Source organism: Felis catus, chromosome C1, assembly GCF_018350175.1.
Source record: "Felis catus isolate Fca126 chromosome C1, F.catus_Fca126_mat1.0, whole genome shotgun sequence".
In the NCBI taxonomy this organism is placed as follows: Eukaryota; Metazoa; Chordata; class Mammalia; order Carnivora; family Felidae; genus Felis; species Felis catus.
Window position 1 is genome coordinate 161,079,539 of NC_058375.1, and position 576,716 is coordinate 161,656,254.

At 40.5% G+C, this 576,716-nt stretch overlaps 3 protein-coding genes and 3 long non-coding RNA genes across 46 annotated transcripts in view; 3 read left to right on the top strand and 3 right to left on the bottom strand.

Annotated features, from left to right (window-relative positions):
- Nucleotides 1–44,185: 44,185 nt before the first annotated feature.
- LOC109502732 (cuticle collagen 2-like) lies at nt 44,186–56,480 on the bottom strand. 10 transcript variants are annotated; one of them, XR_006583297.1, is made up of 4 exons: nt 56,233–56,480; nt 55,098–55,186; nt 54,289–54,493; nt 44,186–45,357 (listed from the first exon to the last, which is right to left on the bottom strand). XR_006583297.1 is itself a non-coding variant. In XM_045033956.1 (3 exons), exons 1-2 carry the CDS (start codon nt 55,771–55,773, stop codon nt 55,138–55,140), a joined length of 309 nt encoding a protein of 102 aa, XP_044889891.1. In that variant the 3' UTR covers nt 54,289–54,493; nt 55,098–55,137. The 10 variants fall into 10 exon arrangements, 1 of the variants encoding a protein (XP_044889891.1); XR_002161547.3 differs by lacking the exon at nt 56,233–56,480 and adding an exon at nt 55,437–55,553; XR_002161545.3 differs by lacking the exon at nt 56,233–56,480 and adding an exon at nt 55,375–55,511.
- RAPGEF4 (Rap guanine nucleotide exchange factor 4) lies at nt 55,710–347,002 on the top strand. 12 transcript variants are annotated; one of them, XM_023259461.2, is made up of 31 exons: nt 55,710–55,836; nt 103,963–104,105; nt 107,489–107,577; nt 123,190–123,336; nt 219,068–219,140; nt 223,674–223,693; nt 256,355–256,408; nt 256,716–256,822; nt 260,800–260,921; nt 262,590–262,773; nt 278,721–278,805; nt 280,789–280,849; nt 283,129–283,205; nt 283,643–283,789; nt 285,669–285,784; nt 291,726–291,814; nt 296,464–296,542; nt 310,376–310,526; nt 312,240–312,328; nt 313,293–313,323; nt 313,529–313,607; nt 315,014–315,160; nt 316,902–316,999; nt 322,561–322,686; nt 323,108–323,286; nt 326,168–326,258; nt 330,083–330,133; nt 332,115–332,202; nt 332,611–332,675; nt 342,573–342,627; nt 345,752–347,002. In XM_023259461.2, the coding sequence occupies exons 1-31, from the start codon at nt 55,772–55,774 to the stop codon at nt 345,877–345,879; spliced, it is 3,036 nt and encodes a 1,011-aa protein (XP_023115229.1). In that variant the 5' UTR covers nt 55,710–55,771; the 3' UTR covers nt 345,880–347,002. The 12 variants fall into 12 exon arrangements, 11 of the variants coding, with proteins under 11 accessions (XP_023115229.1, XP_023115230.1, XP_044889889.1 ...); XM_023259462.2 differs by lacking the exon at nt 256,355–256,408; XM_019838268.3 differs by lacking the exons at nt 55,710–55,836; nt 103,963–104,105; nt 223,674–223,693.
- Nucleotides 347,003–366,471: 19,469 nt separating this feature from the next.
- Nucleotides 366,472–560,399, top strand: MAP3K20 (mitogen-activated protein kinase kinase kinase 20). 3 transcript variants are annotated; one of them, XM_006935367.5, is made up of 20 exons: nt 366,472–366,601; nt 379,476–379,668; nt 463,427–463,514; nt 477,733–477,834; nt 482,176–482,241; nt 485,750–485,778; nt 485,901–486,038; nt 493,180–493,266; nt 499,107–499,181; nt 503,967–504,073; nt 512,461–512,596; nt 525,323–525,367; nt 527,185–527,215; nt 527,313–527,452; nt 531,980–532,042; nt 533,019–533,111; nt 548,934–549,050; nt 551,545–551,619; nt 554,468–554,618; nt 558,353–560,399. In XM_006935367.5, the coding sequence occupies exons 2-20, from the start codon at nt 379,510–379,512 to the stop codon at nt 559,051–559,053; spliced, it is 2,403 nt and encodes an 800-aa protein (XP_006935429.1). In that variant the 5' UTR covers nt 366,472–366,601; nt 379,476–379,509; the 3' UTR covers nt 559,054–560,399. The 3 variants fall into 3 exon arrangements, with proteins under 3 accessions (XP_006935429.1, XP_023115231.1, XP_003990921.1); XM_023259463.2 differs by lacking the exon at nt 366,472–366,601 and adding an exon at nt 366,667–366,797; XM_003990872.6 differs by lacking the exon at nt 366,472–366,601 and adding an exon at nt 378,666–379,305.
- Nucleotides 394,089–399,862, top strand: LOC109502735. The gene is made up of 2 exons (XR_002161557.3): nt 394,089–397,220; nt 399,255–399,862. It is a non-coding gene; the product is annotated as an uncharacterized LOC109502735 (long non-coding RNA).
- On the bottom strand, nt 478,475–482,903 carry LOC111561870. The gene is made up of 3 exons (XR_002744840.2): nt 482,848–482,903; nt 480,411–480,598; nt 478,475–479,759 (listed from the first exon to the last, which is right to left on the bottom strand). It is a non-coding gene; the product is annotated as an uncharacterized LOC111561870 (long non-coding RNA).
- LOC102901678 overlaps nt 489,399–576,716 on the bottom strand; it is a 128,494-nt gene continuing 41,176 nt past the window's right edge. The window contains exons 1-12 of one of the 19 annotated variants that reach the window (XR_006583315.1): nt 553,157–554,139; nt 549,369–549,544; nt 544,110–547,384; nt 533,616–535,778; nt 532,983–533,034; nt 527,234–531,460; nt 516,345–526,390; nt 513,688–513,837; nt 512,879–513,014; nt 510,492–510,577; nt 507,431–507,678; nt 489,399–500,610 (exon numbers count right to left, since the gene is read on the bottom strand). This is a non-coding gene — a long non-coding RNA (uncharacterized LOC102901678). Of the gene's footprint in view, nt 500,611–506,376; nt 507,679–510,491; nt 510,578–512,878; nt 513,015–513,687; nt 513,838–516,344; nt 526,391–527,233; nt 531,461–532,982; nt 533,035–533,615; nt 535,779–544,109; nt 547,385–547,543; nt 549,545–553,144; nt 554,141–557,620; nt 558,356–565,672; nt 565,813–576,716 lie in introns of those variants that run through there. The other 18 variants (XR_006583306.1, XR_006583313.1, XR_006583311.1 and 15 more) reach the window with 18 other exon arrangements.

The following is a 576,716-nucleotide window of genomic DNA, read 5'->3' on the forward strand; positions in this document are numbered from 1 at the left end:
GTTGGTACTATTTAGTCTAGGGAATGCTTTACTATTCTTCAGAAACTTTGAAATGGTATCAATCTATGATTTTTGTTTTTTTCCCCATTTTCATCCACTTGTTTAATTTTATATATCTAAGTTCAATTAGTTAATGTAATTTAATTAATTTTAATTAAGTAAATACGTCAGTTCGTATTTTCTTTTTTTAATGTTTATTCATTTTGGGGAGAGAGAGGGAGAGAGAGGGAGAGACAGAGAGACAGAGCATGAGTGGGGGGTTGGGGGAGGTGCAGAGAGAGAAAGAGACACAATCTGAAGCAGGATCCAGGATCCGAGCTGTCAGCACAGAGCCTGACCTGGGGCTCAAAGCCATGAACTGCAAACCATGAGATTATGACCTGAGCTGAAGTTGGAGGCTCAACCAACTGAGCCACCCAGGTGCCCCCATAAGCTGGTATTCTCCATTCTGCTCTGTTCCATTTTCTATTTCTACATCAACAGACTGCATTTATGTTTTTAAAATGTGGTGGGGGAGAAGGCAGATAAAATCAACATTACAGCGAAGATAAGAATTCCATAGTATTGGGTTTATTTTCATAATTGTTAATTGGATAGAAATAGTCATGCAAGGAACTGACTGACAGTCAACCAACATTCCCAAGCTTGGTCCCAAAAAAGAAACACTATGGACTTCTGCCATGGTCAGACATGGTATTTGTATTAAGAAATGAATTCACAAAGAAAATAGCATTGCATAATCATGCATGGATTGCCTGGAATGACGTTATCCATTACTACAAACCAAAAATAAAAATAAACAAATAATAAAACAAAACCAATGCTTAGTTGCCATTTTGCATTTTTGCTCCTACACATTCCTGAAGACAGAACTTCTTGCCTCCTGAAGTCAGTGGGTGGAAAAAGCTCTGAAAATTATTAATTGAACCCAGCAGAAATATTAACGTGCAGATAATATTATTTCTTTAGTAAAATTAATCATATGGGCAAAATCTATATAGTGGGTTTTATCCATAACAACAACAACAAAAAAACTCATGGTATTCTATGTATCATGAAACTAGAAAATACGCACACAAATCTTTTTAATAAATCTTTGAACAACCATCGGATTTTTAGCTGTAACGTGTCTATGAAGCTGTATTTCTCTTTTCAATTACCCATTGTCATTTCAGTTTTCTGTAGTCATTCACTTAGGGATGGAAAAGTCATTATCTGAGGACAAAGGAAATAATTTCAGGTTCCTGAACTCAACTCAAGGGCCTTCATTTCTCTCTTCTTCCCCTCCCCACTTCCACCTCTCCTACCCCAACCCCTCTGCCCCATCCAGAAAAGGACCATCTGAGTGTCTCTCTTTCAGTAGTTTAGGTGGCAATGTGGAGAGAATGGGTCAGTTGGCATCAGGAGAAGAAGTTAGAAGAAATACAGAGAAGGAGCCATGAAAGCCTACAAATAAGTTGAAGTTGGAACTATGTGAAAGACACAAATAGAGGGCGAGGTGGTTGGTGGCAGCAACAAGAGAAGTAGGAGCAGACACGGCTAGACCACATGGGGAACAAGAGTCACCATGTTTCCCACTAGTGAGGGGACCAGAGCCAGCTTCATGAATATGCGACAGTGAACACAGCCCAGCACTTGATTTAATCTTCTGCTGTCTCTGTCTTGAAATTTTTATTAATTTGAGATAGCCGTAATAGGCATGTCTGCCACTCTTCTGGCCCCATTATATATAATGTTCATAGTGTCCTTGGAGCACAGAATCCTATGGAACTGTGATGTGAGTGCAGAGACTCAGAGCAAGTAAAAGGGAAGGCAGTGTGTTTAAGGTGAGTAAGCAGGGCACTTATACCCCCAAAGGGCCACACTTTGCATCAGAACCAGAACCTGTTCTGAAAAGGCAAAGCATGCAATGTGTTTTAAAAAACACAAGTGACTAGGGAACCCTATCATATTCCTTCTTATTCATATTACTTCCCCGTATTTGGTCAACCACTTCCACTGAAAATGAAGGTGTGAAAGGAAAGGAAATCTAGGGCAACCCAGTCATTTGTCTTTGATTCCTTTCCTGCTCATCGGGAAGCTGAAGGTAGAGGGTGTTGGTAGAATGTGCACAAATGAGGAAATAAAATAAAATCAACTGAGTTAGTTTTGTGCAGCATTTTCATTGCTCTGGTAAGAATGCAATACATATGCCCATACAATAGGCATTGTACCATTTTGAGGGTTCCACTATGAGTTAAATACTCTTGTTTTTGTAATTAAAACGGACATCACAGCATATAAAGATGAACAGTAAAAACCATGCTGATAATGTAAAACGTTAACTTTACTTAGAATGATGTTAAATAATTTTTTTTAAATCATAACAAGTTGAGAGAGAGACAGCAAAAGACAGTAAAAAGCTTTATATCTTAGGACTTATAATAGCACTTTTTACCTGCTTTCTGATCTAAAGACTCCACATTTTCAGTTTGCTGCTGCAAATTATGTAGCCAGCTGTGGAGAGGGCCACACAATTATATGGATCGAGGAGCCACCTGTATACTAAACGGCCTGAGTGTCCAGTCCCATAAGGGCTGGCTGATATCTTGCCCTTCTGTGTGTTTCCAGAACTTGATTTTTCTGGATCCCCATGTGTCCTACCTGTGTTTCTGAGATCCTTGTTTCCTTATTTGGACAAGAAGATTTATAATAGACTTCCCTGATCTGAGACAATCAGAGTTCTCTATTATTTGCAATTAAAAGCACACAAAAAGCATAAAATATGGTATGATTTTTAGTTAGTAAATCATATATATTTTCATTCACAAAGTAAGTGATGCTTAAACATGCTGCATTGGAAAGAAATGGCTTTTTGTTAAAAATGATTTAGCTTGAAAACTGTAGGATTAAAACTGTGCACGTGAAATATTTCTGGACCAAAATCTGTGAAAATATCAGCAAAATGAATGAGTCAAATTGGATTAAACTGCATTAACTTTCACATTGGTCTTGTTGACATCAGGGGCTGGTAATACGAATTTAGTTCATAGTGATGGCAATTTCATCAGATTTGTGTCCTGAGGGACTCCAACTTTTATGTGTGTTTTAGGGAAGACCTGTCAGGTGTTATATGATCACTGTGGCTTTGGTCTGTGTAAACAAGGCATGGCCATCAATGCAGGCTGAATCAGTGAGGACATTTGCCTCAGCACAAGCAATAACAGAAGGAGAACAAATGTGCAGGATATGATCAAGGAGGCCTGCAGTGCATGGTGGAAACCAGGGAGCAAACCAGAAAGCTTGAGAAATACTGCAAAATACACAATCTGATAGTGGACAATGGCCCACTACCAGAAAATGTGGTTTATCTTTAAAATTATCCTTTTAGGGGTTTTCCCCCCTTGAAAAGGGGCAGAGAGGTACTTAGTGGAGAATTTAAACATTTTAGTAAAGTTACAGTTGTGGATAGTATCTAACTAGTGTATGGTGTCCAGAAATTGAGTAGCTGGAAAAGATGTCTTAAATTTATTTATAAGTGTCTATTTAGGGTGGATGTGACACCATGTCCCATTTTGGGTCTTGCCTCCCTGTCCTGCAGAGACATCCCAACCTAACTGCCTGAGTAACTCAGCCTGCTCATTGGCAGATGTGGCCAAGAAGGCAAAGAAAGGGCTACAAAGAAGGAATACAGACACAGACTGAAAGGAGAAAAAAACAATACATATGGTTTAAATGATAGACAGTGTTGTTCCAAACCTTAACGATCCTTTAGAAATTAAACAGGTGTCAGGTCTCAGCTTCCCTGTTTGTTGAGGGTGCTTTGCTTAAATGCCATGGGTCTGTGCTTATAGCATGCGGCTTTCTGCTCAAAGCCAATCACATAGGTGCTGGTTTTATACACGGAGAGGTAACTGTTCTTGTTAGAGATTATAATATGCTGAAAATAGAAGCAGCAAGGGTTTAGGTCACATTACAAGGAACAAATCTGGAAGAAAGTTAGAGGTATTTGGGTTATTTAGGCTAATTACGAAAGTCACTATTTTTGGACATTAGTACCATCTCCCGAATGTGCTGATGTCTAGGAAGAATACAGGGCTGAACAGAGCATCCAAGGTTTTGTCTGGAGCAAAAAAAAAAAAAAAAGAAGAAGAAGAAGAAGAAGAAGAAGAAGAAGAAGAAGAAGAAGGATGTTATTATCATTAAGACTTTTGAAATTTACCATTAACTTGAAAAACTCTATGTGATTGCAGCTTTTGCTTTTTTTGGTGTGCAAATAGCTTACATAGTTTATTTTAATCTCCTTTATGGTTACTTGGTATGAAGATGGGCTATCGATTATGTAACTAAGTAGGTGGGAGGAGAGGCAGTGATAGGCGGAAGTCATGCTGTGAATACAGTACATGACTATCTGTAAGAAAACCCTAGAGCAGTGGTTCTCAAAGTGGGGTCCCCAGACAAAGAGCATCAGTGCACCCCTGGAAACTTGTCAGAAATGCAGACTCTATGGGGCGCCTGGGTGGCTCAGTCAGTTGAGCATCCGACTTCGGCTTAGGTCATGATCTCGCAGTCTATGAGTTTGAGCCCCACTTCAAGCTCTGTGCTGACAGCTCAGAGCCTGGAGCCAGCTTTGGATTCTGTGTGTGTGTGTGTGTGTCTCTCTATCCCTCCCTCACTCTCTCTCTCTCTCTCTCTCTCTCTCTCAAAAGTAATAAATAAACATAAAAAAAAAGAAATACAGACTCTAGGGCACCTGGGTGGCTCAGTCGGTTGAGCATCCAACTCCTGATTTCAGCTCAGGTCATGATCTCATGGTTGGAGTATTTTTGCCATGGAGATCAGCAAAGGCTATAAATCAGGCCCTTTTCTTCCCCGAGAGGCATTTTCCAGTATAACACTGATTACATGCAATAAATATTTAAAAGGCTTAGCACTGTACACATCACAAAATAAGATCTAAAATTAAGTTAAATATTTTTAATTGTTTACTGAGTTCTTAATGTGTTTCTACATCTATTTCAGGCTCTGTATAATGTACTACTAGAAGAGGGTGGGCTGTGCACTGAAGGTAAGAGAGGGCAGCTTTGACTGTGTCAGAGGACAGAGCAAGGAGAGCATTTGTCATTGTAGTCACCGAGTGGCAGGTACTACAACCTTCTCCATTCTTTCGGACCCTTTCTTCAGCTTTATTTCCCCTGGCTTTTGCACAATACCTGGCAGAATGGATGGATGTGTATTGGCTATGCAATTGAATAAATCAGTTTGGTCATGCAGTAGTAAACTAATGTGTATGGTTGTTTCTATAACACATTTAAAAAGTGATTGTTAAGGGGTTTAACTGACCAGTTGATTGAATCAGGCTATTGTGGATAAACTTGGCCAAAATACCCAGTATTACCCTTTCCTTTTTCTCTGCACGTGTATCTATGATAATGAAGCAAATAACACCTAATTTTAAAATACAAAATAAAATAGCATAATTGCACAGTGTATACTGGCTCCACTGGATTATTATAATTTGCTGCAGGGTTTGTCATGGATATATAATAATGTACACAATTGATAAATTGAGACATACCAGGAAAGACAACTTCTTATATATGTCTGTCAGAGAGTGATTTTCATTGTACAAAAAGAGTTTAAATTATATGAAAATTTAATTCCCATATATACTACATTTTTGTGGGTTTTTTGTTTTTTTGTTTTTTGTTTTTTTTTTGGTTTTTTTGGCATTGTTTCTTCTGTGAGAAAGACACTGGAACTCCACAGAAAAAGGAAGTGGTTCTGTGTGTCAGAATGTCTGTATCACTGTTTGCAAACAAGAATCCACTTTTTCCTCTCTAATTTGATAGCTTTATAGAAGCACCTAGGCATATGTTTGGTACAATTTGGATGATACCCAAGAAAAATATAGCACTGGATTATGAGAATCTTTATGTAAACACATTCCAGGAAGAAACAAACAAACAAACAAATAACAACAACAAAAAAGTCAGTAGTAGTTGCTTCAAGTAGGATTTAGGCTGGAAGGATGAATTTTGTTTGCCTGTCTGTGATTTTTACCAGCTACAACACAGTATATTTGCAGTACTTCTCCCATTTCAGTGTGCATAAGAATTTCCTGAAGAGGTCATTAAAATGCTGATGCCTAGGCCCCACCCCCAGAGATTCTGCTTCTTTAAGCCTGAGAGGGGCCCAAACACTTTCATTTTTAATAGGCTCCCAGGTGATGCCAAGGCTGCTGGTCTGCAGACCACACTTTGAGTAGCACAGCTAGAGACCAATAAGAAATATACTCCCATGGGGCGCCTGGGTGGCTCAGTCGGTTGAGCATCTGACTTCGGCTCAGGTCATGATCTCACAGCTTGTGAGCTCGAGTCCCGCGTTGGGCTCTGTGCTGACAGCTCGGAGCCTGGACCCTGCTTCAGATTCCGTGCCTCCCTCTTTCTCTGCCCCATTCTGTCTCTGTCTCTCTCAAAAATAAATAAACACTAAAAAAATTTTTTTTAAAAAGAAAAAAGAAACATACTCCCATAATCTATGAAACAGGACAGTGGCTTCCAAACACGGTTAGCTTTAGAATTATCAGTTAATGAATGTTTCACAAAATCCAGATAGAATCCCAACATGAGACCTGCTAAATCAGAATCTTAAGAGGTGGCCCAAACAATATAATGAATCTGAGATAATGTGAAGTTGAGGGGCTCCTGTCTATTTATTCTTGGGAACCCAGTTTGTTCATCAGGACAGATGAGACTTAATGGCTACCACATTTTGAAACACATGCTGAAAAGAGACAAACCATAAAATTTAAGCAAGAAACTGCTCAAGATGGAGGCATGTCAAAAGGACACAGGAGCCATCAATGACCAAAGGAATACTAATTTGATTAATAAGATAAATGACAATATTTCATTATAACCCTTAGAAAAAAGTTAAATATCTATGAATCCATACATACACAAATAAATTATTGAATGAATAAATATGAGATAACTTTAAAGAAGAATCCCAATTAATAAACATAAAAGAGATGAAGGAAAGAGAAAATCATGTTTTCTATGTTGTAGCGTTATACAAACACTACACTAATAATTGTTGCAAAAATTCACTGATGGATGTTAAAATTAGTGGATAAAAATTTGATGAGAAACAAGATGTTTGCATAGTCTCAAAGTATTTCTCCACAAGATATGTATTAGTTTCTAAGGAAATACAGTAACTTTATAGTGGACAAACCCAGTAGACCCCTCCCTAACCAAGTATCAAGATGAATATCACCAGTAATAAGACATCATCATGTACCTCTTGATATGATGCACTGAAGAGGACACAACACTTCCCTAGTATTTGTGCCAAATCTTCCTACTTCAATCTGATTGTCAGAAAATGTCAGACAATTCCAAAATGCGGTCAGTTATTTTATAATAACTTCAAAAGTGTCGAAACCATGAAAGACAAATAAAGACTTAGGAACTGTCACAGACTGGAGAAGGCGAAGAAGAAATGAAAACCACACACAATGTGGGATGCTGGATTGGATCCTGGACCAAAAAAAGAACATTTTGAAAACCTGCTAAAATTCAAGTAACAGTCTATAGTTTAGTACTATAACATAGTACTGTAACAATGTTAACCTCCCGGTTTTGATTATCGTACCATGGTTACATAAGATGTTAACATTAGGGCAAAGTTGGTTAAGGTATATATGGTAATTCTCTGCACTATTATTATAACTTTTTGTCAGTGTAAAATTATCTTGAAATAGAATTTGAAAATTCCAATGGCTCTACCTTGTAAAAAATCCCTGTTCCCTAAGCAACTTTACTGTTTGCCTCACCAATCTATGGATAAACTATAGAACTAGTTTCACTTGGGAGGTGACCTAATAAGCAGAGAAGGCTTTACAAACAAGAGTCCAGTGGCCTTCCAGAGATGAGGGTTTTGTCACTGCACTCAGGCAGCCCCTCCCCATGAGTTGCTAAAAAAAGTGGGAGCCCGAGTCTCTGGGCGGATTTCTTGGACTTTGAACCCTATGTGGAACTTCTGTGGCCCCTGACCCGCACTTTGGGACACCATTGCCACTCAGCCTCAGCCCCACCCTGCCGTGGTAGCAGAAGCCAGCAGATTTCCACAGCCTGGGGCTCTCTGCTTTCAGGAGATAACCTGTCCCCAGTAGTAGCTTTGATATTCTATTTCTTTAGAGAGCATTTTATTAAATGTAAATCTCCTTAGGCAGCCGTGTGCACATTTTCCCCATGTCGATATTTTGTCACACATCCAATCATTCAAAGCCAAGCTGATTCACTTCCACTGGTTTCCTTTTGGTTGCTGCTTGCTATTCTTACTAACAGGAAAAGCTCATTTCACTCCATTATATTTCTCATTTGCACAACCACGCTTATATTTTGTTTTACTTAACTTGTGCTTCACACAAGAAGGTGCAAAGATGCTAATCTGTGTTGCCCTGGTCCTTGTGGGAAGTGGCATGATGGAGAAGGTAGCAGAAGTGGTGGAGACGGATTTCTGGCTGTGACATTCACGGTCTGACCTCACACAGGTCTCTTCATGCTTCTGTCTTCAATGACAAAAAAAAAGGCAAATAATACGTGTAAACTTTCTGAATTATTATGAGAATTACATGAAATAACGTATGTGTAGAATTGAAAATTTGTCTCTCATTTACTACATATCATAAAAACAATCTTATATTTCTTTTTTGCCCAGACGTAAGGAAGAAGGGAACATCTAAAGATAAGGACTCTTGCAGAGTGAAAGCTGTCTCTGGACCCATTGTATTTTATTTGTACAAACGATCTCTCAGTAGCCTTACTTGAGCCAAAAGGGAAACAAACAAAACCGAAAGCCAGGTTTCAATGAGACTAAATTTAATTATGCCCTGTTTTACATTCCGACTGACCAACTTCCTCTTGTTGTCAGTTTGTTTTACTAAGACTGTCTTTAAATTTCTGTTGGGGAACCTTTAACCTCTAACTTGAGAGAATTGCTGAAAATCATTAAACACATCTTTGGTAGGAAATGGTGGCGCTTCTGGGTTTTATGTCTGATTCTTCCCTTAAGTTGTAAATTCTATCACAAAATTAAAATTAGGGGGTGGCTTTTGTTTGCACTTTTTTGTTTGTTTGTGTTCCTTGGATGCTGAAAAGCTATGAGTGGGAAGAAAAAAGCATTGAATCTGTTTTTCTTCCAGCGGCTATAGTGTTTGGAGTAAAGAATTAATTCTAGCTTGTTTTTGACACAAATTCAGCATGAAGCTTGGTTTCTTTATAATACCCAAACACTTTAAACATGGTAGGTATTCAATAAATGAATAAATATTAGTTTTCCTTCTCTGTACCTTCACAGTTTGTGCCTAAACATCGCCTTGTTTTTATGAGAAACTTTATTGTCCACACTAAATCCACTCCAGATCATTTCTATCATTCTCTCTTCGGGGCTTGACATTGTCCTTAGGCAGCTTATTTTAGAAAAGGGCTTTCAGAATTTCTAAGTAATTTTTTAAAAACTAAACCATTTTATTGAAGCTCCATGTGATAGGGGTAGAACCACACATTAAGAAAATACCTAACAAGCCCTCTTCTAGCCCTGCCTAGATGACGTAAAATGCCTACATAATCAATCCGTTTGGAGTAAGTTATTGAAGGCATTTTGTTAAAGAGCAACTCTTTTTCAGGGAAGGGGGTATTTTCAAGCTATCAGCAACCATAAACACTTCAGTAGAATTAGCCAGTTAGATTCTTGGTGAGTCCAATAACTGAGGTTTTCATCCAGCAGGAATGTGGAGGGATGAGACACAGGATGTTGATGTTTTGAAGCTGCATGCAAACTCTGCTTATTATGGAGTTGGGTAATCATTCTGGGCAACTAAAGAAAATAATGGAACCTGAAGGCAGAGGTTCCATGAGTTGGAGAGAGGCCAGAATTGCTTAGTAGTGCTTTAACAGATTGATGGGAATTAAGAGAAGTGATCTGTGATTGATGTGTCAATGTCCTCATCTAATTTGGCTCATAACAGTTGAGTAGATGGCCGTACAGGCTGGTAATAGGTTAGGGCCAAAATGAATGTTGTTTTTCGAGACTAAACTATTAGATCACTAAAGAAAGGTGATGATGATGGGTTGGTGAGAGTGTTGGTTGGTGCAGAAAGAGAATAGGTATACTTTTATTCTGAGTGAAGAATTAATTTCTCAAGTCTGGGTGTAGTTTAAGTAAAAAGAAAAAAAGCTCCAACAAGAAACCCAGTCTTGTGCTTACAAGGTCTAGGTTTGACCCTGGCTCTACTGTTAATTTGTCATGTTGCTAAGGGCAAAGAATATGCTTTACTTTTATATAAGTTTTCCTCAACTCTAGAATAGAGACTGTAATGCCTGCCCCATTTCTCTCATAGGGCTTCTGTAAGTCACAATGAAATAATTAATGTGAAAATGATTTATAAAATGCCATAAAGTTCCACAGTTCTACAGATTCTTATAAATTCTGCATTTATTCCTAACATGCGTTTTTTTCTTTAAATTTTTTAATGTTTATTTATTTTTGAGAGAGAGAGCACGCACTAGGGGAGAGGGACAGAGAGAGAGAAAGACACAAAATCTGAAGCAGGCTCCAGGCTCTGAGGTGTCAGCACAGAGCCTGAAGTGGGGCTCAAGGCCACAAACCATGAGATCACGACCTAAGCCAAAGTTAGATACTTAACTGACTGAGCCACCCAGGCTCCCCAAGTTTTTTCTTTAAAAGCAAAAGCTAAATAAAAACAACACCCATGCAACATAGAATTATCCATGCTAGAAAGCTCCTTACTATGATTCTTTATTTAATTTTTTATAGTTTATTTATTTTGAGAGAGGAGAGTGGGGGAGGGGCAGAAAGAAAAGAAGAGAGAGAAGCCCAAGTAGGTTTCTCACTGTCAGAAGGGAGCTGGTCGTGTGACTCTACCTCAAAAACCAGGAGATCAGACCTGAACTGAAACCAAGAGTCAGATGCTTAACCAACTGAGCCACCCAGGTGCCCCTCTTCTTAAAAAAAAAAAAAAAAAAAAAAAAAAAAAAAAAAAAGATGGACCATGTACCATTAACACCCATTTTATGCATGTTTTTCTTGATATTATATTTAAAGAAATAAGTCCAATAATTTTGATTATTCTAGTTACACATAGTTAAATGGCTTATAAGTGGAATGGTGTTTTATAACTTAAGTAATGGGGAAAGTCTATCTGTACTGAGAAGATGATAAACCAAGAGTTCTGCTATGACTAAAGTAGTGATTTAAAATAAAATCTCTTCATTCTCCTGGAAATACAAATGATATTAGCCTGACTGGTTGCCAGTCAATGAAACAATCTTCGCCAGGGTTGGTTGACATCTGCCTGCAGCCTACAGAGCAACCATCCAATGAAGCCACAATTTCTTATGAGATGAGATTAAGATGAGAGACCAACATTTTAGATACACTAATATCCAAGATTTTGCCCGTAGCTAAGCAGCAAGAGTAGGCCACTTGAGTTCAATTAAATTATGAATTCATTAAATTGTGACGTTTATTTAGTTGGAGAAAAATAATAATCGCAGAACTGAATCACAAGGTTGATGACTCACAGATAACTACTGCCTTGTTGTTCTAGGAAGTACAGGTATAAGTGGCATGTTTGGGAACGAATAAGGATACGACCTTGAAGAGTTTTTTAGGTCTCTTAAACTTTACTTATGCCAAGAAGTGGAGAGACCATCAGCTTAGGGTATTGGGATTTTGCTAATTGCTCTAGCAGCAGTTGGCTTGCGGTTATTATTGATGCTTAGAAGACTAACAACTGTCTAGATTTCAATCAGGCTTGCCATGATTCATCTTTGGGAAGTAATTCAATAGGACATTGCAAGTCCATAAGGCAGAAATGGAGAAAATTCTTCTTGGAATGTCCCTCGATCTTCCCAGAGTCAGTTGTTTTGAATAGGCTCCCGATTTCTGACCATAAGTGAGATGATTTTTGCCTAAAGTTTACTATTTGTATATTCTCTAGAGCAGCTGCATAGACTTTGGCTCTGATCAAAGCATGACCTTATTGGATAACACAATGCATGAGGAAGCAGGAAGCCTAGGGTCAATTCCTGGTTTCACCACTGGTTCCCTGTGCTGTCATTGGTTGCATTTAATATTTTATTGGAAGTCTCTATAGCATGCATTAAACTTTATTTACTAAGAGCTCACAAGGCAGATAGCCCAACACCAGAAACTGTATTAGTATCTGATGGTGTGTAGATTTTAGTATACATACTTAGTGGAGAGCACTACAGAATATAAAACTACCTTCTGGGATAGCTTATATCTACCAATAATAGGAAATCGAGGTAACTGCAAAAATGTAATAATAACCATGTTTTATAGTGTTTGTATTTGCATCTTTACATCTGGGGCCTTGCTGACCCTGAAGGGACTGCCCCTTCCAGGGTTCACTAACTCCTAGAGATAGCAAACAACTCCCCTTTCATAGGCAACCACCCAATGCAGAGCCCTTACCTTCAGTCTTTTTCAGACTCTTACACTCCAGGCCACTATTTCCTTAATCACTGTTGTGCTAATCACTCTAGGGCCAGATATCAGACAACTTGGGACAGCCCTCTATGCCCCAGAACCTGCTGAAATTATTCAAACTAGCCAATCTTTAATACGCTTACCCTTTCTCTTCCATTACGTCTCATAGAAACCCCAATAAAGGCTCTTGCCTGTATTTTTCCCCTGCTTCCTCTGCCTCCTGACCAACCCTGATACTTCCTCATATGGCCCTGCATGGTGTGCTGTGCCTCCTGTTTTTATGTGGGTACAAAAACATGATAGTCTGTATGTCTTACCATACCTGATTAAAACAAATCCTGGGTATACTTTTATAACAATATATTATTAAAAAATGGAGAAATCAAGCTTAAAATATTTATATAGTTCAATATTACATAGTCTGTTTGAAAACTAATTATTCTTCACCTCAAAGTTTATTGATTCAATCCTTCACTCAAAAATCATGATTGAGCACTCCCCATGTGTAAGGAATTCCTGGGGCGCCTGGGTGGCTCAGTCGGTTAAGCGTCCGACTTCGGCTCAGGTCGTGATCTTGCGGTCCGTGGGTTCGAGCCCCGCGTCGGGCTCTGTGCTGACTGCTCAGAGCCTGGAGCCTGTTTCGGATTCTGTGTCTCCCTCTCTCTCTGACCCTCCCCCATTCATGCTCTGTCTCTCTCTCTGTCTCAAAGATAAATAAACGTTAAAAAAAAATTTTTTTTTAAAGGAATTCCTTCAAGGAATGTAAAACCACCTGGTCATAACAGAAACAAAAGAGACAAAGCATTATATATCTCAAGCATTTTTCTATTTTATTTTCAATTTCAATTTGACATTTTTTCTACATTTACCTATTTGGAGCCCTATTTACCTGCTGTAACTTTCTTTCTGCCTTCCTGCCCCGTTTTCCCAAATTAGCACTTCTCAGCTTATCTTCCCCCTCCCCCTAGCAGGTGTGTATCACACCTTGGTGCACCTGCTCCTATACCTGGCATGCTCATGCCACACTCACACACCCCTCACGGGTACATCACAACCCACCTGATACCTGGCTAAGCAAGCTTTGTATTTCACGTAATTAACTATGAATAAATAAGTTAATAAGAAACTTGGCTAGTTACTTGTTTTATGGGCATTTAAGCCTTGCTTATTTGTAACTGATAGGAGGGATTATTGTCAAAGGGAAATACAGAAGAAAAGTTCACAAACTATTGAAGAAAGGTTAACTGTGGGAATGTTTGTTATCTTTTCTGCACTCTTCCAGTGGTGTAAATCTTGAGTCGCTTAACATATAACTGATGCACAAAGAACAGCATATGCAACAGGTGAGTGTGGTCCTTGACACAATGAGCTAGGAAAGTGATCATTTCTGCAGCCCTCCTAAAAAGGAGGAAATGTCTCAATAAATCCAGGTATTGTTCAAGATATTTAACTCTGAAAAGAGACTTGACAGAATAGTACTTTAACTGAGAAAGGGGCTTAAATTTCTTACATAACCAGAAATCTGGGGATAGGCAATCAGGACGGATATAGCTCCTCCAATACTCAGGCTTTTTCTATTTTTCTATTCTATCACTCTTAGCTTTTGGCTTTTACCTCTGTGGTCATAAGATATCTGCTACTACTCCAGACATCATGTATGAGTTCCAGGAAGAAAAAAAGAGGAAAGGGAAAAGGGCAAGAAGGCATTTCCAGCTGAGTCTAACCATTTCTATTGAGGCTCAGACTTCCCTGCAAAATCCACCCTTGTATTTTCTGCTTGTATCTCTTTGACTAAATTGTCACTTGGCCATAGGAGCCTAAAAATTGAATAAAACACACAAACACCCAACAACAACATCAACAAAACAACTATGTACTTACTTCCTCCACTGCAATTCAAGTTTTTGTTAGCAGGGAAGAACGAGAGAAAAATGGAAACTGGTAGGCAACTCCCAGCGTCTGCCACACTTTTTAACAAAAATGTAGTTAATGGACCTCCTGGTAGGTTCAGACAATGGTAGCAGCATCCCACAAGCCTCCTCACATTCCTCCCCAGACAGTACAGATAGCAGAAAGAAAAGGTAAACTTATATGCAAACCACATTTCAGCACAACCTGGAGACAGAAAATGTCCAAATGTCGAAACAACTATGAATTTAAAAAGAATAATCAAATCCCAGAATGCAGCTTCTCACACTCCCACCACAATCTTGTTGCTGTAAGGCTCTTGGGTGAGCAAAAGCAGACCCAGAACTGCAGGGATGGCAAAAGAGGGGAGTAGTAAAGGATCCTAATTTGAAATTATTCTACCACCAGAAAGACTAAGGCCATTCTGAGCCTGGCATCCAGGCATTAGCATAGGTATAAAAAGCTTCATCCTTCATGACAGTCATTTCTGCATCTGTGTGTCTTACCACCACACCTAATTAAAGCAAATCCCTGGTACCTTTCTGTAACAATACATTATTCAAAAAGGAGAAATCAGGGAAGGAACGTTGGAAGTATGGCGATTTAAAGGGACAGGCAGGATTTAAAATGGCACTCTTTGAAACTCAAAACTCTGGGGAAAAGAATAAATATGAAAAAGGAAGGAAAAAATGCCCTTTGTCAAGTAGAAGAGGGAAGAGGGAAAAAAGAAAAGGAGAAAATAAGAAAAAAGGGAAGTCTTTTGTTCCTACAAGATAAAGGAGAAACATAAAAGCAAAGGACACAAACCTTTCTTATTCCATAAAAACACCCCGTCCCCAAAATAGCCAAAGTACCTGGACTTTGCTATACCAGTATGAAATGATGACATTAAATCAAGAATCTCAAAAATACCCCAACTATAATATCAAACGGAAAGTAAAGTCTATACAGAGATACAGTGAAAATAAGGAAATGAAATTTCACACCTATCGACTGTGGCAAATTCTCCTCTGATAAAACAACCAAGAATAAGAAGGAAACTGTAAAGAAGAAAACCGTAAAGAAAACTGTAAGTTCACACATCAAGCAGAATTAAGAATTCTCATACCAGCATTTGAAAATATGAGAAACTGTTTTAAGTCAGAAATGCTAAAAACTAGGGGTGCCTGGGTGGCTCAGTCAGTTAAGTGTCTGGCTGTTGATTTCAGCTCCGGTCATGATCTTGAAGTTTGGAAGGTAGAGCTCCACGTTGGGCTCTGCACCAACAATGTGGACCTTGCTTGGGATTCTCTCTCTCCTCTCTCTGCCCCTCCCCTGCTGGTGTTCTCTCTCTCTTTCACAAAAGAAATTTAAAAAAAACTAAAAATAAAATGGACAAAACAGGAATAAATGAAAAGAGTTGATTGCATACAGGAAAAAAAAATAAAACGGCATAATTATCTCAAAGATAAAGAATAAACTACAAGCTGCCCAAGTGAGAATAGATTCAAACAAAAATTTAATAAAGGGTAAGGAAAGAGGGTGAGAAAACAATGGGGAGAATGAAAATGGCTTGAATAAAGCAGTTCAAAGGGCCAGAGGGAGAGCAGCAGACATAAAAGACAGGCCAAAAGGGAATAATTTTTGTGTTAACAGAGCCCCTGAAGAAGAAAAACAAAACAAAACAATAAAGCAGAGCTAATATTTTAAACTATAATCCAAGGTAAATTTATAGAGTGAAAAAAATACTTACATCTATATGTTCAGAGAGCTCACTGGGTACTAGGAAAAATTAATCCAGAATGACTAAACTCTTAAGACATATGCTAATAAGACTCATTAGACTTCAAAGACAAATAAAATCCTCAAGGTCTCCAGGCAGAAATATCAAATAACTTACAGAGACAAAAGAATTAGACTAGCATCAGATATTTGAAAACCAACATATAAAGCAAGGCAACAGGAGCACCTGAGTGGCTCAGTTGGTTGGGCATTGGACTTTGGCTCAGGCCATGATCTCATGGTCCATGGGTTCCAGCCCCACGTCAGGCTCTATGCTGACAGCTCAGAGCCTGGAGGCTGGTTCGGATTCTGTGTCTGCCTATCTCTCTGCCCCTTCCTCACTCATGTTCTGTCTCTCTCTCAAAAATAAATAAACATTAAATTTTTTAAAGTATTTCTAAAAAAGTATCTATCTATCTATCTATCTATCTATCTATCTATAAATGTATATGTAAGACTCAAACAACTGTGGGGGTAAGGGTAGAGAACAAATATGCAAATTTTACATGTAGTCAGTCACAAAATAGAAATATTGTTTCAAAATGAAAAAGTTATAAAGTAAAATTCATGACTGCTTTAGATCTGATATTAGTGAAAATGAAATTATTTCTTACAGAAGATAGGCAATAGTAATATTTCAGAATGTAATGCTGTGTGGCTCTGGATATGAAAAACCAGAAACACAGAAGCATAGGCAATATGACCAGAAGAACTGCTCTAAAGATGAATCTGATAACAATGACACAGAGTGGAATAGACGCCATAGGAGTTGGCCCTGAATGTAATCTCCTAGAGTGACGCTGGCCACCTAGTGCATGAGTCAGGTTTATCTGCCACATGTTGGTCATTGGAGCCTCATCAGAGCTGGTCCTGGGGCAATGCTGGTCATCCTAAGTACAGTGTATGTCTCAATTTCTCCACCACCTGCTCATGCTCTGTCTCTCTCAAAAATAAATAAACATTAAAAAACAAAAGCTAAACGTTTAAAAAAACAACAACGACAACAAAGCTATACTCAATACAGATAAGCTAAGACTAGTATAATCTAGGACTGATCAAAAGGAACATTTGTACAACATGGAATACCCGCAAAAATAATGGCAATTATGATTGAGAATGTAAAACTCCCTGTCACCACTTCAATGTAAAGGTTCAATGTGGATACATTACTCTCCCTTGGGAAATTGATTTTTAGATGTTCTATGTCATATCTGTACATTTCAGTGATTGAAGTAAGTGCCTTAAGTTTTTTGGCTAGTGAGACACTTATGAGATAGGCAGATGTGGAAATCAGTTTGAGGTTTCTCACTTTGCAACATTTCATCACTGTTAACAACTTCTTTAATGCCCAAAGGACTCCTGTGTGAAGCTCACCATTTGTACTTTGTCTAAACTCCAATCTATAAACTTTTAGACAATTAATATGGCGCCAAATATTCACACACTAGTAAAACAACTTATACATTAAAATTTCATATATTTAACAAACTAAATTTCTGTACGTATATATTGATGCTAAATTTAACATTTTTCATTCAAGTCTAATATATTAAATTTTCTTAAATGTTCTAAACATATTGGAAAATAGAAAAACAAGTAATTGTTACAAAAATTGCAACACTGACCAGCACACTTTGTTACAAAAGTGTTTGCACAGTGTATTTAGATATATTTCTTAACTGTTGTTATTTAATTCTTATTCTTTTTCAGGTTTACCTCTCAAAATCTCTAATGTTATGGAAAAGGTTAATAATCTATGGTTCAGGGCTTGAGATAAAAGACGAGTATGCATGTCAAAGTGACTTACTTGAGTCCATCATCCAATTGGATAAGCTTTTTTAAAAAAATAGTTAGACTTTATCCATTGTCTCAGGAACTACAGATTGCTGAAATTATTGACTTTGATCCATCAGATAAGTTTTAAATTTTTTGTGATCTAATCTATCCCCTCAAGTGGCTCATCTTCATAGTGCAAATGATAAAAAATATACTTTCCCAATCTGTTTGGGTGTCTTTAAAAAAAACTACAGCTTTATATGCATTTTTTTGCAGTTGTTATTCTGAGTATCTTTTCTTTATCATACAACGTAGGAGAAGTCTATTTTGGGACTACTCATTTCGAATCATCCTGAGCTTCCTTAGGTAAATCATTCGCCTTTGGGTAACTTTGTTTTCTTTCTCACCAACCATTGAGGAACTTAAGATTTTTTTCATCTTTATATACAAATATTAGATATAACTATAACAAAATTATGGTTATAAACAGTTGATATTTGAGTTATATGAATATACAGTTGAGAAATAATTGCAATGATAAAGTTCCTGCTCTTTAGGAATTTTCAAACTAAAACAGCTCAAATAGATTGGAATATATCTACGAGACAATTCCTTTGCTTTTTTCAAGCTCACATTTTTAGACCCCCATTGCTTTCCTCAGAGAATTATAATGTTCCACCTATTTGGGGGGACACCATAAAAATAACTTGAATTCATGGCTATAACACCCTTTTTTAGACTACCGTCTACATTATAATATTTGATATAAGGGCTATTCTTGATATAGTGCATACTGATAATGTAATTAAGCCAACCAATCTTGACACAAAGGAATAGTAAGGGGGTATTACCTTCCTCTGTGTCTGTATGTCTTTGGTGAAACATGATTGCAGAAGAAAAAGGTAAAAGTCAATGTTTCTGTCTTAGAAGAAAATTCTATTATCACCCTCAGGATATCCCCAGAAAGGATACAAAGAAAGTGAAGACAAGTAACACAGTAAAAATTTAGATGCATTTAAGAGGAGGAATAAAAAGTTAAGTGTAAACTTTGAGAAATATGGATTCTCAGTGGATGATTATTCCATGAATGAACAAATTAGGGTAACAGAAAGTCAGCAACTTTTTTCTTTTAACATTTCTACAGAAAACCTTTAGGAATAGGATAACCACAATGAGTTGGTTGAGATGGGCGTATTGATTGAAAAAAAAAAAAAGCTTACTGGCTTTTGATAGAGATGAAAATTATTCTTGGACTGCAAGTAGGTCTGCAGACAGGAAGACTAATGTGGCTCCTTCCCAGAACTACTGATTTTATATTCTTTATCTCTGAATCAGCTGAGATTTTCATTCCATCTCCCTTTTCAAGCTGCTTAAAGTTTAAAATTAGCATCATGACATCAGAACAAAATCTCTTGCTAAGTCATAGCCCAGCTTTATGTGTTCAGTGAATTTTTTTAAATCCATGAATCACCAAACAGTTTTGATAGATAACATACCTTCTTTCCTACACTCCTTGCCAAGTAAATTTCATTTTGGTTTAAATGTTCTTGTTACAGTCTAAATTTCAAACATATTTCCACAACTATTAAGGATTTGGAGTTTTAGATCATGACCAAAAAAGACAGAACTCCCTATATTTTTATTTTTGTTTCATTGTGCTAAATTGTGTCATTTTTGGAGAGCGTAGCAAGTAGCATATATACTTCCGTGGGAAGAAACAAATATTTGAGATCTTATTAATTAGGGTACCAATCAATATGTTATGCTTCCCTCCTTCTTCATATATTTTATTTCCTGAGCTCATTCCTCCAGCAGGTTGCAGAGCATATTTGTTGATTCCTTGAATGTATTTATTCTGCCTTTCTCTTTTAGTTGTTTGGGTTTTGAATTCTAAGGAAAAAAATACATTTTTTTTAGAATATGAAGAGAAGTCCCAGGACAACAGCTGTTCAACAGGTTCAGAGAGCAAATGGGTCTGGATTGGAGCAGAAAGAGAGTTAACAAGGGAAAAATCATCTGAAGTATTTGAGCATACGGAAAAATTGTTGCCTACGCATTTCACAGCTTTGTTAAAGCATCTGGGGAAAAATAAAGGTGCACAAGAATTAAATTTTAAAAAGAGGCAATTATTAATGCCAGAAAAAACAAACAAACGAAAAGTTATATGACAAGGAAAACATCACAGTGAAGTATTTGGTTTAGCAGTGAATAATACTTAGCCAAAATAGGATAAATATTGATTATAGGATTTGACCCCAAATTATATAGCTCCATTGGGAGAATGAATTCAAGGAAAATTGGAGGGTATAAGAGGGCTCAACTACCATAATGAAAGTTTATAGATCCTGATCCCGTGTTTTAACAACAAATCATGATGATTCGTGGTAAGTATGGCAGTCACAACTAGTGAAGAAACCATTAGTAATAATTATGCCAAGACAATAGGTATAAACTGGAACTGATAAACAAACCTTGGTATATGGTCACCCTAATTATAGGCATATTATTTTAAATGTAGAGGTAAATGCCAATGAGACAGCTCATTAAGTTGAAAGTGTCTCTAGGGAGGGTGATTGGTGGGGAGAGAGTAGAACAGGAGACTGCTGATTTTTAACATAAGTCTTTTAATACTATTTGATTTAAAACAATGATTATACATTGTATTGATCAACTTAAAAATAAAAATGTAGAGATTTAGTATTGCCTAATTCTTGCTGGTATGAACCAGAATGTTCTTTACTGTAGCAAGGGGCCATATCTGAGCTCTCCTATAATACTTATTTATACTATTCATTTGATGCTGCTCCCTCAAGGAAGGGTGCAACTGGATAGTAAATACTAGGTTCGTTTTGTCTCTGAAATAGGGCCTTGGCACAAAGTAGATGCATATTAAATATTTGTTAATGAATCAAAGAAAGATTTGCTAATATTTTCAAAGGCAGAAGAATCTTCTAGAAGCCAGGTTTATGAGACAATATTTTCAAGTACAGGTGTAATGGCCAGCCAGACTTATCCTGAGTGAGATTCACTAGATGGGGATTCTGTAGGCAACTTGGAAGAGGGAGATCTCTTTACAAAATGTAAACTCTTTAAAAAATTTAACAAAATTTAGAGAGAATTCTGACACTCTTGCGCAGATCCCTTTCGGACAATTGTACCTAAAATGATAATAACTAAACTTTTAGAAATCATAGACTGTAATGCATGCCTTTAGGGACGATGGGTTTTTTGTTTTTGTTTTTGTTTTTTGGTATGTTTTTACTGCCAAATTGATGCCTGTTAATTTGTAACTTTCCCAAATTTTCATACTCAAAGAGTCTCTTCTTTCTTGTTATTTGAACAATAAGTTTAAATCTTGGAGAAAGAGGGACTGAAAACATTTTCTTTCAGGAAGCATTTTCATAACCTAATGTGCTATACTAGGAGGGCTTGGATAGGTGATGAACACCAGAGAGCAAACAATCAGTTCAGAGTTATTTGCAGTAGAAATAGGACCAGTAGGTCATGAAATTCCACCTCATTGTTTCTCAGCATATTTGTCCTCTAAATTGAAATTATTATGGAAAAAATGGGGAGAGAAAGAAAAAAATGGGACTGGAAGCAAAACAGAAACAAGAAAGAAATAAGGGCAGTAACACAGATGAATCTATTGCAAATCAAGTTGAACTCAGCATACCTGACCTGATCTTATTAATCTTTTTAAGGAGAACACAAACACAAAAAATAAAATAATAAAATCACTCTTCTTAATCTGAAACCATGCTTTCTCAATGCTTAAGAAAGTATTTATATCAGGTCTATTCTTTGTAGTATAGTTATTTTGTGACACTTTCCTTGATCCCCAAAGTCTATCTCATACATAACAAATTCCAGCTAATGTTTCTCTTATGCATAGCACCTTTGGTCACAGCCTTTATCACTCATATGTAATTGTTTTCTTGTCAGTATCTTTCACTAAATTGCAAGCTCTGGGAAGATGCCATTCTATTTTGCTCATCATTGAATGCCCTATGCTCAGTGCTTGGCACATAGTGGGTGCTCAATCAATATTTGCTGAATAAATGAATAAATTAATTATGTTATTCTTTTTTTTTTTTTTACTTTATATCTACAGGAGCCACTGTCTCTGAAAACAACATGTGCTCACTGAAGACTTGATTCAGACAATAAATTTGTGAATTTGGCAACCGTCAAAGCTCTCCAGCCAGACAGAACAAGACAGTGAGTATTGTCACAGCTTGTAGGCATTTCTCCCAGCTTAGGGGAGCTTAAGGCAGGTCTCAGGAGCAACTACAGAGGGCCTGGGGCCAATTAGACAAAGAAAAAACCTAGGATTAACTTCAGGCATCAACACTTCACATTCTTTTCAGTGACTGTTAGCTCATTGTCTAAGCTATGAAGCAACTCAGGGGAAATATAAATTACAGCAAGAAAGTGCACTATATCCTTCACCTGGCAACAGGCTTAGTAAATCTGGCTTATTTCTGAGCTGGTATGTGCTGCCTGGATATTGTGATCTCTATTGTTTCAGACTGTAATAACCATGAGGGTTTTTCATTCTCTTTGGTAAGAATTCAGTAGCATCATTTAGATTAGCCACAGTATTTAATTTATTGAGGGAGGAGGTGGTGGTCACAGGAGATAAGAGTCAAAAGAAGGGTAAGTGATGCTCTGAACCAGGGACAATATCCCTATTTATTACATAATGTGCTCCAATCTCAATGAAGGTGACACTTCTGGTCACTAGTAGCCAGCATGTGCATTATTTAATTTTGATTATTTTTGTTGTTGCAATGGGGATAGAATTGTACCAGTCCTATTAGTGTTTCCTTTCCTGATTCCCTTTGTGAGAGTTGGTACACATCTGAGAAGTAGTAGTTCCTAACCACAAGATGGAATTTGAGTTCTTACCACCCATAAGGATTGGGCCTCACTCTTGGCTTCTGTCATTCAACAAATATTTACTGAACACCTATTATGGGGCCAGGTATTATTCTATGTGCTGGGAGAATAACAGTAAATAAAGGAGAGATTGTATTTATCAAGCAAGATAGACAATAAACATTAAATAAGTAAATTGGGTAGAATATTTGAAGGTCATAAGTGATAGAAAATAAAGATCAGGACAAAGGGTACAGGAGTGTCTGTAGGCAGAGTGGGGAGTCACAATTTTAAATGGGGAAGTCAGTGTAGGTCTTATTGGAAGATGGCATTTGAGACTTGAAGGTGGTGAGGGAGTGAGTTCAGAAGGCATTTGGAAGAAGAGATTCTAGCTACACAGAGTCCCTGCAATGGGCACTTGGCTGGCATGTTTGAGAGACAGCAAGGTGTTGTGCTTCAAGAGTAGAGGGTGAGGGAGGAAGGTAGAACAGATGAGGTATGGGGAGTCCCTAAAAGTCCTCTGTGAGCAGAGCAATGATTTATCTGAGTTTTATTCAAAAGTCTGGCTGCTTTGTCAAGAATGATGTCTAAGGGGTATGGCAGAGATGACTGGCAGGTGACCCAAATCCATTCTCCTTCTTCCACAGTGTAGAGTTGTCAGTGAAAGCAGCTGGCCAGCCAGGGACCATATTTCCTACCCCTCTTGGCATGCAGGTGTAGTCATCTGACTAGGAGAGAACAGAGCCACCATTGGCCAGAGAACTGAATGACTATTCTTTGCAGACCTGAACCCAGCCCTTGACTATTGCATAAGAAAGAAATCAAGGTGTTGTTCTGTAAGCCACTGAGACTTCAGGGTCCGTTTGTTATGGAAACCCAACCTACCCTAAGACAAAAGTCAAGGGCAAAACCAGGAAGACCTATTAGGTTTTCTGCAAAGACTAGTCTTTGCACTAGTCTAGGTGAGAGATTATGGTGGCTTGGACCAAGGTGGTAGTAGTAAAGGTAGCACAAAATGAAATCCTACAAATATTTTGAATTTAGAGTCCATAAAATTTATGACAGATTGGATGTGGGGTATAAGAAAAAAAAGGGGAGGCAAGTTTGCTGTTATGGCTTTGGGGCTGATACATTGTAAGGTTGGGAAGACAGCAGATGAAACAGACTTGAGGGGGTAAATTGGAGTTGAATTACGGATGGTTACATTTGAGATGATTTTTAGTCTCCAAGTGAAGATGTTGAATAGATATGTAGATGTGTAAGTTTGAAGTTCAGGGGAGATGTCTGGCCAGGGATACTGATTTGGAGTCATCAGTATGTAGATTTGTGAGGTCACTATGGGAGTGAAGACAGTTACAAGAAGTGTTGAAGGGCTGAATTTTGGACCCCTTCATATTTACAAGGTTGGGCAAATGGGGAGAAATAAGCAAAAGTGACTGAGTAGGAGAAACAGGAGAGTGTGATACGCTGGAAGACACTGACTTATACATTTAAATGTGTAGAGCTCCATGCTAAAGATCAGGACCCACAAGATGTGTCCTTGCCTCTCGGGAGCACGAGAAAGACATGTCAACCAGTGAGACTGTGGCCCATACCTCATATCAACCAGCGGGCCTGGGGCCCAACAGGAAAGGGCTGAGAGGGCAGAGAATGCCCTGGAGGCAACAGTGGTAGGCTGGGAAATTTTTGGATTCTGTTCCCCCAAAGGGAAGAGGGAGATAAAAATACTTTTTGAGCAACAGTGATAATCAGTTCCATGTTTTAAAGAGAACTGGTGGGACAGAGAAGGGTGTATTTTGGAAAAGATGAAAAATTAGTAGGTGTTTCTGAGACTAATAAACTAAGCTGGAGGTGAGTCAATCATCTTGAGTGGCCTTGAGATCAATATCCCAGTGACTTTAATCAAGCTCGGATTAAGAGGTGAACTAAGTGCAATCATCCCCTCCACATCTAGTCCTTCACCTGTGCCCTTGATCTCAGGCAAGTGGCATCATTATCTACTCAGTTGCTCATGTCAGAAATTGTTAATTATTTTTAATACCCCTATCTCCTTGCCCTGTCTCCAACCAATCACCAATTGCTGAAGATTCTGGTCTTCTAAATACTAAGTATCTCTCAGGTTTGCCTGATCCCCTCCATGCACTATGCCACCCTCTCACCTGAAACACTGAAACCATTCCTGACTGGTCTCTTTAAAACAGATAACTCCCACGCTGCCCACTGTTCCTTCTGTTCACTGACCACACTGGAGGCAGTGGGAGGCTTTTAAAAACAAATATTTTGGGGCACCTGGGTGGTTCAGTTGGTTAAGTGTCTGACTCTTGATTTTGGCTCAGGTCATGATCTCATGGTTTGTGAGATCAAGCCCATGTTGGGCTCTGCGTTGATAGCACAGAGCCTGCTTGAGAGTCTCTCTTTCCCTCTCTGTCCACCCTTCCCCCATTCATATGTGCACTCTCTCTCAAAAATAAATAAACATTAAAATAAAATCTTACATCACTTCCCTACTTCTCTTCCTCCTGGGTTAAAATCCTAAGGCTCGACTTGGGCTCTATATGATCTGATTTCTGCCTCCCGCATCAGCTCTGCACAAAAAAAAAAAAAAAAAAAAAAAAAAAAAAAAAAAAAAATTTTGCTGAATAAATGAATGAGTAAATAAATGAATGAATGAAGGCTAAGATACAACCTCACTTTGGGTAAGTTATTTACATATTTTAAGTCCCAGTTTCCTCATTTGTAAAATGAGAACCATAATACTTCCCTCACTGGAATGTTGCTAAGTTAAACAGTAAGATACCATTGCATGATACTTTTGATCATTGTAAATGAACCAACTCAGCACTTAGCACAGAACCTGCTGCATACACCCAATACATACTTGTCATTCATGATAAAACAGTAGTTTGGGGCTGTAATTATCTTGGGTGACTATTTCTATAAAATTACCTACAAAACCCCATACCACCTCATTTGATGCTGAACAGACAGTTATTCACGGCTACTGATAGCATCACACTACTGCTCAAAAACACTTCATTGTCTCCAAAGACTGAAATCAAGTTCAAATTTTCCAGCCTGGCACTCACATTTCCAGTCTCTTCGGGGTATATACTATGCTCCTGAGAAATTAATGTCAAACAAAATTTATTGGATTTCTACAGTATCCCAGATCTGTGTTACGTGGTAGATACTTAAATTTAACCATTGAAGCCTTGTATGATGTAGTTTCAGTAGCAAAATCCAAATTGGTCAAAATATTATTAAAAAAAGAATGTAATTCTTTACACAGTCTCTGAAAGGGTGTTAACAAGAATCATGACCCTGGAAACACGTCCCATTGTCTGTGGCAGTCATGGAGGTACACTGCTCTGATCTCCTTTCAAACATGCCGTGGTGAGCACAGTTGACTGGCAGCCTCTAGCTGCCACAGTTTTGGATTCTGCACCGTGTTCACACTGAGGCCACACTTTTGCTGGGCTGTACTTGGTCAGTAAATGACCAGGAAGGGGTATGAGAACAGTGCACTGATCTTCCTTCCTTTTTCAGGTGTCGGATCTGCATCATGGTCTAAAGGTGCCCCTCTGCCTCCTTCTGTGCTCTCCTCTTTTATTCTTAACAGGTGTTTTCTGCAATAATTCTTTTACATATCTAATTCCATTTTAGCATCTGCTTCTTAGAGAACCCAAACTAACACAGGTAGTACCAAGAGTGGTCCAAAATAATTGGTCAGATGGGGCTTTTAAATCAGGGACCTGTATACCACTGTGTCCTCAAAGGGATAAAATATGTGTTTCTGGGAACAAAGAGCAAAAGAAAAGTAGCCCCACTTACCATCATTCTTAATGACCCACGGTGAGATTATGCACTTTTCATCCCCACAATTCCAGACTCTGCAGGGTTGGAGGTTCTAATTCCCATAGAAGGTGAATGTGCAAGCTATGACTGCTGCCAAAGAACTTTGAACTCTGTTTTCAGGGGCTGCCTAACCACAATAAAAGCCAAAGCCAGTCTCCCTTTCTTGCTCTCAAGCCATTTTCAGTCTTTCTCGGGAGGCTGCCCTGCTTTCTCTGAAAGGACACAACATGTGAGAAATAAACCTATTCATACCCTCTTGGTGCATGTGCCTCATCACTAGTCTGGACACCTGACCCAGTTTTGAGTGAGGGGTCTGTTCCATCTCTGGGGGTGACCACAGCAGAGAGATATGAAGGCAGGAGACAAGGGAGGGCAGAGGGATCTAGCCAGCTACTCTTGGTCCATCCTTAACTCTCTTTATCCTCAATTATAGGAAGTGAATTTTCCAGTCTCCAGAGTTAAAACCCAGAGTAAAAACCGTTCCTGATTCATAGCACTGAGTTAAGAAAATTATATTCTGTACTACCTTTAAGTAAATATCCTTTGTTAACCTAAGGCAATATTCTCAAAGTTGTAAGACTAGAAGAGACCTCTCAAGAATTTAAGAGTTTAGCATCCTGATTTTGTTTTATGACAGAAGCCATTAGGATCCTGTTCCTTCAAGGTACTTAAAAAAAAAAAAAAAGGAATGGAAAGATAGGAAATAAAAGAAATACTCTTTTATTCTGTGTGCTGAGGGTCTACTATTTTTCCAAGCCCTGCTTTTGCTTCATTTAAATACACACAACAATTTCTTCAACAAATGGCTTTTTTTTTGAAAATCCAACATCTACATGCAAAAGAATGAAACTGTACTACTTTCTTACACCATACACAAAATTAAATTCAAAATGGACTAAGGACCTAAGTGTGAGCCTTGAAACCATAAAAATCCTAGAAGAGAGCATAGGCAGTAATGTCTCTGTCATTAGCTGTAACAACATTTTTCTAGATATGTTTCCTGAGGCAAGGGAAACAAAAGCAAAAATAAACTATTGGGACTACATAAAAATAAAAAGCTTTTGCATAGCAAGGGAAACAACCAACAAAAATAAAAGACAACCTACTGAATGGGAGAAGATATTCGCAAATGACATAGGTGATAAAATATATAAATATATAAAGAACTTCTACAACTCGACATCAAAAAACCAAATAATCCAATTAAAAAATGGGCAGAAGACATGAACAGACATTTCTCCAAAAAGACATACAGATGGCCAACACACACATGAAAAGATGCTCAACATCACTCATTGTCAGGGAAATGTAAATCAAAACCACAATGAGGGGCACGTGGGTGGCTCAGTTGGTTAAGTGTGCAACTTCAGCTCAGGTTATGATCTCACTGTTCATGAGTTGGAGCCCCACATCAGGCTCTGTGCTGACAGCTCAGAGCGTGGAGCCTGTTTCAGGCCCTGTGTCTCCCTCTCTCTCTTATCTTAGAGTATTATACACCTTCAAACAAATATAATGTATAAAAAAGAAGAAAGTGGTGACATTTGTATCAATCTACCAAATATTCACAAGTTATATATTGTTTTTTTTTTTTTAAAGTGGGCTTCATGTCCAGCCCAGAGCCCAACGTGGGGCCTGAACTCATGATCTTGAGGTCAAGACCTGAGCTAAGATTAAGAGTCGGATACTCAATCGACTGAGCCACCCAGGCACCCCTCACAAGTTATATATTCTAACTTATTTCTAGACATTTATCACAATTAGTATTTTTCTAAGTTTCTTTACTAAATGAATTTATTTATTAACATAAATCCATTTATCCTATGCTTGAATAATTGGCAAATTATTGTAAAAGATACTTAAGAGATAAATAAAAAGATATTTGCCAATTTGTCCTTGCAATGACATTACCCTGACTAGAGAGGACTTCTTTATATTAATGCTACTCATTTTCTGCCCTAAGGAAATCTAATTCTCTCATTTGTCAACTTTACCTGGGAAAACCCATTGGGCCAAAATCATTTGGCCAACAAATAATTCTGTGGCCAGTTCTCCAAGATCTGTGGTTGGCTCTATCTGTAGAGTGTCAGAGAAAAACCACAGGAAGAAGTAAAGATTAAATACTGCATTTAGTTTTAAATTTGCTGGCAATCTATCCAGGTAGGTTCCTGCCATTATTTTTTTCTTATAAAAATTCAGCTTGAACGAGCCTCTGACATTTCAAGAAGAGTATTTCTTCTGTAGATTTTGATTATATGGAGTACAGCACTCATCATATTAATCAGGATGGATTGAGCAACTGTCCTCCTTATCTTTAGAATGTGCTGAGCACTGATGCTTTAGGTTTCAAACTCAACTCCAAATGTCTGCTGTTTAAAATAGTTTTCTGAGATCATGTGAGATGTTAATTACCCACAACAATTAAGTAGATTCTTCCAAGATTGGGAATTCATTTAAAAACAGTAAGTGTCACCTTAATACTTCAATAAATATAGGTAATCCTTGTCTTGAGGCCACATGGTGGAAGAAACCTCCCCATTTCCAAGCTACTGGCTCCACTCACTAGGAGTTGAACTGCCTGCCTATCATTCATACTGCATGTTGCCATAGATATTATTTTAGCAAAAACTGCACAGTGGAGCCTCACCATCTGCTACTTGCTAATAAAGGGAATTTAAAATATTGTCCAAAGGGACTCACCATGCATGCCACAATGGAATGCTGGAAATTCTATAAAATGATCAGAATGTCAGCATTTGCTCATTCTGAAGTATAGTCCAGGTATGAGATGAATGATCCTATTTTGCCGCAAGGGACTTCCCGTCTACTGTGTAACTTTTATGATAAAGATAAAAGGATCAGGGTGTCATTTAGAGAGCTGGATGAAATTATCTCCTAAAAACAGCCAATTTAATTTTTCATTCTGTTTCTGCGCATCTACACGCAGGTGTGCAGCATCACTTCTCCCCCACTATGTTCTACATTTAGAGCCCCTGATTTCCACGCTTCCCAGATTTCCAATATTTTCCTTCTCCTTCCTCTTCTATCCCCAAAGAATCTAGCTCATCTCATACAAAAATATATAAGATAGGCTTGGGCTAGTTTGTTAGCGTGACTCACTTCACCGAAGTGTGATGAATCCCGGGTAAATTTATTATATAAAAAGAATCATCATCAGCAAGGCCTGCTCCTGCACCCAGACTATGACAGAGCTTCCTACACCTCAGGAAGACAGCCCATCTGGCTTCATTCTCCCTGATTCCATAACACCATTCGTCTGACAATTCCTGTTTTCATATTCTAATGGCTTGAACTTTAGTGAGCATCAGAATCACCTGGAGGGCTGGTTAAAATACAGGTTCCTGGGCTCCTCCCCCAGAATTTGGATTTAGTGGGGTGCGTGGGCCTATGGATTTGCATGGGCAACAAGTTCCTGGGTGATGCTGGTGCTGCTAGTCTGAGGACCACACTTTGAGAAACATTATTTTAGGTAATGGTTCTCAACCCTGACTGCATTTATGGATATCTTAAACATCACACATGACTAAGCTCCTCCGTGACCCAGGAAATCAGAATTTCTTAGGGGTGGGCCCTAAGGGGCTGGACCCTAGGGACTGCTCTTTGTCTTTTTTTTTTTTTTTTTTTAGAAGCTCCCAGGAGATTCTAATATGTGACCAAGGTTAAGAACTGCTGCTGTAGGAGGAGGAGTTGGTGATTAACAGAGATGTAATTTGGGGTGAGATTTAAAAAGAATGTCTTGACTAAAAACTTTCTTTAGAGATTTCATCTTTTTAGTAAGGAATGCATATCTTACTATTTTAGGGACATTAAAGATATTTCAGAAGCTAGGGGCACCTGGCTAGCTCAGTCAGTGGGGCATGCGACTCTTCATCTCGGGATGGTGAGTTCAAGCCCCATGTTGGCGTGGAGCTTAATTAAAAAAAGAATATTTCAAAAGCTATTATGCATTAGAGTATGTCTCATGTCCCTGGAACTTGTGGTATTCAAGAAACAAAAAATTATAGGAGTCATAATAACAGAAATCTTTCATTTCTGGTTGCTGCAATTGGGTCACTAGAAATTTAATTATGGCAATTTCTGTGGCAAGATGAGGGTACCATTTTCTATGAAAGAATAAAAATTTGCAAGATATGAACACAGCAAGAACTTAATAAATGGCATGGAAAACTTACTATCAAAAGAGTAATTATCAGAAGACCTCAACTGAATAAAACCAGAACTTCTCGGCGAATCTTAAGTATAAATAAATGTAGGCTTGGGAACAACACTCAGTTCCCTCAAACACACCATAGAATCTTTCATATTTTTTCTAAGATACCTGATTTCAAATACAGACCCTGTCTGAATTTTAAAAAATTTTGTTTAATGTTTACTTAATTTTGAGAGTGAAACAGAGCAGGAGCTGGGGAAGGGCAGAGAGAGACGGAGACAGAATCCGACGCAGGCTCCAGGCTCTGAGCTGTCAGCACAGAGCATGACGCGGGGCTCGAACTCACAAACCACGAAATCATGACCTGAGCCAAAGTCAGCCGCTTAACCAACTAAGCTACCCAGGCACCCCATAAATTTTTTAATACTCTAATTGTGAAAGTTAAATGCAGTGTACCGGGTTCTCATTCCACAAGGCCATTCAAGTTCTGTTCGAGAAATTCAGGTGACTGTGACCTGTTTGACCTGTTTGCAGGTCAGGTTTGTTTCCCTGCAGCCTGGCATTACACTGGGCATGTAATAGATGTTCCATAAACATTCACCAAATTTAACTGAATATTGTTGCACTATTTCAGAAGAAATAAATGTGCTTTTAAAGAATTTTCCTTTTTAATTTTTATTTGTAACCATGTAATAGATGCACATGGTGTAAAAAGTCATGGCTTATAACAAAAATAGTCACCTGTTCCATTCTCCCTCACCGTCTAATTTCTCCTCCCCAGATACAAGCATTTTCTGGTTTGCCAGCCATTTCTTCTGATGTTTCTATCCATATTTGTGTGTCAAAGTCCCTGCAAAACATTGTCTTGATAGAAAACTGGTAATATATTTTGAGTAAAAAAAATTTTTAAAGCTGTGTTTAATAGAAACTTGTCTGGTAGGTGGCAATTGTCCAAATGAATTTAATCAAATGAGTTCCTTAAGGGCTTGAGTACTTGGGTTGCACAAGGTCAGTTGCAGAGGAGTTAATCAAGGGGTGGTTTAGATAGAGGTTAGCAGGGGGTCTGGGCAGGGATTGGCAGAAATTCATAAATTCTCCATATCCAGGTCATTGGTTTGGTACCTGAGGCAAGACTAGCTATTGAACCAGTGTGTGAGGTATCCTTCCAGAGCACTAGTCCCAAAGAGCTACTGTTAAAGATCTTGAAGATGTTGACATTGAAAGTCTGAAGGATAACATGTTAGAAGCTGACCCAAATTGGGGCGCCTGGGTGGCACAGTCGGTTGAGCGTCCGACTTCAGCCAGGTCGCGATCTCGCGGTCCGCGAGTTCGAGCCCCGCGTCAGGCTCTGGGCTGACGGCTCAGAGCCTGGAGCCTGCTTCCGATTCTGTGCCTCCCTCTCTCTCTGCCCCTCCCCCATTCATGCTGTGCCTCTCTCTGTCTCAAAAATAAATAAAAAAAAAAAGTTAAAAAAAAAATTAAAAAAAAAAAAAAAAAAAAGAAGCTGACCCAAATTTAGAAATTAGGGAAGGCACAGAAAAGATACTTGTTTCCTAAGTTCAACAACAGTTAGGCAAGCACTGTTCAAAGTACTCTTGATAACAAAGAAATAAAACATTTTAACTCAATGCTCCTAATGTTTTAAATCATAATGTACTAAATAGATACTAATTTTACTATTTCCCCATATATCTATAACTAACAGTAAGAGAGTTTTAATGTCTTGACAAAAAATTTTAAAGATCATAGAACAAGCATAATTTTCCCACCACCTATTAAGTTTGCTTTGCAGTTTCAGCTTGCAAGGCCATTTTTATGATGGTGCACTGTGGTGCAAAGCAAGGACTGCCTGTAAATGAAATTGAGAAATCTCTCTTTTCCCTATACCTGCCTGCCCTCTGCTGGAGGTGTCAAAATTAGTGACCTTGTCCAAGGACTCAAACTACACACAGGTGGCTCTCAGTCTTTTATTCAACCCTGCCCTACCCTTCACCCTTGAGGGGTGCAAAGCCTTCCCGTTAGAAGCAAGGATGTTCTAATTGTCAGTTGGATTAGCTATTATACCCACATTGTGGTGAAGACTGATGCCATTAAGCAATCACAACCACATAACTAAACTCTTTTAATTTAATTCTGGGCTTGGAGTATAACCTGATACAAGTCTATTGTTGGAAGAGATGTGCAAAGTTATTTGTTCATCTATTTTTACTTTTACTGCATACCTGAAATTTTTTCCTGTGTTGTAAAGGTAAGCTCAGAGATAATAATCTTTTTAAAAAAATTCTTTTAATGTTTTATTTATTTTTGAGAGAGAGAGACAGAGACAGAGAGCATGAACGGGGGAGGGGCAGAGAAAGAGAGAGAGAGAGAGAATCCAAAACAGGCTCCAGGCTCTTAGCTGTCAGCACAGAGCCCGACATGGGGCTCGAACCTGCATACCACAAGATCGTGACCTGAGCCAAAGGCAAATGCTTAACGGACTGAGCCACCCAGGCACCCCTGGAGATAATTATCTTTAAGCCTAGACTGAATTTTTGACTTATGCCAAATTTCACTTGACATTTTCTTCTCTCCTTCGATTTCTGTAATTGTCCTCATGACAATGTTGAATATTAAAGATACCTTTTGTGACTGAGATTAAGAACTGTATAATCTTTCAGTTTCTTTCCAGACCTTCCAGATCCACTTCCAGACTCTGAGTACCAACATATTGCATTAATCACTTTTATCCCCAATTGTACATACCCCTCCCCTCCAGTTTACCCTCCCACATAAGGTAATACCACTTCTCTGCCTAGCAATTTAGCACAGGCTAGGTCCACAGGAAATGCTGACTACTTTTTTGTTGTTGTTAAATGTGTGAATAAAATAATATATTTCATTTCCTTAATGAAGAAACTATAGTTAGTACCACTTGGTGATGAAAATAGGAATTGTGGTCCAGGCAATTTATGTATCTACAAATTTCTAGAAGGCTGTTAAGAACTGTTGGCTCAAAAGGAGGGGCAGAGATTATAGAAGATTTAAAAATATGAAATTTTAAAATTCTTAATCTGCCTTTCTCATATTTTGTTAAAAGAATACATGTGTGTTTATGTAAAATATCATCATAGTAAGATGGTAAAAGGAAAAGGTTTAAAAGCTATAGTTAGAAGATCCTGTCTTAAAGCTTTGAGATTCTGAATTATCTCTTTTGTTAAAACCCTTGAACAGTGGTTGTTCATCTATTTTCAGATCCTTCTGTAATAAATTCTAGCAAATATAAAAAGAACAAGGTAAGTGAATTTTTTAAATTCCAACCTGTCAGTAGTTCACACGTAACTTAGCATACAATGTGGTTTACTCTCCTGTAGGTTTTTTTCATATAGGAATTCCACTCATATCTCTTACCACAAGGAAAATTATTATCATGCCTATTTTCTGTTTGGCTAAATGAAGACAAATGGAGAAATGAAAAGAAATGCCTGATTTTACAATAGATCTGGGAACAGAATACTGGAACCACTGATTTAGAACAAAAGAATTTTGTTCTTTATATTAAAAGTTAAAAAAATTAATCATCTCAGCATACTTTTCTGCAGTAAAAAATATGTATATGTTGCTATTTAAAATACATGCTTCCTGTATTGATAAAGCTGAGTGTTAAAGTTTTCTCCTGGATTTAAGTTATCATCACAGTTATTAGACACAATTAAACATAATAACATAAATGCACTATTAAATTTAATAATTACTAAGCATAATAAGTAGAGTGTTACTAGAAGTATAACTCTTAATGAGGTGGATCTCTTTTTCCTTTTTAAATTAGTGCATGTATCAATAGATATATACTGCTAGAATGTGACTGGATTCTGTGGAAATTGGTGGCAAAAATAAGTTATTAGGTATTTTTACACACAGTATTTTCAAAAGTTGTATTAATGACTGTTTACAGTAGAATCCACAAAAACATTCTTGTTAAGCTAACATACATCTGATAACCACATCACAGAATAACAATAAACTGGTAGGAAGTTGTTGACCAATAAGAACAAGTAGGAAATGTATCCAAGGAAAAAACAAATATAGATTTTCCTTAATTATCTTCGTGAAATAGTTAATTACAAATTTTCTCTTATGAGTCCTAATGAATATACAAGAAAATATAAAATACTAACTCAGGTGCAATATATGTCTGGAATTCTTGAAAATGTAATATTCATCAGCAGAAATACTTGTGGGAATTTTTATTTCCTCTTTCTTGAAATTATCCAGCTGAGACACAAATCACTCCTTTGATCAAAGTAGCTTCCCTGGAGGCCCTTGTACCCTGGGGATTCCGAAGGAGTCTGCCCTTATTTTATGCAGTAGGGTAAAGGTCACCGGGAATGAGAAGCTGGGAAGGAGACTGGCACAGTGCCTTGATCAAGCACATGTTCTCAGACATATCAGATTTAAGCATGAATAATATAGAATTTGAAGACCCAGAAATTAATCCCCTTTAAACTCACACAGCTCCTATAACAACCACTAATTTGAAGAACACGATGGAGACCTCTCAGACCCACAGTGTATTTTATCTAAACTTTTTAGACAGCCCAGGAACACAAAACCTGGCTGGGCCTTTTTGTGAGAAACCTTCACATAAGCTTGAAGCATTATGTGACAACTGCCTCCCTCACAGAACTACAACCTTTGTGACTGGATACAGTCGGGTAGGACACAGAGAAAACAAAACATGGTGGAAGACTATTCGGTGCTTTTAATACCTTTCCACCTTTGAGTGAAAGTTTATTTCTACAATGAAAAAATGAAAGCTGTTTTACGTGAACTGGCTGGCCAAAAAGTAGTATAATAAAACCCAGAATGTAACGGCAACATCCAGACAAAATCATAATCATCTCAAAAATGTATGTTTTAAGAAGCTTTGAAGGGCTGGACTTCAATGGTTAAATATGTATTCTTTGTATAGTGATCTATAGATGAAATAAATAAAACTATCATGCTATTTTTCTAAGGCATTTAATAAATGTGTATATTACAATCTAGAATATCATAATTATGATTAATAATTTTAAGGTGCCAGGAGACATTTCATTATATTTTAATTTTAGCTTTTATTTTAAAGTTGCCACAAATTTATAAAGCATTTATAATTTTAAAAAATTCAATCCAGTAGCAGAAATGAATAAAATTGAAAACCTGCCCTTGAGATATAGGAAATGCAGATGTGTAGATGGCATGCTCATTAATAAAAAGATGGTGGAACTATGTTAAAAATAGGGCTCTGAGGGGCACCTGGGTGGCTCAGTCGGTTAAGCATCCAACATCAGCTCAGGTCATGATCTTGCAGTTAGTGAGTTCAAGCCCGGAGCTGGGCTCTGTGCTGACAGCTCAGAGCCTGGAGCCTCCTTTGGATTCTGTGTCTCCCTCTCTGTCTCTCTGCCCCTCACCCACTCACACTCTATCTCTCTGTCTCTCAAAGATAAATAAACATTTTTAAACAAAATTTTAAAAAAGAAATAGGGCTTTGATTTTTTTAAATGTTTACTTGGCCCACACATTCACCTTCACTTTTCTCAGCCTATACCGTTTCTGCAGGTGTGGCTAAAATAGACACTCATTAGTAAACTATCTGATTAGGTTGGCTTAATCTTCTAATTTAATAAACGATTTTCTTATTACTGGAATTACTATATGTGTGAGCTCAAAAAGTGTGTTTTTCAGATTTACTCATATACCTGTGATAATGTTAAATGGGCCTTTCTTCACATTCAGCAGCTGAATAAATCTAAAATACAGAGATAAAAATAGACATTGAATGAACTGCGATTCCGAGTCTAGATAACTAAACCAATATTTTCATGTTGCTAAGGAGTTTCTCCTTGGTTGGAATAACACTTTATCAATGTTTTCTGTTCCTCTAAGTCCTATGAAAGAATCCTTTACAACTCAATAAAATTACAACTTGTATTTATTTATAAATGCAGAGATCCCTACCTATGATAGCCAGCCTCCAAGATGGCATCAATAATCCCTACCTCCTGATATTTACAACCTGTGGAGTTCCCTCCTACCTTATACCAGGGTTGGCCAATAGAATATGGCAAAAATGGTGATATGTTATTTCTGAGACTATATTATAAAAGATACTGCTTGAGCTCTCTCTCATCACTTGAACTAGGGGAAGCTCTGTTGTGAGGTGCCTGTGTATTGGTGAATTAATGCTGTATTCCCATGAGTGAGTTTGGAGATGGATCCTCAAGCTCAAGTAGGATCTTGAGATGGCTGCAGCCTGGCTTGACTGCACCCTTGAGCCAGACACCCCTGGTATTTTTTTCAAGCGAGTATACTAGAGGATTGAAAAAAAAATTGTATGGTAGAGTTCCTGTCTCATTTATTGTATTTTTTAATGCAATTGCTTATTATTTTTTTAGTGTAACAGTTTGATGTTTTTTAGTGTACATTTCTAGGAATTTGGACAAAAGCATGAAGTTGTACATTACCACTACACCCAAGGTATAGAATGGGTCCATCATCTAGACAGTTTCTTTTGTAGTCAAGACCTCCATGTACCTCCAGCTCTAGCACCCTCTGATTTGCTTCTGGCTTTATACCTTGGCCTTTTCCAGAATGCCCTATAAATGGAGTCATACGGTATACAGCTCTTCTAGCTTTTCTCCTTTTACTTAGCATAATGCAGTTGAGATTTATCCAACTTGCTGGGTTGTACCAGTGGTTTTTTCTTTTACTGCACAGTAGTATTCTATTGTATGGATATACCACACTTTGTTTATCCATATACCAACTGAAAGATAATGGGCTGTCTCCAGCCTTTGGTAATTATGAATAAAGTCAGTATGAATATTCACATACAGGTTTTTGGGTCAATGTTGCAAGTGTATATTTAACTTTATTTTTAAAAATATTACTTAAGTGGTGTGCCTGGGTGGCTCAGTTGGTTACGCGTCTGACTTCAGCTCAGGTCATGATCTCGCGGTTCTTGAGTTCGAGCCTCACATTGGGCTCTGTGCTGACACCTCAGAGCCTGGAGCCTTCTTTTGATTCTGTGTCTCCCTCTTTCTCTGCCCAACGCCCCTCTGGCACGCACCCCCCCCCCCACACACACACACTCATGCTCTCTCTCTCTCTCTCTCAAAAATAAACATTAAAAAAATAAATTAAAAAATATTATTATATAAATATATAGAACTTGCTTATCTATATAAATATATGTAAGTAATATACAAAGTATTCTAAAGTAGCTGTATCATTTTGTATCATCAGCAATGTATGAGAGTTCCAGTTGCTTTACATCCTGGCCAGCATATGGTATAGTCAGGTCTTTTTAATTTTAAAAATTCTGATAGGTATGTAGTAGCATCTCAGTGGGTTTTAACTTAGTGTCAGATGTAAGAAATATTTATTTATCTCTGTTTCCAGCTTGTTTTGTTTCCTCAATTCCCTTTAGATGTTTTCTTACTGTTTCCATCTTTCCTCTGAAATTCCATATCCATTCATACATATTATCTGCCTTTTCCACTAGAACATTCTGCATATTAACAATAGTTTAAATTACCTGTCTGTTAATTCCAACATCTGAGTCATCTCTGGGTCTAGCTCTGTTGATTGCTTTATCTCACGACAGTAGACTGTTTTTCCTCATCTTCTTATTTGTCTCATCATTTTTGATTGAACACCAGACATTGTATGTAGGATACTAGTGACAGAGGTAAGTGGATTTTTTTTGCCTGGAAATGGACATCCCTTTTCCTCTGCTAGACTCTGTGTGTGGGGTTGAATTATTAGCAGTTGAACTGGGTTTTGCTGCAGTGGTTAGCTTCTGTGGACAACTGGCTTCGAGGTCCTCTAGTAGTAGCTTGTACTTAGGTTAGGGCTTGGGTACCAGAGGACTTTTCTCAATGTTGCTGCTCTACCCTCAGATTTTAGCCTTCCTGTGTACCTGCACCACAAAGGTGACTTTCTCTCCACTCTTGCCTGTCCCCAAGGAGTAGACTGCCATTGCTTATTACTTAGTGTTGCTGGGTGTTAACTCTGTTCCAACCTCAGTCTTCTTGTATTTCTGAGAAGGGTGGGATTTCTAAGTGATTCTGCCTCTCCTTTCCATGGCAGTCAAACTATCTTTGCAGTGAGTCTTTATTTCTGCCCCTCCCCCAGTGGCTTGAGGCATTTTTTCCTTAGAAAAGCATCTAAGTGGGGCTTTGAGACTTCCCCACAGCAACTGGACTCCCCTTCTCCAGCCTGTACCAAAGAGAAATACTCATTCTGGTTCCCTGCCCTGACTCCAATCTTTCTCATGAGCACCGATGGAGGTCTGTGGAGAAAAGCTTGTGAGTAAGTGTGAATTCCTCTTCTGTCTCTGTCTCCCAAAGGTTCCATACTGTCCGTTAGACTAAAGTCAGATTTCTGCAATTTGTAAGGAATTTTAGCTTAATTCTTATGTATTTGTCTGACAATCAACATCTCTTCTGCCTATACTCTGCCAAAGGTGAGCCGGAGTTTGTATCCTATGTTCTTAGGATTCTAGGCTGTCTGGTTGCCCAATGGCTTCAGCTATCTGATGGGTTCAAGAAAAATGATGATTTTGTATTTTATCTGTAGCTTTTGTTATTTCTAGGATGGGAATAATGTTCTTGTTTGTTTTCTATATTGCAGGTAGAAATGGAATTCTTACTCTATGCATCTTAAAGATATCCTAGAGACTAAAATTCCACAAAACTTTCAGTAATGCAGTGTAGGGTTAATAAGTTTCACTATCGTCAATTTCATCTTCACATTTGGCTGAGCCATATGGGCTGGAGATATGAAAAGGCTCAAATATTAAGCCTGTGGCATACTGGTAGGCATGCACCAGTGCTACCACCATTCCTCTGTCCTATAAGAATCCATGGAGTTTCAAGGAAAAGTTCGTCTTTGCAGGCAGAGATGGCTGGCTGACCACCAAACATTTATGCTCCCTTTTATAATATTGTGCCATTGGGAAGAATTTGCCCTATCACGTGCTATACTTTCCTGCCCGACTTAGTTAAGTACAGCCATGTAACTGTGTCTTAGCCAACAGAATATTGCAGAATTGCTGTGAGCTACTTTCAGGCTGACCATTCAAAGCTCCTCCATGCTCTTTCTCCTAGATCAGTTAGATGTAAATGCCCACAGCGATCCGGTGCTTAAGATAGCAGAAGCTCCATCAGCCTGGGTCCCTAATGGTGAATGGAGTGTAGAATGGAGCTCACACACTTCCATCCCCACAATCTGGAATGAATTGAATTATTTAATATCAAGAAATGAACTTCTATTTTGTTTCAGCTATTATATAGATTGAAGTCAATTTGCCACAGCAAATAGCTAACCCTAACTCTCTCTTTTCCTTCCCTTGTCCTATTACCTAATTAACATGCTCTGATTATGAGATTGTTTTTTTTACCCAGGTTTACCAGTTGTCTATAGGTCATTCATAAGAAACACTGTCCTAGGCCCTTGTCATTCATGTGCAGGTAAAGGTGAGAAGCTAAAAGCTAGAAGAGATTTAGAAAATACTCTTATTTCTATTCAGTGTTACAAGGATCTTGTGTGATGTACTGACTCAAAATTATTATCAGTGGTTGCCTATAGTGCTGTGTTGGAAAATTTTCTGAGGCAGTGTCCAGGCTAATAGAAAAGAACACTGTGATTAATTGGCAATAACTGTCATGGGCAAGTGAGGTAAGAGTGATGGCCCAGGTTCAAAAAACTTCGTCATCCCTGGGGCTAAGCCAATGTCTATGGGTGCATTTACTAGGCTGTTCCTAGAAATATAACCCAGATTTTTTAAGTCTCAAGTAAGAGACACTTACTATTCAGGCAACATTGTTGTCATAGCTTTCATTTATACAAATTGTGTGATTTATTGGCAGCTTTGACAGGCAAAGATATGAATGTAATTCAGACTTCCCTCTGTCTAGATTCTGCTTGTTTAGTTCAGAAATCAGGTATTTTCAGGGATCAAAAGTTCTAGTAAGACAGTTTTGAAGGCACACATACTCCCCCCAGCTGAGCAGTGGCTAAGCAAATGGTTTTATTTTCTAGGATTGTGACCACATATCTTTAATTTGATGACCAAGCAACTCCCAGTTTGGTTTTTAGACTGGCCTAAAATACAAGGAAACAAAGAATAGGAAACTTTCCCTGGTTAAGCTGTAAGTGGTTAAAAAGCAAACAGAACTCTATAATTTCTGCTGTGGAAATTAGAGTTTACTTACAGTGGCTCTCAAGTGCTTGGATTTCTTAAGCTAAGTGTTCTTTTTTTTTTTTTAAATTTTTAATGTTTATCTTATTTTTTGAGAGAGAGAGAGACAGACAGAGTGTGAGTGAGGGAAGGGCAGAGAGAGAGGGAGACACAGAATCTGAAGCAGGCTCCAGGCTCTGAGCTGTCAGCACAGAGCCCGATGTGAGGCTTGAACCTACGAACAATGAGATCATGACCTGAGCCGAAGTCGGTCGCTTACCCGACTGAGCCATCCAGGTGCCCCAAGCTACATGTTCTTGGTTCTATTTTCTAGATGACAAAATGATAAAGTTCAGATGCATATATCTGAGTCCAACTAATAGTGCACCCACCAATAATATCAGCTTAATCTGTAAAGAAACACGTTAAAGATTTCCTATGTTCATGGGACATGAAAATACTGGCCACCTGGGAAAGAATAATACTTTTCAACACAAAATAAGATTGATAAGTTAGCCAAGAAATTCAGGTAGTTTCTAATAATGAGGAACCAGTCAGACACATCTAAATTGAAGGATTTTCTCCAAAATAACTGGCCTAGAATCTTCTTAAAATGTCAGTGTCATGAAGGAATTGAAAAAAAAGAAAGAAAAAACACTGGGAAGGGGTTGTTTTAGATCAAAAGAGACTAAAAAGGTATAATACAATGTGTGATCTTTGAATCTTAGATAAAGCTGAATAAAGACATAAGAGAGATTTATTGGAGAAATATGAACATGAACTTTATATTATATAATAGAATTGTATCAATGTTAAGTTTCTTGAGTGTGATAATCATAGAAGGTAGAAGAATGTCCTTTTTCTTAGAAGATATGTGCTGTAGTATTTAAGACCATGGTGTTAAAATGTCTGTCACTTACTCTCAAATGTTCAGAAAACAAAATATGTGTGTGTATTATACATGGAGACATAAAACAGATGTGGTAATAGCCAGTGAATCTAGGTGAAAGATACATAGGCACTTATCATTCTAGTTTTACAACTTTTCTGTAGGTTTGAAAATTTCACATGAAAAGATTGAGGAAAATAAATGAATTGGGAAAAAATTCAGATAATTTATACTTAGCTTTTATCAAATGTAATGTCTGACGGCAATTGGTAACTTTAGACATTTTAACTTATAAAAATATGTAGAAAATTTGGGAAGTAGGGAGATAATTTACCTATTACCCTGTCATTTCTAATACAAATATTATACTTTTCTCTTGCTTCTCAATTTTTTTCTATGTGCATTTATAAATAACATCACATTGCTACAATTTTCATCTGTTTTTCCACCAAATATTATGTCCTAAGAATTTTCTTTTTCTTTTTTTTAAATTGTATTTATTTATTTTGAGAGAGAGAGAGACAGAGTGTGAGCAGGAAAGGGGCAGAGAGCGGGAGACAGAATCCTAAGCAGGCTCCAGGCTCTGAACCCACAAGCCGTGAGTGAGATCATGACATGAGTCAAAGTTGGATGCTCAACTGACTGAACCACCCAGGCACCTCCTAAGTATTTTCTATAATATTACATCTTCAGCAGTCACAACAACCACTTTTAATAATTTCTTGGTATTCTTTTGAGGAAATATGTATTTTCTTCAACAATTCCACAATTTAGTTTTCTAATAAGTAATCTTCAATGAATGTTTTCTCATGTGGCTTTTTCCACATAGTGGATTCTAATATTGGCGTAGGTTTCCACAGGTCAGGTTGCTTGATCTAATGACCGTTTATGGAGGACTATAAACACTCTGCCATGATTTATTCTTTTAAACTCTGAGATAGTGGGAGCTTAATGAAAGTGAGCTATTTTAAACAGTTACACTTCTTTGGGTCTGAATATTTTTAGATTTCTAATGCTCCTTCCTTGCCCCGTCCCTGTCAACTGCTTGCAGGACCCTGGGTCTTTCTTTGCCATCATCTATTCCTTTAGATGAATTCTTTCAAACTGAGATCCTGGGCACCAAGAGGTGGGGGTCTTTAATCTTTTCAACATTTCACTGGCCTAACAGAAATCATACGTTTATTTACAATTAAGCACGTGTGAGCGAGCTTAGAAGTGCAGTCTCTGGCTCTAGTTGAGCCTTGCTATGACTGAAACCCTGGCCAATAGCTCACCTGCAACCTGAGTCTCTGAGCCAGAATCCAACCACCCTGCTCTCAGGTTCCTGATCCTCAGAGATTCTGTGAGACAATAAAGGTTTGTTGCCTTCAGCTGTCAAGGTATAGAGTAATTTGATACATAGCTACAGATTAACTAATACAGAATTTGGAAATGGGATGTGGTCTAAAAAAAACATAAAATGTGGACAGAAGACTTGAATAAACACTTCATAAAAGAAGATGTCTGAATGATTAACGAGCATATGAAAAGGAGCTCATCATTAGACATTGGGAAAATGCATATTAAAACCACAATGAAATATCATTTCATACACACCTGAAAGGCTTAAATCAGACAGATTGACAACTTCAAGTGTTGATGAGGATGTAAAGTAATCGGGACTCTCATACATTGCAGGTGGGAGTATAAAACAGTGCAATCACTTTGAAAAACTAATAAAATTAATATAAACCTACCCCTATTGACCCAGAAAGTACAGTCTTGGGTTTATACCAAAATAAATGATTGCATATGTCCAAAAAGAAAAAAGTACATAAATGTTCTTAGCAGCTTCCTTCAGTATATGCCTAAGCTGCAAATAACCAGGAGAACAGGAAACAAATTGTGATCCAGGCAGTGGAATACTATGCAGCAATACACATAAGTGAAGCTTCTATGCAGCAACTTGGATGAATCTCAAAAGCACCATTTCGAGCAAAAGCAATATATACCATATGATTCCATTTACATCATCTTCAAAATCAGGTAAAACCAATCTGTGGTGATAAAAGTGAGAGTAGTGGTTACCCCAGGATTGATAAGTTGTATTGACTGGAAGATAGGAGGGAATTCTCGGGCATGATAGAAGTGTTCCATATTTTGATCTGGATGGTGGTCACACTGGGCTATACATATGTGTCTTAGCCTATTCGGGTCTCTATGACAAAATACCAGAGATGCATAGCTTGTAAACAATGGAAATTTATTTCTCACAGTTGTGGAGGCTGGAAGTCTGAGGTCAGGGTACCAGCATGGTGATGGCCTTCTTCCAAATGGCAGACTTCCTGTGTCTTCACATGGCAGAAGGAGGCAAGGGAGCTCTTTTGGGTTTCTTTTACAATATATCTGCCCTCGTGACTTAATCACCTCCCAGAGGCCCAACCTCAATACCATCACCTGGGGGGTTAGGTTTCAACACATGCATTTTGGGGGACATATTCAAACCAGAGCAATATGTAAAAAAAATTCACAAAACCATACGCTTAAGATTTGTTCATTTTACTCCTAAGTGTAAATTACATTTCAATAATACATTGTTTAAAAAAATCCAAAGTCCTTTCTATGGTCCATAAGGCCCTAGGGATGGTGTCTTCTTTGGCTCCCTCTTTGACTTCATTTCTTGACACTCTTCCCCTTATTAATTTTCCAAACACACTACCTTTCTTCCTGGTCCTCTAACACATCAAGCATGCTGCCACCTTTGCATTGACTCTTCCCTCTGTCTGTAATCTCTGTCCTCAAATATCACCTTTCATTTTATTCAGGTCTTTGGTTCCAGTCACAGTCACAGCTCTCTGGAGAACAGAGCTCCAGGCACGGACTTAAGCACTGTTAGTGCTCTATTTGGGAGGTAAATCCCACACAGCTGGTCACTCAGTATATTTGTTTCCTAGGGCTGTTGTAACAAAGTACCACAAACAGGGTCACCTAAAACAACAGAAATTTGTTGTCTTGCAGCTCTGGAGGCTAGAAATTCAAAATCAAGATGTTGGTAGGGCCATATGCCCTCTGAAACCTGTAGGGGATCCTTCCTCGTTTCTTCTAGCTTCTGGTGTTTGCTGACAATCCTTGGTGTTCCTTGGCTGGTAGATGCATCATTCCAACCTTGGTCTCTGTCATCACATGGCTGTCTTCTCCCTCTGTGTCTCTGTCTTTTCTTCTTATAAAGACATCAATCATATTGGGTTAGGACCTGCCCTGATGACCTCATCTTAACTCAATTACATCTGCAAAGACCCTCTCTCCAATAAGGTACTGGGTTCAAGACTTCAACATATCTTTTGGGGAACACAATCCAAACTACAGCAGTCAGTAAGCACATAGGCTTGGTCACACAGGTCGACTTCCGACAGGCTGTATGGAGAAATCATATATTGGAACAGTTCATCAGAGGGAAAAAGGGAGAGGACGTTTATCTGCCCAGTATCCTCCAATCTCTTGTCTCCCACTGGTCACAATTCACTCAGGGGGAATTAAATCGTCTGCATTTCTGTATTTCATCCTTTAGCCCCATCGGCAGTTGCTCAGGAGACAAAGCCCTGCAGTTTGGTGTTTCAGCTGTTTGGAGAGGAATGGGGAGAGGAGTCAGACATTCTAGACCTGCGGCTAGTGATCCTCAGGCAGGGAAACCACAGGGGTCTGCACGGAGTCTGCAAGACTTTGCTGTGGCAACCAAAGAGGAGCAAGTGGCTGGGGATGAGACAGGTGGTGTACAGACAGGTCCCACACTCTGCTCAGATGTCACCTTCTCAGGGAGGTCTTTTCTGACTACTTTGTATCAAATAGAAGCCCCTTCTCCATCTCTGTACTACCTTATTTTGTCCTTCATCCATAGCCTGTCCCCACTAGACATATATTTATGTGTTAATTTGCTTATATTTATTTTACCCACTACAATATTCCATGCAAGTAGGACATTTGTCTGTTCTCTTCCCTAAGTGCCTAGCATAGTGCCTGGCACATTTGTAGGAGCTCAGTAAATATTTACTGGCTTGAATGACTAGATGAATTAATGGTGTAAAGAAACGAACCTCCTGTTGGGAGGTAACTGAGTGGGTGGCAGTGGGGTTATCTTAGACACAGACACACCTATCACAAACAGGTCAGGGCCTAGCTTCACCTGAGGGGAAGGCTCCATTTCCAGGGTTTAAACTGTGCAGCTCCCAGAGTTGGTGAGGAGCGGCCAGAATCACAGCTGCAAAGCCTCAGGGCCATCAGGAAGAGGAAAGAGCTGACAGAATTGGAATCTCCCTGTTGTGAACTTGGAGAGCTGAAAGTGTGTGGTCCCCCTTGCCCTGCAGAGTCATGGCAGGTAAAGAATCCTGTCTTTGCCTCTTGACTTCTTCTAAGCCTCCTGAGTTATTTTCTGCCTCTGAAACTGAACTAGTACTTCTAATCCAGAAATGCCAGTAAATGTATCTTCTTTAGTAGCACAGCACTACCATATATTTTTTTTTATGTGAAAATTGGGACACCTAAGCAAAAGAGCTCAACTCATTACTTCATTGTCCAGTCAAAATTTTATGTCTCACTTTAAATGACAATTCTCTGTTTACTTCCTTCAAGTTCTGCATGCTTTGGGTTTAATATAATCAATATGATTTTTAGTCATAAACTCATTTCTGTGCTTATTTTCTCTACGGAATCCACTATATAAAGCAATCTATTTTTGAAATATGTTGGAGCCCACATTGGATTACAGATGAAAAGGAGATGGTAACAAATGTTGGGTGGCTGTAATTCACTTGAAATTGTTTTCATGATAATTTTCCCTATTAGTGTGAAAAATGTGTATAATAACAAAGACAGAGATTTTCTGAGTTGAATAATATACTATGCTCCTCTTGCATAATATCAAAAAGCAACAGTAGCTTGTTATTTCACCAAAATAGATATACTCCACTAGAAAATTGGCCTAAGATTAATGCTGTGACATGGTGACATTTTCCTCACCCCAAACTATTTAACCAAGTTCATTACTGCCTCTCTAACCAACTCAACCTGAACAAGTAGCATATAGTACACTTCCACACACAGAGGGACATTTGTTTAGGTAAGGAAGGTTTTGGCTCTGGTGGTGATGAGGGAGCATGGGGCAAGCTGAGGGCAAAGTACAGGCTAACAGCACGCACCCCCGCTGCCCCAGGTGGGATATGTGTGATATTCCTCAGACACTCCTGGATGCCCAAGAACAAGGGAAAGGAAAGAAAGCAAATGGTTGGCTGACAGAGATCACAGTCATGCAGGACAGGAGTCTCCTATCCATAAGTTTATGGATAACTTAGTAAAGTGCAAGAAAAAGGCAATCTTATCCATAGTCTGATCTCTGGAAACCTATCGACTCTGTTTCCAGGAGCCCTAATATCACCCTCATCAAGATGGAAAGGGGTTTAAGTGCTTGCCATGGTGGCATGGGAAACTAAGGCAAGTGAAAAATTAAATTCCCTTATTGCCAACAGCCCGTTGACGAGTCCTTGAAACAGGCAGAGAGACCTCCCTCTAGGAGTGCAGTTGCCTCAATGGTGACACTTTACTAGGGGCAAAAGGGACTCTTGGCTTAACATTATCCTGGACCCCCACTCCCACCCCAGGATCCTGTAAGTTGACTTTAACATATAAAAATTCCTTTAGAAACTTCCTTTATCTCAACTCCCCCAAGATATATGCTGGCAATCATACTCCAAGCTTATGGCTTCCTGATGTGCATCTGAAGGGTCTCATGACTGAGGTTTTACTAAATGGTAATAAATGGCATTTTCCTAACAGCAGCTAGCCACTCAAGGTCCTGGAAACCTTGTTTCCAAAGTGCCTTAGAGACTTACTCTATCCCTAACCCCCTCCCAACCTGAAGGTATATAATCAGCTACCTGTCACAACCCCAATGCAGCTCTTTCTTCCCATGAGTCCTGGCCCCATGCTTTAATAAAATCACCTTTTTGCACCAAAGATGTCTTCAAGAATTCTTTCTTGGCTGTCAACCCTGAAACCCCCACCATCATCCCAAAACCTCATCAGTGGGGTGTTGAACCTGCTCCTTATTTAGGCCAGAGTGATTTGCCTATCAGTGATTTTCACAGTTCTTGATTACAGAGGAACTGTCCCTTCTCAAAACATGGCCAGGTGGAGCATTCAAACTCTTTCATAACCAATTCCCCTTAGGCAGGGGGTTCATATATGAACTAATGCAAATAACTACCAGTTTTCTTTATAGAGGTCAGTATCTTTCTCTATAATACAATTTTACTTCTGGAGCAAAAGACTTTTCTTCTCTTTTAGGACTTGCTTCCGTAACTAAGTCATACATTTTATCTCTGAGTAATATTTTTTTTGAGAAGGTTCATTTTAACTATGTCTCCTGACTATACAATTTACCTTTCTGCAGAAGACTATTACCACACATAGCCTCTTTTTAGGGACTATAAAAACTGACAACTTAAAATTTTACATTAGTTCATCATGAATCTGGAAATTGGAAGGCAGTCACTAGATAATCCCAAGACTATTTTTCCTTGTTTTTCATAATATTCCAATGTTTACTTTAATTCCAGTGCCCCCAAACTGGATATATCTAAAGTGCAATTAAAACTGCATAGCTAATTCCTCTCTAATTGGCTCTTACATGCCATAATGATACATATACCAAAAACAAACAATTCTACTTTTAAAACTCACAAAGAAGCCTAATATGAGGTTCTAAAAATGGGTCATTGTGACTTTGCCTTATCGATAAAATTTTTATATTATCTTCACCAAATTGTTAGCCACTTTCCTATCCCTGCCTATTGTTTTAAGATTTTAATCCAAATACACTCCCCCAAATTGACAAATCTTCCAAGTTTTAAATCAAGACCATGACGCTTGTTTATTATAACCACAAATTGGGCCTCTCCTGATCAGACAGTTTTAATTATGCATTTCTTCTTTAGAAAGCTTATGAGACCACGTGAGCTACACTCTCCTAATGAGTGTGGTATTCCTGTGGTAGTCCTTACAACTCCCAGGTGAATAGCCTTGCCTGGGAAAGGCAATTGTCTTAGTTGAGTAGGCATTAATGTTGAAGGTATGGAAAAGGAAGTTGGCTTGATTCCGTTTTCACTAGCCTATCACAGATGCTAAATTCAAGTTTCACCTGAGGCACCAAACTAGGATAGATATGAAATCCCCAAGTGAGGTGCCAAGATGCAGGCCTTCAATCAAAATACCAAAGAAGACGAAGATCAGCTCCATGAGTCTAAAACTTCTCATCGCAGGAGGAAATAACAGTGTCCAGGAAGTGGAAACTCAAGGAGGATTTCCTAAGGAGTATTTTCTTGGTGAGAGCAAGGCTCCACTTGGTAGGGAAGGCTCCACTGGGCCACTCAGAGAACAGTTCCCTAAAGTCAAGAGCAAGGGGAATTCATGTCTGACTCCAACCCTGGAATCTACAGATCAGGGGAGAGGATTTGTGGATTTCTTGGCAATGGGGGTAAGTGCTGTTGTTAGGACTAGTCTGTGCTTTCAGAGTTTATCGGGGGTGGGGGGAATAGGCACAAATATTTCTATGGACCAGATGTGAGACACATAGGAGAGAACAATCCCGCAGTCCCTATAAGTCCTGCTCAAGAAGACAGCTGGGTATGGGTAGAGGGTAAATTCGGATGCATACAGAAGGAGGCAGTCTGGAGGGGACCTCAGGGAAGCCAGGTCCGAAGGGGGAGCAGGTAGCGAAAACAGTGGCACTTGCCTACACTGAAGGCCCAGCAGGAAGGCTGACCAAGAATATGTGAAATACCCACGAGAGAAAGAGCTGACCTGATACCTTTGTCAGGCCTGGAAAATGTGATGCCAACTGTCCCAGCCAAGGGAGAACTTTCCTTTCCTCCTCTCCTTTTCTCGCCTCCCTTTCCTAACTCTTTGATTCTAGAAGGGTAAAAACTAGCAGCAGGCATTAAGTACAGGCAGAAAGAGCAAGGAAAAAAGAAGCTGACCATATCTTCTTTCCTAAAGGCTGGAACCAGCCTGTGCCAGCTCTAAATGGGGGAGGAGGAGAGAATTCTCCATGAATAAAGATAGAAGTATTTAGTAATATATTGGTTTGGACACTTTAACAGAAAAACTGTAGTACTTTCTATCATCTATAAGTGACCAAAAAGGGCCTGAGTGGCTCAGTCAGCTAAGCAAAGTTTTCCAAAATGTATCCCAAGGACTCCTAATTCCTAAGGATTTTAATAGGGACTCCATAGGGGCACCTGGGTGGCTCAGTCAGTTAAGCATCAGACTCTTGGTTTTGGCTCAGGTCATGATCTCATGGTTCACGGGTTCGAGCCCATGTTGGGCTCTGTGCTGACAGTGCGGAGCCTGCCTGGGATTCTCTCTGTCCTCCTTTCTCTGCCCCTTTCCACCTCCCCGACTTGTGCGCTCTCACTTGCATGTGCACACAATCTCTCTCAAAATAAACTTGAAAAAAAAAAAAGTGACCAAAAAAGCTATATATCCAGTGGCAGAGTAGAATTACCCTACTGAACAAGTCTAAAGCAGAGAGTAAAAACACTAAAATTGCTTTTATTTATTTTTTTAAAGTTGAGGTACATTTGACATATAATATTATATTAGTTTCAAATGCACAACATAATAATTAGATATTATTATGATCACCATAATAAGTGAAATGATCACCACAATAAGTCTAGTTAACATCTATTACCACATATGGTTACAAAAATTTTTTCTTATAATGAATAAAGTTGCTTTCATAATTTCACCCAGAGGTCCTGCTTCTTCAATAAATTGGTTGTATCACCAGCAAGAGTGATGGATATATTTTTATAACCCACCTTCCAGTGAGGTAGCTAAAACAGGGTGAATCAGATTCTCCCTATACACAAATATGGCGATGTCTAATGAATGTCTAATCTATAATAGAATTCCCAGGACTGGGAAAATGTGAGGCCTTATTGTGCTTCTGTCACTGTGCTATTGATCTCTATATTATAATATGAAGAATGACAGAGCCATGTAAGCATAGAGTGAATGGAGAAAAGATTGTGAGACCAAGTCTAAAATTCAGGAAACTTTAGTGTTTCTCATAGAGGCAGACGCATCCTTTATATCTCACACAGCCAAAATGCATAATTAACAGATGCCAAGGCCCTTTAGTATAACAGATCTCAATTGATTGTCACCAGGTTCCCATGAAATGCAGAGGGCATTTCAGATAATAGATGCTATTTATCTGCATTATACAGAAAGTAATAACTGTAATATAATATAGATAATATTATATAATACAACAATAACAACAACAACAAAACAACAACAACAACAACAATAATGGCTAGCAGTTATTGAGGATGCATTATGTACCTGGAACTTATGCTAAATTTCCTATAACCATCATATTCATGTATAATTCCATTAATGTCTCCACTTTACTGATGATGAAACAAGGTCTTAGGCTAAGTAATTCACTTAAGGTCAAACTGTAGAGGATGGAACTGCAACTTAATCTCAACCGTTTCTTAAATTCCTAACCCTGAACCTCTGCTCAGATGAACAAAATGGAACTTGGACATTAAGTAACTCATTCAAAGTTCTACAATTAGTAGTCACTGGCATTAACGAACTTGGGTCTTGTAACCTATCCTTATCTCATTGGAGATCTTCAATGAAGATCTCAGCTCTCTCATAGAGAAAGAATTCACTAACCTATAGGAAGGAGATTAAACAAATATTTTTTGCCAATGAAAAAACAGGCCTCAAAGGAAGATACTTTAGGTAAATTATATCTATACATTAGAATATTTTGTAGCTCTTAATTTAATGAAGATCATTTTAAACATGTAAAGCACTTTTCCATTCCAAATAGAAAAAGTTACATAAAATACTAATGCTTTCAAATTTGTATGAATGCATGTATCTATATACATATGCAGTTGACCCTTGCATACCTTGGGTTTGAACTGCAGGGGGTCCACTTACATGTGGATTTATTTTGATCAATATGGACAGTACAGTAAATGTACTTTCTCTTCCTTATGATCTTCTCAGTAATATTTTATTTCCTGAAGCTTACTTTATTCTAAGAATATAGTGCACAATACATATACATAACGAGGATTAGGGGACTGATGTTGATAAGGCTTCTGGTCAACAGTAGATTATTAGTAGTAAAGTTTTGGGGGGAGTCAAAATTATATGCAGATTTGACTGCATGGAGGTGGGGATGGTGGGGAGGCAGTGGTGGGAGGCTGAAGGTGTGTGTGGTGTGTATATCAGCGCCCCTAATCCTGAAGCGATTCAAGGGTCAACTGTACACGTAATTGAATGTAAGTAGCTAGTTATATGCATGTTTTTATGGGTGTATATTTGATTGTATCTTTTTCAAATGGGAAATTAAGAATAAAATGCACTAAAGTATTAGAGATAAATTATTATCTCTAGGTGGTGGAATTATGGGTAGCTTTTACTTTTTCTCCTGTACTTTATTTTCCTCCAAAAGATCAATACATGTTCTTTTTTAGTTCTCCTACCAGATGGGTTTATTATTTTATTATTATTATTATTTGCTTTTCCAGTTTTATTTGAGATATAATTTGCATACCATAAAATTATCTCATTAAAAAAAAGTGTTTTTTTTTTACATTCATTTATTTTTGATAGAGAGAGAGAGACAGAGCACAAGTGGGGAAGGCGCAGAGAGAGAAGGAGACACAGGATCCGAAGCAGGCTCCAGGCTCCGAGCTGTCAGCAAAGAGCCCGACCCGGGGCTGTGAGATCATGACCTGAGCTGAAGTCGGACACTTAACCGACTGAGCCACCCAGGTGCCCCAAAATTCGCTCATTTAAATACACCAATGATATTGTTAAATTTACAGAGTTGTGCATTCATCACAACAAGCCAATTTTAGCACATTTCCAACACTCCAAGATTTCTTGGGCCCATTTGCAGTCACTCCCCATTCCCACTCTCCAGACCTAGGCAATCCCTAATCTACTTTCTGTTTCGATAGACTTGCCTTTTCTGCACATTTTATCTAAATGGAATCATACCATATGTGGTCTTTTTAGTCTGGCTTGATTTACATTCTTTTAAAGAAAGAAAAAGAATAAATATTCTCTGGTTCTTTGCCTTTTGCATCAAAACCAAAGAAAATCCCTTACTTTCTTCCTCTTCATAATAGCATAATCATGTTACAACATCTTCTTTACCTCCGTAGTTCTTGACTCAAATCCCTTTTAGACACTAAGAGTAAGTTGTAGAACAGTGAACTTATTCCAGATATTTCAAGGGTCTCTCCTATCCTTGTTTCTCACAAGTTTTCTTATTTCTTTATATTAAAAAAAATATAACTATTTTATTCTTATCACCTGGGCAGTCATTTTTTACTTGCCTTCTACTCTTGATTCTTTTGACCAAACCAGTGACTCCATCTCTGAAGTGCAAGGGCTTTGGAATCAGACCTGGGTCTGGTTCAGGAACCCCCAGTCCTGAGAGGCCAGTAGCTGGGCTCTCAAGAGCAAGTTATCAATCTTTCCTGAGGCTCAGTGTCCTTGTCCTGGTGAGTACATTGGAGTTACTGGTACCTACGACCACAGCTAAATGGGAACATAAGAGGGCTCTGGGTAAGCCAATGATTGCTGGTACTCCTTTGAAAGAATATTTTTTAAATAATTCTTCAACGTGTATTTTGAGGAAAGACAGGGTTTCCATAGAGCGAAACAGATGCCTTGCAGTTCATTAGACCTATGCTCCTTAGAATTCACATTTGACTTCTTGGGCTCTCATTGCCATGTCAAGTAGCTCATCAGGGTTCTTTTAACCCAAACAACACTCTCCCTCAAAGAACTGATAAATATAATTTTCTATGTTTCATTTTCCAAGATTTTTGTCCCTTCTTGTGGAGTAGTGGCCTGGGCAGCTTTCCTTCTGACTTGGCTTCATAGAATGTTTGGAAGATTAAATGGGATAACACTTGTGGGAGATCTCTGCATAGCTTGTGACACCAACGGATATTCAATAAATGGTGACTCTTAGTATTATGGCCAAAAACCATGTCAACTCTGAGATTCTGGTAATGGAACATCAGATGCAGTCATTTTTTCCTCTAGCTCCTTACATTTATTCTTGAGTAAAGGCATTTTGAGAGAGCATTTGGTAACCTTGAAATGTTCTCAAGAGCTCTTTATAAACAAATCTTAATAAATATGAGACCCATTTCCTCCCTCATACCTCTATCAGAAAGAAAAGCAGCAACAGAAATGCCTTTGCTACTCTTTGTATGGCGTAACATTTTAAATAGTACTTACCTAAAACATGATAGAAATGGATGGAGGTCAGCTGGGGACAAGCACCAAGCAGGGAGGTGTTGCTGAGAGAATGGGGTGGCAGGTCTGAAACCAGATCCTGGCTATCGAGCAGAGGGAAAACAGCAAAGTCTTTGGAGGAGTTTTATTAGGATAAAAGCATCCCAGAATGCACCTGCTGTTTCATTCTCCAGTCTCCTTGAACCTCCTTTGAGCAGGGGAGTAAGGGCAGGGCAGGAGAGAAAAAAACCAAAGTGAGGTTAGCAGTGGTATGTCTCTTTTCCCATGATCTGTTCCTAAAGGTACAGCATAAATATCAAAACAGGGTTTGGTAGTAGTCCGAAAGATTTAACTTGTCCCCAAATTCCTAAATAACGATTAGAGCTTAGTTTGATTTTTGGGCTGAACGTAACCAAACAACTTCTAGGCATAACATTTGTTGTGCACTCCTACCAGGGACAGGATGAAGTGACCACCTACCCATTCAGCACTCCAGCCAAGGAAAGGGCCGGCACGTGGGGCCAACCATGCAAGTTTGCCCACTTGCCTTGGGATCTTGGCTCCCAGACCCCAAACCTCAGTTCTGCTTGTGGCTCCACTACTCCCCACTCTTAACTGTGTTTCTTCTCTCCATGCAGGTGATGGAGGCCCAAGCAGGTCCCAGGTTCAAGGCCAGAGACTTTGGCTAGGCATCCCCTCAGTCACCGCTGGTGACCCTTCTGGCCCACTGGCTGCCCGCCCCCCCCCCCCCCCCCCATCCTGCTTCCAACATGCCTTCACTGCTTCTCCATTCCATCCCAGCTCTTCCTCACCCTTCAGGACAAACTGTCCCCTGGACTCCACACTTGGTGACTACCGTGGGTGCTCCGGCCCTAAGCCATGATAACCTTCCTCTTCATCCCTTTTGAAAGGGGAAACGGGAAAGGTGAGCAAGAAACCGCCAGCAAGTTTCGACCACGGCCGAGGAAGACTAATGGGTTTCTAAGGAAACAGGGAGGCAGCAGCCATTTTAGTGGCATTCGCTGTATGAAAAATATATACACTGACATTCACCCCCGCCCCCTCCTCCTCCCCCTCCCCCCTCCCCACCCGTGGCGCCTTCGCTCCGTCCGCGCTTCCGAGGCCCAGGTCTCCCCGAGACGTGCGGCCACCTGTCGCAGGTGGCCGGCCACGCTGGGTCGCCCCGAGCCGCCCTCCCCGCAGCGGGCGGGACCGCGGGACTGCCCACCCCCGGCGCCGCAGTGCAGCTGCGGGCAGACGGCTCGGGCCCTCCCGGTCCCCGCGTCCCGCCCCTCGAGTCCCCTCCCCCGCCGGCCCCCCGCCCCGCAGGCCGCGGGAGCCCGCTGGGAGGGCGGGCCCGTCGCCGGCGCGCTGGTCGCGAGACGGGCCGGGAGGAGCGGGTCGGCGCCGCGGGCTGGGCGGAGGCGGAGGCAGAGCGAGCGCGGGAGGTCGCCGCAGCCGGGGACACCGCGCGCCGCTGCCCAACATGGTCGCTGCGCACGCCGCCCATTCTTCCTCCTCAGCCGAGTGGATCGCCTGCCTGGATAAAAGGTAGCTCGGGTCCCCCCCGCCCCCCAAGCCGGGCTGGGGCTCGGCGGCGCCGCCCCTGCCCCTCACCTGGGCGCAGCGCGGGGGAGGGAGCTGAGAGGGGCCGCGTCCCGGCCGGGGGAGGGGGGCTCACCCAGACCCACCCCCCCCGCCTCCCGTGGGCGCGCGCCACCCGCACGAGATTCTTCCACGTGGTGGAGACAAGGCGGCGCAGTGGGGTGCGGGGGCAGCGCCAGCCGCTCCGGGCCCCCCTCGCCCGGCCCTCCTTCACCTTCTCCTCGCCCCCCCCCCCCACCCCACCCCGCGCGCGCCCACCCGCCGGCCCGCCGCTGCAGGCTGCGCTCGTGGGTGGGGGGCGATTTCCCCTCGGCCTCACGGGACGGCAGGATAGCTCCGTACCTTTCTTCTTGCTGTTCAGACCGTAGGGGTACATGTAATTTAAGTTTTAAGGAGGGGTGAGGGGAAGGGCAGGTGCGGAGTAACATTCCTTTTTTGTCCCCGAAAGCAAAGTGTGAGGGACCCAGCGGAGCTGTCAAGCAAGTGCCTCGTTGAAATTCTCAGCTCCTGCCCCCGCAGTCGCTTGCTCAAGGTCTGTGTTAGGAAGGTCACGCGGGAGACCGCTTTCCCCGGAGTGCCTGCGTCTCGGGGGGGAAAGACCCTGACTCTGAAAAATTAAAATCACAAAGCATCCTTAACTCCTGACGACAGCTCTACAGAAGGAGGGTGTCCCCGTGTAACAACTGCGGACTGGAATTGTTTCCAGGCTCTGACAGCATAATTCTCTGTTTGTCCAGATTGTGGGTTTAGCAGTAAACAGTACGCAGTATGTTAGCAATTATTCTTTATTACCCTGATTAAAAGGTGATGCCTCTGAACTTTTAAGAACTGAGCAGAGAGATCTTGCAGAGTGAACTGCCTCTGAATTTTCGGGTTTGATGCGGCAGGGCAGTGATTCATGTCTTGCAGCTATCTGCATGACATCTCTATTTGCATTTGTGTGAAATATTTTGGGCTCTGCCATATTGAAATTTTTTACAATTAGCAGATTCCTAACCAGATCAAACTTGAAAATCTTAAATGTGACATGCTCTGAATACTTTACTATTACAGGCCTTTGTTGAAAAAAATTAAGTAATTTGAGAAAAGCTAAATGTGGCTCATTTGAAAAATTAATATATCTGAGAAATAATCTTTACTTTCAATTACCACACAGTAGCAAGATTTTTTGGCAGACAGTGCCCTATTTACTCGAAAATGATATGTACTAATATTAGAAGAATTGCTTGCAATAAATAGTAAGAGAATTGAAGTGATGGTTAAATCATACAGAATTATGTAGAGGAACTGAGAGCATATTTAAGTGAAGAGGCTGCTAATGTGATAAGTAATCTAAATTTAATAGTTTAGGAAAGATGAATTATAAAAGAAGAGAAAATCAAGCTCTTGTACTTGACCTATAAATAGTAGTGCTTCCTCACCAGTGAATTTTTTTAGATAATAGATTACATATTTCTATTTTCAGAAATGCGTGGCATGCCTTTTCTGAACAGTCCGCAATTCACTGGAAATCCTTTAGTCAATAAGTACTTATGGCAGAATCATAGAGCAATACTAACACAAGTGGGGTGTATTTGACTCTGTCGTTTCATAATGTGGATCTGCCCAAATGATTTTGCTTAGAATATATTTTTAGAACATAGAGCCACAATCTAATGCCACCACCATTCACAGTATGGGAAAAAACCTACCAAAGGTGGGGGGAAAAAAATAAACCTCCACAAATACTGAGCCTAGCATTCATGGAGTATGGGAGAGTGGATAGATCAATAAATAAGTTAAGGGTTTTAGGCCCAGACTGTCACCAGCTCTGATCTTGGAGATATCACTTTTACTTCCCTGAGTGTCTGAAAAATGAGGATAGAACTGTCTTACCAGGGATTAGTGGATCAAATAACAATAACAAATGGTGAAAGTAGTACTTTGAAAACTGGGAAGTGCCATGTAAATATTTTATTTTGTGGTGTCAAGATAACCTTGCATTTTTCTGTAGTGTTGATGCTAGAATTCCTTTAAAGAACAGATAGGAGTGGCAATCTCATTCTAAGAGGGCCTTGGGGTACTTGTTCTGAAGTTGCATTTTTACTTAGATTGTTAATTTTGTGGGGGAGGAGGAAGATTAAGGGTGCTGATGGAAGTTGGGAAACTGCCCTCAGTATTTCTGAGAAATGCAATCATGATACCTTATTCCAGGTACTGTGGGGCTGTGTGGGAGGGTGGTGAGGGCGGGGGGGGGGGGGGGGGGGGGGGGGGGGGGGGGGGAAGATGAGTTGCCATTGACTTGGGGGATGGGTGGCCAGAATGGGATAGCTACATAAACAACTAACCACAATGCAATGGTAAGTGCTTTAATGGAGATGTATGAAATGCTTTGGGAATGCCAAGGAGACAGTTATCAGCTCTGCTTGGCAGGGATGCTTTCTACAGGTTCTTGCCTGGACCTTGGAGGTTGAGGGAAATTTTATCAGGCAGAGAATTTGGGGAGGGCATGCCAAGTAGAGGGAGCAGTGTGAACAAAGACACACAGGTGTGGCACATACATATGCTAATTTCTTCCCAGCCACAAATTCCTTTTGGAACCAAATCGAGAGCATAGGAATGTGTGCTCTATTTTTCTAAAACTTGCAATCACAGACATTTTTAAACATAAAACACACACAAAAAAGAAGGAATGGTACAATGAACCCCTATGTACTATTTGGGGATATGATGCTGGGGGACCTTTTCCATAGCTGCAAAATGTAGTTTGGGTATATGCATCATGCAAGTGACACCTGTTGTAGAGAGCTAGAAAAAGAGGGACCCAGGGGTTAGAAATAAAAAAGAGGAGCTAAAGGAAAAAGTGCCTGAGTAAAGAAGTACACAAGACAAGTTGAAACAAACAAAACAAGGAAAATAAAGCCTTAGAAGTGTTTTTAGACACACCTAGAAAGTTGTCATAGGCAGACAATGCTATAATAACTTGTATGTGGGGAGGGGGTTGAAAAATATATAGATACATGCATTAAAGAAAAAAATCCAAAGCTTTTAATGTATCAACTGTCCAAGTTCTTGGACTATGGTGGGACCGAGGAGATGAGATTGTACAAATACTAATCTGACAATGAGGAAGACATTTGAACATTTGGATGGATAAAAGCCATTGAAAAAAGTCTCAGCAGACATACCGTTAAGCAAAACAAACTTATTATTTCATTGATCTTACATTATTGATCTTACATTATTTTTCATTGATCTTACATTATTTTTCATTGATCTTACATTATTTCATTGATCTTACAATTTTTTTCTAAGCAGGGAAGGTAATTAGAAATGTATTACATAAAAAAACAAAGAAATGTATTACATACTACCCCCTATTTGGGATTTAGGATATGTACAGTATCTGTGTGTGTTTGTGTGTGTGTGTGTATGTGTGTGTGCATGCATACATGTGCGTGCTCTGTGTGCTGACCATTGTTTAATTTTACTGAAAATATTTTTCCCATAAGAATTTAACTTTGCCACCTATGAACTTAAGACCCATTTATAGGTCATAATTCTTATGGTTGGTAAGGCGGTATTTCAAAGATACCACACGTAACTCACAGATGTATAGTGAATCACTGCCGGTATTCATTGCTATGGAGCAGGGGAAGATCTACCAGCTGTCAGTGCGTCTCCTGAGCTAAGAATGGGTTTTACATTTCTGAATGGTTGGAAATAAACCAAAAAAAGATTACTGTTTTGTGACCCATTAAATTTATATGAAATTCAAATTTCCATGTCCACGAACAAAGTTTTATTGGAACACAGCCACACTCATTTGGTTAACATGTTGTCCACGGCTGCTTTCACGCCACAGTGGCAGATTTGAGTAGCTGCCGTGGAGACTGTGTGACCACAGAGTTTAAAGTATTTACTGTGTGGATCTTTGAAGAAAAAGTTTGCCGTGTCCTGTTACAGATGAAAGAATCTGGCTGATTGACCGAGAAATCACTGGAGATGAGAGAAATTGTCTCCCTCTGGGAAGGAGTTCATAATATTCTGGTTTCTCATTCTTCAGTTAGAAATGTAGCTTGGAGGGACATCCTCAGTTGATGGGCTTATTTGAGGACTGCCGGTGATCACAGGCCAAAGTAGGAAATGAAGTCAACATAGTAAAATCATTGATGTTTCATTTTAAAAACTGCTTCCTATACAGTGTCTATTGCATCTGACTTAATCCCCAAATAGATGTTAACTATTTTGGTGTGATTGAATGAAAGGGGAAGAAATCAAGGAACAAATCTGTTAAAAAACCAAAATGCTTTGAGGCCTGCATGGTGAAAGAGGATGACTCAGAATCAAAGAAGCGGCAGACATGGTCCCACCCCTAAGGAATACTGAAGATCAAAGAAGCACCCAGAGAAAAAGGCTATCACTGGGGAAGGCTGGTGTCGACCCAGACCCAGGCACACCCTAAAGCGGATGACATTACCCTGATGAATTCTCAGGGATTGGGCTGGTTTTGCAATCTCAGATTCCTAATTTGTCAGCACATCAAAAATTAGTACATTTTTTTTCCAGGGACATATACAAAGGTATGAAAATCTCAGGTACTGTAAAAATCAGAGAGACCGTTCATTAATTTGAAAATGAGATCAAAGAGGTGGACACTCACCCCCTGTGGCTGATGTACTCCTTCTGTAGGCAAGCTGTGTGGGAGATCCACTTGTTCCAGAAGCCCATGTTGTACCTTTATAGAGAGAAGCAAAGCTGCCAGGAGATCAGGACGCTTACAACTTCTGGCCAGCTCATTCTCTTCCTAGAGTGACAGAGCCTGGGAATTGAATTATAATCAGAAGACAGTTCTGGGAATCCTTCAGGACAGCTTGGCTGTCACCTCTTCCAGTTAGATGACCATTACGTGTGCTCCCATAGCACACTTTGTCCAACACTGTAATATCGTAAGTCAGACTCCATCACAATTTCCTATTTACTTCACTTATGCATCCCTCGATATCAGTTTCTGTATTTCACTCATCGTTTTATCTTCAGTTTCACTGCAACACCGTGACTGTAGAAGGTGCTTATGGGATGAAGGTGAGATTGCTAAATGCATCCTCCTCCTCAGGGATGGAGTAGACTCTGCAACCTTGCAAGCAAGTCCTTGCACCAGCTTCCTTTGCCTTAGAAAAGGCTTGGGTGGGCACCATGGGCATCTGTCTCTGCCGTAACTTCTGTGTTTTCTTGGCAGATGTGACTACTTTAAAAAAAAATTGACATTGTGTAGCTCTATTCTGATCTATTATTGGAAAAGGTTATTATGGAAAATTTCAAAATATACAAAAAGAAGAGAAAATAGTATGTTTCTCTTATATAGCCCCTTGCCCTTCTGATAATTATCAACACACAGCCAACCTTGTTTTAGTTATACCCCCGTTCATCCCCCAATATCCCCAGAATTATTTTGGTTCAAGTACCAGAACATAGTTTATCTGTAATTCTTTTAGTGTGTATCTAAAAGGTAAGAACTCCTTATGAAGCAAACAATACCATTATCACACATTGAAATATTTGACATTAGTTCCCTAAGATAATCAATATCGTCAGTGTTCAAATTTCCCCATTTATCATGTAACTTTTTCTTTCTTGCAATTTGTTTTTATTAGGATCCATGTAGATTCTGTATAGTTGATAATGTCTCTAAGTCTTTTTTTTTTATCATTATTGTTATTTTAGAGAAGGAAAGAGAGAGTGAGTGGGGGAGAGGGGCAGAGGGGGAGAGAGAGAGAGAGAGAGAGAATCCTAAGCAGGCTTCTGTGCTTGGCATGGAGCCTCATGTGGGGCTCAATCCCACAACCCTGGGCTCATGACCTGAGTTGAAATCAAAAGCTGGATGCTCAACCGACTGAGCCATCCAGGTGCCTCTCTAAGTCTTTCTTAATCTCTGGATTCTCTATCTTCCTTTTTTTTTTTTTAATGTTTATTTTTGAGAGAGAGAAAGAGACAGGACGTGAGTGGGGGAGGGCAGAGAGAGAGGGAGACACAATGAGAAGCAGGCTCCAGGCTCCAAGCTGTCAGCACAGCCTGACGCAGGGCTCCAGCTCCTGGGCCACATGATCATGACCTGAGCCTAAGGCCGTTGCTCAACTGACTGATCCACCCAAGGTGCCCCTCTCTCTATCTGCCTTATAATAAGTTTGAAGAAACATTTTTTGAAGTCTGAATTTTAATCATGCCTTCCATGTTGTCTTCTAATATGTCCCTTTATCCCCTGTATATCCCATAAATTGGTGTTTGGATCTAGAACTTGATTGAATTTAGATACGATTCTCTGGCAACAATACTTCACAGAAGTGTTACCTACTTGCAACACGATTGCTTTTCATGATGTTAGTGATATATCATTTTTTAAAGTTTAATGCTTGCTAACTGTCTTATCTGCAACTTCTTGGAGGACATCTCATTATAGCCCCAAATACATGGGAGCACATGGCATATACATGTGGAGCAATTAGAGGAAAACACAACCCATTATGTAATGAGGGTTAAATTCCGTGGTGCTGATTCTACCTGCCCTAGGATTTTCAGAAAGGAAAGGGACAGCCAGAGCTTGACTCATATTGGAGGCACATGAATGGATGGTGTGCCCATGGAGCAGTGGGCCTGGAGAAGGGTGCCCAGTCCATCACACTCATGGCCCTGCAGCCTGGTCTCCTGAACATAACCTGGGAGCCCAAAAGAGTCTTCAGAGGAGGAGTGATGTTCAGCAAAGCAAATTTTGCTTCCTTGTCTTAGTTTGTATTCCCCCAAATAGACTCTGGCTATTCCAATGAGGGCAGGACTGGCAGATTCCTTTTAGTTCAATTTCCTATTAATTTTCTGTGAATTCTTAACATTTAATAGCCCTTACATAGTAGCTGTCAACCCCCCACCCCCCATCCCGTACCACCTTTCCAACCTAAGGCAGCTAGTTTTCCTTTAGTCAGATTTAAATCCCTCTTCATGCATCTTGAATGGTGGCAGTGAAGAGTGAGTTTTCCCTCCAGTACCTCCAATTCACAGATGAGGGAAAGAGAGAAGGGAAGAGGAGAGACTGCTTGGGGAGTACTGAGAGACTAGGGAAGGAGAAAGAGGATGGAAGTAACTGGGTGGGGAGGATGACAGAGAAGGACCCAGACAAACATGAAAGCAAACAGTCGGACTGGCTGGAGAGGAGGCACCTGGTTACTGTGTTTACTCAGTTGCTTCCATGCACATCTGCTTCCTTCCCCTGTACAAAAAGAGAAACAAAGTGCTGTTATTACCCTCTTTTCTCTTCATACATACTCTTTCCTGGAGTACTTTTCCATGTCCTGTGCTTTAACTATGTAGATTCCTTAAACCCTGTATCTTTGGTTTATCTTCTAGACCAGATACATTTTTGTCTCTCCATTGGATATTCCCACATTAATACCCCATTTATATTTAGGGGCAGACATTGTTTGTCTTCACCTACCTCTGCTATAGGGGTTGGAAAAACAAACTATGTACTTTCCTAACTACCCTAGAGGCTAGGTGACTATGTGACACAGTTCTGGCCAATGGGGCATAGCAGAGTTCTACTAGAGGCTTCTAGGAAAGATTTTGCTTTATCGATAAAAGACACAGGTGTATTTGATACCCCCATTCTTCTTTTTATCTGGAATTATGACCCAAGGCCTTGGCCTTTGGCAACCATATTGTAATCCCAGAAGGAAGGCCAGGAGAAACACACATTCTAGTTCTGACTTTGTTCAGCTACTAAGTTTAGGTTAATCATTCTGATTTTTTTATTTTGTTAGGAAAAAAATCCCTGTTTTCATAAACCACTCTTTGTTAGGTTTCCTATTATTTGCTGTCAAAACTATGCCTAACCAAACAAGTTGATACTCAATTTGTCTCAAATGGTCTTCATCTTCCTTAGCCTTCTACTCCATTGGTTTCTCCTCCTTACTCCTATTTTATTGACACTACTCTAATTCTCAAAACTTTGACCTTTCCTGTGGCCCTTTTTACCTCCAACCAGACGCCACTTCTTCTCTTGGCCTTTATATTCTACTATGTTATTTCAGGGCCTCATCATCTGGATCTGGATCTGGATCCTCTCATTGTTTCTCTCTTCCAATTTGGAACATGTGATATATTCAAATCAGCTTTATTTTAGGGTCAGCCAGATCTGTATTCAAATTCTGTCACTCTCATCTTAGCCATGTGATCTTAGTTAAATTATTAATCTTTCTGAACTTCTGTTTCCAAATCATTAAATTAGATTACGAAGACCAAGTATATGGTATGTTGAGGTTTGTGGGCTAATGCAAGTAGAGCTCCTGGTCCTCTCTAAGTAGAGAGCATAGTATAGGGGTTAAGAGTTTGGGAACCATTCTAGTTTTGATTTTTTTTTTAAGTTTATATATTTATTTTGAGAGAGAGAGAGAGATAGTGCACAGGATGGGACAGAGAGAGAGGGAGAGAGAGAATCCCAAGCAGTCTCCACGCAGAATCTGATGCAGGGCTCACACTCACAAGCCATGAGATCATGACCTGAGCCAAAATCAAGAGTTGGATGCTTAACCAACTGAGCTATCCAGGCACCCCTCTAGTTTTGATTTTATTAGTGGTGTAATGTTAGGCAAGTTATTCAATCTAGCAGTTGTTTTATAGATTCCTCAGGATTTTCTATATAGACAGTCTTGTTATCTGTGAATACTGGAAATTTTACTTATTTTTTCTGATCTTTATGTCTTTTATCATTTACTTTTCTTGCCTTATTGCATTGGCTAGGATTTCCAGGACAAAGTTGAACAGAGGGTTGCGAATGAACTTCCTTGAATCAGGAAATACTCCTTTTTCTTCTATTTTTTTCTTTCCTCTATTTTAAAAAGAGATTATGCAATGTTGATGTTATTTCTTTTAAAATGTTTTATAGATATCATCTGGCCAAGAGTTCTCCTTGTGGGAAGTTTTTGTTTTTTGTTTTTTTTAATTTTTATTTTAGAGACAGAGAGATTGCAAGTGGGGAAGAGGGACAGAGGGGGAGGGAGAGAGAGAGAATCCCAAGCAGGCTCCACACTTAGTGCAGAGCCGAACATGGGGCTTGATCCCACAACCCTGGGATCATGACATGAGCCAAAATCAAGAGTCAGATGCTCAACTGACTGAGCCACCCAGAAACTAGCCCTAGAGAGGGCCAGTCAGAGTTTCTGTTTCATCTTGTATCAGTTTTGATGAGTTGTTTCAAGGAATTTATATGACAATGTCAGATAGCAATAAGAGCAGCAAAGGAAAACAAAGCAGAGGAAACTTAGGTGTAATGTTATTTTACAGAGGGTGGTGAGGTCTTTCTGAAAAAGCATCTGATCCAAGACCTTGAATGAACTGAGAGGCCACCTAGTATGAATTTAAATCAGTGTAATCCACGCTTTACCAAATAGGTGAGTGAGGTATTTTAGTGCCTGTGATAAGGGCACAAGCTGAATAAATATGATACTACTATTTTATTTGGTAATGAGGCCTTATTTTGAGAAAGTGTCTTATATAGTATGTTAGTGTCTATAGTAGTATTTTGGTATTATACAGAAGCAGTATATGCCACAGATAAAGATAATTTCAGAAAATGGTGAAAGGGATAAATTTTCAAATTTTGGTTTATCCTTTAAATATTATTATTTTGGGGTGCGTGGGTGGTGCAGTCGGTTAAGCGTCCGACTTCAGCCAGGTCACGATCTCGCGGTCCGTGAGTTCGAGCCCCGCGTCGGGCTCTGGGCTGATGGCTCAGAGCCTGGAGCCTGTTTCCGTTTCTGTGTCTCCCTCTCTCTCTGTCCCAAAAATAAATAAACGTTGAAAAAAAAATTAAAAAAATAAAAATAAAAAAATATTATTATTTAAAGCTATTTGAAATACTGTCCATTTTAGGTATTTTTTTAAATAATAATTTTTGAGGAAAAAGAAACTACCCCAGGAGAACTGATGAATGTAATATGGATCAGGAAAAATATGATTATTTAAATGAGGTTAAAAGGATATTGGGGGTTCCTGGGTGCCTCAGTTGGGTAAGTGTCCGACTCTTGACTTCTGCTCAGGTCATGATCTCATGGTTCGTGGGATTGAGCCCTGCATTGGGCTCTGCACTGACAGCACGGAGCCTGCTTGGGATTCTCTCTCCCTCCCCCTCTGCCTTTCCCTGGCTTGTGCATGCCCTCTCTTTCTCTTTCTCTAAAAAAAAAAAACAACAAAAAACAAAAAACCTTAAAAAAAGGATATTGTGTATGTGCTTTTGACTGGATGCTGACATTTGACTGATAGGGTATCAACATCCCCATCCTAGTGATAAGAGTTTTGGGTTTCATAGTTAGCCGGTTTAGTTTTATCAGTGATGAATTTGTGTGGTACCTCTGTGGGGTCAGTGCTGTTTAAAACAGGCCTCTCAGATAACTATACCAGAGCAAGAAAATGGTCCTGGGTATTTAGAAATCCCAACAGTTTCTCGTCTTGAGGATTTGTTTGCTATCTTAAACAACTCTTCTGTCATTATTCCACCATCTGCCTTTTGATAATGTTTCTTTATTGAATTCTTATCATATTTTTTTCATCAACTAATTAAGTGATATGGTAATATGTTTGTAAATTTTTTCTTGTCAAAAATTGAAGACAATTTGAAAATAGTCTCTGTGGTGATGCAGTGGACTCATAAATATTCCCTGATGGTATTTAAAGACCTGATTTGTAGAGTTAGAACTATCCAGTCAGTAACCAGGTTTTACATTTTACTTACTGAAAACAATTCAAATACTTAGACCAGGAGTCTCTGTTTAATTATCCAGATCATCAGAGCATAGACAGGAGAGCCCTCTATTGATACAAAAAGGTGCAATTACAGAAAAATAGCAAGGAGATCATATAACAAGGCAGCTATGTGTAGAAGGCAGACTTCTGAAGCATGGCCAGACCTGGATGCCAACTGGTTGAATGGGAGTACAATTTTATTGTGCTTTTTTATATCCTCGTGCTGTAACTGTACATTATCAGCTTGTGAATGCACCTTATCTTTTCCTCAATTGAATTTCACAGTATCTCTGTTGCTTTGCTTCCTACCTTTTCAGTACTTCTTTGGATATTTATCTTAACGGCTTTACAGGTTCATTTTAGAACTCAACATTCAACAAATTATGCATCATCACTTTTAGGGAAAGAGTGTAAGTATTAGGGAGAAGGGAGAGTGAGGAGTAATAAAATAAGACAATAGGATGGAATGATTTTTAAAATGCAGGAAAGTATTTTAATAAGTGGAATAGCATTTGAATCTATTTCTTTTGAATTGACACAAGCAACCTAGGCATAAAGTTGATGTGGTGTGCTCAATTGTACTTATTTCTATGATTACATAGATCTCACGGTTTATAAGTTTGAGCCCCGCATTGGGCTCTGTGCTGACAGCATGGAGCCTGCTTTGGATCCTCTGTCCCCCCTCTCTCTGCCCCTCCCCCATGCTCTGTCTCTCTCAAAAATAAATAAACATTAAAAAAAAAAAAAGAGGGGCGCCTGGGTGGCGCAGTCGGTTAAGCGTCCGACTTCAGCCAGGTCACGATCTCGCAGTCTGTGAGTTCAAGCCCCCCGTCAGGCTCTGGGCTGATGGCTCAGAGCCTGGAACCTGTTTCCGATTCTGTGTCTCCCTCTCTCTCTGCCCCTCCCCTGTTCATGCTCTGTCTCTCTCTGTCCCAAAAATAAATAAATGTTGAAAAAAAAATTAAAAAAAAATCAATAAAAGCCCACTGACATTTAGATGCTAAAACAGGTATGTGAGACAGCAGCATAGCTCCTTGGTGTGACATGTGACATGGTTGCTACTGCCTCCATCTCCTTCTCTTTCCTTGGTTTGTGAGAGCTGTTGCTGGCTTGCAGCTGAGAGCTGACAATACACACATCCCCTGCTTCTTCCTGAGAGTGCTCCCAGTTGGCATGCATTAACGTGTCTTTCTTCTTCCCAGAAGAAATTGACAGGAGCTCATGAAATGTAATGTATTATGATTTATACTATATTTTAATTGGGGTCAAGTCCAAGAATTTCTGCCTTATAATTGTTAATTTACTTTTACAAACCCTGTCACTGGGAATTAAATGGTCATAACATTTTGGTGTGTTTTCCTACAGTATTTTTTCTGAGTATGTTTTTAACTTGTTTGGGCTCACACTTAAGATTTCAGGCCTCTTAAAATGAACATTACAGGATGGTCATTTTCCTAGGTTACTAAAACTCTTTACAAATATAATTTTTATTGGCTGAAATGATATGGATCATACAGCTTAAGTTTTTCCTTGTTTTTGGGCAAGTAAGACATTTAAAAATTGTTGCTGTTTTCAATACTGCTATAACCTTTTACATTAAGTTTTTCCCATGTTTTAGGTTATCCCCTTAGGTTAGAGATACCCAAAGGACTAAATTAGTTAATGTGTGTGAAGAGATTTAAGATTTTTGGTATATATTTTCAAATTGCTTTTCATAAAGACAAGAAGATAGTGGGACACCTGAGTGGCTGAGTTGGTTAAGCGTCCAGCTCTTGATTTTTGGCTCAGGTCGTGATCATGTGCTTTGTGAGACCGAGCCCTGTGTCGGGCTCTATACTGGCAGTGTGGAGCCTGCTTGGGATTCTGTCTCCCTCTCTCTGCCACCTCCCTATTCTCTTTCTCTCAAAATACACAAATAAACTTTTTTTTTTAAAGATAATAAGTACCATTATCCATATTTTACAAATAAGGAAACTGAGTTTGGAAAAATTATATTGTCCAGAGTCACACAGCTGGTAAGTGCCAGGGACCAATATGGGATGAAACCCCATTCTCTTTTGACTATAATGGTGTTTAAGTATGTTCTTTGGCATATTAATAGGTAGTGCAATGAAAAGAAGACTCATGATAAAAATTTTTTTAGCAAGCTATCAAAATGTTCAGTTAAAAATAATTAAGATCTTTTTAAAGGTCCTCACAGCCCTGGACATCACTGCGATGATGATCTGTGGCTGTAAAACACTGGAGGATTGTGTGCTCCAGTCTCTGTTCCTTAGCCCTTTGCTTCCTCACTGCACTCTGTCTTGCCTCCCTGTGCCTGCTTTGAGTGCCTCAAGTGCCCTGGGGTGGCTGGGATGACAGTCTCCTATAACTCTTACCGTTAACACTGCTCTTCCCACCCTGAGTGAGCTTCTGGAGACCATGTGAGGAGCCACTGTCCACCCCCTGGATTTGCCCAGGTAATCCCTAGTGGATTGTTTCTTGTCTTCCTCTCTGTCTAGTCTTTTTGGGTTGACATTTTCCCCCTGAGCTCTGTCTTGTACCTCCCTCAAAGGTTAATGTCTCATAATAGGACAAGTAGGATAGATGTGTTGGCCCACACCTTGAGGCAGACACAGAATGAAAGGGTACTGCCCTATATTTCTCTTCCTTTATCTTGTATCTTTTTCTTTAGAGTCTTACAGTCACAAACTCCCTAACAGTTGCTAAAGTAATTTGAGCTAATGTGTTCAAGAGTTTAACATTTAAAGGTTACCTAGAGATGTCAAAGCTTTAACCTAAAGGAAATTAAGATGAAACTCACACAATGAGAGTATTTGCCTGGTGGTTCTTTTTGAGTCACATTGTCCAGATGTGCACCATCTAATGTAGCCCTAATCCTAGCCGGTCTCCCCAGGATATACCATCTCTTGTGCATTTTGTCTCATTAAAGATTTTCTGTACATGGTTTCTAAACGACAAGAACCTCAAGTTACTCAGAGTGCTGAAAACCTGATGAAATCTTCAAGTTGATGAGGCTGATCTGTTTTAGAACACAAGATTAATTTTTAGATATACAACAATAAACAAATGGCTGAAAGCCAAACAGTATCGTTATCTATAGTGAGTCTTCAGTTATCTAGCATCATAAATTTTATACAGATTTATTTTTATTAAACCTTCAAACTTGATGTAATTTAATAATTCTGGTAGAAATGGTATTTAATGGTACTCACAAGTGACATTTAATATGATTGCTTCTCTAAAGCATACTGAATATAATTTTTCTTTTACTTGGTGATTGAGGCTCAGTGTACTAAATATAAATTGGTATCCTGTGCTATAATGTGATTTTGAAGTATGTGGATGATTTGTTTCAGCACCAAATACCTCTGTGTTGTTTTCTTCCTTTTTTTTTTTTTAAAGCCTGCTTTTGTTTCCTTTGCCTGACTCTTCTTCCCTGATGCCCAGAAGCTGTCACTCCTTGCTTGCTGCCCTGTAGTGTCTGTCCTGTCTCCTTCCCTTGCACAAACATGATATCCTCCTTGTAAGCCTTTGGATTTAGAATCTAGGTTATCAAAGTTTATTGGAGCTGTACGTATAGTACAAGGATACCTACTGTGCCCCTGAGGATTTCTCTTCTGAGCAAAGTGTATACATTTCAGAGTTTTAATATTGTAAGGCCTCCATTTTGGTTATATAAAGCCTTTTAAACTGATTTGCTATATGATCTCACTTCTATGATTTTTTTTCTTAATAACTGAGATTTCTGGATAAATATCTTTTGAATAGTTGAGGCATTACTGTAAAAAGATTAATTCCTTCATTCAGCAAATATTTATTGAATACTTAGAAAACACCTTCTAGGTGCTTAGGATTCTTTAGGTAAGCAAGAGAAGATCCCTGCTCTCTGAGATCTTACATTTTAACAGAGGAAATAGATAAAAAAATAGTAGATATAATAAATAAGTTACATGTTATGTTTGAAAGTAATATGTGTTATGGAAAAAACACAATGAAAATAAATAAGAGATCAAGAGTACTAGTGGGAGTGGTGAAGATTGTAATATTAAGTAGGTTGGTCAGAATATGGTGCATTGGGAAATTGTGACTTAAGCAAAGAGGCGAGGGAGTTAATCAAGCATATGTTTTGGATGAGAATATCCTGGCAATAGGAATAGCCAGTGTAAAGACCCTGGGGTTGGTCATGTGTGGATTGCTCAAGGAACAGTAAGGAGGCTATTGTGGCTAGACTGTAGTGACCAAGGGAAAGATTAGGAAAGGAAGTCTGTAGAGAATGAGGGCAGATCATATAGGGACTTGAGAGCTATTATAAAAGCCTCAGCCTTGGGGCGCCTGGGTGACGCAGTCGGTTAGGCGTCCGACTTCAGCCAGGTCACGATCTCGCGGTCCCTGAGTTCGAGCCCCCCGTCGGGCTCTGGGCTGATGGCTCAGAGCCTGGAGCCTGTTTCCGATTCTGTGTCTCCCTCTCTCTCTGCCCCTCCCCCATTCATGCTCCGTCTCTCTCTGTCCCAAAAATAAATAAACGTTGAAAAAAAAAAAAAAGCCTCAGCCTTTACTCAGAGTGAAATAGGGAGCCACTGAAGGGTTTTGAGCAGAGGAATGATCTAACCTGACTTTCATTTTTACAGGATCACTATGATCACAATGTTAAGAAGATGGTGTGGGGGAGGGGACAATGGTGGTAAAAGGGAGACTATTAGGAAGCTATTGTAATCCAGGAGAGAGGTGATGGTGGTTTGGACCAGAATGACAGCAGTGAAGATGATGAGAAGAAGTAGGAAGCATTTGGGAAGTAGAACCAGTAGGACAGGAAATGAGTGTGGGAATGTGTGAGAAAGAGTAGTCAAGGATACTTTGAAGGTTTTTGGCCTGGGAAGTTGGAAGGATTGTAGAGCCATCTGTTATGATGGAGAAGGCTAGATTTAGGGTATATTTAAAGGGAATGAGGAGTTCAATTTTCAACAATTTGAGTTTGAGATGTCTATTAGACATTCAGCTGGAGATGTTGACTGGAAATTTGATATGTGACTCTGGAGTTTAGAAGAGCAGTCTGAGCTGGAGATATAAATTTGGGAATCATTAGTGCATAGATGATATTTAAAGCCATGAAATTGGGGAACATCAGGAAGTGAGTGTTAAAAGAGGACCAAGGATTAAGCACTACCATCTTCTAACAAGAATTCGTGGGGGGAAGGGAATGACCAGCAAAAGAAGCTGAATAGGAGTGACCAATGAAGTAGGAGGAAAACAACAAAATGTGGAGTATTGGGGAATCTGGCTGGTTCAGTTGGTAGAGCATGCAACCCTTGATCTCAGGGTCATGACTTCAAGCCCCAGTTTGGGTGTAGAGCCTACTTAAAAACAAAAACAAAACAAAAAACAACAACAAAAAAATAAAGAAAACATGTAATATGTCTTGAAAGTCGAGCGAAGATGTTTTCAAATATTTAGATAGTTCATGTCATGTTGACAAACATGAGGAAGAAGAAAGACTATAACTTGGGTTTGCATTTGAAGTTTTGTATCTCACAGAGGACATAGCTAACAGGTCTACTTTTCTACCCTGGTTGACAGTTGGGAGTGTTGCAGACTCTGTGCCAGGTCTCTTGGAATGTTGTTGTGAGGAAGATAGGAGGACTGAAAACAAAAATAAAATAACTCACCCGTAAAGTGCAGGGCAAATGCAAATCCTGTGGCCTAAACTAGAATGAGATCATCTGCCTAAAATGTGGGTAAATGGGAAAGCCCATGTAAAGAAAGATGAAAAATCAAGGTATAGAGGTGCAGAGGACAAGAGGTAGGATAGCTTGAATGCAGTTATGAAAACATAGGGTGTTATTTCTCCCTAACAGATGGAGGAAAGAACAGGGAGTCAACATCACCGTGATAAATACTGAACAGCAAGGAAGCAAACTATCACAGCTGAGGCATGCGGGCTGCTGTGAAACTCAGAAGTGATATTATCAATAAAGCCAGAGTTGGCAAGTATTTAACAAATAAACAACATATGGCTCATTGGTTGCCATGTCCCTGGAAACATCTCCTCTCAGGAGAAAGTGTGCCTCTGTAAATGAGTTTCTAGTTGGTGCACATTGCTTTTGATACATATGGCAGTTGTGAAATTATAACTACCCAGTTTACCTAAGCAAAAATGCTGCTAAAAAGACATCTATACAGTTCTGACTCTGGACAAAGGGACTCAGTTCTTCCTATTTCTTCCATTAAGTACAACTGTAAACCTAGACATTATATATAAAATAAACAGGAAAAGACTCTGAAAGGTGGAGAGAAGAAGGCATACTGGTTTGGGACTTCTCTTTCTGAAGAAGCTGTAGTAGTGAGTTCCTTGAGTTTTCTTTTTGTCTCATATATTCCAGGATCCTGGAGTAGAGACCAATCCAGAAATGCCAAAGGACACGGGTCAAAAAAAAAAAAAAAAAAAATCTTTGACAAAAGTCTGGTTTTTTTTGAGGATAAACAAAGGAGTAGCCTAGCAAGATAGAACAAGTTTCAGATAATCTTTGCCCTACTTTAACCAAACACCACAGAAAACACTGCAGTCTCACTTCCACCTTCATGGGTGAAGACTGAGTGTGGAGCCTAAACTTGGACCCTTGCCTAACTGTAATGAAGCAGCCCTTCCCACCTGGATTTAAAGCAGCATAAAAACGCTTCAGTGAGCAATTATGAACATACTTGAAACAAACGAAAAACAATGTGTAAGCAAAAAAGACCTAGCAAATAAATACAAGAAATAAACAAGAACCAAAAGGATATTTTAGAACTGAAAAACACAACAACTGAAATTAAAATTTCAATGGATGGCTCAACAGTAGAATGGATATGACAGAGGGCAGAGTCAGTGAACCTGAAGATACAGTGATAGAAATTATCCAGTTTGAACAACAGAGAGAAAATAGACTGAAGAAAGAAAACACTCAGGGGCCTGTGAAACTTTTGTTAGATCTTAACAAAAGTTCTAACATTCTTGTCCATTGGTATCTTGGAAGGTGAGGAGAGAGTGGGCTTAAAAAGTACTAGAAGAAACAATTTACCAAAGAAAACTACTAGAAGAAAATTTACCAAATTTTGCAAAAGAAATATGCCTACAGATTCAAGAAGCTGAGTGAATCAGATAAGATAAACCCGAAGAAATCCATGCCAATGTAATCAAACCTCAGAAAATTAAAGACAAATTAAAAATATTTAAAATTCCTGAGAGAAATGATACCTTATTTAGGGGGAAAACCAATGAGAATGGCGATTTCTCATCAGAAATCATGGAACCCAGAATGAAATGGAACAACATTTTTCCAGTATTTAAAGAAAAAGAACTGTCAATCCAAAATTCTGTACCCAGTGAAAATAGCCTTCAGGAATGAAGGGGAAATCAAGACATTCTCAGATAAAAGAAAACTCTCATCAACAGGTCTACTCTCAAAGAATGACTAAAGGAAGCTGAGAAAGGAAGGAATCTTGGCATATTGGGAAGGAAGACAGAACAATGGAAAGAGTAAAAATGTGGAGCATAGGAAACAAAGGAGATTGAATTAAACCTGTATAGCCTACAAAACAAATGATCTTGGAGATCAGTAGATACTAGGATGATAACTCTTTTTTTTAAGTTATTTATTTATTTTTGAGAGAGAGAGAGAGAGAGAGAGAGAGAGAGAGAGAGAGAGAGAGACAGCAGGGGAAGGGTAGAGAGAGAGGGAGAGAGAGAATCCCAAGCGGGCTCTATGCTGACAGCCGACAGCCTGGAGCCTGACGTGGGGCTCCATCTCACGGACTGTGAGATCATGACGTGAGCTGAAATCACGAATCAGATGCTTAACTGACTGAGCCACCCAGGCACCCCTAGGATGATAAAGCTTAATACAAGTTCCCTCCTATTTCCACTGGCTTTGTAAAACACACTGATTTCTTCTATGTGTCAGAACCCCATCTTTTAAAGAAGCTACCCCAAAATGTTCTTGCATTGCCTACTTGGGGTACAAGAATGACATTAAAAGATGTGTGTGTGCAGCCTCTTCTGTTTCCTGTCTTGTATCTAGAAATTCTCCCTCTTTTGTGATCCAGCCACCCCGCATGTAAGCTTACCTACTCAGGTATAGACTACCCTCACCGTGGCTCTGTTGTTTCTCCTGCCAGACTCTGATAAAGGTTGTACTTTCATCACTGAAAACTCTTTATGGAGTCTCAAAAGTGGTTAAAAATAAGTTTTTTGGTCAAGGAGTATCTCTTCCATTCAGCCCTCATTTTCATACTCCCTCTTTAGCTGATAATTATTATCAGTTATTAATGATTTGGGATATTATTTTTTTTAATGTTTATTTTTGAGAGAGAAAGAGAGAGAGAACAAGCAGGGGAGGGATGGAGAAAGAGGGAGACACAGAATCTGAAGCAGGCTCCAGGCTCAGAGCTGTCAGCACAGAGCCTGATGCGGGGCTCAAACCCATGAACTGTGAGATCATGACCTGAGCTGAAGTGGGATGCTTAACTGACTGAGCCACCCAGGTGCCCTGATTTGGGATTTCTAGAACCCCAGAGGCTGAATTTGTCTGTATAGTGAAGCCTTCTGTCTGGGACTAGAGCTCCAGCTGTCCCCCATCAGAGATAGAAGACAGAAGAAGAGATGGCCAGCAATGGACACTCCCAGCTGGTGGATGATAATTACATTCCCCCCTGGCCTCAGGTTCCCCATATATCTTCTTTGCATTTGGACCCTACCACTGTCTAACTCAAGATCAGGGATAGGAATCACATGGTGTAAATTGGGGAGTGGACATCTTTGCATGTGTCTTAGTTGATATGCAGATAGAGAAGGGAGGAGTTGACCAATGATGCAACATTGGCTCTAGACCTGGGAGCTTCTGCCATAAGTGACTGTGGGTTACACAGTGAGGTAACAACATTTCTGTGGGACCATGGAGGCCAGTGTACTGTTATGAGAGTCGAATGGTAAATTCAGCATTGCCTTAGAGTTATTAAAGAAAACAAGGCTTTAACTTATTTTTTGTTTTTTTTTAACCAAGATCTCCAAGATGAGAACATAGCATGATCATGTAGATGGCAAAGTAAACCTTGTTCTAGCTGGAGGAACAGTTGGAATAAGATTAAGTCCTCAAAAAAAAAAAAAAAAAAGGGGGGGGCGCCTGGGTGGCGCAGTCGGTTAAGCGTCCCACTTCAGCCAGGTCACGATCTCGCGGTCCGTGAGTTTGAGCCCCGCATCAGGCTCTGGGCTGATGGCTCGGAGCCTGGAGCCTGTTTCCGATTCTGTGTCTCCCTCTCTCTCTGCCCCTCCCCCGTTCATGCTCTGTCTCTCTCTGTCCCAAAATAAATAAAAAAACGTTGAAAAAAAAATTTAAAAAAAAAAAAAAAAAGATTAAGTCCTCAAATCCCAAAACCTCACTAATGCCTAAAGCCTACCTCAGTAGTGTATACCTTCTTCTGCACCATAATCTCACCATACAAGCCATTTTCTTTCTCTTCCCTCACACAGAAACAAGGAAATAGTTTTTTAAGGCATCCTTTATAAAACCTTTATGCTATGAATATTAATCCATTAACCTTACATCAAGCAATGTGTTATGTGTGACTCTGATGCTGAGGCTCATTCCTGAGAAAAGAACGGAGAATACACCATTATGGAAGTTACCTGGAACACAGACACTGAATGAGTAGTCAGAGGAGCATTTACTATAATGTTCCCATTGCTGTGAAGGACCAGATTAGGCTATGAGAACATACACAAGGTGGTCCTGAGTCTCAGAAATCAGATCAGATTTCCTCGGAGTAGGTGGGGTGAAAGCAGTAAACTCCATTTATGCAGGAATACATAAAATGTGAATTGATTATTTTGACTCAGTGATATATATGGATTAGGAAAAAGACCTGCAAATTTCTATGACTAGATAACACAGGCAGATCTTTTGAAATTTGTTATAAAGAAATTTGTTATAAAGAATTAATGTCGGGGCACCTTGGTAGCTCAGTCGGTTGAGCGTCTGACTGCGGCTCAGGTCACGATCTCAGTTTGTGGGTTTGAGCCCCGTGTTGGGTGCTGTGCTGACAGCTCAGAGCCTGGAGCCTACTTCAGATTCTGTGTCTGCCTCTCTCTCTGCTCCTCCTCTGCTCTCACTCTGTCTCTTTCTCTCTCAAAGATAAATAAACATTAAAATTGAAAAAAAGAATCAATGTTTACTTTTATGTTTTCATGTAATGAAAATATTGTCCAGTTTGTCCTTTTTTAAAACCTTTATATGTTGATGCATGTGCTAAAGTTTGAATGTATACATATTCCTATTTCTTTTTTGGTATTTTTTGGTCATGCTAATAAATTAGTGGAAATACTACTCCACTTGTAAAAACTAACTTCCATTTCATGACCATTACTACTCAAGACTTCCTTGTTCACCAGTAAACACGCTTTGTCTCCTTACATACTTCCTAAACAAAGTAGATAAAATTTTATTTGATGGTTGAATCAACATGGAACCTGGAGAAGTACTATCCCCCAAATCTTATAACTCTGTGGAGATTGGTGAATTCCTTGCCTTTACTTTGTTTGGCTTTCCAACGGAAATTCAGTCAAACAATGGTAGATGAGATGGTGATGAGATAAGATATAGGTGGAAGATCTGATCTCACTTGTCCAATAAAAGGACAGCAGCTAGTCCAGGTCCTGCTAGATACAGCTGGGGTCTTTACATCATATGCCTATGGAGAAGATCTTAATTTAAGATCATCTTAAATTAAGAGCATGGCTGAACTCCAGAAAGTATTGTCCTGCCCCTTTCTCAAGGATGCCATTAGGGAGCTGTACTCTATGATGTGTGGATGCAGCATCTGTCTAAGGTATGTTCCTTTTTGGTCATGGAGACTGACAAAAAGCTCAGTCTGTCCAGAGTGCTTTCAGTTTCATGGAAGAAGCAAATCCATGAACACTTTGCACTGGGCGATTTGGTCAGCGTTATCAGAGTTGGAGCCAGCAATGAGCAAGGGTCTGAGCATTTGCTCTGGAATGGTGAATTTCTATGTAACCATGTATTCACTTGTATAGCTGCTGCAACAAATTGCCACAAAGTGGGTGGTTTAAAACAACAGTATTGCCTCACAATTCTTGAAGTTAATAGTTCAAAATCAAGGAGTCTGCAAGGCTATGCTTCCTCTAAAGGTTCCAGGAGAAGATCCTTTGTTGCTTCCTTCTAGCTTTGGTAGTTGCCAGCAATCCTTGGCATTCCTTGACTTGCACTGCACCCCTCCAGTTTCTGCCTCCATTGTAACACGGCCTTCTTTTCTCTGTGTCTGTTTCTGTGTGCCTTCTCCTTTTCTTACAAGGACATCAGTCATACTGGATTTAGAGTCCACTGTAGTCCAGGCTAACCCTATTTTAACTAATTACATCTGCAAAGACACTATTTCCAAATAGGGTCACATTCTGAGTTCCAGGTGGACTAAATTTTTGAAAGAGAGTATTCAATCTAGTACAGGCAGTGAGAGTAAAACTCAGAAAAGAATTGACCTATTCCATTTGTCCAAACTATTCTGAGGACCTCTGTTTAATATTCTGAAAACCCAACTTGTACTTCACTTGTTCCAGGAGAGAGAGAGAGCCAGGATGGTCTTTTAGTCTCCAGTGCCTTGTCATCTCTTGGATCCAGAGGATACAGATGAACATGGCCCTGGGGAGGCTGGTAGCTGAGATTAAAGTGATTATGCCCATGCTGAGTATGTGCTGCTGGGTGATGAAATCCTACGTGTATGTGAAGTCTTGGTCCAGCCGTGGCAATGACTTCCTCATATTTTGAAATGACACATCTGAGGAGTGTCAGATGTGGGTATGTCTAGCAAAGTCAACCAGAGAACCTGGTGATGTTGATGCCTACTGCTTGTGCACTGGGTTCCCTTGTCTTACATTCTGGCTGCCACTGTGAGCAGGTGGAAGTGGGAGAGATAGCTGAGTGGGCTGTTGGTGTTTTGGGGGGAATCTGCATATTGTTAAGAAACTTTCTGTAATCTTCAGACCTTGGTTTCTGGATTATGAGCATCAGGGGAGGACATCAAGTAGTTGTCACTTCTGAACTCTGTGCATAGCCAGAGTTGCAGAAGGTCAGGGTTTTCCTGGACTGTGATCTGAAGGCCATTTTGTGTTTCAGTGCTATATGTGGATTATTAGAGTTCTTGTACCTTATCATTTCTAATTTTAAAAAGATTTTTTTTTGCAGATTTGTTATAGCTTGTATTTTAGTTCAGTTGGGGAAATGAATTCTCAGTTTTATTTATATGTCTATCAAAAACAGCTTTATTGAGGTAGAAGGTCACACAATAAAGTACACACATCTAAATTATGCAGTTTGGTAAATTTTGGCTTATGTATCACTTGTGAAACGGTTGCCACAATCAAGATAGTGAACATATGCCTCACTCCTAAATTCTCCAGTGCCTCTTAATATCTGCTTTTGTCACAACAGATTAGTTTGCATTTTTTAGAGTTTCATACAAGTAGAATCATTTAATAGTAGTCTTTTGTGGATGGCTATTTTCACTCAGCATAATTGTTTTCAGATTTACTAATGTTGTATGTAGCAACAGTTTATATCTTTTTATTTCTGATTAGTATTCCATTGCATGGGATATACAGAACTGGTTTCTTCAAACATTCGTTGATGGACATTGGAATTATTCCCATTTGGGGGGCTGGTACAAATAAAACGCTGTGAACATTCCTGTGAAAAGTGTAATAGACAAGGAGTCCATAAAGAAATGCAAAAATAAAGTGTGTATACCGAAGGACTCATACTATTCTCATTTTTCAACAGAAGTTGCTCTGGCAAAGGTTACCTGTGAGCTAGTTATTGGTAAATCCAGGTAACCTGGGTAGGTCCTTATGTTACATTACTTCTGTGGTCTTCTGCTCCTGCAGACCCCTCCACCCTCAGCTCCCATCAATTTTTCTTCTAACTCTCCTGTAGCCTATACAAACTCATTCCCTGTCTTCATGCTAGTGCCTATGTGTGGGTTTCCTCATTTTTCTTTCAATAAATCCTTTCTTTCATGTTTCAAACTTCTTGTCGCTGATTGCTGGTTTCTTTTTCTTTTCCCCTGTTGGTGTTTGATATTCATTGATAGCTGACTTTGAGATAAAATTTTAAAAGTTCTCGCACCTTCCATGTCTATGGACCCTTACTTCTAAGGTGTTGAAAAAAAAAAAAAGTTGGCAACATGACCACTGTTATCTTTGTTTTCTGAGAAAGCAGAAAGAAAATAGTGTTCTCTGGGGTTCAATTTTCAGCTTGTTCTTCTTATTAGGTAATTTTCTCTGAACCATTTCGTATTCCTCATGGATTTAACTATGCGTCTGCTGGAACTCCCAGGTTTGAATCTGCAGCCCAGCTCCGCCAACCCTCAGGCTTCCTGATAGTTCTATTGTTATCTGTCCTTAAGATGTATGTTGTTGAAAATTCACAACCAAGTATTGTTTGTCTGTTCATGTGTTTATTTTTAACTCTCAGTTACTCTTCATGTCAATATATGTTTAATCTACACCATTATAACTATTTGGGGGACCTAATTTCTGCTCTGTTTTCATCCAACTGCTTGATAAAAAATCACATTAACCCCTGTCTGTCAGCCAGTTCAGCCATGCCTTTTGAAGATAGGTCAGTTTGGTGTTTGATGGAATTGTCTGTTGGAGCACCTCTTTTCGGTTTGTCTCTCTTTTTCTGCCAAGAACAGATTTGGACATAGCTATGGGGTAGTGTGTTTTACCCACTTTTTTCTCTTGCATGGGTTTTACCTTTCAAGACAATCCTGAAGCCATCCTCGAGGAAAGCTACAAGCAATTTCTGCATTTTCTTGTTTGGTTTTGGTTTGGATTGTTTTGCTTCTAGCCAAGTCTGCTGCCTTTAGCTTCAAAAAATTCTGGCAACTTTCCTTCAAAACATGCATAATTGCATAGTGTTATAAGAGTCATATTTTTACATAGTTATAGGATTTTCCCAGGCAAGATATAAAAAGGTTTGGGCTCATGTGTATCTCCACAAAGACAAAATGTATCTGAAATAGACATATAAACACATCTTCATGCTTTTTAGATCTGCTTTTGTGCGTACCCCCAAATAAGTGTCTGTGGTCTGGGTGTGCCAGCAACTTTACTGTTAGGTTCGTCGTGGAAAGCTTAAAGGGTAACATGAGGTGCCACGGTCCTCAGTGATTCCTGTTGTTTTGACGCATGAATTTTTTATTGACTGGGACAGAATGTATGCGCTGCTTGTGCACAGATGGGTCTAAATCTCTTCCAGGTGAAATCTTGGGAGCTATTTCAGTCAGGGAGCTCAAGGTCATAGAAAGAATGAGTGCACCGCCAGATAGTCATTCATACATGAAATGCATTGCCATTGTAAGATGTAAAGAGGAAAAATACATCCATCATAAAAAGAAACCTCTTAATTTTGATGGGTTTTGTTATAGGGACACTCACTAAAACAGAAAATTGAGCTATTTATAGTCTTCATGTTTGTAAACAAAACATTTGATTTATCACATCTTAAGCAATTCCAGTAGGAAGTTGCACTAGTTTGTGAAAGCCAGTAGATTTTTTGCAGCCAAAAGGGGGAAAATAAAAGCTTCTATGGATTCATCAAGAAATCACACTTCCTGGCACGAACACTCGGGCGGAAGAGTGCCAGCTGTACGCACTGATGACGATAGGATAATCGGTTCTTGCCAAAGACATTGCTCACTGTTTCTGCACTGCAGTGCTGATTCTGGGGATTCCCGTAGAACTCCAAAGTACCAAATGTACAGTGTTTTTACTGCACATAAAAATATTTATGGCCTACTGGTTTTCATGAAGAAACTTGACATTGGCCAAGATGGAAAACCAGAAATCTACTGCCTATTCATGTGTTAAGTTCTTTGAGAAATTCAAAAATCTCAAAAAAAATTTAAATTTTAAATGAATTCTAAAAATCCCAAAAATCTTTCAGTAAAATTGATGCTCCTGATAGAAGCCTCCTCTATCTGGTGGCTGTCCTTGCATTCTCAGGCAATACTGAATACCACAAAGGATGATGAGCGTGCTCCCTGAGAAGCACAAACAGCAGTGGGGAACACAGACTTTGGGTCTCCATTTCCATTTCCTGTGTGTGACACCAAGGCTGTTGTCTTGGGGCACCAATCTATAAGAGGTTCTAAAACATCAACAGAAATAAGAGATGGAGAAAATTGAACTTAACATAGGTTTCCCAGATAAAATGTAAGACACTCAATTAAATTTGAATTTCAGATAAATGACAATTTTAAAATAGAAATGTGTTCTGGTTATTGCAATGGGACATGCCTATACTAAAAATTATGCATCCTGTATCTGAAATGAAAATTTAAGTGGGTGTCCTGTCTTATATTTGCACAATCTGGCAACTCTAGGTTTGCCATTCTCTTAGAACAAAGAATGTGTATTTAGGGATGGCCGATTCACTTTAATGAGGTGCTGAGAGTGGATTAATAAGGTGCTGATGACTAACCACAGATAGTTTAACTCCTTTCTAAAGAAGATGGCACTAGGTAAATGTAGGCTCAGTTTTTGTTGGCATTGTTGGTGGTGTGTGTATGTACAGCTACTTAGTTGGGACGTTTGTTTGCTCACTGAGTAGGATATGCAGATCTGGGCCATGGCTGAGTTGCTGGAGGGAATACAGGAGTAGCTGAGGGCTGCCATTGGCTGGTCTTCCTCCTTTGTCTTCCACTGCTCTGTGCTCAGCCTTTGTACTAGGGTAAACAGTGAATTAATAACCAGAGAATATTTGAAGTGGCCCCAGTTATCAGCCTGCCTGGGGCAATCACACATCTCTGGTGGATCTGATTAAAAATATGGTGGGTAAGAATGCAGTCAATGGACCGGGTTCCAGTTCTGGCTCCTTCCCCTGAGAGATTGGAGGAAAGTTACTCAATACCTTCAAGCTCAGTTTTTCTATCTGCAGCGTAATAATACCTACCTTAAAAGGGTATTGTGAGAATTAAATGACTTAATTTATATAAAGCAAGTACATTGGCTGGCCTCTAATAAGAACACAATATATGACAAGTGCTATTTTTACTGTTATTTCCCAAAACAATGTATGCCAGGTTGTATTGAATTGTTTACTTGAGGTAACCTATCTTTGAATGGACCCACCTTGAGGAGAATATCATGGTGACAAACTGGAGCCACTGGATGAATGCTAAGGTGAAGAATGTTGCCATCTATTGTAAACTCCCCTGGTTGTTTCCTTAGCAATCACGTTAATAGAACCGGTTCTCTAGGCCAGAACTTCCCAACTGAAGTACAGTTGTTAAGCCTGAAGGACTGATTCCCTGAGACTTTGAGGTGAGGGAATCAGGTTCTAAAGCTCAAGTGGCTAGGGAACATGGATCCGTTTATCTCAGCCATTTTCTGTGATTGCCATGACTTTAAAAAATGTTAGAAGGCTATGTTAGGCTGTAATGTAAAACATTCAGTGGTTACAAAATAATACATGTAGTTTAGTATAATTTGTGAAAAATAAAACAGGTTTTAGATTTTAGCTAGCTAGCCTGCTAGATATGTAATAGATTGAAGTTGTTTGAGGAGGTTATAATTGTGGGTGACTTTTTCCATAATATTTTCCCCCAAAGCACCTCTGTAATTAAGAGAGGATAAATAAGTGTTACTTTAAAAACTCTTTTCATTTTAGTGTTATTTTTAAAATGTTAATTTAGATGCACCTGCTAGTAAATAAACTCCTAACAGTGAGGTAAAGTAGACACAGTTGTTATATCATGAACAATAGAGCAGCCATTAGTGAGGGCTAAGTAACAGCTTACACTTAATCTAGGAAGGAAGCTGTCTGTTTTGCAAGGAAAAATGAAAAAAGTTGTCCATCCAGGAGAAAGTAATGACTGTTGACATTTAAACAGCGATATAAAGAGAATTTTTGAGTTCAGAGAATAAAAATCATATTTGATTTTTTTAATGTTTTTTTAAACTTTATTTTGAGAGAGAGAGAGAGAGAGAGAGAGAGAGAGAGAGTGAAGGAGGGGCAGAGAGAGAGAGGGAGAGAGAGAATCCGAAGCAGCCTCAACGCTGTCAGTGCAGAGCCCGACATAGGGCTGGATCTCACAGCTGTGAGATCATAACCTGAGCTGAAATCAAGAGTCAGATACTTAACCAACTGAGCCACCCAGGTGCCCCTCAACATACTTGATTTTCATCAACATAAATAGAGTAAACAATTACTTTAAAATTCATTATAAAATTAATTTAATGAATTAAGCGTTCATTAAATACTGCTATCTTTGTTGAATGAATATGTGAATAACAAAGCACCTACTATGTGCCAGGCCTCTGCTCAGCAACTGGAGTGTCAGATGTGTGGTCCAAATTTGCCCAAAATTGCCCATGGTCGGGGAGAAGAGGCAAGTTTATTTTCTTCCCAAGACCTTTTGTGTTTTTTCCTTATTTGTACTAGTTGTAAACTAGTTGCTTACTTATTTGTACTAGTTATGACAAATTACTAATTTATCATAAGCACCTGCTTCCTGAATTTGCTCAGTCTTCCAGGAAATGTCAATAACCTCTTTTTCATCTGTTTCTTGAATTAAACTCATTTAACTGACTTCCATCTGAATGGCTGGAGTATCCTCCTTCTCATTTAGTAATCTTGTCCCCATGTAGTGCCACTTTTGTGCATTTACATTGCTTTTCAAAGGTCATTTCTATTGGATTTGCATTTTTTTCCCTGTAAAAGTTCATAGGTCTCTGAAAAATTCTTTTATTGTATAAGGTGATGTATTAATGTGAGAAGGGATCAATATTGTAAACAAGTGGTCATGTCACACGGTAACACACCATGATTGTAAACGCATATAGAGAGATTACTATCATAATCAAATAAAACTACAATAAAAATGATCTGACACCTTTCATGATTTACATATTTGTCCTTGGACAGCGGTGTAATTAGGGACAAATGGTTCATATGATGTTCAAGTAAATGACTATAATTTGGATTACTTTTATGCAGTTAAGCCACATTTTTAGTTTTCCTCATTCCATGTACCCTTCCATCATCTTCACACACCCATGACACTTGCAGCTGGGAAAAGACAAAGGTCTGGAATCTTACTCATCAACAGCTGGAGGGCTCTGTCCTGCTTCTCTCCCTGCCCTAGCCCTGAGAGTCCCTGTGTCCTCTTGGTGTGCCTTCTCTGCCATCCCAACCCCAGTGCCTTTGCACTCAGAGCTGCATCCTGCTCTGCCTCCACCATCCTGGAGCAGCAGAATGAGGCAGCAGAAGCTCGTAAGCCAGAAGAATGAGGATTACCTAGTGACATGGGGAAGGAGGTAAACTGACCACATAATCATTGTTGGGTGAGTGAGGAAGGGAGAGGGCTGAAAATTGTGCAGATTGGCTCTGTATCCCTGATACCTAGGAGAGCACCTACAGAGAGCTGGAATGAGAAAGGTTATCTAAGTAAGGTGTGCATATAATTTATTGTCCAAACTAGGATACCTTTGAGAGTGAATGGGGGAGTAGTAATAATTTTGCTGGGACTATAGGTATTGTCTCATGGAAAACTGGATTTAGTGTCACACTATTTCTAAGTGGGCATTGGAGAGAGAAGGAGAAGAGAGTTAAGGTTATTGTCACTCCTGAATGAACATTTACACAAGGAGCCCTAGGACTCTATCCTAATTACTCATTATACTTTTTGTCCCTTCTCTTCCAGTCCATTTCTTGTGAGAAGATGGATTTTCCAAATGATGGCTCTAGTTTTTTCACTGTCCTTAAAATCTCAAGTGGTCCCCCATGGTTAGCAGAATAAAGTCTGTACCCTCACCAGCTGGTATTCCAGCCCTGCCCCCATAGGGTTCCAATCATATTTCTCAGTTTTCCTCTTTGAGAAACCATTGGAACTTCAAACCATTGGAACTACTGGCTACTCTTGCCTGTAATTTCTTACCTCCATGTCTTTGCTTATACTGTATCATCTTGTTGCTTAGAAACTTAACTTCTGTTAAGTTTCTGTTTGTGCTTATACAATTTCTGCCCACTTTCCATGACCCAGCTCAAATTTCAGCTAAAATGCTGTGGGAAGCTGAGAATTAGAAGAAAAACATTCTCTGTGAAGTGTTCTCTACTCACTCTTGTCTAGCTCTGAGCCCCCCTGGAGTTTTTAGATAGACATCTGTGTACCTTTATGTGGACCCACAAGACTGCTTTGATCCTTGCATTATCATTTAGATAGAGGTCTTACATCCCCTTATAGATCAGAAGTCGCTTTAGGGCATAATCAACATACCATTCTTCCTGTAACTCAAAAGCTTTGCACTTGGTCCACACACAGCGGACTTGATCAATGAAAGAGATTAGAGACTGAAATTCAGAATTCTTTATCTCTGCTTGGGTGAAGAAAATCTGTGGGACAAAGGTACTTCCTGTTTTGCTTGCTCAAAGACTTGGGACTGGTGTGGGTGTGAGCATCCACTTTTTGCTGGCCCGGAGGAGGGACTCCCTGTTCCTCACAGGAGGACTAGATGAGATGGACCAGCTTCTGGCATTTAGCAAGGCTGTTATGATCTCTCAAACTAGAGTTATATGTTGGGTGTAGACAGAGAGTCACAATATCCTGTTATTAAATGGACTGTACATGACTGGAACAGGCCGTTTCTGATATTGGCATCAGCCAGGCACTGGCCGTTTGGGAACCCTGTCTCTGGGCATCTTATTGCCTAGGTACTCATAATTGCTGGATGCAATAATTCAAACCTTGGCTGAAATTATATGCAAAGCCAACTTTCTTTTTATTAAGCCAGCATTCTAGGCACCAGCCTATCTGGTTTGGACTATTAATTCTGATCACTTTGAAAACCAAAATGACTAACAGTACAAAGAAAGACTGTCAAAGTGAATATTCATCCCTAACTCATCATAATCTCTGCCATATGTCCTTGGCACAAATCGAGTTGCTGCCTGGGGCATTTCATCCTCTGCAGTGAGGCATGCTGGAAATTTGTGTTGGTGAGGGCTGCGTTGGCCATTTTACACTCTGAAGGGGTACCAGGAGCTGTTTCCAAAAAGAACGAAATTCAAGGCATCTATTTTCTTTGGCATTTGTAATGTTGGAACTATGGAAATAGGTGTCTTGGATTTGGTGGATATGACAAAGGTTTTAGTCTAACAAAAATTTATCAAAAAATCATATTCAGTATTTTCTCTACCAGCCAACTCTAGATTTATTTAATAGCCTACTCACTATTAAAGCCTGAGCACTGTGAAAGAGAAGACAATTTGACTATATCTGTAAGAAATGCATCCTACTATGTGTTAAATAACCTTTATTGTAATAAAACTGTAGCTGATAGGACCCTATACTACATATACTAACATATGCTGGAGCCAACTACACCATATAGAAAAAATTATTCCAACCAAATTCCTGAGTGTATTTTGACTTAGCATTAGATCTGGAAGGCCCAGTCCTATTTTGGTCAAGGTATTTAGGTATTTATTTGGTCAAGGCATTTTGAGTCTAAGCTGCAACGTAATTGTAGGGCATAGCATTATTTATTTGTTGGCTCCCTATATAATTTCTCCAGACTTTTATAAAGATGGACAGAATCAAAGAGGTAATTTAGCCTCATGGCTCCCTTTTGGATATGAGGAAGTCAAAACTAGAGAGGTTAAGCAACTGTTTGAGGTAGTACAGCTTGTTAGTGGTAGTGCTAATGTAACTGACACGGTATCACTTCTACCACGTTCTTTTGGTCACAGAGCCAGCCTAGATTCGTGAGGAGGGGAAGTAAGTCCCAATTCTTGATGGAAATAATGTGAAAGCATTTGTGGCCATCTTTAACACACCATACTTATAAAGTAGTAATTTTGCTTCATAAGGTTTTACAACTCTTGAGGGTACTTACTGCCTTTTACTTGAAAAAATTTCAAGGGCACCTGGGTGGCTCAGTCGGTTGGGCATCCGACTTTGGCTCAGGTCATGATCTTGCAGTCTGTGAGTTTGAGCCCCACGTCAGACTCTGTGCTGACAGCTCAGAGCCTGGAGCCTGATTCAGATTCTGTCTCCATCTCTCTTTGCCCTTCCCCCACTCTCACTGTCTCTCTCTCTCTCTCTCTCTCTCTCTCTCTGTCAAAAATAAAATAAAAACTTAAAATTTTTTTTTTTAATTTCAGCCATTCTTCAAAATTTTTTTCTTTTCTATTTTCTCTTTCTGAAACTTCAATTGCACATAGATTAAACCCTTGATATTATTCTACAGGTCAGTTAATCTCTGTTTATTGTTTTCTATCCTTTTTTCTCTTCATGCTTCAGTTGGGATAATTTCTACTGCTTGCCTTAAGATTCACTGTTTTGTTTTTCTGCAGTACTCAATCTACTCTTAAACCTATCTAGTGAATTTTTTCCTCTTTGTATATTTTGTATTTTTCAGTTTCAAAATTTCCATTTGCTTTTTATTTATAGTATCCATTTCTCTACTGATATTCCCCACCTGTTCACTTATTATGTTAATCTTTTCTTACACATCCATAAACATATTTACAATGGCTGTTTTAAAGTCCTTGTTTGGCATTTCACCATATCTGGGTCATTTCTGGTCTGTTTCTCTTGACATTTTTCTGCTTATGAGTCACTTTTTTGTTTTCATGAATATGTAGTAATTTCTGATGGTATGCTAGAGATTATGAGCTCTGATACTGAAACTCTGGGATTTGTTACTTTCCTTAAAGCCGGTCAGCTTCTGTTTTCATGAATAGTTAATGTACCGACCAATCATTTGCTTTTATTGAAGCTGTTTTTGAGTCTTGTTAGGGTGGTTCTAGGTCTTGGGCTAGAATGGGTTTTTGGGGAGTCTCGGTTGAATGGCCAGGTGATCAGTAAGATCCGTCTACTCTAGCTTGTCACAGCTGCCATGTCTCTCAGCACTGTGTGCCCTTCAGAATCTCCATTCAGCTTCTGTTCCTTAGGAACTGTTGTCTACCCGGCCTCTCCATGAGTGTGGTCCCGCACACTCATTAACTTGCATTTAATGACTCAAGAAGACCCCTATGCTGAATTTTGGAGCTCTTTCTATGAACCTGCTCTTTGGTTCACTTTTCTGCAGATTCCAGACGCTTTAGCATCCCTCAATCCTAACTGCGTGAGGTTTCCATGCTCTTGTCGGGCTATCCTTCTCTGCCTGTGTTCCAGAAAGTGTCCACAGGCAAAACATCAGAGCTGTTGGGTGGATTACCACTTTTATTCCCCTTCTTTCGGGGATCATAGTCATCCTACCTGTTAGCCTAATGTCTTTTTTTTTTTTTTTTTTAATATTTACGGGGCACCTGGGTGGCTCAGTTGATTGAGCGTCCGGCTTCGGAACCATGATCTCATGGTTCGTGGGTTAGAGCCCCACGTTGGGCTCTGTGCTGACAGCTCAGAGACTGAGCCTGCTTCGGATTCTGTGTCTCCCTCTCTCTCTCTGCCCTTCCCCCACTTGCGCTCTGTGTGTGTGTGCGTGTGTGCGTGTGTGTGTGTGTGTGTGTGTGTGTGTGTGTGAGTCTCTCTCTCTCTCTCTCTCTCAAAAATAAATAAACATTAAAAAAAATTATTTAAGTAATCACTGCACCCAATGTGGGGCTTGAAGTCATGGCCCTGAGGTCAAGAGTTGCATGCTCCTCCAACTGAGGCAGCTAGGTGCCCCTAGCTCAATGTCTGAAAGCAGTTGCTTCATGTATTTTGTTAAACTTTTACATTGTTTACTGTGGGAGGGTTAGTCTGGCACCAGTTACTCCATCATAGCAGAGATAGAAGTTCTCTTCTTTTTATACTGAAACAATAGATCTTTTTAATTAGTATAAAACTTCTTATATTTAAAAAAACCCCATAAGTTGCCATTCTACATCATGTTCAATAAACAACCAATGTACCGCATCAAATATAGAGATAATTTTGCTAATGGACTCAAGACACCTATAGGGCTTTCTTTAGCTGTTGGCTTGAAAACTCTTGGTTTTAGGTCAGAATGGTACCTACCTTGACATGCTAAGTTCTTTGTTCTTCCTTTCTTTGGTTCTTTGCTGAAAGTCCTGGAATTCTTCTGTTATCTAGTCTTCCTGAGTTCTAGTTCCTTATGAGAACTGACCATGTAAGCCTCCATAATCTCATCACTGATTTAGAGACCTGTTTTCACCCAGTGTCTGCATACCAGTTTTTCTATTCTTATCTGTTATTTATCAATTAAGGTAAAATTTAGGCCCAACTTCCCCAGATTTAAATATACTTATGTCCATTACAAGTATTGTGGGGCAGAAGAGATTAATTACCACAATAGCAGCGTGAGTATCTCCCAGCAGGAATAATATACTGCCTTGTAGTTGTTGGTGCTGTATTATATATTCTAGTTTAGAACCATTTTGAATTTGGGCCTTGTTTAATGAGTTTCTCTGAGTGCATCTCTTTATAAAATGGTATCTGTTCACTTTGTTTCTGGGATATAGCTTTAGAACTACATTACTTCCATTTCCTATATGGTTTTTACCTTCAGAAAGGCTGAGTAATATCACATTTTTATATATTTAGGTTTCTTTGATTAGTTGTGAAAATTAGCCTGGACTCACATGAGGAAAAATATAAATGGATCCTCCAATAAATCTTGGCGTATACATAAGCTATTACTAGAAATGATTCTTTGTGCATTCTTTCACTGAGAGCACTAGTAGTCTGAGGATTCATTATTACTCTGATTTGGTAAGTAGGGTAGAGAACAGCAAAAATTTTGTTGACAGTTTCGTAGCCAAAAATCAATCTAATTTTCTTTAAAATATTAATAACTTTTTTTTGAAATATTAGTCACGTTTAATAATATACACTCACATGTACAAATCCAACAAGCACAAAAGGGTATTTCTTCTTCAGCCATGTTCATTGCTAGACACTGTTCAAGGTACTGGAGCTTGTACTCCAAACAGAAAAAAAAAAATTCCCTGCCTTCCTAGAGCTTACATTCCAGTGGAGGCAATCACCAAAATAAATAAGTAAATTGTTATGATTAGAAATATTATGTTAGTAAGTGCTAAGTGCTGAGTGCTATAGAAAAGAAAAGAATGTTGGGTGAAAATGGGTTAGGTATTGCTGAGAGGACTGAGCAGGACAGGCAGGGCAGGCCCAGTGAGAGGAGAATATGTACTCAGACTTGTGGTAGGTGAGGGATGAGTCATGCCTGGATTTGGGGAAAGAGCAGCCCTGGCAGAAGAAAAGACACCTGTGTGTCTGGAGAAGCGTGAGTAAGAGGGAAGTAGTTGAAGAGGAGGTTCCAAAGGAAATAGGTGACTGGAGTAGGACACGGGGGCTAGAGTATCCACCATTATAGTACCAGACCCATTTCTATTTTGTTTTATTTATTTTATTTTATTTTATTAGATTTTTTTTTTTAATTTTTAGAGAGAGCAGGTTAGAGGGGCAGTGAGAGAAGCTTAAGCAGGCTCCACACTCAGCATGGAGCCTGACATGGGGCTTGATCCCATGAACCATGAGATCATGACCTGAGTTCAAATCAAAAGAAGCTCTACCAACTGAACCACCCAAGCACCGCACCCCCCCCCCCCCCCCCCCCCCCCGTCAACTTCTCTTTTAAAAAGCCAGAGATTTCCAGCCAGCTGATCCAGTGAGGGGAGGTGTTTTCAAAACTCCCTGCTAAAAATGTGTTCTCCTTCACTGCTTCTCATGGGCGTGATCCTGTGCCTCAGGTGGGTTGGGAAGGGATAAAAGATTGAGAATCACTCTTCTAGGTAAAGTAATGTCCTCCCTGCCTCTCAGTCTCCTGAGTATTCTTCCTTTCTTTTTCCTTCACAAGTCTCCTCTGGTTGCCCAGAAATAGAGCTAAGAAAAGATTATCAGAAGGCTCTGATTGAAGAGATTCCCATTTTCTCTAATCCTCATGACCTAAAGCCCTTAGGGCTCTCCAAATATTTAATGTAGCAGTGGCAGTTTTTTTGAACAGTCATCTCAAATTTGAGTGTAGCACTAGGTACTGTGGAATGATTTTTGAGAGCCCCTGCTTACTCTGGCAAAAATTACATAGAAGAAGAAAAGCTATCAATACAAACTTATCTGGGAAGCATTTTAAAGAAGCATCAGTTACCTGAGTCATGCCAGAAGCCATTTTAAAAGTTTAAGGAGCCAAAAGAAATTATTTTTAGCTTAATACTAGTAGAGAAAATTATTACCTGGGGAAAATTATGAAAACTTGAAGTGCTCTTTGGGGTCCAGGAAGCAATTTGGCTGGGATCCTGTACCTCTGGCTGGGGGTGTGTTGTAGAGAGACTTATGCCCAGCAGTAAGATCCTGTACTGAGTTTAGATACTCATGTACTATCAGAGAAGATTTTTGAAAAGGGCATGTTAAAATTGGGCAAGACTGTACTTTGACTTTATATTTTCATTTTAATTGTAATAAGACAAATTGCAGCACACTGAGCCTGGTCAAAAAGGTTTCTCTCTTCCTCTTCTCACTAACAGCAGGGTTGGCATTATTTAGATATTAGCAGGGCTGTTCCTGCCCTCTGCCTGAATGCAGGCTTTTTCAGCTGTCCAAATAGCCCTGGGGCCCCAGAGCTGGCATCTCTCTCACCGTGGGACAGATGACAGAGTGGTCGTCATTGAAAGGGGGATGGAGGTATTCTGACCCCTCCTGTTGTTCAGCTAGGGCCAAAGTGGTCGTCCAGAGTGACCTGCAGTCAAAACTCTCTTATTTGGGACACTGAGGGGGCAGTTTTCACTTCACTCTTTCATAAAGACATAAAAGCATGCAGGCATGATTTCTAAACAGGGAGGCACGAAGGCCAGGAATTTGCAGACTTCACGTGCTCTGCTCCCTGGTGACAGATGTGCAGGCCATATTTTGGAAGGGTCACACAGGTCTTGGTGTGCCTTGTGACAGTCAGTCTTAGCTGTGAGGATAAAAAGCTGCGGTTGCTCCTGGGTCTCAGGATCCATCAAGGGGATTTTTTTGAGAGTCACCCTGAACACAGGCAGAATTAGGAGCCTGGAGAGAATTTTGGCAATTGAGTTGAGCTATGTGTGAGTGTCTGTGTGTGTTTAAAGAAAAAAAAATATTCATTCACATTTGTTGAAGATGGTAAGTAGACTTTATATAAGACCATTCCAATAGGTATCAGACCACTCAGGATTTTACAGTTGGCAAGAGATTGGGCTCAACTCTGAGTACAGCTTGGGCAAGTGGGCATTGATAGCCAAGGAGCTGGGTGTCAGTGGGTGGAAAATTACTAAGAGGAAACATCAGGCGTAAGAGGGGGTTTGGCTAAAATGACCTGACAGGATTCTTGCTGAAGACAAGGCTGATTAGGTGTCTCCTGGGGGATGTTGGAAGATGAGGAACCCAATCAGATGTCAGATACTGAGGGTGGAAGTTTCTGGTTACATGGACTTAGCAGGGTTCTTGCGAAAACTGCATTTTACGAGGAAGTACACAGATGGGCCTAAGGAAAGGTTCAGAAGTCTGAGTAAATTTCGTCAACGGTCTTTGTAAGTGTGTATATGTGTGTTTGTGAATGTGTATTTGTATATTTGTGTGTGTATGCATCACTGTATGTACCTGTGTGCCTGTGTGGGTATCTGTGCACGTGTGTGATTGTGTGTGTGTTGTCTGTGTGTGTGTTAGATTGGTGGGTAAGAAACTCATAGGGAGAAGAGTCATTCAGCAGGTCTCCAAGGGGAGGAGCTGTAGCAATACACTACATTTTTAGCACTAAAAATGTCTGACCAGACAGTGCTGCGTCTGTAGTTACAAAAAGAGAAATTTGAGAAAGAACTGATTTTAGGAAGAATTTACAATAATGCCTTCATGAAGTCTTTGAAGAACTTTCACCCTTCAATGATATCTTCGTAAGTGATGGCTTCCTAATTCCTATTCCTTGTTTTTCTATTTTAATTGTGCTGCTTACAGTGTTTCACCTTGGTAATTGCTGTCTGTGTACAAATCTTCCTAACTCAATTTTCACTTCCTTGGTGTAAGAGCCATGCCCTGAGTGCCTTCTGCTCCTCCAATACAGGTACTCGGTAAATATTTGCAGGTTGATGAATGCATTTTCAACACCTTCATTCTGAATTTTGTTGACGTTGTTGGTAAAACTTGTAATTAATAACGAGTAAACTCTCAGTATTCTAAGTGGTTAATAATCACATAATTAAAATGATAACATGATAAGTGGTAAACATCTTGAGTTTCAAAGACTTTTGGTATATCCATGTCATCATTGGCATTACAAATACATGTGATTTTAGTATACTAATACTCATCTAACCTCTGTGTCAAATGTTTTTGCTGGTAAAATAGGGTTCAGAATACCTGCTTCATCTAACAGGGCTGTGGTAATCAACATTTTTAAGGCTCTTTGGAAAATTAGTTAGTGTTCAAGTACATAGTGTTTGAGATCTTACTGTTGTAATACTAGAGAGTAAAAGAGGAAAACATACAAGTGTACCTATGTATAAAAGCCTCAAAAGGCACATGAGAATAATAGTACATGTTTTTAAGTACTTTATTCCTTGTTTTCATTAAATACTTCTTTTAAAAGATCTTTGTGGCTAATGATGATGATGAAGATGATGGTGCTAGTCATAATAATAGCTTCTGTAGCCTTTTATAATTTATAAGGCTTACATGAATTATCTTGGATTTAACAGTTGATGAAGGGAGGGGACTAGCTCTTATAACCCTAAGTTACTGTTAACAACAAAATTAGTCAAAACAAATGCAAATTTGTTTTTGTAAAAAACAAATGTAAATGCATTTTAATGCAAATGTATTTGGTTAACATTACACCCAATGTTCTAAAATACATTCACTGATTTTTCAAAAGATACCTGGAAATTAAAAATATATATATATATATACAAGTGAAGTATTTGAAGAAATAGAGCATCTCACAAGATGACAGTACTACTATAGTCTGTTAGTATGCCCAATTCTTGGCTGAGCCTTCTGTTTATGATTGTAGGAAGGCAGCTGGGCAGAGAGCAGTTCTGCCTCCCCCTCCTTCTTTCCCTTCCCTCTTTCCATACTTTGCACCCCCGTGGTCTGACTGTTGGATATTGGAATTGCTGCCCTGAGAGGTCCCCCAGAGCTTCTGCTGATGTTAGCTGAGGGGCTTACTCAGCAGATTGATGAGGGGATGGCCTTCCACATGGCAGGGGGTTTGCAAATATTGATTATCATGCAGCCAAACAACAGAAGTCACTTAAGGGTAGATGTTTTTGCTAATTTTATGGTTATTATACATTTTTCTCACAAATGCCTCTGTGTTAATATTTGTGTTCTGATTAATCCAGAGACTGGTTAATTAGTCCCTAGATAATCCCAAATTGACTGAATTATAAGATTCAAGAGCATATTAAACTTCCCCATTGCATAATGCATGCAGGCAGCACTGGGAATTCAGAACCTTTGTAATCCCTTGTACACCTGACTGTGGAAGTTCCCATGTACTCTCTGTCTCAAAAGTAAATAAAACATTAAAAAAAATTTTTTTAATTCCATAGATTTTTTTAAAATTTTTAATGCTTATTTATTTTTGAGACAGAGATGGAGCACGAGTGGGGGAGGGACAGAGAGAGAGAGGGAGACACAGAATCCTAAGCAGGCTCCAGGCTCTGAGCTGTCAGCACAGAGCCTGACGCGGGGCTCAAACTCCCGAACCGTGAGATCATGACCTGAGCCGAAGTCGGACACCCAACCGACTGAGCCACCCAGGCGCCCCTAATTCCATAGATTTTGATAATTCATAAGTTAGGTGTGATAAAAAGTTAAGTGTTAAAACCACTCCTCTGAGGATCATAAATACATTTTAATAAAATATTTTTTGATGCTGCTAAATAGGCATTATTTACCATTACAATTTATACAGTACTTAAAATAATCATATTTTATCAGAAATATTTTTAGGTTGTGCCTTTTGTACAACTAATTTGGATGGGTTAACGTCTGTCTCATCTTGTTATCTAATTTAGAAAGTTTTTAATGACAGACTGAGATTCATCCTGGAAGAACTGAAGAACCACAGAAGAAAAATACCAAAACCAAGTAGGAAAACAATGATTCACTGGTTTATAAAAGATGAGATCCAAATGGGATTTACCAAATAAATAAATGAATGGCAGTATCTCCAAGAAGACAAAATTTACATGTTTGAAACGTGAAATATTAACATAATCAGATAAGATGGCAAAAAGATACGGAATCAATTGGATTTCATGTGGGGTTTTTTTAATGTTTATTTATTTTTGAGAGAGAGAGAGAGTGTGTGCACACCTGAGCTGGGGAGGGGCAGAGAGAAAGAGAAGGGGGTGGGATCTGAAGTGGGCTCTGTGCTGATAGCAGCAAGCCCAATGTGGGGCTTGAACTCATGAGCCCTGAGATCATGACCGGAGTCGAAGTTGGACTGTTAACCCACTGAGCCACCCAGGTGCCCTGTTATCAATTGGATTTCAGAGAAGAGAGACTTTTTTTTTAATTAGTATTTTTTTTAATTTTATTTTTTAAAATTTACATCCAAATTAGTTAGCATATAGTGCAACAATGATTTCAGGAGTAGATTCCTTAGTGCCCCTTACCCGTTTAGCCCATGCTCCCTCCCACAACCCCTCCAGCAACCCTCAGTTTGTTCTCCATATTTATGAGTCTCTTCTGTTTTGTCCTCCTCCCTTTTTTATATTATTTTTGTTTCCCTTCCCTTATGTTCATCTGTTTTGTCTCTTAAAGTGCTCATATGAGTGAAATCATATGATTTTTGTCTTTCTCTGACTAAGTTCACTTAGCATAATACCCTCCAGTTCCATCCACGTAGCTGCAAATGGCAAGATTTTATTGTTTTTTTTTTATTTTTTTTATTAAAAAAATTTTTTTTTTCAACGTTTATTTATTTTTGGGACAGAGAGAGACAGAGCATGAACGGGGGAGGGGCAGAGAGAGAGGGAGACACAGAATCGGAAATAGGCTCCAGGCTCTGAGCCGTCAACCCAGAGCCCGACGCGGGGCTCGAACTCATGGACCGTGAGATCGTGACCTGGCTGAAGTCGGACGCTTAACCGACTGTGCCACCCAGGCGCCCCAAGATTTTATTGTTTTTGATTGCCGAGTAATACTCCATTGTGTATATATACCACATCTTCTTTATCCATTCATCCATCGATGGGACATTTGGGCTCTTTCCATACTTTGGCTATTGTTGTTAGTGCTGCTATAAACATGGGGGTGCATGTGTCCCTTCGAAACAGCACACCTGTATCCCGTGGATAAATGCCTAGTAGTGCAATTGCTGGGTCGTAGGGTAGTTCTATGTTTAGTTTTTTGAGGAACCTCCATACTGTTTTCCAGAGTGGCTGCACCAGCTTGCATTCCCACCAACAATGCAGAAGAGATCCTCTTTCTCCACATCCTCGCCAACATCTGTTGTTGCCTGAATTGTTAATGTTAGCCATTCTGACAGGTGTAAGGTGGTATCTCCTTGTGGTTTTGATTTGTATTTCCCTGATGATGAGTGATGTTGAGCATTTTTTCATGTGTTGGTTGGCCATCTGGATGTCTTCTTTGGAGAAGTGTCTATTCATGTCTTTTGCCCATTTCTTCACTGGATTATTTGTTTTCTGGGGTGTTGAATTTGATAAGTTCTTTATAGATTTTGGATACTAACCCTTTATCTGATATGTCACTTGCAAATATCTTCTCCCATTCTGTCGTTTGCCTTTTAGTTTTGCTGATTGTTTCCTTCACTGTGCAGAAGCTTTTTATTTTAATGAGGTCCCAGTAGTTCATTTTTGCTTTTGTTTCCCTTGCTTCTGGAGACATGTTGAGTAAGAAGTTGCTGTGGCCAAGATCAAAGAGGTTTTTGCCTGCTTTCTCCTTGAGGATTTTGATGACTTCCTGTCTTACATTGAGGTCTGTCATCCAGTTTGAGTTTCTTTTTGTGTATGGTATAAGAAAGTGGTCCAGATTCATTCTTCTGCATGTTGCTGTCCAGTTTTCCTAGCACCACTTGCTGAAGAGGCTGTCTTTATTCCATTGGATATCTTTTCCTGCTTTGTCAAAGATTAGTTGGCCATACGTTTGTGGGTCCATTTCTGGGTTCTCTCTTCTGTTCCATTGATCTGAGTGTCTGTTCTTGTGCCAGTACCATACTGCCTTGATGGTTACAGCTTTGTAGTATAGCTTGAAGTCTGGGATTGTGATGCCTCCTGCTTTGGTTTTCTTTTTCAAGATTGCTTTGGCTAGTCAGGGTCTTTTCTGGTTCCATACAAATTTTAGGATTATTTGTTCTAGCTCTGTGAAGAATGCTGGTGTTATTTTGATAGGGATTGCATTGAATATGTAGATTGCTTTGGGTCGTATCGACATTTTAACAATATTTGTTCTTCCTATCCAGGAGCATGGAATCTTCTTCCAATTTTTTGTGTCTTCTTCAATTCTTTCACAAGCTTTCTGTAGCTTTCAGCGGATAGATTTTTCACCTCTTTGGTTAGATTTATTCCTAGGTCAGAGAAGAGAGACACTATAAGGAAAAGCTCCATGAAGGAAGTGAACACCAAGCTGGTCATAAGGAAATGAGTCAATGTGAGAAAGTAACTTCCTGTCTGTATTGTTTTTTATTGCTGTGGAACACATTACCACAAACTTAGTGGCTCAGAACAGCATACATTTATTATCTCGCCATTTCCATGGGGCAAGTTCCTGGACATGCTTGTCTGAATCCTCTGCTCAGGGTCTTAAAGGCTGAAATCAAGGTGCTTACTGGGCTGTACTCTTTTCTGGGGCTTAGGGACACCTTTTAAGCTCACATAGTTGTTGGTAGAATTAAGTTCATTGCAGCTGTAGGACTGAGATCCCTGTTTTCTTGCTGGCTGCCAGCCAGGGGTCTCACGTATTCCTCACCATGCCGCCTCTTGCAACATGGCAGTGTCCTTCTTCAAGGCCAGCAGAAGAATCTCCCACTTCCTCCACTTGATTGGAAGTGGATGATTCACTTGATTATGTCAGGCCCACTAGGGGAAAAAAACCTCCCTTTTGATTAACTTGAAGTCAACTGATTAGGAACCCTAATTATATCCGCAAAATCTCTTTATCTCTGTCATAACATAATCATGGGAGTGATAGCTTGACACTTTTGCCATGCTCCTATGGACCAAAAGCAAATTCCAGCTCCTGCCCACACTCAAAGACATTATATGAGGATGTGGGTCATTGGTGGTCGATCTAAGATCCTGCCTATCAGTGTCTTCTTTTGTAAATGATTCTTTCTATTGTTTTTGAACATGTTTTAAAAGTGAGGTTTTTTTTCCTTTTTAAGCGATTTGAAAAATGGTCCTGGGGTGTCACATGCCAGGCTAAGAAAAATAACTTCTCTGAACTTGGAGCTTTCACTTACTTTTACTTGAGGGAGCAGCTGTACACATTTATTAAGGGAATGGAAAGGATCCTGGAGTGAGTTATAATTAGAGAAGCCCACATCATCATTTTGAAATACTGCAAGAGCTTCTGAACTGGTCTCTTACCTGCTGGTCTTTATTCCCTCACATCTGCCTCTACTTGCCAAGGTGATCTTCTGAAGTCCACACCCAACCATGCCACTACTCTTCTTAAAATACTTATGCTGGCTGTTAGATGGAACCCAGCTCTCCAGCCTCCTGGGAGGGGACTGCCATGCTGTTCAGCTTCATGTCCCAACACAAGCTTCACGTGCCTTTCATTCACACAGAACTGAGGCAGTGGCAGGAGGAGTTAAGAGGAGGGGGTGGATTTGAAAGACATTAAGTAGGTAGAATTACCTGCATGTGGGGAGGGTGAGGATGAGGCTGCTCCATCCATGGGAATAAGGAGTGCAGGTGCAGTAGCAGATGTAGGAGAGAAGAAGAGTTAGTTTGAGCTTGCCGTAGAGCCCCACCGTCACACACCAAGGACTTGTGGCAAGCTTCGCTATCTACTGGGTGTTGTGGAATCTATAAAAGAAGTGCCAGGCATGACCTCTACAGAGATGAAAATCCATGTGGCATTAGGAAATTGTGGATTCACAAGAGAAGACGGGCAAAGAAGGATTATCACCAGCAGTAGATTAGAGAGGTGGGATGGTAAAAATGTTAGTTAATAGCTGAATGCAATTTTTTGCATTCCGTGGAGTACCCAGTAAAAGCAATGACAGATAAAACATTGCTTTTCATTGTTTCTGTGGCTTCAGTGTTTATACATGGGGGAAACATTATTAGGACCTCATCTGGGGATGCCTGAAGAAAATATCAGGAAGAGAGGTTTCAAAGTTGTTCTGGTTATCTCAAATTAGCTTTGTCTTTTCGAGTGTCTTTGGTCACCTGGCCTTATACAATCTTGTTACGAATCTTGAAGTTCTTTTGTGCTTGTTTTGGACTGTATGGAAGTACTTACATTTTTCTTCTGCTTTCTATTTCTTCTGGAGAATGTTGGGCCAAAAATGTTTTTAAGCTGTCTGTCTTCCTAATGTGAGACGTGCTCTAGGAAGAATGTATAAAAATGGGGTGCTGCTTTCCTTTTTAATGGAAGATGGATTCTAATCCCCATGTATCTTTTTTCCTGTGTAACTAAGTAGAATCCACCATGTCGATGCCCAGTTAATTTCCAGCTCATCTGGTCCTCGTGATTCTTCCCATGGTCGTTTAAATGCTGTCATTGCTTTAGACCTGCAGGCCAGTGTCAGAATGCTGTGGCAGCAGCCCATGGAGTTCACACGGCTGCTTGCTGTGTCTGGGTGTGACTTCCTACTGGTGCCAACACTGCCTCCTGTGAAGTGCGCCCCGCTGGCATGGCTCCTCACCGAGGGTGCCTCTGCCAGTTGCGGTCGCCCTCAGTGCCTGTGAAACGCGTTCTCAGTGAGCACACAAAGACACTTGTTGAAATTCATTTGTACCCCTTGATTAACTGCTCAAGTTCTAGCCCCTGTTTCAAAGCCCCTTCACTTTGGGAACATACCTTCTGGTAGGGAATTGATAAAGCCCTAACAAATGGCCAATAGGTGGAAGGAGGCTCTTGTTCTGATGGGCCGTATCTTCCCTAATAAAGCCTGCAAACCTTCCACCTCTTTCAGGAACTTGATTATCTCATAAACTGGGCACTAATGTATCAGGATTTCCCCTCCTCCTTTCTGGGAAGCAGAGTCCAAGCCCTTTCACTAGAGGTTAGTTGGAAGGCTAGCCAAAGTTGTGGGCACACTCTTTGAGTTTAATTTTCTTGGGCCTGAAAGTGTGATGGAGGCAGGTGAAGAGCCTCTTAAGTAAGCTTTCATGAGTTTAGGTCTTCCCCTTAGGGACGGTCTTCTGTTCATGTTCTCTAAAAATGATCATCTCTCACGGTGGGATCTGTCTTCCTCCTACAATGTCCCAAGTTCCTTGGAACTCTGGTGCATCCAGTCCTGACTTCTATGTTGGTCTAGGTGCTAATAAGTGATTCTGTGATAACAGTCCCCCAACCCTACATACATACAGACATACACACGTACACACACACCCCAAATCTCAGTAGCTTCACCCAATGGAGGTTTATTTGTCACTTGCACAAAGTCTCCATCTTGTGGCTATAACATCTGAAACACATACTTTCTGTATTAGTTTCCTAGGACTCTCAAACAAAATACCACAAGCTAGGTTGATTAAAAAAAACATTTTTGGTGTTTTGTGTTTGGTGTTTGGTGGTCTCACAGTTTTGGTGACTGGAAGTCCAAAATCAAGTTGTTAGCAGGGCCACGTTCTCCTGATGGCTCTAGAGGAGGACCCTTTCTTGCTTCTTTGTAGTTTCTGGTGGTTGCCAGCAATTCTCGGGGTTCCTTGGCTTGTAGTTGCATTACTTCAATCTCTGCCTCTACCTTCACATGGCCATCTTCCCTGTGTTTCCGTGCCTCAATTCCCTTCTTTTTATAAGAACACCAGTCCTTGGATTATGGCCCACCCTAATCAGTATGACTGATTAAGTTGATTACATCTGCAAAGGCCTTATTTCCAAATAAGGCCACTCTCACAGATATTGGATGTTAGGACTTCGACATATTTTATGGGAGGGACACAATTCAACCTGTAATGCTGTAGAGTTGTGGCTTAGGAAAAGAGAGATGGAAGACATCCTGTGGCTCTTAACAGTCTCATCTCAGAAGTAATAAAGGACAGCTTGTTCACAGTCCACTAGCCACAACATGACTCCAACATAACTGCAAGGGAAAATGGTAAATTCAGGGAAGCACATGGGTATTCAGTGAGAATTACTGGTCTCAGTCACATCCTTGACCAGCTCATTTCTTCTGGTCCCAGAAGTCTCCAGAGCACACATGAGGCTGCATGGTTTCTGTGAAATGTGAAATATCTGTCAAGGAACACCATATGATCCTGCAAAGCATATTGTAAGAATGGACTTTGAAAACTGCTTAAAGGAAAGAAACAGTTTTTATAATACGTAAAGCTCTCCTATTTTTGTTTGTTTTTTTGGTTCATCTTAATCCAGAGAATACAAGATGGTGGTCAGCAAGTTGGATCTAGTCCATAGATGGTGTGTGTGTGTGTGTGTGTGTGTGTGTGTGTGTGTAGTCTACACAATGTTTAAGAAATGTAAACAAAAATCTAGATATCTTTCCTTAAGTAATTGGAAGATATGACAACATCTGGACCCATGTGTCCACAGAAAACCAGTAATAAGGAAAACAGCTAAGTAAGACCTGTTCCTTTTAGCAGTCCCATCTCTGCAGTTCATTCTGATGCCCACCATTCCCTAGAGTATTGCCAACATTGAGGCTTAGTATCAGCTCTTATTTATCTTTGAGCTTTCACCGTTTTTTTCATATAGTAGAGATCTTTTCCCCTTATATTTGGCTCTTTTTACCTATTTGATTTATCTGATTGGCCACTGCCAATCAGACATTTGTGTTTGTGACTTCCAGTTTTAAATAAAACCTGAGCTTTCATGTATCTTATCACATCCTGGTGCTTCTAAAGGATTAAGCAATACCCAGAAGCTTGAACTGTGCTTGAACTCATGACTCAGAGACTGATTCCCGCTTTAGCCATCTGTAAAGGAAAAACTCCTCCCGTGTTTCCTTCACTGTCTCCACTACTATGGTAACCCAACACTTCTGACACCAATGTGTGGGTTTTCCACAGCAAGCAATTCTGAGACACTGGCTGAGTCTCCTACAGTTCAACTCAATTCAATTCAATTGTGACACTATCTACCTGGAGAGAGCATCAGATCCCCCAGGTTATGGGCTCAGCCCACCAGACTGCCCTGTCAGAAACACTTCAGATGCCAATTAAAAGTCCAGGTTGTCACCTGTGCTGGCCAGTCACTGTAAATCAAAGAGGTTCCTACACCCTCTACCTCAGGTTTGATTAATATACTACAGTGGCTCACAGAACTCAGGAAAAAGTTTACTTACTAGTTTGCTGGGTTTTTTGTTTTTTATCTTTTTTTATAAAAAAAATATAATTTAGGAACAGCCAGATGGAAGAGATGCATAAGGCAAGGTGTAGGAAGGAGCATGGAGCTTCCATGATCTTTCCCAGCATGTCACTTTCCCCAAATCTTCACATGTTCACCAACGTGGAAGTTCTCCGAGCCCCATAGTTCAGGGATTTTTATGGAGGCTTCATTATGTAGGCATGGCTGATTAAATCATTGGCCTTTGGTGATTGAACTCAATCTGCAGACTTCTCCCCAGATGTTAGGAGGTGGGCCTGCAAGTTTCAGCCCTCTAATCACATGGTTGGTTCCCTTAGCAACCAGCCTCCATCCTTAGGTTACCTAAGGGTTTTCCAAATGTTACCTTAGTAACATAAATGCAGTTGTAAAGAGAGGGTCTTGTTATAAATAATAAGACAGCCATTTTACCTTTATGCCTCTGAAATATCTCAGGAACAAAGGACAAAAGACCAACTAGCATAACAGAAGATGCCCCTATGGCTCTTATGTAGAAAATCACAAGAGTTTTAGGAGCTATGTATAAGGAACAGTAGGTAGAGACCACTATATTCCTTACTATAAATCAAGAGTATTACACCATCTGTAATAGTTGTGATTTAAGGTGAATAGTTAACAAAAGCCTAGCCTAAGCACAGCCTAACCTGTGATGGGGATAAGTGTATAAATGTTTGCAGTGAAATACTTGTAATTGGGATGGTTGCATAAACTTGAATATAATTAACATAATGCATATTGATTGAAGTAAATCCTTATTGATACAGCTTTTTGTGCCTTTTCTCCCCTTTATAGACCGTTGGAACGATCCAGTGAAGATGTGGATATCATCTTTACAAGGCTGAAAGAAGTTAAGGCTTTTGAGAAATTTCATCCAAATCTTCTTCATCAGATTTGTTTATGTGGTTATTATGAGAATCTGGAAAAAGGAATTACATGTAAGAAATGCGACTTCAGTGGAGTATTTTCATGTATGGTTTGTGCTCATTTGCAGTTATCCTATGGGGCTAGATAACACATGGAGTATTTATGTGCCAAATATTTGAGCTTCAACCAAAGGTATTAGGCTGACATTTCCCTTTGCTTTGTTTATTCATTTCCCTGTAGGCATTTCCTTCACTTTATTCACAGCATGTAAATGGATCTTCCAGGGTAGCTTGGAAGATAGATCTAGAAGGATGTACTGATTCATATATTCAGCTAAATCCTTAGACACTCAAATATAAAAAGTAAAATGATCAGGTAACAGCTGTATTTAAAAAATATTTTTGGGGTGCCTGGGTAGCTCAGTGGTTGGGCCTCTGACTTTGGCTCAGGTCATGATCTCGTGATTCGTGGGTTTGCGCCCCGTGCCAGGCTCTGTGCTGACAGCTAAAAGCTGGGAGCCTGTTTCAGATTCTGTGTCTCCCTCTCTTTCTGCCCCTTCCCAGCTTGTGCTCTCTCTCTCAAAAATAACTGTTTAAAAAAATTTTTTTTGAAAAAGTAAAAAAAAATTTTATCATTAAAAAAGAATGCTTTTTCATCTGTTGGGACACTTTTATGCTGCAGCCACAGAAAACCCCCATCCAACTATCATGAATATCAGTTATTCAAGAGGGAAAATTCAAGGAAGGAAAAATTAATTAGTCATATTCAAGAAGTCTTGAGATAGGAGGGCTTCAGAGTTAATTAAGTGACTCAAAGACATTACTAAGGTCATATGGCTCTCCCATTTTGTTTTTGTTTTTGTGTTTGTTTTTGTTTTGTATATGTTTTGCCATGCATCCTCAGGTGTTGGCTTTTGTTCTCAGACTTGACCTAAATGATTGACAGCTATAGCAGTTAGAGATATTACATGTATTGGGAGGGGAAATTCCCCCCTACCCTTCATGATTCTTTTGGCTGGTCCAGTAAATTGACACAAGACAGATTAACAGGAGAAAAAAAAATTAATTTCGTACATGCAGTGATCTCACAGATATGGGACCTAAGAAGTAACCATAGCAATCTGTTTATATACCTTTTAGATAAAGAAGCACTAAGTTTGTAGAAAACCAATGACAAAGAAACTTAGACTTGGGTACTAATTAGTGAAGAAACTAAGCACGGTTTGTTTATAAAACCTTCTCAGCCCTGAATTCTCTATCTCTGGTGATAAGGATATCTATCTCCTGGTGCAGGAAAGGTACCTTTCACATGGGAGACTTATTTCCTGCTTTCTGGGGGACACAGTAGAGGGTCAGAATGTCCTTGCACTGACTGTTTCTCAATCAGCTTTAATTCAAAATAATCAATATGCCACTTTGGCCTTGAGCCCCATCACATGCCAATACAAAGATATCCTGTTGTGTCTATTTTCCTCTTGTGTCTATTTTCAGAAGTCCCCAGTAGACTTCCTGTTTGCTGGCCAGAATTGCATCATATGCCCACATCTAAACTGATCACTGTCAGAGATAATTGGATCACTGTGATTGGTTTGGACCAATCATGATTACTTCAGTGGAGCTAGGGAAGAAACCCTATGCACAGAGCTCATAGTCCTGTAGAGGAAGGTGGAAACTTGTATAAAATCTGTGTTAACTTAGATAAGAGGAGGGGAGGTATCATTCTGAGTGGGAGACCAATAGGGTCTGTCAGATATTACTGTTGAAAATTTGGAAGACAAGCAAAATAAAAATCATGTACAATCCCCAAACCCAGAGATTGCTATTAACACTTTGTGTGTTTCCTTCAAGATGTCTTCCCACGTGTATCCATGCAAACATAGTCATACTTCTATTTAAAAAGTCATCTATACATATTGTTTTCAAGCCAGTATATCTTTTTCTTATAGATATCGGAAACTTCATTCTTTTGGGGCTGAGACTCTATTTTCTGTTTCTTAAAACCATTTTCAAAATGAATCCTCTGTGATTCATTTTGTAATGTAAAATTGATTGGCAAGTGCGAATGTCTTTGGGGGTCAAAAAGTTCATGACAGGGAAGACCCTAACTCTCAATAAAGTCACTTACAAAGACTGGGAATAGCAGAGTTATTGGAGAGGCCAGCTATAAACCCCTTAATCTCTCCTCTTAAGCTTATTATTGCGCTTGTGTGGGGTGCCATTGTTGTTCTTGTCTTTCTGAAGCATGTCTGGGAGAGTTTAGAGCAGCTTGTCGTCATTATTATAATGGCTTCTAGAAGCTTGCTCTTATGCAGGGAGTGCTAGCCTTGCCAGAACTCAGCTGTCCCACTAAGTTGTCATGTGATTCATTTAGTCACTTGACTTCTGACTCTAATTGCGAAACGAATTTTAAAATATCAGATCATTCAATCTAGTTATTTAGCCAGGATATTTAAAAGGATAGTTGGATTTGTATGAGATTTTTGAACCTGTATTTCAGAATGATTTTCCAAAGTACTGGTCTTAACATGGTATAAGAACTAAGGTTCTATCTAAATATCTAAGTTTTCTTTCTAAGATTACAAAAGTAAAATAAAATTGGGTTCAGAAATTTCTGATGAGACTTATTTCCAAAGAGTAGTTAACTCCTAATGCCTAAAAGCAATGAATTTATAAAGCAAATAAGAAAGTGGACAGTGATGGGACGCCTGGGTGGCTCAGTAGGTTGAGCATCTGACTTTGGCTCAGGTCATGATTTCACAGCTCGTGAGTTCGAGACCCGCGTTGGGCTCCGTGTTGACAGCTCAGAGCCTGAAGCCTCCTTCCGATTCTGTGTCTCCCTCTCTCTCTGTCCTCCCCCTCTCGTGTTCTGTCTCTCTCACTCTCTCAAAAATAAATAAATGTTAAAAAAAATTTAGAAAGTGGACAGTGACAATACTAGTTAAAAATTTTAAAGCAGATTTTATTTTTCTTACTCATTTGTTGGTTAGCTTAAAAGGAGACATTCTATTAAAAACTACTTTTAATGCAAATAGATTTAGGAAATGGGGGTGATAGGATACAATTTTGTTGAATCAAATAACCTTGTTAATATGTACCCCATCCAGAGTAATAATTTTCTAAGAATTGCAATACAATGAAATGTATTTAAGATAAATTACATAGAACATTAATGAATTCTTAAATTCAAAGGATCTTCTAGCATTTAGGGTTATCATCCCTTATTACTTACTCTGTAAATATGAAAGAGTTCCCTTTAATAGAGTTCCACTTCATAGAATAAATAAGATATAGCTTTGTTGATAGATGAGGAAAAGAGAAATACGTCAAGCTTTTCTGAGAACAGATAGAGGAGAGGTGGTAAGCTTTGCTAGATCCAAGTCATGCTTATAATGACCAGTGGTCATATGGTAAAAGCAGCTTATATTGGTATATTTACCTTACTGTCTCTTTTTCAGTATTTCGCCAGGGTGATATTGGAACAAACTGGTATGCTGTCCTGGCAGGGTCTTTGGATGTGAAAGTATCTGAGACCAGCAGTCACCAGGTAAGATACCTTATCTTTTTTTTTTTAAGTAGGATTTATTAGTATTATTTTTAAAGACACATTAGGTCTATATATTTTATGCCATCAAAATTACATTTTCAAACTTTCAAAATGGCCTCTCTCCCATAGGAAGGAGTTCAACAAGTGTTTGTTGAATTCTTTTATTAAGTTACTCAAGAAGCATATATATTGCATGTTTTCCATGGTTTGAGTATGGTGACAGGTATTGGAACACGAAGTGCAAGAACACATTGCCTGCCTTTCAGGAGCTTGCTATCTGTTGGGAAATGCAAACAATTCAATTGCACAGTTATATATTGATGTGTAAGTTGAAATGTGAGCAAAGGGGACAGAGAATCAAGTCTTCCTGGGTGTCTCCTCCTTCCTCCTTCTGGTATCCTAACTTTTCTGTGTCCTAGATGTGATCCCTCATCAGCCCTATAGGTGCCACAGCGATGCAGGAGAAATGTGCTTGATACAGTCTCCCTAAAAATCTTTCACAGTTGCTCTGCCTCATCTTCTCAAATGTGGAAGGGCTAATAATATATATGTATTTTCCTAAAGTGTGCTACTTGCTTACTTGATCTTCATTAGTGACCTTTGAGGAGCTTAGCATCCTAGGAGATAAAATTCATTTTCTCTCTTTTCCTCTCACAATATTTGTGAATATTTAAAATTGAACCCAGACTCTTCTTTCACATCTGCAATGACCCTTGTTCATCCTTATCCTTGGGGCCCAAATGTACAGAACTTTCCTGTTTGGAGTCAGGAACCTTGAATCTCAGAAGTCTAAAGGCCACCTCCAAGCCTCAGTATGAAAATGGCCCAAGTTTTCTACCTGCATATTCAGGATTCATATAAAAACTGATGGAAGAGAATTGGCTAATTATAAAATCAGAAAAAATTATCAAGAAAAATGTATAAATCAGCCAAGGGAATAAATAGCCTACAGCCAAGTATCATGTTTAAGACTCTGTCTCTAAGCCTTTTTCATATGTAACATACTCCAAATGGAGACACATTTATGATGCATTAAATCTGAGATTAAAAATTTTCAGGCATATGTGTGCATATTGGAGTTGGGGGCAGCCAACCATTTAAAAATGGAAAAGTGTCCTAAAGATTGTTGATAAGGTGGGCATTTAGAGTTTGGAATATAGCTGCCGATGTTATTCCCACTGTTATGGATGGGCAGAGTCTCAGGCCAGTGCCCAAGTCCTGCTTAACCCATAGATACTTTTTCTGCGCATCACTACATAGAACTTTCCATTACAAACTGCCTGGGACCTGTGCCTGTCAGCCTTGTTGGTACTGTCCCTCTCCCCTTCTCTCACAGAGCCAGTTATCTCCTGGAGTTCAGATGCCGAGGTGAGAGGTGAGTTTTTTATTCTTGTAAGCTGCCTCACTTTCTCAATGAACTGAGAGAACAACTACATTTCTTGGATATTTGCCATGTGCAGGGCAGTGTTCTAAGCACCTGATAGGTATTTATTTACTCCTTTAATCCTCACAACGACCCTACGGGGTAGGTCATATTACTGTTCTCGTTTAACAGATGAGGCAGTTGAGGCCCTGACTGGTTAAATAACTTGCCCCAAGTAACCTATATAGAAACTGGGGGAACCACACTTCAAACCCAAGAAGTCAGCACCTGAACATAGGCTGTTAGACACTGCTCTGTAATTTTGATTCAAAAGAACTGTGATGAGGGTTTCCTGGGTGGCTGAGTCAGTTAAGGGTCCAACTTTTGATCTCAGCTCGGTTGCTGATTTCAGGGTCGTGAGTTCAAGCCCCACATTGGCCTCTGCTCTAGGTGTAAAGCCTACTGAAAAAATGTGGTGACTCATGCAAGTTCCCTCTTTCTGGTATGTGTCATCTTTTCAGATTTCCTCATGTCTCTTATCTCTGCACACCTTCCACCTGCAGACTGCTGTCCTGGAGGGTATCCTCGGGCTCCTTGCCCAGAGCTGTTCCTGATGTTTACGTTAACCGGGTCTCACTTGTGCGGAGGTGTGGAGGGGACAGGGCCTGTAGAGAATGGTTCTCCTTGCTCCTCCAGGTGGTTTTGAATGAGTGCTGATGGAGAGAGGGGAAGAACTGGAAAGAGATGGTGAGGAAAGAGAGGAAAGGGGACAAAGGTGAGAATTAAGGGGGAGAAAGGTGAGAAGGAAAGGGAAAGAGAAGAAGGAAAAAGGCAGAGCAGATGTACCTAAGGGATGATAAATAACATCAGCATGAATATACTGACACATCAAATGTTCAAAGCTGACATGAGATTTTGATGGTATTAAGATAGTATGGCCAGAAGCTCCTGGAATATTGCCCTGGACCAGTTTTCTCATCATGGGGTTCTAGCAAGAATAGATGAGTAAGACTTTGTTATTAACTGTGGGGTTTTAAAAATCTTAACAGACTTTTAACTTTAGCTGTGGTTTTGATCTCAGACCCAATTTCTAAGCTGGGCTTGGTCTTCTCTTAAGTTGTTAGGAGTTACTAGCTTTATACCGGATCTGGTTTACTGCCTCCTGTGTACTTCACCCCACACTGTCCAACCAGGGTTTTCTGGATTGATTTATATCACTAAGATATACGGAAGAGAAAGCTCATTGATGTCTACATCCTTCACCTCTCCAAAGAGGAGTCTGAGAAACAGAGAGGGCCCAGCCTTCCAGCCAACTCAGACAGTCACCCGCAGGACATGGTTACAGCCACCTGGGAGAAAGAAGCTAAAGAGAATGAGCAAGATGGCTGAACCTCCTCCCATGGCAAATTGCTTGACAGGGAGAAATAAAAAAAGCCACTTCCACCTGTGCTAGCCTTGTAATGGGCCCTGAATCTCTGCCCTCCAGTAATATGACCAAATCAGGGTGATTAGTAAGCCAATCAGAGTAGTTCTCTCTATAAGTCAAAGTTCTCCAGAGAAATAGAACAAGTAAAAGATAGACAGATAGATAGATAGGAATTTATTTTAAGGAACTGGCTTATGTGACTGTGAGGGCTGGTAAGTTTGAAATCCATATGGCAAGCCAGCAGGCTGGCCATCAGGCAAAAGTTGATGCTGCAGTCATCAGTCTGAAAGCTGGAAACCCAGGCAGAATTCCTGTGTGGTAGTCTGGAAACAGAATTCTGTCTTCTTTGCGAGACCTCAAGAGAAACATATTTGCTCTTAAGTCCTTCAATTGATTGGGTGAAACCCACCTGCATTATGGAGGATAATTTGCTTCATTTAAAGTCTACTGATCATAAATGTTAAAGATGTCTAAAAGATATTTTCACAGCAAAATATAGACTAATGTTTGACTAAACAAACTGGTTGTCATATTCAAGTCAACACATAAAATTAACTATCAGCTGCTTCAGTTGGGAGTGAAATGGGGTTGGATAATGGGCCATGGGAGGAGAAACAAGGAAAGACCTACAATTCCTACCCCTTGAGACCAGCAACAACTTTGCTAAGTGCCTTCACTGTGTTATACTTGCTAGGGATTCTGTGTGCATTCACTGACTTCATCTTTTGGCATTCATGTTCTGTTTTACAACTGGGCTTGGAAACAAAGCTCAGCAACATCAGGTGTAACTTTCCCTGGGTCATACAAATGTATGTGGCCAAGTGAAGATTTGAATTCAGGTCTGACATATTCCAAATTTCACGTTCTTCCTGCTGCTCACACAGGAAAAAAGGTGAGCAGGGAAGTAAAAGAAAAAAGGAAAAGTTAAGAGACTAAGATAGTGAAGGAAAAAGAAAGGAGGTAACAGCACAAAAGAGTGAAATCTTTATAAGTGGGTAGGGCAGTTTCTTGCTAGCCTGACCCTCCATTTTCATTCAAGTCTCTTAGTGGCCTTTCTTCTCCTCAGAGGGTCAGAAATCAGAGATGGTGATGATAAATTCCCAAACTTAGAATCTCTAAGTTTCAGACATACCCTCAGTGGGGTGTTAGCTGAGCCAGAATGGCAGGATAAGAGCAGGAATAGATCATGGTAATGGAGCGCCCACTACAGGTAGCTGTGTGAAAAGCACTTTTCAAGCATTTTTTTCATTGGCTATTAAGCTACAGCCCCCTTCCCCACCCCTGTTTAGTGCTATTATTAGTGTCACTTTACAGGTAGACGCTAAATAACTCTCCCAAGGTCACTCATCCATTAGGTATCAGAGCCAGTTCTTTGAGATTCTGAGGCTGAAGTTCTTGACCATTATGGCTGTATAGGTGCCAAGCAGAAGTAATAATGAATGTGGGGAGAAGCTTTTCCCCTGCAGCTCAGGCAACCACCCGCTGATTCCAGCTCAGAGCTCCACACCTCTCATCTCCAAGCCACCTTGCAGATGTTTGCTCCACCTGAGACGTAATATCAGGGAAGACCCACTTCTTACACTCTGCTGGGCTGCCCCTGGGTGTGGGTTCCTCCTTCCACCACCTTTTAGGTCAGTTAAATGAGCATGGTCCATCCCTTCAAAAGGTTTCTAGGCTAGAGGGTGGGGTAGATAACTATGGGTGATAGGGGAGGGAGACTGAGGTACTTTGTCCAAGGTGGAGGTGATAGGGTTAGAGTTTGGGTTGATAGGATGTATGGGGGCTGAGAGAAAGTGGGGATCTGGACTTGGTTAAAGAGGTGGATGGTGATGCCAGTAATTGAAATAAGGGCACATAAGAAAGAAAGCCCTTCACAGATTCTGATACAGTGTTTCTATGTCATATATTTATTAGGCATTATTGATCTGATGGAATTTTTTTTCTGAACAAAATCACCCTTTTATATGGTGATAGGAAGAGATAACTATACATAAATTTGAAGAATACAAATGGCATAAATATTTTATTTGGCTCAGAAATTTATATTACCTTTCTGCCCGTTTTAATATAATACTACTTTTTCTGCCTTTTCATCATTCCCTTATACTTTTTTGCTCACTGGATTAAAAAAGCACAGCTTCTTGCCTTCTGTATGATTGGTTTTGCAGGTTCTTTTTGAATTCTTTGGACTCCAGGTTGAGGGTCACACTTATCTCCCATTAGTGGTATCCTATGAGCATAGTTATAGTAACTCTCATCATTTAGAAACCATTTCACTCCCATTGTTTTGTTTGAGCTGCCCTAGTAAGCAGACCCAACTGTGTTGTAACTTACTCAAGTCCCATGTGAATGAGTGGTCTGTTCAAGATGATACAGTGGTGACCCATAGAGCTGGAAATCCCCATGACTTCCTTACTCAATCCAGTACTCTGCTCTTGTCATTCTTACCTTTGGCCAGCATGTGTGGCCATTTGTGTGGATGTCTGTAAGGGGTCTTCAAAGTGTACTTGCTCCCAAGTGCCTACTGGTGTCCATGGGTGGTGGTAATGTATAGATCCTTCTTTGCCCCCTTGGGTCACTGGTGCCCAAGATTCTGAAGAAAGCTGTTGATTCCACATTTTGGAAAAGTATTAAAACCGCTCCACTCAGTGGTAATGTAAGCTTCAAGCCCTTTGCTGGGAGGAGGGGATAGAGACAAAGAGCCATTGGACTGTGGGGAACAAGGATGGCTTACCTCCCAGTTTTGCTTGGAGTTGGTCCACCTGGTCAGTTTCAAAACCACAAGTCTGCCAGCTGGGGAGGCATGGCTTAGCAGGCAGACTCTTTCTCATCCTGCGGGTCTGCTCCCAACTCAGAGCACATCAGACACTGGTGCACAATCCTACTGAGTGTTGGTTGGAACCAACTTCTCTCTCTCTGACACAGGCCTTTCTGGGAAGAGCCCTAAGCCAACACTGTTCCGCTTCCGTACTTCCATTGCTTTCATTTCTTTTGCTATGGACTTGAAACTGTGTTTGTTCTAAGAATTCTGAGAAATACATAGACTATTCTGTTCTGTTATTTAAAAAAAAATTTTTTTTAACGTTTTTTATTTATTTTTGGGACAGAGAGAGACAGAGCATGAACGGGGGAGGGGCAGAGAGAGAGGGAGACACAGAATCGGAAACAGGCTCCAGGCTCCGAGCCATCAGCCCAGAGCCTGATGCGGGGCTCGAACTCACGGACTGCAAGATCGTGACCTGGCTGAAGTCGGACGCATAACCGACTGCGCCACCCAGGCGCCCCTTCTGTTCTGTTATTTTGATGAACTTGTAGAGACAGCTATCCTTGGAAATACCTTCCTATGCATTATATTGCTTCTACTACTCCATAAACAAAGCTTACTTCCAAAACACTTGTACCCCATGTCCATATGTAATTGTCAAAGGCACACCTACCAGCTTTCTAGGCACTTTTCCTGCCTTGAGCATTCTTTGTGTTACCCCTTGAAACTCAGAGTGCTCAGCAAGGGAACCTGCCCACAGACCACGCCACCAACCCACTGTGTCCTAGCTGGCTCACATGTTCACAAAGATTTCTACTTGGCAGCACAGATCCTATCAAGGATTAATCTTTCCCATTCCCGCCAATACCTGTCCCCACCCTCAGTCTCTTACCTAAGCCTAACCAGGACACAAACGCCCTCAGACATCCACAGTGGAACTCTTGTGCTCAAGAACTTGCCTGTCTTGAGTGCCTATTTAATTACACGGCCTGAAAGTTAGAGAGTTTATGTTCCCACTAGAATGAAAATGCTATCAGTGTACTCTTTTCTTATTAATACTTGAATGGATTTAGAGTGAAAAGTGGGTATTAGAATAAATTATACATAATAAGTAATACACGCAAAAACAGTAAATAGGCAGCCATACTCAACTCTGTGTGTGTGTTTCAGAAAGCACGTATGCACGCGATGGGGAGAGAGAGAGAGAGAGACAAGGTCCTGTTTTTCTCTGCAGATTTTATAAGTGAAGGGCCTTTTTGGCATGGTAAATATTTAAACCCTAGAAATATATAAGGTTTAAAAGTTAATCTTTGCACCAAAAAAGTATATTTTTCCTGTCGCATGAAAGAAGAATTTCTTCTGACTGCTAAGTGACTAGAAGTTCATGCTGCAAAATAGAGAGTAAGATAGTGTATCAATTCATTAAAACTTCTACATCTGTATAACAGATGCTTATTTAAAGTATTTTTACCTAATGCAACACACAGTGGTTATAATCAGACCTCTTTTGAAACCCTCTCTCTGCTACTTCATTGTTGTGTGACCTTAGGCAAGTTAGATTACCTATAAGTTGGGGATTTCTACCTTAAATGAGTCAATGTATACAGACCACTTCGTGGGAAGCTTGGCATAGAGCAGGGGTTCTGGTACTTTTTTCTTACTAATTCCAGAAGCAAAGGTTTGTTGCCTAGAGTGGAGTGCAGCCTGTTGCAATGCCTGCAATGCTCTCATTTTATCACAAGAGGGCAGTGCTAGCATAGAGAAAGCAGGAAATGTACTCGGTATTAGAATGGCAAGCCGTTCACCGATGTTATTCAGCCATTCTCTGGGATCAGAGAACCCTGGCTGCTGTTGGCACTTGCACTTTATTCACCCTCTCATCTGTTTCTGTAACATTCTCTGGCAGTTTTTAGTCCAATTTTGGAAAAACGATCTCTCACTGGTACTTCCCCCAAAGTAAAATGTGCTTTTATTTGCCCTCTTTTTGTCTCTACAGCAAAGATGTTTTTAAGCGTTGAATTTTTGTTTATGAAATTTGAAGGACAGACTTGTTTCTCTATCATGTGGCTCTCTCTATCATTCTCTGTCTTTCTGTCTTAGCCTGTCTGATTCTCTCATTTACTCTCGTTCCACCCCATTATTTTCAGACAGAGAACATTGCTATCATCAGGGAACATTTTCTGAACACATTTAATGAGCCCATGAAACGTGAAAGGTGCCAAGTCCATAGTGGTGGTTTATGATCTCTTATTACTTGTCTGTTCAGGTCATGTTATTTGTTAGGAACCCATCCGGAGTTTATTTAGCATCCTGCGCGAGGCTTCCACACACTGTGTTTAGTTTTGTTGCCATGTAATGCTTTGTTTGGGTGGATGCAGGACTGAGCCACGGTGCAGGACAGATTGGCTTTCTGCTGAAATGAAGCTGGCCTCCCTGATTCAGTTATTGGAATGCTAATGCTAGTCCCTTCTCATGTTCTCATCGAAACTTCCTGCAGCCAGCTTGCCTGATCTCGTTAAGCTGTGTCTAACACTGTGATTCCAGGGAAGTGCTGTAAAAGTAACAAATCTGTCTTTGCTGTCTGTTAGAAAAAAACACATTTGACTTGGAAGTATTTTGCCTTTGTGCTTGGCAATAAATTCTTCAGACAGCACATACAATTTAATGTCTTGACAAATTTTTATTTTTTAAAAAGACTTGCAGCATTCAGTAAATTCCAATACTAAATTCAAGCTCATGAAATAAACCCAGGCACTACCAAACTTAATGGCAAGTATTGGCCATAGTCCTAAAATAAAAATATTGTCAGAATATTTGCTTTGTAAGAATTTACGTTTCAGGGTCTGTGCACTTAAAGGACCAATTTGTTCGCTGATGTTAACCCAACATGTATCCAAAACAATAAATATGCCATGAGACAGTTAACTTTTCTTGAGCTATTAATACAGAGTGATTTAGATATACTTACTAAAAAAATCTGATACCCCTTGAAGTTAAAGGACAGTTTAAGAAAAAAAATCTTGATGTACTGATCAGAGAAAATTCTTATGTCTGTTTGCTGATTGCTAGTTATTTTAAATTTCATCAGGCTGTAACTTGTGTAAGTTGGATTTCTGTGGATGCGTATAGACATTTGCAAAGCACGTGTTTATTACCTCTGATATCAGTGATACACGGCCATTGGCTTTCTTAACACTGTTCCTATTTTCATAGTGTAGCTTTGTTTATAGTGTAACAAACAAATAAAATGCTTCATATGAGAACACCTGCTTTAAGAAAACCTAGCATATCATAATTCAGATGTACAAAGCAGATAAATTAAGGGGTGATTAGTAGCAGCACAAAAGGATTCTTTGATTTTCAGCAGGATTCATCAGAAGGGTTCCTTTGAATGCAAGCTCCCCCAGAGAGCTGAAGTGTTTTGCAGATCATTCAAACCACTTGACATCCAGACTGGGAGACAGAAAAACTTAGAATTTAAGTGTTGAAAAACCATCGTTCATTGAAGATTAACACAAAATGAATGTAGAGGTTCTCTGTTCTTTCAATAATAGAAAAATGTAATTTGCTTTTTAGTAATATGGTTAACCTAAATGTGTATATAAACATGACAAAGTCAGAAATACTATTTTCCATTATTTATGGAGCACCTACTATGTGCTAGGGACCATCCTTGACTCTGTGTGTTGTTTTATTTATATTTAATCCTGCTTGTGCCCATTTCACAAATGAGGATATTAAGCTTCCTGGGATCATTTTACCCAAAGCTGCAAGACCATGATAATTGGCAGAGAACAGTTTTGAATCTAGGTCTACGAGGGCTGTACTTTTGTCACTACACTCCAGGGAAGTTTCCTGCTGAGCTTGGAGTGTTCTGACTCTGGGTGCCGCCACATGCGTGTCCTTTGCCTAATACTCCCTGCCTTCCATCAAGGACGTGTTTGTTAACCTACTTAACACGAACGTTTATGAATGGAGATAACCAGACCCTGCCTATGCCACTGAAATACATACTGTGCCAAGATAATGTTCACGACTTCAGTTGGTGCTTAGCTGGGCAGAGGAGGTGAGCCTGAAAACTGGAGGCCGTCTATGGTGGAGGTAGGAGCTGTCTAGAGGGCATGTTCAGGTATGCCGGGCAGGACATGGAACGTGACTGAACACTGGAGCAGCGCGGCCCCCAGGTTAGTAGAGCGCAGGATGGGGTAGGTCTAACTAATGGTAACATGATGGGCTATAACTTGGTGATGAGCAGGGAGTCAGGAAGTGGGCCCAGTGATGGAAGTGGGCAGCCAGGTGGGCTGACGAACAGGCCTGGCCACAGAAGGATGTTGGAGAAGGATGTTGCCATACATGTGTGTATGGCAAGGATGCTGGTGAGGGCTGTCAGAACTAGACGGCCATTTTGAAAAGAATTAAGATACCAGATAGGTTATTAAGGCAGAGACAGAAAGAGAGGCAGTAACTCCGCTCTCCCACTGAGGTAGGAACTCCGTTGTTAGCAACTGGGGCACAGGATCAGAGTAGGAATAACTAATGATTGCTTACATTTCTCCTAATGAGTTAAGAGGTTGGTGCCCTAGTCTGGGATGGATTTGATCCTCTCAATGAGGGCCAAGTGGACCCCAGTAATGAAAGGAGGGTTAGAGAGGGAGCAGTGCTGTTTTCTATTTTCCTGGAGATTGGGACTTAATATATATAGATAAATGTATGTAAATAAAAATACAGATTGACTGACTGAAGGAAAAAACCTGTGTGGATTTAATTATTCCTTTAATTGATTTTTCTACTGAGCCTTGGCAAGTGGTACTTAACATCTCATATGATCATTGCAGAGGTATATGCAGAGGTGATTAGACTTACTAGTTCTCGTCTGAACTCCTGCTCACTAGCCATGCTCCTGGACAAATTCCTGAACATCTCTAGGCCTGATTTTCCTCAGCCTGTGAAATAGCCGTGATGTTGCAGAATTGTTCTAATACTGCCATCAGTAAGAATACCCACAATTTATTAAACATTTCTTTTCAGTCAGGCTCTGTGTGAAGCAGTTTAAATGCATTATCTCATTTAACTGTTGTGAGGAATAAATAAGGCATCACAGTCAAGATACTGGCTTAGTGCACTCACACACGTGGAGATCCATGTACGTGCTGACGCACTGTAGAATGTGTACCATTAAGGATAAGTTGGTTATTAAGTGTTTTAGAGGATAAGAGAAGGAGTGACCATGTTGACTGATAGGTGAAAGAGAGTTGCATGAGATTGGAGGAAGAAACCAGATGACATGTCAGTGACATGCCACAGGTCACTCCTTTTTTGAGCGCCCATGACCCCTACTTATATACTAGAATTGGCGTCAGAGACCCCATATGCTTTACTAATAACACGAGGAAGTCTTTCCCTGTGTCACCCAGGGGATCTTGCACTTACTGTGTGTCTGCTGCAAAGCAGTAAGTGATAAGCTGGTCTCTGCCCCTTTTGCAGAAGTCCCTTTGGGAATGCCGGTTCAGCCCTGTGCCTCCCCAGAGGTCTCAGTGTAACATAGGACTCACAGCCATGTTTGGCTAACCCACTTGCTTGTTTTGGGTTTCCCTGGAATTCCACCTAGAGCCTAAGATTGAGCTGTAAGTGGTTATTTTTGAAGATGACCCCAGGAAGCCTTGTAAGGAAGTGGAAAAGTGAGACATGGAAGGAGGGAAAGCCAATAAAAGTGTGTTAAGATTTCAACTGAACTCACTCTTCCAGGCAATCCTCCACGAACCGTGTAGAGTTAGGAAGCTCGGGTATTTATCTTCCTCCTCTCATGCCTCTTTGGTGGAGGTTGCCTCTTGCAGGCATCGAGTGCCCAGCACTCTGCCCTCAGGCGGAGCAATGCAGATGCCTGAGAGAGGAAGCCACACGTGTGTATTGCAACTGTCCCGAAAACTACAATGACTTTGGGGGTGGGGTGAGGTGAAGAGTAGGGAGGAGTCCGGCAGGACTCCAGTAGCATCTGCTCAATCTACCTTCCTATGTTGAAGACACTCAGAGTTTTAAAACTATATTTCATATTTGGAAATCCTTAAAGTAAATTGCCATCTTATCAAAATAGAACATTTCTTTGCTTCTGTTAATATCTTATATTCCCTGAGCAGGTGCTGACCAGTGTCTTCAGTCTCTGTGTCGCTATAAATATTTTCTTTCTGCACATTAATCTGAGAATGAGCAGAAAATAAAATAATCTGAATAGTCTCTATTGAACATGTATGGAGACATGAGCAGATCTTTAGAGTATGTGTAAACTTTTTTATTTAAAAAATTTAAATTTATTTTTGAGATGAGGAGGGGCAAAGAGAGAAGGAGACACAGAATCCGAAGCAGACTCCAGGCTCCAAGCTGTCAGTACAGAGCCCGACGCGGGGCTCTCACCCATGAACCTTGAGATCATGACCTGAGCCGAAGTTGGATGCTTAACCAACTGAGCCGAGCCACCCAGGTGCCCCTAGAGTATGTGTAAACTTTAAAGAAATAGTAATATTACATTCAGAAATGGATACTTACAGCCCCAGCCAAAGGCATGCATTCAGCCTATCTGCAGGGGTTCAAGGTTGGAATTCTGACCATAGGGATCTGGTTAGATGTTAGTGTGGACCAAAGTCAGAGGGCTCCCACCTCATTGACTTACATTCATTCAACGTTTCAGTGTGCATATTCAGCAACCTATCTTGGCTCTGTTAAATGAGAGAACATTAGATTGCACATTTCTCTTTTGATAATTCTCTTCTAAGCACATTGCAAGGCCCTGTCTGGGATTCAGAAAATAACATTCATGGACTATAAAGATAGTAATTAATCTTTAGAGTGAAAATGTTTTTCTCAGGACCTACCTCTTCCCAGTGCCCAACCCATACTTCCCAAACCCATTCAGATTTTAGGTACATTTGTCCTAAAAATAGTGAGTCTGCTGAAAGCTACGTTTGAACTTAGAAGTAATTCTCCTTCCAGGCGAGGTTTTCTACTCCTAACTTTAAGATCCTGCCTTGTGTTTGTGACTCCCTGTCTTTAAACTTAAGAAGACCAAAAGAAGACATCCAGATGGCCAACAGGCACATGAAAAGATGCTCAACATCGCTCCTCATCAGGGAAATACAAATCAAAACCACACTCAGATATCACCTCATGCCAGTCAGAGTGGCCAAAAGGAACAAATCAGGAGACTATAGATGCTGGGGAGGATGTGGAGAAACGGGAACCCTCTTGCACTGTTGGTGGGAATGCAAACTGATGCAGCCACTCTGGAAAACAGTGTGGAGGTTCCTCAAAAAGTTAAAAATAGACCTACCCTATGACCCAGCAATAGCATTTCTAGGAATTTACCCAAGGGATACAGGAGTGCTGATGCATAGGGGCACTTGTACCCCAATGTTTATAGCAGCACTCTCAACAATAGCCAAACTGTGGAAAGAGCCTAAATGTCCACCAACTGATGAATGGATAAAGAAATTGTGGTTTATATACACAATGGAGTACTATGTGGCAATGAGAAAGAATGAAATATGGCCTTTTGTAGCAACGTGGATGGAACTGGAGAGTGTGATGCTAAGTGAAATAAGCCATACAGAGAAAGACAGATACCATATGGTTTCACTCTTATGTGGATCCTGAGAAACTTAACAGGAACCTATGGGGGAGGGGAAGGAAAAAAAAAAAAGAGGTTAGAGTGGGAGAGAGCCAAAGCATAAGAGACTCTTAAAAACTGAGAACAAACTGAGGGCTTATGGGGGGTGGGAGGGAGGGGAGGGTGGGTGGTGGGTATTGAGGAGGGCACCTGTTGGGATGAGCACTGGGTGTTGTATGGAAACCAGTTTGACAATAAATTTCATATATTAAAAAAGAAATAAAATAAAATAAACTTAAGAAGACCACATATGAAGGAGGAAATGTGGGAAGGATGGGTTCCATGTTCAGTTCTGGTGGGAGAGTGAGGGACACTGGAAATGGGCCAAGATGATCAAAGGGCCGAGGCTGGGTGCGCCTCCTTGCAGAGGTCTTGACACGTGAGGTCAAGACATGTGTCTTGACACTTGGCACTCAGCAGGGCACTGGCAGCACTAACAGGACTAATGTGGTGAGATGTATAATGCACGGGTAATTGTTAAACTCTCCAGGGGAGAGCCGAGAATACCTTCAATCCTTTGTCCATCACGAGAGGTGTTCACTAGCGAGAAGCCAGGCTCATGTGACTTTCACAGCCTACTCTTTCTTTGTATACCTCTTGGTGACAAACTACATAGCCAGGGATAGGAGGTGAGAGAGGAGAAGACTGTTTATAATCCATAAAAATCTACAACTAGCTCACAAATAACAGATTGTCATAGTTCCTTTGCATTATACTTTGTGGATAACCTTAGATATTTAAGCTACGTGAACAGTGGCAGGAGTAATATTAATGGTTCCATACCTGTCAAGCTTTAAAATAGAATTTTACACTGAAGGTACAAATTAGGCAAAAGAAGCCTTTCCAAAGGGTGCAGATGATAAAGTAGGCCAGTAGGATTCTCAAGGGAACCTGATATTCTAGAGAATTTATGGAAGTCTGTGATTCATCATAATCCCTCTTGTGCTTTTACTAGAGTTTGAAAATTACTCAGAGATACCTAACTTGCTGAATATTGATATTTCGGTTCTGGGGATATTTTTCTGAGTGAATTTGTCTGCAACTGCCTCTCTAGAAAATTTATTAGCAAACTATTCATACATTTCCCCCCAATCTTTCATTCTTTTCTGAGATATTATTGATTTTATTTTCCTAAACACAATTTTATATGGTAATATCTGGGCAGAAGCAATTTGCTATGGTTCAAGGAACTGGATTCTTATGGGCATTTGTCTTAGTAATGTGATTACAGAGTCACTAACTTGATCTTAATAACGTTTGCTTATTATCGTGTCTTAAATGCATGAAAGGCAAACTGTTTTCTAACTCAGAGGATTACCCTTGTGTATCTCCGTTAGTTGATAATGCCCTGCAAAATTAATGTCCAGGTGGCTTTGAGTGGCTATTGCATTATTTGAAACTAGTTAGGATTAAATGCAAATATTATCACCAATGTTGCATGCAGATTGGAAATTACTTTTTTAGTATACCTTAAGAAACTTTTAAATCACTGATTCACAGCAGTTTATAAACCGGCCACACTGCACTTCATCTGATGCTGTTTTTACTCTATTGTGGCTGCAGGAGGCAGCATGATACAAAAGGCTTGGAATCTATAGTCAGATAACCGTGGTTAGAATCTGACTGCCTTACTTATTATTTGTGTGAACTAGGGCCGTGTTAATCAACTACCCTGACCCTCAGTTTCCTCATCTCTTCAAGACAGGCTGACATACAAGCACCCCCATTCTAGTTTCCTATTGAAATATTGTAACTGCAACCTTCTCAGTAAAAATCTCTGTTCGTTTTCAAAAGATTCCCTCCTTTTTTTCTTAAAGCAGATAGTAGTCATATAAAAAGATAATACTGTCCACAAAAAGACTTGAAGAAGGTTACTGCTAGCAGCTTTATTCATAATCTGCCTAAACTAGAACAGTCCAAATGTTCACAAATAGAACAATAGGTAAGCAAATTGTAACATATCCATGCAATGGAGAATTACTCGTCAGTAAAAGGAAAAAAAATTACTGATCCATGAGACAATGTGGATGAATCTTAGAGACATTATGTGGAGCAAAAGAAGCCAGACACCAAAAAGAGCGTATTGTCTGACTCCTTTTACATGAAGTTTTAAAACCAGCAAAACTCCTTTATGGTGATAGAAATCAGAACACTGATTACCTCTGAAGGGAGGGTCTTGATTGGAAAGGGGCATGAAGGAAATTTTGGGGTGATAGGGATGTTCTATGTCTTGATTTTGGTGATGATTACGCAGGTGTATATATTTGTCAAAACTTGATGAACTGTGCAGTTGAATCACGTGCTGTATTGTGTATAAGTTAAACTTAAATTCAAAGAAAAGACAACTCACCCATGTCGGTTAAACGTTTAGTTTTCTCATGACCGATTTTTGGGATTCTCAGGATGCAGTGACCATCTGTACCCTGGGAATTGGGACAGCCTTTGGAGAGTCCATTCTGGACAACACACCCCGCCATGCGACCATCGTTACCAGGGAGAGCAGTGAACTGCTCCGCATCGAGCAGAAGGACTTCAAGGCTCTATGGGAGGTGAGCCCCAAGGCTTCTCTGTCAATTAACGTAGTTGCTAGTTGCGGAAAAGAAAAGGAGCTGCCACGTGGATAATGGCATTACAGTCAAGCCTTAATGTGTTCTGTTCCGAGCTGGTAGATGGAATTTAATTTTCAAAACTTGTTTTTGAAATGAGTGAGTGAAAAAGCCATTTTGACATAAGACATCCCCACCCCCGCCTTTTTTTTTTTTTAATTTAGTGCTTGCTCAATTTTCTGTAGTTTGACATACCTTATAATTATTTCTTGAATGACCATAGACTGTTTTATGTATTTCCTCCTTCCTATTCCACAGATGTATTCTTAACCAGGGAACAAAATACTTTGACATTTTCTTTTGCATTTTAAAAATCATCATTGACATGTTTCCTGGTAAAGTGGAATGAATGGGGTTAACATCTGCTTCATTTAAATGCTTTTAAAAATGATGTGCCCTGCAATAAGGTATGGGAAATGAGGGACATAAAGATGTCTGGTTACTTGCCAACTTCAGAATGCATTGGTGGCACAGCGGTGGATGGATGCGACCGGTGCCGGTGGCTTTTGCATTTACCACTGCTTACCAGCGCCCCTTCGGGTATCGCACTCATTTGCAAGAAGTAGGGGGAATAAATCATCTTATATGTAGTAATGGCAAATGGAGCACTTAGAAAGGCCCAGCTAAACCTTGCATCTTTTACGCTCATTCCTTTTCAGTTCTGCAAGCTTCTGATTTTAACCTGTGGTTGTTCCTTATCTTTGTCTTTGGCTCAGTATGTCCAAGTGTTAACCCATCGAGCTGGCAGGCTTTGCAACTTGTCCCGGTGTGGCTAAGATTTTAAACTTGATCTTAAAAGAATTTTGTGTAATCAAATAGTTTCCTCCAGAGCCAAACAAATGACAGATGCATTAAGGGAGCAAACCTGCAGGTGAATGAGTGATGCTTTGCCTTAAAAGTCCTGCAAAGCCTTGGAAGGCCTTGGTGGTAAAACCTGTTACTTTTATTCTTGGCAGTAGTGAATAAATTGCGGGGTTGCTTGTTTGAAATGTTCCTCTTAGAAAATATTAAAGAGCTCCAACTGCTCTGTAAAGTTCAGAGACAAAAGCTAGTTTTAGGAAGGCAAAGCTGAAGTAGGTTTGCATGAGGTGTGTGTGGAGAGGTTTTCTGTCAATTAAAAGGGACCAAGCTTGAGGCAAATAAGCCTTTTTTTTTTTTGGATCTTTCATTTTTAAAAGGTAAACTGAACAAGTCTTTTCCAAAAAAAGAAAATTTGGAAAACTGGCTTAAGAACAAAAATGATTTCCACCTGTGATGTATGTCATTATAACTGCTTTTGTCTGTTATGACTTTTTCAAGTTGCTCATCGAGGATAGTTTGTGGAAATATTTAAAATTTTATTTTAATTAGGAGCCCTCAGTACTGTGAAGGAAGTTCCTGAGAAGTAGCTACCTGTGAACATTTTCGAAAAACTTATTATTATTAGGAAAATTTTCAAACATACAGAAAACCAGAAAGGATAATACAGTGAACACCTGTACACCCCCACTTAGTTTGGCAGTTGCTGACATGTAGCCATATTTGCTCCATCTTTTTTTTTTTTTTTGCTGAACCACTTTAATGTAAATGACAGACATTATGACATTTCATCATAAATATTCAGCATAATCCTAAGAAAAATAGAATATCCTGCCACATACCCAATAATACCATTATTTCACTTACAGTACTAAAGATAACATCCTAATATCTAATATCCAGTCCGCGGTTCAGGTTTTCCCATAAATACCCATAAATAAATATTCAACACGTATCCTTTATATCTGTTATATTTCAAACCAGGTTCAAATAAAGAACCACGTCTTACATTTGATTGTTGTATCTGAGTCTCTGTCTCTGTCCCTCTCTCTCTCCCCCCACTCCTTCTCTCTCTCTCCCGTTCTCTCTCCCCCCTTCCACCCTCCCTCTCTCCCTTCTTTCCTCTCTCTGTCTCTCTCATCCTTTCCATAGCATTGGCTTGTTAAAAAGGCTGGGTTAGTTTCTCCCAAATTCAATATTTGTTTGATTATTTTCTCATGGTATCTTTTTGTACCCCTGTTCCAGGGTTTTCTATAAAAGGAAGTTAGAGCTAAAAGCTTGATTAGATCAGATCAAACATTTTTGTCCAGAAAGCTTCAAAGGTGATAATAAGTACATCAGGAAGTTCATCATGTCTGGAGGCTTTACTATCGGTGATGCATTAGTGTTATTAGTTTGAGTGTGTCGGTAGACTTCAGTTGAGTACATTTTAGTACTATTTTCCACAGATATTTCCCTTAAAGGAAAATTATTAAATGGGGGTATTGATACTGAGGGTGGTTTTGGCATCCCCAACCTTGCCACATGATTCTGCAGCTCAGTGGATCCAGCCCTTAAAGTGTAACCTCAGTGCAGATTTCTGATGTCCCCTGCCAGTGACTTAATTGAGCTGAAAAGAAAGGACAGAGTTTTTGTCTGACTTCTTATTTTACAGGTGGGGGACTGGAACCTCATAGGGAGTAAGAGATTAGTCGCATACTTCATTTTATTTGCCTGTTCACATAACTAAGTTCAGAGTGCAAATTACATGCTCAATCAGCATTTTAACAGGCTAAAATGGAAATGCAAGAAACTCCATCGTCTACCAATCCATGTTAATCAGAACTTTATTAATGGGCACAATTGTGCATATATATATAGTACATGATAATCCTAAGAAATTGTAAAATTCTAAATTACTTTCTAAATAAAAAAGATTGACTTGTTTATTCTACCATTCGTTTTTTTAAATTTTTTTCAACATTTATTTATTTTTGAGAGATGGAGAGACAGCGCATGAGTGGGGGAGGGGCAGAGAGAGAGGAAGACACAGAATCTGAAGGCTCCAGGCTTTGAGCTGTCAGCACAGAGCCCGATGCAGGACCTAAACTCACAAACTGTGAGATCATGACCTGAGCTGAAGTGGGACGCTTAACCGACTGAGCCACCCAGGTGCCCCTCTACCATTCATTTTTTAACAAATACTCATTGAGTGTCTCCTATCAGATATAGATGCAGCAGCAAACAAGACTGACAGAGCTCCCTCTCTCCAGGAGGACTTCTGTTTTACTTGGAGAACACAGAAAATAAGCTACCAAGTCGTAATAGTATTTCAGAGTATAAAAATCATTATAATTAAGTGTTATTTCTATTTGAATTTGAGGGATCCATTGAGGACACATATGGCACTAATCTGCTAGCAAAATATCTGATATTCAGAATACCTATTCCATGTTTATGTTAGATAATGGAGTTTATAACTCAGCCATCTATCACACTAGTAAATAATACCCATTAGCAAAATTAAAACCCAAACTCATACTGTCAGCTGAAATCTGAGTGAGATCTGCAAGCCAAGCATTAAAAGGAAAGCATTATGTAGGGAAGGATTCAGGTAGGAGCCTCATCGAACTGTAAGGTGGCAGGAAGAAGGCAGCAGAAAGGTAAGCTGGATAATAGTGCCTCTCTTGTTGGCAAGGTAAGTAACTCAGTGTTGGGCTACAGGTTAGGGATAGTAAAAACTAGGTAACCTGAATCATGGGTCTAAGTTTGCATGTTCATCTCATTTGACTAATTACTTTGAAGAATGTCATCCTGGGCCCATTGCATGTCAAGTACCCCCTTGATTAGCTTTGTCTCCTTATCTATGTATGCCCTTGTCACTTAAAGGGGACAAAAGATAAAACCAGGATTCTGAGTTATTTCTTCTCACTCTGAAAGTTACAATCTATAACCACTACCAGGTAGCACAGTCTAAAAGTAGCTCTTTAACAGGCTGAGCAAATAGTCTATTTTAAATCTTACACTTGGGACTTTAATGGCAACACAAAGCTAGGGAATCCTGCTTCCTTTCCTGACCAAAGGCAAGTTTCCTCAGCTCTCTGCAGGAAGAGAACACACTCAGAGACCTACATGTGAGATTTTGAAATCCTATTCAATTTCATCCCGGATACCTCTGCTTTATATTGTCTATTATGTTGTAAGTCAAGCTGGTAACACCTAGAGTATTTAAAAAAGTGATTCCCATAAATGTAGCCAGAGCATTATTCAATAACCAATAAATCAGAAAAAGTATTCCCCAAGATATAACAGAGGTAGCATCTTGATGCTTTTCTTTGCATCCTGCGTCTTTCCTAATGAAAACTATTTTCTTCCCTGTTCTTCCATGTTTCAGTTGCTAATTTATGGTTAGATTTGAGAACATTGGGTTGCTCCGTCTTAAAACTAGGTCATGTTTTCTTAAGTGAATATGGTAAATTTATTCAGAGTTGGTTGATAATGCATCCCTCCTGTCACGCTTCTGTGATATTAAAACTCAATAAAATATGTGAACCACAGTATAAAACATCTCATTTTTCAGCAGTATATAGGTGATGGAGGGAGAGAAGGAAGAGGAGAGGAGATAGTTCTGTTTCTGAATTTCATTCAGAAGGAAAATAATTGAAAAGTCTTGGAATGTCACGTTCAATGCTTGAGACAACCATAAATTTAAACTTTGTGCCACTTGTGGCATTGCGTACCCTCCGTGAAGAAGTTAAATGGCAGAGTAGTTAAGTGTAGACTTGGGAGTTTTAAGCCAGTTATTAATATTTGATCCAAGATTGTGTGACTGCTGGTGGCTCTTGGACTAAATCAAGAACTGATTTACTGTCCAATTCCCTGAATTTCTTTGCAGCACATATAGGATAAGAAGGCTTCCAATGGTTACAAATGACTACAACAAGAGTTTTTGGGTTTTTTTGTTTTTTTGTTTGTTTTGTTTTCTTGTTGACTTTCCATCTAATGGTATATCTGTATGAAGATGCTTTCAGCTTTGTAGCATGTATTGACATCTCTACATAGACTATTCCCAATACATGAAGTTGGATGAGGAGGTGAGTCCGGTGTGTTCAGAGAAGTAGATTCTTGATCAGATTCGTAACAGACACTACTGAGAGGTCCTTGAACTTGTGTGCCACCTCCTGTTTAGCTGTGTTTCAGTTGCATGGACATCATCTGGCCAAAAGCTTTCCTTCACTGTGAGCCATGTTTGAAAATGTTCAACATAACAATATATGTCTATGAATAAGTCATTTGAAATTTAAAGACAGCAATAAAACTACAGAGTCTAAAAATAAAAGCAGTATTTTAAATTTATAGTCTGACCCATGCCACAATAAAATTGATTTCTTGGCTGTAATTGTTACCCAGAAACTTCTTGGCACATTTTGTGAATTTATTCTAACTGAGGGATCCCATGTCACAGAGAACCATTGCTCTGATGTAATGATTGTTATGGGACAGTTTATTCCCCAAATGTGTCTGTGGCCTCAGCAAATATTGTTAAGTAACTGAAAATCCATTTCATGCTTTATGAGATACAAAACTGAATGGTAAAACAAAGAAATAGGTGCATGTTTCTATCTTAGGAAAAGAATAGAATTTGTAAACAGGAATATTTCTAAGAGTAATGAATATTGTCGAAGGAATATTTTACATCTGTCTCTATTCCCTGGTTTTCAGAGTGTATTATTTCTAGATTCTATCAGGTACGTTGGCAGTTGTGGGCCTGAAAAGCTTTTTAGCTATTTCCATTTACTGCCTGTCTTGGACTATGCAGGTAGAAAGAGTCCTTTCCCATTAATAATCTTTCAAGCCACTATGAGAATAGGAATTATTGAAATAACAGCAGCTTAGTCTTTGCTGATGCGCTTTAAAAACCTTATCAGAATAATATACTTCTCAGAGGCATCTGCCCCTGCTTGAATGGACGTGATGTTCCTGTCTGTCTTGGGCTGTCAGAAAAATTAAAGCCAAATACTTAAAACAGAATATCAGAACATAAAAATCTTAGAAGTCCTTTGGATGGTTTTATTACTATGTTTAGCATCCAAACAATTTCTTTTTTCTTTTTTCTTTTTTTTTTTTTTTTAGCATGCAAACAATTTCAAGTTGTTTTGCATGCACTTTAATGGGAGGCTTTCAACATAGGCTGGTATTTCAGGTAAGTATTTAGTGGCCCTGAGCAGTGAGGCAAGACTGCACGACCCATCCTCAGACAGGGATGCCTATCTATTAATGCACAGGAACCCACACCCTCATCTGAGGACTAGCTGGAACCGAGAGCCAAGGGGCCTGATTTCTCCCAAGTCGGGAGTCTGTGCTTACTTTTGGCAACTTTGGAGCTTGTACTGTAGTGTTACTTCCCAGGCCAGAAATTTGCATCAAAGGGCTAAGAAAAATACATCCAAAAATAAACATGAAAGTCAGGATTTCATGCCAGGAACTCCAGCCACACACATCCTGTTGGCTGGTTCTCTTGACTCTCCTCACAGTTGTGATTCTTTTAAACCAAGCGGAAGCCTCCAATGACTTGGACCTTATGTCTGCGCCAGGGTCTTACTCCTCTGTCCTCGAGCTTTTCCATGGAGTGTGGAATGATTCAAATCCAGAAAGGAAGGGAGTGAAGTTACTGGGAGGTAACTACAGTTAAATATATACACATATATATGTATGCAGGAAGTCTTTTCCTATTGCCTTCGGCTGCCTGAGCTTTTCTGGAGAACGACCAGCGCCGGGTTTCTCTCTGTGGACTGACATCCTCTGAACACTAATAGATACAAACAGGGAATTATCGGCCATGAAGGTGTATTTTGTTGTCCAAATAAGGGACAGATATTCACTGGATGTCTGGGAACTTTGAGTGACAGAGAAAGAAGGACATATGCTCTACAAGGTCAGAATGTATCTTTTTTTATTCTTTAGTGGGGAAGTATTGTATGTCACAGTTTGCATTTTGGTTTGAAGAATTATACTCTGAAGCGTCTCTGGCTTTTCTAATTATGTTCCACCAGACCTAAATATGTACAATAGGACTGACATAATTTGATTTCATCTTTATTTGTGATGTGTGTGTGTGTGTGTGTGTGTGTGTGTGTGTGTAGGGGGGAGTGACGGTTCATCTTTTTGATTGTGAAGGATGTGTTTGTTTAGCCTGAGATCTTAAATATGTTTACAGAAGATAAACAAAGACAGTTGTTCAGAACTAGCTAGTTACATTTATCACATTAATATTAAATGTCGTATGTATTTATCTGGTGACATGCTTGAATGGCATATATTAAAAATAAATTTGGGGCAAGGAAACGGATTGAGAGTGATGGTATTTCATCCCCTGGACGCCCAGTAGGTATCTTGCCTGCCGCTCTCAGACTATATGAAGTCCTTAGTGTTTATGGGAACTCTATTACATTATTGATGACTTGAAGTCAGACCAGCTCCGCAAGCTATGATTTCACTGTTTCTCAGAAGATGATCAGGGGGTTGGAACAGATAAAGGCTTGGCTGGCAGGTGCCAGGAATGCCCAGATGCTGCGGGTAGACCTGTTGGCAGGGTGTGCCTGCCGTAAGCAGTGGTCGTCGCTTCTTTACGTCTCTGGGTGTTCATTTCAGGAGTGTGCACAGGATACTGGGATCTTGTACAAGTTGCTGGGAGCAGAGGTTTTCAAATGCCTCCCATGGCCGTGCATTTGCCAGCTTGCCTTTGACCCCTCCCTGCCTCCCACGCCCCGCACTTTTGTCTTGCAGTGGCCCTCATCGCTCCCCTAGCTAACCTACCACACTGCATGCCTCTAAGGAGTTTCTCAACTCCATGTTAATTGATGCCACTTTGAAAATTTCATTTGTAAGAAACTCCCGTCACATTCAACAAACATATGTACTTGGTTCCCACACTGTGGAGGTGTAAAATGTATCACGTCTGTCTGTCTGGCTTACAGTCTAGTGGAGAAGACAGACAAGCACAAACACAAGCCATCCTGATGTAAGACAAACTGGAAAGTACTATAAGAAAGATACAGCATGCTGGAGGACATACGAGGGAAGGGAGGGAGAGATTCATTTCCATCAAGGATATCATTTCATCCGAAGACAAAGAGATCTGGTTCTGAATTCTTATGTGGCTAACAAGGCTGGGTTTCAGCATCCCCAAAGGCTTGGGGTCAGTTCACCAAATTATAACATTTAAGGCAGCTTGTTCCCAAGGGTCTGAGCACGCAGGAGAGGCAGGGCTTCCTCACTTCACTGTCTTGTGCTGTGTTCTGCCTTCTCCTTGTGATTGGCCCTGGCAAGCTTGAATAGGGGTCCGCCTGCCCTCTGAGGGTGTCATGTGTTGTATTTCCAAATGCCTGGCTTTGTGTTTTGTTTGTTGTTCACTCATCATCTGGAGAAATCCGCTCTGAGGTTTAATGGGTCCCCCGGGCAAAGACGGTTCTAGTTGGGAAAACTTTAAGAACTTGAGATTCAGAAAGAACTCGTGGTATGGACTGGGGGATATTGTTAAGCTCTTTAAGTGTAGGAAGCCCTGTGGTCATGGGACTTTTCTGTTCTCATTGGGTCAAATTCCACTCCTGTGTAGTTTCCAGGCTGCCGCGGAGAGGTTAGAGCACAGTCACTGGGACAGGGTGTCTGACACCGAGGAAGGAGCAGCAGGAAATCCTGTCACAACTCAGCCTCTCTGAATTCCTGCAGGCTTGCCGTGGTTGATCTCACTAACCTCAGTGTTTTGAGCTGTCTGGCCCAAACCAATAAATGCAAGACAGACCTCCTAAAGGCTATTGATGTGGTAGAGTGGTCTGGCCTGAAATTCTGATCTATTCCTGGTTTAATCCAGCTCTGCTAGATGACTTTTTGGAAAGCTCTCTAGCTCCTGGGCCACCTAGTTGTATTATAAAGATACCTTGACTTAAATCCTGTCTTGCTGTCAGGAGTGCTCCAAGTTAATCTTGATTGATTGCCTTCTGAATTGGAAAATTTAGTGCCCCCCTCCTCCCTTTTTGGTTTGCAAATTCAAGAAGGCAAAGCCACAAATTGTGTGAATGGAAAATATTAAATTATATCATTTGCAAGGCAAGAACTTTTTGTTATCTTTAATCATTTACAGTTGTAGTTCTTAAAAACTAGGTCCACATTAGAATTACCTGGAAAGCTAGTTAAAACTTCCCATATGTGGGCCCTGTCTAGAACACTGAAACCAGAATCTCTAGAAGAGGGGCCCTGAGTGTCGCTGGCTTCCTCAAGCTCCCCAGATGGGCGTACTGGGCACCCAGGGCTGAGAACCTGTCTTCCAGCAGTGGGCTTTGGTAAGTGGGCACTGTGCCCCTTTGCATCTGGGTCTGCATTTACCTGTCTGGCATTTTTGCTCCGTGCTAAGGCTCTGTGATTGAAAAATATGTTTATTCCTTGTTTGTGTTAAATCTCCTAGTGTAATTTTTCCTTCTCTCATATAGACATTCTACTTCCAAATTGGGGTTTCTGTCAGATTTAAGTAATAATGGCAAACAGTATTTTAGAGACACAGTGAGTGGGATTTTTTATTTAAGGGTTTGTGATTAGAGGTTGCCTGTGTGGTCTGGCTATTGAAAGTGTGAGAATCACATGCAAAATCCACCCCCTTCCTTCAATTCCACCATCCTACAAACACATATTCTCTTATCTGTCAGAGCAGTCTTGTCGTTCCACATCATGTAGCTCCTGGAAAATTCCACCTACCTTTGTAGGAGAATGAGAGTGAAAAAGCCAAGTAATATCATAGCATCATTCTGAAGGGAGTTTTGAGCTCATGGGCCCCTTGAGAATGTTGTGATCCCCGACCCAACCCTGGACTATATACTTTGACAGTCACTTCTCTAAGATAAATCCCCAGAAAAAGAATACTAAGTTGAAAGGTGTGGAAACATTTATGTCTCTTGATAAATATGATCACATTTATTTTCAATAGTTTTTTTTTTTTTTTTTTCCTGCCACCAGGACTATTTGAGCCTTGGCCAGCATGACTGTTATATATTTTCCTCCATTATAATAGGCACTGTTATTGTCATTGTGTTTCTTTGATTACTGCTGGGATGGTTGAGATTTTCTTTACATATTTCTTTCCCGATCATATTTACTCACCCATACATTGGCATTTATTTATCAGTTTATGTGAATGCTTTATTTGATCAAGATACTAATCCTTTGTTGTAATTCCTGCAAATATTTTATCTTGGTCTGCTGACTTTTCATTTTTCATGAACTTAAAGTACATACATTCTAAATCCATTAAGTCCCCAACAAAAAGTTTATTTTATTGTTTAAAAACCTTTTTAGGGGCACGTGGGTGGCTTAGTCAGTTAAGTGTCCAACTCTTGGTTTCACCTCAGGTCATGATCTCCCCCACGCTGACAGCTCAGAGCCTGGAGCCTGCTTTGGATTCTGTGTCTCCCTCTTTCTCTGCCCCTCCCCTGCTTGTGCTCTCTCTCTAAATAAACATTAAAAAAATTGTTTTTAGTTTGGGGCACCTGGTGGCTCAGTCAGTTAAGCGTCCACTTCTTGGTTTCTGCTCAAGTCATGATCTCACGGTTTGTGAAAAATCACATGATATAAGCAATAATGTGTTTTAGTTCTGTCTGCATGAATTGAATGAGTTTTTAAAACTTTTTTTATTGCTTCCCTCTACTGCTTTAAAGCATTTATAAATGCTCTTACAAATTCATATATTGCCACCATTTGTTTCTTATTACCCCTATGTGGACCTTATTTTATAGCACTGTAACAAAATTTTCTTAAGATTTCTTTTCTGGATATTTGTACCATGACCTGTGTCTCTTCCACCACTCTTCTGCTTGCGTTTTTTAAAGATGCCAGTGATTTGATGGTAAAACCCTTTGCCACTTTTCTCCTGTCCCCCCAAACACTGCTCTAAACTTTGGGTCTGAGTGAAAAATGGGTGGGATTGGAATATCTCCTGAAGTCAGTGAAGTGAGTCCTCTTTTTTGAGCATCTGTAACTGTTTTCTCTTCTTCACTGTCCGGAATTGTATCTACCTCTTTAGTAGTTCTGGGGAAACCACAGCTCTTACCAATAAGTGTTAATGAAAATGGCTTTTCAGTTTTAGGCCTTTCTTTTTTTCTTTTTTTTTTTTTCTTTTTTAACGTTTATTTATTTTTGAGACAGAGAGAGACAGAGCATGAACAGGGGAGGGGCAGAGAGAGAGGGAGACACAGAATCTGAAACAGGCTCCAGTCTCTGAGCTGTCAGCACAGAGCCCGACGCGGGGCTCGAACTCACGGCCCGTGAGATCATGACCTGAGCCGAAGTCGGACGCTTAACCGACCAAGCCACCCAGGCGCCCCTAGGCCTTTCTATTTGTTGTGGGTTTTACTTTGTTTGGAGGGCATTTTTGCCCATGTTTCACTTTGTTTAAAATTCATAGAATTTCCTAGTACAGGGGTGCGTGGGTGGCTCAGTAGGTTAAACATCCAACTTTGGCTCAGATCATGATCTCATGGTTCATGAGTTCAAGCCCCACATCGGGCTCTGTGCTGACAGCTTGGAGCCTGGAGCCCACTTTGGATTCTGTGTCTCCCTCTCTCTCTGCCCTTCCCCTGCTGACCCCCTCCCCTCAAAAATAAATAAACATTAAAAAAATTAGAAAAATAAATTTCCTCGTACAAATATACTGAAAAGGAGAAAACATCTCTATAATAACTTGTTTCTAATCCCTATTAAAAAGCACAGCAGAACTTGGAAAGGGGAAATGTAGTAAAATGATCAGATATGGCATTTAATAAGAGATCCACCTACTTAGGAATATATACCACTTTGTGAACAACGCTGTAAAAAGGATTTACTTATCGAAAATTATGAAGTTTCTAAATAGCTTGAAAAATGTTAGTTCTCTGAAAACTACTGTGGTTCACACTGCTTCCATCAACATTTTCTTCCCTTAATTACCAAAGGTTTTATCATACATAGCAGATGGCATATTTAATGAGATGATAATTAATAAAATAAAATTAATAAATTAGAATCATTACATGACTTCCCAATAGTAATAATTGCAAGCACGTGGGTAACAGTCTAAACTATTATGAGTCCTGACATTGTTAAGAAATTTTTAGAGAAGTTTTAACAGAGTTGGCAATTCATCTTCCTGAAATTCTCTTTCTTGCTTTCTGCCTGTGGCTTTATACTTTCTTCTCCCTCACCTTAGCCTCTTCTTCAGACTTCTCTTAGGTCTGAAATGTCAGACTTACCTTTTTTCCCCTCCAACTTTTTATTCAAACTTTTAAACATTCAGAAAAAGTGAAAAAAGACTAGTAGGAAATACCAAGTTTACTTCACTATTTCAGGTTGATTTCCCCCCTTGGTTCTCCCCGTCCCAGCCGGCCTCCTTTTATAATCAATTGTATGTTTATCTCTTTCTCTTCAATTCCATCCCACCAGCACTGTTACCTGCCTTGTCTCTCCTCAGTCTAGCCAGTGTAAGGGAGGCAGCATGGTTTTCAAAGACCAGGGAGTGGAATCAGCCAGATTCTGATGATAGTCTGGCCGTGCCTGTGAGGAGCTCTGTGTCCTCAGGCAAGTTACTGAATTGCCTAAACCTCTTTCCTCATTTGTAAAAGGTGTTAACAGTAATCCTATCACTAAAGGTTTTGAGGAAGAAGTGATATGAGACCGTCAATCCCTTTGCCCCAAGGAAGCACCCGGTAAATGGTGTGGGAGGTAGAGGTGGATGGATACAGATGGAGGAGTTCAGATATACACGTGCCTGCTCAGACCCCTAGTGCTGCGGTCTCTGCTGCCCAGGGACATTGTTTAAACCATCTGTGTTGGCACCCAAAACTTTCTAAGTGTGGCCGTACATCCTTTTCCAGCCGTATTGCCTCTGTTAATTTATACAGATATTCTTATCTACCTAAGTCTTATCAGCACGCACTAGTTGGGCATCCATGAAGTGCCAGGTGCTGTGCTAGGCACTGGGCACACAGACATGAATAGCATGTGACCCTCAAGGAGCTCACGGTCTAATGAAGATAAATATATGAAAATAAATTTTAAAATCTGATGATATGAGTTATAGCAGAGCGGCATGTAGGGGCTGGAAGTGGGGGAAGAGGAGGGTGGCTGCCAGGGAGACTCAGAACCATTTTGAGAGAAAGTCTCCTTGTGTGTCTTGTCATCCTAAGGGTGACAGGAAGGTTACTGACAGCAAGGTGCCCCCAGGCACAAGCAGAGGATGCAAGTGCTACTGGGAACCTGTCCGCTTCCGTGGAACACGGAGGAGGGGTCACCATAACCCTCCCAGTTCCAGGGTGGTCTTGTCTCATCCTCAGGTTCTTTATGGAGAGACGAGCCTGTCAGAGCCACCTAGCCTTTCCTGAGAACGGCACAGGGTTTTCTTCTCCTTCTGTCCCCTCTCCGAGGCCGTCTGCCTGCTCTTCTGGACACCAGCATTGTGCCTGCTTGCTCCCTGGAGCAGAAACGCGTAACAAGCCCAGAAGTGTTAACCCAGAGAACTGAAGGGCAGATCGTCAGTGAAACATCCCTGAGCAGACTCCTGCTCACTCCCGCACCTGCATGTGCCTTCCCCATCTCTGCTGTACTTTCCCTTCTTTCTCCCCCTGTCCCATGATCCAGCCCAGCTGCTGTCTCCCCTAACCTGCCCCCGTCTCCTCCCGATCAGGTGAACAACAGCAGGAAGGAATGACAGCAACCCTTTCACGTAGGTGTTACCTCTTGGCAGTTCGTGTTGTAAACCAGGTCTGTCTGTGAATGAAAAGCCAAGAGGAGGCTGTGTTTCCTCTTGAGGGGATGAGGATCCAGATGATGAAAAAGAAAATGACTTAAGAAAGACAGGTTGAGATCAGATGAAGGGATGGGGATAGGAAGGCTAAACATGGGATTGTTAAGATTCAGGGAAAATGGCGGCCCAGAGCACTGTTGTTCCTCCAAATAGACCAAGAATCCTAGAAGCTGAGAGGTCCTGGGGCTGACAGAGCCCCAAGCAAGAGGCCAAGTGTTGCTTCAAAACTGACTCAGACAGGGGTGCCTGGGTGGTTCAGTCAGTTAGGTGACTGACTCTTGATTTTGGCTCAGGTCATTGATCTCACGATTTGTGGAATTGAGCCCGTGTTGGACTATGTGCTGACAGCATGGAGCCTGCTTGGAATTCTCTTTCTCTCTCTCTGTCCCTCCCCACCTTGTGCTCTCTCTGTCTCTCTCTCTCTCTCTCCAAATAAACAAACAAAAAAAATGACAGAGGAAACTAAGGACTGTTAATAGATACACTCTGGGGATACATTTGTTTCTGCCAGATTTGGAGGCCTACAGATCTTTATCAGTTGGGGTTTTCAGTGGGGGCTCTGCTGATGCTGGTGTAGCCAGGGTTCCTAGTAGCCATTAGGCCTGGGTTCTTGGGTCACAGAAGGCACAGAACATTCCATGTCACTCTTTTTTATCTTGTGTTCCTGTGGGACTTGGCAGAGTCTTCTCTCATCTGATGGAGAAGGAAGGTGAGCCCCTTAGAGCATCCCATTTGTGGTAATCCATGACATGATCTAAGACCAGATCTGATTAAAAATCACTGTGGTCATTTGGATTTTACATTCACATGGTGGGTCTTTGTATTTGAATAATAACTACCAATAAAAGATGAATTTTATCAACCACCAACTAAGTGCCAGAAGTCATTCTTATCTTTTCACGTGTGTTAGTTTTGTAGTCATAAGTTATTACCAGCTTAGTCTCAAGAATATAGTTTAAGTATCCAGAAATCAGTTATGGGAGCTTTTGATATAAAAAGAGACTTTTTTCTTTCTTTCTTTTTTTTTTTTTTTACTTAGGAAGAATTCAGGATTAGACCCAATATTAGCATTTTGCCCTATAGTAATCAGATAACTTACTTAGTTATCCATTTAGTTAACCAATTTATCCATTGGCCAATAGGTTTATATGTAGTGTCAGGAAAGAGGATTGGTCCACAACAGGGGACTCTAATCCAGGTTTCATGAGCTCTGGGTAGTTCACAGATCAGCTATGAGAAACCTGCAAATGTCTGATAATTTTTATTTGTGTGCATTTTCTGAAAAGAGGGTCCAGAGCTTTCATCCTAATCTGAAAGGGCTCTGTTGACCCCCACAAGATTAGGGACCATTTTCTATAGAATTGGGATACAGATCAGACTATATAGCCTATTCTCCCTTTATGTGGGAGAGTAACACTTTATGTGGGAGAACATTTACTCTCGACAAATCTTTACAGAATTTGTGATGTGAGAATGGAGATGATAGAAATAATTTTCATTGTGGCTTTCAGGCTGAGATATTGGTATCCAGAAACTCATCTTGTAGTGAAAAGAAATCATTAGGAAAAATGCCAAGTTCCAGCCTCAAAACAGAAATGCTTTGCAGTAAAGAGGTTCTACCAAAGCCTGTTTTAAAATAAATACTTCTAATTTATGGATCCATCGCTTCTCTAAATAGAGCACATTTGAGTATTTTGTATCCAGTTCCAAAATTATTGAACTTTAATAAGTTTTCATGGAAGTGTGGTTTTGTATTTCTGTTCCATACCTCTCCCCCAAAACCATCCACATGTAATAATGCCCACAATGCTAACTGGATACCTTTAGACAACGGTACTTTTAAAAATTAGCTAGAGCATGGCCCATTATGCAAAGCAATAGCTGTCTTTGTTTTTTATTTAAAGAAATTTAATTCATTGAAACCAGGTAATGCATACACTTGGTAAAAATTCAAAAAGTACAACAGAATATATGTAATGAAAAACATGCCTTTCTCTCACCCCAGCCCTAACCACTAGCTCACTTGCCAGAAGGGAGCTGACTTCTTCCGTAGAATATTTTGTGCAGAATATTCTCTTTGACTGATTATTGGGAATGACTTCCAAATCTTACATTTGACTCTTTTTCTCAACCTCTTGAGAAAAAAAAGAAGTCTTAAAATTTCTAAAAGACATTTTGAATCACAATCTTCACACAGCTTGTCTCTAACATACCTATCAGGGATTTAGGTGACTTTCTCCTTTTCCTTTACTATTTATCTAAATTCCAACAACTTGGATCTCCTGTCAGCATGGTGTGATGTTGTAAATCTGAGAACGTTATTACAAAATGTGACTATGTTTCAGAGAGAAAATTCTAGCCAAGCATGTAGGAGTTTTTGTAATATAATTCATTTTAATTTTTAGTTATTACAAACTAATAAGTTTGTGGAAAATTCAAAGTAATATACATGATTAGTAATATTGAGAGTATAAGAAGTAAATAAAGAAATAACACCTCCTTAAATTTGAATAGAGGTGTTTAATCATCAAAGCTATGGGATATCACATTGATGCCACGCTAATAAATAAAACATGGGAAATTCTTTTGGCATTAATTTTCCAAGAAGTTGTCCCTGTAAATAACTTCCTCATATCTTTTACATTTCCTGAGTTGATGTATATGTACCAATCAAGACAAGCATCCCTTGTGGTGTAGATGACCTTGCATCTATGGCCCTTGAGAGAATAAATATTTAGGTTGATAGTGCAGCTGTCATGAATTGAGTTCATAAAATTGGATTTGTTTTTTTTTTTTTAATCTGACATATTATTCTTGCTTAATTTCATTGTGCTGACTATGGTTTCAGTGCTATAAATCAGGGAGAATGCTTGCCCAGAAAAGAGAGCAGGAATTATAATATGAAATATTGCCTTTATTTAATAAAAATGTTTCTTTTTTGGGTACCTGTCTTCTTATCAGTTTCCTGGATATTATTTTTTAATAACTTAAAAAAAACCCAAATCTATGTTGATTTGATGTAATGGGTAGCATAAAGCTCATAAAACTTAAATGTAAAATTAAAGAGGGTATGGGATATGATAAAAATAAACCTATTTTTTAATGTAAAAAAGCAGGACCTATATATACAAACTCAAACAGTATAGACAAAATTGACAACAAATTGGTGGGGCCTAGCGCAAAATAAAAATGTAACATTCCTTATTTTTCCCACAGGAAGAAAGTGTCACTAGAGGTGCTAAAATAGAAAGCATTTTCCTTTCTCCTGCATTTTCTATCTCAACTCCTTATGTTTCTTATTTGCTATTTAATGTTCAAAGTAAAGAAAAAATATTATTAGCACAAATTTTGTTTTTCTTTCTATGGTGCAATGCCAGTTTTAAATGCAAATATAAGGATATTTAACTTGTATGTGGGATTACCAAATAATTTCTATTTCCTGGCTTGTATGTGCATATGTATTATATTCTTACCAGAACAATAGAAACCATGTACAAAACTAATTCAGCTGTTTTTATTTCAGTTCTTGATGCACACACCTTCTACCCACACCCTCTAGCTTCAGCTGACAGATCACTAAGCAGGACTCAGGAAAAGGAACTGTGGGTTGCCCTAGCTTTCCTTTCCCTCTATGTCATTATTTTCAGTGTAAGTGGTTGGCTCATACAGGGAAGTAACATGAATAAGAAAGGATATGATAGAGTTCCTTTGTCAATACCATTGCACTCTTTCTGTGTTCAAAGGAAGATCTGATTAGAGTAGAAAATGAGGCTTCTGGGGCTGTCAGCACCTGGATTTGCTCATTGGAAGATATAACATGTGTACTGTGTACTTGAGTTGTGTTGAACTCCCATGCCTCACGGGTGGACCGGAATTCTGTTCTCATGAGGCAGAGAATTCTCTTGTGAATGCTATGTGAAAGGGATGTCAGTGAACAGTGGACATGCACATTGTACTATCTCTGCTCACGTACATATTCCACTGTCCCATTGTACTTCAGTTATAAAACACAAGTTCAAAGATAAACACTAAGAATGTCAAGGTGGTGATAGCGGAGAATTACACCAAGGGCTTAGAGTCCTTGAGCATTTGCACAGGTCTCATGCCCATGAAGCCAGCCCCGAGGATAGAAATGCATTAACTGAAAATTATTTTCTTACTTTTCCTTTGCTGCTCACATTCCCAGCTCCGCTCCTGAGAGGAAATTATTTTAATTGCTTCTTTGCTAACATTTCAGATAGATATAGCTATAGATAGGTAGATATGTACATATATAGAATGGTAGATTAAATATGGCCACAAATTTGGCCAAATTCATTTTTCCAACCAAGAGTTGGAGTCTGCTTTCCTCCTCTTGAATCCAGATTAGCCCCGAGATGTGCTTTCACTGAGGAAATGCTATGGGAAGGTCTGTGTTTGACTTTGAGTGTTGGCCTACAGAGACCTTGTGGTTTTATTCTTGCCCATGGGGAGCACTTCCTCCATTATGTGAAGATACTGAGAGGAAGAACCATGTGGTCCATTCCAATCATTTCAGTTCTACCAGTTGAGGGCCCAGAGGAGAGAGTGCCTTCAGTCCCAACCCACTTCCAGCTGGCTGCAGCCATCTGAGTAAGCCCAGGTGATACCAACAGAAGAACTGCTCAGGAAACCCACAGAATCTGAGAAACAATAAATAGTCCTGGTCTTAAACCACTAAGTTTTGGGGTGTTTTGTTATGAACAATAACTATATAATGGTATTTATAGTTAAACATTTAAACTATACACTTCCATAAATGAGATTACATCATTCATATTATCTGTATCTTCCTTTTTTTCCACTTAGTGGGTCTTAGATACCCTTCTGTCTCAGTGCATTCAGGTTAGCCACATTATGCTACAGAGCTTTTCATTGGCCGGATTACCATAATTTATTTAACCTATTCCCCTGTTCACGGACAGTTATGTTGGTGTTTGTTCTTGTAAAAAGTTTTGTAGTGGATATTCTTGTACATATATCTTGATACACTTTTATGGAGTAAGTCCTTACTAATGGTATTATATGGAGGTTATGTGAAATTTACAAGGTGAATATTTTCTATTAAAAAAAATTTTTTTTAATGTTTATTTTTGAGAGAGACACACACACAGAGTGCGAGCAGGGGAGGGGCAGAGACAGAGGGAGACACAGAATCTGAAACAGGCTCCAAGGCCCGAGCAGTCAGCACAGAGCCTGACAGGGGGCTCGAACCCACGAACCGTGAGATCATGACCTGAGCTGAAGTCAGATGGTTAACCGACTGAACCACCTAGGCACCCCAAGTTGAATATTTTCTAATTACACTTCAGAAAGTCAGCACCAGTTTCTACTCCTCCCAACATTGTATATTTTAACATTGTGTAATTTCAAATTTTGAAAATTTCTCCAGGAAAAAAATTGGTATATTATTATTATTTTGTTTACCTAATCATAAATGAGGTTAATAAGCATCTTTAAAAATATTTCCTGGGGTCGCCTGGGTGGCTCAGTTGGTTGAGCATTCGACTTCAGCTCAGGTCATGATCTCATGGTCTGTGAGTTCGAGCCCTGCATTGGGCTCTGTGCTGACGGCTCAGAGCCTGGAGCCTGCTTTGGATTCTGTGTCCCTCTCTCGCTCTGCTCTTCCCTGGCTCATGCTCTGTCTCTCTCTCTCTCTCTCTCTCTCTCTCAAGAATAAATAAAACATTAAAAAAAATATTTCCTGGCAGGTTTTTTTTCCTGTGAGTGGCCACTTTATATCCTTTGTCCAGTAGTCTACTGGGTTGTATGTACAGTTTATAACAATATAAGAGCTCTTTGTAAATTAAAGAAACATGGTCCCTGTTTACCATATGTCTTAAAATGTCTTCCAAGATTTTGCTAAAGGTGCATATTGAGATACCACCTTATGCCAGTCAGAGTGGCTAAAATTAACAACTCAGGAAACAACAGATGCTGGTGAGGAGGTGGAGAAATGGGGACCCTCTTGCATTGTTGGTGGGAATGCAAACTGGTGCAGCTGCTCTGGAAAACAGTATGGAAGTTTCTCAAAAATTAAAAATAGAACTACCCTATGACCCGGCAATAGGACTACTAGGAATTTATCCAAAGGATACAGGAGTGCTGATGCATAGGGGCACAAGTACCCCAATGTTTATAGTAGTGCTTTCAACAATAGCCAAATTATGGAAAGAGCCTAAATGTCCATCAACTGATGAATGGATAAAGAAGATGTGGTTTATATATACAGTGGAATACTATTTGGCAATGAGAAAGAATGAAATCTGGCCATTTTTGCAGCAATGTGGATGGAACCAGAGGGTATTATGCTAAGTGAAATAAGTCAGTCAGGGAAGGACAGATACCATGTTTTCACTCATATGTGGATCTTGAGAAACTTAACAGAAGACCATGGGGGAAGGGGAGGGGGAAAATAGTTACAAACAGAGAAGGAGGGAGGCAAACCATAAGAGACTCTTAAATACAGAGAACTGAGACTCTTAAATACAGAGAACACCCAACTGAGGGGTGGGGGGGCGGGGGAGAGGTAGAAATGGGTGATGGGCATTGAGGAGCGCACTTGTTGGGATGAGCACTGGGTGTTGTGTGTAACAGGAATCTACCCCCAAAACCAAGAGCACACTGTATATACTGTATGTTAGCCAACTTTACAATAAATTATATATATTTTTAAAAAATCCTGAATTTTCACTAAAAAAAAACCATGTATTTTGTGACCAGGCACTTAGGACTAGAGAGACATTTTCTGACTTGCTTCATGATTTTTTTCCTCAAGACATTTCATTCATTAATTTTTTTCGTCTAATCTCTTTCCCTTGAACTATGCCCCAGTTACACATCCCTAAAGACATGTTACCATAAAGCAAAACTTTTTTTTTTTAATTTTTTTTTCAACGTTTATTCATTTTTTTGGGGACAGAGAGAGACAGAGCATGAACGGGGGAGGGGCAGAGAGAGAGGGAGACCCAGAATCGGAAACAGGCTCCAGGCTATGAGCCATCAGCCCAGAGCCCGACGCGGGGCTCGAACTCACGGACCGCGAGATCGTGACCTGGCTGAAGTCGGACGCTCAACCGACTGCACCACCCAGGCGCCCCAAGCAAAACTTTTTAAAAGACATTTTGTTGTCTGTCACTTCTCTTAGAAATTATTTAAATTTATCCACTTAATGTTTTTATCCTTTTCTACTGGGAAGATGCTACTCCAGGAGGTTAATTCTAAATTAGTTAGTTGCTAGGTGTGTATACTACAAAATGCAGTTCCCAGCAATAATTCATCCTTACCTATGTGAGGGAAACTAAAGGGAAGAATGTCTTTTAAAATTATGTCGCATAATTTCTTGGCCAGATCAATGGCTTAGCCATTTCAGTACATGGTCCCTCATTCTTTTTACAGATCAGATACTTCTGGTGGGACTGTCTTACAGGGTTGGAGCTAAAGAACCCTGGATGCAGAGATGAAGTAATTCCATCTTCATGCCTGGATCTAATCATTCCCAAGTACCCAATGCATTGCTCGTCAATGGTTCCAAAAAAAAAAAAATGGGTTATAATCATGAGTGGAAAATGGCAGACACGGCTCCAAAAACTTTGGGGGAGGAGATTGCTAGGAGTGTCTAAGATTGTGTCCATAATAGGAAGAAAGAGGAACTGAACTATTAATTAAAAACTTGTAGAGGCAAGCTAAAATGGTGTTAAAAAAGTGCTAGTAGGGGCGCCTGGGTGGCGCAGTCGGTTAAGCCTCCGACTTCAGCCAGGTCACGATCTTGCGGTCCGTGAGTTCGAGCCCCGCGTCGGGCTCTGGTCTGATGGCTCATAGCCTGGAGCCTGTTTCCGATTCTGGGTCTCCCTCTCTCTCTGCCCCTCCCCCGTTCATGCTCTGTCTCTCTCTGTCCCAAAAAAATAAATAAACGTTGAAAAAAAAAATTAAAAAAAAAAGTGCTAGTAAACAACAGAGCAGAGCTAGTGAGCTCCTCTTCCAGAAAAGCTTGGAAACCTCTTTTAAAACAAGCAATCCCCTTGGAAATAAATAAGGTGTTTATTTGTCAAAAACAAATGAGAAGCTTGTCCAAAGATTGGTTTTTAATAAAGGGAAATATTCTTCCTTTAAACATCAAAATATTTTTGGAACAAATTTTTATAAATTACTTTATATTCTACTTCTCCCATTTTGTCTTAGGTAAAATATTACATTTTCTTTTCCTCCGACATAATGACTGTGTCATCTTTATAAGTTCATGATCTTATTCTGTACTTCTGTTGGCTTGTAGAAGCCCTCAAGGGTTTCTAAGCTGTGTAGTTTTTGCCCCTCCTCTAGATGGCACCACTGTGTTACAGAATTCTTTAGTTTTCCTGTTTTCCCCCTTGCTCCAAATTCCCAGCTTTCACTTTTCATAGCAATCAATATTCTTGTCTATACAAACCCCCCTTTATTGCCTTCCCTGGGTGCTTTTTCTCTGTGAAGTGTTGGGAAACGACACAGCCACCCTTTCACCCTTTTCACCCTTTCACCCTACTCTGAAGCAAGAGTAGATAGACCTTGAAGAAGGGAGCTTTCATGCTTGTAGCAGTGTCATGTGTAAAATAAATGTCACCTTTGGTTTGGTGGCTTAGATGACTTATTTGCAAGTCTTAGTTGTGCAGATTGATTAGGAGATCTGTACAAGGGACCTCTGGATTAGTGATGTGTGGCTGGAGTGATTCAGATCTTTATAAAACATTATTTCTCAATTACTTGTCAAGCTGTAAACATATAGTACAATATGCAAGTTCATTAATATGTAGATGGGGCAATTTCTAGGATGGAAAACACATGGCCTGGCTATCATATAGACTTGCGTCAAAATGAGATTTTACTGCTTCCTGTCTGTATGATATTGAGCAGAGGTTTATACCCTAGTTTTCTCATCTATAAAATGAGATGAGATAAAATATAGCTTACATGGTTGTAGAGTGTCTGAGTGTCTAGCACACAGGTAAATACTGAGTGAAAGAATTTCATTAAATGATAACCATTATAAAATATATATATATACATATATATACATATATATATAACTTGATAGTCACTCAAATATGTTTTATAAATGTAAACATTAGAATACATTCTTATTTTTATGATAAACTCATGTGTTACCCTTAGTGATAAATAAATATGGAATTATAAAACACTAAAACAGAACTCCACACAATTGTATGATAATACACTTTCTTAACCGTTATCCATTTCCATTTCAGAAGCCAAATTCTCAGTGGCCCTGAAAGATTAGAGTCATGAAAGAGCTAAGGCTAACCAGTTTTTCATTCCTCTAAAGTATCCATTTCCAGATTGGAATGTGAGTCCAGGGCAAAAAGAAGATGAGATGAAGCATCGCTTTTCCAGACTCTCCCAATCCTTGATTGAAGGTGATATTTCTGGCCACTCCAGATCTTCTGAATAGAAATGGGAGGTGAGGTAACTCCTGACCCATTGTAATGGAAATACACTCTTCGTGCAATTAAAGATGTCACATGTCAGTGTAGACACAGGCTTATTTTGAAAAATGCAAATTGATCAATAGCAAACATCTTGGCAACAAAAATTTTCATAGTAGCTTCCTTTGGGTGCCCAAACTTTCTCATGTATAGACATGTAGGCTTGGGTAAATATGTGTAAAACGCACCCACTTCTGTCTGCCTACATTTAGTTCTGTGCCAGTGAGTATCCCTTCCAAGAGATATTCCAGAAGAAGCTGAAGAAGGCCTAGGTCTCTGTACTTTGAGGTGGGAGGTTTGGTGCTTTGGAACCACCAGAAGTCATCTGGGCAAGGGGTCAGTGGAATAGCTTCTTCGTTGTAGCTCTTTGTCACGGGGTATCTCAGATATGAGACACTAGTGTGAACTCACAGCCCTTGTCTTCCTTTCTGCCGTTGTGATTAAACATGCTCTGTTTGGGTGTTGCCTGGTAGATGAGAATAATACACTGTCTGAGTAAGAACAGTATTGTCCTGAGGTGTGGTGTCCTTTGGCTTCCTCCCCCAAATGGAGCACTTCCTGCTTTCCAGCTGAAGGATGAGTCATGTGAGGAGACTTGAGGATGTGACACAGGAGATGGGTCAGGCCGTAATTATTTGAATGGTCTGAGTGACAAATCTGCACATATCCCATCCAGGTAAAGCCAGGAAATACAAGAAGGGCTGGAAATAGCTCATGGCTACATGCAGCATCTCCCAAGGCTATAGTCGTTTAGTGCTTTCAGCATCCAAAAGTGCCACATCAAAGTCATAATGCCTACCAGCATTCTCATTGCAAACCTGAACATTCTGATGCTTAGTTCTATTTCTTGTGAATTTTGGCCACTGGAAGCATTTTTTGAGTTAATTCAGAGTGAAAGATTCATGAAGTGTTGGTATGCCTGAGCTAGACCTATGTATGTGCTCTAACAATAACATGTGGCCAAGAGAGCCACTCAAGAACACTCCCTGGGGTGTGTAAGGAAGATGGCTCATACTGTCTATTAGATCATGCTCTTCTAGAACATAAGCATTAGCATTTGTTAGCTGTCAAGAAGCACTTATATATTATTTTGTTTTATCCTAATTGTGACTTGATGAGGTAATAATAATAAACAAAATCAGTGATGCCTAATGCTTACTGTGGGCTTGTCATGATGCTAAGTAGCCATTTGTCTCATCTAATCCACCTAACAGCCCTGGCTAGTACAGATTACTGTCCCATTTTATAAGTAAGAAAACAGAGATTTAACGAACTTGCCCCAGGTTAGATGGCTAATAAAGTAAAGGAGTTAGGATGACCTAAACTAGTCTCATCTGACTCCAGACACCATGATTTGTACCATGCTGTTTCTCTCTCTTACTGTCCTAAGATCAAGAATATCAAAAACAAACCAGCCAACCAACCAAATAAGCAAGCCAATAACCACATAAACGAGCAAAAAGACCCAGTTTCAACCTCCTTTAATGGAACATATGTGAGAAAAATGCTTATGTTCGTTGGAGAGCAGTAGCCCAAATTAGTATAGGGTACTTACTATTCTCCCTGACACTGAGAAGAAAAGGAATCTATAACATTGAATTAAATTCAACAAACATGAAGTGCCTCCTGTGTTGGTTATGCTTCTTATGAGACCCTGAGGTGAAAAATCAAGAGATACATAAGAAAAGAACATCCTCTTATACAAGAAAGCTACTCTTCTTATTATATTCCCTCATGCTATTACATATCATTTCCTACAAGAAGTGGCCTGTTGGAAGGTAATCCCTCTAGTTACCTGAGACACTTATTATTCTGTATAGATCATGATGTGAAAGGACATCCTCCTAAAAAATGTCTTCTCCATTTCAATCTCAGCCCACTTCACAGGGAGAGTCATGTTAATGGTGCATCATGCTAAGATGATCAAATAGTCCAATCTCTAAATGCACTGGGAAGTCTGGGTGAAAGGTAATCCCACCTGTGTTTTCCCTGCAATTTGTTTTTGTTGTGATTGACTTAGAGAAAATGAAGTATGGTATATTATGTGAGTCAGCTTTTGGATGTTTGATTTACGACAAAAACTAAAGAAGAATCCAAAATTAGTTTTGTCTAAGGAACTCTCATGTGTAGTATAAAGTGAATATCTTAAATAAATGTAAGATCTTTCTAAGCATGCTAGTGATGAACGTTTAGTTCTTTTTACCACATAGACATGTGGGTTTTTTTTTTAATTTTTATTTTTATTATAGGAGTGCTCTTTGTCTGGAGATGAATCCAGAGGACTTTGTATATACATTTTTTTTATATGAAATTTATTGACAAATTGGTTTCCATACGACACCCAGTGCTCATCCCAAAAGGTGCCCTCCTCAATACCCATCACCCACCCTCTCCTCCCTCCCACCCCCCATCAACCCTCAGTTTGTTCTCAGTTTTTAACAGTCTCTTATGCTTTGGCTCTCTCCCACTCTAACCTCTTTTTTTTTTTTTTTCCTTCCCCTCCCCCATGGGTTCCTGTTAAGTTTCTCAGGATCCACATAAGAGTGAAACCATATGGTATCTGTCTTTCTCTGTATGGCTTATTTCACTTAGCATCACACTCTCCAGTTCCATCCATGTTGCTACAAAAGGCCATATTTCATTTTTTCTCATTGCCACGTAATATTCCATTGTGTATATAAACCACAATTTCTTTATCCATTCATCAGTTGATGGACATTTAGGCTCTTTCCATAATTTGGCTATTGTTGAGAGTGCTGCTATGAACATTGGGGTACAAGTGCCCCTATGCATCAGTACTCCTGTATCCCTTGGATAAATTCCTAGCAGTGCTATTGCTGGGTCATAGGGTAGGTCTATTTTTAATTTTCTGAGGAACCTCCACACTGCTTTCCAGAGCAGCTGCACCAATTTGCATTCCCACCAACAGTGCAAGAGGGTTCCCGTTTCTCCACATCCTCCCCAGCATCTAGAGTCTCCTGATTTGTTCATTTTGGCCACTCTGACTGGCGTGAGGTGATACCTGAGTGTGGTTTTGATTTGTATTTCCCTGATAAGGAGCGACGCTGAACATCTTTTCATGTGCCTGTTGGCCATCTGGATGTCTTCTTTAGAGAAGTGTCTATTCATGTTTTCTGCCCATTTCTTCACTGGGTTATTTGTTTTTCGGGTGTGGAGTTTGGTGAGCTCTTTATAGATTTTGGATACTAGCCCTTTATCCGATATGTCATTTGCGAATATCTTTTCCCATTCCGTTGGTTGCCTTTTAGTTTTGTTGGTTGTTTCCTTTGCTGTGCAGAAGCTTTTTATCTTCATAAGGTCCCAGTGATTCACTTTTGCTTTTAATTCCCTTGCCTTTGGGGATGTGTCGAGTAAGAGATTGCTACGGCTGAGTGTATATACATTTTTTATACAACTTGAAGATAATGTGCACATCAAATGCTTTTGCTGCGCTAGGCATTTTGTTTACATATGTGAAAATTTATCTAAAGGCCGGAATGGTATGGGATATTCACAATAAAACACCAAACACACAGTCGTGGGAGAGGTCAGGAGGAAGAATTACATGAGCCACATATTTGAAGAAAATCAAACCCCATTTACTGGTACCATATGTTATTCTTTACTAAACTTATTTTTTCTTAAGAGCTACAAATTTTTCCAGTTTCCAAATGTAGGCAATACATAAGATTGTCTCCTAACCCTCCCCCTGATCCCCATATACCAAACAGAGAACAGCCCCCTCCTTCTATAGATCTCCATGTCCCCAACTCCAAATTATCAGTGATAAATTGAGGATCTCCATTTATACTTTTACTTTTCATGAAAGAAATATATTGTGGAAATAATTATGGTGGGTTAGAAGAAATTATTCACTTTCCTTATAAAGTCAGTATTTTCTATCATCTTAAGCTTTAAGGAGAAACTTCCATTTATTCACAGAATATTTACTGAATATTTAGCAGGGGCACATCATCATTCAAATAACATCCAAAAAATATATGTACCTTGGGCCCAAGTATATGTCTAATTGAAGAGATAAGTCACATACATATGAAAGATTGAGGATTAATATAAAAATTAAAAGTACTAACATTAGGGGGGAAATTAATGGTCCACAGAATAATGAAATGATCTATGTCACACCTTCTATCCTGTTAAGTGCTAAATACCTGTTTTCTTTCTCGTACTTTGTCTTGTGTTTCATGTGTAATTCAAAGCTTGTGTAAAATCTTCCTCCATTGAAACTTTGAGCATGAGGTGACTTATGATCAGATAATCCATGGGTCTAAATTACTTCCTGTGTATCTTGCTTTCCATTAAGCATTTGTGTTTACTTGCTTTTTGCTTGTTTATGATTTTATTCCTGTGAGAGCTTGTTCAGAGATTCTGAGCAGGAATGTAGCTATTTACATGTCTTTACAGAACGATTTTTCTTTAGGGAAAAAAACTGTTCTTTTAACCGAGCATGCAAATCTAAAAGACAAAGGAGTAAATGGACATCCACCTACCAGACAGATTAACCAAATCAACCTGGTATCAGTGGAGTACTATGTTTCTACTTGATCTCCTACACAACAGTTATTCTACCCACTTAGCAATGAAGTGTTTGTTCTTTGGTCCTCTATGACTTTCTCTTCATACTTTTACTGTCCACTTTACTTCCTAGCATTATGTGCAGTGTTGGGGTGGATTACTCAGTAATGGTCAAGTCTTAAAGGATTGAGTAGAAAGTCCATAGCCAGTGACTGTCAAATGGTGGGCACTCAATTTATATTTACTGAATAAACAATCGTAAACACTTACATGTTGATTTAACCAAAATTAACATTACAAAGAAAATCCAATGGAAAAACACCAAGTGAAGTAGACTTTTCCTTCTCCTTTCTCAGGGTGTTTCTCAGGGAAACTATCTTGAGATGCCTGGGTATCCCTAGTGTAGCCTCCTTATAGTTGAGAGGTCCACAAGGAGCTCCAAAGAGTTTTAAAGGATTTTCCCCAGGCCATCATGCAAGGCAGTTGGCAGAGTCAGACCAGCCTTGGTATTTCCCCATTGCTGGCCCAGTTCTGCCTGTTTAGCAGAAATCTCTGAACAGGAGTTACAAGAACATGTGATAATTGGATTAACTGGGTTTCCAAAACTATTTTGAGGATCTGTTGAGAGTCACGGACCCTCTCCTTCAAAAAACTGCATACATATAAAACTTTGTATATAATTTCAGGCATGAACTTAATGAATCTCATCCAATGACAACCATCTAGGATTCATGATCCCCATTTCAAGAAGTCCTGGTACAGGTGGCACTTGACAGGAAACACTCTGCCTATTTCTGAGACCTCCTATACTCTAATTACACTTGAGTAATTACAAGACCATACAATGTGGGTAGTTACTACCAGTTCTCAAAATGCCCATTTAGAATTTAATTATTAACGAGGGAACAATTCCGAAAGCAGACATCCAAATCTACACGTTGGCTGAACACACACCCGCACATCCACACCCACTTCTGAACATAAACTATTAATTTAAAAAACATCTACTTTACTCAATATAAAGGCAGTTTAATGACTTGAAATTTTAGATTTCCTATAACTACCTAATCCTCCATTTAAAATTTTGTGGTGTCCCTCTCTTCCTATCATTTTTTATATTAATCACCTGCCATAGTGTGTGTCATTTATTAAGTGCCTCCTGTGTGCATTTTACTCTAGAGGCTAGAAAATTAGTTATGCAGCAAGTATATATAGACCATCTGCTATGTGTAAGACATTCCGAGAGATGATGGGAATGGGTACCCTAGAAGATACAGCATGGTCTTTTTTCTCATGGTCTTGGGTCTTTATTGAGTGCTACTCAAGCTGTAAGCAAGAGAGACAGAGACAAAAATCACTTTTAGATGAGGTTAACAACATGAAGGACGTGGGGGACTATACTGGGCTTTGGAAGGTAGGTGAGATTTGAGAAGGCCAAAAAGAGGGGGACGGTATTTTAGTCTAGTCCAGTTATCTATTGTTACATAACAAACTATCCTAAAGTTAGTCATTGAAAACAACCACACTCTTTTATTTTGCTCACAAATCTGCAGTTTGGATAGGACATGGCAGGGGGTAGGGGTGAGAGAGAACAGCTTATCTCTGTTCCACTTGGGATCATTTGGGGGCAACTCAGAGGACAGCTAGGGGCTGGAATCAGCTGAAGCCTCCCTGCTGGCATGTCTGTTGGTTGATGCTGGTTGTCAGCTGGTCCCAGCTCAAGCTAGTGACCAGAACACTACATGTGGCCTTTGCACATGGCTGCTTAGCTTCCTCCCAGCAACGAGGCTAGGTAACAAGAACCAGTGTCCCAAGAGAAACAGGCAGAAGCTCCTTAAATCTGTAAGTCATCCATTGCCACTTTATTTTGATCATAATTACAGATGCGTTCAGACTGAAGGAGAGAGAACATAGGTCCAACCTTTAACGCATTAAAGTCACATTGTAGAAAGACCATATGGGATAGGAGATAGTGTTATGACCTTTCTGCAAAACACAGTCTGCCACACAGGCCATGGAGTTATAGCAGTGATATTACAGAGGTGGTGAAGTTAAAGGTGCTGGGAAATCAGTTGGAGAATTTGTGGATAGGAGCCTGGGGAAAATGGGTAGGAATCTAAGCCAAAGAATGTGGACTTGGATCTGCTGATATTGGCAAGTCTTTAGAGTTTTCCCTGTAATCATAGTGATAATTAACAAGAACGATCTGGCTGTAGAATGCTCCATAGTATGAGGGGGAGGTTGAAGGTGGCACAGTAGCTGGGCATTTATCACGGTAGTCTAGATATGCTGTGATGAGGCCATGCCTAGGGTGAATATAGGCCAGAAAAAGGAGGTGAGTATGTGAGATGTTGGTTGGGAATACAGGATCCAAAGTAATTGGATAAGAAGAGTAAAGGAAAAGAATAAGGGGTAATGTCACTCTTTAGAGCTAAGTAGAAATGTAGACAGACTCTTATCTAGTCTTAAGGACATGAGGTTATTTATGATCTCTATCCCATTTGTGAATATTCATATTCATATATATCATTGCAGCCATTTTGATTTTGACTTTGTGTTTGATTTTGAGATTGTGGGTTTGAATCCCCATTTATAGAAGAGAAAATTAAGTAATTACCCAAGTGTCCCATACTAGAATCTCTTCTCTGTAAAGACCAATCTGTGAAGGCCTTCTCTGTGACTGCCACTAAATCTTGAAATCTGTGCACATTTAATATTCACAGAAATAGATCTTGCTCTGACACCAGGTGGTTGGTTAGCTTATATCCGAACAGCTGCTAGTACTTTTACCATGAAGTTGTTAAGGCTCTTAAGGCAGGGTTCATGTAGTATTTGTGTTATTTGCCTTAGATATAGAAGAAGCTTGAGGTGAATAGATGGCTCAGTTGGTTAAATGTCTGATTCTTGGTTTTGGCTCAGGTCGTGATACCATGGTTCATGAGTTTGAGGCCCGTGTTGGGTTCTGTGCTATGAGCGTGGAGCTTGCTTGGGATTCTCTCTCTCCCATTCTCTCTGCCCTGCCCTTGCTCGTACTTTCTCTCTCTCTCAAAAATAAATAAATAAACTTAAAAATATATATAAGATCTCTCCCTCTAAATAAATAAATAAGCTTTAAAAGTATATAAAAAAGAAGCTTAATCTTTGAGGTTAAATGCAATTGATATATATATATATATATATATATATATATATATATATATGTATATATATATGGCAAAAACTCTTCTTGTACATACAAGTTAGGCTGTATTTTATGCTTGGTTAGCATACACCACTGAGTAAGTCTGTATGCTCTGTCTTGCCCAGCACCCAGGGAGACTTGGAGCAGGCACAGCCTCCCAAGGGCAGAATGGCTATGATCTCACCCTGTCCTCTCTTGGAAATCTCATCTCAACGACCTAGGTTGGGCTTAGAAGACCTGGGGCAGAAGCTGGGGTTTAGTCTCTAATGCCTGTTGATAGTTTTCAGGTGCCACCTGGGAGAATGGGCCTGGAGAATAAGGACACACTTCCATCTCAGGCTTTTCTACTGTGAAGGCAGTCTCTGCTTTTCATGGAGTGAAAATTACTTCTGGACTTCTCACCTCCTCTCATTTGCCTCCTTCCTGTCCGACACCCCATGGTGAATCAGCTGTATGCTCTCAAGCATGAGATTCAATTACTTTTATTGTTAGGCTTGGCTATGATTGTCTTTAATAGTCAGAAAATTATCCAGCATCTAAAAAGCACAATTAGAAAATTCAGCCACAGTGTGTCCCTGTGAGTTTTGGCTGGCAGCAAAGAAGTAATTCTTCGGAGGAGTTCTTGTAGACATTTGGCATTTAGTACTAGCTCTCTGAATTTTATTTCACAAATGGAAACCTGAGGGTTTTTTTGTTTTCACACTCCATTCAGTAGCATATTTTAGCCAATCTCAAAATGAAAGTATCAGTTTAATGTCATCCTTGAGGTAGAAAATATTTTATAGCTGATAATCCTTACTTTCTATGTACAACACCAGTCAAATATATGAATACTAAACATGTTCAGACTGGTTCTAGGCCTAAATATATTGGCATCCTTGGGAAATTTACTTAATTCATAAGCAACTTGTTTTCTTATTGGGAAGAAGCAAAGAAAGATTGTCTGATAGGAATACTAACTAGTACAAATGATAATGGTGAAAAGAAGTACTCTAGGAATTATTGTAGATGATAGCGACCTAGGGCATTTGCAATAAGGATCACGTGGAAGTGATTCTAGGCCAGGCTGGAGAGGTTTTGGATTATATGGGAACAGGGAGTCTTAGAGCTTTATGGACCTAAAGTATTTTTTTTTTAACGTTTATTTATTTTTGAGACAGAGAGAGACAGAGCGTGAGCAGGGGAGGGGCAGAGAGAGAGGGAGACACAGAATCTGAAACAGGCTGCAGGCTCTGAGCGGTCAGCACAGAGCCCGACGCGGGGCTCGAACTTACAGGCCGTGAGATCATGACCTGAGCCGAAGTCGGACGCTTAACCGATCAAGCCACCCAGGCGCCCCTGGACCTAAAGTATTTTTGACAAACAGCAAGTGTTTCCTAATATGCCATGGCTAAATCTGTGACAGGAGAAGTCATTGCCTCCTACACTTTCGGGGAGCAGGAAGCCATGACAGCAACACTTAATGAATGGCCTTGACAGTTCAGGGAACGTCCCTGCGTGAGTTGTTTTGAATGATGCCAACCGGTTTCAAGTGGGCAGGATTAAAATGCAAACCAAGCCCAGATTTTTTTTTTTTAAATTAATATCTGATGTTTGCCAATCAGAGGAAAGGTGATAGAGTACAGCACACAAATTTCTGAGAGCTGTGTTGTCACCTGGACTAAGACATCCTTCTGTGAGATGGCCAGGGACAGCAGCTGGCCCTTCTGTGGCTACCAGGGAATGGATTTGACAGATGAGAGGAAAATGTGAAAATATTCCTCAGACGTGGCCACAACTTTTGGTAAAGTGCATAAATGTAAAACTTACCGTTTTTGTCATTTTAAGTGTACAATTCAGTGGCGTTAAGTGCATTCAAAATGTTTTGCAAACATTACCACCATTTGATTCCAGAAATTTTTCATCACTTCATAAGGAAACCACATACCCATTCAGCAGTCACTCCCCGTTCCCCTCTCCCTCCAGCCCTGGCAACCATTAAGCAGGCTTTTTAGGAAGGGCCCTGAGGTTGGGAATTAGGAGATGGGAGTCTTTTCAAATCTGGACTTCTGTCTTTGTGTTTTCCAACAACATAGCAGCCTCCTCATAACAGTGTGATGGCAAACCTATAATTTATGACTCCCTTCACAAAACTTTTAAAACAACTTTAGTGAAGTGCATTTATATATCATAAAATTCACCCATTTCAAGAGTGTGATTCAATGGGAACCTGTACAAGGTGGTGTAACTATCACCACAGTCCAGTATTAGAACCGTTTCATCCTCCTGCTTACGTCCCTCATGCTGTTTATAGTTAAACCCATCCCACCCCCAGCCCCGGGCAACCACAGATCTACCTTCTGTCTCTATAAATTTGCCTTTTCTGGACGTTTCATTTCAGTGTGATCATGTGATGTGTGGTCTCCATTTCTGGCTCCTTTCACAGAATATAACATTTCTGGAATTCATCCACAGTGTAGTATATGTCAGTAGTTCTTTTTTTCATTGCAGTATTCCATTGATTGGATGTACCACATTTTACCTATGCACTCACTTGCAAACATTTAAGGGCCCGGCATACTTTCTTTGTGCAATTCCACTACACTGTGCAAACATTTTCGAGGAAGTTTCTTGTCTGCAACTTCTAGAGGGTTATGTTTGGATGTGCTCTAATATGCTCACTCACTAAGGTTCGTCCAACATGAGTCCCAGGAGCAGATCCACATTCTTAGATCATTCATTTATTTAGCAAATATTTGTTGAGTGCTCACGGCATACTGTGCTCTCTGCTAGACACAAAGGATATGTTCTAGCACTCTTGGGATTTCTGCTGTAATGCAGAGATTCTTCGCACCATGCACAGCTCCCCTTCTGGTGGGTTGAAGGAGCAGGCACATTCTATTGGGACTGATACTCAGTCACAGGCAGCTTTCTCTTTGTTTCCTTCCCTGAACTTCTCACTCTTGAAATACTCAATGCTCCTCTGAGATGCTCCCATTTCATCCTGAGTCTCCAGCAAATTCTGTCTGATGTCTCTTCTACCTCTGGAATGTGATAAAACTTGGGGATGGAATGGTCTCATTGTATGCCTTGAATGTGTAAATGAATGATAAATGAATGACTCCCACTGATGAATGAATAAAGGAATGAATGGGCAAATAGAAAAATTAGGGGCACTGACCTCTTCAGATCTTGACTTCTAGACATACTTGTTCCCTCTCTTGTTAGAGTCAGGGGTTGCATGATTCCCTCTCTAGAATGAAGGCAAAAGTACATAAGAGGAAATACAGTAATCTGATGTTCCCTCTGCTCCTTGGAACAGAGGCTTGACATCAACTTCTTATCACTGTCATTGATATTTTAATGGTATCCCTAGGGTCACTCTCCAGGCAGACTATTTAGGGAAACAATATGAAAATGGTCTTGCATGGCTGGGTGACCTGGCCCAGATGCCAAAGGTAGTGACTTACAATGGCTTCTCCAGGCCCCTCCCTGCTCCATTCTGCCACCACCCGGCTCATGATGCTCTTAGCTTCCTCTTTGACTCCTGCCCTGGGTCATCCTGCCTGACCAGAAAGCCAGAAGCAAAGGGGACAGGACACACACTGTGTATTCCTGTGGGACACTGGGCAGAAGGTGGAAGAGGGAAGACCCAGGAGGCTAAACCAGGCAAGGTGCTTCATGTGGAGAAGAAAACAGGTGGTTCTGTGAGGGCTTTACTGCTTGCATTCTGGTGGCTGGGGTGTAATCAGAGCCTCATTAAAACTACTGGGACAAAACATTAAAAGGGGAAGAGACATGGACATGTCTAGTTTCAGAGATTACTTAAGGTTACTTGAAGCTTTAAAAATAGATAATAATATTTTTAAGATTATGTTATTTTATAGGACTAAATACATATGTGTTATCTACTTTAATGAGACCATGTTTTAGCCTTGTCCATCTATGGATAATTCTGGAGATTTTCCTTTATTTCTATGGTCACTGGTTGGGGCCCATTGGTTTGGTCCATCATACAAATGTACTTCATGGATGGTGGACATCATACTCCTGTTGAGGGTCTACTATGGCTTACTATGTCCGTCCACCCCTTACAGAAGGTCTCTTCATCCTTGGATGAGCCATAGCCTGCTGGGTTCCATTTCTTATTGGCAGAGAAATAGTGAGATGCTAGTTGAATAGAAATTACCTTGGGTTTGGGTTGATTCCGTTTTTGCTTAGCATCTTTACCATTTAAAATGTGCTCATTTTGAGGTACCTCAAATACATTTTATCTATTCTAAATTCATATACAGAGATAACTTCTCTCTGAGCCAGCTCCAACAAAAATACAGTGACACCTGGTACTAATCTTGTGAATCAAAAGTCGAGTGTACATTCTTTTCTTTGTTTCCTTCTTGACACTTTGCTTTTAATTTATACTAGATCCTTTCTGTTGAGTTAGTAATTTCATTTTAAGTATAGAAATCAAGTTTAATTAAAGCTTTCTTGCCATTTAAAATAATAATTTGTTTATTTAGCATTCTTAATTACCTTGGGTAAATTGCCTATAGAGGCTCACCTAATTCATTTGTTTGTTCAAATTATTACTGTCATTTGCATATTTTGAAAGACACCACTTTAATGAAACAGTGAGGTGAAGTCAGGGCAGATGATTCCTCTCTGTGGCAAATGCTAAAGTGATGGTCTTTCTGCTTTAGTCTGTTTGTTCAGCTGGAAGGTGTGCATCATCCTACTGAGTTTTCACAAAAGATCAAAGTTTTAAAAAGCTTCAGTATTGGAAAATCATTAGTAATGAAGTGTCTGGGAGGGGTGGCAATATGATGAATTGAACAGCATTCAATTCAATTGAACAGTCCAACCAGGGACTGCCACTTACACAACCTCCTTTAGCTTCTTAGAATGAATGCAAGCATGCCTCTCCTTAACCCCAAGATAGTCTTTGCAGACTTGTGGCTATAGATAACATTTCTAATGCCTTTGAAGAACTTAAAATAATTTGTTGAAAGACTTTGTTATTAGTGGGAAAATGTGATGTTGCACAAAGGCAACAATTTTATTCTGAGGGTATTATAACCATTTATCGGTGTTAATACATAACCACCTGTAAGAGAGGAGTTTAGAGAACTTAAAATGATAAATAAGTGAGAATGATTTCTTATTTGCTTATCAATTATTTTAAGTGTGGGTTTTAGCTCATAATCTTTGGGAGTGCTATTTTGACTGTTCTTTGGGAGCTTTTCTTTTTTTTTTTATTATGGAGGAATGAGGGATTTCTTCATAGTTCTTGACAAGTTTGCAGGATAACTTGGTTGAATCTGTTTCTGATTTATTGATTTTAAGTCAATCCCAAGCCTCCTAAACTTTAGAAACTGATTCATAGTTCCCACTATTAAAAAGAAACCCAATTTGATAGAGCATAATAGAACACATTGCATTAAGTATCTCCAGGTTTCCTATTGCCTATAACGAAAATGTGGAAAACATTCTAACAAGAGCCCTTCATTAGTGTTAGTTATATACTAAAAGCATCTCTGAATGATGTGGCCCCAAGGCATATCTCAAATAGGAAACATTCTCCTTTTTATACTAATGGATTATTTGTAGAGAAAGCGTATATGCATCTTATGAAACACTAGTAATGAAAGTAAATGAATGCCAGAGCCAGTTTTTGATGTTTGCACTCCAATTTAAAGTCTATGATAAAGGCAGGAAGTCTGCTCCTGTCTGAGCCTGGTTGAGCCTGGATCCTTCTCTTCTCTCTTTGTTCATGAAGGCACAGCCCCTTGTCCAGCATTAATAGGGCATGCACTTTTAGACCTTCCCTCTGTTGTAGCAGAAAAGATGCTATCCTGACACTCAAGAATCCTGCCATGATGATGTAGTAACCCTGTGACCTTGGGCAAGTTACTTCCATGGACTCATTTCTTTACCTGGGAAGTGGTTGTCTGTAGATGAATTAGACATTTTAAAAGGTCATTTTAATTAAAGTCTGTGCTTCCAGTGGTAATAGATTGTCTCTGATCTATATTCCTCCCCATGGTCTCCACACATGCAGGGGTGGGAGTTGGGGAAGCTAATTCCTGGAGTCGAGGTACAGTGAGAAGGTATGAATTAGAGAAGAGCAGGCCGGCTCACAGGTACATCAAGCTCACTGCCTTATCATGCTCTCAGTTCTGATGAGCCTCCTGTGACCATACGCTGAATCTTTGATCTGACCTGGGTTTGTAACTCTCCCATTCCCCATTAGGGGTAGAGGGAGGTGGGGGCACTGGGAAGGATCTTAGAGAGGCAGATATCTGGAATATGCTCTTGATGTCTAACATAAAACTCTACCTTTGTTTAAAAAACACAAAAGAATTCATTTTCTCTTGTTTGACTTAGAAAATAAAAGGAAGGACTCTAAACATTGTGACTTTCAAATTTTGATTTTTTTTTGCATTAGTAAGGGATTTTATTTTACCTTTTAAACTACAAAAATATCAATAAATATTAAAAATTCAAACTATAGGGGGGCCTGGGTGGCTCAGTCTGTTGACTGTGCAACTTCAGCTCAGATCACGATCTTGCAACTCTTGAGTTCAGGCCCCATGTCTGTTGGGCTCTGTGCTGACAGCGCAGAGCCTGGAGCCTGCTTTGGATTCTGTGTCTCCCTCTCTCTCTCTCACTCCCCTACTCATGCTCTGTTTCTCTCCTTCAAAAATAAATAAACATTAAACATTTTTTTAAAAAAATTCAAACTATATGCAAAGGATATTAAGCAAAAAATGAAAGTCCTTTTTTTAATTAAAAAATATTTTTTAAATGTTTATTTTATTTTGAGAGAGAGAGAAAGTGGGAGGGGCGGGGGGGGGGGCGGGGAGGAATAGAATACTAAGCAGGCTCCATGCTATCAACAGAGCCCAATGTGGGGCTCTATCCCATAAACTGTGAGATCAGCCTGAGCTGATATAAAAAGTTGGACGCTTAAATGACTGAGTCACCCAGGCACCCCAAAAATGAAAGTCCTTTCTACTCCCATTATCTAGAGCTATCTGCTATTAGCACTTTCATTTGGATATTTCAGACATTTTCCTGTGCACATATCAATGCAATTATCATATATGCATATCTTTTTGCCTTAAAAATTGAATTGTACTGTAACTACAGTTATACCAACTTCTTTTTTTTTTACTTAAACGTCTTTCATAGATACTCTGCTGTGAGAGTACTTACAGATCACAGCAAGATATGTATTCATTAAAAACAACTGGACTTGTTTATGTGACTATGTAGACATAATAAATCATACATAAAAGCAGTAACACTGTAGACAGTGTCAAACTATAACACACTTCATCTTTCTGTTTTTGGAATGTTAGTGAGAATTAGCCATTCTGGTGTTCCTTGCCCTGAACTTTTTCATAATCTGGGCCCCAGAATGAGGGTAACTTTATTCCTTGAAGTAGCTCTCTATTAGCTATTCTGATGAATAAATACTCATCGTCAGTAAGCTAATATGTAACCCTTCCTGATTTTATATTTAGGTATATGTAGTTTTAAATTTTGCTTAATGCTTACATAGTGTGTGTCAGGCACAGTTCTAAACACATTTCAAACTGAAACTCACTTGATTCTTTTAACAACTATATGAGGTAGCTACCATTATCCCATTTTCATTTCTTTGTGGTTTTTCTATCTACACAATTAGGTTATCTGACAAAAGTGGGCGTCTTATTTTTTTCTTTCTAACCTTTATGCCTTTTATTTATCTTTCCTGCCTTGTACTGTTGAGGACCTCCAGCACAGGGTGAATAGAATTGGTGAGAGTGGACATCCTTTCCTTGTTACTGATCTTGGGGAAAAGCATTCAATATGTCACCACTAAATGAGATAACTACAGATTGAGGAGATCCCCCTTCTGTTTTTAGATTGCTGAAAGTTTTGGTCATGAATTGGTATTGAATTTTGTCAGACTCTTTTCTGAGTATATTAACATTCTATATGGTTTTTCTCTTTTATTCTGGTAATAGTATCAATTATAATAATTGGTTTTTAAATGTTAAAACTGTATTACATTCCTGAGATAAACCCTACTTGGTCATGATGTAAAACAGGATGATTATCTTTATATATTACTCGATTTTATTTGCTAATATTTGCTAAGAATTTTTGTGTCTATATTTGTAGACACTGAGCCATAATTTTCTTTTCTTATAGTATCTTTTTCAGATTTGGTATCAGGATTATGCTGGCCTCATACAATGAGTTGGGCAGGGTTCCATCCTGCTCAGTTTTCTCAAAAAAGTTTGTGTAAGATTAACATTCTCTCTTCCTTGAATATGAAACCATTTGTGCTAGAGTTTTCTTTATGTGAAGGATGTTGGTAGTATATTCAATTACTTTAATAAGGATTGAGCTGTTAAGACTTTTAATTTCATTTTGTGTTGCTTTTGGTAAATTCTATTTTTTGAATGTGTCCATTTTATCTAAATTCCCAAGTTCACTGGCACAAAGTTGTTTATCATACTTATTATCCCTCAATATAGTCGGGTCTGTAGAGACATCTTTTTCATTCTTGATACTGGTAGTTTGTATTCCCTCATTTTAGTTTTATTTCAGTCTAGCTAGGAATTTGTCAAATTTGTTGATCTTGCAATGAACCAACTTTCAGTTTTCTTGATTTTCTCTATTGCTTTTCTGTTTTTCTATTTCATTGATTATGCTCTTTTAAAAAACAATTTTCTTTTTTCTATTTCCTTTGGATTTGTTTTTTATTCTACCTTCTCAGAAACCTGGGTCATTGCTTTTATACCTTCATCCTTTTCTTTTTATTTTTTTGTGTGGGTTTTTTTTTTTTTTTTTTTGAGAGAGAGAGAGAGAGAGCAGGGGAGGGACAGAGGAAAGAGGGAGAGGGAGAGAGAGAATCTTAAGCAGGCTTCCTGCCCAGCACAGAGCCTGACATGGAGCCAGACATGGGGCTGGATCTCATGATGGTGAGATCATGACCTGAGCTGAAATCAAGAGTTGGGTGCTTAATTGACTTAGCCACCCAGGAGCCCCTACCTTTATCCTTTTCTACTATAAGCATTTACAGCTATAAATCTCCCTCTAATTACTGAACTATGGCACACGGATTTTGATATATTGTGTGCTCATTATCATTTACTTCAAAATATCTTTGCTGCAATTTCTTCTTTATTTTCTTTTTCAAAAAAATTTTTTTACTGTTTGTTTATTTTTGAGAGAGGGAGAGACAGAGTGTGAGCAAGGGAGGGGCAGAGAGAAGGAAACACAGAATCAGAAGCAGGCTGCAGGCTCCGAGCTGTCTGCACAGAGCCTGAAATGGCACTTGAATCCACAAACCGCAAGATCATGACCTGAGCTGAAGTTGGACGCTTAAACAGACTGAGCCACCCAAGCGCCCCAGACTTCTTTGAAGTTGTTATCAATTTCTAAATATTTGGGGTTTTCTGGATATATTATTGTTACTATTTTTAGTTTAATTTAATTATAGTCAGAAAACATATTTGGTAGAATTTCATTCATTTGAAATTTATTGAGACTTGTTTATAGCACACCAAATTGTCTATCTTGGTGAATGTACCATGTACACTTGAAAAGAATGTGTATTCTGCAGTTGTTGGGTGCAGTGTTGTGTAAATGTCAATTAGGTTAGTGTAGTTGATAGTGATATTCAAGTCTTCCCTGTTCTCATTGTTTTTTGTTTTGTTTTGTTTTTGTCTTGTTCTATTAATTACCAAGAAAACAGTCTTAAAATCTCCAACTACGATTTTGGATTTGTCTATTTATTCACTAATTCTGTCAATTTTGTTTCAAAATGCTCTATTTTTAGGCACATATCCACTTACTATTTTCTTCTTTCAGATGCCTTTTTTATCATTATCAAGTGTCTCTTTTTATGTCCAGTAATACTCTTCACCTTGAAATCTAGTTTATATGATATAAATATAGTCACTCCAGCTTTCTTATGCTTTCTCTTTTTCCATGCATTTATTTTCAGACTATCTGTTCCATGTATTTAAAGGTTACGGAGAACATACTTATGAGTTTTAATTTTTTATGCATTCTAGCAATTTCCATTTTTAATTGGAGTGTCTAGTCTGTTTACATTTAATATAATTGTTTATATGATTGGGTTTAGATTTACAAGTTCTCTATTTTTTTCCTCTTTGTCCCATCTACTTTTTTGTTCCTCTCTCTTCCTTTCCTGACTTACTTTGGATTAACTGAATATCTTTTAGAATTCTGCATTAGTTTGGTTTTTCAGAAAGCAGGTGCCAAGGTGAAGTTACAAGTGCTAGAGATTTACAGGGTGCAATGCCATCAAAAGATAAAGAGGAGAGAGAGCAGGTATCTGACATCTGTGAAAGGAGGGAACAAGAAAGGAGGATAGGGTAGAAAGAACCTTAAACTGCACTGTGATTTTGAGAAAGTTTCTGCCAGCCTGATAGAGGATTTTGATCAAAGATTGCTGATAGATGAATATTGCACTGGGCAGAATCGGCCAAGTGCTCATATCCCTGTCATGTTCAGTTATTGGCTAACTGCAAAGAACATAGCTTTGATTCACTCACGGTGGATCCCTAAGGTGCTGCCATTAGATGCTGTCAGCTAACCACACTCTTCACAACTGTCAAGTTTATTCTAGAAGGGAGATCCAGGTGAGGCAGGTATCTTCATGGCTGCCTCAATTTCCATTTTAATTTTTTTATTGACTTTTTAATTGTATCTCTTTGCATTAATTTTTAGTGGTTGCTCTAGAGAGTACCATATATATTTTTAGCTTTTCACATTCTGCTTAGAGGTAATATTGTACTGCTTCATGTCAAGCACTGGAACATTGCAACAGCATAGTTTCATTTACTGGCTCCTTCATCTTTTGTGCTATATTGTCATCATGCTTATGTTATAAGCCCCACAATATAGTGTTATAATAACACTATAGTTTTTATAATTTATAGAAAATAGTTTTATGTCTTTTAAAGAATTTCAAAGGAGTGTGTGTGTTTGTGTGTGTGTGTTTTACACTTACTCACATATTTACCATTTACCATTTTCAGTGGTCTTCATTCCTTTCTCTTTCTGTAGGTCCAAATAACCTTTTGTAGAATTTATTTTTATCCTGTAGAACTTTCTTCAACATTGCAAATAGTTGAAATCTGCTGGCTATTAAGTCTTTGAGGTTTTGTTTTTCTGAAAGTGTCTTCACTTAACCTTCATTGTCTAAGAATATTTTTGCCAGATATAGAATTCTAGCTTGACTGTTGTTGCTCCTGTTGGCACTACAAAGATGTCATTCTTTTATCTCTGAGCCTACATTATGTTTGATGAAAAATTAGTGTGGTTTTATCCTGTGTATGATATGCCATTTCCCCTGGTTGCTTTCAAGATTTTCTCTTTATCTTTGAATTTTAGCACTTCCAATATGTGCCCTGGCATGGGTTTATATTTTGTTTTATTTTTATTTATCCTGTTTGGAGTTGGCAGAGAGTTTTGAATTTGTAAATTTATGTCTGTTTTTACAAATTTGGATTATTATTTTTTCAGAATTCTTTTCTCGCCTATTCTCTCTTCACCCTTCCTTCTGGGATTTCAATTACACATGTGTTAGACATGCTATTATATCCCCCTGGACCTTGAGGCCTTGTTCATTCTTAAAGTTCTTTTCTCTATTTCTCAAATTGGATAATTTATATTGTTCTATCTTTAAGTTCACTGGTAACTTTTTATTATTTTTTTCTCTAATCTGTTGTTAGGTCATCCAGTAAATTTTCTTTTCAAATTTTTCTTTGGGTTTAGAATTTCCAATTGGTTCTTTTTATAATTTCTCCTTCTCTGCTGAAATTTCTTTTATATCCTTTAGCATAGTTACAGTAACTGCTTTAAAAATCCTTGTCTACTAATTCCAATATCTTCATAATCTGGGAGTACATCTCTGTGGATTCTCTTTTCTTTTGAGAATGGGTTTTCCTGTTTCTTTGCATATCTAGTAATTTTGGAATGTACCTTAGACATTGTGAGTGACATAGAGATTCTAAATTCTGTCATATACCTTTAAAGAGAATTGATTTTCTATTTTAGCAGGCAGTTAATTTAATGGAAGTCAGATTCCAACTTGGTCTTCCCTGTGATGGACATTAGCAGAAATATTTTAGTTCTTGTCATCTTTGCTGGGATACTTGAGGTCTGCTCCACATATGTATAGTATTGGGAGTAGTAAGAGATTTTCTCAGATTTTATGTACTGAATTTGAGGCTTCTCCTCTGTGGTTGTCTTCTCTCTGGGATTTCCTCCCACATTTCATAGTTGCTGTCATCTCTGATTTCTTAGCTACAACATGCCAGAGATCTAGCTACCATGTGGAACTGACTAGGTGTCCCATTACACAAAAAGCTATAAAACATGAGTAATTTATCAAAAGCCATTTTTTCAAGTGTTATCTTCCCCTTTCACTCCTGCCTGCTCTTGGTCACTCTCCAGTGCCTTCAGATAGCTGTGTTTTTTGTTTTTCTTTTTTTTAATTAAAAAAACTTTTTTTCAATGTTTTTATTTATTTTTGGGACAGAGAGAGACAGAGCATGAACGGGGGAGGGGCAGAGAGAGAGGGAGACACAGAATCGGAAACAGGCTCCAGGCTCTGAGCCATCAGCCCAGAGCCTGACGCGGGGCTCGAACTCCCGGACCGCGAGATCGTGACCTGGCTGAAGTCGGACACTTAACCGACTGCGCCACCCAGGCGCCCCCAGATAGCTGTGTTTTTAAAGGTTTTTTTTTTTTTTTTTAGTTTATTTATTTTGAGACAGAGGGTGGGGGGGGGGAGAACATGAGTGGGGAGGTGCAGAGAGAAAAGGAGAGAGAGAATACCAAGCAGACTTTGCCCTGTTAGCACAGAGCCCAGCATGGGGCTTAATCTTGCAAACTGTGAGACCATGACCTGAGCCAAAATCAAGAGTCAGCTGTTTAGCCAACTGAGCCACCCAGGCGCCCCTGTTTTTTAATATGTTAATCCAGAGTTCATGATTGTTATCTGTGAAAAGGTTGGTCTGATAGGAGTTATTTTTATGACCAAAAGCAGAAGTCTGTTATCCCCCTTTATAGATTAATTTAAAGACACTCACACTACATTAAGCTTACGTACATTACCCAAGGTCATACAATTGGTAAGTGGCAGGGCTGTGATTTGAACACAAGTAGTTTGGTTCTAGAGTCTTAGGATTTGGTCCAAGGGTACACTTCAATGATATGAATTTTTAAGACAATGGCAGGAAGAATAGGAAATATTCTTGGACTCATGGAGCCTTCTGGTGTTAAGTCCTTATGCATTAGACCGTTCTCAAGATCTCATTACTCAGTGGATACTTCTCATATCTTTGGGTGTGTACATTATTTCATGTACAAAGCTTACACACAAGTTGTATTAAAGGATTATGTTGTTTTTGGTTAATTGGAAAGTAGATCTTTAGTTATGAGAAATTTCATATTTTCAGGGTTCTGTGATGTACTCCTTGGGCCGCCTTACTTAGAAACTGGTGTAGTTTATCATGTCGTTCTTTTAGTGATTAAAATAAAGAGAACTTTTGAAGGAAAGTAATATCAACAGTAATATAATGAATGTTTAAAAATTATTTATTGATGAAATTCAAAACCACAGTTATGGGATAGTTGACTTTTAAGAAGGTAAGTTTAAGATAGATTTAGCTGATGTGAACCATAGACCTTGGAAGCATAACAGTAAGACCAAACTTGGGGCACCTTGATGGCTTAGTCAGTTAAGCGTCCAACTCTTGGTTTCAGCTCAGATCATGATCTCATGGTTTCATGGGTTCAAGTTCTGCATCAGGTTCTGCACTGGCAGCACAAAGTCTCCTTGGATTCTCTCTCCCTCTCTCTGCCCCTCCCCAACTCATGCTGTCTCTGTCTCTCTCAAAATAAATGAATAAACTTAAAAATAAAAAAAAAAAAAACTTGAGCAGTACTATTCCTTCTTGATTGTTTCCCTTTTTCTCCTCTGGACTAAGTAGTTTCAGTTAACATTCATGAAATGATTCGTTTCATCTTATCCCTGTAGCCCTTGATTTTATCTTCACTTTGCATTTTAGAGCCTGGCTGGCTTCATGTTGATTTCACCATAGTTTGTAAGCTGATTTGTAGTGAAATCTTATTCACGTATGTTACTTTCAAACTAAAGGGAAGGGCCTATGTATTTGATTTTGGAATTCTCTCGGCATCCCACACCAGTGCTCGGATACTGCAGTCAAGCTGATTGGCCAGTAAAGAGCAGGGGTTCAATACTTGATTGATTGATGGTTCTGAATTCCAGCCACTCAGTTCTGGGAAGGTGGGCTTATCTTCTGAGTTTAATAAAACTGAGTCCTTGAAGGCCGTGATAAAGATTTTGGCTTTCATCCTAAGAGTAACGGGAAGCAATGCAGAGTTTTAAGCAGTTGAGCGACAAGCCCAGATTGGAATTTTTAAAATAATTACTCTGGATGTATGTGGAGCAGTTTAATATAACCCAGTTCTAGAGTGTAGAAATTAATGTAAATGATTAAATTTTAACCCAGAGATATAATCTAGAAGAACTAAACCCCAGATAGTCTTCAAGCAGAACCCCCAAGTGTTATTTCTCTCAACCACAATTTTGAAGAATATTGAGAAGCAGAAAGTTTGAGACTGACTTTTTCTTTGGCAGGGGGGTGTGTGGGGGAGAGTCAAGGGCCTAGAATGTGAGTATTTTGCATTTCTGAAAAGAGACTTTATTTTTACAATGAAATATTAAAGCAATATGAATATCAAGGAATTAGGGAATTGAATATCAAAAAGCTACTAAAAATGACAAGTCTATATTTTATGCCTTTATGGAAAATATATGTCATAATTTATTAATTTGAAAAAGCAAAATTAAAAACGTAATATAGTTATGAAAACAATCATGCTTTCTCTTAACAAAAATACACAAAAATAGAGATGAAACTTGTTATACTTTGTTATCCACCAAATCCTGTTGCTTAACAGCTGTTAAAAAGTTATGTTGCTTAAAATGAGAAAACAAACCTAATATTTCAGTAATCATTGGAAATCTGAGTTAAAAGCGTTGAGATGCTGCTAAGAGAGCAAAATTTTCGAGAGATAAAAATGTACTCTGACATGTTTCTTCTTCCCAAACATTTGTGGAGATTGAAAAAATTCCAAATGTGTCTTGAAGAAAGGAATTGACAACTCCTGAATTAAATACAGTGTTTGGCTCCTGCTTCAGACAGTATTTATTGGTAGGTTATAACAAGGTTAATAACAATTTGTTTGCTTGATTCCCCCAAAGTTTTGTAGGATTTTGTATTTCTTGTATATAACTTGCCAAATCATAGCACTCATATTCCTCATTAAAATTAACATTAAATTATGCATATGTAAAACAAACCTGGGTGGAAAAAGAAAGATTTGTCAGTAAAAAAAAGTCAGCAGAAGGTGCCCTAACAGTGGGCAATGAGTGGGGTATCAAGTTACTCTGTTTTTTGTAAACAGTGTCAATTCTGTATTCTGGGCTGAAAAACCTGGCAAATGACAGCTCTCCCTCGTATTTCCTGAGGTCATTTCGTACCATTTTAAAGGATAAATCATAAATAGACCTTTGAACTAAGACAGTCTCGCTGGACCTATCCTTTTGCGACTAACTTCCAGTCTCAATGGGATATTGAAGGGGAGGCTCGATAGAATACACAGTGGAATCCTTGTCCGGGAATGACTGCCTGGCAATTGTTTCATGGAAAACAGGGAGGGGTGGGGGACAACAACCCTGCTCTGTTCACTGGCTCTTTAATTTAGATTACCAATGATAAAGCCGGGGCTACGGCTAAAGAAAGGTAGGATGCATACGCAGAAACATTAGTGCTAATATGCTGCAGAAAGACAAGATAAATCAGCCCAGCTCTCATACATCACTGAGGGAGAAGCTGATTGCAACTTGACCATGTGCCTGAGTAGTCCCATCAGTGAGAAGAGCAGAACATGGATTAAAAAAAACTAGAATGTACCCTTAGGGCTACTGCCGTGCTGGACCTGGGAGAAGTGTCTGGTGTAAGTTTCAGCTTGTTTTATCCACGTATTTACCAGTGTGTTCCCATGCGGGGAGCTTGTTTCTCTTTCTGTGTTTTCATGGAAGCTTCAAGCATGTTTATTTACAGTCGTAGACTTCATTTTCTATGGATATAATATCAACCTAATAAAGTTCTTCATAGAGGACAGTTTAGCCCCGTGTTTATCCAGGAGAGAAATGTGAGAAAGTGATGGTTATCCTTACTGTCCATAGGAAGCCTGTGGGTGAGTTTTGTTTTTTGTTTTGCTTTTTGTTTCGTGGGGAGGTGAGGGTTACAAAGGTGGATTTTAAACTAAAAATTCAGTTCTTTTGCCATTCACTTAAAAAAAAAAATGCAGTGGTAACCCAGCATTTCTTTCCTCCTGTGGTCTTTTGTTTTGAAAAACTGTGTTTGAATATGTAAGCCAGACTGCTTGGAATGCATTATATTTTATGACTGGGATGTTTGTATTGTTTCATATCTGTTATTAGACAAAATAATCATAAAGGGTGTTTTCTATGGACCTTTTTATATTCCAAAATTAAGTACAGATGGCAATTTCCAACAGTTTTAAAAATTTGTCAATTATTTAATTTAGCATCACTTAAGCATCTGCACAGGGAGAAAGCTGAGATGGTACAGAAGCTGAATAAGCATTGATTGCTCGTCTGAATTGCATCTTTAAAGTTTTTGCCTCAAATCTCTGATTTCACAGTTTATTTTTACCAAATTAGATTATCATATTTCATTATCAAGACTGCAAATGGGTGGAACTCTCTCAGATATCCTACATTTCCCGTTAGAACAGCGCGTAAAGCGCCTGCTGATTGTTACTCTGAGGGAAATTCTCATGCCGGCTCCCCGAGAAGATGGCTTAAATAATGCATGGGTAAGAGTGAAGCAAGATGGAATTTATGGCCCGGACACTGAGTTCGGGCTTTTGTTCAGACGAAAGACTACATAAGTGTGAGCGTATTAACATACTCTGAGGCTCCAGGGGAAGGGCGTAACTGAATGAAATTAGTGGCCACATGGTACTGTCCACGTTATTTCAAAACAAGCTTTAAAACAGTCCACCAAGCCTAAAGTGTGGTTTGAGGAGCTGAGGAAGGGGAAACTTGAAGTGTCAGTTGCAAACAGGATTCCCTGACTGAAAATTCCATGGGATAGACATAGGAAGTGAGTGTTCTGTAGGGGGAGGGTGGCCCTAGAGAGAATGGATGAGTGACTGATGAAAAGCAGCATGGTGGTCTTGTTAGGAAGGAATAAACCTTGACCAGACTGCAGCATTCTATATATTATGTCTTCCATCTTGTCCTAATTAGAGGAATATGTCTGCTGAATCCTAATCTCTTTAATTGTTGATAGAGCAGGCATGCGATTTGCTATAAATACACATGAGCATTCATTTCTGAAATAATGGCTGTTGCCAAATATATTAGACCAACAGGAGTGCTGGACTAGGGAAGGCTGTGCTGAATAGTTGAGTTTTGGAGGTAATGGACCAGTTGAGAATCATTGCACAGCTGGGCCAGCAGCTGCACCCAGTGCTCTGTCAAGTTTGGCCTCCAATTTCCTTGAACTTGTCCTTGTTTGCCAAAATGATGAACATAGCAAGAGCTCGTTTCAAATGAGCCTGCTGCAAGCAAAAAAGACCCTTTCCAAGGAGTCTTTGTCAAGGTATGTAGTCAACAGTAGCAGTGGCCAAATGAGGTATTGATTAGGGAATGGGAAGTTTGAATAGTCATAAAAATAAAAACCGAAGGCAAAGTGGTAGAATGAGGTAAGCTGGCAGAAGACCAGAGTACATTAAAAGGCTGTATTGGGTCATCACTGTCCTAACTAAAGGACATATGGAAAAATCCCATAATAATATCTAGCAATAATTATCTTGTAGTTAGGAAAAATAAATAGGCCTGTGGGTTGGAAGGCAGCCCAGTAATCTCAACGCCTTTTTTCCTAACATTGTATTGTTCTGATATTCCTTGGGACTGGGTCAAGAGGAAGTGTCGTAGAGAGCATTTTATATTAAGAAGCAGTGACTAAACAATGCGATTAGTGGCAAGCCAAAATAAGAATAGCAAGGACTTTCCTTCAATTTCTTGGTCCTGGCTTGAGCAAGTATTTATTTAGCATGTACTAATTACCCAGCATGTTCTAGATACATACTCTAACCAAGTAGATTATAAACTTTTTGAGAGCAGACATGTGGATTTATACTTCTTCTGTATAAATCCCATTTCTTGAAAACCATTGTCTTGTTATGGTAATCATTGCAAGTCTGTCTACTTTCTTGACTTTGAAGAGGTTAAATATCAAATCTTTGCTATGCGAAGGCTTTATTTTCCCCTTCCAACAAAGGTGACTCTCCTCTCTTAAGATTTGAGAGCTTGTGACTTGACCACTCACAAGTTAGGTGATTTGTGACAAAATACCCCCCAGGAGAGTCTGTTTCCTCTTGTGTGAAATGAAGAAAGTAACCCTCATCCTGCAGGACTGTGAGAAGGAGACGTGCCTAGTGCACAGGCAGTGCTTTCCTCCTTCATAGAAGATAAGCAGGATAAGTCACCGTACGGACTGAGTGCGTGCTGGCCATGGAGGTGGAGGTAGATGTGGGGAGGGAATGAGGAGGGTAGTGGGAAAGCTGGCTCAGAATCTGGAGCAGAACCTTTGATGAGAATATGACCTGAGGCAGGATGGTGCCAGTGGAAATGCAGAGGAAAGGATGAATCTGAAATATATTTTAAAGGGAAAATTGACAGAATGTGGCAGCTGCTTATATTAAAGTAAAGTGAAGAAGAAGATTATAAAGAGGGAACAACCATGAGGGCTGAGAGCCAAGATTATGGGTTTGTGATAATGGCAGGTTCGGGTGTGTGTGTGTGTGTGTGTGTGTGTGTGTGTGTGTGTGTGTAGTTTGTTCTCCAAACCCCCCAAAGCTGAAACAATACAGTTCTTCAGGGACTTATAAACCAAGAAAACATAAGAAGGGAGAAGAGGAAATTGGAGTGCCTAGTTAACTTATGTAAAAGAAGAGGGAAAAAAATCAATAATAAACCAATAATATAGGACTAACGCTGACAATAGAGTGAGAATTCAAAGGAATTGCCTAAAATGGCAAATCTATGTTTGGAGTTTTTCCCAGACAAGACCCACAATCTGCAAATAATAAGGCTCTTCTGCAATCTTGGAACTTATTTAAGTTTTCCTGAGTTAAAAAAAAAATGCCACTGAAAGGATACAAATAGTGTCAGGATTGGGAAGAAAAAGAGCATGAGGAATGGAAATTCTCAAAATAGCTTGGTTTTGAAGAGGAGATGGAAGCCAAAAGATAGCTGGTTGACCTTTCAGAACTTAACCATTCATTATGACTTGTCAGAAAGTTTGACAACTGTTATTCCTTAAATAATTTATTGTGATTTTTCAGGAAATTGAAGCCAAACCACCAACTGGCAAATAGGTTGTGGTCAAATGCTCATTTGCAAATCCTTTATCAGAACAGTGTTGTAAACATCCTTGGGTTACTTTGCAAAAGTCTACACAACTCATCCTACAGTAGAAATCATGTACATTTGCAATAAAAAATTAATAGCAAAAAGACTTTTATGTTAATAATTAAAACATAAGCAGTAAGAATAAGAATGGAAAATGTTTTGAATGCCGGTACTTGGAGAAGTGCAGCTTAATTACAAGATGGTATGGGATGTGGCTATTTTAAAATTGATGCCACTTTCACTGACTTTAAGAGACTTTGATTTCTTTAATCTTGAAATGTAGGGATTTCCTTGTCCTCCTTGAACTTTACCTTTTTTAAAAAAAATTTTTTTAACGTTTATTTATTTTTGAGACAGAGAGAGACAGAGCATGAACAGGGGAGGGGCAGAGAGAGAGGAAGACACAGAATCTGAAACAGGCTCCAGGCTCTGAGCTGTCAGCACAGAGCCCGACACGGGGCTCGAACTCACGGACCGTGAGATCGTGACCTGAGCCGAAGTTGGACGCTTAACCGACCAAGCCACCCAGGCGCCCCTACTGAACTTTACCTTTAATAATACCTGCCATGACCAGGATTGTTTTCACACATTGAAAAAGGAAAGGGAATATGGATAAGATTAAAAGGGGAAGAAGGAAGGAGGGATACCGAAGGTAACTGGAACAAAAGTTAAAAGAAAGAGGAGAAAGAGCAGGTTTGAAGAAAGAGTGAGAAAGATATTGCATGAAGGGAAGTTGAGGGAGTCCTGGCATTGAAAAGAGGAGTATGTTGCTCTTAAGGAGTAAGAAAATAAAGGAGACCACTGGGCCTAATAGCTTGCTGGATCAGCCACTAGGGGGTGCTTAAGACTCAGACAAGTTGTTTCTTGAGTTGCGATGCCACTCATGTGATGGGTAGACCTGGGGATGGGAACTTTTGGTCCTCTTAAGTTTCCCCTTTTAGCCCCCTCTTGTCATCTTTGCCTTCCCTATTCAGTGTGGATACCGTGGCCTATCATTTCAACCACCCTCTTACCAATATTTTCAGTTCTCTCGTTCATCCATTTAATAAAGATGTGTTGAATAATTCCTGTCTGTCAGGCATTGTAGTATTAGATACTTAGAAATGAATAAAACAGATATATGCCAGTCCTTGGCACCTACCAGGCCAAATAAATACCAACCTTTAATCAAAGCAGTTGTGTTCTTTCTCCAGCCTCCAACCAGATGGCTAAACACTGCTTGAGGAAATCATGTTACTGTCCAGATTGATGCTGTGATCACTTTATGACCTCCAATCTCAGTTGGACCTCACTATAGCCCAGCAATCCTTATATAGTTTTCTAATATATTCCTGACATTCTCTTCCCGACACCTATTTGAAGACTTTTCAACTTTTCTCCAATCTTTGACCAAATCACATCAGTAGATAGCCTTACCTCTTGGCATTCAGGATTTCAACTTCTTGCCACCAAATTTATTACCTGCATAACCCCAATTAAACCAATTGCCTTGCGTACAGTTCAACATGGTGAAAGTCAAATCTGACTCCCCAAAGCCTTGGAAGGCAATGAAAGTCTTTACTGAAAATTTCTTGAGGAGTCAGCCATGAACAAGAGGGGGAACTAATCCCAGAACACATAGCCAGATTTCCTAAAAATTGTTTTTATATGTCTTTCTCCCCAAAGTCTGGCTTCTCATGGCAGCCATCAATTTACAGATGCTCCTGACTTAGGGTGGTTCACCTTAATGATTTTGTGACTTTACAATCACGTGAAAGCAATATGCATTCAGTAGAAACCAAACGTTGAATTTTGACTTTTGATCGTTTCCCAGGCTAGGGATAGGCAGTACCATATTCTGTTGTGATGCTGGGCTCCCAGTTGCCATGTGATCACAAGGGTAAATAACCAATATACTTACACCCATTCTGTGTTTCACTTTCAGTAAAGTAGGCAATAAATTATATGAGATATTCAACACTATATTATAAAACAGGCTTTGTATTAGATGATTTTGCCCAACTGTAAGCTAATGTAAGTGTTCTGAGAACGTTTAAGGTAGGCTAAGCTAAGCTATGATGCTCAGTAGGTTAGATGTATTAAATGCAGTTTCAACTTCCATTGGGTGTATTAACCTGTTGATAACTTACGATAACCCTATCATAAGTTGAGGAAGATATATATACTCTTTTTCTGTCCTCCTTCTCTGCCTCTTCCCCTGCCCCCATGTGAATTCACCTTATCTTACTCCTGTCTGTCTGATCTCATTCCTTCGTAGGTAGAACAAACTAGTCCATCTTGATGTCTGTCATTTTCCTCCCACCCCTTACCTCAGTCAGCACAAGTCATAGTTCAGCAGGGAAATCATTCTGAGTGAGAGGAAGGCATTGCAAATATTGGTGACTTAATACATACATATTTTTTAAATTCTCCATTTGTGTACATCCCTTCCACCTTTCCACAGGTTAAAATAGAAGAGTTTTTTGCCTCCCCTGATTTCTCCACCTGTGTTCTACACCTCATTCACCTCCATCTTTATGGGTTGCTTGCTTTATCCACACTTTATTCTATTTGCTATAACTTTCACCTTTTCATCTCTAGTGGATCCTGTTCATCAGAGTGTACTGGGACTCTACCTGCTCCAATCTTAAAAGAAAAAAAAAAAGATACAATAAAACCTTTATCTTCCCTACATACTCTTTAATCTCCCTAACTTTTTCTCCCCTTTTATAGCTAAACTTCCCAAAGCGATAGCCTACATTTCTTGGGTCCTTCCTTCCCCAAACACTCCTCAACCACTATGGTTTAAATTCTACCTCAGCCACTTCATGAAAGCCCCTCTAGCTAAAGTTGTCCACTGTCTACTTGTTCTGAATGTGAAGGGGATTCTGAGTCCTTAATCTTTCTACAGCACCGTAGAACACCATCTTCTTTGAAATATAGTTTTCTTGTAGCTTCTTGGTGCTCTCCTACATTGCGGTCTCTGTGAGTTTATCTTTCTTTTTACTTTTATTAAAATACAGGTGATATTCAGGGGCACTGTTCTTTTCTGACTTTGGGAGGAATAGGGTGGGAGTTCCATCCATTCCTGAGCCTTCTGTTAATATTTATATGCTATTGACTTCCACGCTTGGGTCACACCAGGCCTCACCTAAGGAAGTAAGATAGGGATTTCTGCTTGGAAATCTCCTCCAAACTCAAGTGGGACTTGACCCCAGAATTGGGCATTCAGGAGAGAGGCCTCTTTCTCTGACCCACCACATTAATTTGCTAATAAATTACTCTCTCTCCCAAGCACTTCCCTCAAAGACACCTCACCATCATTATCTATTCTGTTATATTGATCTCCTTTGGGGCTGAAACACTAACTCTAAAATCTTCTTACATTCTTTCTTACTCTATTATTTATAGATAAACTTGATGGAAATTATCCCTCTAATTAAACCAAAGATTTGGAACTCAAAGCCTTTTTTGTCCCATAACTGGTTATTAAAATAAAAAGTGCTTCACCTTTCTGTGTTTTGAATTAAAAAAAAAATTCTACTTAGCCACTCAGTTGGCTTCTTTGTTTCCTCCAGGTCTTTTTGTGTCCTTGAGGTAATCGAGTGATCCTGGAGCAGTGCAGGGGGTCAGCAGGGCTAGTGGGGCAAGGAGACACAGAACCTTTAATATTTTAACTTACACTGGAAAGCAAAAGGTAAATGAGTCAGTTTTACTTGTGGTCTGAGGAGTCATCCAAGAGAAAAGACTTTTAAGCCTAAACACAAACGTTCACAGAAGTACCCCTTTGCTTATATAAACAGATTCCTCATCATCTGAAACTGTACCTATGTCACTTTAAAACCAGAAATGATGGGAAGAGTCTAATTTTTTTTTTAGCACTGTGGGAGTAAAATAGATTTGCAACTGAGGACATGGCCATGTGCAAGTTGTGGTCAAAAAGAGAACTAAATCTGCTAGCCTTGTTCAGTTTTACCCTGATCAAATGGGCACAGACTAATGTTCATCCAGGCCAGCCTATAAAGGCAAAGGGGTAAATATTTAAGAAATTCTTGTGAACCTTTGAATTCTAACTATATTTTGGGAAGGTTTCATGTGACATGGAAGAAGTCTAGTGGCTTAGGACAGAAAAATAAATATTTACATTGCTTATTTAACATATTTAAAGCTATTTTGTTGAAGAATATAGGATATATGTTAACTGTAATGAGAAAAAGAAAGCGGAACACCTTTCATAAATTCACATCGGGTCGTACCTAAGTTAATCCGAATTTTAACTGTTAATCGATGACCGAGAAACTGGAGAAGGTGGGGCATGCTTCAGTTGTTGGGCTCTTATCATCCAGGCATACAATTGCATTTTGAACAGATTGGAATCAAATGAGCAGGTTATTGGGCCACCTAACAAAACGGGCATCCCAGTAATCAATATCTGAAATAACAAAAACATGAATTAAATGTTTTTTGATCAATATTATTCACACAACTCATATCCTTAATGATAATGCTCAACTGAAAGACAGACCTTTGCTTCAAGGTTCATTTGCAATCCTCAGAGAACTCTAAATTTGTTTTGACATCCCAGTGCTTCTGGAAACTATGAGTCCTGTATTTCATTTTGTGGAATTAGAGTGGACTGCATAATAACGTGCTCTTACATAACACAGACCATCTCTACTTTTTCATTCTAAGTTTTAAAAAGAGAAGTGGGGAGGGGCACGCAGAGTGGGAGGAGCCTTGGAGCGGAGCGAGGAGCTAAGTGTATAATTCTGTCCTGTCAGTGGTGCTCGTACTTTCTTTTACATAGATATGTGTATTTATTTTGAGGGAGAGAAAGAGTGAGCATGAGTGGGGGAGGGGCAGAGAGATAGGGAAAGAGAGAATCAAAAGCAGGCTCTGCACTGTAAGCGCAGAGCCCGACTCGGGACTCGATCCCACAAACCGTAAGATTATGAATTTAGCCAAAATCAATAGTCTGACCCTTAACCGACTGAACCACTCAGGTGTCCCGTGCTCATACCTTGCTTAAAGCATTAATTTGTGCAGAGATCTGAACACTGCAGGCAGCTATTTGTCTGAAGCTGACATTTTTGTTCATTTAGAGGACAGAATTATGGTCCAGCTTCATCATAACTAAGTGAAGTCCTATAGTTTTACCTAATCTAAAAGGAGAATGTAGGAAGGACTTCAAACTCTTTAAAAAGACAACTAAATTCTAAAATTCGGTGTTGGAACAAGTATAAGCTTATATTAAGTCACATTTGGAGCACTGCAGAAGGAAAGACCTGTGGATGTGGTCTTCCCAAAATACTAGCATCAGGGCAAATCTGTCAGCGTCCTCAGCTCATTCTGCAGCAGAGAGGCATGTGGAGCTACAAAGACAGACGACTCGTCTCTCCCTTGCAAAATGAGTCCTACGTTTTTCAGGCCATTCTAGGCCTCTGGGGAGGACGGCAGTTCGTCCAGAGACCCAGACAATGCTGCAATCATCCACGTATGTCATTTTGCCTTAGAACTAATGGTGATCTTCCACAGGAGCTCCTGATGTTTGTTCAGAAATCAGAGCATAGGTGGCTGGAGAACCATTTTGACTACAACAGTTGAGAGCTGGTCCAAAGTTGGAATAAGACAGAGGCTACCTTATACTGCCCCTGATCAACTACCATTCACAGCATAAAATCAAGATTTTATTTTATTTTGTCATTTTTGAGACATGACAAACACTGCATTCCCCAGCTAATAGCATTAGCCAACTAAATTCTTTCAGGAGTGAGAAGAGGTTCTATAATATTTGTTCTTTGAGATGTTCCTCAGTCTTGGAGGGACTGGCATTTTACCCCGTGTCCCTTTAAGCTATCTGTGTGCTTGTTTCCATTCATTCATGGACTCTTATTGTGTACCAGGCATTATTCTAGGCATAATCTGTAGAGCGGTGAGCAAGACAGATTTATGAGAATGGTAAAGTGTTCACCCAAGAAAGCCTCTTCAAAAGGCACTTTTATTAGCACAGGAGCTTAGTATCATCACTTTATATTGTCCATAGCTCATGTGGAAAAGGAAAATTTTCTTTGTCTAAATCATAGGAGGTTTTGAGTCCTTTGTTTTTAAAGTCCCAGGAACACTTCTTCAACTTGAGACTACCCAAGGCCATTTAAGTGACACAACCTAGGTCTCATCTTTGTTACTTATTCTTTAATGTGAATGGCACTTGAAAGGGCTTAAAGTAGCCTACGTGAAGAAGAAGGGCTCTTCAGATAATTTTTTTCTAAAAGCAGAGATATCTACTCTTGACCCAGATGAATGTCCTGACTTCTAAGTTTTTGCACACTTCAGAAAGGCTTGACTTCCTGCTAAATAAAGTGTTTGCCAAAAAATGAAAAATAACACAAGGAAAAACAGCCAGTCAAGGGCCTGGCATCTGGTAGGTGCTTAGTAAGTGTTTATGGTACCAAATCTGAAGCCAACCAAAAACTTACTCGGAAGCCAAAGGTTAAGTTAAAAAACAAAACTGGCTTTCTTCTCCTCTATGAGAATCTCTAGAATGATTCATTTCCTTTTCTGTAAAGTGTGAATACTAATCCTTAGCTCATGGATTTTTAGGGAGCCTAAGTGAGATAAAACGGGAAAGCTCTTCATAAACAATTAAATTCTTTTCAAATAGAAAGTTTATTATGAAAAAAAAAAAACAAGCCTGAAGCCTTGATAAATTCATTTATGTACTGTGTTCTCGTGAATAGCAACAAGTTAAAAAACAAACAACTAATATGTGCTATTTTGACCCTCCCCAATGAAAATATTAGAAATCTTTTTGTTGGAGCACCTGGGTGGCTCATTCGATTCAGCATCTGACTTCAGCTCGGGTCATGATCTCACGGTTCGGTTTGTGAGTTTGAGCCCACATCAGGCTCTCTGCTGTCAGCGTGGAGCCCACTTCAGATCCTTTGTCCCCCTCCCTCTGCCCCAACCCCTATGGAAATCATAGGAAATCAACCCCGCTCATGCGTGTTCTCTCTCTCTCTCCCTCAAAAATAAACATTTAAAAATATATATATATTTTAAAAGTTCTTTCCCTATGGGTAATTTTATACCTGTATATTTTGAGGAAAATAGTAGAAAGCAAAGGAAGGCCAACATCTTGAAAAGAGTTAATGCTAGATTTTGTGTATTGAAAATCACAGAAAATTGGTCTCTGGTATTTAGATATCTTCACCCATGTCACTGTGTGGGGTATATAGGACTAGAGAGTGTGTTCAGAACAACTCGACTCAATCTTCAAGTTGTAAGCCCAGTCACTAAGCCATTTGATCCCTCACTGCATCTGGTGACTTTTACTAAGTTGAGCCATACAAAATTGCTAATATTCAACCACTTTGGGCCTGCAAAAGTGGCAATTGCATATATTCAGCCTAATGTCATTATATTTCTGTTCTTGCATGGGGATTCTTTTGTTTATCTGTTCAGTCTGATATAGACAGCTAGAGGGTAGGGATTATGTCCAATATCTAAATTGAAGCCTGGAAGCCTGAGCTCACACAATATAAAATATGAAAAGAATCCATAAAATATCTTTTCACCTGAGCTGTAGATACTATTTCTGACACCCTTCATGGAGACATTGCAGTGGAAATCATAGGTGTTTAATAGCTGGGGACGCCCTGAAGGTGAACTCCTCGCTCCCAGGGAATGATCAGCTCAAACTAGGAGCCATCCTGGAAACTCTGGTACCCCGGGGGTACTGCACTCCCCTGGAATCACCTCCTCATCTCTTATTCCCACTTCTTTCCCACCTAGCCTCCCTATGCTGTCACGGCTGCTTTTGCCTGAGCTTACCAATTAGAGGGATTGAGGGTATCTGCTGCACTGCTTTTTAAGCCTTTTCTATGGTGTCCCCTAGAATGGCAGCCCAAAGTAGGAATGCATTTTACATCAGGACCCTGTACACTATGCTGTATTACACATGATGTACTTATATCTATATCTTGTATATGTATTACCAAGCCAGTTCCCAATTTTGAGAAGCTGTCCAGAATATCTTTTTTGAAATTAGGGTCCAGTTAAACTTGTGGAGACTTTAAAGCTTCATGGGAGAGGGAAAAAAAATGCCAGCTCAGTCTTTAAGCTTTTTATCCCCCTTAAGCAGCTGTGGCCTGTATCGGTTTATGTCAGGATTTGTTTTCCTATTCCTGTTTTTGAGCAGCCACAACCTTGGAGACGAGCTCTCAGATGGGGCTATGGCTTCAGTTACAAAGTTCTGAACCCCATATAATTAATTCTAGATGGTAATGGCTCATTTCAGTTGCTGTGGAATGTCTTAGAGTGACCAGGAATATCACCAGCATTCTGCTTTTATACGCATGGATATAGCCGGTGAGGTTATTTATCTTTTGCCTGTTTTTTATTCCTAAAATGATTTTATGATTTTATCCTATCTATAAGTTGATATTTAAGTCTATAAAAATCCTGTGTAAAGCCATCACACTGAATGTCTATTAAGGATTATGCTATTTGGATGAGCAGCTTGGGAATATTTAGGTTTTGATCAAAACCTTTGAAATGTTTTCAAAAGAGCTGTAGCACCTTTTGTTCAATTTAAAAATTTGGTATAAAACTTGTATATTTATTTCTATTAGAATAAGAAAAATAAACGCCACTTGCCAGCCTTGGGATTCAGATAACTTACCTAAATGTGGCTTGGCCAATGGCCCACTGCTTTTAATTCATAAAAAGCCACATATATTTTCTTTTTAAAAAATTTTTTAATGTGTATTTATTTTAGAGAGAGAGCACGAGTGGGGGAGGGACAGAGAGAGAGAGAGAGAGAGAGAGAGAGAGAGAGAAAATCCGAAGCAGGCTCCAAGCTCTGAGCTGTCAGCACAGAGTCTGACACAGGGCTCGAACTCACAAGCGGTGAGATCATGACCTGAGCTGAAGTCTGACACTTAACCGACTGAGCCACCCAGGCGCCCCTCACATATATCTTCTAAGGCGAAAAAAAGAGACAGTTACTTCTCCCTATAAGGTTCCATCATTATCAAACCAGGCTGTATCATATCTGAAACTCTGCTAATTTGCAGGAATTAGAGACATCAATAAGACTTTTCTTATTCGAGTTTCAGAATGTCGCTCAAAAGGGAAACTTATGAATTCACTCGCCTTCCATTTTTCCTGATTTTTGAGGTGTGGAGGCTCTCAGCAGAGTGTTTTGATGGGTATTGGCATGCCGTCTGCCGGAGAGAGAGCTGACTCAAGTGAAATGTGGCAATCACAGGACATTGCTTTTCAAGAACTTGGAGAAATGCCTCCCAGAGTCCAGGGTTAGATGGAGTGTTGTGGAGGGTGAGGCACAAAATCTAGATGATTTATCTCAGCTTCTGACCCATTTTATATCCTTGAGTAAATCACTTAACCCTTCTGTGCCTAGGCTTTCAGTTGTAAAATGGAAATAAGGTCCCCATTTCCTAGACCTCATTTGAAGGGATATTATACATTCTGACAAAAAGAGGAAACAAATTGCTCTTGGCACTGAAGGAAATTCCACAGGGGAGTTGCAACTTTTTTTTGAGATGGTAGCATTATGGAGATAAGCAAATGATCATCCAAGGCAAATATATATTAAAACGAGGGTAAGTCCTTCGGATCCAAAAAACATTTCTTGTGAAGGTAGTATATTCCAGGCACTTTCCCATTTACTCTTCCATGGTTCTTTAATCCTCCCAGTCAGGAAGGCCGGGCGGCAGTTGGTTAGGGTCCTGTTACTGGTTTTATAAATAAAGAAACTGAAGCTTAGAGAAGTTAATCAGCCTGTTTGAGCCATACAACAGGAGAGAAGCAGAGCCCAGGAGCAAGCCTTCTGGTGCTGGGTCCCATATCCTTCTCATGACACACCACCTACCTTTGAGGTGACATGAAAAGATGTGAGAACTAAAATCACATAAATCTAAAATCCAATTTCTGAGACACCTGGGTAATTCAAATACCTGTATTTAGTTTCTAAATTGTAACTTAGTTTCTACAGTCCTTCTCTCCTGGAATCAACTATACCTCTCTAATGTATAGATTATCACCTTGTTTCAGCTTTATTGTTTCTACCAAGTATATGTTAACTGTTAAATGGTTTTTACTGGTACTTTTAGTCCCAGTTAACACAACTCTTCAGAGGCATATATGGGCAAAGCTAGGATTCTTTCTGAAAATATATGACTGACTGGCTTCTGGTGAGCAATCGCAGCAGCATTGTTATGCCTGTCTTTACAATTTACAACTTTTAGGTTAAGGAACTTTTTAAGCCATCTGGATGGTCTGCTAGTTGCCAAGCCCTGGTTGTGTATTTCTTATAGTATAGGATTTAATACTCATGGGGGTTCTGTTGCAGTCATACTGTCCTGCACAAAAAAAGTAAAAGCTGTTGTGTCACCAAACATGCCCTCTCTTTGCCTTGAGTTAGAGATTATGTTTTCGAAATCTTGTCCGAGAGGCTGAACAGCTGAGCAAATTCTTGCTTTTCTTTCCAGCTTCCCAAGCAGCAGCGGTGTTGCCAACCCCACCTCACTTAGGCTCTCGTTGTCTATGAACAGTTCAGGCTGACTGGAACACGTTTATTGAATGCCCATTCCTTGGGTGCATTAGTCAAATGCAATTGATTGTTATAATACACCACCAGCTCGGGGAAGGTAATGGGGCTCTTTAATTGGAGATGCTACTTTAGAGGACAGAGTGTAAATCATTGAATACAAAGTCCAATGATTTTTTCCACAGTGACTACAACGTGTCCATGATTGTCCTCAATATAGTCAGACAAAAGAGGAATGGCTGATATTCACGACTAGGCATTGGGAGACTCCTAAGAACTCTAAGATTCGTCCTATTTTCATCTTGTCTTGAAATATTCTCATGTGTCCTACTGAAACCTTGGTTCAGAGGGATGCTACTGTGTGTATGCATACATGTACATTTAAGATGACAATTAAAATTTAAAAGAATTTGTTAAAGAATACTCTGGAAGCCAAGACATCTCAACTGTCTTCCATTCGTTACAAATACGGTCCTGGGACCGTATTTTTTAGAAAATATCAGAGTGGCTCCAGGTCTTTCCTCCTTAGCCCTTCAGCTGCTACCTTTTCTTTCCTAATTCAACAGTCACACAGCTGAAGATATGTACAAGAGCGAGGATATAAATCTTCATTTATAAAGATTTCCTTGCTGCCATTGAGTTTAAAGAGAAGAGTTTAAAGTCCAGTCCAAGACCCAGATGACAAGCCACTCCCTACTCCAGACAAACCTTCCTCTTCCAGGCTTTCTTTATACCTTGTCAGGCTATGACACCAATTAGACCCAGCCCTCTTGCACACTTTGGTGTGCCTCTCAGAGTAAAGACCTCTCCCTCTGCCCTTGCTGCCTGCATCCTGGAATACACCTAGCCAAGGGCTGGTCTGAATCTCTTTCTTTGTGACTGTTCTTAAGACCCTGGGGAGCATTAGGTATGAAGGACCTTCTGTCTTGGGAGAGCAGTGACTCTACTAACTGTTGTGAAGATAGTGCTGTTTAATTCCAAACATATTAAAAACCTGCAGTGTGAATAGATCCTCATTATTTTTTGTTCTCTTGCTCTAAGAAGATCCCTAAGAATAGAGGCAAATAGACTGAGAAACCTTGTCTGTGACCCCTCCGTGACTCAGCCAGCATTGCAAATTGGCTGTGGGAGTTGGGCTTTGAATTTGTTAAAACAAATTACTGAAGTTGGTGCTCTTTGCATTAGAATCTGCACTTGGCAATGAATCAATTCCACACCCACCTTGTGTGAAAAAACAAAGCATAAGGTTAGAGAGGCAGGGACACATAACTAGAGATGGAGAGGTGACGCTCGGGCTCTGATCCCACAATCATTTTTGTCTAGGTTCTTCCCTCCCAGTTTCCCTCAGTCATTTTCTTTTCTCTTTGTCCTGCTTGTGCCCAAAGTGAGGATGAATGGTTGCTGATGGGCCCATTCACATTCTCATCTTTTCCTTACATCAAGACATTCTAGTGTCCGTGTGAGGTTGGATCCAGAAGGATTCTGTGTGTGGCAGCTGCGGGACACCTATTTCTACTTCATCCATTTCCAAGAAGGACCAAAACCGCAGCTGGGGCACATAGCGACTTTCCATCTTTTAACTTTTTTTTTACAATGAGAATGTATTATTTGTGAAGTTCATTAAATATATATATAAATATAGGAAAGTTGCAGCTAAGTTTTCTGGGAAGAGCACACTGAATTGCTTCCCAAAGAGAGTGTTCAGGAAACCAAAGGTGGGCGTAATGGAAGTTTTTCTTTTTTTGTTTTGGTAGTGGTTGGTCTATTTTTATGATGGATCAGGAGAGAGGTTTTTTTCCATACTTTTCGGGAAACATACCTGCTCAGCCTGCAGATGAGCCAGGCATTGTACATAGCTGGCCAGGGCGGCCACCTACCTGCAGATTGAATAGAGTGGGGGAATCTCATGCCCATTTGCTGACTGGAACCAGAGAGTCCATCATTAAAGATGGGTGAACATAACATGTTACTCAGGTGCTACTGTCCACACCCCTTCCCTGCTGCCTCCAGAGCTTTGGTGGACTTAGAGCTCAGGGTAGCTTAGGGAGGTGCAGAGGTCAGGGCTATTCTTAGTTTTCATGAGAGCCTGTGCACTATAAAGAGTGCTTCTCTAGGCTACCAGCCACCAGACATGGCATCGCATCTTCCTTGACCTGAGAGTGACCGCCCATAAATGCACATTGTATGGTAGTTAATTGTTTCTATGTCCGTCTTCCTTTTATCTGTTAGTTCATTCGGGGCGGGAGTCGTGTTTTGTCCATCTCTATTTCTAGCACCCAATACAGCTCCTGACAGTTGATGCTCAAGAAATGACTGTTGTATGAATGATGTAAGGTCTGAACTTCAAACAATTGATTTATAAATGCGCTTTTGAGAACTGGGGTTTTCCTATGGTTGGATATTAGGGAAAGGCCTAGAAACGCAACCGTTAAAAACGGGTACGGCTAAATCCAGTGTTTTGACTTTGGAACAAACAGCCTATGTTCAAATCCTGGCACTTCTACTCACTAGCTGATGACTTGAGCAAGTTCCTTAACCTCCCTCTTCCTCAGTTTCCTCATTTGTAACCTACAGATACCAAAATTATCTACCTCCTGGTCTGGTGGTTAGGATTCAGTGAGACAATTAATGCAAAGCTTTAACAGCAGGACACACAGACAAGTTCATTTCATTGTTCATTCTTAGCCGTTGTTATTATTCAGAACCTTTAAGATGGGAATCATTCTAGTTGGTCAAGTTTTCTGAAAACCCTTTATATACCATAGTGTTTCTTATTTAACTAATTTAGAGATATAGCTTTTAAAAATGGCTTCTACTTCCCAAAACAGTATAATGAACATCCTAATCTTTAACTCCGGAACGTTATCATAAGCAATCATTATTATCCCGTGCCTAACGCAGGAATAAGTGCCCCAGCTTGTAGGTACGTGTATGGTTGGCAGGCTTTTCTGCTCTGCTTTTTGAGTTCTTCTGTCTGACCTTCCTCAATGGTCAGCTCTCAACGGCCTACTTTTAGTACCTTCTCTCACCGTTAGAATTTTCTTTTCTAATATGCTGTACTCTGGGGAATCAAAGCATATTTTAATTATATATAAATAAGAGTGACTTGATGAGGCTCTTAATGAGCTCTCTCATGACAAAAGTGAGTGATTTTTGCAGTTTCCAAATCGGTTATCTCCTATTTGTCATCAATATTCCGTATATTTATGACAGATGAAGTCTTGCCAGACACGAAAAAGTTATTGTTCTATTTTCTGTCCTACAGTTTTAACTGGAATTCAACATAATGCCCTTGGGCTGGGGCTCTTAGCACTTCCTCTAAACAGAAGGAAGCAGCCTGTGCTCCCGGGTGCAAGTCCTAGATCAGCACTTGATTTCTTTTCTAACAAGGACAATAAGACAGAATCTCCCTTGTCAGTAGGGCTTAAATGAGATAGTACTTTCTCTTATGTTAACATATACTTGGTTACTGCAAAATGCGAAAATTGTATTATTAGCATTAGTGGTAGTCCAACATGTTTGCAGGGTTTTTTATGTATTTCCATGGATCTGCATGGAGAGAGAATACTATGCATGCCTTATCGGAGAAATTCATCAGTGGCCTTTAAATGAAGTACCTTCATTTAAAACATTTTATGAAACCATTGTGAAGCTCCTGTCTGGTGGATGATGGAGGAAGGTGGGGGAATGGGTAATGAAAATGCCACCCTGTGGTGTTCAGTAAGCTGAGACGAGCCGGAGAAATCCCTTTTTCTCATGGATTTTGCCCGTAAGCTCTTTTGTACATACAGATGGGAAAGTGTTAAAATACGTATGTGGTGTGTTCATAGATTTTAATAAGGAGCCGTTGATAAGTAGATCTGGTAATTTTTTGTAAACTTATATTAAATTTCTCAAATTAAATTTATTAAGTTTATTTCTGGGCTAATCTTCTGTCCCGGTGTGCACAGTATGAAGTGCTTTGAGATTATTTAACTAATGTTCTTTTTCTCAATTTTGAATTTATTTTGCTATCTCTCTCTGTCTCATATTCATTTCCTAATCTCTTTAAACCTCTGTGGGTATCCACCTGGAATGAATTCCTCTTTGGAGTCCCATGTTCTCTGTGGGTAGCTAACCCCATGGTTGCCTTCAGAATGGGCCCAGTTTTGCCTTTATTATTCAGTTAATGGGCCCCACTTACGGCATGTTTTACTCTGTTGCTTAACAGAGTGCAGGAACTTTAGAGAGATGACTAGGACAAAAATTCATGTTATCTGAAAGACAAGGAGACCTAATTTAAGCCACAAAGAATTTCAAAAAGTACCTTGTGAAGCTACCGGAGGAGGAGAAGGGTGGAGGCCATGTGTTATGAGAGAAGCATATGGAATTCAGAATCTCAAGACCTGCATTTATACGTTGGTCCTGCAGTTCTTAACTGTGTGAGTCACTTCATCTCAGAGACTCTGTTTCTCCATCGACAAATGTGAGGATAGGATAATATCTGTTATATCTATATTCTAAAGCTGAATAAAGTTTAAGTGAGATGCAGCACCACTGTTAGGAAGCCAGACGCTAGATCCAGGAATTCTGAAGGGCTGTCTTCTTGGAGCATTAGGGCCATTTTCCTACATTCAGTTGCTTCAGGTCAAATTATTGTGCTTCCTCATGTTACATCATTAAATTTTAAACTTGCCTTTTGATTGTCCACTGATTTGGAAGGATGGAGAGGGGCAGGGAAGCAGATGACCTAGCACATGGGGAGACATCAGGACTAGGTTTGTTTTAAAGCAGTGAGTTTTATCTGTAAAAAGAAGCTACCCCAACCTCAAGGACCCTGAGGCCACGCCTGTTCTGCTAAAAGGTAAAAAACATTCAAATCAGAGATGGAGGAAGACTGTGAAAAGAAAGATCAGCTCCTTGGTCAGACATACATCAGAAGAAGGAAAATAGGGCCTGTCATTAAGAAGAAGTCTGCTGGGTAAATACCTGGTGAAGTTTTTACCCAGATGTTTTCACTCTCCTAGAAGATGTCTTTAGAAAAGGTGGGTTTGGTTAGAAGCCTGCTGCAGTTAGCGGTATCTAAGGGAGGACTTCAGCCACAGAATCAATGCTCACGTGGTTGTTAGGACCAGAGAAAGCCCAACCCAAATCTAACTTCAGGCAGCATGAAAATGAGATGCAAAATATGGTATGGAAGAAGGCCAGAGTGTCCAGTCCTTCCTTAACTTGTATTGAGGTGAGTGAAAAGAACAAGCCATGTGTAAGAGTCAGTTTTGAGTAGAGGAGGGGAGTGATATATACAGTCAGCAAAATAATTGGACGCGTGGTGTTGGGACAACAGCTGGTACCAGACCAATTTTTGTCTTCATCGATCAGGCTTCTTCTAGCAACTAAACTGCCACCACAGCAATTTTGTTACAACAGTGACCTGTGATCACAGTGTTTAAATTCTACTCTACCCATGTAACTCCACCCCAGGACCAGGGAGCCAGCAGTGAGCTGTTAAAATGTATAAAGCCGTTCCTTGCTGGGAGGCCACTACGATAACAGTGTCTCCAAGTTGGAAGCCACGAAAATGGTTTGAAATATTTTACCTTCAGATACAAGACCTTAATCTCACGTTGACCTTGGACTGTAATTTGGATAACTAGCACTTGTATTCCCCATTTGCAGCAGGGAGGCAGATTGGTTAGAAAACCTGTGTTTGCAGTCAGTAGATAGTGTTCATGCATTGGAATTCCTGTCTTGGATTCATGTTTGTAATGTCAATGCTGAGTTTGCCCAGAAGACAGGCTTTTTCTTGAAGGAACTCATCCAAGATCCCTCTGGCTTCCTCATGCCACTGGGTCAGGCCGCACTTTCTTTTTCAAGCTTTACCTAGCTGCAGATCCAAAATCAATTCCCTCTTACATAAAAACTCTACATTTGCATTTGAGCTTTCCCTGTTCCATTCCTACCTTACTCTGGGAGCATTTTTAGAAAATATGGCAGCAGTGGTGTTCAGTGGGTCCACACCTAAAGGCCCCGAAAGAATTTGCAAGGGATCACGGCCCATTCGGAATGGTCAGTGCCTTTGCTGTTCCATTTGTTAAATATTTTGAATATGGTCCCCATGATGTGCCATCAGTTTTATCCGCTAAAATACACATGCAACATACATCAGCTTAGCAGGCTTCAGTTTTTGATAAAAACTGAGAAATTTATTTAGGAAATGTTGATGGAATTTGAAAATCATTTGCATTTTTCTTGCTTTACCTACTTTCTAGTGAAACTGAGCAGTAATTTGTAGCAAACCCTGTTGTTGCCCAATTCCATATACTTTGGCCTATTTCTGAATTCATCTGCAGCAGCAGTGGACATCTGCCCTTGGGCGTCTTCCTACCTCGAGCATCTGTGTCTCTCTGCTTTTGTCTGTTGAGGGATCATCATAGCCAACAAACTAACCAAAAATTATCAAGGATTTGATGCCTCTGGGGTAGCATTCAACAGATAAGGGGTGAGGGTTGGTGGATAAATGCCCCAGCTTCCTCATCCCTCCCCAAGACCTTGTTGAGGTTTGTTCTACTCACTTCTTCAGTGGGTCCCCAGTGAGACGGAACCCCAGTTCCCCGCAGCAGTAATCCACTCATTAATATGCCCATTATTCCCATTATTGGCTTTTCTCTCTTCCCTGCCTCACTTTCCCCACTTTCTTACATGTGCTTCCTGAGATCACCCCCCGAATACACTCTCTGAACCCAAGACCTTGTCTCAGGGTCTGTCTCAGTGGAAGCCAATGTAAGATACAATTTTTTCGTGGCATACCAGTCCTGGTTTCCAGCCTCTTGCCACCAGCACCTCTAAATCTGTTAGAAATGCAAATCGATCAAGTTCTGCCTGAGTTCCAAACCTTAAATGGTTTTCTCTTGCCTCAGAATAGAATCTAAGGTAGCTGTTGCAGCTTAGCGCCCTTGAGTGGCCTGGCTGCTTCTTCACTCCAGCTACATCTGAGATGTATGATGTGAAGTGTTTTCCAGATGCTTCTACGGGGGGCTACTCTTCGTTTCTCATCTCTACCTCTGTCCCCCCAACCCCGACCTCATCTCTGCTTCCTTGCACTGCTGTTCCTCTGTCTGGGCTGTTCTTTCCCACTGTCTTATTTACCCACTCCTTCACATCCTCAGCTTCACAGGAACCTTCTTGGACCTTTCCAGCCTAGTCCAGTCTCTCCAACATGTGTTCTAGACTGTGCTTCTCCTTCAAGAGCTTTGCATATTTGCAATGATGTGACTTATTTTCAATGATGTATTTAATGTCTTTCTTTCTCTAGGCTAGGGATCTGCAACCAATTTTGGAACACAGCCACACCCATTTGTTTTCCTGTTACGTATGGGTGCTTTGGGGCTACAATCAGAAAGTTGAACATTTGCAGCAGAGACCCTACTGATCAGCAACATTCTCAAGTATTTGCCATGTAGACCTTTGCAAAAATGTTTACCAATGCCTCCTCCAGGCTATGAACTCTGAGAGTGAAGTCTCTTGCTCACTTTTGTGACCTGGCACTCGACACAGTCCCTGACATGAACCAGCCATAAATAATTTTTTTTTTTTTTTTTTACTATGTGACTTGAAATAAAGTTTCTATGAATGTTGCCTTTTTTCCTTCCTTACTGTTTCCCCCTTCTTTTGTTAATTCTGCTTGTGCATGCGGCAATGCTACTCATAGCAGGTGAAACATTTCCAGACCTACAGATGATTATGTAGTACAACCTTGTAGCCCTTTATCAGACAGAAGTCAGATTCCTGTCTCCATTGTGATGTCTACTAGTTTTATAGGCAATGCTTTTTACTAAAGAGGTAAAGATATTATTTCCCTTTTCTTTCTTTCTTTCTTTCTTTCTTCTTTCTTTCTTTCTTTCTTTCTTTCTTTCTTTCTTTCTTTCTTTCTTCTTTCTTTCTTCTTTCTTTCTTTCTTTCTTTCTTTCTTTCTTTCTTTCTTGCCAGGTGTTTCAGACCAAGTGGGGCATGATGTATACTATATAAAGTGTTTTCCAGATGCTTACTTGGTTGAAAAGAATCCCACTCCTAAGTTTTCTTGGGAAAGCATGCTCTAGCTAGATTTAATTTTAGAATATCAGTGTATAATGAAGTAAAGAAATACCATAGCTTTTATTTTAATGATACTGGGTGCAAAAACGTACATGTTCCATGCTGCTGTTATCATTTTTCACATACAAATGTTATCATCTCACCCTTTTCTTAAAAAAATAAAAGGTAGTATTTCCCCCAAGCATCTCTGTGATGCCTAGAGAGACTTCTTGAATCTGGTTTATGAACTTTCCTTTATAATCTTATCTCCTGATGTTCTAGGATAGAGGATGTAAAACCAAGGCCTGTAGGCCACATTGAGACTGCTGCTTGTTTTTGTAAATAAAGTTCTGTTGGAACACATCTGCACTCATTTACTCACATATTATCTATGGCTGCTTTTAGGTATAATGGCAGAAGTGAGTGGTTGTGACTGAAACTGTATGGCTTGTAAAGCCTCCTGTATTTACTTGCTGCCCCTTCACAGAAGAAAATTTGCTGTTCCTTGCTTTAGGAAACTCCTTATGCAGACCATGACCATCTGCTCTCACCATTTCCTGTGCTTGTCAAACTTTGTTGTGTCTCTGAGCCTTTGCACAGACTGTGCCCTCTGTCTGGAAAAGCAGCCTCCTTTTTCCTGCTTAGAAAACTCATGCAAGCTATCAATTCCCTGCTTGGTTTTCATCTCCTTCGTAAAACTTCTGTATTCCCCCAAATGCATTTTTTTCTTTTCTGAGTTCCCATAGCACTTTGTACAGATGTGTATCAGGAGTACTTATCATTGCTATTTGTATCATAATTTCTAGTTTTTTCTTTATCTCCTACTAGAGTATAAGCTGTAGAGGATCAGGTTCTGTATCTTTATTCAGTGTATCCCCAGGTGCTTAGCAACAAATAGATACTGAGAAGTGGCTGATTAATATCAGAAGGTTGCCTGCTATTAACCAGTGCACAGGAAAGGTATGGTGTTAATCAGAGACACACAGAACAGTCGGAGGAATTAAAGAATTTTTAACTTTAAAGTGTTTAAGAATTGTTTTGGGGAGTGCCTTAGTTGGTTAAATGTCCGACTTTGGCTCAGGTCATGATCTCATAGTCCATGGGTTTGAGCCCTGAACTGACAGCTCAAAGTCTGGAGCCTGCTTCAAATTCTGTGTCTCCCTCTCTTGCTCTCTGCCCCTCCCCCACTCGTTCTCTCTCTCTCTCTCTCTCTCTCTCTCTCTCTCAAAAATAAATAAACATTAAAAAAAAAAAGAACTGTTTTTTTCTACTTTTCCCCTTCCTGCCCTTACAGATGGGAAAAAAAAAAAAAGGAAGGGACTTGCCCAAGCTGACTGAGCAGCACCACCTCACAGAGACCCTATGGGGGGGTTGACTAGACAGTGTGTTAATTGAGAGTTAACTGCTTAGTGAAATCATTAGTACTTATTTCCATGGTGAAGGAAGCAGGGAATTTGTTGGTGGGCAGGAAGTAGATCGGAGACTTTTAGTATTAGCTCCATCTTTCATTTGCAGACAAATAAGTTGATTTTCTACCTCCCTCAGTTTTTACCTTTGGTAAATAAGGGTGATTCTGATTTCCTGATATTGTTTCTACCTTTATATGTAAGTGTTGAAAACTTGTTCTGAACCCACCATGGCCTTTGCAATAGCAGCTTTATGACCTGGCTTGCTATGACCAACTTAATATTTTTCTTCTCTTCTATGAAAGGTCGAATTCAAAATGGAAAGCAGCCTTTTTAAAGAGTTTCCCTCATGTGTCTGAGTAATGGTGATTTCATGTTGCTAGAGCCAGTTAACTGCTGGATGCTTCATACTCTCCAAGTGCCTAATGGGGGGAATTTGATCTGGCGAAGAGCCCAGTCGTCCATCTTCCTGAGGCTGGAAACCACTTATGGGGTGATAAGGATGAACTTTAATTGACTTCCTAGGCACCCCTTCCTTGAGGGAAAGAAGAGGAGAAAAGGAAAGGAAAGAGTGCGTGCTGACAAACAATTTCTGAGATTGATAGTTTGGACCTAATTTTAAATACCAGTAAAATCATATTTGTCATGTCAAAGATGTATTTGAATGAAAACTCACAAACTAAAATCTGTTTTTTAATATTTATAAAGTTGTAAGAGTTGTGGCACTGATTTTTTTTCCTTGAAGAGATCACATGGCACTGTCCACTTTTAAGTTAATGGGCTTTTAACATCTTTGGGGGCATGTTTCATAACGAAAGAAATCCATTTTTTGCTGGATTTCCATTGTTAAGGTTTTGGCAATAATACTTATGCATGGTAATAATGTCAGTAAAGAGGTCTTGTTTGCTTACAAACAGATTTCAATTGTTGAGAGACCAAATTATATCCTGTTGCTATAAACATGGGCAGTATTTGGTCTCTATTCATCAAGCTACTTTGTAATTAGGATTGCATCCAAATAACAAGTGCCTCTTCTCCCATGGAGGTCATTTCAACTTGCAATTTTCACTGATGGAACAAGGTTTCGTAAGAGGACATGTCTATGCACAAGCATGAGTTTTAATCAAATCTATATGTATACATATATTCAGGCTAACCAGTGCATCTGTGATTATGTCTAGCTTATTACTTTTTAGTGTCAGTCAGCAATAAAAATTTTTAAATATGGATTGACATTTTGTAAAATTCAGGTCAAAGCCAATATTTAAACTTCTAGATAATAAATGGATTCTCTTAGCAGATTTTGTGAAGGAAAACCTACTATAGCTTGCAAAACTGTTTAAGGTTGTTTGTATATATCTGGAGCTCTATCCACCAGGTTTTTGGAGAATGACCCAGGGAACATTGAGTATTTTTCTGTAGCCCTAAAAGAAAGAAGAAGGTATGCATTAATATTTTACAGCTGTCAAGCTAAAAAGCCACTAGGGCCAGCTCCTGCAGGATCGAGAGCAAGGCTTGAACAACCATCACAGCGGTAAACAGTGAACAGAGGTCATGGAAGGAAGGAACTGAAAGTAATTTAGAGGGTTTTTATTTTGGCAGCTGAGGTTCTGACGCCAAATCCCTGATTTTGTCCTAGGAAAGCTGGTGGTGACATTTGTAGTGGCTCTATTTAAGGAGAGGAAGTTTGATGACTGATACGAGCCAAGGCTCAGAGTCAAGAATTGGATGACTGGCGACAGCCATTTCCACAGTTGTCCTTGGGGACCACTGGGAGACCTTTTTGTTGCTTCTTCTGCCCTCTCTTAGGAAAGTCGATTTCTAGTCAGGCTGCACTATGGGAGACTCTCCACGCATTTTCTTCATAGTGAAGTTAGGCTTTGTATAAGTGAATCTTACGTTGAAGCATGGTCAGTGGTTATTTTTTGAGGTATGATTTCCTCACTTCTGCGAATAAGGAAACCAGGGAGGGGGTTTAGAATATCATGCATTTAGGACTTCATCCATGAGATTTCCTATTTTCAGGGCTAATCTACCCCACCTGTCAGTTCACTGGATGCATGTGACAAGGCACATGGAAATCTGAAATTCCGAGCATCTTCAAACCGAAAGAGACCACTTCACATGAATTAGTGAGAAGCAGGGAGTGAGTGCTTTGGGAATACCTCTGCAAATACTTTTCTTGTTCGGCTTTAGCCTGCAAGGGAACAATCTTATTTCACATTTCCTATTCTTTTACTCAGGACCGGATACATAATTTGTCTGGCGTGAAATGAAAATATGGGGCCTTTGTTTAAAACTTATGAAGAGTTCCAAGATGATAGCAGAGCATTAAACTAAGCACAGGGCTCTTCTGGGGCTCAGGGTGGCTGTGTGGGTCACACATCCCTGAAGCCAGACTAGATTTATATCTTTTCTTATCTTTCTTATTTGAGATCTTACCTGCACTTTCAAAACATTGCCCTATGACATCTGATAGATACTGTATTTCAGGCACGTGTCTCTTGGTGTTTTCTGATTTCACTCAGTCTCTTGATGTATATTTTGTGTCCCTTTCCTTCCTATTCCTTCTCCTCCTCTTTTTCCCTCTATTAATTTTTAAAAATTGACTTTATTTTTTAGGGCAGTTTTTGCTTCACAGAAAAATTGAGGGGAAAGTTCAGAGATGTCTCATATGCCCTCTGCCCCAACACATGCACAGCATTCCCCTTCCCCCCCCACCCCCGCCCCGTTATCAACATTCCCCTCCGTGGTGGTAACATTTGTTGCCACTGATGAACCCCCACTGACCCATCATCCCCCAGAGTCCCTAGTTTATATCAGAGTTCACTCTTGCTGTTGTGCGTCCCATGAACTTGGACAAATGTATTCACCATTATGGTGTCATACAGAATATTTTCACAGCCCTAAACATCCTCTCTGCTCCTCCATAAAAGACCTTTCTTTAGAAGCTAGCCTTGATTTCTGATTTTATGTCCCTTTTCCTCATCTCACTGCCATGACATCTGTGTATCTCAAAATTCTGGGCCAGTATGAAGCTAAAAGGCGCATGTTGGAAAAGTGAGACTGATTGCAAGAAACAAAGGGCCAAATTTATTGACAGTTGTTCTGCGTGGTGGGAGCAGAGCAGATGGGGTGCATCCATGGAGGGTGCACGTGCATAGAGGAGGGGTGGGGCGGGTGCGTGACGTCATCTCTACCGAGTAAAGAACAGTGTAGTACAGAAGTTCAGGTAAAAAATAACAAAAACTCTGCAGTTCGTCTCTCCTTTTTCCCATCGGCATAGAAAATTCCAGTGATAATGAATACAAGAAGCTTTATCAAATATACTTGGAGAAAGCTAAGTAGTAGAAGTTTGCTGTCATTTGTAGTAGACTCCCCCACCATGGAAGGTGGATAGGAATTCCTCCTAATCAATTATCAGAGCCCCAGAGAGGAGAGGGGAAGAAGCCATCTGTAAATGCTTGAACTTATTCAGATCAGCAAGTCCCTTCTCTCCTCTTTGCTGTTGCCTTCACTTGTTTTTATAAAATGACCACCAAGACCAATTTACATGGTGAAAAGAAATCATAGCACGTGAGAAAAGATGTATGGCAATTCTCAACCCTTTGTTTGTCCTGTGAATGGTGGGGGATGGAAGGGAAGGTAGAGGGTGGGAATCAGGGCTGGTTGGGAGCCTGAATGAGATGTATAAATCTCAGATAGCAATGTCACCTGGTCCCCTGGGAACTCTATCCCCAAGGTCTAGCTAGGACATCCACATCATCCCATGAAGCACTTTCTTTTTATGGATTAATGGATTGTGTTTTGGAATCAAGTTATTTATTTAGCTGCATAGTCCTGGAAAAGATGATGCAAGACCTTATTTAGTTCCTTTATACTTAAATGTGTGCCTGGCCTACCTTCCATTTCAGCTGCAGCTGGGATGGATAGCTCCTGCGCAGTCAACACCCCACCTAAACTGTTCCCTGCCTTGGCGCCTCAGGACTTTCCCCTAAACCACAAGAGCTTGCACAACCTAAACTCAGGATAGTTGGAAAGTTTGGAGGGGGGTAGTTAGTGCTCGGGAGGTACTCCTCAAATAATGGGGAATGAGAGTCTGTAGATAAATCCCCAGACTCCTGTGCTTTGGAGACAGAAATCTGGGATGCGTTCTACAAGGGTCCCCAGTAAGAAAACCAGCTCAGTAACACAGCCTTTCTGGTCTTAACCTTCCTTCCTTGCCTCGGTTTTCCTGCCCTTCACTCTTGCTTCCTGGATTCACCTCCCAAATAAGCTACATACAAGTCCCAGTTTCAAGCTCTCTTTAGAGGAATGCAAATTAAAAGATGCCCGTAAAACGAATAGGACACAGTGTTGGCCAGGCTAGCATGCATTTATGCCAGCCTTCTGTGTGTTGTGGTTCAGCTGTGGCATTCTTGCATGTACAGGTCTTCAAACTTTGAACCTATAAATGAAAGAGAAAAACAGAAAATTAAAAATACCTTTATATTGAAAAATGCCCCATATATTGATAGCAACTCATTACATATTCATCTGTGCAGTCAACTTTATCAAGGTCCCACTCTTGGTCAGGCACCATGGGACAGGCTGGGGCTAGAAAGAGAAGTAAGGTGTGGTTCCTGTCAAATAGGAGTGTATGGTCTACCAGAGAGAGATGATGCTAGAAATCTGCACAGGGTATTATGAGAGCATGATGGGAGCAGTCAGTTGTTCATCCATGGTTAGGAGTTGTGAAGAATGAGCATGACCAGACAGGGGGAAGCTGAGCAAAGACACACTTGCCTAGAGGTGCAAGTCTCTCAGTCCTGGGGGGAGAACTGCAGGGGTTAGGGCACAGTCTGAGGTTCACTTAGAACCAAGAGATGAAAGCATCCACCTGATGTCCTGTGGGAAAGACAACGGAAGTTGGGGAGGGCTCAGGAGCATTCCTGAGCCATCATGAAACAGTAGTACTTTGCAAAGCACCTCCCCAGATTGCTTGCTGCTTCTAACCATGGCAGTGGAGCACAAGGCTTTGTGACTCAGGATTCCAAGCTCTTTTTCTTTCTTCTTAATGTAATGACAACTTTATTTCTATTTTTTCAAAATGAGTTTCTTGATTTAGTTAGGTCCTCAGGGGCACAGGGTATTAGCCACTGTCCTGTTCTATATGATGCAGTTGGTCAGGGCAACCTTAACTTTCTTTGCCTTCTTCGGAAGAAAGGGCTCCAGGATTGCCTGAAAGGCTTGAAGCAACGTGAAGCCAAAGCACCTTTACTGAGACTGGAGTCCTTTCAGGCACGGTTGCTAAATCCCGTCAGCGTGCTTTTCACTTCCAAATGCACCTCCAGTGTCAGCCCCCACTCATTGAAACATTGACATTTACAATGCTACAGTCTGATCTTTCAGGTCCAAGCCAACAGGAGATTCCACCCAGATCCTTGGTAAAGATGCTATTTGAGAATCCCTGCTTTACTTCATTATTACAAATACCTCTTTCACATTCTTGAATTTAAAGATACGAGAAATCAGAGAAAATGTTTCTGCCCCCAAAGATGCATGGTGGGCTGGACCTGTCACAGTTGTCAGTTCTACGTAATTTCCAGCGTAATCAATCCATAGCCTCACCCATACACAGCTGCACCACCTTTTTTTTTTTTTCACTTTGTCCTCTGTTTCCAGGAATCTGCTCACTGTGTATTTGGTGTGGAGTAGTCTGTAGAGAACATTAGAGTCTGAAGCATTCCTATACAGATTTGTATAAAGACCTAAGTTCATTTACAACTTTATCCTGGATGGTTTCATGTAAAAATAGTCACCTCACAGTGGTACGTGTCTAGCCCGCGATTCCGGGTTCTTCGCACTTTGCAATATTGCTTTCTTGTAATGACTTCCAAATTTTAAGCTCCCTTTTATTGCAAGGCTTACAGTACACTATCAGAGCTAAGCCTTATAAAAGTTCCAATTCTAATTCTTACACTTTTCCTTCTTTCTCTTTTTATTCCAGGGAAAAGGGTTTAGTGGGAGAGAGTAAAAAAGTTACTTCATTAAAAAAAAAAAAGTTTATTTTGGAAGCACATATAAGTGACTCTGTCCGGACAAATAGGAAAAACATGATACATTCATTTCAATCTGAATAGGAATTTAGTCTTCCACGAGCTGTTAAGACTGGCTGCAAGAATGAGGATTTAATGAGAAGAGAAAACTCATCTGTGACTTTGTGATGAGCAGGTGCTGAAATCTGTCATTGCTTTGAGGGGGCATTTCAGAGAAATCCAGAATAATGGTATCAGTGTCTTGCCATCTGTTTTCTTCTTCCACTTTGTACCAAACTTTTAAAACACATTCACTCTTGGGGCGGCTGGATGGCTCAGTCAGTTCGAGCTCTTGATTTCGGCTCAGGTCGTTATCCCATGGTTGTGAGATCAAGCCCTATGTTGGACTCCATGCTCAGCATGGAGCCTGCTTGGGATTCTCTCTCTCCCTCTCCCTCTGCCCTTCTTCCCCGCTTTCACTCTCATTCTGTCTCTCTCAATTAAAAAAACATTTTTTTTTTAAACACTCATTCTTACACAGGCATCTGCACACACTATTTTGGCCTTTGAAGTGGGCAATGAATATTGCATAACAATTATCATAATATTGGACTTGAACTTTCTGCGTGTTCATTGGCTGATTGGTGCTTCGTACATTGAGTAGTCTTCAAAGAATCCCAAACAGAAGAACTGTGTTTTGAATTTTCTCTAAAGAGCTCCCTATAGCTTCTGGTATGTGAGGGAAGGTGGGAGAGAAGAATGATTTGTTGCTACTTTCTGGGTCTGTTTTAAATGCTCTCTGGTAGCATCCCTGCAGCCCTTTGTGTTCATGTTTTCTATTCTTTGTTTTTAATCTTTCTGAGACAATAGCTGGATTCTGCTTTTAGTGATTATTCTTGATTCCCGTCCTGTTATGAGCCATTCTGGTGGTGTGTGGTGTTTGGGGCCGTTGTTCTTTTTTTGTTGGTTTTTGTTGTTGTTGTTGTTGTTGTTGTTGTTGTTGTTGTTGTTGTTGTTTTAGGCATGTGGCATGCTACTTTTCCATAGTATTTAATTAAAAGTTTGGCTTTTTGGAACTTGCCATTGGCAAACTGCTAGACAACTGAGCTAGTGGGTATTTGCAAGGAGTCTAAGATCCTGTTTGATCCTTGCAGTCTCCCTGTCCAAGGAGTGCTTTCTACCAACTCTGCTTTTGGGGAGAGTTCACGGTGCACCCTTCACTTGAGATAAACTGCATGTGTTGATTTGTAACTCACATGAACAGGCCAAAAAAGACATATTTCCTGAGTTTTTGTTCACAATTTTATGTGATTTTAATTATTACTAAAATGGTTTAATTTTAAACACAGCAGATCTACTTCTAACTTGGTTCTCTGAGATTGCCAATTTTGAATTTTATCCTGACATAATTTGTCCCAGAATTTATATGCTTGGGTCACCAAGGGCATTCAGAGATGATTATCTTATTTTTGTATATGGAAGGAAATGGTTGGGGAGAGGAGGAATAAAAATAACACTCCCCCCCCCTCCACAAAAAAGAAAAACAAAACCAACAAGAATTTCCTTTAAAGTCATTCAGAATGATTGGCTTGTCCAGATAATGAATTTATATGATATGCTATGTATTTATGACAGTTTAAAAAAATTAATCCACTTTGGTCAAATTTCTCACATTTCCCATTGCCATGGTATTCTCTTCTATCAGATTTATTTTAGAAAATTATAGTGAAAATAGAGCCTTTTCTGGGAAATAACTCAGCACTGAGAAAGACACACCATTAAGACATTTTCTGAGAAATCAAAGTTTTAAACTTCTTTTTTAAATCCTCCATTTTTATGCCAGATTGTGTGAACTGCTGAACTTCATACAGAACTTAACGAACAGTAAGTAAGAGAACAGAATCTAAGGAAGCTGTCAAGATTTATTAACCTTCTTCTTGAGGTCTTTGATTCAAAATGTCCTCATTGAGATAGCACAGAATGAAATTACCCAGTGAATGAAGCATTTTAGGATTTGTGAGAAAAGTTGTCTTAATCAGTTTTTAATTTTTTTTTAAGATAACGTATTTTCAGGATAAATCGTTATGGAACACTGAATTATAATCTACAAATTAGAATATAATTGTGCAATTTGTGTTTAATTCTCTTGTTCACATTTTATATTAGGCTTATTTCTTTGCAGTCTTACAGTATTGTGAGTTTTTTGTAAACAGCTATTTAAAGGCATTCACATCATCAAAATAATATTTATAGATATTCAAAAAATGATTAATCTCAGGATTGTGGCAAAGCAGAAAACCTTACCACATGGGTTTGCCACCCTCCCCCAACAAAAAATTCAAGTTCTGGTTAAGTTCCCTGAATGAGCGTAGTGAAAATTAGTTTCCTTTGGAAAGATCATACAATTGAAAGACTAATTTAAATTAGGAGGGCACACCGGGCTTGGCAGAGGGCATTGTGAGAAAGCAAAGCGTAATTTTCTCCCAAACAAAGACAAGCTTGTTGGAGAGCATGCTTTATTGCCTGGAAATTCTATATATATGCAAAGTTGCTCATCAATTCACTGTTGGGTTTTATGTGCTCGGTTTCTCCTTTTGTTTGGAAAAATCAAATGCTGAAGAAAGTAGGCGTAACTCTGCATGCTATAGGCACAGAGAAGCCTACGCACACCAGTTCTCCTGGTGTTCCATGCTCCTGTGTGGGGAGCTGCCTGCGGGAGGGATGGTCAGAGTTGGCTTCATGCAGGTAAAATCAGGGTGTATGCTTCAGCAGAGCGTACCCAGAAGTTCCAGAAAATGACTTTTCCGCATCTTTTTTCTGATCCCTCCTTCTGGCAGCCAGGTGGATATATTCAGTAGGTTAGGTGCACATCCTGAAGTCCACATGGTGTTTTCTCTTTTTTAAACAGCTTTATTGAGACATAATTCACATACCATACAATTTGCCCACTTAAAGTGTACAACTCAATAGCTTTTAGCAGGTTGTGTAACCACCACCACAATCAATTTTAGAACATTTTTATCACCCCAAAAAGACAAACCACACCCCGGTTAGTGGTCTCTTGAGAACCAGATTGGGATACATTAATTCAGCCAAACAAAGGTGAACACTCATTTCAATGGGAGGCTTTTAAATGAGAGTTATCTTTGGAATTTCCTTCTTCGCTGCATGTCTTAGCTTCCTGGCGTAGCAACTACATTCAATGCTTATAAATAGCGTGTGTACAGAACTTTGCAGTGTGCAAAGTGTCGTGTGTCATACTTCAGGTGAGAGGCTTGACTGGCAGCATGACAAGACTGAGGGTGAGAGGCCCCCAGGTGGCTGACCTCAGGGAGAGGAGCTGTGTTATTTGGCAAAATTAGAGGGCCAGGCCTACAGGCTGGAACCAGGACATCTGAACAACCTGCACATAAGCGTGTCGGGTCTGGTCTGGGAAAGTAGATGCAAGCTGAGAAGAGGGATGTGGGTCCCAGGAGGATTCCAATCCAGGAGTTGTGGGTTTGAGGGCCAAGCATCAAGGTGGAAGATCCTCAAAGCAGGAGGCAAAGAACTGAAAGGGAGGTGGAGATCATGGTAAACATCAAGATGGGGATTAGGTCCGCTCCTGAGGAAGGAGGAGCTGGCATGGACACAGGAGAGCCAGGAAGAAGTGTCATGGAGCTGCCGAATCCTGCACCCTGTGAACGCATCCTGCTGGCCAGCGCTGGTATCACCCAGACCAGCACCCCTTTGCTCTATTGGAATAGTGCTGGTTCTTCCTTTCTTCTCTGCAACATCTCTCCCACCCCCTTCCCTTCCTCGGGCCTGCCTCACTCTGTGGGCCCATTTAGACAGTCTCTGGTCAAGACTCAAATCCTTCCCTTTGGCCAGCTCCTTCCTTACACCCACAGATGAGATGAGGGGTTGGGGGGTGGGTGGAGAAGGGTTAGACAAGATCCGCCTGGGAGCTGGGGTCCAGATTTAGAGTCACTCACCTGGCTGCTTCCCTCCTGGGCTGTCCCCATGTCTGTCCTTAATGGTGTCGTTTTCAGCTTGACACTTTCACTGAAGGAAGGAGAATCCTTTTTGTCTGGATTAGCTGCATACCGTCCAGGAAAGCAGTTGGCAATATTGCCTTCCCCTGTGAGGCTGCTAAAAAAAATTTTAATAAGGTACTCCTCTACTCCCTCAAGTTTTCTCTTCTCAACATTGTTCTACCTCTCTGATGCAATATGCTATAATTTCCCCCCGAAGTTTAAACACAAAGTTTAAACAAAGTTTAATCACTATATTCAATAGATGTGATACTTAAGCTATAGATGTATTGATTTGGAGGAAAAGGTAATATTATTTTTAAAACATCAGGAATTTTATTTAAACCTGCAATAAAATCAAGACTATCTCTGTGTGTTACAAATATTGGAAAGCACACATTTGTGTTTTATGGTTTGGGTTTTCATAATCATTGTACACTTGTATCATCTTGTTTAGATTTTTGTGTTGACTGATAGAAAGGTTGTTTCTTTCCTTCTAGCACCATAGAGATCATTTATAGCAAAGTCCAATGTAGGCATATTCTGACTGCAGAATTGACATTTGAAGTTGAGTTTCTAGATTGCAGAAAATTCTGTTTTGGTGTGTGATCAAAGGTTAATCTGAATGGAGCAGTTAGACTGTTCAGCTCTGTTAACATTGGAGATGGGACATCCAGTGTCCTTGGTCCTCATGGAAGCCAGAATGCACTTCCCAGAAAACCTGGTTACAAAAGCTGTAAGGGCAGTGGCCAACAATCACAATGACTACTAAAAGGGCTTAGAAAATTCCAGTTTGATAGAGGATGGCATTGAGACCCAAGGGATCCTCTGGTCTGGTGAGTGGGGCCTGGGGAAAGTTTTGCCAACAGTGAGAGTGAAAAATATTTGTCACAGCAGGCAGTATTTCAGGCCAGAATTAGCAGTGGAAAGGACAAGAGGTAGCCCTTAGGGAAGACAGGCAGACAAGGGCAAGGCAGGCTGTGGACTGCATTGAGGGCCAGCAAAATACAAACAAACAAACATATACTCATTGAGGAGTAAAGGCCAAAGCCCAGGTATGGGGGCCATGTGAGGTGGGATTAGGGGAAGGCTGTGGCTTTGTAGCTCTGGGGTGCTGTCCTTCACCCTCTTGCACCCCTCTCCCCACATGCCAGGTACGTGGACACATGACGCCCAGGGGCAGCGCTGGCCCTTCCCAGCCAGTGGGGACAGAGTTTCCGCTCTGATAAGGACTAGCTGCAGAAGCAGAGGTTGTTGGACCTATGAAGTGCAGGCAGAGCCTGTGAGTTGGGGAAGGCAGATGTTGACAGGATAAACGCATTAAGAGTAATCCTTTTGGGGCACCTGGGTGGCTCAGTCAGTTAAGCATCTGACTTCAGCTCAGGTCATGATCTCGCGGTTCGTGACTTCAAACCCCGCGTCGGCCTCTGTGCTGACAGCTCAGAGCCTGGAGCCTGCTTGGGATTCTGTGTTTCTGTCTTTCTCTGCCCCTTCCCCCCACCAAAAGTAAATAAACACTAAAAAAAGAGAGGAATCCTTTCAAGTTTCAACTCCCAACCCCTTTTCATTTTTTGGTAACTTATAATTTTGATGTAATTTCAAGTATACCCAGAAAAGTTGGAAGGGTGATATAAAGAACTCTCCTAGACTCGACTGCACTTCTGACTCTTGTTTTGGCTTGCTCTTTCTCCCTCTCTCTCTCTCTTTTTTTTTTTTTTTTGAATCATTTGTAAGTTGAGAAGTTGTACTCCTTTACCCCTAAATACTAAATATTTCAGGGCATGTGTCTTTAGAACAAGAACAATTTCTTCTATAACCACAACACAGTTATCAAAAGCTGTAAATCTGTTTCCTTTTAACAGTAATACTCAAACACCATCTTAATAGTTTACAATTTCTGTTCTATTCTTCTTAAGCTGACAGAGACTGAAATTAAATTTCTTTTTTCTTCTGACAGCGTTAGGGGAGAGAACACACGCATTTTTTTCTTCAGCTGTATGGGAAGCCTTTGCCAAGGTTACAGATACATAGTTGGCACTCAGTGGAGTTACAACATAATGACACCAATTAGATAAAGCCATCGGAGAGATCAAAGAAATTTTCTGAGTGATATGCTTGCATATTTGTTTGCTTGGAATTAAATTTTTACAGTGCTCTCTCATTTTCATGAATATAGCTGAAATCTCCACTTGATAACACCCTTATATATGATCTTTATCTTTTTGCTTTACATTCAGGGAAGGTATTTTGATTCAGTATATTTTCCAGATTTCCCCCAGTTGGGTTAAATGGAGAAGTGGGCAAAAAAAAAAAATGAGGTGTCTAACAAAAAAGCAATGGGGAAATGTGTTCTGATAGCAAAAGCCACCCAAAATACATTAATAGAGAAAGAGAGAAAGAAAAAGGATAAAACATCACATACCATATGATCTCATTTGTTTAAAACCAATTGATAGGAAGATAGATAGATACATGTATTGATAGATATTGGTGTGTGTGGAAACATTCTGGAAGTTACAGAAGAAGTGAGTGTCAGCAGTGATTAGCTTGACAGTGGGACTGGGTAAGTCATTAGTAGGGGGAGGGTAAGGAAGGGAGAGGATTATTTTTTTCATTTTATACACCTTGTAGTTCAGTTTTTTATCATGTGTTCTTATTTTATAGAAGTAAAATTTATTTTTGTGAATTTGTATAAAGGGAGGGAGGGTAGGATGTAAGGAGAGACAGGAAGGGAAAAAGAGAGAGAGAAGAGTAGTTAGAACAAAGCCAAAAGGCAAACTTATTAAAAACTGATAGGCCTTAGCAAGTAGCAGCAATAGGCAGAATTACGAAAAAAAATGTTGGATATGTAAAATGAATCATTTTCTACCTTCAGCTATTTATATATAGCTGCCAGTTTTTCCAGCAAGATTTATGCATGGGTCTCTTAAAACTACATTTTCACTAATGAGTGTGTTTTGGCACTAATTCTGGTGGAGCAGACGGGTCACTCTGTCCCCCTGTACTTCCTTTTAACTTACAAAATCGATCATTATCATAGATTTTGATGAGTTAAGTTTAGGTTTTGTTTTTATCAGCATCAACATGCTCCCACTGTCCCTTCTCTGAAAGCAAGAAGCTGATTCATAAAGAGCAAACAAACATCACAGAGATATTTGACCACGTACGTCATACAATTCTAAGTGGCTTCTTTCATCATATCTTCCAGTCATTAGATCTGTTTTTGTAGATCTCCATGCATTAGACAGTTTTTTCCTCCAAGCCTTAGTTTTTTTAAATGGAAATGCACCCCTTAAGCAGAATCAGTGTGAGGAAAAAATCATGATGTAGAGGGAATAGGAACCAATATTTATTGTGTGCCCGGGCTGTGCAGAACTTCACACGGGTTGTCTCATTCAGTCCTTCCATCAACCGTGAGGGGTATATGGTAATATGTCTGGTTTATTATTGAGGAACCGAACCTCAGAGCAGAAATTCTGTCAGTAATTCATTCACTCAACAAATATTCGCTGAAAGCCTGCTATGTCGCAGGCCCTGTGCTCAGTTCTAAGTATGCAATGAGAGAGAACATAGATGTGGTCCCTGCCCTCCTGGTCTGTAGTGGAACAGAGGAGAATGGCATTAAGCCAGCACACATACAGTACATAACCTCACTTTACTTGGGCACACCGGTAAAAGACATGATGGCAAAGACATGATGCCAGGAGAGGAGTCACAAGAGACTAACATAAACTGGGGGCTCAGGGAAGGCCATTCTGAAGAGACCATGGGTCAGCACAGGTGAGCAGATGTTGGCAGGGTCAGTGGCGGGAAGCAGGAGATATAGGAGGCCTGAGGGGAAAGCTCAGTGTGCTAGAGCATCTGAAAGGAGCCAGTATGGCTGGGGAAGAGTGTGGGAGCTGAGACTGGAGGGGAGGCGGGGGCTGGCTTGTGTCAGCTCACAAGTCTGTTAGCATCAGCGGAGGTTTGCAGAACTGGGACGAAGCCCCACATTTGCCTGAATCTTAAAGCTTGTGTCCCCCCACCTCTTTCAGCCCTGCCCACTCCCATACCCCCTCAGACATATGGCATTATACTGTTCTCTTTCACCCTATTTTCCAGAATGGCTAAAGCACTGCCTCCATTATTGACACCTCCTAGTATTCCTACTAGGAGATGTGGGGCCTCATCTGTTAGGTGAGGATAGAGAGGGGACTATAGAAAGTGTGGGGCCTGGGTGAGGCCCCCGAGTTCACACTCTGTAGGAGAAACAGAGTTCAGATTATCTAAAGTAGAGAATTGATAGAAACCAGGAACCACTCAAAGGATTCAAGGCATATAATATTGCATGATGATTAGAAGCTTCCACAACCACACGCCTATATGACCGTGATTCCCAGATGTGTTCAGTAGGGATATATTGGATTTGGATTGATAAGGATGCTGTAAGGTTGTTTATGGCAGCTTGAAGCAGAAATAATAGAAATGATGATAATGAAGGGGGATGAAGAAAGTAAGTGCAAACAATGTGCAAAAGGGCGGAAGTGCTGTAGGAGTTGGGTCTGAATCAATGTAGACAGTCTCCAAAAGTCGAGAGTGGTTGAAGCTGAGAAGTACCCAACTCCAGGCTATCGAGTTCCATCAGGGTACAAAACAGATAAAAGTCACTGTCCTTGTATAGTTTCCCTTCTAGTGATCAATGTGCCTGCATATGGCAAAAGCGGGTACTAAACGCCCACTAGAGGTTATAGGGTAGGACTGAAGTTGAGGAGATAGGATAGGTGAGTTATGTATGGATGCTTCTAGAAAAACTTGCTCAGAATAGAACCAAAGAAATTCTTAGTTCCTGGGCTCCAGTGGTTTCAGATTTTGAGAGATGAAGCCAGAAACTTAAACGTCTCTAACATGGGAAGTTCAGATACCTACTTGGGGCAGAAAGTCTTCCTGCCTCCTCTTCTTAGTCCATTTGGGCTGCTATTACAAAACCGGTGTGGCTTGTAAACAACAGAAATTTATTTCTCACAGTCCTGGAAGCTGGAAGTCTGAGGTCAAAGTGCCACATGGCACTTCTCATTGTGACCTCCATTGGCAGCAGGGATGGGGGAGTCTGTGGGGCCTCAGAAGAGCATTGACCCCATTTGTGAGGGCTCCACCCTTATGACTTAAGAACCCCCACAAAGTCCCCACCATCACGTTAGGTGTTAGGATTTCAACTTAGGAATTTGGGCGGCGGGGGGATACATCCAGACCACAGCACCCATTGAATTACTATTTACTATCTCCCTCTTGCTCTGTCTACTCCCCTATGTGTGGTATATTGTAGACCCAGAAAGCAAAAGCAAAATGTTGGTAGTTTGCTCTAATGGGATGACAGTCATAGGCTGTTACTGTGAAATGATCCTTTATTTTAGGTTTTTAAATGATCAGTGCATCCTAATGCTGTATGATCAACATTTAAGCACTTTCTTGGAATTTGCATGTTTCCATGATATATGTATTACTGATAGTCTTGTTAGTTTCATAAGTGCTGGGCTTGATTGTTCTAATTCAGAGTAACTGTATTAATATCCACCACCCTTAAAGAGTCATATGCTTAAATAAAATGTCAACCAACTGTTTTTTCTATAAACAAGGAGGCAGAGGCTATTTTTTCAACATGCATAGTCACACTTATACATTAGATGGAGTAGGTACAGCCTTAGTGAAAAGAGAGCTATGAGAATGGACTGTGCAATAATAGCTCCACAGCAGAGTATTTTATGATTCATTTAAGTAGCACTGACCTACTGTGTGTGTGTCTTGCTTTCAATTTGTGTTTCCCTAAGAGAAACTCACGGCTAATTTAATTACTCAAATATGCAGAGCATGCACTAACTTAAATTATAATCATTCCAGTGAGCCCCCAGAAATCCCCAAGCTTTTTAGTCATATTAAAAGTAGAGATGTGTTGAGACACCTGAGGGACTCAGTTGGTTAAGCATCTGGCTTCGGCTTACGTCATGATCTCATGGTTCATGGGTTCGAGTCCCACATCAGGTTCTGTGCTGACAGCCCAGAGCCTAGAGCCTGCTTCGGATTCTGTGTCTCCCTCTCTCTCTGCCCCTCCCCTGCTCTCACTCTGTCTCTCTCTCATAAATAAACATTAAAAAAAAGATTTGGGTGGCTCAGTCGGTTAAGCGTCCAGCTTCGGCTCAGGTCATGAACCACAGTTCATGGGTTTGAGCCCCGCGTTGGGCTCTGTATTGACAGCTCAGAACCTGGAGCCTGCTTCATATTCTGTCTCTGTCTCTCTCTCTCTGCCCCTCCCCTGCTTGTGCACTCCCTCTCTCTCTCTCAAATATAAATAAACATTTAAAAAAAATTTTTTTAAATATTTGGAAAAAACAAAGTATAGATGTGTTGAATGTGCTTGAATAAGAAATCTGAGCCTTTAAGGTCATTGACTGTAGGTAGTTGGAGATTGCCTTACCCCTAGGAATGAAGTACCTTTACCCCCTACTTCACATCTCCTTCTCTTACTTCTCCTCCACTTTCAGGTCTGTCTCTCCCTTAAGGGCCCAATGCCTTCCTTGTTTTCCCATGAAAAACATTCTCCAGGCAGCAGCCAAAATGATCATTTAGAGACACGTATCTGTTCTTGTCATTTCTCTACTTAAACTACTCTGTGTGGTATGAGGGTGCTGTTCAGAATCCTCACTGTGACCTGAAAGGCCTTACCTGTTCAGTCCCTGCACTGCTCAGCCTCACCGCCTTCCCCTCTCCCCAGACCCCTGTCCTGACTCTCTGTCCCACCTGGCCTGGTCTCTTAATATCACACCTGTTCCTCCTCTACCTGGAGGGCTGTTGTTCTCCATGCCCCCTGCCCCTTACCCCCAACCCTCCTCAGCCTCAGATTCTGTGTCTGTGTCCTGACTCTGTAATCTGAATTTGCCCCACCCCCTACCATGCGCCAGTGGGAGAGAGAATTTCAAACAGGTGCGTTTTTTTTTTAATTTTTTTTAATGCTTATTTATTTTTGACAGAGAGAGAGAGAGAGAGATAGAGCATGAGTGGGAGAGGGGCAGAGAGAGGGAGACACAGAATCGGAAAGCACAGATTCGGAGACCCCGACGCGGGGCTCAAACCCACAGACCGCGAGATCATGACCTGGGCCAAAGTCGGACACTCAACCAACTGAGCCATCCAGGTGCCCCCAAACAGGTGCACTTTGAGTGAGACTTTATTTGCTTGTCTGCAGGGTCATCTTGCTTGGGCTTTAGCCTAGCACTCTAAATGACTCAGGGTTGGAAATTTTCTCTATTAGGACTATCGTTGTGATTATCACACTCCAAACTACTGCTCTTGGCAGGTTAGTCGTGAATTAAAAATGGCCAGGAGTTGGCAAGCAGAATTTTGCTTCCATTTAGAAATATCTATCTTAGGACCAAAGGATATAATTAAATATCATTGAAGACATGGTGATGGAAGTTATTTGAGTCCTATTATGCGAATGCTATAGAAATCGAGAAACAGGGAAACAAAATCACTTGGCATAAGAGGTAAACTCAGTCCAGCCAGTGATCTGCTGTGGGAGAAGCAATAACAGCTTTAAGAGGGTAAACATAAAAATTCTGCTTGAAGGTTTCCATTTACAACTGCTTTGCTTTTCCCCTTCTTTCCTGTTCTTCCTATGTTTGAGAATTCTCTAGCTCTCTGAGATTTTAGAGCAATGTGCCATGGCCAGTTTCACATCACATATTGCACACAATACAGAAGTCATGAAAAATTCTTACCAAGAAACCAAAAACAGGGGGCCTAAACGTTAGATCCCTATTGTAAGCTCCTTTCCCAAATACTCCTAATGCTTTCAGAGAAAGTACAGGTAATTTGTTTGTCATTACATTTTACAAACTCGGCTTTACTGGGTTGGCAGAACCCAGTGCAGATGTAATGAGTGGGATGTTATGACAGGATATATAGCCTCAGACCCCCAGAGTGGCCCTCTTCTATTCTGCCCCAATCTTGGCCCCCTCCACACACACCTCTACCATGAGCTCGTATTAGTGCTTTCCTGTTCAGAACACATCCCCTCTCCCCCAGGTGTTCACAGCAATGCCTATCAGTCGTCCTTATGACTTCCTGTTTTTAATGCTTTTCTAGCACTGATACCCCAGCCTAAGGATGCCACTTGTGCTCTCCCTGCAACCTGATGATCTCCTAGGCAGAGGGGCGGGGGGACAGAGGGACTGTTACTGGGAAAGGATGTGCCCAGCACCTCGGCCTAGCTGCTTCTGGCCAGGCAGGAGTATAGTAACAGTTCTGTACCCCCTGGCCCCCCCGTGGGGGCTCCTGCTAGCAGCCTGGGTAGGTCGCGGCAGCAGGCAGCAGCTTGCAGACCCTCAGACAAGGCCTCACAGTGTGTCAGGAAGACCTTCACCTCCAGGGTTGGGAATCATACTCCACTAGGACCCCATTTTCTCTTGTCACAGTGGGTCCAGCTAGGGTTCAAGCTGCCAGCCTTTCTTTATTCTCTGTTAGTCCTGCTTTGTAAACTGAGACATGGCTCTGTTATGCCTCCTCCCCCAGCAGATGCCACTCCACTTTTGTATTCTGGCTCCTGGACTACAGCTGGCTCATACAGAGCCTTTGTGCAAACTAGAAAAAAAAGTTGCCCTAGCTCTGGATGGGAGCAGCACCGGCCTGGGACTCAAGGCGTACAGAGCAGAGCTGGGTTTACCCCCTGACCCCCTTCCACCGGGTGGTTCTACCTGCTTTCCAGTCAGCTTTCTTCAGTGAGGGGGCCATGAGTTGGCTGAGAGACAAACCAGAGTTTAACCTGAGACTGTCATCTTTTGTGTCTTCTTCAAAATATTAGTGTAGCTTGGTGCGCCTGGGTGGCTCAGTTGGTTGAGCATCTGACTCTTGATTTCAGCTTAGGTCCTGATCTCAGTGTTGTGGGATCTAGCCCCACGTTGGGCTCCACACTGAGCATGGAGCCTGCTTGGGATTCTCTCTGTCTCCCTCTGCCCCTCTTCCCACCTCGTGCTTTCTCTCTCTTTCAAATAAAAAATTTTAAAAATACATATTCATGTAGCCTTTAGCACATCTCCACCTGGATTTAGACACAGGCATCTGACCTCACAAGCCCCAGGATGCCATACCCCTCACACTGCCTTCCCTCTTCCCTCTGTTCTCAGCCGCAGACACTGATGTGACTTCATAAACTGGCCAGTTGTAAGTTACAGATTAATTTTTTAAAAATATACTGAGAACAAACTGAGGGTTGATGGGGGTGGGGGAAAGGGGAAAATGGGTGATGGGCATTGAGGAGGGCACCTGTTGGGATGAGCACTGGGTGTTTTATGGAAACCAATTTGACAATAAATTATATTTATATAAAAAAATAAAACACACAAAAATAAAAAATACTCTTTGACTATAAAACAGTTCTGATGGCTAAAAAGCTTTACTTATTTTTGTGACATTATTTTTGGGCTTACTGTCTTGTGCCCTTTCTTTCTTCTTGGACAGTTTTACCATGTGGGTATAAAAATAGGCAGTATACTATAAAATTATTTAAGAAAGTCTATTATTTAAATTCCTATTTCTCCACAGCCCTATTTAACAGACCGGTCAATAGATGTATTATAGGTCTTTACATTATGTATATCCACATCCTCAGTAATGTGAAATTGTCATGAAGAGAATGTTCTTTGCTAAAGCTGAACGGTATCTGCTTGGGAAGCATATCAAATATAGTGTGATTATCTTGATTAATCCTTGGTTGCATTGTTGTTGTTGTTGTTGTTGTTGCTGTTGCTGTTAGCAGCAGCAGCAAGTATATTAAGTGCCTAATATGCGCTGGGCACTTTTATAGATTTTATTTCATACTCTCCCAATGGTCCTGAAAGATGAGACTCTTCACCCAGGCAACTGAAGTAACCAACTTCCTCAAGTTCACACAGGTAGCATGTGGTAGGATCGGAATTAAGACCTGGTTCTTGTACGATTCCGATGTCTGCGTGCTTTTCATAACATCAGAGGTTCTTGGTTTTTTCCACTGAAGTTCTCCAAATGCAGAGGAAATCAATACATACTGCCTGGGGTCTAGACCCTTTGTAGCTAGAAGTAGCCAGCAGCAAGCTCAAAATTTCTTTGAAGTCTCATGCTTTAATCTTTAAAATTTATGCAAATTTAGCTTTCTACTCCATAATATAAAAGTATAAAAGTAATCCTTTAAACTACTTGACATAGAATAAAATGTAAGCTCCAGGAAGAGCTTCTGTTAACCCCTCTCGCACCCCCTTTTGCCCTGCTGTGTTCCATTCCAGGGATCTGTACACCTTTTGAGACGGTCCACAATGCTCTGTGGTGCATCTCTGTTAAATTCTCAGTACCAATTTTGTTGATAAACCTTTCAGGTACAGAGCAACCTGTCACTCGGCCAATTCTCAACCATAGGAGTCTTTCTAACAGAGGGTAGAATCCTTAATACCTCGTAGACAAATCCTAAATTGGTCTTTGTTGATTCTTTATAGAGATCTTTGAGTGACATCTCTGGCTGGAAGTTCAGGGATTAGTCTTGTGATTTGTAAACTTTTATTTTTTAGAAGCGAAAGTCATCTTTCAGATGAAATTGCTTTTCGAACTCTAATTTATAAAACAATTACAAGGGAAGACACTCTAGTTGCCATAGGGGCTGAGGTTTTGTTTGCATGGTACCCTTGCCTGAGGGTCCTCCAACCCACCAGAGTTCTTCCCAAGGAACCCTTGATCTAATTTAGAGCACCCACTTTATGGACGATATTGAAGTCAGAGAGCTCAGAAGACTTGTCAGATTGACCCAGATGACTAGTGACAAAGCCAGGAGCAGATCCTAAGAACGAGTCCTACCGAATTCTTCTAAGACCCTGGAAGACCCTTGTGGTTCTCTTGTCATGTGAATAACTGATTTCCTAACTGCCCTCAGAGTTCCTGCAGGGCTAGGGAGTGGGAACTGTTAAACAATCCTCCAGCTAGGGCCCTTACACAGTGAGGATCTGTGTCTGTGGCAGTTAAAGGTATAGCTCTTTCCCAGGTGCATGTGGTGATTTTAAAATGATTGAGTGATGGTGGAAGCCTAAAAAAATGAAATAAAATAAAATAAAATAAAATAAAATAAAATAAAATAAAATAAAATAAAATAAAATGATTGAGTGAGGGCATTTCAATTATTGATGTGTTAGAATGTGTTGGGGTCCAGGGAAAGGTTTTGCAGGGAGAGGTCAACTGGGGCCCCAGGAGGACATTGTCAAGGGACTGAACTGGGCCACTGCACACCCCCAGCAGCCAGGGTGTGGGAGGCATGTGGGAGTGACGTTGGGTAAACACCATAAACACCATGTTCCAGAGGTGCTGGGTCACCTCTGGAGAGCTGCTGACTCAGGTTAAAGTTCACCTTGTGCTGACTTTCATATGGGAGTCTTGGTGAATTCCCTTCAGTTTCAGTCTGTTACTCAGAAAGCGTGGCATGGCTTCAAACGTCTATGAAGAGACCAACCACCCCACAATCTAGGTTTACTAATCCATTCATCTCTCGTTTTTCAGTTCATCACTTGAGCACCAATAAGTGCGATAAAAGGTAGCCCATTTCCGCACCCTGGGGAATCCTCCATTTCCCCACTCTGAAAGATTTTATAGTCAAAGTGAATTATTCCCAGCTCCACATGTTTAAGAGAGAAGGGCTGTCTGCTCATTCCACTGCCATCGTTATCCCTTTCTGTATGCCACTGCAAGCCAGCGCCGCCAGTCTGGCCCCAGGCAGACAACCACAGTGGGTGATGAACAGGGAAAACTAAGTCCCTCTCCCATGTGACCTTCAGCCACCTAGATCTCTTTCCCAGAGGCAGTCGTTCATACTACTTTCTTGTGTATGTGTCCAGAGATAGGCTATGTATTTACAAATCCTTATAAATATTCACATATGCACATATTTATCCTCACAAAATGATAGCGTACAGTGCTGTGGAGATCATTTTTTTTTTAATGTTTATTTTTTGAGAGGGAGAGAGACAGAGCGTGAGCAAGGGAAAAGCAGCAAGAGAGGGAGACACAGAATCCAAAGCAGGATCCAGGCTCTGAGCTGTTGGCACAGAGCCCGACGCGGGGCCCGAACTCACAAACTGTGAAATCATGACCTGAGCTGAAGTCAGACGCTTAACCGACTGAGCCCCCCGTGCACCCCTGGAGACTATTCTATATCAGCAGGTAGTGCTGCTTCATTCATGGCTGCATAATATTCCAACATCATCTATTCATCAGGAAATAACCCATCTTTACTTATCAGGAAGTAGCCCAGGTGCCATCTACTTGTGGACATCTGAGTTATTTTCTCTTTGAGGCTGTTATTTTGTCTGCTATTACCAACAGATATGCCTGTCTGCCTATGTATTCAGGTATTTCAGGAGGTCCTATTTCTGCCCTCTAAGGGAGGGTCTTTCCTCAAAGGAAATACAGATTTTTAAATGTGATGGATGCTTCCAAACTGCCTTCCTCTGAGGTTGCATCATTTTACATTCCCGTAAGCAATGTCTGAGATCACCAATTGTACGTTAGTAAATTTTTTGAAGCTTTGCCAAGTCTGACAAGTAAAAAAGGACATGGCACTCTATAGTTTTAATGTGCCTTTCTGTCGTGAATGAGGTTCAGCATCTTTTCAGACGACAGGTTCTTTTGTAGACTGTTTTTTAAGTGGTGCTTGGAAGATGACATGCTGCTGGAAGACCAAGCTGTATGCAGATTATATGTAAATCATTTAGGAGTCCCAATTTTCTGACACAGGTTTTATTTCCGTGAGCTGTTTTTATCCTGATTGGTATAGAGTGCTCTGCACTGTGCTACACAAGAAATCAATTTCCCTGATTATGCAGATGTTTTCTAAAAAGTGTCCCATCAATTTTGAAAGGCTGGCTTCTTATGTGTAGGTATTAATATTTCAACCCTGTTTTTGCAATCTCCACTATGCCAAAAGTTGTTCTGCTAAGACCGATGTTGTCTTATTAAAGTACTTTATAAATTCAATTCAGCAATGGCATTTATGAAACATAAATTTGAACATCAAATGGATATTATGGAAATGTTACATTTCTTAGTTGTGATAGTGACATTGTAGTTTTGTTTGTATCTGAAATATTTATGGATCAAATGATATGATATCTGGGATTTGCTTCAAAATAATTCTGGAAAGGGTGGGTGGATAGGAGTGTAGAGGAAACAACATTGGTCATGAGTTAATAATTATTGAGGCTACATGTTAGGTATGTGTTATTCTGTTTTTATATATGTTTGAAATTCTCCATAAAATTTCTAAAATTCGACAGATAAGTGTTTAGTTCATATTAGGCGTAAGCCATGGTGCTCTGTGTTGCAGGAGATAAGACACTTCATAAGTGCAAAGGGCCCATCTGCTTATTTTCTGCAGGAAGCCCAGTGCCTGGGACATTGTCTGCATATAGTAGGTGTTTAATGCATGCATATCCTGAAAACTAGCCCACCTTCTGCTCTCCAGAGGGTTGCTCTATTTTCTGTTACCAGGAGCAACAGCCATAATGATGTGCCCCATGAACGAACAAGCAACAGACCAAGTGCTATGAAAGAAGGCAAAGGCCTGTTCACTTAGGGGTCAGGGGATGCTTCCGTGGAGCTCATGGGAACTGGCATAGAGGTGCCTGGGACAAAGAACATCCGCTGCATCCGAAACAACATTTATAAGCAAAGCAGATTGCTCCTTTAACTTAACATGGATTATTTCTTTTAAGAGCCTGGTAGGGAGTTGCTAACAATAAGAAGAACTCAAAAGGCTGTGGGGGGGGGGGGGGGTCACAAAACCTTCTTAGAACATATACCAGTCCCCATCTGCTCTCTGTGAGCCTGTTTTGTTCGGAGTCCAGCATAATATCATGCCCAGAAATGTGTTTAATCAGTGCTCTCTCAGGAGGAAGAAGAGTGGATGGTGTCATAAGAAAGAAGAGAATCAGAGCTGAGAAGCTATCAAAGGAAATGTCAGGAATTCAGGGTGATAGATTAGTCCTGTGGGTATGTTTGAGTGATTAGTTAACTCAGAGGCAGGGAAAATCGTGATTTTTAATGTTTGCATGCAGGTGTTAGTATAGTTGCTTCAGAGTGAGAAGAAAAAAGGATTAAAAAAAAGAAAAAAAGCCAGTCACATCTTGACTAGAAGAAGGCTCTTTTGAGAAATCATCAATGTTGCATTACAAACACCATTCACATCTACCAAATGGGCCAGATGGTTGCTCAAACACTGCATGTCGCCAGCTGCCCATTGCTACAGATGAAGGCTTTTCTGCTGACGTCTGTGTAACCCACAAACACATTATAGAGTGTTGATTCTTTTGATGCCATTTAACACTTATGTGTCATCATAATTATAAACCATAAATATACATGACACCATGCAATAAATAAAATTGCCTGGCTTTCATTCTGAGAGGGGAGGAGGCTGTATTTATTACCTGAGAAGACAGGATGTCTAATGTCTATTTTCCATTCTTTGTAAATGTCATCCCTCTCTCAGTGGATGGTCTAAAAGGCTTTCTGCTCACCAAGCCTTATTCCTTCAAAACAGCACAGACTCTGGGGGCTCATCGATGTCACTGAGCCCCAGGTTTTAAGGCATGCCTGGCCCAAAAGCGAGGGGATTCAATTCAGAGGAATCCAAATAGTCCTAAATGAAGTCAAACCATTCTATTTGACAACATACCGAAAGTTCTGTAGGGGTCACGCAACGGGCAGGTGTACAGAGTAAAAGAAGCAGGTAAATGGAAGCGAATCAGCTTCTTTCAAAACTGACGTTTTCCAGAGATGCGTTTCTTTTTACTTTGAAAGAAAGCTGATTCAGTACCATTCACCTATTAAGAAGGCAGCACAATTATTTGTATCTGCCTCTATAAAAACCAAGTGTCTGTGCCTTCCACAAAAACCCAAGCATGTGTTTGCTGGAGTGAGAAGCAGGGCAAGAGGTGGAGGGAGGGTAGAAGCCCATGCAGTTGGGTTAGTCAGTAACGAGTACTTAAATGAACTGGCTGGGATGGTACCCCTGCCTGGGCGGGGGCAGGGGGCACTTTCTGTCTCATCCAGGAAGACCTCTTATAACACAGCATCTTTATTTTAGACCACGGATCCCAGACAGCACGTTTCATGGCTCTATAAATACTCGAGTCAGATGCTTCCTGACACCCAACATTTCTGCTTTTTATTGTGTAAATAAATGAATGCCCCACGTGAGTCAATATCTGTGCATTGACTTGACAATTTTGTCTTTCAGAAATATCGACAGTACATGGCAGGACTGCTGGCTCCTCCTTATGGTGTTATGGAAACGGGCTCTAACAATGACAGTAAGTGAAAAATGTGAACATTTTGCCTCTAAGAGTCCGTTGTGTGTTATGCGTTTTTATGTGACAAAAAATATGTCCTACACCAGCGTGACAGAGTAAGTCATCAGACTCTTGTGTGGCTAAACAGACTTGCCAGCCTACACTTGAGTCATTTTTAAAAACTGTTAATATAGTATTATTTTGTGGTCTGACCTGCTAGAAGGAGGTGTGCTTTGGTACCAGATGGAACTTCATACTTCAAACGCTTTCCCAAAATCTCTTCATTTTATGGTGAATTCTAGTGTTTCTGTGCTCTTTGTAAAACGGGATTTATGAATTGTGTTTGTCTCAGCCACATCTAGACACCTGAGAGCCCCACCTCTTTTTGTTTTGATGCTCTTGGTCAAGGAGAGAAACAGCGTGAGTCATTATTTATTCTTTGTAAATCACGGCCTCTTTAAATTCCAGGCCTTTGATGCGACCAGTCTCTGGCTGATCACAAAAAGCAGGAAGTTTTTCTCTGTGGTACTTTCTTCTCATGAGTGTCCACTAGACTCAAAGAAGTCCTGAGTCTGTCTGTTCCCGCGTGTCGGGAGCACGTCTTGAGCGCTTGTTACTGGCCCTGGGAGTTGCTCGTTGCCGAGTCCCCTTATTCGAACAGCCCTTGAACCTGTACGGGTGGCAAGGTGGCCAGGGCTGAGGTTTTTGGAGCTGTAGTACTTCAACAGCTAGACAGCGAGATGAACCAGTCAGAGCCTCCACACCACGGTCTTCTTTGTTGTTGTTGTTGTTGTTGTTGTTGTTGTTGTTGTTGTTGAAGTAGGCTTCACACACCCAGTGCAGAGCCCAACGTGGGGCTTGAACTTAAGACCCTGAAATCAAGACCTGAGCTGGGATTAAAAGCCGGACACTTGACTGACTGAGTGGCCCAGGCGCCCCCCACACCAGGGTCTTCTCAGCGACAGTCACCCTTCAAATCCTCTCTGTAGCTCCTCCAGTCCCCACTGACTGCCAGCCTTGTCACTCTCAAGATGATCCCCCTCCCCGCTTGACCAAGATCGTAAGGGAACTTACTCACACTCGTCGCCCTCCATGTCATAGTTCCTGTGTAGCCTCTGCCCTGTCTCTGTTTCTCTTTTGTCCTTGGGGTGGGGAGCGAGCAGGAAGACAAGGTCTCTCTTTCCTTTCCTTTCCTCCCCTGTGCTCGATTTTTCTTTCCTGGCTGAGGTAAGGATGACTGGCTCATGAGGAGTCCTCCAGTTGAAATCCTAGCTGTGCTGTCTCCCATCTGTGTGACCTCAGGCAAGGCACTTAACCTCTCTATGCCTCGGTTTCCTCACAAGATTGCTGGGAGGATTAAAGGAAGCAAAACACATCAGGTGTTTAGCGGGTGCCAGGCATAGAGTAAGCACCCAAGTGATGTGAGCTATTGTTTCCTCACCCCCAGTCACTCTTCAGCCCCTAGATTCTGGCTTCTGCCCCACACCTCTGGACTCAATCCATCTAAAATCTCCAGTGACCAGCCAACACCAGACTCCATCGTTAACATTCCCCATCGCTCTGACTTTGAGTAAGACTTTCCCTGTTCAGATTCCATTCTCCCTCGGTCCCCAGGCTCCACCACATCATCCTGGTTTTCTGGTATCTTGCTGGCCACTTGGCATCTTGTCTCTTTCACAGGTACTTCTTCCTCTCAGCTAGAAGTTTGGGTCCCACCCAAGAGTCCACCCTTGACTGTTTTTCTCTTTTGTTCTCTATACTTTCCCCATCACCATCCTTTCTTACAGTGGATAGACACTTCCCGAGCCAATACCTCTGCTTGATTGTTTCTGCTGGTTCCCTTTCCACCTGGATGTTCTGCTGGCCTTTTAATGTCACAGTGTCAGTAACAGAACACATCGCGATTCCCACAAAACCCATCCCTTGTCCTGAAAGCCACATTTCCATTCCCATCTGCCCTGTTCTCCTCCCATCCCAGGCTCTGAACCTCAACCATTTTGGAGTCCTCCCTTCTGTCACCTGTATGCACTGAGGTTAATCACCCATCCTGTCCTTTGCTCCTTCTTTTGCAGGGTTCCTGTTTTTTCCTTTCTGTTCCCTCTGCAGCCACCTGGCCAAGGGCCTCATCATTTTTGATCTGAGGGCAAGAATGACTCAACTGACTCTGAAGCTTCAGTATCTCGCCCTTGGTCTACCCTACACCTGACTTATACCTGACTTCCACAGAACTTTTTAAATTTACTTTTTCTTGTGAAAAATTTCAAACATTTGGAATGATGTAGTTAATATCCGTATCTTCATCACTTTAATATTTTAATACTTAAATATGGGTTTATTCATTGCTATATACACTTTAATATTTTAATATTAATATTTGCCTTATTTCCTTCTAATCACATACACACATTTCACCCCAAATTCTTTGGCAGGTATTTTTGAAAATAAAGACTTTTCCATGCACAACTACAACACCATTATCGCACCTAATAACTGGTATGACTTTCCTTAATAACATCATCTGCTGAGTTCATATTCAGATTTTTCCCACTGAATGTCTTTATAGTTCTTTGCTCAAATTGGACTTCAAGGACCACGCTCTTGTATCTGATTTTTATGTTGTAAGTGTCTTTTCAGTTTGAGCAGACCCTTCCCTCCTTTTTCCTCTGTTCAAAACACTTTTTTAATGTTTGAGAGAGAAAGAGCATTAGTTGGGGAGGAGCAGAGAGGGAGAGAGCGAGACACAGAATCCAAAGCAGGCTCCAGGCTCTGAGCTGTTAGTGCAGAGCCCGACGTGGGCCTCAAACCCACAAACTGTGAGATCATGACCTGAGCTGAAGTCGGATGCTTAACCGACTGAGCCACCCAGGAGCCCCTTGAAACATTTTAATGATTGCCCACCGCTTGCCGCAGAAGGTCAAATTCCAAGATTCCTCATGTCTTAGCCCGACTTTCAAGTTCCTGCATGGCCCCAAATCATTTTTTCAGTATTATTTCTCTACAGATACCCTAATTTCTAGTCACTCAGATAGGGTGATTTGTGCAACTGTGTATCTTATTGAAACTCCTAGAAAGGAAGTTTCTGTTATACCCCTGTATCTCCTCATACAATCAACTCCAGTCTTTTCAAAGGGTTGTTGAACACATGGATGGAATAATGAATGGATGGCTGGGATTCAAAGTTTCAAAGTGCTGACATTAGGCCACCCTTACTCCTTCTGACAGACTTGGGAACTGATGACAAACATGCCCCTTAATACTCTCTCTGTCCCCCTGCTCCTGCCTGGGCTTTGATGTCCTGGTACTATCTCAGTTTGGGGGCTCAAAGTTTAGTTAGGGAGCGTTTCCAGAATGTCTCTTCCACCCTTACCCATTCTGTGTACTTTACTGCTGCCTATTAAATTTTTTTAATTTTGAGAGAGAGAGAGAGTACATGTGCAAGCAGGGGAGAGGAACAGAGCGGGGAGAGAGAGGGAGAGAGAGAAAGAGGGAGAGAGGGAGAGAGAGAATCCTAAGCAGGCTCCATGGTCTCTGCGAAGCCCAATATGGGGCTCGATCCCATGACTCTGGGATCATGACCTGAGCTGAAAGCAAGAGTCAGGTGCTCAACTGACTGAGCCACCCAGGCGCACCTGCTGCTGCCTATTAAAGTGGGCACTCAGTTCTTTTAAAGCCAATTGTGTAAACCCTGTGCACTCCTTTATTAAACATAGAATGTGCTGTTTACTCAGAATTTGGATGTACTGTATTTTTACATCGCAGACCACCTCAGACTGGCCCAGGGGCAAGCCACACATACAAACCACCTGTGGTTCCATCTCCCAATATAAAGCCACTTGGAAGCATTAAGCTCTGCTGGGGCTGTGGACCTTCCAGTCTGGCTACCCTTATCATATGAGCCAGTGTTAACAGCCCCAAAGGAAGTGCAAAGGACCAGGGCCTGCCTGTGGCTCATGAAATGCTTGTAAATGAATGAACAAATGTGTAAATGGATGGATGATTAACTTTTTCACTGAGAAAACTGGGTTACCCCTGGAAACAGACACTGCCATGCTCAGACTTGACTTGGAGGCAGCAGGAATTTGCTTTGCCCCAAATGGAAGTTGTGTTCTGTGGTTTTTATGTAGGACTTGAAGCTAGGTTGAAATCCTTGGAGCATTGTGAGATAGTTTGAAAAGTAAAAATACAGTATGTGCAACCTTGAGAGTTGACATGTCTGTCCCAGATTCCGAGTGTTCTGGTACCTAACACAGAGGAATTAGTTGTTTGTATAGTATCAATGAATCAGAGATGGATTTTTACCTGTGATTTTTACGAGATTTTGTTGTTTGGCACACAGCCCCGCTCCTGATTCATTGATTTATGTATGTTACAGAGTTTGGTGGGTGCTGCTGTTTTTCTAAGCAGCACGATGTAAGTTTTGACGGAAACACAAATTGGAACCACCAAAATTTTACTTGGTTTGATTCAGCAAAGAATTTCAGTTCCATTTTGCAGATTCGTCTTACAATTCATGCTCTCTCTCTTTCTCTCTCTCTTTCTCTCTCCTTCTTCTAGGGATTCCTGACAAGGAGAACGTGAGTAGCACCCTCTCTGCCTAGCTTCTAAACACTGTCATAAGGTAAAAAAATAATTATAGTAACCCTACCAACAAAGAGAACTCTTCCATCCACATTCAACAGAGCAATAAATATTTTTCTAATCTTACTCTGGCATCTTGGGTGAGTCACTTTGAAATATGAGGGAGGAGAAGGTCGATTGCTCTGACATGGTCATCACATGTCCTTGATATTAACTAGTCTGAAGAAAGGTTATTCTAGGGGCAAACAGTACAATTGCCGAAGTGTTTTTCCTTTTCCCACGATGTAGCCATGGCAGTAGACCAAATCATTACTCGAACAACAAACAGAAAATTAGTTGTTTTTCCTTAGTAGTAATACAAAATATGAAATTCATTGTCAGTTGATTTTTTTAATCGTATTCAAGTACACGAATTCCAATCCTTCTCTTCGGAAGCTGCAAATAAGTAAATGCTCTAATTGTTTAAGATAGACAGGTAAGAGAACAAGTTTAGGACAATCTCTCCAAGAACCAGTACCAGGTGCACATTTCAAGGATGGTAGTGGTGCAATGGCTTTGGCTTTGCGTGTAAATAATAATAATATTAATTATATATTAACTAGAATCTAAATTTATTCAGCAACATGGAAGGGTTAACGATGGAAGTGTGTAGTGATTAACTTGAACCCATGCTTGGTGGCTCTCTTAGATGTATCATTGTGTTCCTTGATTGCTCTACCCAAGTGGCAACATTACGGAATCATTACAGAACCTTTTCTTTTCCTTTCCCTGCTTTTGATCCTGTGTCTGTGGACAAAGATATCATCTTAATTCAATTCAAATTATTTGTATCCCTTTTCTGAGATCTTACTCTAGCTTTCCTCAGGTCTTCTTTTCATAATGTTAGTTTCAAGGGCTGGTTGGGAATTCTGGCCCACTGTTGTACCACCACAGATTTGGGTTCCAGACCCAGCAATGTCACTTAAAATGTCACACCAAAATTTCACTTGGTGTGGTTCAGCAGAGAATTTCAATTCCTAACTGTGGGCCTTACACAAGCTACTTGACTTCTCTAAACATCTTTGCTTCATCTTTATTTATTTTTTTAAGTTTATTATTTATCTTAAGACAGAGAGAGAGTGGGAGAGGGGCAGAAAGAGAGGGAGAGAGAACATCCCAAGGAGGCTCCATGCTGTCAGTGCAGAGCCCAACGCAGGGCTCAAGCTCACAAACCATGAGATCACAACCTAAGCCAAAATCAAGAGTTGGGCACTTACCTGACTGAGCCGACCTGGCACCCCTCTTCACCTCATCCTTAAATGTGGATGTTAGTTGTGACCACCTTAAAGGCCATTATGAATATTGAATGGGATAATCTGTGGAGAGCATAGAGACGAGTCCAATAGAGCTCAGTAAATGTTAAGACTATTACTGTAATTATTATTTTCTCGAGACTTGTATCATTTTCTCAAGATCTTTCCCCACTGAAAAATATCCTATTCTATATGAAGTAACTGTTCTTTTGCCTTTTATGGTTCTCCTTAAAATTCCTTCTGCAATGAGTCTTTCTGTTGATCTTTTGCTATTAAAATATATACATATATTCAAAAATATATATATAACATATATATTATACATAACATATGTATCTTTGTAGGTTGAGCAAAGCTCTAGATAATCAGGTTCATGGAAAGCCAAAGCACGAGCCTTTAGAGTCTAAACTAACAAACTCATCCTGCCACAATTTTGGATACGGATGTCCCAAAGCACTCCAAAACAAGTAATACACAGATCACTAGCCAAGTAAAGAAGATGAAAGAGTCTGGTGCTTCCTCATCAAGGAACCATCAGTGATGTGGAGGCCAGAGACAGAATGGCCAAGCCATAGGAGGTCTAAGATGTTCTAAGCTTCAAAAGGAAGCTCTGTCTCTCTTAGGCCCCTCGTGACCTTTAGGTTGGACCTCCCTGCAGTGGGACAACAGGCACAATGTTCTAAGCAGAGGCGTACCAGCTGTCATCATGTAGCTCACTTCGTGACAAAATAGGAATTTGAAGTTTATAGGAAGTCGGATACATTGAATTGTTCCCAGTATATTGCCCTTGAAGATTTAGGGGCTAGGCTGTCTCCCCAATATCAGTTGTAGTGGATGTTTATTTGTATTTACGTGGGTAATTCATTCTATGTCAAATTCTCTAACAAACAGAAAAGCACCCTTTTTCTCCATCAGCAAATTGAGTGGATGTAATGTCACCATATGCTTTTAAGAAAGCTCTTCAATGCCATCAGTCAAAGTAAGGCAAATGAGATGAAAGACATTCATGAATAGAGTCAAAGCTCTAGAAAGATAAAAAGAAGCTTAAGAGCCTTAAAGTGGTGTTAATTGAAATTTTTCCTTTATAAGAGACAAGTTGTGTTATGATGATTTCTTTTATCCTTTACCTCTGTTAACTACACGTGGGGTGATCTTATATTCCCTTTATGTTTCTAAATAGCAATAACATGCCTGTGGACCCAAATAAAAGCACTTAGACTATTATTGTTTCGGTGTCCAGCAGCTTCTTTGTGGAGAGAATATAGTCTCCTTTTCAGTTCCTACTCTTGATTTCATTAATCATCATGTTTAACTTTAACCAAATACTTAGGCGTCCGTAAGTGGTGTTTTAGCTGCCTCTCAGCTCTATTTTATTTCCAGACACAGTCTCACCTTGCATAAAAAGAACTTTCTTTTCATCAATTGCACTTTCATAGAAACAAATGGGCTGGCAGTTAACTTGCTGGATTGTTTTGTTTACTGCTTACTGTAATTGATAGGGACATCATTTAACTTTAGATGACACAGGGTACTGGAACCTATAAAATAATTAATAAAATATTAGAAAAATGAGGGGCACCTGGGCGGCTCAGTTGATTAAGTGTCTGACTTCAGCTCAGGTCATGATCTCGTGGTTCATGAGTTCAGGCCCTGTGTCCTGCTCTGTGTTGACAGCTCAGAGCCTGGAGCCTGCTTTAGATTCTGTGTCTCCCTCTTTCTCTCTGCCCCCTCCTGCTCATGCTCTGTCTCTCTCTCAAAAATAAATAAACATTTAAAAAAGATTAAAAAGAAAAAGAAAAATGACCCTTTGGCCAATAAAGCAGACTATTTTGATAGGGTTATGATTGTTTGGGGCTGTTGGTTTTATAAATAAATTCTCTTTGATCTGTTTAAGTTGTAATTTTTCCGTCTTCTGTATGTGCCCTGTTGAATGACCATGTTTAACACAGAAGCTAAAACTCACAACTACAAGAAAGCTTTATAGTTGAAAGTTACAGTTGCCCTTTGGAGGAATGTACTTGTCTAAAATTTTCTGCTACTTATGTAGATTTTGTTCCTTATTGTGCTCCATCCTTTTGACAGGCGATTGCTATGGAGTTATGTAATTTTAGAAGTTTTCTTCCTCAAAGTAGAAGGAGCCAGAAAATAGACTCAGGAAGATATCACAAAGTAATCCCATTTCCTTATTTATAAACATCTAGTTTCCAAAAGGATCATCTGAGGTCCCATTTTTTTTTAAGGCAGTTACAGTGTTGACAGTGTGATTAGTGAGGTTCCTACTAAATATGGAAGAGTACTTTCCCAATATAAAACACTAATCAGTTCAATAATTCAGTCAGTTATGGAAACAGCCCAAGTGCCCATCGACTGATGAATGCAAAAAGAAGATGTGGTGTTATATATATACACACTGGAATATTACTCAGCCATTAAACGGAATCTTGCCATTTGCAATATACATGAATCTAAGAGTATAATGCTAAGTGAAATATGTCTGTCAGAAAAAGACAAATACCATACAATTTCACTCATATGTGTACTTTAAGAAACAAAACAAGCAACAAAGGGGTAAAACGAGAGACAGAGAGAGAGAGACAGAGAGACAGAAACCAAGATACAGACTCTTAACTATAGTGAGCAAATTGACAGTTAGCAGAGGGGAGGTGGGTAGGGGGATGGGTGAAATAGGTGATGGGGATTAAGGGGCGCACTTGCTGTGATGACCACTGGGGGTTGTATGGAAGTGTTGAATCACTATAGTGTACGCCTGAAACTAATATTACACTGTATGCTAACTGGAATTTAAATAAAATATTAAAAAAAAACCATGAATCAATTTAGAGCTCAATGGTTTCCTCAGCACTAGAAGAACTGGACGCTACCAATTAGTAACGAGCAAGCTTGGGGGTCTTGTAAAACTATTTGGTAGGTCTTATTTTAAGAAGATGACTGAAATCAGGAGTTTGTCAAACTTTAAAAAATCATGGGTCATTTATATAAAGAATCATTTTTGGCATCTATTATAAAGACATAGGTTTTAAGTGGCAAATAGGGAAGATACAATTTACACAGCTTGAAAATTCTCATTAAGGTGACAACAATAAGAAGAAAATAGCTATTAGGGTCAAAAGGATAGGAACTTCAGGCATTTTGGGGGAATATAATAACATTCATTGCTGCTCTTTTTTAAGGTTAAAGAAAACCAAAATATTTCCCACTTATTAAATAACAACATCTTATTTTACCATTATAGATGGGCTATGATTCTGGGCCAGATGAAGAAAAGGGAAACTGTGTATCCTCATACAAACTTAAAATATAAAAACAACAACAACAACTTAGATAACCCCCTAAAAACCCTATAAAACCTTTCAACTCCAGCTTTAGAACACCTGCTGAATTCAAACCAACATTTTCTGTGAAACCATTTTTAAAGTCCTGCTTTAAAACGTGACTGATACACGTCCAGAGCTTATCAAGACATCTTGGCCAGAGTTCACAGGTTTACTGCCAGCAGCCAGTTCTCTCTGTTCTGGGGTGAGGATGGCTAGCTAGTGCTGTCACCGCCATGCAATGACACATCCGTTAACTGGCCAAAGGCGCGAGGCTCTGCAAAGGAGGGCACACCAACCACACGCAAAGGACAGAAAACCCTAAACCTGCTCATTTTGATTTGAAGGGACAAACCGCTTATCACTCAAGTGAAGATTAGATGTGACAGTGTTGCTGGCTCCGTCCCTCCCGTTGAGCGTAAATATTCATTTCTCTAGCTGGCCTATTGGAACACATAGCTCAGGGAGCCAACACTTACTTTGCCCCGCCTCCTGCAAAAACACCGGTGACTTAATGTCCAAGGTGCCAAGGACAGCATCAGCTCTCGGTCTCTGAAGAAATGTTTGTGTTTGTGTTTGTGAGTTATGCATTTTATGGGGCAGAATGCCCTCGCTGAATCTCTTCCTGCTTTTGTCTCATCTGGTCCTCTGCCCTGTTATAAAAGCTGACGGTGCCTTCTCTGTCTCTAGCTCCTGCAGAGGTATATTGATTGAATTTTTAAGATGATGTATAATTGCCCTTTATCCAGATAGTGAACGGTAAATGTGGGTAACACTCTAAAAACCTGATCCCCCTCTTGCCAGTTAAGCTATGGGTTTGTGACCTCTGAATGTTCTCAGCAATGTTCACAAGACCGGCTTACCGTGAGTTTCCTGGATGAAAGGGCACTTATTGGGGTGCATTGGGGTGGTGGTTCATTCATATAGTTTAGAGTTATTTTTATAATATTATGAACTTGCTGGATATTTCGGTGCTCTCATTTTGGTTTCTCTACGGTGCTTAGATTTCTTTAATGGAATAGAACTTTTTAATGTTGCTGCGATGCTTGTGGTTTCCTAGGGTTGCCACTGAGCTTTACCACATTTCACCCTGCTTGGAGTACATCCCCTCAGGCTTTTGTGTAATCAGAATTTGACTTGGGCAAGATATCACAGAGAACATCCAAGTGTTTAACTGTTTAAAATAGTGATAATACAAGAAACGAGATTCCCCAGTCTCTGAAGCCAACAGCGTCTTCCCTGCTTTCACGTTAAAAAATGGCATGGCCTTGAGATGAGGCCCATATTGGCCGTGGTGCTGAGAATCAGTTCCATTAGCAGCAGGGGCAAGGAACACAATGTCATGTTGATAGTAATATACTATACTGCTGATTTCAAAGTCACGGGAGAGTATATTGCTGTCTCCAGAAATATTTTATCCTGTGCTACAGGCAATTATGTTCATCACCAGTAACTTTGGGCTGCTAGCACGTTATCGCAATTGATGGTGAGAATAAATTAGATGGTATCATTTTTGTTTGATGTATCTGAATTTTTATTGTTCTTGTTTTGAGAAATTGAAACCAAATTATTTGCTAAATATGTCTTATGTTTAGGAGAGAAAAGTCTGTAGTGTTCTCAGATTGGGTAAATTTAATATAGTGATTACATGTCATTTAGGATTTGGATCCTTTTCTAATAACAATTCTGTGTCAAATAGATATTAAAATATTCTGTAGTCATTCTCTTTACCTTTAAGTAAAATTATGTGGAAGATAGATGATTGATAGATGCACATATACACATACGTACATATATAAATACATACATATGTATGTATGTGTATATTTAGCTATTTTCATTCTTTAAAATTTCCAGAAAATGAAATTGTAAAACTACCTTTTCTAATATGATGTCATTGTTCATAATTCTAGTTGCCAGTTTTTATAAATGTTTAAATTCTGTTCACTTCAACTTAGTTTTATTTTTTTATTTTCCCTCAAAGAATGACTCAGAAATACCCACAGAATGTGCCATCTGTTTTCTTGAAAATCTTTAACAAGCATGTAGTGATCAATCCCAAGCCCCATGTGGGGCTATGAAAATAAATAAAGCATGGTCCCCTCCTTCAGGGAGTTAGAGCCAGTGTGAACACATAAGTACATAAGTACAAGTCGTGGGACCTATGGTCGGGAGAGCGTGGCATGAGGACGTGAGCTTAGGAGCTCTTCAGGCTTGAGTTACGGTCACAACTCTGCCACATACTAACTGTGTGAAGGTGCACAGGTCAGTTACTTCTCTGTTTCCATCTACAGTGGAAATAATAGCAGTGTCTTGCCCCAGGAGGCTTCCAGAAGGATTAATGAAATGATTTATTCCAAGTGGTTAGCCAGTGCTGGCGCCCGATATGTACTTTCAGGAGACTCATGGGAGACACATTCTGTGCAGTTCTTGGGGAGAGGGGGAGGGGTTCAGAGCAGGCTTCACAGAAGAAGAAATGCCTGTGTCCACTCTTGATGGAAAGTAGATGTTACTCAGGTGGAAGGGAAAGAATATTCCAGGCCAAGAGCATTGCATAAATAAAGGAACAGAGATCCAGAATTTTCTCTTTTGAGGCTAATTTCATCAGATCTAAAATAAAAACTTTCCATTATTTTAAACACTGTAGTTTGTAGTATCCCTTTCAAAGTCATCAAGACCTGGTTTCCAAGCTCCAGGTATTTCAGGGTCCCAAGCAAACGCACTTTTATCCCTAAAACTTGGTCTATTTTAGAAGTGTGAATGGGGATTCACTTTGAATTTCCCCCTAGTTGTACTTCCCAGTAAAAATGACAGATCTAGATTGCTAATATCTTTGGAACCTATTGTTCACTCTAATCTCCAACTCCTTTTCTTCTGTAATTGCCCAGGCAGTGCTCCCTTATTTCTGTGATTCTCCTTTGTTTCTCCCCAAGCCCCCACCCCTGCCCTCCACACACCCTTCTTTCGAATGAATCACTCTGCAGTGTTGCCTATTGAATTTTGTCCTTTAACTTTTTCATTTGTCAAGGCCACTTTAAATTTTATTCCACTTCTCCTAAGGGCCAGCCACCCCCACCCAATTGGGTATCATTGTCAAATTTAGTAAGAATGCTTTTGAGCATTAATAAGCATGTTAAATCCAGCAGCATTCGGCAAAGGATCTAATCTTGTGGAATTTAATTTGTTTGTGCTAATTTATTTGCATATGTGATAAAATTATCCCATCCAGACATGAAAAAACTACTTAGGAAAACATACCATGGAAATACTGGGTAAAACAAGTGCTAAGTCACTAAATTCATGTCTGTGATGCTTTTCACTCACTTGTAACATGAGGGAAAAGGAGGGTGATAATTTTCTATCCCAGAAGACATGAATATGACTGAATTAATACCTGTTCATTGTTATAGTCTGTGTCCCCAGAAATGCATCAGTTTCTGTCCTTGACGCTTAACAGGGGCGACACGAAACAAGTAAGTTACTCACTTCCCTGAGCTACAGTTTTCTCATCAACAAAATGGCGATCCCTTACCTATCAGAGTAAAAGGATTATTGGGAGATCAAATAAGATAAGGCATGGGAAAATTCCAAAACTCCGTACCGCTCAAATTTAGAACTTATTAAACCTCCCTGGTGCTTAATTCTAAACAAGATCACACCCCTGTCTGTAGCCTCAGCCCCAGGCCATCTCTCCAACCTGGATAGGGGATCACTGAGGTTGGCCAGTGGGTTCGATTTAAGTGGAGATTGGTTCTGGGGAAGCCATATAGAGGTTCTCTTGAATCCTGTTAGGACTCGGTCCAGTTCTCTGTTCTAGGAAGACTGCAGGATGCCAAATGGAAAGTCGTTCATCTTAATGTCCATGTAATTTGGCTCAGCCAGGAGAATGAAAAATTCCCATGTCATACCAAGTGCTCACTCAGTGCTGTAATTTGATAGCCCAGTTCCAAACAAAGTGAGGAAACCACACCCAGAGTTGACTACAAAGATGGACCAGGATAGAATAAGAACAGGAACATGAAGATAAGCTGGAGAAGGGGCCTGGCTTGTTTGGGGGCACAGCAGAACATTATGGATGTTTTCACGGCAGTCTACCCTGGACCTTCTAGTTTTAGGGTATGTGAGATTTTTAAATATATGTTTAACCAATTCTCCTAAAAGTGTCAAAGCATTGCAATGTACAACCGCCTACTAAAAGAATTTGTAGCATAAATGCAAAAATAGCTATGTCATTCAACAAGAAATTCTTTTAAGTGACTGAAACAGGTAATAGTGGGCCTTCCCGCCCCACTCCTTCCTTTATGGTTTCGATTTTCTTTTCTCTTTGGTGTGTGGTTTATTCAGAAAAACACTTGGGCTCCCTCTGGTGGCCATCCCCGTGTTTCTGCATGTCTAATCTTAAAGCTGAAGTTTCAGTTACATGGCACGAAATGCTTGCATGAAAGTGGAAGTGGAAATATTAATAGTAAATGTTATTTTCTTTTGTAAAATACCTACTACTTGGAAACTTTCAAATTAGTCAGAATATCCATCTCATTCATTCCTCTATTTATGTCTTCTAATCTAATATGTTGATATTTGACTTTCCTGAAAGAAGGGGTATCTGGTTTGCAAGTCCATAGAAAGATACTGAGTTCCAATCCTGTAAATCAAACAGATTTTCCCAAGAAGTGATTCTATGAATCAACAAATTTTTATAGAATGTTTACTGTGTATTATACCAGAGTTAGGCATTACGAGAAACAATTTGCTAGTCACCATTTTTAAAAACTGTAAACACACTCTTCTTTAACGATTAGCAATATTATGTTATTTCTTTTCCTCCTTTAAATCATGTTCCTGCTGTATTTCCCCCACAGAATTTATTGTAATGTATTTTTTCCAGAACAAATTACCTTTTAATTATGTCAATACGTTAGTTAACATACAGAGTCAACAGCAAGAACAAAGGCTCAAACATAACAGTGTCTTAAAATAGAAGATAATTTTTCTTCATGTTAACTGTTCAAATGTAACCTGTCCAGAGTTAAATGGCATCTCCATGTTGTGATGCATTTTTATGATTGAAAGTTTCTTCTTGATTGCCCTTTTATACTTTCATGTATCAAAAAGAAGTAAGTAAATTTTAAATTTTTCTTATGACTATAGCTGTCTGTGAAAATTTTTCTTCTGGCCCGAGTTATGACAGTAGTAGTACACAACTGTCAAAGTAAAATAAATATTTTATAGATTTTTATAAGCAATTACTAAATATTAAAGTAAATTATTATTGGAAATGCTTCATTGAATGCCTTGGATGCTTTCTAAAAATGAATTCGTTATATATCTGCAATGGGTTTAACATCAATTCTGTTCTTCTTCTTAGATATTATATGGGTAAGTGCTGTGAAATCTCATTCACACAAACCAGCAGATGAGAAGGAAATAGTTTTAAATAGCAAGGTCATTGAATTCTTTGACTCCTAGGCAGCTAGTGGTACCTCCAGTGGTGCCTCCTGGAGAGAGAGTGACGATGGTGTGCTTGCAGGAGAGGTGTGGGAAGTGTTGCATTCTGGATGGATTTGAAAATAAGAGTGATGGATGAAATGTGAGGTGAGAGAGTAGGAGAGGAGTTAAAGACACCTTCAGGGTTTGGGCCCTGACCACATGGAAGTATGCAGTTGCCAACAACTATAAAAGGGAAAGCTGAGGATTAGGGGAGTTTGGAGACCTGGTTTGAAGGTCACTGTACTAGAAAGCATCCAGGGATATAATTAGGCTTTTGTACTCTCCCTCTGTCCAGCCGATAGTTAATGATAATAAACATCAGAGAGTGAAAATGAGATTAAATGTTGGGTATTTATACTAAGTAGCATATGCCTGGGGCATGAATAAAATTAGAATGTGTCTGAAAAAAATAAAAATAATGAGACAAAAATCAGCAAGGATTTTATTAAGTTCATCCCCCCCCCACATTACATTTTGTAGATTTTAAGATAATTTATGTTTGTAAGTAAACTCTGTATACAACTGCAGATATCACCTTTCAAATTAATAAAAGGTTGATTTATGGAATATATCAAGTACAAATAGTAAATGAATCAAGCTAACAAAGCGTTGCTCAATAGACATCCTCAGGGACCTAATTTAATGAATAGGTAGAGGGATGGTTTTTGTAACTGAGCCCACAAATTATTCCTATATGAATCAGTGATTTTAAATGGCTATGGCCTGCTTGAAACAATTTGCTTTCTTAATTAGCTTATAATCATTCTCTTTTATAGTTTCTTATACTACTAAATGGACTAATAACCCCCTTTTTAAAAATAAATTAATTTTTCCAGCCTAGCCACAAACTTCCAATTAATAAAGTTTGAAGGAAAGAAATAATTCCATAATAGGATGAAAAGTGATCATATTTTATGTAATCCTTTTAAAATCAACTAACATTTATTAAGTGCCTACTACGTGCCATACAGCCACATGCTTTGGCTCTAGAGATGTCAAGTCCAATAAAACTAATTCTTGACTTCAAAGAGCAAACAGCCTAACAGCCTAAACAGCTTAGGAGGGAAGTAGGTAAACAGATAATTATATCAGAATGCTACTGACAGAGATTGGAGTTAAGTGCTAACGTTGTCTGTGCATTGTAAGAACCATGTCACTTGAACGCAAAGGATTTCCAAGAAAATGTTGTATTATTCACCCCCCGACATTCTCCCTCTTCATAAGAATGCAGTTACTAAGTTACTGTATAACGTCAGACTACATAAATTACAGGTGACAGAAATCCATATCAGGCCTCCTCAAAAGCAAACAAGAGGGGAAGTTGAAGACTCACATCCCCAGTCCACAGGAAGAGCAGGTGTGGAGATGGCCCTCTGCTAACAGAAGCCAAAGCCTCTACTTCTTTCTACTTCTCTGCAAGCCTGTAAACATGGCCACCACCAGTCCCTGGTTCTTCCCCAGCAACTACAGTTAGAAAACCTTGGGGAAAGACACTGACTGAGACCTAGTGTGCATAGGGTGGCCCCTTCATTCCAACTCTAAGCCAGTGTGGGTGAGATACCACTGTGGGCTCAGGTCTGAAGATGGGGAGAAAGTCTGTGACCTAATGAAGGGGAACAGGAAATAGTACCTGTTCACTCCTTCTCCTCAGGGAGGCACATTTAGCTGACTGCTAAAAAAATCAGTCCCCTTCCTCTGGTGTACTCAGATAACATCATAATGCAATCAATATCTCATTTAGGGTTAGTCTTCATCTCTTGTTTATGAAGAAATAGGACAGAAGACTTATGAGAATAATGTTGACATCACATTTTGCAATAGCTTTGATTGCAATACGCATTGTGCTTTAGAAATTCCACGCATTCCATTCAGTCAGAATCATAATCTCTTTTTCACTGTCTTAACATGTATGATGTGGAAATTAACAAGATTTGATCTTGTTAAATCTTTTGAGCTACTTAGATGTGGGTTCTGAACCAGTAGATGACATAAGCAATCCTATTTGTCCTAGAATATTACAGGAATTCTTCTTTTTTATCTATTTGATTTTAAGTCTTTAAACCCAATGAGCCAAATTTACATTCAGATGAATCATTGAAGCTTATATTGTGTGCCCAAAAGGAAATGTTTATGCTAAGAGTCTCAAATGAAATCTAGTGAGACAGTGAATTTTTTAAATAATGGTTATCTCTTACGGATCATAAATGTAATAATGCTTATGGTGAATATTTGGAAACATAAAAGTATTTTTAAAAATCTCTCATAGATGCCACCATCCAGAGTTCTGTATGTTTCTGTTTTTAACATATAGAAACAAATACACATATAGAAACAAAATTTAGTTCATACTGCATGTATAGTTTAATATTCTACTTTTTTTCAATCAAGTTTTTTAAAATACTTTTTTATTATTTAATATTGTCTCAGCCATATCTTGTCAAGGCTAGGTTTTTCACACAATCCCCTTCCTGTTTCTGGGATTATTTTTGGTCACTTCGCTGTTGTTCTTCCTTCATTTTTGATGTTCTAAGATTCCCTGTGGTATTATTTCCCTTCTGTCTGAAGAACTTCCTTTAGAAATTCTTGTAGAACAGGTCTGCTGGATATGAATTCTACTGAATTTCCCTTCATCTGAAAATGTCTCTATTTTACCTTAATTCCTAAAGGATATTTTCACTGGACAGAGAATTATGGGTTGGAAGTTTTTCATGTTTCAGCATTGTTTTTATGAACCAATTTGCTACATTATCATTAGCTGAAGACCATTGTTTACAGATCTCCTTTGTTTTTATGTGGTATCCTTTTTCTGTTCCACTATCCCATCCACAATATCACTTTACATTTAGTGACCATGTCTCCTTAGGCTCTTTTTTGGCTACTACAGTTTCGCAGACTTTCCTTGCTTTGATGACTTTGACAGATTTGAGGGATAGTGATCAGGCATTTTAGAGAATGTTCCTCAGTTGTGATTTGTCTGATATATTTTTTCAAGATTAGCCTCAGATTATGGGTTTTGGGGGAAAGACCACAAAGTTATAGTCCACTTTCATCACATCACATTAAGAATACATACTATCGGGGCGCCTGATAGTCGGTTGAGCGTCCGACTTGGTCTCAGGTCATGATCTCACAGATTGTGAGTTCGAGCCCCACGTCAGGCTCTGTGCTGACAGCTCAGAGCCTGGAGCCTGCTTCATATTCTGTGTCTCCCCTTCTCTCTGCCCCTCCCCTGCTCATGCTCTGTCTCTCTCTGTCTCAAAAATAAATAAAAACATTAAAAAAAAAAAAGAATACATACTATCAATATGATTTACCATTGACTGTGATTACCTAGCTAAGGTAGTATTTTCAGATTTTCTCAACCGTAAAGTCACTCTTCCCTCACCCCTTTCCATACTGAACTCTTTGGAAGGTAGTCACTATGCATAGCTCACACTGTAGTATAAGGAGTCAACATTGACATTATGTCAACAATTCAAGCATGCTATGCCAGCCTCTGTTCTCAGCACTGGGGAATAAAACAGAGATGACCTTCCCTCTGGTAAAAAAAAAAAAAAAAAAAAAAAAAATCAGAAAGTAAAGAAGTTATTACAACTAAAAGGAAGTACAAGATGCCCTAAAGAAGCACGGTCTGAAAAAAAAAAAATAATGCTGGTCACGCATGTAATTTAAAATGTTCTAGCAGCCACATTTTCAAAAGTAAAAATAAACAGGTGAAATTAGTTTTAATAATATATTTTGTTTAGCCCAAGGTACTTGAAAGATTCTCTTTTCAACATGTAACCAATGTAAAACATTATTACCAAAATATTTTACACTCCTTTTCTTGTATCTACTCTTCAAACTTAAGCAAGTACTGCACACTCACACCTGAATCCAGACTAGTCACATTTCAAGGGCCCAGTGGTCACATGTGGGAGCAGCTACAAGCTCTGGAAGCACCTAATAGAGGGCCTGGCACATCTTCCTGAGACTGAAGGTGAGGAAGTCAGGAAAAGGGAAGAGAATGCAGGTTAAAGGCAGAGGGAACAGATTGCACAAAACCTCCAGAACGGAAGAGTTTGGTGTTTTTGAGGGACTGGAAAACATTCTGAGCAATTGGAGCAAGGGGGAGAATGGTGGAAATGAGGCTGGAGAGGTAGGCAAGGGGTGAAATTAGGAAGAGGCTTTTAGACAGCATTAAGAAGTCTGGCTTTGTTTCAAGAAGAAAGGGGAACCGTTGAAGGGTTTTAAATAGAAAAGGACGTGATCAAGATGGGCTCTTTTTAAAAATCGCCGTTACTTCACAAGGAAGATGGCCAAGGACATTTTCTGCAGCAGGCAGTATAGGGTAGTGGCTAACCAGAGGGTTCATGTGCCAGAGTTGCCACCTGCCAGCCATATGACCCTGAGTCTCAGTTTCATTATCTGTGAAATGGGAATGATAAGAGTACCTTCTTTAAGGATCGTTGTGAGTATTCAGTTAAGATAAATCACCTGACTGACTTATTTCACCCATAATACTCTCTAGCTTCTTCCATGCGTTGCAATAAGCAAGATTTCCTAAGTCAGTCAGAGAAAGACAAATGCCATATGATTTCACTCATATGTGGGATTTAACAAACTAAACAAATGAGCAAAGGGGGAAAAAAGAGAGAGACCAAGAAACAGACTCTTAACTATAGAGAAAAAACTGAGGGGTACCAGGGGGGACGTGGAAAGGGGGATTGGTAAAAACTTAAAAAACTTACTATTATAGGGGCACCTGGGTGGCTCAGTCGGTTAGGCGGCCGACTTCGGCTCAGGTCATGATCTTGCGGTCCGTGAGTTCGAGCCCTGCATTGGGCTCTGTGCTGACAGCTCAGAGCCTGGAGCCTGCTTCCGATTCTGTGTCTCCCTCTCTCTGACCCTCCCCCATTCGTGCTCTGTCTCTGTCTGTCTCAAAAATAAATAAACGTTAAAAAAAAAAAAGAAAAGAGAAAAAACCTTACTATTATATATTATATGACCTCCCCACCACCACCAAAAGATAATTCATGTGAAACACTTAGCACATAGCACTCAATAAATATTTGTTCTTATTCTCCCCTTAGATTGGAATAGTCTCTTATAGGATGAATCCACAAACCTTCCTTCTTCTCTTCTTTTCTGTATTCCTATTCTGGAAGGCCCTAAGCAGATGAGATAAGAATGGAACCCTATCCCACAACCCCAAACCAGATAAGAAAACCACTTTCATGATCTCCCCTTCACCCCGGTTTATGATTACATTTATATCCTGAGACCAGTTTTCATATGAATTATATAGTCTCAGAGTTTTCTCTTCTCTGTATCTTTCTAAAGGTTCCCATGGGCTCCTTATTTAAAAAAAAAAAATTAGGGGCGCCTGGGTGGCGCAGTCGGTTAGGCGTCCGACTTCAGCCAGGTCACGATCTCGCGGTCCGTGAGTTCGAGCCCCGCGTCGGGCTCTGGGCTGATGGCTCAGAGCCTGGAGCCTGTTTCCGATTCTGTGTCTCCCTCTCTCTCTCTGCCCCTCCCCCGTTCATGCTCTGTCTCTCTCTGTCTCAAAAATAAATAAAGGTTAAAAAAAATTTTTTTAAAATTAATGTTTATTTATTTATTTTTGAGAGAGAGAGAGAGAGAGAGAGAGAGAGAGAGAGAGAGAGAGATATCAGGGGAGGGGTGGAAAGAGAAGGAGACAGAATCCCAAGCAGGCTCCACAATGTTGGCACAGAGCCAGATATAGGGCTTGAACCCACGAATTATGAGATCATGACCTGATCTGAAACCAAGCTGGACACTTAACTGACTGAGCCACCCAGGTACCCCTCATGGGCTTCTTCTTTAAAAATATTCTAAGATCACTGAGGTTTAAACTCCTAATGATAGTTAGAAGTCGTTTTCAAAATGGCTAAGTAAGAAAAAGCAATGATATTACCAACTAATAACTAACAGATCAATAATTTATGGTGTTTTCAGGCATACTGAACCACCCAGGGCATTTTACTTACAAAGTTTTGAAATAAGATAATTTAGTACAAAATTAAATCACATGGAGATTGTTTCCCTCACTTCTAGCTAAGACATGTGAACAGCTGAGGCTGTCCCCTCCCTCTGTCCCTCCCTCCTTCCTTCCCTCCTTCCCTCCCTCCCTCCCTCTTTTCTTCCTTCCCTCCCTCCTTCCATCCCTCCTTCCCTCCTTCCCTTCCTTCCTTCCCTCCCTCCTTCCTTCCCTCCTTCCCTCCCTCCCTCCTTTCTTCCTTCCCTCCCTCACTCCTTCCTTCCCTCCCTCCTTCCTTCCTTCCCTCCCTCCTTTCTTCCTTCCTTCCCTCCCTCCTTTCCTCCCTCCCTCCCTCCCGCCCTCCTTCCTTCCTTCCTTCCCTCCCTCCATCCTTCCTTCCTTCCCTCCCTCCTTCCCTTCCTTCCTTCCCTCCCTGCTTCCCTTCCTTCTCTTCCTTTCTTCCCTCCTTCCTTCCTTCCCTCCTTCCCTCCCTCCCTCCTTTCTTCCTTCCCTCCCTCACTCCTTCCTTCCCTCCCTTCTTCCTTCCTTCCCTCCCTCCTTTCTTCCTTCCTTCCCTCCCTCCTTTCTTCCTTCCCTCCCTCCCTCCCTCCCTCCCTCCCTTCTTCCTTCCTTCCTACCCTCCCTCCATCCTTCCTTCCTTCCCTCCCTCCTTCCCTTCCTTCCCTCCTTCCCTTCCTTCTCTTCCTTTCTTCCCTCCTTTCTTCCTTCCCTCCCTCCCTCCTTCCCTCCCTCCCTCTCTCCTTCCTTCCTTCCTTCCTTCCTTTCTCCCTCCATCCTTCCTTCCTTCCCTCCCTCTTTCCCTTCCTTCCTTCCCTCCTTCCCTTCCTTCCTTCCTTCCTTCCTTCCCTTCCTTCCTTCCATCCCTCCCTCCTTCCTGCCTTCCTTCCCTCCCTCTCTCCCTCTTTTCTTCTTTCCTTCCTTCCTTCCTTCCTTCCTTCCTTCCTTCCTTCCTTCCTTCCAGTAATGGAGTCCTCTCTTACTGTCTTGGGTGGATGCCCAGAGCAGGTCTGTGTTCCCCTTACAGCCAGTCATGACTACCTTCCCACATTAGGCGGTTCTGTTTCATAGCTGCAAAATAACCCTTCCAGAATCTGGAGCCTCATGTACTGGCGGCAGATGGGAATGAGACACTTGGTGTTTTCTCTAGAAACAGCCTGTAAATCAGCAAATCTTTTAATCATTAACCCCAGTCTGGCTGAAAGCTTTAATCAAGGGGCTTCAATAGCTTTGCTGTATATGCACGGGAACATTTCACCTTCCAAGAGACCCTGTGAAAATAAGTCCACAGAGGGAGCTGTAATCCTCATCTTACTTAAAAAGGAAAAAAAAAATCATGTCCACAGTTTAAGTTTCTAGTCAATAAAAGAACAATAACATTTGATTCCTTCTCATTGTACTCGCAGATGTTTCAAGTATTTCTAAAGCCTTTCAAATTACTTTGAATAAAAAGCTGCCGACCCTGAGGTAGAAATGCCAGGTTTCTAAAGTATGATTAAGGCTCCATAAGCTTATTATTTCTCCAGTAATAGTAAGGCTTTAAAATTTGGGTTTCTTCTTCTTCTATATACTCCAGAAAATTAGAAAAATACAGAAAGGGAGAGGAAGAAAACTATGAGTGTAATCAAATTTTATTTCATAGATCACGTTTCATATATCACTCTACTTATTTCTTTGGCCTTTTAAGATACACAGTTTGCGTATCTCATGACACCAGCATCTGCACTAGTGCAACTTGATGATTAAAAGAGAAAAAGAAATGGGGCGCCTGGGTGGCGCAGTCGGTTGAGCCTCCGACTTCGGCTCAGGTCATGATCTCGCGGTCCGTGAGTTCGAGCCCCGCGTCAGGCTCTGGGCTGGTGGCTCAGAGCCTGGAGCCTGTTTCCGATTCTGTGTCTCCCTCTCTCTCTGCCCCTCCCCCGTTCATGCTCTGTCTCTCTCTGTCCCAAAAATAAATAAACGTTGAAAAAAAAATTAAAAAAAAAAAAAGAGAAAAAGAAAGAAGACTGTGTTTAGGGGCCCTGGTGTAGAAACCAGCTGTGAAATGAACTGGCATCTTAAGGTAATATATATGCTGTCCTGCCTTGTTTTCATACTTTGTATGATACGCTCTCTCGGACTTTGATATTTTTTGTTTTGATGAGCTTTGTAAAGGCTCAAAAGGTTTCTTGAAAACATTAATAGGTTTTTGCTATTCCAGGAATTTTATATAACGTAAATCAAATGCTACTATCGGGTTCCCGAGCCCGTACAGGTTATCGAAATCATTTGTGTGTTCCTGTCCTGTATGGGTACTAAAATTGTGCTTATTATTATAGCTTTAACCTACTGGGTTGCCTGAGACAGAAAACGAAGTCTTTTAAAATTTCCAATCAATACAGACAAATACACCTACATGCAGGAGATTGTATAAAAGTCCATTTAGTGGATGATTTTCAATTCATGGACAAAGAAGTCTGTTTTTTCATGGTAATTATTTTACCTTTCCCAATTGGGAGTTACTATGCTATTAAAATAATGGCTTCGGGCATTTTGCAAAGCATGCATTTAAAAGCTAGGAAAACGTATTTGTGTTTTCCTGTTGGAAAGTTTTATCTTAATTAATTTGTTCCACATTAATATTTATTAGTTTTAATACAGAAACCAATGGCTAGATTCATTTCTCTAGGACAATCTGCTTTCTAGAACTTCCTTGATCTAAAGGAAATACAAGGTCAACTCGAAACTAATGTTTCTCTCTTCCAACCTGAAACACCTTACTTTAGATTTGAACTGAGGAGAAATGTTACTCCCAGGAAGGAAGAAGCAAAAAGAAAATAGTCCATAAATTGGTTGCTAACAGCCAATAAACTTAATCTTTACATATCCAACCCTGAAGAGCAAAACTGGAACTTGAGAAATGAAAAGAGGAAAAATTCTTTCCATTCTTTTCATACCACTGCCAGGGGAAAGCTCCAGAGATTTCTCCATGTATTAAATAAATATTTAATGAATAATCTCTATGAACAAAGCACCACAGGGATTCCAAGATAACAAGGACACAATTTTTTTTGTTATTTATTTATTTATTAACATTTTTTTACAGAGAGAGGACATGCAGGCACACAAGTGCTAAGGGGAGGGACAGAGAGAGAGAGAATCCCAAGCAGGCTCTGTGTCCAGCACAGAGCCCGAGCCCAGCGCAGGGCTCGATCTCAAGACCCTGAGACCATGACCTCAGCTGAAATCAAGAGTTAGAGGCTTAACCAACTGACCCATGCAGGCACACCACAATTTTTTAGTTTAAGGAGCTCGTGCTGTACTTGGAGAAATAGATATGTGCATAACCGTGGCACAAGCCGTGAGATATTTGTAGTCATGGAGACTGAAGAAATGCAGAAGGGCCCAAAGGTCAACTCAGGACACAGTTGATGTCTATAGAAAATATATTCCATAGATTCCCTAAAAATCAAGAAATTTAGGAATACTTACACCTGATTCCTAATCTCCCCAGATGGCCATTTAAATTGTTTCACCTAACAGCATTGATTATGAAACTTCAAAGCACAGAGAATGAGAAAAATCACCTGCAGTGGGCTGATATTTTTTAAGTGGTTTCTGTGCCGTCCCCAATTGTATCAGAGTGTGTCTCTAATTAGGCCGATCTCATTTTTAAACATTTTGTAATCCAAATCTAGCATTATAACCAAACAGCATAATTTACCAGAATAATCCCCTTTGGATTCCTATGAGTCACATTAGCATAGTACAGAGGACATTCTCAAATATCCATTGAATAAACTGATATTTACACAGTTTTACTCAGAATTATAGAACATGGTGGTTCGTTACGTTATATGTCATTATATGTGTGTTAACTATGTTACATAATTTTAAGGGTTAATTTATACTAAATGGGTTTGTAAGAATTTTTGTTTGAAAATACTTCCAAATTTTTAAGAGATAGGAAGTTTGGCTTTTTTTCAGGATAGGTAAGATAGATGCAATTTTGATTATATATTATATAAATAGTTTTTACAAGTTTGGCACCACAGTTAAAACACAACTGTGTGACCCAAACTCTGCCAGTCTTTGCAGAATCCATTTCTTTGGGTGAGGGTAGCAGGGGGAAAGGCTGGGTTTTAGGGTGAGCAGCGACAGAGTTTCTGGGATCCATCCTGTACACTTGGTGAGTCTCAGTGATGCCCCATGGCAGAGGCCATGAGGCTGGGCCAAGGGAAACTGCAGTGTGGTTTGGGCCTTGGTCCTGGCTGGGTCATCACTCAGCCTGTCTCTGTAGCTTTTCCAGAGAGTCTCTGAATGTTTTACTGTCCATTAATACATTCCTTCTCTGCCTCATCCACCTACAATAAGGACAGAGACTGAGATACATAGCAAATTCTGAAACTACTTTATGCCATTGATATTTAGATTCATATTGTGAACACTCCTTCATTTTCGAATACTAATTACATAAATATTGAATGCGATTACTTTTCCCCTTAATCCCTGAGGAGGAGAGTATAAGAATTATTCTGGGTTACACCTATGCTTGGAAACCTTATTAAGTGTTTATGTAATGAATTTGGTTGAGATGAATTATTTGTAATTTAGAAGTTTTAAAGTGTGTTATTTGTGAATGTTAAGTATATATTAGTCAAATACTCCTAAAGGCCAAATACATTTCCTTTAATAAATTTTAAGCATTTAATTTTCCTGTAAGGTCCTTGAGTATTTAAAAAAATAAATAAAAATGGTTTGGAAGTTATTCCTTTAACTAGAAAACATACTGATTTATTTGGGTCATATAAATGTTGTTAGGGTGATGACCTTATAGTCGCATCAACTAAACCCAATGTTTAGGAAACACTCACACTTTAGTAAGGGATTATGACATTATGGATTCAAAGGGTGCTGCTGGTAGTCCTCTAATTCCTGGATGCTCAAAGTGTGGATCACAGAGCAGTGATCCACAAAATGAAGATCATTTTGCAGAAATGGACAATTTCAGGTCTCGCCCCAGACCAGTAGAATTAAAATCTATATTTTAGTGAGACCCTCATGTGATTCATACAGATATTAAAATTTGGGCAGCACTGATTTTTTTCCTCATGTTATCAGACACAAAACCCAGCCCATTAAAAAGCCAAAAGCTGGGGGGAAACGGCATAACTTAATAGTCCTATCAGGAAGTTTCTACTCAATTGCAAGTCATTGAACCCGCTTCTTTACAGCACAGTGGCAAAGGAAACAGTGAGTTTCTTCTCACCACTCCGTCGTATACCTGAACACATAAGGTCCCCTTTACCAACTCCTCGCAAACCCCTCAACTGAACATAAACTGCCCATTGCCAACTCTCACAGAGTTTCCTCTTCACTCACCTACAAACAAAACCTGCTAGAAAGAATGAATCAATGAAGAAATTCTTCCATTCACTCAGTAAAAATTTGCTGAGTAGCTGCCAAGAGCCGGGGGTAGAACAGTGAGTAAAACCAAGTTCTTGTCCTTATGGAGCTAACATTACCATGGAGAATTCAGTTCAGAAACAAGTCTATAAAATGCCAAGTACAATAAGCACTATAGGAAGAGGGACAGAGAGTGCCAGATGTGGGGCAGGGATGCATGTGTACTGCTGTAGGATGGGCAGAGTATGACAAGATGGCCCGGGCTCATCTTAGACATTCCTTGCCCCTGGAATCAGCCATTTCTCCCAGGAAGCCTTGATTTCAAAACTCAAGATGTTCATTGCTATTGGTGTGGTCATTGATTTGATGCCTAACATCAATCTCTCTTCCGCAGTGAGAATTCCGGGTTTTCAAGGACACAGGGATGATAGATTTAGATATCTCATAATTTCTTGTGTGCTTTATGCTTCATCACGCATACAGTAAATTCAGGGTTAACAATGCTACATGTCTGTCAATAAATGATTGTCAAATAAGTTATCTATCATATCTGTACAATGGCATTCCCAAAAGTGCATGTAGAAACACCAGAAAAAGGATGAGGTAGCACTTTATGTTCTGATTTGAAATGATCTCTAAGATACATTAAAAAAGCAAGGTTAGGTCAACGTATATTCCTCTTGTGTGGGAGAGGAGTAGGGGACAGAATATATATTTATATTGGCTTGTATATGTCAATTCATTTAGCATCTTCAGCACGAGATACTTTTCCAAAATGTGTGATGAACACTATTCTCTTGCCTTTGGATTGTACCCAGCAAGAGCCTGACCCCCTGGCTTCAGGGAAAGTAGAACTTCAAACATAGCGTTTCTATATTCATTCTATTTTAAACTATTAAATAAATGTTAACTTCCGTATGTACCATGCCCAGATTTAAATTTGAAGTTATAAAAGGAAATGTGAGGGTGTTCTAGTTCTTTGATTAAGAAGCACTAATCCTACAAAAGTTTTGAAAATTGAACACTGTCTCTAAGTCTTACATTCACTTTCTATTTCCCAAAAGTGCTCAACAAACTATTCCCAAATTTGGAATAGGCAGATTCGCAGTGCTTAATTCTGGCTCTGTGGACAGAATTCTTGTAATGGAAGAGAGGGCAAGTGATGAATATGAGGCTGAAATTTGTAGAAAGAGAAAGAAAAGGATATTTAATAATCCATAAGTTTATATTTGCATGAAAATCATAGTTGTGAGGGTTAAACATGTCACAATAGACAGTGACTGCTGTGGAATATTACAGTTGGCTTATTTTGCATCTCTTAGCCCCTATTCCTGAAATAAAGATTTACTAGTAATATGTTGCTATTATCATTATATGAATATCTGAGCCTAATCAGGCCAATTCATAAGGGAAAAAAAATGAACGAGTTTCTGTCTGACCTCAAATAGAACAATTCCAACTGATAAAAATGGGTGCCTCTCCAGAAAGTTAGCATCTTATTTTTGCGTCTAAATATCTGGCTTAGGGGTATCTAATAGACATTTAGACACACCTCCTGGAAAGCAAACACTCAAAAGATCCTATATGTGAAAAGAAAGATTAGTAGCTAATTGAGGTTCTCTCCCACAACTAGAAGAAATCAGAAGCAATCTTTATTGTAGATTAGGGCTTGACAGAATCTTTCTAAAAACATGTCATCTTGCCGCATTGCATTAGAATATGCTGGAGAGAAGTTTGAACCATTTGCTAGCACCTGCTAGAGAAGCAGGCTTCCCACACCAGAAGCTTCTGGGCAACCTTTTCCTGTAGGCACTTCTTTGTTCCAGTTTCATGGACTCACCACACAGCCTTCAGTACACTTTAAGTCTCTTCTGATCTATAAGCCTGACCAAACAGACTACAACCTACGGCTAAAAACTACAGACTTCAGTTCCCACAACTTAAAAGCCACTTTCTAAAAATATGAACTTGTATATTGATTTGGTTGGATTGAGGAGTCTCAACTCAGTGACATGAAATAATCCCCTCTCTCCAATAATCACTTTTAACCACATTGAGTTGAATACTTTCTTTCTCACTGATACATGGCAACCATAAAAATACCTCAGTCTTAATCCATAAATGTTTTTGTTTCTTTGGTCCCTAAAGATATATTTCAGTTATTATGGATTAGTCATGTCCATTTTTTATATTAAGAGCTTATATTTTAGGGCAGTTTAAGGTTCATGGAAAAATTGAGGGGAAGGCACAGAGATTTCCCATATACCCTCTGCCTCTACACATGCATAGCCTCCCCCAAAATCAACATCCCCCCTCAGAGGGGTGCATTTGTTACAATGGATGAACCTGCGTTGATACATCATAATCACCCAAAGTCCCTAGCATATATTATGGTTCCCTCTTGATATTGTACATTCTGTGGGTTTGAACCCATAGCTATGTATATATGTATAATGACATATACTCATCGTTATGGTATCATACAAAGTATTTTCACTGATCCTTTTTTTTTGTAAGTAATCTCTGTGCCCAGTGTGGGGCTTGTACTCCCAACCTCAAGTTTAAGAGCTGTGTGCTCTAACAGCCAAGCACCCCTGATCTTTTTAACATGGCCTCCATAATTTTGCCTTTCCAGAATGTCATATAGTTGGAATTATATATCATATAACTTTTTCTTAGTTCACTTTCTGTGTATGTGGACATAAGCTTTCAATTTCTTTGGGTAATCACCAAGGAGCATGATTGCTAGATCACATGGTAAGACTATGTTTAGTTTTGTAAGAAAATGCCAAACTTTCAAAGTGGCTACACCATTTTGCATTCCCACCAGCAGTGAATGAGAGTTCCTGTTGCTCCATGTCCTTGCTGGCATTTGGTGTTGTCAATGTTTTGGATTTTGTCCATTCTAATAGGTATATAGTGGTATCTCATTGTTTTTATTTGCATTTCCCTGATGACATAAGATAGGGAACATCTTTTCTTATGCCTATTTGCTATCTGTGTATCTTCTTTAGTGAGGTTTCTGTTAGTCTTTGGTACATTTTTAAATCAGGTTGTTTATTTTCTTATGGCTCAGTTTTAAGAGTTATTTGTCCATTTTGGATAATAGTCCTTTATCAGACATGTCTTTTGCAAATATTTTCTCCCAGTCTGTGGCTTGTTTTCTCATTCTTAACATTGTCAGAAGTCTTTAATTTTAATGAAATCCTGCTTATTAATTATTTCTTTCATTGATTGTGCCTTTGGTGTTGTGTTCTAAAAAGTCATCACTGTACCCAAGGTCACCTAGGTTTTCTCCGGGGTTGTCTTCTGCGAGGTTTACAGTTTTGCACTTTACATTTAGAGTGGGTGATCCATTTTGAGTTAATTTTTGTGTAGGGTTAAAGGTCTGTATCCACATTTTTTTTTTTTTTTGCACGTGGTTGTCCAGTTGTTCCAGCACGGTTTGTGGAAAAGACTGTCTTTGCTCCTTTGTATTGCCCTTACTCCTTTGTCAAAGATCAATTGACTATATTTATTTGGATCTATTTCTGAGCTAACTATTCTATTCCATTGACCTATTTGTCTATTGCTTACCAATACCACACTGTGTTGATTACTGTAGCTTCATAGTAAGTCTTGTGAAATCAGACAGTGTGAGTCCTCCAGCTTTGTTCCTCTTCTTCAATATTGTGTTGGCTATGCTGAGTCTTCTGCCTTCCCACGTAAACTTTAAGATCAGTTTGTCAATATATTCCACATAATAACTTACTGGATTCATTTCTAAAACCTCCAGCTTTTGCTGATGTCTAGTGTCTGAAGAAACATGGCTGGTGGGTTGAGAGGTATGATCTGCCTTCTCCCACATCCACCCCTTTCTGCTCTACCTTCTCTGTTGCTGGTCAGTGGAGGAAAAAGGAAGGAAGACGTTCCTTTCTTGAGTTTCTATCTCTCTGTTTACATTATCCAATCCACTATTTCATATTATCTGCTTTCTTATTAGTATTATTAGTGGAATACAATTCCATTGTTAATGTATTAATCATAGTTAATTTAAATTTTCTGCTTGACAGTTCTAAAACCCGTGTCTTACTTGAGTCTGATTCTGATGCTTACTTTGTCTCTTCAGACTCTGTTTTTTCCTTGCTTTTAGTATGCCTTTTAATTTTTGGTTGAAAGCCAGATATGATATACTGAGTAATAGGAGCTAAGATAAATAGGTCGTTAGTGTGACTTTTGTGTTAATCAGCCTGGGAGTTGGGCATTGTTTAGTGTTTGTTGTAGCTATAGATGCCAAAGTCTTCAAATTCCTCTAGTGCCCTGTTTTTGTCTCTGTTGTGTTTGGGCTTCCCTAAGAACTCCTCCTTAGATAGAGTCTGCATGTTGCAACTCTTTTGGCTGTGATTCACTGCTTTTATACTGGTATGGTAGGGGCTTATAGGGGAAGGGGAATGTCCTGTAATCTTATCATTAAGGCTCAGGCATTTAGTGGGTCTGTGCCCCTGCATTGTGACCTTCCCAGCAGTTTCTTAGCTTCTTTTTCCTCCTTGGGTGAAAGAGAAAGACTAGAGGGGGCTACAATTAGAGAAATGCCCTTCCCCCATGTAAGGTAAGGTTCTAGTAAAGTCTTCTCCCTGGACAGTAGACCTTTGGTGTGAAGAATGCTCTGGGTGTATTTCACAATACACTCTCTTCCCTTCTCCTGCCAGAGCCACTAGGAGATCTTTTTTGGCTCCTCACCAAGAGGACCTGGTCAGGTTCCAGGAGGTAAAACCCACAAAAGTGTAGGGGCCCACCTAAGACTGCCCCCGCCCCCAGGAGTTTCTCACTCTCAAGTCACTTCAGCAATTCATCAGAATTACCACTGTTAAAACATACACTGAGGAATATGAAAAGGTTTTTTTGACCAAAAATTGATTTGAATCTGGCATCCCCAAACTGGAAGTGGTCAGGAGCACTCCACTGACAGGATTTCAGGGAGATACTTTTATACTCAAAAGATGGAAGCCAAGTAAAGAAATTACTGACTTGCTATGGCTTCAAACCTAGTTGGCCATTTGTGATTGTACAGGCTTAGATTTTAGTTTCCTTAATTAAGCAGGCTGCCATGATGTTAGAGACACAACAGCCTAAAGCTTTCTCATTTAATTAACTGCACACCATTTAAGGGCACCTACCAGTCTGTGGCCTCTGTTCCAGGTGGGCAGATCCCAGGTGTGACCCCAGGTTCCCTTGTCTCTCCCAATTCTGGGGTGGTGGTTTGCCCTGTAATCTCAGTCCTCTGATGGGCCCCAGAAAAGTCATTATTTTCACTTTGTTTGGCTCTTTCTTGTTGTATGGACAGCAGTAGTAACTTTTAATCTTTCTACATGTGGAAGCTGAAACTGGGAATCTATAACCCAATTTTGAACTAAGAACTTTAAGAAAGAAAAAAAAGGCCTACCCAAGAAACCAAAAAGGTCTATAGATGATTTATTTTTCCATTATTTAACAAGTGGAAAACTTAGGTAGTCATTTCAGAGTGGTGAAATCTGTTTATAAGTCTGACTTAGGCCTTTAATTTCATACCGTTAACCAAAGAGTGCTGACACAAATGACAATTCTCATGAGACATGTATTTCTAAGGCCTTAGTTGTATTATTTCAAAATGCCAAGGAATGTAACTCCTAAAAGTATAGCATTTCCATTAAAAAATAGAATATGATTTTCCCCGCTTTCTAGCGATTTCCTCACTTCAAATTGGAAAGGGGAAATTTGAAGTCTAGAATGTCGTCGCTTTTGTTTGTTGACTCCTATTGTCTCCCTCATTGTTTAACCCCCAGAAGTTTTGCCTTCCCATCAGGATCAAGAGCTCATGCAGACCGGGTACTTTATCAGGCTTCTGCTTTAGCGTAGCACGTTGTTCTGCACACAACACAACTTTAGTAAATACTTGCATTACACTGGATGTAGACTTACAAGACTTTTTCTTGCACTGAGTTGCCAGAGTTCTGCCATGAGCTTTGGGTCCCAATCTAGCTTGTTATTCTTATCTCTTGGCTTAAAATGTTGTGCCTTGCAAAAGGCTTCTGTGAGCAAACACTCGAGTCAAATGAATTACCCCCTTTCAAAAGGGCCTGAATATGGTTTTTCATAAGACCTATTACCGTGCCTTATACCTCATTATAACCTACTGGGGAGTTATTGTGCATTTTGTAATAGAGGCTAAATTCCTATTTTTCATCACCTGATTAGTATTTCTGAATTGGCTCCGGTGCCAAAAGGAATATTTTCCCTCACTGTTTCTCCTTTTCAGTAGTAATATAAATATAATAAAAAGCAGTAGAATGCATCCCCTCTCCAGAAACAAACAAAAACCAATTACGGTCAATCCTGAGGGAAGTCTTTGGTGGAGAAAGCCAAGAAAAGCCGAGAGAAAGCTGAATACCTCTGCCTTTATCTGTTCTCTCTGCCTAGCGTTTTAGGATCATATTTTCACAGACCAATTTGGATTCTTTCATGCCCACGTGGGGAAGAAGAATTTTTATCCTCAGCACATGATTGATGTGCTGAAATGTATGCAGTTTAATCAGGGAGGGGTCTGTTCCTTTTTGGGCTTATTTGTGATGTGTGTTTTCTGGCTATAGGACAAAACATTGGGCAGCCCTAGGAAACACACCAAAGAGGCATTAATGAAGCCTCACCCTGCTAGCTCACTGTCCACCTTCCTTGCCCGTGGTGCAACAGGAAGAATGCCCGGGAGGACGTGGAATCGTGAAAGGGTGACAGGACTGGCATGTGGCAGCCCTGTCCCCACTCTGTGGCCACTGCCACCACCCTGCTGTGCAGGTCCTGGGTCTGCTTGTCCTTAAAGTAGTTCTTGCCCTTCCTGCACTCAGCTGTGTATCACAAGGAGACCAACTTCTGCAGAGAGTATTTCCCAGGCTCCTCTGGCCACAGCTCTGCTTTTAGGACTGGTTTTCTTACTTGGATCATCTCACTAATACCACCATGCTACCTTTTTCTCTCTTCTGTGTAACTTAATCATTTATAAGTGAAATTCTTTTCCTTACTTCTCTGGCCCCTGGTTGGAGGGAGATTGAAAGCAAGAGGGTTCTTGCCTCCCTCTTGGCCCTGGGAGGGTGGGCAGCATCCCTAGCAGCACCTCTACAGCTAGGACCTGGGCCCCCCCACCCCGGGGTTCCAGCTTCTGCCAGGATGCCCAATTCAGTCTCCCGTCCCTCTGTCCCCCACTGGAGGGCTTCCTGCTCTGCTGACATCTGGATTTGGCATCTCTGTTACCCATTTGCCTTGCAGGTCCTCCACCATCCAGAAAGCCAGTTCCCAGCATTAAATTACCCCTGCGAGAAGTATTGAGTGGCTTCATTATCCTGCTTACCCTTTGACTGCTACCCATGTCCTTGGTATATTGTCTTAGCCCTGGTGGGACAGCTCCTCCTCAATACCAAATGTTCTATCGTAACAAACATGCTTTTTAAAAAGTAAATTCAGACCAAGCATGATGCATCAGTGCTAATGTGTCATCTCAGTGGGTCACAGTGAATACTTATTGCTAAAGATTCTTAAGGTCAAGTCTGATACCTGAGAACTTAGAAGGACTTAGATGCACTTTTCTCAATGGACTTGAAGTAAGCAGAACATTAACTCATCCATAGGGTGAGCAAAAATGTCTCTCAAAGAAAAATGCAGGTGGTATGGGGTTGTTGTATCTGCAGCATAGATACTGGAGTGGGATAGACCCGGATTCAACCCCCAGCTCTTCCAGGTATTAGCTGAATGAACTCAGTCCCTATATTTCTCTGGCTCTAGTTCTCGATAAAAAATGAGATAACAGATATAAAGGTGCATGTGTAGACAGCGTGTATAAAAAGCCTGACACAGGAAATGCTTAGTCTTGCCCTTAGGGCTGCTTTTCTTGTTTTAATTCTCACCAATATTATTATCCTCCTTTTTTTCCTCCCCCATTTAATCTAATCATTTGTGAAATGACATTCCTTTCCTCATTTCTCTAAGGCACAGCTAAGGTGAAATTCCTAAAAGGAGCTTTACTTTGAAAGCTAAGGGAACCCAAAAAGGAGATAAGCAGATGCAAAAGCAATAAAGCCACACTCATGATGGAGGGGTCTCTGAGCAGGCATTGGACAATGATTTTGTTTCTCAGGGACCCGGTCTGCCTGTCACAGATGCCCTCTGTCTCACCACCTATGGCTGCTAGACACCACTGTAGTTCTTACAACATGGATTCTTGCCTAACTGGATATAGTTTCCCTTTCAAAGACAAATTTTTATTCCCCCAAAATAAAACTTTCCCTGCTTTCACCCTGCATGTGTTCCTTGGAGGTTTTATTTAAATAAAAAGACTGTCCCCTTCTCAAAGCATCCATTCATCGCATTACCCCTAAACCTAAAATCTTTGAGCCAAGGAAGGTTCTGAGAACGCTGCCTTTCAACAGATTAAATAGCCTCTTGGTCCTGGAACTGGTACCAGGATTATGAGGCTGAATGGCAATGTTGCCTACATTTTACCTCTTCAGAAGTTACAAATCAAAGGAACAATTCTGGTTGAAGCCTGATGGTTCCTTTGCTTTCGTAATACTTTCAAAGGAATCAAAAAGTGAACTATCCAGATTAACTGACCTAGGGACCATTTTTAGCATTTTGTTCAAATATAGCCATCTCTGTAGAAACAAATGAAAAGATTCACTCTTCAAATAATGTTTCATTGCACCATCAAAGAATAAATACTCATCAGTAGTCCTCAAGCATGGGCATCTTCTTGACCTCTAGCCCAGCCAGCCTCTCAAATACTACTGCAAAGGAAAGTCAACTTTTTCCTAGGGAAGAAAAGATCGCCTCAGAAGCTAATCTCACATCCATCTACTCTAGGCCACGTATGCCTGTACCTCTTCTAAGACAGGAACAAGAAATGGGTTTCTATTATCTTCAAGAATAACCAGAAGCTTCTACAATTTGCATATACAACCAGGCATAGTCCTGGACATATAAACCAACCCATGCAATGTAAAGAGGTGGGACGCATGACTGCTGGGAACTCACAACTCGGAAATAATCAGCATGTTTTAACTGCACACATTTCCAGAGCCCTGATGCATGCTGGTCTGGTGCTTTTGAACATTTTTTCAGGTGACTTGGGATCACACAGCTCTGTCTTCTTTGAGGAAGTAGTACAAACACAGGGCACGGTAGCTCTCCCATCTAGAGGTCTGCCCTAAGGGAATGTGGGCTATTTCCGGGCAAAGTCAGTCTCTGTTTAAAGCTCCTGTTGAATTGGACCACGCTGACGTTCCTTGGTCTAGATTCTTTGCTGGTTGTAAACATTATGCTGCTTAAATACTATAATATTGCTTGACACCTGTGCTCTAGTGATTTCAAGAGGAACAAAAAAGTCTCCTTGATGCCAGGGAGGTGATGAAAATGTTTAAGTAAGTCAGTGAGATTTCATTCATTCTAAGTAAATCTGCATCTCACCTATGCCTTTCTTAAAGCTTTCCATTCTGTCCCTCGTTTCCTTAATTCTATGATAATATCCAAAGCAACTCATCTGAAATTTATTGTTGATAAAAAGGAAGGTATATGTTTATACATGCATATTTGTATTTAGGTACATAAAGTATTTTAAATTAATATTGACTTTTATTTCCTCCATTGGTTGTATTTTTTAAATTAGGACTAGAGGGAAAATCTACCGATTCATTTTCAGTGTAATGGCTTCAGTTTGCAAAAAGTAGAGTTTTCATTATAAAGTATAATAATGTCCGTATTAGTTTTTTGCTTTTTGTTTTTTTACTGCTATAACAAATTAACCACAGGGTTAGTGGCTTAAAACAACACAAATTAATAATTTTACAATGCTGTAGGTTAGAAGTCTGAAATGGGTCTCACTGGGCTAACAATGAAGGTGTTGGCAGCCAAGTCCTTCTGGAGGTTCTAGGGGAAGAGCCATATATTGCTTCGCCTTTTCCATCTTCTAGAAGCTGCCTTCCATCCTTGGCTCTTGGTCTCTTCCATCAGCAGAGCCAGCAAAATCAGGCCAAGTCCAACTCACACTGCTGTCTCTCTAGTTCTAATGCTTTGCCCTCCCTCTTCCATCTTTTAAGAGCTCATATGATCACACTGGGCCCACCAGGAAACACCAGGATAATCTCCCTATTTTGAGCCTTAACTTAACCACATCTACAGAATCCCTTTTGCCACATAATCTACTATAGTCACAGGTTCTGGAGATAAGGATATGGACATCTTGGGGGGGGGGGGGAGGCATTGTTTCTGCCTATCACAATCTCATAACTAAACCTATCATCATTTGAAACCTTCTGGAAGTGACATAAATAGCATTGTGTTAATGGTCCTACCACCATCTTTAACTGCACATATCTTTCTCTTCCGTTTGCAAATGCCATTGCCAGACATCACAGAGAACTAGAGGGAAGGGTTTGGAAGGACTAAGGGACCTACCTGTGTAGCTGTGTAGCAAGTCATTTTCCTAGGATCGCAATTCAGCACCTTCATCTGAAGAATGTGGATAATAGTGGCAGCTTAATCTGTATCCTAGAGCTGTTCTTTCAGTCACGGAATCCTGAAAACTGTATACCACTTTGCAAATGACAGAGATGGTGCCCTAGCTGCCCCAGTGGGTCCTCGGAACTTGAGTACATAAAACCACCAAGAAGTATCATTTAGAAATTACAACTTTTTTTCCAAAAATACAAATTGAGGGAAAAGAATCTTAACTACATGACAGAGGATGAAATTGCTCATTTCCATTCTAATTCAGTACTTTATCCCTATCTCCCGAGATAGGTCATTTTAATCTCCATACATGTTTATCTTGTTTTGCTTTTTCTTCTGCTCTGATGTTTGTTATGCTTTGAGTAGATATTGATTCCCTTCTCATTAAGCCTGCAAACATCTAATCATTCCTATCTGTTTGGTTTTTTTCATTTTTAATAATTTATATTTAAATTTTGGCAAATTGAAGGTCTAATTTTGCCCTTTGAATGCATCTGCATTCAAGTTATTCAGGCAGATTTTATCTCTTGTTTTTTTTTTTAATTCTATTTTGAGTTTTATAAAAATGGATGTTTCTTATTATCCCCCAACCCATAATTTTCTTTAGTGTACTTTTTGTTTAATTTTCTTTTGCCTTAACATTTTATTTTTCAGACACCTCTCATTGAACCTCACGTTCCTCTTCGTCCTGCTAACACCATTACCAAGGTAATGGGATGTAGGTGGGTTGATGAACCTTCAGAGCCAACTTCTTAGGTAACCACTGGAGGCGGCCAGTATGTCAGAGCATCACATCAGGAGACCTCGGGTGCATTTTCTAGACATAACGACTATTCAGTGTGTATCAGTTCTCAAATAAAAGGGACATGTCATACAAGTGAACAATGTAAATATGTGAATGTGTTGTATTTTTCAAGCCAGAGTCAGAAAGTGATTTAAGTATTCATCTGGTTTGTTTTCCTTCTATAAATTCTCCCTCTTCCTCTTTCCCTCCTTTCACCTGATTAAAATGTAGGTTCCTTCAGAGAAGATCCTCAGGGCTGGAAAAATTTTACGAAATGCCATTCTCTCTCGAGCACCTCACATGATAAGAGATAGAAAATACCACCTAAAGACATACAGGTATGTGCAATAATTCTAAAGGCTGTGGCCTCCCTCAGATTCATGTTTAGTGACATTGGAACAAACTTGCGTTTTCTTGTTTTCCATCTATGGGTAGCATGTTTTATAATCCTCCAGGTTTTGGAAGATCTACGTTTGTCTTAGATCCCTGCTTAGCTTTAATTATCCTTAATATTCCCAGCAGTTACTCCTAAACTAATTTGCTTGGACATTGGTTTAATTGTGATAAACAAAGAGAAGAAAACTTTTCCATTTCTGTTCGCTAGTGTTTTTTTAGGGGAACTATTAGATTTAGATGAGATTAAACTAACATTTACTTAGCATTTATTTCTGCTTGAAGCCCTCCACCAGGCCATTTTCCCTATGTTATCCTATTTCATCCTCACCACAGCCCTGCTAGGTAGGTGTTAGGCCATTTTTCAGATGATAAAAGTGAGGCTCAGAGAGAGTAAATAGTTTTCCTTGTCCAAGTCACAAGTCTAGTGAGTGGCAGAGCCAGGGCTTAAGCCAACCAACCTTGGTTGATTTCCAAGTTCAGTGATCTTTTCATTCATTCTACCATTCATTCGTTCCACAAATGTATTAAATATCTACTGGGCACCAGATGCTATTGTGTTCTAAGCCCCAAGGATACAGGAGTGAATAAAATATACAATGTTCTTTACGGAGTTTACTTTCTACTGTAGGATTTCATCCTAGTGTGCGTATAGTGAGTATACAACTCTATCACGTCTATAATTATTTAGAATAAGGAGTCATTATAGCTGTCACTAGAGTTAAGGAATTATGTAGTTGAATCTTCTGGGATGACTGAACACTGGTGGGTCAACTGAGGATTCATGTCTGATCTTTTAGCTTTTGATTTTTTTTCACTTCACCATGGGTTTAGGAACTGGAATGGCCTATGCATGGCACACAAGCTTTCACTTTCTCCTTGCACCCGTGGTTTACCCTCATAGCCCTTTTTTAGCAGTCACTCAACTCTCCCATTTAGTCTAGACATGACCTCAGAACCCATCAGACTTGGCGTGAGTCAAAACCCATTTGATTCACATGAACCAAATTCATAAGACACAGTGAAAGCTAGGATACAAATTTTAAAGTTAGCATGAAGGATAAATGTATTTCTATGACTGTCAACTATGATAGAACCTGTAAAATTAGACCTCATTCACCGTATAGGAAACCTTTGAGTACATGTGCCTCAAGATCCGGTCTGTTTCCCAAGGACAGAGATGGCAAAACAGGCAAATTCTTCCTCTTTGGATCACTTTTTCTGCACTCCTTGAAAACAAACACTCTTCCACTTGTGCTTGTCATGAACATGTTTATAAGACTAAAACTGACAGGATATTTGTTACATTAATTGACCTCGTCTTGAAGAGAATTTTGGAAATGAGATGGGATTTGAGAAACACTTTAGTCTTATCAAGGAGACACATTCCATTTCTTAAGACAGACTATTCATCCAGCCCTTTTTTAAAGTTTACTTATTTATTTTGAGAAAGAGAGAGCATGCATGCCCACAAGTAGGGGAGGGGCAGAGAGAGAGACAGAGAGAGACAGAGAGAGACAGAGAGAATATCCCAAGCAGGCTCTGTGCTGACAGCACAATATTCTCTCTCTCTCTCTGTCTCTCTCTTTTCCTCAAAATAAATAAATAAACTTTATTTTTTTTTAATGTTTATTTATTTTTGAGAGAGAAAGACAGACAGAACACGAGTGGGGGAGGGGCAGAGAGAGAGGGAGACACAGAATCAGAAGCAGGCTCCAGGCTCTGAGCTGTCAGCACAGAGCCCGACGCGGGGCTCGAACTCACAGACCATGAGATCATGACCTGAGCCCAAGTCGGATGCTTAGCCGACTGAGCCACCCAGGTACCCCCAAACTTTAAAAAAAAATAACAAAAATCATGTGTTACATATTCCCAGAGAGAGTTAAAGCACTTTAACTCCTCAAGTGAATCTCAAAATCTCATATGGCTAAAGGACCTTTTTCTTTTTAAGTCTTTGTTATTTTTTCCCTTGACTTAAGATGTGACTATGCTTTTCCAAGTGTGGACTTGCATTAGGGAAATTCCGTTAAAATATGTCATCTTTATGACCAAATGGAAACTAGAAGTCAGAAGCCATAAACTCTTTCTTGCTCCATCATACTAACATTTTCAATCCCTGAAATACAGGTGTCGTGTGTATTCCACACCCTATGACACAAATTAATGATCTGTTGGTAATAACCCATGGACTCATTTGGAAGCCAAAGGCATGATTTCTCTTTTCTGCACCCCAGTTTAAGTTCCTTGCACCACATCTTGTACTTTCTAGTTCCATCTCTCTCCTCCTGCCCACCTGCTTATATCATGGCTGCAGTCTCCCCAGACACGGTATCCCCCCAAGTCATCACCATGCTAAGGCCTGCTGTCGATTCTAAAGTGGCTAGAGATCTTTAATGGAGAGGAAACTCAGTGATTCTGTCAGCTGCAAGTGGCACAGCTGTGGGTCTTTGTTCTGTATGCTGACTGCAGGATTCTCATACCCTGAGCAAGGACCCAGGTGCTCTGAGATCATCTCAGAGTTCCTCTTAGTAAAGAGAATCGTTGAATTAAAAGCCACATGGAATTGATTAGTTTATACTTTTATGACACTTTTCCCGTTAATAAATTCTGAAATTAGAAGAGCCATGTTTTGACAGTTCCTGTGTTCAGAATGAATAGTTACTAGGTGCCCCCTTTGCTCATTGAAGCTCTTTTTGTGGGTGTAGACTGTTTTCAGAGTAGCCCTGGAAATCCGACGGCCTCCTCAGTACATCTTGCTTACAAGATGTTCTAGGATTGGACCTGAATCAGGGCATCCCAGGAGCTTAGACAGATTTCAGAGTTCCTAGAACATTAGGGGCCATCTTTTCATCCTCGTTTTTTTATAGATGAGAAAACTGAAAACCAGCGAGTTTAAACGACATGGCCAGACTCACACAGATAATGTCTAGCAGACACAGTGCTGTATCTAATGACTCCTGCCAGGCTAAGCCTCTTCCTAAAGTGGCACAGCACCAGGAAACACCCAGTTTAAACTAGAGAGGAGCTCCTGAGCTCAACCCCCCAGAGATGGTGCCATCCTTAGCCCGGGATGGGAGGCCACCAGTAGCAAAGACCCCAGCTGCTCTGTGACTTCCTGTGTTGGCCCTTGGGATTCATTCCTAGGGCTTCAAGATTCCATTTCCTCCTCTGAACCATCATGCCACAAACACCTGCCCTTCTCCCTCACCCCACTGAAGGTCTCAGTATTTCCTAATTATATGTTTCCTAACGCACGCAGTTCACCCATCCTGACGAACTTACCACAGAGGGGCAACTTAGGGGTGAATGTGTGACTATGCAGAAAGCATGTGGAGCTCCTCAGATGACAAGCTCTGCAGAAGTGCTGATGCTCATTACATAGGACTTTTTTCAGAGAGATTTGCATCGCTAATTGCTTGTTTCTCCCAACACCCCTCTGGGGAAGATCAGTAGTATTACTTGAAAATATAAAGTGCTATATAATTTTGCACTTATACACCGCCTTTCGTGGAGCACCTCCAAGTGCCTCACAAACATTAACTCGTTCCTCACAGGCTCGGGTGAAGGAAGTCAGATGTCACTTTGCCCTCGTTTTACACTGAGATTTTCCGGGACCAGCGAGACAAGAGAGTTCCTGGCCCTGGGCTTAGCTTGCTAGATAACACTCCCCATCTAGTGGCCCTTCGGTACCCCCTGGTGCTGCAGTGTGTAATGCTCTTTCATTGCTTGGAAGGTTCCCTCATGAGCTGAGTGGTTTTGTTGGTTTGTACAAAAGTTTGAGAACCTGAGGCCACGCCATGCCATGCTTTGTTTGCAGTGAGACGTCTTATGGTGGAGGAGCACAAGCGTTTCGGGAAGGCCATCTCCCAGCCTTCCTCCACGAGGGCGTGCCTTCCCATCCTTTGTGTTCCCCTCTCCTTAGGCAATGCTGTGTGGGAACCGAGCTGGTGGACTGGATGCTGCAGCAGACTCCCTGTGTCCACTCCCGAACTCAGGCTGTTGGCATGTGGCAAGTGCTGGTAGAAGACGGCGTTCTCAACCACGGTAAGATGAGCCCCAGGCCCTGGAAAACACTTTCCCTGGGTAAGTTGTTGCTGCACTCCCAAATGGGCCAAAAAGGAATTATGGTCCCTTTAGGGGCCTAGAGAGCCGGCATCTTCATTTAGCAATACGAGTGCGGCGAGCGGATGCTATTGATTGCTATGTTCCGCCATCGTGCCCCCCTAACATGGGAGAGTGTATGAAGGGAAAATGAAATTGCGACCCGAGTGCATCAGTTCCAATTATGTTTATTAGTTTGCATTCACGGTTCATTGGTAGTGTGATTATACTCTGAGCATAGCAATCCTGATGCAGGGGCAGAATGAAGAGCAACGCGATGTGCGGCGGGGCTGGTGGCAGGCAAAGGAAGTAATGAATTCAGAAGCTGCCTTTTAACAATGGCGTTATCTGGGAGAGCCAATTTGTATCCACACGGGATGACCATATTTAAAATCAGGAATGTGCTCGACTGTTGCAGCCCCTGACCCCCGCAGGGGCTATCGTGGGGCAGGGTAGCTGTTCAGGACTGGAGTGTGACTGTGGTTGATCTGCTCATGCCATTTGCTTTAACGACCACTTTTCCAAACTGACAAACCATTAAAATCGTTCATTTAATTTACCAAGGCCTGAGAATCTAATGATGGCTTCACCTGTGTTTCTCAGACTTTAATGTGCATTCAAGCCATCTGGGACTCTTGTTAAAATGCAGATTCTGACTCAGCAGGTTTGGGATGGATCCTGAGGGTCTGCGTCTCTAAGACATAGAAATGAGAGATCCTGAGCCAAGTTCACTGACTGTCCTACCAAGATCTAAGTCTTTTTCTTTAAAAGGAACAAGGGGAAAACAAAACTTTTAAAATCAGAACTGGATGGAAATTACCCTAAGTTACTTCTGGGGTTATATGACCTAGAAGCTCGGTCTCGTCAGTTTTGTTCAAACAATTAATTTTATTTTAAACTTTTTTTTATTAAAAAAAAATTTTTTTTTAACGTTTGTTTTTATTTTTGAGACAGAGAGAGACAGAGCATGAACGGGGGAGGGTCAGAGAGAGACGGAGACACAGAATCCGAAACAGACCCCAGGCTCTGAGCTGTCAGCACAGAGACGGATGCGGGGCTCGAACTCACGGACCGTGAGATCATGACCTGAGCCGAAGTCGGATGCTTAACCAACCAAGCCACCTAGGCGCTCCTCTAAACTTTTTTTTAAAGTGCAGACATGTTAACAAACAGTACATATGGAAAGAAAAATACGAATCCTGATCCCTATAGAGTAAGATTGTTTTAAGTCTGTGCTCAAAAACCATTATAGAGCATGATCTGGCAGTTGGTTATTTTCCTGTTTGGGACACATGTCCCACATGCCAGAAGATGTCACCAGGGCAATTTTTGCTGGTCAGAGTGCTCATCTCAGAAAAGCTGGCAGGTTCTCATAAGAACGTGGTGGGGCCAGCCAGTGGCGGGCGGGTCAGAGAGAGCCTGCATGACCGCAGTTGGGAAGTCCTGTCTTCCAGCTGCACGGCCCTGGGCGAGGCGGGGTCAGAGGGCTGAGGAGTCTCACCGCTTTGCTGCCACTTGGCTCTCTTGCCCGACACCAGCCATTTGCTTCTGGTAAACGGGGCTGTGAGGCAGAGGGACAACAGCTGATCCTTGCCTTCATGTTTCACGTAGTGGACCAGGAACACCATTTCCAAGACAAATATTTATTTTATCGATTTCTGGATGACGAGCACGAGGATGCCCCTTTGCCGACTGAGGAGGAGAAGAAGGAGTGTGATGAGGAGCTGCAGGACACCATGCTGCTGCTGTCGCAGATGGGCCCGGACGCCCACATGAGGATGACCCTCCGCAAACCGTGAGTAAGAGCGCAGTGCGCACCCTGTGCCAGTCCCCTGGGGCCACGGGCATGCGGAAGCACGACGCGCACCTGGGCCACAGGGAAGCAGGCTGATTTCCCAGGTCCTGGCCTGCACTCAGGGCCAAAGGGGAGGCTCTGGAGGTGGGACACAGCAGTGTTTGTCTCTTTTCTATTTTACTTTTGAGCCAGATAAATCCATTTCCCTTTTGCATGAGTTAAAACTGTACAGAATTTGGGGCGCCTGGGTGGCTCAGTCGGTTGAGTGTCCGACTTCAGCCAGGTCACGATCTCGCGGTCCATGAGTTCGAGCCCCGCGTCAGGCTCTGGGCTGATGGCTCAGAGCCTGGAGCCTGTTTCTGATTCTGTGTCTCCCTCTCTCTCTGCCCCTCCCCCGTTCATGTGCTGTCTCTCTCTGTCCCAAAAATAAATAAACGTTGAAAAAAAATAAAAAATAAAACTGTACAGAATTTTAGTGGTTGGTTCGGGATGTCAAAACTAAGTCCACATATTAAAAAACCTTTAGGGGGCTCCTGGGTGGCTCAGTTGGTTAAGTGTCCGACTTCAGCTCAGGTCGTGATCCCGCGGTTTGTGGGTGCGAGCCCCGTGTCGGGCTCTGTGCTGACAGCTCAGAGCCTGGAGCCTGTTCTGGATTCTGTCTCCCTCTCTCTCTGCTCCTCCCCCTCTCACACTTTGTCTCTGTCTCTCTCAAAAATAAATAAACATTAAAAAAAAACCTTTGGGCAATGACGAACAGAAATTGCTCTGTTTCCATGCCAGAATGTGACAGCCCCTGTCTTTCTAATGCAATAGGGCGGAGGTCATCAGAACCATAGACATCATGCCTGTGCCTTTGTTCGTTCATTCATTCAACACATCCTTTCACACCATTTTGAACCTTCTGCTCGTTAGCTTAAAGGCACGTTCCTAAGAGAATACCACTGCTGCATTAGTGCTTCAAGACCTCCTCCCACTAGTAAGATGCTCCCTCCCTTCCATTTCAACTGAAACCCACCTCACCTTCAGTAACAACCTATCAGCTAAACTGGAGGATTCTGAAGTGTTTAATCAGATGGATTCAGGAAGAATGTACTGAGCCCCTGTTGTACTTAGAGAACTCTCCCAGTTGCTGTGAGACTTATAAAGAAGCATATGCCACAGTCCCAATCTTGGGGAAATCTTTTTAATAAGGCACGACTTGGCACTTGGTGTTGAGGCCACCGTGCACAGGCTTATGATTTTCTTCTGGGAATGAAACGGCCCTCCACCCTGTGGCCAGTGCCAGCAGCTGTGGATGTCGATTCTGAGTCACAGGCATGGCCAACCTCCATTTATTCATGGGTCTCAACAAGTGCATTAAACTTCACATGTCTTGTATGTCCACGGGGCACTTTGCAAAAGTGCCATGCCCCTTAGGCCAACTTCCTCAATATCTGCCCCTCATGCCAACTTATAGTACTTCTTAGTGCTTCTCTGTTTCCTTTCTTCAACATATTTCACTTGTTGTCATGCGATGTCTCCTTTGTCAGGACTTTCTCTTGGGTCTTAATGTCCACCTCCATGTGTTTCATAGGCCTGCCCTTATCCTAGTTAGCACCACCATGTTTAACTCTAGAACACTGGTTAGGTTCTGGTCCTTTATCCTCAAAACCCTTTCTTCAAACAAAAATTGTATGGGAAAATCCAAACTATCAAACAGAAAAGCCAGAACTTCACTGACCTAATTATGGGTAGTATCCAAGAACCTTGCCCACCTGATTTATGCTCTGTCTGTCCTAAAACATCACAGGGGTGAGTGGCTAAGGGGACACAAGGGAATCATCAGGGCATGGAGAACTCAAATGAACACCGTTCCAAACTGTGCTTTCTTTCATGTGAGTCCACTTCCTCTCTCCCTTCCCCACACACCTATGTCCCATTGTCCATCATTTTTACTTTCTCATCATTTCCTAGATCCATCCCCTTCTTGCTCTTCTTGCCTCTTTCATTCAAGTCAAAGCCATACAGTGGTTCTGAATCAGAAGTGGGACAGAATCAGAATCAGAAGTGGTTCTGAATCAGTGGGGCATTTGCAAGTGTGGGAGGATGTTTTGGTTGCCTCAGTACATGTGGGGGCACACTTCTGCCATTCACTGGGCAGTGGTTAGGACCAAGGGTTGCCAAATACACCCAACAATACCTAGGACCCTACAAAATAAGGAGCTGTCCTGAAAATAATGCTCCTATTGAGAAACATTGCTTTAAACTGAGTTTCTGAAAGGCAAAGACATATCCCATTTCTTTTTTCATTTATTTGTTCACTTCACCAATATTTGATAAACACCTATTTTGTCCTAGATACTATGTTAGTTGCTAAGGCTAAAACATCGAACAAGAGGGTTGCACCTCCTTCCTGGAGCTTTCTGCGTAGTCCAAGAGACAGACCTTAAATAGTTAGGCAAGGAATCATTTTGTCATAGCTGCAGTACATGCTACAAAGGAAAATGTAGTGTACATTAATAGAGTATAATATGGAGAGGGGGGATTTAATCTGGCATAGAAGTTAGAAAAGGCCATATTCCTAGCTCTGTGCATTCCACTAAACAGACCACCAATAAACTTTTGCTGAGTGAATGAATGAACAAATGAATGTCTGCTGGCAGCTAATGTTCCTGCAGCTCTTAGTTGCTTCAAGGGAAGCAGAAATGCCATTTGATTCACAAAGATTTTTGAGCATGTGCCAAGAGGTTTTCTTTAAAAAATAATAATAATAAAATGGTTCCTGCCTTTGGAGAATTTATAATCCAGGAGGTGAGGCACTCCCAAATTAGGATCTGGTGCAACAAACACACTTATTGAGTGCCTATTGTGTGCTAGAAACATTCATGCTGTTGTCTTGATTCACCCTCACAAGACCCTGAGAGCTGGTTTCTTGAGTCACCCTTAGAAAGAGAGCCTGTGCTTGTGCTTTTTTTCTTCCATACAGCACTGAATTGCATGATCCTTGGCAGCCCAAAGATTCTTCAGAGAAAACTATATTCCAAAGGTTGGATTTTTCCAGTCTATCACTAGAACATACAGGTTATACTAGTATTCCAAGACATATCATTTTGAGTTCCCTTGGGATTTTCTTACCTTTCCAGGTTTTATCAAACTACAAAATTGGAATCGAACTGGTAGTTCTTCTGACTCAATACTCTTAGATTTTCTTTCTATTGGAATGACAGCTCCCAAGAGATGAGAAAGTGAAAAAGAAGGAATCTAGTTTTTTTGAGACAGACTTTCAAACCTATGCACATGCACACACACACACACTCACACACACATACACATACACACGCATACACCTTTTTTGGGGTGGAGGGAGTCTGATAATAACCTTTGTAGTGTCTAATTTATTTAAGTGGAAAGAAAATATGCTTAGGTGATCAAGAATTTCCAGTATCACTGCTGTCCTTAAAGAGACCCCCTGAGCACTTTGCTCCTAGAAACCTGAGGGCATGTGTAAAGGTCCTGGAAATGTTGACGCTTTACTGCCCAGACAGCCAAGTCATTAGGAAATGTGGAGGCATGAGATGCATTGGCTCCATGTCGACCAGGGCAGGACCCCCCAATTTTTAAACTCAGCACAGCTGCATTTTATAATAGTCACCACTGCCAGAGAGGCTGCAGAACTCTGATAATTACTGGGAAAGAAATAACACAATATTCTTTGATGAGAAGATTACTTTGAGAATTTGATTGTATAATGAAGATGTTGCTTTGAAAGGTACTTCCCATTGTTCTGAATCTGAGACTCGCTAGCAAAAAAAAAAAAAGTGTCACTTGTTTTGACAGGCTACTTAGAAAAATTCTCTGTTTATTACATTAACTGCAGCATTTTAACTGTCAAACTATGAAAGAATGTTCTGTAGTTTAAAAAACAGAATAGAGCTTCAGGGGAAATTTTTTGGCATACTCTTGTTGCTATTGGTATTGAAAAAAAAACATACATCCCGAATGTGAAATTAGCTTTTTATGTGGTGGCAGGCAGAGTGACTCACAATGCCCATCCTGGTTTCACAGGTGCAGACCTGGATGGCACTGGGGGGCAAGTGCTATAGAACAATGACAGTTGATGGTGCTGTTGTTGCAGCTCACAGAGCCATCAAACCTAAAATGAGCTCTTGGAGCTAATTGTTTTGATTTTGCTTTGTTTATAAGTCTAAAAGCAAGAGGTTACCCAACAGCGAGTAGATACAGTGGAGATCCTTGCCAATAGAAATGTTCCTTCTGCTTACCTTTGAGCAGATATTTTGGATAGGGGGCCATGGGCAAAAAGATGTGGAGTGACCAGATAAGCAGAATGTTATAAACTTGCAGCTAGCTGGATAAAAAGAGACAAAGAAGGTTCTTGCTGTAATGCCTCTCAACCTCTTCTTCCAAGAAAAGTGAGACATGATGTCCCGCTGTTTAGCATAGTCTATCAGAAACCAGCTTAGAAGTGGGAGGGAAATGAAGTAGATGCCATTTGCCAAATCTAGTTCTAGGTAGATCTGCAATTCGGGAATTCCCTTAAAGCCTAGAAGCTTAAGTAGTTCAGAAAGAGATAGGTTAGTTGGCTTGACCAGAAGGAAAAAAAATATATATATATACTTACATATATATATATATTTACATATATATATAATGTATAAATACATATATAAATACACATAAATACATATATATACATAACATATATGTATATATATACATATATATATACATAAATATATATATATATGTTTAATATATAAACATGTAAAATATACATAGCTAAGGGAAAGAGAATCAACAAAAAGAATTCTTGGCAGATTCTGGAATCTTCCCATTAAGCCAGAAACTTGAATTCATTTATTTCATATGATAAACTAATATTTTCTAACATATGCTATGGGGCATAAGTTTAAAAGGAAACAATTCAGATGATCAAATGATAGGAGAAAATACCAGGTGGGAGTGGGGGTGTTAGTTGGCTGCATTAAGATAGCTCCCACCTGCTGTTCCACACATTTGCTCTAGAGGGCATATGAGAGGCTATGTATTTCTTTCTAAATTAGTAGAGCCTCTTTTAATAGGGTCTTATTCTGTCCAAGCTGTTTTTGAGGGTGTGAAATTTGAAATCCTGATAATTATAGGGAAAGTTGCTTCCTCAGGGGAACCCAGATTAGCAAGCCTACAGTCAGTGGTTCCTAGGGTTTTGATTTCTGTTGGGATGGGCTAAGAAATGTTCAAAGTTATGAAATTCATCCTCAAATGCAAATCAGATGAAAAGAGAAATATGAAAAAAAAAAAAAGAAACATGACTTAAAGATCCTAATCTCTATGAAATAAGAAATTCACTGTGAATCTTTTCTTTCACTGCATGACAAAACTTTGCCTTTTTTGTTTTGTTTTGTTTTTTTATTTTTTTGTTTTTGGTTTGTTGTTGTTGTTGTTTTTGTTTGTTTGTTTTTTCTGGAAAGATTGCTGTGCCCTAAATGAAAGCTTATAGAATTTACCAGAAGAAATGATTGCATTAAGAGGTCCATTTCTTAGGTTTGGGTTTATTGCCTCTCCTCTCTAAAGACAATTTACTACTTATCCCTCATGCTTACATGAAGCCAGCCATTGGATCACTGCCATTGAGATTCAGATTTGGGAGAGAAGAAGATGGATACAGCTGCCCATTTACAGTGTAGGGTTCATTATAAGATTTTACTGACTTTTTATTGTTAAAGTCAATATGTTCATTGTAGAAAATTTGGAAACTACTGAAAAGAGTTAAAGAAAAATAAATAACACCTGCAATTACATCTCCCAGAGATAATTGTTAACATTTTGGTGCCTGTCCTTCTTATTATTTTTAAATTCCTAACTTTTTACACTTAGTAATATATTGTGGGGTTTTTTTTCAATATATGAAATTTATTGTCAAATTGGTTTCCATACAACACCCAGTGCTCATCCCAAAAGATGCCCTCTTCAATGCCTATCACCTACCGTCCCCTCCCTCCCACCCCCCATGAACCCTCAGTTTGTTCTCAGTTTTTAAGAGTCTCTTATGCTTTGGCTCTCTCCCACTCTAACCTCTTTTTTTTTTTTTTTTCCTTTCCCTCCCCCATGGGTTCCTGTTAAGTTTCTCAGGATCCACGTAAGAGTGAAAACATATGGTATCTGTCTTTCTCTGTATGGCTTATTTCACTTAGCATCACACTCTCCAGTTCCATCCACATTGCTACAAAGGGCCATATATTGTGGGTTTTTTCTCTTAACCTTAAATGTTCTTCAAGGATGGGATTTTTAAGAGGTGTATAATAGGCTATCCTCTGAATGTCTCTAATACATTCAGTTAGTCCTTGTTGGATGTTTAAATTCATGCTCAAGCCCTTTCATAACAGCAGCAAAAATAATATTTTAGTGTTCTTCTTGCCAGAACAAAGAAAGAAAACAGCCTGACAGGAGTGCAGAGGTGGGATTGGGGCCAGAAAGATGTCAGGAAAGTTCCAGCAGGGAACAATAAGCTGTTTCAGAGTGAATGAATGCCCAGACCAAGAGTGCTAGTAAATGTGGCTGGGGAGGTAGGCCCAGGTCTAATTGAGGGGGGTCAGCTATGCACTCTGTATGCACTGGCTATTATTTTATAGACATTTGGGGCACCATTGAAGAACATTAAAGACAGGTGTGGATGGTCCGCTTTGCAATCGGCAGGTTTCTCTGCTGTCTGTAGAGAATGCTGAGACTAAAGACACAATGCAAGATATTGAGTTCTGTGAGGTTAAAATTAATTATTTTTTGGGAATTTAATGACAGCATTTAAGATACATGCATTTGACCCAAGAAACTGCCAAATAAAGTGAAAGCAAGACTGGGCTCCAGAGCCTTGGATTCTCATCTTACCAAATCACTAATAAGAACCCAACATCTCCAGATGACAAATCTCTTAAACTATAAAGTGAGTTTAGTAATACCGGCTTGCCCTCTCCCAGCTTCACAAGGAGATTGTAAAGGGAAAAACAAATACGATTATATTTAATCACAGCCAACATTTTTTGAGCTTACCTATGCTAGGCACTATGCTCAACAATTATCTCATTCAGTTCTTGCAACAGAACTGTGAGGTAGTTATTAATACCATCCCCATCTTATGGATTAGGAAACAGGCATAGGTTAAATCACCTGCCTGTGTTTATCCCAAAAGTGTTGGACTCAGGATCCGGTGCAGGTCTGTCTGACTCTGGAGTCTGTATTCTTTACTGTGGCCTATCACCTTTCCCAAGCCAAACAGGATTCAAAATGGCCTGCTGGGTTTATTCTTAGAGCATTGGTGAGGAAAGACGTCATGGGTATTTGATTTAAAAATAATAATTACAGGGGCGCCTGGGTGGCTCAGTCGGTTAAGCATCCGACTCTTGATCTTGGCTCAGTCATGATGTCACAGTTTGTGAGTTCGAGCCCCGCATCGGGCTCTGCACTGACCGCGCAGAGACTGCTTCTGATTCTATCTCTCCTTCTTTCTGCCCCTCCCCTGCTTGTGCGTGCTCTCTCTCTCTCTCTCTGTCTCTCTCTGTCAAAATAAATAAATAATCTTAAAAAAATATAATAATTATGACAGACTAATCTCATCTTACTCAATTACAACCTCATGGACCTGAGTGGAGTACAAGCATTGTCATCTACTTAGAAAAATATTCACATCAACCCACTGGCCAGAATTACAAACAAAACTTAATAATTAATGTATGAATCACACTGTATAGTTTACATAGTGACCTTATATACATCATGTCCTTGAACCTCAAAACCACTCTATGGAATGAGTAGGACTTATGTTATTATCCACGATTTACATTTGAAGAAATTGAGTTTAGTAGATGTCAAGTGCTTTCCTTGACATCACATGGAAGTATGTGTGGCTGAACCAGGATCCGAGTCCATGTCTGCTTACTCCAAAGCCAATTTCATTCTGTTTTTTTTTTTTTTAAGGAGAATATTCAGTCTTCTCTATTAGGTTGCAACTTCACCCTCTCTAGTGTGTTTATTAAATAAGAAGTGAAATCCAAAGAAATATAGGTAGTCCATCTGTCCCTGATTAAGAATTAATTTTTGCAAAAAGAAAAAAAAGTAAGAATGAATTTTTGCAAGGAAAAAGTAATAATGCGTATACATAGCACCTCCTCAAAAACTGTTTGCATTTTCTATCTGATTATCTATATGCATCATACACGAAGGCAGGTAGCTATACTCTCTGATGCCATCTAAATTTGTTGTTTTCTCAACTTGCTGCTTAGATGTTTTGCAGGAAAATATTTGTACTTGCACGTTTTAAAAGGCTTAATATTAAACTTCTAGTGTGTCCCCATAGTAACCACTTTTGCTGGAAGTATGGTGGGCATATTCAATTTCTAAACATGAAAAACCTTAAATTACTTTGTCCTAAAAACACTTAGCACTCAGGGGCCTTAATTATGGCTCCTTACCCATGTCCTGATGAGGGTGACTTCATTTCTCACAAATATTCCTAAAGCATCTGCCCTTTACTGCAATGGTGGACAATGTTCGTTTCTAACCTCACAAATAAAGGAAAGAATGTACATAGGGATGTACAGGCTTTGCTATCAGAACTAAAAAATGCCTAATTGCATCTGATAAACCTAAAATGTTCTTTTCTGGGTTAAAGATAAGGCGAAGGGGTGGTGGTGTGGCAGAGAAGTGAGCAGAGAGATCTGGACAGGATGCTGCAAATGTCCAGTCACCAGGTTCCTGGAATGTCTCTAACATGGAAGATGTAACTCTTAAGAAGCAAGGATCCTGGGAGGTAAAGAAAAGAAACACGTTTTGTTGGTTTATTACACAAGAGGGTGGGAAATAAAACCAAACTTCCTTTAAGGGAAGTGGAAAGAGGTGAGCTCTCACAATCTTAAGGGTGTTGGAAGATGACCACGTTTGAGAAATGACTCATAAGCAGGACAGTGAGGTGGGATGAGGTGGAGTGTTGCAAGAAAAATAAAGCATTCCTACCCCCCCCCCTCAGAAAAAAAATAATAAAGCATTTCCTTTATTTTGAAGCATGACCATGGCTTACTAGATATTTATAACATTGACTTTTCTGGGTATTTTTCCCATGCACCAGAGAATAGGTCTACTAGACGACAGGTCTAGAAGAATGGCTTATTTATTCTCTCACCTGCATATTTTACCAGTGGCCATGCCCACGTGCTGCTTGGTGTCTGGACGAATCCCTCATTTTATCCACGTTCCAATAACTGAGGAGCTCAGTCTCTGACCTTGATAAATTCCTTGATAAAACTGTATTTACCAGCAGCTTCCAATATCACCTGAGCCCTCCCATCCTTTAATGTATAAACTGCTTCTCCATCCATCCCCGTTTATTATCTTGTCTGTAACTAGACATTGCTGCCAGAATGCATCCCCTGCAGAAACTAGGCCTTTCCACAGCAGGATCCGACAAATCCACATCAATGTGGCACCACGCAGATTTGTAAAGAAGCAGGGATGCCTAATATCTCTCCCTGTGACATCTGGAGAAGGACAAGTAAAGACCAGGTACATTCACCGGCTGCCACTCAGAGCAGCCAGAGAGTCAATTCACTTCCCCAGCCTCATAGGTTACTCTGTGAAGGTGCATGGGGTTCCCTCCTCCCGCTTGGGGCACAGTGTTCCCTTGACTCTTGAAAGCCAAATTGCCTTCAGTCCTTGGGACCCTTTCATTACTGTTTGAACAGGCTGGGGTCTGATTTGCAGGACCTCTTCTCCATTTTTTCCCTGTCACCCCCGTAAAGACCAAAGCGTGAGAGGTGCTTAATGCCACTGTTTGCCATGAGAAACCCGCTTTTAAAATGTGACTTTGTTCAGTGATTGTGGTGGGGAAGGCTCACTTTTAGTTGTTATCAGGTGCCCTTTGGCGGGGGGGTTGGGGAAAGCTGCAGATCAAGATTGAGTAGAGAGGGGAATCTTCTCTGAGACACTAGATGGCACAGCAGCTCCGAGCTGGCGGCCTTGGGAGAGGCTGGGCTGCCTTTCCGTCATCGCTGCCACAATCCCGAAGATCCACCTGGGATAGGAGAGGGGCTCGGATTGTGATCCACCTTCGTGGGCATAGGCTGGCCGCCCATGCTCCATCTGGCCTCCTCCCTGGGACTTCCCTCAACTTTCAGTCCTAGCAACAAGTCAAGGCCCCCTGAAACGTCAGTGAGTTTGCTTGTGGCAAACCTCTCACAAATGCTTTTATTGCTTTGTTGACTGTGAATATACTCATTTTTTAGAGTAAGTCCCCTCACACCTTGCAGTCCTAGCTTCTCTCACCTCATTAAAACATTGGCTGTAAACAGAACCAAAAAGTTCACTGCTACCTGGGTGGATTGCCAAATAACTGTGGCCTGCCCCGTGATTACATTGACCGCTTTAGACCACAGGATTGTAGCTTTCTTTTCTTTTTTTTCCTTTCATTTTGAATGTTATTTAGGACTCGGAGACTAAACTGTTTTTAAGCTTTGTTCCATCCTGTTTCAAACAGCTGCCATGGGTTTCTCCACAGCACCCAGCAAGTCCCCAGGGAAGTGTTTACTTCTCCGGAGTGGCTTTTGCTGAATGGGGAACCAGGGGGTAGAATAAGCCGCCACATGGATTTCTGTGTAGGTGTGGTCTGCATCCCCATCAGAGCTGCCCCTGAAGGCAGCGGAGGCCATGTTTCCTGGCAGGCTTTGCTTTGTGAGAGGCACGTGGGGGAGCAGGCAAGCTGAAGCCACCCCTCTTCCTCCCACTAGTTGCCAAACTAAGGAGGATTTCCCAGGAATGGGGCCTTTCTGGGTATTTTGCTCCTGGGAGAGCTGCTACTCCTTTTCCTCCTCTGTGTCCGGCAGGAGGGCCCAGGGCTTCTCTCTCAGGCTTCTCCCCAGGCATGTTTTAGAGAGCAGGTCTCAAGGTTTAGCCTGGCAGTAAACTCTGCCACTGCCCACTGCTCACGGTGGGGCCTGGGAAAAGAGGCCACTGACCCGAAAGAAGCAGTCTTTTGATGAACCACTCTGACCCTGTCCTGCCCTTATCTCATCTGCTGTCTTCCTCCTGTGGTGGTTTTCTGTGAATATTGAGCTGTGGCCACTTCCAGTCATTTCTCACACGTTTTATCCCTATCTGTTCTCTGTCACCCAAGAATTCCTAAAACTCTGTCTGCCCATAGTACTATTATGTGGTTTGTGGTGATGGTGATGCTTGTTTGTTTTCAGTGCTGTTTTGGATTTTAAAATACCTTTCCAGGAGTGCCTGGTGGCTCAGTCGGTTGAGCGTCCGACTTTGGCTCAGGTCATGATCTCACAGTTTGTGGGTTCAAGACCTGCATCAGGCTTTGCGCTGCTGGTGCGGAGCCTGCTTGGGATTCTGTCTCCCTCTCTTTCTACCCCCCTCCTGCCCATGCTCTCTCTCATTCTCTCTCAAAAATGAACAAACATTTAAAAATTTTATAAAATACCTTTCCAATCAGATCGTTAGCATGGTAGATAAAAATAAGGCCATAAAAGGGCTGAGCCCCACAGGTGCTACTTGGTCTTGGGTGGTCACCTCTGTCCAAGCTGCCACTGATCTTGATTTAGTTCTACTGAGTGACTTCAGCTGGTCTAACGTGGTAATTTCTTCCTCACAGCTGGATGAATAAAATCTATAATCCTATAGAAAATATGTCTTTTCTATCATTTTATGGGATTTGGAGTAAGAGATGAGGTTCAATATTTTCACCCTATCTCCTTCCTTCATTATTGATGAACTATTTGCCATGACACAGACGTGTGCCATATCAAAAGTGAGTTGTGTCATGGGCACGTCATCTTACTTGACCTTTGATAGGAAGGATGGCAGAGCATAAGCCCCCATTTCCGTTGGGCACAGAACAAGAACTGGTCCATAATACTGCTGCCTTCTCCCTTGGGTAGACCCTCAGTTCAGCATGAATTGTAGGAACGTGTGTCTTCATTCATGTTGAACATCCACCCTGGTGATAATGCCATCCTGCACTTGTGCTCTATTTCCAATATATCAGTACTTTGCGTATATTAACTCCTGTGATCTTTATGACAATCCTATTAATTATTCCCATTTTACAGATGCAGAAACAAGGCATTACACCAATCACATACCTAGGAAGTTCCTGATTTAGATCTCCAGTCCAGTTTCTGCTTCCACTCCAGTGCCCTTTGCACTACCAGATGCTGCTTCTCTTGAGAAGAGCAGACTAGAGTTATGGATATTTAAACAAAGAGCATTCTTCACAGTATGTTGTAATCACCACAGCAGCAGGACCATGTGCCATGGAAGAATAAGGGTTGAACAACCAATTTTAGCTGGGAGAGATGACATCTGAGTTGGGCTTGCAGCAGAAAAAGATATAGCAAAGAAAAGAGCATGTGGAAAGTCTTGGAGACACGAGAAAGCCTAGCATTTTGGAGGGATACAGAGATGTCTGGTATGGCTGGAGCAGAGAGCAGAGCCATGAGGTAAGGTGTGAAGAGAGGGGAGATGAATGTGTCTGGAAGATGTGGGAGATTGAGATCTGGCTTCACAGATCCTTGTGTGATGATGAGGGAGCACTTATAGTGCCTATGGCTTATCTAGGAGGAGATGGAGGTGGCCAGAAAACTCTGGGAGCTCAGGAATGAAGTCTGTTTGGAGATAAAGATTTAGGTGTCAGCATTACATAGATGAAAGGTGGGTTTTTTTGTCTTTTTCCCCAGGGAGAGAAGGTAGAACACACTGAGCACAGAGCTAATGGCAGTAAACAAAAGAATAACAGACCAGAGAAGACACTGGGAAATAATTGGGGGGGGGGGGGGAAGGGGGTGGTAAGTGGCGGGGAGGGGAAGGGGTAAGTGGAGTTCCAGCCAGTGCTCAGTTGTGTGGGGCAGCAGGGCGGTGAAGAGATTTCAGAAATTCTTCAGAGTCACTGTCTTCACTTCTCCTCTCCCACACTCTGATGCAGGTCCTAAGACGACCTAGCGTGGCTCACAGGGCAACCTTGAGCCACTGCGTCAAATTTGCAATATGCTGCATTGAGGACTGAACAGCTCTTCATTATACGTTTTAACTCTTGGATGAAATATAACCATTTTCATTTTTTTTTTTTTTCATCTTAGAGAACATGAACGGGAGAGAGGGGTGGAGGGAGAGAAAGAATCCTAAGACATAGGGCTCGATCCCACAACCCTGGGATCATGACGTGACCCAAAGTCAAGAGTCAGACGCTCAAACAACTGAGCCCAGGAGCCCCTTCATTTTATTTTTTATCAAAGTATAGTTGGCATACACAATCAGTTTTAATATAATAGGATTTATAGATTCTAATGCCATAAGAGTTGATCAGAATGGATTTCACATTGATTTGGATTTCCACAATGAATGGATTTCCAACTTTGAATCTGTCAAGATTTTAGAGATAAATTCTAACCTTTTCTTTTCCCAGCTGAGTCTTCTTCCTCCCCATGGAGGTGAGAATGAGACTTGGCAACTGTTTTCCCTTTTAGCCAAGCTTCTAGGAGGGTCCATGCTATTTGCAGCTGATGTCAAGTAGCAGGAACAGCAGGGCCGCTCCTCATGCTGAAGAGCCATAATCCTATTATGCCTACCTGAGACTTTCACATTAGCTGCCTCTATCGTGGTAGATCAGCTGGGGTGATTCAATTGACTTTTAAATCTCCAAGGGTCCCAGTTTCAAAATCCCCATGTCTAAGTCAAGTAGTAGATTAGGCCTCTTACTAAGAAGGGCTGGCTCCTTTAGAGCCCCCATGGCCATAGTTTTTTCTTTGGTATCTTTGGGTCCCATACTGTCTGAGATCTGCCCTGAAGCACTGGATTGGTGCACAGCTGTGTCCTTCAGTGGTGATCCTTCACAAGAGGTAAAGCTGGCTGGCATCCGCCTGGGTCACGGATTTAGTACGTGTCCCTTTGAATAGTCAGGATTAGGAAACATCCTCTGTTGATGCTACAAGAGAAAGATACCATATTCTTTTGTTCGCATCAAAGCTGCCCTTGAGAAGGTAATGTGCAAGGTATGCATAGAGCTTTCTTCCTCCAGTTAGTCCCACTCGATCAACTCCCTACATGATATATAATATGGCAGCAAAATTATTTAACCCAATCAACTATTTCAGGATATTCACAATTCAGTTTTGATTGCTCAAACTGCTTATCCAATGACTTAGTTTTAGATGTAATTTGCTGGCCCACATGTTATACTTTATCTGTGATAGTATATATACTTTATCTGTTTGTTTACCTTATTTTTAAAAATTTTTTTTTAATGGTCATTTTTGAGAGAGAGAGAGAGACAGAGCGCGAGTGGGGGAGGGATAGAGAGAGAAGGAGACACAGAATCCAAAGCAGGCTTCAGGCTCTGAGCTGTCAGCTGAGAGCCCAATGCAGGGCTCGAACCCACCAACCGTGAGATCATGACCTGAGCTGAAGTCAGACACTTAACTGACTGAGCCACCCAGGTGCCCCTGTTTAAAACTTCTTAAACAAGGGTTTGAGCTTTGAAAATCACTTTGCTATTTTTTTCCCACTTAAATACGCAAACACCTTCACATTCGCTACTTCCTTGGCTCTCGCGTCTCTCTCAGGAAGGTATCGTCCTCAGTTTGCAGATGAGACTGAGACTGATGCCGCATAGTGCTGAGTGGTTGCACTGAGGTTAAAACTTGATCTGCATACTCAAAATCCAGTGCTGTGTTCAGTACTCCAACACACCCAAATTTATCCGACCAAGGAACACTTTTTAAAATGTAATGCAATTAAGGATGAAATACCATCAGTAGCTCATTAAGGTTTAAATGTTTAACATACAGTAACATTGAGTAATGTCATAAATTGTTGGAATTTCAGGACAAAATACAGAAAACAGACTGATGGTTACAGAATAGGTAACATACATGATTGCAACAGTTAGCGGAAAGTAAATGCTGCCTGTCCTTCCACATAGCTCTTTGAGATTTGATCACCCCTTTGTTTGTTTTGAAGTTTCAAAAACACATTAGCCAGGGTTCCTTATATTGCAGGGAGCAATAGAACACCCAAATTACTGATCAATCGTATTGATTATCATTGGTGTGTAATTGAACACTACTAGTGATTCCAGAATAGTCACACACATTAAAGATGGTTAGGAATCCACTCAGTCCTCCCATGCCAAAATGTTCATAACACTTCCATATTCTATCCTCAAAGGCAGGCTGTTGGATACTAGTTTAAAACAATTTATATAAAAAAAATAATTTATAGAAAAAAAACCCATACACTGATTGACATCTCACGAAAGAGCTGTCATCCATGGAACAGATTTGGGGAAATGAGAGTGTGTACCTTCCTTCTTTCCCTTTAGTACTAATCCTAGACACTGCTGTTTGCTTTCTGCTCATCTCATGCCCTCACTTCTTCAGGGATAAGTAAGAAAATGTTGAGTCTACATTAATCCTCTATTTGAGTCCTGTCTAGAAACATATTACATCATCTGAAACAATAGTAACAGCAGCATTATTCTGTTAGGCTAAGACATCACACAGGATCCCAAGGAATTTGGATCAGTCATCCAGCTAATGAAATCAATTGTTCCTAGTTGCGTTAAAAGACAAGTTTTGCAGTTACTGATTCTGATGGTAATGACAAGCAATTTTTTAGAGCAATCATCTACAGAGTGAGAGATAAGTTAGCCAACTACCATGTGAGTGGAGATGTTCCTCCCTCAGATTGGAAGGGAAGAGGACTATGCACATTCTTCCATCAAGGAACACATTCAATTCAAAAATCCCTTTAGGGGTTATAATGGCAGGATCTTTTCTTCGGTCAAAGTCTTTTCACAGAGATTTCTCCTAGGAAATCCCTAAACACATTACTGAATCCATTTCTATATCTCAAGCTTTTGTGATGACTTTTTTTTCTTTGTTTTCTTCTTACTTTTTTCTTTGTAGACCTGGCCAGAGGACCGTGGATGACCTAGAGATTATCTATGAAGAGCTCATTCACATTAAGGCCTTATCCCATCTTTCTACAACAGTAGGTCGTCTCCTTGTTGAGCATGCTCGGGAGGGGGAGGTGTTGAATGCACTGTTAGCAATGAAGGAGTGTATTTTGGCATGGGGCTGGTGGTGAAGGAATGCCTGAATTCTTCATAAATCATGCCTACTCTCTCTCATGAGACATAAAGGAAGTTACACTCAAGAATAGTCCCCAAATGGGATCAAGTGTTACCATGTTGTTAGTAGTTGTTCATGTGCCCTAAACCCTGAAGCAGTATGAGCGAGTGAGTAAGACTGGAAAATGTACTTCATTCTTCAAAACCTGAATCTTGGAATCTGTACACTTTGACAAGAGATCCAGACCTTAAGGGGAACTCTGAGACCCTTCCATGAAATACGGAGGAAGGAGAAAAATCAAGATGGCCTGTCTTGGCCCACAGGGCCGGCTTTGCCCAGGTGTGCTGCCCTATGGAGAAGGAAGCAGAAGGTTCAAGGAAACATTGCCTCAGATATGTTAGGACACAGGAGCAGGGCCCATTAGTGAAAAATGGCCCAATGGCTATGTCTGACTCTGAACTTTTACGTGATGAAGTTATTTAGGAAGGCAGTGGACAGAAATTTGGCTCTGAATAGGGACAGAAATACATCCTCCTATAGAAGAAATATAGGAATGTGTTTTCCAGGTAGCACAAGTCTCCTATATGTTAATAATTCAATAATAATAGTAAATAGAAGTTGTTTCAATATTCACAGATCATATTCTGAGGCCCCTCAGCAATATCTACATACCTGCTTTGCCTCTCATTCCCAGCTTACTTGCTGGCATTATGCTACCACATGCATGGTAGCAATGTCTGTGGTCCTTTCTCTGGGGGCAGAGGTCAGGTCTCTGCCGAGAGCAATGAGGCACTTGCCACAGCTCCAAGCAGAAGGGCTCCAAACCCCTCCCCCTTCAGCTCAGATGGAGCTGCCTTCCCATCCTTCTTCTGCTGCACTACTGTGGGTCCAGAAGCTTGCTCACCTACCTACATAGGGCATTCAGGGGTGCAGTCTAGCCCAGCCACCCTTCCCACATACCACTGCCCTTGTCATCCTCACTCTGTCCGTGGGAGGTGGGGATAGGTCTAGTGCCTGGGCGCCTCAGCTGGGGTGCCCCTGCACCTTGTAGGTATCATGAGCTCATGCTGTAGACAGAAGTGAGGGGAGACTCCTTTTCCCTGCCTGCACTCCAGGTCGCCAGCACGCCCCTGCTGTGACTTGCTCAGCGTGGTGGAATTGAAAGGACTATGGGGAGTCTCCTCTTCTAGCTCACACCCCAGGTACCCAGGCACTGGGGGAAATTCTGAGGTCACTTTGTTCTTAGGGAATTAGAGCCAAGATTTGCAACCATAATTTAGGATTTTAAAACAATTAGCTGTGTAGGAATATAAATCTGCCTGCACATTGAAGTTTCATTTGAATTCTCCAGTGTGTGTGTGGTGATGTAGTATGTGTGATGCAAGGAAGAGCCTCTCATAGCAGCAGGGTCCGATGATATTCTCACCCAAGATGGAAGACTGGCAGAGAAATTAGCTAGTTCATACATGTGAAGCCACGTTTTAAATGGTTTCTGAGGAGACCGTTTTGAATGAATTAGCTTATAAGATAGCTTTTGTCAGAGCCTTACGAACCTAGTGGTAGGGGCACCTGGGTGGCTCAGTCAGTTGAGCGTCCGACTTCAGCTTAGGTCATGATCTCACGGTTGATGAGTTTGAGCCCCGCATCAAGCTGTCAGCCTATCAGTGCAGAGCCTGCTTTGGATCCTCTGTCCCCCTCTCTCTGCCCCTCCCCTGCTTATGCTCTCCCAAAAATAAGTGAATCTAGTGGCAAATTTGGTGAAAGTGGTTCTAGACGAGACTAGCAGCTAGCGAAGTGGGAAATGGCTGTGTGAACAGAAGGGTACATTCAGCGCTGCTCAGAGAACAAGTCCCACCCCACCCCCCAATCTGGCCTTTCCCAATTCTTTCTCTTTTTCTTCTAGGTGAAACGAGAGTTAGCAGGTGTTCTCATTTTTGAGTCTCATGCCAAAGGAGGAACCGTGTGTAAGTGAACGTAATGGGACGTTGTGCCTGGCGAGCTTCTCAAGAGCATATGCCATGGGAACCTGACTGCAAATGCTTTCCTTCTTGGGGGGCCAGGTCAGACCTGGAAGGACATGATGTGGCAGTTCGGTTTCTCGAGCCTCGCGACTCTTCCCAGCATGTGCCTGTTATTATGCCGCCCTAGGGTTTTCTGGTACCAGCTTGGTAGCAGTTGGCAGCCTGAGTCTCCACTGGCTCCCTGCTGACTCAAGGCAGTATTTAAAGAGGGTGGGGGTATGGGGCGCCTGGGTGGCTCAGTCGGTTGAGCGTCCGACTTCAGCTCAGGTCACGATCTCGCGGTGCGGGAGTTCGAGCCCCGCGTCAGGCTCTGGGCTGATGGCCCAGAGCCTGGAGCCTGCTTCCGATTCTGTGTCTCCCTCTCTCTCTGCCCCTCCCCCGTTCATGCTCTGTCTCTCTCTGTCCCCAAAAAAAATAAACATTAAAAAAAATTTTTTTTTTTAAATAAAGAGGGTGGGGTGAAGTCACTGCTCTTCAGGAAGGACCCTACAAGGACCTTTTCACACAGCTTCACTTCAATTTGATTTTCAGAGAACAAGTCTGTCTCTCCAGATCCCCAGTTAGAGTGACAAATCGCCCTGCTTGGTTTTTCTTCTCTCACTTGCTCTACCAGTTCTGAGCCCGAGAGAAACTCTTTGCCCCAAATACCAATGCAGGGCTAATATATTCTTATCTCTTCAGAACCCAACTTGTTTAGTTCTGTGAGGGCATTTGGAAGCAAGACGTTCCAATTTGATATTAGTAAATGCGAACAGAATCGTTTAAGCCATCCTTTTCCTCAAGTTGTACAAAATCCTTCTTGGTAAACATGGCTCCTGGTCTACTCAAGGCAGGAAAGGCCGCTTTCTCTAATCTCCCTTGGAGAGTCAGAAGACACCTGAGCATACTAAGGTTCTCAAAGTTCTGCAATAAAGAAAAACGTCCGTTCCATTTAAACTGACACTTTTTAAATTGAGTCAAACATAAGACGCTTTTTTATTTTTTTTATTTTTTTAAAAAAACCATACATTTTAATGGCAATTTACAAGTCCAGATATTTGCTCATTCTAAATTTTTTTTTTTAACATTTGTTTTTGAGAGACAGAGCACAAGTGGGGGAGGGGCAGAGAGAGAAGGAGACACAGAATCTGAAGCAGGCTCCAGGCTCTGAGCTGTCAGCGCAGAGCCCGATGCGGGGCTCGAACTCACAGACCATGAGATCGTGACCTGAGCCGAAGTCGGACACTTAACCGACTGAGCCACCCAGGCGCCCCATAAGATGCTTTTTTAAATGGACACCTGTTAACTTTTCAAGAGAGGTTCTTTGGAAAATCTTGTTCTTTCTTCAGACTGTGTTAGTCAAAGAAGCAGGAACATGAATCGTAAAAGCAAAAAGTGTCATAAAGATTACATTTCAAAATGTTTTACTTCCAGTCATCAATAGTGGTATTTCTAACATGGATATTAATTTTAGGAAGAATGTTTTCTCTTTACATTTTAATGGTTCACTTTAAGATTTTTGATTTTTATCATCACTGATGACTTAACTTCTCATTTATTTTTTTTCATTCAGACTTACTGATTGTTTTCATTTTATTAGAAATATTTAAGTATTTCCAACAAAAAAATAGAGATTATTACCAGCATCTTTTTTTATCTTCATCAAACACGGACATGATACTATCTTTTCATATTTTCTAAAGAATGAAATTATAGATACAAACGAAGCCCTCTTGTTCCTTCCTTTATCTCATTGTTTTCTTTCCCTCCCCAAGGTAATTCCTACCCTATGTGCAGTGAGTGTTATCACAACTCATTTTTTAGTAACATATAGACACGTATCTATAGACAGTATGTAGTGCTGATTTGCACGTTTTCAAACTTCACACACTAGCGTGAAGATTACTTTTAAAAACTATTTTCAATAGCGTAATAAGTTTTGATGGACTGTGGGGGAAAGTGTATTTATCGCTTTAAGAAATTGATTGCTGGCACGTGGCTCAATAGTAAATCCGTACCTTTTAGAGCCTAGCAAGTAGCGTGGTATCTATGTTCCTTTCGTGTTCTATAGAAAAGGAAATACCATTCCACCTGAATAAGTTAGTATTTGCCAGTGACTGTTTTTTTTCCTTCTGGAGTAAATGTATAATTCTGGGGACTTAAAAATGATGATTTGATAAGCTGTAATTTATATTGATGTGCTTCTATTCTTGTCATAAGTCTTTTCATCTTTTTGTGTCTAGTGTTTAACCAGGGGGAAGAAGGCACCTCCTGGTACATTATTCTAAAAGGATCAGTGAATGTAGTCATTTATGGCAAGGTATATATATCTTTTTCTTTGTGAAACTTTATTATGCTCCATTTACTAGTGTGGCTCTAAGTATGGAAGTGCTACAATTAAACCTGCAACAACATTGTTACTCGGTGTAGAAAAGACATTACAGCATCTCCAGTCACGGATTATCTAAATTATTATACTCATTCGAATTGAACTTTCTGGGGCTCATCTCCTTATAGATGTATCAATTTAAAATAAATACATTAAATGCGTACATTTTAGTTAGGCCATAGCCCATATTACTAAATGAAAGAAAAATAAAACATTATAATCTAATTCTGCAACTCTCCTTTGGCATCCCTGGCGCAGTCCATTTATATATACAGTGTTTTGGGTAAAGGGGGTCTTGTGGCATGAGGTGAGTGGCTGTCTGCTCAGATTCAGGGATCCTGTTCATCTGAATGTTCTGCTCCCTCCAGGGTGTGGTCTGTACCCTGCATGAGGGGGATGACTTTGGCAAGTTAGCACTAGTGAACGATGCCCCAAGAGCTGCTTCTATCGTCTTGCGAGAAGATAATTGCCATTTCTTAAGAGTGGACAAGGAGGATTTCAACCGGATCCTGAGGGTGAGTCCAAGGCAGTGTGGCTGAGAAGTATCCCACTTTTCCTTTCGCCAGACCAGCAAAGATCAGAGTGTGGTATTAACTGAGCGGTACTGTGACTACTGAACGCTCTAGGAACAAAGAGCCTTGGTTCTAAACCTGGTATGTTCAATGTGCTGGTGTGCATTCTGGGATCCAAGGGTGATATTCCAGTAAAGCTGCCAATATGGCACGTGTGCCACACCAAATAATTGGATACACCCATACTGGCCCATGAGAATTAAAAAAAAAAAAAAAAAATCTAGGGACTGCCTTGGCCAAATGCCAAAGTCTGAGCCATTTCTCTTTGGCAATTCTAGGCTTGCCCTTTTGTGTCCTTTCCCACCTCACTCCCCAGGTCTTTCTCCATCCTAGACTTTCTTAGTCTCCCCCTCCTATGTCTTCCCAAATCTGAATCTTTCCTGTATCATCACATCCTCTCCTCACTTATTGAGTGATTACATTTTAGTGGGAATTAACGTCGCCCATGGTTACTCCAATCAAGCATTTCCAAGCGCTCCATGTCAATTTGATTCATACTAAAGGAATTTCAGACTTTAGCGGGTAGGCGAAGAATAACTGGGGTGACGGAGACGTGAAATTGCACTTAAAGTTGGCTCTGCAGATGGGCCTACTCAAAGCTTGTTCAATAAAGTATTTGTGAGAGTGGGTGAGGTTGAGAAGAGATGGTCCCTTGTCTTCCCACACACACAACCCCTAGAAAGACTGTCTGTGGACTATCCTACCCTGAAGTTCTAAATGCAGTTACTGGTACGTTCAGCCTTACTTAAGGATGCTTCGCAGTGTCATTCTCCATTCCTTATGTATGAACACCTATTCTCACAGGGCCTTAAGCCTTTGCCTTTGGGGACAGGATTCTGACAACAAAGTTTGTCTTAGAAATGTGTTCCCTTAATGCAAAAAAGTTAAATTTAAAATTATACCATTGAATAATATAGAAAAAAAAAGTGCCTCACGGAATTTGACTTGTTATCTCTTTTAAAATGGGGACCAAATGATGAAAAAAAGTCTGTCAAGATTTTTAATTTAATTGTTCAAGTGACATTGAAATTTAGAGGTAAACTTTAGTAACTCTTTGAAGTTTACACACATGGAGTTTACACTTAGCCAAAAAAAATTCTTGGAAAGAATCAGGTTAGGATCATTATCATTGATACGGTTTATAAAATTATTCAAAATAACTGAAAAATGTTTTTAACACATTTCAAACTGATTTTTTTAATGTTTATTTATTTTTGAGACAGGGAGGGACAGAGCATGAGCAGGGAAGGGGCAGAGAGAGAGGGAGACACAGAATCCGAAGCAGGCTCCAGGCTCTGAGCTGTCAGCACAGAGCCCAATGTGGGGCTCGAACTCATGAACCGTGAGACGAGGACCTGAGCCAAAGTCAGACGCTTAACCAACTGAGCCACCCAGGTGCCCCCTCGAGCTGATTTTTTTAAAAAAACAAACAGAATCTTTTGATGAGAGAGAAAAGGTGCATGCCTATGAAAATGACACGCCCTCAGAAGAAAGTCACATATTTTTCTAAGGATAAGTGTACTTGCTCCCCTCTCTTCCTGTTATGCCACCCTCTCTGAAAGGTTTCTCACAGTACAACCACACTCCTCTCTACTCGGTTGTTTTTCTGAATCTGGGGTAAAAGCAGAGTTTTAAAACCATATGCCTCAAACCTCATCTGGTCCCATCTCTGACCATTCCAGCCCTGACTTTGAAAATGACTTAATTTGTAGATGCAACAATTAGCATCACAAGCACCAAATGAGTTTCTGAAGCATTTGAAATTTTTTTCATTGTCTGAGAAAACAGCAGCATCTGTATGTGGTGTAATTTGTATTTGCAGGACGTTGAGGCGAATACAGTCAGACTTAAAGAACATGACCAAGATGTCTTGGTGCTGGAGAAGGTCCCAGCAGGGAACAGGGCTTCTAATCAAGGAAACTCACAGCCTCAGCAAAAGTAGGTTTGCATCCAACACTGCAATTGCCAGACTATGATTAACCTTTTCACATGGTATCATCATTTCTACAATAGCATGCTCTCCTTTTTTGTGGAAGACGGCAGTGTGTGTGACTTTTTTTTCTCTCTATTGACTAATCACACATCTTGTGGAGTATAATGTATCCATTTCTGGCACTGCATTGAGCTTGGTGCTGCCTGGAGTAATTCAGAGGATACTCTTCCCCTACGCTAAGGACACTCTCTGCATACAGTGTTCGACCGTGATAGCTTTGGAACAGAAGGCGGCGAGAACAATGGAAGTAGGAGTGCCAGGCCACACAGAGGATAGGTAGGCCCCGAGGTGATAAGAACCTTTGGTATTTGAATTTCACATGTAGGATTTCTTGAGAAGTGTTTTCATCTTGTTATCAGAATGAGCATCTTTGGCAGGAACCCAGACTTCAAATATAAGACCGTCTGTGGATTGCAGTCTAGAAGCATCCATCTGGCCTCATCTGTACTCAATACTGCTAACATCAAAAGGGTGTTCGCTTCACACTTCTTAGGCTCCCAGCGTGTTTTGTTTTGTTTGTTTGCTTTGAGAGAGTAAGAGAGCAGAGAGGGGGAGAAGGAGAGGGAGAAAGAGAATCTTAAGCAGCCTCCATGCCCAGCGCAGAGCCCAGAGCCCAACGCGAGGCTCGATCTCACGACTGTGAGATCACGATCTGAGCCACAAGCAAGAGTCAAATGCTTAACTAACTGAGCCACCCAGGCGCCCTTTGGTTCTCTATTTAACTTGAGCCTCTTTCAGTATGCCTATATCCCGTTCCATCTTTTGTTGCAACTTCTTTTTTGTTGTTGTTTATTTTTATTTTTTTTTTTTGATGTTTATTCATTTTGGAGGGAGACAGAGATGGAGCATGAATAAGGGAGGGGCAGAGAGAGAGAGAGACACAGAATCCGAAGCAGACTCCAGGCTCTGAGCTGTCAGCACAGAGCCTGACGTGGGGCTTGAACCCACGAACTTCGAGATTATGACCTGAGCTGAAGTCAGACACTTAACCACCTAAGCCACCCAGGCATCCCTTTTGTTGCAACTTCTTACATGAGGCTTTTTTCCATCAAATGTACCAACACTTGAATAGTAAGACAGGAGAACAAGGAAATGTAGCTTTAAGAAATTGTGAAAGATTGCAGAATCTTGTTTTTAAAATAGAGATTAATTTTCAATCTTAGAATAACAAAAACACCAATCCTGTAGCCAAAGAAGTGTCACCAAATAATATGTTGAAAAAGAATGCATCCCAAGTAATTTTCCTTTGTTTGCAACACAAATGGGGTGTTCCCTTTAATCAGGCCACTCACGGTAACTGATGAATTTTTATTGTTTAGACTCAAAGCCCAAAGCTCAGACATTTTCATCTGGATGAATCAACGTATTTTCAAAGAAGGTGGGAAGAAATAGAATATTATTGAGTAGCCATAATATATTTTGCGTGTTTCATGTAATCCTGACTGCACACTCCTTTTCACCGATGGAAAAAGCAGGCTCAGAGAAGCCAGCTACTTGCCCAGGTTTACAAAGCTTGTAATGGTAAAGCTGGCAGCAGTTCCAGCTGACAACTTCAATGCTTTTCTTCCTTCAGCCATGAAGCTTACTATGGCAATATACAGCACGTAAATGCTGTATCCTCAACACCATCCTGTAAACACTGCCAACCAATATATTTCAGAAGGGCTGACATAAAACAGACCGTATAAAAAACTGTCCTTTCACTTCCAAATCTGTAAACTGCCATCCAGAATCCTTCATGGTTTTTTTTTTTTTTTTTTTTTTTCCGCTGCTACCCATTCTTGAAAACGTTCTCTCATGAATGTTTTCAACAGTTACCCGTTCAGCCCGCGGAAGACGAGAATGAAGATATTTTTAATGCGAAGGTTAGGTCCCTCCCCACTGATTTTCTTTAGGGCGCTTAAATATATCTGGAGCATTTTACAGTGTAGATCTGCATTCTTTTAATAATGCCTCAGATGTCTCAGGAAAATTTTGCCACCTGAGAAAGTAAGCCTTGAAAATTCTCCTTAACCTTGAAACATTTGACCAAGCAGTCCCCCGGAGGCCCTGCTTCTTTCACCTCTTCATACCACGGGGGAATGATCAAAAGCGTTTGCTTGTTACAACGTAGTCCATTCAGAGCGCCTTCCAAATATAGATTTTCTTATGAAATCAAACTAAAGGGAACAGAAGAGGAGAAGCCCATGTATTCAGTTTATTTTAGGCCTGGATCTGATTTCCGTTACATCTCCTTTTCTGTGTTCTGTAGACCGATCCAGATTTCTTATATAATTCAAAAACGTGTGCGTGTTCACAGCGCACCCTTTAAGAAATATCCGTCAGCACAAAATAATGCGCTGGGCAAGATCAGCTCCCTGAAGAGGAAAAAGTCATTCTCTCGAGGGGTCTCTTTCCATGTCGGGCTTTCTCATGCCAGACCAGAGTTAAAGGGGGCACGGCACCATGTAAGTGAATTTTGGCCTGACGTTCTGGATAACTTTGACAATATGCCAACAACGATGTCTGTGGGTAGACTTAAAATTCAGGAACATATAGGGCCTCCATCTTTTCAGACATCATCCCTTTTGAACTCAAAGAGGGTCATCACATTGGTGCCAATAGTAATGTTATTTTTCTTTTCTTTTTTTTTAAGTGTTTATTTATTTTTGAGAGAGAGAGGGAGACAGAGGCTCCAAAACGGGCTCTGCGCTGACAGCGGTGAGCCTGATGCAGGGATTGAACGCACAAACTGTGAGATCATGACCTGAGCCAAAGTTGGACGCTCAACCAACTGAGCCACCCAGTGCCCCATAATGTTATTTTTCTGATTAACTTTTCCCCTGAGAAATCCAGAACAGTTTTTCATGTATACATTTTAAATTTTCAAAGCTGCCTGACTGCCCAAGCCACTCAACTCTGAGTGTGATATTAAAACATCAATATCAAGACAGTGTTTCTCATGTTGAATAAACTATCTCAGGCTCTCAAACGTTTACCATTTTGGTTATCTTCTGCTGTGTGGTTATGTGATTTTCATAGGAAAGAGAGAATTTAAAGGGACTGCTCCTGCTTTAGTTACTGCATTGCTTTTTCCTTAGACTATCAACCACCCAATTGCTCAGGTCCATCCTGTTTGTAGAAAGATAGTCTCTTTTAGGTTCTCCTCCCCTCCATCCTTTGTCGTCGTTGTTCTAGGTGCAGATAGAAGTGTCCTCATTTCCAGACTTGGCATTAGGAACAGATTTTTCTGTCGCAGGCTTAAAAGCCCACAGCTTGGATAATGTAATCAATTTGGGCTTCTTTTTAACTTGGACTAGAATAGCTCCTTCATGAAATAAACTGAAAAAAGCCGTGCTGTCTGGGATTCAAGTCCCTCAGTTAAACAGAGGTCAAGCAGAGGGTGTCTGGCAGTGTCCAGCCTGAAACAAAGCAATAATATGGTGTTTCAGCCAAGCCCAGGGCTACAAATTCACAGATGGCTACATCTGGCCAGAAGCTCCCTGGCTCTTTCTCTTCAGAGTTCCGTGACCTAAGAATATCAACACCTGCACTGCCCTCTGCGGAGCGGAGGAGGGAGAGGATGGGCTAAGGCAGCCACAGCAGCTGTACCACTAGAGGGAGCCCTTGGTAGCAAAAGCAAGATCTGGTGTCTGAGACTGACGAGGTGGGCAGACATGTCACTTCTCTCTAAGGAGGTGATAGGAAATCTGGTTTGCCCCCTCGGTCTTCATTCTTTGTGGCCAGACATAAATACTCTAGCTAAGGGATGTCCGAACCAAGAACACCAGAATGTTAAGCCAACCCGGCAGAGTTAAACTTCTGAGGAGGGAACACATTTCAAACTGAAATACCCATCATGTAACCAGCCAGAAAGCTTACAGCCTGCTAGCGACAACTGCCCAGTGCCATGCCAAATACAGGTCACTGGTGTTCTGTGTAATGTATTTATCATCTTATTTAAATAAAACTTGTTTTCAGACACAAACAAGTTCCTTTTCAGAATGAGCTCCAGGTACCTAGACATACCCTCTGCCCCAAGCATCTTGGTGCACAGACAGAGCTGGGCCACAAGACACACGCTTGTACTCCGAAGCCAGACCAGGCTCACAGCAGAGATCTGGCACTTACTAACTCTGTGACCATAGGCCTGCTGCCTCCCCTTGCCCAGCAGATTCTCCATCTGCAGAATGAAGATAATATTTAACTAGCAGGAATGAGCAATGACGACATGGTTCAGTGCCCACCTAGCTGTTTGGGGCGTAGGAAATACTCAACAGATGCTGATGCCCTCTCCAGCCGGATTCCTTATTAATGTGGTCAATGCCACCCATCTTCCAGCTTGCCTAGTGAGTACTATCCAAGGATCAGGTATTTCAGGAATTATTGAATGAACTCAGCAGTTTTCTCCATTTAAGTGTTCAAGGCCATTATCGATACACCCTCTCCTTTCCTCAAATAGCCATTGCCTACGAGAGGTAAAACCCTTGTCTTTTGCCTTATTTATTTTGAGAAAGGGGTGATACTTGTGAGGTTAAAATAGATCTTTTTTTTCTTATTCCCCCTTTCTTCCTCTAGGCTCCAAAGTCAGGTTTCCTCAAAGATTTAACTCTTCAGCTTCTTTTTGATCCTGAGTGCACACACACACCAGCATGCACACATAGAATAGTCTTAACTAATGGTCACCTTACCATCCGGGTAGAGTGCATTTGCTACTCATTCAATACCAGAGTTGTTTCACTCAGTCTCTGTTCTCACATGCATGGGGCTATATGTTGGATTGCTTCTTCTTTACTCCCTCAGGCAGGAGGTTAAGCCCTTGAGGATTAATACATTAGAGATGTTCTTGGAATCTAAGCACACTTCCTCCAAGGTCTCAAACAGGCAAGGAAAGAGTGTTGGTGAGGAGACAAAGAAATCTGAGTCGTCCTGGAGCCGAATCATACCACTGCTTTCTGAACATTTGTTTTTCATTGTTGTTTTTCTTCCCATCATTTTGCTTTATGTGCAATTCCGAGCAGAAAAGCAAAGTCTGAGTTTTAGCATAGGAGTGCCCAGATCACCTTACTGTATTTTGCCTGTGGTTTCATACACTGCTTTGTTACCATCTTCGATATGACTTTGAAATAGCCCACATTCAGTTTAAAAAATAAATCCTGTCCTGTTGGTTGATGAAACCCACGGATGGATCTTCTGAAATAATGACTAACACACCCTACCCCCAAATAATATACATTTTACGTTGAAATAAATCTATGGATTTTCTAGTGTTGATTTATTTCCTATCCAGATGCTACTGGAGTTTTGTTTGCTCAGTGGTGTTTGGGGTTTTGTTTTCCTTTCTCTTGTTTTATTCTTAGCTGTGTTTCCAAAGCACACACCAGTGTACAGTTGGGAAAGACAGAGCATTCCAGAAATAGGCAGGGGAATCCAATGTGGGACCGAGATTGTGCTACAAATAACCCATATATGGGTAACCTAGTTTACTGTCACTTGCCCTCGCCAGCTCCCCCTGCCTGACCCGAACTGCCCTGTGATTTACATGTTCCTTTCCATTCCCCTTGGAGCAAGGCTGAAGCTTCTCAGTTCCCAGCCTGCTAGAGCCGCTCTCCAAGTTTACTTCAGTTCCATGTAGGGAAAAAAGAGTAACGTTTTAGTAACTACTTCAATTCGTGAAGGGTTTTTTCATTGTCTTCCTGTGTGGCTTTGGCAAGGTACATGGTCTCTCTTACCATAAGGAGAATGTGGGCCATAAGTTAAGTCATAATGGTTCTCTGGGACTCAAACAAGGGATAAGTAAACGAAAACAAAACAGAAAACACACAAAAAACTTAGATATGTGAAAAGTCATTCATTAATGATTTGCCCACTTTTGAAAAACTGATGACGTTTTTATTTCTTATCCAGGTATACTGTGATGTCAGGAACACCTGAAAAAATTTTAGAGCATTTTCTAGAAACAATACGCCTTGAGCCAGCTTTAAATGAAGCAACAGGTAAACACCGAGAACAGTTTTGTGTGTCCATTAAATCCATGCAGAGCACTGTGAAAACAAACAAAAAAGATAACAATAACAACAAAAATCCTGAATTCATTCGCAGTATGTGTATCCAAACAGTTTTAGAGGGGAGTTATGTGTATTAACATTAGAAGAGCATTCCTGCGTGGCTGAGTCAGGGAACAATCTTTCGGACCCTCCTCTGCCTGCTCAAATTCTGTCTGTCTTTTGTAGATGGCTCAGTCTTATACATACTAAGAATAGACTTTCATAGACATCCATTAGTTAATAACTCAAATCCTATCTATTTCCATAAGGAATTTGAAGCTGTCTACCTAAAAGGCACAACCTTGTTCCAGCTGAGAGTTAAATGATTCTGTCTGTGGTTGTAGATTCTTAGGCTTGGACCCTGGGCTGCCCCAGGGTGTAACTAAACACCAGCACCTGTTAGTCTCCCAGGGCTGTCATAACAAAGTACCACAAACTAGATGGCTTAAACAATAGAAATTTATTGTCTGACAGTGCTGGAGACTACAAGTCCAAGATCAAGGTGACAGCACATTGGCTCCTTCTGAGAGCTGTGAGGGAGAGTCTGTTCCATGCCACTCTCCTAGCTTCTGGTGGTTTGCCAGCGATCCTTGGCATTCCTTGTTTTGTTGATGCATATTGAATTAGGGCCCACACTAATGACCTCTTCTTAACTACATCTGCAAAGACCCTATTTCCAAATAAGGTCACATTCTTAGGTATTGAGGGTTAGGACTTCAACCTGCCTTTTTGGGGGGACAAAATTCAACTCATAATACCACCTTACAGTGAAACAATCCTGTTGACTAAGACACAGAGATTCAAGGATGAATGAGATGAATCTCACCACTGAACCTGAGTGTTCAGAGTTGTGATATCGTTCTCCATTTTGGTTACCATCTTGTACATGACTTTGGAACAACCCATATTCAAGTTTAAAAAAAAAAAAATCCTGTCTTACTGGCCTGTCTCAGAATAATAGGTTAATATTTTAAGCATATTAAGCCCAAAGAAGAACATTTATCACTAAAAGAAACTCAAAGATTTATCTCAAATAATTAGTAATAATTCAAAGCCCAGTTCCATCACTTCTGCAATATACTCAAGGTAAAGTCATCATTATTATTATATATCTCCTAAAAGTATTTTGCCACTGATTTACTTCTTATTTTATCTCTTCATTCCAGCTTCTAATTTTATAAATAGATTCTCTGAGATTTGCTTTCTCGTGTAGCAAAATAATTGGGGAGTAGTGGATATAAAAGCCAGGATCTCTGACTCTAGGGCACTCATTTTCGGTTCAATATCTGTTGAGTATCTTGTTGGGCAGAGACAAAGCTGGATGCTTTGAACTGGGCAAGGTGAAGAAAAAAGTCACCCTCCTGTCCTCAGGAAGTTTATAACCTGCTAGAGGACATAAAGGAATCTGCAAATAACTTGAACATAAGGCAGAATGTGGCCAGTGCTTCAGGAGGGGACTAGCTGAGGGTACCTGAGGCAAAGTGTCATGGAGAATATATAGCCTTGAAGTGGCCCTGCAGGAAGGCTGGAGGTTAGTGACTAGAGACTGGGAACAAAGCCTTCCATACTGAAGGACATTAGTGCTGACCTAGAAATGGGCAAGGAGCATCAAGCGGTCTGGTTCTGCCAGACTATCATATACATAAGTAGGAGGAAGAGGGCAAGGTCTAAGAATAAGGTCTAAGATCTTACAGGGTCTTAAATACAAAGATAAGCATTGGGGAATGGTCAAAGATGTCTGAGCAAGAAGAGTGTGATAAAACCTTTTTTTTTTTTTTTTTTTTGAGACAGGAAACCCTCAATGGGCCCATTAGATGGGGAATCCTTGCTTCAAGGGGGCATACCTAACCCCAAATAAACCACTTTTCTAGAACCTGAGGTCAGGAAAAATATAACAGATCCCCCCCCCACCCCCGATTAAGTATTTGCCCAGAATGTATGATTACCTGGTACAAGAAACAGCATATTCTGTAAAGTAAATATTGACTGAAAAGGAGGATTCTGGTACATTAGAGACTATGGCATCTAAGGAAAGATCTGTAAGATCTTTACTACCCATGAAGAACAAATATATCCTTTCTTTTAAAGTCACCTCTAAGAGGGGTGGGGACTAGAGTATTGCTTTCTAAAAATTGAAGCCTAGAAATCAGTGCATTTTGTGGCTGGCATGTAGAATGTGATTCCTGACCCTTTCATTTTTGTTGTTAGAACTAGGTTAACATCAAAATTTAGTATCAAACTTCATTCTCTGCTGGCTTTTTGGATTCTTTCTCACAAGTATAATGTTCATGGCTTGGAGATAAAGAATAAATCAGTAGCTTTCTCATAATCAAAAATATGAATGTGCCATAGTCATCCTAAAAGTAACGCTAGTAGGCCCTTGAAACACAGATGCAGTAGAGGGAAAGACCTTGGCATTTATGGGTTTATAATACAGTGAGAAATGTCAGAGTTGACAGCAAAACTGGTTTTCACCATAGAAATAAACCCTCCTGGGTCTGACAGTACATTCTCTTAATTTACCGAAACATCTATTTTCTCCCTAAGACCTATTAGTCTCCTAAACTTTTTATTTCTGTGACCAGCATTAGTCATTGAGTGACTTGAGAAATTATTTTCTAGCAGGAAGTGATTTTTTTAAATCAGTCCTCAAGAGTTCATGCCTATGAGTAGAGAACAAGAAAGCCACAGTAAAATATGGGTGCTGGGTTGTTACCTTGCTAGGTGACCAGCTCACCAACCTTGGAGTCCCCAACTCAAATCTCTGCTTTAGCAAAATTTAAACTCCTGTGCAGCCTGGTCCTTCTGAGAGCCTTATAAACAAGCATTACTCCCCTGTCCTCAGAGAATATCTAAAATGTCTAAAGGCGAGCCTAGATGTGAAACTTAGACAAGCCAGATTCCTTTTGTACTTAAGGGGAGAAGTTCCATGCAGCTAGTCTGGTGTCTGCTCTGCTTCCTCTCTGGGACTGAATAATAGGACTGAAATAGCTGGCAATGCCAACTGACAACCGCGGAGGATTACACTCATCACTTATATGTAAATGAGTATAATGGCATTATGTGACCTGAGAGAGATGTTAGCTGACGCTACAGTGGTGATCCTGTTGTCATATGTAAATGTGTCAAATCAACACGTCATATACCTTAAACTTACACAGCGTTACCTATCGATTATATCTCTTTTGTTAAAATATTATTTAATTTAAAACGTAGACATTGAAAATCTAATGTATTCAGTTAAAATTTTCACATCTGTTACCATTTTCTATATGAAGAGTCTCACCAACCCCAGCCAGTATAGTTCATTTCTTAATCAGAATCCACATAGCATCTCATATAGCAAGTTTCAGCAAGTGTACTTCTAAATTATTTTTCAACGTTTTTTATTTATTTTTGGGACAGAGAGAGACAGAGCATGAACGGGGGAGGGGCAGAGAGAGAGGGAGACACAGAATCGGAAACAGGCTCCAGGCTCCGAGCCATCAGCCCAGAGCCTGATGCGGGGCTCGAACTCACAGACCGCGAGATCGTGACCTGGCTGAAGTTGGACGCCCAACCGACTGCGCCACCCAGGCGCCCCTTTTTTTTTTTTTTTGCAAGTGTACTTCTAAACACCTGCCTTCCCCTGCTCTCCCAACAACGCTGATTGGATGCTGCTGTCTCTGCAATGAGGAACCAGCCCTGAATTCAAAATGAAGCTTCTCTTTGGGACTTACCTATTTCCCTACCCATCCCCCTGCTTACCTACTGACAAAATAGCTTCAAATATAGGACAGCCACCATCTAACTGTACTAGAGAGCGTTCATTTTGCTTCAGTTACTGCTCAGAGCGTTTATCTTGTCCTTTTTTTTCTTCTTTTGTTTCTCTCACCAACTTTCTGTTCTGATCACCTCCTTCTAGAAATCCGTTGCCTCCGATCTTTCATTGCTCCCTCTGGAAACTGGGTGATAAAGATACAAAGGAAAACGGATGTTGACAAAAGACGTATGGTGTCACGTAGACAAAGAAATGACCGTGTCTTAATCCTACATGCATGGATGCCCATGGGTGGCTCTTTAATTACATGTATTTTTTTATATATACATTGTGGCTAAGGTGACCAGTGCTGTTTGTAAAGGCAGTCTCTTTTAAAAAATACTATACTTTTTGTTCACTCTCCTAAGAAATTGAGTTTTGACCTCAAGCCTGTCAACATTATTATTTTTTTTAATAATTTTTTTAATGTTTATTTATTTTTGATAGAGACAGAGCACAAGTGGGGGAGGGGCAGAGAGAGAGGGAGACACTGACTCTGAAGCAGACTCCAGGCTCTGAGCTGTCAGCACAGTGCCCGAAGCGGGGGCTCAAACTCACAGACTGTGAGATCATGACTGAGCCAAAGCCGGACGCTTAACCGACTGAGCCACCCAGGTGCCCCAACATTATTATCTTTTATATGCAGCATCTCTACGTACAGTAAAACCACAATCCCCCAAGCCAATGTATAAGAACCATTGACATTGACCAAGAACAGATAAACAGACACTCTTGCTTTCCTAAGGATTTCTGCAAAAACCTAATTTCTTTTTCTGCTTTCCTTTTTTTCCCCCTGCAGATTCCATTTTAAATGACTTTGTTATGATGCACTGTGTTTTCATGCCAAATACCCAGCTTTGCCCAGCCCTGGTGGCCCAATATCCTTTTGTTGTGAAAAACCTCTGTTCCCTTGAAGACACTGCACATGTTTATGGTCATTATCTCATTTCATTCTCTGAAGGTAAGTCATGACCCAGGCAGGGTCATGCTGTCCACCTTTGTCAAACTCTGAAATGCCCGCAGTTTTCCCCCGCCGTAGGCTCCAGCCCTCTCTAGCATGGTTTTGTTGTGCCGTGTTTCAGGATTTCCTCCCCATTACCTGTGTAGGGGAATGTGAGCCGAGTTACCTCAGGAAGGTGATACATACCTGGGAGGTAACCTAAAGAAAGTTATGGAGAAGAGTGTTATTAGAGAGTATTAGTAGGGACAGTTCCCTAACCTTGGAGGCAGACTTTGTACCTCTGCAGGGTACCTGGCAGCATGGCCCGGGGCCTGCCTGTGTTCTTCCTCTAAGCGCCAGTATTAATCCTTTTGCCCATAAATACAGGTTATCATCATGGGCTAGCTTTTCCTTCACATCTGTCCTAGTCCATGCTCTCCTCTAGATACAAAATGTATTCCTTCACTGTATTGTTATTACTACCACGTTGCCTTAAGTCACACAAACCTTGGCATTCTAATGGCAGTTCCCCTAGCAGCTTGAGCACTGAGTTTGTTTGGGGGCAGCTTTTTAATAGTCTGCCGAATTGACCATTTGGTACACGGTTTCTGGCACAGAGACAGCATTCAGAAAATTAAGTCGAACTTAAATAAAAATGGTGAATGCTATGCAGTTATACCCTCAACTTTGGGGGTCATGTGACAGTATATTTTCCAACTCTACTTTCTTTTCAAAGGAACAAAAATTTAGACCCCCAAAACACTTTGGCTTATTGAGTAGTTAAATATATTGAAGGAGGAATGGCTTTCTTTTTTCCGAGCAATCCAATCAATGTTGCGTGTTTTTCTTTTTCAGAATTATAATTGCCCTACCTGATTCTCATTTCCTTGTTCACTCATAATTCTCTTTGAAGTCAACAGAATGTGTGAGGATGGGAGATTTGAGTTGAATGTGTTACTCAGAAGAAGCTGCAAGAGTGAGATTTGGGTGTTTATTTGCCTGGAAACTATCTTTCCAAGTAATGACAGCTTAATGAGACTTACATACATTACATATTCTTTCTGGCTTATATTTGGTTTTTCTCAAGTTAACACATTCAGGATCTGTCTGTGCTCTTTTAACAACATACATAATAATTGTTATGAGACCTTTGAGACTTTTTGGAAGAAAAAATAAAAACCACCATTGAATTCAGACTTGTTTTTTCCCAAGAGTTAGCATGTTGATAAGATTAAGGCAAACAAAATGCAAAGAAGGGCGAGACAGTATATGGGCCATGTCATATTATCTTTACAACTCAAAACCCCAAACACCAGGCTTCTATTCTTTTTTGCAAATTCTTATTTCTTCATTTTTTAGCTTGTTCCCCTTTAGAGTTGATTGAGAATATTCATAGCACTGATCTCTGTTTTTAAAACAGAAGCTCCCAGAGTGAAAGTCCATACTATGTCCAGGTAGGGAGGTGTGTGGAAAAGGGTGCTGGGTGGAGGAGAGGAAGTCACAGAAGTGAACAGTAGAATCAAGGGAGGCCTGTGATATCCAATCCTGATTCTTTTCTCTGTAGACGGAGGGAATCCAGGATGGCTGGGTGTCATCTAAACTACCTAGTGCCCTCAGATCACCTCTTTCATTCTTGGTCCTATGAGAACTTAGATTCTCTTCATTGTTCTATTTTGAATCAACTCTCTGTCAGGCTAATAGCATTGATCCATATTATACTACTTTGTCCTTATAGGAGTCGGTTGGGTTAATATTAGCTTTATTTTACAAATGAGAATTCCAGGACTCAAAAACAGTAGAGTGACATGCCCAAGGCAAGTGGCAGAGCCATGATTCATCGAGGCCTTAGGATTTCAAGTCTGAAGCGTGTCACTGTTTTTCTTCACAGATTATTTTTTTAAGAGTTTATCCTTCAGGGGCACATGGGTGGCTCAGTCAGTTAAGCATCCAACTCTTGATTTCCGCTCAGGTTATGATCTCATGGTTCGTAGGATGGAGCCCCCATCGGGCTCTGCACTGACGGCATGGACCCTCCTTGAGATTCTCTCTCCCTCTCTCTCTCTGCCCCTCCCCTGCTCATGCACAGATATGCATACACTCTCTCTCTCTATCTCAAAATAAGTAAATAAACTTTTTAAAAAAGTTTATCCTATGGAGTTTAACAACATTTCTTGGCAATGTATTGCATGATACATGTTTATCTGTTTCAGGTGGCTCAAAGCAACGTAGATATAATTTGGTGAAGCCAAATAAATCAAGCATTCAGTAGAACTTTTTGCAATCATGGAAGTTTCCTATTTCTGGGCTAGACCAGTATCCACTAGCCTTGAAATTAGCAACTATTACTGAGGAACTGAATTTATAATTTTACCTAATTTTCATTCATTTAAATTTAAATAGCTATATGTGGCTTATGGCTACCGTGTTGGACAGCATAAGTCTCGTCCTTAGATCTTGGGAACGAGAGCCTCAAACAAGAATTGCTGTTCTGTAACACCTAGGGAGGGCATCCTGGGGACACCAGGGGCTCACCCTGCTGCAGGCAAGCAAACAGAAAAGGCTTACTCCCTGAAGATCATGCAAGTGTTTCTATATTATGCTGAGGACTCGATTTTTAGTGCCCTTTTCCTCCGGGGACATGTTATATGGGCTTCTTATATAACCTATATTTTTTGGTCATTAGTAACATAAACCAATGGTGACTATCTTTTTTTTTTTTTTAATGTTTATTTTTGAGAGACAGAGAGAGTGTGAGCAGGGGAGGAGCAGAGAGAGAGGGAGAACCAGGATCCAGAGTAGGCTCCAGGCTCCAAGCTGTCAGCACAGAGCCCAATACAGGGCTTGGACCCACAAACTGCGAGATCATGACCTGAGGTGAAGCAGACCCTTAACCAACCAACCCACCCAGGCATCCCCCAATGGTGACTATCTTAAGGAATATAGGAACTCATCAGAGGAATATGGGGTAACTCAGAAAATAGAAGGAATCCTTGAGGAGCACCAGCTTTCAAAAGGGGCCTCAGAAGCAACAAGTAAAGGTGCTGCTATTGGGGCAAATCTGCTGCAAGCATCCTAGGCCCTCACCTCATTCCCACATCCCAAGGAAGGAGGGTCTAGTTGGCCTAGCTTGGGTCGCTGCTGACATATTGGTCAAAGGAAGGCAAAGCACTTTTTAGGCAGTTCCCCAGAGATGGCCTGTAAAGAAAAACAGAGAGAGTGGACAAATAGGTGGCAAAACAGAGAAAACAACAAATACACATAAACTGCTTACTGCTGTGGGCACAAGTGACAGGAGAAATAATGTAAAACTGAGCAAGTGGGTTAACGCCCATATTGTTGACATGAGATAAGGGATAGCGAAATCCTTAACCCCGTTCCATTAAAGCACTCACATTCAAGTGAGTTGCTTTGGCTCAGTGTTTTCAAAGTACTTAATATCTGTGACTGTGCCTAGCAGCCCTGTGAAGAAGTCAGTATTTTCACTGCGCTTTTTCCAAATCAATAAACTAGGATAATGAAAAATTATGATTTGCTCAGAGAAAAGTAATTACTAGTACAGAAAAGATTTGAGCCCTGAGCCACTGACACCTATTTCTGTCCTTAATCCACATTGTATGTCACCTCCAATTTTGCTTTTAGCACAAAGGAAGATGGTAGAACTCTGTTTAACATTAATATTTCAGGCCTTTTATGTGCTAATGAGAGAAAATCTCTATTCATTAGCTATGCTTGGAACACGATTTCACCGGATGAATACAAGTGCTTTCTAATGAGTTTTTAAAATTATATTTGTTCAGTTTCTGTACTTTTCATCTTTAGTTTCTTTAATCTTTTTAAAATTTGCACTTAAAATTCAGTTCAATTTTCCACTGGTCTTTCAAAAGAAAAGTCAAGCCACCTATAACCCTATCAGGTATTCCTATTGTTAATATTTTGGTATGTATCCTTCCAGTCTTTTTTCTTTACATGTAGATATATATTTTTGAATATAACAATAGGATCTGACTGTAAGTAATTTTGTCTGCTTTGTCACTAGAAAATATTTTATGAATATCTTTCTCTGCCATCAACTACTTTTCCACACTATTTTCTAAATATAGATGTCTTATATAAGTGAGATCATGTTGTATATGCTTTTTTGTAATATGTTCTTTCTCATATATATACATATATATGTATATGTATACATATATATGTAAGCATATATGTATATATATGCTTTTTTGTAATATGTTCTTTCTCATATATATATGAAACTATACCTTTTTTCAGTTAATTCCATAGATACTTATTAAACACAATATGTCATATAGTGCTGGGCAACAGAGTGACACAGATACAAGAGAAAAACATGATATCATTTTTATTGATTCACAATATTAAATGATAGATATATCATAATTTATTTTATTAGCTTCCTCCTATTGTATATTTAGATTTTTTCCAAATTTTTTGCCTATAACAAACACAAAAGGATGAATCAACATCCTCACAGCTAAATCTTTGCCCACTTATACAATCATTTACTTTAAAAGGCAAAGGCAAGGAATATGTAATATTTTAATGCTTTTGATATTTATTACTGCACTGTTCCCCTATTGTCTTAATTTTGTGTTTTATGATTAAACTATCATATTTTTATTTGCACAAATGCATGCAGGCCTTCAGTTCAGTAAGTGATCACAACTAAGTTAATATTATTTTGAATTTTAATAACTACATCCTTGATTCGGAGCATTTTTTTTAATTATTTTTTTTTAATGTTTACTTATTTTAGAGAGAGAGAGAGAGACAGAGCACAAGTGTGGGAGGGGCAGAGAGAGAGGGAGACACAGAATCCGAAGCAGACTGCAGGCTCTGAGCTGTCAGCACAGACCCCGACACGGGGCTCAAACTCACAAACCATGAGATCATGACCTGAGCCGAAGTTGGACGCTTAACCGATTGGGTCACCCAGGCGCCCCCTGATTTGGAGCATTTTTACATCGTTTACTTTATCTTTCCAAAACCCAGCCCCCACTTGTGAGGCTTCAAAAGGACTGGTATGATACTTACTTCCTTTTACATGTAGGAGAAATCAAGGCACATGGAGTCAAGTGAGCCAGAATTCTACATATACTGGCAAATATTTGGAGAAACTCTATGTGCCACTAATATAATTCTAGTTGCACTAGACATTGTAGTTGCCATCAGGGTCATCTCAGTGGGTTGACTGGCTTTGGCCGTGATTGGCTCTCTGATTGCATGTCCAAAGTAGACTGAGCCAATGAGATTCAAAGGAAGGCTTCCTGAGGCTTCTCAGGAAAAAGTTTTCTCAATATTTAAGAAAGAGAGCAGGAAGCCTGTAGCTCCAATTACCAGTGACCACCTTGCCTTCGTACAATGACGAGGGGGAAGAGTCCTATGACAAAGCTGACATGCATGGAGACTCAGGAAGAAAATGGGTCTGTGATGGCACCTTTGCACTGGTACCAATCCTGGAGCTAACCTACTGAAGATTCTTTGTTATGTCAGCAAATACAGGTCCTTGTCATTCAGAACAGATTGTTACTACAGCTGAAAGAATCTTAAGTGATCAATGGCTTATATTTAAATGTATAAGAATGTAAATACAGCAATAATTTTGGTCAAATTTTTTTTCTTAGTATCCTAATCTCTTTTGGCTTAGTATTCAACACAAATTCTGTGCTTTGGGCATGGAAATAATTCATTTCATTTCTTGAGTTAAAGAGAAAAAATAGAATGCAGATTTGCCGCTAAGTTTCAGCTAAGACTACCTTCATATACCTCTGTGTATCTCTTACACAGAGACAAAGCAAACACAACACCTTCCTTTACTGAAAGGAAGGGCCTCCATCATTTATTTCTCTGTAAAACTGTCCTAGGATGTTCTCTTTATAAGTTCACTTGTATTCCCTAGGAGGAACTTTTATCAAAAATTGCTTTTCTTATTTTTTTAATGTTTATTTATTTTTGAGACAGAAACAGAGCATGAGTGGGAGAAGGGCAGAGAGAGAGGAAGACACAGATTCTGAGACAGGCTCCAGGCTTTGAACTGTCAGCACAGACCCCATCTTGGGGCTCGAACTCATGAACCGTGAGATCATAACCTGAACCGAGGTTGGACACTCAACTGACTGAGCCACCCAGATGCCCCCAAATTTGGGGTTTTTTTGTTGGCTATTTACAAAACAATGTTGGGTGTTTATTATCTAGATTAAGCCAAGTTTTTAGGAATATTATTTAGATGTCTAAGGGAAGTTGTGAGCTTAAATTTGTTGAAGCCAAGTTTTACCATTGTAGTCCCCCAATTGGTTATGTGGGTGTTTAATCCATATGTTGCTACGAGAGCAATCTACTTCTGTAGGTATGCAACTTGAGACTTTTATTTTCAATATAGTAGACTTGGTTTGATGATAATATGATGTGATCATGGTGCCCTCTTTCTGAGAAAAGGACCGTATTATCAGATATTCTACAAAGTACTATATATGCATTTTCCTAGCCTCGTATCAACACCATGGGATGGGTACCCTTTTTACACTAAGGAAGTGAGCCTGAGCAGACATGTAATTTTCCCCCAAGCTGCATAGCTAGTCAGTGTTAGGACAGTATTTGACCCAGCAGTGGGGTGTTACTCTACGTCCTAGTTCTCTACTCTGAATACTAGCCCCTGAGCTAAGACTAAAAAGAATAGCCAAGAACTAGAGGCTTCCAAAAATGCAGAGAATTCTGAAAATCAGTGAGAAAATAAAATTCTGAGCAAGAAAATGGGAGGCACTTAAAGAAAATGACAGCACAGAAAGCAGTCCTGCAAGCCCAAGTTCATAGGCTGACACAAACACAGGAGCAGCTGTGTGATGGGAATAGCATCACAGAGTTAAACCCAGAAACGCTGGGTCCTGTGAAAAATCCCCGAAAGAATCACCCATCCAAAAGATGCAACATTATTTCCAGAGGTGGGTCAATAATAATGATGGTGGCTAACTCTTGCTGAGCACTTAATATGTCTCAGATACTATTCTACATGGTTTACCAGTATTGTCTCATCTCATCCTTAACAGCAGTCCTATGATGTTTACTGATGAAGAGACTGAGGCCCTAAGTGGTCAATTAACCGACCAAGGGTCTCATGGTTTGTAAGTAGGGAAGCTGGCCTGTGAACCCAGGCTGTCTAATTCCAGAACTTGCATTCCACACACGTGCCGCGTGAAGGAAGGGATAGATTCAGCGCTCAGGATATTGAGGTGCTCACAAAGGCAAGCAGGTAGTAAAGAGGCCCCATAACACAGTGGGAAAAGCAAAAGCTCTGAAGTCAGAAGCCTCTGTGTTTAATGCCTGCGTCTTACAAACTATATTACTCAGCAATTATCCTTAACCTTTCTGAACCCCGTCTATATGAAAGGGTAATTATACCTGTCCTGCCCAGCTCATCAGTTGTTGTAAAGATCAAGTGAGGCTCTGTGTGTGAAAGTACATTATAAACCTTAAAGCCCCACATAAATATTGCCCCACAGAAATAAATTACGGCGCCATTATGAAAGGAATATAGCATAATGTAAAGAATATACTTAAGCTTTGTCTAGTCAGTGGGCAGATGACCCCCAAAGTTTGTTTTCAGCTGCAAGCAGAGATCTTGTATGCAAAGCAGGGCTTAAAAAACAACAACATTGAAGAGTATCAGTTTGAATGTTGATAAGTGTTTTATAAATAGCTGCATAATTAGCATGTACTTACTGCAAAAAGTATACATAATATTTTATTCCCTGTTGTAGGCTGTAATGAATCTGCTACCTCTACGTCCTAGGTGGTTTTCACTTACTTTCCCCTTGATAATTTTAATACGTGGAACCATTATTAGCTGAATTAAGAATAAGTAAATGAGCAGTAAAAAAAATACAGAAAAATTACAGGTGCCTGTGGTGAGTAAGATAATAACTAGGTAAAAATATATGAAATAATTACAGTGTTTGAACGGCAGAGCCGGCATGAGGAAAATGACTCAATGGAATATTAAGGCTGCTGTTGGCAGGGTAGAAAGACCGTAGCCTACACTGTGGCCTTCACCTCTTCAGATTCTCGGCTCTAATCCTCCCTGAGAACAGATCCAATTTGTCCTCAGCCACGTTTGTGGTGCCAAAGGGGCTGGTCCAATTCGACAAAGGTTTAGTCATTCTGAAAGTCTGTGCTCCTATGGATTAAATACCCAGTATCTAAAAGCTTCTGTTTCAAAGATGCGTCCGATGTTTGGTACTTAGTGGACTTAGTCCACCTGGTGATATCGAATACGAACTTATTTAGGATGTATCTATCATCTGTATTTGACATCTTGACAAAATGGAATTTCAGATAATGTAGATAAAGGGTTTTTAAGGAGCTGTGATTTGTTTGTTTGTTTGTTCTAGAAAACTGGGTTATATATAACACCCCAAACAGTGTGATTGAATTAAGGTAACCAGTCAATCAACAAACATTTGGGACTTTTTATGTTTCCAGATCCTGCTGTTAAGGATTCTGATTTAATGCTCCCAGATGGTGAAAAATCTTATTACCATAAGAAGAGAAACCTCAAGTTAGGATTTGAATCCTCACAAATGTTTGATTAATAGCAATGAGCCACTGCTTTTTATTTTTTTATTTTTTTTAAGCAAGCTCTGCACCCAATACAGGGCTTGAACTCAGGACCCTGAGATCAAGAGTCGCATGCTCCACTGAGGGGTGCCTGGGTGGTAGGTTAAGTGTCAGACTCTTGGTTTCAGCTCAGGTCACGATCTCACGGTTCGTGAGTGCAAGCACCACATCAGGCTCTGCGCTGACAGCATGGAGCCTGCTTGCGGTTCTCTCTCTGTTCTCTTTCTGCCCCTACTCGACCCGTGTGCTCTCGCTCGCTCTCTCTCAAATATATAAACAAATAAATTTTTTTAAATAATTAAATAAAAGAGTCACACTCTCCACCGACTGAGCCAGCCAGGTACCCCCAAGCCACTGCTTTTTAAATCGGCAGGTTCTGGACAAGAGCACGGGTTGAAGCTACAGCAGAGAGGAACAGTGGAAACCCTCTGCTGCCCTGACTGTCAGACTGTCAGGGAGTAACAGCAATTAACACTCGATTTTCTGTACATGCTTTGTCTTCTTTGAGGATTTAGGGGGATCAGTTTCTGCATCTGAGACAAATTTCTCCGTTATCTAATAAACCTCTAAATCACCTAATTCTGCTGCATACATAATATATGTTAGCATTAAGAGATATTAATATCAGACAAAATGTGACAACATAGGTAAACAGAGTAGTGGGGAGAGGGATAAGAGAACTGAGTTCTAATCCCAAGAATTCCATTGATAGATTTGGAAAAAAATCATTTTAAACTCATTCTACCTCAGTTTCCTTACCGCCGAAGTGGTGGAGTTGGAGGTAAAATCAAAGGGCTTTTGCAACTCACAGATTCTATGATTCTGTGAACCATCTGAAACCAACTCTGTGTCCGTGATGACTTTGGCCATTTTGGCTATTAAGGCCTTTTCTTAATTGTGTTTAAAATAAAAATTCAGGGACACTGGGGTGGCTCAGTTGGTTGAGCATCCGACTTCAGCTCAGGTCATGATCTCACGGTTCATGGGTATGAGCCCCGCATCAGGTTCTGTGCTGACAGCTCAGAGCCTGGAGCCTGCTTTGAATTCTGTGTCTACCTCTCTCTCTGACCCTCCCCTATTCACACACGTGCACGTGAGCACTCTCTCTCTCTCTCTCTCTCTCTCTCTCTCTCTCTCTCTCTTTCTCTCTCAAAAATAAACATTGAAAAAAAATTTTTTGAATAAAATAAAATAAAAGTTCAGTAAGGGACACCTGGGTGGCTTAGTTGGTTAAACATCTGACTCTTGATTTCAGCTCAGGTCATGATCTCATGGTTCCTGAGATGGAGCCCACACTGGGCTCCACACTGGCAGCACGGAGCCTGGTTGGGATTGTTTCTCTCTCTCCCTCTCTCTCTCTGCCCCTCCCCTGCTTGTGCGTTCTCTGTATCTTAAAATAAATAAATAAACATTTACAAATAATAATAAAAAATAAAAGTAAAAATTCAGTGAATAATTCTAGATTCTCTTACGGACTTTTAACTGGCACTTTATGTGACACCATGTTATCTTTCTGTGTCTTTTTCTCCATGAATTCAAGCAGCCATATTGCTTTTTTTTTTAAATGTTTTATTCATTTTTGACAGAGCATATTTGGGGGAGGGCCAGAGAGAGAGGGAAACAGAGGATCTGAAGTGGGCTCTGCGCTGACAGCAGCAAGCCCAATGTGGGGATTGAACTCATGAGCCGTGAGACCATGACCTGAGCTGAAGTTGGATGCTCAACCGACTGAGCCACCCAGGCACCCCCGCCATATTGCTTCTTACCTGAACTTAACTGTCATGATCTCAGGAGTCATGGCCTTACTTAATCCAAGTATTTCCTGATCATTTTTATTTTCTCTGCTAACCTGCACATAACATAGACATTAGCCACGTATATATTTCAGATAGTGTTCTTCAGATGTTAAAAGTAACTTATGTGGGAAAAAAAAAAGTTTATATGTGTGGTATCTGTTGATAATCCTTTTTAAATTGTTACTTGTCCTAGAGAAGAGCTAGATTTTTATGCCGTGTATGTAGAACTTTATCCATCAAGTGGTTAATGCATTATTCTGGTTTTAGCCAAAAAAGGTAATGGTTTCTGCAACCTTCCTGATGTGTTTGAATGTATAAACAAACTATATTTGAAATGTTACTCTTTTTAGGTTGCATTGTTTTACATCGCATTAAGACAAGGGACCTGGTAGGATTTCTTTCCCCTTTTGGCTGCTATCTGAAGGGAATATAGTTTTTTCCCCTCTCTCCACCTTTTTTGTAAAAGTTAAATAAAATATCAAAATAAATCTCCTAAAAGCCTGGTGAAAGTGTTATGGGAATCAATAGAAGCCCCGATACTGCATCAATAAGCATTTCAGGTATAATCAATTACATAAAGTGTTCTCTGTGCCCCTTGAGAATCTGGCTCAACAGACTGTTCAAGAATAGAACAATATGTTGCCTGTGGAGGGGCAGAGTCCTTGAGCATCTTTCTGGATTCCGCTTCTAAAAGTACTATTACCCCCACCTCCAGTAACATCTGTGAGGGGAAAGGGAGACTTTGTGAAATAAATCAGTGCTTCCTTTTATTTTCCCAGAGGCAAAAATACTTAACTTTCATGAGAAAAGAAAGCAAGCCTCATTCTTGTCCCTCTGGATTTGGTCATTGCTGGCTCCCAGGAGGCTGTGGAACCACTCATTAAGAGCAGAGGACACTCAGAGCTGGTTTAGAAAGTACTTGTCGGCTCTGGGAAACTTAGAACTTAGGCAAAAAAAGAAGGAGGAAGGAAGGAAGGCAGAAAGAAAGACAGGAATATTTTTCTCATTAGGATTTTTGCTTCCCAGATGCAATCATTCTCAATAATTTCATGAACCCAAGCACTAATGTCCAGTCACTATAGCCACTGTTTAGGACTGGGGGCGGGGTGGTGGTGATGACAATGGAAAGAGCCCTGTCTGGATTTATAAACCCTGCCATTTATTCACTGAACAGCCTCAGGCAGATCTCTTCTCTCTGTTTCATCTGTAAATATTTATAGAGAGCATTATACAATCATGTGAGTGCATTGGGCATATTTATTACAAACTATAAAGCTCCATACACATTTATAGGTTTATCATGTTAATTCTTCCAATCCTGTGTTCTATCTCATTGCAGACAAAATAAAGATTTTCCCCCATAGGAAAGAAGCCAAGAAAAATCTTTGTCCTGACCCACAGAGATGATGTAAATTTAGTATCCTATCCTAAGGCCTTATAGATTAGCCACAGGTATGCTGCTGATAGCACTGTATCCAACTCACAAGCGTTTGCATTACTTCCTGAGTCCCAAGTCAAAATAACCTGGAAAGTTAGCATTATATCCACTTGATATCAACCTTAATACTCCAAACCATTGCAGTCTTGTGCAAGTAAGAAGAACAATCTCTTTCTCTCTCCCTCTCTCTTACTGACTCTTGGGTGGAACACTATGTATTTTCCAATCAGTCAAGAATAATTCATTTGGTGCCCACTGTGTGCCAGACTATGTTGCTAAGATACCATAAAAAAATAGTGATAAAACGTAGTGCCCAGCACTGCAGTTCTTGGGAAAGAAAAACTGAGTTGTGTGTATATACAAGCAAGAGACCTAAGGGTTAATCAGAAAAGAAATAATTTTTGCATAAAGTGATCTTTCTTCCCGTTTTTTTATTGTAAGCTCAGAAAGAATTGTAGCAATACAGGTTGAGCAATTTTCTTTTTTATGAATCCTGTGCTCAATTTATGAAAGTCATTTTGCAACCCATTTACATGCAGTAAACTTTGCTTTAAGGTTCTGTCATTTACCTTGATCATGATTATTTATAGTCCCTTTAGAAAAGGCCCTTTACTGGTTTAGGTCTCAAGCACAGCACTGCCACAAGGCAGTTTTCTACTGAGCCTTTTAAGTCATGGTCGTAAGCTAAGGCATAGCCAGTCTTATAGCCAACTATGAGGCACAGGGGTGTTGTGTAATGGGGAAGAGAAGTAGTTGGAATTAAGAGTCTTGGTCAAAATCAACTCTATACTCTCACCATGTAATCCTGGCTATTTTTGCTCCTTTACAGTCAGTTTGCTCACTTGCAGAAAGGGAAGGATGCTTACCTGAAGTACTCTAGTGCAAGATACAGGGTAAATTATAAAGAGGAAATTGTTCCATGAACTAATTGTCTAATTGCAGTAGGAACTACTATAAATCACTGAAAAAGGAATGGTATGTCTAATCTAAAATCTTTCTTGATCACATACTATATTCTCTCTACTGTAATACACACATGAATGTAAACTGAGAGCAGAAGCCCTTACCTTACACATAGTGGGCATTCAATTATGTATTCATTGTATTGATGGATAAATACAGTTGCTAGCTGAAAGTCACTGTGCTAAGCATGGTACAGAATACAAGGTATTTAATGTATCTTCCTAGGCCTGCAGGAGCTTCTAGTTTAGTTAAGATGACTAGCCATAAATGCACAAAAAGCCAATATGAGTTATGTTGTGGTTCTAGACAGGAGAAGTTATGATGTAAAGAGTGTGTCTGAGTCCCTTACCAGACCTATATGGTAGGAACCCTTCCTCTTCCTAACAAGGGGAGAGCCTGTCTTCTTCCAGCCTCACTTTCCCCCATGCACTCCTGGTATGAATTACAGCTCCAGCAGAACTTAGATGCTCACTCAGAAGGGTTTAGCTGAAATGTATACAATGAAGTGGCTTAATAGAGATATATGCAGAATTCTGGGAAGCAAAAAGAGATGGCAAGGGACAAGCTAGAGAGACAAGCAACAGTAGGAAGCATTCCCTACCCTAGAGGTGAAGGGCCAGGTGAAGGTCAGGCAGGGAGTGTGGTGGTGGCCAGAGCTAGGCACAGAAAGAACCCCTGTCAACACACAAGTCCAGGTGGAGTCATGCAAGTCTCATTCCTTGGACAACTGTCATGTCAAAGTCCGCAGACATTAGCAAAGGTTTGTATGCATTTGCTCCAGAATCTTTACATGGGCGGGGCTTCTCTTGTGGGCCTGAGGAAGGAATGTCATCAGTCCAGAAGGCTGGCTTTCTGAAACCGGGACCTGTCACTCTCTACCTTTGCAAGTAGCTCAGTGAAATGAGTGTGAAATGGCTAGATGTCTTCCTTGACTCCGAGGCACTTACCACGCACAGCCTTCACAAGGCACGGAGCAGGAGAAAACAGACTACACCCTCAACAATAAGAGGCGAGTCATCCGCCTGGTGCTGCAGTGGGCCGCCGTGCACGGGGATGTGTTACAAGAGGATGATGTGGCCGTGGCTTTCCTCGAGGTACGTGGGGTCATCCCTTCCCAGAGTACGTCTTTGTCTTACGATCCAGGACTCTCCATAAGCATGGTAGCTTCCCTGGAGAGACTGTGATTGCAAATTCTCTTCTCTGTTAACATGTTCATCAGAAGGGTACTCTGAGAGGAATAGAGAACAACTTCAGCCATTATCCGGCCACTCATTCAATAACAGCTAGCATTTTAATGTATTTTCATTTGGTCTCTTTTTCTTTGTGTATTTTCTATGGTTATAATCACATAGTACCCATCATTTTGTAGGCTGCTTTTTCCACTTTATATAAGGAATTTTTCTATGTCAATACAGTCTTTCTAATAAAAATTTCGAATGACCTTTGAGTAGCTCTGCCACAGATATACTTCTTTTCCTCATATTGTTGAATATTTTCATCATTTACAGTTTTCACATTCCTCAAATAATAGTACAGTGAACCTGTTTCAGCAAGTAGATCTGTCCTTGGTTACATTCCTAGAAATAGGATTACTAGATCAAATGGTACCTATTTTTGAGTGGAGTGAAACAGATCATTTTATTGAGGACTTTCTAGGACCATGAAGTGGTTTCCAAAGGGACACGATTTATTTTGTAAGCACTGCTTTGAGCTGAACTTCCCTTTTCCTTCCCATGGTCCCAGCCCCACATTGCAACATTGACCCTGGCACTGAGTCCTTGATGACTCACTCTGTCCTCCAAAACTTAGATGAGGATCTTCTATGCAGGCAAAAGGCAATGTGGCTTCTATTTCAAACTTTATCAGTCTGTATGTTCAAGAATGAATTATCCAAAAGGAATGTACCCCTTCTCTCCTGTGGAATCATGTAATTTGGCAGGCAGATTGGTGAGGAAGGGAGGAAGAGGAACTATGAGTGTCCCCAAAAGCTGTGGAAAGAAGTAGTTTTAAAATATAAAGGAAAAATAGTAGCCTGGCTCATACATTGACTCCTGGCCTCTACAGGTTGAACAAAGGACTGTTTTGCAGATGGACCACAGTGGTGGTTAAGAAGGCATTGCCACAGTTGTCATCTTCTGCTCCTCAACAAAGCAGGGCCCAGCTGCTGCTGCCGGGCCATCAGGATAGTTCCCAGGACATCCATAAAGAGTCCTGAGTTGGTACAAACTCAGCATAACTTCAGTACGGTACTGAAGACTATGCCGGCATTTTACTACCAAAAATTGACCACCATCAGTGGGCAATATTAAACAACAAATGCTAAAATAATATTTAAAATAAATGTTAAAATTTCCCTGAAAAAATAGAGGTGAAAAAGTGCTCTCGAAGCGTAGGTTATAAAGTGACCCATTCTGAAACATTGCATTACGTTGCCTTTCCGATAAATACCACATGAACAATTCATTTGCAATTAAAAAAAAATTCGAGTTCTTTTATTGTGGTAAAATATATCAAACATAAAATTTGCCATTTTAACCATTCTCAAGGACACAGTTCAGTGGCATTATTTAATTCACAATGTTATGCAACCCTCACCACTACCTATTTCTAAATCCTTTTCTCACTTGCAATTTTGAATCTAGACATATTGTAATGTTTTCTTTTTCTTTTTTGTCTCCAGTCTATGAAACCATAGTCTGGAGATGGCTAGCAAAGCAGATAACATAAGGACACATCTTTATTGATCTTTACAGAATTGTGCACCTTTGCAATTCTTATTAAAAGCCTGTGACTTTTGCCAATTACAGGAGTTTTATGTGTCTGTATCAGATGATGCCCGGATGATTGCTGCCCTCAAGGAGCAACTGCCCGAGTTAGAGAAGATTGTCAAACAAATGTAAGGAGGGGCTTGGCTTTGGGTGTGTTTTCATGAAGTAAGTGCCTGCCTCTCAGGCCAAACATCTTACAAAAAGCCCTTTGCCCCCAAAAGGTGAAAGCCGGTTTTCGGCAGGCACACAGTGTTCTGGTTTGAGGGGACGGGGCCTCGGGCGTAGGTGTGATGAGGCCAGATAAAGAGGGGGGAAGTTCTGCTCAGCTGTCTTCTGTTGCTGGACATCTGCCAAGAGAAAGCCTGGGACAAGGCAAAGATCCTCCTATGGGGCATCTAACTCAGTAAACTTGGGTCCTTTTTGTTCGAGGCAGTGAATCCAGTAATAGTCAGTGGCATTTAAAGAAAGTTTAGGAGGAATTACTTTATGGAAAATTCACTTCCTACTGCCAGAGCTGTTGCTGGTGAATGTTTGTGTCCTCTTAGTGAAAACATGGAAGGTTTCACACACTGTACTTTGAGCCATACAGTAAATACTGGAAAGAGCGTCTGCTGCTAGAAAGACCTGAAAGCTAGAAAATGGTTTTCAACGTCAGTTCTGCCAGGGATCTGCCTGTGATGAGAGCTGATCTCTTTGTGTCTCCTCTGTGCTTGGTCTCCTGGTATTAAAATAAAGAGGTTTGGGGTGGCTGGGTGGCTCAGTCGGTTAAGCGTCTGACTTCAGCTCAGGTCATGATCTCATGGTTCGTGGGTTCGAGCCCATGTCGGGCTCTGTGCTGACAGCTCAGAGCCTGGAGCCTGCTTTGGATTCTGTGTCTCCCTCTCTCTCTCTGCCCTTCCCCTGCTCCTGCTCTCTCTCTCACTCTCTCTCTCAAAAATAAACATTAAAAAAAAATGAAGAGGCTCATATTGCTCCCGAAGGATTGCTGTCATTTCATTTTTGTGATGTAAGATTAAAGTTATACACAAATGAAGTAATTCAAAATAACGGTACCAATGCTATTAAATAATGTGCTTTCTCTCTTTCTCGTAGTTCAGAAGATGCAAAGGCTCCACAAAAGAAGGTAAGTGACAATGGATTAGGATTCTCTAATTGTGCCCTGTTGCATAACAATTCTCCAGAAATATTATAGTGCAATATAGAAAAGTGATGTGTTTGTAAAAAGAAAATATGTTTTCCTCATTTCTTGACTCTGGCTATTTCTTGGGTGTGTTTCCTCAGGGTTGCAAATATACATTGGTCATTAAAAGCTGTTATTACTCTTACAGCACAAAGTTCTTTTGCAACAGTTCAACACAGGCGATGAGAGAGCCCAGAAGCGCCAGCCTGTCCGCGGCTCTGATGAAGGTGAGATGTGTCTTCCAACTCATGGTTGTACAGATTACTCAAAGTCAGAATAAAATCTCCCCCCGGGAACCCTCAGCCCCACAGAATAGCTTTTCTTGGACTATGTCTTGGCACTCCAAATAGTTTGCTTGAAGGTGCCCTTTTGCATTCCGATTATTTATCTTCTTGAACTCTGGGCCTTGAGTGGAAGTGCTGGTCCACACTTCCCTGATTCAGCCTCTCCCTCACTACCACCTTTTCCTGAAGGAAGGAAAGATTATGTCAGGAACTAGTTGTCAAGGTTGCCCCTCTGGGAAGAGCTGGCAGGAAGGCAGCTGGCACTTTGCAATGTCACACAGAGGAGAAGGGCCAGGGTCATCTGCAGAACAGGACTCCTGCCCAGGGGGAAGCACTCTGATCCTGAGCACGGCCTTTTTAGCAGCCATCAGGGAAGTGCAAATGCTGACGATTACCGTTTGGTCACTTAAAGATTTGTCTAGAGAATCACAACCAAAATAAAATTAATAATAATGATAACATTTTCACTTGAAGCCACAAATGAGTCTTGTAATTTAGGAGTGCCTCTAAACCCAAGACTTACAGTAGCTGCAATTGCTTCCAAGATTTGTGTTCAGAGGTGAGCACGTAGGTGTCGTATATGGGTTTGCTGAGCTCGGTACCCCAAGTACTGTGGCCCAGCCCCAGAGTACACAAAGCAGTGAACAAGTAAGCAGGAATGTCAGCGTGTTCATGTCCTAGGCAGAAGCACTCCTGTTTGCAGAGGTGTTCGTGTTGACTCCGCACCACCACACCAGGCAGCAGTGACCCAGCAATCCGCCTACAGCACAGCACTTCCTGTGTTATGAAAAAGAAACCCTCACAGACAAGGGCACACCCAGAAAACAGGCCTACGCATACTTCATTTTTTTCCCATCACTTCTATATGGATTTTTCACAAAAATCTGCTATCGTTTTTTTTTTTTAATTTTTTTAATGTTTATTTATTTTTGCGAGAGAGACAGAGTGCACGCGGGATGGGGCAGAGAGACATGGAGACACAGAATCTGAAGCAGGCTCCAGGCTCTGAGCTGTCAACACAGAGCCCGACGTGGGGCTCGAACTCACAGACCATGAGATCATGACCTGAGCCGAAGTCGGACACTTAACCGACTGAGCCGCCCAGGCACCCCGCTATCATTTTTTGAGTTGGAGATAGAAGCCACGTGTGTACCTATTCTCAGACCAATGCTGAGGTCAGGAGTTTGGGAAGCGGGCAGGCATAGGCATAGGTGACTGCAAATAGATACAATAGTAAGAGTGACAAGACGATGCCAATTTGGGAAGATATCTAAACATTTCCCGTTGCTGATGGTTTTCTTAAGAATTCCCAAGACCAATTTGCCGTATTGTTACTGCCTTCCCAATAGTTCTGTTTAAAGTCTATTGCATGGACCACACCTACACAACCATTCGGGTGCCGGTGGCCGCCTCGGTGAAGGAAGTCATCAGCGCAGTTGCTGACAAACTAGGCTCTGGGGAAGGCCTGATCATCGTCAAGATGAGCTCTGGAGGAGGTAACAGCCTTAATTAGCACTTTGGGCTTCTGCAATATGGAATATCCAGTCCAATGAGAAACCCTGCCAGGAGTTAGCGTGGCCCACCCAAGCGGATCCAGAGGGACAAATTGGTGCTTGTGTGTACTCCCACAAATAACAAAATAATACGGTTAGAAGTGGGCTGGATAAGTGTCTAATATGCCCCATTTTGTAGGTACCCACTATAAAGCAGAAAAAGGTGAAGTGATCTGAGGCCAGCTGGAGCTGAGGACTCTGGTGTGGATGCCAGCCTGGAGTTCTTTCTGTGTAAACCCTAAACAAAAAAGCGTAAGGCCTTCGAGCTCTGAGAAATGTGGACCCTAAGAGGGCCTCTGGCATGAAGCTACAGGCCATAGGTTTCCAGAAGTCTGAAGTTGGAGGTGGTCATGGTCTAGTTGTTCCCATCTGTTGATGGTTCCCCTCCTTACCCTGTAGAGAGGGCAGGAGCTCAACTCATCGGATAAAATAAGCATATTTTCCCCATGGGATTACATGATTACCTTATGCGTTGTTGAAATGTCATATATTCATTCACCATATATATCCACTGGCCACTGACTATGACTGGGACCGGAGGGATGTGCTGTGGCGGGCGGGAGGTAGCCAGTAACGAGTTACAATCGATACTGGCAAGAGTTTTGGAACCGTCAGCACACGATGCAGTGAGTCCAGAGGAAGGAGCAGTAAGCCCATCTGGTCTGGCAATGATTTCATAGCCACTGGGGATCCTCCAGGATCGGGTAAGCCATTTTTGCCATGTCTGAAGGCAAATGATTCTACTGCTGCAGGATTTTTAAATGCATCATGGATTCCCTAGATATCCTCTTCCATTTCTGCCCCAGTCACACGGGACCCAGGATGTCCCTTTGCGCCCATCCCGCTGACACACTTCCCAAGCTATCCTGGGTCCTTCCTCTCCTTCCTTCAGTTTTTTACCCAAATGTCAGTGTCTAACCGAGGCCCCCTCCTTACTTTCTTTGGTTCTCTTTCTAAAATTGTATCCTCTCCTGCTTATACAGACTTCCTTGCTTCCTTCCCTATTGTTTTTTTCTCCTCGTGGCCGCTCGCTCTCTGATATGTTTGTCTTTCTCACTGTGCGCATCCCTCACTGCAATGCAGGCTCTTTTTGGACTGGGATTTCCTTTTGTTTGCTCCCTTCTGTATCCTCAATACCAGGAGCAGTGTCCAGCAAATAGTAAATGCTAAGTAAATATCTGTTGAATGAATTAATTTTTACAATATTGGAGGCTTAATCCAGGTAACGCAATTGCCCTCCAAGTGAGGGACTAAGTGAAAAAATAATAGTGAATTTTACATCTAAAATCTATTTGAGATCTCAGAAACCCCCTAAGTTTTCTACAAGTGATCTTTCCATCTCCAAAGTGCTGGGCATTATTACCATCTGGAAACATAATTTGTTATATAAATAGCAAATGCGGTTTTTATATATAATTACAGTTGCAACGCAGAACTGGGGGAATTGACCCTCGGGTATTTCCATTCCTGTTTTGTGGTCATTTCTGATGGCATTCTGAGTGTCATGTGCCTGCATGAATGCTGTGTCTTTTTTACTCAGTGGGTCCCTTCAGGACTGTATTTTATGCAGTCGCTCTGCGTGTTCCGGTAATTCACCGAGCCGGCAATTTGTTGGTGTGATTAGGGCAGTGCAGCAAATCTCAGATGCATTTAATAGGCAATCTCATGCTTTTTATGTTCACAGAAAAGGTGGTGCTCAAACCTAATGATGTTTCAGTATTTACGACGCTCACCATTAATGGACGCCTATTTGCTTGCCCGCGAGAGCAATTCGATTCACTGGTAGGTGTGGATGGCCTCCTCAGAGTAGTGTCTGCAATCAGAAAAGCTTGTCTGGAGCTTAATTTTGCAGTTACATTGAACCTAGTTGCCAAAAACTCTTGAATGTTACTCGGCTTTTTCTTTTTCTGCGCTCTATTAGGTAAGCCTCAGGTGTTCATTTGATACACTCTGAGCTTTAGATTTTCTTTCGTGAAAATTAGCCAAGTAGCACCATGACTGGGGCCTAATTCAGCTTTTAGAACTGTTTGTAGTAAATCACCTCCTTGAAATCCCTCCAATTTAAATATTAATGTTAAAAATCTGAATACTTAGACCAGGATAGAAAAAAAATTTTTTAAGACCAGATATTGCAATGTATCATACTCCTTAGGGAGATGTAGAAAAGGTATTATGGCAAAGCCACTCTCCAGTCTAAGAAAAATTCTGTTTCCTGGAAGTGGTCTAACTTGTGTAGGAAATACCAGAGGCCAGCCCTTTCTTCCCTAAGTTTCTAAAATATTTGTTCCGAGCCCACACAGAGCTGTCTGCAAATTAAAAGGATTAATGGGCTCATGTTAGCAACGGAGTAACCTACTCTCTTTTATGCAGGTAGGGTTTATGGTAGGGTTCATTTCTATTTACCCTGTAAAAATTAGACATGTTGGTGCATAGCTCTCAACGTATCTTGGAAAACCTATGGGGCCAGTTCAGAGGACGAGAACTAGTTTTTTCCATCTTTGGACACACAGGGCTGCTTTTACTAAGAAAAGTGCAACACAGGAGCAAGAGGTAACCAGCCTCACACTTCAGAGAATTTAACCACATGAGTGTTGCATAAATACATTCAGATGTCATCAAAACAGACATTCGAAGGAAATCACGATTCCTCTCCTCTCAGGAACATTTTAGAGCTTGCTTTGGCCTCATGGTAATTCTGTGTTCTAGTCTGGGGGGAGCCATTTTGTGCACTGCAATGCAACTGTTGTATCTTAAATCCGCCTGGAGGGGAACTTGGCAGACATGGCATTCGTTCTCTGACTGTCCCGCATCCGTCACTGCCCATGAGCACCCTTGCTTGCCTCAACCACTGGTACTGGAAGATCTGTCTACGCACAGCCCTCTTCATTTAGAATTTTAGTCGTCTACATTCATTGCTTTCTAAAAGGTATTTCCCAACAGTGAGGGATTAGGGGGGGAGACTGTCATAAATGAGTCGTGCTGCCCTCTCCTGGAAATGAACACCATCATAAGCCAGGTCGGCTGTAGCCCTATTTACAGGTGCTGCGTGATGTGTTGGCCACACAGCGTTCAGCCTGTCTTGCCAACTGGTTCTTGGCCATACTGTCCAAAGACATGGTGTCTGGATGGACAGTATGGACTTTTTCCAGCTCCCTGTAGGGCAAGATACTGACTTTTTAAGCCTCTGTTTATCCGCACATCATCCTGCAACCTTATGAATTCTTAGTCCTTGCTAGTCTTCCATTTTAAGGCCTGAGTAATTGAAAGGCATTTACTTGGCAACAAGTACTGGGGAAATGAACTTGTTAGCTTCCTCCATGTCTGTGCTCTGCCATCCACTGGGGCACAGTTTTATGTCATCATACTAAGAAATGGTTGAACCTTACCTGCCTCACAACACCAGAGACATGGGGCCTTGTCAGGTTTCTAAAGATTTCTCTGAGGACAGTCTTTCTAGGAAGAACGTATGCAAGATGACTCTGCAGTACAGAATGTTGGCCAAACTCTTTGATCTATCAACACATACTTAGGAAGTGTCTGCTTTGTACTTGGTGCTACGCTGGCTTCTGTGTGACACTAGAACTAGACCAGTCAGCCCAGAGACTCCATTCTTATGACAGTTATGGTCATGTTAGGGAGATGAGACTAACACAAACAGCCTGGAGCAGAACAAATCGTAGGGCTAAATTGTTGTCTAGAAATAGCAGATTGCCAGCAATTTATCCTAGTTGGTTAAAGGCTTGGAACCTGCAGCTTTACTCTCTTGACACTTTATTTGAGCATAAATGTGAATACAGACAAATTATAATAAAATCCCATTATGCTGTAATCTGGTTCTACTCTTACCAATTCACTAGTTCCTTAGACTTTTATTTAGGGCCTATTATATCATTCCAGGCATCAGGGATGGTTCTGCCTCTGGGATGGTCTTGAAGACAAATCCTTCATGGTTTTTGTGCCTCAAGGAGCTCAGAGTATAGTGAGGGACTCCAGAGTGTAAGGAGAATCCAATGTGACAAATGCCATTGCAGAGCCAGGCACAGAGGGAGAAAGAGGGATGCTGGGGTGGCAGCTTACTTTAGCCATCTCTTTGTCACTGACAATCAGCATATCCTTTTTATATCTTAGGTTCTTCAACTGGATATTGGGGGATGGGGGGCGGGTAACAATGCTGTTCTCCCAGGGGGAGAGTATATGGGAGTTCTGTGCCTCAGGATAGGCAGTATTCAGACCTGCCTGTGCAGTGTAGACCCCACAGAATCTCTGCTGTGCTTCATCTGGTAGGAAACTTCCATAGGACCATCTATGAGGAAGTGGAGCAAGGAAGTGATCTGTTGGGCCCCCAGGATCAGCATGTAAATTCCCCACTTCACTTAGAAGAGCCACTTTGGCCACTTAGACTGCCTCTTCTGTGTTTCATGGAGGGAAGGGATCAGCCTGCCCTTTGTCAAGGAGGGAGAAGGCTTGGTAAGCCCTGCCCACTCAAAAAAAAGAAATTCTGTTACTCTCTCAAAGGGGATGCAGCAGTGATAGACCAGCATCCATGACTTAAAGAATTTGATCTTTTTTTTAATTTTTTTTAACGTTTTATTTATTTTTGAGACAGGGAGAGACAGAGCATGAACAGGGGAGGGTCAGAGAGAGGGAGACACAGAATCTGAAACAGGCTCCAGGCTCTGAGCTGTCAGCACAGAGCCCGACGCGGGGCTCGAACTCACGGACTGCGAGATCATGACCTGAGCCGAAGTCGGCTGCTTACCCGACTGAGCCACCCAGGCGCCCCTGATCTATTTTTTTAATATTGGCATCGTCCCTACAGTTGTTGGGTTGGTTTCTCCCCTCTATGAGAAGCCATGAGGCCCCAGGGAAAAGAGTCGGAGAGCTGGGCAGGCTGCAGAGGGAGAGAGCAGGAGGGCAGTTCCACAGAACTGCTGTTCACAGCAGCAGCTGCAAGAGGAAAGGGAAAACTTTGAGAGCCTGTCTGAGCCTGACAAGGAGTCCTCAGACCCAGTATTTAAAAGTGTCCCCAACTTTCCACCTGAGACCTGGCCTGCTTAAAACCGTTCTCCTTACTTGCTTCCACAAGCTACTTACCCATAGATTCAGGTCAGTTCCCTAAGTTTCAAAACTTGGGAGTAAATGTTTTTCTTCCTTGCCGTCCATGCCCTGCATAGCGTGAATCCGGAACAACAGTGCTTAGCTCTTACATCCAGGTATTGTACAGATCCTGCTTCCCCGGACATTTGTATTGCTGCAGTACGTGCGGGGACACAATAATTTGGAAGGGGCTGCGAATGGGGACCAACTCTGTGCCAGGCGCTGTGCTTACGGGATACACTCAAATTATTCCTGTTCAATCCTCTTAAAAAGCCTGTGTACCCGGTACTGTGACACTGAGTTCCCAGTGCCAGAAACAGACATTCAGGAGATAAGGGAATTTGTGGAGTTAGAGTGAGGTTTGCATTTAGAGTCTGTTGCTCTCTGAAGCCAGTCTATGCAAAACCCCAGCCCCTTGTCTGGTACTCACAGACTTTGTAAAGCTGTTCGGTTCCCCTAGGCTCTTTGTTTCCCATAAACTCGTCTCATGACAGCTTCCCAACCTTCCTGCCTCCCTTGCTATCCTTCAACAGACCAACTTGAGTGCTCTGGGGAAACCTTGCTGTTCTAACCCACCCAGGTTTGCCTGTTGAATCTTTTACAGCCCGGCTTCTTGGTCTCCAAGAACCTCTTCAGCCGCAAAATGCATTCGAAATGCCCACTAACTCTCAAAAAGCTTATTCATGTTCTCCCACGTGTCTGTCTGTATCTGGGTATCAGGTGTGTGTTGATTCTGTCTGTCCTTTATACCCACAAATGAATGGCAGCAGCTGTTTATTGAGTGCAGAGCGGTACTCTCTGGTCAGGGCTCACTCCTCCCTTAGACTAATATTGCAGGGACCACTTACATCCTGAATGTGTCATTTCTTCAGTGTCCAGAATGCAGTGAGCACTTGAGGAATATAGTGGTTATGCATGATGATGATGATAACGAGGATGATAGAATTTGCACAATATTCGGGTTTCCAACCTACATATTGAATATCCCAATATGGCTAGCGTGATATTAGGGAAATTCTCTTTTTTTTTTTAATTTAAATTTTAGTTAACATACAGTGCAGTATTGGTTTCAGGAAAACCCAGCGATTCATCACTTACATACAACACCCAGTGCTCATCACAAGTGCCCTCCTTAATACCCATCACCCATCTAGCCCTTCCCCCACCCACCTCCCTCCCTCAGCTCTCAGTTTGTTCTCTATTATTGAGTCTCTTGTGGTTTATGGAAAATTCCCCTTCCATTCATGTGCCTTTGTAACTTTGGACATATATTACAGAGCCATAAATATTCACATATTATACATACGTTTCCAATGCAAATCATTCATTTTACTGAGGAGAAACACTCTAGATCATTTATCAAAAAATACAAGTGAGATGAGTCAGTGGGATTGAAAGTTTTGAATGAGGGCATTCCAGAAAGTAGCAGCGTTTGGTTTTCTGATGCCCTAGCCCAAAACACCTTGACCATGTGGCTATCGTTTCTGGCTCAGCATGTCTCAGAGAGTGGAGATGTAACCTCAGTGCACAGAGCCCTCTGTCACCTAGTAAGCCCAGGCAGTGTGTTGTAAGAGCTGGATGGACAGCACCGTCACCACAGTCTCTGGCTCCTGCCGCAGTAGGGAGTGCTGTGGCTAAATGTCCACAACTGCCATGCCAGCACCTGCTCCAGAACAGCTTCAGTGGAACACAGAAGGAAAACCTCCCCAAGAAATTCTTATATCTTCACCAGACAAGAGGCATTGTTTCCAGGGATCTCCCAGGCCCCAGCACAGGTCACTCCTTCCCAAACCTTAATTACCATGGTCCACGTTTTTCAGTCCCTGGAATTGATGACAGTGAGATGGCACTGAAGCTAGTGGGCATTAAGAGCAGAGGCATCTTTCTCCTCTGGGCAAAATCAAAGTTTCAAGACCCTCCTGAAAACATCTCCAGAATCCTTTCCCCTTGGGACCTCCATAAAGCATTCAGCATTAAAAGTATTTATCTGGGGCCCCCGGGTGGCTCAGTCTGTTAAGCGTCTGACTTCGGCTCAGGTCATGATCTTACGATTCATGAGTTTGAGCCCCTCATCCGGTGAGGTCGAGCCCCTTCCGGGCTCTGCACTCTCTCTCTCCCCTCTCTCTGCCCCTCACTCGCTCTGTCACTCTCTCTCTCAAAAATAAATAAATCAATCCAATTTAAAAAATGTTTAAAGTACTTCTCTGCTCTGAGATTCTGATGTATTTTTGCATTATTATTCATAGACTCCCTTGCCAGAGCAGGAAGGCCCAACTGTTGGAACAATGGGAACTTTTGAACTGATGAGCTCCAAAGATTTAGCATACCAGATGACAATTTATGATTGGGAACTCTTCAACTGTGTGCATGAGGTAAGGTGCTCGATTGAGAGCATTAGTAGGCACCATTGCAATCCTGGATGAAGTCTACTGGCATTACTCCAATGCCAATGTCGGTTATGTGCTGCAATGTGGAAACCACATGATCCTTTTTGTAAATATTGAGTTGATTAATAAAGCCTATTGTAAAGTCTTTGAGTATTAAAGAAAAATCTTAATGGTTTACAGCAAGCTATGTCTTCCTGAGTAAATTAAGCCAACGGCACCTCGTGTATAGTTATATATTTAACAAGCCTCCCTGAAGCCCTCTAGCTCTGTAGTACGAGTTGAATCCTGGCCAGTGATTGTATTCACATGTGCTGACCCATGTCAATTTGTCTTGACAAATAGAGAAGCCTCATTGGTGTTTTGATTGAAAAACAAAGAAATGAAATTGTTTTCCTTTCTTTTCTAGCTGGAGCTAATCTATCACACATTTGGAAGGCATAATTTTAAAAAGACCACAGCAAACTTGGATTTGTTCCTGAGGAGATTTAATGAAATTCAGTTTTGGGTTGTCACTGAGATTTGCCTTTGTTCTCAGCCCAGCAAGCGTGTTCAGCTCTTAAAAAAATTTATTAAGATAGCAGCCCAGTAAGTATCATTAGCTTAAGAAGAGAAAAACATTTGAGCTGCATTTTCATTTTGTTCCCTTAGGCTGCACCTTAAAAAAAAAAAAGCAAGATATAGGATCTTCTTATGCACAAGGAACAATCACAGGAGCTTCAGAATAACTGAACTCTTGTAAAAGATTCATTTCATATGGCTTTTGGAATACTGGACATCAATACATAATAAATTACCATCTTATAGCACTGCTGCTGAAGTCAAAATTGTGACCTCTTTTTGCTCTGAACTACCATGGCTTTGTGCCTCCTCCAGTTTATTGAGTCCTTCAGCAAACAAAGTTCTAGAAAAGTTGTATTTAGAAGGCCGTTCAAGTCAATGTCCAACATGACACCATCTCGCCAGTAGAGGGCAGTAGAAACATGCATGTACATCAGCACGGCCCAACTTAGCCAGAACAAAATCAGTAAAATGCATAAAGCTGAGCTAACCTAGTACATGAAAATCATCTCCATCAACATCAGAAAAAGCAAGCAACTTATAAATATTCTATTTAATAGCACTTCATGGGAAACAATTTATTTACTGCAGGGGCCAGTTAGATTTCTCCCTGACATGAATTTAATCTTCTCCTGCTATTTAGATATGCCTGACAACCTCCTGTTTACTTCCATGTTTTTGGTATCACCACAGTGCTAAAAATAAAATGCTAAATGTGGCCCATGGCTGGGAGACTTCTTTCTAAATTCAGGGAGCTCTAGCACAGGAAGGTGGGGGAGCACAAGTGACCCCAGCTAGCAATTTTCTTGAGCCAAATAGTTTAGATCCCATACAGAGTCTGATTTCCAGAGCTAAACAAAGAAGTAAATGCTGCTTGACATTTTATACACGCCAGTTTGCCAAATGGTCCGAATTATTTTGCCAAAAATTTGAGGGTTCAACAGCCTATCCAAACCCTCAGATTCAAATGCTGTTATCTCTTAATTTGGAAAAGCTGCCTTTTTGAAGAAAGATTTGGTAAAATGTTACTTATGAATTTCTGGTTCACAGGATAGCCATTTTTTCTAGGAGACTGAACGGCCTTGTTGCAAGGGACAGGTGCCTTTGCGTATTTGGCAGGAGAGGATAACCGAAACTCTGAACATATGTGCTTTCCTGTGGGAAAGAGCACATCCGGTCTTCACCTTTGCCTGGCAGTGCTGGCTGGAGCAGGGGGAAGAGAACAGCAGTCTGCACACCTGTGTGGGAGATCAGACAACCTTTGGGCTTTCCCAGTCCCAGTTATTTATGGTGGAAACATAAGAGAGCCTTTCAAAAACTCAGGAATTTTTTTTAATGTTTTGTCTTTTTTACCTTTCTTCCTTCTGATTATGGAAATGAGTAGGTGGCTTTGGCCCTTGGTATAAATTGCTTTATATTATTTAACCTTTACTAAGCTGTGCTGCCCTACAGTGGAACTGTTTACACAGCCTGGCTGGAAAAGATTATGAACTCTCATAAACCAAGATCTACACGAATGTGATCTAAATCTGGGGGGCAGTAGCATGCTTTACGTGGTATTTTTAGAGAACTTCGACAAATTCTACTTAAGCTCTTCGACTTGCCCAGAACTTTATGAAGTTGGGGGTTCGAGTGTTATCATCCCCTTTTACAGATGAGGAGACTGAGGCATGGGGATATTTCGTGACTTCCCTAAGGCGATAAAGTCAGTTGGTAACACTGACCAGAGCAGTGATCAGAAAGGCAGGTCTGTGTGCCTGCGTGTCCTTTCAAGATCACATGGAAAGGACAAAGGCAAACACATATTCGTGATGTTATACCCCTTCCACCCCAGGGGGTCTCTGAAACTCCTTTCAGCCCCTGACCTGAGAGCCACTGCCCCAACACAGCAAAGTCCTTGCTTACCTTTTCACCAGTGAGATAAGACACATGATAGCTTCTCTGAAATCTGTTTTCCTCTTTCCACAGAGATCACTTAAGAATCACTCATTGCTTCTTCTGTAAGGATAACACAGGCAGCAAAAGCAATGATTTAATTAGCCTTTTGCAAGAATGTTCATCCGAACAGGATTTAATTATGATGCAGTCGACTTAGTCGACCATATTGATTTGGGTAAAGGATTTGCACTTGTTGAAAAATTAATTCTTTCCCTTTTCAAGGAGCTGGTATGAGGAAGTTAGGGATTCCTTTTTTTTTTTTTTCTTTAAGTTAAATCAAGTACCTAGGCTTAATATTGCCATTCTAATAAGAATCCTTGATATTGTTCCACAGTATTCTTATTCCCAAATATATACTCATAAAGGCTAATAGTTGCATAAGTACAGATTCAAATTGATCAGCCTCACTGACATCAGTTAAATGCAAAGAAAATAAGGTTATTTTTAGGTCAATTGTTTAGGTTATTTCTCAGCTTCATAGGGATTGTAAATTGATATTTCTCAACAAATTAGAAGCATTCACATGGCAGGTAGAAGTTAGGGTGGTGTAGCAATATGACCTCCTAGTTCCTCTCTCAGGCTGCCAGAGGGGCGTCCAATTTCAGGCTAAAAGTCTGAATGTCTTTGAGGACGTTTTGCCTACTTCTCTTCTTATCCCATGAGATGTTTCCTTCCATGTCCAACGAGGCTTTTAGGAAGCTTTGGGATCGTAGTAACTATCCCCAGGGTAGGGGTCTTTCAATTCCTTCTCAGAACCTGAACCTAGATGGCCAAAACCATTACAGTGGGAAGTCAAATAGCCGAACATGGTCATCCAAGTGGAACTTCTACGGTGCATTAAATCTATCATTGCCTGTTCTCATAAAGAGTCCTGACGAATATTAATGACTATCAGAAAATAGAACTCTAAGTTTTTTAAATCTCACTCAAAAGTGGCATTTTACTCAAACACGTGCCTCTTGTGTTTCAGCTGTAAGGAGTACAAAAATCTGAATTCCTTTTTTGCCATCGTCATGGGGCTAAGTAATGTTGCTGTAAGCCGCTTGGCACTCACGTGGGAGGTAAGCTTCAGCTGAGATCCAGCTGTGACTTTTGCCTTAAGAATAAAAACACAGGCTCACCAGTGAGCTTTTTGAATAGAAATATCACTCACACTGGTATAACAATGGAAAAGGTGGGACACTTTGAGGGAAGTGACCTGTCTTCCTTTTTCCAGTTGCCTGAGAGTGTGAATTTAAAAAGGTATTGCCCTTTTGTGTAGGGGGGCGATGAGGGGGTCTTAGCTTCTTGGTCTCTACAATGTAAATAATAATACTTCTGGTTCCTACGTACAACATGAATCAACATCATTGCTTGGATGATTTCAAAGGTTTTTTTGTTCATAGATTCTGTTGTTCTCTGGAATGTCTGCTTATTGCTTTTGCAATAAGCCTTATCTATAATTAAGAGAGGACAGAAGATCCATTTTTAACCAAGTAGTCATTTTGCTGCAGGGAAAATTAGCCAGAAGGCCAACTGTTTGGCCCAGTTGAGTACTAAGTATCTCTTAACCGCCTGGCCGTCGGCTCTGTGTATGGAAGAACAACAGTTGGCTGATATTCAAGTTGCAGCAAAAGTTATGAAGGTGTGCTGTGAATTTCTATAGCAAATATGATTAATGGTTTGTTGACAGTTGGTTAATTTGTGGTACACATCTCCAATTTTCATCAGCTAAGTACTCAAAATGTGCCTGACCCCTACATGTGGTATATAGTTAAAGAAATACTAATCTCTAATAGAACATACACACAAAAATAGACTCTTACTAAAAATAAAAAAGTATGTGTAAGTGGGACGCAAAAAGAGGTCAAGGAGTAGGTAACAGAGACTTAATTTGCAAGGGTGCTTTTAAAAGGCACCAAAGGCAGCTGTTTGCATCTCTAAATATTTTCCTTAAAACATTTCCTTCCCCACTTCCCTCTTGAAACTGTTTTCTTTCTCGGTCTCTCCTAAATGTTTCCATTGTTTATAGGACAGGTCCTCACAAGTTCTTCTGTCTTGGGTTTCTCTTAAAATTCCAGGCAGATGCAGCACACAGCAGCTCATCCCCTGAATATAGGAATGAGGGAATTGGTGAGGCCTGCGTGCCACGCAGCTGTATCATCTTCCAGCTGGTAAAAGGACGGAGTTAGGGCTGCCACTGAATTGAAGCAACGAAGCCGTTATGCAGGCTCCCCTGTCCTGCAGCCCAAGGCTCCTGGAATCTGTGGAAACCTAGGGTTCCCTCTCAGACAGTATGCTTTCCCCAGCCTGTTTCCAGCGTCTGATGCCCACGCGGAGTCTAGATGGTTTGGCTGGGAAAATCAAGGAAGGTATAAAGGCTTACAGGGGTCCCGGAAGGCAGGTGTTAGTATCACATAACAGCAGCCAGACGTCAAGGCCATAGCACGGTGGAAACACGACCAGAGTCTCCTTTCTTGTCTAAAGAGAAAAATAGGAGGCTATTTGGGTTGAGCAGGACGGTGCAGTCAGCAAAAGGAGAAAGTTAACGGGGAATATGAAGAAATCCATCAGTCTGTGAGCTTTTGGCCTGTTGCCGAAAGAGAAAACCCCTCCTCATTCGTAAGATTTTATTTTATAAGGTGAAATATAATTATATCATTCTGTAGGAAGACCTTTCATTCGTAAGCATCCTTGATTCGGGTTGATCTACCCAAATCCATGCGCTTCCCATACGGGCCCCAGCAAAGAGCATGATGCCTCCCTCTCACAGGGGCAGTGTGAGAGACGGCGCCTGACCGCCCTCCCCTCCCCCACCCGGAACTACAGAGCACACGTGAAACCGTCAGTGAACAAAACGGGAGAAGGAGTTAAACCTCATGGCAAAGGGAATGGTCCCACTTGGAGGGGAAAGACCACTCTGAGATCAAGCAAACGGGAGTTAAATCCTGGAGCGCTTTCTGGGCCTTGGCAGCATTGACACCGTGGGCCAGATGACTCTTCATTGCGGGCTGTCCCGTGTGAGGTCGGATGCTTAGCAGCATCCCTGGCTTCAGCCTGCTACCTACCAGTAGCACCTGTCACCCCACCCCACCCCAGGTGTGACAACAGAAAATGTGTGCAGACATCACTAAATGGCCCCCCGTGGATGTGGGGGGAGGGGTGCAAACCTGAGCCCAGTTGAGAATCGTTGCTCTGGAGGCACAGGGTGTGCATAGATAATAGTATTAAGACCCACAAAAATATGTGTTGCCCTATGCCCTTTGACCCAAACGCCAGTTAAGTAAAGAAAGAGAGGTAGAAAGACCAATCTAACCAAAAATGTAATTCACTTCAAATTTTTAAAGTAGTCTGTGTTCGTAGAAAGTTATCGGCTAACGTGGTGATTTGGATACTACACGTGGAATGAGATCCTTGCATCCTTTGATGCCTCTCCCAGCTCTCCTCCCTTTGGACATTCCCTCAGAGCAAGGATATCCGGTTTCCCAGAGACCTAACTTGAAAAGAGGTACTAGGAAAATGAGCTTGGAGGACATGTGGGAGACTAGTAAGATTTTTGCACAGATGTTTAAATGGGAAGATGACAAACTAATTCAGCTATGAGAGAGAAAGAAGAGAGAGGAGCTCTCCTGTGATTGCAGAAGCCGAACTGGTGAATCCGTTGTTGCCGGTAGACTTCCCGTGGGAAGCACAGCTGAACTCCAGATCTCTAGGGCCGAGGACGGTGCTTCCACAGTCTCGGGAGAGGATGCACGCCACGCTGCTCTGCCTTGGCGTGACCCTGTCAGAAGAGAGAAGTTAGGGTTACTAAGATCTCAGGACCCAAGCAAAGTGAGAGCCAGTAAATTCAAAGGTGACTCAATAATGGCCTCCTTGTGTCAATCGATATATGGGTACAGCCCACGGTGCTACCTCAGGTACTAAATTGGTAGAATCATCAGTTTTTGTATAACAGCAGGGCAGAGAAATCAGGGGGGAGAAATGCTTGTGTGGAAAAGCACAAGTATGTAAGAGAAGCCCTAGAAAGGGGCAGGTGATGTGAATTACAGAGGCTCTGGCCATCAGTAGCTGTGCCACGTTGGGCATGTCATTTAAACTGTGAGACCTCATGTGTCTGGGTGGCTCAGTCGGCTAAGCATCCAATTTTGGCTCAGGGCATGACCTCACAGTTCATGGGTTCAAGCCCTGAGTCAGGTTCTTGCTAATAGCTCAGAGCATGGAGCCTACTGTGGATTCTATGTCTCCCTCTCTCTCTGCCCCTCCCCTGCTCACACTCTGTCTCTCTCTCTCTCTCAAAAGTAAATAAACATTAAAAAAAATAGTAATAAAAAAAAACTGTGAGACTTAATTTCTTCCCTATAGTAAGCAAAGGTTTAGTCTGTTCAAATAAATATTTATTAAGCAGTAACTATGTACCTGACACTAGTTTAGGCACTGAAGAGTAACGATCAACAAAACTGATAAGTTTCTGTCCTCATGGAGTTTACATTGTAAGGGAGGAGGAGGATTGAAATAGGTGGTTTCTAAAACTTTTAATCCTAATATTCTTTGGTCTAAATTCCTAACTGTGGGAATCGGAGAATTTAAGGTGTAGGAGGAGGTGATTCCAAACCACTTATGGTCTGAGAGTGCAGTCCTCCTAATGAATAATTAGAAAACATTATAAAAACAGTAAGACCAAAGCATCCATAGTTACTTTTGTTTCAACGAGGTTAAGAGTTTTAAAAGGTAAGTTCTCTATATTCCAGAATATGCTCAAATAACAAGACAGATAACAGTCTGGTCTGCTTTAGAGATGTTTGATTAAGAGCCAAAGAAATACATTTCCCCTAGAAATGGTAACACGTGATACAGATCTAGATATTGAATCCGACACATGAGTATGGTATTTTCGTCTCATTAACAGAAACTGCCAAGCAAGTTCAAGAAGTTCTATGCGGAGTTTGAAAGTTTAATGGTAAGTGACAGTGGCTCCTTTATTCTGTTCACTGTCTGCATTAATCCAGTTTCTGATTAGCTGAATTGAAGTTCTCATTTCAGAAATTTTACCTGTCCTTGTATGACTTTAAGAAGTTTATGATCCCGTTTTAGTGCTGCTAAAACAAGCATGTCTGACTAATGAATGGCACCCTCAGGAACCAACTTAAAGAGGACTTATGTCCCACATAAGGTCAATTTGTGTAACTAAGAAAAGCAGTGTAATAGGATCCTTTCCGCCTAGCATAGGTTGGCTATGGGTTGGAAGCTGCATTTTCCTTGGCTTGCCAAAATTATTGTTCCCCATTGGCTGGGAGGTGTTAACACCAGAAAAGGAGTGAGTAGGTCTTGGTAGGAGTGATGGAATGGTCTCAGAGAGGGCACATGGGGCTGGCTGTGCAAGGCAGAGAGGAGGGGAGTCAGAACTCCCAGGGAGGAGGGGGTGCTTTGGGGGAGGGGGATCTCATAGGTGGGGTTTGTTTTACATATTTTGTATTTGCTCTCAAAGGGCGTCTCTCCCCCTCAGTCCCTGCAGGCAAATCTCCCTCTCAAGCAAAAAACGAAACAAAAAGCAAGTTATTTTCATGTCAGCCAGGAAATTGTCTTAAAACAAAACTCAGGGGTGCCTGAGTGGCTCAGTTGGTTGAGCATCTGATTCTTTATTTCAGCTCAGGTCATGATCCCAGGGTCATGGGATCGAGCCCAGCATCAGGCTCTGTGCTGAGCATGGAGTCTGCTTTGGGATTCTCTCTCTCTCCCTCTCTGCCCCTCCCCACTGGCTCATGCTCTCTCTTTTTCTCTCTCTCTAAAATAAAAATGTTTTAAAATAATAAATAAATAAAGCAAAAATCAATTTAAGTCTACCTTTCTTTTTTTTTTTTTAATAATAACAACCAATCTTTATTGAACTCTGTGTGTTCCAGGATTGAGCAAAGTGATTTGTAACCATTAATTTATTTAACCACCAAACAATCCTATGAGGTAGCTCTCATTATTATCAGCTCCATTTTTACACGTGAGAAATTGAAGAACAGAGATTAAGAATCTTTTTTTGTGCTATGAACCAGCAAGTGTTTTTTTTTCAAGGTTATTCTTTCTTTTTGTTTTATTATTTTTTTTTAAATTTACATCCAAATTAGCATATAGTGAAACAATGATTTCAGGAGTAGATTCCTTAATGCACCTTACCCATTTAGTCCATCCCTCCTCCCACAGTCCCTCCAGTAACCCTCTGTTCTCCATATTTAAGAGTTTCTTCTGTTTTGTCCCCTTCCCTGTTTTTATATTATTTTTGTTTCCTTTCCCTTATGTTCACCTGTTTTGTCTCTTAAAGTCCTCATATGAGTGAAGTCATATGATTTTTGTCTTTCTCTAATCTCACTTAGCATAACACCCTCCAGTTCCATCCACGTAGTTGCAAATGGCAAGATTTCATTCTTTTTGATTGCCGAGTAATACTCCATTGTATATATAGACCACATCTTCTTTTTTTTTTTTACAAGTAGTTTTTTTTTCTGTTCATTTCATAGTTTTTTTATTATGAAATTTATTGTCAAATTGGTTTCCATACAACATCCAGTGAGACCACATCTTCTTTATCCATTCATCCGTCGATGGACATTTGGGCTCTTTCCATCCTTTGGCTATCGTTGATAATGCTGCTATAAACATGCGGGTGCATGTGTCCCTTCGAAACAGCACACCTGTATCCCTTGGATAAATGCCTAGTAGTGCAATTGCTGGGTCGTAGGGTAGTTCTATTTTTACTTTTTTGAGTAACTTCCATACTGTTTTCCAGAGTGGCTGCACCAGCTTGCGTTCCCAAGTCTACCTTTCTTTTATAGCTACACTTGGTTGACAACTATCTGATTGTGGGATAACAAACCTAGGTGTGTTAGGAGGCAGAGGGGGTGGTATGTGTGTCATTAGTCATTAACCAGCATCTCTTTGTTTCTCTAAAGGATCCTTCTAGAAACCACAGGGCCTACAGGCTGACAGTAGCTAAGCTGGAGCCTCCTCTCATCCCCTTCATGCCTTTGCTCATTAAAGGTAATTCTGAGGGAACCCACAGGTCAAGCCAGTGATGAGTGTGTGGGGAAGAAAACGAACAAGAGCCTCAACAGACTGATCTCTTTGGGAAGAACAGTCCTGTCCCTTGCACCTTCTTCATCACCTCCTCTCCCCCTTGACTTTTCTGAAAGTGTTAGGAAGATTACGGGAACAGCAGGGATCCATGATTTGCAAGACTTGCTAGGGAAACAGTTAGTTTGGAAATTTTACTAATCTCAGGTAAAGTGCTTTCAAAAGTTAAACACCTAACATAAAAGGAACTATTATCAGCTTTCTTCAACTGCAGTGTTATGCAAATCCTCCAGCATAATCTAATGGTGCTATTGTGGTTTCTTAGTATGACATATTTCTGTTAGTGATTAGAATGTGACTTTTATTTCTTTGCAGATATGACATTTACTCATGAGGGGAACAAGACGTTCATTGACAATCTAGTAAACTTTGAAAAAATGGTATGTACAGTATTGTAACCTTAACCACAATGTTTCTTTAAAATAAAATTTGCATTTGTACTAATAAAGGAAATAATTTCCATATATGCTGCCATGTTAAAAAGGTAGTTACGCATAAAGGAGTTTTGAAATATTTGGCTCAAATTGGCTACCTATTTTAGCCTGTCAGTTCTCTTTTGTGCAACTGAATGGCATTTGTGCTGCAGTTCACAGCAGCAGCTAGCTTTTATGCCGTGTGCTTCGTCCTTGGCTGCCTGTTGCTAAAATGCGTGAATGTTCCAGAGTGACTTCTATGTTGTTGTTTTGTTGTCAGGTTTGTAGAGCTAGACTTCCCTAGGATGCCTTTGAATTGTTTATCTGTTGAGCCTGACTTTAGTGCACGTAGGTAAAAGGCAACTCCATGGCAGATCTTTCTTGCGGAGTATTCATCTACATGTATAAATAAATAAAGTTCGCCCAAGTTCAGAGAGGGAACTTGAAAATCTTCACAACCAAAAACAATTTTTTAAAGAAATAACAGAAGTGAAACTGGCACGTATTCAGTATTCTGCAGCTCCCTTCATCAAGGAAAAGCTGTTATCTGGCATTGGTTACTTTGCAGTTTATTTTCTTATCTTCCGTGAAGCAATAAAGCAGGTCATGCCAAAACCTATCTTTAGCTACAAAGTGCATGTTAATGGAATGCTCCATTGTCTTCTAAATCCTTTGGCTGCAGCCTGGATGGATGGGGTGTTACAGCCTTATCTCTGTGTGGGTAAGCATCTGCCTGGGGTTATGGTTTGCAGTGGTGAATGTGGCACTGCAGGAAAAGCTCAGGACTTGGGAGTTCAGGAGACATGAGGTTCAGTTCTCGGCTTCGTCCCCCATAGCGGCCCCATAAGTTCTCTATGCGTCCGTTTCCCCAACAGGAAGTAGCGATCATGCCTACTCTCTCCATGTCTGGAGATTGTCAATGGGTCCAGGGCATGTAAGCATTCCTGTATGCCATAGAGTGCTATAGAATTCTCAGAAAACTGTTCTTCTCATCATTCCTTGATATCCAGCCGGTATGTATGACTCCAGGGCAACTGGAAACATCATGCAGTGATCCTGTAAGGATTGGACCATCCAGCTTTGGGAATGAGCAAGCCCAGCCTGGTGAAGAGGTCAAGAAATTGCTGGGCAACAGGTTTCCATGTCTTCAGCTTGTTAGGAAATAGCACATGAGTTCACACCTCCTCAAAAGGACTCCATACTAGATGGCAAATATTTCCTCAGCGGTCTTCCCCTCCAAAGGCAGAGTACAAACATCTCTAATACTGTGTCAGTTTAGTAATTCTTTGGTCAAAGGAAAAAACATTCTTTTGTCTTGCTCACTTATTAGTATGGAGAATTAAACATATTTCCCTAATTTCTCAAAACTTGTTTTCCAGAAATGAAAGACTTAGCAAATAGGTAAAGAACCTTCCAGATCACTTATGCAGAAATGCAAACTGAGGGGTAGCTGAGCCAACTATTTGACTATAAAATATACATGTGCACAGAGGCGTAGAAGTCAGAGTTTCCTAAAGAGTTGACTGAGCTTTAGAACTTTTGATCATTAAAGTTAACTGAACAGAACAAACAAGGATAGCAAAACTATCTGTCAAGGAGAATGAAAGTTGTTTCATCTGGGCTTTTAGATCTTGGTGTTGCCTCCGTAACCTTCAAAGGAAGAGTCGTATTCATTGGATATTAAGAGAATTCCCCTTCTCCACTTCTCCACTTCTCTACTTCATGCCCACAGCCATGGGTTCTTAAATGCCTACCTGTGAGAGGAGACCCTTCATACCCTGCTCCTCACATCCCGTTCTCAGAGAGATTCCACTTTAACTTAAAAGCAACTGAACGGCCAGGAGAGCAGTTCAGCTGTGATAACAGAAACCTAAATTGACAATGGCTTAAGCAAGCTAAGTTGTTTTTTTTTTCTTCATGTGAATGTCTAAGCGAATGTGATAGCTTATGAAGCAGTCAAGGTTCCCGGCTTCTCCTCCCTTGCCATATCACCATGATCCAAAATGGCAGACCAGCACCACCCCATTGCAGGTACAGGGAAGGGGAAAGGGAGAAGGTGAAGAGAGTGAAGGGAGTACTGAAAGAGAACTGTTTAGTTCTCTACTATAGCAACTATAAATAGTATTTCATTTAATAAATCACACCACGAGAAAGTTTAATTTTACAATTACCTTTCTGTGAGTTCAGTGTTACTGGTAAATGAAATGGAATTTCAAAACAAGATTTGATTATGTTTTTTAAACCTGACCTTGACCAACCTGGCACTTGTTGTTAGCTTTCCCACCTTCTATCCCCATAAACAAGCCCACCCCTGTTCCCATAGCATCACCCCTGCCACATACAGCTCCCACTAGTGGCCCCCCACTGACGCTGTGTGTCTTGGGAAGGATACAACTCTCTTTTCAAGTTGATGTCCACACCACTTCCCAGTCATTCATCAGCCAGGCCAAGGTGGTGAGCAGAACTGGCAGACTTTGTGGGGCTGGTAGGCGGTGTCCCCAGAGGGAACCCCTGCCAGGGGCAGAAGTCACCAGGGAAGCCAGGAACACAGATGCCTTTTCTTGGTGGCAGCATTGCCCAGTCATAGCAAACTACTGTGCCAGCCCTAAGTATTTTTATTTTGAACCTTTTTACCCTTGAGGTATGAAATGAGGATTAGAGAATTTGTTGCATATTGGTTTTCAGGATTTATGAGTATGAACAAAAGAGAATTCACACTCTGATCCTTATGCAAAAAAAAAAAAAAAAAGGCAGACATTCTTTCATTTGGGGGGAACATAAAGGAGTATTCAAAAAAATGTTTGAATAAAGCCCTTTGTATCTTTCTATGGCATACATGAATATTTATAACATTTAGGAGGTAGACTAGCAATGGATTAGAGGATAATATGCTGGCTGGCTGCCACTATCCCAGGCTGCATAAAGCATGCTGATAGCCACGGATGCTACTGTATTAGGAGGTTGGTTCTATTTCAGACATACCCATATTTAGGTGAATTTATTTATGAACATTATTTTAAGATCGTCATTTTATTTGGAATGAGAGGCATGGGGCAAGCTTCTACACTTCTGGAAACATTAACAGAAGCTAACTCATTGAGGAAAGAGAAATGCTTTGAATCCTTTTATTTCTGTATCAGTAATTACAGCATTACGTAACTAGCAATGATATGTTTTCTATCACCAATAATATTATTACAAGATCCATGGAGAAAGCATCGGATTTATATCAAGCTATGGAGAAAAGAACCTCCAAGTAAAAATCAAAATGTTCAAATACATGCAGTTCTCAGAACTTTCCAACACAATAAAAACCTACAAGAGGACCTTGCAAGTTTATCTCTTTATATGAAACTCACAAACTGGGCTAAAAGCAGATTTTCCAAAAAATACGTTTCAAAGCAATGCAGTATGTGTTGACTGTTCCGGCAAAGGGTTTTGCTAGGAAATGCAAAGAAATCCCATCATCTTTGACCATTAGGAAATTATTTATAGTGAAGAAGGTAAAACATAAACATGTGAAATATTAAAAGCAAAAAAAGATATAGAAACTAGTTTACAATAGTAATAAAAGAGATGTCCAAAGGCACAAAGAGAGGTAACTTGAGCTATATCAAGAGGAAAACAAAACCATGTTAAATACAACAACATAATGTAATCAAATCCAGACTTGTTACCCTGAGCACCATCCAGCCTCACCTCACACTTCATCTTCTCTGTATTCAATCCAAGTTGGCAAAACCAACCTTTTTTCTTTCTTTTTTTTTTTTTTTTCCCTGCCTTGGGGCCTTTGCATTTAGTTGCTACCTTTGCCTGAAACTGTCTCTCTGCTAGTCTTCACCTGTCTGGGCTTTCTCATCATTCGGGCCTCAGCTCATGTGTCCCCTCCTCCAAGTGGTCTTTCCTGACCACCCTCAAACATTCTTCTTTACTTGTCTGTCTTCCCCACTAGAATATGAGTGTCCTAGACCAGGTATTTAATCAGTTTTGTTCACTGATACTTCTCTAGCACCCAATAAAAGAATAACCCAGTTATATTCCAGTTTGGGATTTAATCCAAAAGTGTTTTCTATTTTATTAGAACATTTGATTAAGCGGAATTTCCCAAGCACTTTGCATTACTGATAGTTTATGCAAGATGATTCCCTCAGCCTTCTTTCTGTTCCTAACTGGACATCATCCTACCTCCCCTCCTACCTGTGGTGCTGTGTCTGCCTCTCATTGTCCTTTCCTGAATGCAGAGAAGCACAATAGTCTGCATTTGCCTGGACAGGCACCTGAGCTACCATGTCCCATGGCCATGATATGTACAATGTACCGTGAGCATCTTGCACGTTACATGTGCATATCTGTATGTCACACACCTCTTGGATATTAAAGATCCATAGCCAGGGGACGGGGCTCAGGGTTCTTCCTCAAAAATGCATATAGTGGAGCCTGGCTGAGCTCCCGGGCCTTTTTGTCTTTTATCTCTGTTCCTTACCATGCAGTTAATTCTACTTGGTTGCTATCATGGGCACCATCCTTGTAGGTGAGAGACTATATATTTCTAGATCTTGTGGGGAAAAAAGTCCTGTCCTAAATATATGAGGATCTGATAAAATAATCAGGTGATATAGATGTGGTTTTACACATGCTCAGCAAGGAATTATTGACGGAGATTTTTTTATTTGATAGGCATTCAGATGGACGCAGAGTCAAATCAGTAGGGGCAGAAATAAGAAAAGGTAACGTGGGAAACATTAAGAACAAGGTTGGCAAAGATCTCAAGTGGCGAGAGAAGGAAAGGCCGAACTGTTCAGGGTAGGCATTTAAAAAAGGGCTGAAGTCCAGGAGCGGCTCCTCAAAGGACTCCGAGCTGAGAGGCCACATAGCCTGTGAAGAGGGAGGCTGTCCTGGCAGCTGTCTGTCTGTGGGAGGGAGGTCAAGAGAGTGTAACAGTGCAAGGTGGCATTGCCTGGAGGGCCTGCTGGTCTGAACTTGAAAAATAGACAGAAAAGCCTGTTCCTCTTCAAGGATGGGAGAGCTAAGGGAAAGCTGGGCCCGGGGGACCAAAGTCAGTATAGAGGTGGCCAGAAAAGCTGGAGACAGCCTGCTAGGTTATCAACTTGTCTGGATAGGCACAAAGGCAGAAGTTGGCCAGCCCCCTCCTGAGGGCACGGTACCACAGAAAGGTAAACAGGGAGGTCCAGGCCAAGGGCCCAGTCTGAGAAGCGCCTCCGACCCTTCACAGGATTCAAGGGGAATTACCTGCATCAGAGCTGGAGGGAAATGTGTTTGGAACTGCAGCCTCAGGGCCACTTGCCTGTGCCGGGTTGGAGTGCAGACAGCCACTCGCCCCTTCCTATGGACAGCACCTTTGTACTGGGCATCTTGTAAGGCAGGCCCTGGGAGAGACTTCTGCTTCTGAATCGCTCTATTTTCATCTAAAGAGATAAGAACTTGAGGGTAGTTACAGAGTCCTTGGCTTGCTACCTCCTTTTTCTTCCTGAGCTTCCCTCCATGAGTTCATGTCCTGAGGGAAATTCATCAGCCTTCCTATGGGCCCATCTCCTAGCCTCCTGGGTGAGGAACCGCACGAACATATTAATTTGTGCAAATAAACGCTGAAGACCTGGACCTAGAATTAGTCTCTGGAAAAAGGGGGTGGCTGTGTGCGATCTGAAATGTAGAACCCCAAGGTTCTAACTGTGGACTGCTTTCTTGGCGAGGGCCCTTGCAACTCTGAGGTGGAGATTCCCAGTGGGAGTGGTGGGGACACATCAAAATGAGTTCAGGTGTGGAGCAGGGGGGTCACGCCGTCCACCTATACTGATGGTGAGAGCGCCTTCAAAAGGAGCATATTCTCCTCACTTCACCCCCCACGTACAAACTGCTATTTTAATAAGCCAGTTGCGAAAGGGAGTGTGTCATAAACCTCAGGGTTGCTGAGATGGGGGAAAAAGATGGGAGGCTCTGCCTTGGAGTAAGCAAGTATTTCCCCACCGCCTGGCATTATAGGAAAGCTGCCTGGCCTGCTCCAGGCGGGCCAGCCTGCTCCGGCAGGATCAGCGAGCCTAGGGTATAATCTTTGGCTTCATCCCTGCTGTGGTAGTTGGATAACAAAGCCTGTGTTTCTCTTTAACCTTAGTTTCTGCCAACCTTAACTGAGAACACCAGTGAATGAATGGCTGTTTGCCGTCAAAAACAACATGTAAGGCTTAAGTCTGCAGAAGGATAGAAAGACTCTAAGCAGATAAATGCAAAATCCTCCACTTTGGGCCAAGAAATCAACTGCACATCTACAGAGAATGAAGCTGTGTCCAAACAGCAGCTCAGTGAAATGGGTTCAGAGGTTTTATCCGCTAGTAGTTCAACAGATGTCAGTAAGGTGACTTTTCTTTAAATTGTGGACTCAGACCTGTAGCATCATCTAGATCAAGGAAGGAAAATAATTCTTCTGCACTCTGTGATTTGCTTAATCCAGGGCACTGTGCTAGAGACTGCCTTAAAGAGACCCAAACAGGTCTTATGGAAAATTGTTAAAGCGATTGGCAATACTTCACAATTTTTATTTTATTTTGAAGTTTATTTATTTATTTTGGGGGAGAGAGAGAGAGCAGGGGAGGGGCAGAGACAGACACACACACACACACACACACACAGAGAGAGAGAGAGAGAGAGAGAGAGAGAGAGAGAGAGAGGCAGAGAATCCCAAGCAGACTCCACACTGTCAGCATGGAGCCCGAGGCGGGGCTCAAATTCACAAACCGTGAGAGATCATGACCTGAGCCGAAATCAAGAGTCAGGTGCTGGGGCGCCTTGGTGGCTCAGTCAGTTAAGCGGCCGACCTCGGCTCAGGTCATGATCTTGCGGTCCGTGAGTTCGAGCCCCGCGTCGGGCTCTGTGCTGACAGCTCAGAGCCTGGAGCCTGTTTCAGATTCTGTGTCTCCCTCTCTCTGACCCTCCCCCATTCATGCTCTGTCTCTCTCTGTCTCAAAAATAAATAAACGTTAAAAAAAAATTAAAAAATAAAAGAGTCAGGTGCTTAACTGACTGAGCCACCCAGGCGCTCCAGAATTGGCAATATATAGATTGAACCAGAAAAGACTTGGGAGGTGGGGAGACATCCACAATGGTTGTCTTCTCGTGTTTGAAGAACTGTCCTGATAAGAAGGAACTAAATGTATATGCTGTGGCTCCAGAGCTCACAATGAGGATCGGTGGGTAGAGGGAAAATGACTTTGACTGAGAATGATAAAGAAATGTCTAATAGTTAGAAATGTCTAAAAATGGAAGGGGCTGGCCTTGGCGAGAACGAGTAGCTCTCGCTGGATGCATCCGAACGGTGGGAAGCTGCTGTTGACAGGCAGGCTATAAAAGGCATTATGCACCTTGCAAACACTTGAAGAAGGGGACTTCTGAAGCCTCTTTTGGCAACCCAGGAGAGAGCCTGGTAGTTGGGTGCAGCTGTTAACAGCATAGTGCAGGTGTCCATGGGTGCAAAAGAGGGTGGAGTCAAAATATCAAGTTAACCCTTCTTTGGCCTTGTGAAAGCATTCCGTAACTATGCATCGCCTGGCAGTGCTGGTGGGGTTCACAGGCGGTTACCGAGGGTTTACATTTGCAGCATTTCCCTGCGGACCTCACAGAGGAAAACAATGGGCCTTGTTGCAAAGCCAGGTTTGGATTTCAGAGTTAAACTGAAGTTACCTCTGAGTACAATTAAAAAGGATACGTCAAAATTAAAACCATTGTTAGAATTAATCAAAGATTTAGAAAGGTAGAATGAACTCCAGAGCTGGAAATTACTGATTTAAACAATTGTTCTCACATTTTAAACCACATAATGAGCTAAAAATTATGAAGCCTCAGAATATAGCTGTAAAGAGTAGTCTAAAACCGAAGTCAGAATGAAATGTTTTAGCTTTCAAAACTAAAAAGCAGAACAATTACTCCCTACAAAATGGTATAGGAAGAGGTTTCTGACCCCTGCTAATTGTTTTATTATTCTTCAGAGGGGCACTCTGGCAGCATTTCCCTGGGTTTTCAGTAATTACACTCCATTCAGTATCTGAAGAATTACAATAATTCCACACAGAATATACTCGTGCCCTTCCGATGCAAAGCCTTTACAGAAGTGAAAAAACAACTTACAGTAAATTAGCAGGAAAATTATCATAGTTACTGTTTATTTCAGGGCTCCATATATCAGAGGCTAATTCTACATTGTATGTTACGTTTTCTTGGAGGTATTTGTAGTATATTTCACATGCTGACCAACAGACATGCTGGTTTTTAGGATCTTTTATGAAAATGACGTTCAAACTTTTCCGATTGCCTCTCTGTGTATGAGAAATTACCCAGTGCAGACGCATGTCACTTAATGCTTGACAGAGCCCGGAAAACCTCAGTATTCAGCAGGCTGCGATCAGTGTTCACATACACTTGTAAAGCTTTGACTCTTCTGTGAGTTTTTTTTTTCCCTGCCAAATAAGTTGGGGTTTTGTTTGTCTGTTTTAACACTACAGAAGATTTCTCAGTCATTTTGTATACTTTGGCAAGCCAAGGGTCCATGAGAGAAGAAAGCAAGGACTAGAATTACATGGCCACTCAGAGATAAGAAAATCTCTTTCCCTGGCTGGAGCCTGATCAATTTTCTGCTCGTGTTAGAATTAATCCACCATCTCCGCGGGACCCCCTTTAGAGTCTGAGCAGCAAAGGTGTCCTGAGACAATATACAGAGTCTGGGGGTCCCAGCTGCTGTTCAAATACCATCAGCAAGAAATGTGCATACATTCTGGCTGAGAAATGGTCTCATGGATGTTTTTCCTCATGTTTCTGCCCTTCATATTTTTCCTCCTTTCTTCTTTTGTCTTAAACTAAGTTGAGTGCAGTATAAAAAATTCACTTGTAAGTCTTTATGGCAACCAAAACATTACAAAGAAATTGAGAGGATCACTTAATGACAAAATTAACAAAGGTTAAATAATAAGTTACCATCCATCCATAAAGTTGAGTACCTACTCGTTTTTTAAAAATGCTTTAAAATGCAAGTGGCATGGAAAACAGTCACAATGCCATGTGAAAAAATGTATATCACAACAGAAATACATATGTAAAATATGACTTCAATTGTTTGAAAAATTTTTACTTACTTATTTTTAAAGCATTAGAAGGAATTGTACTAAAATATTAATGAAGTGACTCTGTGAGGTGTATTCTAAGTGACTTCTACTTTGCTCTTAACTTTTATTCATTTTCTCAAATGTGCACGCATTAGTGTTATGATCAGAAAGGAAGAAGAAGGAAGGAGAGAGGAAATCAGATAATTGAGATTAACATTAAAACACACACTTTGGCTGGAGGATTAGAAGGGTCAGTAATGCACAGAGTTGAGAAAAATGTATAGGTAGAATATTGTGATTATATTCAGTCTAATCTAATGCCTCATTACTGAGTCCTGTTTCTTATGAGGCACTCGATAAGCTAACCCTCTCCAAATCTCAGATGGTCACAAATTCGCTTACAAGTTCACAGTGACCTCTGGGAAGGGATGGTGAAAACGAGTCCTGAGGAGTAAGACACAGTCTGAGAAACAACAGACTGATTTTTATGTCAGAGGCACAAACAACTCAACTAGAATTATGCCATTAGTACTCCTCATCTGAGAAGTGCCTTGTATGTGTGACTATAGATGCCTCTTTCAAGTAATGAAACCTGTTCTACATCAACCAGCTGCCTCCAGATAGTCAATGTCTCAGAACAGAATGTTTTTCACGGGCTCAGGTGTTACTGAAATAAATCATGGTTTGGTTTCCTTTATGGGCTATACACTAAGCTTACTTGCATTTCATTCTTTCTTTTTTTCTCTATTCTTTTTAGCGCATGATTGCGAATACTGCCAGAACAGTGAGATACTGCAGGAGCCAGCCCTTCAGTAAGTTAAATGCTACCGTGTGCTGCAATCTAGATCTGGGTGATTAAGTCCTTTTTAATGAGGCTACTGAGACATTCTAGAAGTCTGGGTAGTATTTGATTGTGTCAGGAGCACTTTGGACCACGAATTCTCATGGGATAGAGGCCTTGAGTTGAAGGATTTTCTAGCTGTAGAACTAGAAACTAACCATAGAAATACTATTTTATGAATGAACTTAAAGAGAATAAATTTGCTCGTTCCAGTGTGACTAGAGACGACTAAGGCATGATCACCAACGAATCCTGCCTCAAAGAAACTCTTTATGACTCACTGCTTGATGTTGAGAAACTCACATCAATTCCTGATGACTCAGTTCTGTCGTTTATAAACTGGGAAAGATAATATTTATTGTCTCTTGGGGTGTTGCAAGAATGCATTAATGGGTATAACACATTTGTAAAAGGTCCCATAGCAGGAATTCATATTCTATTTCTAGTATTCTCAGGTGAATTTAAGATGTTCTTCCTAAATCTGAACATATAGCAAAATAACTGCTGCCATACAATGCTTTAATATAAAACTATTACCAATAGTAAATAGCAACCTTAAACCGATGGGGATTAGGTTGCATCACAGAACCAGATCAGCTCGCCAGACCAGTGCTGCTGTCTCCTGGGCTGGGACTTTGGGTGGGGGTGGAGCTTTGGCTCCCTCTCGCTGGGCTGGGAGTCAGAAGGTGGCCCCTATAAAAGTTCTTTGCTAAATTCATTGTATGAGTCACTTGAAGTCATTTGGCTCATTAAGCCAACATGATCATTTGAGATGGACGTGACTTTGAGGCTACCAGTACAGTCCCTTCCAATAAACCTTGTGCTAAAAGAGGCTAAAAGTTTCTCAATTTACTAACCAGAGCTGTCTTTACCCTCCCTAGCCCAGGACTGGCTCAAAGTGAGGGTTTGCTAACGCAGGATGCCAGAACTGAAAACTGCTCACTTTTTAATGTACAGAGGAGGAAAAAAATCTGTGAAAAGTAATCTTTCCTTAGGGAGCAAGTAGCCCTTTAAAAATTTTACTCAAGTGACTGTGCCTCCTCTTCCTTCCAAAATGGGAATAGTCTTGCATGTCGTCAACCGTTCCTGCATGGATTCTGCAAGGATTAAAATGTCTCACATCTCTTCATCTAGTAATTTACTGTATGTATAAAGACATGGTCTTAACGCAGCCATACAGGTGAAATATGAGAATATATAAGTGATGTCAGTCTACAACAAGGCCCGTGAACCCATGACCCTTTGGGGCTCTAGGAAATTCCTGAAATGAAACACAAAATTTCTGTGCCTGAGAGGGTTTGTAGCCTTGGGAAGGTTCTCAGTGAGATCGAAGAACTGTGATAGAATATGTTTTGTTCCATAAGCTACTTTGGAAGTAAATCCTACATTCTCCTACATCTTCTCCTAGAAAAGTGGGGGTGGGCTGGGGGGATTTGATATATATGTGTGTGTGTGTGTGTGTATATATATATATATATATATATATATATATATACACACACACAATATCCACTGCATATGTTGAAGTTATCAGTAACTGCTGGTAAACAACAGCTGCTCAGCTCTGAAGTCAACAGTCTATAGATAAAGCTATAGGAATAGATTTGTAAACATTGTGGGAATATGTACAATGTAATTACAGTATATTGTACATATAGAGTACACTGCCAGGGAAAAAGCGAGGAATTAAACACTGTGGTATTATTTATATGTGATAATTATACTGATGAGTTTCTTCCTAGAGCAAGTAGGGGCCTTTGTATTTTCTCTCTGCTATTCTGTGTTCAGACCTGCAACACTACCCTCCACCCCATATGCAGATGGCATTCTCACTGTCTTTGGGAGTGATGTCAGTGCCCTGCTTAGAAAAGAGCCCCCTACTGGTGATCCATGGGGCAGAGGTAGCCCATGGACCACAGCAGAAGTGTTGGGTCTACACAGAACATGTTTCCCCTTTTATTTGGAAATAATGTAGCCATTAAAAAATTCCAGGAAAGAAATCCAGACTTCTCATTTCTCTAGAAAAATAGGAAGATCTGACAACTCAGAATGTAGATTCCCAGACAACAGCATCATGCGGGAGCTGAATAGTCACTTTCAAAGGGACCTGGGTTTCCAGTTCACCACTTTCAGATTTGGCCTTCCTCACCCGTATATATTCTCTGCAGAGGGCTCTGGACACTTATTTGATTCTTCTTTCAGCCTGGTTTTGGAGAAATCTGTGAACTTCAGATGGCTCCATTGCTTACATGCTTGGGGAAGTAGGTGAGAATAGAATAGTAATTGGGATTTCCGAACAAGTAGCATCAGGAAATCGAAGGTCTAGCAGAAGTTATGACTTCAGCGCATGAGCTGAGCTTTTCCCTACACGTGAACAGTCTCGAAGAGCACACATCTATGCAGTGATACTGTATACTCTTTGCAAGTAACAAGGAGAGTCAGATTTATTAATCTCACTGGCTTGCTTCAGTTCAGCCCAGGTGTTAAGCACTTTTGTTAGGAGCTACTGAAAACTATGTCTTGGGGCGCCTGGGTGGCTCAGTCAGTTAAGCGTCCTACTCTTGGATTCCGCTCGGGTCATGATCTCATGGTTTGTGAGTTTGAGCCCCACATCAGGCTCTGTCCTATCAGCTTGAGATTCTCTTTCTTCCTCTCTCCTCCCTTCCCACTCTCTCTCTGTGTCGAAAATAAATAAATAAAACTTTAAAAAAAAGAAAAAAACTACGTCTTTTGCCATTAGTCCTTGTCTGTATCAAAGGGAGAAGAGAGCTGAGTGTGAGACACAGGTGGGATGGAAAGAGGAAGCAATTTTTAATGTATAACCAGGGGCTATCAGGGGATGCTTTCACTTTAATTTGGTGCCATTTTTTTACAACAAAGGAACATTACCAAAATAGGTGATTCCAGAGAAGAAAATGGTAGGAGAGAGGAGATGGAATATCCCAGTGGAAACATTTCAATGAATATGGTATGTTGAAAGGTTTCAATGGAAACTTGGAATCCATAGTAAATGTAACAAATAATTGGAGAAAATAAAGCTGTATCTTATATGCATATATTACACAATGCCAATTTGCTCTCTTCTCTTTCAACAGATCCTGATGCAGCTCAAGCTAATAAGAACCATCAGGATGTCCGGAGTTATGTCCGGCAATTAAATGTGATTGACAACCAGAGAACTTTATCACAGATGTCACACAGATTAGAGCCTCGTCGACCGTAGACATTTAAAGTGCCCAGAGCAATGGTTTGCCTCCAGTCCACAGTCTTTCAAAAATGCCATTTATGCTACTACTGACTGTATTGTCACTAGAAAATTCTACAAAACAAGCAGAAACGCACCCTGAGACATGTCAGGGCTGCAGCGTACCAGCGTCATAGTAAGAGAAGAAATTCTTTGACTTGCATAAAGCTTTCACACTCTAGCATAGGAATCTCCAATTTGTAGTCACACTATTTTATTTCCAATCGTGCCATCCTCTCTGCTGAAACATAAATTAAGTCCCGATGATAATGGTAGAAACACCATTGTCAAGAGACATATCAAGCCCCTGACAGTTTTTCTCAGAGAGTTGGCCGAGTGAGATGTGCTACAGATGCTGTGGGGGTATAGTTTCACAATTTTATCTCAACCTTGATTTTGGAGCATGGGGGTCTTGGAAGGTGTTGAGGAATCACATAAATCCAAACCATAACTTGTATTCTAGCATCTTCATAGTCTTAACCTCTGAAGGAATTGAACCCGACCACATTACTATGAAACATTATGGCTATTGATGTAATTTAGGGAGGACTGGCCCATAATTCCTGGATGATATATAGAATAATATTTATGTTTACAATGTAACTTTTTTAAACTCACAAATCAGGATTACATACATAAGAATCCCACTAAGAAACTCCAAGGTTCTAAAAATTGCCAGCGTTAAGATAAGAAAAGAGCATTTCAAAAGAGCACAATATGCACAAAACATTTTTCAAAATTAAAATATTTTCCTGGGCATTAAAAATCTTTACTATTGGCTAATTATTGTTACTGACTAAAAAAAACACATATTTTCTGGACTTAAATGTTATTACAGATATCTTAATTTTCAGCAATTGTTTTGCACTTTCAAATAGATTGTAAATAGTTCATTCAATCAATGGCATAGAGTTATTTATTTGCTATACAATAGATATTGTGCCAAATGATTCCTTTTTATTTATTTTATTTAGTATGTAATTTTGGAGTACATTTTTTCCTCTTTTCACAATTAGGCTACATTTAATGCGTAGGAATTGTATGTATGTATATCTTCTGTAAATAACAGTATCTTCATTAAATATAATTGTTGACAAGAAAAGGTTGTGCTGTTCTCAGTTCCTATAATATGGGAGGGGTAACCATTCGGTATGGTGGGGACTCAGATTTTTTTTAATTGAAGTAAAATTCACATGCTATAAAAATCACCCTCTTAAAAGTGTAAAATTCAGTGGCTTTTAGTATATTCACAAGGTAGTTCAACCATCGTCACTAATTCCAGAACATTCCCCTCATTCCTAAGAGAGAGCGCATGTTCATTAGCAGACACACCTCATCCCCTCTCTCCCAGTCTCTGGAAACCACTATCTGCTTTCTGTCTCTGGATTTACCTATCGTGCACATTTTGTGTACCTGGAATTGTATGATATGTAGCCTTCTATATCTGATTTCTTTCACCTGGCATACCATTTTCAAGGTTCATCCATGCCATAGCATGTATCCGCACTTCATTTCTTTGTATGGCTGAATACTATTCACTTATATGAATATACCACTTGTCAGTTGATGGACACTCGAGTCATTCCGCTTTTTGGCTATTAGCCCCTATGAAAAGGCTCTGGATTTTAGAGCTGCCTGATATGGGGCCTCATACCGTTTCTCAGTGATTCAAGCACTTAGTAAATATTTGATGAAGAGATTTCTAAAATTCTTTAAAGCTCAAATATGTCTCTATTTTTCATGTTAGCATTTTCCAGCGTGTGTTTCAGGCTAGACTGGTCTCACAAGTTCACAAACTGTTCCTCCAAAAACAGACCCACGACTGCAAAGCAAAAGCACAAAACCAAGATGGTATCTTCAAATAAATTTAGGAACCACTGCATAATTACCCCATTCTTAGAAATGATTCCCAATGTTCATTAACATATTAAAGAGTCTGAGAAGTCCTGCTGTAATCTCTCCTAACATCTCACAGTGGACGTTCACTTTGAGAAATGCTAAAGCAGGCAAATGCCTTTCTGTGTTCATTTATATCATAGTTCAAGGTCCCCAGGGGAGTTGTTTTATGCAGTGTTCTCCCTCCTGCCTAGTGGAGCATAGTGTCTGGAATTTACTAGAGAATGTTTTTAAAAAGCCACTGAATAAATTTTCTTGATGTCTTTGTTGCTCAGCATTTCACTATCTCGTAGACCTCAATATTGGCTACAAATTTTCACCATTATATAGTTTTCCCTTTCTAGATAATTTTGAAAGCTGAGAGATGAAGCTGATAGCCGGTCCCTTGGGCATTTTTGCTCATTTACTCTTCTTTATTCCTACCTCACTTAAAAGCTGGTATCCTGGGGCGCCTAGGTGGCTTAGTCAGTTAAGCATTGGACTCTTGATTTCAACTCAAGTCATGATCTCACAGTTCGTGAGTTCGAGCCCCGTGTTGGGCTCTGTGCTGACAGCGTGGAGCCTGCTTAGGATTCTGTCTCCTCTCTCTGCCCCTCCCCTGCTTGCTCTCTGTAACTTTCTCAAAGTAAATAAAAATAAATTTAAAAAAAAAGCTGGAATCCTATGTCTGACAGCCTCCTTCCCTCAATTTCATGATGACTGACACCTTTTGACATTTTAATTTAGTTTCAACATGATTCAAAATTGATACATATCCCCCGATGTATATTCCTCTTAGTCTTCCAAATGAGAATAACTACTGCTGTACTTAATAAAGATAAGAGATTTTTAATTATGCCTGGGTTCTTTGAAAATGCATTAAATGCCATTATTCCAAGTAGCAATGGCAAAGTAAAAGAATTAACGCTCTAAAAATGGACAGTAGCCAGGCAACCTTTCCTGAAGCAGGAGATGCAGTTAATATTTCAAAACTTGCAAACAAGCCAAAAGAAAATGAGAGGCCTACAGGGTCACAAGAAGGATAATGAGATTTGCTGTAGGACATGAAAAAGAAAAAAGAATGTTTTTACCAAAAACACCTGTAGAAAATTGTACATTTGAGTGTTTAACATACCTGCTTAACAAGGTCACTAGACTGTACAGGAGCTAAGCTTTTCCAGCAACTTCTGAATACTTTGCAGGTTAAATAGATTTCTCCTGAGTTTAGTGGCTTTTCTTCTTAAAATTTTTTTTCATTTATGTATTTTTGGGAGACAGAGAGAGACAGAGCTTGAGCAGGGGAGGGGCAGAGAGAGAAAGGCACAGAATCAGAAGCAGGCTCCAGGCTGTGAGCTATCAGCACAGAGCCCGACGTGGGGCAGGAACCCACGAACTGTGAAATCATGACCTGAGCCAAAGTCGGATGCTTAACCAACTGAGCCACCCAGGTGCCCCCATTTCTTCTTAAATATGAATGCAGATCAATGACCACCAGTGTGAGAAAATCAAATGTATTCTGGTTTCAAAATGTGCTTATAATTTTTTTTAAAAAATCAGCATAGATATGCAATGTGGTAAAAATGAACCCCTACCTACCGTCAATAGGTTTCCTTTTACTGTCAATCTAAAATGTATTACATTTCTTGCTTTGGAATGATCTTAATTTTCTCTATTTGTTTTAGGTTAGGGAGGAAGAATTTCCTCTGCCCTTCAAGATTCTTCCAGCTGGACTAAGAATCAAATTGACATGAGACAGATTAACAGGAGAAAATAAAATTTAATAGCATACTCATGGGAAATCCCCACACAGACATGGAAATTTTAAAGATGGGCAAAATGAGGTATACATATCATCTTGAACTAAAGAGAAGGGAATAGGGGGCCAAGTCTTCAAAGGGAAGAAATGCAATCTTCAGAAAGAATGAAAAGAAGTCAATGTTTGGTAAACAAATGTTTGCTGGGCCACTCAGAAACAATGGGACAAAGAGAGGACTTTGATCAAACAGGTCTTGCTAGGTTCCTCCTTCTCTACAGTACCTAGTTCATATTATACTGTAGTTACGTACGGTGATAGCTCTCTTCCTGGAGCAGGTCCTCTATCTAAATTCTTTTATGCAATTGAGAGAGGAAGTAAAGAGCTTTTCCTGAATCTGCTGGGGTTTGATTGCTTTTTAACTCAAATAATCTTCATGCCAAAGTGGCCCATCTTGGGCAGCCTACCCTTGAGCCCTACACCTGCATCCAGAACAGCATGGTGTTGGATGGGCAAGTCACTTCTAAACTGACTTATAAACATTGAACTTAATTTGAAGAGACCTTAACTTAATTAGACTCCGTTAGTTATCTTTCTATTCACTCGCTCATTAGCAAATAATGGTCAAGGGGCTTACTGCGTGCCAGGCCCTCTATGAGCTCAGGATTCAATGGTGAGAAAAACTAGAGGGTTCCTGTTCTCCTGGAGCTTATCACCTAGCAGGGAAGACAGAAGATTAATCAAATAATTGAACAAATAATATGAGCACGCTTCCAGGGAAGGATATGGTGTTGCAAGGACCTGTCATAGGGGATCTAACCTGACCTGAGGTGAGGAAATGTTTCCTGTGGAAGAGACAGTAGGCGCATACTCTGAAGAATGGAGATGCTAACTAAGCAGAGAGAGAAGAACATGTTCAAGCAGGAATAATCTCGGCAGTGTGAAGGGCAGAAAGGTCACGGTGGCAGAGCTGAGGGAGCGCTGGTGAGCATTCCCAGATGTGGCTCAGAGCCGCAAAGCCTCCAGGCCTTTTCAAGGAGCCTCGTCTTTTACCAAGAGCAGTGAGAAGCCATTGAAGTAATTGAGGCAGGGGTTGGCGTTCCTAATGGTAGCCCTTGGAGGGCAGGGTCATGGCTTCATGGCACCACATTGCAGAGACAACGTGGTGTCATCCTTGATTCCTTAATGACTATTTTATGCAGGCTGAAAGGTAAGGCAGGAGGAACCGTGGATAATGGCAAATATCAAAAGCAGTCACGGACCTGGACGCTCACACAGAGTCACGCCATCCTTCCTCCTGACTTAGTGCGCACTGAACTGCTTTTTAATTCTTTTGCTGCAAAATAGACACACTATAAAATTTACCATGTTAGCCCTCTACAAGTGTACAATTCAATGGTATAAGGTCATTCACATTGTTGTGGCACTGTCACCAGTATCCTTCTCCAAACCTTTTTCATCAACCGAAACTGAAACTACCCATTGCACGGTCATTTCATACTCTCCTCCCCCAGCCCCCAGGAAGCACAAGCCCACGTTCTGTCTCCATGGATTTAGAGGTTGCCTCGCATAAGGGGAATCACACAATGTTTGTCCTTTTGTCTCTGGCTTGTTTCACTTAGCATTATGTTCTCAGGGTTTACCCATGTTGTAGCATGTGTCAGAACCTTCTTCCTTCTTAAGGCTGAAAAAGATTGCATTTCATGCGTATGCCACATTTTGCTTATCTATTCATCCGTCATTTGGTTTGGATGAATCTTTTTTGGCATTGTGAATAATGCTGCTGTGAACATGGGTATACAAATATCTGTTCGAATCCCAGCTCTCAACTCTTTGGATATGTACCTAGAAGTGGAATTGATGAACTGTACGGGAATTCGTGTCTAATTTTTTTGAGGAACTGTCATGCTGTGTTCCACAATCGCTGCACCATTTTATAGGCTACATCTGACATAGCCCATGCCTACCTATGTCACTTCCTTGGAGACCGAGGCTGCCGATGTATGGCATGAATTCTGGGAAGAGCAGTGGCCAGGGCACCCAGGACTCAGTACGTGGATATCCAAGCATTGATTAGGAAGCTTCCATTTGTCACGATGCCCTCCTTTAAGCCCCCTCCTTTAAGCCCCATCATAGCCCATGAGGCAGTGACAGACCCAGAACTGTGGACTGTCCCTGCTTCTTTCTTGGTAATCATGGCAGATTACCATTGCCTATTGCTCGACGCTGAAGGACTAGAGGAAATGTTATTAACCCCAAGAGAATAAGGGCATGGGAATGGGAAAAGTGTCTGTCTTGCTTCAGCTCCTTTGCACGTGCTTATCCAGCAGCTAGGGAAGGTCAAGGAGGATGCTACAGGAAGCCAGCATTTTTGTTCTTAGGGCAATTTAAATCTGGAAAGACTGGGACCAAAGGCCTGCTATAAAGGGAAGTGAGCACAAGGCACTGCGACCTCAGGGGCTCTGGTGTGGGAGGCCCTCCAGACCTGGGGAAGAGAGAGAGGCTGGGGCCAGGGCATGGGAGAGCTGTTTGATTCTGCAATAGTCCCCTCTCTTCAACCAGCAGGGAGGGTTCAGATTCTTCCCTGGCAGGGTCAATCAGAAAGAGTGGAAATTCTACAGTAGGAGGACCAACACAAGAGAATAATTGGAACAAAAGTTGGCATAAACGTCTTCGGAATGGGTTTTTGCAGCACCTGAGACTAGAAGAGGATTGGAGGACCCTCATGAAGTCTCCATCCATCCATCCATTTATTATTTATTTGTTTATAATGTTTATTTATTTATTTTGAGAGAGAGAGAGAGAGAGAGAGAGAGTGGGAGGGGCAGAGAAAGAGGAAGAGAGAGATCCCAAGCAGGCTTTGTGCTCTTAGCACAGAGTGTGACACAGGGCTCAAATTCATGAATGGTTAGATCATGACCTGAGCCGAAATCAAGAGTTGGACACTTAACCGACTGAGCCGCCCAGGCACCCTAGTCTCCATCCATTTAATTGAAGGCAGGTGGCAAGAGTCTCTAGTGTGATAACAACAGACACCTGGCAGGAATGGAGTACAATTGATGGTTCCAGTAAGAGTCCTGACATTTCAGGGCAGAGAGACAGAGTCGAATGGTTCAGTCTCCCCAGTGAGGAGAGGGGCTCAAGGTGAGGAGACACAGCAGCTCTGTGGTAGAAAGATTCTGCACCAGCCAAGATGAAGCAGCTTTAGAAGGATGGGGAATGAGGTGGTTCATTCCCGTTGTGGAAAGATAAACCATACCGGCAAGTACATCGGTTGTTGTGTGTATATTAGACAGGGTTCTCCAGAGAAACAGCACCAGTGAAATGTATGTATATGTGGAAGGAGATTTATTTTGAGGAGTTGGCTCACACAACTGTGGAGACTGGAGACCAAAATCTGCAGTGTGGGCCAGCAGGTTGGAGACACAGGAGAACCGATGGTGCAGACAAAGTCCAACCAGTGTGCTGGAAAATTTCCTCCTGCTTGAGGAGGCCAGGCTTCTTGCTCCGTTCAGGTCTTCAACTGGTCGGATGAGGCCCACTCAATGATTAAGGGCTTTCTCCTTCCTCAAAGTTCACCAATTTAAACGTTTATCTCATCCAAAAACATCTTCTAAGTTCACACAGAAAATAAACCGTTGCCCCGTGTAACAAATCTCCCCCAAATTAGTGCCTTAAAACAACGACAACGATTCTACGGTGGAACTGGGTATTTCCACCAATCTGGGCCGGGCCTGGTGGATCAGGTTGTGGCTCAGTCACACACCTGCAGGGGGCTTGTATAGGCCGGCCTCAGACGGAATGGGTTCATCTCTGCTCCACACGGCCTCGCCTCCTCCAGCAGCCTAGCCTGCGCTCACTTGTCAGTGGGGAAGGGTTCCCAGGGAGCAAGCAGGTAAGCAAGAGCTCTCGCGTCCCAGGCTCAGAACGGGCTCACCACCGCCAACACTCTGCTGGCCACAGTGGGTCAGGAGGACAGCCAAGATTCAAAGGGCAGAGAAATAATTCTGTCTCTAGATGTGCCAGAGACACATCTAGAGACAGATGTCTCTAGAGACATCTAGATGTCTCTAGACAAATGTCATCTAGAGACAGATATCTTCCAAGTCCCATCACAAAGACTGGATACAGGGAAAGGAAAACTTGTGCCCTTGTCACCAATGGTCTACTAGAGTGAGGCTAGCACAAGTCGCGACTGTCTGGAAGGTACACTGCTCTTGTTTGTGGAGAGTTTTTCGGGACCTGGTGCCGCCAGGTGTTTTTTGTTTTTTGGGGGGTTTTTTGTCTTGTTTTGTTTTTATTTCTTTTTTTTTTAATTTTTTTTTCAATGTTTATTTATTTTTGGGACAGAGAGAGACAGAGCATGAATGGGGGAGGGTCAGAGAGAGAGGGAGACACAGAATCGGAAACAGGCTCCAGGCTCTGAGCCATCAGCCCAGAGCCTGACGCGGGGCTCGAACTCCCGGACCGCGAGATCGTGACCTGGCTGAAGTCGGACGCTTAACCGACTGCGCCACCCAGGCGCCCCTGTTTTTATTTCTTTAAAGTTTTATTTATTTATTTATTTTGAGAGAGAGAATGAGCAGGGGAAGTGTAGAGAGGGGGGGAGGGAGAATCCCAAGGAGGCCCTGTGCTGTCAGCGCAGAATCCGATACGGGGCTCAAACTCACAAACTGTGAGATCATGACCTGAACCAAAATCAAAAGTCAGCCGCTTAACCGACCGAGCCACCCAGGTGCCCCTGGGGCTGCCAGGTGTTTAAAGTGCTTCCCTAGGGTGAATCTAACTCTTGGGGAAGGAACATGGGATATCAAAAAGATAATAGGCTTTAAAATCAGACGGATCTGGATTTGACTCAGCACCTTCACGTGTGTTAGGAAAAGAGGCAACCCTTGCCTCCGGCTGCCACCGCCCCACTGGAGACTTCCTCTCCCACCATGCTTCCTTGTGTGTGCCACAGCTTGCACCACCATCCGCGGTCGGTCTCAGCCATGAACATGGGCCGATGTATTTAACCTCTGAGCTCCAACTTCCACATCTGCTAAGGGGAGTCATAATACCTTCCTCACAAAGGCTGTGTGAGGCTTCAGTGAGTTAAGGTATATAAAGCACCTAGCATACTGAGTGCTTGGTGCTCAAGAAGTATCAGTGCCTTTCCTGCCTCTCTGCTATACTGACAGGCAATAGTGAAGAGAACTTCAGAACATTCAAGGACACCTGAGAGTCTTCAGCCAAAACAATCACGAAAGGATGGAAAGGTGAAGAAACTTACATGGCAGCGTTGAGCCATTGAAACTGACTTGAGGGGCACCTGGGTGGCTCAGTCGGTTAAGCGGCCTACTCTTGATTTCGGCTCAGGTCATGATCTCATGGTTCATGAGTTTGAGCCCCACATCGGGCCCTGCCTTCACTGCATGGAGCCTGCTTTGGATCCTCTGTTCCCCTCTTTCTGCCCTCCCCCCCCCCCACCTCTCTGTCTCTCTCTCTCTCTCTCTCTCTCAAAAGTAAATAACGTTAAAAAGTTTGTTTTTGTTTTTGTTTATTTTTTAAAGAAAAGAAATTGACTTGAGGGAAGGGGCAATTTGAGAGGCATGGCTTTTACCCTCAACCTTTGTCCTTTACCCCAACTTATACCAATTTCAAAATGTTCTTGCTGCAATAATTGAAACAGGATACCGCTATCTTGAATGGACCCATCTTAAAAGTTATTTGCAATGGACTAGAAAACATTCCAAATTACCGAGTGAAAGAAGGGAGAGGTGAAAAGACTCGGGCTTTTTACCAATGGATAAAATGTTCATGCGTGAAAGAGTAGATCAGAAGCTCTGCCAAGTGTGACACAAGCCATACACAGATCACACTAGGAGTTAGATTTTAACCTAACTTGGGTGTTCATTTACATGTTCAGTCCACATCACCTCAAGACGATTATATGCTGTTATGAGGTTCCTCCTAAGAAAGGAGTTCTTCATTGGTAGTTCTAATCTTCTGTCACTTGATGCTCACAGGTCGTTATAAACTCTATTTGTATTTGTGGCTTAAATTGAAGGTATGAGCCAAAGGGTATGCTAAATTAGGGATTATTGCTTATGGCACTCTATGTGAGCCAGGTGATGCTGGGTCCTTTTAATTAAGAATGTGTTTTCAATAACAACACAAGCAAATGAATAACATTAAGTCAACATTGAAAGGCTTGCATGGGAGAGGATTGTGGGAATAACTGAGATACACAGTTGTATTATAAGCCTCATGTACAGAGTTCACTTACACATTAGGAAAAAAAAAATCTTTGGAGCAACTAAATAAAGTCTGTAACACAGGGCAGGGAAATGTTTTGAGCACCAAGAGAAAATGATGGCTGGAGGGGGGAAGAGGAAATTCTATACTTCCATTTAAAATGAGAATAAAAGTCAGATCAGTAAAGAAGATAGAGTTGTAAATACAAAGTTCTCTGAATTCTGACTTCAGAAGAGACTTTTCTGGGATATATTGGTTCAGTAATCAATGCTTTTCACCTGTCACTTCACCTGCCATTTTTTGAATACCTACTATATGCCAAATGCATGCACATAGCATTTTCTTCTAAATACCTATGAGATGAATAGTCTTACTGTTTTATGCATGGGGAAACACTGAGAGAAATTATCTTGCTCAAGGTCACATGCTTAAATTACAGCAGAGTTGGGGTTTGAAACCAAGTATAATCTGCTTCCAAAGCATATGTTGTTAACTATGAGGCCATACTGTCTACCTCTTTTTTTCATCCCCACGAGAACTGATTATTGAGGCTTTTGAGGCCACAAACTAAAAAATAACAGAAAAGGGTTTAGGAACGAAAGCATGAGATTGATTTTGCCAAAACATTGTAAGTGGAGTTTAGACAAGAGATTTGGGTCTATTTTTCTCTAAAGTTTGTCTTCAAAACAGAACTCTGTGTGTGGCCCTCACACTTCATATATCTGCCATGGGAAATCTTTAATTTCACAGGATATTATAACATTTCTCTGTATTTGCCATAAAGAATCCACTCATATTCAGGAAAGGGCTTCTGTTGTATTTGAAACACTTTATCTCTTAAGCTGAGTGGTTGTCTTCATTCATGTTTTCATATTATTCTCTATGTCTTATTTCATTAAAATCAAGTCCTGAAATTTGAGGGATGTAGATTTACTTGAATATTTTGTAGAAAAGATGGAGAAGGGGGTTTTATTACAGAGTCCCATAGTATTGGATTTAAAAATATCTCCACAGGACATATCTTGTCTTCCAAATCTTTCTTCTTTGCTGCCAGTCATATGGTCTCCTCTGTCCACTCCTGGTTCCCCACCCCTCTAGTTTGCAGATCATCCTTGGGGACCCAAAGTCATGTTTTCTTTTGTATGCACATCAGCTTAATTTTCTCATAGCCCTAGTTCCAAACATGAAAATCTCCACTCTGACCGAGGACGAAGATATTGTTTGTCCTCAGCAAACAGAAGACGCTCCTGTTATAGGGTCATTCTCTTTATTTTTTATTTTTTTAATTTCTTTAATGTTTATTCATTTTTGAGAGAGAGAGAGAGACTGAGTGGAAGTGAGAGAGGGGCAGAGAGAGCAGGAGACACAGAATCCGAAACAGGCTCCAGGCTCTGAGCCGTCAGCACAGAGCCCGACAGGGGGCTGGAACCCATGAACCGTGAGATCATGACCTGAGCCGAAGTCGGACGCTCAGCCGACTAAGCCACCCAGGCCCAGGGTCATTCTCTTTAGAGGGGTAGTATAAAAGACAAAACAAACAAACAAAAACACCTTTTGTAAAATTGTTATAATAGAGAAAATAGTCTTATTTAAAACCAAAACTAGCTAAGCTCCTTCTGCCTCCTAAAGGTGAATGTCATAATTCATACTGGGAAAAGTAAATCTCTCCCCTCTCACTTTCGATTTCAGAAACCAGTGGGAGAAGAAAGAAGGAGCGACTGAAACATCAGTCTTCCGCAATTCTGCTGTGCCCTAGCACACATTCAACACGGACATACATTCACAGCAATAGGAGCCTACCAAATCATTACCTTTCCATGCGGATAAATTTCCAGAATGCACATTGGTGTCACTCTTCCTTTGTCTTAAAATCCCCTAAGTCCTAATAAGCTTAGGGAATAGTTTTTCCCTGCTGTTCTTGACAAGTCTCAGAGGATGCAATGATATTTTCAATGCCCTTCAAAATATCAAAGGACTTCTACCAATTCCGAATTTTTTCCTGACCTTTACCATCTTGATAACTGGATGCTCAAGTTGTAGCAAACATTTAATTTAACTGTTCATTGGGGCTACTCTTCCTGGGTATTCTTCCTGGCTATGCGTCCAGCACTCTCTCTCATATTTTGTCACTAGCTATCATGAGTTATAACTTCACAAAATGAGAAAGAACAAGTCCAAGGCATGATAGCACGAATTCTAGTGTACTGGCTGAGTCAACTATGAAAATACCCTGAAGCAAGCCTGCCAATCAACGTGTCCTTCTATGTACTTGAGATTCCCATGGAATCTTCCTATTCAGGGAAGTGTCCTATAGGAGAAAAATCTACTTCACAATAGCAGGGAAAATCCATGCCAGCTACTTAATAGTCAACAAAATTTTTAATTCTTAAATATAACTAGAGATATCCAAGAAAACTAGTACCATAAGAGAGAAAAATAACGGGAAATAAAGAGAAAAAACTGACTCCAGAGGAAACAGAAATAATTCAGTAACTGAATAATAATAATAATAGTAGTAATGATAGCAAATATTTAGAATGTGGAACATGACTAATAGTAGTAAGAATAATACATAGTTTTACTGAACACTAATTCTGAACCAGGTCCTGGTTTAAACACTATATATATATATATATATATATATATATATATATATATATATATATATATATATATATTTACTTATTTAATCCAAACATTCACACACACAAACAAACCCTATTATGGTCCCAATTTTACAGATGAAGAAACCAAGGCTCAGAGAGGCTGAATAAAATACCCCAGGTCACACAGGTCATAAGCAGCATACCTCAGCCCCGGTCTATTTAATTCCCAAGCCCATGTTCTTTGTCCCTATGCTATATTGCATTGAGAAGCTTCATCATTGAGTTTTAGATACTTTGAAGTCGTCACTAACATCTGTCTCAAGGGATCCATCAAGTTATCAAGTTCTCATATACTAAGACCACTCAAGTTCCAACCTTGATCTGCCTAAGAGTCTGGGAAAGGGTAAGAGCTTGAATTTGATCCCCATCTACATACACATTAGAGATAAGACTACCGAAGTAAAACCTGTGACTTTGAGAATACCTATAAGCTTCATTCATAGGATGTTAACACTAAATATTGTTGTATCTAGATCCCTTGGGACCAGTAATAATCTGAATCATCTGGAGATACATCTGATGCAACTGCCCTCAGAGTCTGGGGATGTTTGTTATAGATCACAAACTGTATAATCTAACACACTGAAACTTGTTAGAGGGGTTTATGCAACTAAAAATGGAAAGTGGAAAAATGATGCAGATAAACTGGTTGTATAGACAAGCCAAGGTTGGTTAAGGGAGACTGAAGTTTGATTACTCAAAGGAAATAATTCAGTAGGATTTTGCAAACCTGACATGATTATTTTGAAATGTTTGCCTTAACAGTTTGGTAAGGTTTACTTTGTATTAGTAAAGTAAAACACTAAGACAATGATCCAGCTTTTCAACTCTTTTACTTTTGCCTGATATCCAGGGGTAAGGAGAATTGTGATATGTAGGAACATGAAGATTAATCTCATGCATAATGATTTAAAATTGCAATATGTGAACGTAAGTACTGAAATAAGTGGCATGTAGGAGGCCTCAGCTCATTGAAAATGAACACTGGTGCGATGGAAGGCCTAATAAGTAAGATGATGTGTGACATAAAAGGAAGCAAAGACTTAATGAACCTCATTCTCTAATTTGAAGGTAACATGTCTAAGCCTATGATAAAAAAACAAAGTCACCCCAGATTCTCTAGGAGTCAGGGAGTCAGTGAGTAGATTTGTAAGAAAAGAAAATATGTACACACACTGACTCTAATATATATATTATCTTATCCTATATATATTTAATACGTGAATGCAATGTATATATGTGTGTGTGTATATATATATATATATATATATATATATATATATATATATAGGCATTCTCTTGCTCAAAAAAAGATCTAGAATCTGTCTCTTTTTAGAACACTGATACTACACATAGGAAAATAAAATATTACTGTTTTAATTTTTTCATGTAGAATATTTCTTGTATCAGTGGAAGAATATCCACTGAGAAAAAAGGCTTAATTTCCTTTTATAAATAGCTGTGGATTAGAGTACATCAATAGTTTTCTGCTATTGCTGTGCGTTTAAAGCCAAGATGATGACTGTATTGAAAAAGAGGGAAGAGAAAATCAATAGATTATTGCTTCAATGGAGCTCACAACAGTGCTGATTAGAGAACACAAATGGATTGCATAATAGTAAAATAACTATAAATTGGGGATGGATTTAAGCCTATGTTAAGACCATTCTTAACTGCATTGTATCTTTAGAAAACATGCATTGAAATTACAACAGCAAATTAAATCTATTCGACCGCAAAATTTAATACATAAGAAATAGCATTTATTAATGATCTGGAAGAGGGAGTAAATAGCATGTTAATGAAATTTGCAGATGATACTAAATTGGAAGGTGTTACAAACAACAATGTGGACAGGAGTTTAATACAAATGGACCTTTAAAAGTTAGGGAAAGCCAATGGGAGCAAAAAAAAAAAAAAGGGCATACAGAACTTAGAAAAATATTCACTGAAAAAATTTCAACTTGAGAAACAATAATGTAAAAGAAGTGTGGATGGAAAAGTGACTTTGAAATTTGATCAGGATTTCTGATTTTAATAAACTAGTTAATCTACTCTTGAGAGGTCCTAGACCAACTACTAGGAAAGAATCATTCCTTTACCCCTCCATCCCCTCTATAGGCAGACCAGAAGAACTATATTGCTCACTTGCAGGCCTTTGGAAGGTAAACAAAATGAAGAAAAAGAGACCAGGTAAAATAGTTTTTAAAAATTGCATATTGAAGACAAAGGAATAAGTAGTAAATAGGGAAGATACATGATTACATATTGGTATCATCATCTAACAGTGTTTACAATGAAGATGGGCCATGAAAAATCTACAGATGTTTGAAAATTTTATATAAAAGCTGGTTGATGTCACTTGATTAAGAGCATTTACTCATTGGAACTAATAATTACCATATGAAATATAAGTCTTGCTTTTCCAGATATCAACAAATAAAAGAGTTTTCCTTCTCAATCACAGGTGCCCAAACCCAACAAATTTGTGATATGCTGAATGTCTTATGGGAAAATATCATTGGTCTTCCTAGAATGTCTGGACATTTAATTTTCAATTTGCTTTATCTAGAAAAATGGCAAGATGGGTTACCTGGAAGCTCTGGAGACACTAAGAAACTGAGTAATGTGTCTCTAATGTCCTACCAGCTCACCCGGGGCTAACCAATAAGTATCTGGGGATGAAAGCTTGGGTCGGCTTATTGAATCTGTTAAAGCAGAACCCTCATTTTCAGAAACATGACTATTTTCATAACACTTTGTTTCCCTTAAGATTTCATCTTCTCCTTGAGTGGAATCTGCCACTGCCACGTGTGATGGAGGGAGGAGAGAGTATTCCTGGTGGCCAGGTGTGATGCCGAGAGTGAGAAGTGATGGAGGAAAACCCAGGGTAGGAGGTGGAGGTGCTGGGAGAGGGGCAGCGCCAGGCCCATGAAGATGGGGATAACGTTGGTGAGGAAAATCTGGATTAGGTCGTGTGCCCTGAGGATCTTGGACTTGATTTAGCAGTTAGTGAGGTGTCAGCAAAAGTGGCTGAGTAAAGGTTTTTGAGTTTTGATATGATTCTTCTGTATACTGTATTAGATATTCCTTCCAAATACATGTTATTCCCTAATTAGATAGGCACTCCTCTGGGATCTTCATCCAAAGTACAGAGAAGTTGGACAGGGCAGGATAGAGAACATTAGAAAGCCTTTGTAAGGGAACACTGTACCCTAAGTGACACCAGTATTTCTGGAGTATACCTTTGAAGCTGTTGTCCATCTGACAGCAATTTACTGTATTATGTTGTCATTAAAATCCCCTTCTGATTTTGTCATGTTTCACTGAAGAAGTCCTCATTGTCCTCTGTGATTCCAGCAGAGAAGACTAGGTTTGTCTGATACGTCTTGATTTCAATGAATCCATGCCGGTTCTTGGTGTTCACATTCAAAGCAATTACCAGCTCTTCATCGAATCCTGGCATTTAATAATAACTCTAGGATCTTGCCAGAAAATCATATCAACTGTTACATATTTGGGGAAGAAGCATATGAGTTTCTTGCAGTAAAGTAGGGCTAAGGGCCAACAGGAGAGATGGCGAGGCCCAATGCTGAAAGGGTATAACAAGCTCAGTTATCATTCAGTCACATTTTTAGATCTTGGATATTGAAGAAGAATAGCACAGCAAAGAATAGTAGAGAGTAAGCAGTGCATACAACTCAAGACCCGGGTACGTAGGCTTTTATCATCTCGCATGACCATCAGGCAGTATGATCCCAAGCAAGTGACAGCTGCCTAGGGATAGCCTGGTACCATGTCCCAGATTCCTGAGGTCTAGAAAAATGCTCTCTTTCCTGTTCCGGGCAGCTGACCGGTGATGCTGCGTCTTGAGGCACGCAGGGCACAAAGGGATGGATTCCCTCCAGCTCAAGGAGCACCTCAGACTCTCTAAAATAGCAGTTCTCAAAGTGTCCTTCTGGGAAGCTCTTTAGTGCACCTGCAAAGTCAAATCTCATCTCCTAAAGATGCTGAGATGTTATTTTCACTGTGCTCTCTTACGAGTACACAGTCCAGTGGACTCTCCCAAAGGGTATGTGTGGTGTGATACTGGAATACAGGAAATGCAGATGCAGATATGAGAATCCAACTTTCTTCTTTTAGGCCAGACATTAGAGAGGTTTGCAAAAAGTATAAAACAATGACACTCTTCTCGCTACTTTTTTTTTTCTTGGACAATATTTGTTTTTCACAAGCAAGCATAAGTGAATTCTAAATACAGAGATTTCTGTTTTGATTTCCAATGTGATAAATATTGATAGAATTTACATAAACAAAAACTGTTTGGCACCCTCAAGCCGTCGTTTAGGGTGTAAAGGAGTCCTGAGACCAAAATGTGGGAGAATTGCTTAATCTAAAAGAACAAGCTTGGGGCGCCTGGGTGGCGCAGTCGGTTAAGCGTCCGACTTCAGCCAGGTCACGATCTCGCGGTCCGTGAGTTCGAGCCCCGCGTCGGGCTCTGGGCTGATGGCTCGGAGCCTGGAGCCTGTTTCCGATTCTGTGTCTCCCTCTCTCTCTGCCCCTCCCCCGTTCATGCTCTGTCTCTCTCTGTCGCAAAAATAAATAAACGTTGAAAAAAAAAATAAAAAAAATAAATAAAAAAAATAAAAGAACAAGCTCTAAAGTCCATCTCTTGCTCCCCGAGGGAAGACAAGTTGCTAAAGCTTTCCAAGGCTTTTTCCTGCCCTACCGTGCAGGATGATGATTCGAACTGCCTGATAAGATGGTTGTGATGGAGAGTGTGTGGAAAACTCTTAGCTCAGTGCACAGCACATGAGCTCTCAGTAAATACTAGCCATCACTGTTACTATTATCATGATTATTATTCTTGTTGCTACGGCTGCCACTGTTTCTACCATCACGAGAACTATTACTCCCTCCTGGCCATGGCTTTACTCAGATATCTGAAGGATTTACTCCTTGAACTTGTTAAATGTTCTTGGGCCTTTGTACTTACTGTTCCCTTTGCTTGTGATACTTTTCCCATCTTTTTGTCCAGTAAATTCACTTCATTCTTCTCCTATGGACGTAGGGTTTCTTTGACCTCTCAGAATTGTGTTAGGTGCCCTGCTGCAATCCCACATCTTTGCCCTCTTAAGAGCACACCACAATATAATCACTTGTGTCTTTTCTGGCTTTTCCACTGCGCTCAGCAAACTCCGTGAGAACAGAGACCACGCCTTGGTCACTGTTATGATCAGCGGCTCAGCACAGTGCCTGCCGTTCAGTAAATGCCAGTGGAACACATTTTGCAAAAGTCTCCTATTTCTCTTCTTTCCCTTCTGCTTGCTCCTTTCATGCCCTGGAACACCTAAGCAGGTTTGGTACCTGAAATATTCCTGTGAACTCGTAAGTCCTTACGTTAGATGTGAAAGCTAAGTTCCAACAGTGACCTGGGCTTCATTTGTGATTTGAAGGTAATGGTCGCTTATCTCAAAGGATGTGTGACCATGTGCCTTCATTTCCCAGAGTGGTGCAGGAGGGAGAACACCAATCGTTGTGTAAAAGCTGGTCATTCTTAGCTATGATGAGACTACTCACAGTCTGCAATGGGACTGAGATGGCTAAAGAAAATGCTCCTGGGTACCAGCGTGCCTCAGAGCTCTGGTCACTACAAAGGGAGGGAAGGATAATCAGAATGCTTTCTTCCTTGTAAACTGCCTTTCCCTCTATCCTTAATAGAATTTATGTCTGCACTTCTCTGATCTACTGATAGCTGGTGGCAGTCCCAGAATTTCTATTCAAGGGGAGCATAGGGACAACGATCTGAATGGGGGACCAGAAGACTTTTTTCTGTAAGCTCTATTTGCATAGCAAATATACTGTTTTTTACTGACATTGCATATTTATTTTGGAGGGTGTTCTTGGATATAAGAGGGTGCTAAGGACTCCCAATCCACCCCACTGCTGAGAGTACATCTATTTTTAGTGTGGAGACATTTGAAGTAAAGGAATAGGAAGACTTGATAAGAGAGGTTTGACTAGGTCTCTTTTCTATTGCTATTTATATGTGTAAAGCTATGCAGGTGAGAATTAACCAATATATTCTCACAAAAAAAAAATTGAAAGTTTGAAAAAGCAGAGTCAGGCATGGGAATAAGCACTAGACTTTATTTATTAGGTCTGGGGCCCAAAGAGATCAATAGAGTCATAAGGAAAAGGGCAGCTTGACCAAAGAAGAGTCAGACTTGAGGCAACCAGTTTATCACACAACTATGTATTTATTTCAGCTACGGACAGAATATAAGACATGACCTCAAGGAACTTGCAACCTAATTGGGACGACGAGAGAATGCCTACCAGATGATCATTTAAGCAGACTTGTGAAACTACTCTTGAGTGTTCACTGTTCCTGCTGGTTAGTCTCTTCACCTAATTAAGTAAGGAAAACAGAATGAAGGAAAAAGGGATGGGTAGGAAAGGGGATGGTGGTAAAAATATGAAGACTCTTAAGGCACGTGCTCCAAATTTAAAGTAATACATTCAGGTTTAAAGCTGGAGCCTGGGGCTAATATCTAACTGGGCCCTCTTATTTTGCGGAGGAGAAAACTGCATCCCGTCTAGCAAAGCACCCCAACTGATAAGTGGCAGGACTAAACAGGAGCCAGGTCTCTGATTCCCAGTGTCCTTTCCGTCACAGTGCAGTGCCTTCGAAGGTGAGGTAGAGTGACTGGAGTCATGTTATGCCTGGGTCCATCCTGAAGTCTTACTTTACTCTTTAATGTTTAGATGATTTTTAGAATTATGTGATCACCTACAACAGTAATTTTGTTAGCATGACAGGTTTCATCAATCGCAATTTCTCAGTTACCAAAATAGACTCCATCAGTGCTGAAATTCCCAGTTCTCACCACAGGGAAAATTCAGTAATTTAAACAACAGGCTAGAGAGTTGTGTGTTTAGCTTATGTTCCCCCATCCCTCCGCTTTCATATCTTCAACTGGCTGATGACTTACAATTGTATTTCTCTCATGACCTCTTTTCCGAATCTCTGTTTCATATTTCAACCGCTGCATCTCTACCGGTTTTTCCTCCCATGACCTGGAACTCAACAGGAAGCCAGCTTCTCCCCCCCCACATCCCTATTTCTGTCAATGACACCATCCTTCTTCCAGTCATCCAGGTCTGACACTTTGGCATCATCTCTGACTCTTTCCTTCTTCTCTTCTACCTCCCCAGTTTCTGTGGCTTCTTCCTGAAACATGGCTCTCAATTCCATTCCTCCTTGTCGGGTTCCATTTTGTACACTCTTGCTCAGGTCCTCAGAATCCTATTACCACGTTGTGACAATATTGACCTCTCATGCTGCCTCCCAGTTTTGCTCTAGCAACACATCCTACAACCATGTGGGCTGCGCTCGCTTGCTCTCTCTCTCTCTCTCTCTCTAAATCACTGTTCAGACACAAACACCTATTTTAATGATTCTAGTTCTCCACAGTTCCCCAGTGCCCATGGATAATAAACCCCAAACTCAAACCCCTGGATAATGCTGCCAGTACCTTTGCGACCTCGGCTCACTCTTCCTCCACAGAATCATCCTTCCCAATCAACAATCACTTTTCTTCCCAATACCTTTTACCACCTGTTGCTCACACGTGAAAAGGATTCTAGTCTTCTCATCTGAACTCAGTTTTGTTAAAGTCACCAACCAGGGCAGCAGACCATGACCCCTCCTCACAATTCCGTAGGTATTTACTTAGGGTTCCATCACGGCAGCCTTCAGCCCTATCTCCTAGAAACATCTTTCCAGGTCTGTGCCCTTCCTTCCCAACTAGATAATTAACTCCTGCAAGGTATGAAGCAGCCTCCCATCTCTTTGTACTCCCAGCGCCTCTGACACAGTAAATATTTGTGGGAAAGGACTGACTTGACCATACAAGTGGGGTCAACTTGTTAAAATGAGGTGAAGCTACCGAGAGGTCCACAGGCACGCCTCCCTCTCCCCTCCACGCGCTGCAGGGCTAGTGCGCTCCCCGCTCAGCTCCTCCATCCGGGGCTGCGGAGGCTGCCGGGGCGGACGGAGCCCTCGGGGGTGCAGGCCCGGGAGGCCCGAGCGCTTCCCCACGCCCCGCCGGCCCGCTAGTCTGAGCAGCGGCGCGGGCAGGGAGGCCCGGCCGTTCCGCGCTCGGAGGTAGGTGGTGCTGTTGTCGCGACTGTCTTCCTCATTGGCGCGGGGCGGAGAGGCGGAATGTTCAACTCCTGACTCGGGCGGAAGCGTGGGAGCCGCGCGGGCCGCCGTCCTCTCGACCCCCGGTCGCCGTCCCTGCCCTCGCCGCGCGCGGGCCTCGGCGCCCCCGGCTGCCGCTCGCGCCCGGCCCGGAAGCCAGGTAAGGGCCAGGCCGGAGACCGCGGAGGGCGAGGTGGGTCGGAGGCCCCTCGCGCTCGCGAGTCTCCCGGCGTCTCGGGGCCGAGGCCCTGACGGCCTGCGGGGCCCCGCTGGGCACCCTCCCCGACCCAGGGCCCTCCGGGCGGCTGCGGCCGGAGCGAGCGTTCCCGCCGCCCGCGGAGTTCCGCGCCGCGGCCCAGAGGGCCCAAAGTTCGGACCGGTGGGTCCCACGCAGAAGTTGGCGCCCGGAAGGGCGGGCGCCGCGTGTGGGGCTTTCTCGGCCCTGCGCTCGGCGCCGGCGTCGGGGGCCGCCGCTTCCCCTCGCCGAGCGCCCGGCCCCCCGCCGGCCGAGCCCGCGACCCCGGGGCCCGAGCGCCGGCTTCTCAGCGGGCGAGCCGGCACCTCTGGGAGGCGAAACGCGAGTCTTCCAAATCAGGGCAGGGCGCGGGCCACTTCCCAGCAGAGGGCTGTGCTTGCGAGGAGAGACCACTAACTTCTGCTTTCCACCCGGCCGGGGCGGCTTCTTCCACCTCGAGCGGCCCTCCCCGGGACAGCGTGCGGCTCGCGCCGCCCGCACCCTCCAGCGGCCCTTTCTGCCACCGGCGAGGGTAGCCCCCACCCTACCCGGGTGTCCCTCGGCGACCCCCATGGCGTCCCCCGGTCCGCGGGCCCCGCGACCTGGCCCAGGCCGGCAGGGCAGCGCTGAGGCCGCCGCCACGCCTCGCTTGCTCCTGACAGCTTGCAGACCGACTTTGATACAGACCCGGCGAGATGGCTTCGAATTGCCTAAAAAACGGGGCAGCCCATTGTTAAGATTGCTGCAAATGTGCGTTTCTGATGCGCCTCGAGATCTCTCATAAGCACTGTTTATGGAGGACTTAATTAGTATTTTTGTTAATAACGAAAGCAACATCGTTTAGTGGCCCGCTCTGGATGATACTACAATAAGCAGCTCTCGATTAATAATGGTGTATTAGAATCGCCTCAGATGGTTGCTGAAGTATATTCCTGTTTTATCCCCGAACCTGTTTTACCGGGAGCCTTCTTGCTTTCCTGACCTCAGTTGAAGTGAGCGGTCAGGATTCAGTGGATCCCAACCCACAGTCACTTTTAAAGACAAAAATAAACAGGTGATTCAAGACAGTTAATGATTTCTTTGTAGTAGGCCTACATCTCCACAGTGAAATTTCATGTCGTTTTTCGCTTTTCAAAAAAAAAAAAATGTGTGACAGCTACATTTTAATTATGGTTTTGGCCTTTGTTTAAAGTTCCGGCTACAGTAGTGAGCGATTTGGGAGATTGCAAATGAACGTGAATTTGGTTTGTTTGGAAACAGTGAATTAAGGTAGAGGAAAATGGTCTTCTAAAGCAACGTGTCCTCTTAGTCTTTCACAGCATAATTCCTACTATAACTTTTCTCGAGTTTTTTTTTAACCTGGAAGATATTATTGAAATCAAAAGTCATAATGGTAATAATTCCAGAGTAAATGACCACGGTGCAACGACAAGGGCCCTTGTCTAGGAAAGGAAAGATGATTGATCTCTTCTTACTCTTTTAGGGGACACATAAGACGCATTAAAGAGAGACAAAGAGAGAAATATCCAAATATTAAGCAGGAGGATTTGGATCTAAAAATGGATGGTCAAAGATCTTGGGAACTGAGGGACCTTCTTGCCAAATAAGGAAACTTGGCAAGCTGCTCTGTGTATTTTAAGTTAGCACAAGAGTGAGTGTTATTGGCAATATATTGGCTGAGTGCCTATCTGAAATGAGCAGTGAAACTGACTTTGACAGGGCTACCAAACTATAAACAGGAGTTATGAGGGGCGTGGAGTAAATAATCTAGTCAGAGAAAACATTGGCGAAATTACAATGACGTTTCATGAAAAGAGGTCAGACATAGAGTGAAGCTATTAGTGTGGAGTAAAAGAGAAAAATGGACAGTTTTTAGAAATTGTTAGATTCAAAGAAAAGAGAGGAGAGAATCAATGATTTTTTTTTTAAGCCAGAAAAAGGTGTTTTGTGGTGATATAGTACCTCTTGGAATAAGATAGCCTTATATCTGGATCCAGAGATACTGAAAATAAAAATCAATTTGGATCATTTGTTTTCCATTTTATTCTACCCAGGACAGATTGACAGGGAGGGTGTCTTGTCTATCTAAATGTAATAGGAACAGCCAAGGCACCTTTTGGTCTTACTGCAGGGAAGATTTAGGCTACTTCTTTCGTGGCTATTAACCTTGCCCCACTACACACAAATAAGCAGAGTTCCAGCTGTGACCAGAAAACTGTACCTGTTAAGGAAAGAGAGCTATAAATGCTAGAGCTTAGATTGGTCTGACTGATACATGGGTGCTTTTGTGTCAGACCCTCCTACGGACAGCTGAAGCATCGATTATGCCCTAATAGCAGTTAAATAATCCCAACACTGTAGAAGATTCCCTGAGAACAAAGCAGCCATGCTTTGCCACCCTAACCCCACATCACAATTGCTAATAGGAAATTAAAGCCTCAAATGGAACTTCAGGTGGATGACAAGCAATCTAGTGATTATTGTAATAAGCAAAGTGTTTAAAGAAAACAGAAGGAAGAGGCAGAATGATACAGGGAGAAAAAAAGACATATGGTAAAAAAAAAAAAAAAAAAAAAAGATATGACTCTGAAGTCAGACCCGAGTTTGAATCCTAGTCATGTCACTTGTAAGTTCAGCACTTGGCTTGGGCAACTTTCATACCCATCCTCAGTTTTGTCATGTGTACATTGGGCACAGTAATGCCTTCTTGCTGCACAAGCTTATGAGCACGTGGTAATGCTTGAACCAGAGATTAAAACTTCAGCCACCATAACTGAACAGTAAGGAGTGTTTTCCACATTCTCAAATCAGACACAGAGCAGGCTGCTTGTCTCACCTATACCCAGGTAAGGCTTGCTCTTGGTAGCTGGCCCTGTTCCCAAATCATACTTCATGTGTATATGCAGGGCTGGGAGGTTTTCATAGATACTCCCCTGCTCTGAGTATAAGGATTTGAAAAGCAGCTTTGTGTACCTCTGTGTTTATGTATAACTTTGAGATTTTTTTGTGAAAGAATCTGAAAGTTAATGCATTTAAATATCTATATGAAGAATTTGAAGAACTCGGGAGTTGTGTGACTAGGGGAAGGTTATGACCTAGAAAAGCTAAACCAAAATTACTTGGAACCATTCTTAAAGCTGGCTTTGAGCACAGTTTATCTTCAGGGACTAACCTCCTTCTTTCTGGACTTTGTATAGGAAAACCAAAAAGAGAAGGCAAGAATCATTATCTAAAAGGTCATGGAAAAAGTCTGCTTATGAGACTTTTTTTTTTTTTTTTAACCAAAGTATCCTATTGTGGAGAAGAATGTATTTCTTCAGGGATCCGTAAATATCCCCGTAAATAAAACAAAGACTCCCATATAAGCAAGCACTTTCTTTAAAATCTTGTATTTAATCTTAAAAACTCATGTGAATTTTGCATTCTCTTCTGTACTGTTTGACTTTACTGAACAAACCAGTACAGGCATGTATAGTCCCTTAGATCTTAAGGTAAAATTGACTTGTAGGAACTGGATTTATTCATACACCTTCTGCACAGTGCTGGGTGCTCCACGTATGGGGGAGCGTGAGCCTGGTTCTGATAAATGAATGTGTGCCATTAAGCTTTGCAGCCCAGCCCACTGCATGGGGTAATACAATTTCATTTTGCTGAGAAAAGAATAATAGTATATCATCATCCAAAGATTTTTTATTTTCTGTGGTTATACTGTGGCTTTCAGCATGAACAAAGCTTTTTGCCTTTGGAAGTGGAGGAGAGGGGAAAGAATAGTGGAAGGATAGAAATCTGGAATATGATGCTCACCTTTTCAACCTGTTTGGGTGGAGAAATTGAGGAGTATGGCCCAGTCATCTCCATTATTTCCATTACTGATGCTGATCACTGTTCCTTTACTTTGCCAGGGACCCTTAGGTTCATGACTGTATCCCTGAGAAAGAATACCATCCATACTTTGTAGTAGGTTGATTAGTCATAGCATACTCATAGGGTTGGAGTAGGTCTTAAAAACCATTCATGCTGTTCTAGCTGTTGCAAGAATCTCCTATTCCACATGGCCACCTCCCATTGAACACTCTGAGCGATAGGCAGCTCACTACTAGACAGAGTGGCATATTTTCTTATTAGGTAATTCTAATAACCAGGAATTCTCTCTGTAGTTTTTAGCTTTGTCTCTGGATCGATACATAATATAGGGTCTTCCATGGTCTTCTCTGGTTTTAGCAGTCCCCATTTGCTGTCATCTTATGTCGAGGTTACTAGGTTTTAACTGTCATATTTACCCTTCTCAGGGAACATTTGTTCCAGGTAATTAGTCCAAGATGGTACCTGTTTGTTAGCAGCTAGGGTAGTCAGATGCTTTCTATTTGACAGAAAATGGTGCAGCACAAGAAGCAACACATTTGGGGATGGGTGAGCCTGCTGACTGAAGTAAGCCTGGTTTATTCTTGTTTTCTCCGCCACCTCCCCAAACATCTGTGAATTCCTCTTCCTGCCAACCCATGGAAATGTGCTGTCTCAATGCTCCTTTACTTTGTTCAGAGACTCTGGTCCAGCTTTCTTCTATGCCTCCAGTCGCTCAACACAACAAGCACCTCTGCCATGACCCATGTTATGGATTGTACCTACTCCACGTTGCCTAGTTGGGCTTCTGTTTGAGCACAGACACATTTCGACACAGTATTTCTGTGCCATAAGTGCCCCTGTCTCCTACATTCCTGTTCCTCCAGTGTTTTGCCTCAAGTAACGACATTTCTGGCAAGGAAGTATGTCATGGAAGTCTATTTTCATTAATTGAAATATTAAAGTACAAGTAAGAATGTTTCATTTAACTAGCTCGTTTTTATTTTAACCTTTGCTCTAATTAGAGGGGTTTGTTACTTGTATGATGAAACATAGAGGAAAAAAAAATGAAACAATAGCTATTTTTTGGATTCTTAAAGTCTGCTTCTCTCTGATATCTATGACTAAAGATCCTATTCACTGAATTCAACCAGTTCTTTACAGGATATGCTGTTTTCCAGTAGAAGCCTTGGAGGAAGGAAGGGATATCTATGGTAGACACAAGTACTAGTTGGTTCTATTTGCAACCTAGTCTCCTCCAGCGAGTCTTACAGATCTTTTTTGAGTGGTTTAAAAACAACAGTAGAACAGCAGTCCTGTTCAAGAATAGAACCTTAGAATCTTTGACCTTGCTCTTATGAACAAATACGCCAAACTCCAGCTTTCCCCATGCTTTGAAGATAAGACGTGTAGGAAAGAAATAGTTGTAGAACCATAATCCAAGTGGTATTGTTTTAATACACATGATGAAAAAGCATATTTTTATTATTGTATTCACTAATCTGTGTTAAGGAGGCTGAAATAATACTAGCATAAATAAATATTAGAGCAACAAGGTTGGCAAAATAATTTGTCGAGAGCTGTTTTATAAAAGGGTTTTTTTTTCTGGTCAGATTTAGGTCATAATAAAATAGTTTTTTTTCTATACTGCGTCAAAAATAAATTTTTGTGAAGAAGGGAAAAAGGAAAATGTAAATTAGGGATAGAAAAAGAGGAAGAATCTGAATTCAGAAATCACAGGTCCATATAAACCTAAAAGAAAAATCCAGAAAAAGTCCAAAGACCTATTTTCTTGTAAAGTTATTAGTCCTTTTATAAGGTGGGTTTAATTTTAAAAGACGTTATGATTTGCAGGTATTTAATGAAGCTGGTTGTAGTTTCTTGAATCCATTTGACATGTAGTAGATAAGATTTAAAGGAAGACAGTGGCCACCATGGAAGTAGGTATACTCTAGAAATGTACCAAGTGAATGCTATCATTGAATTAATAGGTCCTAAAAACTCTGGTATCTTAAAAAGTGCCACACACACACACACACACACACACACACACACACACAAACAAAAAAAACAAAAAACAAAAAACAAAAAAAACTATCATCTTTTAATAACTTAGTCTCATTATGAAAAAATAATTTAAAAGAAAATTATAATTACTTAATAAGATCTTGCAAAAATAGCCATAACCAAAAGCAGCAAACAGAGCAGTGAGAAAGCATTAAAACATATGCAGATAAGAAGGATTCATGGACCAATAGTACATTTATCTATTAATCATTGCTCTGCAAAACTAATGAAGATACAAAACAATTCTGAAAACACAGGGAGGAAAACTGAGGAAAGCATACCCAATGGTGAAAGCTGAAGGAGTAGATGACTAAATATTAAATATGGTAACAAGACTTATAAAGATAACTTGAGAACCATCATTTCCATGTATTGAGTATTGTGTACTAGGTGCTGGGCACTATGCCAGGCACTTTCATGGCATCTCTTACTCCCCAGCAACTATGCAGGATGGGTATTATTTCCAGTGAGAAAATGGAGGTCAGAGAGGTACAATGCCTGGGCCAAGGTCTAACAGCTAATAAGCTCAGATTCACTAATGGATCTAATTGGGGTGCTTCCCCTGGACCATGCTGCTTTTGTGTTGGAATAGTGGTATTTGGAAGTAAGACTCATTAAAGAAGTCAGGTAATACTCTGCAAACTTCATAATTTTGAGCTAGCAACTTGAAGACATTTGGTAACAGAACGGAAGAGATTTCAGATTTTTTATTTATTGGGTTGGAAATGTCATGGTCAGAAAATGTGATTGGTTCAAGGTTACCAAGAGCTAGAGGCAGAATTCAAACTCCTATCTATTTAATTCTAAATCTTGTTTTTTTAATGTTAGAACGTTAGTCTTTTTTGTTTTATTTTATTGTTTTTAATTCAGGACCAAAGTCCATTTTTTTTTGGACTTGAAAGCTGAAAACTTTAAAGTCAAATAATACTCCACTTAAGGTTTTCTGCCTCCATATAGTTTCACTTTTAATAGTTCATTGATGGTGACACACACACACACACACACACACACACACACACACACACGTGTATATGTTTGCTTTCAGCGATTTAGTAGTTAAAAATCTTTTTTAAATTTCAATTTTAAGAAAATTTTTAAAAATTGAAAAGGTTTGTCTTACTATTCAAGTACTCAAACGATTGGACTCAACCATCACATTAGTGATTTTCGACATTTTCAGTGCTATGACACCCTGTTATGCTCTGAGTTTTGTGCTGTCCCTGCGCTAACTTACCCATCGGTGCTGTGTGGTAGATACTTACTAATATTTAAAGCAGCTGTGAGAGTTTAGGAAACAAGTTAAAATGCTACCAAATTAGGACTGGGTATTGTTGCATGGGGAAAAATTGCCTTTCTTGTGTAAAAGCAATTATTTTAACATGGCGGGATATAAACCTTTGATTGGGTATACCATGTAAATACATTTATATAGATGACTCTTATTATTAAATTTATCTGTATTCACTGGAGAACACATCTGAAAAATTAGAATGTGATTTGATCAGGTAACAGTCTTCCCCAAGATGCTGTAAGTATGATTAATCAGCAACTCACATTTGCCATTCTTCTGATCATACGTTGATCCTCTTAGAATAATGATTTTAAATTAAAGGGAGTTAGCTCAAGGGGAAAAATAAATATACAGGTATCTTCTGCTTTTCGAAAATTTGCATTATACCACCTTGCTTTATGGAAGACCTATATTAGTACCTGTTTTTGCTAACAGAAAGAAATCTGAAGAGGATTTTCGCTTTTCGGGAAAAAATGTGAAAAGGGAAAATTGCATTCAGCATTTGTTTTGCAGTGAGCTCTTGTAGAGGCAGCACGTACCCTGAGCTTCTCTCCCTGGAACCATGCTCAGCATCAAGCCGTCATAGCTTTGAACTGTGTTTGAGAGCATCTGTACTTTATTTTATCTTGATTTATTTTGTGCATCCATTAACAAGATGTGTCCTGAGGTATCAAGAAAGGCCTTCAGAGGGGTTACTTTTTGGGTCTGGAAATGTTAAAAAATTTTCCATGTAAATTAACGGCAGTTTCTTTTTTGCTTTACAGCATTTTGGCTAACGAAAGATTCATGGGAAGGCTGTACTTTTAGATAGCTGGGGAAACCTATACGTGGTCTGATACTCATATAGACGGCAATGGGAATCTCAATTAGGTTTTTCATCTCAGTCCATGATGTTTGCCAAGCTCGCTGGAATTAAAACCTGTGCTCCTATACCCTAGAATTGTTAGTCTCTTCCATAATAAGATGGGACTTAATTTTTTATGGTCTCAGTAAAACATTCAAATAATTACATAGTCCCATTCATACATCGCTCTTTTCCAAATGGCAGGATGTATCACAAAGTGAGTAACAGTGATTCTGGGGAAGAATATGATTAATTGCCTCATCTTGAGGAGTGAAGGTCCTGGAGAACTCTACTTCTCCTAGATCAGCTTCCTCTGGCACTTTTAGATCAGTGTCAAATGTAACTGATCCTACCTCCGTTCATCCATATTCCCTGGACTTGCTCTGTACCTGAGGTTTAGATTTATTCATATTGATCTCATCCTGGTTCAGATCTCTAGGTTTGTTTTGTAAAGAATTTCCTTCCTTCTTCCTCCTCTTCTTTCTCCTTTGGACTCCTAGACACCTTATTCTGAAGTCCAAACATTTTATCTTCGGTTTCCCAAGCATCCCAGGCAGTAGTTTCCAAATTAGGATTTGCCTCATAATCCTCTGGGGGAACTTGTAAAAGCAACAGTTCTCAGATTTTAGTCTGATTGGAATCTTTCTAGCTGCAAAAGATAACAAGAATAGCCAGAAACTATTTATTCATTCATTTGTTCATTCAGCAATTTTTGAATAGAAAAAATTCAGTGCAATGTGCCTGGCTGTGTACTAGGTACTTAAGAAGATCCAGATGTAAATGGAAATGGGTTTTGCCTTTAAGGGATTTATGGTCCCTTAAAGGTGGGAAGTAAGTGGGAAAGATGAATAGGTAAAGGTGCTAAGGCACAGAGGGAGAATTTAATTCTGCTCACGAGACTTGAAACAGATAGTTAGGGACAGGAATTTCCTGAGAAGAGAAAGACGTTCAAAGCAGAAATCCCTTATGCAAAGGAATGGAGATGTGAGAGGGGTAGGAGTACCATGTAGTGGTAACTGCAAGGAGTTCCTCATGTGTGTAGTGAGAATGAGAAAACAAGAAGCAAAAGTAGCTATAAGTGGTAAAGGAATAACACAAGAAAATTTCCCAGAATTAAAAGACGAGAGTTCGCTGGGAGTACAGGCTGAGAGAGTTCACCGAATGTCCTACCAATGAATGAAAAAGATTCATTCCTAAATATGCCCTATTAATCTCGGGCATCCAGAAATGAATACAGGGTCCTAAAAGCTTTCAGAGAGAAGGTAATAGTGTGAAAAGGATTAGTTACCAGAGCAGTATCAGGCTGCTTTACAGCCACATTAGAAATTAGAAGACTATTGGGGCGCCTGGGTGGCGCAGTCGGTTAAGCGTCCGACTTCAGCCAGGTCACGATCTTGCGGTCCGTGAGTTCGAGCCCCGCGTCGGGCTCTGGGCTGATGGCTCGGAGCCTGGAGCCTGTTTCCGATTCTGTGTCTCCCTCTCTCTCTGCCCCTCCCCCGTTCATGCTCTGTCTCTCTCTGTCCCAAAAATAAATAAAAAAACGTTGAAAAAAAAAAAAAGAAATTAGAAGACTATGAAGTAATACTTTTAAAATTATAAGGAAAATTATTTCCTACCTAGAATTGTAAACTCAGCCAGACTGCCAATGAAGACATTTTAAGACACACAGATTCTCAAAAAATTACATTCTGGGTCTCTGTTAGGTTGCTAATGGGAGATACACACTGTCAAAACAGAGAAACCAGGGAATTCTAGGACAGGGGTTCTCACAGAGGAGAAGGTAAAGGAAATTTTAGGATGATCATGAAAGGAAGTCCCAGTCCAAGTCAGGCCTAGAGAACAACCATTCCAGCCAGATTGAATTGAGATGAAGAGTATAGGAGGAATGTCTTTAAGAAAAAAATAGAACAACCTCCCCCAAATTACCTGATATTTTTATTTTATTGAGAGGAGTTTTGCCATTCTTGGGAGAGTTTAATGAGGTGAATAAGTGCTAAGTATATAAAAAGCTAAGCAAATAACAAAAACAGAGCAACTGATAACTCTAGGAGAAACAAAAAGTTGTCCAAGAAAGGAAAAGTCATTGAATCCTACAGAGCATTCCTAGGAATATTTACTTTGTCAGCCTACTATTGACTTAACTAGATGTTACAATATAGGTGGAAGCTGGGACGATTGGGCAAGTGTGACATATTTCTATGCAAAGAGGTGAAAGGGGTATATGAGAACTAAATCCTTTTTTCCACAAGGAGAAGTTAATAGATAACATCTGAAATGGAACAATCAAGAAATAGCAATATGATCACACTTTTTAGAAATACAGAGGTAAATAGCAGAAGAAAATGCTAAAAGAGTTGAAATTAGTTCCCTCTGGAGAGAGAATAAGGTGTGGGGAGGGGTGGAGCGGGAGAGTTCTATTTTTTTATTACAAGCTTTGTAGTCCTATTTTATTTTTATACTTTGATAAACATAAAAGCAATTAATAACAACATAGATGGACATAGCGTCTGTAACGTGGAGGGAATCTTGCAAGTGGTGCTTTGCCTTTTATTGAACAAACTTCTTAGCTTGCATGTTCTATGTACCTACCTTTGGCACATTCCTAAATTTTTTCCAAACTTTCTTCTTTTCTATGATTAACTGAATGTGAACTGAAACAAAAGTTAGTAAGGTGAATTGTTGACTTACATATGTATAGACTAAAGCTGGATGCTATGGGCTTCCCCCCAACCCACCCCTGTATTTTTGTGTAGACAGTAAGCTTTTAAACTTTAGGATAAATAAACAGTCCTCTCTCTTCTCCCCAAAGTAGAGCAGAGTTTGACGTTATGTAAGAAATCAGCACTCTTGAGGTGTCTGGCTGGCTCAGTAGGTAGAGCATGTGACTATTGATCTTGGGGTCGTGAGTTCAAGCACCACGTTGGGCTTACTTAAAAAAAAAAAATCAGCATTCTTCAGTGACATGATGTTCCTAAAATGGGATTGCTAGTCAGCTGCACATTAAGATCTCTGAGCCGACTGTGGACATCACTCAGCAAAGCTTCAAGTTGTTTATGAAGAAATTTTGTCAATTTTATAGATACAAACTGTCCCCTCCACCTTTTTATTTTGAAAATAATCAAACCCCACAGAAAAATGGAAAGAATAGTGAAACACTCATATAACTTTTGCCTAAAATCACTAGTTCCAACATTTTGTTACATTTGCTTCCTCTCTATGCCGGTGCCCTGTTTTTAGAGATTAAGGAGCAGGGGTTTGAACCATTTTAAATTAAGTTGTAGGTATAATGCTTAAATATGTCTCCCAGTAGATCTCCCAATAACAAGGACATCCTCCTACTGAACCAGAATACTATTATTATCCATGGATAAGATAATAATACCTAATAATATAGTTAGTGTTCAATCTTCTCTAAAATCCCAATAATACTTTCTGTAGATTTTTTTTTATTCCAGAGTCCAGTGTTCATTCAATGCATTTAGTCATCATATGCTAGAAGTTTTCCTGCTTTTTTTTTTTTAAGTCTCTCATGACTTTCACAGTTATGAAGATCCCAGACCAGTTGTTTTGTATACATGTGGATTTGTCTTTCTGCACCCTCACTGTGAGATTCTGGTAAGAATCTGTATACAAACTTTTGTTCTCCACCTGCTTTTTATGCAGGTTCAACATTTTAGTGCTTTATTTTCTTGTTTTCTTGTTTTGTTTGTATGTTTTTGTTTTGTTTTTCCTGGGAATCTGTGGTTTGGCATGTGATGTAAAGAATGACCACTTACCCAGAGAATAGTAAAACTCCTTAGACTGCAGAAAATATCACCGAAATAATCTCTGGGAGAGGTAATCTGTTCCTCTGGAAACAACATAATATTTTTTTTTTTTTTTACACTCTTGGCAGAGGTTTTTGGATGACTTAATATTGTAATCAAGGGCAAATTTTCTTCTCTTTAATTAAGTCCTGCTACAGTATACAGTCCAGGGAGCCACTTGTGGAAAACACTTGGCCAGCTTTGCTATCCCCGAGCTGAACGCTTGCTTTTGGAATCTAAACACTGTATGTGTGTTCCCTCCGCGGCATTTGGGCTCTCCTTGGGGCAGGATGCTCCGTTGCGTAGGTGATGTATATTTTGTGTGAAGTGAGCACACCGTGGGAGAGCCGGCATACCTCACCTGCCGGGAGAGCTATGCAAGTTTGCTGTGGAAAGCATGCTTCCTGTGTGTCAGGGCTCCCTCATAGACCTGGTGACACAGTAGCCTTTAGGCAGAGCTCCTTGGGATGTGCAGGAAGTGCCGCTACAGGTTTTGTCGGGGGAGAAATCTGAGCCATTGCTCTGTGAACAGCTGTGTTTCAGAGCCTGGACAAGTTGCTGTCAACTTTTGCATGGGCTGCCGGGGTAAGTGTTTTCATTTTGATTTGTTTATAGCCTTGTTGTCCTTGCTCCTGAGTCCTCAGGGTTCTTTCTGGAAGTTTCACAGTGCTTGTTACACATTACCTACAGCAGCATTCAGAGGATTTGTTCTAATATGTTTATAATCCAACTTTTCTTTTTCTCTGTCTCTGCAGGTTTTGTGGAAGTCTAATACTTCGTCATTATGAGATGTCGTCTCTCGGTACCTCCTTTGTGCAAATCAAATTTGATGACTTGCAGTTTTTTGAAAACTGCGGTGGAGGAAGTTTTGGGAGTGTATATCGAGCCAGATGGATATCCCAGGACAAGGAGGTGGCTGTAAAGAAGCTGCTCAAAATAGAGAAAGAGGTAAGGCCTTTCCCTGCTCTCAGAACTGGTGGCGATTGCGCTTATGTAAGCTTTTCCACCGAGTCAGAGGTCACAGGCTGCCGGGGACCTAGCGAGCGAGGCCTTTGGGGCCGATCCACGAGGCTGTTTCCCAGTTTCCATTCTGGGAGCCCCATAAATAGAAATCACGGCCGCATGTGCTTTAGGGTTGAGTTCTAGGGGTCATCTGCATGGAGAGTGTTTCCTTCCATGGCATGAAAGACCGAATGTTCTCTGAGCTCTCTTCGAGGGGAAGGTGAGGTTTCAGACCTTCCTTGGCTTCCGGCTTTTCTTTTCCCTAGGTCAGCCGAGAGGGGTCAGTAAAGAGTAATGTGTGAACATTTTATTCCCTTTTTATTTTGGGTTTCGTGAATCTGTGGTTATCAGGAGTTGTCTTTTAAAAACTAAAAAGCATTATTTTTCGACTGAAATATAAACAATACCAGCTTCTTGGATTTCACCTCTACTTGAAGCCAACAGTGATGGTTTTTGTTTAATGAAGAATTAACAGATGCTGGACAGAGAGCTGTCTTCTTTGTAAAACCAGAAAAGGGCCTTCTTGGCTTTCAGAGTCTGGGGCTTAGGCTGGTCCTAGTGGGCCCTTCATCTTCCTTAGGAATATGACACAGCTTGGTCCCCATGTTCAGTTTGGTACCTGGAGGATGAAGCTAATTGTGGAGCTGACCTGCAGGCATGGCATTGATAGCTTTTAACAGCTACCCTCTGGAGTTTGTTTTGGTCATTTCTATTTATGTCCTGTTTGGGTTAATTATTGTTTTTTTTTTCAATGTCTTTTTTTAAAGTGAACTTTTCTATAAATACATTTTAATCTCCCCTGAATGATTTCATTTTTTTTTCATTAACTGCTGTCAGTGAACCGTAGCAATTGATTAGAGAAGGAAACCCAAATGGTAGCACTTTGTGGCGTTTCCTCCCAGCAGTGCTGTGTGACTGTGTGATCACCAGCTGAGTTTCCAATTGTTGAAGCCAGGTCAGAAGGACTAAGCTATTTCTGCCTTGGGGTACCTATAGGTTGTGGAAAGCATTAAGGAGCCCATATGTGCACAAAACGGGAGCATGCTTTGTATAGAAAGTTTCCTCCCCCTCATTTCTTGATCAACACATTTTTCGTAGTAGCCAAATAGTAAAACCATGTCTTACTCTGGATGGAACCTAGCTTCGTTTATCTAGTGAACTCTTTAGTCCTTTATAGGTAAACATTATTGTACCCATTTTATAGCTGGAGAAATAGAGGTTTGAAAAACATAGTAAGCTTCCTCAGGAGGGGCAAATGAATTCCAGGAAATCAGACCCCCTGTTCTGTAGTTCTTAATTCCGAAACCTGTAGGTGACCAGGTTAGATGGAAAGTAAACCAATTCCATCAAATTCATATTCAAAAAAGTATATAAGCATGCTAATATTTGTAAACATTAGGTCATGCATGCTTAAGTACAACAAGCATGTTCTTATATGATTGTTGGATGCGACACTTTTTGAGTTATAGAACAGATTTTGACAGGAAAACAGTAATTGCTGTGTTCACACCTCCCCCCACCCCATACATAGTGGCTTTGTTTTGTTTTGTTTTCTAATCTTTAAGAAAGCTAATAGAATGACCTAGGAAAGCACAGGGGTGAAAGCAGGAATTGGAAAATGCCAAGTCCTGCTCTCATGTAGGTATTTAACCTAAATGGTTATCGCTCAGAAATTGAGTGGATTGTAGTAAACTGTAGGAGCATAACTCATAAATTTTAGGAAAAACACAAACTCAGTTTCAGCTTTGGGGCTTGGTTTAGCCAGTGATTGTCAGTGATAAAGAGGCATGTAAATTATTGCAAAGCATCCCTCCTTCTTGAATCAGCAGGAGTTTAAGACGTAAAAAATTTTGGCTAGGGGTTGGGAGGTATTGGAAAGGAAGTATGCATTTCTTAGTTTGATTTTTGTTCTACTTTGTGAACTATGTATTGGCTTGCTGGCTGGGTGTTTTCTAAGTAAGATAAAAGCAATAAGCTCTAGATTTTTTTCCAATGTGTAGATTCAGTCTTCTGTTTCTTGGTCACCTTTTTGCCAAGAAGCAATGGGACATTTAATAATATATTTGCAGCTCGTTTACGATATATTTGCACCTCTTTAAGGTGACTTGATATCTGATGAAATATGTTATATGAACTTAGTGAAAGGTGGAGAAAATATTTATCAGACTCCCTTAACTTTGCTTATGTGAGGGGATAGAAGACCTTTGTTTTTGCTTTTTTTTTGTAGACCTCTGATTTAGTGAGTGTGTATTACTTATCTCTGCTTTAGTGAGTACATATTACTTTTTTAATTTAGAAGAAAAGAAAGAAAAATGGAATTTACTTAAAATCTAGGTAGTTCTTTAAAACTTAATTAAAAAAAAACTTTTACACCTAGGGAAAAACTCCAAGAATAGTACTGTGAACTCTAGCTTATCCTTTCCCTAGAATCACCACTAATTAACATTTTTCAGCATTTGCTCTCTATTTATATATCAAGTTGTATGTATTCCTATTTTATTGAACCATGAGAGTAAATTGTAGATGCTGTGTATATAACATCTGTATTTCAGCATCTCCCAAGAATGCAACCATAATACAACTATCAAATCAGAAAATTTAACATTAATGCAATAATATTACCTACCTCACAGTCTATATTCAGACTTTGTCAGTTGTCCCAATAAGGGCTTTTTATGGCAATTTTTCAACCCAGGATCCAATCAGGATCACATATTGTGTTTAATTTGTATATCTGTTTAATTGAACAGTTTCTCTGCCTTCGTCTTTTAAACTTTGACATTTTTGAAGAGTATGGGATTGTTGGGTAGAATGGCCCTCATTTTGGGTTTATCTGATTTTCCCTTCCTTTTGCCTAGTTTAAGATAATGTAGTTTTGGTAGAAATATTTCATAGGTCATATGCCCTTGGCATATCTTAATGGGAGACTATGATGTCAGTTTGTCTTGTTATTGGTGATACTAATACTTTTGAACCTTTGATTAAGAAGGGTTTATCCAATTTCTTTATAGTAAAAATACCCTTTTCCGAAAACTCTTTGTAATTAATCATTAAGCTGTTGGAAGATACTCTGAGGCTATGTAAACATCTTCTTTCAACAAGTGTTACCCAATGCTTTTAGCATCTGTTGGCAATTCTTGTTTGAACCAGACGTTATTATGACAGTTACTATGTAGAAAGAAAAGTTCTAGCATAAATGAGAGCCTTCCTTTCTTTACTTATTCACCCATTCATTTGTTTATCGTTTCATTGTGGACTTACGGATTCTTTTTCGAATTGAAAATGTACCATTATATTACTATTGTTACTTTCAAGCTTAAATTGTCCCAGTTGAGCAAGTAAGAGTCCCTTCAAGTTAGCTCCTTTGCCCTTTGGTATGTCTCCATCACTTTTTAGCATTTTTTTTTACTTCCTGGCACAAGATTTTCCAGGCTCATCTAGTTCCTACCTCATTCCTGGAATCATCCATTTCTTCAAGAATCCCTGATCCAGGGTACCAGAATTGGGACCGTGATATTTAGAAACCAAGATTTGGATACTGGTTTTGCATATTGTAGACTTTCTTTTAAAAAAGAGCCTTTATGGGGTGCCTGGATGGCTCTGTGGGTTAAGCCTCCGACTTCGGTTCAGGTCATGATCTCACGGTTTGTGAGTTCGAGCCCCGCGTAAGGCTCTGTGCTGACAGCTCAGAGCCTGGAGCCTGCTTCAGATTCTGTGTCTCCTTCTCTCTCTGCCCCTTCCCAACTTGTGCTCTGTCTCTTTATATCTCTCAAAAAATAAATAAATGTAAAAAAAAAAAAAGAGCCTTTGTTCTTTGGGAAAAAGAATAGTTATAAACTTTACTTATGGAAGCATTTAATTCAAACATTAGCTATGATCTGTGATACACTCCTGTTAGGAGTGTAAATTGGTAAGCTTCTTGGAAAGAGATTAGCAAAATGCATCAAAATTTTTAAAATATTAACTTTCTTTGAGCCAGAAGTTTTACTTCTATGACTTCATCCAAAGGAGGTAGTCAGAGATATGCAGAGAGATGGCTACAATAGCTGCTCATCTCAGATGATTAATGGTGAAGAACTGGAAACAACCCAAGTGTTCTTTAACAGATTATCTTTTAAATTACGCTACATCTCTCACACACACACAAAGGCAAATATGGAAGGTGATGGATGTGTTACCTCCATTGTGTGAATCTTTTCACTGTGTGTACATATAGTAAAATCATCATGTTTTATACTTTTAAAATATTACAATCTGTTGAGTATACCTCAGTAAAGCTGAAAAAAGTATTCTACCTCTGTATAATAGAATTCCATTGCATTTGAGAGAATATTTAAAGAGCTGGGGAAATGCTCATTATATATTGCTAAGTGGTGAAAGCAAACTACAAAACATACATAGTAAGATCTTGGGTGTCTGCTTGGTGTCTGTATGGTGTTTTTATTTTACTTCCTTTGTTTTCCATATTTTTCAAAGATCTCACATTTTTCCCCAACATTTTATTATAAAAATTTCAAACATAAAGAAGGGTTGAAAGAATTTTCCAGTGAACATCTACATATCTACCATCTAGGGTCTCTGTCATTAATACAAATATTTTGTCACATGTATATTCAGCTGTGTATCTTTCTATCCATCAATCCGTTTTGATGCATTTCAAAATAAGTTGTATGCATCAGTATCTTTCCCCTTAAATACTTCAGCATGCATATTATTACCAGAGTTCAGTATGTGTTTACTGTTTTGTTTTCTTTTAAGGTAAAATTTACATACAATGAAGTGCACAGATCACTCAGTTTTGACAAATGTGAACACCCTGTGAGCCATATGTTTACTTTTATAATTGGAAAACACTCAAGAAAAAAATTCTAGCTCAGTTAATCTATGTCACTTTCTCAGGATGTTCAGGTGAATTGAGTTTTATAAAACTCTTCAGTATGTCACGGATTACTAGTTTTCCAGCCTCAATATGTGCCTCTGAAATGTTGAATGTTTACTTTTCCATCACTTTTCTGTAGCAACGCCAAATAATTTTCCAGTGGTAATTTAGCTTGTTTATGTTAGTTGCAGATTCACTTATTTTTGTTAAAAACGAGTTTTCAACAGGAAAAAAGTAATATCTTAGGGACATATACCAAAGGTAAGAAGAGATGCCTTTAGTGTATCTTTTTGGTAAATTCCATATGAGTTGAGATCAAACCATACTGCTTAGGCAGAAATCGAAGCAAGGAGTGGAGAGGGCAAGGAAAGACGTGGGTCAGTGTCCTCTTTCCAGCCACTGACCTCACACAGCAGGAGTTCATCAGCCTCCCAGTCCTCATAGAAAGGCTTAATCACAACAGCTTCATTTTGCTCTTGCAATGTATTTAATGATATGTTGAACCAGACATGTCTGCACATGGTATGTTTTTCTGTCTGAGAGATGGAAACCTGCAAGCATTTATGTTCCCTTGATATGTGTGGGTATCCAACTGATAGGAAGAGACCAGACTTAAGTATGAGATAGGGAACATGATTCCTCTTTGTTTCTGCAGAAGAATTGAAAGGAAGCAGAGTGCTCAAGAGGTAAAATATGAGGATTCACTTGCCTTGCCTTTTGCAAGGCACCACTCCCTTTATTTAAAAAAGAAAATATCCTACCAGATTTGTTGTAGAAATATTGAAAGCCAGGTAAATTCGAGTTTCAAAACTGTCTCACACTGTAAGTATTTATAAATAAAGGGAGAAGATCAAAATGTCAAAATCGAGGGCAGAATTTGCTTTGGATTCTGCCCCTCCCCTGCTGGCAATCTCTGTCTCTCTCTCAAAATAAACACACCTGAAAAAAAAGGGGGGGTCATAAGAACAGGAAATACCAAAAAGCTTTTGTATAAAGGGGGAAATACCTACGTGAAATAGAAAATACAATCTTAAAATTGGCACAGAACTCAACTAAGAATAAAAGCTTTTATTATACAGACTTTATCAACGTGACAGCATTTAGTGTTTCATGGAAGGCTAGCAAATATTATTATCACTTTATTAGCTCATGGGAGACCCTTTTTCCTCCTTGCAGTTCTATAGTCTTTTACTAACGAATTATTGGCATTTACTTTAACTGTAGGAATGTTGTTTTAGTATTACCCCCGTCTCTGAACACAATAGAGAGGAATAAAACTGCGTTTGTTTTCTTTGTAAATCTTCTCTTTATTTAAATACACTTATAAGACCAATGTAAGCAAGAATAGCTTGCATACGTGATACCTGCCGTTCAGTTCTGGCATAGTTTCTTCAATGATTTGTCCAAAATGGTGTTCAAGAACGGTGATACAGTATTTTTAAGTGTCAGGAGGGCAGACTTCACTATACTAGAGCTAATGTTCTAAGTTGCTACTTTCCAGTGCCCATACTCTCAGTGCCCAGCCTGTTTGTTATAGCATGTCGCCACTTCCCTAGTCTCCTCTGCTTCGCTCAGGAGGCCTGTCATGGCTCTGACTCACGACCCTAAAAGTCAAGACCTGAGCTGAGATCAAGAGTCAGACGCTTAGCTCCCTGAGCCACCCAGGCACCCCATGTTTTCTTAAAATTTTTTTTTCAATGTTTATTTATTTTTGACGAGAGAGAGAGAGAGAGAGAGAGAGAGAGAGAGAGAGAGAGAGAGAATATGAATGAGCGGGGGAGGGGCAGAGAGAGAGGGAGACACAGAATCCGAAGCAGGCTCCAGGCTCTGAGCTGTGAGCACAGAGCCCGACCCGGGGCTCGAACTCACAGACCGCGAGATCATGACCTGAGCCAAAGTCGGACGCTCAACCGACTGAACCACCCAGGCGCCCCCCATGTCTTCTTTAAGACAACCCCGTGTACGTTTTTTTCTGTCCCTAGTCAGAATTTACCGATTCTGGATTCTGTTCTTTTAGGCCAGTGGTTCTCGAGGTCTTGCCTTTGGACTAGAAGCATTAAGCATCACCTGGGAATTTGTTAGAAATGTAACTTCTCATGGGCCTCATGAGAGGCCTCATGTCCATCCTCTGAGTCAGAAACTGGTTTGTGGGGCCTGGCAGTCTGCTGTAACAAGCTTTTCAAATGTTCCTGCCGCCCTCCAGAATTTGAGAACCATTGCTTTAGGTCGTATCTAGCCAATCATATGTCACGTGCGTTTGGTCAGTGTGTCAATTTTGGTTTGAAATTTTAGGTACCTTAACTGGTAGTGGTTGTTAGAGGCTTTTTAGACCCTTACATTTACCACGTTCGGGTGACCATCTGGGCACAGGCCCTGCTTGGCAGTGTCACTGAGCATCATGAGCTAAAGGCTGACTTGGGGAATGGCCCACATCTGTGAAACCTCAGGCAGATGCCTTCAGACTCCAGATCTTCCCCCGCTCGGGTCCTCACCTGACTTTCCAGCCATGTCTTTCATGTTCTGACCTCAACTCCTGTCGCCTTTTTCCATTTCTGTGACCGTGGTCCCTCTTTCCTTCAGCCGTGACACCTTTGTCCTCTCTGGCCGGGCAGATCCTGCCCATCCTTCAGATATAATTGCTTCCTTCTCTGTGAGACAGTCTCAGGTCTTACAAGCATAATTTTTCTTCTTATTCTGAATTTATTAGTCAACACCGATACCATTGATTTGACTTGCGATGGTTATTGCCTCGTGTGTGACTTTGGTACACTGTAAACTATCGCCACGTAACTTCTCATGCCAGCGGGCCTCGTCTCCTCTTCTGAAAAGTGGAGCTAACAGCGGTACCTACATCACAGGCTTGTCAGGAAGAGTAATTGAGAGGACACATGTAAAATGTCCGGGAGAGTGCCTGGCACACAGGAAGACCCGGGTAACCATCAACTATCAGGTGTATGTTTACAATCATACTCTGAAGTCAGGATGGCAAATCAGCGTCCTGTTTAGTGAAAACTCCAGTTTGTTGGTTCCTAGAACCTTATGTGGGAAAGGGGCCAGAGCCACGTTTTCAGTCTGCAGGAAAGAGCCACGGCAGGGCTCAGTGTGCACGTGGAAGGGCGAGGATGTGTGAGGTGTGTTCCACATCCCTGTCGTGAGCTCTCTAAGGGCAAGGACTGGCTTTACCTTTGTCGCCAATGCTGCCACCTTCCTGGCTGTCTTCATTGTACCAAGTACATCACCTCTGTGAACTAATCACTCGGTTAGGGGCTTTCCATTACTGCCCTCCTCTTCTTCACACTCCCGTTATGCGATCATAACCTCCATTTGATAGGTCAGAAATTAAGGCTCAGAGAGGTTAAGTAACCTGGCTAATATAAACAGCACCCTTCCTTGCCTGCCTCACCACTCCCAGCCCTGTGGCTTGCTCACAGTAGTGTTTGGTTGGTAGTGTTGATGTTTGGTATCCTGATGCAGCAGACTTTCGTGTCATTCTCATCCAGGAGGGATCTCCTGTATCAGTGTACCTGCATTTTGTTCATTTACTCTCTTTGAGCTGTGAGAGAGGATGGAGCAGGCCTGTCTTTACTTACTGCTGATTGTGAGTTCACTTGGCTACATAGTGACAGAACTGTCCTTTTCTTTAGGGTAACTAATGTTTGATTTTTACAGGTACCCTTGCTTGTCTACCTTTTAGACTGGCATGCCATTTCCGCTTAAGAAATTTTAAACAATTCAGTGTGCCGTACTTTGACTTTGTGCTAGATCTAGAAATCATCACTTAGAGAATAAGCAGTTCACCTCATTTTATCTGATAATTAACGTAATCGCCATCATCCAGAAGTACGCACCGAGCAGCTCTCCGTTGCGGGGCTCCTTTCCTCGGGGCAGTTCTCTTCCTGGGAGCTTGTAATTTAAGGTACCCCAAAGTGAATGGCTATAGAGAGACTTAAGAAATTAGACACATATTGAACAAATGTATCAATGAAATGAGCAAGCGTGTATCACTGATACTTCTGAAGGCAATACAAATCTTATAGGAGAGGTAACCACAGGAATGGCTTCTCCTAGAACCAGGAGTTTAGAAAATCACCTGAATGATAAATAATGTTCTTATCATGGTATGTGACATGCGGTTACATTAAGACAAATATCACTCTTTGCTATTTTTCAGATTAACGATATGGCCATAGAAATGTTTTGTTTGCAAGAGAAAGCCCTTATCCTTTTATTTTAGTTAAACAAATTTTAAATCCTTTCAAAACTTTGTTAGATTACATGTTTACTTGCACTTAGAAGTTATTTTTGTTTTGCCATGTGAGGAACATTATTGCAACTGTTATTTCAGCTTTTCATTAAAGTACTGATCTCAGTATATTAAGCAATGAACATTTCAGTTAGTTAATAATCAGTTAATTAATATCCAGCTATGTTCTAAATATTGTGCTGAAATCAAACCAATGAATGTATTCCAATAAAAATGTTAGATCCTGACTGGTGTTATACAAAGCTAGGCTCTTGCTTCATAAAAATAGTTTGAAGCACAAATTGAATTTCTGAGAAATTCAAAGCTTAATACAAAGAGAAAAACTGAAAGATTGAAGGAGAGGAAGAGCTATCCATAAGTATTCCAGATAGTTTCAAAAGAGATATGATTGGCTGTCAGTCTTCAGAATAGAAGTATCTCACTTGGGTATTAAAAAGGTACCTAGATTTTTCTTCTCTGCTTTCCAGTGAAGACAGGAAGTCACATGAAATTATCCAAGATAGAGACCATTTTCTTAATTTTTCTCCCCCGTACTCAGGCTTAATTCCTGCTCCTAGTTAGGACATCCAGTTTCTGTTTGAATACTGCCTTTGGTGACATATGAGATGCAGGCTGTTCAATTTTGGAGCAGTTTAATTCTTAGAAAGTTCTTTATAATGTAACTTCCAGGCATTGCTGTTGGACTCTGGCTCTCAGAACAAATCTTACCCTCTTCTGTATGTCAGCTTCTTGATGAGCACAAGTTCTATATCGTATTCATGTTTATATTTCCTGAGCTCGCTATAAGCAATCAATAAGTGTATAGGGCATAAATAAACAGTAAACATGGTGATCACGCTTCAACTTTCTTCTTTCGTAAGATTTCCAGAAAGGTTCTGCTATTCCTGAATCCACAGAAAAGAACACAGTTTGCCATTCCTAGTCTACTACATAGCCTTTCTTTCTTCGTGTTTGGCTGACTTTTTGAGTTCTTAATAAATTCGTTTGTCTTTCAATGAAAGGTTCTGTTCTATAACAGCTAGGAAGGATTTTCCTGGCCATGTTCTTACTTTTTTTTTTTTTTTTTTTACATGTTTCCAAAAAAGGAATCCAAGATCCTTTTTCTTAGCTCTGCTAGCATCAGATGTTCACTGACTGATGACCTGAGAAAGATGAAGGTGTCCTGCATGAAATGAGACTGCCAGAATCTTAGTGACTTGAAAATACGACTTTTATCCCTGTTGCTGTTCTTCAGAAAATAGTGCTTGGTAAAATTAGCTACTTAGAGCAGCTACACTGATGAGGAAGAAAATGTCTGGTGTTTGTGCAGGCTCTGTTAAAGAATGAGAGGACTCTGTGCCTGCTCTGCTTTTAAAGAGAGGTAGTAAGCGATTAATGAATATAATCAGTTTAAATCACTAAGTTAAAAAAATTTTTTTAACATTTATTTTTGAGAGAGACCGAGCAGGAGCAGGGGAGGGGCAGAGACAGAGGGAGACACAGAATCCGAAGCAGGCTCCAGGCTCTGAGCTGTCAGCCCAGAGCCGGACGTGGGGTTCGAACTCATGAACTGTGAGATCATGACCTGAGCTGAAGTCGGATGCTTAACCAACTGAGCCACTCAAGTGCCCCAATGTTTATTTTTGAGAGAGAGAGAGAGAGAGAGAGAGAGAGAGAGAGAGAGAGAGAGAGAGAGATTGAGAGACATAGTGGGAGCAGGGGAGGGGCAGAGAGAGAGGGAGACCCAGAATCCGAAGCAGGCTCCAGGCTCTGAGCCGTCAGCACAGAGCCCGACGCGGGGCTCGAACTCACGGACCGCGAGATCGTGACCTGAGCCGAAGTCAGACACTTATCTGACTGAGCCGCCTGGGTGCCCTTAACTCACTAAATTTTTAAAACATGTAGAACTGTGCTTCCTTTAGTAGGAAACTGAATTGCCTTTGTTATTAGAACTATAGTTGTAGAGTCTATCTTAAGCAGTGGGTATTCATTTTTATATCATTGGATGGGTATTTTAAAAGACAGTACAAAGTTTAGTTGGCATCTAAACTGACTTTTCCTGAACTAATTCAACTGTGGACAAATCTTTAACGTTGTGAAAATGGATAGCTTCTTCCCTTCAAAAATCTCAGGACAGTTTCATAACCACGAGTTAAGGCCCCTGTGTGTAATCTGCGTTCTTTCTTGGGAAAAAGTTTATCCTCAGAAGAACCTGGGAACTGTCACTAAGGCCAGAGTACATGTCTCAGAACAAGAGGACATGTGGGGAACCCTGGTTCTAGATAGACTCACCTCAAGTACTGATCACCCCAAGAACAGAATTTAGTAAGAGATCAAGAAATTAGTATTAACTGGATATGGGGGTGTGGAATGTTAAAAAATATATACTCTGCCTTGTGTTGAAAACAATTTAAGATTGTTAGGTAGAATAAGTATATTTTTCAGGTTCCAGGGAAGACCCTATGAGCCCCCCAAATCTCCCTTTCCTAAATGTACAGTAAAGAAATAGAAGAAAATTGACATTTCTTGAGTTCCTGTTAATATATGGCTGCTATTCTAAGCAGTTGGCATATTCTATTTAATCTTATTGCTAATGCCTCTAGTTTTAGTATTGCAATTTCACTCTTTAAGATAGTTTCCCTTAATAAAAATGCAAACAACACTGAGAAGGGTAACTCAACATGTTAGTAATACCTCAGAGTGAGTGACATATGTGTTGTTGGTGTTGTTGTTTTTCCCCTGAGCACATGGTTTTCTAGGTGAGGGATGTATAATTGTTGCTGTAAGAGACTGTGACCTGAACAGATTACTGGGAAATCTCCTTTTTGATATTCTGTCATCCAACAAATATTATTACATGCTAGGCACTATTTTAGATACTGGAGCCTTCTCGGTAATAAAATAGACAAAAATTCATGTCCTTTTAGAGCTTACCTTCAAATGTGGAAATAAAACAAATTAAATTGTATGTTAAAACATAAAGACACTCACCCCTTTTAAATATGGGCTGAATTTAGTGACTCACTTGCAAAGACTGGGGTATAGGAAAAGGAAAACTAGTAACTTTAAGCTTTAGTAACTTTACAGTGGACGCCTGGCAGATACCATCTTAACCAAGCGATCTGGGTTAGCATCGCTAGTGATAAGCCACATCAGCACATGCGTCCCCTGTGTGGTGTGATGAGAAAAGCACCTCATCTCTGCAGTCTTCTTCCCCCAAACCTGTAATCCCAGTCTAGTCATGAGGAAAACCCCAGATAAGCCCAAGCTAATAGACATTCTACAAAATACTTGGCCCCTGCCTCTCAAGGCTATTAACAGAAAGTGTCGCAATCCAGAAGAGATTAAGGAGGCCTGGTCAGCAAACATTTGGTATCCTGAATTGGATTCTAGAACGGGGGGGGGGGGGGGGGGGGGGGGAAGGCACTGGTAGAGAAAATGGTGAAATCCAAATAAGATCTGGAGTTGAGTTAAGCAATCATGTACCAGTGATGGTTTCTTGGCTTTGACAAATCTAAGTGGGCAGCATGTTTAAAATTAGGGGAAACGAGGTGAGAGGAATGATCTGCATTGTCTGTTCAACTTCTCTGTAAAGCTGACATTATTCCAAAATTAATACTTTATATAAAAATACAAGGAACACCACAGAACAGAGTAAGGGAAGTCAGGAGTGCCAGCGTGGGGTCAGTGTTGCAAATTAGGTTAGGCAGGGGAGGCCTCATTGAGAAGGTGATACTGGGCAAAAACTTGAAGGAAGTGAAAACGGAGCCCCGTACTTATATGCAGGTGAGACTTTCAGTAGAGATGACAGGTGGGAGCATAGTTGCTGCATTGGAGACATAACAAGAAGGCCATTGTGGCTGGGAGTGGTGTGGATGAGGGGAAGAGAAACCGGAAATGGGGCCAGAGAGGTAACAAGGCCAATGGTATAGGGCCTGGTACGCAATTCTAAGAGCTTCTAATTTAAATTGGGAGGAAATGGTGAGCAATTGAATGCTTTGGGTTTGTGCAGTGAGATTATTTATGTTTCAATATGGCCACTCTGGATACTCTGTAAGAAAAGACCATAAGGGCAGAGGCGGGGGCAGAAAGACCAGAAAGGACTATAATCCAAATGAGAGGTTTTTGTGTCTGGGGCCAGGAAGGTTACAGTGCAGGCAGTAAGAAGTGGTTGCATTTGGGGTGTATTTTAAAGGTAGAGCTAACCAGACTTGCTCACCTGTTGGACGTGCTGTGTGAATGTGGAGTCCTGGGGGTCTCAAAGGCTTTGCTCTTAGGAGATGGAGGGTGTGTTCGCCATCTTGTGAGATGGGGAACATCATGCATGGAACAGGTTTGTGAGAGTAGATTGGGAGTTCTTTTGTGGGGGGGGGGTGGGTCCAGAGAGAGAGAGTGTGTGTAGGCAAGGGGCAAAGGGGGAGAGAGAGTGACTGAGACTGGGACCAAAGCAGGCTCCATGCCCAGTGTGGAGCCTGATGCAGGGCTTGAGATCATGACCATGAGATCGTGACCTGAGCCGAAATTAACAGTCGGACACCTAACTGACTGGGCCACCCAGGCACCCCAGGAGTTCATTTTTCATATAAGCGATGAAAAATTGGAATTAGTCTAAAAAATACCATTTATAATACAACAAAAATATGAAATAGTTGGAAACAACCCAAATATCCATCAACAGATGAATGGATAAACAAAATATTGTATATGGGTACAGTGGAATAGCATTCATCCCTTTAAAAAAGGAAGGAGATTCTGGAACACTTTACAACATGGATGAATCTTGAAAGCAGTATGCTAAGCAAAGGAAGCCAAATACAAAAAGACAAATATTGTATGATTTTGCTTCTGCGAGGTACCTAGAATAGGCCAATTCAGATGCAGAAAGTAGAATAGTGGTTACCAGGTGCCACAGGGAATAGGGAGTTTCATTGGTACAGAGTTTCTATTTGGGGTGTTGAACACATTCTGGAAATGAATAGTGATGGTTGTGCAACATGTGAATGCATTTAATGTCTCATACACTTAAAATGATATTTTATGGGGTGCCTGGGTGGCTGAGTCAGTTAAGTGTCTGGCTCTTGGTTTTGGCTCAGGTCATGATCTCACAGTTTGTGAGATTGAGCCCCATGTTGGGCTCTGGGCTGACAGTGTGAAGCCTACTTGGGATATTCTTTCTCTCTCTCTCTCTCTGTCTCTCTCTCTCTCTCTCTCTCTGCCTCTGCCTCTGCCTCTGCCTCTGCCTCTGCCTCTGCCTCTCCCCTGCTTGCATGTGTGCTCTCTCTCTCTCTCCCTTTCTCTCCATCTCTACAATAAATAAATTTTTTTAAATGATATTTTATGTACCCCAACTAAAATATAGAGTTCTGTTTCTAAAAAACAATACGAAATATTAAAGGATAAATTTAACAAAAGCACTGTGCAGGATCTTTACATTGAAAACTATAAAACACTGCTGAGAGAAATAAAAGAAGGCATTAGTAAGTGGAGAGATCTACTCTGTTCATAGATCAGATATATGCTATTAAGATGTCCATCCGTTCTCCTGAAACTGATTTGTAGCTTTAATACAATCCCAATTATAACATCAGCCAATTTTTGGTAAAAATTGATCAGCAGACTGTAAAATCTATATGGAAATGAAAAGGATCTGGAGTAACCGAAACAGTTTTGAAAAAGAATGATGTTGGAGGACTTACATAACATATTACCTTATATTGTTACTTACTGTAAAGTTACAGTTACCAAGATTGTGTGGTATTCGTGTTATAGATGGACCAGTGGAACAGAACACAGTCCAGAAATAGATCCATATTTGGTCAATAGAATTTTGACAAAGGTACCAGGACAGTTCAGTGAGGAAAGGATAATCTTGTCAACAAATGGTGCTGAATCAGTTAGTGTCCATATGCCAAAAACTGAGAACCACTGGACTAAGGAAATGTAACAGGGCTATGAGCATTGATAATGGTGTGTGTTTTCATCAGCCATAGTCAGCTCAACAGGTACAGGAGTGGAGTAGACAGCGAATTGGGTTTTTTTCAGGGTTGTCATTTTCCTGAGTATAATGAAATAAAAGCACAAGAAGGGAGTTGAGGATGGATGCAAAGGAAGGGTTCTGTGATTTGCAAAGGAAATTTAAGTTAGGAAGGAAGGGAAGACCTCTGGGAAGGAAGTGGCACTGAAAAGGTGTAGGAACGGGTGACTCTAGGTCACGGGACCATTGGAGCCCAGGTACTTAAACAGAGGAGCTGGAAATCTAGGAAGTGGGATGGATGGGTTTGGATTGTGGAGGGGTGCAGTTTAATGGTAATGCAGGGTCTAGGGTGTGACCAAAGGAATGTGTGGATGAGGTGTGGTGAAGGATTAGGTTATTGCAGGGGAGTTCAAGGACTTGAGAGGACAAGTGCCAGAGGCTCATTTATGTGCATGTGAACATTCCCACACTATGAGACAAGAATAGTAATTGGAGAAAATGACAGTGAGCCAGGAGCTAAAATCATCAAGAAATGAAGGGGAGCTGTTTGGAATTGTTGGTATATGTTGGCAACAATGAAGGATGATGGATGATGTGATCTAGTGACCTAAGTTCCAGCATTTAGGGCGGGGGAGAGCTGTCTGGAACTGATAATGAGGAGAGCATAAGGAGGTGAGCAAGGAGAACACTTTGCTCACCTCCAGACCTACTGGAGCAAATGCTGAGAGAGGGATTGGCTGCCATTGAGAGGCCCACAGAGAAGAGCCCAGGGTCTGTCAGAGAAGACAAGGAAAGTTTAAGGAAGAGGTTCAGGATAGAGGGGGTCTGGCTGCTGGTGGGGCATGAGGGCACCGTGGAAGGGTTTCGGGAGCGAGAGAAAACTGGAAAATAGGGTCTAGCCGGAATATGTGCAGTCATATAGGGATTGGCACTTGGGAGATGGGGGATGGGCACCTGGGGCTTGGGTCGTCTTGTGGCAAAGACATAATCAGGGATCATGGGCACAGTGAGGTGAGTCCTGAAGTTCGTAGGTCGGAAAGTGGTGGCCAGGCTGTGGAAGTAGGAGGGAGTAGATGTTAGGGTTCCCCTGGCCTTCGGAATTGGGCATGACAGACCTGGGAAGGAGTATATTGACTATGAAAATCTGGTTAACAACAGAAGGGATTTTCTTTAATTTCAGGTTGTGTGATATGTGTTCTGTGGAATTTGTCAGTGGCTCTCTGAGGAGATAACTGGTAACAAGGCCATTCTAGAGTAACCAGGAAAAACTTCTTTCCAGCAGCATGTGCTTAATGGAGAGTCAGTCCACTGGCTGAGGTGAGGCTGAGATAGCAGTCAAAATGTTTACGAAGACTATAGAATGAATTTTCATTGGCATGTCTTAAACCAAGTCGTCTGTCTTTTGTTGAAGATGGAGGCATTAATCCTAGGAAGCTGGATAGCTACGTGTTTTAAGAGCCTGCACTCCAGAGTCAGACAGTGGAGATTCAAATCCTGGCCGCACTCCTCATTACTTAAGCAGATCTCAGTTTTCTCTTCTGTAAAATGTAGATAATAATAGGGCCTGCTTCACAAGGTTATGACGAGGGCCAGCCGAGGTCATCCATGTTGAGCACGCCTAGCTTGCTTCCCGGCACCTGGTCCGCTTCAGCATTCGTGACTGTTGCTATTACTGTTCATTCGGCAGCTTACAGTCAGAACATACTCAGTGTTCATACTGTCCTCTGTGGCTCGCCGAACATGTTTAAGCATAGCTTTCTTTTTTAAGAGCTGTGGACAACTTAGTTACTTACATTACCTTACAGTATAATGTTTCCCAGACTTTTAAAATCCACATCTTCTGTGATGCTTTCTCATCCTGTTGTTTTTCATTTTCTTATGAGCCAACAATATTTTATCATTTACTTGATATATATTTGTGTTATTAAGTAGAATGTTTTAACTTAAAAAAAAAAACTATACTTTTTATACTTCCGCTTTCCCTGTCCTCCAAAAGCTGGTATCTTCCTCCCCCCCCACCCCCCACTGGAGAATCATTGTCACCTAGGGTCCTTATGACGGCATCATAGAACAATTTGGAGATATCTTCCCACACACAAGACCGGTAGAAGTGAAAAGAACTGATGGCACTTCGTGCTGGTGAGGGTATGGCATAATGGGCACCCTAGTCCCTTGGTGTATGTTGGCAACAGTGAAGGATGATGGATGATGCAGGCTAATGACCTAACATTCCGCCTTTGGCTGTGGTGGGGCAGGGGGCGCGGAGAGCTGTCTGGAACTGGTAATGAGGAGCAAGGTGGACACCTTGCTCGCCTCCAGGCCGAGTGGAGCAGATGCTGAAAGACACCACCTAGCTGCCGTTGAGAGGCCTACAGAGGAGAGCCCAGCTCCTGTCAGAGAAGGTGAGGCAAAGTTCAGAGAAGTTTAAACTTTCTGTGGACGTCCAAAGGGGCAGAGCCTTCAGAGGGCAGTTTGAGAGATTCTCAAAAGTCTTAAAATGTCATTTGACCCATCACCCTCACTTTTAAGAATTTGTTCTAAGGGAATAGTTGGAAAAATGCACATGCAGATGTATTCAGAGCTGTGTATGGCCATGAAAAATGGGAAACAGAATGTGCTACTTTCATAATTAAAAAAAAAATAAAGCTGGGGCACCTGGGTGGCTCAGTTGGTTGAGCGTCCAACTTTGGCTCAGGTCATGATCTCACAGTCCGTGAGTTCGAGCCCCACATCGGGCTCTGTGCTGACAGCTTGGAACCTGGAGCCTGCTTCGGATTCTGTGTCTCCCTCTCTCTCTGCCCCTCCCCTGCTCATGCTCTGTCTCTCTCTGTCTCAAAAATAAATACAAACATTTAAAAAAAAAAAAAAAAGCTGACCAAATGCACGGAATCTTAGAGCATGGAGACAGGAGAAATATCTTTATAATTGGTCTGTTCTGTACGCAGGAGGCCTCTGTGTACTAAACTGTTTAGTGTTGAATCATGCACAGTACCTTGAAAGTTTACGCATATGTTTCCTTAATCCTTTTTTTTTTAATGTTCATTTATTCTTGAGAGAGTATGAGCAGGGGAGGGGCAGAGAGAGAGGGGGACAGAGGATGCGATGCGGGTCTAGAACTCACGAACCATGACATCATGACCTGAGCCGAAGTCGGACTCTTAGCCAACTCAGCCACCCAGGTGCCCTTCATATGTTTTGAAATATTTTCTGCTTCACCTCTCCTAGAAGAATATCATTGATGACCCAGAATTTTAATCTCCTTATTTATCTTCCTTTCCCCCCTGGCCCCAATTTCTTTGCTGTCCTGAAGCTCTGCATACATATGGTATAAAGTAAACATGGGTTCTTCTTAAGAGTTTCTCGGTCTTACTTGATAGTTGGAGAAACACTGCAGACACTTTAAGTTAAATGTAATTTGCATTTATCTGGTCACTTGGTACTAGTGACCAGGAATACAAATAGAACGTTTGGTTACTAACCAGTAAGGCTTTAGAACTTTGCCTATATTTCTAGCTTGCTCCCGATCTGGTAATTATAAAGGGGAGAAATCTGTATTTGCTCTGTGGGTGCAAATGTGTAAAGAACAAGTAGCCCAGTACTTGGGTGGTATTAGAAATATGCCTTTCCTTTTATTCTGGTGGATTTTCCCCCCTCTTTTTGTTCTAGCAAACTCATAAAGGTTCTGGAATGTTTACCCACAGCCATTTGTCAGGATGAGTTAGGAAGAAATTTTCCTTTTTAAGAACTGTATATAAACAGAGAGAAACATTTCACACCTGTTTATCTTAGCGGGGCCTGCGCAAAGGGGGAGATAGGTCCTGCCTTAATTCTTCCATTGAGAGAGGAGTTTAGAAAAGAGGCAGAGTGTCCTGTGATCTCGTGAGCTTTGGATTAGAGCACTCAGAACCAAGTGGAGGGGCCCACCATTTGTGGCTACGCATGAAAACCTTTCCTAAATTTCTTATTTCTCTATTTGAGCCCGTCTTTCAGCTCACCTAGCTGAATTGTCTATGTTCATGAGATGCTTCTATAATACATTTTCAGACATACATTTTAGGATTCAGAATTTTTTCCTTACTGAAAACTACCTTTCAGTTTTGGTCTCCATTTGTTACAAATCTCTCTCCTAGTATTTTAGGAAATCTTGTTGGAGCGTGGGGCATGATCTATAGTGTCTCCTCTAAAGGAATGTTTGATGATCCTCTTTTAAGATACTGTTCATTCAATTTTGTAATAAGTAAGACCTAATAATAGCTTTTTAACTTTAAACAGAGAGTCCTTTTTTATACAACTTCGAAATCAAAATAAAGTGGTGTCGTCCCTGACTGAATCAGTTCATAAGCCGTGTGAGAAAATTAGTCTGTCTTTCCATTTGCTACAACCTCTCATCACCGAGTCTCTTTCCTTACAACCATTTAGACCATTTTCTCTTGCAGATGTTCCAACCTTACTTGCTTTCAGTGCCTACCTTGGTTAATGACTCTGCCCCGTCTTTGCCCATCGTCCTGAGTGAACTTGGTACCCGCTTGAAGGCCCTCTGAGTCGACTGCCTGCTTCTGTCACTACTACCACTTTGTCTTTCAGCTCCACTTCCCTGCAGCCACTTATGGGTAAAACCTTCAACATCTCAACTTAGAACTACTCCCCCTTGAAAATAGCAAGCCTTAGCTTCCCCTCTCTGCCCGCAATTCGTCTTACCCAGTCTTCCAACAACCCTGCTTTTCTTCACCCTTATGATGACCTGCAGCCTGTATGCTTCAAATTCTGCTCCCACCCCCTTTTTAAATCTGTTTTTAATTGAAGGAGAGTTGACATAGAATATTATATTAGTCTCAGGTGTCCAGCATCGTCATTTCACATTTATATACGTTACAACATGCTCACCACAGTAAGTGTAGTTACCATCTGTCACCATACAAAGTTTTACCATATTATTGACTATATTCCCCCTTTTGGATTCAGTTGCTCCAAGCTTGCATGTTTCCCACCATGTACTTATTTCGGTGCTCACCTCTTAATCCTATTAAATCCCTTTTGTCTCATCTCCTTGACCTTCTACTCCTTGAAGACAAAGACAGTGGCTTTGTGTATCTGTGGATCACTTTGAACAGTGTGTATTTTTTTTTTATTTTGTTAGTGTTTATTATTTTTGAGAGAGAGAGAGACAGAGTGCGAGCAGGGGAGGGACAGAGAGAGAGACACACATGCCAAATCCGAAGCAGCCTCCAGGCCCTGAGCTGTCAGCACGGAGCCCGATGCGGGGCTTGAACCCATGAACTGCAAGATCATGACCTGAGCCGAACTCGGTCGCTTAACTGACGGAGCCACCCAGGTGCCCATTATTTTCTTAATATGCAAATGAATGTTAACATATCTGTTCACAGATTCAGGTCTAACAACTTTTGGCTGTGCCAAAAATTAATACACCTACCATCAGAGGACAAATATTTACAACACCGAGGAACCCAACTAATAGAATTACAGGGTCTGTACTTTCAGGGCTGCAAACTCCAGAGTCCTCATACAGTAATCTAAGGATGTGAGGTCGGCCAGACATCACACGGTGGGAGGTGCGGGAGCTGGGGTGGCCTCTGCGCTGTGTAGCTGCCTGCTAGTCTCTCAGGGTTGTCGTTCAGAACATGGTCCAGATTGGTAGCTCATGGGGGCATCTGTCCTGCAGGTATGTTGTGTTTGGTCCGCACAGAAGTCTAATTTTTCAAAACTTATTATGAACGTTTAAAACTTAGATGATTTTACATGAAAATCCAGATTTCTGGCTTCCTTGAAAAAGAAGCAAACTGGATCTATGTTGTTGAGTGCTGACACTGTTGTTGACTTCAATGATGAGGGCAAGGCTCGTTTGGAAGTATCAGTTCTAAAAGATTAGTGAATTTCAGTACTATAATTTTATAACTGAATCATAATGAGATGCAATTTTCATTAGCATTTAATAATGCAACCAATAAAATAAAAGAATTGGTCTTTTAAAACTATTTATCTGTGAAGGATAGCTGAAAGACTAAGGACTGTTAAGCTGAATCTTTTCAGAATGCCCCCCAAAAGAGTTCCTTATATGAAGTAGGGATATGTTCTTGTAAACTTTTAAACTTCCTCGTTCATTTTTTTTCTTAATAAAACATACTGAAATTTATTCTTGGAATTTATGGTAGCACAGAAATTTTAAGTGCCGTGCAAAAATGCAAAATGTAAAAACCAGGAGCTGAAATGTATGTTTCAGCAAGCAGCAGCTTTCTGCGAACTACAAACACCACGTCCACGTTTCCTGAATTATTTCTGATGTGACAGCAGTATCTTCCTTTCACTTTATTCATTTTCCCAAACTACAGACACGGTGATTATTTTTATGTGGTAAAGGATTAATGCAATGACTCTTTGTTCCAGGTCTATTGTGGTAATAAAAGAATGAGACAAATACCAAGAACAGTGATAATGAAAAATCACTCTTTTCCATTTTATTTTTCCACATAAAGCTCTCTCTTCTGTCCTCTGTTATCTCTGTGAAGAAAGCTACTCTAAAAAAGGAAATCTTTCTTTGAAAATTCTGGAATGATCAGACTGGGCATATTCCTCTTATTTATTTGTTTTTACTGATTTTGCATCTATGATAGCAAAAGAAATAAAACACATAATGCTTTTTATACATAGAAGAATATTAGCAGACATTTCCATTCCATTTAAAGGCTTCTCCAACCCACACATCCCTTTTAGAGTTTTCTTCAAAAATATAAGGAGTGTTAAATGCACTGGTATATTTAATTTTTTGCTTAATCGAAGAGTTTTTAAAAAATGATGAAATTTGTAATAATAAAAAGATGAAATTTTATATGACTTGGTTGCTTGATGATTTACCCTTACGTGAAAGTAATACCAAGGCCTTTGAATCATCTATTTTGCTATTTATTTTCTTAATAAAATTTCACTTTTTAGATTATAACCTTAATACCCTTAATTATACAGAAAAATTGGTTAGTAATTTGCAAGATTATACAGTACAGAATAAATATTAGGATAGTCTAGAGGAGTGCTAATCTAGGAAATGCATCCAAATGAGGCAAACTGACATAAATCATTTTGGACTACAGAAATTTTTATTAATCTCTTGTGGCATTTAATACTGAGACATTGTCCTCTTTTCCCCCTAAGGTATGTTAGAAAAACACCTAAGTTATATAAAGGTCTTCCCTGTTTAGCTAGAGCGATATACCTGCTGTTCGTCAATGTAAAGACAGGGGAAGAGATGGCAGGTGCTTGGGAGAGTGGTAAATGGAGAGCTGTGACAAGAATACAGATCTAAGTCTCTGCAATGGCAGGGGACTTGTCTTAAGGGGTTTTCTGTTCTTACGCAATTATAATCAGAGCATTTTGGACCTGAAAGCATATTATCTGAGGCCAGCTATTTTTGCTTCCATTGTTTTACAAATGGAGATACCTAGCCATTTAGTAGACCTTCAGATTAATTATGTTCCATCTCTTTTCTCTTTATAAATCCACTTTCCTTGAAGTAAGAATATTTCTTAGTTTATTGTATTGTTTACATTTAAGGAGATAAAAATATTTCCTTTAATAGATGTACCTGAAAGAGTGAGATCTGAAGTTAGTAACCTAATGATCTAGTTGGGGGAGCAAGAACTAACCACACAGTTTTATGGACCTCTCAGTTTTTTTAAATGACTTCCAAATTCTTGGGTTTGTGGTAGGGAGCAAATTTAGACAAGCAGCAAGTAAAAGATGTGACATGTGAATATTTCATGTGTTGGTTACTTGGGTTGCCTATGCGTCTAAATTTGATCCTTGTGGCCATGAACACTGAGGAGCCACAAGCATATGTGTATATACACAAACACACCCACACACTTCCCCCTAAGATTTTTACAAGACTCTGTTCTGGATCCAGCGATTTCATAGTGTAAAGTAGGGAATGGAGATTATATTTGACAAAGAGACTTGCTAGATTCCTTGAAGGAGAGAGAGCCCTTAATGGAAAGGCTTGACTTAGAAGTTGGTAGTCATTATGCCAGTTCATCTCCATTGTTTGCATCTACATCATCATGGAATATAGGACTTGATTTCAAACTATCTTCTTTGATTCCAGAAATTACAACTTCCTGTCATTTAGTTGAAAACATTATCAAAATAGCAGTTTTAGAAGTAGTTGTAGAAGTGTGTAAGTTTTAAAAGTGTGCAGTTTGTACAGTTAGTAAATCCAGCCCAGTGGGGAATACCATGATAGAGGAGATGCGTCAGTACAGAACAGGACATTCTATCAGTCAGGATCCAGTAAAGACACAGAAACCACACCTGTAATTTGAACAGTGAAAACTTAATACTAAAATTACTAACTAGCAAAAAGTCAACCACTATTAACTAGTAAAAGCCTCTAAAGAACACAGGAATAGCAAATACAGGGGTAGCTACCAGCTCTTAGGGGGAATACCAAAGGAAGGAACAGCCTTAGAAGAGTCCTTCCCACCCCCACCCCGGGCTGAAACGTATACCTCATTGGAGAGCACGTAGCTGTAGCCTATTGGATGATGGAGGGGCTTGCTGTGGTGTCCCAGGCTGGAGCTGGGTGACAAGTAGCCATCTGCTGCAATTCTACTGAAATTCTCAGGGGTGCCATGCACTGGTGCTGTGTGTGTGGGAAGCCATCTGCTGGGGACCTGGTAGGCTGAAGGTGGCCCACAAGAATCTTAAAGCCGAGGTACTAATAAAACACTTGAGGGTGAGTAACATTGGATCTCACACTTACCACTGGCTACCACAACTACTGGGGGAAAAAATCACACAGGAATCAGGAAGAGAAGTCTCCTCCTCTGCTGTGCCTTGCAGTGTCCCTTCAATGTCCTTTATTGACACAGCCTAACGTTGCACCAGCTGGGAAAGGGAAAATGTTTGTAGGGTGTAGCTCTAGTATCACAAGGCAGAACAAAAAGCAATAGATATGGTGCTGAGAGGCAGCAGATTATCAACTGGCACAATTCATGCCTTTGGCTACTCAGCTGCTGTGTATACCCTTTGTACACACTTGAACTTCCATATAATTATGAAGCAACTATGCTTTTACCAGACAAGATCAGCTGTCCTTCGTATAAGTGAAGTTCTTACCATTCCCCAAAATAAGGAGACACAGGGTCCCAATGGTCATTGTATCCATTGCGTGCTTCATTAGTTTCTCCTCAAATTCCATCGTAGTCCCACTGAATACTTTATTACCTAAAATCTCAATCATAAAGTTAACCTCAAACACCTTGTCCATAAAATATGGAGGAAATAGTCATTTTTCCAAAGAAGACATACAAATAAAAATAAAGATACATTTGTAAAAATACAAATAAAGAAAATATGGTTTGTAAGGTACAAACTTTCAGTTGTAAGATAAATCCTTGAGACCGAATATACAACATGGCGATGATAGTTAATACTAATGTGAAATTTATTAAGAGTAGATCTCGAGACCTCTCATCACACATATGCAAAAGGTAACTATGTGAGGTGACAACTGTGTTAATTTGCATGATTGTGATAATTTCACAATGTGTATGTATAGCAAACCATCATGTTGTATATCTTAAATATATGCAATTTTTGTCAGTCATACTTCAGTAAAGCTAAGAAAAAGATAAAATAAGGGGAAGAAAAAGAAGAAATAGTTGATATACACAAATAAGTGTATATATATTTATTTTTTTAGAGAGAGTATGTGAGTGGGGGAGAGAGGCAAAGGGAGAGAGAGAATCTTAAGCAGGTTCCAGGCTCCGGGTGGAGCCAGAGTTGGGGCTTGATCCCATGGCCTTGGAATCGTGACCTGTGCCAAAATCAAGAGTTAGATGTTCAACCGACGGAGCCACCCAGGCACCCCATATATTTAGATATAGATATACAGATATCAGGCAAAGGGAAAATATACAAATCTACTACCATTCTTATTTATAGTCCTCATTTCTGTAATTGGTCATTATCTCTGGCTTCCTTCTAACACTGCTCATTTTATATTTTATTTTCCCTGCAGCCAAAACCTCAGCTGGCTGGGAGTCTTTCCCTGCTGGAGTGACTGAACTTTCATTCCGGAAGGTTCCAAATCTTCACTAGTCCTGCTTATTATTGGTTGTCCTAGTGTTTCATTAACTTTTATTCTTGGGCATAAAAGTACTAGGAATCACCGCATAGAATCTCCTGAGTTTCAGACATAGACTTCCTTGCCACCACTGTTTGGCAACAACCCAATTTTTCTTTGGTAATTAGGATCCATCTCTTTGGTCAATAGAGGAACCTCTTTTTTTTTTTTTTTTTTTTGCTTGTTGGTCCAGTGGCATACAAAGTGAAAATAGCCAAGTGATAGTATTGTATTTCAATTCACTGGAATCATTATTGTGTCCTCTGGTGGAAAACTTCCATCAGTGGGGGCTAAGACCTTCCAAACCAGCAGAGCTCAAAGTTGTTGGGATGGAGAGCAAATAATAATGACAGGAACCCATTGATTCCCAGATCCAGTGGCCTCTGATTCAAAGCATACATTTCATCCTCTAAATCAGAAATGCTTTTAGGATGTTGTCTCCCAACTCGATGATGTACCTGAGACGACCTAAGTGATTCCACCTTTCTGTTAGGCTAGCTGCTTCTGAATGAATGGGTATAAGGTGAGGCCAGTTAATCCTATGGGTTTGAGCCCATTGCTACACTTCCTTTGCCATGAAATGGTTTCTTCCATCAGAAGCGATGGAATGTACTGAATGGAATAATGGTGAAGAAGGAATGCCATGGGGCAGCTGAGGAAGATTCTGTCAGAAACATTCCAGGTATTACTGCAGCTCAGCTCTGCTGAGGGGAAGTCCGTGTATATGGGCCCACACGTGGGCTCCACTGCCGTCATCATGGCCACTTGAGCCAGCATTGTGGTGGCTGGGAAAGAGTCTGAATGACACCTATGGAAGAGAGAGAATTTTGTTCATGTGATTATTGAGTACCTCCTCTGCAGTGGATGCCCATTGATGAGCATTCATATGGGACAGTCTGTGCCCCATCTGAGAGGTCCATCCACATATTTCTTCCCCCAAATTCTTTGTCATCAGTCTTGCAGTCTTATTCCTTTCACGTCCCTGATTGTCCAGCCAAACTGTACACAGTCATCCATGAATTAGTGTAAATCCACACTTCTGGCCAGCTCTCATTCCAGATAGAGTGGGTCACTAAATGTACTGCCCAAGTTCTGCCTCCTGAGAGGATTTTCCTTAAAAGCTGTTCTTTGGGGATCACCCCTGACTGGGGCTGCAGGCATCTAGTTTTAGTCAGTACTACCAATGTATGACACAGAACCATTTATAAATTGAGCTCATGTTTTTTCTTTCTCAGTCAACTTGTTATTGGGAACTTAGGATCAATTCAGAGCTAGTGTTTAGTCATCCCTGAAATCACTGGGTATTTCTTTTTCCCCAGTGTACTGTCCAGCTAGTAAATGGCGGCAGGTCCCTTTGATGGATTCTTGGAGGAGGACTTTCTTTTTCTTTTTCTTTTTTTTTTTTAATTTTTTTAACCTTTATTTTTTGAGAGACAGAAAGAGACAGAGAACGAGTGGGGGAGAGGCAGAGAGAGAGGGAGACACAGAATCTGAAGCAGGCTCCAGGCTCTGAGCTGTCAGCACAGAGCCCGACACGGGGCTCGAACTCACAAACTGTGAGATCATGACCTGAGCCAGAGTCGGACGCTTAACCAACTGAGCCACCCAGGCACCCCTAGGACTTTCTATACTTGTGGCCGAACTGCAGGGTTTTTCCTTAAGGAAACCTGGCCTTCCCTTCATCAAAGGGTTCTGGGTCTATAAACTGTCCTAGGCCTGGAAACTGGATATGGAGCTGGGACTCTGCCTGGTGGTGATTTAATGGCCACCAGATCTAGAATTTTCTTCTGTTTTATAGATCACATAATATTTTAATAGGTTCCATGCCGATTTCATTCCTGGGGATACCAAGATAAATTACTACCAGAGATTTCTCTGGGAAAAGCATTCTGACTATCAGTATGTCCCTGCTGCCTTTTATGATAAATGCACCAATCTTGTCTTTGGCATTAAGCACTGCCACTCCTGTAATCCCTTCATCCCCTAGGAAACCAGAAAACCTTTCTCAGTGGTAGCATTTCCTATGGTCATACCTGGTCTACAAATGAGAATGGCACAAAGTTTTTCAGAGATGCTGTATTTCTTACTGATTTATTTTTCAGTGTCTTAGTGGAAGGAGAATCTCTGGTCCTTCTCAGGAGATGTGGTTGGGATAGGTGGGTGGATATGCAGTTATAGGTGATAAATCCACTCCAACTTTCCTTTCTTCCTAAGCCTTTAGTTTCCTTTCTCCATATCATGCCAGGGAAGGTCTGGCATCCCAACCTTATTACATGTAAGTAATAAGACTATCCCTGTGCTCAAGTTTCTGTCAACCAACTAAGCTTTTAAGACACTTGCGGCTTCATGAGCTAATACCTTAATCTGGAATCTCTAAAAAAAAATGCATCCATATCCATGAAATCAGCCTGATCTGTATATTCCCACCCTCTTCTAACACTTTTGATATTTACTCCCCCACTCATTCCCTGGGCTTTTCTAATATATATTAACAAAAATCTTGCAGTTATTTTGGCTGTTAAGTTATTTTCTTCTGGGTAGTACTGTGTACCTGACCCCCTGGAGCATGTTGAGATTTGAGAATAATATGTGGTTATGGCAGATCTTGAAGGGAACGAGTGTCCCTTTGCAAAGTGTCCACTTCAGGTGAGGCTTTCTTTTTTTTTTTTTTTTTTTCAATGTTTATTTATTTTTGGGACAGAGAGAGACAGAGCATGAACGGGGGAGGGGCAGAGAGAGAGGGAGACACAGAATCGGAAACAGGCTCCAGGCTCTGAGCCATCAGCCCAGAACCCGACGCGGGGCTCGAACTCACGGACCGCGAGATCGTGACCTGGCTGAAGTCGGACGCTTAACCGACTGCGCCACCCAGGCGCCCCTAGGTGAGGCTTTCCAGCAAAAGAAAGCTAGTCTCTTGAGACACAGGAGGGTAAGAGGGTAAGCTACTCCCAGAGGCAAGGGAGCCTCAGAAAGACTTTGAGGTTTGGAATTATCAGTTTCATCTTGAATCCAGGCAGATGTTTCCCTTTCCAAGTGTCTGGTTCTATTCTTCCCCAATCAGTATGCTAACGTTCATGTGAGGAACTTGGTGAGGTTGTGAATTCACCTCACGTTGTAATTCAGGAACACACACAATAAGTTTTGTTTTTGATTTCTGGAAATATTAGCCCTGCGGCTACAGTTAAAAAAGATTCTTTCAGGGGCACCTGCGTGGCTCAGTCAGTTAAGCGTCCGACTTAGGCTCAGGTCATGATCTCACGGCTCATGAGGTCAATCCCCACATCGGCCTCCGTGCTGACAACTCAGAGCCTGGAGCCTGCTTTGAGTTCTCTGTCTCCCTCTCTCTCTGCCCCTCCCCCACTCGCACTCTGTCTCGCTCTCAAAAATAAATAAACATTAAAAAATTAAAAAAATTCTTCTAGATTGGCTATGGAAGTTTTTGTGGTTCTTAGACCATGACTTGGGCTGAGGATTAAAGGACCTGAGTTTGTCATTTTCTTTTGGTAAAAATACCTCCTTGATCTCAAAAGAATCCGTCCCTCCCTACATCCTTCTGTTCATCATTACTGCCATAACGGTCAAGGATAGCAGCAACCTTGACTTTCAGTCCTGGTTTCAGTTGGAATTTTCATGCACTGAATCATAGATGATAGCATGATTGATTTTGATGCCATTTTAGGCTGTGGATTACTAACCTCCCATTTCCCACTGACAGGAACCTGTGTCCTTCATTCTGGTGCAAACTCATGACCAAACTAATCCTAAAATCCTGTTTTTGAGGGTCCGTAGCCTGGAACCACACCCAGTACCAATTCTATATTAGTCAGGAAAATTAGTATAGAGAATTATTAGCTAGTAAAAGATGGCTAACTACTAAATGGGGTAAAAGAGACTCAGGAACACGGGAATAACGAATGCTCCTGCTCCCTGGAGCTGAGGGAGAGTATTCAAGGAAGAAACACACTTGGAAGAGTGTGCATCGCCCAGGCTGTGACTGAGACCCGTTGGAGGGCCTGTATCTGTGAAAGAATGATGGCGGAGTTTCCTGCCGCTCCGTGGGCTGGAGTCGGTTCCCGAGAAGCTGCCTGTCGGGGTGCTGGGTTAAGTTTGACGTAGTACCATAGGTTCGAGTTGTTCCACAAGCAGCCACTCTCTGGGTTACCTGTGGGCCAGAGCTGGTGAACGTGGAGCCACCTACTTGGGCGCCAGTGGCCAGAGCTGGCAGGCAGGAAGCTGCCCGCCAGGGTGTAACGTGCCAGAGCTCGTTCTCAAGAATCTTGCTGCTGGGGAGCCAGAGAAAACTGCTGCGGGCTGAGCACCCCTGGGTCTCCTGCACAGTGCTGTCAGCCATGCTGTCAGAGTGAGCACCCAGGAGCAGGAAAGAGAAGCGCCTTCCTCTGATTTGCCTTGCAGTGACCCTCCAGTGCCTGCATTAACAAAGCCTAAAATTACACCCGCTGACTCAGGAGAAACGTTTACAGGGTTTAGCTCTGGTGTTACAAAGGAAGGCAAAGTGTAGGTGCAGAACTGAGAGGGAGTCAGTTCATACCTGGAACATATTAATAAAGTACAGGATCATTTTGAGAAGAAATGGATAATACAGTTTTTTCTTCCTACGTTGAAAATCAACGGCCTAGTCATTGGGTTATATATTGTGTGGAAGTTGTGCATGTTTCATTCATGTTTAAATAGATCCCTTGTAGAATCTCATATATGTTACCTCTTAAAAGAAAGCACTTTCTCAATAAATTCTTACCCATGTATTTCAGGCTTCAGATCATTAATATACTCATTAGTTCTGGGACTATAACTAAAGAACACACATTGTTTTACGGCTTTTTAGCTGGGTGAGAGCTCTCATCACAGTAAAACAAAGTTCTCAGGTTGCTTTTGTAGCAGCCTCTGTTAGTTATGTTTTTCTGCCTAGAAGCCTCCACCTCACAGTTTGAAAATAGAAAAGAAAGTTAAATTTCAGAAATGTTAATTGAAAATAGAACCTTACAGAGTGAACTGGGGGAAGCGGCAAGATGGCGGCTTAGGAGGACGCTGGGCTCACCGCACGTCCTGCTGATCACTTAGATTCCACCTACACCTGCCTAAATAACCCAGAAAACCGCCAGAGGATTAACAGAACGGAGTCGCTGGAGCCAAACGCAGACGAGAGGCCCACGGAAGAGGGTAGGAAGGGCGGCGAGGCGGTGCGCGCTCCACGGACTGGCGGGAGGGAGCCGGGGCGGAGGGGCGGCTCGCCGGCCAAGCAGAGCCCCCGAGTCTGGCTTGCAAAAGCGGAGGGGCCTGACGGACTGTGTTCCGACAACAAGCGCGACTTAGCGTCTGGGAGGTCATAAGTTAACAGCTCTGCTCGGAAAGCGGGAAGGCTGGAGGACAAAGGGAGGGAGAGCTGCTGAGCCCCCTGACGACAGAGCTCAGTTTGGTGGGGAACAAAGGCGCTCGCCAGCGCCATCTCCCCCGCCCATCCCCCAGCCAAAATCCCAAAGAGAACCAGTTCCTGCCAGGGAACTTGCTCGCTCCTCGCAAACACCCAACTCTGTGCTTCTGCGGAGCCAAACCTCCGGCAGCGGATCTGACTCCCTCCCGCTGCCACAGGGCCCCTCCTGAAGAGGATCACCTAAGGAGAAGCGAGCTAAGCCTGCCCCTCCTGCCCCTGTGCACCTTGCCTACCCACCCCAGCTAATACGCCAGATCCCCAACATCACAAGCCTGGCAGTGTGCAAGTAGCCCAGACGGGCCACACCACCCCACAGTGAATCCCGCCCCTAGGAGAGGGGAAGAGAAGGCACACACCAGTCTGACTGTGGCCCGAGCGGTGGGCTGGGGGCAGACATCAGGTCTGACTGCGGCCCCGCCCACCAACGCCAGTTATACACCACAACACAGGGGAAGTGCCCTGCAGGTCCTCACCACGCCAGGGACTATCCAAAATGACCAAGCGGAAGAACTCCCCTCAGAAGAATCTCCAGGAAATAACAACAGCTAATGAACTGATCAAAAAGGATTTAAATAATATCACAGAAAGTGAATTTAGAATAATAGTCATAAAATTAATCGCTGGGCTTGAAAACAGTATACAGGACAGCAGAGAATCTCTTGCTACAGAGATCAAGGGACTAAGGAACAGTCACGAGGAGCTGAAAAACGCTTTAAACGAAATGCATAACAAAATGGAAACCACCACAGCTCGGCTTGAAGAGGCAGAGGAGAGAATAGGTGAACTAGAAGATAAAGTTATGGAAAAAGAGGAAGCTGAGAAAAAGAGAGATAAAAAAATCCAGGAGTATGAGGGGAAAATTAGAGAACTAAGTGATACACTAAAAAGAAATAATATACGCATAATTGGTATCCCAGAGGAGGAAGAGAGAGGGAAAGGTGCTGAAGGGGTACTTGAAGAAATAATAGCTGAGAACTTCCCTGAACTGGGGAAGGAAAAAGGCATTGAAATCCAAGAGGCACAGAGAACTCCCTTCAGACGTAACTTGAATAGATCTTCTGCACGACATATCATAGTGAAACTGGCAAAATACAAGGATAAAGAGAAAATTCTGAAAGCAGCAAGGGGTAAACGTGCCCTCACATATAAGGGGAGACCTATAAGACTCGTGACTGATCTCTCTTTTGAAACTTGGCAGGCCAGAAAGAATTGGCACGAGATTTTCAGGGTGCTAGACAGAAAAAATATGCAGCCGAGAATCCTTTATCCAGCAAGTCTATCATTTAGAATAGAAGGAGAGATAAAGGTCTTCCCAAACAAACAAAAACTGAAGGAATTTGTCACCACTAAACCAGCCCTACAAGAGATCCTAAGGGGGACCCTGTGAGACAAAGTCCCAGAGACATCACTACAAGCATAAAACATACAGACATCACAATGACTCTAAACCCATATCTTTCTATAATAACACTGAATGTAAATGGATTAAATGCGCCAACCAAAAGACATAGGGTATCAGAATGGATAAAAAAACAAGACCCATCTATTTGCTGTCTACAAGAGACTCATTTTAGACCTGAGGACACCTTTAGATTGAGAGTGAGGGGATGGAGAACTATTTATCATGCGACTGGAAGCCAAAAGAAAGCTGGAGTAGCCATACTTATATCAGACAAACTAGACTTTCAATTAAAGGCTGTAACAAGAGATGAAGAAGGACATTATATAATAGTTACAGGGTCTATCCATCAGGAAGAGCTAACAATTATAAATGTCTATGCGCCGAATACCGGAGCCCCCAAATATATAAAACAATTACTCATAAACATAAGCAACCTTATTGATAAGAATGTGGTAATTGCAGGGGACTTTAACACCCCACTTACAGAAATGGACAGATCATCTAGACACACGGTCAATAAAGAAACAAGGGCCCTGAATGAGACATTGGATCAGATGGACTTGACAGATATATTTAGAACACTGCATCCCAAAGCAACAGAATATACTTTCTTCTCGAGTGCACATGGAACATTCTCCAAGATAGATCATATACTGGGTCACAAAACAGCCCTTCATAAGTTTACAAGAATTGAAATTATACCATGCATACTTTCAGACCACAATGCTATGAAGCTAGAAATCAACCACAGAAAAAAGTCTGGAAAACCTCCAAAGGCATGGAGGTTAAAGAACACCCTACTAACGAATGAGTGGGTCAACCAGGCAATTAGAGAAGAAATTAAAAAATATATGGAAACAAACGAAAATGAAAATACAACAATCCAAACGCTCTGGGACGCAGCGAAGGCAGTCCTGAGAGGAAAATACATTGCAATCCAGGCCTATCTCAAGAAACAAGAAAAATCCCAAATACAAAATCTAACAGCACACCTAAAGGAACTAGAAGCAGAACAGCAAAGGCAGCCTAAACCCAGCAGAAGAAGAGAAATAATAAAGATCAGAGCAGAAATAAACAATATAGAATCTAAAAAAACTGTAGAGCAGATCAACGAAACCAAGAGTTGGTTTTTTGAAAAAATAAACAAAATTGACAAACCTCTAGCCAGGCTTCTCAAAAAGAAAAGGGAAATGACCCAAATAGATAAAATCATGAATGAAAATGGAATTATTACAACCAATCCCTCAGAGATACAAACAATTATCAGGGAATACTATGAAAAATTATATGCCAACAAATTGGACAACCTGGAAGAAATGGACAAATTCCTGAACACCCACACTCTTCCAAAACTCAATCAGGAGGAAATAGAAAGCTTGAACAGACCCATAACCAGCGAAGAAATTGAATCGGTTATCAGAAATCTCCCAACAAATAAGAGTCCAGGACCAGATGGCTTCCCAGGGGAGTTCTACCAGACGTTTAAAGCAGAGATAATACCTATCCTTCTCAAGCTATTCCAAGAAATAGAAAGGGAAGGAAAACTTCCAGACTCCTTCTATGAAGCCAGTATTACTTTGATTCCTAAACCAGACAGAGACCCAGTAAAAAAAGAGAATTACAGGCCAATATCCCTGATGAATATGGATGCAAAAATTCTCAATAAGATACTAGCAAATCGAATTCAACGGCATATAAAAAGAATTATTCACCATGATCAAGTGGGATTCATTCCTGGGATGCAGGGCTGGTTCAACATTCGCAAATCAATCAACGTGATACATCACATTAACAAAAAAAAAGAGAAGAACCATATGATCCTGTCAATCGATGCAGAAAAGGCCTTTGACAAAATCCAGCACCCTTTCTTAATAAAAACCCTTGAGAAAGTTGGGATAGAAGGAACATACTTAAAGATCATAAAAGCCATTTATGAAAAGCCCACAGCTAACATCATCCTCAACGGGGAAAAACTGAGAGCTTTTTCCCTGAGATCAGGAACACGACAAGGATGCCCACTCTCACCGCTGCTGTTTAACATAGTGCTGGAAGTTCTAGCATCAGCAATCAGACAACAAAAGGAAATCAAAGGCATCAAAATTGGCAAAGATGAAGTCAAGCTTTCGCTTTTTGCAGATGACATGATATTATACATGGAAAATCCGATAGACTCCACCAAAAGTCTACTAGAACTGATACAGGAATTCAGCAAAGTTGCAGGATACAAAATCAATGTACAGAAATCAGTTGCATTCTTATACACTAACAATGAAGCAACAGAAAGACAAATAAAGAAACTGATCCCATTCACAATTGCACCAAGAAGCATAAAATACCTAGGAATAAATCTAACCAAAGATGTAAAGGATCTGTATGCTGAAAACTATAGAAAGCTTATGAAGGAAATTGAAGAAGATTTAAAGAAATGGAAAGACATTCCCTGTTCATGGATTGGAAAAATAAATATTGTCAAAATGTCAATACTACCCAAAGCTATCTACACATTCAATGCAATCCCAATCAAAATTGCACCAGCATTCTTCTCGAAACTAGAACAAGCAATCCTAAAATTCATATGGAACCACAAAAGGCCCCGAATAGCCAAAGGAATTTTGAAGAAGAAGACCAAGGCAGGAGGCATCACAATCCCAGACTTTAGCCTCTACTACAAAGCTGTCATCATCAAGACAGCGTGGTATTGGCACAAAAACAGACACATAGACCAATGGAATAGAATAGAAACCCCAGAACTGGACCCACAAACGTATGGCCAACTCATCTTTGACAAAGCAGGAAAGAACATCCAATGGAAAAAAGACAGCCTCTTTAACAAATGGTGCTGGGAGAACTGGACAGCAACATGCAGAAGGTTGAAACTAGACCACTTTCTCACACCATTCACAAAAATAAACTCAAAATGGATAAAGGACCTAAATGTGAGACAGGAAACCCATCAAAACCCTAGAGGAGAAAGGAGGAAAAGACCTCTCTGACCTCAGCCGTAGCAATCTCTTACTCGACACATCCCCAAAGGCAAGGGAATTAAAAGCAAAAGTGAATTACTGGGACCTTATGAAGATAAAAAGCTTCTGCACAGCAAAGGAAACAACCAACAAAACTAAAAGGCAACCAACGGAATGGGAAAAGATATTCGCAAATGACATATCGGACAAAGGGCTAGTATCCAAAATCTATAAAGAGCTCACCAAACTCCACACCCGAAAAACAAATAACCCAGTGAAGAAATGGGCAGAAAACATGAATAGACATTTCTCTAAAGAAGACATCCGGATGGCCAACAGGCACATGAAAAGATGTTCAGCGTCGCTCCTTATCAGGGAAATACAAATCAAAACCACACTCAGGTATCACCTCACGCCAGTCAGAGTGGCCAAAATGAACAAATCAGGAGACTCTAGATGCTGGAGAGGATGTGGAGAAACGGGAACCCTCTTGCACTGTTGGTGGGAATGCAAATTGGTGCAGCCACTCTGGAAAGCAGTGTGGAGGTTCCTCAGAAAATTAAAAATAGACCTACCCTATGACCCAGCAATAGCACTGCTAGGAATTTATCCAAGGGATACAGGAGTACTGATGCATAGGGCCACTTGTACCCCAATGTTCATAGCAGCACTCTCAACAATAGCCAAATTGTGGAAAGAGCCTAAATGTCCATCAACTGATGAATGGATAAAGAAATTGTGGTTTATATACACAATGGAATATTACATGGCAATGAGAAAAAATGAAATATGGCCTTTTGTAGCAACGTGGATGGAACTGGAGAGTGTGATGCTAAGTGAAATAAGCCATACAGAGAAAGACAGATACCATATGGTTTCACTCTTATGTGGACCCTGAGAAATTAACAGGAACCCATGGGGGAGGGGAAGGAAAAAAAAAAAAAAACAGGTTAGAGTGGGAGAGAGCCAAAGCATAAGAGACTGTTAAAAACTGAGAACAAACTGAGGGTTGATGGGGGGTGGGAGGGAGGAGAGGGTGGGTGATGGGTATTGAGGAGGGCACCTTTTGGGATGAGCACTGGGTGTTGTATGGAAACCAATTTGTCAATAAATTTCAAAAAAAAAAAAAAAAAAAAAAGTAGTGAACTGTATTTTTAAAGCCTTTGCATGATGTAATAGACATGCTATAATGTTATGGAAACTGACTCAAGCTTCTAGTTGACCTAGTTGTGGTGTTGGAGAAATTCTAGAAGTTAGGTAAAATAATATGTAAACTTGAATAGTTTATCCCCCATCCCTCAAACTACCATATTAAACTATTTAAAAAAGAAAAAAAAAAATGAAAATAGAACCTTACATTATTGAATACACTCCTGTTTTTCGGTCTAAGACTAAAAATATCAGTGCACTGGAAAACAGAAAATGCATTTCACAGAGAGGGGTTTTCTCAAAAGGCTTTCTTTATTTCCTTTTAATTTTCTAAATCGAGGGATGTATATTTTCAATTCCATTTCACAGTATGTTCTACAGTACCACGTATATATTATGCAGTGCAGTGTACGTTATAAATGAGCTGAAAATTATACCACTAGAATGATTAAAAACACATGATTAAAGCAATATAATCAAGGTTCTTTATGGAACTTTAATATGTTTAATCTAAAGAATGAGACGTTGTCTCTACGTGTATTCTAAAAGCGCTTTGTGTGACGTATTTGCCTCTGGCACTTCCATAGGATTTGTAGAAATGAGAGTATAGGGTTTTGGGTTTTGTACTATCTGGCTGGGGAAGGGAAAGAATGACCTGTAGGACAAGATAGAGATGATGCTGCGGGGTTCCAGTGGTGCCCAAAGTGACAGAGCCTGCTTCCTTACGAAGAGAGTATTCATTTCCTGTTTCTGCTGTCCAGAAGGAGAGTGAGCACCCCAATGGCAGAGTGCTCTCACAGACTCTACCTCGGACAGTGTGGGGGTTTATATTCAGATAGACAGCATTCACACGTTTAACTCTGATGCTGGCCACTACGGTGAGTAGGAGATTGGCGTTTTCTGGATTTTAGAAAATGAAATGGAGCCTGCAAGTAGCGTTCACTTATGTGACAGCCATGTGGTTTTGAAAGGGACATTTATTTTCTTGCCAAACCGCAGTCCTATCTGGGTTGGTTTTGTGGTCCGCTCCGCCCCCCCCCCCCCCCCAACCAGCCCAGGAACGGGAAGTAGGGACTAGCATTGTGATCACTCCATAAACACCAGGATTTTGATTACAAAACAAATAAAACAAGGAGTAAGAAAGCAAATTTCCATTGCAGAGGACCACCCAGTGGTCATTTCCCTCGGATTACATCAGTGAGCCTAAGAAAGAACGGAAAGGTGGATGGGTGGACATACGCTGATTCTAAACTCTCATTCTTGCATTCCATTTCTAACCTCATTTAAACATTCTATTCATAGTTAAATAATTTAATCATTTACTACTCTCTCACCCTGTCTTTCTTCTTTCTTTCTTTCTTTCTTTCTTTCTTTCTTTCTTTCTTTCTTTCTTTCTTTCTTTCTTTCTTTCTTTCTTTCTTTCTGTTTGTTATTTTTATTTTTTTAAGTAATCTCTGCACCCACTGTGGGGCTTCAACTCATGACCCGGAAATCAAGAGTTCAACACTCCACTCACCAGCCTAGTGCCCCACTCTTTTTTTTTTTAAGACTTGCTCTGCTGTTCAAAATGGGGGAGAGAGAAGAAAAATACTTTTGTAAACAATTTGTTTAGAAGTAGAAATTTTACTTTTCTGAGGATTCCATTAAAAAGGTGACCTTTAGAATTAACATCTTTCAAATTTAGGACCCCAGCTGAAAATAAGCATGTTTATGTTTTGAAGAGTTTTTGATGGGGAAGAAAAATGATAAAAATTGATAGAAATAGAAAAAGCTAAAATGTACACTTTCAGTAAACAAACCAGACCCTCTTTCTTGGGAAGCTTTTTAAAAAATTGCCTAATTCCTAAAAGAGATGGGGATGGGGAGGAAGGTTCTGACCCCAGAAATGTATATATTGATTAGGAATACAATGTTCATAAAATTTATCCTAAATTAGGGCAAAAGAAGTAAGAGATGAAGTCAGAAGCCCCATAATTTGCACATAACAACTAGTATTCATACTTTCAATTCTTAATTAAGCGTTTCCCGTATGCCAGCGCTCTGTGTGCATGGCAAACCCCTAGTAAGTTAGGTGTTGTTAGCAATATATAGGTAAAGAAGTGGAGAGAAGCGAACTTACATGCTTAGAGACACATAGTGAGGGGTAGATCTGTAATTTGAACCCGGACCGTCTTGGCCCCTGTATTCAACTGTACCTCTGTTAGCTGAAGCCTTCCCACACTTAGTTATACATTTATTTTTGACTCTAACAAGACAGGTACAATGAATTAGTTTTGTGGTGAAAAATTCATGAAAATTATTGACAGAACAAGAGAAAGTTTCCCCTGTAATACTAGGTTTGTCTCCCACTCCTGCTTGATGCCCTCCCCAGTATTTCTCCTGCTAGTTTTCTACTGGTAATTCCGGAGAAGCAGCCATGTGGGTTTGTGCGTCTGCAAAAGATCTTGTGACAGAACAGCAGATGGAAAACATTGTGGTTACGTTGACTTTAGTTAAAAGTTCCCACACTGTTCTTTGCATTATTTCTTCCCATAGTTATTTGGAAACCTTGTTTGAGATCATGATTTTAGGATATTATTGAGCTGATTCTTTCCTAAAAGTGCAAAATAATAGATGAACTCCTGCTCAAATAGAACTTCCTGTAACTTGCACTAAACTAGCACCTGTTTTATCTGTAATAATTTTAAAAGGAAAGATGGTCAACTGTTTGGACAATAAAATATGATTCAAGGAACTAAAAGACATTCTTCAGCTCAATTTTAGAAGTCTTAAACATTAAAAACAAAATTATGGAAACACGTAACACTATGTCAATTACTGGTAACATTCCTGGAGTGTTTATGAGGCTAGGCTCATAGATGCCACGTTTCATGTCATTCTGATCACAACCCTGTGAGGCTGGTCCTACCCTATCTCATCAAATCTAAGATGTTTCTCGTTGAAAATGAGCCGTTATTAATTATATGCACCACTACAAAAGAAAAAAGGCTGCCCATGAAGGTTGTAAGGGGCTGCTTGTTGTAATACGACCTTAATGCTAGTGATCCCTGGAAAAATAAAGGTACATGTTAGAGTAAATGAAATCTAACATTATTCCTAGTTTTACACATGACGAAACTGAGACACAGAGGATGAAATAAATTGTCTCAGATCACTAGGTGATGGGTGATGGTGCTGGGATTGGATCCCAGGTCTCTGACTGTGGGTTTATGTTCGTAACCATTATCGTCGTGCTTTCACAGATGCTTCATTAAAGGATCTGGAAGTATTTTGAGGTGAAAACGATGATCCCGATCCATATATTGACACGGAAAAATGTCCATAGGATACCCCCCCCCTTTTTTTTAAGAAAGCAGCTTATAGACAATATACAGTTGCTTAATAAAGAACTGTTTTGAGATGATATCCACTTAATTTCTGTCACTATGACAAAAAAAAGCACAAAAAAGTCATGAGACTACCTTAGTATTTCTGTGCTGTCATGGAGAAAGTAGCATTCACATTTTTATCCTAGATTCTGATAGGAGTCCCTTTACCATTCTGGTTCCCTGCTCTGTAAAATGATAGGGTTAAAAAATGGAATGGTGAGAATGATGAGAGTCTTTCCAGTTGCAAAATTTAAATACACCTGCTTGAGAGAGCAGAGTTGCATATGACAGGAGAATATGCTGGATCCCATCCAAAGTGTGCTGGTTGGCCGAGAGGTGCCTGGTCAGGGTGTGATGGGGCTGGAATGGGCGGTGGGCACCTAGCTAGGAAAGTGCTCTGTGGGATGCGGGCTTTGCCTGTCCCAGACGGTCTTGTAGATGAAATGAGATTAGCGATGAGAGAGACGGGTAGTCAGGCTGATGATTGTTACTGCTACTGGATTATCATTATAGCAGTAGAAAACAACAACTTTTAACTGTACCAGAATTCAGAGTTTGACAAGATTTTAGAACCTACCAAAATTCTGTTGAAATGTGGCAATGACTAAAACAAAATGCTTTCACAGATTTTGACTTTCTTTTTTTTTTAAATTTTTTAATGTTTTTATTTATTTTTGAGACAGAGAGAGATAATGAGCAGGGGAGGGGCAGAGAGAGGGGGAGACACAGAATCTGAAGCGGGCTCCAGGCTTGAGCTGTCAGCACAGCTCCCAACGCGGGGCTCGAACTCACAGAGTGTGAGATCATGACCTGAGCTGAAGTCGGATGCTCAACCGACTGAGCCACCCAGGCGCCCCAGATTTTGACTTTCTGTCAGCACCTTTGAAAACAGTGTGCATACAGTTTCTTGGGAATTATAATTACTTCACATGGTAGTGGCATTTGTGCAGAGTTTTTGTCTGCCTGGATGAAACCCTTGGCTGTGTCTTCTAACTTGCTGAAAATAGCAGAACCAGTGGCAGCCCAAAAATCTTAAATCATCCTTGTGCATACACTCATTTTGTTTTTTCTGCTCTGGCTTTTACTCGCTAGAGAGGATAATGCATTGTCTCCAGAGAATTCGGAGACTATCCTACTTGCCTTACAGAATATAAAGGAGATTAAGTAATACACACACATATAAAGTTACAAGTATAGTAATTGACATTAGGTGCTCCATTAAACAATGAAATGCCACAGTGTACCAGTTCTCCAGGACATGTTGCCATGGATACCCAGTGTGATGGAGATGGGGAAAGAGTTGCTTAGGAATTCAACAATTTCATTTTGAAGTGGAGTGAAAAATAAACCATCCAGAGATGGGAACCATTAAACCAGTCACATATACAAATAGCTGTTTTTAAAATTGTCAATGAAAAGGAAAACATGTTTCAAAATGAGTATCAATTAATGACCATAGCCAGGTAGCATTCATCATTTCAGCTAGGAAATGATGTGGCATTTAGATATTCTTAACAGAAGAAATGATTTTTAAATGTTTGTTTGTTTATTTATTTAGAGAGAAATCATGTGCACACGAGTAGGGGAGGGGCAGAGAGAGAGAGAGAGAAACCCAAGAAGGCTCCATGCTGTCAGCACAGAGCCCCACATGGGGCTTGATCCCATGAACCACGAGATCATGACCTGAGCCAAAATCAACAGAGGCATAACTGAGCTCCCAGGTGCCCCAATAGAAGATATATTAATCAAAGATAAATAAAATTAAAAACTCAAGTGTAGAAGTGCAGAATGATGGCCGTAGGCCAGGAGGAGGCAAGTCCATCCGAGGGTCTGCTCCAACACGCTCAGTATTGTGGACCCTCTGGTTAACCTCTGGATTTATTGCAAAGCAACCATTTGGGAAAGAAGCAGGTTTTAATAATGAATAAGACTATGGAAGCAGTAGGAAGGGCGGCAGCTAACTGGTTTGGCGTAATTTCATGTCTTCCTCCATGTCTGAGAGTAGTTTGCAACCAAGATTGTTTCTAATTCCTCTGTTTCCTGGAGATGGCCCAAGCTCACCCCCAACCAATGGAGTTCACATCTCTAATCAAATGGGTTCCAAAACAGTCCTGGAGGAAATGTTTCTGTTTTGTTGACAACAGAAAGATTTTTTTTTTTTTTTTTGGAATTGGGCCTCCCTTATCTCCATCTCTGCTTCTTTTAACTCATGTCATTATCTCTCCTTCCAGCATCTGGCTATTTTCCCTTTCTGATCCATCTTCCATATGGGAACCAAATTAAAAAAAAAGAGAGAGAGAGAGAGAGAGAGAGAGAGAGAGAGAGAGAGAGAGAGAAACAGATCTTGTCATTTCAGCTTCTTTCCCATTACCCATAGAATAAATTCTAACTCCTTAATGTGACATTAGGCCCTCTAAAAAAATTGCAACCCTCTCCTGCTACCTTCCCCTCCTTCAGGCTGTGTTTCAGCTTCAAGAGAGGACAGAACGTTCCTCGGATGAGCAGTGTGCCTTCCTGCCTCCAGCCACAGTGTTTCTCTACCACTCCTAGGATGTCAGGAGCCTGATGTCCTTAAAATACTCGTCCTTAAAAGCTCTTCTGGCCCTCTTTCCTCCCCCCACAGTGGAGTTCAGTGTGCCCTCTGTGTTTTCATAGAACTCTGTTTACACCTCTACTATGGAGCCCTAGTCTTAGGTTGCTTTTGTAAGACGTTCCCCTTCCCTTGTCAGGATGTGGAGTGGAGTGGTTAGAAGTACCTACTCCGCATAGTGCAGCGGCTGGAAATACAGGCTTGGAAGTGGTTGTCCTGGATTTGAGTCTATCTGCTGTTCCACCTGCCGGCTTAGTGACCCAGGGCAAGTTACTTAACCACTAAGTCTCACTTTCTTCCTTTGCAAGCTGTAGAAAACATCAGTAGCTCTCACAGGCTTGTTAAAGGAATTGAAAGAGAATGCACAGGGAGCATTTAGTACAGTGTCTCGCACATAGTAAGCATTAAACAAATGTTAGGAATATGCACTGTAACTTTTTATCTCTTACATTACCCAGCTCTCAGTGGCACTTTACATATAGTAGGCACTCAAAAACATTTATTGATTAAAAACTATGGCTCATTTCTATAGAGTCCTCAGTAAGTTTTTAGTATGCAGGTAATGATATTATGTAAAATTTAGGGAACATTATTTTTGAATGCCTTGCCTAAATATTTGTGTATTTTAAGAGGGGAGAAGTATGGTGAAGAATACATATTTTATGTATTCTTATGTAACTTCTAAATTTCATTTTTAAAACATTTTAATGTTTGTTTATTTTGAGACAGAGTGAGTGGAGGGAGGATCAGAGAGAGAGGTGAGGGAGGACACAGAGAATCCCAAGCAGGCTTTGCGCTCTCTGATGCAGGGCTCGATCCCACAGTTCATGAGAATTTTAGAAGACAGTATAATAGCAAAGCATGTATACTTTTAGGAGTCCTTTGCGCGTAGAGCTGATGTCATTGTTTTTATCCATGGTCATAAAAGTGGTATGACCTGAAAACAGATTGGGTAACATGTAGAAAGATGGCATGCAATTGGGAAACTCCAAGTGGACGCTAACTTCCTGGAAGAAGCTCACTCATAATAACTGTAACAGAAGGGGCAAAGTGAAAGGAGAGGTGAGGCCAGAGTCTGATGTAGAGAATGAGGGTCAGTCAGGGACCGTATGTATATTTAAACTTGAGAAGTTTAAATATGATAATGATAAAGTAAAGAGACACGTGAAAGCACATCTTCATAAAATTATAGAAGCTTAAAGTTGAAAGGAGCCTCACAAGTCCAGTCTTCCTACTTTTGACTGCATATCACAGTGACCTGGTGGGCTTGTTAACATACACATAGCTTGGTCCTACTTCTGGGGGTTCAGATTTTGCAATTCCACAATAGAGCCAAGGCACCTGTGTGTGCGCGTGCATGTGGTTAAGAAACATTTACCCCTGATGTAGCAGGTCCATGGACTGGCGTTTAGGAACCACTGGTCTACTCTAACCAGAGATTCTAAGTATGGGGTTATTTTCTCCATCATCCGGTCATCCAGACGCTTGAAATACTGCTGATAATAGGAACCTTATAGTAAGACACCTTTTTTTTCTTTTGTATTGCTCTCTTTTAAAAACCTTAGTTGGTTTTAGTTAGAATTTGCTACCCTTTAACCCTGTCCATTGATTCCAGTGCTGTCTGCTAGAGCCACATAAATTGGGTCTGATACATCCTCCTTCCGGCAGCCCTCAGGTATTTGGAGACTGCTATGATGCCCATTTGAAACCTTCTTTTATTTAGGCTGTAGTGCCCTCTCCATCCTTATTGTGTTGTGATTTCAACTTACCTCAGAGGCCATTTATCAAGGACTTAATATATACCAGAACCGTGCTGGGTTTTGGAGGACACACAGGTCCATCTTGCAATAGAACCGGGAGAGAGAAACTTACAGACAAATACTTTCCATACAGCGGCAGTGGATTGAAATGTGAGTTCTGGAGTCAGACCCGTGTTGGAATCCCTAGCTCAGCCACTTGACTAGCATAGTCTTTGTGCCCTATTTCTTCATATCTAAAGGAAGTAAGGGACACTAACAGGACCTACCTCAGAGAACCTGGTGGGGGGGGGGGGTGGTAGAATTAGAGGTTTTCAATGCAATGCTTGGAATACGTTAAGTGCTCAATACGTTTTGGCTAAAAAGTATGCTAAGGGTTTGGGGCGCCTGGGTGGCGCAGTTGGTTAAGCGTCCGACTTCAGCCAGGTCACGATCTCGCGGTCTGTGAGTTCGAGCCCCGCGTCAGGCTCTGGGCTGATGGCTCAGAGCCTGGAGCCTGCTTCCGATTCTGTGTCTCCCTCTCTCTCTGCCCCTCCCCCATTCATGCTCTCTCTCCCTCTGTCCCAAAAATAAATAAAAGTTGAAAAAAAAATTTAAAAAAAAAATAAAAAATATGCTAAGGGTTTTAATAGTGATAGGAACAAGAAGGTGGATTACTATGTGGATGGCAAAGTTTATCCGGTACTGAAATAAAAATGAGATAAAGTTTCCATGCACAAATTAGGTGAATTCCATGCACAAAAAATGAGATAAAGTTTCCATGCACAAGTACTCTTACAAGTACTTAAAGAACACTTAATCCTTGTGGAATTAAATAATTTTACCCATGCCCTATTCAACACTTAATAATTTAGGTAGCACCTGACTCACTTAACATGATAGTGGGAAACATACTGACATGCTAAAAGGCACAATTAAGATCAAGAGCAGGAGACGAGTTCACATTACAGCAGTGAGCCAGTAGATGGGAATGAAACCACATAGACTCTGGAAGGCTGAGTGTGAGTAGATGATGAGGAAGATACGGCTTAACAGAAAGACATTTTATATGTGGCTTATTATGAGTTAAAGCATGATATATTTGCCAGAGAAGCTAATGTGATTTTCAGACTGTGATAGGCGAAATGGAGGGTCCTGAGGAGTGGAGACTGTGCCCTGTTCTTCCCGTTTAAAGTTCTAGAGCTGCTTCTACTTGGGGCTCACACTGACCTGGACGTAGGGGGCAAGTCAGCTCACTTTCTAGAACTTAGTTTCTTCATATCTAAAATGGGGGTAATTCCTGCTTAGTTATATTTCCCTTGAATTGTAAAGATCAAATATAATGAATGCAAGTGGTGTTTTTGCCGCTTTAGAGAATTCTGTCACGTTTCATTCAAAACCCTTTATCTTTGATATGACTGACATCCCTAGTTTTTATTAACCATCCAGAATTGTAATTAACTGAAATTTAAATTAACTAAAATCTTAGAGATTATAGCACATACATTATTGTTCATCTTGCTTCACATTCAGTAGAAATATGGGCATCAGTGATTGGTAGATGGTGAATTATATTTTTGCCTCTTTTAGTTTGTATATTCACTGACAAACCTGACCAAGGTGCTTTCAAATAGGTTGAACTAAATACCTAACAGCGTCAGCGCTAAGATTAGCTATAGCAAAAGCAGCATGAAACACCTCACTGAATAAGCCTGTGTTCTCCTTTTGGGAGAAAAGGATACTCCGGGAATATAGGAAAAGAACAGGATGGTAGTTTCTCTTACACTCTTTGCTGCTGGTGACTTGTGCTTTTTATTGGGGGTGGGGGGGGGGAGTGGAGGGAAAGGGTTCCTTTTTCCAGTTTTCTCTCTGTGTCCCTGTCTCTGTTTGTCTCTCTTTCTCTCTTATTCCACTGTTACAACAAAAATTCATAATATGGAGATAAAGATCCTGCAGATTACAGTTCTTTCTAATTATGTTTTAAACCCAAACATGAAAATCAGAATCCTTCTACATGCAATATGACCGTTTTCCATCAGCCTTAAATTGGCATTTTGGATTGTGTCCTGTGTAACTACTGAAGAGCCTCAGTGGAGAAGGAAAAAGAGGGTGAGAAAGAAAGGAAGATTCTAAATGACAGTCTTTTGACTAGTGTAAGTTCAATCCCTAAAACAAAAAGCAAGATCTTTTTTTCCCCCTAAATAATGTGCTCTCCAGCTTCACCTCTTATCCTGAGAAACATGAAAGAGAAAGTAAAAGAGGTGACCCAAATCACAGAGTGCCTTTGATAGGAGAAATTCAGCTGTTTTGAACACTTACAATCAAAGGAAGTGGTTTCCCTAATTACATGAACTATGTGAAATCTCTCAGAATAGCTCTTCCACCCCAGGATTCCTTGCACTTTAGAAGTTTGCATAAAAGCTCACATGGAGAATCAGATGCAAAGTGTTTGATTCAGATTTTATTAGGCAGAAGAGTGCCCACATCCATCCTGCGGTTTGCCAGCTGCTTAGGCTAGGACCACTGTACCTGGTTTTGATGTGGATATCTTTCAGACCTGCAACATTAAGATCTTTGTTCTCTCCTCGCAAGAGGCACCACTTTTCAGGAGCAGTAGCTATGAAAATATTCGGAAGATTGGTCTTCCCGATGTCTCTCTCATCCTAAAAAGGACCCATGGCTGTGTTTGTGCACTTTGCATGGGAAAATATGATTTCCTGTGTTTGTTGCTAGGGAGTATTAAACTGCCAGATTTTATTAAGCTCTTCATTACATTTTTTAATATTTTATTTTATTTTATTTTTTTAGCGTTTATTTATTTTTGAGACAGAGAGAGACAGAGCATGAACGGGGGAGGGGCAGAGAGAGAGGGAGACACAGAATTGGAAGCAGGCTCCAGGCTCTGAGCCATCAGCCCAGAGCCCAATGCGGGGCTCGAACTCACGGACCACGAGATCGTGACCTGAGCTGAAGTTGGACGCTTAACCGACTGAGCCACCCCGGCGCCCCCGTTTTTTAATATTTTAAATGTAATTATGATTTATCATAAAATTCATGTGCAGAATTCCCCATTTACTATCAGAATCTAGAGTAGGAATCTGCCAAAACACTTGGCCTAAAGAATAATAGTGATTATGACGATATTAAATCTTTTGTATTTTGATAGTCACCTTGTTATTGAGGCACACAGTTTGGTGCAGGTGTATAAAGAAGAGAATTATAAATATCCTAAGTTCTCTGTTTGGGGAGACAGGCACAAGAAGACAGAAGCATCCATTTTAATTAAAATGTCAACTTGTGAAGATCTTTTTCTGGGTGACTAATTTCATGTGTAAGGGAGATTGTCTAGTAATCATATATAGCAGTAAGAAAGAATTGTGTGTGGGTTTTTTTTTTTTTGTCTCTTTTCAGCGAACAAGTATGTTGCTATTACTGTATTTTATATTCTGTTGAAATTTTGTGGGTCCTAAGAAACTAACAGGAGTCCATGAGCAGAAACAGAAGGAAATTTTATTTTGTCTAGTGTTTAAAGTACAGTGGTGACTTAAATTGTAACCCACACAAAATTTTCTAATACTAGGACTGTTGGCTCTTGGGCAGCAAAGATTATGTAAAAATAAAGTGCTCTTCAATCAACCTACAAAAATTTATTTAAACAATTACCCGGCCGTTTCTTTCTACTTTAACAGTCCTCATTTATTCCAGGTAAATTAATAAATATTTGTAATTTTAGAATATTTAAAATCTAAAAGTGTTCATGATTGAACTGTGAGACTTTTTCCTCTTCTGTGTGTTGTGAACTGATTATGGATGGGTCAAGATTTGGCTATTTTGTATATAGTCATATCAATATAATAAGAGAAAGGGAATTTGAAAGGTGATGAAGGGTTGATACTGTGGTGGGTTTGCACCTACTTGTGAAAAGGTCTGTTATCTTAGAAATCTAATACAATACTCACACTGAAATTTTAATGGCTATTTTAGTTCAACAATCCCAAACTGCCATTTTAAAAATCAGTGATTTGAAGTGCAGCACGGTTATGTTGGGTAACAATAAATTCAGTTGCAGGGCCCAGGTCTTTGGTTTGCCAGTTTGGAGCTTTTGTCAGGAGCACGCTGTCAGGTTCCTACTGTGTGTGTTAGATTTTAAATGACATTCAACTGCCTACTCTATGCTTGTCATAAGAAAGAAGGTTAAATATGCTTGAATGACAGGCATTTGATAACACTTTAGCATTAGCAGTAAAAGGTCATTTTGTTTTTCTTCTTCACAGTGTTTCCAGCAGCTAGGGAAATAGTACCACATAAATCAGAATGCAGCTTCTTGTTCTAGATCAAGATTGTATCTAAATCATCACAGATATTGAATTATATATCTCTTGTCAAAATTCTATAACCTCTCTAGAAAAATGAGTTCTATAGTCCTTACCTTAATGACTGGCTTAGATAACTCGTGTTAAGGTTTTAACCCAGTATCCCTTGCATTATCCTCAAATGATAATAGTATTCAGCTAGTGCCTTTACTATTTACAAAGCACTGCTACTTTTATCATTTCCTTTATAAATGATGGAACGGGATTAGTATGATTCCCAGATTATACTGGAGAAAACAGGACTTCATCTTGGGTTCTCTGGCTCTGGACCCACAGCTTTTACCCTTGATGGAATCTTAGCTTTGGGAAAGACCTTTATCGACCATATTTCTGATGCCTGAATCTCCTGTGCAACATTTCTGCTACAAGGAAGCATTTAGCTTCTATTTGAATTCTGATTACTAATGATGGAGAACTCGTTAACCTCCTGGGACAATCCATTTCGTCTTTGGAAAACTGACCATCAGAACCCTCTTCTCCAGATTATTCTGAGTCTATACCATGTGCCAACAGTACATCTTTGGCCAAGCATGAAAGGAATAATGTAATACTGTAATGTGATTTTTAAAAAAGAACGTTAATGGGGCGCCTGGGTGGCGCAGTCGGTTAAGCGTCCGACTTCAGCCAGGTCACGATCTCGCGGTCCGTGAGTTCGAGCCCCGCGTCAGGCTCTGGGCTGATGGCTCAGAGCCTGGAGCCTGTTTCCGATTCTGTGTCTCCCTCTCTCTCTGCCCCTCCCCCGTTCATGCTCTGTCTCTCTCTGTCCCAAAAATAAATAAAAACGTTGAAAAAAAAATTTAAAAAGAACGTTAAGATTATACTCAGGAAACTCTTACCAAGTGACATTTATTAAGTGTCTAATCATCCCCTAATTCTTACCTTATCGATAAGTACTATAACTCCACTTATTGTGGCTTTTTAGTTTTCTGTGAAATTTTTCAGGTTTTTTTTTTCTTTTCAGAATCTCTTCCTAGTATTAAAAGTGACCAGGTCTTATGTAAAGGACTGTAATTTGGATATAGTATACTAATAATAGAAAAATAGATTCCTAAATATTATATGTCATTTGATACACTTCAGTATCATGCTTCTTTTTTAATTTTCCATTTTTATCCATTTGTTCACTGTTATCCTTACAACCAGATATTTCCACGTTATATTTTCCAAATTTTATTTTTATATTAAAAAATGAGCATGTTCATTCTAAAATAAAATCAAGCATTAGAGCAGTCCGTAACATAAAGAAGTAAAACTTTTCTCCTCCTGGAAATCCTCTACTCTAAAACTTACCAGTTTATGAACAACTTTCCAGGTTGATATTTTTCTTTGCATTTATAACTATAATAATATTCCCCCCCCCCCATAAAATGGATCATATGAAAAGAGTAGCATGAGGGAAATATGTGATGGAACTGTCTGTATCTTGACTGTGGTGGTGATCACTTGAATATATGTATGTTAAAATCATCTAGAACTAAACACAAACACAAGTGCATGTAAAACTGGTGAAATCTGAATAAGGTGTGTGGATTATATCAATGTCAGTTTCCTGATTATGATATTGTACTGCAGTTATGCAAGATACAAACTGGGTAAAGAATACATGGGATTGGGGCGCCTGGGTGGCTCAGTCGGTTGAGCGTCCGACTTCAGCCAGGTCACGATCTCGCGGTCCGTGGGTTCGAGCCCCACGTCAGGCTCTGGGCTGATGGCTCAGAGCCTGGAGCCTGTTTCCGATTCTGTGTCTCCCTCTCTCTCTGTCCCTCCCCCGTTCATGCTCTGTCTCTCTCTGTCTCAAAAATAAATAAATGTTAAAAAAAAAAAAAAGAATACATGGGATTTTACAGCTACATGTGAATCTATAGTTATCTCAAAAGGTTAAAAACTTGATCATACCGTTATATGTATATACTGTTCTGAAACTTGGGTTTTTAAGTTAGTATGTTGAGGTACTACGTGAGTATAAATAGAGCTATCTCATTTCTTTTAATAGCATTTATATTTTGTGTTTAATATTTATTTACCCTTACTTATTATAGTAAATTATGTTTTTGACCAATGTATAATAAAAAATTACTAGACACGTGAAGAAATATGAATATGTTTCACTGGAAACTGTGAGATGACCTAGATGTTGTAATTAGCAGACAAAGACTTTAAGAAGCTTTTATTAACATGTTCAAGAACTTAAAGGAGAACATGGCTGTAATTAAAGAACAGAATGGGAAATTGAGCAGAAAGATGGAAACTAAAAATTCTAGACATGGAAAACTGCAGTCTTTGAAATGTAAATTTTATTAGATGGGGCTTAACAGCAGATTGAGGGAGGTAAAAGGAAGAATCAATATATAGGAAGACAGATTATTAGAATTTATCAAATCTGAAGAACACAAGAGAAAAAAGACTTAAAAAATTGAACACTCAGTAATATGAGGCAATATCAATCAGTCTAATACATATAATTGGAGTTCCAGAAGGAAAGGAGAGAGAGGATGGACAGAAAAAAAAATTGAAGAAATAATGACTTAAAATTTCCCAACTTTGATATAAGACATATAGGTCCAAAGAGTTCATCAGATCCTAAGCAGGATAAATCATTTTGCCTACTTTCACCATTTGTGTTCAGTGTTGTACTGGACATGTTAGAGCAGTAAGACAAGAAAAAGAAGCAAAAGGCTGTAAAGATTGGAAAGGAAGAAATAAATCTGCCTTTATTTGCAGATGAAACCATTATTTACATAGAAAATCTTAAGTGTTCAAAACAACTATTAGAAGTGATGGATTAATTTAGTAAAGTACAGGAAACAAGTTGATTATATTTCTATGTACTTGGAGCAAGTAATTCAAAAGACAAAATTTAGAGAACAGTTTTATTTACAAGCATCAATTTAAAAATACTGGAAGTAAATTTAATGGAAGGTAAGAAAAACTTCCATGCTAAAAATTACAAAACATTGCTGAGAAAAAGGTTACCTAAATAATGGAGAGAGAGATCATGCCCATGGATTGTAAGACACACTGTTGTTCAGATGGCACTTTTCCCTAAACATTGGTTTGTACAAGAAGAACATCGTTGGAGGACTCACACTTCTTGATTTCAACACTTACTGCAGAGACCCAGTAATTGAGACAGTGCGGTATTGGTGCAGTCAGAAACGTAGATCAGTGCAGCAGAAGAATTTCAGATTCAGCCCCCCACATATTAAAGTCAGTTGAATTTTAATAAACATGCCAATGCAATTAAATGCAGAAAGGAAACTATTTTTAATAAATATTTCTGGAGTAGTAGGTATACATATTTAACAAACTTAACCATAACTCCTACTTTACACCATACACAAAAATTATTTCAAGATCCATTTGAAACCAAAATATAAAAGTTAAAACGCTAAAGCTTCTATAAGAGAACAAGGAATATTTTACAGTCTTATGGTAGCCAAATATTTCTTAGATAAACCACAAAAAATGCTAATAATAAAAGTAAAAATTGATGACTAGAGCTTCATCAAATTTAAAATTTCTGTTCAAAAAAACAACAGTTTAAAAAATAAAGAAGCAGGCCACAGACTGGGAAAAATATTTATAATAGGTGTATCTCACAAAGGACTTACTTGTGTCCAGACTATTTTAAAACTCCTACAAATCAGTATTAAGAAGCTAAATAAGAAAATTTTAAAATAGAAGATTTTAACAGTCATTCCACAAAAGATACACAGTTGACTCTTGAACGTTAGGGGTCTGAATGCAGGCCCACTAATACGTGGATTTTTTTTTTTTTTATAAATTCAGTGCAGTACTGTAAATGTATTTTCTTTTATGATTTTCTCAGTAACATTTTCTTTTCTCTAGCTTTATTATAAGAATATAGTATATAATATACAAAATACGTGTTAATTGACAGGTTATTTTATCAGTAAGGCCTCCGGTCAACAGTAGGCTATTGGCAGTTAAGTTTTGGGAGGAATCAAAAGATTTTTGACTGCACAGGAGGTCAGTTTCCTGACCCCGGTGTTGTTCAAGGGTCGGCCATATGTGGATAATCAGCAAGTGCGTGTGAAAGTGCTCAGTAGTATTAGTCATTAGGGAAATGCAATGAAAACCACAGTGAGATCCATTTCACACCCACTAGAATAGCTGAATTTTTAAAACCAGCAACAGCAGTGTTGGTCAGAATGTGGATTAGCACCTTGTCATATTGTTGTTTAGGGGAGTGTCAAATGGTATCACCACTTTGGGGTGTTTTTTGCCTGTTTCTTCAAAAATTACCTACCCAAACGGGAACCCTCTTGCACTGTTGGTGGGAATGCAAACTGGTGCAGCCACTCTGGAAAACAGTGTGGAGGTTCCTCAAAAAATTAAAAATAGACCTACCCTATGACCCAGCAATGGCACTGCTAGGAATTTACCCAAGCACCAATTTACCCAGCACCAAGGGGCACTTGTACCCCAATGTTTATAGCAGCACTTTCAACAATAGCCAAATTATGGAAAGAGCCTAAATGTCCATCAACTGATGAATGGATAAAGCAATTGTGGTTTGTATACACAATGGAGTACTACGTGGCAATGAGAAAGAATGAAATATGGCCTTTTGTAGCAACGTGGATGGAACTGGAGAGTGTTATGCTAAGTGAAATAAGCCATACAGAGAAAGATACCGTATGTTTTCAATCTTATGTGGATCCTGAGAAACTTAACAGAAGACCATGGGGGAGGGGAAAGAAAAAAAAAAAGGTAGAGAGGGAGGGAGCCAAACCATAAGAGACTCTTAAAAACAGAATAAACTGAGGTTTGATGGGGGTGGGGGGTGAGAGGGAGGGGAAAGTGGGTGATGGGCATTGAGGAGGGCATCTGTTGGGATGAGCACTGGGTGTTATATGGAAACCAATTTGACAATAAATGTCATTAAAAAAAATTAAATACCTACCCTATGCTAGTATTCAAAATCTATAAAGAGCTCACCAAACTCCACACCCGAAAAACAAATAACCCAGTGAAGAAATGGGCAGAAAACATGAATAGACACTTCTCTAAAGAAGACATCCAGATGGCCAACAGGCACATGAAGAGATGTTCAGCGTCGCTCCTTATCAGGGAAATACAAATCAAAACCACACTCAGGTATCACCTCACGCCAGTCAGAGTGGCCAAAATGAACAAATCAGGAGACTCTAGATGCTGGAGAGGATGTGGAGAAACGGGAACCCTCTTGCACTGTTGGTGGGAATGCAAATTGGTGCAGCCGCTCTGGAAAGCAGTGTGGAGGTTCCTCAGAAAATTAAAAATAGACCTACCCTATGACCCAGCAATAGCACTGCTAGGAATTTATCCAAGGGATACAGGAGTACTGATGCATAGGGCCACTTGTACCCCAATGTTCACAGCAGCACTCTCAACAATAGCCAAATTATGGAAAGAGCCTAAATGTCCATCAACTGATGAATGGATAAAGAAATTGTGGTTTATATACACAATGGAATATTACGTGGCAATGAGAAAAAATGAAATATGGCCTTTTGTAGCAACGTGGATGGAACTGGAGAGTGTGATGCTAAGTGAAATAAGCCATACAGAGAAAGACAGATACCATATGGTTTCACTCTTATGTGGATCCTGAGAAACTTAACAGGAGCCCATGGGGGAGGGGAAGGGGAAAAAAAAAAACAGGTTAGAGTGGGAGAGAGCCAAAGCATAAGAGACTGTTAAAAACTGAGAACAAACTGAGGGTTGATGGGGGGTGGGAGGGAGGAGAGGGTGGGTGATGATGGGTATTGAGGAGGGCACCTTTTGGGATGAGCACTGGGTGTTGTATGGAAACCAATTTGTCAATAAATTTCATATATAAATAAATAAATAAATAAATAAATAAATAAATAAATAAATACCTACCTACCTACCTACCTACCCACCCTATGATCTGGTAGTTCAACTTAGAGGTATTTACCCAAGTGGAATGAAAACATATGTTCAAAAAGACTAGTGTAAGAATATTTATAGTATCTTTATTCATAATAGCTCAAAATTGGGAATAACCCAAATGCTCATTAATAGGAAAATGGGTAAGCAATATTATATTGATAAAATAGAATTATGATTAGCAATAAAAATAATGGGCTACTGATAAATGCAACAACGTAGATGAATCTCAAAAACATAATGTTCAGTAAAAAATCATATATATGGTATGATTCCGTTGATGTGAATTTCAAGAAAAGGCAAAACTAATCTATGGTGCTAGAAAGCAGAACAGTGCCTATGAGGATGGTATTGATAAGACGGTACATGGAAAGATAGAAATAGTCTATTTCCTGATTGGGATGAAACACAAATGCCTACCTGTATCAAAACTCTTTTCATTATTCATTTAGGATCTGTTTATTTTATGATACATAAATTTTACCTTAGTTAAAAAATGAAGTTCAGTTTTTTTTTTAAAAAGGAAAAGGAACAAGCCAACCAAATCTGTTGCCTTTTAAAGGGCTTCTCCCAAAGCATCAGTCGATAATTTCATATAAATAAATATGTGCATGTATATTCATATATGTAAAATTGAATATGAAATTAAATGTAATTCACATACCATATAATCCATGCATTTAAAGTGTACAATTAAATGGTTTTTAGTACTTTCACAGTGATGCATTTATCACCACAATCATTTATGAACTATTTGCACCACCCCCAAAGGAAATCCATATCCCCTCGACTCCCCCACAACCCAGCCCTAAGCAACCACTAATCTTTCTTTTTCTATAGATTTGCCTTTTCTGGATATTTCATATGAATAGAATTATATAATTCTATTGTGACTGGCTTCTTTGACTTAGCATGTTTTTAGGGCTTATCCATATTACAGCATGTATCTACTTAAGTGGGTTCCTGGACCCAATTCCAGTGTAGGGAGGGTTTTTTCCCCACACACACAACAAGCAATTCTTGGACACCTGTAGGGTATCCTACAGTTCAACTCAATTCTGAAATCAATCTACTTGGAGATAAGCATCAGCTAACACAGGTTAAGCCCAGGTTGTTATGGGTACTTCTGACTAACTGGCTGTAAGTTAGAAGTTTCCATGACCCCCTTCTTGGGTTCAGTTAGTTTGCTAGAACATCTAATAGAACTCAGAAAAACAGTTTTACTTACTGAATCATCTATTCGTTATAGAAGGATATAATTCAGGAACAGCCAGATGGAAGAGATGCTTAAGGCAAGGCTGTGGGGAAGGGGTGTGTCTTCCCTGCCCTCCTCAGGCGTGGGCTCTCCCAGCACCTTGATGTGTTCCCCAACCTGGAAGCTCTCGGACCCCTGTCCTTCTGTGTTTTTGTGGAGGCTTCATTACATAGGCATAATTGGTTAAATCATTGGCTACGGGCGATTGAATCCCCCTCCAGCCCCTCTCCCCTCACTGGGGGTCAGGGGGATGGGAGGGAAAGTTGTAACCCACTGATCAGTCACTTGGTCGGTTGTCCAGACAACCAGCCCCCAGCCTTAGGTGCCTTCCAAAAGTCACCTCATTAATATAACAAAAGACCACTTTTCTCCCTCATCAGTTAGGAAATTCCAAGGGTTTTAAGAGCACTGTGCCAGAAATGGGGACAAAGACAAAACATATAGTTATTATAAATCATAGTATCACATACTTTATCCCTTTTTATTACTAAATAATATTCCATTGTATGGATATACCACATTTTATTTATCTGTTCATCAGATGATAGACATTTGAATTGTTTCTACTTTCTGGCTATTAGGAATAATGCTCATTAATATGAACATTTATGTATAGACATGTTTTTAATTTTCTCGCCATTATTCCTGGAGTAGAATTGGCTGAGTCACATGGTAACTCTGTGTTTATTGTTTGGGTAATTGTCAGACTGTTTTCCCAAGTGGCTGTACTGTTCTACATTCCTACTAGAAGGGTATAAAGCTCTAATTTCTGGAGAAATTTTACCAACACTTGTTATTCTCACTGCTTTTTGTTATTATAGCCATCCTAGTGGATATGAAATGGAATTACATTGTGGTTTTGATTTGTGTTTTCCAGTAAATAATGGTGACGAGCATCTTTTCTTGTGCTTATTGGTCATTTGTATATCTTTTTTTGTTTACTGCTATTCAGATTCTTTATTTTTAATTGGGTTATTTGTCTTTTTATTATTGAGTTGTAATAATTGTTTATATTCTAAATACATAAATACATAATATTCTATTCTAATATTTTAAATACATAAAGAATTTTTATATATTCTAAATACAAGTCCCTTATCAGATGTATAATTTACACATGTATTCTTTTTTTCTTTTAACGTTTATTTATTTTTGAGAGAGAGAGAGAAAGAGAGACAAAATGTGAGCAATGGAGGGGCAGAGAGAGAGAGGAGACACGGAATCTGAAGCAGGCTCCAGGCTCTGAGCTGTCAGCACCAAGCCCCACGAGGGGCTCAAACTCATGAACCATGAGATGACCTGAGCTAACGTCAGACGCTAAACTGACTGAGCCACCCAGGTGCCCCCACATGTATTCTTTCATCCTGTGAGGTTTCTTTTTTCATTTTCTTTGTGATATCTGTTGAAGCACCAATGTTTTTAATTTTTATAATGTTCAATATATCCTTTCTTTTGTTGCTTGTATTTTCAGTGTCGTATCTTAGAAGGCTTTGCCTAACCCAGGGTCACAAAGATTTGCTCCTATATTTTCTTCTAAATGTTTTATAGTTTTAGCTCATTGTTTATGTTTATGATCCATTTTGAGTTAATTTTTGTGTATGGTTATGAGGAAGGGAGTCCAACTTTATTTTTTGTACATGAATCGTAACTTCTTGTATCTTTTAGCTAGAATCGCACTATATGGTCATGTTTAGTTACAAGAGGGTTGGGAGGTGACACTTTGGTTGGGGGCATTGCTACCTTAAACAAAATAAAATGCAAGCAGCGGATGCCACAGCATATGCTGTTTTTGCTTTTGACTCAAAATAGTATACCACCAAACTTCATGAGGCTCTGAAATATGAATTTGATCAAGAAGCATTCTATAACTGGCTTCAAAAAAGATTTGAAGAAAAGTTTCTGGGGGCACCTGGGTAACTCAGTTGGTTAAGCTTTGGACTCTTGATTTTGGCTCAGGTCATGATCTCATGTTTCCTGATATCGAGCCCCATCTCAGGCTCTGTGCTGATAGCATGGAGCCTGCTTGGGGTTCTCTCTGTCTCCCTCTCTCTCTTTGCCTGTCCTCTGCTCATGCTCACTCACTCAGTTGCTTGCTCTCTCTCTCAAAAAATCTTAAAAAAAAAATGTTCTCTGAATTTTATTTGTTAATATGGTTTTCCTGAAGGTAATGCTGAAAGCTGAAGAGGATTGCTGTTTACTACAACCAAACAATTTACTTTACTCTTTCTTACACCTCCACTCAGCTATTTGTCCACCATACCTATCTCAGCCTTTCTCCCTTTTTTCTCTCTCTCCCCGCCCCTCCACCCACACATTGGAGTGTTTGTTTACTAACGTTACATTATATTTAATGGGTTTGACATGCATACTGTTAAGTGAACGTGCTGGCCTCTGCACTAAAAAACAACCCAGTATTCTCCCTGTATGTTGGGTCATAGAAGCTTCTGAACACTTCTTGGTAAAATGGTATGCGGTGAGAGGCAAGATGTTTAGTCTCCTTCAGTACCAGCTCTGCTCTGCTCTAGAGCTTTTCCTTCCTTTTATTTTTCTAAAACAACTTGGAATTTATTCACAATTTCCTGGTATCAGTAGGATGAGTTGTATGAGGAGCTTTCTCCCGGGCAAGTTTAACAAGTTCGGTGTGCTGAGGATGAAGGAAAGTATCACTTCCCTGCCTCCCGTTCACCACGGGTCATCATCTCTTACTTCCTAATGGTGTTTGGAAGCTGTGTGTAGACTGTTTAACAGGAAATGAGTAAGCTGGTTTCTATGGAATGGTGAAATGTCCCCTCTTGAATTTCATAGCTTCTTTGGTTGTGTTTCTCTGGGGTGCATGACTGATGTTTGATGATGAAACGAAGCCCAAGTGACTTCTGAGGTTCCGCCCATGCCTCTGCATTCACTCTGTCTCTTCTTGCCTGTCCTGCTCTTCTAGATTGAGCTGCTTGTGCTCAGTTGGTTAGAGCGAGAGGTTTTTGAAGATTTGGTCAAGGGCTAACTCTATAAAGCTGACTTCCTAGAAAATAAAATCTGAAACGGTCGAGGAATTCTGAACCCTAAGCACCTGTTGAAGACGTGGAATTGATCACAGCGTAGATGGATAGGTCTAAATGTCCATCATGATAATGCTCATAACCAAGATTTGGAGATCAGTACATTCCAGGCAGTTTTCTTGGTGCTTTACATGCATGGATTCATTTAATACGTAACAGTAGTAAATTATATTCTAATGCTCCTCTTCATTTTACAAAGGGTTTTCACATGTATTTGATTCTTATTGAAACCCTGTGATGTGCGGCCAGAAGAGAGTGGGGAGACATAACAACTGAATGTGAGGTGGCACCCTGGACTGGATCCCAGAACACGTGGAGGACATTGATGGAGAACCTGGTGAAGTCCAGACAAAGTCTGCTTAGTTAGTGGTAATGTACTATTACTAGCAACAGAAGGTGTTAAGTGAGGGAGGACTATCCATGGAGTCTCTTTTTCTCTTAATCGAAACCCAATCTAAAACACAGCTTTTCTCTGAATCTAAAAATCACTCCAGAATCCAAAGCTTATTAAAAAAAAATTTTTTTTTTAAGTTTTCATCAACCCCTATTCCACAGATTTCTGCTGTTTGAAAGGCTAGGTAACTTGATGTGCTAGACATGGGGAAGTGGGGAAACCGGGCCCTGGAACCCCTGGCTTGTATCCCCAGCTCAGTGCCTGTATTCATTGCTGCCTCAGTAAGAATATACTGCTTCCCATGTCATCCTCCCCGCAGATGATATCCTCATTTTACAACTGATAGATCATTACGATCTGTTCACTACTGGAGAAATAACTCAAAAATATGTCTGCCTTTGACTTCGAGCCGGGGGCCCTTCCATGTTTGAATGGAGAATGTAGTACATATTTTGGGGTTCATTATTAAACCAATACAATAGAAACCTCACTGTGATGAAGGGTGACAGGTGTTTGGGAAAAGAATGATGGTATCGTGTGGTCTTCTGTGACCTCTGACACAGAAACCTGAGGAGGGGCAGAAAATAGAAACACAAGCACTGCCCCATCAGATTCAGATTCAGGTTCATTCTGTAGGTGGAGCGATAGTGAGGCTAGTGATGCCGTCTAAGCCGCTTTCCTTACCCTGGGAGTGGCAAAGAGAAGTGATGTTCCGTTTCTTTCAGCTCGGCACTTTATTTTTTAAAATAGTAGGGGACTGGGGCGCCTGGGTGGCTCAGTCGGTTAGGCGGCCGACTTCGGCTCAGGTCATGATCTCATTCGGCTCAGGTCATGATCTCACGCCCCGTGAGTTCGAGCCCCGCGTCGGGCTCTGTGCTGACAGCTCAGAGCCTGGAGCCTGTTTCAGATTCTGTGTCTCCCTCTCTCTGACCCTCCCCCGTTCATGCTCTGTCTCTCTCTGTCTCAAAAATAAATAAACGTTAAAAAAAATTTTTTTTTTAAAAAATAATAGGGGACTGTAAGAGATTTGTCTTGAAGCTCTAACACCTTTGGTTGTCTTTCTATATTTTGGTCTTTGAAACAGAGGTTCTTCTACCAGGTGTGGTATGACTTGAGGATGCAGGATGACATGTGCCTTAACTCTTTTCCTCTGCTGTATTCACTGGACTCTCTGGTTCGTGCTCAGTGTCTTGCCCGGACCTGTGTTTTGGCCTCTTTCTTTTATGAGTTTCACTGTGCCGTTGCTGTCAGTCTTTGGATCTATTTTCCAGCAGTTTGTAGTTCTAGCTGGTATTGTATATATCTGAGTTCAGTTCTGTGTATCCTTAAAAAAAAAATTTTTTTTTTTTTGCTCACTCTAGGTACAATTCCTAGCGGCTAACATTTATTGAGGAAAACCGTGTGCCTAGCTTGTACTTTCCATGTAACTTGGGTCCTCACAGCCATTTTAAGTGGCTTCATTTTAATTTTACAGCTGAAGACCAAGCTCAGGGACATGGAGAGACTTGAAGGGCTGCACATACATGATACATGTATGTATAAATACATGCTCATACATGATAGAACTGGTATTCAGTCCCAGAGTTTTCTGACTCCAGAGTAACCAGGCTACCATTCAGCTTGCCCCAGAACCACCCTCTAGGTCAGAGGGTCTAAATCCTGGCTGCCTGTTAGACTCACCTCAGCTTCTAAGAAGCACCTATGCCTGGGCCCTACCCCATACCAATGAAATTAGATTTAAGTCAGAATGTTAGAGGTGAAAGGACTTTAGATCGTTCATTTCTGTGCTTTTTACCTCCACATTTTGACATTTTATCAGTAGGTAAACTGAGACCCCTACTTGCACAGCTATCAGGTGTCAGAACCAAGACTAAAATGCCGATCTCGTGATTTGATTCTAGAGTTCTCTCCATACTCGGGTCAAATAAATATGTTAGAGTATTTACTGTGTACAAAGTCAGAGGCACAAGTGTAGTCATAGGTGAGTTTATTTATCCACATGTACTATCTAGAAATGTGTGTGCATGTTCATCTGTATACATGTATAGGCATGTACATCTATGTGATTTTGAGAATTAATATTCATTTGTAAGAGAGGCAGTATTGCATCATGGTTGAAATCATAGGCTTTCCAGCCAGACTGCCCGGTTTGAATCTTGGCTTAACTGCTTCTTAGCTATGTGCCCGTGGGCAGGTTACCCAAACTCTCTCTTCTTTGGTTTCTTAGAGATAAACTGGAGATAGCAATAGTACTTACTTCATGGATTAAATGAGTCAGTGGATCTAATGTGATGAGACGGTGTTGATACACAGGAAGCTTTCCATAAGTATTCGGTAGAGTAATGTACGATTAAGGGTGTATTCAGCTTACAGCTTCTGGAACTCCATAGTTTTTGCATTCATCGACTAGAGAAGAATTATAATGGTGATAGTACTTATGTGATGTGGTTCATCTGTATGAAATCCCTTTCTCACAGCCTTAAAGATGTTTGTGTAGCTTCCTGGAGGCCCTTATCAAGGTCTACACGCTCATGCTTTATAGTTCACAGTCTTCTGTCTTATGAAAAACATGCTGCTGTTCTAAAATATTTTCTTCTTTATCTCTGGGCCCACTATTAACATCTCAGCCATGTTTAGCTACGACTTTCTGTGTTTTGCTAAATGCCTCGGGCTGCCAGAAATGTTGCTCTGATGCAGGATGGAATTGGCATCAGTCACCTCCAAGTTTATATTTATTTACATGCAAAACAATTCTTGTTTCTTGAGAATCATAAGTAGTTGATAAATAGTATCATAAAGAAAATCTTGAATTATTTTCTCTGGGACTTTTCGTGATGAAGTCTTTTACATGAGAAAAGTTCCACCTAGAGAACTCAAAATATAAACTGAGGCCTGTCCCTGATCCGTTACACAACGCTGTCAACTGGCATGGAAGAATGGATCCATTTACAGTGTCCTTAAGTACCATTTATCAAATGCCTTTAGAGGAACTCTTTTTCTTCCTTTCTGCTCAGAGGTATTAAGGTATTTAGTAGAGTCACAGTCAGATTAAAGACAACAACTGATTCTTCAAGCAAAGAGAAAAATCAGAATTTGGAGTGAAGTGGTGTTTGGAAAGGAGATAAAAATCTGAGCTGCAATGGATATAGCAAGCCAGTTCAGTTCAGGAACACAGGAAGTTACATAAGTCAGCTCTAGTAATTTGAAATGATTAGAATGGGCGATCATGAAAAGTAGTTTCCTGCTAGAGGAGATCTTACGGCTCCCAAGGATATAGTGAAGGTACCTCCTGGGCACAGCTGCCCAAATAGACCCCTACTAAGGTAGCTTTTGTTTTATGTGTTCAGAAATTTCATCTTAAGAGTTCAGAGTGTAGTGGACTCAGGACGCTAAGTCACTCTCACGTATTTGACTGTGACTGAAGAATAAAATCAACTTACTGATTTAAAAACTTTTCTATTTGTAGGTGAGTTATGTGGGAAACAAACTCACAAAGACCTTGCTTCGTGAGTATGGATTTAGAGCAGGAGGAGTTAGTAATGGGAATTGAATATATTCTAATACTACTACATTCTGCTGATAATCTGATTTATCTACCCTTCAACAGGAGGACCCTTCTCACTGGGGAAGTTATTATTCCTTAACCCCTTCCCTACATCACTTCTCCCTCCCTCCCTTATTATCTCTCTGTTTTCTGGGCCATTATGGCTGACCATGTCTCACTGTCACCAAATGCACACATGTGCATGTGCACATGCACACACAGTACTCTATAAAATATCTTAATACTTTCAATGAAGTTATTTGCTGTCTTCCTGACCTGGAATGATCTTTCATTTTAGGGTCACTCGGCCTGTCACCAGTGTCACCCATTTAGATCAATCATTTCTCAATTCCTAACAAAGCATCACCTGGTGTTAACCTGTCATTGGGAGCGATCAATCACAGGTGGGGTGACTATTTCTTGGATTATACCTCAAGGGATAACTTTATGAAGAGAACAGTTGGAACAGGTGACCTTTAAGTTCCACGTGGTAGGAAATTAATAACTCTTTCACCTCTGTACACCTCACTGATTCTGAAAGGTCTCTTTGAGGTAACTAATATGTTTTTGTTCTGTTTTGTTTTGTTTTGTTTTTGTTTTTACTTTATAGGAGTTGCTTCTAGTGAAATGTGACCTGAAAATCAGCTTGGCATATTGTCCTGTTGCTGTGCGTTAGCAATTCCATTACCTACTTCTCTTCTCCTGCGTATCTTGCACATTCCCAACCAAACAGAGGTGCTACTGCTGTTCCTCAGACTTGCTGCCCCATGCTGCCTCTCCACCAAATCTCTTGCTATGTCTTCTGCTTGGAAGGACAAGCCTTTCCTAGCTATTAATCCAAATCTAAACCATTGTTCATGGTCTAGTTGAAGCTTTCCAGTACCCCTCACCTTCACCAAGTGTCCCCATGGATCCTCCATTGCACTTTATTCTTCTGGTGGTTGTGTTGCATCTTGTTATTATACACTGTTATTTTCCCTTTGATGTTGTGTAAGCCCTTGACAGTAGTGGTTTATTTATTTTCATTTGACTTACAATGCCTGTCCCATCCTGGTTTTCATTCATACCCGGATATAGCACAAGTATAGAAACTAAAGATAATATCAGAATGTTAAGGGGAAGCATGGTTATGTTGAACTTGAAAACTCAGAACAGAAACTGTGTAGGACATTTAAAAGAAAAGATCAGAATTCAGATATTAGGGAAATTTTAGCAATAGAATAAAAATCCAGCCAAATGTAATGGGATTTAAGGGGTGAATAGAAAGTGAAGAAAGAGAATTTAGGGTGAAGTATTATTTCAAGAAGTTTTGATGTTTAGGAATGTAATTTGAGAAGAAGATGAGAGTCAAGGAAAATTGTTTGTTTCTTGGAGAGGTGAAACTCAAGCATTTTTTAAAACCTAGATGATCACTTTTTAGAAAGAGATGAAAGATTCCAGAAAGGACATAATTGATGGTGCAGAATATCCTGAGGGAAGAAAGGGAGACATAAAGAACACAGGTGTCAGGGTAAGGTCTAGGGGAAAGGAAGGGTATCTTTTTCTCTGAGACAGAAAGGAAGACAGTAAGTGTAATGTCGGAAAGCGGAAGACAGCTCTGCCTGTTTCCCCAGTGTAAGAGTATTCCTAGTAATCTGAGGATGACAAGGGTTGGAACAGCAAAAGGATGTTAGACTTGGCTCAGGAAAATTATTTATTTCTCGATATCGACATTGTCTATCTTCCCCCAGTAGACTGTAAACTCCATGAAGGCAAGGGTTTTGCTATCTTGTTCATCACCATTCTCAGCACCAAGAAATTGTACCTGGCACATAGACAATATGTGTTGGACGAATGGAGGATGAAAAGGGGAGTCAGTTGAAGATACTCAAAATCATTGCTGTCATCTTTTAGCTTTCAGTAAGTGTACAGACTGTAAATACACCATGTTAATTCTCTCAGGACATTTCTGTCATAAGAGCTTGTCTAAAAGCACTGAGAAGTATAGAAAGGTAATTATTGGATTTCTCCATACTTAGAAATGGGTCGGATGAGAATTAGAGCTCTATAGAGTGTGGGCAGTATTTGACCAAGGGGTGTAAAGTTGTGTGTAGTATCCTGAAGATCCTTTTATTAGACAGAATCTTGATCACAAATAGCATGGTACATACGGCATTAACTATTAGTTGTTTACCCAATATATATTCTCCTTGTCTTCCTTAGGATTCATGTATTGTTAGATGTGCTCCTGCAGCATAAAACTATATTCTCCATGTTTCCTGAAAGTAAGATGAGATTTCTGAGAAAGCTCTCTAAAGGAGGCTGATGTAGGAGGAAACTCTTACGCGCTTCCCTCCCTCCTGCTTCCTGGAACGTGAATGTAATGGCTTGGAACCCCAGGAGTTTTATATTGTAACTATTAGGTGACCTTGAGGATGCAAGCCAGTGCTAATGATGTTAGAAGAGTATAGTTGTGCAGCAACCATATTGAGCTTCCTGCGGCCTTCTTATTTTGAGACAATATAAACTATCTTGTTTAAACTACTGTTATTTTGGATCTCTGTTTCTTTCAGGAGACCTCAGTTGGTTAGAAAGGAAAACGAAAAGGAATTAAGGAATAAGAGACCTCAATGGGTCAACGAAAAAGCAGATATTGGGAATCAGGATAAGATGTTGAGGTCAGAGAGGGGTTTCTAAGTTTGGTATGGGTGGGTAATGAAAAAGTCTAAGGGATGGTCATAGGTTGCTAAAGTAGAATGCTATTGAAGTCTCCTAAGGAAGAGAAAGTCAAAGAAACAGTTATTTCTATATGTAGATCGGTCAACAAGAGTTTGCCCTTCAATTAGACCAGTGTTTCTTTGAATTTGATTTCATGGGCCACCAAGGATCTATCTGTAGATCTGGAATCTTAAGGACTCTAATTTGAGATGCACTACTGAATATTATTATATGGCTTTCTTGCCAAAATGATTTAAAGCAACTAATAAAGATACAAATTGTGGGGCACCTGGTGGCTCAATCAGTGGAGCGTGTCCCTCTTGATCTTGGGGCTGTGGGTTCGGGCCCCAAAGTGGGTGTAGAGATTACTTAAAAATAAGGTCTTAAAAAAATAAAGATACAAATTATAAGATTAAAAAATTTAAAAATATGAAAATGAGGGAGAGAACAAATATGGTGAGAAACAAAATTGAAGTGGGAAGGAAGCTAACACAAAAACACCCCCATGAGGTTCTCTGTATTGTTAGATGTGGGCAGCAAATTTGGATATAAGCTTTTCCAGCAGTCAGCTTGAAAAACGTAACATGACAGGTTGTTACAAAATCACAGGAGCAGTGGGATAAAAACAAGTCAGTTCAGGAAAATTAGAAATATTTCTTTTATTAGGCCTATTTTGCTTGAATTATAACTTTGCATGATTGGATTAAATAATAATATCAAATATTTTCTTTCAAACGGGAGGAGAATATAAAGACAGTTTTGGGGAGAGCCACAATAAACAAGTTGACACTATACCCCAACATCAGGGTAAAAAGTGAGTATGTTCAGTTGGGTGGCTCTGCCCAATGCCAATTATCTGTGTTTTCAGCATGACTGTCTTTGCATAGATATAGGTAAATAACCAAAAGACTGGAAAATAAGACACGTCAAGAAAATTGGTAAGAATTAGAATTGTTAGGCTTAGGGGAAATGATAATGCAAAAGATTAGCCTTCGGATGTTATCTTTCACCGCCTCTACTGGGCACAAATCACTTAGATTTCAGCAAGAAGATTAGTAAAAAGAAAGGTTATCGTGGTTGGTGGTGATGGTTATTAGGAACGGGAGGCTCTTTTCATCAGACCTTGAGAGGAGAATGATCTTTTGCCTTTAATAGTGGAATTGCTTCAAGGTGGGGCTTGTAGTTGGGTACAGTGAAAGAAAAGACTGGAACACTGCAGATCCCTTCCATTCTTCAGAGTCTGAATCCAGATTATTTTTACTCTATATTTGTTAGGGTTTGATATTTTAAAAAAATCATCTGGCAGGTGTCACATACATGCCTTTGTCATTAAGTTGTTTTGAGTGTGCTGACAGAACCCAGAAATAGTGAAATCATTAATTTAGCTGAAGAATCCAGGTATTCAAGATACTGTCTAAGTGGAGTCTAAGGTATTAAAGGACTTTTCAGACTATTTTAAAATTAAATTTGTCTGAATTCTTCTAAATGATTTTGCAGATTTCCATAATAAATGTGGCAAACATTTCTCTTATGGGATGTAAATAATCAAACTCTGTTGCACTGTAGAGTAATATTATAAAGCACTTAACTAATCAGATTGTGAGAGTCGCTCAAAATTTCTAACCATGTAATTTTTGCATAGAGAGAGGGTACTTCATGCTGTGCAATTAACTGGTTTTATTAGCTATAAATTTGGTTGTTGCTAGCTGGCCTGACAGGCTAGTGCCTGTGGAGAATTGGATCTTGGTTTTTGACGTGTTACTGCATGGTCAAGTGTCAGGAAGGCATGGAAATTTGTAGTGGGGGCAGAGGCCCTAAGAGGGAGTCAGTGAAGAATTGTTTCTCACACCTCTGTAACTAAAAAGAGCTTTGAAATTGTCTAGGCCTGTTGTCGTTTTTGGATGTTCTATAAACTAACATTCCATTCTGTATTCAAATAAGGTTTATAAAGCAAAATGGGATGGTTTAGTGATTGTAAGTAGGGCTTTGATGTCAAACTACCTGTGTTAAAAAACCTGGCTTTGCCATTTATTGTGCCCTTGGGCAAATTTTAAAATTTCCTTGTGCCTAGATTTCTTCCCCTGTGTAAGGGCAATAGTAGTAGGCCCGAGGCTCATGATGTGCTGTGAGGATTTGAAGGTTCAGTCAACGTGACATGCTTGGCCTGGCTCATAGGAGGCACTCAATAAATGGTAGCTCTTATTGTGGAGCTTATTTGTGTCTGCAAATTGGAATGTCTTTGAGAAAGGGCAGCTTACAATAAAAGATGTTTAGGGGCACCTGGGTGGCGCAGTCGGTTAAGCGTCCGACTTCAGCCAGGTCACGATCTCGCAGTCCGGGAGTTCGAGCCCCACGTCGGGCTCTGGGCTGATGGCTCAGAACCTGGAGCCTGTTTCCGATTCTGTGTCTCCCTCTCTCTCTGCCCCTCCCCCGTTCATGCTCTGTCTCTCTCTGTCCCAAAAATAAATAAACATTGAAAAAAAAAAATTAAAAAAAAAAAAAGATGTTTAGATGGGGGCACCTGGCTGGCATGCAACTCTTGATCTTGGGGTTGTGAGTTGGAGCCACATGTTGGGTATAGAGATTACTTAAATAAATAGATAAGTAAACTTAAAAAAAATATTTAGGTGAAAGGACTCCTATTTTTATTGGACTGCATTTTTTTTTTGGAGAGAGGGAGGAAATACATAAAAATATGTAAAATATATTAATTAAAAATATAAAAAATATATAGAGGTGTAAGATACCTAGATTCAAATTTTATTAGACTTTGACCCGGCTCCTGAAGTGAGCTTACACAAATCAAAGACCCAGTTTTCTTCACTCTTAAACACAATAAAATAGCAAACTTATTTGTGAGGGTCAAATAAGAAAAGAGTTTTGAAAATGTTAAAGTACTGTATTTAGGTAAAAACATGGAAATATTCTTACCTAAACATGGAAAATCACATATAATAAAATAAATGAAGCTAATTAAAACAAGCAGAATATGACAGGAGGATCACTGCTGGAAGAGATTTGAATTTGCTCAGAAGGTTGACTTGAGTCTGAGGATGAATTGATTATCAAGAAAGGGGATGTCAGAGAAAGGAATTAGCATTGGTTGAACACCTGGCATTTGCTGTGCACTGAGATAGGATTACTGTCCCCATCTTACAAATGAGGAGACTGAGGCCCAGACGGGTTAAATAACTTCCTCGTTTATAAGTGGCAGAGCCACTATTCATACTGAAGCCTGTTGGTCTCTAGAGGATGTCCTAATATGCTGTGGTTAATTCAGTTTATCAAATATTTATTGAGTACCCACTCTGTATAAAGCACTATTAATAATACATCAAGTTTTTTTTTTATAGAAATGGATAGAAAGCTAAAGCATAAAGGAATTTGAAAGATAATTTTGTCGAGCAAAGTCATTTTCTAGGAAGAGAACAAGGCCCATGGTGACCAAGGCAGCTTTAGGGCCATCCATTTTGGAATTAGAATTTAAATTCCACTCACCTGTCCCGTGTTTGATTAAATTATATTGCTACTCAGTCTTTTAAAAGCCTAATCCTTCATTAGTTCATACTTCAAGGCTTATTCAAGGGCTTTCTTTGGAGGCAGGATGGGCGGGAGGAGGCTCTATGTAATTTTAGCACCAAGTGGTCTCTGTGACCGAGTTACACGGGGTGTTTTGTGGAAAGCAGGGTGCTTGTAAGTAGTTTTGTCACCCAAACCGAATGCAGATTGCTTACAATGTATTGGACTTTTTCATGCCATCACAGTGACATTCTCTTGTGAGCATGAAGAATGTAAAATCTCTTAGCTGTTTTATGATTTGGGAAGATCTCTTAAATCCCTGCTCTTGAATCTTCATTATTTGTCTCATTCAGTTTTAGCTGCCTTTCCATCCTGCCAGGTTAGCCTGCCCTTAGTTGGGAATGTGTCCTTAACTAGAGAGCCGCCTGATCCCTGGATAGGAGCCCAGGCTGCTGTCTTGAATGGTTGCACGTGGAGGCTGCTGCAACCTACTGGGAAAACCACCAGCTTCCCAGCACTGGTGATGTTTGTAATAAATCCCACATGGCTCCATCTTGGGGCCATGGCCAGTGGGTAGAATGATTCACTTATTTTTTCTTCTTAGTGTTTCTATCCATGTTCCTTCCAGAGAGAAGTCTTTCTGATGTCAACATCATTAGAAATATAGGCTGTATGATATTATGGAACCTGAATTCATTTATCCTTTTTTATTTCCCTGAATACCTAATGGGCAGCGTTTGAACGAGAACCCACAGAACTGTGAGGGTTGCTGCTTGTCACGTGACTGTGTTATTGAATGGGACTCATTAAGCCTAAAGTGAGTCAGAGAGCTTGACCTGTGGGTGACACTCTGGCGATGAAGTATGGGATTGAAAATCATCTGAGCCTACTTTGTGAGTTGTTCTTGTGGCATAGCATTTTTAGGAGCAGAGGGGCTGGTTTTCCATCTTGCCAAACATAAAAGAAATCAAGCTTTTTTTTTATGAAAATGCGCCTAGCCATGATACTCTTGGGGAAAAAATGCAATTAATTAAACAGCATTTTCTTGTTTTTGACCCTGGTTTTTGTGGTCTGATGCATGGAAATCCTTTGATTACGGAGATTGAGCACTCTGCCTCCATTATCTTTATAATCAGAGCCTGAAGTAGAAGGGAAGTTCTTTCCACCTGTGTCTTGCCTGTAAGAGCTGGGTGTTTTGACCTTATAGACTTGTAAATACTGTTTTAGGACATTTTAACTCAAAAACTTTACTTTGTCCCTTACCTTCTGCTGCTAATAAGTACAATGGTTATGGGCCCTGCAATGCTAAAGAAAAGAGTTATGCTGTACTGACTGGTGGCCGAGTCAAATCCATCCTGTTCATTAAGAGACCTGGCTGAATTGTTGTGGACTTTTATGACACTGGCCCAAGCTGGCTGCTTTAACGGATCACTAAAGACAGGGTGACTTATAAATAGCAAGCATTGATTTCTCATAGTTCTGGAGGCTAGGAAGTCTGAAATCAAGATGTATTAGCAGATTTGACTTCTGGTGAGTACCTGCTTCCTGGTTCATAGATGGCCATCTTGCTGTGTTCTCACATGGTGGAAGGGGAGAGGGCACTCTCTGGTTTCTCTTTTATAAGGGCACAGTCCCTTTCATGAGGGCGCTACCCTTATAACGTAATCATCTCCCAGAGGCCCCACCTTTAAATACCATGACACTGGGGATTAGACTTCAGCATATGAATTTCTGGGGAATACAAACATTCAGTCTATAGCAGGGAGCGTCTATACCACAGTGTTCAGGGAGAATAGTAGGTACGGAAAATGTGTGGACTTGACAAAAGGCTGGCTTACTTTCAGAGGTGATTTTGGAAATAGAGTCGATCCTTGAACATTTGGGGGTTAGAGATGCCAATCACCTTCCTCCCCAAGCACAGTCAGAAATCAGTGTATAGCTTTTGGCTCCCCCAAAACTTACCTACTAAAAGCCTGCTGTTCTCTGGAAATCTTACCAATAATGTAAACAGTTGACTTACACATATTTTGTATATGTATTATATATCATATTCTTACAATAAAGTAAGCTAGAGAAAAGAAAATGTTATTAAGAAAATCATAAAGAAGAGAAAATACATTTAGAGTCCTGGACTGTATTTATATATGTAAAAAAAAATCTACCTATAAGTGGACCCATACAGTTTAAAACTGGTCAACTGTATATGGTAAATGTATTGGGTAGAATACGAGAAATGGAAGATTTAAGACTCAGCAAGGCTTTACATTCTCATTCTGAAAAAGTGCAATGTCAAAGCAAGGGCATGCATAGGGAATAATAAAGCAGGAAAGGACTCTCAAGGAAGTGTGTTCATGGGATTGCACTGGACTGCAGAACCTGCAAGAGGCTAAGTACAAGCCTTCATTTTGAAAGTTTAAATCAACAATGAACTAGTGAGCATAAATTTCAGATGGGGCTTTTGCTGTGGTTCTGTAACTGATTGACTGTCATTCCTATGAAATAGTAGCCTTAGTAATAGCCCTTGTACATGTGAGAAAACAGAGTGCATCCTGAGGCAGATCTGCACCCTCTGGCATCTTACTCTTCCACGTTGCAGCTCAGAGTAAACATTTACTAATGCAGACTCTCCGCGGCAGTCGTTTCAACACACTAAGTATCATTATCATCAGATACTGTATGTTCTTCAGGTAAGATTGAATGCTGCTTATATATATAAAGTATTCAACCTTTCTCATATGGTGTTATGCCAGACATTGTAGAGGATGAGCAATGTAGGAAAGGCTTCCCTAAGGGGCCACAGAAGCAGATGTAAACTGTGCGAGGAGATCATTTAATAAAAGTGCAGATACTGAGTAGGCTGAAATCAATCTAGATTTAGGTTTTCAGTACTCACATCTGTGGTCTCATGGCCTCTCTGAATCTGTGGCCTTTTTCAAGAATACCCTAGGTGAGGGGCACCTGGGTGGCTCAGTGGGTTAAGCGTCTGACTTCGGCTCAGGTCATGACCTCACAGTTCGTGAATTCGAGCTCAAGCCCTGCGTCAGCCTCTGTGCTGACAGCTTGGAGCCTAGAGCCTGCTTTGGATTCTGCTCATGTTCTCTTTCTCTCTCTCAAAAATAAATAAACATTAAAAAACAAATTAAAGGGGCACCTGGGTGGCTCAGTCAATTAAGCATCTGACTTCAGCTCAGGTCATGATCTCAGGGTTCAAGCCCTGTATCGGGCTCTGGGCTGAAGAGCTCAGGGCCTGGAGCCTGCTTCGGATTCTGTGTGCCCCTCTCTCTCTGCCCCTCCCCCACGTGCATTTTGTCTTTCAAAAATAAATAAACATTTTTAAACAATTAAAAAAAAAGTGAACACTGATTTGTTCCAGACCCATGTCAGGAGACACTCACAGCTTACAGGCTAACTACCTAGTTTTTATATGTCTAGGGTAGTTCTAGGAAAGTAGGGAAAGAGTTTTACTTCTTCCTGATCCAGTCCTAGAGAAAATAAAAATTTCCATGCAAATAAATATTTTTATTTTATATTTATATTTTCTGGTCATATATATTACACGAATATATTGCTTTTTTGCTCATTATATGAGCTCATTGTAAAAATTTTGCAAATACCTAAAAAGTTAAAATTATTTATGAGTCTTTTTGCTACCTAGATATAACCATAATCAATATTTCATTTCTTCTCAGTCTCTCATATATATACAATTTCTGTTTTTATTTATTAAAAAAAATTTTTTTATGTTTATTTCCGAGACAGAGAGAGACAGAGCATGAGTGGGGGAGGGGCATAGAGAGAGGGAGACACAGAATCGGAAGCAGGCTCCAGGCTCTGAGCTGTCAGCACAGAACCCGACGCGGGGCTCAAACTCACAAACTGTGAGATCATGACCTGAGCCAATGTCGGACGCTTAACCGACCGAGCCACCCAGGCACCCCAACAATTTCTGTTTTTAAAAAGCGTGGGATCATTTCCTATCTTCTTGAACTTTGAGGGAATATACTGATCCTGGATCATATTGGTACTCTGGAGACAAAGCAGTCTTTGGAGAAAGTCTTTTGACTTTGATTTCTATAGCATTGATTTCTGCTCTAATCTTTATTATTTCCCATCTTCTCTTTGGGGTTTTATTTGCTGTTCTTTTTCCAGCTCTTTAAGGTATAAGGTTAGGTTGTAAATCTGAGACCTTTCTTCCTTCTTTTTTTTTTAAATTAAAAAAAAAATTTTTTTTTTTTATTTTAGAGAGAGAGACAAAGCACAAGTTGGGGAGGGGCAGAGAGAGAAGGAGACACGGAATCTGAACCAGGTTCCAGGCTCTGAGCTGTCAGCACAGAGCCCAATGCTGGGCTTGAACCCACAAACCACAGGATCATGACCTGAACCGAAGTTGGATGCTCAACTGACTGAGCCACCCAGGTGCTCTGACCTTTCTTCCTTCTTTAAGAAGGCCTGGATTACTATATACTTCCCTCTTATGGGGAGTGTATAGTACTTTTGCTGCGTTCCAGAGGTTTTGCGCTGTGGTGTTGTCATTTTCATTGGCTTCCATGTACTTTTTAATTTCCTCTTTAACTTCTTGGTTAGCCCATTCATTCTTTAGTAGGATGTTCTTTTGTCTCCAAATATTTGTTATCTTTCCAAATTTTTTCTTGCGATTAATTTTGAATTTCATAGTGTGGTGGCTTGAAAATATGCACAGTATGATCTCAATCTTTTTGTACTTATTGAGGGCTGATTTATGTCTCCGTATGTGATCTATTCTGCAGAATGTCGCGTGTGCACTCCAGAAGAATGTGTATTCTGCTTTAGGCTGAAATGTTCGGAATATATCTGTTAAGTCCATTTGGTCCAGTGTGTCATTCAAAGCCATTATTTCCGTGTTGATTTTCTGTTTAGATGATCTATTGCTGTAAATGGAGTGTTGAAGTCTCCACTATTACAGTATTTTTATCAATGAGTTTCTGTATGTTTGTGATTAATTGATTTATGTATTTAGGTGCTTTCACGTTTGGAGCATTAATGTTTATAGTTGTTAAATATTCTTGGTGGATAGACCCCTTAATTATGATATAATGCCCTTCTTCATCTCTTGTTACATCTTTATTTTTTTAGATTTTTTTTAATGTTTATTTTCTTTTTATTTTTTTTTTAATTTTTTTTTTCAACATTTATTTATTTTTGGGACAGAGAGAGACAGAGCATGAACGGGGGAGGGGCAGAGAGAGAGGGAGACACAGAATCGGAAACAGGCTCCAGGTTCTGAGCCATCAGCCCAGAGCCTGACGCGGGGCTCGAACTCACAGACCGCGAGATCGTGACCTGGCTGAAGTCGGACGCTTAACCGACTGCGCCACCCAGGCGCCCCTAATGTTTATTTTTTTTTGAGAGAGACAGAGACAGAATGCGAGTGGGTTGTGGCAGAGAGAGAGGGAGACACAGAAGCAGAAGCAGGCTCTAGGCTCTGAGCTGTCAGCACAGAGCCCGACGCGGGGCTCAAACTCACAAGTTGTGAGATCATGACCTGAGCCGAAGTTGGATGCTCAACTGACTGAGCCACCCAGGAGCCCCTACATCTTTATTTTAAAATCTAGATTTTCTGATATAAGTATGGCTACTCTGGCTTTCTTTTGGTGGCGATCAGCATGATAGGTTGTTCTTCATCCCCTACTTTCAATCTGAAGGTGTCTTTAGGTCTAAAATGAGTCTCTTGTAAACAGCATATAGATGGATCTTGTTTCCTTATCCATTCTGTTACCATATATCTTTTGATCGGAGTGTTTAGTACATGGACATTTAGAGTGAGTACTGAAAGATATGAACTTATTGCCATTGTGTGGCCTGTAGAGTTGGGAGTTTCTGGTGATGGTCTCTGGTCCTTCTTAGTCTTTGTTGCTTTAGTCTTTTTTTTTTTTCTTTCTTTCATCTTTTCTCCCCTCAGAGAGTACCCCTTAAAATTTCTTGCAGGGGTGGTTTAGTGGTCATGAACTCCTTTAGTTTTTGTTTGTCTGGGAAACTCTGTATCTTTCCTTCTATTTTGAATAACAGCCTTAATGAATAAAGAATTCTCAGCTGCATATTTTTCTGATTCAGCATGTTGAATATATCCTGTCACTCCTTTCTGGCCTGCCAAGTTTCTGTGGATAGGTCTGCTGTGAACCTGATCTGTCTTCCCTTGTAAGTTAAGGACATTTTTTCTCTTGCTGCTTTCATGATTCTTTCCTTGCCTGAGTATTTTGTGAATTTGACTATGATATGCCTTGTTGATGGTCGGTTTTTGTTGAATCTAATGGGAATTCTCTGTGCTTCCTGGATTTTGATGTCTGTGCCTTTCTCCAGGTTAGGTAAGTTTTCTGCTATGAATTGCTCACATAAACCTTTTACCCCTTTTTCTCTCTCTTCATCTTCTGGGACTCCTCTCATTTGGATGTTATTCCTTTTTAATGAGTCACTGAGTGCTCTAATTCTTACATCGTGCTCTTTTGCCTTAATCTCCCTCTTTTTTCCTGCTTCATTGTTCTCCATAAGTTTGTTCTCTATATCACTGATTCGCTGCTCTGCTTCATCTGTCCTTGCCGCCGTGGCATCCATTCTAGATTGCAGCTCAGTTATAGCATTTTTTATTTCATCCTGACTAGCCTTTACTTCTTTTATTTCTGCAGAAAGGGATTCTAATCTATTTTCAACCCCAGCTAGTATTCTTATTATCGTAATTCTAAATTCTGGTTCAGACATCTTGCTTGTATCTATGTTGATTAAGTCACTGGCTGTCATTTCTTCCTGTTCTTTCTTTTGGGGTGAATTCCTTCATTTCATCATTTTGGGGGAAGAAAATTAAAAAATTAAAACCAACACAAAAAAATCAAATAAAAGATGCTAGATTCTAGGTGTGTTTTGCTCTGGCTGTTGAAAGAAGTTTGGCAGAGAAAAAAAGGGAAAGAAAAGAAAAGGAAAATGTTTGAAAATTAAGAAAAAATGAATACAATAAAATAGACTAAAATGAAATGATTAAAGTAGAATAGAATTAAAAATTTACAAAAAATAAAAAAATATAGTAGAAAAAAACAATCTTTTTTAGAAGAACAGAAATAAAATTTTTTTTCTCTTTTGGTATTAAAAAACAAAAAGAAAAAAATGAATAGATGGACCAGTGAACAGAATGAAATACACATGAAATTACATCCAGTTTCCCCTAGAAGTTAAACTATGAAGCACTTTATAGTCTGTAAGCTAAGTAAGCAGAGAGACATGTAGTGTTCCTCTAGAGCACAGTTGGATGGGGCTTGGTGTAACAGCTCCGTTCTCCATTAGATGGCGCTGCTTAGCTCACTGGGGTGGATTGTTGTGGTACATGTATGCCTGTATGCGCATGTTTGGGAGAGGTGAAAATGGTGTCACCCAGCTACCTGGTCTCTAGCATCAGAACTTTGTGCTCTCGGGGCACCTGGGTGGCTTGGTAGGTTAAGCATCTGAATTCAGCTCAGGTCATGATTTCACAGTTTGTGAGTTTAAGCCCCACACTGGGCTCTGTGCTGACAGCTCGGAGCCTGGAGCAAGCTTCTGATTCTGTGTCTCCCTCTCTCTCTCTCTGCCTCTCCACCACTCATACTCTGTCTCTCTCTCAAAAATAAATAAACATTTAAAAAAATTTTTTAAAAAAAGAACTCTGTGCTCTCACCAACCAGCAATCAAGCACCCCTCCTCTGTCTCCAGCTTTCATCCACTCCCCACTTATATGCTGTCTGCAACCAAGCTGTCAGCCTGCCAGGCAGTACCTCCCTCCTGAGTTTTATCTCAGATGGGGCTGTGTTTCCAAACCCCTCACTTCTGAGGGCCCTGTGGCTTTGACCTGCTCTCACCCTTTGAGAGGGTCTTGCGGAGCAATGGCTGGTGCCAGCCCACCCCCATGAACATTTGTGTGACTGCACTGCTGCAGATGTCCAGAGACTGCCAGCCTGCCCCAGAAAGTTTGTGGGATCGTGTAGCAGCAGCGTTTCAGGGATTGTGGTAAATCACTACACACATCTGGCACCAGGCTTCACTGCTCCCTAATGTCCTTATTCCAACACCAGAAAACGTGTTTGTTCTTTGGGGTCTTCTGGGACCTCTGCCTGTAGGAAAGCCACACAGCCTCTACCAAATGACTTCCCAGGGTAACCATCTCTCCCTGTGTGGCCCGAGGACCCCTTGGACCTCACTGTCTGCTCCTGAGGATTCACCCTTCCCATCAGAGCTCTGCCGGGTATCCAGCTGCAGAGTTTCAGACTCTGTACTCCCTTGTTTATAGAATCCTAATGGTATTTAAACCCTGCCCTTTCTCCTTTCTCCCTTTCTTGTTCAGTCCCTTATGGGTGTTTCCACTGTTTCTCTCCAGCTGCTTTTAGGAGGAATGCTTTTCCCATATTCTACCTCTGTCTCCATCCTCTCTCTGCAAGCAAAGATAGCTCCCTGCCCTCTGAAGCTTCTCTCTTCCCCAGTTCATCTCTCCGTGCCATGTTCCTGCTGAGTTCTGTGACTCAAGTTATGCAGATTGTCGTGTTAATCCTCAGATCAATTTTCTAGGTGTGCAAGATGGTTTGGTACTGATCTAGCTGCATTTCAAGGATGAGAGAAGCAGAAAACTTCCATGCTGCTCCACCTTGTTGGCCCCACCTCCGAAAGCCTTTGACTTTGAATGCACAGTGTGAAGGACACTGCTTCCTTTGAATGATTGAATGAGCTACTTTGCTTTTTTTTTTTTACTATCATACTTTGATGGATTCTCTGGAATCTTGGAATTGGTGAGGACCTCCGAGATCAGGTCCCTGGAATGTTTTAAATGTCACATGCACCAGAGGGCAAGAAGGAGCAGTTGACACGGACAGTAGACATATACCTTGGACTTTTTTATACCTACTGTCTTTGTTGTCAGTGTCACATCACAGGCAGAGAGAGGGACCCTATGTGACACAGTCCTGCTGTTACATGGGGGGTCATAGCTGTTGATAGCCAGGGAGAAAAACCTGTTCCTAAGGTGTAAATGGAGCCTGCCAGCGTACTGATGTGGGTCTTCATCAACTATTTCTTTCATTAGAGAGTGTTGTTTGTATAGATCAATAGAGTGGTGTCAGTATCTTTACTTTCTTTCAAAAAGGAAGTGAACTCACTTTTATTAATAACATGTCACATAAATACATAGAGACTGTATCAGTGGAATGTAAAAAATGTAAAACAGGCTTTAAAAACAGAATCTTTAAGGGTTTTATGACAGCTCTCAAATATTAAACATATTTAAATTTGGGATTAGGTTGAAAAACTTTTAGTTATAAGCCATGGGGATATAATATACAGCATGGTGACTGCAGTTAATAATACTGTGTTGTATATTTGAAAGTTGCTAATGGAGTAGGTCTTAAGAGTTCTTATCACAAGAAAAAAGAACTTGTCACTGTGCTGGTGATAGATGTTAGTTAGACTTACTGTGACTAGTTTGCAGTGCATATAAATATTGAATCTTCATGTTTTATATCTGAAACTAATGTTATATGTCAATCATAACTCAGTTTTTTTCAAGAAGACAATTTTGCCAAAATAAAAATACGTTTTGAATCAAGGGAAAGGGATTGCTCTGAAGATGAAGCTATTAATTTAAAATGTTCTTTTAAGACTGTTAAAAGTACTTTATAGGAAGAAAATTAAAACTTAAATTCCCTTAAATGTATTTAAATTATGATATTTAGCTAAATTTAATTTAAATTATGATACTTTACTTCTCTTAATCTCTCTGAATCAGCCATTTGGACCCTGTGTGTTAGTCAACTTCCGAAACCATGGCAGACTGAGCTGATGGCTGACTCATCTCCCCATATAAAGATATAGAAAGGCCAGTTAAATTAAAACTAACAGAATACCTCCTCCCCAGCTCTGTTAACAAACTACAACTCCTCTGTAACCCTTCCCATAAAGGAAGAAGAAGTAGGGAAGGGGCAAAGGAGGAAAGGGGGGAGGTAGAGGAAGAAATCAGCCAGCTGGAAACAGTAGGAACAGTCATGTAGCTTACTGTAAGCGCAGATGGGTTCGGACATTTTTGTACTCCCATAAAGACGTTTTTATGGACAGACTGTGGCTACCTCACTTCTGTATCAGATTGGGACTCTTTGTTTTATGGAGTGTCTTTGAGCCAGAGGTAAAATTGTCTGTCACAGAGTTTCCTTACTTCCTTAAATCCTAATCTGGAAAACTGCTTCTTTACCTAAGGATATCTAGACCTTGAGCTGTGTAACTTTGAGATGATTACTCTGTGTGTGTACGTGTATGGGGGTACATATATGCATATAAATAGAAGATCATCATCTCCGCGGAAGTCTAGAATAGAATTTTTTTAACTTTTTTTTGTGGTAAAATATACATAGCATGAAATTTGCCATTTTAGCCATATTTAAGTGTACAGTTCAGTGGCATTAGTTACATTCACAGTGTCGTACAAACATCACTACTGTCTGTTTCCAAATCTTTTCTTAACTCCGAGCAGAAACTCTACACATTAAACAGCATTAGTGTAACCTCTAACCTTCTTTCCTTATCTCTGAATTTTCCAATTCAAGATAGGTCATAAAAGCAGGATCATGCGATATTTGTTGTTTTATGTCTGGCAGATTCACTTAGCAGGATGTGTTCAAGGTTCATCTGTGTTGTAACATACATCAGAACTTAATCCCTTTTTATGGTTAAATTAATATTCCATTGTATTTATAAATCATGTTTTATTTATTCATCAGTTGATTGTATTTGGGTTGCTTCTACCTTTTGATTATTGTGAGTAATGCTGCAGTGAGCTTTGGCATACACATATTTGAGTTCCTAGAATGGCATTTTGCAAACTGAGAAATACATAGATTCTGTATGTAGAAATATTAGGTCATCTGTATTTCCAACATTGATTAAAATTATTATTTCAGGGTAACTTAAGTATACACAGAATAGGGGTGCCTGGGTGGCTCAGTTGGTTGAGCGTCTGACTTCAGCTCAGGTCATGATCTCACAGATGATGAGTTCAAGCCCCATATCAGGCTCTGTGCTGACAGCTCAGAGCCTGAAGCCTGCTTTGAGTTCTGTGTCTCCCTCTCTCTCTGCCCCTTTCCTGTTCATACACTTTCTCTCTCTCAAAAATAAATAAACATTAAAAAAAATTTAAAAAATATACATAAAATAACACTAAGAACTACTTGTGCTTTTTAAAAAAAAAAAAAGTTTTTATTTTTAAGTAATCTCTATTCCCAACATGGGACTCAGACTCAAAACCCCAGTGTCAAGAGTCACATGCTCTACTGACTGAGCCAGCCAGACACCCCAGAACTCCTTACACTTACAGCTCTTATAAAATCAAACCAATTTTCCAGTTAAGTAAAAATAAAACTATAAAATCAGTATAGCTAAAGTGAACAATTTTCATCAATTACATTTACTGAAAATAAATGGGTTTTGCTAATGTTGATAGTATAAAAAGATAAATTTTTTGGCACAATGGAACATTATTTTAGCCATCGTTATTATGTTTCCTTTATAACAGTGAGCTTGTTTTAGACCACTAATCCATTATTTTGATGGGCAGTCTATTTGCTAGAGTATTCCAGAATATAAATCTGGAAAACAACAATTTAAGGAGAAGTTTTTTTGTTACTACAACAGTTTCACCAATGAATGGTTGGCAAGCAGGTTCTTGTAAAGACAAATCCACAGAATACATCCACTTGATATCAGATACTGACTGCTACAGCACAGGTTTTATTTGGCTAATCCCACAGTTATTTCTGTTGGAACTTGCTTGAATTGGTAACTTCATATTACTTGACCTTCCTTTATTGTAAATACCACTTATTTATGTAGTCTGTGTTGATTATAAATAAATTCATTATCATAGAACTAGTATAGCACTCTAAAGTAGTATGTTGTTTTCATGTTAAATCAAATTCTTAGTTTATTAAATTAGAACCTAAGTCTTATAATGTGAAAATGTCTTTTACTTACTAATTATACCACAAGAATTTAGTTTTTGTTAACTAAAAAAAATTTAAATGAACATGATAGTGGCACACAAGATGGTCGTTAGTTGAACATTAGCATATCTTACCAGCACTTGATAAATTCTATTTCTCCAAGGCATCACTTGGCAATATCTTAAATGTAAACTTGAAAATTAGCTGGAACATTGAAAATGCCATGTAGTGCTGAATTATAAAATGATCATCCATGGATTTAGAATATACTTTTTTTTTTTTAAGTAGGCTCTGCACCCAACATAGAGCTTGAACTCATGACCCTGAGATCAAGAGATCTTGAGATCAGTAATCAAATGCTTTAATGACTGAGCCAGCCAGGCACCCCTTAGAATATTCTTGTATTTATTCTTTCTTAATACAAACATTTTTGTAAAGATTTTATTTTTTTAAGTAAGCTCTACACTCAATGTGGGGCTCTACTTACAACCCCAAGATCAAGAGTCACATGCTCTGCCCACTGATCTAGCCAGGTATAAACATTTTTGATGGTCACAGAACTTAGATAGCCAAGAATATACCAAAACATACCAAAGGATAAACACTCACGTATTTTGACAAATACTAGTCCAGACATTAATGCTTTACTCACATCGAATTCTAACGCTTCACTTGGAAAGAGTTGATCTGCCTTAAAAATAGTGGGGGCTTAGGGGCACCTGGGTGGTTCAGTTGGTTGAGTGTCTGACTCTTGGTTTCAGCTCAGGTCTTGATCTCACAGTTCTGTGAGGTCAGGCCCCACATGGTTCTTTGTGCTGAGCACAGAGCCTGCTTAGGATTCTCTCCCTCTCTCTCCCTCTCTCTGCCTCTCTCTCCCTCCCTCTCTCCCTCTATCTCTACCCCTCCCCTGTGCACGTGCTCTCTCTCTCAAAATAAATAAATAAACTTAAAAAAAAACATAAAGGGGCTTATGTTTTCCAAACTTCACATGAACTCTGTTTAATAACAAAGTTCATTTATTGTTTCTTTCTTTTTTAAAATGTTTATTTATTTTTGAGAGAGAGAGAGAAACAGAGTGTGAGCAGGGGGAGGGGCAGAGAGAGAGGGAGACACAGAATCCGGAGCAGGCTCCAGGCTCTGAGCTGTCCACACAGAGCCCGACTCGGGGCTTGAACTCACAAACCATGAGATCATGACGTGAGCTGAAGTTGGACACTTAACTGACTGAGCCACCCAGGCGCCCCTTATTTATTGTTTCTTAATAAGAAATAGGATTGCCATATAGATGAATAATTATCTTGCCCAATTAATGAATTTTCCTTCTATTTAGAAAACTAAACTATGAGAAGCAGGTTGTTTGATGAACACAGAACCTCTGCACACAGTAGGCACTCAGTGTGAGAGAAATGTTTTGATAGCCCCCTTCAGCACCTGTATCACTGAAAGAAAAACATTGTCAAAGAAACCTTGATAAATGTCTTAACCAGTTGATAATAATTTTCCCTTCTCTTGATTCCATATTGACCTCATGGCAGCCCTTAAATTTCTCTTTTGTGCCTAGTTCTGATTTTAATGAAATCTCAATTCTTATCCTATGACAGAAATTTATAACAAATAACACCAACTTACATTGTGCAGATTCCCAAAGGGGAGTCCTCTTTCTAACCAACCCTTGTCCATTTTTCCTTAATTGCTTACATTCTTTTTTATTTTTTTAATGTTTGTTTTTCGAGAGAGTGAGACTGTGAGCAGGGAAGGAGCAGAGAGAGAGAGGGAGACACAGAATCCAAAGCAATCTCTAGGCTCTGAGCTGTCAGCACAGAGCCCGATGTGGGGCTCGAACTCACAGACCATGAGATCATGACCTAAGCTGAAGCCAGATCGACTGAGCCACCCAGGTGCCCCAATTAATTGCTTACATTCTTGATGATACCCTTTCTGGTATGGGGAATTATAAATCTCCTATTTACTTACTGCCAATAACATGCGTTTCATTTAAAAATATTAAATGTTTTTGTACTTAAGTGATTTTATATCTAGCTGTATTATAATTCCTGATTAGCAATATTTTATCTCCATAAAACTGGTAACTCCATGTGATTTAGTTAATTTAGAAAATGTTCTTCTACAGACATTAGCAGAAGTAGCTGTTTTTTCATTAAAATTAAGTTTAATAAATAAAATTTATTTTTTATGATGTCACTCTGCAGTAGTTTGCTAATATTTAATACATTTCAAATGTAAAGTATGGCTTCCCTATCAAATCACTGCTGAGGGTCAGGAATCCACCCTTACATCCTTTACAGCACCTTGCTGCATATAGCAAAGAGCGATAATACATTTGAATGATTAGATAATATAAATGGCTATTACTTGAATCTATTTCAGTAATAGTTAAGAAATCCTCCCTTAATTTTGTCATGATTCTTCACCCAGGCAATAGAAGTTCAGTCTTGAGTCTCTCAGAAGACGTGATGCAGAAAACACCCATTCAACTCTTAGGAAGAGGGCTTTCTGTAAATAAATATGGTGTTTCGCCACTTCGTCCTCCTCCTCCACTATCAGTCATGCTGGCCTGCTAGGGAGCAGTTCTGTTGTTGCCACTTCAACCCCATTTCCTTTTTACATTTTTAGGAAGTTTCAATAGAAATTCTTAAACTTGGGCACCTGGGTGGCTCAGTCGGTTAGGCGTCCAACTTAGGCTCAGGTCATGATCTCACAGTTCATGGGTTCGAGCTCCGCGTCGGGCTCTGTGCTGACAGCTCAGAGCCTAAAGCCTGCTTCAGATTCTGTCTCCCTCTTTCTCTGCCCCTCCCCTGCTCACACTCTGCGTGTGTGTGTGTGTGTGTGTGTGTGCATGTGCATGTGTGTGTTGTGTCTCTCACAAATAAAATAAACATTAAAACAAACTTTTTTTAAATCCTTAAACTTTCAAGACAACTGCTAAGACAGAGTTCTGTCAGCATCCCATACTTGTTGAGCACACATATATCTTTGTAAATATATGTTAAAGGAAATTGAATAGGAAACCTATTTTATGAGACTTTTATAAAGGTGAAATTTTATGTAACTTTGTATTTGATTTTTGTACAGGCAGAAATACTCAGTGTCCTCAGTCACAGAAACATCATCCAGTTTTATGGAGTAATTCTTGAACCTCCCAACTATGGTATCGTCACAGGTAGGCACGAATCATTTGACTTTTCTTTCCCCAATTACCTAGCTTTAGATTCCTTAATATGCTAAAATGCTTAATATTAGGTTCAGTCATGAATTGTGTGCTACTGTCAGATGTCACTTCTGTTGCTATAAAGCATTAATAAAACTGATTATATCAATATAATTAAGAATGGTGTTTCCACTTCTACCCATGTTTAATTGTGCTAATTATATCTGCGTAAATGCTATTTAAATGCACTCGCAGCTGCAATACCAATATTTAAAGGTGTCGTTTAACTAAAATTTCATTTAATTAGCTGAAATGAGCAATGTTTTTTGTAACTCCGTGACCTTTTACAAATTAAGATTTCTTGAGCTGTTCATGTTGTAATTCTTTGCAAGGTATTTTAATCCCTTTAGAGCATTCTTTCCTCAAGGTCTCTGACGTGAGAATAATATTTTTCAGGTTTGGTCATCTGGGTTGGTAATGACCTTGATCTAAATTATCACATTTGGAGCAGCAGTTTATAACTGATGGGAATACCCTTTCCAGAAAGGAGCACACAGAAAATGTTGCCATATAAAAACAAAGACCCATGTTTTTAATACTTTGTGCTCATATGTGTACAATCCAATAAGCAGCTTTAGGTCTATAATAAGTATAACATTCAATTTTATAATAAATGACTTTGGTCACGTTCTTTATCATGGCTGTTCTTTGATTAAAACAAAACCAACAAGAAACCTTAAAAGATTAACCCTGTCTTCTTCTGCTATAGTGGTAACACCTATAATTTTCTTTACAGAAAGTAATAACCAAAATAACCCTCAATAAAAAGGTTTGAATTCAGTACTTTCTTATAAACGCTCTCATCTAACACTTACAGTAACACCACAAGATAGGTAAAGTAATTTCTATTTCATAAATAAGAAACTAAAACTCTAACTTAAGTACCTTTCCCAAGGTCATCCAGCTAGTGGTAGATCCACTAAATTTCTCAGATTGACCTTCTACAGAAGCGCCTCTTCTTAAATGCAGCCTGGGCTCTAGACGGCTCAGGGCACCAGTTCTTCCCATCCAAGGGATATGGTTCTGTAACTTCTGTCTTTGAGCAGCAAGCAGTTTAACAGGCTCTTACTCTGGTAAATAGCATTTTTACCTAAGTTCTTACATGGAGGGAATTTTATCCCTATTTAGCTATATGTATTTAGGTCTATGCCTAAAATGGGGTAATGTGGCAGTTTCTGCTCTTTCCTATTAACCTGCATACCCAAGAATGAGTTACAGTGTTCGGGTGTAAACCACATTTAACTTACGTCATATTTCTGACTAATGTTAAACCTCGTCCTGTCCCAGGTACCATATTGTTCCCCGCTCCCTAGTCCATCATATTTACTTTTAACTAGTTGGGTTTACCTTTAAAATCTGAATCCAGTTTTCTGTTCCTCGTTTGTGACTTAAATTATTCTTACCTAGTAGATGAAAGCATGGCGCTCCAAAGAGATTAGATTAGATACTATGCTAATACTATACTATTAGATACTATTAGATTAGAGATAGATTAGATACTGTGCTTCTTGTCTTGTACCCTTGACGTTTAATACTTTTGAGTGGAAGACATTAGCTTTAATGAACTCAGTGGACTATTTATGAAGTTTTGTAGCTTCTCGAGGTGAGGATGAGGAATAGAAAAAGGGACTTGAGTCATGGTGTGAATTCCTTTTTCTAAGAGTTTATTCTGAGTCCCAAGGAGGATGTGAAACACATTCATTGTTAGCCAGCATACTCACCTCGGGTCTTCTCATCCAAAAGAGGAAGAAAGGATCCAAGGAGTTGGATGAGTAAGTTTGATTTTATTTAGTTTTTTTTTTTTTAAATGGACTAGCTGGTCCTTTATTTCATGTACCCCTCTAGCATTCCGTGCTCATACCTAGACCTGCCCCACATCTTTGGTTATAATTGATTAGCTCTTTTTAGATCCATGTCTGTTTCTCTGTAGAGCCAGTAATAAGCAACTGTTAACATTAAACATTTCTTTAAAACCACACAAATTTCACAATTATCAGGTAATAGTAAATTGTGTATTTGTGGCTCTTTTATTGACCTGTGAGGTTGATTATTAAAGACACTTCTTAGCCAAGTTTTGGTGTTTTAAAGTGTATTAATTTGATAAGATTATTTTTGTTTCTAGAAATACTAATTTTGATTGTTTACAAGTATCCACCAAATAAATGTGAACTTCTCAAATGACCTGTAGCTTAAAGATCAAGCCATGTTCTGTGCGTGGGTAGCAGTCTATTTGCCAACTGAGCCTAGTTGGGGAGATCAGATGGGTTGGGGATGATAACAGCTATTCTGCCTCTTGAAATGAGCACAAATAAGTCTTAATATGGGGAGGTGAAGAGAGAACAGAGAGACAAACAGGCACATAGACCTTGATCATCCAGCTTAGCTGGCTCCCCCTCTTTTGCACTCTGTCAGATTTCTCAGATGTTGGGGTTCTGCGAGGGGAAACTTGAATCCATTCCACTTGAGTTTGTTAACAGAAAAGGTTGTTGCAGCAAGCAGCTGTTGTCACTCATACGGAGAACTTGAAAGAATGATTTGTCAGAGTGTTGGAATAGAATGGACACTGGTATTGGAATTGGGAGATGTGAGGTCTTGTCATGATTCTGCCAAAGCTGCATTGATGGATCTCTGATGATCTATGTCTCAGTTTTCTCCCATGTGAATGAAGGGACTAGAATAGATGATTTCTTGGTGGGAGTGTGTGTGTGTGTGTGTGTGTGTGTGTGTGTGTCCTGAAACTTTTCATCACAGACTTAAAAAACCTGCTTATAGGAGGACGCGAGGAAGAATTCTAGAGGCAACTGCCACTTTATTTCCCTTGGAGGGGAAGTGGGCCTCTTTCCCCCAGACCTACCAAGAAATGGAGTGACTAAAACTCAGACTACAAAGTCAAAAGAAAAGATACAGTAATGGGTCACCTTTTCTTTGATCTTTGGAAACCTCTTAATTCTGTACTACTTCCATTCTTTTATTTTTGTTTTCTTGATAGGTATTTACACACATACTTGATGATTCAGAGTGTAATGGTGAGATAACCCCTGGGGAGGAAGGTGGGATTGTTAGATACTAGGTCATGTAGTTCTTTTGTAGCCACATTGGAGAGGAAGCTGCACAAAGTACCTGGAGGCAGACTGGGTCCCAGGACTCCAGGGGAAGGTGGTTGAGGGTTTCAGAGGCCTAGGGAATTAAATCTTTGTGTCTAGGGCTGCTGTCACCTCTTAAGTTTGTTACCGATTCTACATGACCTCTTTTACTACTCGAAGAGAGGAGAGAGGAGGATACTAGTTCTACATGATTCTTCAACAGGCCCAAATTCTCATTCAACTCAACCATGGAAAACATATTAATTTTTTAGTGCCTGATCTCACTTCCTTGAACTTGAACTTGATTTATTTTAGGCACAGACACATCTAATTTGCATGCTTTGATATTGTGTTGGTCTTTTCTCATTAGCCAATTAGAAACAAATGTCATGTCTTGTTATAACAAATTCCAGACATTTACCTAAATTCGTTTGTTCTATTATAATCCAAACTAAGCTTGGTCTTGGTAATATTTTATTACAAAGAGATTTTGAGGTAATGGTGTTTGTTTTAACAAGACTGACTATATGTTTACATTTTTCAGAACCAGCTATCATTGCCATTAAAACTAAAAGGGAAAAATTACCTTAGAAATCAAAAGGAGGAGCTCTTGGGTGCCTTAGTTGGTTAAACGGCTGACTCTTGGTTTCTGCTCAGGTCATGATCCCAGAATCGTGGGATCAAGCCCCACATTAGGCTCCACACTGAGCGTGGAGACTGCTTGAGATTCTCTCTCTCTTTCCCTTTGCCCCTCTCCCCTGCTTGCATGTGTGCACTCTCTCAAATTAAAAAAAGAAAAAAATAAAAAAATAAATAAAAAGGAGATGTTTGCTTAATATGGTTCTTAATGATATTTTTTTAAAAAAGAATTAAAACAAATACTTTATACCAAAGTCTAATAAACTGTGTTCTAGGGAGAAGTGAAGTGGTTTATAAAGCATATAATCACATGTGTATTGGCGAGCCCTTAATTTCTAATGAGAAGACCAAAAGGATGAAAGAATTATGTCTTCTTACCCACATATTTAAAGATCACATTTTATATGAAAAAGATAATAGTGCTGCCTTTCTTGCACCCTCACATTCATGAAACAATTTCAATCATGTATCTTCTACATCCATGTTTGTTTCATTATCTGAATCCATTTTTCAAGTATCTTAGCCTGGTTTTCAGCGTACATCCATCCCATTGGAGATGAAAATGCCTTGCTGTATGTCCCCTCCACTCCCAGTTACTATACTTCACAGCAAGTGATTCTGCATCACCAGCTGGGTATTCCACACTTTAACTCCATTCTAACATGATCTACCTGGAGATAGCGTCAGATACCACAGGTTAGGGTCAATCCCACAAGAGTGCCTTCCCTCCACAACAGATGCCACTTTCCAATTCAGGTTGTCACCTGTACTTCTGACCTCTGGCTATAAATAGGAGGTTCCTACTATGCCCTCCTTGGATTTGATTAAATACTGGAACTCAGGAAAAAACAGTTTACTTACTAGATTACTGATTTATTACAAAGGATATTAAAGGGTAAAAATGAAAAGTCAGATGAAGAGATACATAGAGTGAAGTCCAGAAGGGTTCTGAGTACAGGAGTTTCTGTCCCTTTGGAGTTTGGGGTGAGTCTTCCCAGAATGTGGATATGTTCTTCTCCACCCATCTGGAAGCTCTCTCAACCCCATCTTTTTGGATTTTTATATAAGTTTTATTACACAGGCATGATTGATTAAAGCACTGGCATTGGGGATGTTCAACCTCCAGCCCTGTCCCCTCTGCAGAGGTACATGTGTACTGGGGGAGGGGGAGGGGTGGATTCTAGTCTCTTGGTTGGTGCTCCTGGCAAATTTATCCTTTATCCTTTATCCTTTATCCTTTAGGCGCTTTCCAAAAGTCACTTCATTAACATAAACTCAGATGTGGTGAAAAGGGGTTTGTTATGAATAACAAGACACTCTTTTTACCTGGATGGCTCTGGAGCTATTTGAGGAACCAAGGACAAAGACCAAATATAACAAAAGATACTCCCATTACTCTTATTGCTTAGAAAATTCCATGGGTTTTTGGAGCTGTGTTTCAGAAACAGGAAGACGACAAATACATGTGTTTTTTTTTTTTTTTCTTTCAACGTTTTTTTATTTATTTTTGGGACAGAGCGAGACAGAGCATGAACGGGGGAGGGGCAGAGAGAGAAGGAGACACAGAATCGGAAACAGGATCCAGGCTCCGAGCCATCAGCCCAGAGCCTGACGCGGGGCTCGAACTCCCGGACCGCGAGATCGTGACCTGGCTGAAGTCGGACGCTTAACCGACTGCGCCACCCAGGCGCCCCAATACATGCGTTTTTTTAACGGCTTTTTTTTTAATGTTTATTTTTGAGAGAGAGAGCCCGCGCACACGCAGGCGAATGCGCACAAGCGCACAAGGCGGGGAGGGACAGAGAGAGAGGGAGACACAGAATCCGAAGCAGGCTCCAGGCTCTGAACTGTCAGCACAGAGCCCAACGTGGGGCTCGAACTTGTGAACCACGAGATCATGACCTGAGCCAAAGTCGGATGCTTAACTGACTGAGCCACCCAGGCGCCCCAAGGAATAATTTCTTATAACATGTATTTACTTGTGTGAATTAACTTTAGTTTCAAAGTATTGTTCCTACCTTATATCTTCACAAATTTTAAAAAGCCATTTGTTGATATTCTAGACGCTATCATTATGATATTGATACTTATTATAAATCATTAAAGTTGGAATGGGATAATTCTCAGCCTCCTAAAATAAGGCCCAGCCTTTCTCCAAATTGGCCTTTAATATAAAATGGAATTTTCTGGGAGAGACTGCCAGCTTCCTAATTTGAATTAGGAAGTTAGCAAATCCTCTCCCCAAAAGCATCTGTGAATCTGGACAAAATTTTTGGCGCTCTGGAAATTGACCAAATTGACAACAATCTCAGAAGTGTTTATATTTGAAAAATTGCTGAATTTGGGACAATAATAGTGGGAATCAGTAGTACTCTAGCCTACAGTTGTTCTCGTTCTTCTTATCCCACCCCCACACCAGCACAAAGGGCACACAAAGGGCCGGCCATGAGGATTGGCAGCTTTTTTTTGCCACGGTGGAAGTGTGCTCACTAGATTGGAACATGGGTAATGCCTCCATCCCAGCAGCATTGTCAGTGATGGTCCTGGTGGCACATGAACAGGGAGGGCCCACAGCCCTACTAGCCTGAATAGAAGGTTGTGATTGGAGCAAATATATTCCTGAGTGAGGCCATACATATGCAGAAAAGAGACTGGGGAGGGCCCATGCTATATACATACTCCTAATGGGCTCTGAGCCTATGAAAATACAAAGAGGAGACAAAAAAGGTCTCGTGTACAGTAAAAGCTACAGTGAATTTTGAATGTCCTCCTACTTCTTACATACAGATCCATCAGCCCAAGGTATTTAAGCGTAATTTCTGTATAACCATTGTCTGATCATTAACCTGTGGAGATATATGACATTCCCTGTAAAAGGCCAAACTTAGAAATAAAAACAAGATAAAAAAAACAAAACCAACATATAAGCATAGACATCACCAGAGGGCATACTGTAGGAAAGAAAGCTATCATAAATTTAACCCAAGCAAGTTAATAAACAAAAACATCAATAACAACTTTTAAGGGGGAAGTCAGAATCCAGAGTTGCTCCAGTACATCATCTAAACTGTCCAAATTTTAAGAAAAGTAACTAGACTTATAAAGAGACAGAAATATTTGATCTATAGTCAGGAAGAAAGGCCATGAATGGAAGTAGTTTCTGAGTATCCTAAGATTTTGGATTTAACATACAAAGATTTCAAAGGATCAGTATGTTCAGAGAACTAAAGGAAACTATTTAAAGAATTAAAATTAAAACAGTGAATCAAACAACAAAGAATCTCATTAAGTAAATAGAATTTTTTTTTTAATAGGACCCCATGGAAAGTCTGGATTGAAAAGGACCATAATTAAAGTGAAAAATAATGTAGAGTGACTGAATAGCACATTTGAGATAGCAAAGAAAAAAAATCAGTGAACTTAAAACTGGGCCAATAGAAACTGTCCAGTATGAAAAAGAGAAAAAAATTGTGTAAGGATGAACAGAACCTCAGAGACCTATGGACAACATCAGGTGTACTAATGTATAATAGTAGCAGAAAGAGAAGAGGAGTAGAAAATGGAAAAAAACAGAAAAATAGCTGAAGAAATAATGGCCAGAAAAACTGAATTTGATAAAACACATTCACCTATGTACTGGAGAAGCTCAATGAACTCTAAGTAGGATAGATTCAAAAGAACCCATACCTAGACACAAACTAGGTTGTTAAAGACAAAGTGAAACCCTTGGAAGTAGTAAATAAAACCAACTTTTCACCTCTAAGGGAATAACAATAAGATTAATGGCAACTTCTCATCTACAGCAATAAAGGCCAGAAACAGTAGACATTTAAAATGCTGAAAGAAAAAATTACATCCAGCAAAAATTATCCTTTAAAAATGAAAACAAAGATGGGGCACCTGGGTGGCTCAGTCAGTTGAGTGTCCGACTTTGGCTCAGTTCATGATCTCACGGTTCGTGAGTTTGAGCCTCACATCAGGCTGTGTGCTAACAGCTCAGATCCTGGAGCCTACTTCTGCTTCTGTGTTTTCCTCTCTCTCTGACCCTCCCCTGCTCACACTGTCTCTCTCTACCTCAAAAATAAATAAACATTTAAAAAAATAAACAAAAAATAAAAATGAAAACAAAGATGTGCTTGAATAAAGGATGAGAGAATTTGTTATTAGTTCTGCCGTACAAGAAATACTAAAAGAAGTCTTTCAGGCTAAAAGAAAATGACAACAGATAGTAATTCAAGGAGAAATAAAGGGCACTGGAAATGATAAATATGTGAGTTACTCTAAAACACTCCATGTATGTATTTGTTCTTATTTCTTCTTGTAACATCCTTAAGAACAAAGTTGCATGAAGCAATAATTAAAAAATTATTTTTTTTCTGTTTTGCTTACTTAAAAAATATAGATATATTTTACGGTAATAGCATAAAAATGAGGGAAGGAATGGAGCTGTATTAGAGAATAGTTTATTTTACTAGAATTTAGTGTTAAAATGAAATAGATTGTGCTAAATTAAGATGTATTTTATATTCCCTTTAGCTACCATGACGAAAGTCCACTCATGAAATATAGGAAAAAAATCAACTGAGGAATTAAATTATAAATAAAAAATATTAACATAGAAGAGGGCAGTAAAGGAAGAGAAGATGACTGAGAAGGATGGGAGACATGTAAAAAACAATATGGCAATATCAAATCCAGCCATATCAATTATTACATTAAGTGTGAATGGTCTAAACTTTCTAGTCAAAAGACAGAGATTGTCAGACTGGATTTAAAAGAGCAAGATCCAACAATATGCTGTCTATAAGAGACACATTTTATTTTATTTTTTAATGTTTATTTGAAAGAGAAAGCGTGAGCAGGGGTTGGTGCAGAGAGAGAGGGAGAGAGAAAATCCCAAGCAGGCTCTGCACTCAGCATGGGTCCAAATGCAGAGCTTGATCTCATGACCATGAGATCACAACCTGTGCCAAAATTGAGAGCTGGATGTTTAACTGACTGAGCCACTCAGGCGCCTCTACAAGAGACACATTTTAGATTCAAAGACACAGAAACGTTGAAAGTAAATGGATGGAAAAAGACCTATCATGCAAACACTAACCATGAGAGAATTGGAGTAACTAAATTAATTTCAGACAAAATAGACTTAAGAGAAGAAATAGAGATGAATAGGGTCATTTCATAATGATAAAAGGATCATCCCATTAGAAAGATAGAGCACCTGAAATGTATACACACCTAACAACAGGTCCACAAAGTATAAGAAGCAAAAACTGACAAAATGTAAAGGATAAATAGGCAATTCAACAATATTTGATTTCACTACCCTACTCTCAATTATTTATAGGACAGCTAAACAGAAAATAGCAAGGATCTAGAAGACTTGACAAACACTCTCAATCAATTCTATCTAAGTCACCATACATAGAACACACCACTTAACAAAAAATACACATTCTTTTTAAGTACACATGGAACATTCTCCAGGATACAGCATAAGTGAGGCTATGAAATAAATGTCAATACATCTAAAAGGATTGTAATAATGCAATTTATGTTCTCCACTACAGTAGAATTAAGTTAGAAATCAACACAAGAAAGAAAGCTGAAAAAACCCCAAATATTTGGAAATTAAACAACACACTTCTAAATACTCAGTGAGTCAAAGAGGAAATCACAATGGACTTTAAAATATTTTGGACAGAGTAAATGAAAAATGCAACATAACAAAATCATAGGAGGCAGGTAAAGTAATACTTAGAGGGAAATTTATAGCTTTAAACACCTAAGTCAAAAAAAGCCCAAAATTGATCATCTAAACTTCAATCTTAAGAAACCACAAAAAAGAACCAAATAAACCCAAAATAAGCCAAAGGAAGGAAGTAATAAAGATGAGAGAAGAACATGATAAAATAGAAAACAGAAAAATAATAGAGGAGAATCAATGAAACTACAAATTTGGTCTTTGAAAAGATCAGTGAAACTGACAAACCAGTAGCTGCATTGATCAAGAGAAAAGGGAGAATGTACATATTAGCAAAATCAGAAATAAAGGAGAGGATAGTACTATGGCCTTGACAGAAACTTGAAGTTGACCAACTTTATGTCAACAAATTTGGTAATTTAGATACAATAAACAAATTCCTGTAAAGATACAAGTTATCAAAATGGACTCAAGAGGAAACAGAAAATCTAAACCTATAACAAAGAAATTAGAATTAGTAATTTAAAATGTTTCCATAAGGAAAAGCCCAAACCCGGATGATTTTAATGGTGGATTCTATCAAATGTTTATATAAAAAATAACACCAATCCTTCCCATACTGTTTCAGAAAATAGAGGAAGAAGGAACACTTACTAACTCATTCTGTAATGCCAGTATTATCCCAATACCAAAGCCAGACAAAAACACAATAAGAAAACTATAGATCAGTATCCTTCATGGACATAGATGCAAAAATTCTTAACCGCGTACAGAAGGTCCCCAACTTACAATGGTTCAAGTTACAATTTTTTGACTTTACAGTGGTACAAAAGCAATATGCATTCAGCAGAAACAGTACTTCGCATTTTGAATTTTGATCTTTTCTTGAGCCAGTGGTATGTGGTACGGTACTCGGTTGTGATGCTGGGCAACAGTGGCAGTGAACCAGAGCTCAGATACACGATCACAAGGGTGAACAACCACTACACCTACAAGCATTCTTTGCCCATAGAGCCATTCTGCATTTCACTGTCAGTACAGTATTCAATAAATTACATGAGATATTCAACTCTTTATTATAAAATAGGCTCTGTGTTAGATAATTTTGCCCAGCTATAGGGTAATCTAAGGGTTCTGAGCATGTTTAAGGTGAGCTAGGCTAAGTATTGATGTTTGGTAGGTTAGGTGTACTAAATGCATTTTCAGCTTAACCATATTTTCAGTTTATGATGGGCTTATTGAGATGTAACCCCATTGTAAGTCAAGGAAGATCTGTATTAGCAAACTGAACCCATCCACCTGTAAAAAGAATTATATACCATTATATACCAAATGGAATTTATCCCCAAAATGCACAGTTGGTTTAACATGTGAAATCAATTAATGTAATTAATGCACAGTTGGTTTAACATCTGAAATCAATTAATGTAAGGCACTATAATAGATAATAGAATAAAAAGACAAAACCCTTTGGCACCCATACTACAACACCCATTTAGCGTAAGAAATCTCAATAGACCAGTAACAGAAGGGAATCTTCTCAACCTGATAAACAGCATCTACAAAACCCACAGTTAATGTCATACTTAATGGTGAAATTAAATGCTCTTCTCCTAAGACTGGGGACAGGGTAGTGAGGTTCCACTCTTGCCACATCTATTCAGCATTATACTGGAGTTTCTAGCCAGTACAATTAGATAAGAAAAATAAAAGGAGTCTATACTGGAAAGGAAGAAGTAAAAGTGTCTCATATGACATGATCCTGTGTGTAGAAAATCCCAAGGAATCCACAAAATCTACCAAAGCTCATAAGCAAGGTCACAAGGATCCAAGATTAATATACAAAAATCAGTTGTATTTCTATATATCGAGAGTGAACAGTCTAAAAATGAAATTAATAAACAATTTAATTCAGGGTGCCTGGCTGGCTCAGTTGGTTAGAGCATACAACTCTTGATCTTGGGGTTGTAAATTTGACCCCTACATTGGGTGTAGAGATTGCTTAAAAATAAAATCTTAAAAAGAAAAAAGAAATAATTTCATTCACAGTATCAAAAAGAATAAAATAGTTGAGGATAAATTTAGTAAAGAAGTATAAGATTTTTACCATGAAAAGTATAAAATATTGCTGAGAGAAACTATAGATCTAAATAATATGGAGAAGAAATATTACATGTTCATAGTTTGGAAGACTCATTATTGGCAATTCTCCCCCAAATTGATTTATTATTAAATCAATTTAATATGGCAATTCTCCCCCAAATTGATTTATTATTAAAAATTTTTTTTAATGTTTATTAATTTTTGAGAGAGAGAGCATGAGCAGGGGAGGGGCAGAGAGAGGGGGAGACACAGAATCTGAAGCAGGCTCCAGGCTCTGAGCTGTCAGCGCAGAGCCTGGCTAGAACTCAAGAACTGTGAGATCATGAGCTGAACCCAAAGTTGGACACTTAACCAACTGAGCCACCCACGTGCCCCCCAAATTGATTTTATGAATTCAAAAATGATTCATATCTAAATCCCAGCAAATTTTTTTAAGTAAGACATTAGAAGGTGATTCTAAAATTCACATAAGAAATACAAAAGACCTAGAGTTTTAAAGAACTAAGGTTGAAGACTTAGACTATGTCATATCAATACTTACTATAAGTCTGTAGTAATCAGCAATACAGCACAAGAATAGGTGTAGTATCAGCACAAGGATAGGCATATAGCCAATGTAACAAAATTAAGAATTTAGGGGAAAAAATCCTACATTGATTGTTAATTTATTTTCAACAAAGGTGCCAAGACAATGGGTAAAAGATAGTCTCTTCAGGACGCCTGGGTGGCTCAGTCGGTTAAGCGTCTGACTTCACCTCAGGTCATGATCTTGCGGTTTGTAAGTTCGAGCCCCACGTCGGACTCTGCTGACAGCTCAGAGCCTGGAGCCTGATTTGGATTCTGTGTCTCCCTCTCTCTCTCTGCCCCTCCCTGCTCACGCTCTGTATCTCTCTCCTTCAAAAACAAACAAACATAAAAAAAAAATTAAAGGTAGTCTTTCCAACAAATTGTGCCAGGACAGTTAGAAGTCCACATGCAAAAAAAATTATCTTAAATCCTCCCCTTAAACCACACACAAAAATGAACCCAAAATGGGTCATAGACCTAAGTGGAAGAGCTAAAACTGTAGAACTCTCAGAAGAAAAACAGGAGAAAATCTGTATACTTTTGGGTTAGGCAGAGTTCTGAGATAGGAGACCAAAAGCACAATCCATAAAAGAGAAAAATGATATATTTGACTTCATCAAAATTAAGAATTTTTGGTCTTTGAAAGATGCTGTTAAGGGAATGAAAAGACAAGTTACAGACTCGGAGAAGATGTTTAAAATCATAAATCTGATAAAGGACTTGCTTCCAGAATAAACAAGGGACTCCTAAAATTCAATATTAATACACCTAATTTTAAAGCGGGTAAACTATTCAAATAGACATTTTGCCTAAGAACATATACTAGGGGCTAATAGGCACTTGAAAAGATGTTCAACTTTATTAGTCACTAGGAAGATGCAGTTAACAATATGAGATGCCACTGGAATTATATACTAAAATGGCTATAATTAAAAACACAGACAATACCAAGTGTTGACAAGGATGTGGAGAAACTGAAACCCTCATAGAGTGCTAGTGGGAGTATAAAATGATACAGCCTCTTTGGAAAGCAGTTTGATAGTTTCTTAAAAAGTTGAACATAAACTTACTATATACCCCAGCAATTCCTCTTCTAGGAATCTACCCAAGAGAGATGAAAACATATTTCCTTACAAAGGCATGTACACAAATGTTGATAGGACACTATTCATAATAGCCAAAAATCAGGAATAGCCCAAATATCTATTAACTGGTGAATGAATAAAAATAATTGTGGTAGATCCACTCAATGGATTGTTATTATTCAACAATAAAAAGGAATAGAGTACAGCATGAATGAGCCTCAGAATCATGTTAAGAGAAAAAAGTCAGACACAAAAGGCCACATGTTGTATGGTTCCATTTATATGAAATGTGCAGAAAGGGTATATTTGTAGAGCAAGAAATCAGGCCGTATGTAGGGCTGGGGCTGAGAGCGGAGCTTAACTGCAAAGGGGCACAAGGGAGCCCCTTGGAATGATGGAAAGGTTCTAACATTGGATTGGGTGGTGGTTGCCCAGCTGTCAATTTACCGAAAATCACCCAATTGTACACATACAGTAGGCGAACTTCATGGTAGGTAATTTATATCTCAAAGCCATTTTTATATCTCAAAGGTTTTTGTGTGTGTGCTTAAATTTTGAGGGCTCTTCTAAATCCTGATGCAACAGGGATTGATTTGTTTACCTTGTCACACAGATGCTCTTATGAATTTAATCTTCCTCTCTCTGTCTCTCTCTCTCTCTCTCATAAGAATGACAGTTGTTAAAAGAAATACTTACATACACGCCTGCCTTTGTTTCAGATCCATTCTTCCGACACCTCTTTGTGTTTCTCAGCTCCATCCAAGTGGCGTTTGATTTCGGCCTCAGTTGAAGTTCTAGTATTCGTTCTGTCAGTGGTCTTGTCTTTGACAAATTTCTTTTCAGGATGGTATTAACTTTAAGAAACCTCAGCATGGAACGGTCCTTATGTGCTTTTAATGTCCTTTGTTAAATCCTTTCATGGGTACACAGTCTTATTTCTGAAATGCACCTGGATTTTAATTATATGCTTGTCTTTCCTTTGAAACTAGAATATGCTTCTCTGGGATCACTCTATGATTACATTAATAGTAACAGAAGTGAAGAGATGGACATGGATCACATTATGACCTGGGCCACTGATGTAGCCAAAGGTAACAAAGCTTCCTGTGTTCTCACAGAATTGGTGGGGCACGTTTTCCCATCTTGATGTGGTGACTTAAGGCAGAAGATTTGTTCTTCTGTGTCTTTAGATGTTTCTTTTTCAGACTAAAAGTACCAGGAGTTCTGCAACTTTCTGTACAGATATTTTCATTGTATTTCATATTTTAATTCAAGTATAGTTATTTAACATACAGTGTTACATTCACTTCAGGTGTACAATATAGTGATTCAACAATTCTCTACATTACTCAGTGCTCATCAGGACAAGTGCACTCCTTAATCCTCTTCACCTGTTTCACCCATCACCGCCCCCCCCCCCAGCAGCCATCTTTTTGTTCTCTATAGTTAACAGTCAGGATTTTTGGTTTGTGTGTCTCTCTCTCCCTCCCTCTCTCCCTACCCCCCCCCCTTTTGTATAGATATTTTAAGTCCCTGCTTTTCCACTCCTGCATTCCTTTTCTCTCTTTACTGTATATCTTTCCCTAAAACCAAGTCCTAACAAAATCCGTGGCTCCAGGGCAGCCATTTTTGCCACATTTTGTGACATTGTAATTGACCAGCTTGCTTGATCAACACATTAAATGGAAAGATCATAATTCTGTTGTTCTGCAAGACTCCACTCAGACTTAGTATCCAGAAAACGTGATTTATTGTGGGATTAGTTCTACTCATTTTGTGTACATAATAATATGCTAAAAATAGTAACCACTTTCAAAAAAAAAGTTTTATTTGTCCTGCCATGTGAAAGCAATTCAGATTTTATTTTATATTTAATGTAAACTTGGAAGTCATCCTTGGAAATGAAATATTTTTAATACCCAAAACCCCTAAACAAGGTGCCCAGTTCTTTTTCCCTCATAAATTCCTGCATAGACTAATGCTTTCTAAAGCAATTTAAATTCCGTTTATTTTTATCTTTTCTTTTCCATTTTCCTAACTGAAGGTCTCTGAGTTTTATTTATAACTGTCAAAGTTGCTTTGGAAACAACTTAATCTAAATAATGAATGCTGATAGTTACACTTGTATTCTAGCAACCCCTAGAAAGTAAGGGTGTCCAGATTTTACCCAGGCACTTCACTTCTTTGCATCTCACTAGTCTAAGCTCTATAAGCATCTCTTTACAAAGCAAATAAAAGGATATTTAGCACTCAGTAAGGAGAGCAACTCATACTTTGCTTTCACTGGGAAGTCACACAGTGACTTCCAAAAGTAATAGTCTTTCCTTTGGGGAATTATCTTGTCAGTTTTAAGTTTCATCAACACCTGCCAAATTCTTCAAATAGGGAAAGTGAAAAAAAAAAAGTTTTTTTTAATTTCATGCAAAATGCTGCTGCTGAACCATACTTCATTACCTTATAAGAATAACAAGCTCTGTGTTTAGGATGGTGTGCCTAAGGCTTTGGCTATGTTAATTAACTTAATTGTGTATTCATGCATCAGGCATTTCAAAATCAGCCTTAAATTTTGGCATTCTTAAAGACATTTTCCTGTAACATCATAGTCACTCCTGTATGTGTCACTAGTACACGGGAACCGCCTGTTTGTAAGCAGGGTGGTGTGCTATTTCGGAGAACCACCGGAAGCATTGTGGAAACACACTCACATAAATGTAAATGCATATACAGCAGTCTCTGGCTTAAAGCACTTCACCTTACAGACATTTGCGTTTAGGGTGCTCAGCCAATTACACCCATGTTATTACTTAATGGCACTTAGGATGGATAGACAGCAAACAAATCAACTGACATCAGTCACTCCGCTTCCTGCTGTGCACGTGCCACTTCAGCTTCCCTGGCCCTCAGCCTGTGAACCTCTTCCCTCCGGCCCTTTCCCTGCACAATCCTTGCCTGAGGGGCAAGTCCCTTGGCTCCAGATCAGCTCAGTCATCGCTGGGGTTTCTCAAGACGGCTGGCACTGGGTGTCAGAAGGACAAAGAAGAGAAAGAGCAGGGCTAATTAAGTAGTAGACTGGAACTCCAGGGACAGAGTAGGGATGGAGGGAATGAGTAGACGGGGACGGCATGCCAGACTGCAGAGTAATGACATCACGTTTTCATGGCTGGCGAATTGCTCTAAAAGGCAAGTTCTAACGTGTTTGGCCTCAGGTGAGAAGAATGAGGCAGAGAAGAAACTTGTTTATTTATAGTCCCAAGTAATGCTTAATATTTAAAATGGCCTATAAAAGGAAGAAGAAATCAGTGCTTTCAGAATGACTTCAGCTCTGTCTGGTAAAGCTCTGCACAGAACTTGGAGAGTGAAAGGAACCCTTGATTTTTATTGATTCCGTTTCAAATTCAGCCATGTATCTTTCAGTTTGACCACGATCGAAGACATCGAAGCAACAAGATGTTGAGAAATCAAAGAATGAATAATTCTATTCAAATAAGAGTTGATTCATGCATTTTGAAGTAGGCGTTGCTTAACATTACTGCTGACAGAATACCTCCTCAAAGCCAAAAAGCAAAAAAAAAAAAAAAAAAAAAAAAAAAGCCTCTCTTCTCTCTGAGTGGGAAGGGAAATGGAGGGCGGACCAGCAAGTAGGTCTGAACTGCTGTAGGTCACTCACCAGTGTGTCAAGGGAACGATTAAAACAGGTGAACCTGGATCCAGTCTGGTAATGGTCCTCCCTGATTCCAAATCTCCCCCAGATGACACCAGTCACTTCTTTGGGAACCCAAATCTTAAAACTGATGATGGCGTTTTTCAGCCTTCTTCATTGTCCGTAATAAAAATAAGGCAGAAGTATGGATGGCTCTGTAAAAACAAATTAAAGAGAATTTTATATGATTGTGATTAGTGCTATGTTTATACACACTGAGTATCCTGTAAATGTATGTTATACATTATACACAAACAACTTATAATATTTTTTCTCAAAATATCTGCCATAAGGAAGAAAATGCCTATATTTAAAGCTTTTGTGTTGTGTTTTGAAATCATTACTTGTCAGCAGGTATAAAAACTATCTAGCCCTGCCTCTAATTGTAATTAAACAGATTCTACCTGAATTTGGTTCTTGAAGCAAGAAAGAGGTATGACATCCAGTCCTAAAAATGATTAAAAGTTATCCAAATGGTAGCTATTGAATTTTTAGTTTGTAATATGTAGAATGTCATGTTAGAAGAACACTCTCCTGTATTCTAGCTCTGTCTTGTGTGAGATCGCTTAAATTACTGAGACTTCTGTCACCCTGACTCTTTTCAGTAATATCTGTATAATGCAGGAGTTTAAATTTTTAAATTTTCTTTGTTCTTGCATGACTCTTCAATATTTAACAATCAGAATGATAGAAAAATAATAGATTACTTTAAAAATTAGCCTTAATAAAATTGAAATTTTCTATATACTCAGAACCAAAGCCTACTTATTATGTGCAAATGGATAATTCATTAACAAAAGGAGCTTGTTTGATTGTGGTGGTGGGGAAGCTGTTTCATCCATTACTTAGAAGACAATTTGTGAAGAAAAGGGAAAGGAAATACTATATTTCAATAGAAAATGTTATTCTTTATTCTAAGAAGGTAGATAGTACATAAATACAGAAAAAGAGTCACTACCAAGAGGATAACTGTGAAGTATATATCTTTTAAAGTCTGATTTAAAACAGTAAAGTATAATTTTTTATTCAAAATAATAAAACTATACTTTTTATATATACATTCAGTTTACTGAAGTAACTTGATTTACATTCTAAATATGTTGGAGAGAATTTTGGAGTGCATTTAAATATAGATTATCCTGAAGATTCATCCTTGTAAAAAGAATAAAATATTTTGCAACTCCTGTAAGTTTCTGTATCTGAGGATCATAAAATCTTTTATCAACCACAACTAATGAATCAAACCAGTTCTCCCCACCCGTACCCCACCAGCACTCCCAGGGGCTTATTAGAGTGAGTACTGAGAAAATAAATCAAGCTTCAGAAATCCAGATGAAAACTGAAAACCTGGGTCAGAACTTTGGCTGATTTAGAAGGCAACTGGTAGTGGAATACCTTAGTCATTGGAAACTTCTTCCGGTTGTAACTGTGCTATTTTTGTGCAGACTCCAGAAAATTAAGGTTTCCTTATTAGGTATTGTAAGAAGCTGGCTTTACCCACAATCAAACTCCAGCTTCTAAGAGACTAAAGCACATAAACTTTCCTTAGCATACAAATTTTCCTAATGTAGATATACCCTGTCTCTATCAATCATGTAAGAACAGAACACATGAATTTAGTTTCTGCTGTTGAATCCTCTGCAAAAATATGACATACTGATGTTTGAAAATAGCTAATACTGATGCAGTGTTGAAAAATGATATTAATGGGCCTTTCTTCTTGTATGAAAAGGAATGCACTATTTACATATGGAGGCTCCTGTCAAAGTGATTCACAGAGATCTCAAGTCAAGAAATGGTAATGTAGCCGTATGTTTTTATTTACCTGTTTTATTATGAAATCCATGCACCTTGCTATAGAGATAGGCTCATGCTTTTCAGATCTTTTGTACCCTGATGTTTTAACCCGTCACTGATACCATGAAAATCTTTCCAGTGTTTGTTAATATCAAAATTCTTTATCTTATTTTAAGAAGCTGCATAGTATTCCATTGTATGAATAGCACAGAATGTGGACATTTGGGGTTGTTTACATTTTTTTCTATGATAGAAAATGTTGAGCTTGATACTTCGCAGCAAAAATTTTCAACACATCCTTAATTATTTCCCTAGAATAATTTTCTAAAAGAGATGTTGCTGGATCAAAGCATGTAGTCATACACTTCTAGTCTTCTGTTTTTAGATGGTTCTCTGTACTAGCAGTTTTGAGTTTTGTTCTTGTTACTTCTGAATTATTTGGTGTAAACTTTTGATGTTCGTCATATTACCTGGAGTAGTGCCCAAAAATGATCAACACATTTCAGAGTTTGGAAAGCAAAGGCTTTCTTTTTCTTCTTTTCTTCTGTACTCTTCAAAGTTTATTTATGATCCTATATTTTATAATTTAGAAAGTGATTAGGGGTACCTGGATGGTTCAGCCGGTTGAGCATCAGACTCTTGATTTCAGCTGAGGTCATGATCCCAGGGTTGTGGGATGGAGCCCCATGTCGGGCTTTACATTCAATAAAGAGCTGCTTGAGATTCTCTCTCCCTCTGCCCCTCCCCGACTCTCTCTGAAAAATAAAAAAATGAATATAAAAAAGAGAAAGTGAGCATTTAAAACTGACTGGCAGGATTAGACATTATTACCTTTAAGTAACAGAATGGTTCTTCTGTTACATCACTTGGAAGCTAATGGATAAAGGCAGGGAGTGGGATTATTTAGCTGGCCCACACCAGCTGAAGTAAACATTAGAGCTTGTTACTAAAAAGAAAAAATCTTGCTATCAATCCATTTGCATGCTTTAATTATTTACATGTTTTCCAAATGATTCTTCTAAGTAGGGAGAACTATTTAATTTTTTAAAATCTTTAAATCACTGTAGTTAAAATGGGTATATGCTACAAGGGCGATCCTTGCAATGGGTAGTTGGAGGAAGAGACAGACGCAGGGGATGGGCCAGATGCCCTTGTTGGGACTCCAGGACTGTGAGGGTTGTTGCGGTGGAGAAAGGGAAGTTCTTGGCAGCTGCCACTCATCAGTAGTCCGGGTTGTACCCCAGGCTTGACCCTGACTGTTCTTTCCTTTGTCTAGGTCATCTCTTATCCTCTTATCCTTTGGCTCCTCACAGACAAACTTCCTAGAGCTAAGCACTTTTGAGAGGAGTTGGCTAACAGGAAGTTGTTAGGAAATCATTTCAATCCAGTAGGACATATCAGAGTCTTACGCCCGTAGATTTTTAGTTCATGCTCAGAATTTCATGCTAACAAGTTATTTGACTTCTATTTTTTTTTAAATCTGCTTTATCAGTATATCCTGAACATATCATGAGATGACAGTGATTAAATTTTGGATTTGAAACTAATAACGGAGACTGTCCTGATTTTCACCAGTCACAATTTTTGCAGTCACTTGATGGGAAAACAACATACACATTGCAACAATATTGACCTAAGTTTTAGCAATTTTTTTCTGAAACAGGGAATAACAAGACTCTTTTATCTTCTATGTTATACCTTTTTATAATTTTGTTTTTTTTAATTAAGCACTTGCTAATCTTATGAGAAAAAAGTAATAGAGGTATTTTAAAGAGTAACTGAATGTGGCATTTAACTATATATATATGTATGTATATGTATATATATGTATATATATATGTATATGTGTGTATATATATATTTTTTAAACTTATAGCTTGTATATGATATCACATTTATCCTTAGGCTATCTCATGCAAAGAGTATTTTTCCCACTTATCAAGGTCATTAGTAACAGCTAGTAAGCATTGATCAGATACCATGTTGAGGGCTCTGTGTGGCTGACAAAAGAAATACCAGAACAGTTCTTCAAGGTCTGCCTTGGGCCTCCTTGCCTCTTATGCTCTTATTCACCCACTGCCATAAAAGTCCCATCTGTGTATTAATGCTCTTAACAGACCTCAGCCTCAGAATCACATGTCTGTCTGCTTTTTGGGAGTGGCCGCACAGATATTCGTATGACTCGAACATGTATTGTGTTCACGTTGATCTTTTCATCTCTCTACCCACTAAAAACTTATTCCCGCATTCCCTTTCTCTGTGAATGGCAGTACCAATTGCCTAACCTAGAAATGAGATAAAAAGGGACAGTTTGAGTGCAGAGCTCCTGTTGTAACCATTGTACTGTATTGCCTCTTTATTTGATTTCATCCTTGAGTCCTCCCTCCCCGGTCCTTGACTCGGTCCACGTCTCTCCTGTGGTATGCCGCGGCCTTTGTACAGGCATCCTACAACCGCTTGTGTGCACAGTGATCTCCTTGCCTCCAGTTCTGTTCTCTCATATGCTCTCCCCTCTGCACATTTGACCGTTTCAGTTCTCTGGTTAAAACTGTTCAGTGGCCTTCCACGTCTCACAAAGACTCTTCCAGACCAGGCCCCTGCCTTCCAAAGCTGCGTGCCTTTCCCTCTGCTCCTGACCTTCTGCAAGGCTCTTTTTTCTAAGAATGTGCTTTCCCCCTGCGGCGCTCCTCTGTCTGCTTAATCCCAACTTGTTCTGCAGGTCTTCGTGTAAGCACCATTTCTTCCAAAAACTTCTCTCCGACTTCCTTAGACGTAGATACCCCCTGCTCTTTGGTTCTGAGGCAATCTCTGTGTATCTCTCATCATAGAATTTATCCCACTTAATTATATACATTTTAAATTAAAAATTTTAACTCCAGCATGATTAACATATGGTATTATATTAGTTTCAGGTGTCATCCCACTTGATTATAGATCATGGTTTCAGGGTCTCTCCCATTAGAGTGTAAGCTCCACAGAAGCAGAGACAAGCCAGTCTTGCTCATCTTCCTCTTCCAGAGCATAGTACGTGGCCTTGCCCATAGTAGGTGCTCGGCAGATATTTGTTAAGTGAATGAATGTGTGAAAGAGTGAATGAATGAATTTTGTCCCTGCCTATAAGAAAATCACTCTTCAGTTGAGAGCAAAAACTACATACCGTGAAGTGATAGTGCTGATGCCTTCCTCAATATCATGCTGGCAGTCTAGTGGCAGAACCCAAGTAAAAAGTTTGGTTCTCTCTACAACTATTAATGCATGCCCTGTTTACTGGACAGTGTGACATTTGGTTTAAACAAATGTTTTGAAAACCTTTAATCAGCAGCTCAAGGAATTCGTTTTTTGGTTTTGTTTTAATGTCAGCTTTTTGCAAAATCTTCAATGTAGTAAATACTTCAGTTTTACCTTTCACATGCCATATGGAAGATAGAAGTTTATGGCAGTTTTTTCTTTCAGTATAAGATGACTCAAATTAGATGATTATCATAATTTTTCTTTCTTTTTTTTTTTAGTTGTTATAGCTGCTGATGGGGTATTGAAGGTAGGACTGTTTCTTTTAATTTTCTTCAAAAGTATTTCTAAACTTCAGATGTAGGTTTTTGTGACTGATAATTCTTTTATTCATCAGTAGTAGAAGGTTGATACTTGTTTCTCTCTTCTCAGATATGCGATTTTGGTGCCTCTCGGTTCCATAACCATACAACACACATGTCCTTGGTTGGAACTTTCCCATGGATGGCCCCAGAAGTTATCCAGAGTCTCCCTGTGTCTGAAACTTGTGACACGTATTCCTATGGTGTGGTGAGTTCATTTCTCATCTTTTGTTGCCCAAGGAAATACAAAAAGCAAACACCTACAGAGGGGGATACAGCAATTTAACACAGCTTTACGGCAGTGATGCTGTTTCCTGGTGGGATGCCTAGAGCAGTGGCCGATCCAGTCGCGGGGACATTTCCTGTGATCACTTTTATTGTGTCCTGTGTTGAGAAGAAACCAGTGCTGCTTCCAGACAGCGAATTGGATGGACCCTGAAGTCACATCGGGCCTGACACACTCCTGGGAAGAGTGCTGTCCTGGGCTGGACATGTGACTGTGTAATGTCTGTGTAAGTCAGTGGGAACGTGGGTCATTTGGAACGGGACTTCATTGTAATAAGTTACTCAGAACACACCAATAGATCTGCCACATGATTTCATTAACAGGAGATGTTTGAATGTCAACTTTAAGCTGACTGGTGAGTTTCTGGAGAGTACATAAGGAAAAGTATAGCTTTTAGCACATGGCCTTGCCCATGTCTGCTGCGAGTCTTATAAAGTAGCGTGAGTCTCTGAAACGTGAATCGAAGGTATCGTGTAAAAGTCACAACTTAGCAGCACAGTTACGAGAATAGAATGTGGGGGTAGGGGATGCTCAGGGAATGGAGACCACAGGAAAGGATCCCTTAAGGAGCAGAAGCTTTTGGAGGAGGAGTTTTGAGGTGGATCATTCTTGAGGAATAAGCAGAGAGAAAGAAGTAAGTGCAATAGGGAGACCGGTGGGATGGGAGGCGAAGATGAGCAAGGTGATTCTTTGGTAGTAGAAGGAATTCATTTGTTGCTTGTTTTTGTTTTGTTTTGTTTTGTTTTTAATTAATTTTATTTTGAGAGAGAAAGAGAGTGAGAGGGGCAGAGAGAGAAGGAGAAAGAGAATCCCAAGCAGACTCTGCGCTGTCAGCACAGAGCCCTACGTGGAGCTCAAACCCACGAACCGTGAGATCATGATCTGAGCCGAAGTTGGTCTCTCAACCAACTGTGCCACCCAGGCACACTCCTGTTGCCCCTTTTTAAAGATAAGCTTTTTTTAATCCCTAACAATACTGTGTATCTCTTAAAAAGTCTAAAATAGTATTTGTAACTCCTTCTCTTTGGGTCTCACCCCTAATTGTAGTGCCTTTATATTCATATTATTACTCTTAAAAGGACATTTTCATAATAAGAAAAGCAGCAGACTAATTTTGGCCCAAATCAACATGGCTCTTCTTCCCAAACTTCTATGATTTCAATTGCGAGCGACAGCTGATGGCCCAGGAGGAGACCAGCATTGTCGAATGTATTCCTTTCGAGGCCACCAGTCTTTCGAGAGTCTTTCGAGGCCATCAGTCTCTAAATATTTACTGCTGGCTTCATTACTTAAGTTTTGGGCTGTTTTCATTGGTAAGCTTTTTCTAAATTATAATACATCTTATGTACACCACATTTATTTAATATAATAGAAATTAATTTTGTTGGCTATTGGAAAAAGTCTTTACAAGAATGAAATACATGTTTTTGGCAAAAGGCTAGAATTTTAAAGGCTGGAAGACAACAGTTGCTTCAGGCTAAATATCTCATTTCCTATAATTCTGGGTGTTTTTAAGGATGAAGGCTATAGGGGCCGCCTGGGTGGCTTAGTCAATGAGGCGTCTGACTTTGGCTCAGATCATGATCTCGTGGCTCATGGGTTCAGGGCCCTGCATTGGCCTCTGTGCTGACAGAGCAGAACCTGGAGCCTGCTTTGGATTCTGTGTCTCCCTCTCTCTCTGCCCCACCCGTGCGTTTGCTTGTGCGTTTGCTTGTGCGCGCTCTCTCTCTCTCTCTCTCAAAAAGAAACATTAAAAGAAAAAAAACTAAAAAAAAAGGATGAAGGCTATAAACTATTATAGACAGTGACCAAATAAGTCTCACTGAAAGATGAGGAAAAAAACATAAGTTCCTAAAGACACTAGATTCTAAAACTGGTTCCCTGTGTCAAAAATTATTACATTCTGACCATCCTCCAAATCATCTGCTGGGGAGTCTGAAAATGAGAGAATTGGTTGCAATTTCAGACTTTTTGTGACATCATTTTCTCTTAGGAAGTTCTGTTCCTTTGTTCTTAAGCAATAATGTATTTTTTTGGTGCGTCAGGCACTGTGCTAGGCACTAACATCGGGTAGTTTAAATTGTATTTCGCCAGTCTGTTGCTCATCCTGTGGAACAGGAGCCAGCAAACTTTTCCTGTAAAGCACCTGATAGTAAATATTTTAGACTTTAAGGGCCACTAATAATCTCTACTGTGTATACTTTTGGTTTTTTACAGCCTTTGACAAATGTTAAAAGCACTCTGTGTTGTGCAGCAGGCCATGGTTCATTCACAGACTCCTCTGTGGAGCAGGAGGGAGGGGAAGGGGAGCACCACTCTTCGTAGAGAGTCATGTGTATACAGACATACACACACGTTTATGTGGTTATAGTTTTTAAATTCTTTTTGCACATTTATATGAACTGGAAGACTTTTGAGGCTCATTTTAACACTCCCCAAGCTCTTGTACAGCACTTTTACTTTTAAAATTCTCCCAAGTCTGGGACTTTCCCTATCTCAGAAATGTTTGCTCTGAAAGACAACTCTGAGTTACCTACAGAATGAATTTTTGGTTTCAGTATTATGAAACATTTATGAAAACAAATCTCACACCACCTCCCTCCAAAACCTTACAGTTGCCAGGGGCTTTTGTGTGAAATGCACCCACTGCGTTTCCTGAGCTGAGACAGAATCTCCGTTCCAGTAACCAAGAATCTGTTCATTTTCACACGCGAACTATCAACGATGGTGGTGACTTCTGTTTGCCGTGCTTAGGATTTTTTCCTGTATCTTTTTAAATCCCTTTCACTCATTCCTCATTGACCCCCTCATGTTACCCATAGTTTGAATCAACCTTTCTGAGTCTGCAAATGTTGTTTACTTTATTAAAAAGCTTTTCCTTCAGGTGATTGCTCACTGCTTTTTTAGTAGGTGGGCCTGAACATTTCTCTTGGCGAATAAGGGTTTCTGTGTACTTGTTTACAGATCCTTCCTTTGTTTTGTTCTGAGGAACTTAACAAATTGCTTAACAGATCATTCTATCAAGTAATCTATAGCATGCCTGATAGCCAGTCGCTGAACATTTCCAGTGATGCTCTATATTTACACATCAGATGCTTCACCTTAGAACCCATGTGCCCCAGTCACATGCTGCTGAATATCCACTCTGCGTTCATGATAGAGACTTCTTTTGACTGGTGGAAACTAAAACAGTATCTTAGAGAGGTTTACTTGGAACTCTGGTTATCCTTACCCATAGCTTTATCAACAAAATTCCATTCCGAAAATTGCACATACACTAACTTAAGTATAAATGAGAATTCAAGATTTTATTTAATTCCAACCTATTCCCATTCTGTTCTTGATAAACACCATTTAGTGAAAGAAAGAGTACAAGGCATGCTCTTCAGAGTTGTTTGCTTAAGCAATCATAGCATTTTTAAAAAATGAAGAAATCATTACATGGTCAAAGTAGGTATTACCTAAAAGAGCAGTAGCGAATGGTTGGTAAGGTAGGGGCATGTTGGTTTTAGAAGTTTGTAGTGCATAGACTTTGAAAGAGAGACCTACCTAGGAAAGCGAGGTGGTTGGTTATTTAGAACTTTTGATCTCCTTTCAAAAATGAGTGAGTAGCTAGAACCACTTGTCATTAAAGTATCTCTTTGCATAGAACAGAATTCCCATAGCTCATTGAAAATCCATCCTGGTCATTGAGCCCCGACACACATACATACATAGCAGTCACATACAGATGAGTAAGACCATAATAAAAGAGTTGTCCTTTTTTGAAATCCACCTCAAAAAAAAACAACTAATATGTTTTTGCTTTTCATGTTTCTATTTTTTTCAGACTTGCTATAATAGCAGTCCCCAGTATCGTCCAAGTCCCTGGCCCTCCGCAGCTTGATAAACCTGTGTGGCTTCTTAGCAGATGGCAACACTAACAGCCTGGTACAGCCTTAAAAATAAATGTGACACAAATCCCCGAAATGGATCTTGTGGTCCTTGCTTCTAAGCTGACAGACTCTGCTAGGCAGGCGATTGTTTCTCTCTCCATTTTACAAGAAAGGAGATTGTGCTACCCCCTTAGGGTGATTTCTCTTGAAGGACCAAACCAGAGGAGTGTGTAGTATGTTATCCACAAAAAAGAAAAGGCTGGAGGAAACCAAAAATCATTGAAAGAATAAGCCTTCTGAGAACACAAGGCCTCGCCACTCTTTAGAAACAAAGCTCTCCTAATGACAATGCAGACAGGATTAGCTTCTCAGAAGCTTCTGAGCCAGAACCACTATTTGAAAATAGAGTGGCTTAAGAGGGAGCATCACTGCCTCACTTGTCTATGAGCCCCGTTCCAGAACCAACCCGGCTCAGGTAATGGCTTTCCATTGTTTGTAAAAGAAAAGGCAGGAAAAGTACACAGCCTTGTCCAAGTTTCTCTGCAAGCTGAAAATAGAAAATTTTCCTTGTGAGCACAATTTAAACGTGAGCACGTCTCAGTATAGAATGAGTTGGAAAGTATTTTTAAGGGGAAAGATCACAATAATGTTTGGCCTGCATCCCCATCACTGGTATTTTCAGGCATAGTTTAATATATTTTTAGACCTCCAAATGACTTCCTCCACAAAGGACTTTTTTGTGCCAAACGTCATTGTGTTTCATGTAGAAACAGCTGTTGCCTATATCATACCACCTATGTTTTGATACACGCCTACACCTGGTGAATTAGTAACAGGGCATCGCGGCAGGTGCTGGTGCTGGACTTCACCTAAAGAGCCTAGCGGCTCACGGTGCCCTGTCCAGATCCCACACGTGTGTGGCTGTCACAGGGACCCTCAGCTGCAGGAGCATGTCTGAGATACAGAGAGGGACTAAAATGAAACTCTTATGTTTCCAGTGTTAGAACTCTTGGAGAAATAGAACTCAGATCTTTGTAGATTTTGGCTATTTTCCAACTGAATATTTTGGAACAGAGAATGACAGAAATCTTTTCCTGTATTACTTCCCAAGCTCTTGGTTTTGCATTTTACTTCATACAATGCAGTCAGCCTTCACGTGTGCGCCTGTGCAATGGGTTGTGCGTGCAGGCCACACTCAGAAAACGGGATGCAAGGCCACTTACCTCGACATTTGGGGTCTGGACCATTTGATTTATTTGAAGTCGATTCACTGTACTCTTTCTCCTGAAGAAGGCCAAATCCTTCCATTTGCTTGCTGTTCATATCCCTTCCCCTCCACAATCCTAGCATCAGGGGAGTGGTAATTGCACTGAATGGAGGGGCTTCATTTCCTGCTCGTCTCCCTCCCCTGTGCAGGCGGGGTCCCAGGGGTGATCGCATACCTGTTCTGGTCTTCCTCAGCTTCCTTTACTTATAGTGCTTACTAGAATCATCCCCTTCCGGGATGCCCCTTACCTTTTCCTAATCACTTCTGTGACTCAAATAGAATTATTCAGCAGCTCTTCTGAAGAAGCACCTTACACACTTGATTAAAAGCCGAAAGAGGCTGCAGCGAATTTTTTTTCTCCTGCTTGAGCAGCATCTGCCGATTTCCCTGATTTTCCTGCTAATTATCTTCGTATTAGCCGGAGTTCATTTAACACGTTCTGATTCAAATATGACCGAGCGCTGGCTGAGGGAGCAGTGGATATAGAGTTAAAGGTTTGTAGGACCTGCTTGAATAGATGTCCTCAGTCAACGTTCTTATTTAGAAATGGCTTTTGTTTTGTTTGTAGGACAAGAGAAATCTAAATCAAAACCGAATTCATTTGCTTCTCACCTCTGCCATGGCTCCACACCTGCACTATGGCTCGTCACATTCTCTCTCATGCTGCAGCCTTCTCTTCTCTAGAGTTATGTCAGGTTAAGAGCTTGACCTTTAGGGCAAGGCAGCAAGTGCCAATTGATAGCAGAGTGTCTTTCGGCAAGTTTAATTTAACTTTCTTAGGCCTTAGTTTCCTCATCTGTAAAATGAGGATAAAATCTGTTTGATGGGGTTGATATTAATCATGGTAACATGTGTAAAGGGTTCAACAGAGCATCTGGAACATAATCACTCCATAAGTGATAGTGGTGGTTATGGTGATTTACGGGTAAAATTGTAATTGTTTTTGCACTTCACCAAATGTTGATAGACTGATTTTGATGCTCGTTTGTATAGAGAAAGTCACCTGAATATAAAAGTCTCCATTACTTAGTATTTTAAATGAAACCCAAAATATTGGCAGTTTTCAGCATTCCCAACTTCAGTTTGCTTTCTTTGGGCATTCCAGTGCAGATTTATTAGTCATGCTGATCTCAAGGATTGTGGAGAGATGAACATACACATAAATTCACACACACACACACACACACACACACACACACACACACTCAGCCTATACTTAAGAACATAAAGTATTTATTACATTTTAGAATATATAATAAATGATGTTATAGGGGGAAGAAAATTAATACCTTAGACCGACTTACTTTCAGAGGGCTTTCTCCAAAAACACAAAATTTAAATGTTAGAGTTTTTGCAAGTACCTACTATTATGGGGTGAAGGGTTTAGCCAGTGATTCGGATTTAGAGCTCAATTTTTCTTTTATCAGACCATTACTGAACCTTTAAAACTACAGTTGAATTCCCAGTTACTATCTTACAGAGAAATTTATCGGCAATTGAAGGTGGAAAGAGTTTGACCAACAAAATGTAAAATCTAATTTGTGGGAATCTGTGAGAATTCTCATAACTTACAAGATAAATTATGCAGGCCCATTGGTTTCATAAAATTTTAAGTCTGGCTCTAAATGTTCTGATTTCTAGTTTTTTTTTCTTCATAAAAATGAACAAAAAATGTGTGTATATGTTTATATGTATATATATACATATATATACACAAAATGTGTGTGTGTGTATATATATATGTGTGTATATATATATATATATATATATATATATGAATATATACATTTTGCACAAGTTTCTACAGGTGGGGTTGGTTTTTGTCTGGTAATTGGATACAGTTAAATGTTAGATAAAGTTTCAGTAAAACACCAAAAATATAAAGTACAAGAATAAAAATTCCATTTTCTTTTTGTTCCAGGTTCTCTGGGAGATGCTAACAAGGGAGGTCCCCTTTAAAGGTTTGGAAGGATTACAAGTAGCTTGGCTTGTAGTGGAAAAAAACGAGGTAAGACTACGATTCTCCATTCAGGTACATAGATCAGAAAACAGTATTGGGGTTTTGCAAAAGACTTTTTCATCTTCTTCAAATTGAAAGTAAGTTCACGCTTATGGAAAGATTAGCAGTAGGAGCTAACACAAAGGGTCAAAGTGATGTTATTCCTCATGAATGGACCCTTTACATCTAATTGTTGCAGCTTCACGTCGTGATGCTGTAGATCAAAAATTGTACAAGTACTGTACTAGTTTCTCAGTCTCAATTGTAAAACCTAGGGGTTTGTTCTTAGTGATGAAAGAAGCCATTGCGTCCAAGGTAGGGGAACAGTTTAACTCCATCTCCTGCGTTTAGGACATCTTTTTTACTGGCCGGGAGTTGATATATCTGTAAGAGACCTTCAGCTACTTCAACTTACCTCTCCCAGCAGGAGTCACTATAGTACAAGAAACTGTCGCTTAGATGAGAATTTCAAAAATAAAAGAAGAAAAAATAGTTTCAAAAAAGGGAAAAATTACAGTTTTGCCACCTACGTTGAACACTACATTGAAGATGAGCTCCTCACTGGAATTGGCGAGGCAGTGGCATAACTGTTCCCTTCTTCATGCAGAGCCTTTCCATTTCAAAAGAACTTCAGTGGCGTAAACACCGTTTGTGCTGTGTCCCCAGCCTCGCTTTTCTTCTTCCCACAAATTGAGGCTTTCAGTTAGTTGGACCTATGAGCCTACATCAGAGAACGTGGTACATTCATATCAAAGAGAGCAACTACATTTTGAAAGGTTTAAAATTGTGACTGAAATGCACAGGCATGGAAATCCTCAGCATAAGGATGAAGCATCCAATATCAAGGTACTAGGAGAACTTAGATCAAGTAATGGAAGCATGCAGTTGTCTTTGCAATGCAAAACAACCTTATTTCACAAACCTTCATTTCCAGACCTTATCTGTGCCCTCCACAGAAGGTAAGAGTGTAACCTTAGCATAAAATAATTTGCAAAAAGGTTGACTGTATAGAGATATTCCTTTTTTCATGCTTTAAAAGAATTGGATTGATTTGCTCCCCATGTGAGTGCAGGAACAGACTAGATTAACCAAAAAGCTGCTATTGACTAAGAGAAACCATGTTTCCATAGTTTAGATCACATAATCCAGCTACCTTATTAATTTGTCCTCCTGAGCTATTGAGAGCGGATGAAATGTTCATGATAGCTGAACTTGATGGGAGAGAGCTGCCAATTTAAGGAAAAGGAAAAGGAGTTATATTCAAGAACGTGTCTTGCTCAGTGTTTCACAGGAGCTGTTCCGTTTTAATTAAATGTCATGGTTATTCCTGGTGTGCTATTAAATCAGACCTGGTACATAGAATAACTGATATTTTCATGATAGGAGAACCCACTTGTTTCTGTTCAGTTTCTTTTGCCAGTGAGGTGATTAGATGTTTGGTTCTGGGGTTACAAATGAGAGGGAAGAAAATTATTGACCCAATGTTGACTTTGGAGCAGAACACTCCATGTAATTTGTTTCCCTCTATGTTGTTCCAAGATAAACTAGAAGAAAGTTTTTTAAAAGCCAACTGGGCCCTCCAAATATGTCTAAGAAAAACGAATTAATATTTAAAAATAGTACTTCATCTAAAGGATGGCAGAAGAGGTGTGAATCTGAAGCACTTTCAAAACATTGGAGTATCTCTCAAGGATTATTAAAGCTGTTGAGAAAAATGAATTTAGAAACTGCCTTTGGATAGCAGGCTTGAGGGCTGGGAATCACCCATAATCTTCAGAACCTCCCCACCATGTACAGGAAAGAGGCTATCTCCCCCCTTTCCCTGAAGGATTCCCTAGAGTAGGTTGTACTGTTTTATCCATGGTGTACATGATGGCCAGCTAATAACTGACGGAGACTACTCAGACCCCTCCCATTCTGGACATAGAATAGAAAATTGAAAGACCCCCCCCCCCCACGGTGACACAAGTTTTCCCAATTTTCCACTGAACTTGAGGAAATTTGGGTATTATGAGGATATTTCTCTCTCTACTCTCATTCTACGTATTTATTTGTCAAAAATATGGCAGTTTAGCTGTAAATTCCATTGTCATCATTCGGGAAGGAGTCTTCATTTCATCTCATAAACGTAGACACTTATTACCAAAACAAATTCTACTGACATAACATTAAAATAATTGCCAAGTCTCAACTGGCAGTTTGTAGAGAACAAACTGAGGGTTGCTGGAGGAGGGGATGGGTTACACGGGTGATGGGTATTAAGGAGGCGCTTGTTGTGATGAGCTCCAGGTGTTATGACGTAAGTGTTGAATCACTAAATCCTATACCTGAAACTAATAGTACACTGTATGTTAACTACCTGGGACTTGACTTAAAGCTTGAAAAAATTTTGCCAAGGATTTATTTAATTTCGTAATAAAATCGAGACTGATTTAAATGTAATTTCCAAAATCCTTTCAACTTCTAATTATTTTAATTCACTTATTTTTACTTTGGAATATCTTGGGTTCTTGAGTTGAAAAGAGCAAGCTGTATTTTTTTTTTTAAACAGGCCTCATTTAAGTAAAGAATGATGTGTTTAAACTTAGCGAGACACTTTAAATGTAAGCTACTCATGCTAGAATGCACCTATATTCAAATATTAGAATTGTCTTTTCTTTTTAACTTTTATTTTGAAATAATCATAGACTCACAGTAAGTTGCAAAAATATTAGAAGGGATTCTGTGTATCCTTCACCCAGCTTCTACCACTGGTGAGATACAGGTGTAGGCCAATACCAAAACCAGAAAGTTGACATTGATACATTACTCTCAACTAGACTCTAGACCTCATTTAGTTTCACCATTTAGGACTGCTTTTTGGATCTGTAGGAAGATCAATACTTTCTAAAAATATCTGAAGGCCTTTGCTTCTAAGTGCTTAATAATGAAATAAGGCCTTCAAACAATTTTTCCTAATATTAAATCCTATTAAAACTAGATACATAAAGCACTGTTAAAGCAAACAGTGAATCCTTACAGAAGTCCTGAAAGTAGGAGGGTATTGCTAGTAAATTTCATAATTCTTCCAGACATGTATGTTTGCCTTTGTTATTTCCATAAAACTCAATTAGTGGTCATTCAGAATATTCTAGCAGGATAATTTCTATCTTTACAAGTACTTAGATTCTTATAAAATGTGTTTTGTTCTTAGTAGCAAAGCTACTATTCTTAATAGAAATCCTCAAAAAGCTTAATCCATTGTTGACTATACTTTAGAAAAAGATAAATTATTAAGAGTAATTTTTTGCATCTTATGTAGAAAATGGTGCAAAAAGGAGTATGACCTTTAAAAAATGTCATGCATTTTTGGGTTATTTTAATTTAAATAGTGTTTGGGAAATATTTTAATTTAAATTTGAAACTTTTACAATCTTAACGTTTTGAAGTGTTGCAAATCTATTGCTAATATTCTGGCCATTTCAGGATGTTTTAATGCAGTAGGAATACCCACAATTAGGTAATCAGGACTTAAATGCTTTGGATTCCCTTTTAAAGTACTTTATATTTTTATTTTTTAAGGTACTTTTTGATGCACCAAAATAATCCCTTACATTAGCGCGTGAGTTTAGATTTAGTTGATATTTGACCATATCAGATAATTTAAAATAATTATATCTTATTTCGTAATGTCTCAAGATTCAGTAGCTAAAAAGTTTTTCAGTGAGAAAAGATGACAGAAAATTAACATCCATTTTCGTCCAGGTCACATTTCAGTTCTTAGAAAAAATGTGAGAAAGTTATATTGAAAATGTTACCTTTTATGAGAAACTGTTTTGCCATGGAGTGGATTCAGCTGAATAGTTGCAATCACTTCGTTTTTCTTAGTTGCTCCTCCCAACCAGCCATCATATGTATGTGTGTGTATGTGTGTGTGTGTGTTTTTAAGTAAACACCCGATTTTCCTTTTGATTTTCATCAAAAGGTTTCCAGTAAAATAGGAGGACGGTTTACCATATATTACAGTAAAATAAGAGTACAGGTTACTGCATCTCCTCTGTTCTATGTAATTAATTAAAAAGATGTTTAGCATACCTTTAACTTGGAGAGGGTTGTTTTGTTTAAAACTTGGTTATAAGGTTTTATTTTGGTTTATTTTGATTTTAAGGTTATCTGTAATTCTAAATATAGATCATCTGTTTTCCTGCCAGAATAACTCTTTTTCTAGTTTTATACACAATCTCCCCTAAATCCAAATAAATTCAGTTTAAGCTTTTTATTTACAAAACTTCTTCAGTAAACAATACTGTGGAATAAATCTCAGTACTTCTTAGTGCAGCAGTTCTCAACTCACACCCAGCGCTCTTTTGATAACAACCCTGTTAATGGTCCCTCTACTTCCCTGAAATGAAATTCAGAGGTAATGCAACCTACCCATTATACACATTATATTTTAAAGTTAACATAATGCTCTAACTGTAATAAAGAAGAAATCGATGAAAAAGGTATTGCAATGTATAAATGCACAGGCATGGCCACAAGAGAGGAGAGTGTGGAACAATTTTAGATGCTTGTCCCTGCGGGTAAATAGGATTCAACAGCTACACATGCAGAGTCGAGCTGAATTGTATCAGTGATTCCAGCAGCGTGAGCAATGCTGTTGCAGGTGATGTTTTCCAAACATCTTGGTAAGGTTATGAGTACTGCAAAGATCAATCTGCCCTTGATTTATCTTATTTAGTAGTTGCATTCTTAATTCATTGTATTTTAAAACTGCTCAAAAAATGTGTTTATAAATCCAAGAGAGAGTCTGAGGTCAGAAAATGATAAACCTTGTTGTTTGCACCCGGAGCATCTGGAGTTTAGTGGAGTATGAGGGAGTACTTAATCAGGGATTTACAACACAATGAAGGATGTCTAGTACTCTTGACCCATGCCAGGTGCAGCCCTCCAGTCTTTAAAACAAACAAAAAATGCCTCTGCAGATCTCTAGAGAGCCTCCAGGGACATCGCAAGTTCTAGAGAACCACTTGTATAAAATGTTGGAACGGGACTGATCCTCACATTATAATCTCTGTTGTGTCCAGTCCCTGCGGTTTACCCGTAAGGGGTCATACATTCAGAATATCCTCTTTGGGGGCGCCTGGGTGGCTCAGTTGGTTGAGCGTCCAACTTCAGCTCAGGTCATGATCTCACGGTCCGTGAGTTCGAGCCCCGCGTCGGGCTCTGTGCTGACAGCTCAGAGCCTGGAGCCTGTTTCGGATTCTGTGTCTCCCTCTCTCTGACCCTCCCCTGTTCATGGTGTGTCTCTCTCTGTCTCAAAAATAAATAAACGTTAAAAAAAAAAAAAGAAAAAGAAAAAACAGAATATCCTCTTTGCTGATGAGAAAAGGCACACTTCTTTAAAATTCTCTCTTTGACGGTCTCTGCAGAAGATGCTTTCAGAGTTGTACACCTCCTGCCAGAGCCAAGCTGGTTGCCTGGCTGTCCGACCTGTCTGCAGATTTCGTAGTTGTCTATGAAAGAATGGTGATAGGTTTGTGGTTTTACAGTGTGTATTTCTGTTCCCCCTTGCCCCTGTCCTACTGTAGTTTCTTTTAGACTTGTGTCTAGGTTTTTTTTTGGATTTGTTGTGCTGAATCCAACTTCTCCATCCACTTGGATACCGTTTTGGAAGAAAAGTAGCATCAGTGTCTTTAGGGATTAGATATTATGAATCTAAACGTAAATTCTTACTTGCCATGTATCAATCAATGGAAGTTTTAAAGTTAATGACTTATTTATGCTCTTAAATTAACTTTTATGACCTTTCAGTATTTGCTTACCTTAATGAGTCAATCCTTGTGTTGTTTTTCCTTTCTCTGTGGTAGAGATTAACCATTCCAAGCAGTTGCCCCAGAAGTTTTGCTGAGCTGTTACGTCAGTGTTGGGAAGCTGATGCCAAGGTATATAAATAAATATTCTTTTGGTCGTTGTTCAGAATTCTAAAATTTCACGTGTTTTCTTGGTTTTGAGTTTCTAAAACTTGGAGTAATAAGATTCCTTACAAAGCAAGCTGAATTGCTGCTTCTGTGAGTCTCGGATGGACTGTAAAGTCTTTCTGTTGATATCTGTTCATCTTGATCCTTAGAAACTCATTACTGGCTTTCTTACAGCATTCTGGCACTCTTGACTCAATGGAAAGAATTGCATTCCTTTGTTTTTAATCTCTAATAATAAGTATTGCACTTTCATGTTATAAAAATGGCTAGCACACAGTGCTCATTATATGCCAGGCACTGCTCCAAGCACTTTATGCACATTTGCTCATTTGTTCCTTAGAATACCTCTATGAAATAGGTTGTGTTATGACACTCATTTTACAGATGAAGGGTCAAGGCACACAGAAGGTAAGTAATGCTCAAGGCCACAGGTTAGTACATGGTGAGACTGGAGAAGGAACCCAAGCAGTCTGAACCAAAGACCAGGCAAAAGTAGCACTTCTAGAGAAACTAGATTCGTGATGTTTTTTAAGCTATCACAATAGAGTTGGAGACATTCCAGAATGTAGACTTTCATGTGGTTATCACATTTGAGCATGAAGGCCCATTTCCTTTCCCTGCAAAGATCATTTTAAAAGACTCTCACATACATACGGAAATATTTATAGATAAAATGATAGGCGAGTCTTGGAGTTGCTTCAAAATAAAGTGAAAGGAAATAGATGGTGGTGTAGATTAAACAAGATTGGCCATAGATAATTTTTGAAGCCACGTGATAGGTATATGGAGGTTTGTTACGTTGTTCTGAGTTTGTATATGTTTGTAATTTTTCATATTAAAAAGTTAGAAAGTAAAACAACATCACAGAAGAGAAAGACTCAAGAGAGGAACTAATCTTATAGTTCAAATTTGCCCACTCTGTCACTGAAATCTATTGCGAACTGACTTTTTTAAACAGATCTAAGACTTAAGAATGGAATTTCTTCCTTAATTTAAACTCCGTTCCAATCTGGCCCAGGAAGAATGCATGATGGTAACACAGTCTGTTCTATAGCATGTGTTTCTCTAGCGGGAATAATGCATAAACCACCGGTAAGTCTGAGAAACATGTTCGTGTAACACAGAATTCATGCTGAGTCATACCTGTTACCTAGCACGTCGTCCCACACCATCAAGTGAGAACAGCTCAACACCAAGTACAGTTTGCAGAGCAGCAAGGGACACAGATCTGTGAGGCACCTCCGCCCACGTGCTCCCTCGTGGCTGAATGGCCGTGCTTTGTCTTGGAGGAGTTTGTGGCTGGGTCTTCCGTGACTTGTACATGTCCCCTTGACCCTGGTAACCAGCAACCTCAATCTTCGCTTTCACTCCTGTTCATCAAACTATCTTCACCCTTTTTTAAAAGGAGAATCGTTTATTGACTTCGTAATGTTTTTTATTAACGAATTTAGGGGCGCCTGAGTGGCTCAGTTGGTTGAGTGTCCAGCTTCGGCTCAGGTCATGATCTCACGGTTCGTGAGTTTGAGCCCCGTGTCAGGCTCTGTGCTGACAGCTCAGAGCCTGGAGCCTGCTTCGAATTCTGTCTCCTTCTCTCTCTGCCCCTCCCTTGTGCTCTGTCTCTCAAAAATAAATTAAAAAATGTAAAACAAAAAAAAAAATTAATTAAAAAAAAGAATTTGACATTTAAAAAATTCTGTTAGTATTTTTATTTACTATGATTGTTTTTATTAGTATTCTGTGACAAAGCTGTATAGGTTTGGAATGGTCTGCCCCGCCTCTGTTCACAGAATATGGGGTTTTGAAGCACTAAGAGAAATGCCTGCACTTTGCAGCTAATCCAGTAGAAAATGTAAGCAGCTATTTGCAAGTTTGCTCTAGAACATATATATTTTTTTAATGCTATCATACCACCTTTTCCATACTCTACCAGTTACACGTCCATTGTGGCATATATAGTCATTTTGGTGGTATTTTTCTCTCTGATACTTAAATAAAAATTTTACCTGAAATTATTCGCATTGAATTCGATTAACACAACTAAATCTCTATAACTGCAATTATATCTCTGTATGCAAAGCAGGTTTTGAATTTCTTCATCGGAAGCTCCGTACTTCAGTAATTAAAATTCTAAGAATATACATTTTGGTGCATTAATGAAATGGTAGTGTAAACACCTAACACAGGAAGGACATCAGGCCCGGTGAAGCCATCAAGCTGGCATGTCTTTAACATGTAGCCAGCTTGCCCTTCTTCAGCATGAGAGGAGTCTTGTATTCTAGCCAGGTGGAGTATAAAGTTTAAGACTGATTTTTATTTCCTACATTCAAGGCATTTTATTCTGATACAACTAATACATTCCTTCTGTATTTCATTGTACATCCAGCTGCGGCCCATGCTTCCAGCTCTCATGGTTGATCTCCAGCCATACCTTCCACACATCCCTTCCCTGGGTGTGCCCTCCGGTTTTCTTTCTTCCTTTGATTACTTCAACATCAAGCCCTCCCTGACTATTCTGTTTACTGCAGCCCCTACTTGGTCCTCCTGTTCCTAAACCACAATCTGGGCTAAGGCCTTACCTTTTGCTGTTGTATTTTTTAAAATCTCTTTTCTGCCTAAGTGGACTGCTGTCTCTTTGAGGGCAAAGTGCTACCTTTGGCACCTTCCACACATTTAGTAAGTGGGTGCCCAATGTGTTAACTCAAGTAGTCAGACCAAGGCACACTTTAGTTCTCTGGCTAGAAGTCTGTAGCAATTCAGCCAGAAGTTGATGCCACTCCTGTGCACATATATAGAGCCATGACTGGTTACAAACCTTTCCTTTTTTCCCCAGCCTTTATGCTTTAAAGACATAGATTAAAAAAAATATTCAGCTCACCTGTAGAAAAATGTTCTTTTGCAATGAGGAGGCAAAAGAGAATACAAGAGAAAGCTATTAGGTAAATGTCAAGTCATGCCAATGGCTTACACCAGGTGCTCAAAGTAGTTTATCAAAGAAAAAAAGAAGTAAAGGTGGGTAGTTTCCAGTTCTAAACTGGCATTTCTAAATAAGAAAAGAATAAAGCCCGGAGTTTGATAGGAATAGCTTACTCTCGTGTGATAAAACATATTGAAAGGTTTAAGAGCCTTGCCCCTGATTTAGTAACTTGCTTCCCGTGTGACACTGGGCAATCCATATTTTTCTGAGTTTTTCCTTATCTACAAAATGGAGATAATAAATAATGTATATAAATGCTTAATAAATGGCCCTAGGTGTAGTTTTTTTAATGTAAGCAAAACCTACGTGAATACTAAAGGGAACGCAGGCCTGGGCCAAATACTGTATTCTGCAATCGGAATATCTATAAACCATCATCACCACAAAATTCTATATTGTTGTTGTTTTTCAAACATTCACTTTGATAATTTCCATCTAATTGTGTATTCTACCTATAAAATTAAGGTTTTTCTAGGGATACTTGTCACCTAATTACAAAAGAGTTTTACTTTATTTCAAGAATGATTAAATGGAGGGAAAAATATTCTTAGCCTCTCACTGCTTTTCCATGCAAAATGAAAATCCTGTATTATATAATTAGTTCCTGTGCAAACAATTAAAACATTTTTCCTTTTACAGCCTGACACGTGGTAGGAGAAATTAAAATAGGAATAAAGTTAAGACCGTATTTTTCAAATTTCCTACTTAAGGCATTTTCTTCTTTGCTTATTACAAGGCTTACCGTGTATCAGCGACACTTAGCTACTTAGGCCCTCTTCTTACACACACACATACAGGCACACACGCCCTTAAAATACAATGAAGGCAGAATTCAGAATGAATAGCCCAGTTTTATATTCCTGAGAAGTGGAAAAATTGTCTTTCTTAAGGTAGGAAGCACTCAAGTCCTAAGAGCAAGCCACCTCAACGTTGTTCCTTCTTGTTTTTGTGCTCCTAAATTAAAATGCATGTTTTAATTGCTGCAACTGTAATTTGCTCAGAAATGGTATAATTATGAGGCATGATGAAGACAGAATGTGCATCATCCTTTTGTTATCTTTCTCCATTTTTGTTTTAACCTTTTGTCTCAGCCTTGGCTAGAGTCTAAGGCAACAGACAAGTGTGGTTACCGCTAAAGAAATGCGCCGAACCGCCACTTTTTCAATTCCTAGTAAACTGTGCGTTAGAGCTTCCCGCTTCCGAAACTAGTTATGATGTGGAGTCAACACTGCAGACAATGAAGTCATAATGACTTTAAAATGGGGGGCTTTTTCTATCAGCAAGTGGCTGAGGAAATTTTAGTAGTTCTAACAGAGGAAGTAGATTCTCCCCCAACATTGTAAGAATGTTCAAACATACAGAAAAGTTGATTGAATTTTACGGTGAACACTGGTAGACCCAGACTCCACCATTACCTTTTACTAAACTTGCTGTATCACAAAGATTTTTAAAGGATTTAACTTTTCCCTTTTAGGACTCCTTAATCCTACCCAAAAGAGAATTCGTACTTTCCGTACCTAGAGAAAAACTGTAATTATTCCAGCCTTAGGCCACATGATAGAAAAATGACATGAGACTATTCTTATAATTTATTGAAAATAAGGAATATGGTTCCCTTAAACCTGAGTAGTCAGACAGTTGTAATAACTAAGTCAGGACATGGCATGCTATTTTATTTTGTTATGGTATGTCAAGCTTATTGTTTTGCTTGTGGATTTTCTCTTAAAGACCTACTTTCTTAAGTCCCAACAAGTTTATTATTTTCTCTTTTTCAGAAACGGCCATCTTTCAAGCAAATCATTTCAATTCTGGAGTCCATGTCAAATGATACTAGCCTTCCTGACCAGTGTAACTCATTCCTGCACAACAAGGCAGAGTGGAGGTAGGTAAGCCTTGCACCAAGTCATGGCCTCTGGCTTTAAAAGATCGGCCTCTGGCTTTAAAAGATCGGGTCCAGCTCCACTGAAGAAGAAAACCAGTGAACTTGATGACACTCTAGAGTTTTGTTTTTTATGTTAAAATTTTTTGGAGATCTAGTAAGCCCTCCATTGCATATGTCTAAGTATTTGGAAAGACTATTAAAATCATATCTCCTGAGACCGAAGACAGTTACCAGACATTTCTCTGTACCATACACTCTGTATTAGGAAGTCTTGGCATCTGTCCAGTGAGAAATAAAAATATTATTTGCCTAGGAGTTTGCAGAGTACTGGATCTGTTGATGGAGGAGGTAGGGAGACTATAAAAACACTTTTAAAAGAAAACTATTGATGCTATGAATCCTACTAAATTTTGTCAAGTGGAAAGCAAACTTAATAATGAGAGAATTGTAATGTGTGAGTGGAAGGAGCAAGCCCAGGATGAGACAGTTGAGCCAGGTCACGTGCTGCAGTTATATAAATAGCATGTTTGGGAGCTGACATTATTCCTCCCTGACTCAGCAGAGATTTAAGTAACTTATCTCTGCTCCTGATAGCCTTGGCGGTAACGTGACGCCTTACGCCACCTGCTGATGCCCAATGAATACTGCATGCACCTTGGAAACATGGAGTTGTTCACTCCTGTTCTTAGACGTTTCCTTGGGCTTTCTGTATGATTGTTTTAGAGTAACCTTATTGGTTTTTATTCTTTTGAAATCTCTATCTGAGGCCAGTGAGTTAAATCAGTTTTTATTTAGGGAAACAAAAGTCATACTCTGCTCGAATGTAGGTATGAGGGGGTTTCGTTCTGGACTTAAATAATTAACAAAACATGTAAGTTAATACTTGTTTCCTACAGTAAGAGACCAGCACAAATTAATCAGGTCACTCTTGTTTCAAATCCGTGTAAGGGATTACTCTAGTATAAAGGTCAACGCTGCACAAGACTCAGGAGACCCTTTGCACTCTGACCTCAGCAGCCTTACCATAAGAGCATAGTTCTGCCTCTTAACTTCTGGCTTTTAGTCCCTCAGTAGATGCATACTTCTTCCTTGTTCAGAGTCCTTGCAAATGCAGTTTCTTCTATATAAAACTCGTCCCTTTAGGCAGCATACCACCCTTGACACCCACATCCAGCTTGGCTCCTAGTCATCATTTAGATAGCAGCTGAAATAACGTGTATTTAAGGAAGTGTTTCTGACGCTAGATCAGATGAGGTTCTACTTTATGTGCCCTGAGAGCATCTCCTTTAGAACCTCTACTGCTATTGGAATTAATAAGTAATTCTGTAGTTTGCTGTTTTATCTGTACCTCTCTGGCTGAAATGTAAAAGGATCAGATAATCTCTTTTGTTCATTACTATACCCACAGCATCTAGAATGGGACTTGAACACAGCAGTTGCTCGATAAATATTTGGGGAGGGAAACACCATGGTGGCAGCGACAGTAAAAGACATTATGATATCATACAAGAGAATATAAATACGTAAGCTGATTTATTGACAGGTGTGTTTCTTACACTCACTCATTCACATACTCCAGAACCTCTGCCGAGGCAAGGCGCTCTTGTGCCGTGCCATGGTGATGAGCAGAACAGCCCTAGTGCATATGGAGTAGGGGGTCTAGCGTTGACTGACTATAGATGCACAAGCAACTTATTACTACTTTGATAAGAATTATGACAGAGAATTACTGGACATCTGAGAGTATGCACATGAAATCTAGTCTGACGAAATAATAAAAGGATTTCCTGAGGAGATGCTGTTTGATCTGTTATCCAAAAGACTAATGGGATTTTAAAATCAGTGTATTATAATAGCCTTGAGATATGATACTAAAACTATGCCAACAACATCAGAAAATAGGGGGACAGTTGGTAAATTTTCTATAGAAAAATGTAAAAACCTCCTTTTGGCAAAAGCAGTGCCCACCATAAACTTCCAGGACAAATGCCACACTGCCGTAACTTCTTTCCCCCTAGATGGTAGCTTGGCAGTTACGGAAGTTTTTGGTCTCAGGACTCCATTACGCTCTGAAAAATTATTGAGGACTACAAAGAGCTTCAGTTGCAGTGAGTTAGAGCTGTCAGTATTTACCACATTCAGAATTAGAACTGAGAAAAAATTTAAGTATGTAGCTCTTGATTCATTTAAGTAACAATAAATCCTGTCTCTGCACTCAGCCTGCGGCACTGGCACATATCGTGAAGCCTCTGGAAGGGTCTGTGCACTTGTGAGAGAATGAGAAAAGGCACGTCATGTCTTAATGTTGTTCTGAAAACCACTTTAATCTCTTCGATCCTTTGAAAAGCTCCCACGGGCCCCCAGATCACACTTGGAAGACTACGGTGGTAGACAGAGTTACTGCCTTTAAAATAACATTTTAATTATATCATTCTAAAGGACATGAAAGGCATTTCACAAAAGGAGAACTCAAATGGCCAATAAACATATGAAAATATTTAACCTCACGTACAATCAAGCAACTATAAGGGAACATAATTCATTTGCCAGATTGGCAAAAATCTACATCCTGAAAATATCCAGCATAATAAACTTTCTAGTACATTGCTGGTGAAACTACTACCTTTTTGGAGGACAGTCTGGCAGTATAGATCGGCTGCCTCCACCACTACCACTCCATTCCTGAGGAAATGAAAGGCTATACAAGAATGTACAGATACGCGCTTATCACAGCGTCATTTAGAATTGTAAATTAGAAAGGGCATAAGGTGCAATAGATTTTTGGTTTTTTGTGATTTTTATGGTTTTAACAACTGATGCTATCTCCATATACAGAATAGATGGAGCCATTTATGATAATACAGATCTGATAAATGACTTACAAATAGAGGCTAGGGTCCAGTATGATTAGAATGATTGCATTTTTTTGTACTATAAACATTTACGTTTAGATGGTATGTGTACCTAAAATTATCAAAAGGTCAGTGACACCAGTGGATAATTAAATTTGGGGAGAGTGTTTTGTATTTGGATAGCTTTATTTTCTACAAACCTGGATGGTTGAATAATAAATTTTTTTAAATGTCTGAAGATGAAAAGATGAGGGAAATAACATTGGTAATACATTAATGTGTTTTAGTAAAAAGCAAGCAGTTGCTTAGCTGGCTTCCTCCCTGGCTCTCTTTGAGAAACCAGTTGATCCTGAGAGCTGGTGAGAGAATATGTTTCTTTACCTGAACCCTTAAACCAGTCTAAGAAGTAGCAGGGCTGTTTTATCTGAACGTGGCAATTGGTTAAAACCAGAGGGAATAATATTAGAGTAACAACACACACAACTGCCATTTATTATATTCTCACCAGATGCTCGTACTTTATCTGGATTATCTTTTTTAATCCATACGGCAATCCTGACTTCTGTCACAGAGCAAAATGAGATGGATGGACATGTTAGGTCACCTGCCCAAGATTACACTAAGAGCCAGTACCAGAACCCACGTGGTCTGGTCCCACAGGCCTGCTGTGGTGCGCGCTCTGCGCAGCGCTGCTCCCGGACCGTGGCCGGCGCCATACTATCCGGTCATGACCATGCAGAGTTCGCTTGATTCCTTTGAGCAAAGAGAAATACGAGAGCGTGATTGTTCTAGGTTATGATCAAGGCAAAAACATCCCACTCTGTCCCACATACCAAAAAGAATCAAATGCTTTGTCACATCATCTGGATATTTCAAAGGGCAACACATTCAGACTGTCCTCTTTCTCCTGACTTTTGTCTTGTGTCTGAAACCACATGACTACTGTTGAAAGCATGTGTAGGAAATCTTGTGTTTCTGGGAAATGCTTGTTTTGTGGTAGAGCTTCCTTATACATAGACCAGATGAAACATTCTGTTTTAGAAAATTAAATGATTTTTATTACAATTCTAAATTTTATATTTTTTAGTTTTGTTTTTTGAGAGAGAGGGAGAGACAGAATCTTAGGCAGGCTGTATACCCAGCACAGAGACCGATGCAGGGCTCTATCTCACAACCATGAGATCATGACCTGAGCCGAAATCAGGAGCTGAACACTAAACCGAATGAGCTATCCAGTTGCCCCTTAAAATTCTTTTTAAAGCTAGGTTATTTAAAACCATATAAACTATGTTCTTTCCAGGGTGCCTGGGTGGCTCAGTCGGTTAAGCATATGACTCTGGTGCAGGTCATGATCTCGCAATTCGTGGGTTTGAGCCACATGTCAGGCTCTGTGCGGACAACTCAGAGCCTGGAGCCTGCTTCAGATTCTGTGTCTCCCTCTCTGTCTCTCTAAACATTAAAACAATTTTTTTAAGTGAACTATGTTCTTTCTTTTGATCTAATAGATGATAGGAAAGAAATCTACAGTCAGATAGTTCCTTGCTCATATCTTCAGCTTGTTTCTCCTACTATTGATTTATTAGCAATAACAGCCATGATCATTAAGAACAGGAAATGTGTCACCCTGTTGCTCATGTTTGCAATTTTCATTGCCCCACATAACTGCCTTGTAATCAGCACTGAGTGAGCTGTGTGGCGCTGTGAGGCATGTTCAGATCTGTGTCTCTTGGCGGAATACTTTGCTGATTGCATTCCTCCCTTGTGATTAGAACACCCCTCCGTGGCACACCTTGTTAAAAACAAGAAACGGGCATCTGGGTTGGTTAAGCGTCTGACTTCAGCTCAGGTCATGATCTCAAGGTTTGTGAATTCGAGCCCCACGTCGGGCTCTGTGCTGATAGCTCTGAGCCTGGAGCCTGCTTTGGATTCTGTGTCTCCCTCTCTCTCTGCCCCTTCCTCGCTCGCTCGCTCTCTCAAAAATAAACATTAAAATAAATAAAAACAAAAAACAGGGGCACCTGGGTGGCTCAGTGGGTTAGGCATCTGAGAATTTCAGCTCAGGTCATGATCTCACAGTTCATGGGTTTGAGCCCCAATGGGGCTCCGTGCTAACAGTGTGGAGCCTCCTTAGGATTCTCTGTCTCTCTCCTCCCTCTCTGCTCCGGCCCTGTTAGCACTCTGTCTCTCAAAAATACATAAACACATTAAAAACAATAAAACCAAAAAACAGATAAGGAAATTTAATCTTTGCAATCTGGATATTAGCACAAATCCTTTAATATATAACACTAATATTCATATTGTTTACTTACCATCATATATATAATATAGCTATTTTTACAAATTGACCTTGAAAAGATAATTACATTTCACTGCCTATTTTTGGCATGGGAAAAATTGATACTAGTGGAAGTCAACCTTAATTGGATTTGGGTTAAGAGAAAAACCATCATTTTCATCAACTAAAACACTTAAACTTTTAAAAACACCTATGTTTATAGAATAAGAAGGTTATACACATACATCAACAGATGCACTCAATGCAAAAGAATCCATTAACAACACGGGGAGCGGGGGGGGGGGGGGGGAGCGGGGTCGTTGCGTCCCTCATGGTACATAACTTCCCACACTCCCTGCAGAAGCGGGGCGCCTGGGGCAGGGAGTAGTGTTGGAAAGTGCTGAGCCTGAGGAGCCGGGTTGAGGAAGCAGATTTTACTCAGTGTTTGTTTTTCTGTGTCACAGCTTCCAGCTTACTTAACCATTGGTCTGTTTTCCAGAAGGTCTCAAACTCACAGTTGGCTCCCAGAGCTGAAACTTGAGATGAACCCTTGCCTAAATTACAAGTGAAATTAAACGTGCTGGCCGCTTACCCCTGACCAGAGTATCCGTGCGATCATTCTCTCGGGCAGGGGTGTGGTGTGGCCTGCTGGAGGCACTGCACAGACAGCAGCCCAGCTCCCCCTACCACCCGCCACAGAGTGCCCCCCTCTCTGCTGCCTCCTCTCCTCACCCTCTGACCCCTTCAGTTCCCCAAGATGGCTCACTTTCACTTTCTTTGTTACAAAAGTTTAACCTAAGGTTTCCCACGTTGATTTTTTTCCCTCAAATCTCCATTTGAAAAATAAACACACACTTATTTATGAATGGGCATAATCTTTTTGTCAGAAACATCAGGGATAAAATGTGGACTTGATGATAGTGATAATTCTGAAAGATTGCTGATTTTGGTGCCTTTCTTCAGGTAGTGTGACTGTTCTTATATTCTATAATTTTCAAATGACACCAATAAGAGGAATGGAGTGTCGACGGCAGGTGCTTTTACACTAACTTGCTAACTCCCTGGCTCTGAGGTTCTTTTCAGAACCTGACCAGAGAAGTCCAGTGTTGGACCCAAATCCAGACCCACCTCAGTAGCTGTTCCCTGTCTTAGATGTTGCCAAATAATACCTAGGACTTTTTTTTTTTATGTTTGTTTATTTATTTTGAAGAGAGAGAGAGAGAGAGAGAGGGAGAGAGAGAGAGAGAGAATGAATCCCAACCAGACTCCATGCTGTGGCAGCACTTACCAGCTAATAACCAGTCAGCTGTCTCCAGGCCTTTCAGAAGAAACTCAAGGGAAGGAACTTCCAGCTCTCAGAGCACAGTGACAGGCCTGAAGGAAGAAAATGGCTTGTACTGAGCCATGTCGTCAACAGTTCATTTTCTACAAAGGTTTCTATAACTGGACATATTCTAAGTAGTGAGGTTGATTGGCCTATAGAGACTAAGGAGAGAACTTTAAAAAAATTATTAGACTTCAAAAGAATCCTAGAGTTCATCTGATCCACACTTGTCGGATTATAAAAATTACCTGGGTTTTGAAAAAAAATTTTTTAATGTTTATTTAGCTTTGAGAGAGAGAGAGACAGAACGTGAGTGGGGGAGGAGCAGAGAGAGAGGGAGACACAGAATCCAAAGCAGGGTCCAGGCTCTGAGCTGTCAGCACAGAGCCCAACGCGGGGCTAGAACCCGCGAACCGTGAGATCATGACCTGAGCCGAAGTTGGACGCTTAACCGACTGAGCCACCCAGGAGCCCCGGGTCTTTTATTAAATAATGGAAATTCCTAGTCCCTACCCAGCCCTACTGAATCATAAGCTCTAAGGAAGGGTCCTAGGAATCTGTATTTTGTTGTGTATTTATTTGTTTTTTAAAAAGCTGCCCAGGTAGTTATTAGGATCAGGCAGTCTGGGGAACCCTGGTATAAGATAATCCTCACCCCCTACAACTGAGAAAACTAGGTCAGATTAATCAATTGATTGAGTTACCCAGTCAGGGAATTAGGCTAACCTGAATTCACCAGGGACAGGATGTTGATCACCCAACCTGAACATCATTTTCCCCATCTCTATATATGGGATTAGTACCGGTTTCTTGGGGCTGTTATGAGAATAAGATGAGACATTGTGTAATAGTGCTTTCTAAACTATAAAGGGCTAGTTTAATGTCAGCATTCATTAAACAGCTAAACCAGGACACCAGCTCCATAGCTTAGGCTCTACTCTCGTGGGTCTTCAGTACTTTGTTAGGAAGTATTTTGAGCTGATTTTTCCAGACTAGAAACTACCTATAGATTTTTAAGGATGTGACAGATTTCTTATTCTCTGATAGTTTCCTGTTTGGTTTAGAAGCACAAGTTTTGCCAGACTCACAGAAATAAAGGATCAGATTTATGGTTACCAGAGTTGGTGGTGGGGGCAAATAGGAGGAAGGTGACCAAAAGGTATAAACTTATACTGGGTGCCTCCGTCCGTTAAAGGTCCGACTCTTGGTTTCCGCTCAGGTCATACCTTACAAGTTCCTCAGTTCTTGGGATTCTCTCTCTCCCTCTCTCTCTGCCCCTCCCCCCACTTGCTTATGCACGCTCTCTCTCAAAATAAAAAAGATATAAACTTCTAGTTACAAGATAAATAAGTCCAAGGACTATAATGTGCAACATGATGACTACAGTCTAATGTATCACATGTATGAAAGTTGTTTAGAGAGTACATCTGGAGAGTTCTCATCACAAGAAAATTTTTTTTTCTTTTTTTGCTTTCTCTATATGAGATGATGGATGCTAACTAAATTTATAGTGGGCATCATTTCACAGTATGTGTAAGTCAAACTATTATGCAGTACACTGTAAACTTACACAGTGATATATGTCAATGATATCTCAATAAAACTGGCAAAAATCACAGTCTTGTATTCAGCCTTTCATTTTAGCCTTTTAAGTTTATTTTTGAGAGAGAGTGTGAGCAGGGGAGGGGCAGGGTAAGCGGGGTTGGGGGAGAGAACCCCAAGCAGACTCTGCACCGTCAGTGGAGAGCCCTACGTGAGGCTGGATCTCACCACCATGAGATCTTGACCTGAGCCAAAATCAAGAGTCAGAGTCTTAACGACTGTGCCACCCAGGCACCCCAGCCTTTCACTTTCATTACACATTCTGTTGGGCCACTAAGCATTTAATAACTCTTGAGCAAAGCTGAGACTTAAACCCAGTCATCCTGTGCAGGTGCGAAATTGAGGCAACTCTTGAGAGGCTGAAGAAACTAGAACGGGACCTCAGCTGTAAAGAGCAAGAGCTGAAAGAGCGGGAAAGACGTCTGAGGATGTGGGAGCAAAAGCTGACGGAGCAGTCCAACACCCCGGTGAGTGCTCCCCATGGGTGACTCGGCCCCCAGCTTAGAAGAGGCAGCATGGCGGCCCTCCCCTCCCCCACGGCCACCTCCCTCACTTCCTGCCTTATGCCTGCACGGTGAAGGGCCTGCGTTTACACTCAAGTAGCGCTCGGATCTCATTTCAATTAACAAAATGCCAGAAATTTAAAAGAAAAGCTTAGCCTATTTCTGGCCCTTTCTCTAAGTACTGTTATTCTGTCAGCGTGTTTGTATATTAGAATTACAAAAATAAAATGCAGTGTATTTTCGCACCATCTGTTAGATCCCCAGAACACGTGCCTAACGGCTGATTAACTCCATAGAGCCCATCAGGAATTAATAAGCGGAACGCCGAGGCAGCTCGCTGTCCAAGAGTCTCCATGTGGCAGAACTTAAGCAAGTTTTCCTTCTAAAAGAGAACAAACTTGGTGACATATCAACGACCAGCATTAATATTCCTTGCTCCATTTAGTGTTACAATCACTGCAGCAAAAGATTGGAAAAAGATGTCCCTTGTGACAAGCCTCTAATATTTACTACTTAAGAACTACCTTGTTTTTTCCCCAAGCTTTTTATTTAGAGGAAGATAAAAATTCTTCATAAGGATTTCACTATTTCTGTATTTAGCTTATATATTGACATGATATATTAAAGTCTAACCAAATTTCAGGATTCTTCCCTATTTTGAATGGTTTATCATTTCAGGAATTTAGTAGATCATTGGCTTTTTTGGTTTTTTTGATGGGTAAAATTTGTCCACTTTATATATTTTTTTCTACCGTTTATTCATTTTTTGATAGAGACAGAGAGTGAGTGGGGTGGGACAGAGAGAGAGGGAGACAGAATCTGAAGCAAGCTCCAGGCTCTGAACTAACATCACAGAGCCTGACGCAGGGCTCGAACTCATGGACCATGAGATCATGACCTGAGCTGAAGTCGGACGCTTAACCGACTGAGCCACCCAGGTGCCCCAATATTTGTCCACTTTGAAAACCAAGTAATGGTAAGATTAAAAGTAAAATTATGTATTTTAAATTCATTTTTGATAGTTGCTGCGGTAATTATACCCAAAAAATACTTACATGCTCTTCACTTGGTGATCTTCAAAAAGCTTTCCTATTTTTAAAAGCCTTAATCGCCATTAAGCAGCCAGTGCCCAGTTGCAGAGGATCTTCCAGTGTCTAAAGAATAACATAGTTTGCCTCCTTTTCCGGTTTATGTGGAAAAGCAACCTGGTATCCAAAAAAGGGAAATACAATGAAGTTAAGTATTTATTATCAGATTTAACTTTTTCCAAAATGACTCTGGCCATCCACGGACTTCCAAAGCAAGAACTGAATTGCTATACGTAAGACTGCCATGGGACATTAAAAAGGTACTACATTTTGTAAGTTCATTTGGCTCTCAAGAGGGAAGTCGAGTCTGGTTGAATTGGTATCAACAGGCGGACTCAGAAAGCATCACCCTAAGGGTCTGCAGGGAGCACGGCTTCTCCCAGAGCTGAGGAGAGGCAGACACATGGCTGTCTTCTGAAGGCTGAGAGGCGTTTTTTTTTTTTTTTTTAAGTACATTGAAATCTTAAGCTATAAAGCACTGCATGGCTTGACTCTTTCTAAATGTAGCATTGTAAGAAAAAACTTTAAACTACCTATTACAGTATGCTTTAGAAGCTTTCTTTGGTTTATCGGCATTAGTTTTGCTAAGAAATCATGGGCTGCCTTGCACACATTATTGCTATTAGTAACATAGTTGTGTAATAAATAATGAAACAGTAGGAGTGCTCAGTAGGTTGTATGCTTGCGTTTTAACTCCAGAAAACTTTCTGTAAAGGAACCGCTCTGAAGGCTACCATCTAACAATGGACAGCATGAAGCATGATCTCAGAGTTTCTTCTTCTTTTTTTTTTTCTTTTTTTTTTCTTTTTTTTTTACCTATGAGGGCTAAGTTTTCTTTCTTACAGTACTTGCTTTTAATGTCTCTTCTGCTTAGAGCTCATATTTCTGAAGGAAAGAAAGTTTGTGCTCAGGTATTTTCTAAGTGGGTATTTTCTTTTATCCTCACATCAGTTTCTAGTTGACTTTAAATGAGGTTTCTGAGAGAAAGATGAAATAAACCTTTTAAAAAGGAAGTGGCTGGAGGTTTAGGTTTTCTGTCTGTAGCCTCATCTTAATTATAAAAGTTTAACATTTATGTAACTTCATAAAAACTAGTATTATTGGATTTGTTTCAAGGAGGGACACCATTTACTTTCCTGAAATTAAAACATTAGTTGAAGATATTTGGGAAGACGAATTCTCCCATACAGAAATACAGACAGTGTTTGTTTTTTAATTATTGTTGCAGCTTGATGTAAAAATTTGATTTCTCTTAAACATCAAAGCTTATTTGAGAGACATCTGTTGAGAAGGCGAGGAGAAAGCTCTCTAAAGAGAATCTAACAATTGAAAACAAATTTGAGAAGCTGCAAAGTTTGGCTGCAAGGAAAATAATATCCTGTTTCCAGTGTTAAAGGATCTAGCACAATTTTTTCCTTCTTCATAACTGTATTTTTTAGCTGAAGCATGTGAAGTTCTTATTGATGTAACAACTCTGGAAATCTTTTCCTAATAGAGTAAGATATTTTTTAAAAGCCCAACTCCAGGGGGTGCCTGGTTGGCTCAGTCAGTAGAGCATCTGACTCTTGATCTCAGGGTCGTGAGTTTGAGCCCCGTGTAGGGTGTAGAGATTACTTAAAAAAATAAAACTTAAAAAAAAAAAAAAAAAGAACCTCAACTCCAACTTCAGTTTAAAAATTAGGAAACTGGCCCTAAAAACCATATTTATACCCAGGATGTAAAGGTCATCCCATGTTATTTGTGCACTATTTATCATAAATTTACCCATATTTGAACACCACCAAAAATATAAGCCTTAATTTGCTTATTTGTCAAAAGAAGAGGCAGTAACACTTTTCAGATCCTGACAGACTCCTGAAATGAATAAGACCAGCATTTATGGGAATAGGTTAGTTGTTCAAAATCATGATGTAAGGTAGAAAATACAGGTCTACCACTGTGAGAGGGGGAATTCCTAGAAAAAAGAGTTCTACTACAAGAAGGGCACTTAGAGAATAGAGCAAAAGGTAACAGTCTAAATTAGTACTAATTTTCTCTCCCCCAGATTTTCATATGTATTTATGTCCTTAAGTATTAGAGACAGATCTAGAATTTGTTCACTAAGTGAATTAATTATTTCATAAGTCAAGTAACTAGGTTTCTATCTGGTTGTAATAAATAATAAGCGGAAACTACTGAATCCTAGAATCCTTTTTAATTTAGAGTCAGATGGTAATCTAGATAGAAAGGAGATTAATGGCCCAGATTTCTGTAGAAGGGTATTGACTACTGAACTGTCTTTATGCTTCCTCTGAACTTGATCCTTTGGTACAAGGTTCCTTCATTTTTTACTTGAGATTTAATCTCTACTTAATTTCTTTTTAATTTAATATTTAACGTTTCTGTGTGAAAGTGAAATTGGAAAAAATTAAGAGAGATCCTAAAAACTGTCTTAAGCGAAATGAGGGCTTAAAACTTGCAACTTCCTTCCCATTTGAAATCTGGCCTGCTGTGGCGCTCTGCAAACTTTTGGTTGTGGTTTACTCTGTCATTTATAAATTATGGCAAATATGCTGGAGCCAAACCTGCCATTAAATACGTTTTTACAGGATCCCCTACATTCGTTTATTTCACTAATCATTTACCTTCTGTGCAGCACCCACTAATTTTGTGGTATCTGTTTCCTTTATTTAAATTGGTCCTAATTTCTCTTTTTGCTTCTGTCCTTTCTTCCCTCACGATAGCTTCTCTTGCCTCTTGCTGCAAGAATGTCTGAGGAGTCTTACTTTGAATCTAAGACAGAGGAGTCAAACAGTGCAGAGATGTCATGTCAGATCACAGCAACAAGTAACGGGGAGGGCCATGGCATGAACCAAAGTCTGCAGGCCATGATGCTGATGGGCTTTGGGGATATCTTCTCAATGAACAAAGCAGGAGCTGTGCTGCATTCTGGGATGCAGATAAACATGCAAGCCAAGCAGAATTCTTCCAAAACCACATCTAAGAGGAGGGGGAAGAAGGTCAACATGGCCCTGGGGTTCAGTGATTTTGACTTGTCAGAAGGTGACGATGATGATGATGATGATGATGACGGTGATGAGGAGGATAATGACATGGATAATAATAGTGAATGAAAGCAGACAGCAAAGTAAGAAAATTGGAAATGTTCGGCAAACCAAAAGAAACTTGCTACTCAGTCTGTACGAAAACCAATAAGGAGGTAGAAAAGTAAGCACGGAATTTTTAAGCCAATCACATTTCTATGACAGTCATTTCTTTAATGATTTTACTTTTTTTTTTTCCTGCTTACAGAAAAATGGGGGTGTGGGGGAGGGTTAAGCCAGAAAGGTATATTTAATGAGTCAGCAAATGTGGTGCCTGATTATAGAAATTTGTGACTCTATCATACAATATAGTATTTTTCACAACTAATTATATTCTGGCTTTTTTTTTCCAAGCAAATACTTTATACTTTGATTTGATTTCATTTATTTAATTGCTTAAGAAAACTTACATTTTGAAAAAGCACTCTTAACTCCTAATTCTTCTTAGACACTGATTTTCTTGTAACACACTACATTTCTTTTTCTTCTGGCAATATGCTGTGCTGTCAGAAATAATTGAGAGTGACTACAAAATCCAACAATAAAAAAATTGAGATGAAAGGCGGCGATCACAAATACTTCAGAAATACCTAAATGCCAAGAATTTTCAATACTTAATAGCACAACTACTCACAGTAAAACCTGAGAGATGTTCTTAGTAGTATACTGGAAGAAGAAATACTCTAATTTGAAACCAACAGCAGATGTTGCGGGCTTTCATGCCAGTGCTAGCCCTGGAAGCTTCTGAACAACACATGATCATCTGAGGCGTAGTTTATAAAAGAAGGGTATGGTCTTAAAGGGAAACTTACAGGCAGGGCAGCTCAAGTGCTAATACAGACCTGCTCTGCGCTGCCAGTAAGGATATACGCATGTTCTTTTTCCACAGGGGCATGATCATTCTGGGTTCTAAATATATGCAGAGATGTTTTAAAGAGGGAACTAAATATATAAAGGGAAGAGCGAAGGTAAATTATATCTACTGAGACAGACGTGGAGGATGAAGGGTCCTTTTTAATTCAGATCCAGCCTCCCAGAGTGTTTTGGGTTTTTTTTTTTTTGACCTGGATTGAGCCACACTGGTGATAAATGGAAGTGAATGTAGGTGCCGTCTGAAAACCTGGTTCTCCAGAGAGAGGTTCTCAGGATGTTATCACGTTTGTCAAAGCTATAAAACACTGTTTGAAAAAAACAAAACAAACTACAAAACATTTGTAGTCCTATATATACAAGAAAGGCAAAAGAATAAAAACTTTTTTCAGCCTATTTTGGAAAGAAGGGCCATTCATTTGACTGTTAAACTAAAACACTTTTGGTAGTTCTTTTTATGGGGAATTTAAGAAAGGATATCATCATAGATATTATCTAATACTATTTCCAAGTATACTCAATCAGGAAAAGTCTCTGGAAATTTGAAGCATGACAGGCTTCTAATCCCTATTGACAGCTGAAAAATACCACAAAATGATCAGTACACTGTGCCAGCTTTATTTGGAGAAAAATAACTATTAAAATGTCCTGGGGGTGTGAAATGCAGAACAGTCTATATGCCACGGTGATAAAGAGAAGGATGTGTAGTCAAATTATGATTCAAAACTGCCATGTAATCTGTTAGAAATTATTTAACCTGCGTATCTGTCTGCTCATTGTTGCCATGGGAATGGTAACAGTACCCACTTCAAAGGATTGCTGAAGGGATTAAATGAAATAATACATGTAAAGCACTTAACACAGAACCAGGCCCATGGGAAGTGGTCAGTTAACTTTAGCAAGTCTTTATTATGCCAGTGAAAAATAAGTGGTTACAGTAACCTGGAAAACTAAACTATCAACTTCAAGTAATACTTATTGAGTAGTAGGCGATGAAAGTTAAAGTAAACAGCTTTCGGGAAAGATGAAGAAAGCATTCTTAGAACGTAAACTATATAAACAAATTTAACCTGGTGTTCTTTGAAGACTACGTACCCGAGGGGTTTGCAGGCCCTGCTACCACCCATAGACTAAGTAAAAACAGAATAGGTAAGTCTTTCCCCTGGGAGATGGGTTCCCTCCATACCCAATCCAGTACACCTTCTGTCTATGCAGCCATTCACAGATGCACACTACACAGTGCTGCCGGCAAACAGGCACAGACCTCAACAGGTGTCCTGTCCGTGCGCAGACGTAAGAGGAGCACTCCTTGACTCAAGCTGAGCCCCTCAAGCTGAACATCTGGGAGCCAAGCAGAGGGGTGGTTTTCAACTCTTGACTTCCCAGCATGCCCTGGGGGCACTGTAGTCCAGCAACCTGGAGGAGAGAATCAAGGAGCAAGTAGTTAAAAATTTTTTTTAATGTTTATTTATTTTTGAGAGAGAGAGAGGGAGACAGAATGCGAGTAGGTTGGGGGGGAGAGAGAGAGAGGGAGACACAGAATCCGAAGCAGGCTCCAGGCTCCGAGCTGTCAGCACAGAGCCCGACGTGGGACTCGAACTCACAAGCTGTGAGATCATGACCTGAGCTGAAGTCGGACGCTCAACCGACTGAGCCACCCAGGTGCCCCAAGTAGGAAGTAGTTTAAAAGCCTCTTGCACATCTTTCTAGAGAAAGATAAAGTCATTCATTCCACAGATATTCATTGAGCCCCTTCTCTGTGCCAGGGACTGTTCCAGGGACCAGCTAGCGGGAGACCCTGGTGCTCATGGAGCACACCTGCTAGTGAGCAGAGATCCTGACAGTAAACAAAACAAGTGGGTTCTATAGTACGTAAACACTTGTTAAGTGCATGCTGGAAAACGGAGCAGGGAAAGAAGATGACACACGCGGAGGAATGTTGTGGGTTTTCAAGTGTGGTCGGACAAGGCCTCGCTGATCAGGGAATGTCTGTGGGCTAATTTTGAGATCTGCACACTTTATGTAAGAATGTAAACCCTGCCTCTCATTCAAGAATCCTCATCAACAAATTTAGAACATATAAACAGAACGAAACTGACATTTTTTTCTTAATTTACATATAAATCTATCGTAATTACACATAAAGTTTCGGTGCATTAATAGAAGCAGCCAAATAGGGCTAGAAGAGAAAGGTAATAGGACTCTACTCAGACCTAGGGGTTACCATTAGGGAATATCTCCCTGATCTCTCCACTGCTGTCATCTTCCTCACCAGTATTCAGGGATTTAGGGTACAGCAGAATTGAAAACTTCAGTGATAAGCTTGACATTATTCTCCACCTGGAATTGTATTTTATTATAGGTAATTATCATACAGCATTACTTTATGTTTCAGATAAGTCCCTTTCTAGGGTTTTGAACATCCCTCAAGTCTAAATCCTATAAACAAAATTTTAAAGTGGTCTCACTCTATCTGTGAAGATTATTTAGAAGACTTTAGACTCGTACTACTTTTCAAAGGAACTGTTTATTATGCACATTTTCTAATGATGTTAATTGTACAGCTTCTAATTCACTTTTCAAATCAGTTTTTCAAATGGCAAATTGTTGATGTTGGATTTATTTCCAATTACTTGACTTACAAAAGTGTATACTTATAAAGAAACACTAAGAAATTTAAAGATTCACAAAAATAATTGAAACTCTAAATTGTCATAATTTTCAGAGTCCTACAACTGAAAATATAATTACTCTTTTTCATCTTTTTCTATATTCATAAAGTTGACGATCTAGAATTTGATGACTGTCTACCAGCCATTCTCGTCTTGGGCACCTAATGATGTTTGGAGGGGTGGGGGGAGGCTGGAGAATATTTTTGGTTGTCACAGTGACTGGGGTGTATTTAATGCCCAGTGCCAAAAATGGTAACATCCTGCATGCCAGGGACAGTCCCACCCAATAAAGAATTCCATTTACCAATAGCATTGTCCCTTTCCCCTTTAAGAAACTTGCTAAACCTGGCAGTTTTACAGTTCTGTATCAAATTTTTCTCCCTCAAACAAAATTGCTCAAGTCAAAAGATGCATTTCTAAAATTACAACTACTGTACAATCTATGGTTTATAGGTTTGTGGCATTTATCTTAAATCCTCCCTTGTGGAAATGGTTTCTTTCCCCTTAAGAATGCTGGTGGAAACTTTATAACAGCAAAATTTACCTAGGGTGGGGGTTGGTGTCACTCTGTTACACTAATTCCAAAATAAGTAAAAAAGGAAAACATCAGTGAGGGAGCTATAGTTCTTCAAAGCAGCCAGGTTAATTTAAAAGGGCTGTGTGTGTGTGTGTGTGTGTGTGTGTGTGTGTGTGTTAAGTAAAATCACATTTTAATATTTTACATTAATAACCAATGGGAAGAGTTGAAGACACATAGGACACTTGTTTTGGATCCTCTGGAAATGTTGAGGGCCAGTTTTTAGCCAGTGATGTTTAACATGCAGCAAATCTGTTAGATTTTAACACCAGCTGAGTTAATTCAAAATTGATTCCCATTAAAATCAAGGAATCAGACGTAAGATTTGGGAGAGATCCAGAATGACTTCTCCTAGAACTATGATGTACATAACTATCTTTCAGAGTTTTCATTGGAGTAGTTAAGAATTTCATGAAAGATCATTTTAAAAGCTATTCTGAGTTAAATATTGAGACTTTTTTGGTTTTTGATACGCTAGACTTGTTGCAGCATTTGAAAACTAGCACATTCTCACTCTACCACATATGAGAGAGCATAATTTTTCTATAATCAGGCACCTTTTGCTGCTTTTGAGTAAGACTGTTTTCCTGTTTAGACTTTAAGCGTTGCCAGAAAGAACAATCTGTTCTGTTCTTTCGATTGTGGCCCAGCCTGATAGCTGTAGCATTTCTGTGATGAAAAAGGAGCGTGTACCTGAAGGGCTAGCTAGCCATGTTCGTTTATGCTTCAACTATCAGTTGCACACTACTGCCTATGAGGAGCTTTCTGGCATGTGATTATTGACTTTAAAACTAGTGTTTCAAGCACCTACATTAATTATTTTATATTGTGTGCAGAACAGTTTAACTTTTAATGTCAGATACAATACACTGCACATATTGCTTTTGCACTTTTAGAAATTTTGTACTAAATAATAGGAAATATTTATATTCTTTGAGTGTGAGCTTTGAATAGATGGCATTATCACTTTTTTTTTTTAACAAAACCTTTTTCTCAACTATTCTGTTGCAATGTTATTCTGAGCAAATCCTATGCCAAATATCTTGTATAATGTTTGTATGGGAGATTACATATCACTCGTGTGTGGTAAGACTACTCAGTTATTGATTTCATAGTTGGAATTTGATATTCCAGCACAAGTCCACAATGTATTCAGAAATCCAAGTTGGTGTCATACATTTCATTTTGATGTGAACTTTTCTTTGCTTTTTTCTTTGTTTTAAGACTCCATTTTGCAATAAACGTTTTGACAGTAAATCCCTTTGTTATGTGTTGCTGTGTATATCAGATCTTTGTTAGGTGGGATTTCCCAACATCCTTGGAAGGAATCACGGTCACACGCATGCACATGAATGTGAGCTTTTCTCTCCTGAAATCAGTTGAGTGTAAATAATGAATTTGTAAAGTGACGGGGCAGTCACGAGGTGGATTTTTTCTTATCCTCAAAAGAACAAAAGGCTTAGAACTCATGCTACAGCAGATACACTGACATGCTAAGAAGGTACAGAAAGCATCAAGGAAATGGTAAACCACTATGTGGCTAGAGATCATTAACTCTTACCCCCATCTTGCCAAATTCAAACCGTCTTGAAGCAGTGTCTGGCTCCAGCCTTCCTATCACTGATCTCTGCAAGCCTTGTGCAAGAATCCTGCCAGAGTGATTATCAAACTGAATCTATGCCTTTCCCTTGGCGTCCTCTTGACGAGCCACTCTAGGAGGGCAAGAGAACTCTTCCCCTCTCCTTTTGACCTTAAAACCAAATATGATGGGTTTTGATTAGTTGTTTCATTTACAACCTTTATTCAAGAAATACTTAACGATTTTGCTTAGCACAACATTTGGGAATTGTATAAAAATCAAACCACCACATATCCCCCCACTCCCTATAGAGGCCAACCTTGATGCAGGGAAAGAGTTCCGTAAAGTCAGTCTGTTGTGCCTTGAACTCATCAAAAAAGTTCCTTATTTCACATTTGTTTCCGTGATGGGAAAAGGGAATGACATGTTCCTGCAGCTGTATTCAGCTGCCCCATGAACAAATAAAATGTCATGTATATTCTTTGGTCAAATTCAGTTTTAGATTTTTCTTCCTCAAGTCATTTTCCTTTCTGCATTACTGAAGCAGGTGAGTGCATGTGAAGATCCCTACCTATATCCAGTATCTCAGAGGAGGAGAGGGGCAATCCTGAGGGAACTGGGGTACATGGGGGGTAGCAGAGTATATACAGACCGGTTGTGATTTATGCCCTTACAACTCAGCTAGAACACTCAAACTGTACACAATCAAATATATTGTAACTTGTGGGTTTACAACAAAAATTCTGATTGGCTCCCTAGAGATTTTTAATCATCGCCAGAGAGAATTTAGGCATTTTAAGCAAAGATGTTAAGCATTTCCCCTTTATCCTCCAATATACACATGCTGCATCCAGTGCTCCAGTAAGGCAAACATGCCATGCCCCCCTTCCCTCCTGTCCCCAACACCAGTGCCAGTGTCTGGCCTTCCTGCTTCTCCTCAAGTAGAATCACATCTCTGTTCTTTGTGCCCTAGAGTACCCAGCTCAAGCCACCATGCCTTCCATCCCCATCTTGGTCTATGAAACCCTCCCTCCCTTTTCCCTGGTATACCTGCACACATTGAATTCTCTATCAGAGGATTCAGCATTTTAGTAAATGCACCTTGCAGCTGGATTCATTCAACAAAATGGTTCAACAAAGATTTACCAAGTATTGTACGCCAGGCACTCTGCTAGGCTCTGAGTGAGCCAACACGAAGGTAGCCTTAAACTCCATCTATAATCCGTATCTGTTTCACCCCCAATTAAATTAAAAGCTCCTTAAAGGGAGGAGCATACCTTTCCTAGTATGGTTTTGAGCATGTGAGTTCAAAATATTTGCAGATTAGAAACTCACCCACCTTCCGATTTTTACACTAATAGTAAAAGCAACCAGATTCAACTTTTTCAATTCATTCACAAAAAAAAAAAAAAAAAAAAAAAAATGTTGTTTGTAACAAAGGTTGAAAGGCACTGCCATGTTACCTTACAAGCAATCCAACCATGCTGGCAAGTTAAGTTAGTTAAAGCTAAAGGGTATGGCAAACTCTAATTCAAGACACAGGACGGACACAATTTTTTTTTCAAATTATGTAGGCGTTTATCATTTAGTCTATTGCCATGGGCATATACTGAAGCAAGTTGCTCTTTGGCTTTGAAAATGATGCAGGCCAAAGTCCTTTTGCAAAGTCTTTCATGTCTACATCTGAAAAGGAGAGAGGTTAGTGGTTTTCATTAGAGCAAACTCTGCAATGTGGGTTTCTTGGGACGACAGTTCCAGTTTCACCCGTCCTTCTTCATCCATGGATCCTAATATTTCCTTTTAAAAATATAATGCAAGTGAGTCATTTGGCTAACCACTTAGAAATTCCCCTGTAAGCAGCAGCATATATGGATGCCTGGCTGGCTCAGTTCGTAGAGCAGGCAATTCCTAATCTTGGGATTTTGAGTTCAAGCCCCACATTGGGTGTAGATATTACTTAAAAAAAATAAAGTCTTTTCATCTTGGTAAACTACCCCAACAGTGTGAAGTTAGAATTCCATCAGGGTGATGCCAGGTTCCATTTGAAATTTATTTGCAACCTGCTTGGGCACAGAAGCCGTTGTCTCCACAAACACTGGTGTGGTTGAACTGACAGTTAATGTGTTGTGACCTGGAGTTCACCGTTAAAAGGGTCACCCAACCAAAGTCCTGGAGTTTATTTGGTTATTAATATGATTGTTGGCACATCCTATGCAATATATCTAAATTGAATTATGGTATCAGATAAAATTATAGATGGGATTAAAGCTTGTGTATCGTCCATTATCATGTGTAATCAATAAACGATTTAATATTCTCTTCAAAAAAATTAAAAAAAAAAAAAAAAGCAGCAGCAGCATAAAGGTCATCTGATTACCAAAATGTTGCTTCAGAATTTAATGAACAATCCGATGATCCTCATGCTGAGTGGGAATTCCAAGGGAGGCTCTGGTGTCTGGCAAATGTCAAAAGCTCCTGGACTGTCAAACCCTATTGTGGGAGGGAAGTCTACTCTTGGTGTGCCAAGTACCGAGAGAGGACAGTCTCAAGATCTACAGCCCCTGCTGCCACAGCTCACCAAGTGCAATGAATTGTTACTGACAAGCTGGTGCCCGGGATTGGCTTCTGTGGGTAAATGCTTGGAGCGATGAGAAATTCCCCTCAAGGTCAGGAGAACTGCTTGCCATTCAACCTAACCTGCCAAGGAAGAAACCGAGCCAGAGCAGCGGCCGAAAGCTAAAATAGGGGAGACAAGAGATGAGCCAAAAAGACAATGATAATATTACTTTTGTTTTTCACTGCATTCGTATTTCCCATGCAGCTGCTGCCTTCCTTTGAGATTGGCTCATGGACTGAAGATGACGTGGTAAGCGGCTTCTGTTAATGCCTCCTTTGACCTGGGCAGGTATTTCAGACATTGGTCCACAAGTTACAGATGCAGCTGGAGGGGTCGGGGCCTTAAGAAAATCTAACTAGGAGAAGGTGACAAATTCCTTGTTTTTCTATTTTTAATGCAGTAATGATTTAAAATAAGGCCTCAAGAGCAAGGCAAGTATCTCTTCAAATCTTACAAGAGGATTCCACCTCCCTATTTGCTCTGAAAGGTATTCCAGAATACTATAATGAATACCAATGGCAAAGTTAAAGGAGTGATCCAGGATACCAAATGAACAAACGTGAAAACAGTTTGATCTTAAGTTTTCCTAAAACACCAGGGATGGACTGGAACCACAGTGGAGAAAGATCTGGGAAAGGCAGCTCTAGACTGGGATTCCGATGAACGGGGTTTCCTTCCTACCTTAGGCCTGTTTGAAAGTGACGGGTGCGTCTGTCCTCTGGCCTTTCCCAGGAAGAACGGAGGCAAGCTCCCAGACATCCTCTGCAGCTGCAGCCAGAGGAGGAGGGCAGATTACTTAAGTCCAGAGGAAGTTCTATGCCTTACACTTGGGTAGAGACCCTAAGGCACAATCCTTCTTAGCCTGTTGCGTCTCTGTATTTGCTTCTTTAGTGAAAAGTCTGGAGAATTCTTGATCAGAGACCTCAGGGGCTTATACTCGTCCAGGTCCATTTTATAGGCTCAAGTCCCATTAAATGAAAAAGAAAAACAGCTGTAATGCCAGCCTTAGCAAGCCCTCACCCCAGAGAACAGACCAGATGCCACAGTGTACAAATTCACTGCTAGAAACTCTTAGGAAGGTCTGTTTACCTACCTCAACCTGGTTTCTGGACTGGGGCGTTTTCCTCCCTGCCCACCATGCTCTGGTGAAGTAAAACTGCTTTCAACATTAGCTAACCTCTTCGGCTTCTATAGGGTGAGGAAACTTGGCACCACTTGCCTCTACTTCTTCCCATTCACTGGGCCTCGTTGTTGGTAAAGTTCCCACCAGCCCTGATTGTTAACAAGGAAAAAGAACTTAGGATCTATTCATGGGTCTGGATATAATCCCTTTATCCCCAGCTGGAAAGTTGGCCCATCTCATTTGAGAAGAAATTTTTTAAAAAGCACTGAGCTCTAACAGTTATTTTTAGTCTTTGCTCTGAGGTCGAGTGGTTTTCAAGCCATGTAAGTAAAATCCCAGGGTCAAGGGCCCCCCAGAGAATTGCTGGGACTGGGTCTGGCCTCCCTTCTATGTGAGAGGCTACCAGTAAACACGTGCCAAGTGATATTCAAGGACGGAGGGTCACTGGGTCCAACTTCATTCTATACAGGAAGCTCTGTGCTTTAACTTGTCTTGGGCCACAGAGCTACTTCCTGACCAGGCCTAAGACATAGCATATTCCGCCCACTTCTCTGTCCACTGCCGTGTGGTCCCTGCTCCGCATACAATTCCTGGGTAAACCAGTACCCCTCAGTAGCTCCGGGGATGACCAGCACATAAAGAGAAAAGTCATTATAAGTTAAGAACCTTCTTGAAGGCTTTTTTTAAATCTCCCAAATAAAAAGCAAAACCCACATTTCCTCAAGTATCCCAAGATGTCCACAGGGAGGGGTATCTCCAATTTGAGAGCTTGATGTTTTAAATCCATAAAGAGAATGTCTTTCATTTTACCTTGGTGGTTGAGCCAAAACTTACATTGCACAACTACAGATATTTTAATCTATCGAAAAGTGTGTTTTACTGTGAAGTCAGGCCACTGACCGTGTGTGAATCTTCAAATCCATATGTGTCCTCTCTTTCACAGTATTTTTGGGTTCAGCAGCTCGTCAGAAAAGGCAAGTAGAATAACTTACCTTCTTAATTCATGCAGTTAACTTTGCTCAGGGCATGGTCTCATCTCATTTTGTTCTGCCTTCTAATCCCTTCCTTCAGGGGACTCTTCCGAAGAGATGAGCATATATGCAAGCTTGTTTAAGGAAAACAACATTACAGGAAAGCGACTGCTTCTTCTGGAGGAAGAAGACTTGAAGGACATGGGCATTGTCTCCAAGGGGCACATCATCCACCTGAAGGTACCTCAGAGAGGGAGGACAGTTGGTTGACAATCTTTACTGAGCACCTACTATGTAGCAGACCTTGTGTCATGTCAGAGGCTGAGGATACACACGCGAGTGCAATCGGCTGTTACGGTACTGACATACTCCCATACCAGCTGATAATTAGCCTCTGCTCCCATGGGACCCCCACTCCCTCCTCATAATCCAACCCAGCACAGCAGAAGTCACCTAGATACACCTGAATATCACTCCATGCCCTCAGGAAGTCCCCAGTTCAGTGGAGAAGACAGGGATTGATCATGCAATCGTGATAAAAAGACAGCTGTAGGAAATGCCACAAAAGAGAAGTGAGGTTGAGATGAGGAAAGTCTTTTGCAAAGAAGTTGTGAAGGAGCTGAGAGCCTAAAGACAAGCAGGTGTGAACCAGGGGAAGGGGATACAGGGGAGGAGGTGTTCTGAAAGGGAAGGCACCGCCAGTGGCAAGGCTGTGGTGTGAGAGGCAGCTTAGTGGGCCGGGAGGCCCTGGAGCCGTGTTTGTCCGGTGCCTGCAGACCCGCCGTCCACCTGGGGAGACAGCTGGTGATTCCCTTAAAGGCCAGAGAGGCTGGCTGCCCATTAGGAATCCCTAAGGATGCTGGGCCTGTGCAGAGTGAAAGCTAAGCCACTGTAGTACCTAACCTCACGGGAATGTGTGTTCAGTTTGCAGGGTTTGTAATTTTGACCCGGAACGGACACACCACGTGTGTATTCTAATCCTTCATTTTCTCAGGAAATCCTAACATGTCCCCCCAGACTGAAGTCTTGAACACTTTAAAAGCTAAACCTGTTTTTGGTGCTGTTGCTTTTCTTTTCTTTTCTTTTTCTGGTAGTTTAGCAACCAGATCTGTTTCTTGGTCTTGTTTTTTAGTTACCCAAACCAAATAATTGCTGGCATCTGTGTGGACGCTGTTACTAGAGGCGTGTTTCAAGAGAGATTTTAGGATAAAATCAGTTTGTTCCCCGGACCTTCTCAACCCCATTGTGGGTGGATGGAGGGGTGGGCATAGGTTAGAAAGAAGTCAAAGAAGGAAAGGTAGAAAAAGCAGCTTCCTAGCCAAACCCTATCTCACAACGTCTCTACTAACACGTCAACTGCTTTTCCCTTTACTTGAGTTAAAGCCACCGGTGTGGCTTTTTCCTTTCTAAGGAAATCCCCTCTGAGGTCCAAAGAGAACCCATCTACTTCCGTTCTGCGAGCCCTGGGCCCATGCAAGGACTGTCCTTACAGCCCGAGCACCTGTTGGATGATGGCTCAGCCTTAACCTCACCATCTTCTCCCTCTGAGAATAGGGCAGGAAACCTCATTCATAAACATACATCTCAGAGGCTGGCAAGTAATTTAATCTCGACCTCTGGGTGTGGGCACATCCATCCTGAAAAGCTAAGCTGGCTCAGATGGGCTGCGATGGGAAAAATTATTTTCTCTAGTGCAGAGAAGTTTCAAGTTTCCAACAGAGCAGTGTGGTAAATCCTGTCCTATTTGGCAGATGACAAGTAAGATGCTCCGACCTCCCTTTCCCTCTGCTGTCTTTGAAAAAGGACCAACATTCCTTAAGGAGCTGTCAGAAGGAAAGAGGGTGGCAAGCTTTAAATCACAGAGCAATAGTGATTTAAATACCCCCAAGTGGGCCTAAGAGACAGTGCCCCCTCCATGCTGGTTGGTATCATTAGGGCAAGCAACGTCCAAACTTATTGTTGTTCAACAAATTCAGTGAATGCCTACTACCTGCAAGATTGGGCCTGTGCGGATACGAAGAAGAATCCTGCCCTTGAGGAGTGTACGCCCCAGAGAAGAGAAAACATGTACATGCAACTTCTCATGATAAAGAGTCTTGGCAGTTGGGAGGAAAGGAACCATTCATTGCCTCTGCTTGGGAGGGGCTGTGGGCGGTGGGGGGGGGGGGGCGGCCAGAGGGAAAACTTCATGGAGTGGGGAGGGTCCCCAAGCTGGATCTTGAAGAAGGACAGAATTTGGAATGCACACAGGCGCAGGAAAGGCAAGAACATGAATTTAGACAGAATAAGGAGTTCAGAGAGAAGGAAACAGGAGAGAACAGAAAAAACTGGTTCACTACAAGGAACAATAGGTGGCTGTGTCTGGTGGAAGTCTCGTGCCGCAGAGGGTGGAAGGGAGGTGAGGCCAGACCCTGGACAGTTCATGCAGGTGTTTTCCTTCATGCAGGTGTTTCATGGCTTCTGTGCAGTGGCTTCAGGCCAGTTCATGGCTTCAGGCCAGTTCATGGCTTCAGGCCAGGGGTCTGGAGTCCGACCAGCTGCAGGGAGTATTGGAAGTTTTGAGAACTGACATGATGAAAACTTTGCTTCTGGAAGTTGTGAAGTAGATTAGAAAGGAGAGGCTAGGTTTGGAAAGACCAGTTCAGAGGTTATGATACAAAGTAAGAAGGCCTAGCTAAGTGTCACGAAAACGTGAATAGAGACGGGAAGGATTCCACAGGTAACAGATCTATTTGCTGGTTCAAGAAGGAAAACTAGTGAACACACGCTGTGACACAGCGTAACTGCAAAACCATCCTGCAGAATGAAAGAAGCCAGACCCAAAGGGTCACCTAGTGTATGATTCCATTTACATGAAATATCCAGAAGATAGGCAAATCCACCTTACAGAAAATGGATTCGTGGTTGTCAGGGGCTGGGAATGTCAGGAGTGACTGCTACTAGGCACAGGGTCCCCAAATGTTTCGGAACCAGACAGAGGTACTAGCTGCACAATGCTCCGAAGGTACTAAATGCTGCTGATTCAGCACTTTAAAATGGTTAATTTCATGACAGTGAATTTCACCTCAATAAATAAATAAAAAGAAGGAAAGCACAGTGGCATGTACACGCCTGACCACAAACAGTCTTCCAGTGGGGAAGTTTTCTCTATTTGACGGACAATGGGCCTTCAAGAAGGATGCATGTGGCAAGGAGACGTCCTAGGAGCCTAGGCAGGAGGAAAAGAGGAATGCCCACCCAGGAAGTAGGAAAAGGAGGAGAGAATGGTGTTACAGAAGCCAAGGGTTAAAAAGCTTTATAAAAAAAGAGTCTAATGCTGCACAGAAGCCATGAAACACCTGCATGAAGGGAAAGCCCTCACTGGAGGCAGCTGGTTGGGGTAGGGTCAGTGCAATGTCCTCTGCTCATGAAGCAGAGTATCTGCCCTGAGCTCCAAAACAGAGAGCAGACCAGTATCGGGGGGGACCCAAGACTCCCCTGAAACTCATGGATGAGAATGCATATGTGCATAAAGACAGTTCCCAGAGAGGTGAGTCTCAAAAGTCAGGCGGTCCACCTAACTGCCAAAGCCACAGCTAGGTTACTGGCCACTCACGGGAGACTCAGCCAACACGTGACACTCTTAACTCAGCCGGGTTGTGGGTATTTCTGACAAATAAGCTTGTATGACAGAGAAGGATTAAGAGAAAAGGATGATGGAGGCTTGTTCTGGGAGGTCCTGCAAACATTTGTGGGGATATGAGGACAAATAATGCTTTGAGCTGGGCGTCTGGGGATAGGACACCAGGTGAATACCTCCAGACTAAAGGAGCCTTCCTGGTACTTGTCAGGCATGTTACACACACACACACACACACACACACTCACACACACACACACAGACAATGAGAATGTGCCCTCCATTCTCTGCTGTCACCAAGGAAAGCACAATCATCGCTGTGTACTTTCTCAAAGAGACTCTCAACCCTTAAATGGTAGGTCATGAAACTAAACAGTCTTTCTACCTACCCCTCTGCCACTTCGTTGTCCCTTGAAACCTGTCTCAGCATCCTTCTTCCCTGTGCCTGGAAGCCTTCACGTGGAGGGGCCATGCGGAGGGAATGGGGCTGAACATCCGTAAGTGTTCATTACATTGTCAAGTGTCAACAGCTTTCATTTCACTTTGAAAAATGCATCTAATTTTTCTCACATTGGCACTTTCTTACTCTCTACGTGATACGTTCTGTTCACAGAAAAGCTGGATTATACCTGAGGAGTATAAAAAAATAATTTAAATGGTTGCCCTTTCCTTCAAGAGTTCTTTGTGCTTCAGTGGGGGCAGGGGGAGCATTGGACACATACCCATAGTAAAGCCCTTACCATGCAATAAACCCTTTAGTGAGATTTCAGCCTTAATGAAAGTCTCTGGTGATATATTCATGTTCTTTGTTGTTTTTCCCACAGTTACTCAGGGTGACAACTGCATTCTGCACACTACAACATTAACTTGCCGCCAGTATACTCTACCAGTGTTTGAAGAATGGTTTTATTTACTGTGTACTCTTAACATCTTTAAAATATCTGCCTGTTCCATTAAATAATTATGAACTACCTAGAATACTCTGAACAGCTTTATTCTCAATAGATGTTGGATATTAACATCCCCAAGATATTTTATGGGCTACATAAAGAGTGCCTTTATATGTGCACAATAATTTAAATCCTCTCTTGGCACTATCGGATCATTAATAAAGTCATGTTTTTTTGTTTTTGTTTTTGCTTTTACAGTCAGCCATTGAGAAATTAACTCACGATTACCTAAACTTATTTCACTTCCCACCACTGATTAAGGTAAGTAAGGTGTTTTTCTCACCGAGAATGGGCTACTTTATTGATGTATGCACCTGCTACATCCACACCTAAATTTGCCAATGTCGGGAATTGTTGTTTGAAGCAAACTTTAATTATTGTCTAACAAAAGGCCCTTTGAGTGAAGCTTAGGATGTGCATAAATTCAACATGCTTGATTCCTACAAGTTGAAATATTAACAGTGTATTCATGATAAGAACAACACATGTCACCTTAGTGACACAGGGATGTTAAATACTAACATTGTAGATTAGTACAATGGCCTGCCACCTGTCTCCAGAAACCTTTGTCCAGCACATAAGTCACTAAAGGAATTCACATAGTAGGGCTCTGGATTATCTACCACTTGCATTGGGTGCAGGGGGTAGGAGATGTCTTGTTTGAATAACGTATTATATTTGACTTATTATTTTGAATCCAGTCTACAAGTATATGGCACATGTTTTTATACAGTACGTGTTTGCAATTAATACACAGAGCTCTTCTCATTCACTAACTATGGTTTTCCACCTCTAAACTCCAGAAGGTTCATTTTGTTTCTTTTCTTGGCCCTTCACCTTCATCTGTTCTAGCAAGTACACAGTTCCTCTTTGGGAATTGCTTGCAAATATCTTGAGTGTTAAGAACTCTCAGAGTGAAGTCTCATAGTGCATCTCCAGTTGCTAAGTGCATTGCTAGAGTAAAACTGTACAATGCAAGATGCATTGTGAAACATGTAAGACAGTGACATTCAATTTGTAGTGCATGAGATAAGTCGTGTGGATGTTCTCAAAGGCTTAAGATGTCATTTCTCTTGCTTTAAAGAATTGTCATTTGTAGCTTGATCCAAATTATCAAACATTAAACAATAGGTTAGCATGGAAACACTAGTACTGAGAAATCATCTCTTCTATATGAAATAAAAAAAAAGACACTACATACTATTTAGAGTAAATAGTGCTTGGTTTTCTGTTTTAGGACTCAGTAGATGAACCTAAAGAAAATGAGGAAAAAATCGTGAACCTTGAACTTGTTTTTGGTTTTCACTTGAAACCAGGAACTGGCCCACAGGTAAATCACATATTAAGTCTTTTGGATAAATTTCGATCTAATTTACTATTTTTCTCTCTTGGAACTCTGTGATTTCATACACCTCCCCCCCCCATCCCCAACCAGCAGGTAACTCAATTATGAGTAAAGTACATGGGCTTTAAAAAATAGAATTTACTTGAAAGGCTGCCAGGGGTGCCTGGGTGGCTCAGTCAGTTAAACATCCCAACTTCAGGTCAGGGCATGATCTCACAGTTCGTGAGTTTGAGCCCCACATCAACTCACTTGCTGTCAGCACAGAGCCCACTTCCAGTCTTCTGTCCCCCTCTCTCTCTGCCCCTCCCCCACTCTTTCTCTCCCTTTCCCTCTCTCTCAAAACTAAACATTAAGAAAAATAAAAAGAAAAAAAGAAAGAAACAAAAAGAAAGGCTGCCAGCCACCTATGTAATCCAGTCTTGGAATCTTACTCTCTTGTTCAGCTGAAGAGTCCTGTGTGAGACTACCCAAACCCTCAGGGAAACTCACAGCAAAGCATTGGGGGGCGGCGGGGAGGATGCCAAAGTGATAGTTGATGCTGTTGGGCCTCGAGCATCTCATCTTCTGGTGTCTGTTTTATAACAGAGTAAAACAACACTGAGAGTAGAACTGTAGGCAATATGGAAACCCAAAGTATCAGCTCTAAATAGGGCAGAAGGGCATTTGACCAACACTTATTCAATCAGGCTTTCGCTATATGTTAATTTTAGAGTATGGCAAAATTACTTGACCCAGGGGGCATATGAACTGGAATCACAACAAGTTTGTGTTACTTTGGATTACCATAGATAGGCAGTAATGATAACTTATATTAATGGACCACATATTGTGTTCCAGGCACACAGTACTGAGACATAAATGCTACTTCCCCCTATTTTACAAGTGAGGAAACTGGGGCTCTGAAAAGGTTAACTAACTTACCCAAGGGTTACCTGGCTAGCAAGCAGAGAGATGAGGCTTTGAATGCGGGCCTCTCTGATCCCAGAACGAAGCTCTTACTTACGGCACCGTTTGTACCTTTCTTTGGAGGCAGCAGCTAAGAGACCTTGTGAGTATAGCTCCTTACAACCCATAGCCAGTTGCTCTGGGAGTGCTAGCCTAGGCTCAGCTAGCCCACTGGCCTGTCCCTAATTATGCTGTGCATACCCCAGGCCATTCCTGAAACCAGTGTTTGGGAGTGACTGGAAATGGTTTTGAGGGGGTAAACACTTCAAAAGATACACTTTCTGGACTCCTGACAGTGTCCTGCCTGCACCACTACGGATATATCGGTGCTTTTGCTGAATGGAAATCTTTATCTCCCTGGTTTTGCCATAGAAGCTGGTTGAGTTAAAAAAAAAAAAAAGCAGCAGCAGCAGCAGCAGCAGCTGGTTGAGTGAAAGGTTTCTCATATACGAGCACTTTCCTTTCTTCCTGTGATGGGTCATGGTCTAGTCATTCCTGTTGTTAGAAGCAGCTACAGAAAGTGGGGCAGTAAGATCCTCTCTACAACAACAACCAGGCACCCTTCTAGCCCTGAGATTCTGTGGCCGTGGGCACTCCCAAGTCCATGTGATGGTAAACAAATCACACATTTTAATTTGTTCTCTTTGATGTCCTCGACTCCATGGCACTTAGTACTCTTTGTTTAAACCATCGTATGGCTTGTAGGTGGTGAAAGAAGAGGGAAGAATGTTTTTTGAGAGAGACTTGTCAAATTTAGTCTCAACCAAGAAAATAACTTGCAACTAACAAAGAAATGACTTGTTAATATGGAAAACTAAAAAATATCTTCTGTAAACATTTGCAAGGTATAAAGGATACTGGAGACCAAATACAGTGGTTTCGTTTTGTCCACAGTTGTGTAGCCTTCTCAAGCCGTAGGTTTTCACGAGGCCTAAAGTCACTGCAGCTTTTGACAGCCTATTGATCCTTGATCATGCCTACAGTCATAATTTCAATACATTTACACCATGCATTCAGCAGACGTTTACTGAGGACCTGGCTCTCTGCTAGGTCAGAATACAAAATCAAAAAGTACAGTCCCCGGCTTGCAAGGAACCCATCGCTGATTGGAAGAAATAGACAAGATCAGTGAATGGTTTTAGTACAGAATGACGCCTTTTTTTTTTTTTTTTTTTAACAACATCAAGCACATCATTCAATGGAAGCACACTGGCTGCACATTGAAAGCAGATGCATAGAGGGGTCAGAGAGGATCTTAAGGTCTTTTTGGTAGAAGTGATGCTTCAACTAAAAATTTAAAACCATTAGGAATTATTAGGCAGGGAGAAGACATGAAAGGCAAAAGGCATAGCTAGCATCTGCAAAAGATGTATGAAGTATGAAGCCAGGAAGACACAGGGAGCTCTTCTTTAGGCTAATTTCTATGGGACTGCACAACTCACTTCAAGCATCACTGCCTCTGGGACTTAGCACGAAGCAGGGGGACGAGTGTGGTGAGAGTTAGGCCATAATAGTGGCTGGTGACCAGAAAAAGAACGATGTTAGGTGCTAAACTAAGGAGTTTTAAAAGTTTTAAGCTGGGAGTAGATAGGATCAGATTTATGTTTTTAAAAGATCTCTCAGGGGCACCTGGCTGGTTCAGTTAGAGCATGCGACTCTTGATCTTGGAGTTGTGAGTCCAAGCCTCATGTTGTGTGTAGAGATTACCTAAAAATAAAATATAAAAATTTTTTTTAAGTAAATAAATAAAATATCTCTAAAAAGCACAGGGGAGGGTCAACCGGAAAGAGACCAGGCTAAAGTGAGAAAGACCCATTAGCGGGCAATGCGACAACCAGGTTAAAGGGAACAAGGAGAGGAGGCTATGGCAGTGCCATGGAAGCGCCAGGAGTCCAAGGACCTCGAGACGCAACTGCTCAGACTGGGTCACCAGCTGGAAATGGTGTAGGGATGGGAGAGGAGCCAGGATATTGCCAGGTTTCTAGTGTGGGCAGCTGGGCAGATGATGTTATAACATAACAGATCAAAAAGTGAAATGTACAATGTGGATGTCATGCCATGGTGCTAAAAGTATAAAGAAGTGACTGGCGGGCTCCGTGCTGAGTGTGGAGCCTGCTTAAGATTCTCTCTCTGTCCCTCTACCCCTCTCTCCAGCTCAGGCGCTCTCTCTCTCCCTCTAAAATTTAAAAAAAAATTTTTTTTCAATTAAAAAAAGGACTGGAATGGATGAGGTTAACCAGGAAAAGCTTTTTTGGAAGGGGTGAGTTTTAAAGCAAGGTTTGAAGAGGTCCATGGTCATTTGCAAATAACTTCTGAATATAATGTTTAAAGCTTCTACTTAGTACTTTGTTCTAAAGAGCTAAGTTATTTCATAAATGTCATCTCATTTATCCCCTTGGCATTTCTGTGAGATGCTTAAGGTATAATATTGTCATCACTGATCAGGAAACAGAGAGCAAGAGGAAGTGTGTGACCAGCCTTAGATGGGGCGAGGACAGAGCTGAGACTGGAAATTCCATCTTTATCATTACCTTCTTATTAAACATGTGCTAGCTCACATACCTGTCCCAGGAGATTTAAGCCATCTGTACATTTTCATAAAATAATCCTAGAATAAATCACTGTCCAGTTCTAAACTACCCAGTTATGCCAGCCTGTACCCTAGCATTATGAAACATTTCCCCCACATATTTGAAATTCCAATTCCCCACATGAAAACCGACCTTGACCTTGACCTTATTGCCTTAACCTTTAAAGGTGGAACCCAAGAAAAAAGGACATCCTCAAAATCCCAACTGAGTTCTCATAAACCCATCGTCACAGAAACGGTGAAGCCTTTCCGTGACTAGAATAAGTTACTAGACGACACTGATGCTCTGCAAGTTGTCTCCAAACCGGGCTTTGCATATCAGGGAGATCTGCTTGACCATTTCACCTTTCCTTTTACAAACAAAATGAAAGATGCATTCTAATTACAATTACAACCTCCGGGAATAATACAGGACAGTGACCTTATGAAGAAATAGCAGCTCCATTTTCCCATCGCATCTGAAAGGGACCACCGGTTCCACAACCACTTAAAATTAGTATGTTGCTTCAGTACCTGCCCTGCCAGGAGAAAACGGTGAAAATATGACCTTATCCACAAATAACAAATACATGTAGAGGAAAAGCCTTTCATTGTAAGACCGGTCAACCTTTTGTTTTAAGAATTCAGATGCAATGCTGGTTTTTAGCCTCATTTTACAACCAGATGGATTCTGGCACAAAAGTGAGGTTGACTTGCTCAACTGAGGAAAGCCATTCACGTCTGAGCGCCTACGTGCCTGCTATCGTGGCCAGGGGCCACTGCATGACGCCTTGCTGTGATGTGTCTTTACTGCCTCGCCCTCTGGATAAGCAGGACCTCAGCAGACCAAAGCCCCATGCACATTTACAGGATTCTCGCACTAATGAAGTATGCTTTTCTTCTTTCCTTTTCGAGGCAAACTGGCAGGGAAGATAGGATTGGACCAAAGGCTTCGCTGGCCATTTAAATTAACAAAATCTGAGAATGGGGTTTACCCATGTATTTTACCTACTTCTAACAAGTAAATTATTAAATAATGCTATATATTGAGGCAAACTTGAACTTGAAATTATGACAGTAGAATTGGCAGAAATTGGGTCTTTCTCAGCTCAAAGTTTTCCTGTGCTCAGATTTGAAATGCTTGTAATAATTATTTCATACCTTTGCCAGACACTGTGGTAAGTGCTCTGCAAACATTCTTCTCGCATAATTGTTATAAGCCACCATCACAGTGAGCACTATCCCTGTATCATCTCCAAGAGAAACTGAGGAAGGAAGAGGCAAAGTTCCTTACCCAGAATCCCCACCTATTTAGGGGCAGATCTAGTCCAAAGACTCAACCACTGTGTCATACTGCCCCTTTCTAGAAAGTAGCATCATCCCTAAAATAGATATATTGGTAATAAAAAGATAATTTGGGGGGGGGTCACCTAATAGTAAATTACCATCTTTTGTTTTGTGTGGGAAATGCCTTGTTTTGTAATCTTAAGGCCTTCCACTTGGCACAAAAGGAAAAAGGTTTCTGGAATCTCAGATAGCTTCATGCACCGCCCCCTCCCCCCCCAGGGTGGCAACCATCCTTTCTTTCACTAAAATATTCAGCTCCATAGAGTTTATTATTATATCTCATATAAACTTGCCAGTCAGGAATATTGATTCTCAAATTGCCAAGGAATAAACTATCAAATCACCCAGCAGTTTTCTCACCAAGAAACTTTCTGAGACTGTGTCATAAAAATTTAAAATCAGGGTTATGAAGGAAGTATCTGGGGAGCCCATGCTTTCCTTGCGTGTACTGGACAGTCACAGACGTGGTCCCTGGAGTCCCTACCCCCACCCCCTCCCCTCCACATGGAAACCTGTGGGTCTAAGTTGATGACCCACAGCACTCAGGGGAGAAGCCTGGGAAACACCACCCTGTCTCTGCCAGCACCCTGGCTACGCGGACCCCAAAATAGACACAGGCTTCTGGACTCCTGTACCTCCTACATCTGATTTCCTTTTGAGCAGTATTCTGATGGAGCAAGTGAATAAGGAAGACAAAATAAAGAGGAACACAATTTTGAAGGTATAGAAGCAGAGTAACAGCCCCCATCAGAGTCCAAGGCTTCTTCCGTTCACCCTGCCCCCGCCCCTTCTTGCGTGCGTCACGGGTAACACGGGGACCCCTTCTTCCACACCTTACCAGAAGCAATTCAGTCAACAGTTCTGCTTCTCTGTTCATCCTCTCTAGGTTAGAAACACTGCTTGTTACAAATACTTCCCACCTACTATTGTGCTGTTAGGTCTTTATTATTGGATCACTTATAAAATGTTGCATTTAATAAACAATTGAATCTCCAGGCCCTTTCTCAGAGCATTGTAAATATCAAAAACTGTCAAATGGGGCTTTTTTTCCTATTGTGTAATTTTTATAAATGGATAAATAAAGTAACAGAGCACAAAGGATTTTGTAAGGAAGAAAAAAAAACCCCAACACTTTTTGTAAATTTCAGAACAGCTAAAAGCAATGCTTTACTTTGATATATCTTGCATTTATTAAAAATGCAGTGTAAAGAAGCTGATTTCCTATGATCAACTCTTTCTTAGGGGATAAACATATGCACACACACATGTCCGTGTGCCTAAGTATATGGGCTTGTAGTGGCAGGGTTCTGTAAGAAATACAACTTTTAATTGACAGCCAGGGAGCAAATGCAGCTTAGAATATGACTGCATGAACTTGCTGCATATTTCTAATCACAGTGGGGCTACACTTCATCACACAGGTCAAGCAGCTGCTTACAGGCCCAGAGCAGAGCTGCTAAGCACATACTTGCTGATAGATGGATAATCACATGTAGAAACGGCACACCAGAAAATGTCTAACAATGGGAGAAAATGGCCCTGACTTGTAGTGTTTGTGGATCTCCATGGTATAAATATTTTCACCAGGGCCAATTACCGATCTGATGTCCCTGAACTTGAAGTTGGGAAGAGGTGTGAGCAACCAGCTTGTGAGGGCGGCTCCAGCACACCACTGGATCCCTCGTGGCCTTCTTCATCAAGACCCTGAATTCCTTTTAAGATAGTGAATGGCAAGGAAGTACACGTGATAAAACATAGGTATGACTGCATGACAAATACATATAGCTGGTTTCCAGCTATAATAATATGTGTAGTTAGCTCACAGAGAGGTCTAGTTTCCCACCGAATCCATAGATGGCTCAGATCTCCTTGGGTTGCCATTGGCTCATACAGATACACTGACTCTATTATAGGATTTCAAAAATTAGGATTTGAGTTTGTAGAGAGTAGGAATATACTACTTATGGAAACAGAAACAAAATTTAAATTTGTGATGGTCTTTTAAAAATATTTGAATAGCCACAGTTGTTGACTCCATTGATGACAGGACATCTTTGCTTTCGAAGGTTTTCCAAAGCCACTGAAAGAAGGAAGACTGTGATAACTCAAAATGACTTGTGTTTTCTGAACCAAAAACTAGGTCTTGAGAATAATCAATTATAATAGGGACTGATTATCTGAAATGAAATTAAAAGCACTGCGTTGGAAAAGCAAAGATGTACGACAACCATCTCAATCCCGTACGTCAGGATCTGGGCTGAGAACAGCTCAAATGGTAAACAATGCCTACCAACCAGGTCAGTGGTTTTTCTTCAAAGGTCATTAATTTTTGGCATCATCTCTGAAGTCACGGCAAGGGAGGGGAATTTAGTAGTCAGAAGAGCTGTTTTTATATTTTGAGTGTCCTGGGTAAAAGTCAATTTGCAGCCCATTTGTTAGCGTTTAAAAAAGCTTATAAGCAGTAATTAGGTAAGCTAGAACACCTTCTATGTTGTTCAAGAAACTCAGTCTTGAGAATAGATTCTGAGTTATTCAAAATCAATAGCAAGACTTACTCTTTTTTTTCCAAGGTGAATACCCAGTACCTTCCAATTTTAAAAAGAGTTTAAAAAAAATGAAAAAGTCCTTTCCAAACATGTCAACTAACATCTGAACCATTTCAGGTAGTGTGTAATGCATCATATGAGAGTACGTCTCACTTGATTTCTTTTACTTTATTTTAACTTCATCCCTAAAGCCCTTTTTTCATACATAACTCGAATAACAGCCCCCCAAAAGGCAATATAACAACCTTATCTCTACTGGTGTCTAGCTGGCACCAGTCTGCCCTGACCTTAGACACAAGCCATTGTTAAGGGTATAACGCATTTACATATTTTGCAATAAAACATCAGTTATTTGCATTACTGTGTCAAGTTTTATTTGATTCTTTCACCTAAAAATGACTCATTTTCCTTTCTTGTATTTTAAAAACCAACTACTCTAAGCTTGTTTGAGAATAATCAAAAATTGCCCATTTAGCTAGAAGTCATTTTCTTTTCAAAAGGCAAATGTTATTTAATCTTTCAGCTGTTCATTGTGCCATCATAAATACTTTCTTTTCAGCACAGTTGTGGGGACTGAAATGAGCCCACTAATTGCCTCCCATTTCGACTGACATGTGGTGGTTTAGTGGAAAGAGAACACAGCAGGGAGAAGGAAATAGGAGGCTGAGAAAATGAGAGCTAATTATTTTCACTGCCTCATGTCAGGCTCTGTGTCAGCCTTGTTTTTACAAACTGGAAGGTTTAGCACTAAATAAAACAAACTGGCGTCATGTTTTTATATACTGGCAGTGTCATGGAAGCAGCTGCACATCTCAAAGACAATATAATGCCTGCGTTCGCATGGACACCATCTGACAGACACTGTGAGCCACGGCTAATGAGGACATCACAGTGGTGCCAAGTGAAAGGTGCTGAATTATGTATGATTCTTCATCAGTACAGCAATAGTCCTGTACATCATTATGAGACATTGTTTTGCTGAAGAGATTAAAACATTCTTAGTTCCAGACCCTGCAACCTATACGCGCTGAAAGAGGTTATTAATGGAATTTTTAGGGAGAGTTTCTTGTGGATTTCTTTTTGGTTGAAAAACAAATCTCGCGGGACAAAGCCGTGATGGGTCATGACACCGTATAGATAAAGAAGAGAAGCAAATTAACCATACTTGCATTATCTTCTTTTTAAAGGCAGCATAATAAAATAGAGAGTAGCGGGGTTATACATAATGATAAATAACCCAGGTGCTATCATGGGATGTTCCACTCTCCTGCCTTTAAAACAGCAGGTTTCAGCAGCTGAGCTAGATAATAGCAACGCATGTAAAGAAGCCTTCGGAGGCCTAAATCATCAACATCTTACTACTTTTAATACCAGCATGACCAACATTTCTACCGCATTTTTATTTCATCTTGCGTTACTTCTTACATTTTCCAACAGTCACCTGCTAAGAGACTGTTTCCCTTCCCCCCCGCCCCTCCCTTCTTGAATCTTAAAAAGTTTATTTCAACCTCTATTTTAGATTTTAAAACGTTTCCTCAGTACAGGCCTTTTTAAGGTGGAGAGGCCTCTTTGCTAGAATCCTGAGCAATCGCTGGTGGTTTCACTTTCTCTCCTCCCTGGGGGAAGGGGGTGAGACGGAGACGGGATTTTAAAACTCAGTGCCTTTACCATTAGACGGGGCATGCCCAGGAACTAAATTGTGGCCCCGGCGCAGCTAAGCGCACTTGCCGCAAATCGCTACATTTTCTGAGTCTCAGTCTACCCATCTGTAAAGTGGAGACATGGCTGTCGACAACAGGGTAAGGCTGGAAGGGTTAAATAACACGGACAAATCTCAACAACATTATGCCAAGTGAAAGAAGCCAAACATAGACAAGTACATACTGTAAAGTTCCAATTTTGCCAGGTTCTAGAGCAGGCAAAATTAATCTATGGTGAGAGAAATGAGAAGAGTGCGCACCTCCCCTTGTGTCCCTGCCAGGCAGGGACAGGAGACTTTCTAGGGTTGTGGGAATATCTGGCTTGTGGGGGTGGTTACACTGGTATGTACACAGGTCAAAATTCACTGAACTGTGCACTTAAAAATCGGTTCATTTTACTGTTTGCAACGTATATACTTCAATTAAAAAAAAAATCTACCAAAAATGTTTTTATCTGTAACCTTCAGGTAGAAGTGATCTGTAGAAGGCTGAAAGCCTAATGTGGGGTCTGTTTCCTTCTGAAATGTCCTGAATAATCTTGTTCCTAGAGTCTCTCTGACTTACCTACACTGTTCACATTTGCAGTAATATTTGAGTGGAGGGGGGGAGGGAGGGAGGGAGGGAGAGAGGGAGAGAGGGAAATATCGTTGTCTCTGAACTGCCCAGAACTTGAAACAATATTTAAAGTTAATTTCTGTGCTATCTTCAATCCCTTTTTCTACTCGTAAAATTTACCTCTATATGGATCATTTCTTTGTACTCCCTCCCTCCCATCTTTTTTTTTTTTTTTTTTTTTGTGGGAGGGAGAAGGGATGTCTATGTTTGGAATCACTTGTTCTAGCTTGGAACTCCAAAGAATTTTAAACAGCTTGCAAAGAATGTAATAGTGATTTCTCACAAAGAGATACTTAATCTAGCATTAACTGAGTGTTGTTTGGGGTTTTATCTTCACAGTGTTAAGAGTTTCTGTTTTACTTGGCCAGTAATCTTAATTCAGAAAATTTTTTAACATAATTGGCAATACAGAAGCAGTTCAGATGGAATGCTTTCTCCTCCTCCATTAACCACACACTTGATTCTAAAATTATCCAGGTATTTCAGCAGCTGCCCAGATAAATAGTACATATCCTGGGCACCCAACGGAGCTGTCTTTTCATCAGTTTCCAATGCAAAAACTCCCCTCTTCCCAACAAAATTCCATTCATTTCTTGTAGATTTGCATGGAGAGGCAGATGATCCAATTAGTGGGAAGGTTTGGATTACCATTTTTTGCTATTCAAAGCCAAGAACATCCCAGGGCCCAGTACCGCTCCTGTGCCAGTGCCTTTTTCCTACTGGTTAGTAAGAGCATTCCCTAGAAATGTGCATCAAGATACAAATTTGAAGAGTGAGACTGTGGGAATCTGGTCATGGGACAGAAATCCACAGTAGTCAGGACCGGTCCCCATGATCTGCTTGTGCAACTAGATGGGAGCGGGTTTTTTCTGGTTTGAAAAGTGGAAGTCATGCCGGGCCACAAAGCCTAAGCCAGGGCTGGCGGAAAGTGTTTGTGATTCCAAATACTGGCCAGAGAAATCAAGAAGAGGAGCATAAAGACAGTGGACTGGCACCATATGCACTTTTAACAAGGATCTTTGTCGATAATGGAGGGAACATAGGCTATGCTGGACTTATTAGAGACTCCGTATTTCAGTCTCTGCCATGGAGACTTATAAAGAAATTCACCGACATAGTCTTGACTGTTTGTTGACTCTGGAAGATGGAACTCCCCTGCACTGTAATTCTTACTTCTGTTTAACCCACAACAAGGAAAAGTTCCAGATTCAGAAAAGATTGAGGATTTGGAGACCTGCTCCTCATAGCACCAGGAGACTACCTTAGATCAGTTCCGAACTCCATCTCCTTCTGTCTGTGAGATCTTGGTCAGATTTCCCCATCTCTCTATGCTTCAGTTTCCTCATCAAGATAAGGCTCTCAGGCTGTCAATCCCATTTCATAGCCACCGTCCTCCAGACATCCGATGGTTCCTATTGGTAGGGTCGCATTAGGACCTGCTGAAGCAGGAAGGGGCAGAATTGGTGTTCTATAATCCATCTATGTGAGAAGATACAAGTTTATTCCTTCTTCTGTTTATTTCATAAGACCAGTCATTGTTATGGTGCCACTGTCTACATCTTTTTTTTTTTTCCAACACTGATACCAGACTTTGGTGCCCTCTGGGTGCCCAAGTAAGATGCTCTGACCGCACCTGCCTACTCTGGCCAGAGCCCTTGTCTAAACACTCTGTACCTTCTCGCTTGTCAAAGCTTACTCAACTTCTGGCCCATTCCCTTAGATCGCTGCTAGATGGTGGGGTGGCTAGTCTAATAAACTAATTGGAGCTGTGTTGGTGACTAATGTTGGTAATGATAATTACAATTGCTCCTTTCCAAGCTCCTTATTTGGCTCTGGCACTGTGCTGGGCACTTTATTTACATTATCTCATTTAATCCTCACTCAACATACTTGTGAATAGAAACACCAAGGTCCAAACAGGTTATATAAGTTGGCTAAGGTTGGGGGGAAAGTGACAGAAATGGAATTCAAGCTCCGGGAGCTGGACTTTCAGCTGTCATCTTTCATCTCATTCCCTGCTACTCCCCCAGTCATGGCTTAATGTATACTCTTTTTCTATATTATTTCTATCTTAATCATCACCATCAACCCTTTAAACCAAATGAGTAACAGGGCCATTTCAGACTGCCAGGGGTGAAATGGTTTTGGGAAAGAAGTCCTTTCGGGCCCCCAAAAGCTCTCAGAATGCAGAGCTGTCTGCTTTTGATTTCTGCCTGTCAGGACTGCGAGTTGTTCACAAGAGTGAACAAGTCCAAAGTGACTCTTGAATGTTTCCGATTCATAAATCAATACCCACATTTCTGTCACTCACATCAAGCCCAAATCAATAGTTCACCCTGGTAAAAGTGAATGGCTTTTACATCTGAGCCCACATTCCCACTACCTGGTTCCTACCACTACCAAGAAACTGAAAAGGCAGCAATTTTGCACGTAAGATCCTATATTAGGCTCATAAATATGTTGTTACTTTTAGCGATGTTCTTGATGATTTAATTCATGTTACTGCTATGAAAACCTTTTCAGTGATCGATTGGTCAAGAACTCATCACATGGCATCCTGTCTCTGTTGGGTCCTGTAGAATTCAATACTTTGTTTAAATCCTGGTAGTTGTGAGCAATGCAATTCATTGACAACTTAATGACTCGCTGTGTAGCAAAAATGCAGAGAATACCTGCGGGTAATAGGAAATTGAGCAGAATTTAAAGAATTCCATGACTTGATTTGAGGGTTACTTTTCTTAACTAGGCAACAGTGAAATCACAGATGCCCCCCCCCCAAAAAAAAAAACCTAGCATTATGTCAGGGCACTGACAGATTAAGTTAATAATTGAAGTGAACACTGCATATTTTCTTTCCCACCCAGGTTTGTAATTTAATGACATGGATAATGCCCCCCTTGTCTTACAGTGCCTTTGAGTATAGTTTTATTGCTTCTGTCGCTATCTTTTATGGTTCAGGCAAAAGCCTTTCTTTCAGATAAGAGAAAGAATTTGAAAAGTAAAAAGGTCTATAACCCTATTATGGGGACCCTTGTTTTTCCAAGTTGGACTCTGGGGAACAGGGAAGCAGTTGCTGCAGGAGAGGACCTGCGGCCACTTGCTTTTTCAGTTGTATTAGCAAAATCTTCCCTGGTCCTTCCCCCACTTGCCTGTTGTCAATAGCTGGTCCCATTGTGGAGCTCTGAGAACCGCCCAGTGAGTACATCCTGCCGCCTCTCCCAATTGCCCTTCCCTATCGGCAGCTTCTCCAACTCTGGAGCCAGGCGGCCTTGTGCTATTATAATCCCACCTCTACCACTTAATGGCCAGGAGACCCTAGGAAAATTCCTTTATTTACCTGAGCCTCATTTTTCTCACCTAATGGGAAAATAAACCTAACTTGCAGGGTTACTGTGGATCTCAAACAAAAATAGCACAAAGTACCCAGCAGCATGCCTGGAGCAGATTAAGCACACCAGCAATGTGAGTTCCCACCTGTCAGCAACCCCTTCTCAACAGAGAGCTCCTCTGAGCGTGTGCACAGGCCGGTCTATGGCAGGCCTGAGGTCAAGGAGAGTTCTCAGGCTGTGAGGTGGGAGAGCCGAGGGCCTCGGGCATTTAAACACAGCCTGAGGTCTTTCACCTGTGATTTGGCTAACTTCGTTCCAAAACTGGACAGGCAAAAGAAACAGAACTAAGTCACCTCATCTTTCCTAAGGCTTTTTATTCCAGCCACTGCTTGAGGAGGCTCTTGCCATGTCAGAGAAGTGCAGTCATGACTTCAAATAGTCATTATACTGCCCAGTTACCTCAGGGCTCCTGCTGCCCGGGGAGCAGCCCCAAAACAGAGAAATAACTGAGAGATCTGTCCATTCTGAGTGACTGATCTGACTTCTGTTAACCGAAAACTGGGTTTTCACATTACTGAATAGACCTTTTCCTTCACTAACTGGCTCTCCATCTTGTGAATGTGGTTGGGCAAAGAGGGTGACTGCCCTCAGGCACGTGCCCTGCTTGGTTGTGCAATTTATCTAGAAGTTTTCCTAAAACAAAGGGCTCCCCCAGCTTTCTGCTGAAGCCAACAGGTTTTCAACAGCCTCTTTGTTAGTGCTTTTCCATAATAATTTTGTCTGAGCTTGCTCAGGAGACATTCCAGGTCTACTCCTATGAGAGCATTTTCTAGTTTCAGCATGTAAGGTGCTCACTACATTATCCTTAACCTCTCAGAATCCTTCATTCTTCAAGTAACGTAAAAGAGAAGGTGAATTTATGGTTCAGGGGTCAAATTTGGTGCAAAGACATGGCGTATTTCTCCTTTTCATTGCACAGTGTTTATCTGCCAACATTTTTATTATTATTCATACAGCCAAGTTAAAAAAAATATTTATAATGAATCCTCCCCTACCCGCTAAATGCAACCATTAGCATTTTATTCTACTTGCCTTATCACATAGATGTCCATCTATCACTCTAGCCATATACCAATCTTCATTTTTTTGATGCAAGTCAAAGTCATTTGCAGACACCAATACACTTCCTCTTAAATATCTCAGTACGCTAGAGTTCAAGAAGAAATGCACACATCTTAAGTACACATTCGCTGAATTTTGACAAATGCATATGCCTATATGACTCAAACCCCTGTGAACAGCGTATTAGCCCCCCATAAAGTCTCACCATGCCCCTTACCAGTCAATCCCCATCTGCAGAACCAACCTTTTCTGAAATTTTTCCACTGCAGATTGGTTTTATCCGTTCTAGAATGTCACATAAACGGAATCCTTAGTATGTTCTTTTTTTTTTTTTTTTGTATAAGACTTCTTTCACTCACTGTAATGGTTCTGAGATTTTATCCATCTTGTTGCATGTGTCAATGATCTGCTCCTGTTGTGTTGCTGAGTAACATTCCATTCTGCGAATATATGACACTTAACTCATTCTCCTAATGAACACTTGGCCTGTTTCTAGGGAGCTTTTAGTTTTGTTTTTTGGGTTTTTTGTTTTTTTTGTTTTTTGGCTATTATGATAAAGCTACTCAGAGCAACACTGTACAAGTCTTTTTTCATTTCTCTCGGGTAAATACCTAGGAGTTGAATTTCTGAGTCATCAAATAGATGTATGTTTATACATATGGATATATGTTTATAATAAATTGCCAAAGCCTTCCCCAGAGCGATTGTACCATTTACACTTCCACCAGCAATCCAGTAGCTCAAAATCCTGGCCAACATTGGATGTTATCCATCTTAGCCATTTGGTGGGCATATAGTGGTATCTCACTGTGGGGACATTTTAATTTACATCCCTGGTGACTAATGATATAGAGCCCTTTTTCATTACATGGTGGTTTTACTGAAAATTTAATTAACGTGACATCACTTTTAAAAATCGAGAGGTTTCACATAAGAATCCAGATATCCAGCTTTTTGGGAAACATTAAAGGACCTAGCAAGACTGAGGTCATATTCCCACATGGGGACAAGCAACAGAAGCTGAGTGATGGCTGTCCCTTTAGGGCAGCTGCCCTTTAGACCCCCAGAGTCCTAACCCTCCTGTAACTCCCCAACACATGAGCCAGTTATCAGTTGCCATACATCACATTTGCAGGGTTCCCTCCTGTTAAGAGGAAAGTGAGCTATTTCTTGAGCCCATATTATTATCAACACTGGCAAAGTGAAAGTTAAATCAAAAGGGCCTTGTATTTCAAAATGGGAAGTCCACATTTCTTTGTACAAATAAAAAAATATTCCTACAATGTTTAATATGTAAATTAAATGGGTCTATTTTGAAAGATGACAATTTAGGGCTCTATAATGAAACTGCCTGGCTTTACTCATTTTCATTATTAAATGCCTGGTCCCTTTAGGATTTTGAGTTTGCAACTCCTGTAACAATAGAACATTTACACTGATAAATTATGTCTCAAGACTGCACTAACTGGGGGTTGTTTAAATATATAAAGAGATCTAATTTCATGTCCTTTTTTCAAAAAAGGGAAAAAAAATTACCTCAATATTTCATTTAGGAAACTTCATGTGTTATAAAACATTGGGACTAGAAAAATTGTTTCACTCTCTGAATTCTATAATTTTGCTTTTAATTCTAGGATTGTAAGTGGAAAATGTATATGGAGATGGATGGGGATGAAATTGCAATAACCTACATCAAAGATGTGACATTCAACACTAACCTACCTGATGCAGAGATTTTAAAGATGACAAAGGTAGGGTTCTATTTACGGCTTAAAAGCTTTTTTGAATTCACAGATATCAAACAAAGACATTAAAATCCCCCAGCAGTGTGCTTTTGTGCTTGTCGATGTTCACGTCAGCTCAGCCTCAAGCTGCCTGTTGAAAGGCACATTTTATTTAGCCGATTGAGATCATAATAGTTTTTTGTTAAAATTCCACTTAGGCTGTGTGAACTAAAAAGTACTACAAGAAAGTGTCGTTTAATTTTTTTTTTATTTTCTTCTCTATTTCTTTATGCTTACTCTGTCATTTGTTAAAGGAAAGAAAATGCCAATGGTGAAAATATTTACCTCAAATTTGAGGTCATTTTTTAAACTTTGAAAAACTTGTGCGGAGGAAGGCTTTCTTGGAGGACTGAGGTGAGGTTATTCAGGAGGCACCTGTTGATGTCTTCATAGCTTCCTTGAGTTCACACCTCCGGCCAGAGAACACCTCACTACTTCAGGGTCAGTGGTAGAAGCATGCCCTTTACAACGCAAAAGACAGATCGAGAGGAATGCTTAGCTTCTCCTCAAAATGGAAAAAAATTCAGTTCTGTCCCAATAAATCTGAAAAAATACATTTGAGACTTCAACAGGAGAAAGTCAACAACTTGGGTGAATACCCATGCTATCCATCAGACCATCACTTGAAACTTCACATAAGCCACTCTTTAGTACGTGATGAACTGTGTATTTGGTTACAGTGAAGAAAGTGGGGTGGGTAGCAGAGAAGAACCTGGGTACAAACACAAGTGGGGAAGTGAAGAGTCTTCAAAGCCACAGCATTAGACTTGCAAATGTGTTCCCTTCCCAGGCATAAGATTGCTAAACATCCAAGTCCTTTTAATTTACAAGTGTATTCATCAAGTCGATTGATTTGATATTCATTGTTGGAATCTTCTGAGTAACTGGGAGTCATTTCAATGGTGTTATTTATCTGTAAAGGTTATGATCTGGTTTTAACTTTCCTTTATTTTGTTGGGACATGATGTTTTGATGTCTTAAAGGCTGGACAGATCCTTGCTCCTTCCCCCCAACCTATGCCATTTAGAAGCAAGATCCAAGTCCTTGCCTGCTAACAGAAGGAAGCCACTCACAGCAAAAATGACAGGGTACAGCTCTAAAGCCAAATACAGGTGTTTCTGGTATAATGCCACATATGCACTCCCAAAGAACCACATCTTGTGCAAAATCACACACCAACATTAACTGGGGGCTATAGGAAAAACAGGATTGGGGGAGACCATTCAAAATCTGTAGAACTTTTAACATCAACAGAATCATAACAATACTAATTAAAAAAAAGAGAAAAGGAAAAAAAAAAGAACCCAGTTAAATCTCTACCACATGTGCTTTGTACCCATCTCAAGGCCAGTCATTTGTAGCCTTAAGTATAGAATGAAGGGGTGGAGGGTGGTTAAAAGAGTGGAGATTCACTTATAATAAAAACCATTTTCATCAAAATTAAAATGGGATCCAAGGTGTCAGGGTGAAAAAGTTTCCCTCTGGCCTTCTAAGTTCTTGGGCTGGTCTAATAATTAAATTAACATAAGACAGATTAACAGGAGAAGAATTTAATTTTGTACACACAGGAGCCCCAAAGATGTGAGACTTACGGGCAAGTCAGGAAGCTGAGGCTAATATATGCCGTCCTCAGCTAAGGAATGAGCCAGGGGCCTGGGGCTTCAAAGACGGGAAGGCAATTCACAGGAAGATAACAAGAGCAGATGTTTGGTAGTTAGAAGCTTGCCCTGCCATGCAGATAGGTCTTTCAGATAAAAAAAAAAAAAAAAGGTATCTCTGATAAAAGCTCTCTTTCTGGGCCAGGTGCCCTATCTAAATTCTTTCAGGCAGTTATGGGAGAGGTAAAAGTTTTTCTTGAGTCTTCTGGGTTTTGATGGTCTTCAGCTAAAAATACAATACACCTGCCAAAGTGCTATGTTTTGGGGTGACATAGTCTCCTTGTGAAAGGCATAGGCTTCTTCATTAATCCTTTCATTTAATACTGTGGGGAAATGTTGCCACAAAGCAGCCTTTGCATGCACAGCCTTGCTGGATAGCCTGATACAGTGAAAAGCAGAGTAGTTGTTGAAACTACTAACCCAGCCATTGCTTGCATTCAAAGAAGGCACTTCTGAGTCTGTATCGTTAAGTCTTTCTCTTAATTATCAGAAAGCTTTCTACTGATGCTTCAAAATATTAGCATGAATAATGAATGACCTAATGATAGGGTTGAGTAGTATATCAGAAAAGAGAAGATCGTGGGACTAAGACTAGATGTTTACAATTACAGAAAAAGAGGTCTTATGAAAACTAACATCCAAGACATTAGCACGTTGTGAGTAATCACACGTGAACCAACACCATGACTTTCATGATAATCTGACATTATACCCTATTTGCCAATTGCATATGGCACAGCTGGCCTCAAAGATCCATGCCATAGTAGGGCAGGCACTAGACCATCCTAACTTTTGTTTTTCAGCCCCCCTTTGTAATGGAGAAGTGGAATGTAGGAATAATGGAAAATCAGACTGTAGAATGCACTGTCACATATGAGGTAAGCTTGGGGTTGGGCAAGGGCGGGATGCTGGTGGCTTTACCATCAGTTTCTTAGTAGGAATTTATTAGCTCCCTCAACAGTGCTTAAAATTGGAAGAGAAATTATTTAACCAACATGAATATGGGAAGATTAACATAATTACTCTAACAAAATGTTGGTAAGGAAAGAGAACAGGATATTCTTGCCTAGGTAAAGATTGAGACAGTAATACATCCATTCATCAGCTAATGATTGAACATCTACATGCTGTGTAACATGTTAGGTACTGGGGTTATACCAAACAGTGACCAAACCAAAACTCTGCCTTCTTAGTGCTTAGAGTTTAGGGGTAGATCAGCGATTCTTCACAAGGACAGAGAACAACTTCTACTGTCACCTGGTGGGGAGAGAGGTCTATTCTCAAAAACAGATTCCATATATTTTATATATGGATAAATAGAAAAACTGACACTTTAAAAAATATGCTACTAAGATTAAAATTCACATATTTAGCAAATACCTGACAGTTACTCTTCTATGATTAGGACAGACTAAATCTATACTCTCTCTTGAGGTTCCAATGAGAGGAGATGGATAATAAATAGGTAAGCAATAAGCAGAGAGTGATAAGTGGTAACCAGAAAATAGTGAGACTTGGGCCATGAGACTGGGTGGTTAGTTAGGGAAGGCCTCTCCTCTGAGGAGGAGGCAGCAAAAAAGAGCACAGGAGAGTCAAGGCCAAGCTCCTGAGGCACAGAGGACAATGACAAAGCTCCCGAAAGGGGCAGGCTGGATCACAGAGGTTCGTGGGGCCACAGTGAGGAGTTTGGATTTACTATAAACACAATTGGAAGCCAATGGGGTGTTTTAAGCAGTCTATTGCTTAAAATAATCTAATTATGTTTTTAAAATCAGCAATATCTTCGGGTGCCTGGGTAGCTTAGTCGGTTAAGTGGCCAACTTTGGCTCAGGTCATGATCTCACGCTCTGTAGGTTCAAGCCTGCATCGGGCTCTGTGATGATGTCTCAGAGCCTGGAGCTGCTTTGGATTCTGTGTCTCCCTCTCTCTCTGCCCCAACCCCACTCACACTCTCTCAGTCAAAAATTAATAAGCATTTAAGTCTTTTTTTAAAAAATCAGCAATATCCACATGGCTGGTGGAACATAATGCTTTACAAGGTAGAGAAACCCTGCAGGAACAGGGGGGAGGGGAAGAAGTAGACCCCAGAGTCTCATGACACATGGAGATATTATATTAATATGCATCTGCCATCAAAAGGACATGCATTTCATTCATTCATTTTATTATTCATTCAGGAAACATTTGGTAAGGATTCACCAAGACCCAGGCACTATAACAGGAGTTTACACCTGTTTTATCCCATTAACGTTGTATAAATACTGAGAGATAGGCAGCATTAACTTTCATAGGGAAAACAGGCTCAGAGAGATAGAACGAGGTCCCGAGGTCTGGGGTGGTCAGTGGAGTCACACCCAGGCTCTTGGACTATAAACAGTTTCCACTATTCCTCAGCTGTCCTACCTGTTCCCTTACCAGCAGTAAGATGAGGGAAGTCAGCCTGTAAATGGACTCCATGCACTGCTGCATTGTGATGGTCTTCTGAGCCGCCAGATTGGCTCTGATTCAGCATTGGAAATCCATACCCTGGCTAGTCCACTTATCCAGGGTGATCTGATGCCGGAAGCCGATGAGTTATTACAATAGTTCCTTATCCTCACCAGCCAGGGAGCACAGCTTGTCAGGGATGAGGTGCCTGAGAAATAGCATTAACTGTCAAAGTGCTGCTGGTAGGACATAAAACCTAAATAAGAACAGTTGATTGGTCCTGAGAAACATGGAATCTAGACTGTTGTGGAACCTGATGACCAGCCCCCACTATGCAGGAGAGCCTTCTTTTTAGTAACTTTTCTTCTCCTCTCTCCTTCCTCTTCCTCCTTCTCCTTATACTCTGTGACGATGTGCTACTTGTGTCTGTAATTGTCACTGCAGGGTTTTTTAAACATATTTTTATAACCATATCGAAGTCTGAGAGGCTCCTGAACCTGATTTGTGACACCCGGTGATGAAGGGTTTCAGGATGAGAAGGTGGTGTGTCTTGATCTGGTATCTTCTCCTTTTTCTAGTCCTTATTTTTTACCTCCCTACCCAGTCTCACTTTTCTATCTGTTACCCTGCACCCTCCATGGGGATAAGTATCCACCAGACTGCCCACACCCACTCAGTTACCCTGCTGATCAAAGGCAGTCGTGGGCAAAATAGGGGTCAGATTTTTATGTATTCAAATCTGTCTTCAAGTACTCTAAACAGAAGAAATTGTTTTTCAGTCCTTAGTAAGCAAAAAGGTAAGTTGAGATTCGCCAGATAGAATAAATTCTGGGAGATGACAACCACATTTTGAACTACTATAATCCACTAAGGAATAAAGTGGTCAGAACTTTCCTTTTAGGAACGCCTGGGTTGGCTCAGTTAAGCATCTGACTCTTGATTTCGGTTCAGGTTATGATCTCTGGGTTGTAGGATCAAGCCCCACATTGGGCTCTGGGCTGAGACAATGGAGCCTACTTGAGATTCTCTCTCTCCTCTCTCTCTGCCTGTCCCCTGCTCTTGTGCATGCACACGTGTGCTCTCTCAAAATAAATTAAAAACAAACAAAACACTTTCCTTTTAATCGGATTACCATATTTAGGCAGGCTGATATTTCACCTAATGCATTATGATAATAGTGTTCTCAGGAGTTAAATGGGAGTGACATAATAACTTGAGTTCTTTTCTTCCTGTTTTATAAGCACCAGCATGTCGTTGTTTCTCTCTCTCTCTCTCTCTTTTTTTTTTTTTTTTTTACAGAGTGATGTTAGAGCTCCAAAGAGCACTAAACATGTCCACTCAATTCAGTGGAGTAGAATGAAACCTCAGGATGAAGTGAAAGCCGTTCAACTTGCCATTCAGACACTACTCCCCAACTTAGAGGGCAGCTCTAGAAGCAGGTCTGACTCAAGTAAGTTAGAGATGTGTGCTAGACTAGATTCCAAAACCTTAAATATCAATTTCTCATACCAGGGATAAGTGCCAGTCTGGTAACACACAATATAAGACTTCCTTCTTCTATTTTTAGAATATTGGTCTTACACACATACTATATGAACAGTAGTGTTTATGGGCTTATAAATATTAGCATATTACAATAAATTTCAGTATTTGGATAACTATGATAAAGACGAAAATTAATAATTATGTTATACTGGTAAATAAGTATATGTCTATTTATACACTGACATATTTCGCTTCCCAAATCATAGACAGATATTAATCTTCCGTGTCCCGCAAACAATCCTATGAAACCAATGCGATTACTGGGGCAATTTCTTGCGTCCTGAACACCACCGATACATCAAAACATAAGAATGATAGGGGAAGGGTAGGAGGAAGGGAGGAAGAGAGAGGAATAATAAAGGGAGGACAGAGAAAGAGAAAACATGAAATGCATATGACGGACAGTAGTGACAGTAATTACAGATGCTACACTGAAACAATTTAGAAATTACACAGGGGAAGCCTGGCTGCCTTGCTGTTAAATTGGTCATTATTTGGTAGATTCAGGGAAGAGGTCCTGACCTTCACCTTCACAGATGTCTAGAAATTCTAATACAACCCAGAGTTAGGCTCTGGGGGACTGCAACAAGCTAACAGATGCATGGAAGTTGGGTGCATAAACCCCCATGCAATTCACTTTTTACCAGGAGAAATATACCTGCCCAGCAAACCAGAAATACATGTTTCCTGATCAGTGCATTATTTTTCCTGGTAAGAAAATATACCTGAAAAGCCATATCAGAAGGTTCTTTGATGGCATGTAAATAAAGTACCCCGATGACTGCTGTCACTGAGTTATGAGAACCTAGCTAACCGTCCCCTACTCTCAGGACTAGCTTACCAACTGGACCAGATCTTTCCATACATCAGCCAGCTGGGGGGCAGGGGGGGCAGTTGGTTTGGTTATTTTCTTTCACAATGAATCATGACAAGACATTCTGGCCACCATGACTGAACTGGAGTTTTCACAAAGCCTTCTCGGCTACACACATATTTTCAAACCTCTCTTAGGTCAAGCTGTTTCTACACACCACTAACCCAGGTAATGGGTGTTGATTCTCACTAGTGGCCCCTACCTGGAGCATGGCATTTCTAAGTTCTTTTATTTGGTAACCCAACAATCTCTTCTTGCATGCCTACTATCACCTTTAAAAGGACTTCTTACTATAATAATTTTCCCCTCCCAAATAATTAATATTTACTGGCCACATTTTACTTCTATAAGGGCTTTCATTGCTACGATTCTATTTGATCCCTACAATACTCCTGTGCAATCTGTGGGCGTCTTCTCTCTCCACTTCTGCTATATTTTTCCCTTTTACTAAAAGCTGGTTTTCTGTTTCCCCAGCCACAGGACTCATAATAGCTGCCAACTGCCTCCAAGTTTTACATGGTTCAAATCCCACCACTTTGAGAATCACCAAATACTTCAACAGTCCCAATTCTAGATTTCCTGGAGGAAGACTGTTGCTGTTTTTTCCAAGCATTCTCTTCTGGACCAATTAACTCTATCAGCAGGAGGAGGTGGTGGTGGGTAGCATAGCCCAGTGGGGGACGCAGGTGGTGAGGACATCCTGTGCAGTGAACTGTAGCCATATGGGTGGAAACAGGGGAGAGACATTCCCCAAAGAGGACAATAAGCAGATGTCTGACAAGTATCCTGTACCTCTCTGATATCTAAATCTTTTGGGAGAAAGCAAATTATTTCTCTAAGAGAGTTAGGAAACGTCAATACCCTTCAATCTCCCAGTAGAATGGCTTTGGATAAACCTTTCCCTCTATTATTAACTGGAGAGGTTGTGGGATAAAAGGAGAGAGTGACCCCCCCACCCCCACCCCATGGCTCACTTCAGTTTTAGCTAGTTTGCCTCCCCCTTCCTTCTTCCTTGTATTTCTTTTTCCCTTTTGCTGTGAAAACAGAGGACACCACCTGGACCAGTTAGGATATATTTTTTAGCTGCAAGTAACAGAAAATCCAACTTCAACTGTCTTCCTCCCAAATGGACCAAAGTGCAGTCCCAGGAACAGTAGCCTCAGGATCAATGGGAACTTGTTAGAAATGCAAATTCTCAAGCCCAACCCCAGACCTGATGAATCAAAAACTGGGAGGAGGGACCAGCAACCTTGGCATGCAAAAGCTCTGAAACACGGGTTTTGTCTATAATAAAATAGTTATCTTCTGGACTGAAGAAGTCCAGAAGGCAGCTGGGCTCAGGTCCAGTGAGAGAAGCTGGCTCACTCATGTTGAGGACCAGGAACAAACCTCTCCTTCCTTCCACTCTGCCATCTTAGTATGTGCCTTTGCCCACCGCCTAGCTCTGCCACATTTACTGTCACCACACAAAGATACGGCAACGTGCAGAGGCCACAAAAGGCCGATGCCTTCCCTGCTCTCCTGTCCAGGGGTGAGAAAGACCTGCCTACATGCCGCCAGCAGACCACCTCTCAAGTTGCCTCGGCCAGAACTGAGCAACTTGTCCAGTCCTAAACATGGTATCACTGCATCTGGCTCAGGCCAATCAAAGTCTGCCACTAGAGCCAGAATGTGGTCAGCGCCCCCCACTGTGCAGGGCTCCAGCAGGGGGTTGGATGCAGGACAAAATGAGGGCTCTGTCAGAAGCTAAAATTTCAGAGAAATCAAGGGGAAGGCAAGAAGGCACTGCGGTTGCGTGAAGCTGTGAGGAGTGTCTGGACACAGCAGGTCAACCTGTGCAGGGCAGTGAGGGAGGCTGCTTGCTGGGAGTCAGAAGTGAGCGGGCATCTATTCCTCTCCAGAACTCATGGCAAGAACAGCCCAGGGAGGACTACAGGGAACTCAAGAATGTGGGCAATATGGTTCAGGCCCTGGGGGAGGCAGAAAAGACCCAAGGAGGGAGGCACTTACTTATTCACTGAAATAGAGCTTACCAAATGGTTCCTGTTAATTCACCATTTTCTTTTACCTTAACTTCTCTTCCTGTTTGCTGTGAAGCTTCATTTTTCATGGATTAAAAACAAAAACAAAAACAAAAAAAACATTTCTTATTCCTGGGCCTCAGAATCTCTCCTCTGGAGATGTGAACAGTCTTTCTTCCAAGCAATCCCTAGCTGTCTCAACCGGCTGGAACCCAATTTCTTTTGTCTGCACTGAGGGTTCTTGAGGATTTAAAAGTGCCTGGTGGCAAAAAGCCTTTCATTTACTGAACATGCCCTTACCATCCAAAACACACCAAGAGCAATCTCTAGAAGTGACAACATGGCTAAGTGGGAAAAAGATGGGTTTTAGATGCAGCAAGACCTGGATTAGCTGAGTGACCTTGGGCAAGTTACCTAGCCTCCCAAGCTGCAGTCTCCTTGTTTACACAATAAGATTATTAGTACTTACCTGAGAAGATTATTGAGAGGATTAAATAAGGTCATGTAATTAAAGCCTATGGAACAATACCAAGCATATAACATATACTCAGTAAGTGCAATCACCCTTATTTTTTAAAAAGTGTTTCTAATAATAAAGGAATGTCCTTATACCTAGCCTAGAACTTCTCTGAATGGTAAAGATTGAAGCATCCAAACAGGCTTCAATTATCTCAAGGCAGTCTTATGAATCAGACCTGCAGCTTACAGTGGCTTAAAAGATGCTCATTTCCATTTCCTCTGCAGGTGCTGATCGCCAGTGGCTGGATACTCTGAGGATGCGGCAGATTGCATCCGATACTTCTTTACAGCGTTCTCAGAGCAATCCTATTCTGGGGTCACAGTTCTTCCCATATTTCAATGACCAGGATTCCTATGCTGCTGCCGTAAGGCGGACCCAGGTGCCCATTAAGTATCAACAGATTACACCTATAAACCAATCCAGAAGCTCCTCTCCTACTCAGTATGGACTGACCAAAAACTTCTCTTCTCTGCATCTCAACTCCAGGGACAGTGGCTTTTCCAGTCTTCCAAGTGACAACTCTTTAGAGAGGGGTCGGTACTCAGAGAGAAGCAAAAACAAATATGACCGTGGTAGTGCATCACTCAATTCTTCTCCTAGGGGAAGGTACAGTGGGAAAAGTCAGCATTCCACTCCTTCAAGAGAAAGATATTCTGGAAAATTCTACGGGGTTTCTCAGTCAGCACTCAATACTCACCAGTCGCCTGACTTTAAGAGAAGTCCGAATGACTGCCACCGGTCCAGGACCATACCGGGGATGCCTCTGCACACAGAGACAGACTCAAGAGCCAGTGAAGAGGAGAGCAGAGTCAGCGAAGGAGGATGGACAAAAGTGGAATACCGAAAGAAACCTCACAGGCCCTCTCCTGCCAAGACTAACAGGGAAAGAGCCAGAGGAAACTACCGGGGAAGGAGAAACTTTTGATGAACTGACCTAGAGAAGTTTTCTTAAGCAGGTTTTTTTTTTTTCCTTTTCTTTTTTTCTTTTTTAAGATGTAATGGATTTTGATAATACCTTCAGACGGAATTAACAAAAAGACAACTTTTCCAATTTTGGATTTAGGAAATGCCTTCTAATTGAGACTACAGCCAAACCACAGCTAAAATGATGGATGTTGGCTGCCAAGGATGATAACTAGACTTCAACATAACTATACATACCTGCATCCCCACACCCCAAATTAACATTTTGACAGGAGGGGATATGCCACCTCATTTCCCTAACCACCGCCATTCTGGTTAGCAGGGCCTGGGCTAGGGTGAGGTTCAGTGGGGCACTTGTCTTGGGTGCAAAAGTTAAGGGGGTACCAGGAAGCTCGGTAATCAAGATACGTAACATTCTAATGCAATATTTAAATAAATGAAAATTAATGCAAAAATTCTGTGATAAACAAATCAAAATTCTACATAAATATAGGATCAGTATTACTGATTTTCCCTCTTGTCTTAGACCCCGGTATGGCTTGGTAAGGCACTGTTACTGTAGATCCTATTTTAAAACTTTGATATTTTGTTCATCATGAATTTTTGCATTAATTTAAAAAATACTGCCTTAAAATATCATTTATCTTGATTACTGAGATGTTGGGAGTTTTTGGTTGTTTTTCTTGAGGCCTCCTTAAATTTTGTGCCCTAGGGAAGGGCCTCACTTGCCTTACCTGCATCCTGACACTGCTGGTTCGTATTTATTTTAGTAAGGTATTTGGATTCTTATCCTGGTCAGAGCTGAAGTAATTTGGCTTGTCATTTTTAGACAATAAAAGAGGTTATTGAACTTAATCTTGATTATGATGCATATCTCCTTCATTAAGACTCATCTGAAACCAAAGATCTAAACTGCCTAGGAGATTTGTGGTTACTGCTTTTCCAAAGCTCCCAGGGACTGCTTTTGAATATTATTTTCTACATTTTACTAAAGGAGAAGCAAAGAGGGAAAAAAAAGTCCATAAAGACCCCCTGGAATGTCAGAAATCTAAAATCTGAAAGAAAACAGACACAGAGTGGGATAATAACGTCACAAGCCACAAGCCAAAGAAATTTAAAATTACCAACATCTTTGTTAACACAAGCCAGTAAATACCATCCTTGCAGCAAGAAAGCTCTAAGCAGCTGGGGGAAAAGAGGTAACCGGTACAGGTGGGAGGAAACTGCCTGCCGTTTAGGACAGGAATCGTGAGATCCAACTTAGGAAATTCTTCATTGTTTACAATTCAGAAAGTCAGGAGGAAATAAACTTTTATGTCAAATAAATAAATGTTACATTCCAATACATTCTGAGATTCTGTTCAACATTCACTAACCCTGAATATCCAGTGTCCTTTGCCTGCACAGGATTCTCAGTGCTCTGTAGAAATTCAAATGCCACACTGGTAATTCTATGGGGTTGAGTTCTCTCTTAATAGAAACCAGTCATCAAGTACATGCTTATATTCCCAGAGAAGCGGATCTGCTCTAACACAGTGCCTGGGGCCTGGTGGAGGAAACCATTTTTGGGAGGCAATAAAGTCAAGGTTATAGGAAATGACCTTTATTTACAAGGGAAGCTGTGACCTAAACGTTGATGCAACAATTGAATTTTGTAAGTTGTATTGTTTGCCACCTGCATTTATAAGCAAAAGCAATGGAGAATGGTAAAATCAGAGAGCAAGGTGTTCTTTTCCATCATGGATAACCAACATCTCTAAGGTTGTAAGCTCCACTGTGATCTTTTCTCACAAATCTGATAGCTACTACAGTCTGTTTTCAATTATTTTCCCCATGCCCTTTGAGTTTAAATTTAAAGAAAAATGGACGAATAGAAAGTATGCTACCTTAATGGCATGCTGCTTCTAAATAAGCAATAAATTTCTCTGATGAGAATTTTTGGGTACGTGGCTAAACACAGAACAGAGTCTTAACTGAGTCAGTCTGAAAGGAACACAAAGTATGGCTTTAATTACTAACCAAAATGGGCATTTTGAAGAATTATTTAAGACTCTAGTTTAAAAAGTGTTACACAAATGATTGCTTGTTACAGTCTATTTTCTCTACTTCTTGCTTTCCTGGGCTATGGGTTAGAGAATCCAGGCTGGTAGTGAAATGACTTAATGACCTCAGCCCTATTTAATGTAGTAGCCGATTGCAAATTGGTTATTCCAAGAGCACACAAAACTGACCACTTTGTAATACCTCTTGGAAAAAATACTTGTTAGCATCAATGCTCCCAGTCAAAACGAAAACAAGAATATCTAGAATCTGATTCTTGGTTGTAAAGAAATAATAAGAGTTGGATGTTCTTTCTTTCTTTCTTTTTTTCTAATGATGCTTATTCACCAAGAGTTGCTTGCCAGGTTGAAAGATGAAATAAGAACAGAGCAAGGATTAATAGAATTTTTTTTCCATCCAACTAAATCAGTTGCCAACAATGAGAAATTATAGAACTTACAAGAAGCTGAATTAAAAAAAAAAAGGATATTTTAAGAGAAAAAATTCCAGTAGAAACAAATTAAGAAAATACATCTTGAGTTGGGCATCTCTAAATGTGGCAATTTAATGGTCATTAAGGAGGCTTTTGACAGGATCTGGAACTGCTGAATCTATGTCGGTTGCTACCACACAGGTAGTCATTGTTCTAGGCTCAGCCCAAACAAAGCAAGATATTTTGCTCTCTGCAAAGTCACTGAATTAGCAATTCTATAGAAATAGTCTGAATAATCAAATAATCCCAAATCTGTAAAGGAAAACTGGAGATTATTTATCAGGGACTAACTTTAGAAATAAATATAAACTAACAATTGTTTTCAACCAATTAATAATGAATATAGTTCATAAGAATAATAACAATTAAACTGCAGTATTTAAAACTATTCACAGTGAAATTGAGAATGGTAAAATCTAACCTGGGAAAATTAGATTAAGAAACAATTGCCACAAAAGAATACCCACAGTGGCACAAGTGATAACTGGTAAAACTTCAACAAAACAACTTTTGATATATAAAACCTTCAATGTAAAATTTAAATTGAAAAGAACCGATCCCGTGGGGAAAAAATTGATACAATAAAAAATTTAATATAAAAATGAGAGGCAGGGCACCTGGGTGGGTCAGTCGGTTAAGCGTCCGGGAATGATCTCATTATTCCCGAGTTCGATCCCTGTATCAGTCTCTGCGCTGACAGCTCAAAGCCTGGAGCCTATTCCAGATTTTGTGTCTCCCTCTCTCTCTCTCTGCCCCTCCCCTCCTTGCTCTCTCTCTCTCTCTCTCTCTCTCTCTCTCTCAAAAATAAAAAAAAAGGGGCAATTTTATTATGTTGGATAGAAAATCAGGAAATTAAATTGAAAATGACCTTCACTTCATGCAATTCTTTCTTGAAAAAAATCTTAATAATAATATAGTTTTGATAAAAATATTTCATCCATATAGAGTCAGATGTCCTAGGGAAATCAAAATGTCCAGTAGTACAAAGTAGCAGAGCCAGAACATCCTGGACACAGCTCTGGGCATTCTGACTTCACAGAGATTTTTCCATTAGAGAAGTACTTTATAAGTACATTCTCCATAATCTATCAATTTGCTTCAACAAGCTGGTACAGATACGGCATGCTTCCAAAATTTTGGCTCTCAGAAACTGCTCAGTTATAGGATGCCACGATTTGGTTGTGCCAACTTGTTCAGGACATAGCATTACTGAAATTTTAAATTATAGACACTGTACTTAGGAGGCTTATAAAATCTCTTGCCACCACCGGATCTGAGAGGCTCTAGGTAGGCCAGGATGCCCTGGGGAAGTCAGAGCATAAGCCCTGAGCTTACCTCTATTTGCTATTACTGAAACTGTTTTCTAAGATTCCAGAGGTGGAAGAAATGCCAGATCCACGGTCAAACTTGTCCAGACTTCAGCGGAGCCGGCACCAGTGACTTTTTACTCAATTGCCCTTTTCCTTTGACGAATGAGCTTACCAAATAATGCATGGCCAAATCAAGAGGGTTAAAGAATGAAGAAGACTCATGTCCTCATAGTTCATTCATGCAAAACCAAAATCAAGATTAACTCTCCAGAACTAATGATCCATATCCTCAACAGTCCCCCAGGCGTCCAGATCCTTCCCTTACCACTAGAGAAATCCCACTCAGGCCTCAAGATCCAGGGGACATCCTGCTTCTCCCTCCACATTTCCAACAATTTTCCCCATTCGGTACTCCTCTTGCAGGCCTTTCATCACTCACTCCCTAGCACCACTACTCAACCCTTCAAACCCACTTCCCCAAAGGTCCTCTGTGAGAACAGTGCAGGGATGCCCAAGAATGTGTCAACAGGAAAGCAAGACTAACCTCTGAGATGTCATCAGTGGAATGGCCACAAATGCTGCAATATCTCCCAGATCTGAAGAACATGTTTGCAAATCAGACTGGAAGTACGAGGCAATCCAAAGACAGCATGAACCTTTTAGAGGTGGAGGGAGGGTCAGGGTATAGGTTTGGAGACAGGTTTGGAGACAACCAGGGGTGGTCAATCTTGGAAACCCAAGATGAGGTGACCCACAAAGTAAAAGGTTAGCCATACTATCCACGCCAGGCCTTCATGCTGGGCACAATCTGTGCAGTCATGCACGGAGACCCCTTAAGGAGGACAATACTGTCCAGCAGAACCCCTTCCAAACAGACATGAGAATCCACTCAGTTGGGGAAATATGAACCTGCTGTGGAGACGGTCATATGGTCCCGTTCTTCTGTATCCCCATTTGCCTCTCCCCACGGCAATCAAACACCATGCTCTAGCCACACTGAATTGCTGCCGTGTTCCTTCTGGTCTTCAAAACTGGTAATCCCTCCATCCAGCTTCCTTGGCACTGTGTGGCTAGGTCATCCTTCACCTCTCTGCTAAGACATCACTGCCTCCAGGACACCTTCCAAGATCCCCAGGCCTGGGTAAGGCCTTCCTTCCCTCATGAGAACCTTTTGGTTACTCAATCATATGTATTCCCCATTGTTATAATTGTCCCCAAATTTGGTTATAGAGTTGGTTGTCCTACTAGGCTATCAGATCTCTGAAGGCAAGGGACCGTGCCTATCTTGATGACCAGTGTATCCCACAATAGTTGGTACTCAGTCTATTTGCTGAATGAATACATTAATTAATGAGCCTAGCAAACCAATAAATCATCTAAATTCTTGCTCTAAGCTTCTCATTAAGTGACCTTACCAAGAGTCTCCAATCCACTTTAGAGTTGCATTTCTAGTGTTAAAATACTTGCCATTCTGACTTTATACATCAGCCTTTTGTGAGCTTTGCCAATGGGAGCTGGCCCCTGAGAACTCAGAGGCACTGATTAAATTTGGGGCTTATCACTGACAGCAAATTGTGGCTAAGTCAAGTCCCCCAGGGAAAAGTCAGACTATTTTTCCCAAGAAACAGCTCTTTGTATCATAGTGAACTGTATGATTTTCCACTTTGAATCTCTAGAGTATAGCACTATAAACACAGGCTCTCAATAAATGCTTGTCACAGGAATAAAAGAGAATAGAAATACTATGTGTGTTCAAGACATTCACATATAGACATTGTCTTTTTAGACACTTATAGTCTCACTATAAGGCTTTCCTTTCCAGAAGCCCAAAGTTCTTTTTAATGACTAGCAACTGTTTCTAATCCTAGTGCCCTCCCCAGTGCAGCTGTGACTGCTCCTAAAAGTACATAAAGCTTTACTGAAAGTCTGACCTGGCAGTTTTCCTTTCTCATACCCAAAGGTACCAGGCACATTCCTGAGCCAGATGATTCCTGCTCTGGCTGAGCCTGGGGGAGGCTTGACGTTGGTGCAGGGACAATTCAAGATCTGTCAGCTGGTTGTGGCTGATTATCAAGATGTCCAAACTGGCTCCTTGCTATGTGTAAGCAATTTAATTTTGTGCCTAATTTTAATCTGCAGTGTACTGTATGTCTACATCTGCTGTGTTAAAGCATTCATTAGCATTTAAAGGGGGAGCTGATGGTATTGATCACTCCTATTAAAACCAAAAACTGTCATTTGGCAGTAACTGATGAGCATTCTCTTCAACCACTGAAGTCACAGCCGAAGTTGATGTACTCAAAACACCGGCAGAAATGGAAAATGCAATACTAAAGCAGGGATACCAAAGTGGCATCTGTTATAAGCATCTATGTTTTGCCACCACCCACCCAGTCCCCAGCTTCCCAGATTATGAGCTGCTCCATGACAGGAAACTGCATTTTTTCCTGAATTTCACCACCTGGTACAGTGCCTGGCACACAATAGGTTCTCAATAAAGTTTTTAATGAGTGAATAAATTAAGGAATGATGGTGAAATAACCAGTGCATGTTATAAAAACATTCTATATCAACAACTATATTGTTCACACAGGCATTGCAACAGCTATGTATTGCTGTGGAGTAAATCATCACAAAACATTTAGTGGCTTAAAATAAGAATAAACATTTGTTATCTCACACAGTTTCTGTAGTTCAGGAATTCAAGAATGGTTTAGCTGGCTGATTCTGGCTTGGGTTTCTGATGAAGTGTTAGTCAAGATGTTCACTGGGGCTACCTTCATCTGAAGGCTTGACTGGGGCTGGAGGGTCTGCTGCCCAGACGGTTCTCTCAGGTGGTGCTGGGTGCTGGCAGGAGGCCTCAGTCCCTTCTCATGTGTATATTTTCATATACGCAAGTATCCTCGTGACATGGTGGCTAGATTCCCCCAGAGAAACAGAATCAAGAAAGTGAAAACCACAATGTCTTTTGTGACAGCCTCAGAAATCACACACGGTCACTTCCCATCCTGTCTTACTGTTCACACAGGGTAGCCCTATCAGTATGGGAGGGGACAACCCAAGGGTGTGAATACCAGGTAAGAGTCTCTGAGTCACCTCGTAGCTGGCTCCCACAGGCACTAGAAAAATCACTATACTCCCCAGTTGTGGTTTGCCACCTCCTCTGAGCTTTGCCTTTTCTGCCTCTTTTACATTTTCCCACAATCTAAATTTCAAACCCGAGCTACTTCAACTGAGTGTTAGAGCAGGAAGGCATCATGAAGACCGTCTCCAGAAGTTCAGTACCCTCACTTTACAGATGAAGAAATCAAAGCCCATAGGAGTGACGCACCTGCCCAGCACCTCGGCCTGCTACAGGCCAAGGCGGAGCTCAAGGCCACCCCATTGCAGCTCTCCTCTACACTGTCCTCATGGAAGCCCGTGCTTCGCAAAATGTTTAATCATACGTAAAACTGGTGTTCCTGAGGTCTGGCAGCTATAGGTTAACACTTATTTTATTTTGGTACAGTTGGGCTTTCTTAAGTCTCCATAGAAACCGGGAGAGTCTTTGTGGATTAGTAGCTATGACTAAATGCTTCTTAAAAACATCAAGGCAATTACATTTCCTCTGTCATCAGACCTTGTGTTGGTTTCCTCTGGTGCTTTAGAGGGAGCATTTGTTTTCTGGAACAAGTATTTTTAATAAAGTCTGCAGAGTACATTTTAATGCTCAATTTGGTCAAGCAAACATTTGCTGAGGTCCCACTGTATGTCAGGCATTGGCCCTCCCTTCTCTGTGAGTTCCATTATAAATTCAGAAACACATCTCAGAGGTAGGGGGAGTTTCCTATAGACTAAATTACAAACTTGGAAAGAAAAAGATGGAAGTATAAAAGATGGAAAAGAGATCATTTATCCTGCAGGACAGGAATAATTCCCCACTTTGCCAGTTCTTTCACCCCACGGCCTCCCCTTTCTCTGACTCTCCACATCTTATCTTTGCCTGGGGCACCTGCGCCTCTGAATTTTTGAGTTCTCAGGACTTAGCTTACCTAATTATTCTTTGTCTTTTTCTTTAAAAAAAAATCTAAAAATCACTAGTTCTGCATTTAATATAAAACACTCAATAATGACCTATCCTTAAATTTGAGCCATCTTATTTTATCAAAGAATCAAAATGAGTTTACTAAAATGAGAGCTCCCGTGCCAGATGGTCAATTTTCAGAAATCCCATACTTCTGACCAACACAGATGAAGTTCCAGGCAAACTCAAAGGAAAATAACACCATCTCCTTGTTTTACTGAGGTCTCATTATAAGAAACAGAGTCACATTCTAGCTAGACACAATTAAATTTATTTTCATGTAATATAAAATATATCACGGAAGAAATAATTATGATTAGACTTAACGTTTATTGACTAATCACTATGTGCCCAGGCTGGTACTAAGCCCTCCCTCATTAATCTTCCTAATCAAGCCTAGGAGGTAGAGTCTATCATGATCTCCATTTTACAGTTGAGGAAACTGAGGCATAGAGAGGTTAGCTATTTGCCAAAGGTAATTCAAGAAGTGGCATTGCAACAGGGTAAGACCCCACAAAGATTGGTGCTGGAGGAGGGCTGCTCAGAATTCAAGGTGGCTCTAAGGGCCTGTGGTCACTGGAACCTTGCCCCGACACTCTACAATTAATGTGACTCAGTTACCCCCACTTGGCTGCTGCTTTCCATGCCACCAACATCTGATGTTTGCTTCTCTCCTGTATTTCAGTCTGCACCAACAAGCTTCCCATTGCTGATGCCCCCTCATGAACTTTCAGCTATAGTTCCTAACTTTAACGGGTAAATTCCATCCATATTCCTTGTTTCAAAGTCCCCAGAAGAGAGAGAGCAGCTTGGCCCAGCTCATGTTTTTGAGACAGATGAAAGAAGTCACTGGTTGCTCTGCTCAGCAGACCCCAGGTTGACTGGGTGCCCTCCCTGGTCCTGTGGCCTACGAAGTGCGAGAATGGCACAGCACAGAAAACAAGGCCATCCAGGATGTAAGGTCTATAACCATAATAACTTCTCTTAGAACAGGGTATAGGCATACTTTCCAGCACACTTTTATCCTCTACTATCTAATCTATACAGTGTACTAGAAGGGCATATTCCAACTAATTGGCTGAATTTAATAAGTATTTTTATATGGCATTTATAAACTATACCAAGAAAACTGCAAATAAAAATTTCTGCTTTGTAAACAAGGCTGGACTGTGAGTAGGAAAAATACACTCCTCTCTCCTTTGCTCTCCCATGACTACTGCACTCATAAAACTTCTGACACTAGATACGTGGGGCTTTTTGCCCATACTGAACAATTCTGCAAATCCAGCTGGGTGTCCTACAATTTAACTCAATTCTGACACTATCTCCCTGGAGATCCCACAGGTTAAGGGCTCAGCCCACAAAATTGCTCCCTCCACTTCAGATGCCAATCACAAGTCCACATTGTCACCTGTGCTTCTGACCAGCTATAAATCAGAGGTTCCCAGGCTGCATCCTTGGGTTCAGTAATTTGTGAGAGCAACCACTGAACACAGGAAAACAGCTTTACTTATTTTTCACCAGCTTATTTAAAAAGGATATGATAACGAATACAGATGAACATCCAAATAGAAGAGATGTGTAGAACAAGGTATGTGGGAAGGGACACCCAGCTTCCAAGCCCTCTTTGGGTGCACCACCCTCCCAGCACCTCCATCTGTTTACCAACCCACCAAGTTCTCCAAACCCCATACCATTAGGATTTTTATGGAGGCTTGATTATGCAGGCGTGATCAATTACTAGCTCCATTTCCAGCCCTTTTCTCCTCTCTGGAAAATGAGTGATGGGGCTGAAAATTCCAAGTTCTAATCAAGACGTGGTCTTTCTCGTGACCAGCCCCCCATCCAGGAGCCCACCAAGAGTCTCCCCATTAGAACAGACATTCCTATTACCCAGTAAATTGCAAGGGATTTAGGAGCCTAGTGTCAGGAACCAGAGTCAAAACAAAATATTAGAACAAAAGATGCTCCTATGTGCTCTTCTCACTTAGGAAATTACAAGGGTTTTAGGAGCTCTGTTCCAGCAATCAGGGTCAGACACCAAAATATATTTTCTATTATTTCACAGATTGGATAACTTTATATACCAAAGTGTAATCAATTCAAACCAATATTTAATTGAGCATGTACTAAAAGTAACATCAAGGACAAACTTCCTAAGAGTAGGAATAGAGTTTTTAGGATTTGAGGGGTAGGAAAGACAACACATGTCCCCCAAACTGGGGTCAGATATATTGTAAAGGACACACGTTCTTTAAGAAATCCTAACTTTTGTGTTTGTAGTCTAATACTAATCTAAGAAATATAGGAGCAGATTTGGGATCATCTGCACGGACTCCTCAAATCTATGTACTGTCATGCAATTTTGGTGTTTGGGTCTGTGTTTTTCTTAATGCCAAACAGCATCAACATTCATTTTGGTGAGCAAACCATAAAGGGAAACCTAATGACACACATGAGTCACATTTATGCCAAAATGCACTGTATGCAGCAGTTTGATTTCCTGGTGGTTTGAACAGAGAAAAATGGAGACAGGATTGAGGTACTGAAGGCACTACATTCATGACGGAACCAGCAACTTTACTTCAAAAATTATCATTCTTTATACCCAGTTAATGGTGTCAAGTTTGATTTTTAGCTTATAAATTAGATTGGGTTTTACAGTTGAATGACAATTACTGCATAATGCAAGGAGTTTATGCTTTCTCAGGTGGTGGTGTTATTTAAGTACCATTATCACCAAAATAATTTATTAAATTTAATAATTCTTCTTTTCCTTTTAATAATTTAATAGTAATTTAGTTTTTAGAATTTCATTAATTCTTTTCTTTTTTAAAAATTTTTATTTATTTATTCATTTAAGTAATCTCTACACCCAACGTGGGGCTGGAATTCATGGCCCTGAGATCAAGAGTAGCATGCTCTTCCAACTGAGCCAGCTAGGCCCCCTAATTCTTTTTTTTTTTTTTTTTAATGTTTATTTCTGAGAGAGAGAGACAGAGAGTGTGACTGGGGGGACGGCAGAAAGAGAGGGAGACACGGAACCCAAAGCAGGCAGGGCTCGAACTCACATACTGTAAGATCATGACCTGAGCTGAAATCAGATGCTTAACTGTCTGAGCCAGCCAGGCGCACCCCCCCCCCAAATTCTTTTACTTTTAAAAGAAGACCATATATTTCCTAAAGTCTGAGGAACACTGATTTAGGTTAACTAATTTTCAGATGAAAGGCACAGGCACAAGGCCCTGAAATATAAAGAAACCTGTGAGCTACTTAAGATAGGGACTGTGACTTATTCATCCCAAGAGCCCAGAACTTAGATCCTCCATACACTGTTACTAAACTCGAGTGCCCAGGACCACAGCAAGATGGTGACAGAGGCAAGGCTAGCTTCTTACACCTATCTTCTTTTCTAGACTCCACCCCCTCCTTCCCTCCCTCCCCTGGCCCCAGGAAGCTTGTCAGTCCTTGCCTAGTTGGGTCACCTAAGTGTGACTGACTTTTTAAAAACTGTAAATATATTTGACGCTAATGATGAGGGAGCATGGGGCAAGCTGAGGGCAAAGTACAGGCTAACAGCACTCCCCACCTCCCCCAGGCGGGATATGTGTGATATTCCTCGGACACTCCTGGCTGCCCAAGAACAGGGGAAAGGAAAGAAAGCAAATGGTTGGCTGATAGAGATCACAGCCATGCAGGACAGGAGTCTCCTTCAGTTTATGGATAACTTAGTAAACTGCAAGAAAAAGGCAATTTTACCCATAGCGTAATCTCCAGAAACCTACAGACTCTGTTTCCTGGAGCCCTAAATATCACCCTCATCAAGATGGAAAGGGGTTTAAACGCTTGCCATGGTGGCATGGGAAACTAAGGCAAATGAAAAATTAAATGCCCTTATTGCCGACAGCCCATTGATGAGTCCTTGACACAGGCAGAGTTACCTCCTTCCAGGAGCTCAGCCGAAAGATGGTGACACTTTGCTAGGGGCAAAAAGGAATCTTGGACTAACATTATCCTACCCTCCTAGGACCCTGTAAGACTACTTTAACATATAAAAATTCCTTTGGAAACTTCCTTTATCTCAATTCCCCCAAGATATATGCTGGCAATTATACTCCAAGATTATGGCCCCCTGATACACATCTGAAGGGTCTCATGACTGAGGTTTTAACAAGTGGTAATAAATGGTGTTTTCCTAACAACAGCTAGCCCCTGAAAGTCCTAGAAACCTTGCTTCCAAAATACTTCAAAGACTTACTCTATCCCTAAGCCCCTCCCAACCTCAGGGTATATAACGAGTTACTCATCACAACCCCAGTGCAGCTCTTTCTGCCCACGAGTACTGGCCCCGTGTTTTAATCAAATCACCTTTTTGCACCAAAGATGTTCTTTTTTTTTCCCACCTTTTTGCACCAAAGAATTCTTCCTTGGCCGGCAGCTCCGGACCACGCCACCATCACCCCCTAAAACTCATCAATACTGTCTTTCATTAGTTTTCCAATGTCCTTTTCCGGCCTTTTTTCTCTCTCCCATTCTCAGTAGTTGCAATAATTGAAACTACAATTCAACTATAGCTTACTCTGTGCCCAGTGCCTTGCAAATATTACCTTGTTTAACATTTAATTAGACTTCTCAAATCTTAAATTGTCTTCAGTTTTCCCTTTTTTGTTTGTTTGTTTTAGCTTAGCAGCTTTTCAAGATGAATGGTTACTGAGTGTTCTTAAAGGCTGGCACTTTGAACCTGAATCAGGCTACTGTGTCTACTGAATTAATGATACTTGTCTATTGAATTAATGATACTTGCCTAGTCATTATCTTAAGAGGTTTTTGTTGTCTTTAAAGAGGGATGATTCGGGGCGCCTGGGTGGCGCAGTCGGTTAAGCGTCCGACTTCAGCCAGGTCACGATCTCGCGGTCCGGGAGTTCGAGCCCCGCGTCGGGCTCTGGGCTGATGGCTCAGAGCCTGGAGCCTGTTTCTGATTCTGTGTCTCCCTCTCTCTCTGCCCCTCCCCCGTTCATGCTCTGTCTCTCTCTGTCCCAAAAAATTAAATAAACGTTGAAAAAAAAAATTTTTAAGAGGGATGATTCATTTTGCTTGGGACAGAATGGTGCTCAATAAAAGGCAGTTCACATGCAAGTGGAAACCTTTGTATTTTATGTGTTCTGCTGTGAGCTGCTTTCCTTAGCCAGGTTCCCTGAAAGAAAACACCCCTCCTCTTCTTCTCTCAATCCATCATTTTTCATAGACAGGGTTCCCAAACAAGACAGGAAAAGTACCAAATGTAACACTGTTCTTCCTTTACGCAGTGCTTTACAGCTACCCCACACATGGCAGGCTCCATAGCCAGGGATACCACTGTGTTGAAAACCCTTATCTCTGTTCTACAGATGTGGAAAGATTTTCCTGAGGGTATTAAAAATATCTAGAGTGTTATCCAAATTGGAAGAAGAACTTTAGTCTTTAATTCAAATCATTGTGGTCCCATTTACAACACTGTCATTACAAGACTGAGTCCAGTGATAGCTACAGAAAAAAAAAAACAGAATGAACGCTGTAGGGGAGGAAAAAGTTTTCCTCCTCCCTCTTATGGTCTCTGGTTGGGTCTGCAAGTTAAACCGACAAAAACGGATTAATAGGAGAAAAGTGTACAATTTATGATAACAGAAAAATTTCCCCCTTTAACTTTACATCTTAAAGAGAATTTCTCAGGAGATAGCTATTCCCATCCCCACTGTGAATCTGTTACATGGGACTGATATCTCAAAGTTTGTTAACAAGTTCTTTTTGTTAACAAATTATACTAAAGTCTAGACATATCTAACAGATTTCTTCTGCAGTTCCTGTAGGGGAGAAACTCTTTTCTTCCCTTCTAGTTTCTTTGGCTAGTCTAATAATTAAATTCACATTAGCCAGGTTGACAAGAGAAAAAAATTTAACTTCGTCTGTACAAGAATCCCAAAGACATGAGGCTCCCAGGCAGGCAATCAAGATTGATTTCCCATTCTGAGCTAAGGAAGAGGGGATAGGGGTCTAGGACTTCAAAGGGAAAGAAGACAATTCACAGGAAGAAGGGAAGAGCAGATATTGGGTAAACACATGTTCCAGGTGTAGATCAGTCTTTCTAACGTAAAAAGTCATCCCTGGTAATAGCTTCTGCTGGTTAAGTCCCCCTATCTAAATTCTCATAGGTAGTTAAGGGAGAGGGAAAAGAAACAAAACAAAACAAAACAAAACAAAACAAAACAAAACAAAAAGCCACCCTTTCCTGAGTCTGTTAGGTCTTGATTGTCTCCAGCTCAAAATAATCCACAGGGCAAAACAGCACATTTTGGGGTCACGTATCCTGCTCCCTCTCGTTCCCTAGTATTGATGATATCAAGATTGAAAAGAATGACTTACCATTGATTCTGGTTTAAAAACAAATTATCAAGAACACAGTTGCCTACAAAATAAGGCAATGCTTATCAACACACACTCCTGAGTTTGCTGATTGCGGCATGTGAAAAACAACAGGAGGCTGTTAACAGGCAAGGGAAGGAATGAATCCCAGCACTTCAGCACTTTACAGGCTTGACCTTTAACACGGGGCAAATCTGTGAATTTGCCAAAGTCAAGCTGGGTTGAGGGTAAGAAGGTTGTTGGACCCACTACTGGAAGTACTGGCTCATTTACCAAAGCAAACAGAACTGAAAAGACCAACGCCAAACAAAATGAAGCTCTCTGGCTTTTTTTAAAGATCATTCCAAATATATTTTTTTTCTCCTTACTGAAGGGTAGCCCAATGTGCCATTGCAAAACAAGCTTCTTTAGTGTAAAGATGATTTTGAGCTAATTATTTTTTAGAAACTACAAATGCAGGAGAAGCTCCTTTTGTAAAGGGTATCTACATTTATAAAGGAAATTTACATTAGAAAGGGGGCCTCTACCTGGAAGAGAGCTATTACCACAGAACTTTTTCACCTGAGGGACTTAACCTGCCTGGCAGGACAATCTTTGTTTACAAAACATTTCTCTTCTCATCTTCCCCCCAATTGCTTCTCCCTTTGAAGCCTCAGCCCCTAAACTTGTGCTTAGCTCAATTGCTGGTCACCTTTTGAAACTCATATTTTCATGGAACATTCCAGATTGAATGTTATCGTTCTCCTGTTAATCTGTCTTGTGTTACTGGCGGGGGGGGGGGTGGGGGGGGTGGGGGGGGGGTGGACAGGGAGTCTTGACCAAGAACTCAGAAGGGTAAAGAGAAAATTATTTTTCCTTCCCAATTCACCTTGGAAGCAAAGCTCTTAGCCCTTGTTTTAAGATAACTACAAAATAAGAATAGATAAGCATCTGTAATAAAGATCTTTAAAAGATAAAAGGGTATAATGTAAAGTGTTCAATTCACACCTGGCTCCCACCATGGGCTCAATAAATTAGAGCTATAATCATTGTTGTTGTTAGTATTCTCTTACATCTTAAAACTCAAATTAAAATGGTCAGGCCTGGGGTGCCTGGGTGGCTCAGTCCACGAAGTGCTCAACTCTTGACTTCAGCTCAGGTCAGGATCTCATGACTAATGGCATCAAGCCCCTAGATGGCTCCACACTGACAGCACCGAGCCTGCTTGGGATTCTCTCTCTTTCTCTCTGCACCCCCCCCCCCCATCCCCACTCTTGCTCTCGCATGCTCTTTCTCTCAAGATAAATAAATAAACTTTAAACAAAGGGTCAGGGGCAGCTGGGTGGCTCAGATGGTTGAGTGTCTGACTTCGGCTCAGGTCATGATCTCGTGGTTCCTGAGTTGGAGCCCCACACAGGGCTCTCTGCTGACAGCCTGTGAGCACAGAGCCCACTTGAATCCTCTGTCCCCCCCTCCCAGCCCCTCCCCCACTTGCACTCTCTCAAAAAAAGAAATGGCCAGGCCTGAGATAAAAACAGTAACATTCTACTCCAGCTATTGCCCAGGTGAGCACCGACACACCTATTTTAGTCTGTTAATCTTTGCTTAAACCATTGTCATCAGCCCTTTGTTTTGTTTTGATATCACTTTAAGGATGCTGGTTAGTGGTGAATCAAATTTTAAACTCCTTAAAATTTTACAATCCAGTCGACTTTTCCCCCAGAAGAAATATACCTGTTGCCTCCAAGCTTTGACTGTTTCAAGGATTGTACATCAGGAGCTTGTTTGTACAAGTTTTATATTCCTAAACACTTAATACCATGGCAGCTTGGTACATCGCAAAATTCTATATGTTTTTTTTAACGTTTATTTTTTTTCAGTATATGAAATTTATTGTCAAGTTGGTTTCCACACAACATCCAGCGCTCATCCCAAAAGGTGCCCTCCTCAATACCCATCACCCACCCTCCTCTCCCTCCCACCCCCCATCAACCCTCAGTTTGTTCTCAGTTTTTTAAGAGTCTCTTATGCTTTGGCTCTCTCCCACTCTAACCTCTTTTTTTTTTTTTCCTTCCCCTCCCCCATGGGTTTCTGTTAAGTTTCTCAGGATCCACATAAGAGTGAAAACATGATATCTGTCTTTCTCTGTATGGCTTATTTCACTTAGCATAACACTCTCCACTTCCATCCATGTTGCTACAAAGGGCCATATTTCATTCTTTCTCATTGCCATGTCATAGTACTCCATTGTGTATATAAACCACAATTTCTTGATCCATTCATCAGTTGATGGACATTCAGGCTCTTTCCATAATTTGGTTATTGTTGAGAGTGCTGCTATAAACATTGGGGTACAAGTGCCCTTATGCATCAGTACTCCTGTATCCCTTGGGTAAATTCCTAGCAGTGCTATTGCTGGGTCATAGGGTAGGTCTATACGTTTATTTATTTTTGAGAAACAGAGAGAGACAGAGAACGAGCAAGGGAGGAACAGAGAGAGAGGGAGACACAGAATCCGAAGCAGGCTCCAGGCTCCGAGCTGTCAGCACAGAGCCTGACGCAGGGCTCGAACCCATGAACCATGAGATCATGACCTGAGCCGAAGTCAGTTGCCTAACCGACTGAGCCACCCAGGTGCCCCGCAAAATTCTGTATGTTTTTACTGGCCCCCAAGATTCCAATCTGGTATTATTGCACAAAAAAGTCAAATTTCTTTTTTTTTTTAATGTTTATTTATTTTGAGAGAGAGTGAGTGAGAGAGAGCGTGGGAGAGGCAGAAAGGGAAAGAGAGAGAATCCCGAGTAGGCTCCATGCTGTCAGCACAGAGCTTAATGCAGGGCTCAAACTCAGGAATCATGAGATCATGACCTGAGCTGAAATCAAGAGTCAGATACTCGACCAACTAAGCCACCCAGGCACCCCAAAAAGTCAAGTTTAAAAGTGTGTGTGTGTGTGTGTGTGTGTGTGTGTGTGGCGGGCGGGGGGAGGTAGGGGTAGGGAGAGAGAGGAAAGAGAAAACAAAGTCTGGAAAGACAGAAGATAAAATATTTCTCTCTCGGTGGGATAGCAGGTACTTTGTTCTTTCACCCTGTTTTGCTTATTTTCTTAGTACTTCAAAAATGAGGGTGAATTACTTGTATCTTTATTAGTTAAAAATGTACTTATATAAACACTGTAATTGAATATATTTTTTAAAAAATTTTTAATGTTTATTTGTGTGTGTGTGTGTGTGAGAGAGGGGGAGAGAGAGAGAGAGAGAGAGAGAGAGAGAGGTAGACTGCAAGTGGGTAAGGGGCAGAAAGAGAGAGGGAGACATAGAATCTGAAGCAGGCTCCAGGCTGTGAGCTGTCAGCACAGAGCCCCACGTGGGGCTTGAACCC

Coding starts and splice junctions, on each gene's coding strand:
- MAP3K20 (XM_006935367.5), top strand. CDS start 379,510: ATGTCGTCTCTCGGTACCTCCTTTGTGCAAATCAAATTTGATGACTTG. Junction 477,835..482,175: donor GGCCACTGATGTAGCCAAAG/GTAACAAAGCTT, acceptor TTGTATGAAAAG/GAATGCACTATTTACATATG. Junction 504,074..512,460: donor CACAACAAGGCAGAGTGGAG/GTAGGTAAGCCT, acceptor CATCCTGTGCAG/GTGCGAAATTGAGGCAACTC.
- LOC109502732 (XM_045033956.1), bottom strand. CDS start 55,773: ATGTTGGGCAGCGGCGCGCGGTGTCCCCGGCTGCGGCGACCTCCCGCG. Junction 55,187..55,513: donor GCTGCACTGCGGCGCCGGGG/GTGGGCAGTCCC, acceptor CCCTTTCAAAAG/GGATGAAGAGGAAGGTTATC.
- RAPGEF4 (XM_023259461.2), top strand. CDS start 55,772: ATGGTCGCTGCGCACGCCGCCCATTCTTCCTCCTCAGCCGAGTGGATC. Junction 285,785..291,725: donor AACTCACAGCCTCAGCAAAA/GTAGGTTTGCAT, acceptor TTTCTTATCCAG/GTATACTGTGATGTCAGGAA. Junction 322,687..323,107: donor TCTTCAACTGTGTGCATGAG/GTAAGGTGCTCG, acceptor TTTCTTTTCTAG/CTGGAGCTAATCTATCACAC.